Source organism: Mugil cephalus, chromosome 11 (assembly GCF_022458985.1).
Source record: "Mugil cephalus isolate CIBA_MC_2020 chromosome 11, CIBA_Mcephalus_1.1, whole genome shotgun sequence".
Taxonomy (NCBI): domain Eukaryota; kingdom Metazoa; phylum Chordata; class Actinopteri; order Mugiliformes; family Mugilidae; genus Mugil; species Mugil cephalus.
The window spans coordinates 25,502,640-26,046,676 of NC_061780.1; the positions used below are offsets into that span (position 1 = coordinate 25,502,640).

The 544,037-nt window shown below is 41.6% G+C and overlaps 20 protein-coding genes and 2 long non-coding RNA genes across 44 annotated transcripts; 11 read left to right on the top strand and 11 right to left on the bottom strand.

The window, feature by feature from the left end:
• Positions 1-4,140: 4,140 nt before the first annotated feature.
• Positions 4,141-7,596, bottom strand: LOC125015700 (vitelline membrane outer layer protein 1 homolog). The gene is made up of 4 exons (XM_047597607.1): positions 7,344-7,596; positions 6,057-6,169; positions 5,516-5,816; positions 4,141-4,224 (listed from the first exon to the last, which is right to left on the bottom strand). Exons 1-4 carry the CDS (start codon positions 7,548-7,550, stop codon positions 4,222-4,224), a joined length of 624 nt encoding a protein of 207 aa, XP_047453563.1. The 5' UTR covers positions 7,551-7,596; the 3' UTR covers positions 4,141-4,221.
• A 7,999-nt stretch (positions 7,597-15,595) lies between these two features.
• On the bottom strand, positions 15,596-27,560 carry brd2b (bromodomain containing 2b). 2 transcript variants are annotated; one of them, XM_047599318.1, is made up of 12 exons: positions 27,410-27,560; positions 24,108-24,396; positions 23,735-23,872; positions 22,428-22,572; positions 22,126-22,289; positions 21,060-21,545; positions 19,849-19,977; positions 19,514-19,747; positions 19,148-19,404; positions 18,744-19,060; positions 18,017-18,145; positions 15,596-17,099 (listed from the first exon to the last, which is right to left on the bottom strand). In XM_047599318.1, the coding sequence occupies exons 1-12, from the start codon at positions 27,439-27,441 to the stop codon at positions 16,969-16,971; spliced, it is 2,451 nt and encodes an 816-aa protein (XP_047455274.1). In that variant the 5' UTR covers positions 27,442-27,560; the 3' UTR covers positions 15,596-16,968. The 2 variants fall into 2 exon arrangements, with proteins under 2 accessions (XP_047455274.1, XP_047455273.1); XM_047599317.1 differs by having other exon boundaries at positions 19,502-19,747.
• Positions 27,561-32,294: 4,734 nt separating this feature from the next.
• tap1 (transporter 1, ATP-binding cassette, sub-family B (MDR/TAP)) lies at positions 32,295-42,428 on the bottom strand. The gene is made up of 13 exons (XM_047599719.1): positions 42,112-42,428; positions 40,335-40,667; positions 38,575-38,812; positions 37,462-37,576; positions 37,174-37,304; positions 36,834-37,039; positions 35,753-35,950; positions 35,491-35,619; positions 35,208-35,402; positions 34,963-35,136; positions 34,051-34,210; positions 32,714-32,850; positions 32,295-32,630 (listed from the first exon to the last, which is right to left on the bottom strand). The coding sequence occupies exons 2-13, from the start codon at positions 40,653-40,655 to the stop codon at positions 32,406-32,408; spliced, it is 2,229 nt and encodes a 742-aa protein (XP_047455675.1). The 5' UTR covers positions 40,656-40,667; positions 42,112-42,428; the 3' UTR covers positions 32,295-32,405.
• A 1,850-nt stretch (positions 42,429-44,278) lies between these two features.
• Positions 44,279-49,965, top strand: LOC125016409. 2 transcript variants are annotated; one of them, XM_047598891.1, is made up of 6 exons: positions 44,279-44,445; positions 44,734-44,790; positions 44,824-44,841; positions 44,945-45,097; positions 46,942-47,538; positions 48,273-49,965. In XM_047598891.1, exons 1-6 carry the CDS (start codon positions 44,400-44,402, stop codon positions 49,199-49,201), a joined length of 1,800 nt encoding a protein of 599 aa, XP_047454847.1. In that variant the 5' UTR covers positions 44,279-44,399; the 3' UTR covers positions 49,202-49,965. The 2 variants fall into 2 exon arrangements, with proteins under 2 accessions (XP_047454847.1, XP_047454846.1); XM_047598890.1 differs by having other exon boundaries at positions 44,734-44,841.
• Positions 49,966-51,255: 1,290 nt separating this feature from the next.
• On the top strand, positions 51,256-66,386 carry notchl (notch receptor, like). The gene is made up of 11 exons (XM_047599935.1): positions 51,256-51,556; positions 55,983-56,127; positions 56,806-57,135; positions 57,976-58,196; positions 59,396-59,726; positions 60,504-60,682; positions 61,115-61,176; positions 61,412-61,535; positions 62,451-62,548; positions 63,379-63,710; positions 65,249-66,386. The coding sequence occupies exons 1-11, from the start codon at positions 51,505-51,507 to the stop codon at positions 65,727-65,729; spliced, it is 2,355 nt and encodes a 784-aa protein (XP_047455891.1). The 5' UTR covers positions 51,256-51,504; the 3' UTR covers positions 65,730-66,386.
• Positions 66,387-67,602: 1,216 nt separating this feature from the next.
• LOC125016633 (transcription factor HES-2-like) lies at positions 67,603-69,031 on the bottom strand. Its single transcript, XM_047599241.1, has 3 exons — positions 68,664-69,031; positions 68,464-68,550; positions 67,603-68,354 (listed from the first exon to the last, which is right to left on the bottom strand). The coding sequence occupies exons 1-3, from the start codon at positions 68,706-68,708 to the stop codon at positions 67,833-67,835; spliced, it is 654 nt and encodes a 217-aa protein (XP_047455197.1). The 5' UTR covers positions 68,709-69,031; the 3' UTR covers positions 67,603-67,832.
• A 3,505-nt stretch (positions 69,032-72,536) lies between these two features.
• Positions 72,537-74,435, bottom strand: LOC125016610. Its single transcript, XM_047599199.1, has 3 exons — positions 74,239-74,435; positions 73,949-74,041; positions 72,537-73,820 (listed from the first exon to the last, which is right to left on the bottom strand). The coding sequence occupies exons 1-3, from the start codon at positions 74,281-74,283 to the stop codon at positions 73,293-73,295; spliced, it is 666 nt and encodes a 221-aa protein (XP_047455155.1). The 5' UTR covers positions 74,284-74,435; the 3' UTR covers positions 72,537-73,292.
• Positions 74,436-76,288: 1,853 nt separating this feature from the next.
• Positions 76,289-84,349, bottom strand: pbx2 (pre-B-cell leukemia homeobox 2). Its single transcript, XM_047598610.1, has 8 exons — positions 84,002-84,349; positions 83,076-83,149; positions 81,788-82,032; positions 80,981-81,171; positions 80,739-80,874; positions 80,491-80,632; positions 79,520-79,614; positions 76,289-77,074 (listed from the first exon to the last, which is right to left on the bottom strand). Exons 1-8 carry the CDS (start codon positions 84,235-84,237, stop codon positions 76,994-76,996), a joined length of 1,200 nt encoding a protein of 399 aa, XP_047454566.1. The 5' UTR covers positions 84,238-84,349; the 3' UTR covers positions 76,289-76,993.
• A 671-nt stretch (positions 84,350-85,020) lies between these two features.
• On the top strand, positions 85,021-88,106 carry LOC125016252 (G-protein-signaling modulator 1). Its single transcript, XM_047598611.1, has 5 exons — positions 85,021-85,450; positions 85,881-86,349; positions 86,646-86,808; positions 87,048-87,292; positions 87,462-88,106. The coding sequence occupies exons 2-5, from the start codon at positions 85,897-85,899 to the stop codon at positions 87,600-87,602; spliced, it is 1,002 nt and encodes a 333-aa protein (XP_047454567.1). The 5' UTR covers positions 85,021-85,450; positions 85,881-85,896; the 3' UTR covers positions 87,603-88,106.
• A 1,274-nt stretch (positions 88,107-89,380) lies between these two features.
• dnase2 (deoxyribonuclease II, lysosomal) lies at positions 89,381-99,119 on the top strand. The gene is made up of 7 exons (XM_047598292.1): positions 89,381-89,684; positions 90,254-90,351; positions 90,518-90,689; positions 93,313-93,415; positions 95,024-95,188; positions 97,374-97,592; positions 97,674-99,119. The coding sequence occupies exons 2-7, from the start codon at positions 90,254-90,256 to the stop codon at positions 98,042-98,044; spliced, it is 1,128 nt and encodes a 375-aa protein (XP_047454248.1). The 5' UTR covers positions 89,381-89,684; the 3' UTR covers positions 98,045-99,119.
• A 137-nt stretch (positions 99,120-99,256) lies between these two features.
• On the bottom strand, positions 99,257-131,601 carry rgl2 (ral guanine nucleotide dissociation stimulator-like 2). 3 transcript variants are annotated; one of them, XM_047598289.1, is made up of 20 exons: positions 130,958-131,601; positions 128,378-128,544; positions 116,917-116,964; positions 116,541-116,624; positions 116,286-116,452; positions 114,448-114,504; positions 112,828-113,024; positions 111,250-111,359; positions 110,817-111,032; positions 109,862-109,965; positions 108,787-108,871; positions 106,711-106,770; positions 104,789-104,875; positions 104,657-104,689; positions 104,326-104,447; positions 104,143-104,229; positions 102,872-102,965; positions 102,561-102,785; positions 102,232-102,346; positions 99,257-101,146 (listed from the first exon to the last, which is right to left on the bottom strand). In XM_047598289.1, the coding sequence occupies exons 2-20, from the start codon at positions 128,534-128,536 to the stop codon at positions 100,965-100,967; spliced, it is 2,232 nt and encodes a 743-aa protein (XP_047454245.1). In that variant the 5' UTR covers positions 128,537-128,544; positions 130,958-131,601; the 3' UTR covers positions 99,257-100,964. The 3 variants fall into 3 exon arrangements, with proteins under 3 accessions (XP_047454245.1, XP_047454246.1, XP_047454247.1); XM_047598290.1 differs by lacking the exons at positions 128,378-128,544; positions 130,958-131,601 and adding an exon at positions 120,746-121,269; XM_047598291.1 differs by lacking the exons at positions 128,378-128,544; positions 130,958-131,601 and adding an exon at positions 117,376-117,479.
• Positions 131,602-133,675: 2,074 nt separating this feature from the next.
• On the top strand, positions 133,676-157,677 carry phf1 (PHD finger protein 1). The gene is made up of 16 exons (XM_047599867.1): positions 133,676-135,640; positions 136,339-136,417; positions 136,558-136,639; positions 137,252-137,338; positions 138,460-138,554; positions 139,081-139,229; positions 139,545-139,640; positions 141,290-141,358; positions 141,553-141,676; positions 143,697-143,764; positions 144,304-144,435; positions 147,995-148,073; positions 149,306-149,421; positions 151,344-151,430; positions 153,711-153,940; positions 154,013-157,677. Exons 2-16 carry the CDS (start codon positions 136,340-136,342, stop codon positions 154,183-154,185), a joined length of 1,665 nt encoding a protein of 554 aa, XP_047455823.1. The 5' UTR covers positions 133,676-135,640; position 136,339; the 3' UTR covers positions 154,186-157,677.
• Positions 157,678-161,830: 4,153 nt separating this feature from the next.
• syngap1b (synaptic Ras GTPase activating protein 1b) lies at positions 161,831-325,408 on the top strand. 12 transcript variants are annotated; one of them, XM_047598696.1, is made up of 22 exons: positions 161,831-162,138; positions 209,127-209,527; positions 231,432-231,537; positions 281,296-281,387; positions 286,533-286,654; positions 293,140-293,293; positions 293,610-293,708; positions 297,432-297,671; positions 298,895-299,230; positions 299,308-299,452; positions 300,465-300,609; positions 300,780-301,016; positions 302,091-302,292; positions 302,569-302,795; positions 303,392-303,593; positions 303,975-304,568; positions 305,264-305,695; positions 306,469-306,642; positions 306,892-307,103; positions 312,255-312,327; positions 316,445-316,506; positions 324,738-325,408. In XM_047598696.1, the coding sequence occupies exons 1-22, from the start codon at positions 162,117-162,119 to the stop codon at positions 324,853-324,855; spliced, it is 4,395 nt and encodes a 1,464-aa protein (XP_047454652.1). In that variant the 5' UTR covers positions 161,831-162,116; the 3' UTR covers positions 324,856-325,408. The 12 variants fall into 12 exon arrangements, with proteins under 12 accessions (XP_047454652.1, XP_047454653.1, XP_047454654.1 ...); XM_047598697.1 differs by having other exon boundaries at positions 302,593-302,795; XM_047598698.1 differs by lacking the exon at positions 324,738-325,408 and adding an exon at positions 321,976-322,122.
• A 7,775-nt stretch (positions 325,409-333,183) lies between these two features.
• smg5 (SMG5 nonsense mediated mRNA decay factor) lies at positions 333,184-356,712 on the top strand. The gene is made up of 22 exons (XM_047597622.1): positions 333,184-333,684; positions 334,176-334,274; positions 337,528-337,651; positions 338,517-338,673; positions 339,337-339,426; positions 339,776-339,865; positions 340,634-340,712; positions 340,791-340,916; positions 342,600-342,668; positions 343,680-343,912; positions 344,227-344,364; positions 344,534-345,460; positions 346,695-346,864; positions 346,952-347,027; positions 347,256-347,431; positions 349,035-349,193; positions 350,280-350,339; positions 351,982-352,141; positions 352,792-352,882; positions 352,969-353,043; positions 353,154-353,292; positions 355,279-356,712. Exons 1-22 carry the CDS (start codon positions 333,620-333,622, stop codon positions 355,360-355,362), a joined length of 3,387 nt encoding a protein of 1,128 aa, XP_047453578.1. The 5' UTR covers positions 333,184-333,619; the 3' UTR covers positions 355,363-356,712.
• Positions 356,713-358,039: 1,327 nt separating this feature from the next.
• On the top strand, positions 358,040-382,344 carry paqr6 (progestin and adipoQ receptor family member VI). Of its 3 annotated transcripts, none has more exons than XM_047597628.1 (8): positions 358,040-358,389; positions 370,113-370,384; positions 373,965-374,092; positions 374,788-374,993; positions 376,979-377,105; positions 377,560-377,656; positions 377,983-378,127; positions 379,609-382,344. In XM_047597628.1, exons 1-8 carry the CDS (start codon positions 358,329-358,331, stop codon positions 379,869-379,871), a joined length of 1,299 nt encoding a protein of 432 aa, XP_047453584.1. In that variant the 5' UTR covers positions 358,040-358,328; the 3' UTR covers positions 379,872-382,344. The 3 variants fall into 3 exon arrangements, with proteins under 3 accessions (XP_047453584.1, XP_047453585.1, XP_047453583.1); XM_047597629.1 differs by lacking the exon at positions 358,040-358,389 and adding an exon at positions 358,670-358,863; XM_047597627.1 differs by lacking the exon at positions 358,040-358,389 and adding an exon at positions 361,130-361,378.
• LOC125015715 lies at positions 360,691-361,240 on the bottom strand. The gene is made up of 2 exons (XR_007113637.1): positions 361,118-361,240; positions 360,691-360,933 (listed from the first exon to the last, which is right to left on the bottom strand). It is a non-coding gene; the product is annotated as an uncharacterized LOC125015715 (long non-coding RNA).
• Positions 382,345-385,130: 2,786 nt separating the features above from the next.
• On the bottom strand, positions 385,131-426,601 carry ntrk1 (neurotrophic tyrosine kinase, receptor, type 1). Of its 3 annotated transcripts, XM_047597625.1 has the most exons (18): positions 426,456-426,601; positions 420,255-420,517; positions 414,207-414,281; positions 414,057-414,128; positions 411,072-411,140; positions 410,193-410,347; positions 408,068-408,210; positions 407,109-407,247; positions 404,520-404,852; positions 403,670-403,687; positions 403,491-403,549; positions 403,296-403,398; positions 400,058-400,213; positions 399,715-399,845; positions 398,430-398,602; positions 391,938-392,178; positions 391,449-391,607; positions 385,131-385,869 (listed from the first exon to the last, which is right to left on the bottom strand). In XM_047597625.1, the coding sequence occupies exons 2-18, from the start codon at positions 420,434-420,436 to the stop codon at positions 385,684-385,686; spliced, it is 2,394 nt and encodes a 797-aa protein (XP_047453581.1). In that variant the 5' UTR covers positions 420,437-420,517; positions 426,456-426,601; the 3' UTR covers positions 385,131-385,683. The 3 variants fall into 3 exon arrangements, with proteins under 3 accessions (XP_047453581.1, XP_047453582.1, XP_047453579.1); XM_047597626.1 differs by lacking the exon at positions 403,670-403,687; XM_047597623.1 differs by having other exon boundaries at positions 403,491-403,687.
• Positions 426,602-462,158: 35,557 nt separating this feature from the next.
• Positions 462,159-463,718, bottom strand: LOC125015848 (type-4 ice-structuring protein LS-12-like). Its single transcript, XM_047597858.1, has 4 exons — positions 463,626-463,718; positions 463,445-463,519; positions 463,112-463,262; positions 462,159-462,492 (listed from the first exon to the last, which is right to left on the bottom strand). Exons 2-4 carry the CDS (start codon positions 463,494-463,496, stop codon positions 462,231-462,233), a joined length of 465 nt encoding a protein of 154 aa, XP_047453814.1. The 5' UTR covers positions 463,497-463,519; positions 463,626-463,718; the 3' UTR covers positions 462,159-462,230.
• A 2,327-nt stretch (positions 463,719-466,045) lies between these two features.
• Positions 466,046-471,390, top strand: rbm8a (RNA binding motif protein 8A). Of its 2 annotated transcripts, none has more exons than XM_047599928.1 (6): positions 466,046-466,154; positions 466,819-466,878; positions 466,958-467,035; positions 467,798-467,934; positions 469,881-470,017; positions 471,012-471,390. In XM_047599928.1, the coding sequence occupies exons 1-6, from the start codon at positions 466,088-466,090 to the stop codon at positions 471,058-471,060; spliced, it is 528 nt and encodes a 175-aa protein (XP_047455884.1). In that variant the 5' UTR covers positions 466,046-466,087; the 3' UTR covers positions 471,061-471,390. The 2 variants fall into 2 exon arrangements, with proteins under 2 accessions (XP_047455884.1, XP_047455885.1); XM_047599929.1 differs by having other exon boundaries at positions 466,052-466,148.
• A 413-nt stretch (positions 471,391-471,803) lies between these two features.
• On the top strand, positions 471,804-507,431 carry otud7b (OTU deubiquitinase 7B). 3 transcript variants are annotated; one of them, XM_047597853.1, is made up of 12 exons: positions 471,804-471,996; positions 491,528-491,766; positions 492,793-492,963; positions 494,606-494,857; positions 495,782-495,883; positions 496,614-496,741; positions 497,448-497,554; positions 498,241-498,368; positions 498,564-498,713; positions 499,687-499,804; positions 501,566-501,644; positions 502,967-507,431. In XM_047597853.1, exons 2-12 carry the CDS (start codon positions 491,682-491,684, stop codon positions 504,446-504,448), a joined length of 2,802 nt encoding a protein of 933 aa, XP_047453809.1. In that variant the 5' UTR covers positions 471,804-471,996; positions 491,528-491,681; the 3' UTR covers positions 504,449-507,431. The 3 variants fall into 3 exon arrangements, with proteins under 3 accessions (XP_047453809.1, XP_047453812.1, XP_047453811.1); XM_047597856.1 differs by having other exon boundaries at positions 499,690-499,804; XM_047597855.1 differs by having other exon boundaries at positions 491,652-491,766.
• On the bottom strand, positions 480,459-486,018 carry LOC125015847. Its single transcript, XR_007113642.1, has 3 exons — positions 485,797-486,018; positions 485,219-485,345; positions 480,459-484,675 (listed from the first exon to the last, which is right to left on the bottom strand). It is a non-coding gene; the product is annotated as an uncharacterized LOC125015847 (long non-coding RNA).
• Positions 507,432-510,452: 3,021 nt separating the features above from the next.
• Positions 510,453-537,319, top strand: mtmr11 (myotubularin related protein 11). Its single transcript, XM_047597857.1, has 17 exons — positions 510,453-510,919; positions 518,915-518,984; positions 525,456-525,592; positions 525,707-525,776; positions 526,342-526,481; positions 526,734-526,818; positions 528,272-528,419; positions 528,570-528,657; positions 529,022-529,110; positions 529,571-529,698; positions 530,709-530,787; positions 531,086-531,156; positions 532,243-532,415; positions 533,095-533,265; positions 533,344-533,562; positions 533,928-534,245; positions 535,554-537,319. The coding sequence occupies exons 1-17, from the start codon at positions 510,863-510,865 to the stop codon at positions 536,046-536,048; spliced, it is 2,538 nt and encodes an 845-aa protein (XP_047453813.1). The 5' UTR covers positions 510,453-510,862; the 3' UTR covers positions 536,049-537,319.
• The last annotated feature ends 6,718 nt before the right edge of the window (positions 537,320-544,037 follow it).

The following is a 544,037-nucleotide window of genomic DNA, read 5'->3' on the forward strand; positions in this document are numbered from 1 at the left end:
TGTGGGAAAAATATAAGAAATGAAATGTTCCTGCAGAAACTTTCAAAACGTAATTACGATTCCCTTCACAGGTTTGTGCAAAAATACTCGGTTGTTAAGGAGTCGCACTGTGGCAAATACACAGAATTTGCACTTGTAAAATGTATTTAAAAGAAAACCAGCAAACCTGAGATAACTTGGACTGGATTTACCTTCAACCCTGATACACAACAGCCGTGCTGGTTCTTTCTAAACACACTCGTCTCTGACCTGAGGTAAATGCAAAAAAGATGAACCTGACTGAACTGGAAAACACAAGAAGAAGCCAAACGCAGCGCAGAGATGAGACTTAAAGACTCAAATTAACATTTTCTCTAAGTGAGGGCTCCATCTGGTTATTGCCGTCATTACTGTGGGAACCTTGGAAAGGATCAACTCGATAGTTATTACAACATAAAAACACAATGAGGCCATTTATCTCATCGTTGCATCAAAACAAGGCCATTCGGGCTCCAGAACGTGTCCCCCGTGAATCAATATTTCCACATAAAAACACATCGTATTAACCCGCCGGTGGTTCGCTGCTTATGAACTCTGCTGTATATTTACAGTCGAGTCAACACAGGCTGATCTAGTGATGTGAGCTAACGGTCCAGGGACGCGTGAGGTCGTCAAGACGAGGGCTTCGCCTTTAACCGACAAAACCACAAACACCAAACACATTCAGCTCGCTGCTGGAGACGCTGATGGACCTGGAGGGAGACTGGGAGGGACCCAAAGGTAATGCAACGTAACGGTTTGCTGAGGGCACTTTTGAAATAATGAAGCTTTGTCACAACATGTATTTTCCGTGAATACAGTCAAACCGTCCTGAGGTCTGGGCTCAGAGGCAGAGGCTCCTGAGCTGCACAGATGGAGGCCTGGTGGCCGTCAGCTTTAAACCCACTGATGCAGAATTCACTGAAAACCATAAAATCTGTCTGAAATGTTTATACTGGCTGTGACCCGGCCATAAAAAGAGTCACTGTTACCGGGTTAAAGTCCTACACTGCCATCTAGTGACCGTCCGAGGCCTCATTCACAAAGACATGGACAGAACCTCTAATGCAGAGACGTCAAACTCATTTCAGTTCAGTTTGGTCTCAACGGGTCGGACCAGGAACACGACGACTTATTACCTGGTAAATAACGACGACTCCAAATGTTTCCCTTTGCTTCAGTGCAAAAAAAGTACAGCTACTTCTAATGAACAAGCGTCACTTTCTTAAGAAGTGCAAGGTGCAAATGCAGCTTCTTACTTTATTAAAAATTTCCGGCTGATTTCTTCAGTATAATTTTTTGCAAATTCCTCCCACGGGGCCAGACTGGACCCTCTGCTGGTCAGTCTGACACGTCTGCTCTGACGCTTCGACTGGTGCCGAGACCGTTAATAACAAAATATTATACAAACTTGTAAAGTTTCTTCAAGACTTTTTATTCAAGTAGCTTCTTCTGTTCTAAAAACTGGTGAAGGGTTTAAATGTGAACATCTTTCATGAGTAAGATATGTTAACATTCAGCTACTTAACTACCTAAACCTCCATCATGTCTGGTAGAATAGAATAGAATAGAATAGAATGGAATAGAATAGAATAGAATAGAATAGAATAGAATGGAATAGAATAGAATAGAATAGAATAGAATAGAATAGAATAGAATAGAATAGAATGCCCTTTATTGTCATTATACAGTGTATGACATGAGTGGACAACTTCTCCTTTTCAGTACAAAAAAAACAAAAGTATTTACAAAACTATTGACAAGCTGTACAGCTAAGTTAGAAACAATACTAAAAAAAACAAAAAAAAAACATTGCAATATACAGAATTTTATATAAACTATATGTTGTTTTGATGCAACAGTGGAAAAAGTGTTGCAGTAATGTTAAGCATGTAAACATGTATTACACAGGTTTTTATACTAGTCGGTTAAAATCTGACTGATTTACAAGTTTTCCCTCTTCAGAAAATGCAGCTATTTAAATTAAATGGTTTCAAAACAGTGACCTTGGTAAACCCTGAGATAAAGGACTCTGTGATAAATAGCACAATGTGCTTCATCCGATAACTTGTAGTGGTCAAAATAATATCTACACAATGTTTTGTTCATTGAAAAAAGAGTTCAAGTAAGTTGTGCCTACGAGGACGAGACGTTAAAAGCTTCTTTCACAAGAGCTGAAGCTGTAAAAACATGTAATAACATTAGGTGATAATGTGTGTATGAGTGTGGATTTATAATCAAGTATGAGTGTTGGCCGTAACGAACACAATACGAGGGTTAATTAACTGGAGGAATCTTATTTTGAATCGTACTCTTTAATTCATCGAGGCTCCAGACTCAAGGTGTGAACGGAGCTGAAGCTTTGTGGAGACAGACGGGGACTTTCTCTGAGACTGGGGACTAAAAAGAAGCTACGTGGATGAAATATCTTCAAGAAACTCTACAACATGCCCTTGTTTCAACTAGTTTTTTTTTTAATATACCAGGGACGACTGAGAACCTCCAGAGACGAATTAACAGAACATTAATCAGCAACGACTGCTCCACCTGATGCTTCAGATCTCATTGATCAAATAGTAACACACTGTAACCGCTAAATTTAACAAACCCAATCTTAAGATTTAATATAGATTTAAAACCCAGGCTGCACTCGAGCTTTAAAAGGGTCAGTGTATAATTGTTTGAGTTCATAGTTGATCACAGTTTGTCTGTTTTCAGGCCTATAACCAGTCACCACACAGCATTTTTACAGGAGGCTTCTTCTAAATATTATATAAACAATTGAGTAAATTGAAATTGAAAATTATTCATAAATATATTGTAGTAACACTGTTGACATGTGATAAACGCTGTATTATTTATATTAAATACCTAAGAAGGAGGAGGGAGAACAAACCTCGGAGCAGGTCATGTGATGTCATGTGATTTGGATTTGATTCAGTTCCCTGAGACGTGGAATGAGTTTGTAACTTAGCTGAAAGTCATTTCTCAGACACAGGTACAATTTGTTATTTTCCATATAAAATTAATAAAAAAATAAATATCTGCCATGATTATGTCAACTTAACACAATCAAAACACATCTGAAGAGAGAATGAGTTCATTTTATTATTTTAGCCAATTATTATTATTATTATTTATTTATTTATTTATTTAGTGACATTTTAGTGATATCTAGCCATTTTTTATTAATAAATGGTTGTACAGACATGGTCATAATGAACATAAAAACATTATTTGTTTTACCTCTAATAAAAATGTAGGCAAGATATATATGTGAAAGACCTTAGAGCAGCTGCACTTCTTAAAACAAGGACAAGAACATGTGTTTTATTTGTGTTGTGTGAGTTGCTGTCTTGGCTACCAGACTTTCCCTGGAATAAGAGGTCTCTCTGTATCTCAACCTGGTTAAATTAAGGCTAATAAATAATAAATAACAAATATACTGACCCAAAAAAACTGAAGAAGCTACTTGAAAAACCTCTAAAAGTTGTGTTTCCTCTGTTTTAAAACACCATTAACCTGGATGCAAACAACACTGTTATTTTCCCTCCGCTGACGTTGGCGCCTCCTTTTCTCTGATCAGACCAACACTTGAGCATCAAACTCCAACCTGAACACTATGAGACATAAGTGTAGCCGTGTGTGTGAGGCTGTGATGCCTCAACTTGCAAAATCTTTCTAAAAAAAAAAAAAAAAGAAGAAGAAAAAACCATTAGCTCAGTGTTTGATAAAGTCCTCCAGTTCCCTCCCAGAGCCTCCGCACACACTCAGCGTTAGCCGATTAACTGCTCACCGATTAATTAGCACAATTACCTCTGTGTGTGCCAGTCGGTGTCTTATCAACCTTTGTCAGGCCTTAAACTGTAAATTAATTAATACCCCTCTCTCTTGTCACTTCTTAATTACTTTGGTTCCAACAGGAATTCTGGGAAAAGCTGCGTCAGCGGCTCACGACTCCTATGACTCTACTGTGAGCTCATTGGCTCGTTGCACAGGATGTGAAAACACACGGCGCTCTGATGCACTAAGTGGTGATTGGTTTGTTTTTCAGGGCTGATCCCATGTTCATGTTTCCACCTTTAAAAAAGAAGAAGTGAATGTGTGAAGAGAAAGCAGAGATTCAAGTGAGCTTTTTATTGTTTGTCGTCGTTTATGAGTCTGAGGTGTTGGAGAAAAACCTGCAGCTTCTTCGCCCGCCAATCACTGTCCAAGGATAAAACACAAGCAGAAATGAAATGTATGCAATATCTACATTCAGTTACTAAATAAAAATATAATAAAAACTGCACCTGCTCCTGAAATCCAGAATAAATAAATCTTGAAATGCATCATTATCTTCTGTTTCCAAGGTCAAAAATCTATTTTCAGGCTGGAAGTTTTCAGATATTCATTCTTGAACCTCAACTTTTTTTTTTATTGTTTTTAGGAAAATTAATAATGCAGCCAAATATGTTGAGCAGAGGGGAGGGAGGCTCCGGTGGGGTTTGATTTTTGTGTTCTTAGGGCCCACTGAGGCTCAAAAAACTGCAGCGTGCAATCAAAGCTGTAGTTCGTTCTCTTTCATCTGAACCAGAACAAAAGAATAATGTTCCCCTTTGTTGAAGTGTTTTTTTTTTGCATTCGGTTCGTCCCTGTAATCAAACACCAGGGGAACAAAAAGTCAGAAAGGAGCTCAGGTATTGAAGGTTTGAGGCACACAAATAAACTGAATTGTGAAAAAAGTGTCAAGAAGAGGTGGAAATTTCACAAAGTGGCAGAGGTGGGTCAGCTAGGAAATCAAAAATTAAGGGGTTGTAAGATGAAATTTATTAACGAAATAGACTGAAACGTAATCTGAGCCTCCTGGCTGGCTCTCCGATACCAGAGCTCCTTCCAAACGCGAGTTGCTGCAGGTGGTGAAGTTTCCATCTTCACAGCGCAGAAACATCTGGAATAAATCTCCAAACATCCTCAAAAAACCCTCATGTTCGCTGTTATTTGGAAAATAACTCATCTAAACTCAATCTTTTTCTTGGAAACGTGTGTGCTTCAGTGTCTCCAGATTTTCTTAGGGCCAAGGAGTATTAGGGCCACCCATGAGAAAAAAAATTAGCGGTGGTAGATTTTTTTTGTTCATCGTGCACTTTGAGAAAACTGTGCCTGGCTTTCTTGAAATTTTGACTTTTTTCCTCAAAATTGCAAAAGTGCATGATAAAAAAACTACCTACTCTATTTTTTTTTTTTTTGTCATGGGTGGCCCTAATACTCTGCTGTTGTAAATAGACTCAAACTAAATCAAAACATAATGTGCGCCTCCTGGCTGTCTCGCCGATACCAGAGCTATTACCAAAACATGAGTTTGTGGTGAAGGTGGTGAAGTTCTTCTTCATAGCACAGAAACATCTGGAATAAATCTCCAAACATCCTCAGGCTCGCTGTTATTCAGGGCTGGGTTTTCCTTTTTTTTCTCTGCAGATTAAAACTGTAATTTGTGACAGAACTCTCTTGATCTTACCTGTTTGTCGCAGCAATAGAAGCGCACATCGTTGAGGGTGGAGTCATCCAGGGCGTACTGGTAGTCCTCCATCTTGGTCTCGATTCCACAGATCCCTCCGTTGGTGCACTCTTCGCTCCAGTAGCCGTACTCCCCCCAGGTGGTGCCGGGGCCCTCCACGGTCGGGTTGCTGCTGCAGCGGAACCTGATGTTGTTGACGCCGGTGTCGTCCCCGAACATACCTTGATGGGGCTCCACGCGAAGATGGAAGCTGGTCAGCACTCCGGTGGGGCAGTACTGAGGATGGGACCATTCACCGAAACTGGACAGGGAGGACAGGGGATAAATAAAAAAAAAAAAAAACTTGTTTGATCTCCCTTCTTATCTTTGGCTTCCTTCAGCCAGGTTAGTCTTAAGGCGAGAAACTACAGGTGAATGGGGTAAAGTTTTTAACCAATCGATGTCACCATGAAACTTCTCCAGTTGATTATTTACATGAATGCAATTTAAATGCAACCTAAAATGGTTCTTTTTTTAAATCGTTCGGAGATTATTAGCTTACTATCCAGTGTTGGACTCAATGGTGTACAGGAAGCTTCTGACTCCGTCTTTGGCGCAGATGAGACGGATCCCATTCATGGCCGTGTCATCCCCCTCGTACTGGTTAAACTCCACCTGAGGACACAGAGAAAAGTTCCCACAGGGACAAACAGTTTGTTCTCTAGCCACTGGTCTTTCTGTCATTGTGCACCTCTGTGACTGGGAGCTGCTCTGGATGCACAAAACCGGATGAGAAACTGAGCTTCCCACACATCAAAAGATGGGTTCACGCTTTAAACGTATTTATTATTCACAAGTAGTTAAACTTTGCAACAGGTTTTGGTCATTGTAAGTTTGTAAACTTTTGTGTTTGTACTCAAATCAGATGAGAACAGAGGCCATATGGAGATGAGGAACAATTAAAACTATTTTAATGTATATGAACATGTGAGAGAAGTAAAAAAAAATGGATCTATTCCTTTAAGCTTCTGCAGAAGGACACACACTAATTGATTTTAATCTATTTCTCATCGTCTTTGTTTTTGCTAAGTGGAGAATTAAAATCTATCCATATCTGTTTGATTGGCATTTATGCAAATTGAGCAAAAAGAAATCAACTCGAGGTGCATGAAAAGGTTCATATTATTCAGAAGGTAAAAGATCAACATCTGCACAACAAAGTTTAAAAGGTTTAATGGAGGAAGTTTTAAAATTGTTAGAAATTACGCAGAAGTTAGACCATAAAAAAAGATTTATATGCAAAAAATATATATATATATGATAATGGATGATTGAGTTTGATTTATGCAAGTAAAAATGTGATTAGACATTGTGTGTGACACATGGTGTTAATTTAATCAGGTAGTGGAAAGCTTAATCTCCTGAGACACAGTGTCCTCATATGGGGACGTTTTAGGTCCGTTGAAGATTATTCTGCTTCATTTAGACCTGTTGTCCTCATAAGGAGACACTTTTATCTGCCATGTACTGGTAGCGAAGGGTCAGTACACTTGTTTATTTACTCTTATTAACTTTTCTAGTTTCTAGTATGACATGCAAATTTAATAAATTCACAAGTACTCGTTTGAGGACATTGGGATTTCATAGTTTCCATATAATAATAATCCCTCCACATATTTTATTTATTTTTTCAAAGAAAATTATGCTTTTTTATATATATATACTTCTACTTCTAGATCCTAATCTTATCTGAAAGAAATTAAGATGCATTTCAAACAAACGCTCGGGTCTCAGGAGGTTAATAATCTGCCATGTCACTGAGAACGTTCCCTGAAGAATCAGCGTTTACCCTGATGCTGAATCCAACAGCATAGAACTGATCGGGACACATCTCCGGCCAGGTCCAGCTTCCAAACTTTCCCCCGTTGCTCACAGTGAGCACGGATCTGTAGCTCCTGCTGTTAAAGGACATGCCGGCTCTCTGCAGAAAGGTCTCGTCACACAGGCCTCCGGACAGCACGGCCAGCACGGCCACGGCGGTGAACAAACTCGCCATATCGACGGCTTCGCTCTGAAATGCCAACTGACAAGTAACGGTGCTCCGGGCTCAGAGCTCTTATAGCTTCCCCGTGGAGTCCAGAACCAGAGCGGCGCCCTCGTATCAGGGATGAATCATTCACAGAATCACTTTACGGTGCGGCCGTGGGAATAAACAGCTGGTGTTGGACAAGAAAAGCAAATTCTTTCTGAAGTTCAGAGATGGGGGGTCCTTGCTTTTCCGCCTTTCATCTGTGATATCGCGCCGTGCAGAAAAGCTGCTGAGATATGAGATCCACAGCACAGGATCCAGCGGCTCTGAAGTCCTCTAATTGACGGCTTAGGGATTGTTGCCATTCAATTGTGCAGAGGTCCAAAATAAATATGAATATCTGAACAACTTCAAGCCCTTCAGATGCCACTAACGATCTCCTTTAAAGCTCAGCTCTGATGCTCTCTTTGCCATTGATCTGTGTGCAGTCATCAGATCTTAAAGGTTCTCCGAGGCCTTTGCAGAAAATGTTTTGAGGCTGGAAGTCGATTAAATAAAAAATAAAAAAGATTTCTGATAAATATATGACACTTCAGACTGGATGATGAACTGGAACATTATCTGGTCGACGCATAACCTGAATGTTTGCATTTCACATGACTTTTAAAGCCCAGTGTGAATTGAAACGGGTCAGCTGTTAAATTAGCAACATTAGCATTTGGTGTTTTCTAAGCTTTGTGAGGATTATTTGGCTCCTTAGCTGCTACAGGGATCTTAACTTGCTAGTTGCTAAGTGTCTCTGTGACATTTGGTGCAGAGCAGGTGGTGCCTGGTTTAGCTTTGGAGCTTTTCCACCTGAAATACCTGTGTGGCTATGCACAGAATGATTGTCCTCGTTGATAATTGTCTCCATGGTGAAAAAAAATCATGGAGCATCCTTCCACAGCTGCTACTGCATCTGCGTGTGGTTTTACCTGCTGCACAAAGGGCCTAGACCATCAGCTGAACTACACAGAGCTGAGCTCTCAGGTAGATGTTACAGGACGATCAAAACCAGGACCAACAGACTGAAAACAGATTCCTAAATGCTGCTAAATCTACAAACTCCTCCAGAGGAAGGAGGCTGTGCAATAATGTGAAATCTCTGGGAGCTTATCGTTCAAAGGGGTCACTGGACAGGGCCAGCACAGACTGGACTGTGGGAAGAATCTGCAGCAGCTGCAGCTGGAAGGGGTTTGAACCCAGAACCCTCTTGCAGTCAGGCATCAGTGCTAACCACTATTTTAATAGTTATCACAGTTTCACGCCTGGGAATGAGCTTCATACCCACAGCCACCTTAAATAATAGACCAAAAAATGCACCTCTCTCCTGGGACAAATAAAGTCTAGTTTCTTTTCTTCTATTCTGTCTATTCTATTCCAAAAAGTGGAGTAGAGAAAACTTTGCAGCCATATATAGATGATTGCTGGTGAAAACAAAATAAGTCTTTTTAAATGTTACATAGGAGGAGATTAAAGTATATCTGCAGCCCTGCTTCTTATATCAATAAATCACATTTTCAGGTACTTTCAGAGCTGTGCAATTAAAGTTTATTTCCAAAGAAAGTTTCTTTTCATATGGATCTACATACGTGCATGTGTCCAGAGCTGAGAGCTGCCGTTAACCGACAGGTCTGACATCTTAATCCGACACAAGCGCAGGAGCATGTTCAAGTCGTTCTCGAGTGACGGGAATAAAGGAGGAGCTCCGCTGTGAAATGACAGCATGTCAACTTCCCACGTGGCCGCCTGCGGGCAGGTCACGCCGCACGCTCAATGTTCAGGACTTTTCTTTTATGCGGCATGAAAGGTTTCTGAAGATGGAGAAAAAAAAAAGAAAAAAACTCAGAGGGAGCTCACAGATTGATTTGATTCTATTATCCATGTCAGCATCAGGACTTTGACCAATAAAAAGAAAAGAAAGAAAGAAAACTTTGTCCTTATGTGGTGAAATCAGAGTTTAAATCTACACTAAGAAGAAATACTTCAAAACACTGACGTCCATCCATCAATAAACCTGCTGCTGTGAACCTAGTTATCCACTAGACACATTTAGATCAGATTTAATCTGCTCACAACTTAAACATATTTAATAGGTAAAAACAACAACACAAACCTTTATAAGGATTTAAGTTTGATTTTATTTTGTGTGAGAGCCACACGGTGAAATATAAACGATCAAATCCAACTTTATTTTTCAGCCACCAAAGGGCTGCACAGAAGAAACAAAGTCAACATCTTACAGGGAGCATCCAGCAGCGTTTTAAAGATCTGACATTTAGAACGGTGAGTGACATTAGAGACACAAACACACGGAGCAATGGCACCGAGAGTTTCCTGCTGCGAAAGTAAACTCTACCTCAGCCTTTCTCGCATTTGCTTTAATTTTAAGAGTAAATTTCCACATATTCTCAGCTTCTCTTGCTTTCATCTGCAGACAAATACCTGGAAGACATCACTCACCTGAATGCTTGATTGTCATTGTGCACCAGTGCAATGACATTCATGTCACATCTTGTTCCGCCCCTCTGCATTCCCACCTGTACAGGTGTGTTCGGCCTGTGCTTCATCACCTGAACCAGACGCACCTGAGAAGACTGGACAAAAGGCCTCGTTAAAGAGGCCTGAAGGACGACTTTTCCACTGAAGAACCGTAGCTCACCTGTTGTTTTTTTGTTTTCTTTCTTGTAAAATAAATCCTTACTTTTTGTAAAGTATAGAGTAAAACCCACTAACACAGCCACCGCTGCACACAATTAAATAGTTGTTACAACAACTACTATGCTGATTAAAATACAAGACTTTGCTGTTAATAAGGAATTAATACAGAGGTCTTTAATGTTTTTCAGGCCAAGGACCTCAAACTGATGGAGAGATTAAATAGTGACCTCCTACCTACTATAGTGTATGTGTTCTATACTAAACTTGTCCTGGTGCATATTATAAATATACATTATTATGGTTTTGCATTCAATATTGAGTTATTCAGTTAATACACAGGTTCAAATATGAGGAGTGAAGTCAGTGATCAGTGTGAGACCAACATGTTGGATGTAGTGAAAGTCATGTGTGTAGGTGTGTGGTACAAAACAACCAAACCAAACCAAACAGAAACAGATGGGATCTTGGCCTTTCAGGTTGCGAGAGAGCAAATAAACTGAGGAAGTCCGGCTTTCACAGACTCCTCCACCGCAACCATGGAGTCAAAGGAGCAGGAAATGGACATGGCCAAAGGGCCACACACCTGTAAAAGAAAGCAGACCGAGAAACACAGGGAAAAGGAAAAAACATATATAAAAACTGTCTAACCAACTAAAGATTTTGCAACCCTCCTGCAGAAACTCCACGGACGCCCTGTAGAAGACCCATGAATTAACAGCATTCACAGTACAGATGGTCCAGAACAGTTATTAATATTATTATTTTGAATGCTTCTTTAATCCCTGATGGTCTTTAACTGAACTGCATCCCGTTCCCTCATAAATGAAACGACTCCGCGTTCATGCAGGAGCAGAGATGAACTTGAAGTTTTCTGCTGTGGTTTTGTAAATAGCAGAGATTTCGTGTTCAGTCTGGTCTGAATGTGACATAATATATCATCACTGTGCTGCTTGTCATTGAGCATTTGTTCACGAGTCCATGATTTCTCCATATATTTCTTCCTTCCTTGTGAAAGCTGCAGTAGGTTTTGATCTCCAGTGTTTGAGACGGCTCCACACACACGCGTCCGTATTAAAATGTGGCAGCTATCTCATCCATCACTGTGAAACTAATTAGATCCAGGCCAAATAAATCCAGCTGAGAACAGAGGCAGACCGGAGCTGCTGATAATTGATGGCGACTGCGTGCCGTTGATCGCACAACAAACACATGAGACCATTCAACACAATCGGCCTCTTTCATTTGAACGTGTTTGCATTCTTCAGCACAAACAGGAAGGGACACGGTTTCAGCTTCTGACAAAAACAATAAGCTACAAACTGAAGCTCTGCAACAGCACGGCGCAATAACACGAAACCTCGGCTTCTTAAGATAAATACGCTCTGCTTTTTAATGCAGGAAAATGGCTCCAGTTGATTTATTGCTCGATAAATTAGGGCGACAAGACGTCCTCCTCTTCCTGGACACGTCCTCTTTTTGAGACAGTTTCAAACTTCCTCCAGGATTTGGTTCTACTAAACATGGCAGGGCCTCCTTTTTCTGCTGCTGCTCATCTCATGCAGAGCTCCAGATTCAACCTCTCACCTCCACCACCACTAGTGTCTAGACCCAGGGGTGTCAAACATAAGGCCCGCGGACCAAAACTGGCCTCTTCAGAGGGTCTAATCTAGAACACAGCATGACTCTGCAAAGTGTGCAGATTACATATAAAACTTTAACTGGCTGGTTTTGGTCCTTTTTATCCACAACATGTTGTTCTTATACATCTGTGGAGTTTGCATGTTCTTGCATGTGTCTGTGTGGATTCTCTCCAGGCACCACCAGGCAGTTTGGGTCCCATGACAAAATAAAATGACACTTGGACCCCATCATAAATCAATAAAATTCTCTCAGCATTAAAGAAGGTTAAATATATGCAAAATAAATTAAGATAATCTGATAATCTGTTATGCAAAACTGCACATACGGAAACGAAAAAATAAAGGGACTGAATGAAAAGGTTTGAGAGTTAAGTCTCCAAAAATGCTTTGCAGCAGCTGCATCTTGTTTATGGCGTCCAGGAGACCAAGAGACTAGTTAGTTAAGAGGACAAGTTGTCTCTCCTCTCACCTCATTTCTCTCTTTCCTTCTTTAAATATCCAATTTTCTCTTGCTTGTAGAGTCTCGGGTGTGGTGGGTCAATATATTTACCTTTTGATCAGCTGAATGTTTAGTGCCAAAGTGAAAACAAATCTATATTGTATTATTATATTAAAATACCTCCTCTCACCCAAGACCCTGCAACCCTTTAGAAGACAAGCAGTTACACAAAATAAATGAATAAATGTTGATATTACTATGGACTAACATAAGTCCAAAAAATAATGTCTAAAGCGACTAACTCTAAATCCCAACTGAAACTAAAGGACAAGAATTAGATCAGATTCAACTTTACTGTCATTCCACATGTACAGGTACAGAACAATGAAATGCAGTAAGTGCATGTGGCATAAATAATGTGGTATATAAGAGGACAGTGTTTACAGATGAAACCTATGTATTAATTGAGGTGCTGTGAACATTTTATACAGATGGATTTAGACTATACACAGGAGCTATAACATCATTTATATGATAAACAGCGCATAAATAATAAGCAGTAGCTACCTAGTGTGACTAAACTAGTGCAATATCCACAGTGCATAGTGATATATAGTAGCACACACATAGTACTGTGCAAACAGATTATTTAAAGTGTGTGCAGAGAGAATGTGGACGAGAGTGTCCACATTTAGATAATTGTGGCACAAACCAGAAAACCAGAGGAAGGTTAGTGGGTTGAGAACCTCTTGTTGCAGAGCCGCAGATCAACCAGTGATGTATGTATGTATGTATGTGTGTGTGTATGTGTGGGTTTCGGTGTAAGTGCATATCAACCAATACAGTGGCTGCTTGTGCATCACTCCATACAACCTCCACTAATCGGCCGGTCGGGGGAAGCATCATTTTTTTTACTCAATATCAAGATGGCCGACAGAGTATCTCAGGAGCAGGGAACCACAGAAAGTAAAAAAAAAAAAAAAAAAGAAGCTGGCATCAAGTAACATCTAAGAATTAATTTAACTGTTAAAGTTTCTGGATATTCATTTTATACTAGGAGACATTTGTAATTAATCATGTGAGTGGACAGTTTTGTAACTTCATGAAAAATGGATTCCTGGAAGAAAAAAAAATCAATTGCATCATTTTTTATATGAATAAAATCTTGACTAAATTTCCCATAATTCATGCATGAAAGGACCAGAGACTAGAAAACACTCTGAGCTGGTTCGTGTGCTCTTCAGCTGTTCTTTATTTTCAGACCAGTCCAGGTTTACTCAAGCTCTGCTCTGTACTTATATCATTCTCTATGCAGCTGTAGAGATGAGAAGGATTTTGTTTCTGCTCATACGAGTCATAGCAGCCGTTAACACCACTGTATGTGCAGCATATTTCAGTCCTTTTATTATCTCTGATTAAATGTGGCTCATGATTAACAGGCCGGGCTCCAGCGCTCGCACGATAATTAGTCTTGATTAATCATATAATCAATGAAAAAACCAAGAGATCTTTCCTGACCTACAATCTCAGAGTGATTATGTTTTTTCACGTCACAGCACATGGGACGAAGCACACGAACACGTCCCGGGTCAGGGGGGCGACGTAGATTCATTAACATACCGCTGAGCTGACTGCACAACCCTGAGAGGAGAAGGTGAAAGAGCAAAGTGTTTACCTGCAGGGAGGACACGGACCATGGAGGGTTTGGGTCCACGGTGTCTTCAGACATCTCAGGTAATACTGGATCTTTAACATCTGAGACGAGAGGCTCCATCACACCAACCATGAAGATTTCTACTGTAAAACTGAAGCTGCCTGGGAAAAAAAAAATATCCAAATGGAAGAGAATAGAGAGGTTTTATCCAGGACCAAATGTTCTGGTCCACCATGCAGAAGTTCTGCAACTGTGGGAAGTTATCAGGGATGGACAAGAACAGCTTTGTCTGATGGTGCAGAGAGAACCACCCTCTGGTCAATACAGCTACAACCACGGAGGCTCCAGCCTGTAACCGTCAACAGGGGGAGGGTGTAGAGGAGGTTCAGACCAGAGCCCAGAGAGTCTGTCCAACCAGGGGACAGAGCGTCTGATCTGTCCCTCTATGCTGATTGGTTCTGAGCTGGTCACGTGTTTCATGGGCGCCATGTTGGATCCATCTAACCAATATTCACCCATAGAGAAGTGGCAACAACAGAGAATAAAGTTAGATTAAAAGGTAAAATACGTCACAGTGCTCAGCCTACGGCTCCAGCACAGGATCAGGAAAACACGGAGGAAACTCCACCGTTTCCCCAGTGAACAAAAACAGAGAAAGTTATGGAGCAGAAGATTAAAAGGAAGAACTGGATGTCAGCTGGTTTCTCTCTATTATGTGATGAGGTAAATGTCAATGTCTCTCTTTGAAGTTTAAGATTTTATGTGGAAAAATAAAGTCATACCATCATTAATGTGAACCTTGATCTCAGAAACGCTGAATGAAGTACCCGGCTCTACAGCTGGATCACAAACTGGTCGGCAAACATAGACTCAGGACACAAAGAAGGTCAGAGCTCCATTTCCTCAGGAGGGTGAGGTCGTTTAATATCTGGACTGTGGTCATTGCTGCCACGACTTCATATTTTTACACAACTATACCTTCAACTGTAACTCCTCCTGTATCTATGTGAGATAAATAAAGGATCTATTATATTTCCATGTTCTCTTGAAGGCACCTGGAAGCCAAACAAGCAGCAGTCTATTACATTTAAGGCCAACCCAACATTAAACTGAGCAGGTTTTGAGATATTATAAGATAATAGGATTCATTCTCTAAGATGAGTTCTCGACAACTACAACCAGTGTTGGCTTATTATTCAATTTTTAAAACAGCAAAGCATCATGCAACATATGATCAGAAGATTGAAAACTGCTGCCACCTAGTGGGGCAATGTGATAACTGCAAGATGCAAATGAGAAACCTTATGGGACATTTTTGTAGCACACTTAAAATTTAGTGCAATATATATCTATGGAATGCATTATTAACTAATCATGCAGAACAGCAAAGAAATAAAAAAAAATCTGAATTCATACTTTTAATGCATGTAGATTTTTGTTCCCCCGTTGCTGTACTGGACATTGGATCTCCCTCTAAAGAATTTATCCATTTATCTGTTAATATTCTAGATGAGCTTTAAAGGAATGATTTGATTGGTTTAGAAAGCATCAGTCGCCATCACTGAACAGAAGCTCAGCTGTTCCTGTGGTGCACGATAAACGAAAGACGAAACCAGAAAAGTTAAAACTCACACAAATATTAGTTCTACGGATTATTTTAATAAACACAGTTCTCAAATGAAAGGTTTACTTCTGAGAAGAAACATCCTGCTGGACCGGAGGCAGCGGCGTTTCAGGGAACAACTGAGACAAAGAACTGGAATGAGGAGAGATGTTTAAAAAAAAAAAACAAAAAAAACAAGTCAACTGTTATAAAAAAGAAGACCCAACAGCAGAAATACAATAGTCTGTGCAACAGCAAATACAGTTGAATATATACACAAGCATATATCGTTCACTGAACATTCAACAGTAGCTTCAGCTAAGCATGGACCACGAGGACTCCTCTCTTTATTTGTCCCGTTTTCTGCTTCGGTTCAGTTGGCCGTCATCGTTTTTCTTTTTTTTTTTCCAGTTCCTCTCAAGAAACCTTTGCAGAGATCTGAAACACTCGACATGTTCAGCAGAGAAACCTGCGCTATAAATCCGAGAACGTTCAGTAGCCTGAAACAGACGCTTCTGTTACAGTTTCGGTGAAATGACCAAGGAGGACAACAACAAAGTCTTTTTAAATAGTTTTTTTGAAATACTGCACAGAGTACTTCAGCTAGTGTCGTGTTTCTAAGACAGCTCAGTCTTAAAGTGGCTGGTGAGCCGAAGTGAATGAACGTGTGGTGCTAAATTACAGTATGTCAAACAGTTACTGTAGAAGTGTAAACTGACTGCAGCGTGGAGGTCGCCGACCTGAACGTGGACCAGACCAGACCGCCTGACCTTCGACCTCCGGAGGGAATCACAACGTCAGATCCCTCCACATGATTCAACCATTATCAATCAAACAATCAGGATCATTAAGGCCGAGTCTGGGGGGGTTCGTCCGAACGTAAATGAGGTTAGAAAAGCAAGGCTCATTACTTAACGGATTGTTTCTGAGGAAATGTTGGCGAAAAGAAACTCTTCCATTCCTCCGTCCACAGAGGACGCAGCAGGTGTGGAGTAAGGCCTTTCTTCCCTCATCTTTTCTTTTTTTTGTTTTATTAATTTACTCCACCTCCCTCTTTGGGGGATCACCATAAAAATCTTCTTTATAAAAGAAACATAAATTTGTACAAGTATTTACAGAGGGGAGGGAGGAGGGAGGGAGGGAGGGGGGGGGGGAAACCAAGGCATTTAGTGTTTGGGTTGAATGATTATCTACAGAGACGACGCTTCACGTCCCACATTCAAAACATCAGAGGAGTCCACATGGATTTTTTTTTTTTTTTTAGTTTTTAGTGTTTTTTTTTTCACTGTGACGTTTAATATCTGGACAAACTACTGGTTCAGGGTGCGACGTGTCCTGGGCCAGCCCAGGTCCCTGAGTTATTAGTGTTTTTTTTTGCTTCTCCGCCTTTTTTTTTTCGCTGCGAGATCTCAACTGGAGTCTGAATCACTGGTGTCTGAGGAGGAGGACGAGGACGAGGAGGAGGACGAGTCCGAGCTGGAGCTGCTGCCGCTGAGGCGAGAGGGCTGGACGTGGGTCTCCACAGCGCTGGGCTTCTCCGCTGAGGGGGGAGGACGGAGATATTAAAAGAGACGCACCTTCCCACCTACCTAACTCTGACTAAACCAGTAACTAGTATTCTAACATGTTACTATTTCTGAACCAACCAGTTACTTATCCAAGTCACTGTGTGTTACTATTTTCCCAGTGACGTCAAATTTAAAGAAAGAGCTGCACCTGAACAACAAAAGCTGGACGTTGGTGCAAAACCAGTAAATCAGGGAGAGTTGAAGAAGTTGGTCGGTTAGTTTGTTGACGTTTTTCAGGAAGTCGTTTTTAAGTTGCAACTATTAAAATGCAATATTTTTAAACACCTTTTGGATTTGTTAAAAATGCACTTTCAATAAAGTCAATGTAACTAATAATAATTAATGATAATAATATCGATCCATCCATCACATATAGACACAAAACGTGAGAGAGTGAACGGAGGACGGACGACTTACTCTAGAGTTCAATTATTATATTATCGTTTCACAATCTAATAATTTTACTCTATTTTCTTTTATTCAGCAGTCATTCTAAATCTATGTCTCGGTACAAATACATACATCTTTCATCAAGCTTCTATGACAAATAAAATCATACAGTTTAAACTTTTACACCATTGTGCCGGTGGGTTATGACCAGAGGTTGGTGCTAACGAGTTACTTTTACTTGAGTACGTTTTTGGAAAAATTGTACTTCTAGGAGTAGTTTTAAATCACTATCCTTTTTACTTTTACTTGAGTAGATTTTTAGATTTTTTTTATTTATGTCTGTCTGATTGGACACTTGTGTAAACAAATAAATCAGACGTTACTCAACAGTTACTCAGTACTTGAGTAGTTTTTTCACCAAGCACTTTTTTACTCTTACTCAGGTAATTATTTGGATGACTACTTTTTACTTGCGTCACATTATTCTGAGGTAACTCACCTTTAGGTTTGGTGGGCTTCTTGACTGAATTGAGTTGACCGCTGACGTCCTGCAGCCTCCTCTCCAGCTCCCGTCTCTTCTCCAGAGTCAGCTCCTCTTTAGACTTCCCCACCGTGCCCTTCTTCCCTGCTGCAGGTGCAGAGAGGACTTTAAGGTGGGGAGGGCTGGGATTTATAACGAGTCACACTGTGATCTGTGCTAAGTATTAATAGCAGAGCGGCCGTGGGACTCTGGAGCCCACGGTTCTCACTTGTTCTGGAGGCAGCGAGGCCCGAGATCAATCAAGAATCACTAACAGGAAGCAGCGACAGCGTAAACATCCAGACGCACCACATTCACCTCATGAGTCTAATTAAAGGAAACCGACAGAGCTCACAGAAGCTGCGTGTCTTTCCTGTGGAGACTGACCTCGTTAGTGGTTTCCTTCACTCGTCCTATTTATTACACTGACATGTCTCAACAAATTAAAATCTGTCTTGGTGGCTGCAGAATTAAGTAGCTTGTAAAGAATATCAGAGAATAAACTTGGATGGCAGTGATTTACAGCTGTATGCATCAACTTTCTAACTTAACACATTCAGCAAACATCACGTCTGTGAAGGTTCTCCAGGTCATTTCATATCCAAAAAAACATCCTGAGACAAGGACAACTGGACTCGTAGGGATTCCAGAAAACGATTCGCCACTAAAGAAGCTACATGGATCAGTTTCATGGAACTTGACCCACCTTGATCGGCGTAAGGCTTCCGCGGCTTCTTCCTCAGGCAGGTCATGACGTAGCGCTCCAGCTCCTTCAGAGTGGACGGCTTGAGTGTCTCGAAGTCGATCTCGATCTCCTCCGGGTTGGTGTCCCTCAGCGAGGGCTCCCGGGACTGGATGATGTGCACCACGCGGCCCAGCTTCTCGCCCGGCAACTTGTTGATGTCGAGGCTGAGCTGCCGCTTCTCGTCGTAGGACATGGGCACGATCTCCTCCTCTTCCTCCGAGTCGTAGTGGGGCAGCATGGTCGGGGCCAGTGGCGGGTAGAAGGGCTTCTTTGCGGCCCTGGAAAATGAAGAAGGTAAAAAAAACATTATCACTCTTAACAGGTAACAGGAGACAGGCGACGAGGTCTAACGTTTTCCTACTGACTTGCTGTTCTTGTTGCTCTTCTTCCCCCCCTGGCTCTTCTTGGCCTGGGACCCCCCTGTTTTGGCGGATTTGCTCTTCAGCATCTTGCCGGGCATCTTCCACTCCTCAGAGCCTGCTCTGCTTCGGACGGCCCGACTTCGCTTCTCCAGCTTCTTCTTCTTCTTCTTCTCTTTCTTGTCCTTCTTCTCTTTCTTCTTCTTGGGCTTGACGATGGGGCCTTGTGAGAGGGCGGCCAGCTGCTCGTGCACGGCTCTCAGCTGTGAGGGAGTAAAACGTAAAAAAAAACTGTTTGTTCTTGTTCCTACGTGACGTTAGTCGTGATAAAGAGACGTGGATAAATAAAGGGTGTCTTACTTGTGTGCACACCTGGTCCTGTAACTCGGCCAAGCGATGAGCTCGCTCCTCCTCGCTGTCCGAGCTGGGGCTGCTCTCGCTCTCCTCGCTCTCGCTGCTCAGCTCGCTCTCAGACGTGGAGGAGGACGAGGAGGAGGACGAGGAGGAGGAGGACGACGAGGAGGACGGGTGCCCGCTCATGGACATGGCCGTGTGCTCCATCGGCGGCTCGTCTGGCATCTTGGCAAAGCGGAACTCGAACACGTCCTGAATGTGTCCCAATTAAAGAGAGAGGAAACGAGCAGCAACCGTTAGCGCCTCGCACTTTATCGGGGGGGAGGAAGTCTGGTGGTGATGGTGATGCTCACCTGCAGCTTCCGTGCCATCCCCACCACGTCGTGGTCGGGGGGGTTGTACTTGTAGCAGTTGGAGAACATCAGCCTGACGTCGCTGGCAAACTGCTGAGCGTCCCTGTACTCGCGACAGTCCATCTTCCTCTGAGGAAACATTGGGAAAAGAACACGTTAGCGCTACAGAGATTTACAATAAATTTTCATATTGTGTCTGACGCTCGCTAGTTTGGTTATCATCTACTTTGGAAAAACATCATATAGATGGTTTGCATGTGACGTCACAGCAAGCGAACTGACAGATGAGCATGAAGATTAGTCCTATTAGTTTAAATCATAGGCTTTGAAATTGTAAAATTAATAATTAAAAATGGAGAAGAGCTGTCAGAGATATATTTTTATCTATGATAAAATCTATGAAGGACAAAGAAAAGAGAAGTAAATGGATCACTGCATTACTAAGAAACAATTTAGTGTCGGGTAATATTAATTTATGCTGTATTTTTAGATGAAGTCAAACCTTCAGTTCCCTTCTGGAGGGCTGTCAGATAAATGTGTGGATGTTGTTGTTTTGTCGTAGTTACGGCCGACAGTAACTATTTCAGCTCCAACAATTTTAGACCACACAAAGTATGAAAAATGAGGAAACTCAGACCCAGAATTACTTTCAAAAAAAAAAAAAAACATTATTGTCATCCCTGGGATGGGCAGAGACATAATAAGCCATAGTAAATGAAGTGCTAATAAAGGATTTAAGACTAAATGCAATTATTTAAGACTTACAATGCAAAATATGCTCATATTTAAGACTTTTTAAGGCCTTCAATTTTAAAAATGAGACTTTCTAAGACTTTTTAAGACTCTGCAGAAACATTAGCATCTTTTCTTTAGCTACATTTATCATAACTGAAATGAATATAGGGGGGTTACTCCAGTACAAAGCTGTTGGAGCTGAGGTCATACTTTAGTACGAGTATAGTATTTACCAGCATTGAAATCAGGTCCATATAAATATCAGGAGAACTGATTTCTGGCCACATGTCAATGTTCATGGACCATTTGTTGTTGGATAGTTCATATGGATCATTGTCGAGTCCAGTTGTCCTTAATTTGATTTGATAATCCACATTTTTCCTGGTCTCTATGTATTTACTGATACATTTCACCATGTTTTTGCCACTCAGGGGGGAAGTGAATGCATATCCCTCTATAATGGAATAAAAAGTCACCTTGATGGTGCTGAGGTCCATGGGACACTTGATGATGTCGTGATAGTCGTGAAGCCCCAGGGCGCTGGCGTCCACGGGCACGTAGAAAGGCCAGGCGTACCCGGCGTGCTTCTTCGACAGCATGTCCTTCAGCAGCCCACTGCAGTACCTCAGCTGGGGGCTCAGCTTGCCCTTCCTCGAGGGCAGGGGCCGGATAGAGTCGGGCAGGTCCTTCTTCGGAGGCTTGATGGGGCGCCCGCTGCCCACCCTGCGCCCGGCGCCGGCCATCATGGGCTGGAGCAGGACGGGGCCCCCGGGGCTCCGGACCAGGCCCATCCCAGGCGGGGTCTCCAGGCTCATGGAGATGGTGTGCATGGAGGTGTCGTGGACCTGACCCCCGTGTCCCCCCTTGCCCAGGCCCACCATGTGCTGCGTTCCTGACATGGCGACCGTGTAACCCATGGTGGAGGGGGTGGTGGTGTCTGCCTTACGCTTCACTCCTTTCTTCTGCAGAGAGTAAAAAAAAAAAAGAGATTTAACGTCAAACAGGATTCTTTGAGGCAGTCGAGCACCTTTTAAAACAACTTAAGTGTTCTAGTTCTTGAAGTGTTCCAGTTCTGAAACTCCTGGGGACATGATGGGAGTTAGAAATTAGACCTAACCTATGTCTTTTTAGGATAAGCAAACTCTGTTTTACCTACATTTAAAAAAAAAAGTATCCACGGTTATGAGAACTTCAGTAGATTAATAATTAAAAAATAGATTATTAAGAATAAAACATGGTGAGACTGGATTGATTCTGGGGGGAAATGTACAAACTACTACAGGGTTTAAATCAACTCCAACCTTTACTAAGGTGATGAACACATTAATACATCGCTTGATAAAACCCTCCATCCATTCATTTTATTCTGAGGATGGATCCACGAGATCACAACCATGCAGCCCAACATCTGTCCAGACTGATTTTTAACACATCCTTAATCATTATTAAAGGAAACAATCAAACAAAACACCTGAATTTCAACTAATCAGTACAGGTTTCCAGGTAAAACTAGGCTTAAGCCACTTGGTTATGTGTGTATACCTTAGTGGTGGGCTGCGTAGGGGGCAGACCCATGATGTTGGCCGGAGGCAGACTTTTCGTTAGCACGGTCTGGGGGGAGTTGGCCAACATCGAGTCCCCGGTGTCTGAGGACGAAGGGGAATAGGCCGACTGGGACACGGCCGGCACCTGCTGAGCCCTCGACGCTGGCAGATACACGACAATGAAACAATGGTTAATGGAATTTGAGGAAGCGCTCGTGTCGCGGTACATCCACTTTGTCATGAACGCTGCTGACGGGAAACTGGATAATTAATACTTATTTAACGACGTGTTTCACTCACTGCTGGACTTGCGACCTCGTCCTCTGCTGTTTTTGTTCCGAGGAGCTGGAGGAGGAAGCTCGACGTCCTTTTGTGGCATCAGGGCAACTTTCTGCAGAAAGATCTTCTCTAAGGACTGAGCCATCAGCACGATGTCATCGGTCGGCTAACGGAGAAAACAACAACACTTTAGAATTAATGCTGGTATATAGTGCACAATACAATGTCTCATCAACAGGAAGCTCAGAATGTCTGTTTTATCAGTGTAGAACATAAATGAGCTACTGACATTTTTCTAAATGAAATGATTAACAAAATAAAAGTGATAAATTAAATTATCTTCAGCTGCACGTGTACATTAGCATAGAATAAAATATACTGTACAGAGTATAGTATTCTGTTTTATAGATTTCAGCATTTTCAGTATTTTGTTTATGCAACTGAACAGAAGACACAGATGTTTATATGTCCAAAAAATGTAACTGGAAATGTGTCTGAAGGTTCTCAGTCATCCAGGTCATGCTGATCCAAAAGGTGTTTAAAAAAGCCAAAATATTCAGTTGTTAATTGCAATTAGTGGCACCAGTTTCTTACGGTCTTATCCACAGAGTTTCCCATTTAAACCTACATTACAAGAGGGTCAACACATGTTCTGTTCATGTGGAAAGGAGAGTTTCTCTTAAATGAACCATCTCTGACAGAAACATTGAGAAAAGCTGCCACGAAGTTTCTGGGCTTTCAAACGCTGACAAAGCTGCACTATTAAAACTTGTTACATGCTCTGTAAGAACCGAGAAATTTGCTCTCACTCCCGAGGCTGCGAGAACAAGAAAAAAGTTTGTTTTGGACAAGTAACTTCTACTTCACGAGAAACTCCAGTGCTAAACTCCGGGAAAGTCCTGTTAGGCCCCTCCCACTGCAGCATATGTCACACATGCTAAGCATTGTGGGAAGATGATACTCACACAAAACATACCCGTCTCTACAAAGAAGAAGAGATTAGCGACCACACTGTGATATTAGCATGTGGGAACTCACATAGTGGCAGTTTGACCAAGTTCTGCCTGGTTGAACAAAATTATGTTGTCATTTTGCAACAGCCTTTACTCCAAAAATTTTTTCTCAACGAGCTGCAGACACTGAAAGCAGTTTAATCTCCATCGCTTATTTTCTCATTTGCCTTGAGCTTTATGTAACCCTGCGCTGTCCCTGCTGTGATTAAGGACCAGTTTAAATGCAAATCAGGACAAGTGCCATCTTATTAGGAAAGAGCAAAGGGGGCCATTAAAAAAGAAAGCAAAGGGATGCGGTTTAGTTTATCCACGTACCTTGTTGTAGATGTAGCAGTTGGTGAACATCGTGTTGAAGTCCTGTATGCACTCGCTTGCGCTACGGTAGAAGTTGTTTTCTAAACGCTTCTTGATGGTCCCCATGTCCATCGGCTGTTTGATTATTTTATGGTAATCCTGAAAGAGAAAGAAAAAGTTTTAGGTGGATTCCTAAAAAGATTTTTTAGAACACACAGAAAAGTGAAACTAAATTAAGTCCACAAACAAAAAGTAAACATTTACAGAAAGAGAAAGAACATTAGTTCTTTCTCTTTCTCTTAATCTAATGTGGGCTCTGAGTCCCAGCTGTACAAACAGAAATAAACCCCAAGAGAATGAAAGTGAAAGTCACTTTATTCTGAACATGACCCACCGGGAGGTTAAGCCTGTAGGCGTCTACGGGCTCGTGGAAAGGCCAGGAGAAGTGGTGCCTCCACAGGACCTTCATCAGGGTCTTCTGGAGGTACTGCAGCTGGTTGGTCATGCGGCCCGGCCGGCTGGGATCCTTCACCGGGGGCTGTGGGGGCGCGGGGGGGCCTTGGGGCATCGTGTGCGGCAGGGAGGGGCTCTCAAAGTCCTCGTACAACAGGGACGGCTTGCGAATCCGTTTGCCTGAACTGCTGTGCTGCTCCATCACGCCACTGGACAACCCGACCAGAGAGCTACAGCGAAGAACAGGCACAGACGGAAAAATTACTAATAAATAATATGAGGAATCACAAAGGATCAATGGACTTGAACATGAACTCAGATAGAAATGCTACTTTATTATAAAACATTAATAAAAGTGAGGGACATGAACCCATTATTGAGGAAATACAAAGAAACAAGCAGAGAGAGGGATGTCACTATGAATGACCTTTGCTTCCTTTATTGATACAGCTCTGCCATAATCGTGGGAAATTCACTAAATTGTCAAAAGTCCTGCTTCATTGACATAACCCACATGAACAGCGATACACGTCCTGTCCTTCTAGTCAGAGGACGGTCATCTAGGAAACTCGGATTCTATCTATAGGTCTGCTGCTTTCAGTGAAGTCATGGGAACCGTCTCCGCACGGGTCCTCGCTGGCTAATAAGCAAACATGCGTATATTAAGGCTGCGTGAAGTCAATATGGTTTATTATCACATAAAGCTCAAGGGTAAATATAGGAAAAGGGCCTTTTAACACTGGCTAATGAGTGTATTTTTAAGCGTGACAAACCCAATTAGATTAAGAACTAATCTCATACTGGTGATTAAAACTGAACACGTCTCAAGCCCTTATTATGTTTAAATTGAAGCAGTATTTACTCATCAAGCACCATCGATTTATTTTGAAGTTAATTGTGCTTAATACAGCTGCACGTGTGATTTAGGAAAAGTGGCAATGAATCACTGAGGGCATTTAGTTTCAATTTATATATATATATAGTTAAATCACATTAGTTAAAGCCAGATGAAAATCCACATTTAAAAGGATGAACCTTTGCTTTTCTCTGTAAAATAAGTCTCCTTTGGTTTCTTCCTTTACACTAAGTAATGAACGCGAGCGTAGTCCGACTAATACACTCTTGACTGAGACAGTGTGCTCTGCCCTGTGGCTGCCCTTGACATTATTAAAGGTGATTTCCCCATAGACATTAAGAAAGTTAATTAAAGGAAGACTGTGCAGATCATGACACGCTCTACGAGATCTGTAGACTTGGCTGTAGCCCAATAAAAACAACGTAACAACACCTAAAGGTATGACAGCGGCGTGTTTGTGTCCAAGCAGAGAGAGCAAACCAACACCGTCCCTTCCTTTCTCACCTCACTTTAAGCTTATGAACCGGATTTAAATCTCACCCCACAGCTCAGGACACACACCTGCCCCACTGACACAAACTGTGGCAAAGCCCGTGAGCTGATTTACGACACACAAAGAACGGCTAAACAGCGTCAGCACCGAGACAAACAAGAGTCACTGTGCAGTAAATAAAGCAAAACTCACATCTCCTGTCAAATGGGTATGACATCTCACTTATTTTATCTTTACGGAGCATTTGTAATTAAGCATTGTAACTGCAAATTAAATTAAATAACAATAGGCACAAATGCCTCATCACTATAGTTCCACACATGAAGAGGAATGACAACTCTGCACTCAGACTGCAGGGACAAAAAAAGCTTTGAACTAAGTGTAAGAATAATACAGGTTATTTGGTTTTAATAATTGGGCCTAACACATTTTTAACAGTTTTGCACAAACACACAAACAGAAAAACAGATTTTTGTGGAGGGAGGGCAGAACTCTGTATCAAACCTTATCAAAAAATAATGCACTATGAGAAAAAATAAATAAGTGTAGGTTGTATTTATCTTTTGTCACATATTGTGTGGTGTTGCTTATTTTTGGTTTCTAGTTTTTCGCCAATTTGTGACTTAAATGTTGGATAAAATAAGAAACAGATAAGAAGTCTATTCCCCGTATGAATCCTGTGTTGAAGTACATCCCTCCCTTAGCATACAAATAGACACCATGCCACACAACCCATGTCACTGTTGCTATGCAACCGACCAAACAACTGGATCAACTTGGACACTGTTTTGCCAACTACTTTTGTAAATTAGTGCTTATTCTGTTATTTTTTTTATTTTGATTGCACAGTTTATTTTATTTTACTAGTATTTATTTTTATTTTAACCCATTTATTTTTACTTGTGCTTTTTAAGAGTGTTTACTTTTATGTTGCGACTAAGCTACTGTGACCAAGTAATTTCCCTCGTGGATGATTAAAGTTAAAATGTGTCCAAACTGAGACTATTATATCATTTTATTTTATGTTCTGTGACCCATTGTTGTCATTAAACGCGACCAAATCGCCATGTTAATAATATGAGTCTGCAGTTTAAAACATGCATCAAGTCAACTTTTGCTGCTACTTGTTAAAAAGAAGTGGAAAAAAAAGAATATTTTGGTTAAAACGTGGAGGTAAAACGCGAGGCTCTTGTATTTACGGTGCTCCAGCTGGTGATCGCGTGGTTCGGAGGCCCCGCCCTCACTGTTTGTAAACACGGCTCCACAATCACAGCGAATAACGGGACCGCGACTTATTTTTTAATTACCAATTAAACGCAAAGGCCAGTTCCTCATCCACCGACACAGATTTATGAACTCTCGAACAATCAATTTGTCGCATTTCAGCCATTTTGCCGCAGGAGTCCGTCCATTGATTAAGCATTAAGCTAAGCTAACTAGCAGCTAGGACCACAACAATGACTGAAAAAAGAAATATTCATAAAGAGGTAGCGGGTTCAGACGGGATGCCCGTTGTGGAGCCGTGCATGGCGTGTTATTTGTGGGTTTTATGTGACATGTATATGTGATTCGGGGGTTAGCATTGTGCCCGAGGGATGAATGAGCCGGTACGGCTCGCAGCTGTCATCAGCCTCCTCTCACCAGCCCACGTTCAAATAACGAGTGCACACACACACAAGTGCATTATAATAAACGTTAAATAATTCGCGCTGACAGAATTGCTTTCGTTTAAAGCTAGCGTAAAATTCGCAAAGCAAATAATACGCTAGCGTTACTATGGGGAGGCTAACGGCAACTGCAGCGTTGCGATAAAAAAACGATATTTAACGTTAATAGAGTGCAGCGAACGACTACAAAAATGTCATCAGTTTGATTAAAATGCTGCGGATGTTACCTGTCGTGAGGTGGGTTGATGGCCGCTTCCATGGGGCTGAAGGCGGGGTGCTGCTAGAATCCAATATTTTTTTTTCTCCACCGCTGTTGACGCTGCAGTTCCACCGAATGATCGCTGAACAAACTCCGCAATGAAATGGCGCCTAACCGCTTCCGCTTGACCCTATATAAACCCGTCACGTGGCAGTGCCGCGCACTTCCTGTCACGTTGGTGCCGCTTTTGCGTTTCTATTGGCTACGAGCGGAAGCCCGTCAGAAGGAGGCCACGCCCACTGGTGCCCCGTTGGTACATGTTGTTCTCTGGATGCAGCAGTCGTCGCTATTCTTGCTAGTTTTTACACAATGGCGCGTTACACTGCGTTTAAATTAGTGCTGTCAAACGATTAAAAAAATCAGTCAGATTAATCAAAGATTGTTGTGGATTAGTTTCGAGTAATAACGATTATATTTCATTCATTTCTCATCTATATTAATCGCGTTTCATTTTGCACGAGCAAATAGGGAGTATTAGGGAATATCAGTCAATCAATCAGACTTTATCACTTTTCATACAAAATGTAGCAAAAAGTGCCGTACACAATAACCCACACACACCCACAGAGATAGACACACAATTTAATAATCTGATAATCTGTGAAGCACTTCAAATAAGAACAGCATTCATTCAAACAAGAGTGTTCGTTAAAACACATCTTCGACAAAACAACTTGAAACAACAACTTTATGTCTTTTTTTTTAAATAAACATTTATCCACGTTAAGCTGGCACTGTTACCCAATCTTATTCTCCTCCTGAACTCTAGGGGGTTACAATAGTTTAAGATTTACACTTTATGCAATATTATCTCATGTGCTGTATCACTCATGTACAATATTACAATGTCACTCTTAATTTAATCCACGCTTCACATTATTTACCGAGGTAGTGAATCTGCTGTTTTACATTTCTTATTTTTGCTTCATACTTTTCATCTCAACTCTTTATAGATACTTCTGCCTTATACCACCACAGCAACCACTTATACTGTCACTGGCAGCAGGCCTGTGTATTTCTTCTCTTGCTCTTTAATTTCATGTACCTAATTGCCTCTCGGGGATAAATTTAGTTTTCCTGGTTCTGATTCTGTTCCTCTTCTTTCAGCAGCTACTATTAACAAACAAATTTGTTGGCATTGTCTGAGGGGAGAGCTGACCGTTTCTTAGATGTAGACAGACTTTAATGATCCACAAGGGAAATTGCTTGGTCATAGTAGCTTAGTTGTTACAAAAGGGAGAGCTGTTATACCACTGGATAGAGTGGTGTAATAGAAGTTTGTTCACTCTGGGAACGGAGCTGAATCAGTCTCCTGGAGAATGAGCCCTGCTGTCCCTCTAAAGTCTGGGATAGATTGTCCATAATGGAGAGCAGTTAGTCCAGTGTCCTCCTGTCCAGCCTTTCGGATCATTTTCATTTACAAGGGTTGCCTGCAACTGAGAACTGTTTCTCACATTGCACAGTGGTTGCAGGACTGGTCGGATATTTGCAAGTCAGCATTGCCAGCTTGTCTTTGTCTCGGTTCGTCTCAAGCTGGGCGATACGTTAGCCCAAGTTCTAGCAGAATCCTCAACCAACGCATGCTTGGCATTAATGTGCTATTTGAAGCTGGAAGTGCTTCGGTGAAAAGAAAACTCCTTCCTGCAGAGTGTGCATAATACTTCATGTCGGTCCACTCTTTTTTCTTTTTTTTTTTTGTCCTCAAATGTCCCATGGAGAGGAGCAACGTGCTGTTTAGCGTCCTTGATCTTTATGGGTTGGTTCTGCTGCCTGTCACGACTGGATCAACTGGACATTTGTTCATGTGTGATGGTAAATCTACTTGGACAAACTGCCAGAAATATGTTAAGTCATTCTGCTGCGCATGGGTTCATTGCGTTCAATTTTTTTAATCAGATTAATCATGATGATGGTTTAATGTGCATTAACGCATCAATAATTATCAATATAATTGACAGCTCTAGATGTAATCACTGAATTTTAAACAGAGGCTTCAACGTATTGATGAAGAATATCTTTCTGTTTAAAATCAGTGGTGCTGTTGTGTGGTATCTGCAGTATCTGGGCTGCTAATGCAGGTTTGCATTGATTGTTTATAAAGGATCTATATATTTCTACTGACTGATGATTTTTCATTTATTTATTTATTTTGTTTGTCGTGGATTATGGTCACACATATGTACAACTATTGCTTGCAATGATGACCTTTTTTTAAGTTAGGAAACTCTGCAAGTCAAGTTGCCTTTCTTTTTTTTTTTTTTTTTGTCTGTCATTACTTTAGGAGATAAAGTCCAAGACAGGAAGAGCAACAGTTCATCAGCCTCAGATTCTGATCAGATTAGAGTCAACATCAATGACACCCCAGAGCTCAAGCTGCAGCAAGCTTCAAATGTTGGGAGGAGACTTGTGTACATCAAGCCATCGTGGTGGAACTGCAGGAAATAAAGCATTGCTGAAGGAGGGCCAAGAAGGAAAAATAAGTAGAGACCTGCTTATACTGAGAAGAGCAGTAGACGTTAGAGTCGAGGAAATCTGTGCTTTTCCCATCGGAGAATAATTTAGAATTCAAAGCAACACCTAACTGACATGGCTGGTTACCACAACATCCTGCAGAGAAACATGTGGTTTGACCTTAGTGGGACCATCATTAGTTTATGATCAAGACAATACTCGGATCAGCCACAACATTATGACCACTGACAGGAGAAGTAATCTTGTGATAATTCAGTGTTCTGCTGGGGGACGAAGGAGGCAACAAAGGAGACCTACAGAATATTAGGAAGGGGGTGAATAATCCTGACTCCACCTCCAGGCCCTGTAAGCACTGTCTGATTTATTTATGCTCTCCAACTACACCCTACTGATGGTAGGGATGAGCTGGAAAGCAAATAAGGAAAAGCAGTTATCTTAACAGTCAGGAACCGTCAACATTGCTGTAAAAGCTGCAGGAGACCAGACGATATTAGGTTTCATATTATAGCAGGTATTCAGCTAAAACAACAACAACAACAAAATGAATAGTACATGTATGGGCATATGAATTATATCCCTGGAAACATCACACGTAGTCAGGGCACATCTGATGACTGATTCCTCCACCTCAGCTTTTGTCATGTGCTCCATTTTAGTGATGAATTTCCCAGACCTTGTGAAGCTGGTTGGAGAACGACAGCTTTGTCTTGTCAGAGGGAGGTGACTTTCATGGACCTAAAATATGGAACTATTTTGCTCTATTTGTTATATTATTGCTGGCTCCATGAATCCAGCTGTTTCCCCTCATAATGTCTTTGTTTGTCTGCACCAACTTACAACTTGCACATAAGTTTAAAAAAGATTTCTTATTGTGAAACTGAAAATGAAAAGCACAAGATTCATGGAACATGTTTATTTTCGAAACTCTGTTGACATCAACATATATTTAACAGGTCAAAGAAAAAAAACAGAAATTTCAGAACATTTAGAAACATTTAAAACTTAAATAATCCAATGTAAAATGCTTCAAATCCAGCTGACTGATATGTATGAAGCAGTGGAGTGAGTGACTTCCATTCACCTCCACAGGCACATGGGAGCTGACCAGTAAAACTGCGAGTTGGGTGATTTGACAATCATGAGACTCTGTCCACCATCACAGACTTCGCCAAACTGTTCCCAGCAGGTGTCTCTGGATGCATGATTAGAACATTGTGGGGAAGTTGCACATCAACATGATGGGACAGATTTATTTATTTTTTTGCTGTTGAAGATTTTAACAAAGAGAATGACCTATATATCATGTTTTATTCGGAGTGCTTTTCCTGGATCATTTGAAGGGATGGGTACCCACAGTCAGTACCATAATGGCACCAGTTCTGACACAAACGCTAGTAACCGGACCGAAAAGCGACGCAGATTCCGGTGCCACTGAATTTTTCTATTGCTGTGCTGACTCTACACGTCATGTCAGTTTTTCCACCACATACGCGTCACAGACGTGTCCGGTGGAAAGGCAAAAGTTTGACTGTGCTTCACTTCAAAAGACGCAGATTCGGCAAAATGCAACAAGTGCTCGAACGCAGAAGAGAAATAGTGCATCTTTGACAGCCTGCCAGACCCCATGCCACCGTTTTTATGACAGCGTGTTGTGAATTTACTTTATATTGGTTAATTTATTTCTTAGTCTTCTTAGTCTCTCGGAGGCAACTTCACTTCCAACATGGAAACGGCCTTAATGGACCAAACTCTTCAAACACTTGTCAAATTGGTAGTGTGTCAAAACAGTAAAGTTGCTCTTTGTAATTATACAACTGCAAAGCCACAATATTTTTTTACATACTGTATTTTGAGTGTTTTTTTTTTTGTGTTGTTGTTGTTATTGTTTTTATCTTGTAATGAATTGTGCAACTTTTTATGTACTATATGTATGTTTCTGTTTGTTTCCTCTGTCCCTGGTCGTCATTGCAAATAAAAACTTATTCTCAATTGACTCACCTGGATAAATAAAGGTGAAGTAAAAGTGATTTACTAGTGTAGCCCAAGTTTTCAGGCATGTTTGCTCAGACTGAATTCTGTGTATATGTGTGTCTAGGTATCACCAACTTATTTACATAAGCTGCTGTGGTAATGATGCAAGTCTCAGTAACTATATATCTGGGGCTGGTGATGTGGCTTTAAAACGGTCTGGTTTAGGAACCGTCTTCTAGAAGTGCAAGAAGTTTGTCCGTGCACTGTTGTTCTCTATCATGATGCAGGTTGTTGCTTATAGCACTCGGAATTGAGAAACCACAGCGTCTGAACTAAGACACATCTGTTAAAATCCAACTGAAACATAATTTTAAACCACAAACGTGGTATTTTTCTGTTGGGACTTTTTAAAAAATAAAAATAAAAATCTGGATCAAATCTGGACATGTCAAAATCAGTCTGAACAAGGCGTTAGTCCTCAACCGGCAACCTTCATGTCATTTCCCTGCCACTCAGACGCGTCACGGTTCGTCGTTGTTCTCTTCGCGGTGGAAGCCTCTGTTCTGTTTCTCCACCAGGTCAGCGTATAAGCCGCCTTTCTGCATCAGCTCGTCATGACGGCCTTCCTCCTCTACCATCCCGCTGTTGAGGACAATTATATGATCGGCCTTCTCCACAACACTCATGGTGTTAGATATCAGTAGCACGGAGCATTTGTTTCTCTGCTTCAACAGAGCCTGGTGGACCTGTGGAGTACAATCACGATTTAGTGACTCAAGCAGAAAAATAAAAAAGACAAAAACATGTGACAGAGGCAAGAAGTTCCTACCTGGTATTGATTCTCTGTGTCTAGATCACTGGTGGCGTTGTCAAGGATCAGGATTTTCGGGCGTCTGATTAGAGCTCTAGCAATGGCGATGCGCTGCTTCTGGCCTCCAGACACCTGGCCTCCTTTCTCTCCAGCATCTGTGCAGCAGGAGGACATAACTGTGTTTACATGCAACTCCTCCTAGACTCCTAGGCTGTAATAAGCAACTATTGTAAAATAATAATAATAATAATAATAATAATAATAATAATAATAATAATAATAATAATAATAATGTCTTTCTTTTTTTAAAATCATTTTTTTCTTAATTTTTCTTTGGCAAGTGCACATTTTCGCCCATTTGTGGAAGGCGTGGCTAGGGCGCTCCTATTTCACCTGGCAATAACGAATACTATTTCCTGATTGGCTGATTGGTCGCTGATATTTTCTGATTGGTCGCTGATTGGAGCACAACAGCCTGCCTTTGCCTTATCTATTCAGAGATTATATCTCTCTTGAAGTCTATGTGCAGCGAGTTTTATCATTTTTCAGCATGAGAAATGTGTCATTCGTGGCGTGAGAGCGTGTGAACTTATTGAAATGCGTGTGTAATTGCCCTTCGGGCATAAATAAAGTTTTTTCTTCTGAAAAAAAGACTTGAAAGCCTGCCTACTCTCATCTGGATGGACTATTTGACCATATGAGAACACAGAGGGGACGAAGTTTATCAAGTGAAGCTTGTCCTACAAAGACATTATAAGAAGTAAGTGGAACCACTGTGGAGAGTAACGTAGTAAATGCAACTGCTGCTTGGACAGCGCCAAAACACACGACTAACGTTGCGTTAGCTCGCGGTTAGCATTAGCATTAACTTTGTCAAATCGTCCATCACTCACCGGATGGACGATTTGACAGGACTGCCCACAATGCAATGGGCAGATATTAACGCGTACCTAACTGAGAAACCCAGCATCTACACTAAAGAAAAGTGAATACAAATCGTTAGATGTTACCGTTAGACGTTAGCGTTACCTAGCGGTTAGCATTAGCATGTAGCAAGAATCCCCTAAAATTATTAACTCTACATAATTTCAGTCACAATTTAATCTAACCCACAACGGGAAACTTCAATTAAGTGTTTTTGATTGTTCAGTTTTGCCACCAAAAAAATACAGTAAGACGACATTTTTATGGTTGAATGTGAGTTTCTGCCTCAAGCTTCCCTCTATTTTCAATCCTGCTAGCGCCGTGACGTCACAGTGACGTACGCCATGAAGGAGTCTATAGTTACATGTCTTTAATCAAGGCAAGGTAGGACAACTTTGTAGTCAACTAAATAATGAGATCTTGGGTCGAACCTGTGTCGTATCCTTTTGACAGGCCCTCGATGAAATCGTGGGCGCTGGCCATCTTGGCCGCCTTGAACATCTCCTCGTCAGAGGCGTCCTCACAGCCGTACTTTATGTTCTCACGCACAGAGCGAGCAAAGAGAACACAGTCCTGGCTCACCACAGCGATCTGTAAACAGATAGAATGAAAAGGAAGCGTCAAGAGTCTGGGTTCACAATGAGGACAGCAGCACAATAACGCAAGACGAATGTCCTCACGACACTCCCGTCACCGGTGCGATAACAGAAAAGAAGACTAGAGCAAAAAAGAGAAGTCAAGGTTTTAGCATTGACAGTCTTCTGGTTAGCTCAATCAACTCATCGTGTCTGGAATGGATTAATTGTCAATGTTGAATTTTATTTTATTTTACTAACATAAAATCCTGCAGGCTGGTAGCGTCCTTGGAGCATCAGGTGAACTCTGTGAGAACATTTTCTCTTCAAATGGAAAGCAGTGACTTCAAGAGGAACTAGATTTGTGTGTTTGCACTAAACAATAATTTTTGTTGCCGTGCTTGTTTCACTTGAATTATCTGTGGTGGGAAATATGTTACCAAGGCAACCAGAGCTGTTGCTCCATTAGCTGCCAAATGTCAGCTACAAAGAGATGGAGGACAAGTGAAATCGCTTTAAAATGTGGACGAAGGCCAAGACACCAATTCTATGAGCATCAAGTTACGCAATAAGTTTGGCAGTTTGCAGACGTCTTCACTGTCTATTTGGGTGCATTGCTGTGCTTCTTTAGCCGACTTGTATTAACCTCCTTAGACCCAAAACGAAAAAACAACCCACTACAGTTCCAATTCTAGGGGTCAAAAACCCTGCAGGGCACCTTTTAGATTCCAGGATATGTTTGAATTCCTTAAGACCGTTGCGACCCACCTTGTCATGCAAGTACTGGTCTTTGTAGTCTTTCAGCAGCTTCCCATCCAGTAGGATCTCTCCTGATTGTGGCTGGTAAAACCTCTCCAGCAGTTTGACACAGGTAGACTTCCCCGATCTGTTCAGCCCCACGAGGGCAGTGATCTGACCTGGCTTCACCTCCAGAGACACATCCTGATGGAAGAGAGTCACTGTTAATATAAAGATATTTGAATTGTAAACAGAGGGGAAAAAATGATACATACTTTCAGACTAAAACCAGTTTCACTGGTCTTTCCCGGGTAGGAAAACGTGACGTTTTTGAACTGAATGTGTCCCTGAAGGTTTTCCGGCGCCAACGTGCCCTCTGGGGGTATTTGGGGTTTCCGATCCAAATACTCGAAGATCTTCTCCGAGGCACCGATTGCCTTCTTCACCTCTGGGTAATAACGCATGACCGCCTGGAAGAGGAAGGAAGTAGAAAAATGAACTGAGAATAAAAATATACATGCATTTTATTTTGGCTCCATCTTGGCCTGAGGCTCTCACCTCAACAGCGGAGGCAAACTGCAGCTCGTAGAGGACAAACGACACCAGGTCTCCGCTGCTCACCGCCCCCCTGGTCACGAGAGTCCCTCCGTAGTACAGAATACACACCTTCAAGGCTAAAGTGGTCATCTAAAGGAACATAAACAGTTTAGAAATGTTTAGAAATATGAAGTACAGGATAAGTTGGGCTACTTGCTGTGTTCCCTTCTCTTAAAAGCAATACTCAAACTCTGTAGGTGTTCGCACAAATATAAATACTCACGCTGTTAGCCCAGGTAGAAGCTGCATAAGCTGCCGACTCCATTTTGTTGAGGGCGTAAGTGTCGTCCAGCCGTCGTCTGTACCTCTCTGTCTCGCCGTCCTCATTGGCGAAACTCCTCACTGTCTTCATGGACGAGAACGTCTCCGTTGCCACCTGGTTGGCCTTGGCCAGAGACTCCTGAACTTTCCGTGCGATGGTCTGAAACATAATTCGTATTAAATTCAAAAGGATATAAATGGGAATCTGTTATTTTCAATAGCTTTTTAAGACTTGTTCAAAACTTTCTCTTAACAGTTTTGGTTTATGATAACGACTATAGACCACTATCATACAACATAGATCAAAGGCAAAGTTTGAACACATGTTTAGTGTATAAACACTTGAATGAACCCAAAACTGGTTTAATGCATATACAACAGTGTTGTCAGTAAAGCTGTGAATTATTCCACTGATTAAATGAGTAATCAGATAAGAAATACTTTCACTTTGTTCAAGAGCAAAAGAAAAACACAGAAGACTCACATTTTTATTGCACCGGTAGTGCTTAAATTTAACCGAAATGCACCAACAAATGAACTTTTAAATAAATAAAATAAAAGCAAAAGGCCTAGTCAGACAGGTTTGGTCATGACATGCACATAGTCGCGACCGGTGGTGGTGCAACGCTACTGGCACAGAAGCTAGCAATAGATATTAGCATGCTAACAGTGGCCTTATTGCATGACATAAGGTGGGTTCATAATATGCACTGAGAGTGCCAGGGCGGCCATCTTGGCTTGGGGCAGTCTTTGGTCTTTCTAAATGTCATTTTTGCCTTAAGTTCTGGCGTTCTCAGAGGCAATATACAAACGCACCTATAGTAGTCCAGTTTTTATGCTACCGGTTCATGTTTTTTAACAAACAAAGATGTTTTTGGACTCAAACTTGGAATTTACCTCAAAAATACCTTCAAATTTTAATACAAGAAGCCACAATATGACTTTTTTAAATACTTTCTAAGGGTCTTAATTTTCTCATCATTGAATTGTCAACTTTAAATACTTTTCAAGACCCTTGGAATTTTTCTGCAGAAGAGTTTTACCTGGTGGAAGTGTCCGGTGAGCTCGGGTATGACCCAGATGATGGGCAGTCCCATGCAGGTGAGCAGGGTCATTTTCCACGACTGGCTCACCATGAAGAACACGAGGAAGCCGAAACGTGCCGTGTACCACATCACGAGGCTCAGCTTCTCGCTCAGGGCCTCGCTCATATCGTTGGTATCGGTGGTTATGCGGGAAACCAGTTCACCTGAGACAGAAGACGGTGCATTAGACTTTGTTAGCCCGGACTAATTGTGTCAAAGGAACAACACAAGAAAAGATATTTATTCACAATGGTCTGAAAGCTATCTCTCTGCTCCATCATGCATGATCGTAATTCACCTGTTGGAGTTTCATCAAAGAAAGCTATCTCCTGTTTCAGCACAGCCTGGAAGACGACCGCCTGCACTGAGGTGTGAATCTGGCTCATGGTGATATGGTAGATGAGGTCACATACGAACTCAAGGACAGCACTGGAAATACACAAAAGAAGGGATGCATTCATTAGACTTATTTTTCTTTCAAAATAAGTCATAAGGGAGTTTTCTTCCATGTTTTGGGACTACAAATATTTTGCTGAAATAAAAAATAAAAGTAATCGAGTATACAACTGGATACTGGTTACGTTACCTGGCGAGAGTCATCAGCGTCATGATTGTGATGGCGTTTGTGAAGGCGTCGGGTGCTTCTTCGTTTATGATCCAGTCAGCGACTCGACCAGTGTACTGAGGAACGGCCATTTCACCTGAGGTCGAGAGATCATGTATTCACAATACTGGTCTTTGGGGGAAGCAAAGCATCTATTTCTGAGGTAGAATGTAATTTCAACACACACACTGTTTGAAACACATTCTACTTTCTCTCTAACAAATTAAAGAGAATCCCTTTTTATTTCTCTGAGGTAATGTTTGCAATACAACACAAGCGTCCTCTTATTAAAAGTGCAACTGAAATTATATTTTATCTTAACATCAAAAATTAAAACTAGATCTTTAAAACAAGCTACATAAACAGAAGTAAATAAATACTTAGAATAAACAAACTTAAGGCTTGCATGTAGAAAATAAAAATGGCTGGAGCGCTACTGGTCCCTGAAACCAATGGTGCACTGGAAAGGGAACAAAAGACTGAAGGAAAATGGAAAATTCATGTAGAAAAACGCATAAAAATCCAGATCCAGGCAGCCCAAAAAAGAAAAAGAAAAATGGCCTTTAATTTAATGGGCTGGAGTCGTTAAAACGAAACCGTCTTCAGGGAGTTTTTTAGATGGACCTGGATTTTTTTATGCGTTTTTCTGCATGATTTGTCCATTTTCCTTAAGGCTTGCATATGTTCCTAGTTTGGGATTTACAAGTTTTATTAAGGAAGATCACAATATCTCAACTTGTCTGACAACCTGACTACCTGACAGTGACTATGACATCGTCAAGTAAACTCAAAATTAAAGTACGCCCTCTGCTGTTGAAAAAAGGGCATCATGATTAATTTTTCTTCTAAGCCGATTTGAATTGTTAAACATTTGTCTTTGGATGCATCATTATCCCTAATTAGTAGTAATATTATAGACTATTCAGTTATTGCTAAACAAGACAACAACTGCAATTTAGATGCAATAATACACCATAATATCTGAGGCTAGAATCCCAAACAGTCTGCAGCCCAGCGCTATTATTATTAATCTTCCTGATAATAGTTCATAAACACTTCAATCCTGATGTAATAACTTGTAACTCAGGCACATACCATAAGACGAGAGGACCACGAGACACAGGACGACGACAAATCGCCAGAAATATGGCGTCATGTATCCCAGCAGTCTTTTCAGAGAGCTGGTGCTGGTGTCCTCTCTGGGCTCCTCCTCCTTCGACGGCGTCCTCCTGAACAGAGACGAGATGTATCGTCCCCAGGAGAGAAGAAGAGACAACACGTATCGGCTCCAGTAGAGCCAGGCCACCATCGTCACAACGTAACCCTGGAGCACCTGCAAAAACCAGTCACAGGTTAGTTCACCCATGCATACATGCATATCCTTTCTGAACGTCTACACAGTGACATTTTGTTTATTGAAGTCTTTCTTCTTGCTGGTTTGGTTTCACGGCACGACCACAACAAGTACAACAAGTGTTGCTCTGCAAATATTCCACTTATTTCTAGAACTTAAAACATTTTTTTTTAAGTTTTACTGAAGAAACAACAAAGACAGACTGAAATCGGACTATTCTGATTAAGACTTTTAACTTTACTGAATATATTTACACATATTTACATGTTAATGTAAATATATGTTGAAGACCTATGATTTAAACCCACTGTCCTCATTAGTGGACGCTTTAATCTGTAATCAAGTGGTAGCAAAGTTGAAATTTATTTATTTATGCTGATTAATGTTTATAGTTTGATATGATGTGCAAACTAATTAGCATTTTTTGCTAATTAGCAAATACTCGTTTGAGGACTTCATTGTTCTGTCTTTGCACATCCATATTCAGGTATTAAAATAAACAGCTTTATATTTTTACTACTTAAAAATATAAATAAAGAAATAATCCCACACGTCCACATATGAGGACATTGTTTGTTTTTCAAAAACTACTACTTCCTTTTCAGAGACGATTCTCAGTTTTTTATACGCCTTAGGTCTTACTGATCCCAAATACCTCAGAGAAATTAAAAATGCATGCTCCAGTTACGAGGTAGGACCCACAGGGTGGCTGCTAACTAGGATTAGTAAATGAACAATAACACAACATGAAACAACTCCAGTACAAGTCAAACCCGTCATGTTTGTTTATTCCTACACGATGTTGACTTTTGGACTTTCTTCTTTGTTGCATTATTTTGAAATGTTAGTTGTACTTCCTGTCTTTGACTTCTCTCTGACTTTTGTTTTCGGGAGTTAATTTCTAAGTCACATGATGCCCCCAGGTAATGTGAACTATATGTGATTAATGTCTTAAGTTCGGATGAATGATAAAAAAGTCAAGTTGATGCAAAACGTATCCTGGGGGCAACAAAAAACGCTCCAACAGTAGAGTGAAAAAAAAAAGGGAGACACAGGTACATCTGGGCAAAGTGACAAGAAACAAAGGGAAAGACAGGACTATGCACACACCCAGGGCCTGATAACAAAGGACAAGTCAAACTACAGATAGGACCTTTTGCTGAAACTTTTTTTTTTACTCTACTGCCAACAAACAGCCGACAGAAATCAAAAAGGAGGGTGCAAGAAAAAGACAGGAAACAGAGAAAACCCGAACCGAAAGTCAGCTGTAGGTGATCAAGGTTCACTGTAGCAATACAAAGCATTTAATAAGTGCAACACAACATTTAAAGTAGCCGTAAAGTAAGTAGCTTGAGCAAGTTTGGTTTGTTTTAACTGTTAATATAAGTGCAAGACTTTTTAAAAGATGCATAAATAACACTCCCCACGATGCATCACTGCATCCACTGCAAAAATTGCACTGACAATCAGCCACGTCTGCACGGCAAAACCAGTCGCTCACCCGTTCCCAGGAGTGCCACCCCCACAGCTCCTCCACGGTCGACTGCCCCAGCCCCCAGAGGAGGGTGGTGTACGCCGGGAAGTGGAAGCAGAGGACCCCGAGGTTGTGGAGGCCCTCGAAGCTCTTCATGGACGGGAGGCTCCCTGGGTAGGTGAGGGCGAGGAAGACCTGGAGGGAGGCCCTGGCCAGCGCTCCCCCCCACATGGTGACGAAAGGATGGGCGAGGAGGAGGGGCGAGAGCTGGGCCAGGCGGACGGCCTGCACCAGGCACACATCCAGGCACACGCACAGCAGAGGGAAGAAGTAGCTCATTTTCTGCATAACTCACAGGTCCTGCAAAAAGAAGCACAAGTTAAGACGAGGACTCAGCGGTGGAGGAAGGATATTCATCACATCTAGAGGGATAGAGTGATGCTACATGCTTTACTAGCTCCGTATAACTACCGCAGGTACACTGACCTGCCAGTTCATTAGGTACACCACAGAAATCCATTCTAATATAAAAGTCCTGCAACTACATCTTATCTTATTATCGGCGTTTATTTCAAAGTTTTATTGCCGCTCCAAAAAAATCAGACACATGAGAGAACGAAGCTAAATACTGAGGTCGACTGACAGCACAATAAAAAAGGAACAGACGTAATAAAGGGTATGTGCTGTGTAATAAATCTGAAGTTATCAAGTTAAGCTAAAAAAAGTTAAGTTAGAAAAGACAACAGTGCAATTTAAAGCACAAAATGTGCTGCGGATAAAAACAATAGTTGAAAATAACTGAGAGTCGTTGATTCAACTGTGTTTTCACAAGGATTTAGTGTCGATTAGGATGAATTCACTAGCACAGCGAAGGTTTTGGCAAGTTTTATCACTTTTATTTCTTTATTATTTATCTTTACGCACAATTTGAAACAGCAGAAGGTGAAAAATTATAAATGTATTCTTCATTGAGTACAGGAAGGTGGTGCAGAAAACCAGTATGGGCTTATTTGAATTATTTCAACCTTACTTCCGTTGAACTCTACTTATTTGACTTTGGTTGGTTTCTCACCAAGCTAGTTAGTTAGTTATTTAAGCTTGGTATAGGATCTGTAATCGTCCAACCCTTAATAATATATTATTTTCATCTTACCTATCATATTTCTATCTAACTTGTATTTTTGCCCTGGAAATCAGACAAATAAACGTCCCCTCTTTAATAACTAAAGTCTTATTTTATCTTGTCTAACACAACGATATGCGAACGTAGATCAAAAAAGGCCGAGGTGAATAAGTGTGGACGTGTAAAGGAACATTACCTCCACCTGAATATCAGCAGTGAATAAAAATACATATTTGAGAAATATTTAAACCGTAAATAGAAAGTGTATAAGTCCACACAGTTTTATTTGTTTAAGTTTTCCCCTTTTTTCTGCATGTGATAACTCAAAGGCCTTGCAGGTGTAGCTCTGTTATTGTTTCCAGGCAGGTGTTTAATATCTTTGCATACAAGAAGATAAGATGAGATCAGTTTCCATATGGTAATTTTATGTGTTTGTACTTTAATACTAATTATAATTAGTTTACTTTCACTTTGCTGACAGTACTTTCGTTTTCTCCTGCTTTACTCATTTCTTTTAAACGCCTCGACACGACAAACACACACAGCAACACAAATGATCTGCTAAACACACTAGTCATTTTATATCAAATTAAAAAAATATGCATATGTTCCTACTACATTTACAACAGTGGCTAGCATGGCTAAGCTAACACCATTAAGTTCAACACACTGCGTACTTACTTTTATTCCTTTAGAGGATCCTGGTTTGCAGTCGCGAACGCCCCAACACTTAAAATAACAATATTAGCCCAAAATAAAGAAGCTAAAGCAGCTAAATGTGCTTTTAAATGTTCGTTCCAACAGGCAGCCTGTCCACACCACAGCCACCTAAGCTTCGACTCAATACCGAAACCGAAACTTACTATTTATGACGCCCCATAAACGGAAAGTCCCTAATTATCTGGCGCACTGTGGCGTAAAAGTTTAGTTTGACTTTTACCTTCATTTAAGTTTTGTCGTGTTTACACCAATAGGAACTTTAGAAATATATAAAATAAAACACACACTTGTACCGTGCGTTTGTCAGTATTACACCGCAGCGGTCAATCAGCGACACCATGTGGCCAATATGTAGAACTACACCCAAGGACAGAGGCCGATAAATAATAATAAATAAAAAATAAAATTATTAACCTTTTTATTAATATTTTATTCATACATTTTTTCCAGCATTTATTTATTCTACATTTATTTATATTCATTGTTTAACTGATCTACATTTCCAAACATCCACTTTTTATTGATTTTAATTTCCATTTTTTATTTATACATGTCAACGTATTTATATTGATTTATTTATTTACTCATTTACTTATACTTTTTATTATTTAATTAATACAGTTCTACATATGTTTTTTATTTATTTACACATTTATACTATGTAGTGTTTATTTTGATTTTACATAACATTCTAGTTAAATTAACCTCATGAATTTACTGCCACATACAAACATTCTTTATTTATTTTTTAATACATGTCTATTTAGATAATCTATAAATATATTCACAGTGTTTGTTCATTTATCTATGTGTCTGTGTGTCAGAAAGGTGCTATACCGTTATCAGCCTGTTTTCATGTAGATTTCCTTTAGCATCTATCTGACATTTCTGGGTTTATTTGTTTATTTCTTCTTTCATGTATCTGTATTTATGTCATCATGGAAGCGTCCTATTTATATTTGTACAGCTTTTATTTTCCTGCAGGGTCCATCTATGGTTGCTTTATCACTGTAGAGCTTTTGAAATCCCTCATCCTCACTTTTCAGCTTTACCTGCTTCAGAGTTTGCTCTTGTTGACAGAGTTGTCTTTGGTGTCTGACTGAACCTCCAACAGAAACTTTGAACTCCCTGCCAGCTTCCTTCCTTCTTTCCCCTGCTTTCATGTTACACGGATGGCATGAGAAAAACTAGACATGTTCGGACTATTCTTAGAAGTCTCATGTAAATCACTCAGACAATGTTTCATGTATGTTTTTAAAGTTGACCGTTGACAGATTTGTTGCAAGAGGAAAGACGGTTTCAAAAAGACTTGCTTTTAATGTGCAGAGGTTCTGGTTCTTTGTAGATAAAACCCCTGAGTATCACTAAGTAGTGAGTGATACTCGCATCTTTAACCGGAGTTTGTGCAAATATATACATGTTTCCCACAGTGATGAGAAAGTAGCATGGATTAAAAATGTCAGAAAAGTGTTAAAGGACGTGGACACTGAGCATTTTATTTCCCCTGTCACAGAACTAAGTGGGTTATTTGTTTATTTTTATTATTAGTATTTTAATAATTTTGACTGTAGGTAATAAAAAAAAGGTGTAGGTTGGTTGAGATGATGGTGCTGCACTTGAAATTTATTTATATTCCTACAACTGAATAAAAAAATTATGTAAAATCCCCAGTAAAACAATAAAGCTAAAACAGAAGTAACATTGTAACAAGTAACAGGTTGATTGTGATGATGCTGCAGCAGTAGACGAACTTTATTAAATTAAATTAAATTGTTAAAATTAATATAAAACGACATAAAAAAATCCACAGGGTAAAACAAAAAAGACAGTAAAGAAAATATAAATATTAAAATTAAATAATATATAATATAAAGTCATCATGTTCAGTGAATATGAGTAAAAACAAATAATTATTGTAACATTAAAAATGTTATCAGACTACCACTACCACTACTATTATTACCATTATTATCATTTATTATTATTATAGACTTACAGTACTTCTTTTTAATGATAATAACAATAATAGTAATTATTATTGCAACTACTGAAAAATTAAGTTAATTCTTTGATTTGTTTTGCTCGTCTTTCCCTGGCTACCAGCACGCATGCGCAGACATGGCAGCCTCCAGACGGCTCTTGTGGGACATTTAGCAAAATAAAAGCCTGAGCTAGCGGAGCGCTCACTGGCTGCCGCAGCCGTGATGGAGTGAAGAGACGGCGGCGAGGACACCTGCGATCTCACCTGGATGGAAGCCACGGCTCTACGAGACGTTTTCAAATGCGTAACCCTCTGTAAGAAAGCCACTGACGTGTGTCATTTTTTTAAAGGGCTCCTCGTAGTTTAGCATGCACGCTAGCATTCAGCTGCACATGAAGGTTTGTGAAACATATTTTTTTGTGAGCGCCTTGAAGCGTCTCTGAAAGTGTGAGGCCGTGCAGCCGCCTTCTTCTATGAAAGGCTTCAAGAAAACATCTGGATTTGGCCACGTGACTCTGTTGTCAGTGCTTTAAATGTGAACTGTGAGTTTTTTTTAGTCTGGTTCAGTCTGTGAAGTCTGTTGCTGCTCCTTTGTGTTGCAGCCATTGCAGCAATGGAGGATATTGGTCTCCTTCCCAAACCCAGCAGTGACCCCGCCGTGCACAGACCCACGGTCACTGACACGTTGGGTTTGCATCACGTCCCACCAGGTGGGTATGAGCTCAGAGAGAGACACCGACACACAAAGGTGGCGTTCATGTGTTTTAACAAGATGAATGTGTGTGTTTGTGTGTGTGCTGCTCTTCTGCACAGACCATCTGCACGACGCAAGCAGGAAGTCTGACGTGGACAGAGATGGACCGGCCAAGAAAAGATCCCAGTCGGTGGTGGACGCAGAGCTGCAGATGGTTCCCATGTTTCCTTTACACAACCAGCCGCCCGACACCGACACCGACACAGACACCAGTGAGTGATGCTCTCTCTGACCCAGATGCAAAAAAAACACACACCTGCCACTTCTTTAGGCACACAAGAGAAATCTGATGCATTCAAATAGAAGTGTATCCTGCAAGTTTGAATGTTGTTATATAATAAATATAATAAATCTAACAAGAACAGTATAATAAATAGGAAGCAGGCCAGGATTAAAACAACAGTGCAATTTGAAGGAAAAGATGAGAAAAAGAGTTGAAAAACACTTTTGATTCAACTGTGGTTTCATTTTTTGAAGTTGTGCTTAATTATTGTCATTGAATTGTGTCGTGATACAGACACGTGTTCCTATTATTTTGACATTTTGGTCTGTGAGTTAGGCTAAATAATGGAACGAGATCATCCTACTTAGGAAAAACAAAATTTCAGTGCAGGATTGTCACAATAGAAAGTGTTTGTTTTTCACTAATGTTTTCAGAAAAGTGTGCACAACTATTTACAAGATTGTTTGTGTTCATATTTTTCAGTTGCATGTTTGGTGCCTTGCAGGTAGTTGAATATCTTTGAATACATGGATATAAAACCAGATTTTATTCATTTTTATATCCCTGCAGGAGGGATTTAGGAGTTCCAGAAGCATAAAAAGTAGATAAACAAAAGTCTCAGGTCTGACACAGAGAGACAGAAAACCAGTCCCACTCACACCTACGGCCGATTTAGAATCAGTGAATCTAACGAGTCTTTGGACGGAGGGAGGAAGCTGCTCATCTCGTGTCTCCGGCGCTTCCAGATGACGTCAGCTATATGTTCGGCCTGTTTGTTTGGCTCCATTCTGCTCGGACTGCAAGATCGGTTTGTGGTTATTCAACGCGAGTTTTAAGTTTTTCACAATATGTTTGGAAGAGATAAAGTTTTTATTTCTAATTTTCAAGTTCAATGCATTTATTTGTATAGAAGGTGCAAAAGGATTTAAGAAGGTTTTATCCTGAAAGAGATTAAATTAAAATACAGCTTTTATCAGCTTATCCAAAGAAAAAAAGGACAAAACAAAACAATAAACAATAAGTTGCTCTAATAACAACCGCTAACTGCTGACCTTTCTTCCGCTCCTTCCTGTTGTCCAACCAATTATGAGACGCGACGTCAGCATCACTACGTCCTGGCGTCATCTGGAAGCGCTGGATACTTAAGGCGAGAACCCACACAGACTCAGGGAGAACATGCAAACTCCACACAGAAAGACCATGAACCCAGAACCTCAAAATGACATACGGCTAAATATATTCAAACCTTTTCTTTAATGCAAACATGTGCATATCTGTGCAAAGCCTCTGAATGCGACAAAATACACAGATATATCACAAGGGCGTATTTATTGTTTGTCCACTTACCCCTGAAGGATAAAGGACACATTTTAGTCAAAGAAGACAGAAGGTTTGAAAGAGGACTAAAGGAAAGGTCCCTCTGTGGAGAACAGGTGGACTGAGTTACAAAATACAGTCTGAAGATTTGTCTCCAAAATGTTTCGCCCACATTTACAGCTTGACTGAGTCTTTGCACATTAATTGATGTAAGGAAACAGGATCAAAGCAGGTTCGTTCAGGTACAGGTAGGTAGCTGGCTGTGAGTTTCAGCTAAGAACCACAAGTCTTTTAGAACTGAAGAAGCTACATGGATGAAATGTCTTCATCAAACCCTAGAAGTCCAGTTGTCCTTGTTTCAGCTATTTCTTTGGTTAAACCATGACTCTGACGCCTGAGAACCTTCGAATATTTATTTTTCCATTGAGCATAGTTCAGTGAGAATACTGTCAGACCAGACTGTGTTTTAAACCTCTGCGTCTCATAAAGCTGCTTTCCTCTTTGTTTTCAATACAGCTGCCAAAAATGAAATCTCAGACGAGGCAGTCGCTGCCAGAAACACGACCAGAGCCAAAGATTCAGATTTGTCCGAATGGAAGCGAAACAAACAGAAGCAGCTGAGGATGGAGGGGAAGTCGTACGTGAGCAAGCGCAAAAGAGACGGCGAGATCGTGACCAAGCAGCCGAGAGCGATGGGGCCACGGTGCGACTCGGACGCGTGCAGGAAGGCGTCAAACCGGCTTTGCGGTGAAATCGGCGAAGAGGCGAGGGAGCGGGTGTTTGCAGAGTTCTGGCAGCGCATGAACTGGTCTCAGAGGAAGGTGTACGTGGCGCGTCAGGTCGACCGTGACCCCGTGGAGAGGTCTCGTGCAGCCGGGGCGAACTCCAGGAGGTCGGTTTCACTCCGCTACCATTTGGTGGTGGACGGCAAAAGGAAACAAGTGTGTAAGAACATGTTCCTGTCCACGCTGGGCGTCGGAGAGTGGTCGCTGCTCAACTGGGCGCAGAGAGGAGCAACAAGAACGACTGAGCCGAATGAAAGAAGGGAGGCCGTGCATCAGTGTCCACAGGTCAACCCTTCTCAGCTCAGTGATGCTCTGGAGGTAACGAAGGGTGAGTGATGCTCCTACGATACTTTTGGGGCATGTAAATATATATACACCGATCAGCCACAACATTATGACCACTGACAGGAGAAGTAAATAACATTTAAACCATCTTGTGACAACTCAGTGTTCTGCTGGGGAACTTTAGGACCTGGTATTCATTCATGTGGATGTTACTTAGACATGTAGCCCCCACCTAGACCAGACCAGACCCCCCACCCCATAGCAACGACACCCCTTGAAGGACAGTACAAGGTGTTGACCTGGCCTCCAAATTCACTAGATCATGTCTTCAACGGGGGTCCATGACCCCTAGGGGGTCGGTGGAGGTACTAAAGGTACTAAAATTTAAATTTATAAATAGCAGAGGATCCCTACTTTATCCCTTCTCTGTCAGTTTGGGGTTGCTTGGCCTAAAAATCGTTTAAGACCTCAGCACTAGATCCCAAACTAATAAGTGTCAGTGGGATGATCCACAGAGGCCCCTCCCCTCAAGGGCCCCAACTAATCCTGTTACCAGACACCACAGGTCACCCTCACAAGGCCCATGTCAATTCTCTGATGAGTCACAACTGTTTTGGAGGCAAAAAGGTCGACCTACACAACATTAGGAAGGTGGTCATAATGTTGTGGTTGATTGGTGCATACCCTAAATAGTGTCCATGTAAAGATTTAAGGTAGAATCTCTGATCTGAGTGATTGCTTTTGCACGTTTCTGACTTTCTGACTGTGTTTCTGCAGAACAAGCGAACGCCACCGACAAAGGCAGAAACAGGTCACCAGAACAAGACGGTCCAGTCAGAAAGAAATCCAGAGTTGCGAAGCCGCTAACGTGGAAACAAAATCTGCAGAAGCAGCTGAGGATGGAAGGAAAACCGTACGTGAGCAAGCGGAAGAAAGACGGCTCGACCATAACCAAAGGTCAGAGGACACTGGGACCGAGATGCACATCCAGCGCCTGCAAAAGAGCTTCAAACCGCTTCTGTGCCGACTTCAGCGAAGAGAAGAGGAGCGAGCTGTTCACTGGTTTCTGGCAGCGTATGAACTGGGCTCAGAGAAAGGTCTACGTGGCCCAACTGGTCGACTGCGACCCGGTGGAAAGGACCCGAGCTCCGTGGACTCAGTCGAGGAGGTCGGTCTCGATGCGATATCATTTGATATCCGACGGCGACAGGAAACAAGTCTGCAAACGAATGTTCCTCTCCACGCTGGGAGTCGGAGAGTGGTCGGTGCTTAACTGGGCGCAAAACGCGACGCAGCCGGACAATTCGGAGGAAAACCCCAAGAAGCAAACGCAGAGGACGTCCCGTAAAGCGTCCGAGCACGTGGTCCTGAAGGAGTTCCTGGAGAATTTACCCAAAGTGGCGTCTTACTGTCGCGACGCGTCCGTCTCCAAGCTGTATCTGGAGCCGGTCTTCTCGAACATGTCTGAGGTCTACAGGCGTTACTACAACCACTGCTCGGAGAGGAAGACGACGCCTCTCTCTCGGCAGGTTTTCTGTGCCGTGTTTAAAAAGATGGATTTGGGACTGTGCGACCCCAAGAAGGATCAAGGTTATTCCTTCGGTGCGACAGGAAACCTTTTTAACGAGCTCTGGGAGGAGTACTGCATGGAGAGAGGAGGTCCAGGTCCACGTGCAGAGAAAGCGAATAACCAGCAGAGGTGTTAATTCTAGCTGTGTGTTACAGCATTACATGCAACATCATCGTATACACAATGTGTAAAATTTCACTCCGAAAACGAAATGACTCTTCTCGGCTTTAGTCTTTATGCAGCTATTGTGGCTGTGACTGTGGCTATTTTGTTTCTGTAATGGAGACAGGAATCTTTGTCAGAAATCAGGTGGTGACATGACTAAACTGCTAAAACATTAACCTGCTCGTGTACTTTATTGAATTTCAGACGATAACGAATGATTGTGTCCAAAACCTTTTTTTTTTTTTCTGTGACTAAGACGAGATGTTGACAAACTACAACCAATATTTGACTGTTAAAGCTATGACTAAACGTTAACGAGATGGGACAGGACTAGAGTCGTATTTGACATAATAAGCAGGAATGCCAAACCCATTCTACGGAAACTATTGCTAATGCTTCAGGAATGAACACATACAGACTTTTTCCACTTTAAGTCATTTTGTGACGTGCAAGTTGAACGAGATATTAATTTCACAATCTGGAGTCGACGGACGTGCTGGTGTGTCCAAATTACATAACCAAAAGTGTTAACTTCAAACTATATACCAGTTTTTTACCAAGTAAAATTAGACTTATTCTGAATAATTCACGCCACACTTTTCCTGAATATTGCCGTCATGTTGTTGCACATCTGGTGCAACGGGAGAAACTGTGAAAAGTAAATGCTAGCAAGCGGAGATCGCTAGCCTGCTCCAAAGCTTGAAAGCAAAAAAACAATAACAACTACAACAACAATAAACAAACAGCCCCTTTCCTATTGGTGGAAAAGTCCCATTAACCAATCAGGAAATGATGTGTCAGTAGTTGCTAAGGAAGAGGGAAAAGTTGTGGGTGTGAGGTTATATTCAGTCTATGGAGCGACTGCAGCCAAAGAGACAGAAACCAGAGATTTAGGACTTTTAGACATTATTACTTATTGTTACACCCGATAGTTTTTAGTTATAAATAGCTTTATGGTTTAAGTGTAGTTTTAAGTCCAATGTGTTTATACAGTTTGTCAAAATGAAAAAAATAAAATGACCCTGTGTTGTCCTACGCAATTACCTAGTTTGCCTGCGGTCCTGCCTTTATGATCTCAGGTGACTGTAGCTACCAAAACTAGCAAAGTGCAATAATTAGATGGAGGAATACAACATTTGACATCACCCTGCTATTTATGGAGCCTCCATAAATATGGAGCTTCCATAAATAGCGACCAGTAAGCTAACTATAAAGTTAAATAAGTGTCAGTGTTACCTCCTTTATCTCTCTGTAATACATGATCCAACCTTATAAAGGACAATATGTCAGGCTGATACCAAACTCTGGAAACAGATACGTACAACTGAACAAGAGCCAAGAGTGCAGTGTTGATTCAGCCTGGATTCACATGTCCGCTACAGATAGAAGCTTCATGAAATCGGCCCAAAAGTGAGAATGTGGTGGTTTGACTAAACGTAATAATTAAAGGTTATCAACTAAAAGATAAAAATGACTAAAGACTAAATCTGAAATGATTTTAACACGTCTCATGTGGAAGGAGTTTGTGATGTAGTGATTTATTCCAAACATGCAAATACAATGTACATATGAGCAAATAAAGAGAAAATCGATACAATTTTAATATTAATTTCACTTTCATGTCTGAAAAGAGGTGTGAAGAAATACAATTTATTTAATCCCACAACTTCTCCATAAATTATTAATAATAGTTTTACATTAATCCTTACTATATATATGTTCACATGCATTCATAGGGTTTAAATGACCTGAAACTAATTTATTTTCCTTTGTGAAATAAACGAGAGCTTATACCAGAAAGCAAGTTCACAGTTTTTTGGACTCAGCAGGTCGGTGTGCGTTGTCTAACAGCATCAGATTCAAACCACGCTTCATGAAATAACGGTTCCCGGAGTCGCAGTAAGTAAGTAAGTAAAGCGTACGAACACGCACACGCATGCACATATGGTTATCGCCCTTCCTATTCTTCTCTACACAGTGGCAGGAAGTTGTCCAGATATCCGCAGGGCTTCAGAAAAAAAGAAAAAAAAAAAAGAGGAATGAGTGAACAAAGTGGGCTGGGTGGTGGTGGTGGTGGCGGCGGCAGCAGCAGTGATGGCATTTTGGTGAATTCACGCTGAGTTGACTGTTCCTTGTGAGCAGCAGGGACCCCAGCGGCGCGACTAGATCCAACACTGAGACGACAAGCGCTGAGGTCAGACACGGTTTTGTGGTTCAAGCTCGGAGGACGGCTGCTGATCCTGCTGCATCTCGGTGACCCCGAGCCGCTCGGAGATGTCGGCTCTGAGGACGCTCGTTCTGCTGGGACTGAGCTGGACGAGTCAAGGTGAGTGGGATTTAAACCTACATTAAATAAACGCTTCACCTGTTCAATGTGTGTCCGAACTGAACCCTGTAGACTGTAGAAAGAAAGACTCTCATGACAAACATTTGTTTTTAGTAAAAGAAACATGAATTAGATCCTTTATATGGAGCTAAAGTGTTTTGAAGTCTTGGTATAGATATGTTTGTGGTGTCATTGTATTTATCGGTTTAGTTTTTAAGTTTATATAAATGTAAAGCCTGTTATCCAGCTGAACCAGAGAGACTTCCCTCACTGGCCTAATGAATCACTTCACATGTCTAAATTCAGCTCCATTGTCCACACTTTTTTATTTTTTTTTTTCTTTCTGCTATGATTTTATGGTCCCGCACACACCTGCCAAGCCCATTGTCCCGACACCATCGCATTCCTCACTGCCGCGGTGACGACCTTCGACCTTTATCAAGTTCCCGACCCACTCCGTTTCCTGTTGCTATTCGCTTCTCCTGGAAACTTCCTGTTTATGTCGGGCCCGTTTCCTGTTCCCTTTAACGGTCCGTATCAGGACCACCTTCCACGGCTTGACCTGCATTGTTATGAATAGTCGCTAATGGCCTGAAACAATGAGTGGATTGAATGTGTGGGCGAGCTGAACTGCCGATAAAACCCTTGGGTTTTGGCACGGCCTCTTTAATTCCTATAGTTGTGTATAAGGTCAGGTTAAACAAGCTGGAATAATGCACCCGGTGAAATAATCGGTTTGAATTTCACCTGTTGAGTGCACAGATGGACGCGAACGTGGAAGTGACGTAGCTCTTCTGAAACTATACCAGACTGTGGATTATCTACAGTGCCACCTCAGAACATGTCTGCGTAAAAATGACCCAAAACATCAGGAGATCTTCCTGAAAGTACATAAGGAGAACCCAATCACGCAAATGATTTGATTGAGTATTGTTGCTGACCATGTCCATCCCTTTATGACCACAGTGGACCATCTTCTGACGGCTACTTCCAGCAGGATAATGCACCATGTCACAAAGCTCATATCATCTCTAACTGGTTTCTGGAACATGACAATGAGTTCACTGTTCTCCAACGGCCTCCACAGTCACCACATCTCAGTCCAATAGATAGAGGAACCTTTGAGATGTGGTGGAACGGGAGATTCTCATCATAGATGTGCAACGTAAAAATCTGCATTGCTGCAACCATGTAAATATGGACCAAACTCTCTGAGGAACCGCCACCACATACTTTTACCACAAAACACACAACAAAACGGAGAAGGAAAGAAAAGAAAGTGTTGGCAGCTGTGTACACCCTGCTATCGCTAGTTTACATGTTTTGAGGCATTTTTATGCAGAAATGTAGAAACGTCTGAGAGTGTAAAACCTTTTAAACAGCACTGTACAACTTCAGCTTTATCTTTTTATTGATTCCACATATCAATATTCCATCGACATTTTACATATTCGTATGCTCCCATACATCTCCACCCAGAGCAGAGACATAGTCAGACATAAATTCTCAAGTAAAGTTACAGCAGAATAAATGTGAAGTAAAATGAAACACTTTTTCACTCCCGACCTTATTTTCACAGCTCTCTTGCATTGTCCCTTTTTCTCCTTCTGTTTTCTCCTTCTGTTTTTAGTGTAGTTGCAAAAGTCGGCTTCTCCATTCTACATATAGAATGGAGAAGCGGCTATGGCTCAGCAGGTGGAGCAGGTTGCCCATGAACCGAAGGGTTAGCGGTTCAATCCCCCGAGTTTGCCATATGCCAAAGTGTCCTTGAGCAAGACACTGAACCCCCAGCGCTTTGAGTACCTTGAGTAGGTAGAAAAGCGCTATATAAGAGCAAGACCATTTACCATTACATATATCGAGCATATTACCTCCACCCAATCCTCTATTTTTGGTGCCATTTTGTGGTGATGGCCCTTTCAGCCGCCACCAACATTATTCGGAATATGTATTTTTCTCCTGACCTCGTAATCTCCTGGTTCTCTTTTCCCAAATATAAAACTGGAGATTTTTTTCCATGCTCTTCTGTAACTCCTGCCAATGAGATATGAAAATGATTGGCCTTATTTTCCCCACACAGTCTCCAACATTGTGTGTCTCCAGGTTTCTGTTGTGTTGGTGGACTAAAGTATCTTACAATGTTTTTCCAATCATATTCTCTCCATGAGAGGGAGCATGTTGTTTTCCACTGTCCTTCTTTTACCTTCTCCCATTCCTCCTCTGATAACATCCTCCCAGTCTCTTTTTTTTTACCCATTTTTCTTTTATATATGTTGTATTGTTGCCCTTTAATCTTTCGACTTCTTTCTATAGTTTTATGATTAATTTCTGTCTGAATAATGTGCTGAGATGAACAATTTATTGATTCCTGACTCTAGCTCGTCTGAATTAAACCTTTTTATAGTTTGCTCCATATAATGTCGCATCTGTAAATATCTGTATAAATCTTGATTGATTCTTCAGATCCTGAAAACTTTTGATGGCCTTCTTTTGAAAAGTTCCCAAAATAGTTTTGGTCCTGCTTCCCATCTACTGAATCTACTATCTGCTATGTTTGGTGTGAAGTCTGAATCATATGCGATCCATCTGCTCAATCAGTTTATTCTTTTTGATATAATCTCAAACCATATCTTTAAGGATATCCCCAGCAATGGATTCAACTCCTCTGGAAGATGTTCACTCAGTTTTATGTCACTTATTATTGCTTGTATTGGAACATGTGTGTTTGATGTGAGACACTCCTTCCATCTTGCACTGTAGGCGGGATTGCATAAATTCCACAAAGTTTTTAACTGTGCAGCCTGATAGTAGCTCTTAAGGCATGGTAGGGCTAGTCCCCCTTTATCTGAAGAGTTTTGAATCTTATTCGGGGTCTTGTCCCCCGCCAAATCTTGAGATGAATTTGTCCCATTCTGTAAAGTCTTTGCCTGTTACTTCTACCGGTAGGGTTTAGTAACCTTGGAAGTATGTTCATTTTAATAACTTCCACTCTTGCAACTACACTTGTGAAGGGGTTAAATTCCAACTTTCCATATCGGATTTTGTTGTTGATATTAATGCATCATAATTTAAAGATTTCAATTGAGACAAGTCTTGAGGCAGGTTCACTCCCAAGCACTTCATGAATTTTGAGTCCTAAAACTCTCTCTAATCTTCCTGTCTGGGACATAATTAAATGTGAGAATCACGTTCAATTTATATCCCGAAAATAGGCCAAACTCCTCAAGTGTTGATATGAGCGCTGGAAGATACTTAGTGGGATCTGTAAAGTATATTAATACATCATCTGCAAATAATGCTATTTTCTGTTAATTTCCCTTAAGTTGATACCTTATATTTTCATTTTGTTTTATCCACTGACTCAGGGATTCCTAATAGAGAGCAAATAGTAGTGAGCTAATTGAACAGACTTGGCGACACCCACACTCTAATATGAAAGAGTTTTTGGCTGTAGGTTTATTAAACAGAGATTGTATAGTCTTGACAAACGTCTCATGAAAACCAAATCGCTTCAGCACCATATATAGGAAATTCCACCTGACAGAATCAAATGCTTTTTCTGCATCCAAATCCAAATATCATCGCTTCTTTGCGTTTTTTGATGATGTTTTGCATAATATGTAATGTACGTCGGATATTGTCCTGTGTCTGTCAGCTTTGCTGAGTTTATTTCTTCTGCTGTGATTTCCTTTGTCAGACCTGAATTCTATGAATTCTATTATCATTTATTTTTGGTTGGGAATATAGATTCTGTGGAATGGGCTAAAATCAGCAGATCAGCAGTTCCCAGAAACATTTAATTTCAACGAGGTAACAGCAGATACCGGAAATACTTGCCTGTTTTCTTGCCTTTTCGTCTACTTTCAGGACCTTTGTTGATCTTTTGAGTAATTTTCAAGGAGAAATGTAGAAAAGTCTGAGGGCTATGTTTTTTTTACACATTTTTCCAGAAATATCACCCATCTGTGAAAAATGAGGCAGACTTATTTCACAGCTATGCCCCAAACTAGAAGATTTCTGGGTAGAAATATTTTCGTTTCTTTCAAAGGTTTTTAGGATTAGAATAAAACCAGATCCACTCTTGATCGCACTGGGGGCAACATCTGTCTTTCTCCCTCCTGTGTGAGGAAAAACTCATCCTCTTACATTGGAAATCGAAGGAGACACCAGCTGTTAGCGCCTGGGTAACTGCATTGACTGATAAATTACATCTAGAAAGGATTCGATATATATATGCTCTGAGCGGGGTGGGACAGGGAGTGCATTTACATTGCAGTTTTACATTGTGTTGGTTATACGGGAAATGAGGCAGCGTTTATGCCAATAAATTGTATTACTGATCTACTGTTGCTTGACAAGAACAATATCTGAAACGGAAATTCTGAGGGGTGAACCACAATAAGTGATAACTCATCCGTCTCCACAGCTGTGTCCAGTGATCCCTGGGGCCAGTGTCCAGTGAACCGAAAGTGTAAGGACAAGTTCGGCGACGGGACATGTGACAAAGAATGTATGGAGCCCGAGTGTCTCAGAGACGGATTCGACTGCCTCAAGGACAGGGGTCACTGCAAGTAAAACGCTTTTGCTGTCGCTTCATCAATATTTTAGGAGGTTGTGCTACCAAAAGCAAACATTTCAAGGAGGATTTGTGAATTCTGATATGTTTGAGTGGGTTGCACTTCTTAAATATTTTATTAGCGGTAAAGTTATTTTGTTTTTGAAAGGTTTATAACTCTTCTCTGCCTTTTATTTCCATAGAAATAAATAACTTATAACAGCAGAGACTGCGGCATGAAATCCAAACAAAGAGCAACATGAGATTCCTGATTGAATACTTTTATAAATAGGAATTACTCTGCATTTATTCATTCAAACAAATAATGTCGGAAACTTCCATGAAGTTTGATCCTGTTTCATTCATGAAAGTGCAACAAACAATAACAAACAATATGCTTTTATATGCACACAATTGTAAAATCTTACTTTACATCCAAGATGAATTTCGCCTAGTTTTCCTATTGTGTTTATTCTTGACGAATTACTCTGCATTTATTCATTCAAACAAATAATGTCGGAAACTTCCATGAAGTTTGATCCTGTTTCATCCATGAAAGTGCAACAAACAATGTGCACGCAATTGTAAAATCTTACTTTACATCCAAGATGAATTTCACCTAGTTTTCCTATTGTGTTTATTCTTGACGAATTACTCTTTGTTTCATCCCCCTCCATCTCATCACGTCTCTCAGTCCGGCCCACATCCTGTACTGCCGCGATCATTACGCGAACTCCCACTGCGAGCACGGTTGTGACAGCGCCCCCTGTGGGTGGGACGGCAGCGACTGCTTCAAACACCAGAGCCCCGTGTGGGCTAAAGGCACCCTGGCCCTCCATGCCAACATCCCGCACCAACACGGCTCCTTCTCCAACAGCTCCCTCCTCTGGGCACTCAGCGTCCTCCTCCAGTCGCCGCTCCAGCTAAGAGGCTCCGCCCCTCTCGCCGCCAACAAGAACTTATTCGACTACGATCCTCAGGAGCTCGCCAGCCTGCTGGCACAGACGCTGCCTGACGCAGACGGGTGGGTGTAGCTGTTCTTTGTTTAACCTTTAAGATGGATTCTGCAAAAGGAGACCTGCCCAGGATGGGAGCATTAAAAGGTTTCAGGCAAAATAACACAGAATTGGGGAACTGAGGAAGCAGTTGCAAAGACAGATCGTAGTATTGATGCTGAAGAACAGAGGCATCGTTAATTATGCCTGCTGGACACAATTGCAAGAAGCTGGAGCTTAAAAAAAAAAAGAACTCTGCACAATAAGGGTGATGGAGATATGATGTAGCCTGGAAGTTCCTCGCCCACATATTTGTTATCACAGAAAGTTGGTTTGGTGTCACTCCCTTGATAATTCATCATATTCTGGAAAACATCAACCAGGCCAATCAAATCATTTGGGCGTGTTACCAGACTTAGATATGATAATAGTTTTCCAAACAGGCAGAGCAGAATTCATTAATCAGTTGTTGATGAGAAGAATATAACTTTATTTTGTAACTGTGTCTGAGCTGAAATCTAAATTATTAGAGGCAGAATATGAAAGTTCAACTGGCAAAGAAGAGCTACATCTCTACAAAATACAGTGAGTTTAGATCATGGAGCGTTAACACTTAAATCTTTTACGAAAATACAAAATAAAAGTGGGCCAAGTACACAACCATGGGGAACTCCATGTAAGCCAGAATGCTAACATCCATGTGTAGTCGTTTTGATTATGTTTGGTGCGAAGAACCTGTGTAAATCTGGAAATATGTCATCACACGCTCCAGTTGTGTGGAGATTTTAACCAGCAAAGGAAAATATACGTCATTATTGAGGCCTCGGAAGTGACATACCCGTCCTTCACCGTTTCCCTTTCTTTCCCAGCTCCCTGCTTTTCCTCCAAGTGGACAACAGGCCATGCTCCCGTTTGCCCTCTACCTGTTTCCCGTATGCTACCGACGCTGCCAGTTTCCTAAACGCTGTCAGGCTGCTGAAGCCCAGCTCGCTCCCCACCCTCCCCGAGCTCAACGCCATCATCCGCATTAGAGGCGTCCGAGAGGAAATAGGAAGCAGGGAGGAGGAAACGGAGAAAGAGGAAGTCAAAGGTAGGCTCGCATGTCCTGTCTCCTACGCACACACAGACAACACACTCCCCCCCGCTTTGGATTTCTTCCAAACTAAACACTATGAAGCACCTTTTGTGTTTCCAGTGTGTAGACCTGCTGCAGGTTTTCAGATTTGTTTCATCTCTCAGATAAAGAGGGGGACGTAACGTGCCGCTTAATTTAATGTACACTTCTGAGAATATTGTCAATAATGACAAGTCATTCTGGTCCAGATGCAGCAAAACAGGCCCAGACAAGGACATTAGCGCCCCCACGTTTCATGGAGGGACGAGGTTCTGGTGCTGGAAGGCAGTGTTGGTTCATCTCATTTAAACCAAACTATTCTACTCTGGTCTCATCTGTCCACTAAACATTGTCCCACATGTTCTCTGTGGACAGAGAGCAGTGTCTTTGGTTGTTGAGTGGATTCATCAACATGAACATCAGCCAATGTGAGAGAGGCCTTTAGCTGCTTAGAAGTTCCCCTGGGTTCCTCTGGTTCCTCTCCCACTATGATGGAGTGATGTTTGTTGGTGGACCACTCCTGTGGAGGGGAACAGTCGTCTTCAATCTGTCTGACTCTCTGTGGATTATTTGTGGCTTCCAGACTCTTTAGAGATGGTTGTGGAACCTTTTCCAGCCTGATGAGCAACAACAACTCTTTATATCTGAGCTCCTCACAAAGCTCCTTTGTCCGTATCAATATAGACTTGGACCAACGTTTTATGAAGATCTGACTTTGTTTTTTAAATGAAGCGAGGAACTGAATGACACCAGAGTCTCATTACACAGGTTGGAAACACTCCTGAACAAATAAACTCATAATCCTGGAGTTGCACTTACTTTTGCAACTCACAGATATGAAATATTGGCTCATTTCCTAGAATTAACAAATAGAAAAGCCCAATATTTCAGTTCTATTTGTTTGATTTGGTTCTCTTTGTCTCCTGGTGGTTTCAATGCAGAAATGTAGAGGGATGCAAATACTATTAAGCGTGTGATGATTGAAAGTGTTTGGCTCTGCAAACTAGGAGGTTAGTTGCATGTACAAGATTAAAAATAATTCTTTTTAAGTAGCACAAACTTCAAAGTTCATGTAAAGTAATTTACATGAACTTTAAAGTAATTCCCTCCATTTACTGTAAGGAACAACATTTTTATGTGATTCTGATATTTTTATTACATCATTTTGTTCAAAGAGCCGACTCCTGCGTGGCTATGGGCTGTGGTTGCCATAGCAATTGCCCTGTTGCTGCTGCTGCCCCTGCTGGTGTTCTTGACGGTGAGGAGGGTGAGGCGGCGGCGGGCGGAGAGGGACAGCAGCGACAGGGCGAGGCACCGATCCAAAGACGCCAAAGACGCCAACGACGCCAAGGCCAAGGCCTGGATAACGCACGCCGCCCACCAGGACCACCGGCTCCGGTCCAGCCGGGAGAAGGAGAAGATCAGCTTGAGGAAAAAGAAGAAAGCCAAAGAGGCAGAGAAGAAGAGGAGGAGGGAGCCGCTGGGGGAGGACGCCATCCGAATGCGGTAAGAGGATGTTTTGTCTCCGGGGGAATGAGTGTGTTTTCTAAAACAAGTGAGAGCTCATCCTGTGTGGTCAGTACAAGCCTTTCAACCAATGCCAGTGCCAGCTCGCCTAAGCTTTGTGTTTATAGACTTTTGTGTGTGACTGACGTGATTGTAATGTTTAATACTGATTTTAAGTATTTGCATAATCAATTAGAGAGAAAAAATATCTGCAAAAACTGATTGTTTCTTTTCTCGTTCTCAGTAATTTTTTGTAACTGTGTCGTAACTATGATGTTTGTGCATTAGCACCTAAATCACTTGCAGTACACTTATACAAAATAAAAGTTGGCAACTTTCACACCTTTTTAAACTGAACTGATTTTTCATGCACCTTGTTTTAGTGTTTTGATTTTTTTGATGTAAAAAACATGTAAGAATTTCACGGTATGCTCCAAACCACTGCATTTTCCCGTGTTTATGATAAAAAAACAACTTGAATTGTGAGTCTAGTGGTGTATGGATGAAGTGTAGGACTGTCAGTGGCAGAGGCTGGTCAAATTTTAACAACCCTTTCCTGATACCAGGATACGACTTGAATTTGGGTGTGTTCCAGGGCTTTTTTTTAAGCCATAAAATAAAAAAGAAATGAAATATGAAACCCACATTGGTTTCTCAAAAAAATAATGATAATAATCTTTATTTCTGCAGCTCTTTCTATCTGCGAGTTTAAAAAAAAGTTAATAAATAACAACAATATTACAACTTGAAAACAGTGCTTTGTTGTTGCTTTTTCAGGCCTCTCAGAAGGGACCAGGATGTGGGAAGTGACACAGACTTCACTCAGAGCTCCATGGAGGACATCAGTGTGAGATGCACCAGGCGGCAGGAGGACGCCTCCATCTGTGACCACAGGACCCCACAGGAGCAGAAACACTACCGACCCGGCGCCTCTCAGCCCCGCAGGGCCATACAACGTAAGGAGACGAAACTTTTACTTTGCTCCTCTGGGAAACTTTACAAAAATACTTGCTCATACATGTTTCTAAGCAGCAGATGTTGTAACTGAGTGAGTAGTTTTTGTGGGGCCAGGTCTTTAGTACAGGGTTTCATTACTTTACAAGTAATCTTCATTTGATATCTTTGGTCTGTTAGTGAGTCATGAAAAAAACTATTTTCACACAATTAGTGAATGTTTTTGTGTAGATCTAGCAAACCTAGGTGATCTAGTGTGTCTTCACAGTGTTTACTGAATATGAATAACTTTGATAAATGCACAGAAGTCAGGATTTAATGGAGAAGTCACAGAAGTATGCAAAAAAAGTTTAGTTTGATGTGACTTTGCAGCACAAGCTTCAGACTAATCTGAATCCCCCCATCATGCTTAAATGGTTCTCGTTCTCTTTCAGCTCCACCTAGAGGATGGGAGAGGAACGCCATGCCTCCACCTCTACTAAGTCCTCCTCAGCAGGTTGAGCTCAGCTTTTATTTTGTCCATGTTAGGAGGAGCTAAGATTATTTAGAACAGTTTTTTAATAGCTTTAGGGGGATTAGACCAGTGTCTATGGTTCCATGTCTTCAAATATATTTATTTATGTTTATATATTCTGTTTGAGAATGAAGCAGATGTTGGTTTTGATGCATGCCTATGGCCACATTTGAGATATGTGTTGCATGTTTGTTGATTGGTGTCGCTGTGTTTGCAGTCTGCAGAGTGGTGCGGCCCGGACGGGTCTGTGGTCCTGATCCGAGCGGTGCGTAGCGGCCTGGACAGAGTGGTGCTGGAGCTGCTGAGAGCAGGCGTCCCGGTCAACAACACAGATCACACCGGTAACACTTCTCTGTGCTCATCACTGACGCTCACTCACCCCCAAACCTCCACTCAAACGTTGTATTCTTGCACAAACCAGACGCAAATTTAATTTAAGTTAAAGCTAGAATTAATTACATCGTGTAAAACTGAAGATCTAAGCTTTCATCTCCATCATCCAAGACAAGGATATGAGTAAAACTTTCCATGCATGGGGTGATTTTGCAGACGTCTGCAACTGAAATCTAAATGCTAACACCTGCATGTTAACATGCGCACAACAAAACTTGTGTTGCATTTTTAGTTCTGCAAGAATCGGCTTCTCAAGTGGGGCAAGAATCTGCAGCAGATTTGAGGACAGTTCAGACAATATGTCGACTTAACTGATCTGCAAAGTTAATTTTAACATTTGTGGATCGTGAATACAACATTTCAGTAGATATCTGAGGGATGGACCGACCAGCTGAGAGCTGCCTTTCACTAGCATTGCTAAAAAAATGTGGTCTTCATGATTAAAGCTCACCTTGAACAACCTGTACACTGAGGGGTTGAGTAACTTGTAACTTACCCCCGTCTCTCTTGCGTCCTCTCTTTGTGTCCCCCCTCGTCCCTTCCTGTCTCTCCTTCTCCAGCTCCCCTGCTGCCCTCCTCTGACTCAGAACAAAGTTAATATGCTCTAGTGCTGCAACTCAGGTCGACGGACATATCAGCTTTGTTGCTCATCCTCCTCCTCGTCCTCGCTTTAGCTTTCCTTCAACGTCCCTTCACCTCTTCCTCACTTCGGCTCAGGCACTTCATGTCTTTCCGTCCTTTCATTCCCCCTCTCCTCACCATCTGGGCTCGACTCTGTTGTGTAATGGTTGTTCGTTGGCTGACTTACTCCCTCCCTTCTTCCCCACCCCTCACCTCCCCTCCACTCACACTGTCTCTCTCAGGGAGATCAGCCCTGCACTGGGCATGCTCAGTAAACCACCTCTCCCTAGCAAGGACCCTCATTCGCTATGGGGCGGCCGTGGACCTGCAAGACAACAAGGTAAGCTGCTCAATCTTTAACATGGGTATATCTATTTATTGTACAGTTGTACATATGAAAATCTTGTATTTATTTTTTATTTGCATTGTCATTTTATTTAATTTGTTAATAACATTTAAATTTTTTATTATTATTTATGAAGTATCTCACACCTATTTTTAATTTAATTTCATTTATTTAATTGTTTAATTTTTTATTATTATTTATGAACTATCTTACACATATTTTTTAATTTATTTAATCTATTTATTTTTATCATATTTATTAACTGTTTCACATCTGTTTTTATTTTATTTCATTTATTTATTTTTTATTATAATTTATTAACTATCTTACACCTATTTTTATTTTATTTCATTTAATTAATCTGTTTTTTTTATTGTTATTAACTATGTCACACCTATTTTTTTATTTATTTCATTAGTTTATTTTTATTATTATTTATTAACTATCTCACACCTATTTTTAATTTTATTTTATTTATTTAATTATTTAAATTTTTATTATTATTTATGAACTATCTCACACCTATTTTTTAATTTATTTCATTTGTTTATTTTTAATTATTATTTATTAACTATCTTACCCCTTTTTTATTTTATTTAATTTATTTAATCTGTTTATTTTTATTATATTTATTAACTATTTCACATCTATTTTTATTTTTTATTGTTATTTATTAACTATCTTACACCTATTTTTATTTTTACTAGCAGTTTTTTTGTTTTTAAGTGCAGCTGAGTTACTGTGACCAAGCAATTTCCCTTGTGGATCAGTAAGGTCCCAGGTGAATCAGTAACACGTTTTAATTCTGATAATTCCTCCGTCAGGGCGAGACAGCGCTCTTCCTCTCTGCCCTCCACGGCTGCTACGACACCGCCCGGCTCCTCCTGCTCCACGGCGCCAACCTGGACCTCCACGACCGGAGAGGGCGTCGCCCCATCGACGTGGCCAGGGAGGGCATGCGTCACCAGGTGCTGGAGCTCCTCTTGGCTCACCAGATCCAGAGGGCTCCCGTCACCGTGGACTCGTCCGGCGAGATGATGTGGGACGAGCGCGCCCTCATGTACTCGCCGTGGGTCGCCTCTCAGGGCCTGCCCGGGAGAAGCGCCTCGTTCTCGGGGACCATAGCACATCGAGATATGACTCCACCTCCACAAAAGTAAGATATGAGGAATAATATAAAGCATGCATGCATGAGCACATAGTATAAGACATTGCTACAGTGATAATTAACTTAAATACAAGTGTCTCCAGGGAGATTAAAACATATTTTATTTTCCAGTGCACTATAAATACACTTCCAGTGGCTCCCCTAAATTCTTTATGACAGATCTATTTTTAAATTAGAACCTGCCCTTTTTATTTTAACAGCGGTTACAAACAGAAACAAATAAACGCAGAGTGTGCAGCTTTGTTCTGCAACTTATCAGATTGTGTGAGATGCACCAAACAGAACAAACAGATGTCTGATGAAACGCGATAAGACTGATCACATGGCTCCAAGTCGCAGAGCATGTGGCGGTGGAAACTTCTTATCTCTGAAAGACTTCCTCCGTCTTAAGGCGCTTTTATCTAGATGCAGTAACCTACAATCGGTGTGAAACATTTTTTACTTGTGCGCTCATCAGTCTGTCTCACTCTGTAACAACGTCATCCAAACACTAGGTGGTGCTGTGTCTTTTTTACCAGTTGGGTTCGTTTTTGTTTCCACTTCCTGCTTCGATTGATGAGTCACACCTACGTTTTTACTAACCGTAACACTTTTTACGCATTTTCCCGTCATCGGCATCACCAGAGATAACGCAGAGGGTCATGTGATGTGAAACGTGGATTTATGTCACTACAATATATTTATGAGTCACTTTCAATTTCAGTTTACTCAATTATATATATAATATTTGGAAGAATCTTTCCGTAAAAATTCAATTCAATCAATTTTCATTTACATAGTGTCATTAACGATACAAATTGTCTCAAGACGGTTTACAAAAACCAGCTTGAACCCTCCAGACGAAGCCACGTGGTGATTGGTTAGAGGCGGCCATGTTGATTTTAGGCCTGAAAACAGACAAAATGTGATCAGCTGTGATAAAACGTCACTATTTCCATATCTAGTTATTTACTTCTCTGCAGAAAAGTTCGTATTCATTACACGGCTAAGGAGGAAACATGCTAGCTGGGGGAGAATGCTAAAGATAATGCTAGCTGAGTTAGCTTTAGTAGTAGGGCTAAGCTAATCTCTTGGTTGAAAGTCACATGCTGGTGTGGTGGCTGCATGGAGGGGGGTGACACCAGGACGCCTTCTTGAGGTGTTGTGGGCCTAATTTAACAAAACATCGGTGAAGCTGAAAACCCAAATGATGTGCCGCATGCTGCCTAATGCTGTTGGCTAGGCTAGTTAGCTGGTTCCTTCTTGTTGGCTAGGCTAGTTCGTTTTTTGTAGGCCTTCCAAATGTGCTTTTCCCTGAATCTTGGCACAAAGGAGAAGTGTTAGTTCAGGTGTAGTTGCATATCCCATCACTTCATACCCCCTGCTCTTGGCTAGGCTAGTTAGCTGGTGGTAGCTCTTGTTGGTTGCTAGCTGACTGCTAGTTGGACTGGGCCTCTTAATGATCCCAGCACAGGAGATTGTAACATCTCATCTTGTGTAACAATAAATGAACTAATATTATGTCCATCTTCTTGTCTTTTTACCAGTGACTGGTCGATGGGGCGCGTGCAGTACCCCTCCCCTCAGAACTGGCGCCCGCAGCTCAACCAGTCGGCAACAGCCCTGGTTCCCCCGAGAGTCATGGGCCGCTCCCCTCGGCCGATCACCACCTTGCAGGAGGTGACCTCGGAAGACGAGGACCGCGACAGGAGCCAGGACGTCCCCAGAGCCGCGACGCCTCACTTCCTGTCGCCCCAGCCCGCCCCCCGCCAGCGGTCCTTCTCCTGCACCCAGCACGCCCTGCAGCGCCGCTCCAGCGCCCACCAGCCGGAGCCCAACTACTTGATCGTGACGGACAGAACGGCCGGCGAGCCCGTGGAGAGGGTCGTCGTTTCGCCTCCCTCCCCGGAGCGCCCGCCGGCTCCGAACGCGGAGCAGCAGGCAGCGGTGAGTTCAACGCACGTGGAGCACAAACCCAGAGGTGAGAGGTCAAACAACGCGGCCGACTCCACACAGACTGCCCTGTAGGGAAAAACAGGCCGTGACATTTCGTCTGCCTTTCTGTTCGGCCCTTCAGAAGAGGACGGAAAAACCTGGAGAAGGTTTTTGGGGCCCTTCAGAATTTTCCACATTTCTGCATAAAAATCAAAACATCCTGAAAGTCAAACACACGTGTGTTTGTTTAGTCAGGAAAGCGAACCAATATTACATATCAGTGACGTGCATCTGTAGGATTAAATTCAGTTTAAAGTCATTTTTTATGCACAAATAATGGAAATTGTGAAGGGCGCAAATACTTTTAAGTGTCTCTGCATGATTGAGTTTCAGTTTGGTTTTTCCATTGACTTTCACTAAATTCACCAGAGGCCTGAATCTAGATCGATTGTAATTTTAGGAACCCAGACAGATTTTCTCTTTAGATCACTTTATTTTTTTTCCACTCCAGCCGCTGAAGATGTTCCTTCTCTAATCACTTCCCCGCTTTTTTTTCTCTGCCTCGCATAAATTATTATTTCTCGGTCTTCTTTTCCAGAGAGGAGGATATTGTTGTAAATTTCTTGTTACAGTCAAATAAAACTGTGATGTATATGATGATGAACTGTGTTGCAAAGGCTTGTGTTCTGATTCCTGCAAAAAAATAAAAAATAATAAAAGATGTCAGAATCTGCTGATGCGTGCAATAAAGGGACTTGTGTGGTGTGGATTTCTTCTAATTCTTTTACATTGTAACATCACCGTGGTTGGTTCCCAACATTAAAATCAGACACTTTAATGTCGGTAAAGATTTATTTTGCAGGATGTGAACTGCTTAGAATCACGTGATCAGACACAACAGCCTGGACAAACTGAAGGTGAATCTGTCTTCTTGTCATCAGGCCTCAGTAAACTTCACACGGAGACACAAGCTGTTGAGTTTCTGTTTTTTTCCAGAGCATTTGAAGACAAAGTTCTGCTTCTGTTGTGTGAATCCTGAAGGTGAAAGGAGTGCGGCAATGTTTTGTGTTTGAACTCTAGCGTTAACCATTCATTTCTTATGAGCGTCAGTTTTGCCCAGAAACACAGGTTGAATAAAACGCACAAAATTTAACAAAAAAATCCAAATTTATTTCATGTGTTCTGAAGCCATGGATGAACAAATTCGTCGAATTTTATGACAAACACATAAAAATAACTGCATTTGTTTTCTTAAGAGAGAAAACTTGTAAATCGGTCAGATTTGACGGGACACAATGGGTGAGTTAAAAGAAACACTCCCTTCCCACGGTTAAACAGGCGTCGGAGACGTTTCTCGTGGGAAAAGGGGAAATAGCGCTGAATATTCAACTTTACCACCTGTGAAAAGTGATACTTCACTGGAAGTTGTGGCACAACGAGGCCGCTTTCCCACGCGCAATGGCCGGTGATTGAGATGCAAATGAGCTCCAGGCTGAGAGAAGTGTTCCGAGCCTTTAAATTGGCGCAATTAAACTATCCAGGATCGTAAAAGCTATTTTACGCACTACCTTTTCCCTACAGTATTTGATAAGAGCTTTTACATATTAAATATCTGTTTTAAAGGGAAAATCAGTTTGTCTTTCAGTGTCGATGTTAAAGATGGACCAACTGGCATTACGCACAAACATGGCCCTTTTTACGCACGACTTCTTAACCACTTGAACTTATTGAACAATCAGCCTCTAACCTAATAAATCTAACCAGGACCTTCCCCGGAGTATAACCCATTTCTTTCCTTCAGTGTGACCACCTACAGCTTTGTTGCAGCTTTTAAACGTCGGGGCTTGTTCCACAGTGTGAAAAGTCGCCGCATGGCGCCGTTCACTCCCGTGTGTGTGGGAGAGGATCCACACTTATGTGCCCCTGGAGACACGTGCCAGCATTAATGAGCACACACGCAGTGTTATGCATTTTTCCTTTTGTTTATTTACAAACGACAAAATAAATTAAGGTGCAAAAATATTAAACGAGTGACACAATGCGCAGAGTTTCCCCTCATCAGGCTGGAGCAGCAGTTGGTGAGGTCATAATATATGTACAGTATCCACACATTTACCAGAGTTAACAGAGAGGGACTGTGGTTAATGAATGACTGAATATTATTAATAGTCTTTAAAAGTTCTGTTGCTGCGGGCATCAGGGCCACGGCCTCCACAGAGACCGGCTGACCGGGTGGTGCTGAGGCGGGCTCTGTTTGCTCGCTCGTACATTTGTGTGTGGCTGCAGGGGAGTCGTGGGAGACGAACGTGATTCTGCGTGCGTCTGACCGCACCGGGGGACACCGAGGGAGGACGTGCAGAGTCTGTGCCCGGATCTGTGCATCAGCGACCGGAGAATAGACCTGGAGGACTGTCTGAGGAGCAGCGTGCTGGAGGAGGGATGAGCTTCGGCTCCCCTGTGGGAGGCCGCAGAGTCGGAATCTGCGCGGGGGAAGCGAGCAGCAAACGATGCATCCAGCGCGTCTCCGAGCCACAGGCCCTTCCCCTCCGGCCCCAGGAACTGAGCCGCTCTGTGGAGGCAGGTGGAGAACCCGTCTTGAAAGGACTGTTTCCGGCCCCCGCCGCCAGCTTTCGCCTTGTCGCCTTTGGTTGTGTTCTGGAGGAAGAGGACTGTGTGCTCCAGTATCTCAGCTTTCTCTACTCTGCGCTGAGACTCTTCCTGGGACAGAAAGGAAGAGTTAATAAACTTGTTTACCAAAGCATCTCTGCAACAAAACCAAGTGGCAGCGGAACAGAGCGACTGGCTGAGATGTGCCGCGACCTTTTACCTGTTGCTGTAGCAGAAGAGTCTTGAGGCTCTCCAGGCTGCGGTTGATTCTTTCTCTTCTGCGTCTCTCCACTTGAGGTTTGAGACTCTGGGAGAAACAGACACGACATCAAAGTTAGTTCATGAAAACAGACTGAGAGTGAAGTGATTCTCCAGAAGAGAAATACGTTGTTAAACATTTAATGAAAGCATTGGTGATACCTTTCTTTTGGCCTTCGCGTCCTCGAAGTCTTGAAGAAGTTTCATGATAGTAGTCCGAGATGAGTCCAGCGGTAACTGGGGTCTGTCAGGCTGTCAGTCACAGCTGAATGTGACCACTGAGGCCTGAGTGGGGACTTTTAAACCGTGCGTGGGCGTGACTTTAAACTCCTCCCACCATCACCATCACCACCACTCACTACTCATGGCTCACTAACAAAACAGATGTGCTGTAAAAACAATTTCCACATTAATATTATTCTTGCTCCACAGTTCATGGATAGATAGATCTTTATCCACTAGACCTGAGACATATATATAATGAGACGTGGTCTGTGGTTAGAGAAGCAGCTCAGGGGCAGTGGCCATTGGCTCGATCTCCAAAAACTCTCCAAACTGCTCCCTGTGCTCGTTGAATGGCTGTAAATTAATTGTAATGATTTTTTTGACCGACACACGCGTGCAGGAGTGTGTGGAACGTGCCTCTCCTCCAAGCACATCTTGTAAATGATGAATCAGTTTTATGTACATTTAAAGATGGCGACAAATGTGACATTGAAATGTATTTTTTTTGTGTGTGTGTGATAATTTAGCTGTTTTTCTTTTACTGTATGTAACTGAACCAGTTAAACAGGATGGATGATATCTGCATTTCATTGGCTCTGAGGTTGGATCCAACACAGTGACGATGAAGTTTAATTAAAATTTTAAATTAAAGTTTTTTGAGGGTAGACTGGGTGGCGCGCCAGTGGGACCCCTGACGGTGACCCGTGCTGCTTGACCAGCGCGGCGTGAGCGGCACGCGCCTGCTGAAAGGTGTCTTGAGCTCGTGTGAGGATCATTTGCATATGTGACAAATATCCGTCAGCTCAGCGTGGAGCTCAGACAAACGACGGGGAGTCGTTAAAGCGGGTGGGAACAGGTTCTCAGGGCACGAGTGACAGAAAGAAAAAAAAGAAGAAGAAGCGTGGAGAGGAGAAATTATTTGAAAACCAAAACATTTAGACTGGGAACACATTAAGAGACAAAGACCTGCATTAGTTTTACAAAATCCGCAACAAGAGAAACTGTCAAGTCGTGCGTAAAATCATCCATCCCATGCACGTGTTTTACATGTTTTCTACACATAATTTTTTTTAAAAAAAAATCTGAATGTTGGTGTGGAAACGTGTGCGTAAACAGTTTTACGCGCAGCCTTGCAGATGTCTGAGCTGAGACAAATGTCATGTGTCATTTTGGGAAGCCCGCGCGTGGGAACGTGATGTGTATCTCTCTCCCCCCAAACACTCTTCGTGACGACGTATCGAATCTAACAGGTAATAAAGTCTGAGTCGAGTCCCTGCACGATTTTCCCATGAGAGAGAGTTGGGGGTGTTAAGCACACATTCGAGGCACCAAACATTGGTGCAAATACGCATTCCAAATCCATTAAACCAAACCCACCGAACCTGGACTCTAATCTCTTATCGCGTAATGTGTAAGAAAGATTGAATGGCCACTTTCAAACAGCACAAAAACGCAGCGAAGCTTTTGTGCTACTGAAAATGGGGTTTCAGAGATTTTCAGAGTGCGCGCGTAAAATCCATCTCCTTTACGCGTTCAGCTTACATTAAATAATACTCTCGGTAAACCTGTGAGGAGACTTTTGAGCGTCACACGCGCACAGGAGTGTGGGAACGCGGGGGTCGCCTCTTCTCCAAGCACTCTTTTGTGAGTGATGTATCAGTTTTAACAGGTAATAAAGTGGCGACCAAGCCTCCCGCTCCACGCTCCCACGACGAGAAAGAGCCGGAGGACACTCTCCCACTATCACACTTTCCTTGAGGCATTTGTCTGTATGTGACTGTGTCAGACGGCAAATGTGCGTCCACCAAACTCCCATGTGTTTATGGGACCTTTTGTTTCATGCGCCTCCAAACATCACCACAGTACTCAGATCCTTCAAGAGAGTAAAAGTACAAATATAAAACCTTGAAGATATTTGATTACGAGTAAAATTCTAATCATACTCAACAAAAAACTATATGTCAGTATAGTAGTAGCTGATAACCAGGTGAGTGGTTCCTAAAACTAGAGGTGAGGTCCATTTAGGAGTCGCCAGATTAATCTAAATCTAGGGTCTAAAATAATTAAGGGAGAAGATAAAAATAAAACTGAGAACTAATTCAATACCACAAGCAATCCAAAACCTAGGAACTAAATATTTAAAATGTAAAGTGACAAGTAATTACATTTAAAGGTAATGGAACAAAAAGTGCAACATTTCCATCAGACATAGAAAGTAACAGCAATCAGGTGTAGGCTTCTCAATTAGAGTCAGACTTTTTATTAAACTTCAGTTACTGGACGGATCCGTGACTCTTGTTTTATTGTTATTTTCCCGTGAATTACACTGAAAACCTTCATTTCGACTCTTTTGTCACTCGCACAGCTTGTTCCAGAGAACCCTGACCACGTGTTGTCTGACTCCATAAACTCCTTTAGATCTCCTCTGCAGACACGAGCAGCAGCCCAGACAACACGCGACCACTTCACACCTCGTGTAACCTGAGACAGACTTCATTGTTCTTTCAGAGTGTGTAACAAGCTGCAGGGACCTCTGAGCAGATCCCTCAGGAACCACCGGGAAAAAAAAATCTGAATTTACACCAGCGCTTTGAAAATTAATTGTTGGGAATCTCGTCAACTCTATGATGCTAAAACATTCAATTAGAAAACTCGCGATAAACACGCATTAAGTGTAAAGGTCCTGAAAAAGACGCGCCGATGCTCCGCGTGCGTAAAACAGATAAAACGAGCAGACGAGTCTGCCGCGTAATTTGCATTTGAGTGGATACAAGTGTGAGGGAGATAACCTGCAAACCCGCAGCCCCCCCACCCCTCCCTCTCCCCCTCCTCCACACACACGCTTCTTTTAATGATGGTCTAATTTCAACAGGTAATAAAAGTGGAGATAGGTGCCTCGATTCCGTTTTCCCACGAGAATGAGCCAGAGAACAGTCTCCCATCGTTCAGGAGGCAACAAGTTAAAAGCTAAAATAAAATAAGTAACAAACTAAATAAACATTTCAAAATAAAAGCGTTAACTTAGTGAAACTCAATAAAAACTGCTAAATGAGCTAATAGTGTATATTTAACTGGTATTTTGTCATTTAATTTCAGAAAAGTGTCAACTGAGTCTCGTCCACGACGATTATGCAGCTTTTTTATTTTTGGCAGATTTTAAATAAAAACTGAATTCATTTTATGTTGAAAGCGGGAAAATATAACGAGACAACTGCTGCAGGAGAAGGACAAATGTCCTCACGAGTGTGCCCGAGCTTCAAAGGGCCACCGGAGGCGTCAAGACACGTTTTGCTTCCTGTGAAGTGACACCAGACACGCGTGGAAAACAAATGGCCCCCCGAGCAGCTGGGGTGGTGGTGTGGATCAATGCTAATTACGAGGAAACAAACGTGGACATGTGCTGCACGAGGTTTTCAGACGCGACGGAAGTTATTTTAGAAAGAGGTCAGATCTGATGGGAACTATTTATGCTGCAGTTGTTGAAGAAGCAGCGGATGTTTCTTCTTGTGCAGAAGTTGTACAAAAATCCAGTCACAGTGGACACATATAGAGGAAGAAATGGTTGTTCCGCATTTTTCAGGAATGCAACAGAGAAGGTGACTGGAGGTAATAAAGTGAACTTCAGCTGCGTGGTTGATTTAAATGATCTTAAACTAGTCAGATCTGTATTATCTTTGAGTCTCAATGAATAAAGAGCAACAAAAGCATCTTTGATGTCTTTGAACTAAGAACTGCTGCTGAGATCTTTCACCTCATGGCCACACTTCACACCTGGAGGATGTAGCTCTGCAGGAGACCCCCCCTTCCCTCCCTCCCTCCATTCCTCCCCAGACTGTAAACTGAGCTGTCACTGAAGCCTCCAGTTTGCTTCCGATTTTAAAAGAATCACTTCACAGTTTTTTTTTTCATTTTAAGAAATGTTTTTTTATTTTTTGTTATAAAAAAGAATACTTCTCACCATAGGGAGACATCAAAATAAATTAATGTGCAAAATAGACAAGATACAGAGAGAATACATGTAATGTATGGTACACAGAGCCACAGATGTCACACGTCCCAGCGGACATCAAGGCACACGGGGTTGTTGGTGAGGGGCTGTGTGGGGCTCTCCCGGCCTCAGAGCCTGAGGTCCCAACACCTGGAAATGTGACGGACGGACACTCGATCATTATCCACTTCAGAATCACACTCTGGCATCACGACGGCACATGCAGCGGAAGGTCTGAGCAGGAGAATCACATGGACTCCGTGGTACTCACCTCTTCACGTGCTCTTCAAGCACAGCAGCAAACCCAGCTGGGACGATCAGTCTGGGGGAGTCCCTGTGCCTGTGGGCGGGTTAAGGCGGCTGCCCCGCTGACTGAGCTCATTCACAAGCATTAAATAAGAGTAGAGAGTAAACCCTATCACACATACAGCACGAGTACAAAAAGAGATTTTTACATTATTTACAGGCTTACAAGACTACAAATATTGCAAATATTCTTCGGGAACGATATATTGACGGCACCAGTGAATATGAGTGAGTTGTTAGTCATTTATAGTTCTGAAGTCACTGCCTGGTGATCAGGGCCAGGGCCTCCACAAAGTCTGGCTAACAGGGCAGCTCTGGGACGAGCTCCGCTTGGTCGCCCGCCTCTCGGCCCTGATCTCAAGCTGACTTTGTCTGTGAGGCTGCTGGGGAGCCCTGGAGGAGCTCTGCTGGACCGGACGTCGATACGGATGAGCCGAACCGCTCACCCCGACGGCCCGCGTGTGCAGCCTGTGCTCTGACTTCTGCTTCAGCATCCGGAGGATGGACTGAGTGTGCGGCAGAGAGCTGGGGGTTCTGCTTCGGACGCCCGCAGAGTCAGAGTCTGAGCGCGCGAAACGGGCAGAGAACGACGCGTCCAGCGCCAGTCCGAGCCACACGCCTTTCCCCTCCGGTCCCAGGAACTGAGTCGCTTTCTGCAGGCAGCTGGAGAAACCCTCCTGGAAGGATTGTTTCTGGCCTCCACCTCCAGCTCGTGTCTCGTCGCCTTTGGCGGTGTTCTGGAGGAAGAGGACGGCGTGCTCCAGTATCTCAGCTTTCTCCACTCTGTGCTGAGACCCACCCTGAAAGAAAGCAGCGAGAGGAGTTAACAGGCTGTCCTTCCACTCAAAGAACCCTGAACGCATCCCAGGTTCTGACCGAGGGTTCATTTCTCCTCAAGTATCATTTAGTCTTGGAAGTTTTTTTTCACCTGTTGTGGCTCCTGCAGCAACATGGTCCTCAGACTCTCCAGACTTCGGTTCATTCTCTCCCTCCTACGTTTCTCCACCTGGGATTTTATGAACTAGAAAAAGCAAAGAAAGATGGAATATTAGATGAATGACCCCAAAAAATGTAAAGCATGTGGTTTCATTTGAATGTCACTTACTTTGTTTTAAATATTGTATTTCCTAAACAATTTAGTATTTAAGTCACATTAGAATCTCAGCTCAAGTCTGCGTAAAAAACACTTAATACCACAAGTATTATGATATATTTTACCTTTCTGTCGTTTGTTGCATCCGAAGATTCCTGTAACAGCTTCATAGTGGACGATGTTCCAAAAGTCTCTCCTTAATCCAACAGCGTCCTTCACAGTCAACAACCGATCGGGAAATGAGCCTCTTGACCCTCACGCCTCTTTTAAGGCCCGTCGGCCAGAGGACTCCTCCTTCTGTCGCCACCACCAGGTTTTACAACCGGGACCAACTTCCACACACCCTCCCCCCCGTCCTCTGTTCCGCCGGTTTAATTGGATTTGAATTATTAGATATAAGGTCGCAAACACGTGCGTAAAAAGACGTGCGTAAAATAGCGTGAACATATTGGAATGTGAAACCTCTTATTAAAACCTACAAACATAAGCTTCAGTTTTGCTTTTCTTTTTGTGACTCTCATTCTCCCTGTGAACCAGAGTAGAGGATAAACTGTGAATAACTAAGGAACCATCTTTTCGGTCGTGGAATGTGGACGTTTTTTTTTTTTGCACGATTAAAAAAAAGGAGAAACAACACACTCATTCTGTAACTCCCTCTTTAAATGTCATATGGTGATTTGAGGTGACAGCTTCAGAATGAGTTGGCGCTTCTGTAAATTTGTTTAGTTGGACCATAAATGACAAAAAACATTGCGCCATATTCTCCAAATTTAGAATTAACGTCCCGCGTGTTTCTATCGGCGTTGTTCGTTGGAAGTGACCGGTCAGCATTTGTTTTCAGCGCCTCTTTCATTTGCCACGTATTTTCTTTTCTATTAAAAGAAACTGCGCGCTCACGTGGCGAGTGCCGACACCTCCTCGTGCACCTTTTGCATTTGTTAGTCAGAAGAGTGCTTCGCCCTTTGCGTTCACACCTCCGCGTCCCACGCGTGCCATTTGGGGCCGGCAGTCTCGTGCTGGAGCCCCGCAGTTGTTCGTGAAAACCCTTTGATGCCGCGGCGCACCGTGGGAAAGCCCGGCGGGTGCAGTCACGCACGCGTGACGAGGCTTTTAATTCAACACGTGGAGCCTTTTCGACTCGGAGACACGCAGCCTCACAGGTTCCTTTCTTAAGCAAATTAATTAGCATTATTAATTAAACCATGCGCCACGTTATCACATATTCCAGCTTTTTGGTTCATTTGAATTTCAGTGCGTAAAACTGGATAACAGTGAATTTTAGTCAGTTAAAGCACATAAACATATCAGTAGCCTGTGCAGAGAGAAGCTTTCATTCGGTCAAAGTTTCTATGTCCGTATCAGCACCTATTGGCCTGACATCCACAAAGTACTGCAGGGAGTATTCAGACCCTTAACATGGGTTTAAATTGTGCTTTTAACATTAAATCAGGGAGAAAAGGATGAATATTAAAGGCTATGTCTGTTTTTATTAAACGGGGAACACACAAAATATAAAATACAAGTAAATCCACCAGTTATTAAACATAAATCTATGACCGACTTGTAGTTTACAGCCACTAAAGGATTTATGCTTCAGTTCAAACCACATGTTCCTGTACAATACAATACAACATAATTTACCCCGGTTTACCCCGGTTTAACTAACCTTGACTGAAAACTGGTCACATCACAATCCAGCTAATCGGGCAAATGAATCTGATTGTGGGACTTTGTCAAACAAACTAAAAGAAAAAAGAACTACAATCATATATATATCTGGGAAAATACACTCCATAAATAAAATCCAGTTAATCAGATGAAGTTATTTTGCAGGAACGTGCAGTTATCGGTTTAGCAGTTAGCAGACAAACTAAAAAATAAATAATAATAAAAATACATATAAAAACATTTCCGTTGTGCCATTTGAGTGTTTTAAAATCATAATTTATCTAATTATATCATTTTAAACAAGTTTGTTTAGTCCATGAATCCCTTCATGGTCTGGATGAGGAAGTTCCAGTAAAGAACGGTTAAATTTAAGCTGATTTCACCAGCAACATATTATTTCCAACGTCTGTGCACATTAATGTGTGTGTGTGTGTGTGTGTGTGTGTGTGTGTGTGGGTGCGCATATTCAAAGAGCAAACATTGTGCAAATATGTGACAACCTGCAGCTGCTTGTGAATACAGAGAGTCTTTATTGTAAAAGAGGTAGAGAGAATACAGGTGTTTCACTGTACAGAAAAAAGACAGCACTGTTGATACACTCATTCAAACCATTTATATGGACTCACACACACACACACACCTCATTCACTTTACAGGGACACGCAAGCCCAGTAGAAAAACAGAACAAAACAGAGAAACAAACACACAAAGTCTTTGGATTTTTCTCTATTGCCCTCTCATTCAGTTAATGCATTCTCTCCTTCGGGAGCTGTTAAAAAGGAAAATAGTCGTAGCACTAATAATAAAAGCAATAATAATATTAATAATAATGATATAGTGTGCTAAAAACAATGATAATGCAGTCCCTTCCCCTTCCCCTCCCCAACCACAAACATCTCAGTAACAAGTCAAAAGTAGTGGAAAACAAAACCCCCACGAGCCCGATAAGAAAACCACACCTGCATGCACACAACACACACACACACACACACACTCACACAACCGTCTGTGCACTCAGCTAATCACACGAACACCGTAAAGGAAAACGACATTTTACGGACATTTAAAAAAAATAACCAAACCCAACAAACAATATACAAACAAAAAAAACGAAACAAAACTGCAGCCGAGTGGGAAGTGTGATATCATTCTTTCTGTCTTTTTCCGCCGCTGTCCATCTGTGCCAGTGGGGCCGAGCCGGTGGGGGGGGCATCAGTCAGAGTTGTCCGAGTGGTCGCTGTGGGGCGAGGCGCCGGACGGGGGCGAGTTTCGGCCCTGCCAGTTCCCGTTGGCCTGAGGAGCAGAAAGAAAGAGGAGGAGGGGAATTAAAGAGAAGTCTGGAGGGAGGAAAGCGACGGTTGGTTCGTCCAGTAAATCACCCGTGACTTCGCCCTCGAACGCAAACACACGAGGACAGAAATACAGCAGAGTGAAACCAACGTGGATCAGTGGTCTGTTAATAGCAGTTAAATAAAGAAAATGTGCGTTTCACATTGTGACCAGATGTTTTATTGTCGTGAAGTAAAAAAACTCTCACCTTGAGTTCTGTCTACAGATCCAGACGAGCTCAGAGACGCTGCCATAAGTTTCACTCGTTTCCTTCGTTCATTCAAAATGCTCTAAATGTAACTTCACTATAATAATAGTGAATAAATAAACACGTCTGATTAAAGTATTGAATATGAGTCCAGCATGATTCTGTCACTGAAAACTCATCGTGTGTTTAATCAAACTAAAACTAAAATTACGCAAATTACAGAAGGTTTTCAGGGTTCAGTTGTAATTTCAGCTTTGTACAAGTGTACAAAGTCTCTAAAAAGATTTTACAGCTTGTTCCAAAATATAAATCAACTCCTCAAGTCACGATTCACACACAACTGGTTCCGATCCAGAAAGCAGTTGATAGAAACATCCACTGAATAAAGAACCCAAACATGAGATCAGATCTCAGGTTCCGACTGGGGACACATGTGGTTTGATGCAGTTTTACTCAAAGCTGGACACCAGCAGGTCTGGTGTTAAAGTCTGGACTGACCTTAGTTCTCAGCTCGTATGAAGAGCAGCTTTAATCCACTGGTAAACAGGTTCATACACATTTGAGTAAATAGTTGTATATCATGTATCATAAATAAATGATGTTTTCATTATTCTGAATATATATGCTTTTACATCACCAAATAATTTCCAGATTAAAGCAAAATAATGTAGCTCATACACATAAGTTAAGTTTTTTAAAAAAATATTAAGTTGCACATGAACAGCTGAACGACCTGATGTTACATCAGACTTGGCTTCACCAGGATTCATAAACATCTTGTAAGTATTCAAACACTTTAAGTCAAATGAAACAATAAATGAATAAATCACAAATGACTAACTAATTACGCTCAGTGATCATAAAAGACATTTTGTCTGTTGTCAGACACGTGTGTGTGTGTGATGTTTGTGTGATGTCACATTGTGTCGTGTTCTTTTGTTGTGAGAAACAAGAGTCTTGGATGTGAGACAGACTTCAGGAGGAATTCTGCTGTGATATTACACCGTGATGAAACGAGCTGAGCTGCTCTAGAGCAGATTTCAACAATGTCTGACTGAACGGAAACCGATGGAAACACTGAGGGTGTGATTGTAGAAAACAGAAATTCAGGGGACACGACATAACACAACAGTTCAGACTGGAAACTTGTGCTAAGCTGCACTTTGTGTGCACTGCTTTACATTTACTCTGTACACATTTATTTATTGTAACGGTGTTTTTATTCATAAGTTTTTACGTTTATATGTTCTTATGACCCAGTTACTCATTGTTACACGTTTTCCTGATATTTGTTTCGAGCTGTAAACTTTTCATGCAGGTCACGTTGCCCGAAGCTGCGTCTGTTTTGTGCTCCAGTGAATAAAGACGTCAGCACGTCTGTGTTTTTAGGATCAACTCCCAAACTAGACTCAACTATCTGGGTCAAATCTACTATAGGTTTGCGTCCAAATTCACTGTGCGTGCAAAAAAAAACAAAAACAAACACACAAAGTGATTTACAAATAGCTCATTAACATCCAGTTAGCATGTTTATCTCAATGAATGTGTAATATGGGCTGTATACAGACAATTTTGCATGTGCTGGGAGGAGAAAAAGCAAATATATTATTTTAGCAACCTGAAAGTAATTTTGCATCTATATTCAAAAGGTTTGTGCTACGTGTAACTGTGCACACATGGATGTTGTTATCGTTTCTCCATTTTGTTTCCCCATGAAACACATTCTTTTTTTTTTTTTATTCTGTAAATATCCACACGCTGTGTGGGCCTCTGTTATTTGTCACATGCGCCGTGTCTTATAATTATATTCAGATGCTTTTAGCTGTAACTCCATAATGTGTTTATTTTCCTTTTCAGCTGAAACGTTTCATGTAACGACATCAAATGTCACTGTGTGCTTGCAGTCTCGACGCTGAACACCAGCGGTGAACGTAAAACCCTCATTTATACACGGCTGTTTGCACACGCTGTCATTTACGTTTAGTAAATCACTCACAAACTGCAGCTCCGGCCCACATGTAAACTCTTAGTAGACCTGGCCCTCTGTGCGTTCACCAGCGTCGTGGATGAAAACAGTGGAGGTTTATCCCCCGTGAGTAATAATTAAACCCACCTCCAGCTACATGGACGTGGTTCTGACATTAAACCACAGAATACGAACAGTCTAAACACTCGGACTGTGTGTGCGTCTTCACATTTACCTGCACTCCCATCGGGTAGGCGGACTGCTCGCCGTTCACAGGTGGAACCCCGAGGAACAAGTCGGCCGACCCAGACAGCGAGAAGGAGCCCGACCCTGAAGGGAGACACGGATTTAATGTCGGTGGTCTGGGCTGTGACGCTAACACACATTTAAGTCAATCAACAAATCAGTCTGGACATGTTAGCACGACTTAAAAGCGCTGAGAAGCTAGACACTAAATATAATTTATAATGATGTTAATGTAGATCAAGGTTCAAGTTTTATCAGAAAATTTAACTGATGTTGTGTTGTTTTACACTATGCAACACTAAAATTACACCTGTAGGCCAAATAAAATCGTTTTTAATTATTATTTTTAATTGTATTAAATTAAAAAACAAACAAAAAAAAAACATGCTGGTTTAAATCTGAGCGTGTTTTGTTCCACGTGGGGTAAAAACATTTCCATGAGGGATAAAAACATGGAGGTAGAAACACAAGCAGTTGTTGAAACAAAGATTAATCGAGCTGGAATCCGTGTGGACGGCAACGCTGAAAACGTGGAATTAAAAAAAACATCTTCTTCTACTCTATCAAGTCAGTTTGGTCAATAAAAAAACAAAAATGTTCCTGTTCCATTTCCTGCTAAATAGCAGCCGAACAACGTGGCCCCAAAAGTATCTTAAATTTGGCATTTTAGAATTAAAAGTAGTCAGGTTGAAGACATATTATCCATATCACAATGGTATTTAACATTAATGGACATTTTGTATTTGAAAAGCTCTACTGCTAAAATACATGGTGCCAAACAGGATCTACAGTTTATGCAGTCAGGGTGATGTATATTGTTTTCCTGTCCTTTGTTTTCTACCTGTTGTTGTCTTGGTTTTCTGTTTGTGGCACATGCATTGATTTTTATTTATTTATTTTCATGTTGTGCTGCAGCCTGTAAAGTTGAAATAAATAAAAAATCTGAGTCTCTCCTCGTACCTGTGGAGTTGGGAGTGTGCGGGGAGTCGTCGCCCTGTCGGCCTCCTAAGGCCGTCTTCATGGCGTAGAGGTTGGCCTCCTCCTGGAACTTGCCAATGTTTTTCTTGTAGCGGATTCTCTTATTGCCAAACCAGTTGGAGACCTTTCGAGGACAAAAAAAAACAAAAAAATGTTAAAAATGCATCGTGCAAAACACTCGGGACTTTTCTTTTTTTTTTTTCCTGCTTGTTTCTTTGAGGTCGTTTTACCTGAGACACAGTGATTCCACACGATTTGGCAAGTTCCTCTTTGGCTTCTTCGCTGGGGTACGGGTTGGACAGGTGGGAGTAGAAATACTCATTCAGGACCTCGGTGGCCTGTTTGCTGAAGTTACGCCTTTTGCGTCTGAGGATGCACAAAGAGATGACGAGTATTAGATTTATTTTTTCTTGCATTTTTGTCAGAATTCTACTTCTTTTTTTTTGTTTTTTTTTTTTTTAAACAAACACACCTGGCGTCCAGGAAGCGGGACCTCAGGATCATGACGGCCTCGCAGGTGCTCTGCTTCAGCTGGGTCTGGATGGAGCTGAACTTGCGGTGGATGATGCCCACCATGCGCTCGATCTCCCGCGGGGTCACGGGCCGTGTGCGCGACTGCTCCCTCAGCAGGTTCATGACGTGAGTGGTGAACTCGGTGCACGCCTGCGTGGAGCCGACCAGAAAGGAGACACACAAAAAACACCCAGAATTAACCTGTGAAGCTAATTCATTTACATATATATTTATATATTCAGATTTTTGCACAATAAAACCTGCTGAAAATGTGTTATTAATTGTTCTGGTTAGTAAACATGTAGGTGCGTCTGTGACACGTAATGAAGCAGCTCTGCAGAAAAACACATGTTGTTGCTAATGTGTTAACTGTAAACAAAGGCTGTTGTGTACTGGGTTTATGTTGTGTTGATGAGTTTCTAATGTCAACTCTTGAATAGACTTAACGTTGGTGAATTAGAGCTTCGTGTGTTACATGTGTAATAAATGTAATTGATGCAGGAATATTTACTCATTACAGACGTGAATGTTGTTCTGAACAGTACGTGGCTTCAGTGTTTGCTATGGGAAGGTGCCTCCTGTCACACATAGTTAAGGAGCTGATACCAGACAGGAACGCACAAAAAAATGCATTCACTAAAACAAAGCTATGTGCTGTGAACTCTAGACCTAACATGCCAACGGATTACGCTCCCGGCGGGCGGCTTTAGTACAGGCAAGCGTGTACAGGCAATGTCAGCGCTCGACTCCTGTTGCGACACGGTACCTGCTCATATTTCTCCAGCTCAGTGTGGTAGATACTGCGAATCTGGCTCAACTTGCTTTTGTAGTCGGAGTGCTCGAGCGAGCTGTCGGGCGACATCCCTCCCGAGCTGGTGGCCGCGGACACGGCGGCGGCGGCGCCGCCACCTTTCTCCGGTCCCGCGACGCCCTCCGCCAGCAGCATGTTGTCCAGCCGCACCAGCTGAGGGTCCTGGGGCTCCTCCTCCTGGGCGTTCCTCATCGAAAGGCCTGTCAAACGGAACAAATGTCTGCGTGTTTGGCCTTTTGTGGTTGAAACATCGGCCTGCTTTTTGTTCAGATTAGCCCGGCTGATTCACACAGTCGGCCAAACAAAGCAGTGACGAAACACTATTTCCGAGACGTTGTTCGTTAGATATGTTTTTTTTGTCTTGCTCTGTGCATCGCCTTCATGAAATGTCTGCAGATCATCATCGCTTGTAAAAGCACTTTTTCTAGCCCGCAGGGCAAATTTACTGGACTAATACGCTCGTGGAACGGAGAAATCAAATCTAGCAGCAAAGCTCATCATCCTTTCGTCAATGTTGTGTGGAAAATCAATGAGTGTTAATCATCGTGCTGTAAAAGTACATATAAAAGCACAGTGAACACGAGGAAGAGGTCAAACAGGCTGAATTGGCAGCTTCCAAACTGAATTAAATACCAAAAAATTAAAATTAGGTTTAAGAAAAAAAACGTAAAAACCAGGCCGTGTCTAATATGATAATATGAGGGTAACTGTTGCAGGGTTTGGAGAAAGCACCTTCTCTTCTAGTGCTGCTCTAATCTGTGACTTTTAATTGTGCTTTCTCTTGTTGTGTAATCAGCAAACTGCAGCAAGATGACCTAGATTATAAGTTTGTTTGCACAGCTGTTGTCATTTTCCCATCATAGCTGCCTGATTAAGTTGCTTCTGACTGCAAATAAGTACAATGATTAAAAATAAATACATTTTTTTTTATGTTTTTTTGTGATAAACACACATTCATTTTTAGTATAAACTATTATAAATTCCAGTATTTATAGTTAAAGGCTGTTCTGTGCAACCTTATGCTCAGCTGGTCCCTATAATTTACTTTAATAATGAGGTGAACATCCTGGAATATTAATTTAAAAAGTCTAATCTAAATTATATTGGCTTCTGATGACACGGTGTCAACACGGTGTAATAACGCTGCGAGATGGATTCATCCAGACCTGACGGACTAAATAAACACTGACCACATTATTAAAGACATTATTAAAAAAAAATAATGATAAAAATAAAAACGTACCAGTTTTTTCCTTTATCTCGCACAAAACGCTGAACAGCGCCGGTTTCATTCGGTGACAATTGAGCGCATGTTTCCTGTGGAGAGAAAAAACAAAGAGCATGACTGAAGAAGCGTGACCAAAAAAACACACAGAGTCAGAAAGACAACATGCAAACCGGCCAAAAAGAAAAACACAAGAAAGTGACCGTACAACGCTTTTATTATAAGGTGTCAAATCTTTGAAATGAAATCCGGGAACGTGTACAGCTCGGAGATAAAAAAAAAAATACATATATATAATTAAATGTTATCAAAACGAAATAAAGAAACAGGGACAATTTGGGTTTCATTTATTTTGACATATTCATTCACACTTAAACATATTTTAATTCCTGCGCGACCGGCTACCGTAATAGCGCGCAACATGCTCACTAGCGCTTCTTATCGGACTACCGTAATAGCTGTTGATGTGAAGTCTGCGCGCAACATTTTTTTCCTCATTCATAAAACGCTAAAACCGGGGACATTTTCGGGGACAGCTTTAGTTGGGGGGCAGGTTAACAAAAATAGGACTGTCCCCAGAAATTGGGGGCGCCTGGTCACCCTACTACATTAACAGTTTGCGTTAGCTGCTATATTGTAGCAGTAGCTACTTAGCATCAGTTAGCCTGGCAGGCTAACAATGGCTACGTATTAAATCGATGCTAAAAGAAATGCGCGTTTCCAACTAACAACAAAACAACCTTAAGCGTTGGCTAAAATAATATAATACGAATGTGCATTTTAGCGGGTAACTATAAAAGCGACTTTGTTTTCTGTTAGCTCGCTGGCTAATTAGTTGGCTACTGGCTAAATAATCTAAACAATAGAAGTTCGGGAAACTTTGACACCGCGAGAGACTGGGGCAACAACCTCAAAAATAAAAAATAACACGAGTTGTCACTAACTTCGCCTGGGCCTCGTCCAAACTTTGGTCGGTGATGGTCATTATTTGCTGCAGTATGTCACCGATATCTCTGCGGGTTTCGTGTCCGTTCTCGGTGCCCTCGAGGCCCGACTCCCCCGCGTCGGACCGATGCTGGTGACCCGAGTTGAGGGCGTGCATCCCGGGGTGGCCGCTCACGCCGAGTCCCCGGCCGCTGGAGGGCCCGTTGCCCGTCAGAGGCTGCTGCTGCTGCAACATCTTCAGCGACGCACAGTGGCGACGACTGCTGCTGCTGCCCAACTGCGCTCACAGACACACACAGGCCGATGCGAGGCATCGCGCCCGCTGCTGTGTCTGCAGGGTCCCCTAGCGATTGAACACAGGAAAAGGTACAAAGCTACAAAGCGTGCAAACGCCGTGCAGACAGACATGTGTGTCAGACAATGCTTTTCCGTGGGACCGGTTAAATGACACCGCTTGGTTAGTTGTGGGTTAATCACAGCGACAAAACATCTGCAGCACGCCCTGCACAACCAGACAAAGAGCGTGCGTTGCTGTGTCTGTCACTAACAAACAAATGAATATGGAGGTTGTTTTCAGTGTACACCCGCAAACCTGTTTACAGGCAATCAAACTAAAGAAGCTGTGTTTTTTATTTTTTATTTCTCCTTTTTACATCTGCTCTGAAATCCACTGATTCACTGAGAAAATGCTATTTATTGAGGGTAATGTTTTAACTAAACATGTCTTTTATCATATATTAACTGTGTTATTTTATTCTTAGGGCTGCTCACACACACACACACACACACTGAGAGAGAGAGGAGACTGGAGTTCGAATTTAATTTTCACGTCTAAGTATGCAAATTACAATAAAGAACACCTTCAACTAAAAGTGATAATCTCACTTGGACGGCTTCTCTCACTTGTCTCACTCAACTTCTCGTTTTAGCTACAAGTCAACAGGATGTGTGCCAAAACCACAGTGTCAGAAGAGCTGCGCGCCTGTTTCAACATGTTGCAGTTTGGTCTGACATAATCAAATGAGGAGCAGTTAAAGCAGCAGCAGCAACAGCAGCAGCAGCTCCTCTGACAGCTTTAAGTTTAGTGGATTTATAAAGCCTTTGCCTCCACTAACCAACTGCTCACGAAGGGTTCATTCTGCCGTTGACAGGCATATCTCATGATAGCCTGACTTGTCAGATGTGGGCCAAATAAATAGGGGTGGGCTGTGGTAAGAGGAACAGGAAGAGAGGAGACGAGAGAGAGAAGGTAGCAATGCAGACAGAAAGGGCGAGAGCTCGTCACGTCGGCATGTGAAATCCTTCACAGCAGATTTTTTTTTTTCTCCTTCTCTCTCTTCACAAAGATATTGACGAGCCGAGTGATGACCTGAAAATGTTGCACTCAGCCTGTGGTGACTTCAAGAGATGATGTTTTGAGGAGATAAAAAAAAGTCCAAAAGAGAAAGGTAAGGAGAAGATTACTGAATTTACATTTACTGTGTGGGTGGGAAACAAAGACATTTTTCTTGGGGGCAAATTCATGGGGATGGATCTGTAGGAAAGAACAAGAGTGAAACTTTTGGGCAAAACACTGAACAGAAACTAGCAGTCAGAAAGAAGAAGTTGATGTCTCCTTCGATCACGATGTTACATGCTTTTGTTATCGTAGAACTACGGGAATATGTGACTGGATTTTCTACTGAAAACGTCCGTAGTCGACAAGTTAAAACCTGCTGAACTAGTTTCTCGTATTTGCTTGAGAAAGTATCGACCGCTGTGTTGTAGTCTTTGTGGCTGATAACACATCAATTCTAAGGAACTTCAGTGAACACACGTCTCTCAGAAGAAGTGACAGGGAGAAAAAAATGATAACCTCAAAGTTTATTTCCTCGTCAGGGTTCGACATCGATTAATGGACTGCTCAGAGATCTCCGTTGAAATGGCTGAAGAGGAGCCGCTCGTCATCACTGAAGACGGCGACATAGTCGAGGGTGCCTCTGAAAAAGGGGCTGCGATCAGCTCTGACGTTGCTGAACAAAGCTGTGGCGACAAATCTGCACTCATGGGGAAAGAGGACGAAAAGCAAGAAGATGTAGCGAGTGAAATATGTTTGGGAGCGCAAAACTTGGAAGAACAACAACACATTGACGCAGGAGAGGACAAGCAACAGAATGATAAACCAGAGAACACAAATGATGGACAGAATGGAGGTGACAGCGAGAGAGAAGAGCAGACACATGAAAAACCTGAGAAACCCGGCAACACAGAGGACGAAAAAGTCCCTCAAGATGAGCCTCAAGTAACGGAGTTAAATTCCCCTGAACAACCACCCGAAGGGGAACAGAACCAAGGAGATCAAACGAAGGTGAGTAAACTATTATCTAGGCTACTTTAGCTTTATGAGATCACCTCCTTAGCACATGAAGTTAGTGAAGTATTTAATGTTCTTTACTTCACCAGTCAGTTTCCGTGTGTCGTACATGAAAGACTGCCTTTGTGGTGGAAAAAAAAGCAGATATAATTTTATTACAGAGCGTGTGGGAGTACGTAGGAGTCGGGTGAAATGCTGTGCCAAATAACAGTCCATGCCACTCACTCAGAAACCTTTCCCCTTGCCCTCTCTTTACATTCTTTTTCTGCCACCTACCCACATTCTCTCAGGCTCACCGATTAACCCCCGACTTCCCAGAGTCTCTGTACGAGCTGCTCTGCACCCTCCAGGAGGGGAGACGGCTCAACGACCAGCGCTGCTCCTTCAGGCTGCAGAGCGGGATGAGGAGGAGGTGCCACTCCGAGCCCAACACATCCAAACCGGCCAACAGAGGTGGGACTGAGTTTGAAAAGGCTGCGTCGTGTTTTAACAGAGCTGAAGTGATGAAAGTGAGGCCGCTGCCGTTTCCATTTCTCAGCCGGTGCTGACTCATGTTGAGTCGAGCAGAAACAACACGAAACGACTGCGTGACTCACAAATGTTTTGAAACTTAAACTACCATGTTTCCATGTCTTTCCCCCGACCACTGACCACTTAAAGATGTTTTGCTGTTTTCTCTGATTTCTCCGCAGTCGTCTTTTCCTCCATGACTTCACTGCAGAAGGAGGAGTTTTTTGACCTGGTGGCCACTGCACAAGCACGCCGCCTGGATGATCAGAGGGCGCAGCTCGGAAGGGCCATGCCACCAAAACCAAAAGGCAGAAGTTTCAGAGGAAGCATAAAACAGCTGTCTATGAAAAAACACACACCCGCACCCGCACCCGCACCGGTACCTGCGCCTAAAGAGGATCTGTACGACATGATTCTCACGACACAAGTAAGCAATCTGTTCATTTTTAGATTGTTTTGTCCTGGGGGGTGGGGGGGGTTGTGACATTCTCAGAATTTAACCAGACTTCGTGCAAACTTCAGTAACAGATTTACTGGATTTAATTATCAACAGATTCTCAGGCGTTTATTTCCCTGCTCTTTGCTTCCACCCGTAGGCCCAGGGCAGGCTTGAGGACCAGCGCAGCAGGGCTCCCGGCCCCATGGACGACGAGGACTTCTTCTCCCTGCTCCTCAGGGTTCAGGGGGGCCGCATGGACGAGCAGAGGACTGAACTACCCCGTCTGCTGCAAACCTGAGTCAGAAAAACAAGGAACTGTGGGGCTGCTGTGGGAGGAAATGTCGCATTTTTGTTATGACTTCCTGTTAACAGGTGGCATTTTTGACTCAAATGATGCTTTGTTCAGGGATTTTCTTCCCTCTTTTCAATACTGGTCAGTGTTAAAATTGTCAAGATTGTAGCAAAAACGCTAATCTTTGAGCAAAAGTAGCTTTTAATATAATTTGACTTCTCATTCCTGATGAGAATCTTCTAGTAAGGGGTTAATGTGTTTAATGGATATACTTTCTTACAGGAATACTTTGCATTTTACTGAATGTTTGCAATGAGCCGTTGAATGGTTGCTGTGCGTGCATGGAGGAAGTCTATTGATCTGATACTGTTTTTTCTTTATTTGTACAGTAGATATGGTAATTAAACTCATCACGAATGTTGGTGAGGAGATTTTAGCTCCAATGCCAAATGAGCTTCACTTTGTATTGATAATTCTCCCCCCAAATAAATAAACCAAATGTTTATTTGAGCCATGCGCGTTTACCAAGCTGTCCACTTTGTCCGAAAAGGTCCCGAGGAGGAAGAGAGATTTAACATATCAGGCCATTTATCAGCAACGCTAACAAGGATGTTGCCTGCTCTCTTATCTTCATCATTGACCATCAATCCCTTTTGGGCCACATTCCCACAGGCTTGTCATTTAAAACATCCCTCTGCACACAAACCTTCACACAGGAACAGAGCAGCTTTTCATGTCTGGTTAAGGAAAGAGATGAAGCCGAGATAAAGATGTTAATGTTTTACAGAACGAATGGATGAAAAACAGGTGTTATCTCAAACTTCCTGAATTCAGATTTACATTCTGTTCATTAAAGGTGACACCAGCAAAGACAAACATTAGTATTTACGAGCCAGTAATAAAACAATGTTAACTAAATAGCTATAAAGTCAAAATTTGATCATTACTATGTCTATATTAATAATATTAATAATATCTTACAATAATAAGATGATTCAATCAAACTTGTGACTGCGAAATTAAGCGTAAGTGACTCTGCTTGTGGTTGTTTTTATTTCACAACAACCCATAACCCAGTGACACATGGGTCTAAAGGCCTAAAGATTCAGAAACACTGCAGTAATCAGCAATATTCAGAGTCGCAGCATGCTAGCAGTCATGGGGAATCTGCACTGGTGTGGCGTGGCCTCTATGCCGTGTTTTTAGTCCACTTAGCTCAGTGGAAACATTTCTAAGGAAGTCCTGGTCATTCTGCACAAGAGAGGTTAGAGGTGGAAAGAGTATGCTGTGTCACTTCCTTAAAACAGAGGTGAATTATATGATGTGTCATGGCAACGCTCTGACCAACACTGTTAGCATGAGGAAGAGAAGAAGAAGAAGAAGAAGAAGAAGAAGAAGGAGAAGATATATAACGGAAAAAAAAAACCCAGCACATTTTTAATTAAAACTGTGAAATAGACAAACAGGAACAAACAACAGCATGCTGTCTGAACACGTTCAAGTTCCACTTTTAAGATGGACGTGTGCGATAACTGGAGAACTGAGCCAATGCACTATACGTTTTGTCAGGTCAAGTCAGAATTATTTATTAATCTCAGAAGTTGACCCATGTGCTTCGTACACAGTAAACAAAAATATGTAGATTAATATTATATTATATTATATTATATTAATAACAGAAAATAATATAATATATTTTTATTTTTCGAATGGACATTCTTTTTACGTAGCCCCGCCCCCCGGCGCCGATCACGTGACTAAACCCGGAAAAACAAGCCCGAAGCCAGGAAGTTATGTAGAGTGATTTAAACTGAATTTAAACATAACCGCGGGGAAAAAGAACATCTAGCATTTCTGTTTGGTATATATATATATATTCCTATCCCTCTTGTAAGATAAGAGCTGGCTGTCTCTCGTTAGCTATCTTTTATTGGCTGGAAGACGTAAACGTCTCCTCCCCGTGTTGTTGTCACTGATCAGAACAGGGATGTGAAAGAAGTCGAAACTCTGGGAACACGCTAGAAATACACGCTGACGAGAGAAAAGCAATCCGCCCAGGACTCAAATGAGGGAAGACGCGTTTCAAGGGTGTGTATGCGCAGCTGAATTAAACCCACTGCACATTTTTTATTGTGAAATCTATCTGAAGTTAGCCTATAAAATGTATTAAGTCTGTTTTTAAACGTATCTTTTTTAACACTGAACTCAGGTATTTGCTGTAACACTGGTAAACATTGTTTAACTAATCGAAAGTGCAAATGATCTGCTGCCATTTAACATGGATACTGTAGTTTTTAATAATTTGTTGAGATTTGACTATAAATTAAACCAATAACAGTCTCTCAAGTCCTACTTCATTGATTATTATTTCAATTTTATGCACCTTTACACATCGAAGGGCATATTATTCACTTTTATTACATATTCATACCAGACTTTTATCATACGCGTAAACAGAATATTTCTTCACTGTTTTATTGGTACTTTTAATTAGATAAAATTTCTGAATACATTAAAGCTGCTTAAGAAAGTTTTTTTTTTAAAGCAACAGAAATATTTGGAAAAAATGTAAACATATTAACTGAGTTAGTATATATAGAGAAATATATGCACATATTTATCTGTAATTATTAATGTAAGTTTTCCTCTTGTTTTAGATGTTTCTGTTCCTGTCCCTGCTGATCCTCTGTGCGCCACTAGGGGGCCAAACCTCATTGATCAGCTGTTACAACGACAAAGGAGATGCTGTTGATTGGTAATTTATTCATAAATATGTTGACAAACCTTTACAATTTTACCTTTAAAAAACAAAAAATGAATACTTGTAGTTGGGTGCCAAATTGAATCAGTTTCGTAGGCTCACTGTGCAAGTTCTTCTATTTACACAGTTGTCTTCCTCTCTCTGTTCCTGTTTAAATTAGGTTTTACATCTACAAGCTCCCTAAAGAACATGGTGGGAAATCTCCCGAACGGGGCGAGATGTATTTGCTGATGGACAAAGGGAGCGAAGGATGGACTGAGGGGAAGGGGACAGTGAATGACACGACGGGAGCCCTGGGTCAGACCGTCGGGCAGCTCTACTCGCAGGGAAAGGTCTGTTTCCAACAGCTGTTTTTTTTTTTTTTTTTCTGTAGAGAAAGTGGGAGTCTAAAAATTGTAAATTCACTTTCGTTTTACTGGGAAATGTCATCCAGGTGAAAATCAGCTTCATTCTAGATATGTTCATGCATTGTACAGTTTTCAGTTCCTTATTATTTATCTTATTTTTAGTGAAAGTTCCAAAACTTTACTCCACATCCTATTAAAAGTAAGATCTTTATTTTATCTTTGCCTCTTTGATATGAAAAAGTACATCTAATCTAATGATAATTTAGTTGCAAATACGAATCACTCTGTCTTGGATTTCTTTCTGAATACTTTTGTCACCAGCGGCACATTCACAGACGTCAACACTTTAAACTGTTAAAATGTATTTTTTTCGCATACTTCTGCTTTTTCGTGGACTCATAAGACAAACACTGAATGCAGCGATAAGCGTTTTCTTTAGGGACTCATCTCTGCTCAACAGTAACAGATCAGAGTGAAAAAAAAACAAAATAACGAGAAGTGAAAACGTAGACACGGTCGCTGCAGCTGAGGGAAACATTGTTTTGTCTCAGGTTCTGGTAAAGTTCAGAATTAGTTTAAAAAAAAAAACAGAGAGAGATGCTCATTCAAATGTGGAAACTATTGAATTGTACCGAATCTTTTTCAGCCTCTTAGTCAGTAGGTTAGGGAACAGAAACACTTAAATCTCAACCTTTTTGACCATGTTTTTGCATAAAGATAAGATTAGATAATCCCTTATTTACATGATTGTGGCGAGTGTTGCAGGAGTAGCAGACAGTTTAAGGACAGTGCACACAGGAGATAAAAGAAGTTAAATAAGTACAATAAAAATAATACGGTAAAAAAGCTATGAAAGTAAGATTTAGCTCCGAATGCATTGGTTTTCACTACCTTGGTGAACTGATAGATTCAGATCTGACCTTCTGCAGCCACATTAAATCCATCACCAAAACAGCCTTTTATCAACTTATATCCAGAGTGAAGGGTTTTACGTCTTTAACAGACCAGGAGAAGCTCGTCCGTGCTTTCATCTCCAGCAGACTTAACTACTGTAACCGTCTTCTGACTGGACTTCCCCAAAAAAGAGCATAAAACAGCTGCAGCTCGAACGTTCAATTCAGTTCAATTTTTGTTTGTATAGCGTGGAAAGAAAAACTCCCTTTAAACAAGAAGAAACCTCGAGCAGAACCCAGCTCACATGGAGGGACACATCTGCCGAGCAAGACCAGGAGAAACATAGATACATACATAGAATCTAACAAAACGATTAGATGTAGCTGATGATCTTATGTGACAGTGTGAGAGTGTGAGAGGAATCGTGGGCAGGTTGGAGAGATGTTCATCCAGGTAGGAGTGGATCTTTTCAGGAGGCAGCACATTACTCCAGTTCTTAAGTCTTTACACTGGCTCCCCATCAGCTGTAGAATAGATAGAGTAGATGCTACTGGTTTAATTGCAGAATACATCCCTGACATGATAACTGAATATAAGCCCAGTAGAGCTTTGAGATCCATGGACTCAGACCAGATAGTGGAGTTCAGCCCAAACAGGGTGAAGCAGCATTTAGCTGTTATGCTGCACACAGATCCTTTTTATACTGTCTTTTAATTAATCTTAGTTTTTAGCTCTAGTGTTTCCTCATGGGGGGGGGGCCCTCCACACTGGGAGGTGGGTCTGGTCTGCCTGCAGGGACGTCATCTTGGAGATCCCTCAAGCCTGGAGGACTGGTGGGTGGGGGGGTGGGGGTTCTGCACCTTGTGTGGGGTCTACCCTGGTCTGTCCGGGCTGGGGGGGTCTCTGTGGCGACGCTTCCTGTGGTCACGGGTTGTGGCTCCTCTCAGTGTGACTGGCCCCCCTAAGATGGTTTCACCCGATCCTCAGTACCCTGACATGTTACTGGACCTTCTACCACGCTGTGCGCGTGAAGTTTTTATTATTTGTTGTTGTGGTCTACATTTTAATTTTGTTTTTGAAAAGTGCTATTTAAATAAAGTTTGATTTGATTTGATTTGACCAACAGAAGTGAAATCAGCTGTGAGTGTGAATGATTTTAAATCCAGACTAAACACTTTTGTGAACTCTTTTAATGCACTTTAGCGTTTTGATTTAAAGAAATTCTTATTTTATGCCCTACTTTAGTCTAACTTTCTTTTCTCTCAGTGTCGTTTCATTGCTGCTGTCATAACGTATTGATTATAACCCTTGTTGTTTTGTTTTTAACTGTAAATCTTTACCTTTTTAATGTAAATTTATTAAACATTTATTGAGTTGCCCTGTGCATGAAATGTGAAATATAGATAAAGCTGCCTTCGCCTTGCGTTGCCTAGTGTACCTAATAAACTGGCAAGTGAGTGTATATTTGCCATTTTTCTAAATAACAAGAACAATTAATTTCTAAAATCCTCATTGCTGCAATAGAACGATATTTATTGCTCTTTATATCTTTAAATATTCAGCCTCTATAATATTTAAATAATTAGTCGTTATGTCATTAATCATTAGAATAAAGTCTTGTTTACTAATATAATGAACTGACAAATAGCAAATTATCACGTTTCACATGTTTCTGTGTTTAATCTTAAAAAACACATTTGTCCTTGTTTCCCAGAATACAGAGGTCGCGTACATCCTCTACAACGATCAGCCGCCAACCGAGGACTTTGGTGACAGATGGGACGACAACAGTGGAAGCAGAGGGGGGCACACGAAAGGTCAGCGGTTCAGTTCTCCTCTAGACCAGATAACCTGCCAAGGATTTAATGCTGCAAAGAGCTGCACATAGGAAAATTAAAGATTACCAGAATTATTCTCATCTTTCACTTAAACATAAAGAGTTTAAGACACATTTCTTGTGTGTGAGGCATCTGCAAATCCAAGTTTTGTACTTTATTAAATGGCCGTAGTAGATGTGGAGTAAAATTCACAGACTTTGTAGATTAAAACCAACATAAATGATGTGTGCAAGAGAAGTTTCTTTCAAAAAGGATCCAAATGTCATTTAGTTTTTTGTTTAGTGTGGTTTAGTTTATTTTTAAGATGTAAAAAAAGCAAACAGAATAATCCTGCAGGAAAGGGCAGAACGAACATAAATAACACTAAATGAAATACAGTAAAAAATAAAATAGACATAAACTGTATATTCCATTGTCTACATGTCTGAAAATAATAATAATAGTAATAATAATTATTATAATACCCTGATTAGCAGAGATAATATAAAAATAAATAACAGTAAACCCTCGGCTCCCAGCGTTAGTCAAACACTCTCCTCATTTCTGAACCTTGTAAAAATCCTGTCTTTATATAAATTTTTAAACTGTTTTGTATTTGGACTTTTCTTCAAACTGTTCCATAATTTAACCCCACAAATTGAAATACAAAACGTCCTCCTTGTCCTGTAGTTTAACTTTCCCCTTAAATTATGAATCCCTTCCCTTCCAGTGAATAATTAAAATCAGACAGTGAGGAGTAAACTGAGACTGTTATGATATCTAAGGAAAAAACTATTCAATGCAAAATAAAATAAAAATCATTACATTTATATATTCATTTATATTATTGTGGGGAAACTTGCAGCGTTGCAGGATCAGTCGACACTTTAAGGACACAAACAGGAGATAAAAGAAAGAACGTGTTCACATGTTAAATCAGACAAAGATGGTCACTGGGATTTTGGTTTATATATTATTCTAACTTCAGTTGTTTATTTGGTCTATGCTTTCATTTGAGAGTAAAATGAGACATTAAACTGCATATAATTAAACAAAGGAGAAAGAAATATTGAAGTGTAAAACTTATGAGTGGTAGTGTACTATCCAGTTATTGCTACTTTCCACTTCTCTCATGTCACAGGACATTTCTCACAGCTTTACAAACTCTAATTAATAATAAAAATACATTTTGATAAAATGAAACATGATGAGATGAGAGCATTGATCCGTGGGGAAGAAATGTTTAAAGTGTTTAAATCAGCCCAACGCATTAATGACTGATTTAACCGTGTAAACGGGTGAATGGGTCGGTGACATTTTGACATCAGTCCAAACTTTCAATTACAACACATCCTTCCTAATTCTTAAGTAATAAGAGGCAAAACAAAAAAAAAAAAAGCAGAGAATCAAACAAAAGTCTTGAAAAAGTAAAAACGACCTCCAAATAACAGATTAATTTCAAGATGTCACAGGAAACAGAGTAGATAATCTACGGTGTCATTTAAACTTAAATTACTGCAGGTCCCCCGATAAAAACAGTCCTGTGCACATTTAAATGAAAATGTTTCCATGTTTCCTTCTGATTCGTTTATCGCGTGTGCTCCTCAGGTGTGGTTCTGGTGGATAAAAATCAGGGCTTCTGGTTGGTCCACAGCACCCCTCGGTTCCCTCCACCACGACAGGAAGGGCAGTATTATTACCCCAGCAGTGGTGTGACCAACGGGCAAAACTTCATCTGTGTGACCTACCCACTGGAGCGCTTCCAGACCATCGGTAAGACCGGGCCACATTAAACGGAAGAACGAGGAGATACTCACTCACTAGCCAGTTTCATTCTGATATAACAGTCCTGCACTGAACCTCGTCTTCATGAAGGTTCTGGTTGTAGCATTGAATTGTTGTTCTTCTCTGGCTTCACAAGACAAACGCTCAGAGAGAAATCCAGATACGTTGTGTCAGAAAGTCTAAAATTCCATCTGAACACAGAGTCATGACCGCGCTCCGTTCAACACCAACAGAGAAGATTCTCAAACACAGTTAAAACGTCTGCTTCTCTTTATTCATACATTAAAAACATCAAAGGTAAATAAATCATTGATTGTGTACGTTTATAAAAAAAATGGGAACTTCCAAAAGATTAAACATAAAATATGAACTAAATAACCAAGATCACTACAGATCTCTGCAAATAAGAGTTAAAACACAGTGAATTTGGATAAAAATAAGATAATCAGGACAATAAGTGGAATCTACAAGGAAAGAATGGAAAGAAGAGGGAACACGACCTCATGTGTAAAACTGAAACTACGTCATCACAAACCTGGAGGTTATATTGTTGGAAGAATTCTGATTCTGATTCTTTATCCATGTTGGAGAAGATGTAGATCATTCTCATGTTTTTTTTTGGCTCTGCCCTAAGATCGTAAAGGTTTGGGAGGATGTTCACCTTATTATCGTCTGAATTCTGGGTTGTGGTTAGTAGCCTGCAACAAAGTAATGTCAAGGAAGTGGTACAAGGACGACCCGCCAACGCAAAGTGACTAAAACAAACTGTAGACGTAGCAATCCAGCTTTTTATTTTTATTTTTCTAATATTAGTTTTTTTTTGTTCTGTTTGTGTTGATATGTGTAAATACGTAAAGAAAAGAAAGCAACTGTAGTTTTTTTTTAATTTAGAGTTTAAAACCAACAACATAATACTGTTTATTAAGAACCATATATAGTTTGAGGGTTTAAAAGTTAATTATGATACTTAACAGTAAATATATTTTATACAAAATACTACTGATTGCATCCTCTTTACTTGTTTAGCATTTTTAGTTTTTGTTTTTGCATTTGAAAATCATTTAAACTCTGATTTATTTTTTATTTTAGAGCCTGAAACCAAACTCAAAACACCAAAAAAAATGTCCCACCAACATAATATTATATATTAAGAGCCATATATAGTTTTTGTTTGGCGGCTTAAAGATTAATTCTAATACTATTAGGGTAATAATAATATTAGGATTCTCACATTTATTTTTTATTTTAGAGACTAAAACCACATTAAAATATGAAAAAAAATGTACCGACCAATATAATATTGTATATTAAGAGCCATATATAGTTTGAGGGTTTAAAGGTTAATTCTAATACTTAACAGTAAATATCAGCACATTTTCTGTCCTTATGTCAAATATTGTCATAATATTGTATATTAAGAGCCATTAATTCTAGTATTTAACATTAATATTGGCACATTTTTTTTTTTTTTTTAAGTACTACTGACCCTAACCCTTTCCTACCTTACATTATACACTAGTACACTATTAAACCTGCCTGCATAGGCGTTTCTTTCATTTTGGGGAGGACTCATTGTGTTGTTGTCATCCGGTTGTTAATAATCCATTCAGGTATTGACACAACAGCAGCAGCAGCAGCAACAAGAATCCTGATCCGAGCTAATCAGTGTGAACAGGTGTCGTCCCCGTGTCGCCCTGTCACCTCCGCGCTTCCCTCACAGACCCAGCGGTCGGCACAGTTGCTATGGCAGTAGCCTGGGGTAATGTAATTAGATTGAGGTCCGTAACCATAGCGATACCGGCCCTCACACTGCGGCAGGAATTCGCTTTTATTGGATCCTCGGCTCTCCGGCTGAGATGTGTGAGAGCGTCCAGGTTGATGTGGAGCGGCGGGAGGTGACGGTGGCCACTTCGCGGCATTGATTGCGCGTTAATGAAGGGAAGCTGAGAGCTGCTGCCGCCGCTTGTTGACAGAATTAGGCGTTTATTGCTTTCTGATAACGTTAACCACTTATGTTTAATGTATAAGGTCGGCGCTGAAACAATGAGACAATTCATTACCAGAAATCTGCATCTGATGCCGTAAAACACTAAATTTTTCATTTTCATTCCCTGCATTTATGTATTGGTTCATATCCTGTTGTCACTGGTTTGTTTTTATCCCCCTTTAACAGGAGAGCAGCTCCAGATCAATCAGCCCGACGTGTATGACTGCGACGTCCCGGAGTCCTTGGCGTCCCTGGTGCCCGCTCTGGCTGCCGTCTGTGAAAAGAAACATCTGCCCAGTCAAGTCTTTCCACATTTCAAACCAGCGGCCAACCGCAGCGTGACCCTGACCTCCAAGGGCGGCACCGACTTCATCAGCTTTGCCAAAGGAGCAGCTTTTGATGGCGGTAAAACATTTGTTGAAATTTCTTTGCAGCTATAAATAGTCAACAAGTTGGTCTGTTAACTGCTTTCATTCTCTCTCTCAGACCTGTACCACTCATGGGTGGCCCCCACCCTCCAGACGGACCTCCTGGTCCAGTTCTGGGTTCGCTCCACGGGCGTCCTCCCGTCCGACTGCTCGCTGGGCTGGAAAGTCCTGGACATCACGCTCATCAAGCCGGGGGAGACGTTCTCCTTCAAGGCCAGCCAGGACCACTCCAAGTGGGCCGTCAGCCCCGGGGAGGCGGGGCGGAGGTCCGGAGGAGGGTGGGTGTGCGTGGGCGACATAAACCGGAACGAGGCGGAGGAGAAGCGGGGCGGGGGGACGGTTTGTCTGCAGGACCCGGTGGTGTGGAAGGCCTACCGGACGGCAGCGCTGGAGTGTGAGGCTTGCGGAGGAGGGACGGGCCCTTGTTGACGCTCTGCAGCGCTTTGGTTTTGGGGATGATATGACTCAAAAGTACCAATATTTAGCATTTAAAATCAAAAAGAATTGCATTTCGTTGATTAACTGAAAGTTCCTCTGTGGCTTTAGTCGTTTTTTCCATCACTAGCTGCACGTTCCACACACTTATGCAGTCGTGAGCTGGAAGAGGACGCTCTTAACTTCATTCTCCTCATGTGAGTGTGTACGACATTTATTTTTTATTTTTACGTGTGGACGATGCTGCACCACTGACCAACAGGGGGAAGAAATGTGCCACAAAACACAAGAGAGACACTAAATGAAAAGTCTGCATGCTAGTTATCATAATGCAAGTAACGAGGGGAATGAAATGAGTTCTGCACGTTTGTTAAGACGCAAGGATTTACTGTACAAACCCATAGAAACTGTGTTAACGAGGAAACTCCACAGGGAACCTTTAAGTGTTTCTAGAATTAACAACTTGGTTCAAATTGCACAAAAACTTTTTAATTTCTCTGGCAGTGTATGTGTTTGCATAACTGAAATAATCCTAAATAATTAGGATTTTAATTCTAATCTGCCTCATCTGGACTGTGCGAGTGTTTTATATATTTTTAAAGATTCGATTACCAGCGACCAAACAACCCTTAACTTCTGATGGAGAAAATGTGTTAATTTACCTCTTTACGTGTAACGCACACAGAGCAGCGCTGGAGGAGGAAAAGTCGTGAGTTCTGGCAGGAAGCTGTGGGGGTTTGGGGAAAATTTATTTTCATTTTACGGTAAAATGCTGGTTCTGTTTAAGTGAAACTGAAGCTGACGTTGGAAACTGGTTGAGTTGCTGCTTTACTACATAGATTCTATAGAGTTTTCCAGTTGTATTAACTGTATGGGATTAATTGCACTGTGTAATATTGAGTTAGCATTTCATCGGCAGACGCCGACAACCTTGAGGGAAGAGGGAGTCTTTAACACTTTCTGAAGGTTTGTGTTATTAGTTTTTATATTTGCATCACATTTCTGCATTCATTCCTTCTGGCCTTGATTTTGCTTGAAAAATAAAAATGCTGAGTGACTTGGATTTAAACACGAAGAATGAATCACGTCTGATTTACATCACATTCACCTTCCTTTGTTTCTGTGAGGAGACTGGAAATGTGGTGGTGCGACATGTAGAGACAGGTCTGTTTCTCGGGAAAAACACATGAGCCGAAAGCAGTGAGATTCATACAAAAGTAAATTTATTACCACAAAAATAGGACATCCAGTATGTAGTGCATAAATAGCTTCGATGTGAGACTACGCAGCACTGAGGTGACTGCGTTTCCTCCGTGTGTGCAGCAAACATGAGAAAGGAGAGAGCACCCAGTAGAGAAAAGGCACTAGATCCATCAGTAGCATAGCATCACGCTAGCACACGTCATCTGTTATTACCCAGAATCCTCTCCCCGGCCTCCGCTCGGCTCGCGCCTCGGCCTTTAAGGAGGCCTCACCGGCACCGAGCCACAGCGGCCGGAGGTCACAAGACTTGCTTTGAAGAGGTTGCTGTGTTAAAGGTGTTAACTCCAAACATGAAACGGGAGCCGAGGCTTGTAAACAGCAGCGTGGGCGGCTGGAAAAATCTGCATAAATTAACTTTAGCTTATGCTCTGTTGAAAAGTTCTGACCTGGAAAACCTTAAACCTAAAAATGGCTGCGCCTTTTTTTCTTGTTTTTTTTTTTTTTTTTTGCAGAGCTTAAGTAAAGTAAAAGTAAAAGCAAAGCCACGCGTTATTTTTTTTTTTTTAAAGTGCTCCGAGTTGCTTTTAAGTTGCAAAAATCGGTTTCCGTCTGCTACGTTTAGGAGGAACTCATAACAGAACATTTAAGCTGTGGAAGCTTTTCCTTGGAAGTGTATTTGTGGCAATTTTCTCTCGGTTTCTCTTTGGTCTCCAGAGCAGCTCCAGAGAATGGATTTTTCTTTTTTCTTTTAAACCTAAACTCGGTCAGAACAACTGCTGGAAGAGATGTTAACATCTGTGATGAAGCACTTCAAAAAAAGTAAATGAAAGAGGAGAAAACGCTCTGTAGAGATGCAGAGTTGATAATAATTCATTGGCAGTTTGTTGAGATTCAGATTCAGGGTTAATATTTAAAAAAAATAAAATAAATAAAAGATGCAGCTTTAAGTTTCTTGCTGAAATTATCTGTGGACTGAATGCGCTGGCCTCTTCAGATCTTCCAGGTCTTTGAGGGATTAGTAAACACATCATACAGACATATAAAATATGTACAAAACTTAAATATATATATATATATATATATATGTATTTGTGTCTATTTTGACAATCTCCAGTGTTTTGCTACAATGATGCACTGAATCCCTCGTCCAGCGTCTCACTCCGTCACAGGAACAAGCTCTGACTAATTCAAATCTTCGCTTTACGCTTGGAAATGTCGGTCTCGGCTGAGGCACAAAAGCAACAGGGATTTCTTGGCGTTTCTTTTCTTTTTTTCTCCTTTAAACCAATCAAATTTGGTCTTACTCACTGGATTGGAATGGAAAAAAAAAAGCATCATGTGCTACCTGACTGGGACTCGAGAGCCAGCACCAAAAGCAGTCAGTTTAAAGGCTTCCATTGCTCTTCCTCTGGGTGCAGGTTAGTATGCATACTGTTTAAGGGGAAGAAGAAGAAGAAGAAGAGGAAGAAGATGAGAGCAGATGTTCTCTGCCCGGGGAGGTCTGAAATGTCCACCACACCTTTAACGTATAGAGATTCAAACACAGGCGGACCTGCTCTCGGTGTAAAACTTGGTTGAAGCAGACGGGAGGAAGGCGTGTGCACGTTGTAGATGTTGCACCGAGGAAGGCCACGTTTAGTTCAGTTTAGTCAAGAATCGAGAGCCGCGTCGTCCCTCCCCCCCCCCCCCCCATCAACTCTCTGCATTCCCGTCAAAACAGGGTCCGGACCAGTCTCCTCCCCTTGGCCTTGATTCGGGGAAAAGTGGCGCTGGTCTCTGTGCTGATCGGCTGGGAGCCAAGTGGCGTGTTCCCGCCTTTCCTTCTCAACAGGAAGTCCACGCTGGATGACGTCATGGCGTAGAAGACGTTTCCTGTGGCCGGGATGATCAGCTCTGCACCAACACAAGGAGGAGGAGGAGGAGGAGAGAGAATCAGGGTACGACTCCTAATCAATCTGTGGCTTTCACTGCATTTAATTTCTACTGTTGGAAGGTGATGAAATATTTATAAGGCTTTTCTATAACTGCAAGAAACTAAAAGAAGCTAAAAAGAAGCTGCAAAACAACAGAGTAATAACCTACACAGCTACAGACAATAATAAAATATAGATATTGCAATATTTTTTCTTCCAATACAATATCGATTTTGAATGAATTAATAGACGTCTTAAAAAAAATGGAAAAAGTTTTGGGCTGCACCTCCTCCACTTTTCCTAATAATTAATTTAATTTAAAATTAATTATGTACAAGTGCAATAAATTGGAAATGGATGATTTGGATTAATATTGACTTTTGACTCAACTTACCCAATGAATTCTCACTTTCATCTGACCTACATATGTACAATGTGTATTTTAAGCTGCATTTCAAATTTCTCAGTGAACTCTGTAGAATATTACAATATTTCACAATATCATAATATCACAATAATGTATCGTGACTCAAATATCATCCTCGCCAATATTCACCCCTAATAACAACTCCAGACATTTTCAATTTGTTTCAGTGCAAAGAAGAAAAAGTAAATTAGGAGAATGTTTACCTTTAATAAACAATCCTTTAAAAAAAAGAAATGTGTAATTTGGGCTCATTGTTGTTTTCTGTTTAGTCCTCGGTCTCAGTGTTGTGTTGTGTTCACTTCTCTTTTTAAAACAGTGGATAAATTAGGGACGGTTGTTATATTCACTGAAAAACTGCAGTCGTCTATGCCATTTTCACACTTTGCAATTAAACCCTCTGGGCTGCTTTTGGTCCCCGGGCCATATGTTTGCCACCTGTGCTATAGAGTATGTGCCCAGTCAGTGAAATGACTGCTGGTGGGGGAGAGGATCATCTGATATCGTGATGCCTCATAACCGTGTTAAAATCCACAGAAACCTGAAGTCAACCACAGATTTAAATCACTGTACCACAACAGAATATTAAAAGACGACTGTTTCCTTTCAAATAAGATAAAAACAAGTTTTCTCTCCTGTACCTTTTCCTTCAGGCAGAAGCTGGATCAGCTCATATCTGGACGCCTGTTTGGGGTCCTGATTGTGCTTTTCTAAGGCGGAGCTGATCACAGTGGGGGTCTTGTCGTTGCTTGTAACCTGAGGGGCGAGAAATAGCGGAAGGAGAACAACGGCGTCAACGGGACAGTTTGATGTGCACTAATGATAACCTGGGCCCACTGTGGCCCGTGCATGGCTATCATTACTGCATCCGCGCAGACAGTAAGTGCAGCATGTCGCCGATAATTCAGGACGGAGGCTTTTCTGCAGCTTCTCTGCTGCAGATCAGTGAAAACGGGGTTCAGATTCGTACCAGGATGCTTCGGTACAGGTTCCCATCCTGCAGGTCCATCCGTATCCTGATGATCCGCATGTCGGGCCCCGACCCTTGGATGTTGTTGGGGGGGTTGTTGCCGCAGGAGGCCGAGCGGCGGTGGGATTTGGTGGGAGTGGAGGGAATCAGCGCGGCGGGGGTGGACTCGTTGGTCGGAGGGGACGTGTCAACATCCAGACAGGACACAGATGGAGATCTCATATGCTGCGGTTAAAAAAGAATAAGAACTGAGGACAGAAATAAACAGAGCGTCTATTTCTGCTCAGTAGAAAAGTAATCGTTGATTTTACCTTTGTGAGCTTTGAGAGCAGGTTGTTGACGGGCGACTGGAAGTCAAAGAGGCCTTCGCTGTCTCCTGCCAGGCTGATCCGAGAGGTACTCAGACTGAAAACACACAAACACGTTCACGTCTTCAGAAAACCAGGAGGCCAAAAGTTAAAGTAATCAATTTATAGTAAAGAATAGGAAAAGCTTTTAAGAAAAACCTTTATTCCATGACTTTCAGTGGCTTTTGATCTGTTTTTATTTTCTCATCTGGTCACATGGGGTGTTAATAGCTTTTCATTTGTTGACACAGTGATGTTGAGGTTCTTATTGCCTTTTGTCTAGTGATTAATGCCATTTTTTATTGGACTTCCATGCATTAAAAAAAAAAAGGATTCAAAGCAAGCAGAAATGTAATATGTTTGTCAGATTTTAGAAATCTCCTTCCACGCATTATTTCATTCATTCAATTATAGACTTATATAAAACCTGGTTAATGAAAATATACTGCAGATAATTATTTTTAGGACTCCTCTGAAGTGAAGCCAAAGCTAGTGGAGCTCCCCCTGGTGGCTGGCTGCAGTATAGGCCATAAGCTCCTCCTCCACCATGTTAGTGGATGGGACTTGGGCTGAATTAAAACACCAAAATACGGATGAATTCCGTCAAGTTTCATTTTTAGCCAGTTATTTGACGCTGTAGAAACAGGATGTGACATAATTGCGACTACCAGTTGCCATGCCAACCACCGTAAAGTGCTCCAGTGGGGCTGTGAGAGTTGTACTAAATAAATAAATAAATGAATAAGTACAGTGTATAATCCACCATTTCCTTGTAGCTGGTGGAGGTAGAGCAGAGCGTGGGATTAATTAAACGAAAACGAGCGAGGGCGTGGAGGAAGTGTGGGCGGGGCATCCATATCGCAACACGTCAGTTTTGGCCAATGCAAAGAAGTGATGACACATTGTCCATATTTTTACATTGTAGTCATTATTTGTGTAATCATTGTTACTGCCAGAAGGGGGGGACAAATGTTCCACACTGTACCTTTACGAGCATTTTAGAATATCGACGTGTATAACTGGTTGTAGTTGTGGCATAAATCAATGCTACAATATAATGTTTTATTGACAGATTTGCCATCTGCTTAAAACGACAAATGAAGTGGTGAAGAAACGCCACATGAAAACATGAAGTGACATAAATTGGAATTACTCTGAAGAGTACATGAGGTGTTGCTGCATTAGATTGAGCTTTATTTGTGTATTTATTCATTTTTAATGTCTGCGTAACTTACTCTGGGCACTGGGTGATGATGACTGATGGGGTTGGACCACGGGAACTCGAGTCACCTGGCGCTTCAATCTCATTGGACAGTCTGTAACTGTAAAACATCCATACAACAGTTAGTTAGATATATTTTTTAAGTGCATTCAGGGTAAGTTCTGATCAGTAACTCTACAGATGTGCATGTTTGTACCTTTCCTCCTCTGTTAGTGTCGGTACGCTGTGATACCACTGTACGAAGGTCTCGTCAGCAACAAAAACACAGTTTTTGCAGGAAGACTGCAGGAGCCGTATTTGAGCTAAAACCTCAAATTCCTGTTAACAAAGACACGAATCACCACAAAGTTTCATAACGTATAGACGAACACCCAACGCCGGCCGAGCTAGTATCACTTTGCCTCACTTCTCCATCTTCACTTACGGTTCAAATTAACATAAAAGCAAGCTTATCTAGTTCAAAGGTGCATAGAGGCGGAGATAAAGCTGGAGACTTGAAAGCGATAAGGTGTTCAAACAATGCTCACCCTTCTCCTTTTGTCGAAGTTGATGTAGCCGTTCTGCAAAGGGAGGGACAGGAAGTGTTACGTCAGCTGGACAATTGTAAAATACAGAGCGTGTGAGCAGCTTTACCCCCCCCCCCCGACACATCAACTTACGTCCAGCCTGTCTTTGACCGCCGTGTCCAGCATGGTGAGGTCTGTGAGGAAGATGCCCAGGTAGGGCACGGTGCCCTGGGCGTTGGACTGTGTGGGAAAAGAAAAAAAAAGAGAAAAAGAGCGTTTCATCAGTTCCTCTGAGGCTTCTAGTCACAATCTAAAGAGCTCACACAGCGAGGGAGTTCAGAGCAGACGCCTGCAGCTATTTTTCAAACAGTGGATCAGGATTCGGCACATCACACGCAGACGTAGCAGCATGCAGCAGCAAAGTGGGCCGGCGAGCTGTCGGCCTCCATCAAACACATGCTGAAACACCCCCCTGCTCAGCAGCAGTGACCTCAGCATCCGTGTTTGACTCCAGCGTTTAGCAGGGAAACACTGTTTTAGAGGGTTATCCAATATTAAGCTCTCAGCAAAAGCTCTTTACCGATTTAACTCTTAAAAGTTAGCGGCACGCCAGAATGATTCACAGCGGAGCCACGCAGAATACGAACTAAAACTCCACACGTCATTCTTCTGACGATACTAGTAACTTTTACAGCGCTAATGACACTTTTTGCAGCGTCTTACATCATTCTCAAATTTCTGTCACAAACCCTCCAGGCTAAAATGTTTCGTATTCATCCCAGATGTGGGCTGGAAAGTCAGTGAAAATAGTCCTTTTACGTGCACGCAAAACAGTTGATTTAACTAAAACTTAATGAAATGATATGAAATGTTGCACACGTTGAACTGGTCACATGAACTAAGAATATCCTTTTTCGAGAAACGTGGACTTAAGAGCCTCTAGATTTGTAAAGGTGTTTGAGTGAATTCATTCTCCTGTAACCTAAATGTTCATCCACAGGCTGTATATCTGTAAAGAAGCGGTTGTTGCCCCCCGGGTCTGAAAAGTTAAAAGTCAATGCAGCAGTGCATTAAACCTGCATTGTTTGTAATGGTTAGCCAGAGGTCAGACTGTATTGCATTTTCCTACAGGGTGTATGGTCTCAGTCACTGCTTCAATACAGCTTTACATTTCATGAAGGAAATTATAAGAACTGTCAATACAGTAAAATATTTAATCGCGATTGCAAAACATGAGATTAATCGAGATTAATCCCATTTTTCAAATTTGTTTTGCTCTTGTCAAAACCTCTGCTGCTCAGAAAGCTCATAGCTCAGGTCACATCAGCAGTAGATGCAGATTACTGATGTATATACGAACCATTTCTTTATTTCTTCCTTCCCCTTTTTTTTGATATATTCAGTCAGTTTTGACACTTCAGGGTGTTTTCCTGTCCTTTATCATGCCTTATGTGTTATGTGTTCTTGTGCAACATCATCAACCAAATACCCAGATGTGGCTAAACTAGTTTTATCGAAGATGTATCCTGATTTTGCAAACTAACTGTTTGGGCCGAGGTCATAACAACACAATGTCTATGACATCAGTTGCTTTCAGTTGTTTCCGTTGAAAGGTGTTTTGCGAATGAGCTTTAACCCATAATTCTCTTAAATTCTCTTCACTTTGAGCAAGATGAACTTCAAATGAACTGACGTGACCTCACATGACCTCCTGCATCGTCTCTGGTGATGGGGAAATGACACAGAAGTGTTTCCATTGTACTTTTGTGATACACTTTGATATCGATACGTCTGAAAAAAACCACCTCATGAGAGCGTTAACAGTGTTTTAGCTTTAGATATTTGAGAGGTTTTTCCAAATGTAGCTGTTTCCATCACCAGTTTTTTGTTGCAATATTTAGGTTTTACACATTTCTGGGTGTGAGAGAAATGGATGTACAGAATTAAAAGAAATCTGCATTATTTTTACTCAGATGAAAAAGTGAAGAATGCTTTATGTTGTTGACACTGTGATTTATCTTTAATTATTCTTGAGTTCTCAGTCCTCTGTAGAAAACAGCAGTCTTTACTCTTACCCTGTTCACATGTCTGTTGTTCAGTCTGCTGTCCAGGTTTGCGAACTTTGACGTGCCCTCCTGCAAGAAAAAAAAATAATAATAATTCAGATGACGTGTAAACTCGCCCCAAATGATTTGATTGAGGGGTTTTTCTATCTAACTATCCTGCAGAAAAAAAAACTTCCAGACGAGAGAAGAGAAGCTGCTCTGGCTTCCAGACTAGATTGAAAGTGCTTTAATTGACACTCCTCAGTCCAGAGGTCTGTCATGAAGACTCATCAGGCAAGTAAACCAGTCAAATCATGTCATAAACACACGATAATAACGCTTCCGTGACAGTCTGGTGAATAATTTCATGTCATTAGTCTGAATCATTCATCTTTCTGCTTGTCTGCCAGACAGTTGTGAGATGAAGGGGAGGAAGCGACTGTGCCGGGAGGAAAAATAAAATAAAAATCACAGGCTAAAGCATGGTGTTTTTTTTTATTTTATTTATATATTTCTTGTCATCAAAGCTCAGAGTGAAGCTTTCTGAACTGAAAGCACATATCTGGATGACTTCCTTTGAGGCTGTAACGTGAGTAAAAACGCAGCTAATGCAAAAGTATTGATGCGCTGCACTGCACGGTTCCAGCGAATCCTAACGCTGATCATTTTTCACCAATTTCCACTAACTCGCTGACACGGTGCAAACTAAATATAATGTACACGCTCAGATGAAGAGTGTCTCGGGCTGAAGTGTTGACAGAATAAGGCCAGCTGCACTCAGCTCACATTAGACTGTTTCTCTGGTCTTTAAAGCTGCTTTAAATCTCTAACAGCGCTTCCAGCTGAGGATAAAGACCGTGTTATGTCTCCTGTGACGGGAAGCTGCATGTCAGAGTGCAGTCTGGGGAAGCAGAAATCTGTATACCAATCTGGCATAACATTATGACCACCTTCCTAGTATTGTGTAGGTCTCCCTTGTGCCTCCAGGACCGGTGTGACTCATCTCAGATCACTTTAGGATCTGGTGAATTTGGAGGCCAGGTCAACACCTTGCTGTTTTTCTTGTCTTTTTGAGTCGTTCCTAAAGCGTTTTTGCGTGTGCATCCTGCTGGGGATCGCTGCCATCAAGGAGTGTCATTGCTATGGGCTGGGGGGGTCTGGTCTTGTCTAGATGGGTGCTACATGTTTAAGTAACATCCACATGAATGAATGTCAGCAGAACATTAAAATGGCACAAGATGGTTTCAGTGTCATTTACTTCTCCTGTCAGTGGTCATAATGTTGTGGCTGATCGGTGTATATTAATCCATGCAAGATATTTAAATACTGTATGAGATATGACATATTTAATATATGTGCATGAATTTGTAGATGGCTGCCATTTAAGATGTCAAAAAGACATAAACATGGTTTGGATTATTTTTTTGTTTTTACTTTAAACTCCTGGACTGAGCTGCTCCTTGATCCTTGCTTCATTCTCATGATGTGAGCACAAACAAACATGTTTGCTGCTGGTAGAGCACCTGACGTCCTGTTTTTCATAAGACGTACTTCATATGTATAAAACAGCAACTTACAAAACTATGTGTACACTGAGTTAAGACCCAGAACAGACCCGTTCTTTAAAGGCCTAACGCTTCATGAGAACGCCGTCACGTCCTGTTCACACAGATGAATGCTCAATGTGTTCGTAGTGATGTGGGAGAAAGGGTCAGAGAAAAAAGAGGGGGGGGTCTTTGAAGACGTTTTCTAGCAAGACAGTACAAAGAGCAGCGAAGGGATGGAACAGCAGCCAAGAGCTGAACACATCAGGGTAAAAATAGTCCTGGAACAAGTCCAACACGTCAGAAAAGAGCCGTTAAAATGTGACTCCAAACTAAAACCAGGCTACAGCACCAGGCTGCTCAGAGACACTGCTCCTCCGTCCTCTAAACACTTAGTTTTATCTGTTATAAACACAAGACACATCATCCAGGCTTTGCTTGTGTCGTCATTCAGCATCTGATTCTTCTTCTTTTAACTCACACCACCTTTAAAAACCCACTGAATATTCACTCATTACTACAAATATTACTTCTTTTTTTTTTTTTTTTAACCTCGACTCACCTCCTTCAGGAGTTCTCTGCTCTGGGAGTAGTTGTCCTTGTCTGAGAAGATATTGGACAGTTCCTCGTATCTCCTCAGCGCCTCTCTGTGAAGTCCAAACCAGGACAGTTAGAGTCTCGTTTTATTAGTGAAACGTAACCGTGATATTTCGTGCAAGCAGGACTTATGAAATCTAAAAGGTCAAAGCTGGACATTAAAGTCTGATTATGCGCTTGTTTTCTTTGGTAGATGATGCGCGGGGGGGGGTCCCTGAGGGTTTCCTGAGGCCGTGTAAGAAGCAAAGCTGCATCACATTTACATTTAAGGAAATACAACTTCATGCATAGTTATCCTGTTTATATACAAGCATCAGAAACCAAGCCTCAAACTATTTAGGTCAACTGCAAGTATTTTTTTGCAGTTATTATTAAATCTCCATCGAGAATTTATAATAAAAACATCCAAAAATACCATTTCACTCATCTTATTACACTTTAAACTGATTTTTCTGCAGATTTTTAATTAATTTAAGAATAAAAAAAAACAACTATTTTATTTCTCTACATTCTAATTTGTCTGACCCTAATTAATTAAACATCCACTCATTTCACTTCCCTTTCACAGGCATTTTTTTCTATTTTCACCAGCATAACACGCACTATAACACGTTACCAAAATAACCTGACACCTCAAGAGCAGAGGTTGATAAAAGACTTCACATCTGAGTTCTCACAAAATTTACAATCTGCTGCAAAACCAGGAAATATACATAGTACAATAAAAGAGTACTATATTATTATTATTTTGCATTTGATGCCCTCAGTATAACCTGAATATAAATTACATCCCAGTACATTTAAGGTCAATTTCCCACCTCCATTTATTCTACTTCATATTTTTACATACTATGTTATACACTAATATTTTAGTTTTTTAATCTTTTGCTGCAGTTGTTTCTTTCCAGTGCATCGTCTGCCCTACATCAACTGCAACGCTGCAGTTTCCCCTCGTGACTGACGAAGTTCTCTCTGTGACTCATGGTGGAAATTAACCGTGACGCTTCCCCTTTTCAGCCGAGAGCCATTCAGCCACAGACCTGTCAGTGTCCTGCCACGTCTTCCTCAGCCGGTGGATGGGGTTACTCTGCAGGGCGGACACGATGGCGTACAGCGAGGAGAAGTTCTTCCTGGCTCTGCACTCCTGTTGAAAGCACGGAAACACACACACAGGCTGTAAGTGAGAACACCTGTGGGCGTGGGTCTGGCCGGTATTAACTTAGTCTGTCAGTGCCATGTGCTGAATTATGTATGCAGCTAAAGAGGTTTGTCCCAAAAGAAACAAGGGGAGAGACCGGGGCTGCAGCGATGCCTCACCATGTTTGAATAAAAGGGCTCATGTGACCATAACAACCAGGGAAATGATATATGTGTGTGTTTGTGTGAGAGTATGCAGAGCCTGGCCGTCGCTGCAGGCCTTTTAATATTTTAAAAGAAGCTGACTGTTGTGCACAATAAGTGTAATACACAGTTTCTTTTTTTTTGCAGAGTGCATGGAGGTTTGCCTGGAGGTCGTACGTCACATTTGCAGAACACATTATTTTTTACTCCATTTGCTAAAGATGTGCAGGAAGTGTATGTCTGTAATGTAGTGTATATAAAAACAAGCTGACTCGTGGCAAATCTCCACATGCGCTCAGAGGAAGCGTTCCTTTATTATTTGTTGCTGCCTCTCTGGCCTGAAAGGAGCGACAGATCAAGATTCCCCGCGATGGGTTTTTGCTCTCAGCTATTGATTAAAGTGAAAGTAGTGGTACAGTCACAGCAGAATCCCAGCAGGCTCTGAATTTGTGTTGGTATGTGCAGAGTCAGAGCTGAGAATGGGATTACAGTTAGAGGATTACTGGGGGTTTATGGTAGGAAAATGCACAGTTGAGTTTTTTTTTTGGGGGGAAGCTTTGTAGCCTCAACTGACTGAATTAACACAGAACCGAACGTGTGCTCGTGGCTTCGAATCATTATTTTCTTTCAGGCCTGCGACCTTTTTCTACTGACCTCTGCGACGCTGATCCATTTCTCCAGCAGACGGGCTCTCTGCGAGACGCGCAGCTCCGTCGAGCACAGGCAGGATGCTAGGACCGCGTTGGCCAGCTTGTTGAACTGGCGTACGGTGGCCCGGACGGACCAACAAACGCCTTCCCTCCCCTTCTTACCCCTCTGAGACCACAGCGAGCCGAGGCAGTGGTACGGCACCAGACGGACAAAAAGCTCCTGAGAGAGGTGAGGCGACAGAATATCTATAAGTAAGAGTCTAGAACTAAAACAAGCTGCAACCGTGACCCTCCTCGCTTCTTTGCAGCCTTAAATACCAGTTTTCTTCTGCAAGTTGAAGATTAAACCATGCATTGTGCCACGTTACATTTACTACCGTTGCTCAATAATTTGCCACCTTAAAAGTAAAAACCATCGGCCTCAAATGAGAACTCACTGTCTCTATCTTGGTGAGCTGCTCGGCGATGACATCGGCAGGGAATCCCAGGATGCTGGTGGGTTCAAACTTCGAGAGGTCGGGAGGAGGTCCAGAGGAACTGGTCTGACCTGCAAAGAGAAAAGTAGAACATCAGTAAAAAGGCTCAGTCAGATGGTCCAGATTCTAATGAAACTGTTGAAATCCTTCAATGTGTCCGGTGTTATAATGGAGCTGCTTAGTTGAGGAGACCAGTTACGGATTAGTCACTGACTTATTTTATGAAAAGACTCAGAAGCCCTCATCTGAGATTTGCCTCTGAGTTCACATAATTCATCGCGTCGTTTCTGCACATTTGTCGGGTGCACTCTCTCCTGTACTAACCCAGAGGTGTTCCTCTGCACCCAGGTCTGCTAGGAATAGGAATTTATTTATTTAAAACAGGAACAAGGAACAAGGCACAAAAAACATTAATCTTGTAAGACAAGAAAATACGTCTTGAGCCAGGCTATAGCAATGTTTTCTAATTTCCACCTGTAAACAGATGAGGACTGATGGAGAAGTAATATAAAAATCCTTGAAATGTGACAGGTTAAAAATGATGTGAGGACAGTTGTATTTTAGAAGTGGACAAAACAAACTTAACAAAACAGGGACCAAGAGCAGAAATTCATAAAAAACAATCTTACTCTCAACACATATTCACAGCACATACATAGATTACAGTTCAACCAACCCCATCTCCATCCTCACCTTCCTCACACACATATTAATAACCACACACATTCATACAAGCACTTACATGCAACTCGACAATGCATGCAAGCCTGCTCACTTAATAACCAGTGTCCCATTATCAAGCAGACATCTGCAGCAGCAGCAGAAACTGAACTGGCTAAACCAGGCTATGCTCTTTCATCTTCATCTGACTGGTTTTAGTTTGTGTCCACTGCAGCCTCAGATTAACCAACATGGTCTCCTGCGGTTGTTGCAGCCCCTCTAGTTTCCTTTACAGTATTCAGAGGGGCTTTTCTGCTCAGCACAAAGAGTAAAGAGTGGCTTTTTTTTCTCCTGCTCCAACCGGTCCGGCCGTTCTCTTTTGATAAGCCATCAACGGAGGTTTTTCTCCCGCTGGATTTTATGCTGCTCTGCTGCCACATGGTTGGATAATTGAAAAATTAGCAGGTGCTCCTAATGAAATGCTTGATGAGTGCACTTATAATGGCAGAGCTAACACGCAGATGTTCTGACAGGGTGACATTTCAGCTAATTAGCTGATTAGCACAAGGTACAGTTGGTGATGATGATGGGATAAGTTCAAGGGATGAGCTCACAGAAGCACTGAAGGAAAAGTCTGGAGATGACCAAAACCATTTGGACACATCATCTGGGAATTATGGACGTCTCCACCAAATTTTGTGCCAGTCTACTTTGCAGATTCTGAGATATTCTACACTGAAGTAGAAGACAGACCGAGCTCTACAGCCAGCTAACGCCAAACAACTTTCATTTAACAGCCTCCGCTTGTGATTTCATTTCTGGGAAGAAAACTACCTTTCTCCACGAGCCCGTCCATTAAATTCGAGCTAAAACACAAACCTTTATGGGTGTCAGGCAGCAAAGCTTTCTCGCTGAGCTCCTCTGCGATCCTGAGGAGGCGAGCGCGGAGGTCGGCTGCAGACGAGGAGTCCTGAGGGAGGAGGGGAGCCAGTCGCAGCAGGCGAGACGGCTCGCCCAGGCTCTTAAAGTCTTCAGGATACTCCGACAGCCACGTGCTGAACACTGTACACACCGCTCTGCAGGGACGAAGCGGAGGGGGAGAAAAAGGTGAGAAATGAAAGAAAGAGGTCACAGCAGACAACAAGACTCTTGCTGCAGGAGTACATCAGGTCACCAGGTTCTTGTAAGTAAAAGCAAATATTTTCCAGCATGATCCGCAGAGAGCCGACAACACATGAGGCAGGACCTGCATCTGTTTCCTGGTTTAAATCCAGGCTGGATGTCACCCATGCAGCTTGATGGAGGCGGATAAACAAGCCGCTGCAAATTGGAATCGATTGATATTTTACAGGTCTTCGGACAAGTCACGTTCTCAAGGGGCTCGGGGCGAGAAAACAGGCTTAGAGATGAGCTTATAATTTAAGAAGGGGTCAAGATTGTAGTCTTAAAAGATGAGGTGAACGTTCGCCTGCTTACAGGCTGTGAATAAACCGCCTATAAAAACACATACAGCCTGGATGACACGGGAAACAACAGTGATGATAAAACTTTTTTTAAGACACGTGTCAAAGTTAACATTAACAATATTTTATAGCAGCAGTGGTTCTAAGAACTACGTGTAAAGCTACATGTAATGTAAGACGAGATCTTCTGAATTACGACCTGCCTCTCCAGTTCACCTCAGTTCTGTGGACAGTTTGACCATATTTCAGCTTTTATGTTTTATGATCCACCCCCAAGCTTGTAAAATAAAACCCATCATTTGTTACCTGCCACCAAATGGCAAACCTCCGCATCAGCAGCTAATGAGCCAAATCTAACCTTCAGGAGCCGATGGGAAGCAAAACGGAGCTGATAGGAAAGTAAATATTGGTTGTGCTTTCACTTTGGCTCTGTTCAGACCGACCTCAGTTTTATATGCAAATAAACACCCACATACTGTCATTTGCGGCGTAGTAGAATATTATATCAGCTGCCGTCTCCAATCAATCCTTATCCCGGTATCAGAACCAGGGGACGTGAAATACAAATGATGAATATTTTGGAACAAGCTGTAAAGTACAAAGCTTTAACGTTCAGTTATTTATTGATCTATGCTCTTTTTTATTTTCATTTTTTTTCTGACTGAATGAAGCAAAAATCTGCTAGCTAATATAATATATAATACAAGGTCTGAATGGGGTCGTGGTTTAAGCTGTGAGCATGGTACCTGAAGTCTGAACTACTATTAAGTTTATATACGTTAGTTTTATGTCATATTGTCGCAGGGTTTTGGTAAAATAATAACTGATGACACTTTATAACTTAAAAAAAGAACAAAAATTTCCCCAGAAAAATATATTTCCCACAGAAATAAAGAAGTAAAACTCTCAGTAGATGTGGTCTCAGTAGATGTGGCTCCTCACTTATTTATATTTAAGCAGACACATGCACACACATGCACACACACACTGAGCAGACTAAAAGTTTCACAAAGAAGTTTCATTTTCATCAACTCACTTGTTGAAAGCTTGTCTTATCGAGCTTTTCTCACTTTCCCCTGGTGGCTCCTCCAATCTGTGAACAAAAAAAAATAAAAAAAAATGTTCATGATGCAAGGGAGAAAAAACAACAACAAAGTAGTGTTTAAAAGTCTGTGTGCACCTGCTGTGTCATGAATAATACTTAAGATTTACTTATGGCTTGTTTTTCTAAAAGATGCTGTTCAGGTGTCGGCTGTCCTCATGTTTGCAGGTACCCACAGCTTCACAACAACACCTCCATTATGTGAGAAAGACTTTGTAACAGAGAGAGCTTTCACAAGCAGTGCTTTCAGCAGAGATATGTTTCTAAGAGAAACACTCTGCACACTGCAGCACACACACATGCTTCCTGCAGTGCCTCTAAATAAGTTGCACATTTAATTTAGAACAGACTCAGACTCCGCTCGATGACAAATGGTGCAGTTAAACCAGCACCTGTTTATGAAAACTGAAACTGCAAGGGGATGGAACCAGTTCTGGTAACTGTAAAGCATTTAACTGCACTTTAGTCTTCAGTGAGTATCTACTGGTCCACAGACATGTCAGTAGTTTCACCACTTTAATGCCTGTGTGAAGTACTCAACATCTATTCACGGTGTCTTGTGAAATTTGCTTCAGACTTTCATAATGTTCACAAGGTGAATTTGAGCAGCTTTGGTTATTTCTTGGAGCAGCTGCGTCATCAAAGTGTCTCTGAAGGTTCTCAGTCATCCAGGTCATGGTTTAACCAAAAACAAAGTGTTGTAGAGTTTGTGGCAGATCTTTCATCTTTCACTAGAACAACTCACACAGCGAGGCTCTCATGAAATATCTTCACCTAACTGCTGGAAACAAATGCATTGCTATGTTGTGGAAACGTGAAAAAATGATGTTCAATGTGAAAAAGAAACCCCATCTTTTTGACAAATGATGAAGTAACTATTTTTATTTCTCATTTTTTCTTTAGGGATGAAGGCAAGGGTTGGCCTATGGGGTCTGGTTTAGGAGGGGGGGGGGTCTAGGTGGAATTTGAAGTTCTATAGATGTTATTGATGCTGTAAACTGTATATAAAAAAAACCTCGCTGCAAATTACCACCACAAACCAAACCAGGTTGTCAGAAGTATGAGAATGTTTTAAACAGAGATCCAATTTAAAAAAAGAAATGGCCGACCACAGCTGCACAACTGCTAAACACACAAGCACCTCAACCAGACCTGACCACCTGCCAGTCAGTCAGGGCAAGAACTAAACAAAGACTCTTTAGAGCACATTCTAATGGTGATGCTAATGGGTTAGCATGGCAGTTTGTTTCCGTACTTATCGATCAAGTATATTTCCATGTTTTGTAAGTGTGTGCAAACAAACTTTTGCAGAAAAATAATCATCGCAAGTCAGAAAATTATCTCAATATTAAGCATCGTAATCAATGGCAGAACATAGTGCCCAACCTTTCCTAATTTCATTGAACAAATCGGAAAAACTTTATTTGAAGTGTTTTCTTCTTGTTATTAATGTTGTGATTTAGTGGCAAATTCGCCAAAGATGAATCAACTGCTCAATAGTCAAAAGATTAATCGATAATAATAGTTCGCTGCAGCCCTGGTGAACTGCATGCTAGCATGCTAATAACATCATGAATGCTAAATATCAAGTGGTTTGTCTGTTGGTATGAGCACGTTCACATTTGGCTGCACACAACACATCGCATCCGGCAGACAGGATGCTGACAGCTGTTGTGGTTTCTGTGCATCACTGCAGCTGGGATCTGCTTTAACAGCCATTACCCTAAAAAACCCAGACACAAACTTAGAAACACAATAAAAACCGCTCCTACCTGTCAGTGAGGATGTCCAGCACTCTCCCCGTGGAGGTGAAGGATCGGTACGTGGAGAGGAAGATGGTGATAAAGGAGGAGTCCCCCATAGCAAACGAATGGAGGAGGTGGAGCACCAGCTTCTCTTCGGTCCCGGCTTTAACGCACTGGGAGCGAGACACCATCGGCTGGAGGGAGGCGGGAAGGAAGGGAAATTAAAAACGGCTTTTTATTTTTTTAGTTCTTGGTCTCTGACTGTGTGCCAGTCTGCCTTACCATCGGATTATTGGGGCCTCCATGCTGCTGTTTGACCACGACTGTGTAGATCACTCCATCCTCCTCTTCCTCCACCACAGTGGACTGTGGGATCACAAAGAGACACCATGATTTGAAGCACCAAACTTCAGCTGAGATGTGTCATGAGGTTTCTGCTGGTGCCAAGTTCTAAATTTAACCATTTAAACCATTTTCCCTTAGAATAAAACGACAGTCAGAACTGTTGTATGTGTAAGAACCAGGGCATAAAAATCAAGCTGCTTTGAACTCATTTCTCAGATGTGGCTCAAACAATCCAGTTTTAGCCGCAGGGAAAGTCCCTGACACAGTTATCCTGTTTCTTGCAGACACGTATCGTAAACGTCCAACTCCTTACCAAATCCAGAGGACAGTACCAGGTCGTCTTCATCGGTGAGGACTCTACCTGATGAAGAGAGACACACAACTTTAAGACAAAGGTACACGGCTAAGAACTAAAATATGGAATTAGATTAAAGGTGTGAGTTGGTAGCACATAATATCCACATTTTAGACCTCCTGGTTATCTGTGGTTTTGGAACTATAACCACTTGAAAGGAATAAAAACTGCGACAGGCTGCAAGGAAGGATTGTCATCTCCCACGAAGGCAGTTCTCTGGAAATATCTCTGCCCTTGGAAAGATGTCACATGATTTCAACCCGTCTGTGTAACAAGAAGCCTAAATAAAGTCCCAAAGAGGTAGCATTGTAGCATTTTAAACCATCCAGCACACTAAAAATACCATTTAACACAATTTTTTTTTTAAATGCAGACCCCAGTAAAACATCCAAAACACAAATAAAAACAAATACTCACGCAGACCACCGCCCTGCGATACGAAAGCCACAACCTTTCTAATCACCTGCAGCCCAGCACCGTCGAGGAACACAAATTAGAGTCTTGGCAGCGTTAGTGCACCGTCTTATCAAACAACTACATATTGACACAGACACACACACGCGACTCTGGTAAAGCAGGATCCTGTAGATCAAGTCGTGGTGCAGACAGAAAAATGACTCACAGTGCTTTTATAGAGAGACCAAGTGTGAGACACGCAGTAGCACACATTTGAATACTGTCAAAACAGCCAGAGAGAGAGATAGATAGAGACAGAGAGCCAGCTGACCTTTCATTCCACAGAATCTGTTAATATTATAAGCGACGTGTTTTATAACCATCTTTAAAGGGCACTGCTGGAAACTAAATCTACCGAAATTCTCCATTTAAGTGCAGCTATTGAGGTACTTTCCTTCCATTCTGTGCAACCTCTTATTTCTGCGGCAAATGTATCTGGCTGCTAAAATCTACATTAATATTTCACATGTCACATCATAATATCAAACGTTTTAGGTCTTTGACCTCTATTGCATCATGTTTGGACCTTTGTTTAGTGCCACATGTAGCAAGTAGCTCTTCCAAAGTGACAGTTTCCTCCTATAATAACCCCAGATGGTTGAATATACCTAGAATCTAATTACAGGAGACCTTCACAGCTGAAAAACAGATCCAATGCTGAGAACTGCATTTGCACAAATGTCCATTTGAGGCTGTCAACCACAAGTCAATCCGCCACAGACGTCCATGTTCAAACCCTCCAACTTTAGAGCAAACATTTTGTTTAGGTTTCTATGCTTAATTACCGCATTCATGACACCTGTACAGGTGTTCTCACTGGCTTAAACTATAACAAGGTTCACATTTATACAAAAACAAGGCCGGGTTTCCTCACAGGTTGCAAACATTCTGCTAAGTGATATTTGTCCAACTCAGCTCAGTTCACTCTGCAACACTTTTTTGATAATTTTTTTTTAAACTAAACCTTGGAGTTGGGTGGAGTTAAGCGTGGTTTATACCTCTGCAGGACATAGACTACGTAACCTACGTATGTAGCCTACACTGGTGTGAGCTCATCAGTTTGGCTCGTTCTGTAGCAACGCCACCCAAATGCCAGTCAGTCTTTTTTGTCAGTTAACTCTTTAAAACCTGAATGGATGTTAAAGCACGCGTTATTTGAATTACCGTAACTCACAATGGTTTGTGCTCTTGACAAAATTCAGAGTGTGGCTGAACACTGGGAAGTTGTACTTTTGTCTGGAAGAACTAACTTCGTTTTTACCAACAAATTCCGGTCTTGTGTTGCCCCAATTTTGTCCATCGGTGAGTTACGGTAATTCATATTCCTGTGGAGGAACACGTCAGGCTACGGCATTAGGGTCTTGGCACGATGGCAACAACCAGAGATGGCACATTGGCCAGAATTACCACTACTGTGGTAACCTTCTCCTCAAACTGAGCTTCTTAATGCATAGGTCTTCAACAGGTACCGCAATGGGGTTGCAAAATCTTCGGTTGATTAGATATTTTATAGATTTCTTTTCTTTAATTTCTTTAAATACACATTAACATGAATCCAACATATTCTAGTAAAGGGAGAAATGGAGGCAGGAGACGTTTTCTATCAGTCAGCACTTCACCCAGTACGTTTACATGCATGTGAAAAAAACAAATTATTGCCTTAATCCAACTTTAACTGGACAACTTGCATGTAAACACTTTACTCCGACTAAAATCAGAGTTGTCCTTATCCCATAAAGGCACCCGGATAATGTGACAAGGATCGCATTCAGAAAGTCGAGTTTCGGGCATAGCTTGATTAAGCCGAGCATGAAAATGCACTGACTCATTCAGCGATACAGTTTCACACAGAGCGCCACATCAGACCTGTCAATCAAAGCCTCCTGTAAACAGTAGGCCCCGCCTCTATCACTGCTGAGCCAATCACAAGGTCGCATATTACATGCCGACTCTGTCAGGTTCCCTGATATTGGCTGAGGAACGCTGCAAGATTAGCAGGAGAGAAGCTAACAGTCGCTAAGAGTTCGCTCCCATCAGCTAACTACTGAGGCAAAATGGATCATTTTGTCACTTGATCAAAAAGAAGTAAAAAAAAAAGAATATTTAAACCTGCGTATTGTTTGATTAGCTTAATGTTGAATAACATAATGACAATAATAACGTATATTTATAATTTGCAAAAGGCTGAGTTCAATATAGAACACATATAGTAGGTGGCTCTCCATCAGTTTGAGGCCTGAAAAACATTGAGGACCTCTGTCTTGGGAGGTGTATACCTTTAAGAATGGAATAAAACATGGACTAAACAATCCACTCTTTGACTGTATCAATATGTTGCATGTTCACATACGTGCACCTGCATAGTTACAAATGCAGCACTGTGTGTGTTTGTGTGAACCAATGGGTGGATGTGTCTCTGACTGTAAAAGCGCGTTGAGCACTTTTGTGTAGGTAGAAAAGCGCTATATAAAAGCAAGACCATTTACCATCTAGCATATTTGACGAAGGCATGATTAAATAACATGCTCTCTCTTTTGAGAAAGGCCGTTGGTTCTAAGGTTGTATTGTAAATTTTCGTCGATGGGCGGGGTTTCCCTTGTGTTTACACTTAGATGACAGCATTTAACTAAAACAGACCGATCGATATCACTCTGCGGCGATGCTGCTTTCACAACCACTTTTTTTTTTTTTCCATCATAAAAAATGCACAAGCTTTAACGCTGTGTCAAGTCTTCCCTGGTGTCTGGTGAAATCTCTAGACCATTTTAGACTCATGGTGAGTCAACAGTTCTGATCTTCAAAACACTAGGGCAACACCTTGGAGACACACACACACACTGCTGACGAATACACACACACGTAAAAAAAAAAAGCCCCGTAACCTTGCTTGCTTAAACTTTCCAGACACCTAATTAGCTCTGGATAAGACAAGCTAATGACCTGAGTTGCGTTTTCGTGTGTTTATGCGTGTGAACTCTCCCCTCGTGCAAATTCAAAGTGACACTTTGATCCAAAAAACACCGTTCACAGGACAGCGTTTGTGTCTGTGCTGTGTTATTCCCCCACGTTCACCCAGCGGTGTAATTATTTGGCCCACGTTAGCCTCAGCGTTAACCTCTTCCAAATTACTTTGACTTGATCGAAGGTCAGCAACGGTCCATGCAGACCCTCTGTGCATTCAGAGGAAAAAAAAGGATCGTACTGCACTCAACATATTATCACATAGACGTGTTATTCTACCTGCTCGCTCTATCTCCGCTCGCTTCTATGCAAATACTGTACAGTATCTTTCCCATGAAATCAGTCCGACACAAGAAATGAGAAAAATCACCTTGTCCTGGGCAAGTCCAGACAGGTAGAAATCCCTGAGCTTCCTGGAAACCTTCAGGATAAAACCACGGAAAGTATGTTCACGGTCTCCATTTCTTCTCATCTGTGATCCGCTCTTTTTTCTCTGATCGCTTTCTGTTTGGTTGCCAGTTGACCCAGATCTGTATGTTTACTGTAGATCTCTCTCTGCGTCTTGTGCTTCTATATCACAAAGGCACACCTGAAGCGGGAGCTAAGTCCGGCCCCCACAATGCTGCATCACCTGGACACACCCATTACACACACACACACACACACTCACACACACACACACACACTGCAAACAGAGATTACCTATACGTCACAGTTGACGAGACGTTAGCAGTGAATCATTTCTCACCGGTACTCCACACGTATGAAACCTCACATGCTGCAATACAAAAACTGAAGGCTCTCATCAGTGGACACATGCATGGACGCACTCGCATACACAGGCAGACAAAGCCCTGGAGCTATTTCCAGAACAATAACTCCCTCTCTTTCAATCTCCTCTCCACTCTCCTGCTCTCTTTCCCTTTGTAGATGACCTTCCCATGCAGATAAACCAGTTTGACCGAGTATCCTGTTCAACACGAGGCTAAACAAAACACCGGTTAAACCGAGATGGCTGCCCTCTGAGGCAGGTAGGAGCTTCATGGAGCCTGCACTGCAACGTGAGCAGCTTGCATTTCTATAACGAGAGGTAATAGATGTTCAGGCAGCCCCTAAACCAGGAAGTGCCTGTGTTTGTTCAAGGGGCTAATGACCTCACAGAAGAGTGAAGTCACGTCAACTATATGGAGATTTTCACAGCTGTGTGTGCACGTGTGTGAAAGGCAGTTTAGCTTATTACCATGTCAGCCAACACGGGCCAATTGCAGGCACTGAGACAGGAAGTAAACGCACTTTATAAAGTTTGCTTAGACATCAAAAAAAAAAAAAAAAAAAAAGCAGAAGGCAGCTCTTTTTTTGTTTTTTGTTTTTTTTAAAAATATTAGTATATCAACCAGTTAGACCTGAACATTGCCTCATCTTTACGTACTATAGGTACAGAGCACATTTACTGTCAAAATCAGCACTTTAATAACGCAAATTCCTTTTGGAGTCACACATAATTTTACCCTGAAGAAGAGAATAATAGCAAAGTGTTAAAATTATGAAAAATAAAGTAAGAGAAGAAAAAGGAAGTAAAGAACAAGAAGAAGGAACGAAAAACAACAGTTTTAAAGAGTTGTGGTCAAGGCAGCAGCAGAGATGGACTATTTTGCACTATTGCACCACAACAAGTATTAAAACTTGAAATATGTACCTTTAACCCTTTATAGTGCACTCACTGAAATACTTGGAAATACTAAATATCAACCCTGGAGTGTTATTGTAGCGCATAAGAGTGAATAAAACTTTTTTATTTAGGTGAAATTTTTCAAAATTTTCAATTTTCCTGCAGAAAATCAAGGTAAATGAATTTACCATGTGTGGTTCTTTGTCCTTAAGGGGTAAACAAGTGTAAATGTATTTGTCACATTAGAACATCAGAGCTGATTCAGGCTCTTGTCAACACCAGGACACTACTTCTTCTTCATGGTTCCTAATGAATCAGTTGTGCTCAGAGTTCATGCAGAGCTGGACCTTATAGACCACGTTAGACCCTGATCAGACCTGACAATGTTGCCTTGATCTTGATAAGAAATTTGACAATAGAACTAATTATACTAATTATGTTTAAAGCCAAAACCAGAAAACCTGCAAAAGCTATTTGTGTTTACTTCAGAAGATGAAAATCATAGAAGAAGATTTGATTTTAAGCACCAAGTTGCTCAGACTACTTTAAAACAAACGTATATTTCGGTTGTTGGATAGAAATATGGAATTCCCAACTAACCGCTAATTGTTTGAGCTTGTAAATTCGTACTTGCATGGGTTATCTTTTAGTTTTTGTCTTGTTTGTTTGTGTTGTTGGTGCAGTAGTTTACTGAAAATCAACTTTATGTGACGTCAAACAGACCAACTTTTTGTTCAAGTACGGGGCAAATACAAATATAAGAAAGATTTTCTTCTTGCTGCTCCTTTCCAATCATGGAGGTGATGGTTTGTAGTGATCAGTTATGCACAAATTCTGTTTTATGTAAGGAATAAATAAATAAATAAATCTTCTCTGATTGGCTGGATGAAAACCAGATGCTTCTCGGCCTCAGAGGCACGGAGACGCAATTTAAAATGCACTGAAGTTACCGAATAAAAATGCAATAAATTATTACCTGTTAACTATGGAAATAATGCAATTAACTGTGACTGAATATATTAATATATTGGCAGCCCTAGTTTATACCTTTGCAATATATCCACACAGAGCAAACAGCCTCTGCTATTGTGAGCAGTTATACTTGTGCATGGTGCGTCACTCTGGTGCAAATCCACCGACTTCCTTCATCAAACAATGTTGGAGCTGGAGCTAATTAATGTTGAACAACTTTCACTGAACTCACTGCAACGCAGAGAAGAGAGAAGACGTTTGAGTAGATGTGGTTCTGTGTTTCAGACGCAGCTGATTGTTTCCAGACCAAAAGCTGAAGTGCAGGCGTAGACTACGAAGCTACACGGTGCCTCTATCTGACGTAGAACCATAAATCAGATCAGAGAGGAACTCTGCTTGGTTAAAACCATGTGATTTTTGACCCTGTGAACAATACAGGTCACATTACACACAAGTATTTGTCATATATGGCTTTAAAAGCTGTAAATAATAGAAAATATGCTAAAAACCAAACTATTCCAGGGCTGAAGAAGTTAACTGCGTCATGAGTCTGCTAATGTTCATCACGTACTGAATGCATTTCTTTTTGTTTCAAAGTGACGGCTGTCTGCACGAAAGAAAAATGCAAAATTGTAGTAAATGAGTCTGTTGCTGGAAGCTGAAACAAGGCAACATAAAAGATAAAGCGAACAGTTACTAAGAGAATGCATAAAAGCTGAATGAAAACCGCTCTCCGTTTCATCCTGCTAGATCCAATTAAGACTGATAATGTGGTAGAAAATGTGATAAAGAAGAAATTAGTGGAGCGTTATGGATGCACGTGCAGGCGGTCGGCTGTATGAGGAACAGCAGCTCAGAGATAACGAGTCTCATTCAGATAAAGACAATCGTGAATGAGGCTTTGAACATAGCTGTATATATATATACCATAGGAGCTATATCATTTCCCCCGAAGGCAGAGTGTCACTGGCTGCCTATAGAATATGGAAAGTGATTTTGAACCTCTCTGATTCCTTGTGCAGCAGCGATCCCGTGGATCTTTATCGCAGACACAAAGGAAACTAGCCTTTGCTCCGTTTCCTTGTTCCAGATGTAGCTGGTGTGTTGAGATGAAGGTATCTCCACCGGTCCCCTGAAACCAGCTGAATCTGGGTCAGAGATGCCAGGCTTTTCTGCGGAGGAACTTTCCGATACATGTGTGTAATTATGATTTCAGGCTGCTGGATAAAGATCGTGATTACAGGGCATGTGGTGGAGCAGCTGGTGTTCACCAATCTCCTCTGATCTTTTTTAGAGTTTTGTTAAAAATCATGCTCATTTTTTTTTCACCCCCCCACATGTGATTCAGTGCTGTAACTAAATGTCACACTTTGTTTATGTTCTTTGTAAGATGGGATCTTCTCTCAGGGCCCTGAGCTTTCCTTTTTCTTAAAGTTCCCCCACCCCCGGCTGCATACAGGAAGTACATAATAAGTGGAGACAAACACAGGAAGCAGGACATGCTGTCGTGTCGTGAAGCTATTTTTCTTCCCCTCTCCTTCCATCACAAGCTGAGTCTGCCTGAACTGCGTATACGTCAGCCTCTGGACGGCACCAGGAAAAAAAAAAAAAAAAAAAAGAAAGCACAAGGCAGGAAGCCCGCTCTCCGTTTTCAATCCCCCTGATCTCAAAAAAACAACCAACTAGCTCCAACCTTTTTTCCTTAAATACATCCGTGTTGTTGTGCATCCGCTGTGCCCAAAAGGCTTTAACTGTGAACAAATACACACACACAGCTGACGCCCGTATTTTCAATCCCGCACAAGTCGTCCCTCCAAACGGGGGGTCATAAATACATCTTCTGAAGCTTTATTTAAAGATAACCATTGTTTTTTTGAGTGGTCCACTACCCCGACCCCTTCCTTCCTATCTTTCTCCCCACTCCTCTTCTCACGCTTTCATCTAGAATCCCCGGTGCCCGTTATCTGCTCACTTTGAGGTAAAACTCTTGAGGCATTCGGGCCAAAGTTGAGTTCCTCTTAAAGGAAAAAGAAGCCGTAGTCACAATCACACTGTTAAGTATCATCAGTCAGTGATGCCGTGCATGTTGGGAAATGCAGATTCTGTTTATGTGGCAGCTTTGTCTTAACTCGGCTGCTCTGACGCTGATTTATTTAAACCTTCAACACATCTGGGATTACTGCGCATCTTGTTACAAAACCACTGCATTAGCGTGGTGCCATAACAGCCTCATAAAAGAGGGATTTCCACCGTGTTTTGGAAATTTGACTGTAGAGATTTGATGTTAGATGATGCATTTTTGGCTTGTGGCATCAGCGTGAACCTGGAGTAGGAATTTGTATGCAGGGCCTTTATAAAATGTGCCTGCAGCTAAAACTATAAAACCCCAGTGACCCATACCTCAATTATCTACAACAAAAGCCAAAATAATCTAATTTACCAGAGCTCCATCTCAGGGAATGACAACAAAAACCGTCAAACTGGTGCATCCTGACTTATCGACTTATTGGCTGAATTTGAAATTAAAATCGTTATATTCCCTCTGTGAGCAGGAAAACACTCCATTACTTAGATATTATTAAGACTTTTTTCCAATTTCAAACAGAAATGAACATAAAAAATAAAAAAAACACAAAAAAACAACAACAGGTGCATGAACATCGTCATCAAGCTCCCGATTTCCAGATGAATTAACTGTTGCTATGGTGAACCAGGGTTTGAAAAACACACAACCCATGGATTACTCCTCCGGCCAAAAACATACAGAATAAATGGCAAATGCCCAATCAAGACAATGAGGAAAGCCCCCGTATATATATATATCACTCTATTCCCCAAGACCACTTTTCTGAAAACACACTTAAAGAGCATCCTGACTCGTACGTCCAAGCTTACCTCATTAAAAAACGAGCAAGTGGTCGTATTGGATTCCACTTGACAGGCCGTCCTTGGAGACAGCCTGTGATACCAGACACGGCTTATGGGGAGCGCAGGTGTGCACCGCATCGACCGCTCAAACCACCGCATGCATTATTAACGGCGAGGTCCAGCGGGGAGACATGTGACATGAGCACAGAGGAAGTCTGGTCGTTTCAGAAAAGACGCTCAGCCTAACTTCTTTATTTTTATTTATTTATTTATTTATTTATTTTTAGCTTTGAGGAGTTTCTAGGCTGGGTGTGAAGTAAAACCAAAGGCCCATGTGCAGGTCATGTGGGGCTGAGGGTCAGTAGACCAATGATTCACCAGGCTAAAGGTCTTTTAAGAAGAAAGTGTGATTAACCTACATGATAAAACATGCAAAACTTTGCAGTGCAAAGCGCCTCAGAATCACACAGCACCCGTGTGAAAAGCATCTGGAAAGAGCTCAACAAAGTTCTCTATCTGCTCGGTGAACATTAACAGAGGTGAAAGGCCGTGGGAAACTCAGCCGTGGCATCATGAACCTTTTACCTTCCTCTGTTCAGTTCTGTTATCTTGCTCCGTGTTACAAACATTTGATCTGACCTTCCAAAATCTTTTAAATGGATTTAATTTAAACCAGACCAACAGGTTGTCCACTTGTGATCAGATCACTAAAGTTGTGTGTAAATACCAGGCCTGAACAGAGCCCTGAGATTCACTCGTTGTCGACCTCTTTCTAGCCAGTGGTTGGTCCTTAAAGAGGCTATTCATAAATATTTCCTCTGTTTTCTCAAGTTATTTATCTCATTATCTCGAGAAAACAAAACTTTTTTTCCTGTGATAACCAGATAAATAACTTGAGATCTCAAGAACACACAATAAATGAACTTGTTATTACAGGAAAACAGAAAAAAAATAATAACATGTGAACACATGGCCGCTTAGGGCTTCCGTACTAGAGGACGTATACGTTTGTATATTTCCCACATCATGTTTTCCCTCCTGTAAACCAGGGGTGTCCAACAAAATTGGCCCAAAATCTTCCAATTTGGGCCTCGGGATGAATTTGCAAAAGTGAAAAAAATTCAATCTTTCAATAAAATTGGCATATATCCCCAATTTGTCCCCCAAAACAAACACAGAGAACCAGAATTAAAGAGAACATGGCAACAATGTGTCGGAATTGCACTTGTTTTTCTTTAAAATCGCAGGATGTTCATAAAAAGTGAACCTTTTCATAATGTGTTTGTTCTTTTCTGAGCTAAAACAAAGGGAAACATGTGGAGTTATTTATACAGTATCTTATTATGTGCCTGGTCCGGCCCCTCGCTGTAAAACCTTTGGGGAACTCTGTATTTCCCTGCCGTGTCCATGTCAATCAACTGCGTGAGTCACTCTCATTGGTTGATATTAGTTCAACTTCGTCCACTTCATGTTCAGAAGGTGTTTATTTTTTTTTTGTTTTTTCCATCCTTGCTATAACTCACTGAACATTCATTGTAAAGAACATATAATGAGAACAAAGCACATATGGAGCTGAAAGGGACGCTCACATATGTGGTCATGCATATTTTATACCTATTCACATATTTTATTACGAGGAAAGCCGGATTTAATCCTCTGTGAAGGTGTGTTTCATACCAACCATATCAATCATTCCAATAACTCTTGGAATACGAAACATGAAGACAAAAATACGGCAGCACAAAAGAATTAGATCCGCAGAATTCCTCCTCCGCCTTCCTATTATTCAACAACAGCAGAAACATAATAGTTCAAACATTACCAGGAAACTCAATTTAAGTTTGTATTCTCTAGCGATAAACTAGTTTTCTATGACGACACGCGTACAGTAGGTAGATGATGATGAGTCAGTCTTTTTATATAATCAATGTGTTTGTTGTTGTTTCGATTATTTGTTCTGCACTTCAATTAATGACGGTAAATGACTGATTCCTCTGAATGATTAACTTGATTTTCATCTGTGTGACTACTTCATGGAGTTTTGGAAAAAAAAAATCAGAGCAGTGTTTGTGTCGCCATGGTGAAAAAGCAGCAACACACTCACTCACACACACACACACACACACACACACTCACATGTAAACTATCTTTATCTCAACCTTTCTGGCTGAATCACACTGACTTCATTCCCTCAAGGTTTTCCTAAAGCCAGCCGACCGCATCTGCTGTTTATTCAAGGAGCCGGCGGCCGTACGCAGCTCTCATGGTTTCATGGGACTCTGCTCTAAATGCTGCGATGACCACGGGAGCAGCGACAACCGAAAAGTTCTCCTAATCCCCTCTAAGCTCTGCCTGATCACTTTACAGCGTGAACATCGGGAAACCTGCTAAGGGAGGAGAGGTTTGGACGGTTTCACCACTCAGAGCCGTGAGACATGTCACGTCTCGGCCCGATGATGTGTCCCAGGGAGGAAAAGGGGAAAACACACTCACCTGTGAAGTTTCCAGCTCATTGCAGGAAGACCTCCTTCCTGATTGGCTGCTCGGGGATCCTCTGTCCGGCGGTAAAGGTCGGTAGCCAATGAGAGGCACCTCGCTTGACTCCACCCCCGGCAGGTCATAGCCACCTGTTCTCAAGTTTCGGGGGAGCATGATTCCAGCTGGCAGGAAGAACATAAGAACTGTTTTATGGTCTCTCAGACAACTGCTGATGGAACTATTTTGTTGCTAATGAAAACACAAAATAAGAAGCGGCTCTTTAATAAATCACTCCTCATGTTTGTGCAGACGCAATTCCTGTGCTGACACCGCGCGTTAAAATGAGTCTCCACACGTGTCCCCGGCCAACACTTGACGTCTGATTTCAGTTTTGCGCTCTGCATGCAAATAAATACATCATTTGGGGCGCAGCAGCATCAAAGTCAGAATTAACAGTGTCTTGGTGTGTTTGTCGTGACTTCAGGGGACGATATATATTTTGAAACAAGCTGTAAAGTTTTTCTCTAACGTGTTATTAATTGATCGAAGCCCTTATGTCCTTTTAGAGACAGATTATAACTGACTTCCTTGGAAGTTCTGTTGCTGTGCCGTAATAAAAGGTAAATAAAGAGAGCAGTCTTTATTGAGGAAATACAGAACTTAACCCTGACACGTCACACGATCAGATCAATAATTAACTATAGCCATTTTATTTATAATAGCAGCTGAGTTTGTTTTTGTTTATCCTGAATGACTGAGCAAAACTCCTCTTCCACAGATCAGCTGTGTTGAGTAGGTAATCTTTAAAGGGCTCACTGAGTGTTCAAACTAACTAAAGGAATGAGGTTAAATGTGTCCCAGACCTCCTTCAGATGTGGTCAGAGATCAGATCGCAAACACGTCCTGTATCACATCTCAACTTTAAGCTAGAAACTTGTGAACAGACTTGGCCAGGACGGATGTCTGTGTGAAAGGAATTAACCTAAACTTCAGCTTTTAAAAACACTTAAAACATCCGCGGATTCCTCAGAGTTTGTTTTTAAAACCAAACATCTGTAACAAAACTCCCTGAAAAACCTTCAATTAACTTTACACCAATTCCTAAAACTCGGATCTGCTCATTCATATTTGCCCTGCATTACTGTTTTCATCATTTTGCCTTCATTTCTATCTTCTTTTATGCTTTTCTCTTTGTAGATTCTGCTTCTATCACCTCGTCTGATGCATTTTAAGGTCTAATCCTACACACTGAGGTAGGTAAAAGTTTCCATGGTGACTTTACAGCCTAACTAGTCCAAAAAAAGAAGCAGTACTGAAGCTTCTGCTAACACACAGTACATTCTGATAATCTAATTTCTTAACTGATCACTTGAGGCCGCATTGATGTCCTCAAACGTCTTGTGAAAACAATTACATTTTTGAAAGCAACAGAAATAAACTCTTCAGATTTCAATTACCAGAAAGCTGGAGATGAGACTGTTAACTGATCGATACCTGCATCTCTACGTCGTATAGCCACATTTACATAAATCCCAGTTGATTTGTTTAACACATGGACTGAGCCCCTACACCAGCCGTAGATTTGCATAGCAACCCCTGCTTCTATTTCCCTTTTTCCTTCTTTGGTATTTGGACTGGCATGAAGATAGACATCAAGTAAACACTGTTTCAGGAAGAGACAGAGAGGTGGAGGGGCTGGTAAAGTTCTCAACTTTGTGCCAAACTGAATTATTTTAATTTAAAAAAAAAAAAACGAAAAAGCACTTGCAGAAGTTTCTTTTGGCTTCCCATGTGGGGTAAAATGCGCAGAATGGCTGCGAGGTGGAGGCTACAAATGGAAAATCCACACCTCAGAGTCTGATAACACATTCCACCAGGTGAAAAAGGCCTTTTCAAGAAAGTGCGAAAGCTCTGGATATGAAAGAACAGCAGCTTTGGTAATAATAAAATAAAATAAAATAAAAACAAAACCTCCAGTCTGATGAATAAAAAATGTGTCGCTGACACTCCCATCGTTCTACTCCTATTGCACTGGTTTCAGGCAGCTCTGTAGGATGTGTGCAACACTCAACTTTCTCTTACATAATCCTTTATCTCCGCTATACCTTTCTGGTCATTACACTAGTTGGTGGTGTGCAGGGAGGAAAGGATGCATGCAGGCCTGCAGGGGAAGCTGGAGGCAATGAACATGGCAGCATAAATGCTCTGGCCAACGGCTTATGCAGAGGTCTGAAAGACTCCTATTCACTGGATCTGACCAAAGCTAACAGGCCACATACACTACACACACACATAAAGCTGTATCTAGGTTACAGCCAAGTCACACCCCACAATGCTCCTTTTTCTGCTCGATAAATGCAGCCATAGGGTGGTGCTGCTGTAATGCTCAGCCCCGATGGGTGGACAGGCTGCAGGACAAAGCTTGGCAGAACGAAGCCTGTAAAAGTTTGTGTGACCTGACACTCCCATTAGAGCACACAGGAGTCAACGCGCGGTGACAGCCGCTTCCTACTGTGAGTCAGTCCAGTTACGACACGAAATTAAATGCCGAGGCAGGAGCGGGACCCGACGGAGGAAAGTGGATTTCAAACTCACTGATTTCCAAGTGTCATTCGCAGGATGCGGGCTCTCCGGCTGCGGTCTCTCCGGCTGCGGTCAGCTGGATTCCGGCAGCATCGGAGCGCGGGGAGCTCGAGATGGAGCAGGAGCTGGAGCTGGAGCTGGATCCGTGGCCGGCTCAGCTGACGAGAGTCGCACCCATCTGTACCACCGTCACCACCGACAACGACGAGGGAGTCTCCGTCCTCCTCCTCGCCCCCTCCACCCTATCGCTGTCCTCACACTGCTCGTCTGTCCAGCCTTCAGCAGCTGATAGCGCACTTTGGTCTGACTGCAAACTCCCCCCCTCCCACTCCTCCCCTCACCCTCTCCTCTCTCTCCCTCTCCCCCTCTCTCTCTCTCTGTGTAACGTCGCAGTTCCTGTATTCAGTGAGCACTCAGCGCTTTGGCAACAGATCCGCGTCTCTCTGTGCGTGGCTCTCTCTCAGTTGTGAGGATACTACACTTAACCAGCGCCAGCAGTGGGAACCGCGTCTCCAGGGATCAGCGAGGAGACAGCCTGACCGGGCACATTTTACGCACAAACATCTCTGTTGCCAGTGATTAGGTTTAAACCCGTAACCTCCTCCCCTCATCTCAACTAGCCCTGACTGTAATCACGCTGAGCTCTCAAAACAGCCCAAGCTTTACCTTCGTAATAATAAACTTGTGTTTAATGGACCCACGCAAAGCGTAGCTCGTTTAAATATTCTAATTTGCATATCCTCAACTGCTTTGAATTTTCACATTTCTGACACATGACCTGCAGCTATAATTGTTCAAAGAAGCAACAGCAGCAATGTCCAGAAACACTGGATCCTACATTTCCCACAATGCAACATAAAAGCATGTTTCAGTGCTGCAGCCTGGCCTCCATGGTGTCCTCTGGTCTCAGGTCTAAAACCTCAGTTTAGCTCTCTCTCTCTCTCTAGCGCAACAGACACATTACACGTCACTGTTTCCACAGTTTCCTCTTCATGACTTGAGGCCATTGTGGAAGTGCCAAACAATAATGCAGTTCCGCGAATGGCCACTAGAGGCTGGCTGCAAAAGTTACACAGCTCCTCATCCTCCTCTTCAAAGCCCTTTACAACAGAAATGAGCATGTTTATAACCTGGTAGCAAAAGAAAAAAAAAACGAACTTAGAAGTAGTAAGTAGAATTTTTAAATAATGCACCACAATTAAACTGAGGCTAAAACTTCTGTATAATTAAGGGTGTGGCTGCTTTGAGAAGCTGCCATCATAGGTCGGTAGATGTCTGCTTATGCTTCACTCGCTCTGTAGCTCTGAAACTCTAAAACTAATTATTCTTCTCATCTGAAAGACTCCTATCTCATCCATGTTCTCACTCATGAGCCTAGTAACTTTGTCCACATGAAACGAAAATGAAAAATGTAACATTGCTGCTCTGATATCATACATTAAAAACACACAAACAATCCTCCATCCATCATAGATATTAAACATATTGCTCAGAGTTATGATATCAGGCTTTGGGACAGATACTGCTCAATAGTCTGCAGACAGACTCCTCTCCTCTACAGCAGTAGTACATGCATGGATAGCTAAGGAAACAATAAAAACGACGTATGAAATAAAAACTTTTAAGAGCAATTAAAAACAGTATAATCGACATACATAAAAGCACATATAAATAGATAGATAAATAATAAAAGCATGAATAAGTAATAATAAAAAAGAGTAAAACTTGAAAGCCAAGTTAAAAAGGTGGGTCTTGAGCCTGCCCTTAAAATTATTTGCATTCTCAGCGGCCTCCGGCAGCAAGCTGTTCCACCGGCGTGGGCCATAATTATAAAATGCACCGGAAGACCTCAGGGTGCACGAGGGCTGTTAAGACACTTAAAAGCTAATGAAAGGACCTTAAAATCTGAACCTGAAATGCACAGGGAGGCAGTGATTCTAAAACTGGTGTAATATGAGCCGGCCTCCTGGTCCTCGTCAGCACGCGTGCAGCTGAGTTCAGGAGTGGCTGAAGTTGTGAAATAGTCTTTTTGTAAGCAGGTCATTACAATAATCTATACAACTAGAAATCAAAGCATGCATCAGCACCTCCGTTCTGGCCAGAGAGAGAAACGGGTGAACTCTGGTGATGTTCTAAAGATGATAAAATACTATTTTTGTGGCCCTCATTTTTAACACATCGTGATGGTTTAAAATCTTTTAGTTTTGGTAAACGTTTCTCTCTTTCTCACCTTCAGAACCAATGATTAAAACGTCTGTTTGGATACACAGTGCAGCAGAGAAGAGGTGCTCAGAGGATGAAGGGAGATCCCCTAGTAGCCTGGACCTACAGCCACATAACTAAGAGATGAGTCAGGGTCATGTGGGTCAGCCCTGACTAGAGACTGTATGAAAGAGGAAAGTCTTACTCCTAAAAGTAAAGAGAATGGCTGATTTCTCAACAGATCGCAGCGTCTGAAAATGTTGGTGCAACAGATACGTCATCTTGATTCGCTTGTGGGTTTGTGTCTGTGTCAGGCTGTATCAAGGAGTGTCATTGCTATGGGGTGGGGGTGCCTGGTCCGGTCTAGGTGGGGGCTACATGTCCACGTAACATCCACATGAATGAATGCCATGTCCAAAAGTTTCCCAGCAGAACACTGAATTATCACAAGATGTTATTTACGTCTCCTGTCGGTGGTCATAATGTTGTGGCTGATTGGTGTATATAAGTAACTGCATATGTATGAAGTAGAGAGTATCATATCACATCATATCATATCATATCATATCATATCATATCATATCATATCATATCATATCATATCATATCATATCATATCTTCCTTCAGACTGGTTTCCGTTGCAGAGCTGTGTGTGCGGTCCTGGAGTTTGCTCGCCACCCAGTGGCCACATTAGCAAATCGTCACCTCACCTTCTCTTTTTTAATCTGCCAGGGGCCATTTTGATCCGCACCGCACGCTCGGCTGGTGTGAGTAATTTGGAAGACACAAACAAACAGGAGAAGAAACAAACAAGCCAAACCTCGGATTCGACACATGCGCCTGCAGCCAGAACAGCAGCGGCGTCATCCTTCAACAGCTATTTAACTGTGAGGGTAAATTCAAATATGCTCGGGCTAATTCACCATCTTTTCCTTCATGATTTGGACTCTCTTGAAGCAGCTTTACCCGGATGTTTGTCTTTTAGTTTTTCTGTAACTTGATGAACACGCAGCTGCAGTTTGTGTTCGATGTCCCAGAGTCCAGTTGGTTTAATTAGAAATTATCTTTGTGAGCTAAACTCTCAATTAGACCCTATAAACTGGATCCTCTGGGAGGAGATGACCCCTCCAGAGGTGTCGCATCTGTCCTGCAGATGTGGTGTTGGCTCAGCACACACAGATTCTCCTAATAAAACCAGTTGAGAAAATCCATCGAGTCCAGTTGTCTTTGTTTCAGCTTTTTTTTTTTGGATGCTCCGTGGATATTATCCACCCTGGGGTTTCCTTCCACACTTTTGAACAAACAATGCAGGAAAGAGTGTCAGACATCCAGGTCATCCAACAACACAAAGCTGAAACAAGGAGAGCTGGAGAGAGGGTTGTTAAAGTTAAAAAAAGACATGAACTGGGTTTGAACTTGAGGAAAATGCATCATTTTCTGTGTTGCACCCCAGTGGCCTCTTTGTACTTTTATATTCCCTGCTGTGATGTTTTTTAGTCTGCTTCTAAATCTGACTTATAGGTTTTGTCCAGAATAACTCACACAACACAAACATCGCCTCTGATCCGGATTTAATCAGATTCAGATCGCTTGTGCTGAGTTCCGGGTTAATATTTAGTTCTGTTCATCAACAGTTTCCACGCTGCCTCGGCTGTGTGAAAACTTTTCTCCACGGGCATCCTGAACTTGGCCGGTCCCTCGATTTTGTCTGAGAATCAATTAATGAGGCGGCTAAACTCTCTAATTGGCCACTTAATTGGCCCCTGTCGCCGCGCGCGCCGCTTCCGTAGGCTCTTAGCGCACCGCCCTCCCCTCCCTCCCCCGGCAGACATCACAATCCCACCTTGTCACAACGATTTAGGGTCAATCTCCCCGACAGGAGGGGTGCTCTCGCTGAGGACCCACCGCTCCTCCACCTCCACCTCTGGATCCCCCCTCTCTATCAGTATCTCCCTCCCACTCTCTATCTCGGTGTTTTATGTCTGCGTCACAACAAGTCGGTGGAGAGCGTGAGGCAGGGATGATGGCGTCTCTGGCGGCTTGATTCCGGTGTTGCTCCGACAAACCCGCCTTAATAGCATCAGTAGGTGGCGGCGGGGGAAGAAGTGGTGGGGGGTGGAAGAGGGCAAAAAGCGACGGGAACATGACGAAACGGCATCGCGGAGGACGGACAAACTAAAGACGGACGGACAGTCAGTCGCCTTCCCCTCCTCCTCCTCCCCCTCCTCCTCCTCGCTGACGGCTTGACTGACACACACACACACACGCGCGCGCGTACACACACACACACTCACTCACTCACGCACACACACACAGGCGCTTGGCACAGACAGGGACATGCATGCACATCATCCACTTTTTGCAGGCACGCAGGCTGCGCATCCGAGCGGCCAGTAATTGGGCACCGGAGATCCACAGCAGATGAGGGCATTTCGCTTCCAGCCTGTCCAGGAATCACTGTGACCCCGACGGGAAGGAGTTCGACTTGACAGGTAGGCTACCCTTCAACAGCCAGCCACCTCTCACTGCACATTTTTTTTTCTTCTGGTTTTGCCCTCTCTGAATCAAAAATTAAAAAAAAAAAAAAAAAAAAAAAAAAAAAAGGCTCCAGACAGTGTCATGCATCCTGCGTCTGCCTTGAGTGCATGCACTGGAACAAATGCTCAGTGTGCAGAGGTAATGCCCTGCAGAGTCATTCCATGCATCCATTCAAGTTTTTAAGATGTTGGGAGGAGAGGAGGGGGACAAGAGCAAAGTGCAGGACAGATGCTTCAAGTATGCGCACAGATGATCTTTGCTCATTGAGTCAAACTGTATTGCAGCAGTCATCATGCAGTGTTTTTTTTTTTCCCCTCTGTGTGTGTGTGTGTGTGTGTGTGTTTGATGTGTGCAGTAATCATTTGTCTTCCTCTCTGGTTGTGTACTCACTCTCATCTTTCACTGTGGTGAGTAGGCTGCCGCTTTGCTCTGGTCTAAAAAAGGAGGAGGAGGTGTGTGTGTGTGTGTGTGTGTGTGTGGGGAGGGGGGGTTTTTAACCCCTCTGCACCGTTTACCCTGCTCATCTCGGAGGCAGCCGGTGCCATAAACCCCCTCTGTCAGCAACGGCGGCGGCAAAGTATTCAGCGAATAAATCGGATTTCCATTTCACACGAGCCCTGCTCTCTTCCCTCTCTGTCTCTCTCCTCCTCAGGATGGGGGGAGTAAGCGAAGGAGATGATGTGTTGGCTCGATGGAGTGATGGACTACTGTACCTCGGCAACGTGAAAAGAGTAAGTGGGCGCGCGAGGCAGAGACTTTCGAGTGTGTGCATGCGGCGTGCGAGAGAAAGTGTTCACCTGGGTTTTTTTTATTTTTTTTTTAAAAAGAGACTTGCGTTTGGTTCTGTCCTGCTGTCCCCCTGTCCTCTCAGGTGGACGGAGTGAAGCAGTGCTGTCTGGTGAGATTTGAGGACAACTCAGAGTTCTGGGTGCTGAGGAAGGACATTCACTCGTGTAAGGAGTTTTTGTTATTTTTTTTTTTATTTTCCCCCTCCCTCTACCCCTCAGCTAGCAGAGTAAAACTCTGCCTATTGGGAGGACTTTGTATTACTTGGGTTTAAATCATGAATCCACACAAAAGGTGTTTGCTTGTACGATCAGAATTTACTGCAGGAGTTGAAGCTTAAAACTTAAAGTCCATCCCTATGCTGTAGGAAAACAGAAAAAGAATAAAAAAACGGTTACTGTAACGATACGGAGCCCTCTGAGTGTCCTGATGGGCCGTGTTGAGATGTAATTGCTATATTAGAGTCTATTTACGATTTTATTAGACTAATGACTTCTCTGGGAGCAAGCGGTGCTCCCCCTCCACCTCACATCAAGTGAAAGGGGAAGTCGGACTCTTGTTAGGACCGGGCTGAATATCCGCTAGTCAAATGAAGTGAAATCTGAAAGGGTGCAGGAGACACTGAAATCAATGAGGTGGCAAGGATGTGAATCAATATACATAAATTAATGCCGTTGACTGCTCTCCCTCTTTCTCTGTCTGTCTCTGTCTTCCTCCTTCCTCCCCTCCCCTGCCTCTTTCTCCTCTCTCCTCTCTCTGTCTTTCTCCGTTTGCCTCAGTTGCTGCCGGAGTGGAAGAAGTTTGCTGTATCTGCGACGCTCCTCCCCTTAAAGAACCCCTCATAAATTGTCTTAAATGTCGCCACGGTAAGGGAGCACGCCTCATCACGCGCCGTCAAAAGGTGGTTCTCCGCCGGCTCTCGGGCTGACCTTGGTAGATTTGACACGGCATGGTAAATAACAGCGCGGGCTCAGAAGAGCAGAGAGAGAAAAAGCACAAACATGTGATGAATATGAGTCGCTGCACCTGCATCCTGACTGGAAAACCAATGAGATACCTGTAGGCACAGAACTTTTTAGACAAATGTCTTTATACTGGGTGGCTACTGATTTAAAGAACCCCTACAAGACAAAAATTATTCAGTATTTTTCTCTTCTCCTTTCACTGAAGAATATGAAATCTAGTCTCAAAAGTTCAGCTGCTGTTCTCCACATGTCTCCCGCTCCACTCGGTGTGCGTCCACCAAAGGTCCCAAGTGTCCTCATTCCTCTGCTTTAAGCCGCATGTTGGACAACAGTTGGTTTCCAAGTTAATCTTGCTCTTATGTGCGCACCTCAGGCTCAAAACTTTCCCACTTCAAAAGACGTTTGCTCATGTATTATTCTGCACGGTGAAGGTCACACATCCAAGCGGGGTGAAAAAAAATAAATAAATACGCTTTTCAGGTGGACAGACTTTAAAACTATTATGATGAAATGAAAAAAAATAGCAAGAGGAAGTTTTTAAAAAAAAATTATTTAGGTTTATGGACAACGTGCACATTAAATGCATCAGATTTAGCAGAAAGCTAATTTACATTTATAGAGTAAAGTAAAGTAATTTCAGATTCAGTAGGCTAGTTTAGGTTAGGGAGTTGGGGCCACTCCATTGACCACTTATAAAAAAGAAAAACGTGACAGCAGCAGTGTTCTTACTTACTCCACGACAGGATGCGACAAGCAGGAAATGGCTGCAAACTTTGCCGCTGCGTCTTCACAGCTCAGGGCTAAACAAGGCCACTGACAGTTTGTTTTGGGGAGGAAAAAAAAAAAAAGCAGCAGACGAGCATCCTCCCTGCTCCACGAATGCAAATAAAATCGTGAAATATTTGCTGCTGAAACAAACAGGCAGCGGCGGCTAAACGCGGAGCCGCTCTGCCATTATTGTCACTCCGGCTGTCTGTCGTGTAAACACGAATTAAACGCTCTGCCTCCTCCTCCCATTACAGGTTATCATCCAGAGTGCCACACGCCGACCATCGAACCGGAAGCTGACAGCGACTCGTGGATATGTCGGCAATGTGTCTTTGCAGTCGCCACCAAGGTCAGGCTGTTAATCTCTCTAGTCTCACACTCTGGGGTAAAAAAAAAAGAAAAAAAAGAAAAGGAAACATTGGGTTTGTAAAATGGGAGAAATCCAGTCAAATACATTACTGTTGTGTGCAGCAGGTAATGCATTTATTTGAGGCAAAGTCACACTAATTCTCTCCGTATTGACTCCAGTGTTAAGTAGTCTACACATTGTGTTAGAAAACTCATGAGCAATCAATAGTTATGAAGCTGAGAAACTACACCGGAGTTGTAGAGAAGTACATTTAAAGTCAATCAATCACGTGTGCTCCAGTTTTGTGGATGTGAGATGAGAAAGCGGCGGCTTAATTGTCAATCGGTCAATGTCCGTATCTCATCGTCCAGACTTCCGCCGCCTCGGACGCTATCTCTCACAGCTGACCTACAATAAAACCAGACGAATCGCCTTCCCCCCTTTTTCCCCCCCGCTGAACGCAATCCGTCTCCTTTGCTAGCTCTGACGTGACACGCGATTTCTGTCCTAAAAATTGTGTCCGCAGAGAGGCGGGGCCCTCAAGCGGGGACGCTTCGCCCGGCTCATGCAGTTTATGAAGCTGCGTCTCCCCTACCAGCTGTCGTCTTTAGACTGGGACCCTCAGCATCTGACCAACCAGCAGCAGTGCTACTGCTACTGCGCCGGCCCCGGAGAGTGAGTGTCACCACAGAGGCCCCTTTAAGTTTGCAGATCATGTATGCTGTGTAAAAGACGTCCTTTGGGTTAGTTGTAAATTGCGGGCGGCTTGTAGGACGTGCATCGTTCTTTATTGCTTCAGACACTTTAAAATAAAAGTTCACCACAAAGGCAAATGGATTTTACACTCAGATTCAGCTGCACTCACGAGTCCTCACCCTTCCCTCAGTTATGCATAAATACAAACTTGTGAGGTGACATCTGTTGCAGTGCATCCATCCATCCATCCATCCATCCATGTCATTAAAGTCTTTTCTCGTTGTTGGAGCGCAGGTGGAACCTGAAGATGCTGCAGTGTGGAAGCTGTGGTCAGTGGTTCCACGAGGCCTGCACACAGTGTCTGACCAAGCCGCTGCTGTACGGGGACAGGTACGTTCCACAGAAGCCTCCATACTCAGGACAGTTTGATCAAGTCATTCAGAGAAGTACAAAGAAATTCTGTCTGATGCCCCTTTAAAATTTTAGATTTGACGATTGCGCTGCATCTATCAATAGACACGTTTTTATTCAGAAAGAGTTTATCCAGAAGTTTTAGAAACAATCATTTATAGAGGTTATGTGATTGTTGAAGCAGCTTTTATTATTTGAGAAGAAAAATATATAAATTCCAAATTTGCACTGCAAAAACAGCACTACAAGAAAGAAGCAAAATATTCATGTATTCAATCAAATCATCTTGTATTAAGAAAAAAAATGCCAGTGGGTTAAGCTTTCTTTGCTTGACAAAAATTCCTAAAATAAGCACAAAGTCCTTCTCTCTTATTTCTTTGAAACAAGGATTTTTTTGCTTTCTTGAAATACTTTTTTGAAGTGTGATATCTAACAACCATTTTTAACACCAAATTAAATAAAAATAATTAATTTTACATCATAAGAAAAACATAAAGAAGATAAATTAAAAATAAAGTAAATTAAGAAAAATATGTTTTAATGAACTTTGCATTTGCATATCTGTTCATATGAACAAAGACATTATGTCATTATTTCTCTGTTTATTATATAACTGAATTTGTAGTCTGCAAATAATAAAAATAACATGCATCGCAATTCTACAGGAAAGGAGTCAGAGGTCTTCAAGTTTGTACAACCAACATCTCAAAAGCCAAAGATATTCAGTTACATTAATCGTTAATTGATTAATTAATTCTGACTGTGATAAACAAATCAAAATGTCTGCATGACCACTTCGCACGTCAGCAAAGTCCCTTAATTAGCTTTAGTGTCCACGTTAATGTTCTCGCTGACTACAAGGACACATCCACGAAGCTGGGTGGATATGTGAGCCTGCAACTCGTGCACGCATTAAAATGAATCCATCCATCCATCCATTAAGTTGTGATTGTCATTAACCATCTGTGTTAGCCGACTGCCTTCCACGCCCGTCCCGACCGCCGCGCCGCTGCCAAACCTGTCTGAAGTAGGAGAGGGGGGGAAATAAGGAGGGATTAGATTCAGATTGACAGGCGGGGGGAGTGAGGCCGGATTGGTACAACATCTGCCGAGCAGGTGACGGAGGAAGAGTGAAGACAGAGTTCACAGTTGGAATAGTAAGCATGTGCTGCCGTCATATCGTGTCTGCGCTTCATCTTTCCCCCGTGACCTTCATGCATATAGAAGGGCAGATGCACGCGGCGACGTTGTGCCACGAGCTTCAGGGTCACTCCGAGCAGAATGCTATTATCGCAGAGAAAGACACACCTGTCTGTTTGTTTCCAGTTCAGCTTTATTTAGAGGAGAGGTGTGGGGGGAAAAGGTGAAGGGGAAGGTGGAACTGTAAATGCTTTTAACTTTCTCGCAGTCAAATAAATCACAGTGCACGTGGAGTGACTCGGCGTCTGCAAGGTGGAAACAGTCATGTGCTTCGAATGTGCAGAAAATAAACCACTCACATTTCACGAATTTCAGAGTGACTCATTTTCTAAAACCGAACGACAAACAGACTAATCACGTACAACACATTTGTTTAAGGATTAATTATTCTGCTTTCTGCTCTTCCTTGTGTCTGGGATGTTTTTTAGGTTTTATCAGTTCCAGTGCTCAGTGTGTACAAAGGGACCAGAGACAATCCAGAGACTCCCCATGACTTGGTAAATTTAACAAAAGCAATTCACATAATTCACCACAATCTTAAACAATAACTATCTCGCAGGACTAGGAAACACATTTAAAGACTTAACTAGTGCTTCCCACAACATAGAATGTTATTTACAAGAAACTGTTTAATATCAGTCTTTTTTTTTATATGTTATCTAATTCTTTCTGTCTTTCATTTGACATGCAGGGTGGATCTGGCTCACTTAGTGCTCTACCATCTCTCGCTGTGCTGCAAGAGGAAATACTTTGATTTTGACCATGAAATCCTGTCCTTCACCAATGAGAATTGGGACTCGTTGCTCCTGGGCGCGGTATTGATATTTCCCTGTTTAAGCACCATGATGAAATGATGTGAAATGTTGCCAGGCTTTTTTTTTTTTTCTTCACTTTTTCATCTGAGACCTAAACCCTATTAACTACCACTAAAAGAAAAAGTAAAAAAATGATGACCTCTATGTAAGCTTAAAGGAGAACACCAATAATTTAATAATTTCGTGATAAGACAGTGGCTGAGTTTGCCCTTAGCTTTTTATTCCACCATTTTAGTTATTTGTAAATGTTTTCCCACTGCAAACCATATCTGTTGTTTAAAATTTTAATTATTTATTTAGTGATTAAGCCCGTAACTCAGCTGTTTCAAAACAGTTTGCACATTGCTACCTGTTTCTATTGTTTATCCAATGCTTTAGCTAACAATTAAAATAGTTAGCTAAAAGCATAAACAATGTTTATTTTAAACATTCAATTCATTTTAATTAAAGGATCCATTAATTATTGCTTGTAGCTATTTTAAACTTCAGTACTTTATCTAATTTAGCAAACTACTTCTATTGTTTACACTTATCTCACTACATGTTTATGTTGATTACCAGATATTGTAGCTTTCCATTCTAAGGTTTTAAAGGTTTCTCCAATTATTTAGACAACTACACAACTAACTACTCTTGTCTTTATGCATTGCTGTGTATTTGTTGTGTTAGTTTTCCATTTTAATAGTTAACTTTTAGTAAACTATTTCATAATCCAGTACTTTTAGCTATCTATTTCAAAGCTCATTGAGTATCTTTACCAAACTATTTCAGCTGTTTATGCCTGGCTTTTGTTGGTAGCCAATATTTTAGCCACCCAAGTTCTCTCCAATAATTTAATTAACTAAATAGGTAACAAACATTTACTTTAGCTACCAGTTTCAACTCCTCTGTGGGTTTAGGCTATCCACTATATGCTAATGTTTTAGCTCTCAGTTTTAAGGTTTTAAAGGTTTATCTGATAATTTATTTAACTTAACAGCTAACAACGATTTACTTTAGCTACCAGTTTCAACTCCTCTGTGGGTTTACTAACTATTCCAACTATACTCAGCCAACTACATGTTTATCTATCTGTTTTATAGTTTGATAGGTTTCTTTGATAATTGACAGCTAACAAATATTGCTCTAACATCTCAACTCCTCTATAATGTTAGCTTACTGTTTATGCATGTAGCATTCAGGCTACCAGTGACTCTCCTGCCAGAGACGGTAGGCTTAACTAAAGCCAAAGATGCCCTCTTCAGCTAGCTAGTAGTTGCATTATTACCAAACAAAGGAAAGGCCAGCGATTATTATACCACTGTCATGGCAAGGTACTAACTGTCAGCTGATGGACTACCTTGCAGAGACAGTTTGGATCTCTGGGAAGCAGTGTTGCCAGATGGGAAATACAAATTATTGTACCAGAAGGTTAAAATTGTTGTATTTTAAGGAGAATTAACCCTAACCCATACAGCATAGTTTATAATGCAGTTTTATCTTTAAATAAACTAACTGCACTGTTTGTGTTGGCTAATAGTCAGTATGTATTTAAGGGGTCAAATTATCCTTCATTATGGGATTTTTAGAAGTGATATTATACAAAACACCAGTAGATATAGCTTGTCACCATAGGTGGCGCCAAAAAGAACGAAATGTTTTTTCCTTCCAACTAACGGAGTGCGATAACATTCATCGGGAATCAAACAAATCTTCATATCAGAATGCTAATCCTCACAGTTTAAAGACTGAGGTTGCTCCACTGTGGGTGAACAGATGCAAAACAGAGTTTCCTGTATCACAGGTTTAGGGTTCGTCTTAAAGTTGTTGTTGTTTTTTTTTTTTTTAGAAGATGTTTTGAAATGTATTGTCGGTCCATGACAGCAGACGAGTTTTCAGCCAATGGTTAATTCTCCAATTCAGCATCGCTGCCGTCAGCGACTGTAAAAAGAAAATGATTGTATGCATTAAAGGCTTTCTGTCTGACGGTTGTCCATTGTGTAAACACAGCTTTGATTTTTCATTCCTGTCTGTCCTCCAGCTCTCTGACACGCCAAGGCAAGACCGCTGTCACAATCTCCTCAACGCTCTAAACTCCCACAAGGACAGGTAAGTCGTCGCATATGATGAGCAGAATAAACACCGAGCCCACATGACTGGATTGATGAGTAGCACTCCATGAATAGAGGGGTCTTCTTAGTGCTGGTTTGCTAACATTGGACTTGGAGGTTGGAATGAGTGAGCTGTGACTTTGAATAAAGAGTGAGCGAAACACTTTTTTTGGTGTTAATTTTGTCTCGTTAGCAAAGGACACAAGTCATTGGTGTTAAATCATTATAGTCAGGCTAGTAGTATAATTGCTATAAGTGGATTTTCATTGAATTTTGGAGGAAAAAAAAAATTGCACTCCAAAAGAACCCCAGTAAAATTCTCCAGGCAAAGTCTGCTCTAATTATGTACAAGTTAATTATGCAGTCACTTCAGTTCTTCAGTCTACTTTTTCATCAAGAGAATAAGTGCATTGTATTACACAGCTTTATATTCTCTACCGGTCTCAAAAGGGAGTAATGAAAGAAGACCTCACACGCGTACGGTGACGTTATATTTTTAGGAGCCATCGTCAAACGTACTTTGTGTCTTCGATCCAGGTTTGTCTCCGGAAAGGAGATCAAGAAGAAGAAGTGTCTCTTTGGGCTTCAGGTCCGGTCGCCGCCGCCCCTGACGTCCGATTCGTCGCCCCTCATCACCGACCCGCCTATCAACATCACACACCGGAGAAGGTCAGAGTAAGGACTCTCATATTTGGCTCTTATCTCAGTAAGCTCTATGGGAATCCCACAGGGCGTACAGTCATTATGCGTGAACAATTAGCTTAGGAATCAAAGGGCTATAATTTTCACACTGGAAAAAGTATCAGTGTGTTGATTTTTCTTCCTGAGAATGTGAGACCCTACTGTGTGTACATCTGTAAGTGTGTGAGCACATGCATATATATGCACGTGTGCTGCAGACTTCATAGACATTATGAATCATTTTCAGTGTTTGGCTGGTTCTTATTCAGGTTGGATTAGAATGAAATCATTTGCAAAGTGGAGCAGGTTGAATGGATGTGGGAAGGTTTGAGTTTTTTTTTTCAAACTCATCTTGTTATACACAAATCAGGCATAACATTATGACCGCCTGTGACTCATCAGAATGAACATGGGCCTTCTGAGGGTGATAGTTGTGAGTATGGATCATCTCACAGAGACTTGATCAGTTTGGGATCTAGTGAGTTTGGAGGCCAGGTCAACACCTCCTAAACCGTTTTTATGTGCGAGTCTGTGTCAGGCTGCGTCCTGCTGATATGAAGGAGTGTTATTGCATTAGAAAATCTTTGTCCCGCAATGAAGGAAACTGCTGTTTGCAACAGAAAGAGTGGACTGTATAAATATAGATAAATAATAGAATAGAATAAAGAATATACAAGCATTGGCATGTGTACAAAAAGTATTGATTTGCACAGATAATGATCATCAGATATTGCACAGGTAAGAAATGGTTGCACATATTACATATATACATATACATTACTTATTGTGGAGTCTAACAGCAGCAGGACCCTACAGGGGTGGTGCTCATTGTCCAGCATGGATGACAGTTTCCCAGCAGAGCACTGAATTGTCACAAGATGGTCAATGTTATTGATTTCTCCTGTCAGTGGTCATAATGTTGTGGCTGGTCAGAGAACCGTACATATTTTAGAAATGCATGTAATCTATTACCTGAAGGAAAACTTAGGCCTTCTTCAGCCAGCAACATAAGACCGATAGACACAAAAGCTTCCACAATATCACATTTAAAGTCATTACTGCAGAATGGCTTTTGCAGTATTAGCAGCTGGGCATGAGGTGATCCGCCTCCATCCGAGCCAAATACAATTTTAAATTTTCATCCAGTGGCAGCTTCTGCCAAATCTGTCACGGAGGGCAATGGTGGCATTGTTGGGCAATGTTGGCTGTGATGGCTAAGGTGATCTTCTCAATGTGCACATTAGCAGCAAGCTTACTAGACGTTGTCACGTTGCGTTGATTGGCAGTTCTTTTTAATGTTGTTGTTGCTGTTCAGCTGAATGAGAAATAGCTTCAGTAACTACTAGACGACTGCCTTTTATCTGCTCAGCAACTTTGGATTGAAAGACTTCAGTATTAATAAAAAAAATAATGTTTTGCACATTTAATTGCACGTGCATATCGGTGCAGCAGATCCAGAATAAAGAACAGCTGCAGCGAGGTTGATAATGTGAAGGGAATTCAGACAATTTCAATTCAACCAACAACGAACCAACAACAATTGATTAAATTACTCATTTTTATTGAAAATGTGTTTGTCTCTCTTTCAAGCCGGTCATAAATGTTCCTGACTAGTTTCCTCTCCATGTCCTAAACATTCAGACATGACTCGTTCACTGTGTTTCACAGCGGTTTCTTGATCTCTAGCCCCTCAGTGCAAACTCTCCTCAAACCCATTCATAATGCATAAGAGTGTCTGCACTTCAAAAAGTGATTGAGCCTTTATCAATACATGTTCTTGTCAGATGTCATCAGTCGCGGCCCAAATACTGTTTCTAGTTCAAAGTACCATCTCAGCAAGTACAGTCGAAATACCCGGATGTGAACTTGCTCCGTCCTCATTTTTCATGGAGTCTTTTGGAGAACCTTACCCATGGTTTCACCCCTGGTTTAAAGTCAAGTAGAGTTGGAAACTAAAGTTGCAGCTGATTGTATTCAGAGTGAAGGTTGATTAGGTATCATACTGAAATAATGATCTGGGGCCAAAATGCACCATTCTTCATCATTTATCCTTTGCATTAACATCCATCTGGTGTTCACATCTGGCATTAAAACGTCCCCCATGTGTCCCAAACCGGCACTTGAGATCAGATTTTGATTTTTCTGAGTGAATGAAAGCCTTAATGAGCCTGGTGGGAGGGGCTTAGCTGCTTAAAAAGGCCACATTAGTTAGTCCCATGGTGGTTACAGAAAAGGTAACAGTGCTTCGAGTCAAGCTGTGGATTGAATTGTGATTAAAGCAGTTGGAATCAAATGAGTGTTACTTTCCCTCTTTTTTCTATCTTTGCAATTATTTTTTTTGTGATTGTATAAAAGAAAGATAAGAGTGAACCCCGTCACATACACCTTATGCAAGAACGCCCCCTTTTGAGTAGATGGTCTTTAATGTCATCCAGGTCTCACTGTGCCAAAGGAATGTGGTCCACCTTCCAGTCTGAGACTGGATCACTCCAACGTGTCCTCAGTGCGTCCTGGGTGTGTTCAGACCTGTGTTTTAATCTGAAACTTTCAACATTTTAGTGGATCAACTTAACTTTTTGGTGTAATTGCACCAGAAGATCAACTCTCTCCTCTGTGATCCAGACTAATCTGACTTCCTTTAAATTAGCCGCGTTGAATTTATCACCTTCAAACGCAAAATACCAGAAACTGATTTCCATTGAATTCCCACTTGCACGCCAGAAATATTAAAGTTTTATGCTCAGATTGGAACACTAATTCTCCCCAGAACATAAACCCCTTCTGTATTAACGCTTCACAAGATGTCCTACTGTATCATCCTCTGACCAGAATGTCAACGCTCTCATAATCCTCTGGTCAGATTTCCGTGCAATTCGCTGAGCAAACTCATGGAGGAGGAGGATAAATCCATTTCCTTTTTAATGACACTGTGGTCTTTTCTTTATCGTGGCCCTCAGGAAGGAAAAACACATTTAAATTCCTACTGCTGGTAAAGCCCTAATTATTATAGTATAATGGAGAGTGTGTTGTCCATTCCACGCTGGCTTGTAATGGACGTCTCGGCCTCTAGGAGCCACTTGTGGGTGAGGATTTTTGGGGTGGGAGCAGAAAAAGTGTTTTATGATTTCGAACCGTCACCGATGAGTTAGGCGATTTTCTTACGTGGCCCTCAGGATTCGGAAAAACACATTTAACTTCCTACTGCTGGTAAAGCCCTAATTATTATAGTATAATGGAGAGTGTGTTGTCCATTCCACGCTGGCTTGTAATGGACGTCTCAGCCTCTAGGAGCCACTTGTGGGGTTGAGGGATTTTTTTGGGGGGTGGGGGGAGCAGGAAGAAAGTGTTTTATGAATTTCCGAACCCCGTCACCGATGATGTTTAGGCGGATATCACTTCATCCCCATAGGCCTTGTTTCTCGGTATTTTACACCTCTCAGCAGACCTTCACGGAGACAAAACAATAAACTAAACACTGTGCACCGGGGGGCTTTATGTGTGTGTTCATCCCTGCAGATTAATTTATGTGTGTTTTTGTTCACTTCAGCCCGTTGTCACTACCCTGCCAGAGGAGAGTGGGGGGGACGGAGTCGCGTAAATCAAAGCGTCGCATCATGGAGACACAGGTCAGTGCTTCTGTCTCCGACTCAGGGGGGGGAGGTTGGAGGTCTGGGCCACGGAACCTCTCTGATATTTTTTTCCTTTTTTAAATGCAGCCAGGTACACAGATCTCTGGGATCCAAATAACCTGTCAGTCAGACGCCGCTCATTTCGCAGCCTTGATCAGTCTGTGTGTCTTTTGACGACGGTTAGAGTTAAAGGTAGAGAGTCTGAGAGATGAAGTGTCGTGCGTTTGGCTCGGTTAAGGAAAAAAAAAATTCAAATCCAATCTCAGCTGTGCAAAAAAAGCCGCTCATGTATTTCATCAACATCTGCAGTTCAGCGGCACATTTATCACGATCATCAAACCCAATTCCCAGCAGGATCGTGCAGAAACAAGCAACATCACATGTGGCGGTTACTATTTTTACACCGCATTCTTAACCGTGAATGCTCATTGTACTGTGTCCTCCTACACATCACTCTGATCCGTGTGCGCGCACATACAGTAATCCTGAGAACAATGTGCTCCACACAGCACTCGTTCCCACTCTGGCACATCCAGGCCCCATTGTGCCCCTCTGACGGATGCTAATCTCCGTCCGTCTTGGAGGAGCAGCTCCGTTCTAGTGGGGAAAGTGAGATGGGAAAGAATGCTGATATGCGTAGCCTGGGATCACTTCCAGATGCACTTTGCAGTCAATTACAGTTTGGCCAGGTGGCGCTGGCACCTTGACAGTGCAGCACTGACAGAGCACATCCATTTAAAGGCACACGGACGTTGGCTGGGGCCGCTGAATAATAATCTCCCATCCTGATAGTAATGTTAGAGAAGGGAATGATAATGGGCTAAGTGTGGTGCCATATGTCACAGTCCAGCGATGAGAAATCTCTAGGTGGCGCCCTCCCAGAGGATGCCTCCGGTGATTGATGGCCCGGATGATTTTACGTTTCACGGGTCGTGAGTTGACAGAGAGCCGCTTCACTAACCAGTCAACTCCAGCCTGCAGCTAATGAGCTTTGATGATGTGACGCAAAAACATAGTGGTATTTTTTCAAAAAACATTGAATTGAAAATTTTTTTTTTTGATATGATGCAAACATTAATTTGTCCTCCAGGTCTCAGAATGTCTTCACTCTAATTTTCCTTGTGCACATCGTTACGCTGGTAGGAACAGAGGTACCGGAGCCTTATTGACTCCTGTGATGATGCTGGCATCCAGACACGAGCTGATCTGTGTGTGTCTCCTGTGTCCAGGCCTGTCCGCCCCCAGTTGCTGCCAACCCTATTGAGCTGCTGCCATGTTGCCATGGCTACGTGGGAGGGACCAGCCTTTACACCTCCAGGAAGTCCGAGGAGGAGCTCAACTTGAGGTAAGGGCTGTGGCACCGCTTTGCTTATCAAAGAGTTAAAGGATATACGTGCACTTGTACATGTTTCTTTATATATTTATTGAACTCTGGACTCATCATGTGTAGTAATTTCCCTCTGTGCAATAACCCACATTCAGTGTTATTATAGAGGAAACAACTCGGAATGTTCACTTACACTCGTACGTAATTTTATATATATCTTACTTATATTTTTTACATTGATACGTGTATTCTTACTATAATTGCCTCCTTATTCTTACTTATCCTTATTGCCTATATTGTTCCTTGGTCTGAACACTGGTTCACTTTGAGTAGAAGCTGCTGCAACAAAAAGTAATTTCCCCTTGGGATTAATGAAGTAACGGAAAATAATGCTTTGAATTGAGCTGTCTAAACTTTACCCAAGTTTAGTCATTTTTATCTTCTTATAAAAAGTATTTTTTTGTCAACTTCTAAATTATTACATTTATTCATACTGCAACTAGCAACATTCATTGTGGCAGCTCTTTCATATGTTGTCTTTAGACAAAATAAGAAGCAGATATTTTTCTCACTTTACACCAGTTTAATGGAGCTTATATAGAGGGTATTCACCGATGTCACTTGATCCATGCGAACTAGTTTGGATTTGGAAAAGTGGATTAGCCTCAGTTTCAGTTAGTTTTAGGTCATTTCAGTTCTGATAAATGTAGCTAAATAAAAGATGCAAACGCTAAGAGCTTTGCTGAGAAGTAAAGTTGTTTATTCTAATGAAGCGATTCATTTACTTTTCTTTGGCAGATATCTGTAAAAATATAAAATATATCTCTGACTGCTTTTCAGATCTGTTACAGTCAATCGCACGACAGCTCTTCAACCTTTTTATACTTAATTTTAATAATTTAGATGCTATTAAAGTCTATGATTCAAGCTAATGCTGCTAATCTCCATGTTCAAGTGTCACTTTTTGCCGCTCAGTGGCCGTAACCATGGAGACATTTCTGGCTGTGACGTTACGTACATACCCTCTATATGTAGCAGGAATTTAAATCCAGGTTCAGTTCTACATGAGTTGAGTATCATTTTGTTGCGCGTCCTTGATCATTTATAAGGTCGGATTATTTATTAGAGAGAGATAAAAGAGGTGGCACACAATTTCCAGGAACTACATTTATGGACGTTTTTAGTTAAATGCTAAATGCTAATCCATCACTGTTTAAATATGTGTCAGTAAAAAGTCAGAAGGCATTAACTTCACACAGAAGTGAACTTATGAGACTTCTGTAACTTCAGAGTTAGCTTACTGACCGTGATGGAGGCTGTATAAACAGCTAATTCGTACCCACAGGGTTCGTTGCAGTTTGCTAGTTTTGGTCGGCTGCCGTTAACTGCCCCCCATCCAATCCAATCACAGAGCTGCACATGTTAAAAGACACTCATGTGTTTTCCATGTCAGATATTCAGATAACATCTTAGCATATCAAACAACTTTCTGGTTAACATTTCGTTATAGTTTTTATCATCAGGTATTAGCTTTAGCTCGTCGTCATCTTCATTGACACTGGTCCACAGATCTACTAGGGATGCAGATAAATTGGTTGCAAGTGCTGCCACTTCCCCACTACAATAAAGACAGGAGGATATATAAGACGCCAATGTCTTGTTTTTGCCTAAACAATGTGACCAAAACAAACTAAATTCATCTCACCTTTGTTGTATGTGGGTGACTGGAGCACATAAGTAAGTAAACTCAAAACAAACTACCTGCAAAGCTCGATACCACAAGGGTAAGCCAGAAAAAAAAAAAAGAAAAACACTTCTTCTTTCTTTGGTGTGAAAGGCGCCTTTGAATCTCCTGAAACACAGTCTGGTGGAAATGTGGTTTTGTTGTAGATCAAAGTTGTAAACACTGCTGTCAGCTCCTGTGCGTCTTTTTTGTGCAGCTCTCCTCCCAAGCGGATGTACGCCCTGTACCACGCCACCTACAACGGGAATACGGCGCTCTCCAAGAGTCTCCATCACTACAACAGGTTTTTCTCGTTCATCATCCTCACCGCTGACATTTATGAAGTCTGTAGTCCGTGTTGGTCCCTGGAAAACTTTCAGCTATAGATCATTGAATGACAGGAATTTCATTAAATCTGGTTATGGTTATTATGAAATGATTTATGATTTGACATCCTGATCTAATCAGTTAAATTATAGAGATTGTCCAGTGGTATATTTTTGGAGTGGTTTAGATAAATAGAAGTAGACGATATTTTTCAGAAATGCTGAACAGATTAATGTCACATGTCATTCAGGAGAATCACTCACTTTTAGAGTTGTCCATATAATTTCAATTTAAATACTTTGACCGGTGAATTAATTAAAAGAAGTTTGATTAATCTTTGAGCCCTCGAACACAGAACAACAAGCTGTAGACACAACCCTGACTTATTAACAGTTCATAAAGTCCATATGGGAACATGTCAGCAAACAGCTGCTTGTTCACACGAAGCATCAGACAGGGAGCGACATCAACGTTCACTCAGACTCATGTTTCTGGCCTCGCTGCAGAGGAAGTCCAATGCTCACCCTCCTTCCAACATTGTTTTGGTTTCCACCAGGGCTGTGGCGGTGATACAGGTATTGACATGTTAAAAATGCGCATATGATAATATCGTGTAATTCCCAAAGTGTGCTGCACGCACACCTAGGGGCGTATATGAGCTGCCTCTAGGGGGGAGCACGAGATGATGCACTGTATATGTGGCCTCATTCAGCTTTTGCAAACATGCTCAGCTGGCTGAAATCAGGGAAACTGTCAGGTGGGATAACTCGAGCCAAAGTTAATGATGAAGGAGGAGAGGAACCAAGGGAGAGGGAGGAATCGGGAGCAACAGAGGAGAGAAATGCAACAGATCCGGGAGAAGAAAACAAGAGAATTCAAATTCCTAACGTTCTGATTTTATTTCCAGGATGTAGCCTTTAGGTTTGGGTGGCTTTTCTTCAAAATTATGTTGTAAAATGACTTGAACTATTGTACAGTAAGAATGGAGTCAGTAATTGTGGTACTTATTGCCCCGGTTTTCTTCCATTCAACTGTTATTTTGAGTGTAATTCATCTCCCTAAAGAGAGAAAACGAGATGACGCTAAAGATGCATTTCTTGGATTTTGCCGTTATTATTTACATTTCTGTTGATATTGGGTTTATATCATTATCATTGTGTTTTTGTCCGCTTTCTACCAAAGTTTGAGGAAAATGCATGACTCCTTTTCTGCAAAGATTCTCAAGAGATTTCTTTTCCCCAAAAAACTGCAGGAAACAAGATTGATGAGAGCAGTGAGGGTGACCCAAAATGCTAAAATCAGTCACGCAAAAGCAAAGCAGCAGCTATGTTTACATGGAAAATATTTCTTCAGTCTGATTGAAATCATCAAACCTCCATCACAGTAAAAAAGAAAAAATTAAAAAGTGGTTCTGCTGCTGTCCAGTGCTAAATCTACTTTTAATACACTACCGGTCAAAATATTTTTTTATTTAAATGTGTGCAGTTTAATGTCTCATTTTACTGTGAAATTAAAGCAGAGACCAAATAAACAACTAAAGCTAAACAAAAAACGTTGGACTCATCACAGTGACCATCTTTGTCTGATTTAACATGTGAGCACACTTGTGACATTCTTTCTTTCTAAAATGGAAATCAAATATTTATTTCCCTTAGTTCTTCCCAGAAATGTGTTTTCAAGCATTCCATCTAGTTTTTATCCCGAGGTAGTTCTGGTAGAGCTTGGACTTCACAAGTTCTGGGTCATTATCTTACTGTAGGACGAAGCCCTGACCAACTATACCAGAGGACACTGCTGTTAGTGCTGTTCTAAAACGTTTGACAGATAGTGTATAACAAACGAAGAAGAAGAACACCTTCAACTTTAATGACAATATTGAACTGAAAGAGTAGAAGAAGATGAACCAAGATGTCTCCACGTCTCTTATGTTGCTGTCCACATGGATTCCAGCTTGGTTCATCTTTTCAAACACGTGTTATTTCAACAGCTGGTTGTTTTTTTTTACCTCCATGTTTCTGTCCCTCCTGGAAACTCCTCACCTGATGTTTACCCCACGTGGAACAAATATGCTCAGAAAGAATGGATTTACTCCAATAACCAGAGAGAAACCAAAGCTTACATGGTCATTAGGAGCTGATATTTACCTGTTGCATGGATTAGGTTTTACACCAACCTGCTGCATTTGTTAAAAATAAGTTGAATGTCGCCCACAGTCGCTGTTCATGACTCATGTGCTTGTCTTTGTCTCTTGTCATAGTGCGGAGGACACCTGCAGGCTACCGCCAACATGCTTCCCATACCCCCTCAACACCAACGGCAGCCATCACCACCACCACCACCTCCACCAGCACAACCACAACAACCACAACCACCAACACAACCACCATCACAACCACCAGCACCAACACCAGCCGGGGCAGAAGCAGCTGGAGCCCCTCATCCTACGTGACCTGCCCCCTTATCAAACCGGTATGGGTGGAGGCGGTGGCATCAGTGGTGGTGGTAGTGGAGGAGGAGGAGGAGGAGGTGGTGGAGGAGGAGGAGGAGGCGGAGGAGAAGGAGGAGGAGGAGGAGGAGGAGGAGGAGGAGTGGGGATGGGGATGGGAGGTGGGGATGGGACAGTTTCCAGGAGCTGGGGAGGCGGGGAGGCAGTGAGGATCTTGGCGAGACGCGTCACGCCGGACGGGAAGGTGCAGTACCTGGTGGAGTGGGAGAACGTGAGTTTGTACTGACGCAGAACACGAGAGGCGCTGACTGTTCTGCAGCCGCCACAGGACTCCTGAGTTGTGGAAAGCGTGGCAGCAGTGTCTAACGTGCAAACAAAAAAACTAAACGGTTGCAAGGTCGCAAATCCAGGTTGCTCTCATGGCATCACCTCCCTTCGTTATAACCTCACTACTCGTTACTAAATGTCCCTCTTTGCTAGTGTTTCTCGGATATTTGTACTGTTAACTTTGGAATATGCCTTTGCATTTATCATGTTCTACAGTGATGAGGGAAAGTATTTCAAACCTCCACGTGATTTGTGAAACCCTCATTGTAATATTTATTTTAACAATTCACGGTGGCGCAGATATAGAACTAGGACGGAAAAGAAAGGTAAAAATAAATTAAAATTAGTTTACTGGGTAGAATCAAAGGTGCAAATTAAACCAGGTGGGTGGAGGGGATCTGGAAGGTGGGATCAAACAACAATCTAAAGAGTTCAGGAGGCTGGCCCGGAGATCAAAGAGACGGATAAGACCGCTCAGGAGAGCCATGTTAACTTTATGTTGAAATTAAGTCACAGTTTCTAGTCTTTATGCTTTTACTGTGCAGAGTCAAAGGTATAAATGAAACCTGGCTGGGTGGAGGGGATCTGGAAGAACAATCAAAGGACACAGTTCAGGAGGTTGGCCTGGAGATTAAGCAAATAGGAAAGGACGCTCGGTTGGGCAACCAGGAGTGACAGAGCACAGAGTTTTAATGGGTTTCTAGTTGAAATTTTAGTGTTAATTTTATGTTTAATTTAAGTCACAGGTACTAGCATAAAGACTGGGGAGCTGCAGCCATTTAAAATAGTCCCAGATGTTTCCTTCCACTCGCATGTTAAATTAAGCTAAGCTTAACTAAAACAGATTTGCTGGGATTTCAGTATTTATCTGATGCTGAAAAAATAAAGTTTACTGTGTAGAGTCAAACGTTCAAATTAAACCTAGTTGAGTGGAGAGGGTCTGGAAGGTGGGATCAGACAGCAATCGAAGGACTCTGAGTTCAGGAGGTTGGCCCGGAGGTCGAGCAAATAGGAGAGGCAGCTCAGCTGGGCAACCAGGAGTAACAGAACACAGAGTTTTAATTTTCTAGTTGAACTTTTAGTGTTAATTTTATGTCACAGTATAAAGACTGGAAGGAGTGAGAAACAACCGTGCTAAGTTATGATAAGTGAAAGCTGATCTACATCTTTGTTTAATTGTGCGAAAGCCTAACTGTGAAAAGTGAAGAGTTGTGATTATATATTCTGTACGAGACGACAAGAAGCCACAGCTGTGTTTCTCATGTCAAGCTAAACTAAGAAAGATTGCTGGGATCTCAATATTTACCTGACACTGAAACAAATAAGGTTTACTGTGTAGAGTCAAAGGTGGGTGGAGGGGGTTCAAACAACAATCAGAGGACATTAAGTTCAGTAGTCTGGCCCGGAGATCGAGCAATAGCAATAGTGTGCGCAACCAGGAGTAACACAGCACTTTAATTTAATGTTAAGTTAGTTTTTAGTTACAGTTACTAGCACAAAGACTCAAAGCAGCGAGAAACATCCTTGATAAGTGATGAAAACTAAAAGATTGTATATTCTGCACAAGTCGATTAAAATAGTTGTTTCCTTCCGGTCACATGCTAAGCTAAGCTAACTCCCTACAGGACGTAGCATCGCATTAACACAAACGAGAGAGGAATATCTCTCCTTTCCCAAACAACTATAACTCCCAAAAGGTGGAACAAGTTCTTAAAAATATCCTCAAATGCATACCGTACTGTTTTATAAGGTCGTTTGTGTTTTAAAACCTTAAACACGTTGCTCTTGTTGCCCCGTTTGAATTGCAAGTAGTTGCAAAAAGAATCCGATCGGCTAAATAAGTTACAATAAACTTGTTTTTGGGGAAAGGTGGAAATGATTTCCAGCTTTTCCCAGAATTTGACATCCAGCCGCACTTCCACCAGCTCTGCCCGTTATTATGGCTCATTCATCAACCAACGCTCACGTGGAGTTCAGAGCGAGAATTAGCCCGAGAAAAAAAAAAAAAAAAGCGGAGATGGATGGTTCCTCATCAATGACAGCCAGGCTGCTCATGAAAAAACAAGCTTTTAAGAGCCAGGAAGAGACGGAATAGCACAGGCAGCCTCCTACTTTTGCCCACACATTCTGTAAGTTGGTGAGTTTAATGCCTTGCTAAAGGGCAACAAACCCTCTGGAGGTTTTCATGTTTTCCCTCATCACAGTATGTTAATAAGAGATTGTATACACGATATTATGGGGTTACTAATTTGTTCCGTTAGATTTTGTCATACCTAATTTACATTTAGACTACTGTATGTCTTAGAAATAGGAGCCACGAGAGGGCTTTTGTTTTATAGATAGAATTATATATTCACAATATATTGCTATGATGGAACAACTTGATTTAATTTCTTTTATTTTTTTGACGTGGTTGCATAGTGCCTATATGGGTTGTGTACCTGCCGAGCTCATCGGCCAATCAGACGAAGATTGAACTGAAGACGCTACTAAACGAGAGGACGGCAGCTGACGAGACACAATAAAAAAAACGGACCAGGTGTGATGTCGACAAAAGGGTTTTGTGAGCTGAACACAGCTGTGGTTTTATTGTACATTCCAGACAACTACAAAAATGAATACATATGTCTCCTTTTTTTTGATGAGAGTTAAAGGTTCAGACCCTCTACTTTTGTTTAAGGAACAAAAACGAACAGAAAATAATATATAAAAAAAACAAAAACTCACAGCATCTTCTGGGGTCTGTAATTTCAAAGGTACAGTGAACACATTGTGTTTGAAGCGGCAGGAGGGGGTGTGTGTGTGGGGGGGGGGACGGCGCCGAAGTTTGATTTTATCTTTGTGCAACATAAATCTAGAAAACTGTGGTGCAAAGTTTCAGAGTTTATATTTTATACAGAGGTTTATTTCAGCAGTCTTGTTGGACCGAGACAACGTGTGCATCAGTTTTATCTCTGGAGTAAAAACCCACGCTGACAAAAAAACAAACAAAAAAAAAAACACAAACACAGCATTTATGCAGTTATACTCAAACCGATGCAAAACGCTCAGATTTTATTTAGACACTCTCTTTCTCCCCAGTGAAACATTACAGCCCCCTCCGTCCTCCTCAGTGACTAGGCGATGGTGATGAATGTATTTGTGTGTTTTCTATGATATGTCAACAAAAAATAAAATAAAAAAAAAAAAAAAAAAAACCCGTCAAGTGCTTGTTATAGGCTGTGCTCTTGGTGGAAGTCGGTTCAAAAGAAAACGAGAGGAAATTAAAGACATTGAGGGGGAGAGAAAAAAAACAGAAAAGCAGCTTTGGGAGAGGAAGTCTTCTTTTTATTAGTAGTCGAGTCCAAGTTCAGTTTGATGTATTTTTGGAGAAATTAGGTTTGTACATGTATACTCAGCGTTGGCACACTTAATATGTAACATGAATAATAAAAAAAAATGTTTCACCTCACACAATTTTTTTCTGTTATTTTATGAACTATCACAGTGGATCTATTGATGCACAGCAGAGGATAAAAGTTTGGACAAAGCTTCTTGTTCAGTGGTTTTTCTTCCTTTTTTTTTTAAATATAATTTTCAACATTGTTTTCATACAAAAACAGTCTAAACTATGAAGGAGCATATGGAATTATACAGTAAACAAAAAAGTTCATCTCAACATCAGCTGTTCAGGCCTTCACGGATGAACTGCTGCAAAGACGTTTGGGCCAAGAAAACACAAGGAGTCAACATTCAATGAGTTTAACTCTCGACTTTAGTCTGATCGGAGTTTTGGTTCCATGTCCTCATGAGATGCATAAAAGCAACAAATGGTTTCTATACGCCAGCATTCTGCAGCGTCACGCCATCCCATCTGACATTCAGGGGACAATGAGCTCTTCTGCAGTTTCTACAGAGAGTCAGGGCTGTAATATTTTAAACCATGCCATTAAACCAGGATTCATTGGATACAGCGCTGGTTTTTACCAGAGGGGTCAGAGATGGAGTCTGGAAGCCACAAATAATCCACAGAGAGTCAGACAGATTGAAGACGACTGTTCCCCTCCACAGGAGTGGTCCACCAACAAACATCACTCCATCATAGTGGGAGAGGAACCAGAGGAACCCAGGGGAACTTCTAAGCAGCTAAAGGCCTCTCTCACATTGGCTGATGTTCATGTTGATGAATCCACTCAACAACCAAAGACACTGCTCTCTGTCCACAAAGAACATGTGGGACAATGTTTAGTGGACAGAGGAGACCAGAGTAGAATAGTTTGGTTTAAATGTTTGGGCATCGTCATGTTTGGAGATGAACCAACACTGCATTCCAGCATCAGAACCTCATCCCTCCATGAAACATGGGGGCGCTAATGTCCTGGTTTGGTGCCTGTTCTGCTGCATCTGCTCATCATTGATGGACCAATGAACTGTGAATTCTACCAGTGAACTCTGAAAGAAAATGTCAGGACATGATGAGTCCATGAGCTGAAAGTGAAGAGAAACTGGGTCATGAAAATGAAGGAAGGAAGGAAGCACTGAAGGAAAGAATAAAAGAAGGAAGGAAGGGAGGGAAGGAAGATTTTCTTCAAATACTACTCTGCAGTCTATGCTGGTCTCTCCTCGCTTCTACATGACCTCCTACTGTCAATCTGACGTGTAGTATATATGAAATATTTAAATAGAATCCATTCTACGTGTTTTAATCAAACCTTAAAACGTGGGTTTTCCCTGTTTGTGATATGCATGGTAAGATAAGACAGGTCTTCTGTGCATACAATCATAAAATTCCTTTTTGCACTTCCTGCATCTGATTAATAAATGGCTGAATGATTCTTGTATCCCTGTGTTTAAAGATGAGACAAATAATTAGTGTTTTGCAGCTACTTGCACAAACAAAAGGCATCGAAACGTGACTGGACGCCACTGTTTTCACTGTTGTTCAGTATAAGTCCAGGCAAGTTGAGGAGCTTTTAACTTTCAAAGTCAAAAACAGTGGAGAGAGTCGAGCTATTTGTCTTGTTTCACTGATCACAACCACTGTATCTGTTAATCAAACAACACAGTGAGAATCCCTCTAAATTGGTCTGATGGGGATGATAAATTACATTACAGCCAAACACGTCCTGTAGGAGGGATTAACTACTTTTTTTTTTTTTTTTTTTGGCAGTGGATTTACTGCTGCTGCCAGCGTGAAAGACAGATGTTTGTTTTGTGTTTGTGCCAGTGACGAGTTCTCAAGATGAATGGAGACGCCAAATAGCGACTCCAAAGGATAATACCGTGCATCTGTCTTAAGTCCTGTGTTGTATTTTTATTTCCTGGATGAAATCTTGCTGAGTTTTCATTTTGATGTACAAGGTATTAGGTCTGCTTTGCAGCGTCGCGCCTTATTTATTTAAATCTGTTTTGCATTTTCTGAACGCTTCAAACAGCTATTTGGTTTCAGTCTGAGGATGGAAAAAAATATGTCACCTGTTCCCTTACAGTTAATACTGAATGATGAATTCTGTTGTGGCTGCTGCGCCACTGTAGCTCCACCATCATTAACGCAATTAGTAGCACCTGTGTCTTTCCTGCTTTGACGTGTGTCTGCTGTGGAAAAAAAGGCTGATTACTGCGCAGGTGTGTAGCATTAAGAGTTTAATTAAAAGTGTTATTACTGAGATCCGAGCAGAGTCCTTCTCAAATTTTACTATATTTGGTTATAAAAGGTTTAATTCTGTCATTATCTATCATGCCAACCCTCTAAACTTGTTTACATAGTCATAGAACGAGTGTGAAAAGGCCCTCGGAGTGTATTTATCTTTCTATTTCACTCATGTTTTCTTTCTTATTGTGCAAAAAATGGTGTATTTTAGTCGCTGAACGAATCAAATTTGGATATTTACATGATTGAATTCTAGTCCTGGCCACATGCGCATCTGCAGCTGATCGCTCTGGCCACAAGATGGCGACAAACGCACAGTATTTAACCCAAAACGCAGGCGCTGCTCTGTGCTGCCTTCAAGTGTCTGTACAACTGCCTCTACACGTTTTTGCTAGTGATGTTCGATGCCACAAATTTCCTCTCCGATTCGACACGGAGTAAAAAACAGGCTGTATCGGCAATCGATAAATACATCGTAATGTGTCCGGTAAACCTAAAAAAAAAGGAGTGTATTTCTAATCATAGCTTCATTAAGAACACAAGAGATCACAGTAATTTATTTATTTATTTTAAACTCTGAAGTATGTTGAGGTAGTGGCCTCATTTACTATATAGCCGAGTTAATACAACAACAGAAAAACCAAACAGAGACACAATCATACAGAAAATGTGAAAATGATGTTTCAAACACTAAATAAAAAAATGACTAAAATAATAAGACCATTAACATAAATTATTGTTTTACTATTAAGTACTACTACAAAGTGAAAACGTGCATCTTGTGACGTTCCCACGTGACTGAAGTATCGGAAGTATTGTTATTTCAGCATCAATCCGCACATCACTACTTTTTGCAGGTTTTTTGAAAACAATGTAGCCTATAATTATCAGATGAACTGTTCTTTTGAGGTTATGGAAGATCCACAACGCACGCAGTTGTTTGGAGGACGACCTGCGTGACAGGTATGTAAGTTACGCTCCCACACTTTATCTTAAAGTTAACTATAGTTAACCAAAGGTGAGCTTAGCTTAGCTTAGTCTAGCTTAATTAGTTGTAACAATTAAGTTAAACAGTTAAGTTAAACGTTAAACAATGTGAAAGAAATCAGCAATTAATATATTTTTATTTTTCACGCCCTCAAAAAAGCACAACTATACAACTTAAACGTCTTATTGCACTTTGACCAAATAGTTAGCTTGATTTCCTTATTTCCGTTTCTCCCACGGTACCCAAAGGCAACATACACCAGCTCAGGGCGCCATTTTGGCTCCACAGTTTCTTACCTTGATGCAGTTCCTCTGCTTGGCCATGTGTAAAGAAGTATTATTACATTTTGAATTATCACATTTTGTTTAATATTATTTTTTAAGTTAGAAAGAGTAAATACGTGAATGAAATGAAACTATGTTTGTTTTCAACAGGTCTAAAAGAGTTTAAAGAGACCAAATATTACTTATTAAACGATTTACATGGAAACCAACCTAGGCTAGTCCTTAACAACTCTAATTAAACCATCACACAAATCTGACACGCACCTGTGTATTTAATATCCTTCATTTAAGCATTTTAATCTAAATAAACGTGCTTTTGGAAATAAAATAGCCAATAATATCTATATATATTGGTAGTTTCAGGTTAATTTACAGTCACTGCAACAAGATTATAAGAGACAAGAGGCGAGAGCGAAATGTAAAATGCATAAAGCTAAAAGAGCTTCTAGATATTGGGAAACGTGCGCGCCCACACACAGATGCACGCGCACACTTGCGGGCGCGTGCTCAGACCTCCACCCCCTTCTCCCTCTCTCTCTCTCTCTCTCTCTCTCTCTCGTGTCTCACCCTCACACCTCAGCAGCAGCAGCGTGCAAATAAACTCGCACACACTCATGCACATGCACGCACATGCACTCTCCCTCCCTCTCTCCCTCTCTCCCTCTCTTCCTCCCTTCCTCCCTCCCTCTCTCTCTCTCTCTCTCTCTCACACACACACACACACGCACGCACGCACACACATTTCTGCATCCTGTATTTTTTTTTACGCACCGGGACCCGGGCGCTTTATAAGCGGTCGTGGATTATGTTGCCAGTTTTTATAACAGCGGAATATTGGCCTCTCCTCCTTCGACTCCAACTGTGAACGGCAGCACCGCGCGCGTTTTTCCTTTTTTATTTTCCTCATTTCTTTCTCATTTGGTTCCCCGTTACTTCTTCGCGCCGAGAGACCGCCGAGACGCAGAGCCAACGTTCAATGCTGTTGGAACATGTCCTATGTTCCCTTTCAAGGTAGGCTCGTATTGGATATAGCTGTACATATATGTGTGTGTATGTCTATTTTATTTTTTATTTTTTGGGACATCTCTTCTCCTCCTCCCTCCTCCCTCTCCATCCTCTCTCCCTATCTCTCTGTCCCTCTCTTCCCTCTCCATCATGTGAAATATCTATAAGCACCATAGCCGACAGGTGCATAGAGATAGCCCGGAGCGCCTTGTGGATGGGACGCACGCACAAACGCGCGCAGATCCGGCGCAGCGTCTCCCAGCGTAGAGCTGTGCATGCGGCAATTATAGTATTGTAATAAGGCGTGCATGTGCGCTGGAGTCACGGTCTGTACTCTTGCAAGTGCATTCCTCCATCTGAGGGCAGTCATCTGAAATACTTGAGATATTCCTCTGATAAAACCTTAGAGTCCTCTCCTGGAGACTTTCTACCTATTTGCGATGTAGTGCCTCCTCTGATAATGCAGTTTATGCTGCTTTTATCCCACTTGATGCTTCATTTTGTGTATTTTGGTGAGTAAAAATCCAAAAATAGCCATCTCGGTGCAGAGGGGTTGTATCTCCCTATTTTATTGTTTTATTGTTCACTTAAGGACTTTTTCTCGGCGTGGATTTAATAAAATACGTTAGAGGGGTTTTGTCAGTAGCCCGTGCAAAAAAAACCCAACAACTTTGAAATGTGGAGACGACCAAAATGAGAGGCCACTTCAAATCATTGCTGGTCTTTTATTTCCCCTCATACTTGAGTGTGAGTGGGTGAAAGGCGCTTCGGTGTACGGTAAAGGCAGATTCCCTTGGTATCGTTGCACTGCAACTGTGACTAATGCTATATGTGAGCAGGCGTGCTGCAGTGAGCTGCCTCACATCTATCCAGTTGGAGATTTGCAGTGTGTGTGTGTGTGTGTGTGTGTGTGTGTGTTTGTGTGTGTGATTAGAGGGTTTAATTTGAGACAAAGAAAGGTCCTTAAAGTGTGATGTTTGGAGTCAGATTGTAGTGAGATGCAACGTAAAGTTTGGAGAGGCCGTGAAGGACCTGGGGGGGGATGTCATGGTCTGTGTGAGTAGATGTGTGTGTGTGTGTGTGTGTGTGTGTGTGTGAGGAAGGCAGCAGTGTGTAGTCAGTGTGTGGGCTCAGGGAGAGAGTGGAGGTGTGCTGCATGTGACTGTGAGAGTGAGAGCGAGCGCACACCCTCACGGACCTGTAACCCCTCCGTAGAAACAATGCGCGTGTCTCCAAAATGGAGACGAATCCGGACCCCGAGAGGCTCGCGGTCCTCACTCTGACCTCGGGAGTCATCGCCGCGAAAAAGAGAGGCCCCGAATTTAACCGTGGCAGCCGGCTCCGTTCCTTTTTCACTCCAGCTTTTTTATTTTATTCCCTCCAGGCAAAGCAGATAATGGCCAAAATGCCCTCTTGTGTGAGTGCAGCTCTAGAAGTTGGTTGCATAATGTTGCTGAGATGCTCTGTGACTGTGTGTGTGTGTGTGTGTGTGTGTGTGTGTGTGTGTGTGTGTGTGTGTGAGCCCACTCTGAGAGTCATTGCCAGGAAATTGTGAGCACAGCGCTGCACCTTCAAAACCTGCCAGTGATGGCAGCGAGTACTCTTTCACTGTGATCGCAGCCGCGTTTCATTTCCAGCATTGTTTTTTTTTTCTTTTCTTTTAAATTTTTTTCTGGATCTAAAGAGTGTTTCAGTCTTATCAGATGTGGTGCAGCCAGCCGAGGGATTTATCTCCTAAAACCACCGCTCCGGGCCTTGTTAACGGTTCATCTTAACATTTGGACCAGTAGTATTAATGTATGTACCAGCAGGTGAAGATGTGAGATGAAACCTGTAAACTGGTCTAGCGTGTACAAAAGTATGAAAGTTTTTTTTTGTAAAATTGTGAAAAAAATCCACCTTTTTAAAACCTTTTATTTAACGAGGCATCTAAAGATGACGTTCTCACCTGTTTTCCCGTAGATACTTTCCCGTCCACGGTGACACTGGGCCCGGTAGTGGATATATTTTGGTCGACCACCTCTGCGCGCTCCAGACAGACACTCCATCTAGCTCCCTTGTCTACCTATACGTTAGAAGCTCCATGGTTACTCAAAGCGATTATGTAACACCGTGTGATATTTATTGCTGCACAGTGACTCAACAGTCAGAGATAAAATATGTGGCAGGGCGGCTGATATCAGCGTGACATTGATTTGCGTTGAGATACAGATCCACGGGCTTTTGAGAATCCTGCAGATGCGTTTTTTCGAAGCCCACATTGACGAGTGTGTTTCAGCTAATGTACCAGGCAAGGCATTTGCAGTCATGCCAAGTACCGGCTCACATGAACAGGCAGTTAGTGGGAGGGAGGCAGCAGCAGCAGCAGCACCAAGAAGAAGAAGAAGAAGAAGAAGAAGAAGAAGAAGAGATGTGCCTTGCTATCCTATCTTGGCGAAATCTTTCTCTTCCCTCGTTCGTTCTCTTAAGCTCACACCTCCTTTCAGTCTATCTCCTTCTTTTTCTTCCTCTCCTCCGCTGTGGTCGACCCCCCTCACGCTGAACCGCCCACACATGCACACACATGCTATTCTTCCTCCTCCCTGCCTCTTCTCCTCTTCCCTCTTTCCCTTTCTCTATCCGTGAGATGCAGATGGACACTGTGGAGTGGAGCATCCGTCCGCTGAGCTATCCCTGGCCTTGTCGATTTTACAGTAGTTTGATACAGCGGCTCCTGTCAAGCGTGGCCATCGTTAAAGAGACAGCACACCGCCGATGCACTGCAGCACTCCTCCTCTCTGCCTCCTTCTCCATCCCTCTCTTTCTCCCATGTGACATAAGGGACTGTCTTACACCCCTCCACTTCCCAAGCCGTGCCAAGAACCGTCATCTGTTAGACTATTACTGTGCTGCATGCTCGGTGTTCATGCGGCCCCGTGCAACAAGATGATCTGTCAACGGAGAGAACCATTCATTCTCCAGAGGGCCACGCTGGAGATGCATTTTTTTTTTTTTTCCCCAAGTGTTGCGTCAAATTAGAGTCGACCGTTGAGCGGCGGCGAGCGTTCCGGACAAGCGATTTGCTATTAATCGTACATATTTAAGGCTAAGTTCTCCAGCTGGATGGAGAGCTGCTGGCAGATCTTTAGTGATCCGATTTTTCACGAATCAAAGAACCCGCCCGCCCCGTCCAAGTTCAGCTCAGTGATGTTTTGAATCTACTGCCTGAATCCCCTGTAGAAGTTTAAAGTCATCATTTCTAAATGTCAACTGTGCCTTCATCCTTTTCTAGCAACCCCGAAGCTCATCGGTCAAAGGCACAATGATGTTTTGGATATTGAGGAAATATCAGTGACGTTATTCTGGCTCAGAGACAGAAGGTCAGTCGGGGTTCAGTGTGGCCTTGTGCTCACAGGATATTTTACATGTCCTCATTAGCATGTGCAAAGATGCAGTGGATAAGCGCAGTGCAGGGAGGTGCAAAGTGTTTGTTGAAACATTATCTGGTCCGGTCTTCAATCTTGATAATCTGGAGGTCAATCAATAGCAAAAAAACACACACTACAGGAATCGTGGGTATAAATTTATCGTATGTCATCTGCATATAGTGTGAAGCAGGACATTTTTACAGCCCCACAAAAACACTTGTGTTCAGGCTCCGTCTACTTCGAGTTTGCTTTCAGACTAAAGAAATAAGAGTTTTTTTGGTTAAAATTAATTTACCTTTTGTCTTTTATATGAGAAAACACTTGTCACCTGATTCATATTAAACCACATGTTTTTGTAGAAGAAGAAGCTTTTGTTTCGTTTAAACAGAGTACAGACGTTCACCTGAATTTCTCTCTGAGCGTTTGTCCTGTGAATTTGGAGAAGCACCAGGTTTATTTAGTGCTGAACATTAGGTCTCAATATCGTTAAGATTTTATCTTCTGATACTGGTGCCAAAATGGTTCTTCTGAAACGGTGCCGGTGCTTAAAGAATGGAAAATCTCTGCCTTTTTGTTTTTAAGGCATTTTGTGACTGCGTTGAACAGAAACTTAATTTAAATACTGTAAATACATCTAAGACTAAGAAATAAATTAACTAATAAAAATTAAATAATAAACCAGCGTTCTGGGGTCTGTCAGTCAAAGATGCTTCATTTCTGGTCTTTTAATAAAATGCCACGTGTGTTCAGATGTTGAATCTAATTCCAGGTGTTGCCTCCCTTGTTGCAGGTTGACCAGTCTGCATCTGTAGAGGTGAAGTCCAGACAAACTTTTGACAAACATTTGTCCTTAGACATTTTGAAAGTTCACTTCAATCCATGCAGGTGAAATCCGACATGAATAGAGTTTTTTTTGTGTGTTTGTAATTTACAAATTTTCAATAACGTTGGAGGAAAAAAGGTCTAAGGGGGCGGTCATTACAGTCATTAAACATTCAGTGGCACCAAAATAAAACACCAAAATCTGAGTTCCTTTCTGGTCTGGTTACTACCGTTAGCTTCAGCACCGGTGCCGTTATGGTATCAGTACCCATCCCTACTGTACTTAATGATCCATGACTGGGAGAGCGCTTAAAATACCAGATGTGGAAGGTTTCACTGAAAGAAAATACAATGAAAACACATTTTACACTCCAGCATAACAGAAAGGTTTCTGTTATATATATATCTATATATCTATCTATATATATATATATATATATATATATATATATATATATAACACATATATATATATACCAAAAAAAAAAGCAAAATGCACAAACCATTGAGTCTCTGTTTTCCTTCCTGCTGCCCAACACTAAACTATCTCTGGTGAAGATGCTCTCATCCTCTAAGAGCCTTTAGTGCTTTAGCGATACTGGGGGAATCTACATGGGGGCTGCTGGAACTGAGTCGCTGGGAGGAGTGGCTTTTCAGATTCAGCCGCACTTTGGGTGGGTGGGTAATTCAATTCTGCTGCAAAGCCCGAGTGGAATGACTTGGTGGGTTTGTGCAGGGAGAAAGAGACACAAGGAGAGACAGAGAGAGAGAGAGAGAATGCCTCGGCTTTTGATTGATCTTGTCAGGATTCAGCAAAAAGGTCAGGACGAGCTGCCTCTTTTCTCCCGGGCCAATCAGAGGGCTGCCAATTTGGAATAATGATCTCCCCCCCCCGGATATGGTTGGCTCATTGCGTTTGCAGGCGTGATGTCATCCAACCTCATGGACGCCCGTGATTCAGAGCCGTGAGGTTTTAGCCAAACGCCCGAGGCAGTGTGAGAAATTACTGTACATATGTCACCGATTAATGAATTATTTGAAAATCTGCAGATGTGTTATCACTGGTGTTTTTTATTTATTTATTTATTTTTTGGGAGGGGGGGAGAAAAAACTTTTCAAATAAAAGTTTTGAAATGAGATGTCATATAGTATAAAAGGAACTCCATAATTTTTATATATTTTGCGCTGTGGCTGAAAATGTCTACATTTAATAGAATTATGCATCATTAAAGCATATGTTCAACACACTGGAGGGGTTTTCTTTATGATTTTTATCATTTTACTCTCAGAGCACTATATTTCAGGCACCTTTTCTTTATGACTTTTCCCCTAAATAGCTCAAGGGTCAGTAAAATAAAATCCCCACACTGAGGCTTGAAGCCGGATTAAACATCCGCGTCGTTCTGTCTTTTCTCTGAAAGACAGATTTAACGCTTCCTGCTCGGCCTGCGTTCAGCCCGATTCGCCACACCACGCCGTTGGGCTGTTTAATTAGGCACCTGTGGAGCCATTCACTTCAGACATATTTTCTATTTTTACCTCGTTGCGTTTTGTATTTGTGGAGTTTGTACAGTGCATGTTTGTTCGTGAAGCCTGAAGCTGAGGTGCTGCAGTCTCCTTGGGTTCGGCGGAGAGAAGAAGCGGTCGTGTCAGGTCATGGACACTATTGTACGAGCTCAGCCGAGCCAAACCTCCATTCAGCTGCAGCTGTTAAGTGTGAAGCACATGACCTCGGCTCAGCGTGAGGATGCTCGTGATTTATCTTTTGCTTTCGGCTATTTTAGTGCTCATCAGATTTTTGTGAGGCGGTACTAAACTGGACTACAGACGTTTGGTCTGATTTATCTCGACTCGCTCCCTCCTGACAGTCGGTGAAAGGAACCGGTCTGGACCTCGCTGGGTACCGAGGCTTGGCCTTTACAGATCAACCCCTGAACAACGTGCAGCATGTTCAATATTTAGTGGTTTGTTAAAACTGACACCCCCAGGTTCATGCTGATGAATAAAAGCCCTGTGTTCACCACAAAGGTGTCAGAATAGAATAGAAGGCAACAACCTTTACGGAGGAGAAGGAGAAGTTGCTGCGTTGTGTGTTGCTCTGTGAACAATTTAAAAGATAGAACTCTGAGATTTTCTCTGCTCCCCTTAAGCAGGCTTCAGGCCATAAAACGGGTGGACAAAGACGCGAAGCCATGGGACGCTGATAGTCGACATGTGTACGTGTGCGGCAAACGCTTCAAATTCTGATGCTAACGTTAGCTCATGTCAATCGTCACAGTTGTAAATTATAATATTTAAAATTTAATATTTAAAAGTTTGTGCTAAAGTGTCAAAGTAGTGTATTTACTGCTAGTGGTTTGTTTTCACCCAAATGGGGGCGTGGCCTAATTTGCTACTGTCATCTATAGTGTATAACCGAATGTGTAAAAGAGTTGCACTGCAGCCGTTTCAGTGTGGTTATCACACGAGGTGGTGCATTCACTGCTCCCTGATATTTTCACATCTTGTAGCGCGTGCAGCTCCCAGATTAGAGATCTTTGAAGTTTCTCCTGTAGCGTGTGATGCAACCTGATCGCCGGGTAAGATTTTAAATGTGTGGAGTAACGTGATGCAACTCCGCCTCGTCCATTTTGTGCAATTAATTGCATACTTTACTTTTTTATACCAACTGGAGGAGACTGTTCTAATTTTTATTTTACTTTTATGGACAAAACTGTTAAGAATAAGTGAGAATAGGAGGATTCTACTTATTTAGTGTCTGCACAGTTCACACTATGAAATTTATACCTCCTATCCTTTATACCTACTATGAGTGAGCACAGTGGATACAACTACAGCTTTGAGGGGAGGGGTCTCTGTGGATCAGCCCACAGATACTTGATCAGTTTGGGATCTAATGAATTTGGAGGCCAGGTCAACACCTTGTGCTGTTCTTCATGTTCTTCAATGAGTGTCATTGCTATGGCGTGGGGGTGTCTGGTCTAGGCCACATGTCTAAGTAACATACACATGAAAGAATGCCAGGTCCACAAGTTTCCCAGCAGAACATTGAATTATCACAAGATTAAATGTTATTTCCTTCTCCTGTCTGGTCAGTGGTCATAATATTGTGGCTGATTGGCTTATATAGATTCTGTATAAAATATATAATAGACACACAGTCAGGATTTAAGGGGGGTGAAGAATAATGGAATAATCCATTAAGCTGAGTCAACTGACAGAAATGAAACTGTCTTCTGATAATTTCTTTTCAACCCAAATAGCCTGATACACTCTTCCTCGTCTCTTACTTTGTTTCATGTATCAAATTTCAAGATTTCACCTGAGTAATAATGATTTCTATTTTCTCACAATTAATGGATTACTTGAGGTAATGGATGAATCAACCGTCAAAATAATGGAAAGTAAGCTGCGGTCCTTTTTCACTGCTTTAATTTCCAATATTTCTTTGTGCATTCTCTCTGCCCAGGTTTCATCTGGGCAGCGGCAGGTTCAGGCCTGAGCCAACAAACACATCCGTAAATTTAGTGCAGAGGTTTACACCATCGCAGCCAGAAGAGCCAGGTTTGATCCTTGGCTCCGTCCTGCGCTCAGTTTGCACGTTTGTGTGGGTTTTTCCTCTTGTTTCCTCCCACGTTGCAAAGATGTGCAAGTCAGGCAGAGTGGAAACTCTAAATTGCCCACAGGAATGAATGTGAGCGTGAGTGGAAGTCTGCTGATCTGTGTTCAACCTGCCACGGACTGGCGACCTGCCCGGGCCTCCCGCTATGCTCCCGGTGCATGCTGGGATGGGTTGTTGCCCCAGGTGTGCCAGGAGAGGATTAGGCGGGCAGAGAAATTAAACGAATAAATGATTAATCAGCACTCGGCATTAAAATATCAAATAAGTCAAATATTTTAGGGGGGTAACATGACGCAGATATTCGAGGATGTACAACAGTTCGTTGACTCGTTGATGTCGCACCAGATGTACAAATGTTGTGCATTTTAAATGCTTCAGATAAGAAGAAAAGGATCCAGATTTTAGGATCTTTAGAGCTGAATGGTTAATCTGTGAAGTTTCCGTCTACCTGTTCCTGTGTTACAGGAGGCAGCCAGCGTATCAGACACAGAGCATGATAAACGACAACACCTCCTAAAAGCCACGCTACACCGGCTGCTTTGTCATCATGAATGGCAGCTTTATGGATGCTGGCTGCTCCCGCACCAGGACGCGTTTTGATGTAGATATCTCATCTACGACAAGTGGCGGCATTAAAAACTTCACGGGATTTGTGAAGCAGCAGCAGCGGTAGCGCCGCGGCTCCAGGTTTTAGCTCGATCTCCAGCTCTGCACTGAAGTGATTAAGGAGTTTCCCCATTTAGTGTAATTGTTGCACAATGACACAAATTTTAGGAAAATAAGTGAGGATTACCAGGTTGTAAACTCCAATCTCAGTTTTCTACTCTGTATGTAAATGAACACTGACATCGTTATGGGAACATGTAATATATAAAAAGCTGTGTCATAATTTGGGAGGATGATCGTAGTTATTTATCTCTAATCTGCACAGAAGTATCTGAGTAGGTGGTCTTTAACCCTTCAGAACCAAACGGATCGCAGACGATATGTTGAAGCTTGTGGCTTTTGAATTCCCGTAACTCACAATGGTTTGTGCTATTGACAAAATTTAAAATGTGGCTGAACACTGGAAAGCTATGTCCTCATACGGTAACAGCACACAGGTAAAAGTGGAGCAGTCCTGTGTGGATGTGAGTGGATTAGGAGGATGAAAATGTTATAATGAGTCCAGGAATCTGAGGGGAGAAACTGTTTTTGAATGAGTTTGTTTTGGTCCGTAGGCTGTGGAACCTCCTTCCAGAGGCCGGCAGCGAGAACAGTCCATGGTGGGGGTGGGAGGGGTCTGTAGTGATGTTCTGAGCCCTTGTCAGACGAGTCTTTGCAATGTCCTGGATGGGAGGAAGTGAAGTCCCGATGATTTTCTCTGCTGTCCTCACCACACTCCCTACCACGTGGAGGAAAGGTTAACTGAGGAGGTTCAGAGATGGGGACAGAACATTTCGGTGACTCATCTTCGGTTGCACTTTGGTGAAAGTTTCAGTCGACATTTTGGAAACAAAAATGAGTGTTTGGGTGGCGTTGTCACAGAGCGAGACAGACTCACGAGCGTAAGAGTATTGACCCTTTGCAGACACATCACAATTATCACGTGACGAGGGAGATGGCGCCGTGATGGACGGCAGACAGTGATGGATAGACCGGTAAATTCTAAAGCCAACAACAAAAACAAATAAAATGAGTAGTTATTCTATTTTAAATTTAAGTGATGGCTACCAATAGAATAATGCTGTGGAGTTGTCGTGTGAAGTGAGTCAAAAAGAGCGATATTAGGAGGAGATAGCGATAGCAAGGTTAGCTGCCGAGCCATACCTACGTGTTCATGGACTCATCGTCCAGTCTGCCAGAGTTCAGTCAGTGTCCCCAAACAGGTGCTGGTCTAGAAGATATGAAAGTCTGGATGCTGATCAGTGTTTTTTAGCTGGTTGGGTTAGCGAATGCTAACGGCAGGAGGATGCACCTCACAATGTCGAGTGACCGGACGTTCCCGATTTCTGGGGACAGTCCCCGTTTTGGATGACCTGTCCCCCGGCTAAACCTGTCCCCGATATTAGTTTTATGTTTCGTGCAAACTACAACTACTACAGTAGCCGGTCACACTGTTATTGACCTGATGTGTTATGGCAGCAGCTAGCTAACGCATAACCAGTCCTATGAAGGGCTAGCTAGCTGTCTATGCTTTAACCTGTCAAACTCAAATCTACTACACAGTCTTTCCATCTAGCTAGTGCTACAGCTATCGAGTCTCAGTTGCGACACAACTGAGACCGTGGGTATGGAACGTGACGTCACATGGTCAATAAATGGCTCCCATCAGCGTAGGCTACGTACGTAGGTTACTGTGTCTAGTCTCATCGTACCTTAAATGAGGCTTTCTGCTTCATTTCTGTGCAGACTTGATGTAGATAATAGTTTTTACAACCATTTTTTATTTATTTTTTTTTAGATCATGCGCCTCCATTTTAGATGTAGTTTGTTCTTGTGTGCGCTATCTTTGTTTGCATTCGTGCATGTATTCGTGGAATATGTGTGCAGCAGTGTATTTTACCTCCACTCAAAAGACCTCACAAAGGTTAGCAGGCTCACTCAACAGCTGACGGTAAATTTAGCCTCCCTTTTTTCACACAGTCCCACACACGATTTGAGTATTTTTCTACTTGATCCGAGCACATTGAGGCATGTTACTGAGAGCTGTGGACAGAGAGAGAGGTGCCATTATTCGAAGGCATTAATTATCAGAATGAGAGGTGGTTGTAATGACAATGTTTTCAGGAAAGATTTCACAATTTGTAAAAACAAAAAAAAAAAATGTTAATTTCTACCGTTGGATTTCTTCTGTTTATGTTTGATAGCGGTGAGTGTTTCCGGTGGCTGTAACACTACGGGCTGTTTTTGATTAACAGACAGAACTGACAAACAGGTAGAAATAGATGGTGATGAGGAGGGATCACAGGATGCCAGTGCCACACTTTTAACTTTGTGTTCTCACTTCACCCTCACGTTTAAATTTGGAAAATTGCACGCCTCACTCAGTAGCATGTAATATTCACTAGTGCCGTTTAAGAACAGAGGGGAAAGGATGCTCCCATCCAAGGAGCTCTGCATGAAAGAGGACGTCTTTGGTGGAGTGATGTTTGACTAGATCTATCTCACTGTTCCTATTGTTGAAATGTTCTGAGCTGTTGCTGCATTTAAGGCCAGAAGTAGTTCTCTCACGGCTGTAACAAAAGATCCTAATGCACCTTTCTCCTGGAGGACTTAACCTACGTCAAACGAGCTCTTCTCTCATTTTTTATTTTCATTTTTTATCTTTGCAGCATTTGCATGAACAGTTGTGTGATTGTAGAAGTCACGTTACCGACATTTTCTAAGTGCTGTCGGCTCTGGCACACGCTGACTTTATTTATGGGTGAAAGGTTGGCTTGTAGATACGTTCGATCCAAGCGGTTTTTTTTTTTTAAAAAAAGGAAAGTTCTGCACTGAGAGTTTGGATATTTTCCAAAGCTAGATTTAAACGTTGTAATCTTAGCAAGTTATCGAAGAAATCATAGAACTGTGTCGCTGCTCAAGTGACGTACTGCAGTGCTAACATATTGTTCAGTCAGCACTTTACACCTGAGCTAACGCTGCTACAGACTCATGCAACGTTTTATTAATTACCAGTTTACTTCAAGGTCTTTAGGGGGTGGGAGGTTTAAGCTGTGAAATTTTGCAGAACATTCGCCCGGTAGGAATCTAGAAGAGACCAGCTGTGGCGAAAGGTGTTGGATGTGACCACTATAAAGAAATGAAGAGCGGGATTGATCTTCCGTATTCCTGAGATGTCACTTTGGGTCCAGCTCACATCGGCCTGTCTTTTCTCATCAGCGGAGTCTGCAGGCCACTGTCACAGCAACTCGCACGATCTATCAGTACAGAGAACATCTGATATAACGAGACTCTATTATCTGACCGGTTTAATGGAGGGAGAGGCCCGATCCTTTTCAAGTGATGTCACCACCTCATCCACCGAATGAACTCGTGGGGTGGGAGACGAGACACGGAGCTGATATACTGTAGGGAAGCAGGAAGTGCTGAGTTGCATAAAGTGAATGTCAAGCTGTCCCCCACAGACGGAGCATGCACTTCATACAGATGCAGCAAAACTTCCAAGCGCGCTCATTCCTGCACTGTTTTTCTCCTGTGCGTGAGATCTCCAAACAATGTCAGCCGATGAATGCATTCATGGAGTTCCTGACTCTTTATTTATCTTGGGAAGATTAGCATATATACCCCGTCGTTCTTTTTGAAACATCCCTCCCCGCTTCTCATTCACGTACTTAACCATTCAGGGGTGTAGCTGCATCACCCAGTTTGACTGCTGTTGAGGGGAAAGCAGAGCATCTATCTTTTAAAATACACTGCAAGAATCTTTCTCGCAGACTCGAACCAGAAAAACTCTCGGCCACAAGCGCACTTCTGGGAGTGCGACATGTTTCCTTAACGTTTGGAGGGAACATGGGGACTGATGTCAGTCATACTACCAAAAGAATGAGGTAAAAATGTGTCCTGGTTGAGTTCACATATGTTCTTAACCTCCTGAGACCCTGCGTCCTCATATGGGGACATGACGTTTTGGGTTTTATTGCAGCCTTTTCTGCTTTATTTAAACCCATTGTGCTCATTGTTGGATAATTTATGGTTATTAAAGTTTCTAGTTTGATATGACTCACAAATTTAACAAATTTTATCAATAGCAACTAGCTACAACGTCGCTAATTAGCAAGTGCCCGTTTGAGGACGTTGGGACTTAAGTCGTGTTCAAGCACTAAAATAAACAGGTTTATATTTTGGCAATTTCTTCATTATATAAATAATGAAATAATACCAGTGTCCACATATGAGGACATCTGTTGAAAGATGATGCTGAGTTTTTATACGTCTTAGGTCCTGCTGATCCCAAATACTGTGGAGAAATTAAAAATGGCAAATAGCAAACAAAAGCTCGGGTTAAAGGAGGTCAAAGCTCGCCACTTGTGATCAGATCTGATCAGATTGTATGTTAATACAAGGCCTGTTTGCCATGAATTTGGAGGGAAGATGTGCTGCGTCCTGGAAGCTTGTGTCTTGTTTGTGGGGAAAGCGGCGGTTGTAGGGTGTGTGTCTGTTTGTGTTAGCGGTTGAGTCTGACAGCTCGAGTAACAGCAGTGAGGACGACTGAATGAGTCCACAAGGACACGTGTCTTATACACCTGTATCCTGGTCTGGACACGTCCTAAACCTGACACACACACACACTGTTTCTGTGTTATGTTGACGTAACACACTCTCTAGCCCCTAAGCTTAACTCTGACCCAGTGACAGACCTGGCCTCATTCACAACACCTCTTAAAACGATCGTAATGACGCTGCTTCTGTAGAAACCGCCAACATCACACGGATACACAATAAAAGAGGACACTGCATCGTAGACGGGTCTCTCTCTAGGGGTGGGCGATACTGGGAATGTTGGTATCGATCCGATACCAAGTACATAGAGAGCTAGTATCGCTGATACCAATACTTTTTCTTGAAATGTCATGATCCTTGAATAACTTCCTAACTTTGCCTTTAGTTACGTGATTATGATAAAACACAGGACAAATAAACCTGTTTCATTAACTAATTATAAAACAATTTAACAGCATAAAAATTAAACAGTTTTAACTAATTTAACTGTTTTAGACAAAAAATCATCAGTGCAAAAAAAGAAAAAGGGACAATGTAACAAAAATATAATACAACAATGTAAACAACACAACAGTGGAAAATAAAGTCAGTAACCAAGAAAGTTGAGCAAAATAAGTAAAGAAAAGCAACAATGTAATAACAGAGAGAGGGAAATGTTGGCTCATTTATTCTCCACCAAAGAAGTGTAATTGTCTTCTCTTCCGAGTACCGACTCCATTTCAATAACAGCATCAGTTCCAGTTGTGTGATGCTGCTGCGATGCTGTGATTTCAGTATCAGACTCTGTCCATATCCACCTTTTACTACAGGTGAGGACGGAGAAGCTCCTGCAGACTTGGAGAGAAGCTGCATGAACTCAGTGACGAGTAATTTACTGGACGTATAGAAGAGAAACTGGAACAAAAGTATTGAACCTCATAACACTAGTATCAATCCAATACCGATACTAGCCTTGGTATCAGCCCTGTCGTACAGTGAGATGAATGCTCACAGTTGCTGCCCTGAATGTGGTGGACACAGCTTTTCCCCAGCTTAGCCAAGCTAGCTAGCTCCAGGATTAGGTGACGTGTCCTCACAATATTCAGCTTTTCGTGGGTTCAACAAATAGCAAATATCTAAACAAGGACAACTTGCTTGAACCGCTAACTTGGCTTTAACAGAGCCCATGTCCATTCACTGATGAGAGAATTGTTTTGGAGGCACAATATCAGGAAGGTGGTCATAATGTGACTGCGGAACGTGTTGAACTAATTATTGTCTCACTGTCGTCTTCTTCTAATGATTTATTTTAACCACTACAGTGATAAAATGTATAAAGTACATTAATGTACCTACTAATATTTTCACTTTAGCAAAGAGATGTATTTTGTCCCCATAAAATAACGCCCCAAAGGGCCGTCATTAGCAAAGACATTAGCAAAGACACAATCATCGGTGATTAATCATTCAAAAGTAGTTTCTGACATTCACATCCAGCCAGTCCCTCATTATGAGCAGGATGTTGGTCTGAATCCTCAACAGGCTCAGCTGCATCACAAACATTGTGCCTAGTAGCGAAGTAATAACTTATAACTGGTTTGTGTTTATTTGCTGTGTGTGCGCTAACTGTTTAGAAGAAACTGAGAATAGAAAAAGACGCTTGTATCGTTTTATTGTGTTCAACCTGTAGTTCTTTACCCACGTTGTGATGTGTAGTCCCAACAGAGAAATGATAATCTGGATTTGGCACTTGTTTGCATTTGGATCAGGGCGATTTAATGGGTGATATGGTCCTGGATACATCTACATGGGATTTAAAATGCAAATCAAATGGTGACCGACGAGCTAATAGACCTAATAAGAGCGCAGGTAGATAACTAATAAACCATATGAATAAAAATATAGATTAAAACAAAAAAATAAATGTATCAAAATGACACCTACAGCTTGCAACACAAAATAAATAAATATTTTAATACGAATTTAACATTTAATCAGTCTTATATTGATAATCAGGAGGCATGTCTTATGAGAAACTTCTTCAACCAGATACAGAAACAAACATGGCTCTTTTTTTTTCAATATATCCATCGAGGATAAAATAAACTCACCCTGTCTCTAGTTAAAAACAAAAAGACGGTGATTTTTGCTGCTTATGTAAAGAGAACCTTCTTCCTTTAGCTTCAGCATTTGTTATCGTGAGCTCAACATTGCGTTTACCTTTTTCCCATTCATGTAACCGTGTGTTTGTTTGTGTGTATATGCATGAATACTCCTGTGTTTGCAAATGGCAGAGGTTTTTTTTGATGGTGTGCCGGTGAATGTGTGCTCATGCGTCTGCTCCCAGGGGCGTACAGTACCAGAGAGAACGTTCACTTTGTGTAGATTAAAGAAACACTTGCTCTTTCTGTAACATGAAACATACCTGATGAAGCCCGCGACCCCCTTTGCTCATTTCCCATCCCAGCCGTGACAGAGGGAGCAGAGGAGGGAGATTAAAAAGGCGAAGGGCTCGGTATCAGTAGGCGTTCCTAATATTTTGTGCTCTCAGCGTGAGTTTGTGCCTGCATGCGAGTGGTTCATGCACCATGTACTCTGTGAAAAGTGAGCAGTGAAGAATGAAGGAATGTGTTATCCCTGCTGGCAGATGTATGCGTGAAAACATATTTTTGTCTCATACACCAATGGCTTCGAAAGCCCCGTAGTTAATGGAGTTTGCAGGCATGTGCACTGATGAACTTTTATGGAAAGTGACAGTACAGTGATGGTACTCCGTGCAGTCATGAATATGTGAAGACTGTGAAGTGGATGCAGTCTAAATAGCTTCCAGGTCTTTGTAGACACGGATGCCTGTTGTTATAGATGTGAGGCTGTTAATGCACTTAACTTCCCCCGTAGCCTCTCATGGGTATGCCATGCATCTCCAGGTTGTATCATATCAGCAGAAGGAACTCTGTGCTACTGATCAAACTTGATGATGAAGTAGAATAGCCAACATTTTCCAGAAAACATTTAGGTTTATTTTGTCTGATAAATTCTGCAGAAAGTTCTTGCCTCCATTTAAATGCTTTCTCCACCTCTTCAGTTCTAGTGTTGCCGTCTAGGTTAGCTTGTCTAAAAACCTAAACTAACTTAACCTAAAATATAAACTAGGAATCTCCAAAACTATGCATAACCATGGTCTCTATGAACAAGTAAGACTTCAGAGAATGGATTCTCAATCAGTACGTTATATGCACGCCAAAAAAAAAACCCAAAAAACGAATTATTGCCTTCATCTGACTTCAACTGGACAACTTTAGCACGTGTAAACACGTTACTCCGAGTTCTCCGCCTTATCCGATTAAGACACCCAGATAATGTGATTGGAAATTGATTTTCTCTGGCATGTATACGCCTAAATTGGCCTGTCGTGTGACCCCTAAACAAAAACATCCTAGAAAGCCGGTCGCAGAAGATGACGGTAAACGGAGCTGGTAGAAGAACCACCTGAGGGACGGCGCCATCTTATCTGCACGTTACGTATGAGATTAAAAAAACTGAACTATTATCCATCTGTTTGTTGGTTGTAATGCCAGCCTGACACATGAACGACTCCAGTTTTCTATTATGTGATTTGATAAGAAAGGGGGCCGTACTAACCTGCTGAAAAGACACATATCGCCACCTACTGTGGAGGAGGAGGACATGTTCGCGTTGGTTATTTGATTTTCTCTGTTGCGTGTAAACTGGGACAAGGACCACATAACGTCAAATAACATGTATTATACCAAAGGAAAGAGTAGCTTATTTAGTTTCAAATGACACCCAGCATAGTGTAGTGTCCATTTTAGTTCTAGTGAGGTCTGACTTCTGAACATCCTTAAAGAAAATGTTGCATAGGAGAACTTTGATGGATTAACCTTCATCAGCACCTCAACTAGCACAAACGTAGAGAGGATGAGTTAGCTGTATTTACATCATCATCGTTTTCTTATTGCAAAGCTGGTTAGATTGATAAACATAAAAAAAAAAATAATTTTACAGTCCTTACTCTGTGTAGCGAGTTCCTCACATACAGTAACAAGCCCAGACATACTTTATTCACAATGCTCCCAATAGGTAAATTCAATCAAGTCCATCGATATTTCAAGTTATGGGATCAAAATGTTAGTCGAATGAATCTAATCTCCAGTATGTGTCTGAGTGAGGACTATGCTGAACACCATGTGCAGCTCTTATCTGAATCATCCTGCCAGTGAAGAAATGCTGGCTGCTCATTCAGCTGAAAGATGGGCCAGGTGGAACGAACCATGTCGGTCCTGTGGTCTTCGGCTCACGCTGCCAAATAAATGAGGGTTCTGATAGATACGGGCCTTTCAGAGACCAGTGCATGCATTTATGAGCCCAGGCTGCAAATCAGGTGATAGTTCTCTGCTCATATTCGTACGGATCCCGTGTTTAAGTTAATACGACCTCAGGATTGTTTGATTTACCAAGACAGCAAATAATTACACTATCAGAGACAGTCCACAGTGCACTGAGGTCATACACATTTAAACACGGAGAATATGGCATATGATAACCATTAAATGAAAAAAAAAAAGAAGTGGTTATTCTTTTCAAAGCTTTGTCAAACAGCAGCTACTCACAAAGCTCTCAGGGTAACAAAGAAAGTGTAGAGGTCACTAAGGCGACGCTCCAAATTAAATTAAGATAAGTAAATGAAAATTCATGGAGAATCATTGTTTGTCCAAATCCTACTGTCGCCCCTATTACCATCTGTGTCCTCAAAAACAATTGACCCCAAAAATCTACTTGGTTAGCTTCAAGGAAAAATTATGTTTTAAAATATGTACTGATATTAATATTTAATTAACGTTACATGTTACAGTAATAAAGACTCACTTTTAGGGAAACTACTATGGGGTTTGTGTTTTAAGGTGAGACACTACAGGTGAATAGGGTCAGTTAATAGATATCACCATGAAATTTCTCCAGTTTATAACCTACATAAATACAAGTTTTCTGTGAATTTATATTTACATATGCAATTGAGGAGTTATCTACTTAAATATGCACTAATTTGCATACAACTCCAGAACAAAAATCTTAGTAATTTTGTTACCTATTAGATTTCCAGGTATTTACAGAGGGAACTTTGGATATATGTTTTTATCACGCCATAAATCACAAAATACTGTCAATAGTCCAAAAAAACAAACGTGTTTTTAGGAATAAAATGTTAAATAAATCAGGTTCTGAATGATATATGAAACTTTCCCTGTGTAAATATCTGCAGAATGTAGTTAGGATTAAATCTGGAAAGTTTGGTATGTGTAAGTGCTACTAAAGTGGAGATTTCTGCCTCAGACTATGTAGACAAACTCATTTTGAGAAAAAAAAAGCTTTACATCGCAGTCATCATGTATATTTTTATTGGAAACCACTATGCACCAAAATAAAATCTACTCAAATCCTTCAAAACATATCATACAATCATATCAGCATATTACAGTACATATCAGATAAATTTTTCAATAAATTCATTGAAGTGTGAAACATGAATGATGATCCATTGCTGATCCATCGTCTCCACCTTCGTCTCCTTTGACCAAAGACAATTTATGGCCTGGCAGAATGTCAGAATATCAGACATCAACCAATGAGAGTGCGAGTTTGGCTTCAGATTGACCTTTCTACTTTCACGATTGGTTGCCAATACAAAGGACATGACCATATTTGGACCTGACAGACTTCTGCAGGAGAAAAAGAGCTTCACAACAGTTCCTCATATGCTGGAGTAGTATATAGTAGTATTTAGGAGTAATTTAGAGGTGCAACAAAGACAAAGTGTAGTGAAATTAACATATAAATGTGCAATTGACTGTTTTTTTTTTTTTTTTTTTAAACTAGATTGATAGAAGACAATGAAGTTGTGTCTCATGTTGGTCCTTCCAGGTGGAAGGAGCTTCAACTGTTGATCTCAATGCAACAACAAAAAAACAACAACATGTAAACAGATCCATATGATAAGACCCCAAAGTTCTGTCTACCCTTCAATCCACTCTGACCTCCTCTGTATGCAAACTGCACCCGACTTCCACCCTTTTTCCTTTATTCCTAAGCTTTTGTCACTTTTTTAATTTGACATACTTGTCAGAGCTTCTCTTCATTAAGATGCACATTGAAGCCCTTTTTTAAATGTTTGTGTCCCGTTATTGTAATTCATACAGAACACAGGGGAGATGCAAACAGACGCCCCTGTTTGATAAATAACACACGTTTCTTTGTGGCAAAATGTGTTTGAAAGGAAGATTTAGTCCTGAGTGTTCCCGATAATTTATTCTTGTCAGGCTCTGAATACTATTTAGACTCTGGGTTAGTAAAACTCCATTGAGCCTAGGCTAATGAAATTCTTCTTTTTCCTTAAGGCAGAGTGACCCAACTCAGCTTTTTAGTTGTGGAACAAAATTAGCTCTATTCAGAGTTAAATCAATTAAGAGGTGAATTCCAAAACATATTAGAAAGTAAAATAAAGAAATAAAAAAAGTATTGTTCCCGTTTTTGTGCAGCTATAGCGACAGAGGATCCTCTGCCTTGATGGTGGCGGCTGTCATTAATAGTTCATATCTGAAAAATGTTGCATTGTTATGAAGCTCATCAGTAGAATGGATTTGAGTTGAGGTAGTATTGGTTGTCACAGCCCTGAGTGGTGTGTTCCCTACGCACCACATCTAACCCCTCTAGTAATTCCTGGGTCTGGATTGGTGCTTCATACCGGTTACCTGACTCCTCCTCCTGCTATCATCTGTCGGAGCGGTGTGTAGATGCATTCTCCAGTCAAGCTGCTGCCATCATCACCACCACCTGCTTAAAAGATCTGCCAAACTGCCATCCAGGGTGACTGTGTGTTTCAACACTTTGTTTGTTGAGTGTGTGTAGCTGGTTTTTGAAATATCAGCTGTTTGTATATTCAGTTTTTTGACTTGTGGCCGAGACAGTTTGTGAATGGAGCGTGTCTAGGTCTTCTTCCACCAGTGCACCCTCATAGGGATGTATTTTATCGGGACGTTAGGGTTTATGGGTGCTAATTACCTTTAGCTCCGTTTATTTTACAGATAGTCAGTGTGTGCTATGCACTAAATTTGACTTTCTGAACGTGGTCCTCGTCCCAGTTTACATGCAGTGGAGAAAATTGAATAACTGACTCCTCCTCCACACTAGGTGGCGATATATGTCTTGTCAGCAGGTTAATATGGCTCCCTTTCCGGTTGACCTATTACGTCATATAATAAACAAGAGTCATGCAGACCGGCATGTCAAACAACAACAAGAAAGACAACTTTTTAATCTTTTACGTAATGCACGCTACTTCTAGTGCAGATAAGATGGCTCTGTCCCTCAGACGGTTCTGTTTACCTTCTTCTTCTTCTTCTGTAACCAGCTTTCTTGGATGTTTTTGTTCCGGTAATATTCCTGGGTCATATGCCAGTTCAGCGGTTGTGAAGCATGCGCACACACGTTGTCTAGTTAAAATCCGATTAAGGCGTATACATGTTGGAGTAAAACGATTCCTAATTATCTGGGTGTCTTAATCAGATAAGGAGAACTCTGATTTTAATCAGAGTAACACGTTTACACGCACTTAAGTTGTCCAGTTAAAGTTGGATTAAGGCAGTAATTTGTTTTGTGAGTGTAGACTGAGTAAAAATTATTTTATTCCCTTGTTCCCTTGTTATTCCTGCTTTTGTTTAAATTTGGAATTACTGAAAGTTGTACCCGCTGCTTGTAGTTTAATCTGCATGTTAGATCATCAAATCTCTACCATCTCATTCAGCTTCATTGAGTCCCGGGTTGAGCCGGGCCACAACAAAGTGGAGACCAACATCAGAGTTACAAAAATAGATGCTTTATTTCTCTAAATTATGGATGACCAAAATGAGGCCTGGTGAGCTTCTGCAGCTGAAGAGTGGTGCCTCCTCAGTCTTCTTCAGACATGTCTGTAGTCCACACCTTCTCAGGTGGGGCTGGTACGACTAGTTAAGCTTATGTGCAAGCCAAAGACCCTCGACCTGCTATTGGAAGGCTGCAATATTGGTACTATTACCTACTAGGCTTTACTAATTCCTCTACTAGTGTTAGTAGATGTGTTTTCAGATGCATTGCAGTAGTACTTAAGTTGTATTTGTTGTAGGACTGACATGTCGCGCTTCCACACACTATTTAGATTACAGTCTGTGATCATTTTTAGCTCATAGTAGTGGTGAAGCATCAGTATATATTGGACCCAGCCACCGAACAAGGGTCAGTATGTGAATCAGCACCTTTAGGCTTCGTATATTTCTTTTTCACCCTGAGATCTGGATTTAAAAGGATCCTGTTCCAGTCACAGGAAGATCCAGATGAATTTTGATCATCTGCTCAGGTCTTTGTGTAAACGTGGCCTTAGTTGACCAGTCAACTAGTCCGTACGCCCCCCTAATGCCCACCTAGTGTTAAATAAACTTTATGGAATCTAAACATAAAGGCCTCTTTCTGTAACACTGCCTTTAGTGGAGCTTTATCTCGTAGCCATCGGTGTCTCTGTGTGTCAGCTGTTTGTCAGACAGTGCTGAGACATGACTTGAGGTGTGTTATGAAGTTTCGGTGACAGCCCTTTGGGTAATAGGACGATGACACAGTTCCTAGTCTATCTCTGGATTGAGGACAGATGACTATAATTGTTCTTTATCTCCCGGGGACAGCTTGGCTCGACCCGCTTTCAATCAGCGTGGTGACACCAGGGAGGGAACCACAAACACGCAGGGGTCAGGGCACGGCGAGCGTGACTCTGCGGTGTTGTGGTTCGGTGGCCGTGAGCTCGGCTCCATGTGCTGCCTCAGAAAATGAAATAAAAACACAAAGGTTGAAGCTCAGGTGAAAATGGATGCGTCATCGTGACATTAACACGCTGGTGGGGTTGCGGTTTTACAAAGGGGAATCAAAGCAGGATGAATAACAACGCTAAGTTTAATGAAACTGACTGAATAACAAAAGGCGCGAAACATGAATATAACAAAAGGAGTAATCCAACATGGGGATAAATCCAAAGAACAACAAAGCGGAAAACAGAGTAACTGACAACCCACGAGGGAAGGACGGGATATAAATGCACAAAGGTGAAACTAATGAGGGAGGACCAACTAATCATGTAACACAAACCCACAGGGTTCCTTTCAAAGTAAAACAGGAAGCAGAAGGAAAAAAACAAACTGTAATCCATCGTACCAAGCACAGTCCGCATACCCAGATGTGATCTCATCCTGCTTGTTTTATCAGTGGTTCATCATGAGGTAACTTAACAGCCAGGTATCCCAGAATGCATTTCAAGTACGCTGCTGTATCAGTTGCAGAGTTACCATCGTCTGTCGTCATCCTGTTTCACAGTCAATGCAAATTTGCATATTTGATATTAATGATTTTCTAACATCATGACAGTTGTGATCACCAGTTTAGCTGCTTAGCTTCTCTAGAGACAACTTCAGTTGTCTGCAGGGATGTGTGTAGCTAAAGTAATGTTTAAAAAAAAAATATTTGTGCAAAATGTAATTCCTGCAAAACCTTATTGTCGAAATTTTTTGAATTTACACAAACTCTCAAACTGAGTGAATACATTTGACATGTGTCATTAATGTAGGGTTTGTTTAATATACGTCCTCATTCCTCACAAAGAAACGGAAGATTCAAGTCTTCATAAGTAAAGACTTACTTTATAAGTCAAGTGCAGTTTATGCCCCTGCATTTTTTTTATATTTACATTAAGTTAAATATGGGTATATCCTGCATGTATGTGCAAAATAAACACTCAGAAAATAATTTTGGAAAGTGAATGACACTGGTTATTGTGCTTCACATTTATGTTCAAAAAATTACTGAACATCTTTCTGGCTTCTTTAAATAAGAAAACTAACTGAAGCTCTCTGAAATATGTGAAGACAGACCAGGCCATGGACCTATATCTGCAAATACAAAGACATTTAGTGCAATGATAAAAGTAAAATGGGACAAAACATGCCCGAAATTAAAACAGTACTGTACTTACTAGTGTAATAAACAGGACAAATTAATCACGCAGACTTCAGTCATAAAATATATCGACCTCTGTAAAAAAGATAATCGTTTTTCCAACTTCCAAGTATTTGTCCTTGTAAAGAATGCTGATATGAATATGAAACATTAGCAGTAGTCTATGTAAAAGCTGCTGATTGAATAGTGAATTCAAGCTGGTATTTAAACCCAATAGAGCAGCTCAAACAGCTCCTGAATCTGTAACTTTAGCTACAGGACGGGGCAGCTATAGACACACATACTTCAGAATACCTGGCACCATAAATTAAGTTCCCATGGGAGAGGAGAGCATATTGGCTCACTATACCGTGTTACTCTTGTCCGAGGCGAGGCCAGTGTAAGTGATGGCTCAGTGTTATTAGGTGAGAAGCCAAAAAGAAGCAGCAGCATTTTAACTAGAGGACGGGGTGGGGATGGGGGGGGGGTCTATAAAGCTCTCCCTGACATCCCAGTGCATCAGTTCATCTTCCTCTATCTCCGCCGTGTGCTTTATGGGACCTGCAGATGTCAGCAACAAGAAGCCGGATTTTGTCCCGCTTGAGGGACTCCTGTCGGTCAGAGAGCGAGAGAGAGACACCAACCCCCGCACAAAAACAGGAGCTTCTCAGGAGCTGCAGCAGTTCAGTTCCTGGTGGCTTTAATGGGTCTTTGTTTCAGTACATCTGTGTGTTTTAGAGAACGTCCGCGTACATGAACAACAGAACAAAACTGCAGGCAAGGAAGTATGAAAAGCATTAAAAGTCTAAAAAGTCTGTAATCTGGGCACTTTGTGACATTGATTAGATTAGATTCAACTTTATTGTCATTCCACATGTACAGGTAGAGAGCAACGAAATGCAGTTTAGCATCTAACCAGAATTGCAAAAAGGTGCACAAATCGTGTGGTATATAAGAGTTATAGTACAGGTTGGATTTATAACATATGGACAATATTTACAGATGAAACCAAAACCAACCACAGGACTTTCACAGACAAAACTATTCTATTCATTTTTTTTTCTTTTCCTTTTCTGTGTGGTCAGGAATCTGGCTCCAACTAGTATTAGTAGTAACTACTAGTTATTTATTTCAGGTCTGACATAAACCAGACTGTGTTCCTTTAACGTCAGAACTTCTTCTTCTTCTTCTTCTTCTTCTTCTTCTTCTTCTTCTTCTTCACTGGCTAGCGTCAAAGCTGCCATATATCAGAGAAGAAGAACTAAACTCCCATGAATAAACCATGCAGTATGGAAGATCTGAAGAAGAAGGAGAACCTACATAAAGGTTGACGGCCTTATTCATTGGACTGAATCCAGTCAGAGTTTATTAATCTACAGGGAGGAACTTTAGGACATTTAAGATCAGATCTGGACTCGGTGTCAGACGGATACTGGGTCTGATAACCTGATCAGGACATCCCTGAGTGTGATCGACACAGACTCTCACACTGATGTGTTATTTCATGAACAAAAAGATTAAACATACACTTACTTGCACAGATCACATCAGCTGTTTCAACTCCTTTAAAAATAATAATAATAATCCAGAGAGTTTTTATTCCGGTTTATAACGGTTAAGTTCTGCAAACCTGGAAAATAATGCTCCATAAAGTTTGTGTGTTATATTAGGATCCTCATTACCTGCAGCCTGAAGCTTTTCCTTCTGTCATAAAAGAACACAACGAAACAGAATAATAACACAATAAAATTAAAAACAAAAAAAAGAAAGAGAAGGTATACGTATACCCATACGCATGTATACACCTATATCATACATAGATACCCATACTCACACAGACACACTTACACACATGAATACACAAAAATAACTTTTCATGTGTACATTCATTCTTATACATACATATACACACTTATAACCGCACAGGAACGTGAATGAAAGTAGAAAGAAAATAATGAAAAATAAAAAAAGAGAAAAAATACATCAGTCATCCATCTCTTCTAACAATATACACAATTTAAATAATACAATATTGTTACTATACCTTTTTATTTATCATTAATTATAACTTTAAATGTTTTATTTTATAGTAGACTATACTTAGCATAGCCACCTGTAGCCGGTATAGTAGCATTTTTCTGAGCTATGGGAGGAAGTGGAGATGCGTCGTCCCTATTTTTTTACAGTCCACAAAAACGACAACAACAAAACAAAAAATCTTGTGAGTGAGGGAAGTTTTTCTGGCTTCCAGGTTAACATTATCCTTAATATCCTGCCTGTTGAGGTAGCAACGCTGCTAATGCTGCGACTAGTTTAAAAGAACTGCTTTTGTACTTGCCACTGAATTAAAAACTGCACCGTGTGGTATTTAGTGATTCTTCTATGAGCGAACACACACACACACACACACACACACACACACACACTGAGAGCTCTCTTTCTCCCCCATTCATCTTTATTCTCTGCTCTCAGCACACTGAACATCACCTTCACAGCCAGGTGGAGGGGTAGGACTGCACCTCTGAATGAAGCAGCTGCAAACCGAAGGGAGAGAAGTCCAGCGTCTCTTTCTGCCCCTGCAGTGTTTATTTATTCACACGCAGAGTGAAAAGGGACTTACAGAATAACCTGGAGAGTCTTTTCTCTGGTCTGTCAGAGTGTTTAGAGCCAAATGCAGTGGACTGGGGAGTTAGAAGAGATGTGAAGGAGCAAAAAAAGAGAGATTTATATTAGAGAGAAACTGGGCTGAGTTGGTGAATTGTAAATCAGGTTGCACTAAAATTAATTTGTGCAACTTTTCCCTCAACTTGGAAGTTTAAAGTTAGGTGCAGAAAGAGATTGGAGACTTGATTACCACATAGACTTGGCTTGAAGAAGCCACAATGTGTTGTTCAATGTAGGCGTTCAGCATCACAAAAAAAAAAAAACAGCCTGGGCACTCTGAAGCCTTGTTCTTCTTCTCACCAGGACCACACAGAAATATCTTCTTCTGTGAATGGAGCGCCTATTGTGTTTGTATAAAAATGATTCATATTTCATTATTGCTCTGCAGATTGTGTAAAGACTTGATTTTGTTCTGGTGTTTCTGGACAAAGCAAGACGTGCTTCGGGCCTACAGTGGTTCACCCTTAACACTGTGTCTTAAATATTATCAGGAAATATTTGTGTTTCAAAAGGTGTGGCTGCATTAGACACAAACAAATACAAACTATATTTATTTTGTTTATTGTTTACAAGAAGAACCTTGTAGGACCTTAAGCCATGATCTCAAAGTCGACCACGTACAGTGGGGGTGGAACACTGGACTCCAGTTTGGTTTGATCACTGCTGCTGGAGCTTGTGTGATGTCACTGGGTGGTTTTCCTTCACATGTGGATCAGGATGAGGTAATTTCTTGCTCCCAGATCTTGGTTTGTCTTCCAAGCTGTTGGTTCGTCTATATTTCTGCAGATCCAACAGAAATCTGTGTCTTTCTGCTTTAAGTTCATTGTTTCGGACGTTTTTTTAAACTTCTTAATGTTCTGGGTTTGTATAGATGCATGAAGCACAGCAACAGAAAAATGTGTCTTTTAATTAAAAGCACGGCCTTCATCTGTGGATCACTGGAACCAAAACGACCCAACACTAGGGATGCATCAGTTGACCGGAGATTGTTGAACACACGGCAGCCTCTGTATTTAATGCGTGCGTCATCGACAAATGCTTTATGGTGTTGGTGGTGTTGCTGTCTTTGCTTGAAATTACGGTGCTGCATAAGTTGCAGGTTGTGTTGTTGCAGTCGCTTCTGGAGAACTTGAAGCTTGTTTCGGCCGTTTCAGTCTCTCCATCATGATGTGAGTGACGTACTTCGACGTAAAGATCCTTCTTCTTTCGTTTTATGGCGGTTGGCAAACAACATTTAGGTGCATTACTGCCACCACCTGGACGGGGATGTAAAAATTCATAATGGAACAGTGATGAACAGATCACTGGCGCTCCGTTAAAGCACGTGGTATTTGAATTACCACGTGCTATGTGCTATGAACAATATTCAAAGTGTGGCTGAACACTGGGAATTTTGGGCTTTTGTCTGGAAGACCTTCGTGACATCTCCAGGGTACAACTAACTTTGTTTTTTACCAACAAATACCTTCAAACTACTCTCTCTTCCTGCAGCCAACAGCAGCTTTGCGTCATCATTACCGTATTGGCAGCTTGTTTTTCCACAAAGTGCAACATCCCAGTTTTTAGCCGTAGTTTGAATTTTGTCGATCAGTGAGTAACGGTAATTTAAATACCGAAATTTTTTTTTTTTATAGGGTTAAAAGAACCAGTTAAAGATGCCCATCCTGACCCAAAATTCAAAAATTGTTAAGTATTTTTATGGAACCAGTCAATTTGAAGTTTTTAATGGCTATTTTAAGATTTGTTTGGTATTTTGTTTGTGACTGTACTGAAAGAAATGGCACTTGAAGACCTAAGAGTGATTGTTAATTAATGCAATATTTCATTGGGGTGTCCGGGAACTTTTTTCCACCACTGTGCATCCAGTACCTGATGGAAGTCACATTTTCTATCGGTGACATTTTAAAAGTTTGCAGGGGAGGGAAAAAAAAAGGAGATTTACTTGACATTTTGATAGATACAGAGAGAGTTAAAAAGACATTAGGTGGTGCGCGAAGGGAAGATGCGAACAGAGAATGAGCGAGAGAGTTGTGGGAGTGAGTGTTAGCGAGTGGGAGACGGAGCAGCAGAGAGGGAGATGGTGAGAGAAGGCTACTGAAGCCCGACTTCGCTATTGGCCAAAGCCTGAATGGCCTCAAGCTGTTCCCGTCATTCAGCAGCATTTACACGGAGGCCGGGTTTGTGTCCGACCCATTCAGAATCAGCCTCATTGAAAAGGAGCCGTTGGTTTATTTGCATCGGTTTTTGACAACAGAGCGAAACATTTGAATGTCTTATTTATGGCCGATTCACGCAAGTAAATGCAAATGTACAGGGACATCTTGAGGCCATTAGAGCTACTGCTAATAAGCCACAGTTGTCTTCCTGCAAAGAGAAGTGATGAAGATATCAAAATGCTTAAAAGTTGAACAGATGGAGCCTTCTGCATTTATTGTTCATTGTGTAGTTATTATTAGCTCTCTGTTAAACCCTGCATGTGTGACTTTATTATGTGCCAGTTTGATTGGAATCTTTTACCAAGAATTCAGATTTGGTCTCGAGGCAGAAGGGGGAAGGCCACAGATCAGACGGGACGATATCGAGCTGTGTGATCGGGGTAAAATACGTTTGAATTTAATCTCCTGTCACAAAACATTCAGAAATGATTTACTGGAAGGGAAGGGGTTCATAATTTAAGTGGGGGGGAAACACTTAGGGGTGCGCACAACGAGGAGGACTTTTTGTATTTCAGTTTGTGGGATTAAATTATGGAACAGTTTGGAGGAATGTCCAAATACAAAACAGTTTAAAAATATATAAATAAAGAGGATTTTTACGAGGTACAGAGATGAAGAGGGTGTTTGACTAAAACTGGGTCCTGGGATTTATTAATTTTTTGTGTGCATATAATATAAACTTTATTATTATTGTTGTATAATAAAAAATACACATATTATTGACCTGTTAAGAAGGGGTGGGATAAAGTCTGTACGTCCTCCCATTCCTTTTCAGACATGTAGAGGATGGATTGTTTGGTTTATTATTATTATTATTATTATTATCATTTTATTATTATTATTATTATTAGTAGTAGTATTCATTTACTTCATTTGCTTTCATTGTGTCTATTCCTGTATGATAATTTATTTTAGTTTTTTTAACATTTAAACTAAACTAAAAGAAGAAAAAAAAACACACACAAATCCAGAAATAAAAATAGAAGAAGTGTGAGGGAACGAGAGAGAGGTGAACGGCAAAAATGGGATTCTAGGACAGATCATGTTGAGTTTTTTAAATCCCAGATAGCGGCATATTGAAGATGAAAGGCTGGAAGAGTGACAGCGTGGAAGACAAAAGGGAGACGGGGGAGAAGACAGAGAGAGATAGATAGATAGGGTAATGCTCGTACGGGAGGTGAGACGGAGAAGGCCACATCCAGGAGAAGGAAGCCAGAGAGGGAGCCAAAGAGCGAAGTGGTGGGGGGGCTGTGAAACAGATGGGCAGAAGGAAGAGGAGGAGGAGGAGGAGGAGAGGTGGCTGGGGAAGGGGAGGGGGCTTTGGAGAAGAGGCTGCCAGGAGTTAGTGCAGAAAGTTGGACTTCATTTAGATTCATGGTGGGATGATGGCCACATCGATCCCTCCCCCCTTCCCTCCTTCCCTCCTTCCCTCCTTCCCTCCCCCTTTAGACATATTGCAATTTGTTTTGTTTTTTGTTTTTTATCTCGAGGTCAGAGCGTGTGCAGAGCTGCCATCTACAGCACATCTATACAGCTCTGGCTTCCCTTTTAAAGATAAAAGGGAGCTTCCATTTTTCTGCCCTCGTCCATCTTAAGACAGTATCTTGTGTAAAACAGCTTCAGAAAATAGACAAAACCCTTCATAGTGATGTAAAACCATCTTCCAGGCCACGCTAGAGGAAAAGTGATAAAATGTGGGGATGTGTCTACCCCCTGTCCTGCCACACACCCTTACAACGCTGCCTAAGATATCACAGCTTGACTGAAATCTAATTTTAAAAAGGGATAAAAAAGCTACTTTCTCCATCAATCTACGTTCGGTTTCCTGGGAGAGTGTATGTCATGGTTACAGCGAGGAGGGAGGATCCACTTGCAGGACATTCACACAACGTAGAGTGAAAGAAATAATGAAGTTAATCAAGATGGTGACATACGGACTCAAAAAAGTGACAGGAAAAACTAGAGAAATGGCAAAAATGCACTAGGAAGAAGGACATGAGGAGAAAGAGGTTGGAAGTCCGAGTTATCGACGTTCCAGTTACAGAAGTCAGCATCCACGAAAACTCTTACCTTGTCCTAATATAACTTGGTGGAACTTGGTGTGTTCAGTATTTACATTTTTCTGAGTGCAAAGTGAAATTAAATTTGATATTAACTTATATTATTTCTATAATGTTAAAACTAAGTTCAGGCCATTTAAGTTCCACAAATTGTGAATGGAACAGATAACTTGAACCAACTCATGAGTTTTTTACTAGAATTATTTACAGTGATGAAATCTACGAGACCACACGAGGCAGAAATTTATAGAAATATTTGAAAGTCTTAATTGTACAAAAAAAAAAAAAAATACACCATTAATCAAAGTTTGCCACGATGGTGTTTGGTTCAGTTTTGGTTTTACCAGACTGTTTTTTTTAGCCTTTGTTAGCACGACATGGCCTGGTAGTTCCCATATAACGCATGAAAACCTTTAAATTACACTCTAACAGCATTTCAATGTATGTATGTAGAGAAATACCGTCTGTACGACTGATTTAATGCAACAAAAACTAATCAGAAGAGCTAATAAAGTATATTACAGGAGCTTCTAATTACTGTTTACACACGGGGCGGCCATCTTGGAAACACATCCGGGGCTAGTGAAGATTCTACGACTTAACTGGTAAATTCCAACTTCCAAGTAGAAATGGAGCGCACCAAAAGACAGGAAGTTGAACAAATTTAAATGCAAAGATACAAGGAAAAACTGATTGGATGAGGAAAAAGGCCACCAATATGGTCGGTGTACTTTTTGGTATTTCAAGTTTAATTTTAAAAAAAAACAACAACAAATTCATCCTCAAATATAAGAAAAAAAAAGAACCTGAAAAAGACATTAAAGAGCTTTATTTGATTCCTATAATACCAGTTGTTTTTGTCGGTGAAGAAAAAGAAGAAGTTGTTTCCATCAGTCATCTATTTCAGATCTTTTCTGTTGGTCGTAACAAAGCACTGGCATGACTCTGGAAAAAATATTCAGATGTAAATTTAGACTTTCTGACACAAGGGATCAGGTCATCTGAATTTATCTCTGAACATGCCCCTGGCTGTCGTAATGATCCGCGCTTGTGAGAGCGCCGTAAATTCCTGTTTCATTTAAAATACAGCACTTTTATTATTTTTGACTTGTTGCACTTTCCTTTTTAAAATCACATTAGTAGAAAGAAAACCACGTCTAATATTAACATGCTCTTTTTAATTTTATACTAGAGACTAATAATAATAATAAAAAAAAGGGTTCTCTTTTCGGTTTGTATGGTTTTAAAAGCATACTTGAAACACCGAGGCATTTTTACAAATGTATTAAAACATCACAAAGTAAAACCTCTCATTTAGACGCTTACGTCACAGAATTCAATGCTTTATCTGAGATAAACAAGGACCATCAAACACTTGAAACCACTGCAGTCGTGTTGTGTGCTTTAGGTCATTGAGGTCCGTTTGTATTTGGCTGCTTTCACGCTTCTCTAATGGGGAAAAAATGCCTCATAGCGTGATGCTGCCACCACCATGCTCTGAAGGCCACTGTTCTCCTATGGAAACTCAATATATAAGAAATAGTTTTATACTCGTGCTGAAACCCACAGTTCATGATGGAGGTCTGCTAAGAGCTTCTTGGACTTGGACATGACTTGATTTTGCTTCAAATGAGAATTGGCAGAACTCAAATTCACAGATCCGCTACATTCGCTTTGCCACAAATGTACTAAATTGTCAAGGTTTATTAAAGCATAAGAATATACTGTATCTCTGACTACAAGTAGGAAAGAGCAGATGAGAGATTTTACTTTCAAACACATGTTTTGGTCATTATGGGTTATTGATTGTACATTAATGGAGGGAAAAGGGCATTTTTAAAAATTCATTCAAAATTGAATTTATAACCGTGAGCCTAATGTTAAGAGTTACTGATGGCTTTGGGATTAAGTCCAAAGTCTTTATTTAGTCTGACCACAGCTGAAATGAGAGGTCAGTCTTCTGATTTATGTTCATTCGTTGGATATCCTTCAAAGTTACACAGCTTTTAACGCAAAAATCCCACTTTGAATAGACAGAGGGCAACGTCTCCTGAGGTAAAGTGGATCTGCTCATCTCATTGGAGTGTCATTTTAAGTCTTCTCCCGACTTTTATTATGGAATGCGACGTTTTATGGGGAAGAAAACGCTGTTAACCTCACTAACCCTTCATTTAGCTCGTTGAGATGGGACACCATAGATTGTAGGACAAAAAAAAGAAGATACATCTCCACTTCCTCACGTATGTCAAACTGATCGGCGATAAGGACGCGCCATTTATTTATTTATTGTTTTCAGTTGCCATTGACAACCGCATCACAACGTCACATCTTGTTTTAATAGCGAAACTTATCTGAAAAATGGACACACATCAGCATTATGTTAACTACCTACAATTATATGTAAAAATATTAGTGTTTTAATTTGGCTCAAGCCCCGCCCACTAACATGGAGGGGGCGGAGTTTATGAGCTATAGATACTGCAGCCGGCCACCAAGAGGAGCTCCACATGCTTTGTCCTCACTTCATGTGGCTTCACACTTTTTTTTTTGTGTCATATTATCTTTTGCCAAACTTTTGAATGATGCGGATGCAGAAAGGTTCAGTCTCCATGTTCTAGTTTGGAGTTGGAGCTTCTCAGATCGTTGAGCCGTGTGTCAGGTTTCTGATGCTTTTCATAGCTTTCATTACCCATCAAACTGTTAATCACGGCGTGACCGTGCCAGATGTGCAGAGGAGGGAAAGTATGCTGGAGTACAACACAATAGTTTTCACTGAGTGCCTCCAAGCTTGTGCACATATATATATACACATATACACCTGGCTTTAATGTGTTTCATTAGTTACACTGTAAAAACTTAAACTAGTTTACCTTAGTCTTAACTTGACTCGATACTTTAAGTTTGAGCATGTGACCCCTGGTGGTGGTTCGATGCAGCGCACCACGTAAAGAGAGGATGTTTCCTCCGTTTCCTCTGTCTACTTGCGAAGCCTGTCACTAGGGACGTGCTATACCACTATTTTACTCTCTGTCCGATACTAGGCAATACCAAGTCTAATATCCTAATTTTCAACTTTTAAATCTCTACATGTGTATGAGAAATTTTTTTACAATGAACATGTAATGTAATTCTGAAAATATATTTTATACCATAGTTCTTCAACAGGGGTCACAAACTTTTTGGTTGATTAGCCATTTTTATATATTTTTTAAATTTCCCCCCACAAAATTAAACCCTTTAACTGACATCGTAACCACACGGTTGATCTTTTTTTGTAGTAGTAGTAGAAGAAGACAATAAAATGCTTAATTTCTCATTTTGTGCCCATTTTCAAACCATTGCTTGTCATTCAGTTTGTAAGATACACACATTTGCATTTTATAAAGAAATATCTAACATTTAAATATCTACTTTTTGAGATATAGCACTTTTGAAAAGCTTGAAAACATACATCATACATACGTATTAATGTTGTATGAATCTGTACAATCTAATAATCAATAATATAGATTAAAAATTAAAATCGAAGGGAAATCGAAGGGTTAAATTTCTTTAAATACACATTAACATGAATATAATCTTGAATGCAAGATTATAATAATAATGTATATTTATAAATAGCACTATTTAGAGTTTAATATAGAACACATATAGTAGGTAGGGGTTCCCTACTTAATGTCTCCATCCGTTTCTCAATCTGTGCAAATCACATTTAAAAAAAATAAAATCTCTCACGTAAAAATGAGAATAAGAACAGTTGCTCTGACTTCAATATTTCCCTGCGCTCGTTCTTTCTCACACTTTTTACTTTTTTTACACCGATGCCTCGCAGCGAGAGAATGTCTGGGTTCGACTCTGACTCGGGTCTTTCTGGGGGGAGTTTGCATGTTCTCCCTGAGCCTGCGTGGGTTCTCTCCGGTTTCCTCCCACCTTCGGGAAAAAACACGCTCGTCAGGTTCATTGGTGATTCTCACAAGTAAAATCAAGTTAACTGGACAAAATATAAGCACAACTCAAAGTAGAACTAAACATTTTAAGTTGTTATTTACAAGAAAATCAAGTTATCTGAACACAACATAATAAGTTGGTGGAATTATATGTAGATTTCTTCAAAACTTAAAAACCTATTGCCGACAGTTGCTTTAAATCTTTGAGTTTCGGTGGCCTTTTCATTTGAACCGCGTAGTTCCAAGCATACACCGTGTCTCCTGAAAACAGGAGGCACGGAGAGGAGCAGTGATTGCAGCACACATATGGTCTTAATACACAATCAGATCGGAACAATTGTGCGATATGTGTAGCGTGAGTGTAATAACCACAGATTAAGTGTTGCAGTGCAACACACTGAGGGTCTGTTTGGTACCTTTTGAAGTGTTTGACAATGTTGCAGAGCTCACTGCATACGCACTCGGTGCCAACTTACGCTCACGGTGTGTGTGTGTGTCTGTGTGTGTGTGTGTGTGCATATATATATATAGTTGGAGATGGAGAAAGAGAAAAGGAGAGGGGGAGGGATGGAGAGACAGAAACAGAGAGAGAGAGAGTAAGAGAGTGAGAGGGAGGTACAAGTCAGTATTTCATGGATGGCTGTGTTGCTATGGGAACAAGATCTGGGCTCCCTATTCCCAAAAAAAGTGTCCTCCCCTCCTTCCTTCCTCCCTCCCTTCCTTCCTTCTTTCCCTCTCTCCATCTCTGATCACTTCACTTCTCTCTTCTTCCTCCTCTTCGCAGCGTCCTCACCTCCTCTTCCCTTTCCCCCGATCTCATCCCACCACATGCCTTCCCCTCCTCTCTCTCTCCCCCCACTCCCTCTTTCTCTCACTCCTCACCCTATCTCCTCTATCATCCGTCCTTTCCCTGCCCACTCATTCACCACACTCTCGCTCACACTCCTTCTCCTCTTCATCACTCTTCCCCAGTTTTTCCCTCCTCCTCCCCTCCTCCTCCTCCTCCTCCTCTGTCCCCCTCTCTCTATCCATCCCTCCTTTTTCCCTGTCTCTGATCCCTCTGTCTCTTTAACACTCACTTATATTCTATTCTTTTCTCGGTTGTCATGGCAATAGGCTGGGGGCGTGAGGGAGCGAGTGCGAGCAAGCGAGCGGGAGTGGGTGTTTCGGAAGTGACATCTCTTGGGCAGTAACCTTGTTTCCTGTGTGGTGGAGTTGGGGGCGGATTCAAGGCGCTAGCAGCGCAGCAACAGTGACGCCGTGTGGACGCTTTGGGTGAGCAATGGGGAACCCGGGACGCGCAGCGCGAGGGCTGGGTGAATGATCTGATAGGTGAGAATACTCTGCCTCCACCTCTCTCATAACCCCATTTTTTTATTTATTTATTTTTTTTATCTTTCTGTCACACACTCATGCACTCATGTACATGTACACAAACGTTTACCGGCGTCCTCCCTGTCCTCCCTATCATGAGACATCTGTGTCCACACGGATGAAGTGGAGTCACTGGAGTAGGTTGACTGTGCATTTATATATTTTTTTTTTTTACTGGTCTTCACACAGAGAACCTTATTCTCATAGATTGGTAGGATGTTTATTCTTAATAGATGGGAGTTTCTTCAGATTGTCTCTAGTGTAAAAAATATAGGCGCCCACACTTTTCTGGCTTGCAAACTCCTTTTATCATAATATCACAATAATGTATCGTATCGTGACTCAAGTATCGTGATACTTATCGTATCGTGAAGTCAACATTATTGACCTACATCAAAATAAATTATATGTATACATACACAGATCAGAACCAAAAAATTAAAACCACGAACAGGAGTGGTAAATAACATTTAAACCATCCTGTGATAATTCAGTGTTCTGCTGGAAAACTTTTGGACCTGGATGTTACTTAGACATGTAGCACCCACCTAGACCAGAGCAGGCCCCCTCGCTCCCCATAGCAATGACTCTCACTGATGGCAGCACCATCTCCAGCTGGATGCACACACACACGACAAAACCCTTTAGGAACAACTCAAAAAACATGAAGAACAGCACAAGGTGTTGACCTGGCCTCCAAATTTACCAGATCTCAAACTGATCCGGTATCTGTGGGATGATCCATTCTCTACTGAGTCTGACAAATATTTTGGAAATAAACCCACACAATATTAGCATAATGTTATGCCTGATCAGTATATGTGCATAACTTAGCATAACTGCTTGAACACTTTTGGCACAATACAATTCTGTACATTTACTTAATTCACTTAAAAATCCCTCCTCCCATTCTGCATGTTTTTGTGTCCTTGTCCTGCATTCGTGTTGTGCTTCATGTTTTATTTTGTTTCTTATTTTCCTGTGTGCCATGCTTCCTTGTGGTTTTGTCATGTCTGTCTGTGTCATGTTGTTTCCTGTTTTATTTTGTTAAGTTCTGTATTTCCTGTCTGTGCTTCTTTGTGTGTCCCTCGATTGTTCATTGGTTTCTCCTGGTGTCATTGCCCTGATCTGTCTCACCTGTGTCTTGTCATCCCTGAGTCCTCTTATGTATTTATAGCCCTGCCTTCCCTTTGTTCCTTTGTCTCGCCTTTGATGTCACCTACCTGATGTTACCTGATGTTACCTGATGTTACCTGATGTTACCTGATGTTACCTGATGTTACCTTCTTTGTGTTACTTCCCTGATGTTGTCTTCACGCCACGTTCCTTGACTCAAAGCCTTGTCCATGACTCCTTCTTTGATTTTTGTCTTTGGATTTTCCTGCCGTACGCAGCGCCTTTTGTTAATTATTAAATACTTTTTGTTTGAATCCCTGTGTCTCATCAATTGTCCTGCACTTGGGTCGTCCCTTAAACCTACATCCCCTGACACCAACACTCCCACTCATTTTTCTTCTTCAGTCGATAGAAAGTGAAAGGCTAACTACTGAACTCCCTAGAGATGCACAGCGGCGTGCATGGTGCACTATACAATAGTATGACAGACAAACGTCTAAAACTTTTTTTTTTTGGCTTCTAATGCATCTTCACTCCATTTAAAACCATCCGGTCAATCGTAATCAGGGTTGTGCAGCCCTGAACTAAGACACAATCATTTTTGTTTCTTCTCATGTTTTATCTTTGTCACATTTTTACCTCAGGAAGTTTCTGTGGCTGACGTGTTGGCAAACATTATACAGAGAGGGCAAGGTTAGTCCTCATAAAGTGTAGTGTTTATCTCCTTTTAGCTCTGGTTCAGTCTCTGTTAAATCTTAGTGACTTTCCTCCTAATCTCTGGTCGTCTCACTTGGTTTATTAGAGGTTTGTTTTTATTTTTTGCAAGAAAGAATCTGTCTTCTGTTGCATTAAAAAAGTCTTGTAACTGTACCTTATCAACCGTATCATGAGGTATCGACCATTAAACAGGCGTTTTTGTTTTGCCAGTGTTACATTAGTTCAAACATGGTTGCTGATCACAGGCCTCGTGTGACCTTGTATAAAATACAATCCTGGTGCGTTTTAGACACTGACGCCGACAGATTTTAAATTTGAGGCACGGGTGTAGATGGGAAACAGCCGTAGACTCATCTGATCCATTGTTAATGTAAGAAATATTGATTAGTGGCGCATAGGAAGAGAATTCTATGGGTAGACCTTTGATTTCATGCCTTCTCTGCAACAGAATTAACAAATCCAACAGTTTACAAAATGTAATTCTCCATATTTTATTTGAAGAAGAGTCAGACAAAGACATGCCGCTATATTTGCCGCTGCTACATTCCACAGCACATGTCTAAGGTGTTGACATGTGGTCAAGCGGCCTGTTTAAGTCCATTGTTGCTCCGAGTCTTTCTTTTCTCACACCCTGCTGTGCAGCTGATGTGAAGACGGATCTTGTGGCGTTGCAGAAATGGCCGCGTCAGTCTGTTTTCAGTCATCGGTCTAATGTCAGAGCAAAGCTGTGAGAAAAATGTTCTGCTGCTCGGGACAGTCTGTACAATACTCTGCTTCTCTGCAGCCGATGACAGAGGAGGAAAAAAATAAATTAAAAAAAACGATAAACCAAGTTAAAGCTAACGTCACATAACGGCGCTGCCATGCTTCCTGATTTATTGTGTCTGCTGCAGATGGATAGATAGATGACTCTTCACCACAAACAATCCAAAGCGTGCTTAAGTGAGTTACTTTCACTTCTCTTATCACAGACAGACAAAGACGAATGGAAACAGCAGCAGCCGTTAAACAAGTACATGTAGAAACAACTTATACAGTGTTTCCTGTCTTAATGTCCAGGCTTTTTTCTAATAAATCTGTTTAAAAGTCTCCTCCTTGAAGAACCAACTCAACGTATCGTACTCAGACATCCAAAATAAACCGGGATTCTTCCCCTGAACTTCTTGGAACAAGGATGTCTTCAGTTTATTGTGTAACGGGCAATGAAACAGAAAGCGAAGTTCATTTTCATCACACAAAACACATATATACGCTGCTCTGCAAGGATTATACCCATATACTGTACCTGCCCACTTCAATCACCACGGGCAATGTACCAGATCGTAATTGTGCACAGAAGGACCTCTGACCTCTCCTTAAGTTTAGTATATATGGTTCTGTAGAATGCCAGTAGCCCAGTCATTCAAACGTAACACAGATATATAACTGACACAAATAGTCACATTTGTCACAAAAGAGAGAAAACTAATTAAAGAAAAGGTGCAAAAGAATAGTTTGACTGCGAGAACATGATGCAGAATTTCAGTGACCGGTTGACCACTCGTTGTAGTGGTGGTGGTGGTGGTGGTGGTGGGAGGCAGGAATGGCTTATAGCTTATCGTACACGTATGCAACCATAGGTCACCTGTGGCTAATAATGTGGAACTGGTTCAGATTTAAGAAGAGTGGGTGTGGAACAAACTTAACCCATATGCAGGGTTTGCAAAAAAAAAAAGATAAGATAATGGCTAAGGATAGCAACAAAACAAATTTATACCACCACCTCAAGTACAACCGCAAGGTGGAGTTTGTCTGGAGAAATAAGGGGGACCAAATGTCCCTGATTTCTGGGGACAGTCCCCGTTTTTGGATGACTTGAAACTGTCCCTAAAGCCGTCTCCGAAAAAATGTCACTTTTTATGAATGAGAAAAAAAAGAAAGTTGCACACAGACTCTGAATAAATATGTCAAAATGTAATTGTAATTGTCCCTGTTTCTTCATTTCATCTTGTTAACATTTAATACTTTTTTTTTTTTTTTTATCTCCAAGCTATGAATGTACCTCAGCCGACAACTGCCGACGTGTTCAGTCGGTCCATTTCGTATGAGAAGCAAAGCAAGTGATGGAAAGATCCAAAGGGAAACCGAAGGGGGCTGATGACATGTTGCTGTTTTCACATTTCAGACTTGTTTGATAAGTCACTTCGGTTTTCTCCACAACTTCCTACTTAAACCTGTAGTTAAGCAGCTTATGTGACTGTAACTGGTCAGTGTCATCTTAGAGCTCTCAAGACGGGTTGACTCAGAAACATGGACTGAATTAGAATTTTTTTATCGTGACTTTTATGACAAAATTTATCGGGATAATTTTTTAGCCCATCTCTAGTGGGAGGAGAGGGGAGGGAGGTGGGGGAGAAGTGATGAGACTGTGAGCGCTTTAAATTGCACAAGCTTGGATATCGAGTTTTGAAAGCCAGAGGTCTCGGCACCCGTGGGGTAATCGTTGGGTAATTGGTATCGATCGACAAACCTATCAGCCCCCTGCAGATATATTTAGCTAATTTCGTGCTATGGAGCGTAAAAATTATACTGATTACCTTTTGATGAAGCCTGTTTTTTTTAAATGTAGATTATTCTTTTTTTTTTATTTATCCCTTGTCAATCCACTGCCATGACCTGAACTAACGTTAGTGTAATGAGTTTCTCCTTGGCGGCAGAAGTTGAGGACATGATCAATGTGCCCGTTCAGCAGGAATCCTCATACTTCCAGGCCTCTGTGACCCCTCCGCTGACATTTGCCCTCGTCTCTGCCACTGACAGCAGCCTACTGCACGGCACATATCTGACTCAGAACTTGTCAGAGCGCGGATAACCCTTCCCGGCGAATGCGCGCCTGCGTTACGCTATTTTTCAGCGATCCCTTCCAAAAGACACCGCAACACGAGGTAGCGGTGCAGCTGAGGTTACAGGGGAGACGTGTGCAGTATGTGGCGCCTTTCCCTGCCTAGAAAGTAAGATACTCTGCTTCCCCACGCTTGCAGGAGTACATTATCTGCCCCAGGCGGCGTGGGGATATTGCAAGCTTTATTTTTAGCGCTGTTTTGGAGCTCGGCGATGTGTATAAATCAACATTAGGTCTGTCGGGTTCCAGTAATGACAGCGTTCACTGAGGCTGACCGGTCATCCGATTGGTGCACGGCGGTCTCCTTTGTAAACTGCTAAGGATGGCAGAAAAATGCAAAAGGGCCCGTGGAGGGAAGCAGCAAGAGGAACAAAGGCAGAGCGAAAGAGGCGCAGAGAGAGTGAATGAAAGACAGAGCGAGGTGGAGGAAGATGAGGGGAGAAAAGAGGCGTCTCAGCATTTCTGCCTGTGCCAAATCGTTACAGTATATTCTTGCGACCCAGAGCCGCGCCCGTGCAGCACAAACGTACGAACGGACGGACAGAAGAATGAGTGTGCTCATTGAAATTCTGTCCACTGTGCTTCACAGGCCCTTAATAGGCAGCCTCGGGGGTGGAGAGGTAGGCCTACAGTAGAGTAGTGCAGATTGGGCTGTGGATGACTCACGCTGCTATCCCCCGGTGACTATCTCAGCCTCATGACTTTGCTCTGCTCGGCTGCAAAGTTTGGATTCAAGGGCTTAGTTTCTTTCGGGAGGAAGGTAGAGCGCGCCACACTGTGCTGTGTTCCTCTGAAGCCTTGTGATAATGAACAATGATTCATAGTGCACTTACTCAGCATCCATCAAGTCAAGTTGATGTGCTCCTTTTTATGTGGATATTCAATCAGTGCAGTGATGGTGATTCCTGTCAAGTGATGCGTGCTATATGTCCTGCACACATTACTGTCTTTGCTCTGCCTACATGTACCAGAATGCATCAGGTGGAGGGAACATGCACAGCTCATAGTGATCTGAAATAAAATAATAGTAATAAAAAAAAATGGATGGTTTCTCCCAGAGCTGTATATTAGAGAGAGTCTGTCCAACTCTAATCACGTGCGCCATGTTTGCTACATCAGAGGTTAGATTCTACAGTGTAACCCTATGGGACGGATGTGCTAAGTTGAAATAAATGTCTTATTTTTACCATTAACGAGCCTATAAATGTTATTACCAACATCTGTCAATGTGTAAAAGGCCCTCACTTAAATATCCCAGCGTCTACCTCCTTTAAATATCTTAAATGAACTGTAAAATGCTTTGTAGCCCAATCACCTCATCAGTCATGGAGCTGTGTTTACCTTCTCCTCAGTCTCCTTGTTCATCCATCACCATTAAAAGGTTGAAATTACTCAGAAAAATTGTAAATAAAAATAGTCTACACGCTAGCCGTAACGACTACAGTAACTGAGGCAAAGTTGAGTAGTTTAGTTTAGTAGTAGTTTAGTCTAGATAACTAGCTAGCATAAGGCTAGGTTAACTTCAAACTTCATTCATTTGTAAAGTGGTGTTTTTGAGATCAAGGTTCACATTAATGATGGTATGACTTTATATTTCCTGTATAAAATCTTAAACAAACGTCAAACAGAGACATTGACATTTACCTCATCACATAATAGGGAGAAATCAGTTGACGTCCAGTTCTTCCTTTTAATCTTCTGCTCCATAACTTTCTCTGTTTTTGTTCACTGGGGAAACGGTGGAGTTTCCTCCGTGTTTTCCTGATCCTGTGCTGGAGCCGTAGGCTGAGCACTGTGGCATATTTTAACGTTTAATCCAACTTTATTCTCTGTTGTTGCCACTTCTCTATGGGTGAATATTGGTTAGATGTAGCAAACACTGCGCTCATGAAACATGTGACCAGCTCAGAACCAATCAGCATAGAGGGACAGATCAGACGGTCCACTCCCTGGTTGGACAGACTCTCTGGTTTCTCTTTAGTTGTGTCCTCTTGAAAGAGTTATGCAGCTGCAGCCTCGAGCTGTCTTCACTAGATTGTATTTTTCCTCTGTCTGCTGCATAAAAATAATAATAATAATGATACAAAAAAAGCAGTCTGTTACTTAAAAGATGCAATTTGTGTTCTGCTGGAGATTTGGTTAATTTGCATAGCTGCATTTTAAATAGCAGGTCTAGCCTGGTCCTTGCACAAGAGTTAATGAACGAACTGATTAATCAACTGAACAAAACCGCATTAGATAATATAGTAATTGCTTTTTTTTTAAGCAGATAAGTTTTTCTTGCTGTGCACTTGCTCTCGGAGTCTCAGGTCGTGTTTTTTTTAAAGCATTTTGAGGCAGTTTGTGTGGTTATTGACGCTACATAAATAAAATTAAATAGAATAATGCTGCTAATAAAGCCACAGGATTTGCTGCTGAAGGTTTTTCACTATGTTGTGATACCATATAGACTAAGGGATTAATGGAATTGTTAACAAAATTGAATTCTTGTACAGGAAAATAAAAATAAGATAAATAATCTGAGTGCTGACAAAGAATTGCCTAAACCAATAATGGAGTAGTTTGACAGCTCTGTCAGCCCACACGCTACAGTCTTCCCCTCTCTAGCCCCCCCGCCACCCCACCACTTCTCTTTCTTTCTACTCCTCCTGCCGCTTGCTTTTAGAAAAATTGCACGGAGACAAAAGGCTCAGCAGAAGCTTGTTGCGACCCTCTAATGTGATCCCGTCACAGCGGCCCGTATTCATGGCCTCCAGTTTCTGTCCACCCGGATGATTCATACTACATCATAGTATTTTTCCAAATTGGCTTTGTAGGACTAGGAAGAAATATTAGTGGTGGGTTTAGAGTGCATCAGGAATAAAACTGTAAACCTCTCCCTGTCGTCGTGAGCACACGTAGATTTGTCCGTACTAATAAACTGAGCGTTATAAACAGTTGTGACACGCTGTAGTGTTGCATTTTGGGCCGTGGGTGACTCTTCTACGAGGTGATGGTCCACACTTTCAGGCCACGTCTGTATGTACCAAGACGATCTTGTGTCGTTTTGAGACTTTCTCCGTAAAGATTGATCAAAGATTGATGCAAAACTGCATCTATTGTAGAAAGGCTGTAGTGCATATCCCAGGTCTGTGCATTTCTGCTACAGAACTCAGCCCAAAAAAAAACAAAAAAGGAGAGGCAGAGCATGTGCAACGACAGAAGCCCCCAGTGTCCATGCATTCATACATATTATTTCCTCTGTTTTGACGAGATCTCGAGTTATTTAAAGCCTTTAAAACAAGGCTCTGTTTTCTCGAAGTTTTCTCATTATCAAGCAAACATTAAAGCACAAAACAAACAACTCACCTATTACATTGGGCTATTATTTTACTACAGTATAGTGCTGAGGGCATCCATCAGTCAACATGACGGAACTCTCTCGAATTAAATACACAGAAAATTTTGTTTTGCCGAGATAACGAGATAATTAACTAGGGCTTCTGTCTGCACCCGTCCTGCACGCTGTATACAAACATACACTCTGGTTTACAGTCCGTAATCCTTTTTCAGTTCAGTTCAGTTCAGTTCAGTTCAGAAAACTTTCAGCTCCCAGTACAATAAAACGTAAAAACAGTCATTCGTTAGACACACAACTCTAACACTCAACCCTCAATTGTCCGCACATGTGCAAATATGCAAAATAAGTATTTAAACAAGGAAAATAATAAATAATGAGTAAGTAAGATAAAAAAATAAATGAATAAATAAAATAATGATAATTATGCATCGCAGTTTAGCTCATCATGGTGGCGAAGCAAAGGTATATATTGGATCTAGCCATCAATATCAGTATCTGATGCAGTACCGTCACCAGCCTGTAGTCCACCACTAATGTTGTTTGTTATGAGACGTCGGGGGCTAAAGGGGCGATGACATCACCGTGTTCGTATCAGACGTCCACGCGGTCAGACCTAAACGTGTGAGACTTAGTCGGCCGCCCCGTGGATGTTCGTGCTTCGTCCGTGAGACGCTCGTGTGGACGGCGTCAGGGCGCAAGGTGTCGGGGGTGTTTGTGCACTGGGTCAAATAAACAGCAGTTTTGCTTCCTCCTTGTCTGTGCATGTGTGTTACTGTGTGAAAATGTGTAAACGCTCCTCCGGCCTTGTAGCAGAGCCCGCAGATGTTGTAAGTGCGAATTTGTCTTTTCCTTGGTGCAGGAGGTGTGAGCCGCCGGGGAAATGTTACTTTGACTGACTCATACACTGCAGAAAGCTTTCTTAAATTGTTTACCTCAAGATTTAGCTCTCAACTGTTCCATATTCTCTCAACTAAGGAATCATTCTGGTTTAAATTAGTTAGAGGTAGTTAGAGCAATGGCTTCTACAGGCTGGAGACTGTCTATTGTGGCTAGTTTCTAAAATTGTCTTTGAATTCCTGCACGGAGTGGCAGGATAAAGCCAGAGAAACGCCTCGAGACGTTTGCTTTTGAAAAACTATAAAATGTTCAATGTGTAATCTGAAGCATGCGAGAGATGCCGTTGCCTTTTCCCTTCAGAGAGAAGAAATGAACAGGGACTGTACATAAATGCAAGGTCAAAATTAGAACAAGCATTTCCATTGAGGGAGTTGGGGGTTGTTAAAAGATTACTTATTATTATTTTTATTAACGTCTTTTACGTGGAGCCATTTCTTTGGAAGAAACGTCTAATTTCTGGGCTCATAGTGCGACGACGTTCGCTTTCTTTAAAAAAAAAAAAAAAAAAGTAATATAATGTTTAATATCGTTTCCAACTTTAAACGCGGCCCAATAAGGCCAGAAAACGTAGACAGCAGTGAGGAAAGAAAAGACAAAGTGCCTCATTTAGCAGCGGCCCTCCGACGCACATTTTTCACCGACAGACAAAGTCAAACATCTACGTGGCAAAAATCCATATTAATGTCTCCAATACTGCGTGATCAATTCCTTTAATTATCTGGAGCTGTGAGCCCCTACATATCAGCTTCCTTCTTTTTCCACATCTTCCTAAGTGATTCCTGGAACCACAGATCGAACGCTCAAGTGTCGAAAGATGGAAATGATGTTTTTTCGAAAAAAAAAAAAAAAAAAAAAAAGGACCTCCTGCTCATTTTGGGCCAAGAAACAGATGATTAGATAATGATGGTGAGCTGGATCCAAAACTTCTTCAATTAGATAATTATAATTTTCGAGCGGAGCTTTGCAGAAGGGTGTGTTTGCAGATCTAGAGTTTATGTTTTCTTTCACGTCGGAGTGCTGTTTAGAAGTGTCTCTTCTTCTGTTTGTGTGAATCTGATGAGGTTATAAAAACAAGGACGTTTTGTTCGCACCAGTGAGTTCTATTAGATGCTTTGTTTAAGCCTTTAAAGCCTAATGTGTCGCCAAACGTGTTGCAACGTTTGCACAACATTACTGTAATAATAATAATGATAATAACGGTTTCTGAAAGCTGACACGTTGTGTTTTCCAGCCAGTTTGGTGTCATTACGGTAATTTCACCTGCGCTCTTATGTCATGTAGTTAAAATGGACAAAGTTCTTATTTGTTTTTATGTATTTTCTGAGCTTTTTATGGTCAACATAAGATAAAAAGTCTTGATGGACACTTTGAGGTTCGGCATTGAAATTTTTTGTAGCGTTCCTGACCACAGATCTATAGTGATCATTGAATGTTTAGTCAATAAAACCTGGAAACAGGTTAGATTGAAAGCTTTACAGGTGTATTACACACAGAAATAGAGACTGGTACTCTCCTTAGGTTCTGCAGGTTACAAAATCTTTGGTGGATTAAGACATTTTAAATTTATTTTCTTTTATTTTCTCCCTCAATTTTCCCCCACAGATTTAAGTTTCTTCAAATACACGTTTCCACGAATAAAACATGAATATTTGAACCTGTGCATTATTTGAATAGTTTAATATTGAACACATAAAATAGGTAGAGGGTCCCTTCTTAATCTCTTCGTCACTTTGGGGGTCTGAAAACGATTTACAAATTAAATAATGTTAAAGTGTTCAAAAACTAATTATTAAGGAGTCATCACTGTTTCATAAGATCATGTACTAATAGTAACTGAGTGTGTTGACATATGGATTCTCATCATATTCCTTCTTACAGTAAGAATAAATGTATGAGGAGTACGGACATACATGTATTAAACACATCATACAGATGTTTATGACTTAGGAATAAACGAATAACTAATGTCTAGAGAGTGACACTTTATAAAGGACTAATATTAGTGAGTGTTACCAATAGAAGTGTTCAAACTGAAGAGGTGTAGCTTTCACGTTGAGCTTTTCTGCCTCTTGTCACTTAAGAATTATGAAGGATGTGCTGTAAATCAAAGTGTGGACAGAATAAATGTTAGGGTGCAAAGTTGTGATGTCACTGAGCCATTAAACCGACATTAAAGTGTTTTATTTTTAAAAATATAGTTATAGCAGAGTCGTAACTGTGAATATGAAATTTGAGTAAAACATGGAGTGTGTTCATACCGTGCGAATGCGCCACATGAAACACAGATGTAGGGGAGTCATTTCTGAATCACAGGACGTCCTCAGGTGAAACTAATCCCGTGCGAATGTGGTTTTAGGCTTAAAAAATCTGTTTCAGGACTGTAGCTTCAATCAGAGACTTAATTATTTAACACTGCACATATCAGGCCTCTGATATCCTGTTATTGTGACTTATCTTCTTTCTCCACAAGTGCCTGTCTTCATCATTAATAATTCTTTCCTCTCTAAATAAAGGATTTTTTTCCCCAGCATCCTGTTCTCTCTACACCTAATGTCCGTCAATCAAACACACACTAATGACACCTGATGCTGATCAGCTGATTATGAGGACGGACACGTGTCATCACAACCCTCCTGCCAGTGATCCTAACCTTCTCCTCACCCTTCTCTCCTCCCCGCCTGCTTCCCCTCACCCCCTCTGTCCTCCCTGTCTCCTTTCCAGATGCAAGGTGTGCCGTCCCCCCCTCCTACCATCATCACCATCATCGCACCCACGCCCACTCCTTCCACGCTCCCTCCTACGACCGTCCCGCTCACGAACGTCCCACCTACGACCGCCCCTCCTTCGACCGCCCTTCCTTCAACCGTCCCTCCTTCGACCGCCCTTCCTTCAACCGTCCCTCCTTCGACCGTCCTTCCTTCAACCGTCCCTCCTTCGACCGCCCCTCCTTCGACCGCCCCTCCTTCGACCGCCCCTCCTTCGACCATTCAGCCTACAGCCGCCCCCCGCCCGAACGCCCCGTCTACGACCGCCCCCAGCACGATCGCCCACCCCACGACCGCTGGAACCCCCGTCTGCGCGTGAGCACCGGAAATCAGGTCTACATGTTGGACCAGGAAGAGGTACTGTACTGTCCACACTCTGAGGACACACTGGCTCTGATAGAGGTTCAGCACAGATGGGGGAAAAGAAACGTATTTCAAACCGTTACGATTAAGATCACACATAGTCACACATTTAGTCTGAGAAAGCACCTTCTCCCAGGAAAAACAGAATGACCTGTCTGAAGATTTCCTCGTCTTGTCTTAACATAGTTTGGCTTAGCTTGGCTTAGCTCACAATAACTTGTCTTGGTTTAGCTTAGTTTGTATTAGCTTGCTGTGACTTTTCTTGTCTTATCTTAGTTTATCTTCTATATTGTCTGAGCGTAGATTAGCTTAGCCTGTTGCCTTGTCTTACCTTACCCCTAGCTTAGCTTATCGTAATTTAACTTAGTTTGTCCTGTCTTTTCTTGTCTTGTCCTGGCATAGGTTGGCTTGGCTTGGCTTGGCTTGGCTTGACTTACAATAATTCGTCTTGTCTTAGCTTAGTTTGTCTTAGCTTGGTTTGACTTGTCTCGTCTTAGTATGTCTTAGCTACCATGTCTTGGCTTAACCTATCTTGTCCTAGCTTAACTTATCATATCTTAACTTGGTTTGTCTCGTCTGGTCTTGTCTTGTCCTGTCTTGTCTTGTCCTGTCTTGTCTTAGCATAGTTTGGCTTGGCTCGGCCTAGCTTAGCTTACAATAACTTGTGTTGTTTTGGTTTAGCTTGTATTATTTTAGCTTAGTATGACTTTGGCTTTGCTTAGCCTGTTTTAGCGAATCTCGTCTTGTCTCATCACGTCGTACCTTACCTTGTCCTGGCTTAGCTAAGCATATCTTAACTTGGTTTGTCTTGTCTTGTCTTAGTTTAGTTTGTCTTTGCCTGGTTTGATTTGTCTTGTTTATCTTAGTTTATCTTCTATGTTGTCTTAGCTTAGCTTAGCTTAGCTTAGCTTAGTCTGTTTTAGCTAATCTTGTCTTGTCCTCTGTGTAGATGAAGACCAAAGCGATCGATCTAAGATCATGTTACCATAGGTACAGACATCGAGAGATAATGATCCATGCGAACTTTAACCTCTTAACATAACAGTTTTTAACATTTTTTAACCATTTTTAACTTTTTTTATCATTTCTGTCATGCATTTGAGTAGCTGTCACTCAGCAAATACACTGCATCATAGCACAATCACACGTGGTTCACTTCTTCCAGATCGCCTTGACTGAATCTGTAAAGCATCACTTCTGTTGTTCATATAAAAATAATAAGCGCAGCTTTAACTTCTAATTCTTCCTCTAATTAAACAGCAGATGTACTGTAAGCAAAAACTTTGGCCTGAGTTGAGGCTGGATTCAGACATCCGCTCTAGTTCCAGTTCAAATATAGCTTCTATGGCATTTTTCACAAAGAGTTTTGGTAAGAAGAAAAAAAATAAATAAAAACGCAGCTTGACGGATGTTCTCAGCATAGCCTGTCGTAAGTTCTACACAGTTTTTGTGCTACTTTAAGGACTTTACTTTTCAGCTAATAACTATTTAAAAGGAGGTCAGAGAGAGAGTCTATCACAGACGTTCGAGCTTCCTTGGATCACCATCGCCTCGGGCTTAGTTTTGGGGGATTTCTTTTTATTATTATTTCTAAGGGCAGCTGTTAATTGTGTGAGGAGCTGTGTGGGTCTTTTGTGCATTCTCTACATTGTTTAAAAGCTTCTTAGCTTGTCTTTACACAGGAAGATAAGATGCCAACAAAGGTGATTTACGTTTAGTTTCAGTTTCAGTAAAGTTTTTTGAGGATGGGGTCTTTCTAGGGTCCATTAGGGCCCTAACTCAAATACTTCCACAGTCGACTCGATCATGGACGTTGGACACACTGCTCTGCTAGCTCAGTTAGCTCAGTCAGCAAATGGACTTGTGTGATAGTAGTGAAAGTTATTTATTTAAATGAAATGGTTAATACTAAACAAACAACATTAAATTGTCATTATCTGCATTCCTTAGCACTTATTTCTCGTCTCCTCATCCTTTTTTAACCTCTAGCGGGATAACTTTTGTGTTGTCATACCGATTCAGGGATCGTCTCTTACTGTCATTGACTGCTGTAGCTTAAAGGTTCCTCTGCCCATCAGCGACCAGATAAAGGGACATGAACTCGGTTTAAAACATAGTTGATGAGAGGCATGCTATGATGCTTTAATTTAACGTGGCATCTAAATGTCTGACCGTTTTGTCTGAGGTTGCAGTTATTAAATTAAATTTATCTTACAATGGGAGCAGCTTCATTAGACGTTTCTGCTTTTGGCCTCATGACCTAAATGAAGGACACAAGCTGAAAACACTTCAGTCTAATAAAGTTGTTCCACATACTACGAGTGTTGCTGGATGTCTTGACTTTCATATAATTGTTTTCCACCTCAACGCAACATTGTAGTAGGTGAAGCCGCACGCTTCGTTTCCAACTTCTCAGCCAGGAACAGTTTAGTTTCAGTTTCAGTGAAGTTTTCATGAGGACCCATCAGCAGAAGTGTTTCTAGAGTCTATTGTAGCTCTTGGCAAGGTGGTAGGTGTAGTCTTAGTAGAAATACAATTAAAAATACAAAAAAAATGCATCAACAAAATAGGACACTTTTTTTTGTTTCCAAATTGTCAGCCCCCTAACCAACTCTCAGTTCTCTTTTTCACAGGAAGCATAAAACTAGATCATGGTTCATCGCAAGATGATGGAAAAAGGCAAATTATTGTCTGAATTTTTATTTTATTTCATTAAAAAAAAAACAATAGTTTGTTTGGCTGCACTAAGAATTCTGAGCTGTGGTATTAAACCGGTGCAGTAACCACCAGTAGCCACAGGTGTCGCCAGATGATCAATTCATCACAGTACAACAGTTCACAATAATGAACGTTTAAAATGCTGATGAATACCAATATATTGCGGTTTAACCAGTTTAGTAAAAGTTTATTGACTGCTTATAAATGCTAAATTGTGTAAGTTAACTAACAACGTGCCTAGACTTTATCAGTATTTAGTTATTTTCTCACAATTAGAAAAATATAAAATATTCCTGCTTTCTGTAGCTCTCATTTATATATGAAGACACTTTATTGTTATTATGAGACAGAAATTGTGTGAAACAGCTCTTGAAGAGCACCTACAGAAAGTGTTTTGCTGTAGTTTATACCACTCCACCACTAGTACAGACATGTTAATGGGTTATTTATTTATAAAAAAACGGCATGGACAGTGAGTTTAAGTATTATTTAGTAATAATTATAAATATATATTATAAATTAATATATTATATAAATAATAATTATTTAGTATTTAAGAGGTGATTTTCTTTCCTAAATAGTTTAATTTAAATATAAATGAGTGCTTTTATGTTTTTTACTGGCTGCAACGTTGATGTGCCAGTGTAAATCTAACCCATCTGTATCTGGAAATGTTCTAGCTGCAGCACTTTTCTAATCAGCACAGCTTTTTTTATAAGATGACGCTTTCTGCTGTTAAACCAGCAGAATATAGATTTTTTTAAAGAAGAAGAAAGAGCTCAGTTATGTTTATCCACTGTTTCCTCACTTGTTTTTTTTAGATTACTTTAAATTCGCAGTGTAACTCCTCTAGCGTGTGTGCTGGTGTTCCAAGTACAGATGCTTCCGATTGTAAGAGTAACATCTCATGTTGCTCTTCAGACCAGGAGAGGGTACTGTTCTCCAACTTTTCTAACTCTGCAACAAAAACTGTTACCATACACCACATAACACACACTGCTGATTTATAACACCACTTATAACATCACAATAAATGGAGAATGAGAATGAATGAGTAGAATGAGTAGAATCTATACATAGATTGAAAAAAATGAAAATAAAACAGTGAAATAATAATAATAACAATATCATTAAATATTGAGATTAAAAGAATGTCATAAATATTCTCTACACTTATTGCACATAGTATGTTTCTGTCCATTTGGATCAAGGTTGTTTTGAGTTCAACAATCTGAGGTCTTGTGGAATAAGTCTGTCACAGAACCTGGTTAGTCATAGGATGATGTCTGACTTTTTATTTTGTTTCGTTATAATCATGTTTGACTGCCCTCTGAATTCTGAGCACTTGTATTAAACTGCAGTTACCACCAGCGGCCACAGGTGTCGCCAGATCATCACATGATGCAACACAATAATAAAGGCTTGTTACTGCTGATAAATACCAGTCTGGTAAATTTCATGAACTGCTTATAAAACAGCTTATAAATCATAAATTGTCTCTAGATTTGCCTTATCCTGGACTGGAGAGAGTGAGGTGCCGGTGATCTTTTCTAAAGTAGCCGCTATTAAAGTAGACTCCCACTTCCTATCCTTCCAGTGCAGTGAAGTAATGAATCTTTATGTGGCCAGTCAAAGCGTACGAGTGGCGACTTTATATTGTGTCCGTGTGTGTGTGTGTGTGTGTGTGTGTGTGTGTGTGTGTGTGTGTGTGTGTGTGTGTGTGTGTGTGTGGTGTGTGTGTGCACGGCTGCCAATAGCATTTCAGCTTGTCATCACTCAGAGGAATGGAGCACGCTGTGATCCTGATAAGAGACCCGTCCTTTCTCTGGAAGGATTGAATGGAGAGCCTGACTCAATTAATCAGACCTTTATCCTTGTCTAATTGTGCCAATAAGGCAGCAGCTGTGAATGGATCGGAGGCAAGACGCGCTGACGGCCTTCACCTCGGCGACGGCGAGAGGCGTTAAATATTCATGCCTGTCACTCACCTCATGTGGAGTGGGTGTCTCTCTTTTTTTCCGCTCACACACTCACCTTTCAATTTATTTCCATTCGTTTTAGATGGCTTCAGTGGCTCAGCAGAAAAGCAATCATACTGTACTTTGCTGTAGTGGAGGAGCACTGCCCTTTCTTTCTTTCTTTCTTTCTTTCTTTGTTGTTGCTCCTTCCTGCACATTTTGATATCAGCCCATCTCAAACACACACAGTTACCTCCTCTCTCTGATTTTTTTCCCCATTTGTTTGTTTGTTTATTGGTTTAAAAAAAAAAAAAAAAACATCTGGTAAGTTAACTACAGTGCATGTGAGTGGCAGAATCTATTGTTTTTTTATAGGTTACCTATTAACTTTTAACCTATTACATCATATAATAAACAACTATTTAAACAACAACCAGATGGATAATAGTTCAGCTTTTTTAATCTCGTACATAATGTGTGTTTTACTTCTGGTGCAGATAAGATGGCGCTACCCTTCTTCTACTGCGACCGGCTTTCTTGGATGTTTTTGTTCTGGGGTTACACGCCAGCACAGCGGTTGTGGAACATGCGCACACGCATTGTCTAGTTAACCTCCTATTAAGGCGTATACATGCCAGACAAAACCGGTTTCCAATCGCATTATCTGTCTTAGTCAGATAAGGAAAATTCCCTTATTAATCGGAGTAACGTGTTTACATGCACTTAAGTTGTCCAGTTAAAGTCAGATTAAGGCAACAATTCAGTTTTGTTCACGTGCATGTAAACGCACTGTGTGTTATTTGCAAAGAGGTGCTAGTTAACGACAGTATGTGACCGTGTCAATTCCACCGTCATATTGAAACTAAGCACCAAAGTTTAACGAGCATCCATGCGTGGTACATACAAAGCATCAATAGTAACAGTAATAGTAGTAATAATAATAATCGGGGGGCGGGGCTGCTTTTGAGTTCTTTTGGGGGGGGGGGCTCACTATCCCACACTTTGATAATCCCTGGTTTAAAATATACAGAGACAATACACATTAATAAACATTTCTGTAGATTTACCAGTTTAGCCAGATTGGCTGATTTTCAGCCGTGGTCATTGGGGCAGGTTAAAGGAGCGCTACTATAATATATTAAGATACTGTACATTGCAGCACATGCAATAACACATGAATTTTGTTTAAAACAAAGGTGAGTGTCATTCTCCCTGAGCTGCACTGGAAGAATATTCCAGTTATGAGTAGCTCTCATCGAAACGGCTGCTGGACCAAAAGTAATTCAAGCCGTGCAGGATCTTATGAGTGAGACACGTGTCTTTGGATTTAACAAAATGATCCCAGCTCAGTAGGTTCTGGTTGGTAATGTTAGAACAATGATGATGAGTGTTTGTCTTTCTGTCCGGTACTTTCACAGCCTGATGGTAGACTACCTGGTGATGTGATGTGACACGATAATGGCATTAAAGTCCAGTGCTGCTGCTTGTGTTGACAGTGAGTTTCTGATGTACTTTGTATTTGCTTACATGCATCCACTGCGCACTTCCTCCTCTCCTTTCTTTCTATCTCCGGCTGCTCCAGGCTCAGTCTTCGAATTAATTCCCTCCATTGATCCGTCACTCTTCTCCTTTTCTTCTCCGTCCTATTTAATCTGCCTGTTGTTGCGTCCCATCTCCATCTCCATATTCATCCTCTGCATCTCCATTTTTTTTTCTTCCTCCATCTCTCCTTCACAGTTTCTCTCTTTTCCTGCTCTCACTCTTTCTCCTCGTCCACCACCACCTCCTCCTCCTCCTCCTCCCTCCTTCTCTCTGGAGTGACTGGCAGGAGTCTTTGGCTCTCCCACAGGCCACCTGTCTCTGTGCTCCATTCAGTCGCTGCTTCGTTTTCTGAAATGTTTTATGAATGATGGCCGTCAGAGGGGCGCAGGAGGGACGGTGGGCCGAGGTGTCGCTTCGGGGGGAACGAGCCTCCTCTGTTGTTTCTAAAATGTGCAGCTATGGAAATTTGCGTGTTCGCCTCCTCTCCTCCGGCGCTTTGGGTTCACTGAACTGTGTGCAGCCGCTACGCGGGGATAGAATGGGATTACACCCTCTCTGGCACATTCAACACCCTTGGCTCATTTTAATTACCAAGGATAATAGATACACTGGCAAGATGTGTCGTCTGAGTGGCACATCCACAACAAAATACCCTTCAAAGATACGAAAAAAAACAAAAACAAAAAAACGCTATGAAATTAAAAAAGACAAGCAAAACATGCTGCCTACAGTATAATTACAGGCCCTCTTCCTTTTTTTTTTGTCATTGTCATTCTGCACTCACAAACTGAATGCAACTCCCCAGAGCATCTGTGTGTGATTGGTAGAACATTCTTTCCAGGGCAGCGCGAGCAAGAAAGATGGAGCCGTGTGTTACTTCGAAAACAAGGCAGCGTTCAGCCCGAAGCAGCGGAAAATGACGCTTGGTTTTACCGTGTTTCTGTGATCAGATGTTAGGGTTTAGAGGACGAGATGGATGCAGAGCAGCGTCTCATCAACTTAACGTTACAGTATTCATGTCGGCTATCTCCACTGCGTATATACACCGATTAGCCGCAACATTATGACCACTGACAGGAAAAGACAATAACGTTTAAACCATCTTGTGACAAGAAATTCTGGTGGGAGACTTTTAGACCTGGCACCCACCTAGACCAGACCAGCCCATCCCCCAAAAAACATGAAGAACTGATCAAGTATCTGTCGGATGATCCACAGAGGCCCCTCCCCTCAAAGACCCCCAACTAACAACATCCTGTTACCAGACACCACAGGACGCCCTCAGACGGCCCATGTTCATTCTCTGATGTGTCACAACATTTTGGAGGCACAAGGGAGACCAACGCAGTATTGTGTCAGAAGATGGTCATAATGTTATGCCTGATCGGTGTATACACACACGGACTGAGGGATTGATGAGAAACAGGTGAAACTAATGAATCCAAGAAATAAAACTTTCAAAATAGAAACAGGAAAGTGAGAGAAAACCATGCAAATATCTCCATGGCCATGAGCCATTTATTAGCGATTTTACACCATTACACATTCAATTTTACTTGTATCTGGAAAAAACAAATATTGTTCAGTCCTGTGGACCCGTCCAGCTTTTTTATAATTAATCATTTTGTGAGTCGGCTCAGAGGAACATCTGCAAAAGGATGTTGCTGACGTTCTGAAGGACAGATCGTGTGTGTGCTCCTGCTAGGAGGAAATTTATTTCTGTATTTGTGCAGATGCGCTGCCATATTTTTATCATCATTATCACATTCCTGCTCGTACCTGTGCAGGTTCCTGTGTTTTTTTTTGTGTGTGTCCATTCTCATACGAGTCACCACGAGGGAAACCTACACAATGCTTGGTCATAATGTTATGGCTGACTGATATACACTGTTATCCAACACACTTTTGCAGCCGGAAGAAGTAAATGATGGGGTTGTTTTATCCATTGAATCAAACAGATAATTGGCCTCGATGTCTGTAAGCGAGCGACTCGAAAGCAGAGATGTCAAGATCATCCAGCTGCGATAATTCAATTTACTGATTAGTCAATCAAAAGATAACGATAATGATAATTGTTTAATTATTTCAGTCTTTATTCAGACATTTGGAAAACAAGCAATCAGAAACAATCAGGAAATTAGCCGACAGTTAAGTCTGTACTTTGAGCCCTAATCATGTTGCCGGATCAGATTTCAGCCGCTTAAGAGTTTGTAGTTGGATGATGAAGGAGGATTCTTTTCGATCTCATCAACTACTGGAGTTCACGTGGGATTTCGGCGACTTCTTTGCTAATCTGTGGGGCTGATCTGTGTGGAGGCTGTTCTCCTCGCTTCTCTCCTGCAGGGGGAGCAAGAGGGCTGACAGTGATGACTGCCTGCCATCCTCCTCCTCCTCCTCCTCCTCCTCCACATTTTACATTAATCTGAGGTGACAGAGTTTCATATACCATTGCCACGCACCAGTGCCCCCCCCCCCCCCCCCCCCCCCCCAACCCAAGTCATGTGTCCAGGCTTTGCTCCCCCAACTCTGTTATGCAAGAAAAGAAAAAACGACGGGGGGCATAAGCCTTATTCTGCCGGTTTTAGAAGATTCTAAAAGGAGCTGAGAACTATTAACACTATAATAGACAAGTAGCTGCTTCAGAATGTGTTTTTTTTTTCTTTCGCAGCTTTGATGGTGAATTTAAAAGCACTGCAGCTCGTCTGTAAACAAGCCCTGTTAGCGACTGTTGTCACAGAGCGGCTCAGAGGTGGATGGAGTGTTTGCTCGTGACCCTGGAGAACACACTGAGGTGGCTGCCGTGTGGGAGTTGGAGGGATTAATTATGTAATAAATGGTAGGTGGGCAGCGGCTCGCGCAACAGAAGAGAAAGGTTGATTCTTTTAGTAAGATGGCTGACCCGCACCCCTGAGTCGATGTTAACAAGAACGTCTTGGTATTTGAGTAACTATTACGTGCCATTTTAAATAAAAGTTGTCACTCACTCAGAAATAAAACATTTCTCAAAAGGTCGTCGCGTTCATACGAGGGTTTAAATGACTTTTATCTCAGCGTTTTTTGATTAATTCGTCCATCTATTCCCGTGGCTATAGTGTACAGCTTTTTTTTTTTTTCCTCCAATACCTCGGAGGCGCCGAGAGAAAGAGGAAAACTAGGCCTAATTTGTCTCCTGCCAACTTACCAGAAGCAACTGCCAGATCTCAATGACCTTAAAAGCGATCCTATTCCATTTATCATTTTTATTAAGAAGAATTGTGCTTGGCCAGGACCGTCTCTGTGGGACGTGGAGACTTACGAGCGCTTGAACTGCTCCCGATCACGTAGAGCGTCCACAAGTACACGTAATAGAGCGGCTCCGCTAACGTTTTACATTTTACATTTTAGTTTCAGTTTTCCATCATCGTGCATTTTCCTGCATAATTTCTAACAAATAGCTCACACAGTCACTGTTTCTGCGGAATGAGATTTTCTGACGTTACCTCGAACTCTGTTTGCAGCATTTTTTTCTTTTTTTAAAATTTATGTTAAACTTTAAATATAAAAACCTGATGTCAAGTGAAATGAACAGTTTCATCAGCCTCATCTATCCGGGTAGAAATGTCAAATTCAGTTGTGTTAGAGCTGTTCTGTGGTGAGGTGATGAATGAGGCAGGAGCAGGAAACTAATCAGGAACAAAAAGCGCTGCAACCAAAAGCAAGACAAAAAACAGGAACACGGGGCAGCACGAGGAAACATCAACAAGGTAATCTTCACAGACGGTTTGATAAAGGACAAAGACAAGACTATACACCCACCCATCAGCCGTAACATTATGACCACTGACTGGAGAAGTGAATAACATTCAAAGCATCTCTTGACAATTCAGTGCTCTGCTGGGAAACTTTTGAACTTGGCGTTTATTCATGTGGACGTTACTTAGACATGTAGCACCCACCCCACAGCAATGACAGACCAGTGCTTGATCCGTGTACACACACATGGACTGAGGGATGGATGAGAAACAGGTGAAACTAATGAATCCAAGGAACAAAACCGATCAGAATAGAAACAGGAAACGGAAAGTAAAGCAAACAAATATCTACATGGCCATGAGCTATTTATCGTAGAGTGCTATTACAGTTAAAATCAAATGTTATTTACACATTTTTGCATCTGAAAACCCAAATATTGTTCAGTCCTTTTATAAACTCGTGAGTCGGCTCAGAGGAACATCTGTGAAAGGATGTGGCTGATGTTCTGAAGGACAGATCGCGTGTGTGCTCCTGCTAGGGGGAAATTTATTTCTGTATTTGTGCAGATGCGCTGCCATATTTTTGTCATTATTATCACATTCCTGCTCGTACCTGTGCAGGTTCTTGTGTTTTTTTTTTTTGTGTGTGTCGGAGCGGCTGTTAGACGGCCAGCGGTGTTTGATTACCGCCCTGTTTAGAAATAATGGATTGCTCAGTTTTCGCAGCATTACCCACTCTGTTTCTTTCAGTCACGCACTTTATTTCTCCACACGAACATGTTATTTCTTCCTCTTCCTTTCACACACACACATGCACACACACTCACACACAGTCGTGTCGTCTGTAACACACTCCCCTGCTCCTCACAGCTGGGCCTGAGGAAGCAGTAGTGACATATGGGCGAGCCAGCCTGCAGCATCGCTCAACTCAACCTGCCAAGCCCAACAATAACACCCTCCTCCCTTCACATCATGGCCCTCCCTCATTCCCTCATTCCCTCATTCCCTCATTCCTTCCTCCATCCTCAAACTCAGCCACCGTCCATCTCTTCCTCTTCCCTGATGCTAAGACTTGCGTTGGCCTTGTGTGACATCTAACTGAAACCTGACGAACAATCTTAATCTTAACTGATTGCAATGAAACGTGGATCGATTTCAGTCCTGTGACTTGCAGGTGTTTATTAATTTACATTTCAAATCAAATCAGTTTACTTGTAAAGCACATTTAAAAACAACCAAGGTTGACCAAAGTGCTGTACAATTCAAAGATGACAAATTACGAACAGGTGCAGAGCACAATAACACAGCCAGGAAAATCAAGACGAAAGGACACACATGGGGAGACGGCGCCGGAGACTAATCAAGGACATTTAAAGGCCTGGGAGAACATGAAAGTTTTAAGATTGGCCTTAAAGGTGGTTACAGAGGAGGAGCATCTGATCGCGAAGGGTAAGCTGTTCCACAGCTTTGCGGCGGCTGTGGCGAAGGCACAATCACCCTTTTCCTTGTAGCCTAGATCCGGGGGACAGTCAGGAGCAGCTGATTTAAAGATCTAAGAGATCTTGGGTTGGAGACGTAGGAGAGTAGGTTGCAGATGTATTGGGGCGCTAAGCCATGTCCTCAACTCAAAATCTGTTTGGTTAAAGCACCAGTCTGATCAACACTTATTTTATGCTGCAGAACTGATTCTGAAGGCCTCTGACAGCTGAAACGTGATTGGATGAGAGCTTTTATATGAAAATACACATTTGGAAGCAGAGCAACCGGGGTTCAATCTATGAAAGGAAGCGAACAGAACATTTGGAATTAATGGGTATTCATGGAAAGTATAATTAAGCCTGTGATTCAGATATTTTTCAGGCCAGCAGAGAAGTCCTTGCAGGCCCTGACGGACGACCACTGTACTAGATGCACTGTTCTCTGTTTCAAATTCAAAAGCTTGTAGCTGGTGTAAACACAGACTTTTCAAACGCAGCATCACCATCAGTCGCACGACAACATCATGTGATTTTGATGGAAAGAAGTCAGGGAAATGCTACTGGAACTCGGAGGATGCATTTTTTTTCTTTTCTTGCCTCGCTAAGAGTCTGGTCCATCTGGTCCGTTTGAGCATCCAACATTTGTTCCAGGATGAGACGTGTGCTTCCTAGGGGTTCATCAATGATTTGGCAAGATCGTTTATTCTACACGGGAGATTTCCAGATCTTCTTCAAGCGTCGAGACAGACGCGTTTCTAATTTTTGTTATATCACAAAAGTCAAAAATGAAAACTTGTCTCAGTTTTGGCAGATAACATTTTCACATGACTGACACTTCGTTTATCTACATCTACAATGTTTCCTGTACATTATCATAAATGTAACAATGTTCATATCATGTGAAAAACCCTTCAACTTCAAAAATAGCTAGATTATTGCTGTTCATAACCATCCCATAATTTAGATTGGATTAATAACCAAAAATTAAAAATAAAACACTACATCAGAGGAACATCTCATCATTAGACACAACCATAAATTGTGTTTTGTATATTTTCTCTAGTACTCTTTTATTGTGGTTGTGTTGCAACCTTGTAACTGAAAATCTATGATGAGCTCAGACTTCACCAGATGTGACGTTGCATCTTCTACATTAAGTCACCCCAGTGTTAGCTTGCTAAACTCTTAGCCCTTATGTTTCCTGCAAAAGTTCTAAACAGGTTCATTTTAACTCTTAACTCGTTTGCTTGTGTGTTTACTTCTTCTATGTTAACTTTTTCACTTCTTGTTTTCAGTCAGTATTATTTGCATTTTAGAGGTTATACATAACAGCATACTGCAGGCAAATGCTGTCTTTGAAGCAGGGGGTTAACGATCAGGCATAACATTAGGACCACCTTGCTAATATTTCGTAGGTCTCTCGTGTGCCTCTAAAACAGTGGCAGTGATTCATCAGAGAATCGACATGAGTCTTCTGAGGGTGTCCTGTGGTGTCTGGAAACAGGATATTGTTAGTGGGGGGGTTTGAGGGGATTGGGTTTTTTTTGTGTGTGTCGGTGTCAGACTGCATCCTGCTGCTGTCAAGGATTGTCTTTTCTGTGGGGTGGGGGGGCCTGGTCTGGTCTAGGTTGGTGAAAATGTCTAAGTAAAATCCACACGGATGAATGGCAGGTCTAGAGGTTTTCCAGCAGAACATTGGTAAATTGTAAATGGTATTGCTTTTATATAGCACCTTTCTACCTAATGGCACTTAAAGCACTTTTATAGTCACAGAAGCATCAACCCATTCGCTCACACAAGCACACACACATCCATTCACACAACTGCACAACTGGGGGTTCAGTGTCTAGCTCAAGGACACTTCGAGCCTCTGGTTCAAAGCCTACTGAGCCACAGCCACCCAGTATTAAATTTTAGCCACGTGAACCCGTGTTTTGTTTTATAATTATGACTGTAATGTGGAAATAGTGCCTTTCCGGGAAGTACCTGAGTAATTCTGATGAAATCGATGTAAAGTTAAAAGGTTGATTTTGTCTGTATTGCAACGATTCTACCTCTGCTTTGATTTGCTTCTTTATCCCCTCCGTAAACGAGCTGGACGTGACTTGAACCGTCTTGACCTTTAGAAAACTCCTTGACTTGACTTAACATAACTGATACTGTGATCCAAGCAGGTGTTTGGTGAAGCCAAAGTTCTTTATAAAGCTGTTGTTTTTCAGTCTTTTTACAACCACCACTTCTTAATCTTTTTTTTTTTTTTTGTCCATGCTGCCAAGTCAAACACTATAAATAGCCTTTAGCAGATACTGTCCGAAAGTATGCGCCATTATCCCAGTTACACCAATTACTGCATCTGTCCCCTCTCCTTCATGCCAGACATCTTTCCTGGCCTTTTAGTGTTCGTCCATTTGGAGCACATTAAAGCGTCACTTTATTTCAAGCATACGGCGGAGTTCTTTTAAGAGTTCTCAGTGTATGGTTTGTTCAGTCCACTCAGGTCTAATGGACGTTGCAGGTACTTTCCTGCCCCTCACAGAAGTGCAGTTTATTTTTTACCGCTGCTATTTTGCGCTTTAAGTATGATTGTGAGACATACATGCGCCGTGTAAAGTGGTTAAAAGTGTCAGCCTCTCTGTGGATGCTGAGCGCAGTCATGTCAGCCTCCTCTACCGACTCACGGCAACCCCAGAGCCAGTCTTATGTCACATCTCCAGCTGCGCAACCAGCAACATCTGACCAAATCAAATCCTGCCTCACACGCACGGAAATGTAATAGCCTCCAGGTGTTTTGCCTGTCCCCACCCCCCCTGCTGGCAACGGTGGTGGGATTCTTCTTGGTGGGCTGAAGTGTTGGGGTCAGGCAGAGAGGTATTCTTATCCATGAGTCAAGTTGTCAGTGATGAATTGCACTGGGCAGGGCAGCAGGAGGGGAGAGAAGGAGTGGGGCTTGTTCTTGTTCCAGTAGATGTGACTGAGGGAAATTACCATATTTAGCTTCTTGTAACTGAACAGTGTTGACATCTAGATCAGGGGTCTTCAACGTTTTTCAGGCCAAGGATCCCAAACTGATGGAGAGATTAAGTAGTGACCCCCCTACCTACTATATGTGTTCTATATTAAACTCTGCTCAGTTATAAATATACATTATTATTAACATTTTGCATTTGATATTGATTGATTGATGCTATTGAAATATTATTTTTTCTGACTGACGCAAACATAAACATATATATGTCATGCACTGTTAGCTTCTCTTGTGCTAAAAATTAAAAATTAAAATAATATATAAAACATCTAATCAACCAAAAATTTGCGAATGCCCTGCAGTACCTCTGCGGAGCACCCAGGGGTCGCTGTTGAAGACAGACATCAATTAACAACATTGTGCATTTATGTAAATAAATAAATAAATAAAACAGTATTTCACTTCTTTCTTTTTCTGTTAAAATATAATTTGTGAAAACAAACATTGCCTGAAAAGGCGTAGGCTGAGGCTGATTTTGCCCTTTTTAAATTAACATTATCTGTCTGTTAATTTTAAGATTTATACAGAACAAAGCGTGTAAATTCTACAGCCAGAAAACTGTTAATGAGCACATTAATGTTTATAATTCAGTTTTATATTTATTAATAATATTATTTTGAACAAGTTTTTAATAAAGTCTATTAACTGTGTTTTTATTTCTAATTCTAAATTATTCCATAGAGTCACTCTGTAATTGATATATAGTACCTCCTTGTTTTACATTTGTTTGCACAGGGTCTGGGTGGTATGACCAAGTTTTTTTTTGTTTTTTTTTTTGTTTTGTTTTTATGCATAAAAAAAAAAGAAAAAAATACCAGTATTTGTTATGAACCAGTATACCGCCCAGTACCTTTGCTTTTGTATACTGGATCGAGTCTGAAACACCATCTGGAAGCAGATTTTATTTACTTTATACAAAATTTTAACAGTTTTGCAGTTCACAAGGTGAATTTTTGGACGTTTCATACTTAGAAACCACAGTCTAATGTAAAAGACAGAAGCCTCAGCTCAGCAAACGTGTGTTTTGTAACCTTCTCACAATTCACACTGTAGATAAAAGTGAGCTCAGACCATTTGTCTCCTCTGGATTCCATGGCAACAGCTGAAAAATCTGGACAGAGAGAAGCATCACTTTAACCCTGCTGAAAATCACAGCTATCCCTCCAACAACAGTAAAACCATTCAGTGAGATTACCTGCTGTATGAGTTTGCTACTCCTCCATACTCCCCCTCCCAGTTCCTCTTTCAAGGAGTCTGAGCTGGCGCGGGGCCCAGTCCAACATTACGAAACCGCTTTGCTTAGCACGTATATTTAGAAAGGCTGCATGGTCGCAGCCAGAGCTACAGTCAGAAACTGCGGCTTTAATTCCCGATCTACGTCGAGCTGGTTGAATGTGAGGTTAATTCAGGTTTACTGGCACTCATTGGCACTAAAGCATATTCAATTAGTTGAACAGAGAGCTCAGCCACTCTCTGCTGCTTCCTACATTAATCTGGTGGAGAGAATTAAAGGAGTGTTAGAGAAAGGCTGCGTGCACTGACAAGACTTGGATTTAAATGGAAGCAGAATGCAATGAAAATAAAGAGGCTGGATTTTAGATTGAGGTCTGTGGCTTTTCGTTTTATTTTGTGGGTGAAACAATTCCGCCATTTATACCACTGTAACTTTTAGATTTTGGTTCATGTAACCTCAAAATAAATGAAAAGGATATCTAAACAAGAAATGCACACTCACTTGCCACTTTATTAGGTACACCTGTTCAATTGCTTGTTAACACAAATAGCTAATCAGCCAATCACATGGCTGCAATTCAATGCATTTATTCATGTAGAAGTAATCATGACGACTTCCTGAAGTTCAAACCAAGCATCAGAATGAGGAAGAAAGAGGATTTAAGTGACTTTGAAAGTGGTCTGGTTGCTGGTTTCAGATGGGCTGATCTGAGTATTTCAGAAACTGCTGATCTACTGGGATTTACACACACAGCCATCTCTAGGGTTTAACAGAGGATGGTCCTTGTTGATGTGAGAGGTCAGAGGAGAATGGGCAGACTGGTTGGAGATGATAGAAAGGCAACAGTAACTCAAATAACCACTGGTTACAACCAAGGAATGGAGAAAACCATCTCTGAACGCACAACACGTCCAGCCTTGAAGAAGATGGGCTACAGCAGCAGAAGACCACACCGGGGGCCACTCCTGTCAGCTAAGAACAGGAAACTGAGACTACAGTTCACACAGGCTCACCAACACTGGACAATAGAAGACTGGAGAAACGTTGCCTGGTCTGATGAGTCTCGGTTTCAGCTGTGACATTCAGATGTCAGGGTCAGAATTTAAACAACATGAAAGCATGGATCCATCCTGCCTTGTATCAACAGTTCAGGCTGGTGGTGGTTGTGTAATGGTGGGGGGGGTCATGGTTTAAATGCCACAGTCTATCTGAGTATTGTTGCTGACCATGTCCATCCCTTTATGACCACAGTGGACCATCTTCTGACGGCTACTTCCAGCAGGATAATGCACCATGTCACAAAGCTCATATCATCTCTAACTGGTTTCTGGAACATGACAATGAGTTCACTGTACTCCAACAGCCTCCACAGTCACCAGATCTCAATCCAATAGAGGAACCTTTGGGATGTGGTGGAACAGGAGATTCTCCTCAGAGATGTGCAGCCGATAAATCTGCAGCAACTGTGTGATGTCATCATGTCAATATGGACCAAAATCTCTGAGGAATGTTTCCAACACCTTGTTGAAAGTACGACATGAAGAATTAGGGCAGTTCTGAAGGAAAGTGCCTGGTGACTGTACTTCAGAGTTTAAAATAAATTAATAAATTACTCTGATGCCTTTATTCTTTATGAAGCTACGATTTGAAATACTTAACATTTTTTTTAGGTTTACCAGACACACTAGGGTGTATTTGCACTCGGTTTCGGATCGGTATCGCTGATACCAACCTGAATTTTACTTAGTATCAGATTGGAAAGGAAATCTGTGGTATAGAGCGTCACTAATATTCAGTTCCTACCAGAGAGTCCACAGAAGTTTCTTCCACAAGAGCTTTGTAGGCAGGAGATGTTGGGCTACATACCAACTAAAACAAATGTGAATTTTAGTTTCTTTCTTTCATGAACTGAATAGTTGCCCAGTTCAACTTGGCAGCAGAGCTTGTAGTAAATCTATAACGCCCTGGAGACGTAATAATCTTTAGGTAAATTGATACTCCAACGTGCTGCAGAGGCTAACTGCTAGCAATGCTAACCACTTGATAAATGGCTAAATGCACCAACAAAAACAGAGCTCACTGAATTTAGATATTGTACAGTTCACGCTCATTGCATCCTCCAGTGGAACTCAGAAATGGAAACTACTTAATATGGTTTTTCATCGAGGAGGTTATGCAGTAATATCATCACAGCAGGTAATATGTTCCCAGGAAGCGGTGCACTGCAGCGACGCTTTGTGCTCTTTGGTTGCACAAATTGCAAAGTAGAGTGTAATCACATTGGCTTTTATGATTTATGATGCTTGTACCTGATTAAGTTGGATAAAGAGACTCATAAACAGAATCCTCGTTCTGTGATGTGACGCATCCTTTCGCTCGGCTGGTCTAACTCGATTACTCCAGCGGAGATGTGATATAGTATGAGCTACTGTGTGTGTTCCTTCCTGTCAGGTGTGATGCAACTCTACGGTGGTAGTGAACAATATTAGGAGCGCGATGCTGAGCAGTGTCTGCATTCAGTTTTTTACGCGCTCTCCCCTTTTAATGGACCAAATGGTAGTTCTGTACACCTTCACAAATACAGCCAACTCCCACACACACTCTCACTCTGCCAGTCTTTTATCTTAACAGAGCTCCTGTAGGATGAGCGCCACCCGGCTGTCTTGAGGGACATATGGCTCAGTGTGACCTGCCAGTGTCCTTCACTGTGGCTGGCTTGGCCCCAAAGCCCCCCTGCCCCCAGGCTGCACTACCCTGCACTGTTCTCTGCAGTCACTATCACCTTCTGACACTGGGTTTCTGTGTTCACACCAGCTCTTTATACCCCAACACTGCAGAGGCAGACGCTAGACTCACAAGTAGCTGTGTGTTGTATGGGAACACAAATAAGGCTGCTGCTGCTATTTCTACAGAATCCTTGAGTTTATGTTGGTAAAAGGGGGAACTGAACGCTGTCGCCAGGTAGCCAGTCTATCACAGGGCTGAGAACCCACACAGAGAGACAAACAACCATTCACACGCACACTAACGGCTGGTTTAGAATCACCAATTGACCTAACGAGCACGTCTTTGGACTGTGGGAGGAAGCCGGCGTGAGGACTCAAGTTCTTAGTTCAACCAGTTCACTGAGCAACTTTTAGAAACATTACAGAAAAAAATGGTACTGCACTTAAATGTGACTGCTAGCTTTCTTCTTCGTTTTCTGTATTAGAACATTACTGCCACCTTGTGGTCCGTATGCGTCACTCGGGTTCGAACATTTTAACTAAAATACTCAAAAGGAAATAATGCATCTTTTCCCATATGTTAATCCTTTAGTAACTCATTTATTATACAGCCGGAGCACGAGGAATTATTCAACATTTATGAAAGCTGCAATAATCGGAATGATATTTTTGAGGATTTATAAGGCTGTAAAACTAATGTAGTCCTACTGTGTAATATACAACAGTTCAAACATGAGTTCTGTCTTCTACGTCTTCTACGTGTGTGTTTGAATATGATTATGATTCTTGTATCTGGTCAGTCACCACATAAAGCAGCGTCCAGTTGAGTGTTATCAGTTCCTAACGGAGAAACTCCAGTCCAGCTTCATTCATTAATTTTTATGTAACTGCTTGTCCTCTGGAGGGTCACGGGGAGCTGGAGTCTTTCCCAACTCTGGACAGGTCTCCAGTCTGTCTCAGGGCTAACACAGAGATACAGACAACTATACACACACACACCTACGATCGATTTAGAACAACCAATAAACCTTCGGATGGCGGGAGGAACCCGCAGAGTATCAATTCTTACCATCACAACACTGCAGCTTTCTGCAGTAAAAAATACTGTTTGTGTTGGACTTCCAGACTAGCCTTCTGCTATATATTTGTTATTTAAGTTGTTGCATGCTGTGGTGTCAAACTGGAGTGTATTATACTGAGAGATGCTCCTAAAGGCCCAGACACACCAAACCCACATGTAAGAACTACCAGCAAGACCAAACAGTTGCATTTAAACACAGTGCAAAGTCTAACCTGCTACCTGTTCATACCAGCGGCTGCAGTAGTCTGCATCAGTCAAAGGGGTAAACTGGAAGGAGCTAGGAATCTAGGAAGAGCCTCTGCTGAATCATAAAATGAGGATGAAAAATGAGAAGAGGCTTCTGCGTTCGCCCTCTTGACCTCATCGTTTTCTTTCATCTCTCTTATTCTCGTGGACACAGCCAGTCATAGTGATCTCCCTCACTCACGCTCTCCAACAGCCTGGATTTCCTCAGACTGGTGCCAACGATGCACGGCACAAAGCCAGACCCGGGGTCACAGATGTTTATTGACCGTCTGACCCCAGCAACAACATTAACGCAGTCCAGAACAGCTATGTGAATAACTACAGCCCAGTAATATAACTAATTAGACTTTATAATGGGAAGGTTTTTAGGATAAGTGGGGAGCCAGTCAGAGTCTGACAAAAAGTATAATTTTTCAAACAAAAAGAAATATTTTAAATGGTTACAGCAAATAAAAATAACAAATCACAACAAAATTTCGCTTTTTTTATATTTCTTTTCTTTTATAATCTGCACGAAAAGACCCATTCCAGTGTTACAGTCCATTTATTTGTCCATTCTGTTCATTTTCAGTCATTTTCAAATTCCCACCCTACAGACAACCAGAAAACAATATTACTTCCTGTTGCGATGTAACAACAAGTAATGAAGAAATAAACACTTCACCTCCCATCGGTAGAAGTCCAATGCACAAGTCAGTCGGTGGTTTTCACATCTGTTAATGTTATTGGGTTAACTTGGGGTCGCAGGACGTCTCATAGACTTTAGTCATGCACAAGGGACATTACTTGGTCAAAGTAGCTGAACTGCACATGAAAAAAAAAAAATAGGAAGAAGAAAAATGCATGTAAAAACACTAAAATAAAATAAAATTATATTGTGATAATAATAATAAAATAAATACAATAGGATACAATAATATGAGCACAAAATCATAAATATGTGAAGGAGGCTGCATTTATACAAATTAACCAGAGATATCAATGGGAGTAAATACAAACATAAAGGAAGGATAATGATAAGGTGCAATGAGATATGGATGGAGTTATCTTTTGTAAATCTAGATTGACTGGATTCAGGGCTCTTTATTTACTTTCGGCTCCTGTTTTCCCTCTGCTTTGGTCTCCACCACGTCTTTAAACCACGATCTGAATCACATTCTGGTCTGTTGTGCTCTGGTAACGGACAAATGAGGCTAAAACTCTAAATACTCACAGGGTCTCAAGCAGCTTCACACTGCGTCTTACTGAGAAGAATCTCACTGTGATGTTTCTGTTGTCACTTTTTATTTCTTTGTGTATTTCTCGGCGTTCTGGGGCTCAGCGTCAACAAAGTACCAGCTCTGGTGTTCATCCAGGATTTATAGGTCTGTACTTTACAGAGTGTAGCTGAGATGTTTCAGAAGGACCAGAATCTCTGATTAGAGCGACAGCGTCTCCCATTTATTTCCCCTCAAGTCTCACTTTTATGAATTCAGGGACCGTGGGGCCAAACGTGGCAGCGCTGTGAAATGTGGTTTATATGGAGAGAGACTTATTTTATCTTTTCTTTTTGTTTTCAGCTGCTCCAGATCAGATGTGATACATCATTTAATAAACTTCTTTCTTGCTTTTGCTTCAGCTGAACGATGTGACACAACTTAAATGATTTCTCGGATGAATTTTTTTACCAGGTTCATGAGTTCATGTGTGATTTTGGAAACTTTCCCGTCACTAATTAGACAGTTTAACTTCAATGTCTTAAGTCTAATTTTCAAACAAACACTTCTGTTTAATGCTGTTTTATTATCTTTATTATTATTTCTTCTCTTTTTGAATGTTTAATATTCACATAAGAACTGAGGAGGAAATTCAGAGGTAGAGAGGAGTTCATTATCGTAGGTTTCTTGTATTTTATTAAACTTTATTTTTCTTCTTCACAATAAAAAATCAGAACGTGTTGGAAAAAAAAAGATGCATTGGGGCAAAACAAGTTCAGAATAAAAAATTTAACATAAAAACAACTCCCATAAAAACATAGAATGAACTCAGCGGTTCCTCCGAAACAACAAAGAGGAGGACAAAGAGTTTTAGCTGCGCGCTGATATTCTGCACCAAACTTTGCGCGTACTTTTGCAGCAGTGTGTGTTTGCGTGCTGACCTTGTGCTCCCTCCCCGTGCAGGTACACCCTTTGCTGATGCGCGAGAGGCGCTCAGAGTCTCACAGGAACAAGCTACTGCGACGGACAGTCAGCGTTCCTGTGGAGGGAAGGCACCATCCCGAGATGGGTGAGCAGACAAAACTTTTTTAACTTTTTGTGTGTGTGTGTGTGTGTGTGTGTGTGTGTGTGTGTGTGTGTGTGTGTGTGTGTGTGTTCCTGAAGTGGTTTCGCTGTGACAGAGAACAGAAACCTCATTCCCTGAAAACAATCACTTCCACATTCCAGCTGAGGCATGTATCTGGCTTCAGCACTCTCAGTCAAAGTTACATTTTGCTTTTTCTGTTTCCTCTTCCTACTGTCTGCTGTCGGTCTGGGGACGGTGACGGAAAGAGAGGAAACTTTTTAGTAAATAGTTTGGATGATACCCACGTGATTTGAATGCTAAAGGCTTTTTTTTGTGTGTGGATTTTGGAGTCATGTTGGAAGCCATCTTTAGGAGAGAAAACAGGAGGGAGGCTTTTAAAGCTCCTTAGCCAGACATCAACTCCTTTTCACGTTTCCGCTCCTCACCTTTTCACAATGTCTGCTGCTTCTTGGCAGTTTTGATTTTCAAAAACATTAGCACCTGTATTACTTAAGGTTAGCCTGCTCTTAATACTAGAGTAGTTGCATAGCAACAGAAATGATGTAAAGCCCTGGGCATCCTTTGAGCTGTCACTCTCTGTGTTAGCAGCATCGCTCACAGCAGCTCTCTGTGTCTGAGCACAGATAAAAGCTTTTCATCTGATCGGCGCTTGAGGCCGTTGTTTTCTTTGAGACTCGCTCCTCTTTTGTCAGTTTGAGTGATTCAAAAGTTATTTTGCCTGGAAATGAAGTGCGTGCATTGATTACTGCATTATTTTTGCATATACCATAGACTGTATATAAATATGGATACCACATCCCCACTTCCTTGCAGCGGCCAAACTGATGCTATTATTTCTGAGTATACAACACCACTTTACTATAGTGTTTCTATAGCGTCAAATAACTAACTAAAATTAATCTTATCCCTTAGATGCATGACCTACCAATACCTACACTCTTCCATGAGCGAGGTCAAAAAGGACCCCAATTATAATGAATGTGTTTTATACTTTATTTACTTAAGTAATTTCTTGCATATTGGTGAAAGAAGATGTTATTTATTGTATTTTGGTCAAAAAAGGAGTTATTTCATGTTTTACAAGTTCATTTATCACTTTTTATTCACATTTTATCACAAAATATATTCTAGAAAGGTATAAAAGGGTAATGATCCCAACACGAGAATGATTTCATATTTTACGTAATAATAACAATAATAATCTATAATAATTTATATAGCACTTTTTTAAATACCCAAAGACTACTGAGGTAGTTTACCATCACCACCAGTCACAGCTGCCCTTCATCCACTCACACAGTCGCACAAAGTGGTAATTTCATGACACATTACTATCACGCAAAATTCCCAAATGTGGAAAATATGTTAATATTTTATAACGGCACATATATTTTGAGGTATGGTACGGGAACGTTGCTGTGTAAAAATAACCCTCAGGGTGGTGAGACCGCTGGTGTTAGATGTGTAGAGCGACAGTAAATGTTTACCTGACAGTCACAGCTGATAGAAATCTTAGGATAGCTAGGGTTAACCTTTGATGCTGCATAGAAAATGAATGGAAATGTAGGTGAAAGTGTGGCAATTACTTAAAAATATAACAATTAGATACAAATCCAAATGGCCTCATGTCAGAGACAACTTGTTTTAGGAATACAATACATTTTTGACCCCACTTATACATCGTAAGCTTATAAGAAAAAGCTGAACACATGAACATGGGTTTGTGTTTAACCCAAGACCCGCCCACTAACATGGAGGGGGTGGAGCTTATGACCTATACTGCAGCCAGCCACAAGGGGGAGCTCTACTTGCTTTGACTTCACTTTTAAAGGAGCTGTTCGGCCATCCATCTTCATACGGTCTCTGTCTCATGTTTTCAGACTCGTCTTTTAATCCCACCTCTGCGTTTATAATTTACTTTATGAACTCAACTCTGACTCCGTGAGACTGACCCTCAGATTCTACAAACTTCTCTCTCAGCTATTTTTAAGGGTCTCCCTGGCGATGTCCTCCATCTATGATTCCACCGCCGCCGCTTCCTTCCTGCCCAGCGGTGCTGAATCGACCGGATACGTGTTTTTTGTTCCGCTGGGCGTCTGTCTGACCTAAAAGCCGTCAAGCGGTGACACATGAGTTGACGCGGTCCCGCTGCACTTTGACACGTGCTGACGCTGCGGTTCTCGTTCATGCATCGCCATCACATTCACGTGTGTTAGCTCGCTGCACTACAGACCATAATGCACTGACACAATTGTGGGGCCATCTGTGGTGCCCACGCCCTAAAGAGCCAGAGGACGATAATGGAGCCCGGGCAATTAGTAATTATCACAGACACAATAAAGGCTGTCATAAGGATGCGCTCTGCAGGGGGTCACATGACCTACTTTATGAACTCCTTGACACATAACACTGAGCTGGTGATGGTCCAGTGAGGATGCTTATACTGTTTATAAATTTACTTACTTTTCGCTCCCCCAAAAAGATTATTATTATTATTATTGTTACAGATTTTATTTACTTAAAAACAATAAAATGTGGCAAAGTGCTGTAGAATCAGAGATACAAGCATCAGAAATAAAGAAAACCTGCTTTTATGTTGCCTTAAACTCCAAAGAATTAAAACAAAAAACTGGATCCCGGTACAACCAGAGTAAAGTGGTTCCACCTGAGTGACTTTAATTCAACGTGTGGTTGTAGGAGATCAGGGAGGATGAGTTAGATGTGTATGCAAACACTAAAATCTTACAATTAATCATTGAAGTGACCTGGTTTCAATCCCGAGCTGCAGCGTTCTGCACCAGCTGCAAGCGTCAGAGAAAGGCCTGGCAAACCGCAGCATAAAGGGAATTCCGGTAGACCACACGGGACCCTTAAAAACTTGTATAACCTTGTCAAAATCTTTAAAAGATGAAATAACTACATGGGGAGCCGGTCGTCTTCCAGGAGTCTGCGTCGTTTCTGCAGCAGAAAACAACTCTAACTCTTAAGAAGGCCTGTCAGCAACGTTTAATAGACAGCATGAGACACAGGGTGGTCTTAAATCTTAGATTAGAATAGTAAAATTAGCATATTTCATCATGGGTGGACTAAATTTTGTAATAAAAAAGGCCTCATGTAGCCACCTCAATCAGAATAGACTGATCTGATTAGAAGGATTGATAATCTGATTCAGTTTCCAGGAGAGACAAAAACATGGAAGTAGAAAAAAACAACCAGCTGATTAAACAAGTAATTGTAGTTTAATGTCTGATCTGAAGGGTTTCCATCACTGGAGAATGATTGTCAATGTACACCGATCAGCCACAACATTATGACCACTGACAGGAGAAGTGAATACAATTCAAACCATCTTGTGACAGTTCAGTGGGAAACTTTTGGACCTGGTGTTCATTCTTGTGGATGTTACTTAGACATGGAGCACCACCTAGACCAGACCAGACCAGACCAGACCAGACCAAACCAGACCAAACCAGACCAGACACCCCCATCCCAAAGCAATGACACTGCTTCATGGCAGCCACAGACACACACACAAAACACTCAAAAACTCAAATATCTGTGGGATGATCCACAGAGGTCATAATGTTGTGCCTGATCGGTGTATATTCCTTTATTGCACCTTAAATGGCTCCTTACATTTAGACACACATGCACAACAGTGCACGTTTTTTTCTGGACTGCATCCAGTCGTGTTACAGTGCTTCATGTGAGCCGTGGCTCTCAGGAGACATTTGACCCTTGACCTCAGTCTCAGAAAGCTGCACCTCCTCCCAGGAAAAGAAATGTCAGATATAAATATCCAAAAGCTTTAAAGAAAGGCAACTGGACTTGTTTCTTTCTTGAAGACGTTTCATCCACGTCTTCAGTTCTAAAGGACTGGTGGTGGAGATGAGGAACATCAGTCAGAAACTTAACTAGACTGAAGTGACTTTGAAGTGAAGGGCTGAGGTATCATTTAATTTCACAAATTAATTGTGCATTTTCACAAATAGATTCAAAGAAGACAGCAGCTTGTCATCCATCAGGCTCAATCCACCGTTCCTCTCAGTTCTTCGTCACTCCCACATTCGTTCGCTCACTCATTATCTGTAAACTCTTGTCCCCCAGAGGGTCCAGGTGGCCAGACTATAACAGGACCAACACACAAAAGAGACAAACGACCGTTCACACTCACACCTACGGCCAATTTAGAATCACTAATTAACCTGTCTACCGTGTCTGTGGACTATGGAAGGAAGCCAGAGCAGAAAGAGAAAAGCTCAAACATTCAAAGCCCCAGCCGGGCAGTGCCTTAAATCCCCAAACCTTATCGCAAACCACTTCCACCACCACGCTGCACCTACATGCAAAAGCATGCAGAGGTGTGAAATGCTGTTTTTCCTTTTCCCTTTTTTGGCTAAATGCAGACAAGACACAGACAACAACTACCACAACCACTAGGCCGCTACTTTTACTACTATGACTACTTCTGCAACAATATATTACAACACAAAATTCAAAGAATATATGAAGACAAGTAAGCAAGTAGAATCTGTAAGTGATTATTTAAAAAAAAAAACAAGAGCAACCAAACTTATGATTAAGATAAAACCCAAAGAGTTGTTGTGTGTTTGACTTGTTGTGTGTTTGACTTGTTGTGTGTTTGATAGCAGCTCCACCTCAGAGCCCAGCGTCTTCCATCTGCATTAAACATCTCACTGTGGTCGGTTCGCACGTCTCCATTCATCCGGATCTGGTGAGGAGTGATTTGCACGTCCCTGTAAATCCATCGCACAGCTACAAAATAAATCTATCAATAACGTTTACTCTCTGTATATGTCGAAAGCGATTCACTATTCCGTTAATGTTTTTACTCGTACCATACGTCTGTGGAGGTAAAAGTAAAATTAAAATCTAGTAAAATAAAATAGTATAAGCAAGAATGTAAAATCTTTATACAAAGGAAGGATTAATACTGTGCATCATCATTAACAACAGGGAGTTATCTGTTAGATATTGAGCTCAATTTTATAAGTTAAAGTCAGAAATTGAACTTAATCCATCGTGGCCAAAAGTTTTGATTCGAAAACATAGACAGCATAAAGATGGATGCCAGAATAGCTCCTCTAAAGTGAGCTCGTAGAGCTCCCCCTGGTGGCTGGAGGCTGCAGTTTAGATCATAAGCTCCACCCCCTCCATGTTAGAGGATGGGACCTGGGCCGAACTAAAACACTAAAATACACGTCAAATATATACTTTTTCAAGGATGATTTCTGTCGTTTAGGTACCGTTAGTTAGTATAATGTTGATGTAGGTTCAGGTGTAAATTTTTTTTTCAAGTTTAGTTTTAATTAGTTATTTGACACTATAGAAACAGGATGTGACGTAAGTGTGACTACCAGTTGCCATGCCAACCGCTCCGTATAGTGATGTTTGTATATACAGTGTATAATCCAACAACTCTTAGTATTAATTAAACGAAAATGTGAATGAGTTTGGAGGAAGTGTGGGCGGGGCATCGATATCAGACTCCGCCCTCGGACCGTGCTGATCAGACTCTGGCTCTATCCCCAGGAAAACTGCGTCAGTTTGACCAATGCAAGGAAGTATATATTTATATACAGTCTATAGCTGTATTTCCATTACACTTTTTCACAAAATAAAACGATATTTCTGAAATTACGATAAAGTACAACTGGTCTTTGTACGTGTTTCCATTTAAAGGTGTTTTGTGAAGGAGCTGTGCTCTTGTGAACTCCCATATTTCTCATAATTCTCTTACATTTTCAAACAAACTGGTCACATGATCCCTGCATCATGTCCGGTGACTGAATACGTCTGAAAAACCTCCTGATAAGAGCATAAAAGAGTTTTAGCTTTAGATATTTGAGAGTTTTTATCATGATATTAAGGTTTTGCGTATTTCTATGGGGGGAACAGAAACGCAGCATATGAGAAAAGCCAGCGTAAACATTATTAATAGATTCATTTTGTAGCTGTGTGATGGATTTACAGGGACGTGCAAATCACTCCTCACCAGATCCGGATGAATGGAGACGTGCGAACCAACCACAGTGAGATGTTTAATGCAGATGGAAGACGCTGGGCTCTGAGGTGGAGCTGCTATAAGTCAAACACACAACAACTCTTCTGTCGCTGTCATTCAGTCGCACTCATTTCTCTCTTTTCTTTTCGCTCCGGAGAACTTCTTATGTTGAGGATGCAATTAACGTGTAATGAAGACATTCATTTTTCTGCATAATTACGGTGCGTCATAAGCATTTTAATGCTAGTGTGGGGTTTAATTAATGTGCTACAGTGGCGACGTAGCATTTTTTTATATAACTTAAGAACTGTTTATTTCATGTGTCTTTGCAAACAATTCACAGATAGTTCAGTTTGTACATGACGTTAAGTTCATGGTATATGCACCTATTTTTTTAAATATAATAATCTTAAAATGATGGAAAGTTGCCTGATGTTCTCCAGTGATTTTGACGCTTGACTTAAAGTTGGTAAGGATTCCCTCAATATTAGTCGTTAAAGAGACGTGGCAAAGATTAATTGTGCAGAATATTTTACAGATCAATAATAGTTATTATCATAAAAGACGACAGTAACATTATCTGCTAATATAATATTGTAATGAAAGGATCAGGACGGTCCGATGTGAGCTGACATTTATTTCCACGTTGTTGTGTTGTTGTGGTTGTGGTTGTCGCTGCGTCCGGGGCAAACACAAAGCTCTCCTCTCTCTTATTAACCTCTCCAGAATGCGCTGCGATAATCCCCATTAATGAATTTGGCCTTTTAATGTATCGTGTTCGAATTGTAAATTGACTTCATCTGAGTCTGCTCTGCCTCTGAGAGAAACCTTATTATCTGAATGACTTGGCCTCAGGCGGGAGGGAAAAAAAAATAATAAAGGAGAAGAAGAAGCGGGATGGTTAGGAACTTGGGCTGAACATTTTTTCTAAGCGACAGCGGTTAAAGCGCGAGGCAGCTCCGCTCACGTCGTCCTTCAGATCTCATTTATTCCTTTAACCATCTGAGCTTAGTCGACTATTGTGATGAAGGAGGCTCGTCTCAGCACTCGTTCCCTGTGTGACCTTCATGTAAAACTTCACGCTTCATAGATTTCTCTTTCAAGATTCATACGGGGTATATACACAGATCCGGCATTACATTATGACCACCTTCCTAATATTGCACCAGTCTCTCTTGTGACTCATCAAAAGTTTTCCAGCAGAACAATGAAGATGGTTTAAATGTTATTTACTTCTCCTGTCAGCGGTTTTAATGTTATGGCTGATTGGTGTAAATAACTTCTCCTCAACCTTTGCTGTGTCTCACTCCTGACACCGTCCCACTGCTATCCAGATATAAATCGGTCACTAATGTATATTAATGTAGAAGTGATGCTTTATGAATGATGACAGCCACTGGCTTCATAGTGTGCAGTTAATATAAAGTGCAGGAACGGGAGGATTTGTGCGTAGACGGTGTGTAGGAGGCCTGTGTGTGTCCGTCCAGTCCCACTGAGACGTGGACGAGGAAATAGAATTTGGACCGATCACAGTTGTGTTGGTCTCTCCTTCAGTCTGGTGAAACGGTGGAGACTGAGCGGCTCGTGTTGTCAGTCACTTTAACGGAAATAACTGCAATGCAGACAAACGCGGAGGACGTCTGAGTAGATGTGGTGTGTGGAGACGGCGGCGCCGGGGAGAATTATCCGCGTTCGTCTGGGCCGCTGAGCGACGTGGACGAGGACTGAGCAGACGCACAACTTACCCACAAAGATCTGATGATGCACGTCAGAGTCTGACAAAAAGCTTACATAAGGCGCACAGTATGTTATGTATAATGCAGCCAGCAGTTCTCTTCAGTGGTGAAGCAATATGAAGCAATAATGGAGGATAATTAAACATATTTTTCCTTGAAAATGAACAAGTTTAAAAAATTTTACAAAAGTAAAAAAAAAGGTCACTCTAGGGTTGAAAGTTAGAATTTCCAAGTATTTCAGTGAAGAGTTTAAGCACTAGGACTACCAGGAGGTATCTATGTGCTTCTCTTATTAGTTAATAAACATCATATGTGTATTTCATGATATTTAAAAAAAGATTTAACTGACTGTTAAAAAAACAACAACTTTTTTTAGTGATTTATTCCATGTTAACATGCAAATTATGTGTATATATGAGCAAATAAACAGAAATGATAATATAATAAAACAGACAGTCGACACAATCCTAAAAATAAAAAAATAAAAAATAAAATAAAGCAGTAAAATAATTTATGGTGAAGAGGCAGGAGCACAATAATTTCACTTCCATGTCTGAAAAGGGGAAGAAGTACAATTTATTTTCTCCTGCTCTTCTCCATAAATTATTAATAATAGTTGTTTATCTCCCTCTTCCTTTTACATTACTCCTTATATATATACACACATACATGCATTCATATACAGATACATATACATACAATTATACTTAAATACACATATATAGTTTTTATATATAAATTAAATGCAAGTGGCTAATAATAATTAGCTTAATAAAAAAAATATATATGGAAACAACAATGAATTTTTTTTCTTTTTTTTTTAAGTGGTTTAAGTCTGGTCCTTGTGCTCAACCTATTCCATAATTTGACACCACACACTGATGCACATTAACAGTCACAGTTGACACCATCTAGTCCATATGTCAAGTCTGTATCAGGAAGCACAAACAGCAGCAGAGCAGAATAGTTTGTGAGCGCGAGGTGAATTATTCTGTCGACTTTACTGCTTCCACCTGCTCTGAAAATGATTATTAAATCGTTCTCGCTCCCCGAGTTTAAGCATCTGGTATTGACAGTCCAGAGCTGCATGGGGTCACCTGAGTTTTGCAGCAGCTGTGTGAGTCTGTCTCACTCTCGCTGCGTATAAGAGGAAAAGCCGTGATGTTTCAGCCGCCTGTCGTCCTCATGGAGTGTCGCCAAACTTGTAAAGTCGCACAAACTGTATTTTGCGGTGCAGCCGAGCATCAGACTGGAGCTAAACAGATTCATTTGCTCTGAGATGTTTTTACGGCTGATGTCTTGACTCGTTTCTTCCAACGCTTTATGCTTTTGTGTCACTCTCAAACTGACGTATTCCTGCGCGTGTCTGTGTGGAACCGTGTCCTCCAACTTCTTATTTGTTCTTTTTTCCCCCCCCGTCGTTTAACATTTGCCTCATTAAATCTAATTGACAGCCTTGATACCTAGAATGAAACCAGTGACACATGAGAGAAGGCTTGAAATTGAAATGCCACCGATCCTGCACCCGAACTGACGTCGATGCTGCCGCTGCCAACGATCGGGCCGCGCTACTCTCACAATGCCTCCGTCTCACCATGAATTCACTCGCATATTCCAGAGTTCATTTGATTGCACGTGCGAGCCTTATGCTCTCTTAGACCCGGGGCCTCTATTCGGGCCACTTTGCTACAGCTGACCTTTAAGCAGCAGCCTGCACAATTCTTCTCCCCTTCCATCAACACTTGAAAGACCTGCCAGCCCGAAATGAGCCCGCTGCCGTGGATTTTAAGGTTCTCGGAGAGCCGTGACGAGCTGTCAGGCTCTGAGGGCTGTTAATACATTTTAATTCTGCTCTGATTCGGGAAAATCAACCGAGGAACATTTTTTTTTACATTTTGCTTCTTACATCTACCTTGAATTATGATGGGGAAAATGCAGCGAAGAAAGAAGTTCAGAAAGTAGCTCACAGTCTTTTGCTGTATAATGAAAACCATCATAATTAGCTGCTCCGGTTATTTTTCGAGGCTTCACTGAGAGGGTTATGACAGCGCAAGTGTTTTACGTCAGAGTGCGGCGGCGCTACCCTGCAGCCTGACACTTTATGAACCCTCTGCTACCGGAGGAAAGTGAACTGCCCCCACCCCCTTAAAGAAACCCTCTGTGTGTTTTTGGAGAGATTTGCTGAATCATCTGCCTGTCTTGCCTTTGGAACGGCGAGCGAATATAAATGGTCCGGTACAGCGTTGCGTTGGAGGTTTGATGGACACGGACACTGAGGCCTCCTGCAAATGAGCTGCGGCGCTTGTTTAAAAGCTTCATGTTCACTGGGCCGGATCAATAGACCGTCTGAGTAATGCTCCACTTTGCTTTTTGTGCGAATTGAATATTTCAGCGAGCTGCATATGTTAGCTTATGCAAACAGTGACTCATTATCATACCGCAAGTGATGGAAAGTTGGCTCACGGGAAGTTGTTGGAGAATATTCCCGAAGGGGAGGCGCCAAACCGGGGTTAAATTAAATCAAAGTCGTTGTTTAACTTGGAAATGAGACATGAGATTAATTCTCTGAGACATTTGTCTCTTCTTAAGCCTATTTATTCTTGGTCACAGAAAATGAACATTCTGGTGTTTTCATCTTCTGCTCTGTGTGTTTGTGGGTCTCAAAAATAAAATGTACGTAATGCGTAAGAAAGCTGGACGCCCTGGTCCGTTCAGAAAACGATATTAAAAAACATAAAATGAGCGGTTATTTGGATTTCATTTTAATATTCAAAACTTAAAATGGAAGCGTCGAGAATGGATAAAGAAAACTTTTAAAAACGGCGTGTTTTAATTTTCTGCTTCTAAAACCCAAAAATAAAAACGTTAGAAGACAAAACAAAAAAGCAACCGTTTTAATTTCACATTTTGCAACCAGAAGTTACCATTTTCAAAGTAAGAGCACGTATGAGGACGGTACTATATTTCTGAATGCCCAAATACATGACTTCTGTGTGGTTTCCCTAGACTAGCCCAGGTTAATGTCTTTGGACTTTTACTCTGATGGCAAAACAAGGTTTATCATCTGCAGAAATCTCTGCACACATATGAGAGTAATGTTAGCTAGTAGCTAGTAGTGACGTCAACAATGTACTGATCCATCCTCATCAACTCCTGTTACACAGCGCCGTCCTTGTACGTGCTCTTACTTTGAAAACGACAACTTCCAGTTGCACAGTACGAGAAAATGGCACTTTTTTGTTCGAAAATGGAAAATCAACCTGTTTTTATTTGTTTATTTTTTCCATTCTTGACCCCAATAAAGAAAAATGAAAATCAAATAACGTCTCTTTTTTTGTTTGTTGTTTTTTAATATCCTTTTCTCAACGGAAAATCCAATGACCAAAACATACACCAAAAAAAGCAACAGTAATTTGCTTTTTTGCATAGTTAAGATGAAGATGAAAGAAAATCACACTTGTAAAAACTTTATTATTTTTGTCTATTGCCTACATTTTGTCAAATCAGCTGCACGTCTATTTACACAAGAATCCAATAATTCCAGGCGTATTTGTAAATGTAAAGCCACCACTCACCAACATGAAAAATGAGTCGGGGGCAGCATTTTGATTTCACTATTAGGTTAGACCTAGGCGAGGCTACTTTACAGGCCTGGAAAAAGGTGAGTTTGGGTCAGTTTTTATGTAGCCTAGGTGGCTAAAGACAAGGTAGGCTACAATGAAATGACATCATTTTGTTCACTGCCAGTGTTATGCCAGTGTAGCTGTGTGTCTGTTTATCAGAGAATCTAAAACAAAGACCAAAAAGGTGTGGCCTAAAATTGTAGGACCGATTTTTTGTCCTAGTTCGCCTCTGGGTGTCCCTCATTTATTTTTCAGGGAGTTGGCAACCCTGTTTAGAAGCTTTGTGGGGCCTCCAGTCACCACCATTTTGGCGAAGTCCTGCTAACTCCCAGGCTAATTCAGAAATGAGCCAGTGCAGACAGCCACTTGTCTCCGACTCATTGAATGATTCAGCCACAGCCTTAAAATGCACGACTTTAAGCCTTTTAGTGTGAATGTAATGCTGTCATGAGTGGAGATATTAGCCACAGAGACCAGGCTCTAAACATATTTATTTCTGCTGACATAAAGGTCTATAGGGATTGACTCGCTTTTGGAGCCTCAAGTGGTCAATAGAGGAACTGCAGCCTCAGAACCTCAGCTCCACTTTAATTTGATTAATTTGACTTATTTATTATGCCCTAATAGCATATGTGCCAGAAAAGTAGTTTAGACGTTTGCATCCACATCAGTTTTCATTATCTTCCTTTGACTTTCTGTCCAGCCAAACACAAATAACTCAATTAGCTCCTCTTCTTGGTGTCAGGAGGTCACAGTCAAGCTTTCTTGTGTGCATGGTCCTAACTGTAAGTGTTGTACATTAATGGAAATATAAATGAGACAGCTGATTCTGAACTACGGACAACTGCAGATCTGAGTTGGAGAATTAATGTGTGATAACTTTATATATATTTATCTTGCATGTATTTCCTTGTTGTAGAAGAAGTCACTGGTTTCCTTCAAATGAACATTAAAAGTTTAACACAGAGAATCAAGTACATTCAACCAGGTGAACACCAGACCTCCACCGGTTCTCTCTGCTCTTCCAAAGGCCATGCATTAAGATTTCTCTGCAGAGCTGTATGTAAATGGAATGATTATATAACGTGACGAGTCTGTCTGAGTGGTACACCCCGTGGGCTGGTGTGACATAACGGTCAGATATATAATCGCACCTTAGCAACGCACAGACAGGGAAAAACAGCGAGATGAAGCGGAGCGAGTCGGGTCTGGTTGGTGAGTGACAGCTGGCCACCAGCTCAGACCAGACAAGGGTCCTCAGCTCTTCTTCCCCGGCTGTGGGTGTGGTGGTCGGCTCACATTCCCTCACAGCATCCTGTTGGCTCCGGAGTCCGCGGGGACGGTTTCTGCTGTTTCTACCTGCCACTGGATGATGAGAGGTTGTTAAGCCTCTGTGAAAGGGTTACTCATCAAACACTGCTTTATTCCAAGACCTTTGAAGCAGATGATTTCAAACCCGTCGACTTGTCAGCGTTTGATATGTTCAGGTTGGAAGCAGCATTAGTCTCTGTGTTCTGCATCTGTGGTGTTGATGGTCTTATACACCAATCAGCCACAACATTAAAACCAGGACAGGAGACGTGAATAATATTGGAACCATCTTGTGACAATTCAGTGTTCTGCTGGGAAACTTTTTTACCTGGCATTACCTGGCAGTTGTGTTTGTTTTCCACCCTCCGCTACACGTGAAGTCTGTGTGCGTCGTGGCTTCTAGACCCTCCCTCGTCGCTAAAGGCTCCTGCATGGGAACGCTCCGGCCCTAAGCACTTCCTGGTTAAATACTGCAACGGAGAAAAACATGTGTAAGAAACGAGGGCAGTGTGCCGACACTCAGATGAGATCGGGTACGTTTCCGGCAACACGGCAAACAAACATAACTCACCTGAAACGGCGCCACCCGAGTGTGAAAATCACTGCTACAAGAAAAAAAAATAAAAATACCTTAGTGCAAACGCAGCTGAATGTTCAAGGCGTTCAAGCAGCTTCTCCCTACGGATTCAGATCAGGCCAAAGATAATCCTTCTGAAGTAAAACTGAACCAGGCTACATGCTGGAGCTGTAAGTACTGGCTGAAAATTTAGTTAAAAGCGTTTTGTTGAAAATAGTTTTTGTTTATTTCAGAATATTTTAACTTATTACCACACTTTACAATAGTATTCTATTTTCTGCTTTTATATTTTGTATAATGTTACAATAAATTGTTGGTTTACAAGAAATTAACATGCAAATAACCAACAAGCAAATTTAGGTTTTATATTTTGTTCCCACGACATCAAAGCCAATATCGTTATTACTTAGACATGTAGCACCCACCTAGACCAGACCCCCAACCCCCCACCCCATAGCAATGACACTCCTTGATGGCTGCAGACATCCCCAGCAGGATGCACACACAAAAACACTTTAGGAACAACTAAAAAAAACATGAAGAGCAGCACAAGGTGTTGACCTGGCCTCCAAATTCACTAGGTCCCAAACTGATCAAGTATCTGTGGGATGATCCACAGAGGCCCCTCCCCTCAAAGACCCTCAACTAATAACATTGTGTCACCAGACACAACAGGACACCATCAGAAGATCCATGTCCATCCTCTGATGAGTCACAAGTGTTTTGGAGGCACAAGGGAGACAATATTAGGAAGGTGGTCATAATGTTCTGTAAAACATTACTTGGACTGATGTAAATGACAAAATCACTTGTGGATTTGTGCTGTTTATCTGTGCCCTGCAGTCCACTGGCACTCCTACATGCTCTACAACACAAGTGCATACGAATGCATCTGCAGAAGCTGACTGTGACAAATATAAAGTCATATTATATTCATTCACTTGTGACTTTATTAACGAAAAAAAAGCCAGTAGGGGGTCCATAGAAGATTTAAATAAATAAATACGTAATAAATATTCAATTTAAGCTTTGCTGTCAGACGCAGCATATTCCTGCAGCTCTGGAGAGCTCGGGATTTCTGCATGGATGAAACTTTTAAAGGCTCCTGAGTGTTGGCCCGAAGATGACTAGACGGGTCAAAGGGTCGTCAGTAAAGAGGACGGAGAGTGGAGCCTGGGTTTCAGGGCATGATGCATTTAGTTGCCTCCTTGTTTACAAGTACATCTGAGTGAAGTGCACAGATTAAAAGACTCTGAAACTGCTTTCTGTCTTCATCTATTATCTGTTATTTGTGTTTGGCCGTGCTGGTTGAAAGCTGGATCATGCAACGTGTTTCTGCTTCTGCACCAGTCAGGATCTGAACCAGAATGTGTGCACAGTGGTGGGACTGTTAGCAGCTTGTAACACAAACTCACTGCAAACAAACAGAAACACCTTTTTTACCGTGTGTTCCAGCCTGAACATATCATTTGCCAACAACCTTTTTTTTTGTTTTGAGTTGTTTCTAAGTTGTTCCTTGTTTTTTACCTTCAAAGTAGTTTGTTAAAAATCTGGCTAAAGTCTTCATCTGATCACTTGTTTCTTGCCTCGTCTCACATTGTTAGTAGCTAATGTTAGTAGCAATGATTACCTGAAGTTATAATAAAGGAAACCAACACGATAAGAAGTTTTATTTCAACCATTTGCTGAGGTTGTACCTTCCAGTTGGTCATTAAAACGTCTTAATCGCTTTCCGACATCAGCCGATGCAGACAGGCTGTTCCTCCTCCACGTACGCCGCATCAAACCGCATCAGTTCATTTGACGGTTTCCCCCTGGGGTGGTTTTAAGAAGAACAGACACATCTGCATGTATTCTTCCGGGAAATAAAAAACACATCTACAGCTGTTTAATACATCAAAACACCCCAGGACTCAAACTCGTCTGCGTAACACTCTCCCCAGCAGCACCTCCAGACAGCGTGGCAGTCATTTTCTCCCTGCAGCGCGCTTCTTCATTTTTTTTTTTTTTTTTTTTTTTTCCAATTTGACTGAGCTCATGTGCTCTGTGATGCCCTGCTTCACGCCGAGTCACGCACACATTCACACCTGCCAGATACCCAGCACAACCAGTTTTTTACTATCGCACACTTCGCAGTACTTCAAGAGTTTTTCGGGGTGAAGTGTGATGTTTAAACTCGTTTTAGATGCAGCTGCAGGTGGGAGTGTAATTCACTCGCGGCCCTGCATTTACCCAGGTTCTCCCTGCGTGAACAAAAGTGAAAATGTAGAAATTGTTCACCGACGGTATGGAGCAGCCTCTCGACTGCCTCTGGATGTGGCTGCACAGAAACATTGTGCCAACTTGCAATGTGTTTGTCACAGTTTTAATCACAATGTGTCTGTAACGTTCCCCATCAACACATATTAGACTCATTAAGCTGAAATAGCTCCGTAATGTTCCCCTTCAACACGTGTTAGGCCCACCAAACAAACGCTGAAGCAGCTAAGAGAGCTGCACCTCAGCTCGAAGGAAAGTGTTAGCGCTTATTTCGTCTTGAACTAGCAATATTAAGGTTAGGATTGTATTTACAGTTTTAAAATGTGCTGCATTTTTAGAAAGGAGAAAAAAAAATTATAATTCTGCTGAGCGTCAAATAAAAGCGTGTTTTAATCCTACAAGAGAAAGGCTGCATATTAAACAGCTCAATGCCAGATTACTTTTACAAACACAAAGGAATATAATAATGTAGCAGTTTAAGCAAACTAAGCTCCAAGCATTTGCATTAATCCATAAGAGGAGATGTCAGGGCATCGCTGAGGTCAGAGGGATTCGTCCTCTGTGCACCATGAACGTCTGCACCAGGGGCGTCACTGGGTTTTAAGGACAGGGGAGACTTAGCCCCCAGGAGATGCACAGGATGTAAGCAAACATTCATTCGTATGTCATGTGAATGAGCTCAGGTCCTGTTTCACGATGTGAATCCAAAATGAGGAACACAGCTAATGCTTCATTCCACACGTAACTCTATAAACAACCAGGACCATGCATTTCAGATTAACTAGCACAGCTAAGTAGCAGCGTTCTTTTAGAGCTGGGATGTGTCTTTGAACACTTTTGTCAAACAGGGATCATTTGGTTCATTAATTACATTGGAGTTTCTGCTGTTAACTGGGAGCTGAAGCTAACTAGTTGTTACTGCCAGCAGTGATGAAGACTTACTTCCTTAAAAAATGTACTTATATCCATCATTATCGGCTCTATGTGCTTCAAACGTACAGACACATTGAAGCAAGTTTGCAGGGAAAACGTGGACTGGATTTTCAGTGATGTCTGTATGAACAAGTGGAATGGAGTGGACAAAGACCCACTGACACTACCTGACGCTAGGGGGAAGATTTATGATCATATTCAAGTTATCATATATAATTATTTATTTAAACTCATATCCTGACCAGTTTATTTTGAATTTGTTAGCGCTTTTTTTTGTAAAATAAATAAATAAAACACCAAATTATTTAGGTGGACGAGGCCAAAATGATAAAATAGGCCTAATGATGCCAGTAGTCTACACTAAATATTTAATGTCCATCCTTTCAATTGCTGCTAAAGTATTTCATTAAAAGCCCAAATGACATTTGATCCGTGCAGTTTTTCATCATCTTTTAGTTCACCGTGAACGTCGGCACTTGTCCACTGAGCAAATAGTTATTGACCTATTTTAGTAAAAGTCAAAAAGTTCTTCCTCATATTAATGAGAGAGGAACTTTACTTTGCAGATGTTGAGATTTTTGACTTGATAAATGGAAAAAAAAAGATTAATCTACTTTTGTGAGCAAGTCACAGGACCACCAAAGTTTTTAATTCTCGGGGGATTATAAATGTCTGTACACACCCTCAGTGAATCCAATAACTGCTTTAATATTTCAGCTAGTTGATAAATTGATCGTCAGATAAAAAAAATATAAAAATCACTGACATCTTCAGAGGGAGGGTAGTCTGCTTCTAAACTGAATTACATTTTGTTCTACAGCTGCTCCGTGAGCACAGATTAAACATTGAACGCTGGATACTGTTGTAAAACATAGCTTCAGCTCATGTCTCTTTGTACTGTGTCCTCCCAGCTCTGCAGCAACTCTTCGCGTACAAATGCAAACCATCGCCTTTTAGACCTTTAGCTTCCCTCCACCTCGTCACAATGCATCTTCCTGCCAGGGTGTGAATCATGAATAGGTTGCAAACAACTGCAGTGTCAGTACCTAGGAGGTACAATGAAGTGGATGTGGAGATGCACAAAGGGACTGAGGTGCAACAACCTTGACAGCGCTACTGGCAAGTTGGAAACACATCCGCCTTGACAAAAGAGTAAAAATAGACTTGAGCAAGTGGTGAAAAAAGGCAAGGACGAGATGGTCAATGTGACGATAACCGATACAGAACAGCTCGCTGGAGAGAGATCGTGAATGGAGACGTTAGTGTCAGCTCCTAATCCGTTCTTTATTTTTGTTTCATAACACTTCATTGTGACATCCAGGGCGCCTCTTTCACAGTCAGTCCTCAGCGCGGAGGAATAATTACTGCAACATCATGATTAAACATCTCTAAGGCAAATTATTTACACTAATAAATCAGGTACAACATCTCCCTGGGTCTTACCGACTTTCCTTAAATTTAATTAAAGTAATTGAGATGTGTTATGTCAGTCTGCCACCGAAGGAAGCCTGCACTTACAGGGCAATAAAATAATGACATAATTGCACAGTTCAAAGCTTCACGGAGGAATTGTGATGAAGGACTGTTTTAAATTTAGTAAGCTGTTGTCTTAAGGGCTGACGACAGACGTGACAGGGATATAAAGCCATCTGCAGGTGTCATGTAACTTGGAGCAGGTATTTGCTGCGTGGCTGGTTTGAACAAAACTTCCCACAAACATCCAAACCATTAAAGATGGACAAACCTTTCGCTACATTGTCTATATGTTTCCTGAAGAACAGTTTTGAAACTCTGTGTGGCGTCTCCGACCGTTTCCAGATATGGCCTGACTCCACGTATCCTCATAACTCCCAACTAATTCAAAAATACTCAAAGAGGTGGAGCGTGAGTGGAGCTGAGGCGGCTGGGTGACACCATGTTACATCCTTTAATACTTTGCTATCAGTCAGAAACACAACTGTACTGTAGTACGGTAAAACAGTGAGGTTTTCCTAAGTGTTGGGTTATAGCTCCATTATTTCTCTAGAGTTTCCCATTCCCAATGGAAATGCATTTCTTTCAGTAATTTGATCAAAAATCTAAGTAAAGAACAAATAAACATTGTAACATGATGATCAGGACTTATGAAAAGCATTCACAGAATAAGCAACCGTCTGATCAACAGTTATTTACAGGGCCAGCAGAACTGATTCTGAAGGCCTCCAGGCAGATTTCTTTGACCCCAGCAACAGATCATGTGTTTGGATAAGAGCTTTCATAAGAAAACGCAAGTTTGGAAGCAGACCATTAGGAATTATTTAATAGGTATTCATGGAAAATATAATTAAGTCAGTTATTCAGATATTTTTTTTACAAAGAAGACCTTGTAGGCCCTGACAGCCCACTATTGTGTCACCACCTTGGTCACACCGTATTTGTCTGCCGATCTCACGGCCTTGTATCATTGCACATTAAAAATGAATATATAGTTTGCTGCTTGTGTGTGTGAAACATCAATCTCCGCTCTGCTTGGATTTTAGTGTAAATTAGCAAGTTTTAGCATGCTAACAGTCCCTACATGACCCCATACATCAGTAAAAAACGTTTATTTCTGTTGTAAAGTTGGACATTTTAACGCAGAGCTCTCTGGGAATTGAATTGCTTCAACTGGACACTGCAGTTTTTGGCACTTCCTGTGTTGGCTTCATTTTTCAGGTTTTTTTCGAGGCACTGACGTTTCTTCTTCCAACTATTGGCAGTTCAATCCAGCAGTTGTTTCAACATTTCACTAAAACAGCTGTCAGGTTCATGGTGGTGAAGTATAGAGTGCAGCGTTCAGGCTTTAGATTCATCATCTTGGCATTAGAGTCCCAACAATGCTGTCTCCCTGACTACATTATGGGTCCCGCGGCAGCCAGCAGCACTTACAGATTGGCTTGTTTTCCAGCCTCGCTCCAAACCTGACCAGTGTTGAACAAGTGTCTGTGTTCATTTCTTTCTCTGATTTGTTGCTTGATCATTTCTAACTCTCACGGCAGCTGAAGCATATTTTAAAACCGTTGGGAGTGAAACACTAATCAGTCCCGTCACAAATCATGCCCTGTGGTGGTAGTAAATTTGAAAGTGATAATTTATGAATGAAGAAAGCAAACGGGCCAAGAGAGATAAATTAAAGGCAAAAGAGCCGTATCACACATTAGCTCAGCTGCAATTTTATATTTTCCTGGCGGGTGAATCAACTTTTCAAATGAATTATTCTCTATCGGACCAGATGTTTGGAGCCTGCAGGGACGGAAATGAACAGCTGGACATCGTAAAGAGAAGTTGACTTCTCTTTCGAAGGAGTTCTTTCCTGGTGACCAGATTTTATTACTACACATACAAGAAGACCATTTGTAACATTTAGGCGGCTCGTCTTGCAGAACTGTTCTTTATTGCTTGTTAGGCCCAGTCTAGGGGTTTGGGACGTAGCACAGACACTAGGGACGTCCCCAATTTCCAAGTAGCCACGATATCAAGGTGTGTCAAAGGTGAACAAAAAGGGTTTATTTATGCAAAGTAAAGAAATACATAAATCACAGTTCAATTTCAGAGTGAACTCAGGTCAAAATAACAAACAAAACGAGTCTAGCCTAACAGAGAAGAAATAAAAGACTTACCTGCATCAACATATAAAAAAAAAACAGTAGGAAAAGGAGCTAACAAAATGGCTGCTACTGCTCTTAAAACATAAATTAAAGCCAAATTAAACAATTAACTAATTTGGTGACCAGTTAGGAGGTGATGAGGAGCTCGCTGACTGAATAGGTCCGTCTTGAATTGAGGAAACACCAGCCAATCCCATGTCAGTTACGGCATACACCTATTTGCATGCATAGATAGGAAAACAAACATATATTAATACAACGTACGACTACACATATAAGAAGACCATCTGTGTTATTCAGGTGGCCTGTCTTGCAGAACTCTTCTTCATTACTACTTACACATGTCCCACAGCGTAGTGGAGAAAGTTCAGGAGACTCAACATATGCACGAGGGGAAAGAGTTCAGTGTTTGTTTTTTTATTTATTTCAGTTTTTACGTACTCACAGGTGTGTAAGAGCAGCTCAAAATGTGGCCTATTGATGTGACTCCTGCCGATAAACCATGATCATGCAGCACTACTTCTTCTTCTAGCAAACACTCACAAAACTGCTGGAGGCACCTTCAGACTGATCACATCGGGATTTAGTGGGCTAAGCTTTGCCAGTGTCTTCAGATCTGTACCACCTGACTCCAGCTGCCCTGCAGACCGTTACCTACCTCTGTTTAATGAACAGAGCGGCCGTGGGTCATTACCAGGGCAGGCTGCCAGAGGACTTCAGTCAACTATCGATGCCGGAGCAGAAGTATTTACCTGAGTTGCGGTGGATGGGTGCTACAGACTGTGTCAGGAGAAAGATCTGTCCCTTTCTAATTTCCTTTGAGAAAACCAAACCTTGCATCTTAAAAGGAACAAGTCCTCGTGGGCTTTGCAAGATTACACAAAATTAGTCAGCGATAAATACCATCTAAAGCTCGCCTCCAGATTCTTAACGGAGGAAAGTGATTCCTGAAAATGATTCCCTCCGTAACCGAAACACACAAACAAGCGTGTCGGCGCCATTTATTTTATTCATTTATTTTCTTGATTGATCTAAAAACAGATTTAGACTTAATCACAGAGAAGTCATCTGAGGGAGAGAATAATAAAGCTTCTGTTTTGCAAACGGCCTTCGTGTTTCGCTGTAAAACAATTAAAAGTGGAGAAGACTCAGCGGAATCTCAGCGTACAGTAATCGCATGAACGCAATTGTATCTCGGTGACAAATATCTGAAGATCTCCTCATCCCTGAGCTCCTTCTGGTGTGTGATATTAGTTTGCATTTTCCTTTCACTCCCTCCACTGGTGATCTGTGTATGTGTGTGTGTGTATAAATAAACGTGTGGGAATACGTGGCTTTTTAGTTTGTACTCAACGGCCTTTTAATTGAATATCTGCACACAGAGGGAGGAGCCATTGGAGGAAGACGAGGAGAAGAAATTAAAATAGAGGGAAAGAGAATTGGAAGCAGCGAGGATTGTGAGACAGAATTGAGGAGGTTGGTGTTGTCAGGCCAACACAGCGGCTCTGTCTCACTGTCACCTTCAGGCTCAGCGCTGATGCACAGTCTTCTTCCCCCCGGAGTAAAATGTGACTGTGCTATGCTAAGCTTCCCTCCTCAACACACAAAACCTAAGTTTAGTGCTCATTTGTTTCTCTGCTTCCAGTAAGTGAACCATTCTGTACCTACCCGATATGTTTCCACGTCCCTTCTGCTGGTGTGTCGGTTAAACTCTCACGGCAAAAGAAAATAGAGGCGACACAAGTCGGTCTGAACCAGGTCCTGAGCTGTAAATGCAGCCTGCAAACGTTTTGTTTCCAGTTCCTATATACGTGTAGGTGGATGTGACAAAGCCGGCAATATGTTCGTGCAGGTTTAACATATGTCCACGATCGGAAGTTGAAGTGTGTTTGTGCGCTTCATGCCTCCTCACGTCGCTTTAACGCGGCTCTACACGCTCCGTCCTTACACTTGGTCGGTTGATGTCGGGATCGGTTAGGATGCACAGATCTTTATTTTGCCATCTGTTTACCTGCAGATCTGTAGAATTTATTTAAGAAACATTTCTCTTGGCTCAGTGGCCATTAAATCTGAATATAGGTCCTGCAGCAACTTGAAGGATGCACCACGGATGACGTGAAAAAAACAAATCACACTAAACTTCCTCAGAGAGTTATGGAAACACGTCCAAACTGCACAGTAGGAAAGGCACAAATAAAGTGTTTTATATCAATAATTATTTAAAAATTATTTGTATTTGAGAACAAGACAAATGTCCTATAAAAAGTTGGATTAGTCCTGAGACGTCTGCAGTCAGGTTCTCTCACGTTAGCATTCAGCTGTTAGCATTTGGCTAATTCTGACTATTGTCAACTAGTAAATGGTCTTGTTTTTATATTTCTACCTGTTGGTACTCAAAGCTCTTTACAGGCACAGACACATCTACCCATTCACACACCAGTGCCACACGCTGGGAGCAACAGGAGCTTCAGTGTCTTGCTCAAGGACACTTCAGCAGCATGTGGCACATTCCGGGGATTGAACTGTTAACCTCTCTACCTACTGAGGCACAGTCGCCTCTATTGTCTCCCACAAGCACCAAGTCATCATCACAGTCATGTTCTGCCCCTTCAGGTCAACCTGAATCACCTCTGTTAGCTGCATTTAATGCAAAACATCAGCCAATATTAATAATACATACAGAATAATTATAATGGCTAATGAAAAAAATACTTATTTTTACACTGACATATCTTAAATTAGAACTAACAACTGGATTTTTACACCTATTTTGAATTTTATTTAAATGCATATACTAGATGCTTTGCACAGCCGAGCTGGTTGAATGCATAATGTCTACATTAGAGGTTGTACGAACTCAGATCGACTGTTATGTGATTAAAGTTGAGTTGATAATGTCACTAATGCTTTGCAACATTGAAATCTATATTTTTGGCCTGAATGCATATACACTGAGAACAGACTGCTCATGTGCTACATACTGTGAGCTGCAGATATGAAACAAAAAAAAAAAAACAGGCTGCAACTCAGCACCATCAGTAGCCTTTAATAGTCCTCCAGAGCGTGCTGTTAGATGGGACAGTGTAGCTGTGTACTTCACTGAAACTAAAGGTCTAATAACTTTATCAAATAGCTGATGTGCAGCCTCCTTCTCTCTGTTACCACAGGACGTTTGGTGAAGCTGTTACTGACTGATGTCCAGAGGATTTGGACCGTTCCTCTGCTAGCGTTAGCGGACGTCTTTTCAGATCATTGCATTAGTACTTTAGTTGTATTTCAGGACTGACATGTCACGGTAGTACAGGCTTCATCTTTAGTGAAGTATTTCCACACACTTGCTAGTTTTTCTACATTGACCCTTTGGACTGCTCATCGTTTCCACGGAAACATCCACGTTGTGATCAGTGGCTAGTCGACACAATGCTTAAAACGTCATGTCACAGCTGTGAAGTTGACAAACGGACTAGTCAGCTAGTCTGCACAACCCATGGTATCTACCCAACAGTCGATCTCAGGCTGCAGAATTAGACTCTATCACTGCATGAGAAGATTATTCTGTCTCACTCAGAGCGATTGCTTCCCACTAAGATGTACCTGAGGACTGACTGGGCTCCGCTGTGTTCGATAGCCACCTCTTGAAATCCTTCCACATCCTCTGGTACAGCAGCAGTTGGCGAGGACAGATGATTCAGAAATGACTTTGCAATAAATGGAAAGCAGAAAACAAGAGCTGCAGAGATGTGATTATGTGGGCGGTCGGTGCACCGTTTGGCAGGTAGCCGTATTTTTAAGGTTAAAAAATGTGGGCTTTTATTTGGAAACGCTCTGATGTGCAGCCGCAGAATGGCTGGAAGAAATGTTATATTTAGGGTAAAAGAAAAACCAACAAAAATCTTGCAAGTGTTGCTGATGTGATCCTGAGGAAGGGATCTAAAACACGAACTGTTTCAGAAATGCAGAGATTTGAGGCAGCTGGAAGAAAAGCAAATGAGTTTCTCTGAACGGCATCAATGCTCCGCTGCATTTTAGTTTTTATACTCATGAAGATCTGGATCCTCAGTAACAGCTGTTTTTATAGTTTCTGCTTTTTTAGTCTTGTCATGCTATAAACCTGTAAAACCAAAGACTTACACTCATTTAAGTTGGAGTTGATGCTCAAAAGTGCAGTCTGCCCATTCTCCTCTGACCTCTCACACCAACGAGGCTTTTTCTTCTGCACAACCGCCGCTCGCTGGATCTTTTCTCTCTTTTCGGGACTATTCTCTGTGAACCCTAGAGATGGTTGTGCATGAAAATCCCAGTAGAGCAGCAGTTTCTGAAACACTTAGACCAACTCGTCTGTCATCAACAACCATATCACGTTCAAAGTCACTTAAATCCTCTTTCTTCCTCATTCTGATGCTCAGTTTGAACTTCAGCAAGTTGTCTTCATCACCTCTACATGAATAAATGCACTGAACTGCAGCCATGTGATTGGCTGATTAGCTATTTGTGTTAACAAGCGACTGAACAGGTGTACCTAATAAAGTGGCACATTAGTGCATTTGTACCTATGTTGAAACAATGCGTTGATATGTGTTACTCCAGCGTTTGTAGGACAACATAGAGCAAACACTTTAAAATGACAAAAAGCCATGAAGCATGCAGCCATGTTTCTGCTAAAAACGGCCGTTCCCCACATTGTAATTTGACCCACAGGTTTCCTTGAAGAAGCTCAAGCGTTTCCGGCCGCCGAACATCTTGGAAGTGCCTGACTCCTGCAAACTCCAAGATAATTCTAAAGTGGCCAAAGAGGTGGAGTTTGACTGGAGCTGCTGTTGATTCCCTCTGTGCGAATGAGGAAATGGGCTCCAGAGACCAAAACATTTTTTTTTGTACCGGGGGCTGTTTACACATTTATCTCTATTTAACATGGAGCTCTACGAGGATTAAGTGGCTTTTGGAGCCTTTAAGTTGCCGTTCAAGTAACTGCAGCTTTTAGCATTTCCTGTGATGGCTTCATTTTTAAGCCCCAGAGTTTGCAGCTTGATGAAAAGTCAGGAGAAAGTCACAACAGTTCGTGTTTTGGTTGAACAGCTCTTGTTTTTTGACATGTTGGTGAAGGGTGGAGTTCAGAGTTCAGGCTGCGGTTCATAATCAGAGCACCGCGCTCGGCGTTAAATCCCTAACGATATTGTCAGCAGCTCCATCCAGTGTCTCTGTGGGACCAGACAGCAACAGGAAATGCGCCAGAGTCCATTGTGGCAGAAACTGGGCAGCCATGATGGATTGTACGCTGTGAATGTGTCTCTGAAGCACATATATTTATTGGCTTCTTTCTTGCGTGCCATTTCAAAACATTGATTTGAGCCCCAATAAACTGTGTCCTGTTCAGGTCTCTGCCAGCAGGGCCTCCCTACTGACCGGATAAAAGTTAAAGAGGAAGCAAAACGCCTGCGCGCACATGGCCGGCTCCACGCTGGCACACCTTAGACCTCATTGTCTTTGTGCCTTGGCATTAGTCCCAGCAAAGTGGCAGTCTGCACATGTCTAGTCCTGTCCTCCTTGTTCAACCATCCATCATCCCGTCACAGAATACAAGACTTTCTCAGTAGTGCTCCTTGCAATGCAATGCCCGGCCCCCCCCCCCCTCCCCTTCACTCTCTTTCCAATTTCTCCTGCAGCTCCTCAGGAGTCTGCCTGTCACAGTGTGTTTCCTGTTACAACTCTTCTGGTTCCTTCCTCTCCTGTCAGCCCAAACCTCCCGTTATCTATCCATCTGAAACACGGAGCCTGACACGAGCTGGTGCCTGCTCTGCTGCGGTTCCGCTGCAATCTGAGCCGGTCCCACTCGGTCGGTCGGGTTTGGACTGACAGGTGGTGGTGGTGGGAGGGGAGGGAGGGGAGGGAGGGGAGTCCGGCAGACATGACAGTATGAGAGCGAGTCATGGGAACGCTGATAAGATGACTGGTTCCCATGAGAGCTGGTCTCTGGGCTGTTAGTACATAATTAATGAGTACACCTGCATGCCCATTATCGTGATTATGATATTATGACAAATGGTGAAACAAACAGTGTTCGCAGTCGTTAGTGCAGTGTGAAACTTTCACTGGAAAGAAGCAGATGTCGTACAGCTCCTGTCATACAGTACATGCATGGATTTTATCTGTATTTAAGAATCACATTAACAAACTGACCTTTCAGCGGAGCCGTGCGTTAATAGTTAATTGGATTTCAGGGTTTTGAGTGAAGGGTCAGATTGAACATTTCTCTCCATCTGAGCGTTTTAACACCGCGGTCTTTTACGTACAGTAGAAACACCGGCATCTCCCAGATAATTTAACAGAACTACAGTATCCGGTTCCACTAGGTACCAATTAGGGTTAATTATTCTAATCTTCTCTCCAAATACAATGATACCCATGAGCCTCAGTCGTCATTGCTGAGCAGAAAGAAAGAGCACAAATCAAAGGACCAGTGTTAGGATTATTTTACGTTTCAGTCAGAACCTCAAACTCTTTTTTTTTTTTTTGTCTCAGGAAGCTGCCAGGTAGTTTTCTATCTGCACAGTGTATAGCCTGAAAATGAATAAAAAAATAATTAGCCTGATTATGTCCAGACCCAGCTCAAGTAAATTGTACAGAAGACCCATTAGAAGGATATGCTGTGGTTTTAAAGAAGAATATGTGTCGGACTAGTTTCCTATAGGAGTTGGACACTTGTCATAAATGGAGAAATTAGACAAAGAGTCCCAAATTGCTTTTGCACCATGCTGTAAATGTGTTTCTGTTGTATCGTTGGACATTTGAACATTGAAGTCTATGTTGTTAAAGTTGTTTCGCTTAGTCTGTGAGGGAATGATTGTTGCCAGTGTGGTCTGTTGGTTGAAGTCTTTTCTGGCGCTAGCAGCAAAGTTTGAGCCTCAGGTGGACATTAGAGGAACTGCAGCTGTTTGCACTTTCTGTGCTGGCTTCAGTTTTCATCCCTTCTTGTGTTCTTGTGTTGTTGTTAAAATACTGTTCGAGTTCAAAGTACACATCTGACCAAGTACGATCCAAATACCTGGAAGTGTTTTTGCTCCGTTCGTTTTACGAAGTATCCCAGAATGCATTTCACATCATGCATCATGAAGTACGCTGCTGTTCCAAATCCAGAATCCATCGTCCAGAGCAGGAATGGACACTGATAAGATTGAGATAAGATTGATACTGATGCTGTTATTGATTCTGCTTATCGATCTGATTCTTTATCAGTTCCTCCTGTGAATCTTTGGTTTAGAAAAAGTAGATGTTAGATATCAGATTTTATCGAGTTTCTAAACCAGAGGTAAGAGCTTGTGTGAGTAAAGAAATAGGAAGCTGGTCACTGGATCCTCACTAGCTCTGCTGTGCTGAGGCTTAGCGATAGCTGCACTTGTTGACCGCTGACTGTTGAACACACTCTGTGTATTTAATGCTCTGTATCGTCGACAAATGCTTCTTCGTGTTGGTGGTGTTGCCGTCCTTGCTTGAAATTACAGTGCTGCAGAAATTGCATGTTGTGCTGTTACTGTCCCTTCGGGTGAAGTGAAGCCATTTTCAGTCTCTCCGCCGCCACGTCTTCCTTGTCGTCATGTGATCTGAATGATGTGCTCCGACATAAACATTCAGCACGAAAAGAATCAATGCAACAGTGGAATGAGTAAATTACTCTTGTGAAACAGATGTAATAAGAGAAAAAAGTCTGTAGTTTATGTAGATAAAGGTCTCAGTCACATTTGAGTAAAATCATCCTGTTTCTATACATGTCATGATCTTTTTCAAAGGATATTTTATTTTCATGGACCTTTTGCAATTAGACCACTGACCACTAGGGGTCCATGGACCCCCGGTTGAGAATCACTGCTTTAAAGAACATGCCCATCCCCACTCCAGAGTTCACATATTTGGCTCTGGAGGTTGTGTGCATCCACAGAAAAGGTTATTCATCCAAACTCAACATATCGTTTGCTAATTATGATGCAAATGTCCAATAGAATCAGATTGTGACAGTTTATATCAAAAAGGTCAAAGGTCAAGTTAAATGCAGTAATGTAATGTTGAGCAGGTGATGGCTGTAGATTCTGGTTGGTGTCTGGAGTTCATCATGACAGCGTCTCCACTGCTTTGTGTCACGTCCTGGTTTTTATCAGTGCATCAGCTTCTTGACCTCGGCCCCGGCGTTAAAAACCTCCCTGATTTCCGGGAACCTCGTCGGGTCTCATCCTCGTGGCCGTGTGGTTGCCAGGCAACCGGCAGAGGCTTCACGAGGTCAGTGGTCCCAGCCAAGGAGTAAGACCCTTTTCACACAGGTTTTTAAATGGAGTAAATAAACAAGAGTAACGCTGCTGTAGAGACTTGCTAAGCTAACTCGTATATTTTTATCTGCATCGTTGTTTTAAGACGCGGACGCTTTCCACATTCAGAGCGGCTCAATCTGATGATTCACGACATCTAATCCTGCCACCTCACATTCGCCGCGCCTTTACAAACGAACAGACTTTTATTCCCGAATCTTTCACAAACGTGACTTGTGAACATTGCTCACAAGCAGGGACGTGTGAAAATTAACACGAGAAGAAGAAGGGAGTTATCTCATGCTGCAAATTACAGTTAGTTTTCGTAGTGGCTAAAACGAGGCCCGAAGCAGTTCCCTCCACTCTGCTGCCGCCTTTCTTGCTCAAGAGCACAGAGTTTCTAAGGAATACAGACTTGCACCCACACCCTCCACCCTTCCCGTGCAGCTCCAAGCATCGTTACAGTCCCTGCTGAGAATTACAGCTGCAGAACATGGTGCGATTCATGCTCTCCGGGACGGGCTGCCTGCAGGACGTCTTTACATATGGATTACATTGATAGGAATTTGTGCATGTACTGGAGATGCATAAGCTTCCAAATTAAATGTTGGTTTTAAGCAGATTGCACGTGGAGCAAAATGAGAAGGCTGCAGAGACTCGTGTAGCATGAGAAGAAGAAGAAGAAGAAGAAGAAGAGAGAGGAACAGGCGGAGGAGAGGAAAAGATTACTACCACAGTACATCAGGCTTAGCTTCACATCCTTAATGGTAACCATGGAAATAATTATAGAGCAGACAGACAGACTGTGTTGGAGAGAAAGAGAGAGTCACAGAGAAAGAGACGGAGGGAAAAGACAACGGGAGAGGAGGAGAGAAGGAAAGCTGTGGGGGGTAAAGTAGCTGAAATGTTTGTTGGAATCTCTAAACCGTGTCTCCGCAGCCTGGAACAGTTTAAAGATCACATGGGTCGGATGGAGAGGAGGTTAAACCCTCTAAAGTCAGTTTAACGGCGGCCTCGGACTCTTGTTTTTCACGTCTTTCGAGCCCGATGTGAATCTGTCCTTTGATATGAGGCGGCGCGGTAGAGACGAGGCATCGAGGGCGGAGGAGAGAAGCATGAATGAAGGTATCCGCCGCTGGAGTGGAGGTCGTATTATTTTTATCCAGCTTTCAGTCTCGCTGCCGGCGACCGGGGACTCTGCTGCGGTGAGTACAGAAACGGTACAAGTGTCATATTGAAAACGATGCTTTTAGAAGACGAAAAAAAAAAAAAGTTGCTTCAAACCCACAGTTGTCATGGAAACTGATCTGAGATACCCTTTACCCCTGTGGAAGTGCTGATTGCTTATCATTGCCTAAAGCTCAGTCAATGGTGATATAGTTAGGAATGGAATTAAAAAAAAAAGAAGGAGAAGCGATGCCTTGGTGTGGTTTGCTAAGAGGTCAGATAAAGCTTCGGCGTCTGTTACTCGTTTCTGGAGGGCTGCGTGCTGCTGCAGCAGGAGGTCGAGTGAGGCCAGGGTGTAACGGTGTCATATTTAATGTTGCTGGGTCATGATTCGCCTGCGGCTGCGGGGGTGTCACAGTGTTCGTGGGCACGTGTTACAGACCGGGCCTCCTGAACATGCTACTGTACATCATGTGAGTCATGTTATTCCTGCACGCATCCCTCACAGTGGCTCTCGGCTCTGGAGGCGCGTCAGCAGAAGGTGAAAGGTAAATAGAAGAGAGTGGGAAACGGGAAGAGAAATGTTCCCATCCAGCCCCACCCCTCCTCCTCCTCCTCCTCCTCCTCCTCCTCCTTCTTCTCAGCATCTCTCCCTCTCTCTCTTGCTCTACTAGTGGATATACAGAGAGAGGTGCAGGGAGAAGGAGACTGAAGCGCAGGGCATCAGTGCGCTGCTGCTGCTGCTGCTGTTACTCCCTCCTCAAACTGTCCACCTGTGCAGGATCATCTCAGTCAGGAGACACTGAAAGCATCTGGATTATTTGAGGATGAAGCACCGTTTGGTGGGAAGGAGAGCGAGGGACTAAGTTGCCATTACCACTCCTTTTTTTTTTTTTTTTTTTGTGGGTGCTGTCTGACAGCTGCTTGTATCCGTTCAGTTTGCAGGCATCGCAGTTTCTACTTTATTCTGCATTTGCTTCTTTTTAACACTTTTTTCCCCCTACAATCTCTGCGCGTATTTCATTGGGAAGTGTTTTAAATCCTCCTGCTGATTGCACGCTGGATGCTCCGGGTTTGCTCAGCCTGCACATCGGCGCACACGCACTCACAGAGAGAGAAAGAGAGAGAGAGGCGGACCTATTGCGCACCGCACCTTCACGCACACATGGGCTCGGACGTGCACGCACAGGGCTGCACCTCGAGACGCGCAGCTCCCTTCCCGTCGGTGTGTCTGCCTGGATTTTGATTTGCAGTTAAAACTCCGGAGTCCCGTAGCGGACGCGCGTTTACCTCTCACCCAGCTCATTCGCGGCAAGTTCCGTCTTCGCGTCATGCGCCAGGCGGACACGCACTAACGGAGACCGGCGCGGAAACGTTCCCCCCGTCTAAAAGATGAGAGGAATTGGCCCCAACGGATCTTCCGTCGGTCTCCGGAATTGTGAGCGCAGCGTCGGGGAGGAGGGCGCCGGGGAGAGGGGACAGGGAGAGGCCGGGGAGGAGGGGCTCTCATCCGGACTGCCCGCCGCGGAACAGCCGCTGCTGCCGGTGCTCGAGAAGCAGGCTGCTGCTGCCGCCGGGGGGAGGCGGGGGGAGGATGAACACTGCCTCAGTGTGAAATTATAACAGTCAGCTGGCTTTGGGAGCGTTGTTGTTCCGTGCTTTTACCTCTCACTAATTAGTCTGAAGATGCGAGATAACGAACAGTGGCCTACTTAATCACTGTCACCCTATTCTCTCAGCTCTGTGGCACTTTTGGGCCAACCTCAAGGTAAATTCAGCACTTTGGAAAAGTGAAGGTCTGCAGGCTGTGAATTTACCTGTGCACGTAAAGGACACCCCACCCCCACCCCACCTCACCGACAGGACCCTTACACCAGTCTCACGTGATTCCTTTTAATCTTAAAGTGTTTGTAGTTGATAAGTCAGATTTAGCCAACGGAAACCTCCTAATAATAATCCTCTAATCTTTCTATAGGGCCAGTCTAGTGTGTCTGTGATGCTCTGTAGTGAGTTTATGGCCACCATGTTGCACTTGATGGTTATTTTTTATCTCTTGACTGTGGCTAGGCTGTAATATTTAATTAGAATATAATATAGTTTATAGGTTTCTGTGATATTTGTCCTTAAATTTACTGTAAGATAATTCTATAATTGTCCTTTCTCTTAATATATCCATATACCTTGAAGGAACCCTGTATCCAGGTGCCTTGGCAGTGGTTGTAATCTATCATTTATTCACATCTGTCGATGAAATATTTAAAGACCATGCATTGATTTAAGGTCACCGTTCATCCTTTTGCAGCATGGACGCATTTTTGCTGTACAGGGCATCAGTGGTGGTGTCGCTTTAGTTTACGTCCCCTCAGTTCCTTCTTTTGTTCCAGGCTGATTTAAGCGTTGACTCTCTGAGCAATACTCCTCCGCATGGACCTCGAACGCAGCCTTAAAAACCCACCAGAGGACGGCGACCTGCTCAGCAGACTAGTCGGGCGAACGTAGACACCTGTCGACAGGTTTTTGCAGACACTCCCACGCGCTCGGTTATTCGCAGACTTTTAATATCACTGTGCGCTTTTGGAGTATCGGTTCAGGACGAGGATGTGACGCAGCCTGCAGAAGGTGCAGGAGTTTCAAAAATACGCACACAGTGGAATACAGGCTGAACTCTGGTCTCAAATTTACTGTGGGGGTCACGTCCTGTAACCTGGAAGTGCAGAGTCACTGTCACTGGAAGTCTGGACACAAAGCACAAGAGCCCCACCTGATCTCGGTAGGACATCCTTTCATTTGACCTCTGTTGACCTAAAAGCTATGTATATATGCAAATCCAGCTCATTACCACATCTGAAACATCCACCGAGGTAGAAAACAAACTGATAACGTGAGTGTGATTTTCATTCTGTGCTATTTTCTGAGTGTGTGTGTTGCATTTTTACAAATGTGCGGTGTCTGAATTAGTGAATCGGTTCTGGAAAATAAGACCCAAGAAGCTGTTTCCAGAGATGCTGTAAATGTACAACTAATCTTCATCCCATCTGGACCTCTCTCTCTCTCTCTCTCTCACAGACACACACACACACACACACACTGACGTCGCTTTTCTCACCGCGTTGATTTCCTCTCATGCAAAAACTCAGCTGCAGGATGAATAGTATCCATGTTTCTCATTTAACGCTCAACAGCCGAGGCGACATTTCTGATCACCAGCCAGCGCAACCGAGAGCTCAATTAAAAACTCGTGAGGGGACTGTTTGGGATCTGGTGGCTGTTGATGTCCCTGTGTTGCACTGTGGGGAAATTACACAAACAGTAAATCATGTGCCGTGACAAGCGCTATCCCGGTAAATCAGATCACGCTGAACCCTCTTCCCTTTTGCTCCAAAACGCAAACATTTCCCACAAATAAAAAAATAAAAGAAGAACACAAGCTAGATCCAAAATTAGACCTTTCATTTCTTTGTGTTGAAGCTGCACTAGATGTGTTTGCAGAGACGCTCGCTCACCTCCTCGAACCTCCCTTCCTTTCTGCTTCCCACTGAGGCAAAAGCAATCAGCAGGCGGTTGATTGACGGCTCCGGATGAAGCTCTCCTGTTCAAAAGTTTGCCTCCAAATCCCAAACGCGACGTCAGGCGTGACAGCAGACACCAGACGAACGCTGTTGTCTATATTACTCACTTCTCTTAACGGTGCATTACGCTGGCCCGACTCAAACAAACCTGCCTAAAAGTCTAAATAACAGGAGCAATAAGATCGTCAGAATGTCAGGAAATCGTTCTGTATTTTTGTGTGTGCGCTTGTGGATTTTATATTTTAGGCAAATCAGCTTTAAGAGTACAAAGGGTTGTGCAGGAAATGTTGGTTAACTGCCCACTTGGCTCAGACCCTTCATGTAGAGTGGAGAAACTTGTCATCAGCAGTCAGAATGTGTCATGATTGGTTCGCTCTCGGTGAAGCTTTTTATGTTTTACAGTAATTGATCTTTGAAACATTCGGCTCCACATTTGAGTATTTTGGGTTTCTGCTGTCAGCTGCTGTGTTACATTCACACTGACGACATTTCACTTATTTATGAATGTTTCTGTTTCACTCTTGTTCGTTTATATGCAGGAAACTTCATGTTTCTACATGAAGTGTTGAAATGATTTGTTCAATCTGTGATTAATCATTAGAATAAATGGGTGATGGCTTATTCCTGCAGCTAAGCATTAAAGTGTTAAACAAACTAGTATATGTTTTATACACCATAACATTATGACCACTGATGGGAGAAGTAAATGACATCGACCATCTTTTGACAATTCAGTGTTTTGCTGGGAAACTTTTGGACCTGGTGTTCATTTATGTGGATGTTACTTAGACATGTAGCCCCCACCTAGACCAGACCAGACCCCCCCACCCCTTAGCAGTGACACTCATTGATGCAGCCTGACACAGACACACACACACAAACGCAACAAGGCGTTGACCTGGCCTCCAAATTCACTAGATCCCAAACTGATCAAGTATCTGTGGGATGATCCACAGAGGCCCCAGTTTCGGAAAGCATATCGAATCGTGAGTTGTTCCGTGAGGTTTTTACCTGGGATGGTTTTCCCAGAGTCTTGAAGGAGTTTCCAGAGCTGTTGAGTTCTTACTCTGTGGTTCGACTCAAACATTCTCCGCTGGGTTTAAGTTTGGGTCATCCCTCTCATTCTTTGTAAGAGAGCCCTTAAATGGCCTGGAGGTGTGTTTTGGTGTCATACCATCACCCCCTGCTCCTCCATGCTTCACGGTGGGAACCACACACGTAGAAACCATCAACTCACCTCTTATTTTGCTTCTCACAAAGGCATGGAACTCTTCTCTTCTTGTTCTTTCTTGACTGTGAAGGCCTGGTTTGCACATCCTCCTCCTCTGCAGCAGAGGTAACTCTTGGTCTCAGTTTCCTTACAGCAGCCAGCTTCATGAAAGTGTCTGAACGGTTTTGCACTTGAGGATATATTCAAAGTTATTGCAATTTCTCACACTGACTGACCTCCATGTCATTTGTCTTTACTTAGCTGAGTGGTTCTTGACGTAATTTGGATTAGAACAGCAGTCAAATAGAGCTGCAACCCCATCTCTGATGGCATCAGACACATTAAGAAGGAAAGAAACTCCACAAAGTCACTCCTGACAAGGCTCACATGTAAAAAAAAAAAAAAAAACTCACAAAGCTCATTGAGATGGAGAGAGAGCAATAAGACTTTAGTTAGTCCTTTTATGCTTTTTTTGTTCTGCCCTTTCTGCTAATATGGCACGAACACAACAACCTGCCTCATTTTTCAAACTCCCCATCTCCTGTTTATAGCACGCAGCTCTCTCTCCGTTGAAAATTAGGAGTCTCGAGCCAGAATTAGGAACTGAAACGTCTCCTTCGAAGTAGCTGCATCCTTAACTAAGTCTCCATGTTACGACCTGGCTCGAGGGACGCAACATTAAAAGGAGAGAGTTTCAAAAATAAAGGGGAACTAAGTTTTCGGGGATGAAATGTGATGTCTTCTTCAGCCTTTATCCAAACCTTCACGTGTCGCTGAAAAAGAAGAGACACTTTCACTGCTGCTGCAAGGCCAGAGGGGGTGAACAGGACATGACACCTCCCCCCTCAAAGGGCTCGAGTCTTATGAACATGTTTATTTTAGCCTTAAAGTCTGTGGAGATTAACACATTTTATCAAGTCCGTCTCAAGTAGACGTTTGATGAACTATAGTTGTTGGCACCTTCCACAGTGGCTTCATTTTTCAGCCCCAGAGGTTTCTGCTTGGTTAAAAAAAAAAAAAAAAAAAAAAAAAAAAAAAAAAACTGTCCTCCACTGAAAAATGAAACCATCAGTCATCTGAGCAAATGCAGGAACTAGGAACTAGTTACTCTGGGGTCTGAGGTGTTATTACAGCGCTACACAGTCTCCAGAGAGAGGAGGTCAGGGAGGATGGATGGATCAACGCAAAGTGTGACGTTTCACTTCCTGTTCCTAGCCGGCACTTTCTTGAGATTTCATTAACCAAGACGACAAAAGTCCCTGAACCTAAAACTAAAACCCACGAAAGCTTGATGGTGTCTTTGCATCATTAGTCATTAGTCGTCTTGTCATTAGTTCGAAAAGTGTGCTGCATTCATGAGGCTAAATATTCAATGTTGGTTCTTTTCAGCTTTTCAGATCTTACAGTTCTGCGCATTTTTTGTTTAATATCGGATATTCTGATTGAATATGGTTGATTGTGTCTGTATTTGTATGCATCACCGTTAGAAAGTTTAATTGTGGCACATCATTTTTTATAATCATAATTGTTGACACTTCATTTCCTGACTGGTTGATGGGATGCATTTTTCCACCAATCAGAAAGGGGGTGTCGTGTTTTTGTTTTTTCTTTTCTTGCTTTGGAGAACTTGAAGCTGGCTAGCCATCTCTGCTTCCTAGCGTTTTGCTTTTCACAGTTTCTCCTGTGAGCCAACATGACGGAAATATTCAGGAAAATATTTATTATAAGTCTAGTTTTACTTGGCCTATCAACACAATGACTCTGACTGATACAAAATGTGTGCAGACATTTCATATACTGTATAAATTGTTTCTAATAGTTGGGATAGCATCATGTTTGGGGACAGTAAAAACCCCTTCTACCCATAATATCCCAGGGTCTCCTGAGATCTTGTGGGAAACACTGGCATGTGTTTCACTTGGAGAGGTTTGTTTTTTTTGGACATGGTTGGGATTAAACCCGTTGCTTCTCTATCTACGTGCCACAACTAAATATTTAGGGTGTGGAAAGCAGAATGGACAAAGAGGCTCAGGTCTACAGAGAAATGCTTCTCCTCCTGCTGTATAAGAGGTTGAACATTCTCACGCATTTATCTCTTTTAGATTTCAGGTTTGAGCAGCCGCTGCAGAGTTTTATCAGAGCCTCAAGTGTGGCCGAGATTCACCCTGATAAATATTTCCAGGAATGCCATCACTCTTCTCTGTTACTGTGGGGCAGTAACATAAATACGGAGGCCGTATAATGAGTTCTCAGAGCACTTTTTCTTTTTCTTTTTTTTTTTTTATTGAAGATTGAACGTAAAGGACTGAACTGAATACAGGAGAAACATGTTGGAAGCTCCACAGTCACTGACACAGCATCTGTAACATGTTGCAACACCTTCAGTGTTACAGTTTTCAAGGAGCTGTCCATCAGCACCACACAGACATCAGACATAACAAGCAACGGGCTGTAACGGGCTAATTAACATTCATGAATAACAGTATCCTTCAACAATGAAGAAATGCTTTCTCATATATAACAATTCGACATTAGATAAAGACAAAATCCAAACATCAAAAGAAGCCCATTAAATCAAAAGGTTTACAAATAAGCACAAACCTGATATAAAGATGATGCTCAGGTCGAGCCAAATGAAACTTCAATTTAAGCTAAAACCAATAACATCAAAGAAACCAAATTAAAACATTGCAAACAAGCAATGGATCATATAAAGATGTCAAATGAAATCTTACAATACCACTTGCAACCAGTGATGCCGGCAACTGTTACTCTAATCTGACCACTTTTTTTTCCAGTTACTAGTAATCTAACACGTTACTATTACCAAAGCAGTAATCAGATTAAAGTTGCGTTTTCAGCATGACGACAACTAGTGTGTAATACAACAGAGCAACATAAACGTAAACAACAATGGAGGGAGGAGACAGATGCGTTTTCTAGGTGGAAATTTGTGAGTTTGAAGAAGAAAACGATATTAAGATCCGCTTTAAACTCTGTGCTGGTGACTAAAACACAACATTGAACTTAAAGAAACATTTGGAGTCACAGCACAGTCACGGTGAAGCGAAGCAACGAGCTGCACCTAATGCAGGAGTTATCAGACGCCCAGATAATGCAAAATTGGAATTGGAAATCCATTTTCTCCGACATGTATACGCTTCATCGAACTTTTAACTGGACAACGCGCATGCATATGCTCCACAACCGCTGCACTGTCGGAACAAAAACATCCAAGAAAGCCGGTCGCAGAAGAAGAAGCTAAACAGAGCCGGTAGAAGAACCACCTGATAGCGCCACCTTATCTGCACCAGAAGTAGTGCACACATTACGTACGAGATTATAAAAGCTGAAATGTTATCCACCTAGATGCTCTACCACATGAAGGACTCTTGTTTATTATATGATGTAATGGGTCGACCAGAAAGGGGGACGTATTAACCTGCTGAAAAGACACATGTCGCCACCTGGTGTGGAGGAGGAGGACATGTTCCTGTCAGTTTTTTAGTTTTCTCTGTTGAATGTAAACTGGGACAAGAACCACGTTCAGAAAATTTTGTGCATAGCTCTATTAAGCTGTGCATGTAAAAACACTGACTAATCCATAACAGGATTCCTTTTTCAAGGTGACTATGGCAACACTCAGTGCTTTTACATGCACAGCTTAATGGAACTATGCTTGAAATTCAAGTTTCTGAACGTGGTCCCTGTCCCAGTTTACACTGACGGGAACATGTCCTCCTCCTCCACACTAGGTGGCGATATGTGTCTTTTCAGCTGGTTAATACGATCCATTTTCCGGTTGAACTACATCATGTAATAAACAAGAGCCGTTCATGTGTCAGACCAGATGGATAATAGTCCAACTTTTTTAATTTTGTACCTAATGTGTGCGCTACTTCTAGTGCAGATAAGATGGCGCTATCCTGAGGTGGCTCTGTTAACCGTCTTCTTCTGCAGCCAGCTTTCTTGGATGTTTTTGTTCCGGTTGTGGAGCATGCATACACACACGTTATCCTGTCGTAGTCCGATTAAGCGTATACATGACGGGGAAAAACCGAATTGCATTATCTGGGTGTCTTAATCGGATAAGGAGAACTTTTAGTCGCAGTAATGTGTTTACATGCACTTAAGTTGTCTGGTTAGAGTCCGATTAAGGCAATAATTTGTGTTTTTGACGTGCATGTAAATGCGCAGACTGCTTGATGTACCTGTGGGCCGTGGCCCCCTGCCTCCGGGCTCGGCCCTCCAGGCCCTGGATGACAGCGCTAAGTTAGATTATGTAATGAGCGCGTCCGCTCTGTGTTCCGCTTTAACCACAGGAGAGGCCGTCTTACATTCGTAGCCACAGTTCATGGATCAAAAGCAAACAGGGAGCCAGCCGGCGTTTCTATCATAACAAAGGCAAACATAGAAAAAGCCCAGAGCGTTTCAGTGCTATTAAGACACCCACTCCCTCTCCAGCCTCCATCTCTGCCTCTCGTCCTCTCTCCCTCGCTTCACCCGACTCCCCCCTTCCTCATTCCCAGCTCCCAGCTCTCTCCCTCCCTCTCTCTCTCTCATTACCGCTCCCCCAGATGTTTTTCCTCCATTTTCACTTTCCTCTGTTCAGCTCTCTTTCTGTCATCCTGTCTTCACTGCATGCATACAGCCTTGCTCTTGCGCTGTCCCTGCTACTCCTACACAAACACTTACCACCCCCGACACACACTGTTCCTTTTCTCTCTCTATGTTTTTTAACCAACCTCTTACTCATGTGTGTCTACATCCCTCCCTCCCACTCTTTTAACTCTGTCTCTCTCAGAGGGTCTAAGCTGGAAGCGATTGCCACCCACACGTTCCCTCCTCGGCTTCCAGCTTGACATCAGATTTACATTCAGCAGCGAACAGCGTTTCACTGGAAGCCGAACGCACGGGCGAGCCGATTCCACGCGTGAACGAACACGCCTGTACGTCGCTCTGCTGTATGTGACATGCAGATGTGACGAATTCTTGCTGATGTGAGAGAAGAGCTGCAAACCGAAGTGTTTCAGACGTTTGGGGAGAGAACAATCATTCAACCTGACTGAAATCATTCCTGCCGTTCGCTTCGATGTCAAATGAAATGATCTGATAAGAACTAGAAACAGCTGTACACGCTCAGAGAGAATGGATTTATTCCAATAACAAGAGAACCCAGCAGATCAAGAGTTTACGTGGGTATTATATAAAATATTTGGGCTGCTGTTCTAAGGTTTTCAGAGCCTTATTTTATCTGACTTACCGGTGGAGCTGTGGCCGACATAAACTCTCTAACCCTCTCTGGAAGATTTTTCTCCTTGACGCTGTCTCCAGGAAACTTTTCTTTTGAACGTGCAGCGTTTTATTCAGGTTTTATTGTTAAGGTGATGCTTTTAGCTGGAGTGGACTCTACAGATTCTGTTTAGTCATTTTACTGGAGCTGTTGACTCCAGGTGGTTTCACTGAATGATGATCTCCTACTGTCACCTCAACAAACATCCATATTGCATCATTTGCAAATCACACAAAGTTCTTTGACACAGCAGATATGTTTACTCACGACATGTCGTTGCTACTGATTCTTTCTTCTTCTTCTTCTTCTTCTTCTTCTTCTTCTAATATCTGATTTGACTGATGCCTGATCAGGTCATTATAAAAATATTGGCACAACCCTGGTTCTTGATTATCCAAGTCAATCATTCATTCCCCGGGGGGTGACCGTCTCACAGAGAGACAGATAACCATTCACATATTTACCTTGGGCCAATTTAGAATCAACAGTGAACCTAACGAGCATGTCTTTGGATGGCGAGAGGAAACCGGAGAACCCAGAGAAAACCCAGGCAGACAAAGGGAGAACATGCAAACTCTACATGGAAAGTTATCCAAGTCAAGGTAAAAAAACAAAAAAAAATCTGAATCTGAAACGAGGACAATGTCACAGAAGAGTATTAGGGCCACCCATGAGAAAAAAAATTAGAGGAGGTAGTATAGGGGCTTAATTAATAATTAATATTAAGAATATGAGACATCCATATTGCTGTTATATTGCTGAAATATTATATTGGACTGTTGCTTTTTGAAATTTCAAGTGCATGGTGAAAAAAAACAGCTACTTCCTCTATTTTTTTTTTCTCATGCATGGCCCTAATACTAGTTTCTTGACGAGGTTTTTTGACCCACAGATGTTCTTCTTTAAGCCCCACCTCCTCCACCAGAACTGAAGAAGCTATTTAGATAAAACGTCCAGTCGTGCTTGTTTCAACTTGTTTTTGGATAAAATTCCCTCATGTGACCACTCCAGCAAGAATCTGAGTCACTTCATTCAGTTCTCTGAAGGAATATTTTAAACCACCTAAGTCACTTTTCACCATCAAACCTCATCAAAAACCAGTGGTATTCCAAAAATAAAGAATGAGCATCTTGGATAATGTTTTTTTTGTTTTTTTTTTTCTGCACAGCGTTGATTTATTGAGCAGCTAAACCAAAGAGACAGGCCTGTGTAACTCTGGCATGACCCCAGCCAGACAGAATCACCACCTCCGACGCCTCGGCCAGGGCGGCTTTTTTTATTTATTTATTTTTTTCTTCAGCTCTGCTTTTTCAAGCCTCTAATCGTTACATAATGCCGCTTTAAAACGCATACAACAAGCAAATCTAAACACTTCTCTGGATGTCTTCACACTTTTCCATTTCGATGCCGCTCATAATCAAACTCGTTGGCACACTGTGTCAGTCATGAGCAGCGATCCCGGGACTAATGAAGCTTTAAAATCACTTAGTCTGATCTCCCAGGCGTCGTTGTTTATGCTGAATGCGCTTCTTTCCTTGGCGTGCATGGATGTATATGTACTATATGCATGTGTGTGTGTTTAAACACTGTGTACAGTAAATGTGTGTGTGGCTGTGACCCGTATAAAAGCCCAACGTGAGCACAAATGTCCAAATGGCTTCTCTTTTCCGAGCTCTGCCGTGCACTGTACGTCTGAAACAAAAATGTAAGGTACTTCAGGAAAAAAATAAAAAATAAAAATGTTTCCATGACGACGAAACACAGTGCCAGGGTTGGGATCAAAGAGAGACTGAGTGAGAAATAGATTTAAAAGGACCTATCTGGACTTTTTCTCCCCCCTCAGCTCCAGACCGATGCTTTTGTTAACACTTTAATAAAAGGAATGTTTAATGGCTTCGATTAATTCAGACAGTGTCCGGACGAAGACAGAAAAGACAAAGAGCGGGCCACTTCTCCTGGTTTTAATTTGTGCCTGCTTTAAAGCCCCCCCTCTGCTAACCCCACCCACCTCACATCCCTCACAGTATTTGCATAAAAACAGTGGATCGGATGATTTATACATCGATTCTCAATGAGTCTTCGCACGCACGCACGCTGCCGCCCACATTTCTGCACTCTGCACATGCAAAGTGTAAAAAAAAAAAGAAAAAAGTGGGCAGTTATCCCGTATTATGTCTGAAAAGTGAAACTTTTGGTCTACATTCAAGTTGAAGAGTGCAGCTCTCTGTGCCCACTGGTAGCAGATGATAGATAATGCAGCATGTGGAGTAAATCCAGAGGCATGTTGGGAGTAAAAGAGGCATCCAGCTGTGTAACGTCTGCAGTCTAGTCTGCACTCACGGGTCTTTACATCGAATCCAGATTAAAACTTTAGTAGGTGTGGAGAAAAAGGTATATGATGAGCTTTTCTTCAGTGAATCTTCTTGTGACAGCTGCAGCTCGGGAGGTCTCTGATGCATGATCACTTTTCTGGTTAATTCCTCCTACAGGGCAGAACAGAGAGAGTCATTTCCAGAAGTGAACACTAGTGAGCAATGAGAGATTTTTCAAGTGCATATTCATGCAAAATATTCCCAGAGCACACTTCTGCTCAATGAGTGACTGTAGTGTGATGCTCCAACACAGCGCGTTGGAACACGCTGGAGGTTTTTCTTTTTTGTTGGATGGTTGAGATTCTCCTCCGTGTCTCCCACACAATAATCTAAAGGCTCATTTAAGTTACTGATGCTGTTACATACGGACCTAGCCTACACCGGTGCAAGTCATGTATACTTTCATATACATAAGCTCCTCAATCTTTCTCGTTCTGTCGAAATTTGGCCGAAGATGAGTCGTACAAATATTAGTATCTCTGAACTAGGGCTGGGTGCTGTGATCAGAAATGTATATCAATGTAGGTTTTTTTCAAGCATAATCACGTGTTCACAGCATTTCTTCCTGGAGCCTATCTGAGCTGGCGAGAGGCTTTTCTCATTCATAAAAAGTTAAAATTGGGGGCATTTTCGGGGACAGCTTTAGCCGGGGGACAGGTCATCCACAACAGGGACTGTCCCCAGAAGTCGGGGACGTGTGGTCGTCTTAAAAATAAACCCCAACAACCGTATCAGAGCAGGTACCCTGTTTCATTCTGCTCCCACTTCTGCAACACAAAAGACAGCGAGCGCCTACCTCTGCCTTCTCAGCGAACATCGGTTTGCTGCATTTCTACCCTGTCCTCGGGGTAGATCAAGAATTAGCTTAGCATAATTTCAAGCACTAACTTGAACATGAACATTAATGAGTTTCCCACAACACCTTCCTGCAGATGTTTCACAGTAGCCAGCATGGTTAAACAAAACCGATTGCTGCAGATGATCAGACATCAAACATATTTTGTAAGTGAATTTTGTGCCAACGCTCCACGCTGATGGATTGATTGTAGTTACCATGGGCTCAGGGAGCAGCACACTCCCGCCTCTTCAGTGTAATCTGAATATTTGTGCAGTGTTTGGATTGTCACGGTGCGTTCTGTCTGGAGTACGTCACATCCATCTCACGTTTCATCGCCCTCTAGCAACAGATCCATCGCTTGTGTTCTTTGCTCAGTCATTAGCTTAATGTTGCGATAAGATATGCACGTCTGTGTGTGTACGTGTGTGTGTGTGTGTGTTATTGTGTGTTTAGACTACATGCACCAGTGTGATCACCTGCAATATAAGTGCAGGACACAAGGTTTCTGTGCATGCACGAAGGAGCAGGAGTTCTATGCTGGCTACGCTCTCCACAGTTTAAAGGCAGTCGACTGTAACACAATGGCTCACAGTCATGATTTATACGCTGTGTTCTGCAGGTCAACACTAATCTTCCCTGTGTGGCCACCTCTGTGAATTAAAAGAAAGAGATTAGTATTCCCCATTCAGATTTCTTACTGCGTGTGCACATAAAAATGAATCCAAATCTCCTATTTTCAGAGGTCAAGCTGCAATTAAATAACCAACACTGCTCCAGAGACTCTTTGGAGGTAGAAGGTAAATGCGGACGTGGTTGCAGGGGATTCACGCTCAGCAAATTCTGAACGGAATATAATACGCAGGGCTGCAAGTGGCGCAGCCTGTGAGTACTATTGATTGTCGAGTTTTGTTTTGTAGGTGAGATATTTATTTATATTTAAAAATACACTGACTTTGTTTTCCGTGATCCCTCTTCTTGTCGCAGCATCGTGCCCTCTGCTCATTCCGTCTTTTCCTCTAATGTATTTTTTTATTTTTTTATATTTTAACCATAGGTGTGAATGTGTAAAGTGTTTAGTTGCATTAGTTCCACAGTTGCATGTTTATTGAAGCTTAACCACAGGCCACCATCGACCGTGGGTTAGTTCACGTCTTCATCATAAACAAAATCAGTCTGACACTTCTAACATGACGCTCCACAACCACAGCAACAACGTGAACTAATAGAAAACAGAACATAAATACGTGAGCTCATCAGTGCTACGTGCTGCTGATGTGTTGTCTGTATAAACTGGTAAATAGCATTTAATAGCACTTCACAGTGTGTGTTGTAAGGTGATATAATGTAGTTTGTTGTATCTGCGAAGCTTGTTCCACGTAGCAGCTAAAGGTCTAATAACTAACGACGATAAAAGTTCATTTTTTTCTCTTATGTTTTGTTTTAGTTATTTGATGCTGTAGAAACAGGATGTGTCATCACGATAACTAGAAGTTGCCATGCCAATTGCTCCATGAAGCATAGGAATAAATAAATAAATAAAGTACACTGTAAAATCCAACATTTCTTTGTAACTGTTGGAGCAGATTGTGGTTTCAATTAAACCAAAATGCGAGTAAGTTTGGCGGAAGTGTGGGCGGGGCATCGACATCGTGGCTCCACTCTCGGACTCGTACTGATCAGACTCCCCAGGATGCTAGCGTCCGTTTGACCAATGCAAGGGAGCGACGACGTGTCGTCCATATTTAAATACTGACTCACTGAGATCAGCTGATGAGCTCCAGGGGCAGCCCTTCACGCAACATGTAAAAACACTTTCAAACATTTATCGTTACGGGCCTTTTGTTCCGTAGGGGGAGAACAACAGCTGTGACTTTGAAAAGCAAACAGGAAACTGCTGCCCCAATAAAGCCCTCCACTGGAGGATGTAATTCAGCACATGCTCTCTCTGACTCCAAACTGGCACCAAAGTGAGTTTTATTAATCGCCCCGAGGGCTCGGATGATGACACCAACTCATAGACAGCTTGTTTTTTGTGATCGCTGTCTATAAACCCACAGAAATACTCCACGTTTATTGTAACTGTGATCAGTTTGGGAGTAGAAGCACCTGGAATTGCATCTTAAATTGAGATGACTGCTGTCATGAAGCTCGCATGGTGATGGTATTACCTCCGGAGGTGCAGGGCATCACCCACGATCATTTCCATTAATTAGCACTTCCAGTAGAGTAACAAACCCCCAGGAAACTGTGAACTGTGATTCTCAACAGGATGAGTGAAAAATATTTGAAGAAACATGGAGTTTGCATGTTCTCACTGAGTCTGTGTTGGGTTCTCTTCCTCCCACTGTCCAAAGACAGGTTTACTAGTGATTGTGAAGTGGACATACAGAAAGTTCATGAAGACTGATTAAGTATGAAGTCCTTTAACGATTGAGCCTGTCAGCAACTTAAAATTCCTGAGAGTGTACCAGGCACCAAACTGCATCACCATCTTTAATTTAGTGTCAGTCACTCTGAAAGGAAAAAAAAACAACTTTGCATTTACATAAGCCCGTTACAAAACGCAATTTCAAAGAGATCAACTTACCTTTCATATAATTACACGATCAGCTGTCAGAAGCACCCTCGGCACATTTCACTGCAGCGGCTACGTTTAGATTTTCCACCTCTGCTGCGATTTGTCAGAATCATTTTCATGTAAAGAGTGTGGCTACATCGCATTTAATTTCACTGACTCCTCCACCAGCCAGCCAGCCAGCCAGCCTACAGGTGGTACTTTTAGTGAAACAGTGCATTTAGACACAGAAACGTCAGCATAGTTGTGACAAACTCTGTCATGATCATATATAACCCCCCTCCCCACACACACACACACACACATACACACACACACATTTCCTTGCGTGGGTTGGAGAAAATGTTAGGACTGCAGACACAAATACAGGCTCGGACTGAAAGGATTGCCATTTGGACAGGTAAATGAAAGAGAGTGAAAGGAGAGAGGCCGGAGAGGATAAAGAAGGAATACAGATATCAGTAAGTACGGAGAAAATGGAGGGGTACGAGTTGGACGGCATGAAAAGGAGGAGAAAGAAAGAAAATAGGAGAGATGAAGGAAGGTAGAGGGATAAATGGACTATTTGAATTATGTAAAATAGCTGCGTGGGAGAGAGGAGGTGTGTGAGTCTCTGTATTAGAGTGACTGTGACCGAGCGGAGACAGAATGAGCAACACGAAAAGTCAAGAGTGAAAGAGAGGAAGAAATATGACAGAACTAATGCGACCGACGTGTGGCTGAGGACTGATGTGAGAGAGGAGCTGTAAGCAGGAAAAGGAGAACAACATGCTGGGATGTAAAGCAGGCGCTCATATCCTCCTGCTGGATCTCAGAGCCGGAGGGAACGGTTATCTTAACCTGCATAGGTGGTCACCCCGGGCTTTATTACACGGGAAAATGTGTTGTTCTTTATCTGGAGGAGCATGCTGAGGTGGCTGCTGGCTTCTCACAACTTTACATATTCACTGTGGGTGAAGGATGTTTAGGCTGGAGCTGTGATGATGTTTGTACTCCTGGTTTAAGACCTACACATATATATAAATATACATACAGTACTGTGCAAAGGTTTTAGGCAGGTATGGGGAAAAATGCTGTAAACTGCAAATAATGCTTTCAAAAATATAAATCATGATCGTCAAATTCCAAAATGCAAAGTGAGCAATGGCAGAAGAATCTACGTCCCATTGATATCTGGTGTTACTACCATTTGCTTTACTTGCACAAAGTTGGGTATTTAGTAGGATCATAGACGCAGTGGTCGGCCAAGGAAACTTAGTGCAGCAGACGAAAAACACATCAAGATTATTTCCCTTTGAAATCTTAAGATGTCAGAAACTGTTCAGAGCTGTCGGAAACCAGTGGGATCCAGGTTCATCATCTACTGTCTGGAGAAGTCTGGACACAAGTGGTCTTCATGGAAGAGTTGCAGCCAAAAATCCATCTCACTGACATGGAAACAAGACCAAGAGACTCAACTGTGAACCAAAACATAGGAACTGGGCTCAGAAACATGGCAGCAGGTGATCTGGACTGATGCAGAAGGCAGTTTGTTCACCAAAGGACTGGAGAGAGCTACAATAATGAGTGTCTGCAGGCAACAGTGAAGCATGGTGGAGGCTCCTCAATGCTAAATGGTTAATGGTCCTCAGTGCTGAGAGATACAGGCAGATACTGATCCATCATCAACACCATCAGGGAGGAGGAGGACTGGCCCCACATTTATTCTGCAGCAGGTCAAAGAGCCCAAACATCCAGCCAAGGTCATTAAGAACTATCTTCAGAGGAAAGAAGAACAAGAAGTCCTGGAAGTGATGAGCCCTGGTCTCAACATCATGGAGTGAGTCTGGGATTATATTAAGAGACAGAAGGATTTGAGGAAGATCAGTGGTTGGTTCTCCAAGATCTTTGGAGCAACCTCCCAGTCGAGTTCCTTCAAGAACTGTGTCCAGGTCGAAGAACCGATGCTGTCTGGAAGGTAAAGGAGAGTCACACCAGATACTGATTTGATTTAGATTTCTCTTCTGTTCATTCACTGCTTTTTGTTAATTGATGAAAATAATCTATTAACACAACATTTTTGAAAGCATTCTTAATTTACATAATTTCTGTTTTGCACCTGCCTATAACCTTTGCACAGTACTGTATAAACATACTGTATATGAACATATATATTGGAACTCGTCCATAGTCTGTGTTTTCTACTGACAATGAGAGAGTTTCTGTCTGACTGATGTTGTATTTTTGAGTTTTTCCACAAATCTTTGGTAGAAAATGAACCAAACCTCTTGGACTGAACCTCCTATGTGATATGTATTCTCAAATTCACACTCAATTCATTTTTAGAAACCCAGAAGCCCCGCTGTTGCTGACCTCATTCAGAGACCTTTAAGATAAAGAACAAACCGAGGAATGAAGCTCATAAATAAAAAAAATAAATAAAAAAAGAGGAAGATTAAATTGCAGGTCTTGTTCACCTAATTACAGGTTTGTGCTTCCATGGAACTGAGTGTAGAGTACAATGTGTATTATTATCATTATTATTTTTATGCTTTAGTGAGTTCTACAGGTAAATATACTGTGTTTCATGTAAAAACTAGAATTACAGCCTCCACCAGTCATGATTCAGCTTATACCCACGTCTGTCTGGACTCTTATGATACATAACATAATAATATAAGGATGTGACTTTGAGCTTTTGTCTAAAAAATGTCGTCATTTTATCCTGAAGTCATTTGTAGTTAGGTTGAGGGTTGAAAACTTTGGTTTTGCTGGACGCTGCATGAGATCCTTATGTCTGAAACTGAAAAATGAAGCAGTTTAAATGGAAAAAGTGAGAATTTTTGTTGAATGCAAATATATGTGTTGCTGTTCCTAATTCTGTAGCTTGACATCAGTCTCACTTTACATAAGTAAAGACAAATAACATGTGAGGAAGTGAGGCTTAAGGAAACAGTTGAGGTGAAGTTAAGAAGACTCTTAGTTCTATATTATATTTCACAAGCAAGTCGGGTTTGTGCTGCAGCCTGCGGACAGACGGTTTATTGTCTTGTAGTCATGCAGTGATATTTGTATGTCCCCACTGGCTTTGTTAGACTGCAGGACGTGTTATTCCAGTCAGATGCATAGAACGCACTCATATTATTTTTCCTGGTGCTGAGTTGTCGGCTCCTCTGACTCCACATTTGCATCGTCTCTCCATCATCTATCATGTGTAGGACAGTTTAGTTTGTTGCCTCTCCAGCTGCTTCAGTGCATTAACCTCGGACTCGCTGACGGAGGTCGATAAGTGCTCTGTTTGTTTAATGCCCCCCCCCCCCAACTCGTCGCCTCATCATGCAGACTGTTAACATTTGCCAAATCTGACATCCAGACAGAAAATCCATTTCTAACAGTCTCGCGCCCCCTGCCCCCGACACATTTCTATTTTTATTTATTTGAAACGGACGATGCAAGTTAATGAACAAACCTATGGAAGCCACAAACAGCCATGCATTCATTCATACATATTACTTCCTCCATGTTCCCATGATAACAACTTATTTATCTCGGTATCTTGTGAACATCAAAGCCCAAAACAAGCACAGCACATCCATCAATCAGCATGACGCAACTCCCTCGATAAATAACTCGTTATCTTGAGAAAACGGAGCTCATTTTCCCGAGATAGCGGAATGAATAACTCAAGAAAACAGAGGAAATTAACAAAAAAACAATATGTGAATGTGTGGCCGCTTAGGGCTTCAGTACAAACCTTTACTGCTTTTGAAACGGTGCCAGAGCTTAAAGAATGAAAACATACAAACTTTGTCCGGAAAACGCTGCCTTTTTATTTTTAAGGCATTTTGTGACGTGCAAGTTGAACAGAACATTAATATAAATAATGTAAATACAACTGAGACTGGTGTGGGGTCTGTCAGGCATGAGAGACGCCACATTTCTGGGCTTATAATAAAATGCTACGCGTGGTCAGATGTGGAATCTAATTCCAGGTGTTTCCTTCTTGTTGCAGGTTGAACAGTCTGAATCTTTAGAGGTGAAGTCCAGACAAACTTTTGACAAACGTTTGGTCTTAGACATTTTGAAAGTTCACTTCCATCCATGCAGGAGAAACTTGACGTCATGTCTAGTGTCGACACAGCAATAGAGCTAAGGGGGCTAAGCTAATTAAAACCCAAATCTGCATTGCTTTTCAGTCTGGTTAATACAATTAGAGTCAATCTGTGACCTTTAAGTACTTCTCATCTTCTTTGTTCTTCCTGTTACTGACAGGAATGAAAGAGTCTGAAAAGAAGAATGTTTCTGATGTGTTTACCTGACGACCTCTTCTGTCCCCCTTTCCCTCCCCCGCAGATCATCGCGCCCGGCGGAAGAGCATAGCCACCGGGAAGCAGCCCAGCATGGAGGTCCCTCCCACTGCCCCCCTTCAACCCTTCCGACAATCCGTGAGTAACCCCCCCTGTACCCGGCCTCGCTCGCTGCCTCCGTCCCTCTCGCTGTCCCTCCACCCTCCTCCTCCCGCCCTGGGCCCACCGCACACCTGTGGCCGCCGGGCCAGCGGCACCCCGCCTCACCCTTTCCCCCTCCCCTTGGCCGTCTCCCCCTCCCTCGCCTTTTGCCAGCAGCCACCGCCGCCGCAGCAAAAGAGCTCCAAGAAAGGGTCCGGCACGCCCCCTCTCCCCCGCTCGCTGCCCCTCTCCCCCTCCCTGTCCTACACCCTGCCCCACTCGCCCGCCGCCTCCTCCTCCTCCTCCCCCTTCTTGTACTGGGGCGGAGACTGGAGGGCTGCCGGTTCGAGTCCCGTGGCGGGAGGAACGTTTATTGCACCACTGCCCCCGGTCGAGGTACGTGACACAAACATGGCTGGAGACAGCAGAGACACCGCTAACGCTAACACGGCTAAAGGCATCAGAACAGCTGCACTTTAGATTCACACATCAAATAAAACCGACAATAAATCAACTAGTGAACGTACTTGAGACGAATAATGGGACACTTTCAAACACTTCCTCTTTGTGTACTAATCAAGTTTAAGTGCAGGTTGATTTTAATTTGTTAGTTTGCAAGGTCACAATTAAACATGAGGAGAAAAAGGAAAACAGGTGAAAAGTAAAAGAACAAAATGTTAGAAATTTGAAAAAGCTGAAAGTAGAAAACTTTTATTTGTCCCACAATGGGAAAATACATCAGAAAAATAACAAGAGTAAAGACTGAACTGTATAAAAATTAAGAATAAGATAAAATAGAACATCATAAAAAATACTGGCATGTGTACAAAAAGCACTGAATTGCACAGATAATGATTATGTTGCATTTATTGTGTGTTCTACTGTGAGGTTTATTGAGAGTCTAATAAAACAGATATGAATGAAAACCAGCTGGGATCAAACAGACGCCTGGTTTACAAACCGTGACACAAAGTAAAAGTGGCTTTCACCAAAAGCCTGGTATGAATCTTTAATGACATAAAAGTGCTGTCGCTGTTTCTTCTTTAGACCAGATCTGCCCTCAGTCACATGGGGGGGGGGGTCTGGAAGGGAAACACCTTCTGTCTGTGGCCTCAAATAATTAATTGTTAATTATTTTATTCATGGCAACAGAAACTGAATCGCGAGGTATGAAACTTTAGAGGCTTTCGAGGACAGATCAGAGGCTCGTTAGGTGTGTGCCAGCGGTCGTCTCTTTTCCATTATTTCTGCTGGTGTTTGCGTTCGGTTTCTTCCGTCCACAGGAAGCCGCTCGCTGCTCGTCCACTGCTGCTGCTGCTGCCGGGTTGAAAATATCTTGAAAGTTGCAGGAGCCAAATAATCCGTTAGTGGAAAACGTGAGTTTGGTTTCATCTGAGCTTTTCAGACCCTCTGAGTCTCTGAGTGTCACGGTGTAAACACAGGATACATACAAACCTTCAGTGTGATTATCAAACTTTAATTAATGAATTCAATGTAATGTACACGGATCAGCCACAACATTATGACCACTGACAGGAGAAGTAAATGACATCAACTTGTGACAATTCAGTGTTCTGCTGGGAAACATTTGGACCTGGTATTCATTCATTCATGTGGATGTTACTTAGACATGTACCCCCCACCTAGACCAGACCAGACCAGCCCCCCACCCCACCCACCCCATAGTAATGACAGTCCAGTCCACAGCAGGACACACACACAAAAACGCTTTAGGAACAACTCAGAAAAACAGCACAAGGTGTTGATCAAATTAATCAAGTATCTGTGGGATGATCCACTGACCCCCCCCCCCCCCCCCCCCCCCCACACACACACACACACAAAAACCCCACTAACAACATTGTGTTGCCAGACGCCACGGAACATCCTCAGAAGTCCATTCTCTGATGAGTCAGAGGCACAAGGAAGACCTACACAATATTCTTAAGGTGGTCATAATGTAATGGCTGATCGGTGTATATTTACGCAGAAGTCGCCTTAAATGGCTCCTTAAGTTCAGCCACAAATAAACAACAGTGCACGTTTTTGTCTGGACTGCATCCAGTCGTGTTACAGTGCTTCATGTGAGCCGTGGCTCTCAGGAGACATTTGACCCTTGACCTTAGTCTCAGAAAGCTGCAAAAGAAATGTCAGATATAAATATCCAAAAGCTTTAAAGAAAGGCAACTGGACTTATATATCATGACCTGGAGGACTGACAGCCTTCACACACATATTACCAGTAAGATGTTAAGTGCTTGAGATAAACAGCGGTTTATATCTGAAATTCCTTTAACTATCATTCCAGTTTATTTCTACTTGACCTAAATCTTATAAATGCAGCTCCGAGGAAACGAGCACTCAGCATAGAACTGCATCAGTGGTGCAGTCTGAGACTCCGACAGCTTTCCAAATTACTCACTGCACACACACGGAGCCAATGAATTTTAGAAATAGTTGGATAATTTAACGTAATTGAGCCGTACACTGTAAGAAAAACCCATAAAATAAATGTGGTTTAGTTAAAAAGTGTTAAGAGTTGTAAAAACATGTTTGTTTTTTTTAGCTGAGACAGAATTCTGTTTCATAATTTAAAAATGAATGTTTAATTACATGCATCTGTTAAATGTGAACGTCAGGAGGATGAGCTGTAACCTGAAATGAACCCGGCAGCAGCAGCAGCAGCAGCAGCAGAGCAAACACCGCAGCTACACCTTCTCCTCATTACCTCCCGTTATTACGCTCCATTGTGGGTCAGGCTTTTCTCCTCCTTCGTCGTAGCGAAGACTTTCACTCTTTCTGAGGCTTGAAGTGTGAGACGGAGCGGCTAATCGAATCAGATGTAGTCATGCAGGCTATTAGCTTGGAACCAGCAGATGGAGCCAAGTCTTTAGTCATATCCTCGAGGCTTCGGAGCCACGTGACTCATGCCAGATGACAAGGTGTCATTTCCCTCCAGTCATTCTCCCGCTGAATAATGCTCTAACGCTACAGGTGTATAAAGACGCTAACCTGCAGCCTGAACGAGCGAAGCTTCTTCACGGGTTCATTAGCAAATGATTTTAGGGTTCAGACTGTGGAAGCAGGTGTGAATTATTACATTTATGTCTCCAGACCAGATCAATAGTCTAAATATATTTTTTTCTTTAAAATATATAAAAAATCAGTTAAAGTTATTTTCACATTATCAAATGCCACATATTTTTGTCTCAGTTAACATCTTTCTAAGATATTTTTGCAAGAAGTGTCACAGCTTACAGTCGCTTGACAAAACATTAGGTACACCAGTGTAAAGAATTGCATGTTAATATAATAGTCGTGGATTAAATCCTCCATCATGACTCACAGGCCATAAGTTTAACCTTATAACCCGGTTTCCGCCTCTGTCATCTACGTACTTTTTACTTCGTAAAGTAAATAGATTTGTAATGAGTTGGAACGTAAACGTTCTCCATTTGTAATCCTGCAGATTTTTTTATAATCCATGTTTTAACTGAGGACTAGTGACTGGGTTGTCACGTGATTGTTTTAGACCAATCCGGTGGTCGCATTTACTAAACAAATCCAATATGGCCGCCTACATGGATGCAGAGAGTATCGGCGAATATGAGGAAACTACAACGTGAAAGTCTTCAAAACGTGAGAAAATATTATATATATTATATATATAACTAAGAAAAAGTGCCGTTGTTTGTTTCCACAATGTATTTGTACACAGACGATGGCTACAACCCATAAATAGATTTTATTTTACTTTTTAATCATTCTGTTTTTACTTCATTTTAAGTATCTCATGCCATTTTCTCTTGTTTTTAATTTTCGATGCTTTGAATTTTTAGCGCTGTTTTCGACGCCATATTGGATTTGTTTGCTAAATACGTCCACTGCATTGGTCCAAAATGATCATGTGACTGCATAGTCCTCAATTAAAACATTGATTATAAAAAACGTTAGTATTACAAAAGGAGAACTTTTACTTTCGAACTCAGTATGAACCTATTTATTTTATGAAGCAAAAAGTACGTAAATGACAGACGTGAGAACGAGGTTCAAACACATTTTCCCGGTTCACCTTATAATCTATCTATCTATCTAATCTATAATCGCACACGTCTGAGACAATAAACCAAGTTATTATTTATGTGTTTGTCTCCACCCTGACGTAGCTGGACATTCATACAAGGTCTCACCAGGCCACTACTAGTGATAATACATGTAGGAAAGGTGGAGATTTAACTGGAGGATCATTGTGCAGGACTGAACTGACCTTAACACTTGGGTTTTTGTGTTATTTAGCTTAGCATGCTGACTACAGTGTCAAAATTAACACAATGCCTCCGCCTCTAAAATGAACCTCAGCTGAATGAACAGCTCATTAAAAACTGCAGCTAAACAAGATTTAGAGAAGGACCGTTATATTAGTACGTCTTCACTAGTGTACCTAATGAACTGGCAAATGAGTTGATGATTTTTAAACAAGTGCAGCTTTCCTTCATTTTATCTATTTTTAGTTTGTAGTGTGGCCACAGAGGAGCGAGTGTGTTTTATTATGATGGTGAAACAATTAGGAAAACAAAAATACCGTCTTTCTTCTGTGGGATCAGGGTCTGATTGATTGTGTCTCTTTCTTATCATTTCCCTCTGAGACAGAACGACTGTCGATATATTTTCTCCTCTGTGTTGTTCTATTCTATGGATCTGAGATAAAGTAAAGTTGTCCCTCATCTGTGAGTAATGTTGCATCCCCCCTGTGTGTGAGCCTTCCTCCTGATCTGGTCGACCTGTACGGCTCACCACTGCCCACCGCAGGATGTGTCACAGCACTGCAGCTGTGTGTGTGTGTGTGACATGTGGTCAAGTGCAGGAGGATATCTTGATGATAATAAATGTACCTTGTGCTCTCCCCATCATGCATCACGTCCTTCATTTGTGTGTGTGCGTCTCCATTTTACCTGAATGACACCAAACCACACTGACCTCACGTCCACCACACGCCTCGCGTCCTCCTCTTCCCTGCCACTCAACCTCATCTCCGACTCTGTAACTTTGCCCCATGCACGTCCTCCCTGTCCGTCTCCATCTGTTTGCCCGCGTCCTTGCTCTCCTCCTCCTCCTCCTCCTCCTTCTTCCTCCACGCTCCAGAGTTTCCTCAGTAGAAGGTTGAAGGGCTCAATCAAGAGGGCCAAGAGTCAGCCCAAACTGGACCGAACTAGCAGTTTCCGCCACATGATCCTCCCCCGCTTCCGCAGTGCCGACCAAGACAGGTCAGTGACGAGCGGCCGCCGCTTCACGCGCTCACGGTGGATCGTCTACTCTGCGTTTGTGTGTGAAATGTGAAACCTGTTTAAATGTTTAAATGTTGTGTCGTAGCAATTTATTTCCACATCTGCCGTTTTGGTTTAAACAGGATGTAGCTCAGTCGTTCGGGTTCCGATCGATGGAAATTGCAGGTTTCTTCCGGTGAATAATGTGGACGTGATGGAGGCTCTGAAAAGAACTGAAACTGTGTTTATTTTTCACTCTCAAATGTGACGATATAGCATTTTACAGTTGGTTATTTCATCCTGGAGCCCTGTGATTGCAGCTGGTGACCTGACCAGCGTTGAAAACCACAATGCATGCTGGGATAGGTGCTGTTTATCTCCATCTATTTCATCTATCGCTCTGGATCTGTAAAAGCTCTCTGTCGATATCTATCATCTTTTTATTCATCGGTCTCTATCTTCTTTATACATCAGTCTAAATCCATGTATTTCTCTCTCTATCTGCCTCTTTCTCGCTGTTTTCCATTTTTGTTTGTTTGTCTCCATCCATCCATCATCGTTAGAAACTCTTGTCATGTCCCACCGTGGTGTCGGTTACAATTAAAACACTCAGCAGCGCAGTCGTCCGTTCTCTCTGCCGGGGAGATGAAGATTTAAAAAAAATAAATAAAAAAAACACCCCCTCTTTTCACCATGGCAACCAGCCTGTGACAACTATATGGCGGCTGTACAGACCATAATGAGTCAGTGGGAGATTTGCTTAATTATACCTCCTCTGTATCGTGTACACGGCCGTGGCTCGGCATCGTCTTAAAGGCTCCGTGGTGCAGGAGGTTCGTGGCGCGACGTTTTCTGGTTTGTGTGCTTTTATTTTGAAGGTTGGTTGTTTTCTAACTATTGGTTCTCACAGTCCCAATCACACATCTACCCATTCGTTGACACATTCACACCAGTGCCAAGCACATGGAGCCGACAGGAACAGGTGTCTTGCTGTCGTAACCTCTAACCTCTTCACTCATGCTCTACCACGGCACGGCACCCTGAAGAGAATAAATGAACGGCAACTGGACTGGATGAAATGTCTCACAGAAACTTTACATGTTTTGAATAGACCACGACTCTTATGACTGAGAACCTTCACAGACATGACACATTTTTATTTTTATTAGACTATAATTCAGATTATTACAGGAATATGATGTAAACACAGCTAATAAAACCATAATCATTTGCCAAATCTTGCAAAAGCAGACTTTCTAACGCTCAGTTTATGCTTCTGCATCAATTTGCTCAAACCATACATAAACCCAAACGCTGACATGCTCCACCCAGAAATCTAACGCAGACCACAAGAGCTGTGATTGGTCCGCTTGCTAGTAGCGCATTTCCGCTATAGTATTTCTGACTGCTTCTTCATCTCTGCAGTTTTTGGATTGTTTTAGATCAATAAAAAAGATGTAACACATGGAGGAACGGTTAACTGAGGAGGTTCAGAGACACAAACATTCGTACGAGTCGTCTTTGGCAAAATTTTGGCAAAAGTTTCAGTCGCCATTGTTGAAAATGGAGCAGGAAGTGGAAACATAATATACCTGACTAGCAAAAATGAAACATGGCAGAGCGAGCCGGATTCATGAGTGTACAAGTATAAACCACTGACCTGCTACCAAGGTGCATGCAGGATAAAGAAACTCTTTGAATTGAAAGACTCCACCAGCACTTGTACTAAATGGAACAGTTTTATTAGCCTTAACCAGGGTCATCAAAAAAAGGGGTTAATTTGCAAAGGATCATTTAAATTATTATTTATTAAAATTGTCCTTCAGGACTAAAAATCTTTTTCCATTTACAACAAGTTCAACTGGAGTTGAACTTTCTACATATTATCGACTATCTACCATTTTATGAGGGCAAACACCCGCACTCCAGTGTAGAAAATGAAGATATTTGTGTAAAAATGCATCAGAAAAAGAAATATTCAAGTAAAGCCCCTGAAAAATCTACTCAAGTACAGTAGCACACAAAGTATTGGTGCTTAGTTACGACCCTTGTGTCCAGACATTATGAGAGAAATAAAAGTATTTGGTTGTTATTCAACTTTAATTCAACCAGTTCTTTAACAGCATCTCATCAAAAAGAGGAGGTATTTTCAGTATTCGGTCTAGATTTCCGTTTCACTGCCAGTTCTTCCCATTAGCCCGTGGCTGGTTTGGTTGGGACCCAGAAATATTGAGATAAACGTCCTGTTAGCAGGAAATCACCACAACAGAAGTTTAAACATTGTTAGGTAGCTGTTGCATTGTCAGTTTATTTCTAGTATTTACAGTCAGTGGTTTCCACAGGCCAGCGACAGGCAGTGAAAACTTCAGACTTCAGATACGAAGGTCATGTGTATAATCTAAACACAGGGCAAAAGTGCAGCGAGGAGCATTGGAGGCTTTTCACAGCCAGCTGTCTGCCAGGGTGCATTTCCATATGATTTATTCATCTGGGGATCTGGGGATGCGCGTTATCCTCTGATGGTTTGAGGAAACAGAACGGACGGAAGGAAAAAAAAAGTCGTACACCGGGTGAAGTCGAGGTTGTTTCCCTGTTTTCTGTCAGAGAAGCTGCTGAACATCTGCAGCTTTCTTCATTTATATTCTGTTTTTTTTTTTTCCTTTTTTCTTTTTGATCAACAGGAATAAACGTACCTCTGAGCTCCCAAACAGCCTCTAAAACCTGCAGCGCTACACATTTTTTAACTTAATTGTTCAATATGTCCTTTTAACAAGCGCAGAAACCCCACAGGTCCAAGCTCCCTTAGTTATAAATACAACAGGCCACCATAGCATATAGCTTCTTTACTTTACTTTCATATATACGGTGCCTTAGCAGAGTTCCAATGCAATGTAATGACCTCAGAGGGGATTCTGAAAATGAAAGTTTCTATTCTAAACATTATCTATGTTTCTTTTTTTCCAACAAACACAAATGCATTCAAATGGTATATAAGCATAACATTTTTATATTGCAGAAGATATTTTCTGCTAACCTGGCGTAGCAAGACTCCAGAATATCATGATACCAGAATACCAGAACAAGAGTAGTGCTCCTTTATTTCACCATGCATGCAACTGGATCGTCCTCTGACCATTAGACCATCCCACCCCACAATGATCTGACTGACCCAGCAGATTTTTACTGGAGTATAATCAGCTCCCAGCAGAGAGAATTCAGACTAATTTCTTTAGCAAAATTGTTGTTTTCATGGGAAGTGGCTCTGGCTTCCAGCTAATTTCCTGCAAACATTAAGCATTTTTAGCAGTACTTGTGATCTTGCTCAGTGTCTGTCAGAATAATCCGACGAAAATGATGCAAACTGCTAAAAAACTGCAGTTCCTCCAACAGCCACTTGATGCTGGCTCTAAAATCAGAATCAATCCTCATAGATGTCCATGATAAAATGTCCAACATTACAGTACAAATAAACATGTTTACTTTCTCCATTCATGGAAACGGCACGGGGATGACATTTTATGGACCAAAAAAAACTGTTGACACTTGGACTGCAGACAATGACCTGCTGACACATACGTTCTGCATCTGTGTGTAAATAAATAGAGCTACTGTTAGCTGGGAGATTAGGAAGAGCCACTGTTACCCGTAAGGATAGGGAGAGCTACTATTAGCTGGGAAGCTAGAAATAGCTACTGTTAGCTAGGGCCTAGGAGAAGCTACTATTTGCTGGGAGATTAGGAAGAGCTAGTGTTAGCTGAGAGGCTGGGAAGAGGCTAATTGCACGTGCACTGGATCTTTAAGCTGACAAGTCAAACAGAAAAAACTCTCTCAGATTAAATTCTGTTGCAGAATATCAGGATCTGATGAGACTCACAACCTAAACCAGGACACACACAAACAGCCCGACACTGAGAGGAACATCCCAGTCTTGGAGTTTGTCTTAACTTCCTGTTTATATTCACTTTTGACAAAAGACACTGAGACGACGTTGGACCTGCAGAGTATTTCAATCTGTCTTCTAGTTAAACTTTTCTGAGGCGTGTTTGGTGTCTGACCTACTCGACTCTAATTCTCTGCAACAAAGCACCAAACATATTCCCAGGCTCGGTTTCCCTGGTTCTATTCTGTCATCTCCAGCGCTGAGCATTTTTTCTCAGGTGCTTCATCAGTCATGAACCGTCATCTTTTCTTTTTTTTATTTTTTTATGTCTCTCCGCTGAGACTTTGCATAGACCATCTTTCTTCTTCTTTCCTCAATCCTTTCATCCCTCCCGACCCTCGTCCTCCTTTCACTCCTCTAATCCATACTCTCACTTTCTTCCTCTCCTAATGACCCACTGTTGACTTAATCAACGTGATTTCCTCTGAGAGGTCTTCTTCCCCCCTCCCCCCTTCTTTCTCTCTGTATTCCCCTCAATCTGACTCACTCCTTTGGGGCTATTTTTATCCCTCCCCTTCTCTCAATCCCCCCCGGTCACCTACATGTAATCAGTGCTCTGTTGATGAGTGTTATGACTGAACTAAAGCAGGAGACAGGCTGCGAGTCGGACGCAGATCGGAGGATATACAGGATTTTTCTCTTTTTCGTGCCCCTCTCTTCTCCTCTGAGGGGGCTTCATCACATCTGAGCATCCCTCCACACTCTCCGGTTAGACTCATCGTGTCATCGTACGTCTGTTGTAGCCGCTCTGCGATTCTTTTTCCCGTGCTTGCTTGTGTTTGTGTGTGCAAGTAAGAGTGTGGGTGAACATATGCACGTCGACATTAATGACGTTACTGAGAATGGTTTCGATAGAGAAATGTTTTGCCTGCAGGAGAAAGAGATGAAGACAAGCTGTGTAAATGCTAAATAAGAAAAAAAAAACAAGCTTCTTATTCCCAGTATAAGACTGGCACAAATAGACAACAGCTGTAGCCCAAACTGGAAAGAATTAAAACGAAGGAAAAAGAAAAGTGTTTGATCGTAACCGCTCAAATGATCTGAGAGATCATTTACATTTCAAACAAGGTTATAAGGAGCTTTTTAAAATACACTCTCTTTCACTCTCTTTAAATGTTTGATCGTTCTGTTCACAGCTGCATTTCAAACAACGTAGATTTTCTTCACTAATAATCCGAATGAAAACGCCTGAACAGACGATGGAGCGTTAACGTCTGGTTTCTCTCTGGTTATTGTGGTAAATCCGTTCTCTCTGAGCATGTTTCGCTCCACGTGGGGTAGAGCAAGCATGAGAAACTATTCTAACAGGAAGAAACCTTGATCAGGACCCAGCTCATATGGAGGGACCCATCTGCCTAAAGCCGGACGGGTAGAAACAGGAAGAAGAGAGAGAAGACACCAGCAGGAGGAATGAGATTAACATACAGTACCGGGTTAAACGTTTCAGAGCAGCAGCTCAGTATCAGCATCAGTTTCATCCTCACACACCGTAGCACTGCAGCACATAGATGGTTTCAGCTGCAAAGACTGAAATCTATAAAATATCTTTTTCTCTTTGTTTCTCTCTTTTTTTTTCCAACAGACGACGACCAAATTTAATTCATTGGTTTATTATGAGTCCTGTCGATGCCCATACATGAAATACAGTGCAAACTAAACTCGTGTCCATAAATCAACCTGTTTTTGGTCTAAAACCACCAGTTGTGACATATCTGTGAACTCTCTGATAGATTCATCACAACAAGTCAAACATTATTCTTCTACTGGCAGATCATTTTGCATATTTAAACTAACATACAAAGTTTTAGAACAGCACTAACAGCAGTTTCCTCTGGTATAGTTGGTCAGAGCTTCATCCTACAGCAAGATAATGACCCAAACCTTTAGTCCAAGCTCTACCAGAACTACCTCAGGATAAAACCAAAATGGAAAGCTTGAAAACATGGAGTGAACCATGGCCCAGTCTCTAGACTTTAACCCCATGGAGCTGGTTTGTGAAGAGTGAAAGCAAAACTCCCTACAAGAGACACACATTTCTGGGAACTTCTGCAACAAAACTGAGAAGAACTCTCTGAAAAAAATAAGTTTAGGAAAGATTTTGTGACTTAGATGGAAAAGGCGTCATAAAAAAGCCTTTTCCTGTTTTTGTGTTACAGGAATTTGGGTTTAGTTGTAGTCATCTTCATGACGTGTATTCTTAGCTGTGGGAAACTAACCAATCACATGACAATCTCTGTATTTGTGAGGAAAAGACAAACGTTTTGTGTTGAACCTTTGAGATGCACCTCGTCACTTTCTGTGTCGAGCTGCTGCATTGGTCCTATTGTAATTACAATGTACTCAAATACTTTAAACCTTTCAGTTTTGTGTGATTATTATCCAGAGTGTCCAGAGTCTAATCTTGCAGAGACACATTAGTCAACAAAAAAAAAAAATGTAAATGTTGGTCAGTGGACCAGAAAGAAATCTCCTGTTGCTGTTTCTTGTGCACTGAGCTGAAGCGTAACCTTGGATAAATAAGCCCCTCCCCTTTCCTCCCCTCCAGGACCCGTTTGATGCAGAGCTTCAAAGAGTCCCACTCCCATGAATCCTTGCTGTCTCCCAGCAGCGCCGCCGAGGCGCTGGACCTCACCCTGGACGAGGACGCCATCATCAAACCCGTCCACTCCAGCATCCTGGGACAGGAGTACTGCTTTGAGGTGAGAACTGCACAGAGAAAAACGCTCAAACCAGCAGCGGCACACTCACAACACTCACAGCACCAGTGAACACCTGACATGTGTTTCCTCCCTGACAAGACAAAGTCATGTGAAATGAAATGTTGTTTTTATTTTTATTTATTTTTTTTTAGATGTATTGAAATGAGCTCTCAGTTTTTTTTTCCATCACCTTTCCATTAGTGGAACATGACGGCGGTTGAGAGCGAACACAAGACATTGCTGTGGCGCCTTAGTTGCAGTCTCCATAGTGACTAATGGCTGTGGTTGTTGAATTTACCATTGGCTATAACCTCAGGTGACTACGGCATCGGGAACCAAGTGCTTTGCGTGTCGCTCAGCTGCAGAGAGAGACAAATGGATCGAGAACCTGCAGAGAGCTGTCAAGCCCAACAAGGTGAGGGGAGAGAAAGGGATGCGGTAGAGGAAGACCAAACCAAAAACATGATGATCCCTCTGTCTGTGTGTCTCTCTCTCTCCTCCCCGTCTCCCGTTGTTGCCTGTTTTCAATACGAGCGCCTCCTCGCTTCATTCCTCTGTGTGAACCTCCATCCTCGTGTCTGTGTGTGTCTGTGTTGAACAACTTAGTGGCTCCTCCAGGAAAATTTTAAAGCTGCAACGAGGTGATTGTTAAAAGGAGGTGGATCCAGCTTGTTTTGTTTTGAGAAGCAGCAAATCAGGTAACGTGATCTCAAGTCTAATGAAGGCACAGTGGGCTCATGTCCCCAGAACCAGCGAGTCTCTGATAACAGAGAGTGAAAGATCCCGAAGCTAAAAGCTCAAACAGCGCTGAGTCCAGGTCTGTTATCACAGAGAGAACGGACCTCATGAGAGGAAGAATCACATTAGCTCTCTGCATTTTCAAACAAAAGATTCTGAATAAAGTTGGAATAAATAAATACATTTGGAGACGCTGCATCTTTCCAATTAACTCTTATTAGTCCAGTCCAGTCTTAGGGATTGTTACTGAAAATAGAGGCTTAGCTACAACCTGACTCCAGAACTGCAACTAGTCATGTTCGATAACCACCGATTTCCTTTCTGATCCCGGCTGGTATCGGTGATACCGATACTGATACCCTAATGTGTTTGGTAAACCTAAAAAAGTAGCGTATTTGAAATCATAGCTTCATAAAGAATACAAGTCATCAGAGTAATTTATTTATTTTAAACTCTGAAGTATATTGAGGTAGTGGCCTCAGTAATACAACAACAGAGAAAACAAACTAAGGCATAATCATAGAAAATATGTGAAAATGCTGTTTCAAACATTAAAAAAGAAATAAGTAAATGGACTATTAAAATGAAGTATTGTTTAACTATTAAGAACTACTATAATTCTGACCATATGCCTCGTATTCTGTGTTATGGTTTAACCTGAGTTTGTGTTTCACAAGGTTTGTTGTGTTGCCACAACTCAATAGTTTAGTTACTTTCCTCTGTGTTCCTACATTACCTCCAATGACTGAAGTATCGAAAGTATCGATATTTTGATTTGAGAATCAATTTTAGAGCATGAAGACGTGGTATCTGAAGTATCAATATTTCAGTATCGATCCAGCTGCAACATGAGGACAAAAAGAAGTCGTTTGATTTTGAAGTTCATACTCTGGAGGACAGGGCGACACAGGATGGTCATTATGCATTTTTCAATTGAAAGCAGCTTACATTGAAATGAATAGGAAATCTTGTAAAACCACACAAGTTGCCTCCCAATGCATCTCTGGTAGAACAGGCAGGGCAGGAACACATCCAGGCATTCAGACTGTGCTTGGTCTGATGTGCACGTTTTCAGTAGTCCAAACTAGAAAGCATGTTGATAAATGTAATTGGTGCGAGCTGATTTAGTCAGTTAAGCCCAGGACCCACCCAAAGACCCTTGCACAGCCACTCCAGGTGTATTAATGATGGTTGCATTCCCCTTAGAGGAGGTCATACTGACGGTTCATACAGAGACAATCAATTTAGTTTAGTTTTCACTCTTGTGTCAAGTCAGAAACGTGTGTTTATCAGTCAGGTCTGCCAGATGACACTGAGGTTTACTGGTTAAGAAAGGTACACGACCACTTGATGTAGGAAATGTGATGAAGTGGTATAAAAGTGAGGCTGTTAAATGTCTGCACTAATAATAAGCCAGTTAAATAGTCTTCTTATAAATAAGCTAAATAGGAGCTGGCTTGAAAGCAGCTTTTTAAATTAGAAAAACATATATATTTTTTTAACTGCAATACCGTGAGTAACCAGTAGGACCTCTGCTACGTCACAAGTCTAATGGATTTAATGGTCATTCCTAAAATGAGGCTAGAATGCTGTCTTCAAATGGACCTTTAAGTTCATGGTTATAGGAGGGAAAGTCATGCACATTTATTGTTTGGTAGCATCGTCGTACGTCGTCAGAACAGCTGTTATCTGGTTGTTAGCATTTTATCAAGCGTGCAATTTGATAATTAAATGTAGGATATGAAAAAAAGATACATATTAGAGAAGTAGAAAGAAACCACAAACACAAGAGGGCGCTGTTCATATGGACTTTTATTGTGAAAAAGGGAAACACAAATGACTTCTTTAGATGTTCATCCTAATGCATCAGAGACAAACAGGAAATGTGTCACTTCATTGAGTTTGAGGAATCTGATTTGGTTCACTGAACAACTGTTAAAGGAAGAGGTGTTCAGGATCACATTATAAAGATATTCTTACATGAGCCCCGGTATCAGACAGCGACTCATCCACTGGGTGATATAATACCTTATCTGTCCCAGAGCAGATTTAATTTAATGTGATATTTATTTCCATGCTCCCCGCCTAACGTACAGCCCTTCAGATCAGCTCTGAGTAAGACCAATATCCTAATTTTCTCTCAGATTTGATAGTTCTGTGTAACCGGCCCATATTCCCCCTGTTCGTCATTAATAGTGAACTGGCATACCAGATATGTAGCTCTGACGGCAACCAGGGACAAAAGAGTTATTAAGCCAGACTGAGATGAAACATCACCCGAGCTGAAAGGCTCGTCCAGATGCTCGGGCCGCGGGGGTCCTGGCTGAGTCATGGAGCTCCAAGGACTCCACACGGGGGCTCTCTCCTAAAAAACCCCCCTCCCTCTACGTCTGAACAGCTCAGACCAGATGCACTGGCTGAGATAAGACTCACTGCAGGGACGAGGTTCATCGTTATTCTTCTCAACTTTCAGGAGCTCTTAATTCCTTGTTTGAGCTTTGATTGTCTCTTTTATCCAAACGCGGAGGCTCCACTCCGCCCAGCGTAACTGTTTCATTCGTTCCAAAGACGTGACACGATGATATCAAGGTGGAGGACTTGAGCCCATGCTGCTGCCGCTGCCGCTGCCGCTGCTGCTGCTGCACCGTGTGCACACTGGCAAACTGAGCCACCAGATGCCCGGCGCATCCAAACTCTGAGGTTTGGATTTAATTATGCCCCGTGTTTGGCGCCGCTTATCAAAGAGCATACAAATGAGGAACTTAAGAACTCTGGATCTCGTCTAAATTAGGACGTAAATAGTCTGAAGCAAACGGCATTTCGGCTCAAATGAAGTGACTCAGCCCCCGATCAGTCAGACATCACTCTGCAATCAACACAGCTCTCTCCTCCCATGGGGGATGTCAAATATAGCTCCGGGCTTTGTGATCATGATTAGGAAGTGTTGCCGACTGCAGAAACATCGCCGCCATTGTTTGTCCCTCGTCTTTGTTGCACATGTGCATTGTGTCATTTGTGCTTTTTCTTTTTTTTCTGTGTTGAAGTGGATTGCTTTTCTCAGTCAGTAAGAGCCCTTCACGTTTTCTGTTGTCTTCCTTTTGTGTGTGTGTCACGCTGTTGTCCGCCTCTGTGTTCAAGTCGAGAGTCGAGAGCAGTTTATCGAGCGCAGCCTCACATCCAGAGAAGCCAAACCACCATGTCACCAGCCATTTCTTTCCTGCCATTGACTCTGTTCTCCTGCAGGCTGGCCTGCTGTCTCTGCTTCCACATCCCTAAATATCTCTTTCTCCGCTGTTTGTCATGTGGTCCGTCGCACCGTATCCTCCTCTCTCTGTGCAGCATTCAATGACTCCTCTCGTATCAGAGGCCTTGTTTGACCTGACCCCCAATCTGCACACAGGACAACAGCCGGAGGGTGGACAATGTGCTCAAACTGTGGATCATAGAGGCCCGCGAGCTTCCAGCCAAGAAGCGCTACTACTGCGAACTGTGTCTGGACGACATGCTGTACGCACGCACCACCAGCAAACCCCGCACCGACACCGTCTTCTGGGGCGAGCACTTCGAATTCAACAACCTGCCGGCCGTCCGCAACCTCCGCCTCCATCTGTACAAGGAGACAGACAAGAAGAGACGCAAGGTGACATCTGTGCGGAAGCAGCAATGTCTGAACTGTAGTAATGTATTTTCGTTTTTTAGTATTTCAAGTTTGACTTTAAAAGAAACGAGAACTGGAAAAACAACTGATTTGATTTTTATTAAAAAAATAATAAAATAAGATAAACCTTTCTTTTATTCTGTAGCCTAAAACAAACAAGACAGCGTTAATATTAGTCTTAAGTTATTGTCCTTGACTAAAGCAGGAAGTCGTCTCCATGGTGAACTCTGGTCCACGTCTAAATAATCCTGGTTCTTCTCCAGATTCACAAGACAAACGCTCAGAGATAAATCCAGATGACCTGATCCCTTGTGTCAGAAAGTCTAAAATTCAATCTGAATATTGTTCCAGAGTCATGTCTGTTCAGACCAACAGAAAAGATTTGAGATCACTGACTGATGGAAACAAGTTAACCACAGTTTTCTCCTTTAGTTTTCTTTCTGTTTCCCCTTTTGCATATACTAAAGGACAGTAGATACATTTTCTGTTTTTAAAACGAAAATCAAATAAATTATTATTTTTATTTCTTGAAAACAAACTTGAAATGCTAAAAGTAACACGGACCATTTTTTGCATCCTGTACCCTAAAGGGCAACTAAAATATCCCTGATGTTATTATCAAGTCTATTTTTACGGCAGATAACAAATATTATGGCTTATTATAGCATCGGTTTAACAGAAACAAAGAAATGAGGACTTAATGCAATGTCTTTTTAATATAATACCTGCAGATCCAATATACCACAAAATGTAATGTAATGTAATCTTGCAGCAGTTAGTCGACTGGAGGGAAATGAGTGTTGAAAAGCAGAATGCACGCTTCAAAGAAAAGAAAAGCCAGAAACAGTTGCAATTATTGATGAAATAATCAGTGAGTCATTGCTATGTATCAGCAGCTCTGACTGTGGATTCTCATTATTATCACAATTTTCTGTTCTTTTCCAATACAAACTTTACCTCTTTCCTCTAAAAAAATCATTTTAGTTCTCAGTTCAGTACAAGAGTGGTACCGCCACAGCAAAACTCATTTCTAGTCTCAAACATCCCTCCAGAGATCCAGCGTTAGTCATAATTTATTCATAGCTGAAGCTTTATATTGGCCTTTTTCTGACATTTCCAACTTTCAGATTGTTATTGTAAAACACACTGAAGGAGACAACTTTTCTCGGGCGCATGCTCATCACGTCTGTCTTCTTTCATTGAAGGAAAAGAGCACATACTTAGGACTCGTAAGCATCCCCATCTCAAGCATCACCGGGCGTCAGTTTGTGGAGCAGTGGTACCCGGTCATCCAGCCCAGTGTCCTCACCAAGGGAGCCGGAGTCGGAGGAGGGAAGATCATCAATGCATCCCTACGCCTCAAATCCCGCTTCCAGACCATGAACATCCTACCCATGGAGCTCTACAAGGAGTTCGCAGAGTACGTCACCAATAACTACCGCACCCTGTGTGCCGTGCTGGAGCCTGTGCTGAGTGTCAAGAGCAAAGAGGAAGTGGCCTGTGCTTTGGTGCACATACTGCAGAGCACAGGGAAAGCTAAGGTACGTATCTGGAACTGATCCGTCGGAAACACGGCGCGCAACGGAAAAGCTCTAATCCAGTTTTCCATTTTCTCCAGGATTTCCTGTCGGACATGGCGATGTGTGAGGTAGACAGATTCATCGACCGAGAACACCTTATCTTCAGAGAGAACACTCTGGCCACCAAAGCCATAGAAGAGTACCTCAAACTGATCGGACATAAGTACCTCAAAGACGCTATAGGTGAGTCAGAGTCGTCCGGTTCTTGGTTTCACACCAATTTCAAATTCAGCAAATGAACTTTTGAGATGTTTTTGAAAGACCAAATTTTTAATTAAAAGGTAAAAATCCCCTCTAAGGTTTCAGTTACACACTTCTTCTCAGCCTGCCTCTGGGACAGTTTGGTTTTATTATTTTCCAGCTCACACAGTCAAACTCGTGACAAACTCATGACATATTGAATTATGCGATTATCCTAGCTCAGCACAAGATGTCTGTGATTGAGAAGCAGCTCCTCTCAAATGTAGAGAGATGAAGCATTTCTAGGAGGAAGTGAAGGATTCGATATGTTGCTCTCTTGAACCGGTTCTGTTCTGAGGAATTGGCCTAAAATTCCTCAGCAGTTACCGGACATATTTAGTTGCTGGTAACTGCTGCACAAGATGCACAAGGGTTTACCTACTTTTGCACCTCACAGATGGGAACAAATTGTTAATTTTCTTGAATCAGTAAATGCGCTTGTGTAACATTTGTGTTTCATTTGTTTGATTGGGTTCTTTCAGGAAAATCCACTAATGTTTCGACTTATTTTCATGCACCAGGGGCACAAATACTTTTAAGTATGCAAGAGTATGCAAGAACATGTAGAATCGGTAAATCTGAATTTATACCTTGATGTAGGCTTTTACATCGGATCTAAGTGGGTGGTACGGCATCTGGTCATACCTGATGGCTGACATCCACCTCCCCAGAAATGTAACTGCAACTGGTCTGAGATACAGTCAGTTCCATCGTCCGTTGTTTGAAGTGCACAAAGAAATCCAAGACAGTTTGAGCCTTTGCAGAAATACAAACTGAGCTTAAGCCTGTCGTCCAGCTCTCCAGCCTTTGAATGGGGATCAGTGCTGCATTTTGTCTGTTGAATGTGTTGATGGAGAAACCAAAAGCCCATGATGTATTCATTTTTGTGTGACCCTTGGTTGTTGACGCTGTCCTCTGCATTTATAAGACTGAACTAATGAAATGTCACTTGTAGGGGAGTTCATAAGAGCCTTGTATGAGTCAGAGGAAAATTGTGAAGTAGACCCCATGAGAATACCACCCTCAGTGCTCCCAGACCACCAAGCCAATCTTCGAATGTGCTGCGAACTAGCACTCTGCAAGATCGTTAATTCCCATTGGTAAGTACTTAACAGATGCAAAAAAAAAGTATATATCTATATAAATAAATAATGCTCTAAGTGCTTTTATTAATCCCTGCTATATTAGAGATATGCGGGACTTAAATTCTTTCAGGAAATGGTGTAAAATCTGAATGTCTGCTTCTAACAAGTGTCAAATCCCTTCACAGTGTGTTCCCTCGAGAGCTCAAGGAAGTGTTTGCCTCCTGGAGAGTTCGCTGTGCTGAGAGGGGTCGAGAAGACATCGCCGACCGCCTCATCAGCGGGTCTCTCTTCCTGCGCTTCCTGTGTCCCGCCATCATGTCGCCGTCACTTTTCAACCTTACGCAGGAGTATCCTGACGAGCAGACGTCACGCACGCTCACCCTCATCGCTAAAGTTGTGCAAAACCTCGCTAACTTCTCCAAGTCAGTTTTTACCTGATCTCGTTCAGCAATAAGTCACTATAACCTCCTGTTTACACGTTTGGACATACAATGGCAGACTGTATAGAATGTGCTTACCTGATAATAGGGATGTAATGATCCAAGTGTTTTTGCCCCCAGATTCGATACCAATCTATTAATATTCAGAATTGTCAATTTGAGTCCCAGTTTGAAGATAAATGTCCCAAAGTTCCTCTCCTGCAGATTCATAAAGTCTTTTCTTTCTTGTATTCTTCTAGAGTCGACTCGATTCAGGCCAATAAATCTTTCTATCTAAATGAATGTAGTGTGGAGAAGGGAGCTCGTACTTTGTGTTCTCTATTCCAGAAATGTTCTGGTCATTCAACGGTGCCATAAAGTCCCTAACCCTCCCTGGAAGATTTTTCTCCTTGATGCTGTCTCCAGCAAACTTTTATATTCTCCTAAATGCTTTTTTTGGCGTACCTTTTGCCTGAGTGGACTAGACGTTTTTTCATTTTGTTTTCTCGCTCCATGCTCTTCTTTGTCTCCTTCTCCTTCTGGATATTTAGTCAACTGCCATTAAAACAGAAGGAGAAGAAGTTTTAATGCTATAGGGTGTAGTTTTTGTTTGTGGCAGACATAAAACAAATAACTACAAAAGATGATTCAATCCGGTCATTTAAAAAATACCAGATACTGATCGGGACATCCCTAGAAAGTAGACATTCAGCCAGTCCTTAAGGTATCCCAACTGCAACAACATAAAAGCAACAAGTCTCTTCTTGTATTCGTTGAAATTAAGATGTTTATTAAGCTTTTATTCTGATCGTAATAAGACACAACAGACACTTCAATATATGTAATATATCGCAGTGTCATCTGCATATGGGCAGAGATAAATGTTTGGAACATTTGTGCTTAGACATATTACTGAACATTGTGAATATTATTGGGCAAAAGGAGGAACCATTTCACCATTACTTTATAACAGCCAGTGGTGAATTTTCATTAAAATACTGCATCTGTTCACTTGCAAAATACAAATGTCAGGCTTACTCTCTTTTTCTTGCTTCCTTATTCCCTTCCTGCCTGCAGGTTTGGCACTAAAGAGGAGTACATGTGTTTCATGAACGAGTTTCTAGAGATGGAGTGGGGCTCCATGCAGCAATTTCTCTACGAGATCTCCAACCTGGACAGTGTCAGTAATGCAGGCGGGTTTGAGGGATACATCGACCTGGGCAGAGAGCTGTCGATACTGCACAGTCTCCTCTGGGAGGTCATGGCTCAGCTCAGCAAGGTAAACACGAAAAACACGTCATCTGTTTGGTTATGAGCTACTAGGCTATTAGTTTAATCTGGGATCAAATGACTTTGATTCCAAAATATAAATTTTATAATATAAGCTTTTAAGTCCAACTCACCATGACTTAAAGTTTTGTCACCATACAACCACACTAAATAATTTATTTAGTATCTGGTTTTGCTAAAACTAACTGCAAGTCATTTATCAGGCCTGAGCTGTCGTTTGCTAAGGAAGCGCCACACGAGTGGAGTAGATAACTCAAAACCTCAGAATCTTTTGCCCCTTTCACCACAGGACGCCATCATCAAACTGGGTCCTTTGCCCCGCCTCCTGAACGACATCAGCATGGCCTTGCGTAACCCACATCTCCAGAGGCAGCCCAGCTACCAGACAGACAGGGTGCCGGAGCGACAGACCGAACGGCTGCTATCACGGCCCAGCTTCAACCGGGGCATCTCATCGGAGTTCCAGAATCTCATGATGAGGGATCTTAATAGGTAGGAGCGCCTCTTTTCTTCACTTTCACTGCTCTACAGTTATCAACACTGCACAGTTATCAGGAAGCTCAGATTATGTTTCAGATTCTAAATAACAAAATATATAAGTGTTTAAATTCAAAATGCATGCATTGTCTGCACTTCCATGGACACTTATAGCAGAATTACCACCACAATTAGAGCAAACTGGTCCAATCAGAGGACTTCTACTATTCTAGAGACCAATTATTGGCCAGAGTCTTCAGCATCAAAGTATGAAACTTTTTGTGTTCACATGTTAAGACTCTTGATTCTCTTAAAATTGAGAATTGAAATCAATATCAGAACAAACCATTTCACCAAAAAGATTAGAGAAAATAAAATGCACATTTTTGCAGTAGAGCTTAATTATTCACCTCGTAACCCCTCAGATTTTGCTTGTGAGCCTTTGGCAGGGCCCTTATCCTTACATCTGGGAAGCAGTAATGGATCTAAATACTCCTATGATACTGCTGTCAATATGAAACATTGTGAATCTTCTCTTTTGGGCTCTAGTATATGCATGCTTTTCCTAAGAGTCTCTATCCTTGTCTGCCTTACTCGCTGTTGGTTTCCAGCTCTATAGATATCACTCGTTTGCCTTCCCCTACCTCCACCGGAGGGGTTATGCCATCCCGTAACCAGATGAGCTTTCAGGACCGCGACCACCCTCACCGAGCATCCTCCAAAGACATGTTCTACGTATCCCGGCCTCCCCTGGCCCGGTCTAGCCCGGCCTACTGCACGAGCAGCTCAGACATCACGGAGCCGGACCCTAAGGTGAGTTTTATCACGCTGAATCGGGGGAATCATCATCCCATCCGCTAGGTTTACCTTGTCGAAGTCAGGTTAGTATGACGTGCATGTTAGTCATACTTGACGGAATCTACCATCGTGTGACCGAGGCTCTAGTATATCATGACATCTGCTTTTTTTCCACTGATTCACCTCGCAACTCATCCTAGCGGTATTTCCTGGGAAATACTTTGAGGCATTCCGATATCCAGGCAGGCCTCGCGGTAAAAACACCCGCACCACCCTCACCCATGTCATCCGTGGCCACCTAGCATAACCAAATATTAGGGGGCACACTAGCCTCTCATATCCCGTATTATTTAGCTGCTCAGTGTCAATAAAAGCGTATCTATGATGGACCTCCAGGATTCCCGAATGAACAGCGTGTCTAACCTGCAGTCGGTGGACATGCTCAACTCCTCCCAGGCCTCCATCGCCGGCATGGGCAGCTTCGGAGGGCTGAGCAGCGGAGGCGGTGGCGGCCTGGGGTCGGGCCTGAGCAGCCAGCTGCGGGCCGGTGGGAGGTTGTCAGCTGGCTCTGGCGGCTCCAGCATGTCCGGCGGCCTCCGGCTGAGCCAGCTGAGCCAGATGGGCACCACCACCGACTCGCTATCCCAGCAGCAGCAACAGCAGGCCGCCGCCATGCGCTACCCGCTTTCCTTCCAGAATCCCCTCTTTCACCTGGCGACTGCTGATGGGCCTCAGCAGCATCAGCTCCATCACCAGCACAGCCGGGCTCAGCCCCCAGCACCGCTTCTCCTGGCGCCAGAGCCTGAGCCCTCTCACCAAACCTACATCCCACAGTTCGCCCACGGGGGATTCTCCCGCAGCGAGGATCTGTCCACCCTCAGGACCAGGGACGGTCACCTGGGCCAACCCAGCATCATCCACTCGCACAGCTACAGCGACGACTACACCAGGGCCGAGTATGGACGCAGACAGATGTCCATGCATGTGCAGGTACGTTCGTTGTGTTCTTGTCTTTTAAATGAATCTGTCTTTAACTGAACATCAAGTCTGTTATTGATTAAGCTTTTCAGAAGTGGTCGTCACACATTCCCAGAGCCTCGTGTCTATAGTTTTCTTGTTTTTCATTTCACCCAATCAAAAAACCAGACATGATCAGTTTGAAATGGAAAGCGTCTCCAGTCTTGATTTTTAATACATTTTTTTTAGCTCGACTGATCCTGAAGACTGTCTGCTGCTGCTTCTGTGGTGTGGACTGTTGTTGAGACAAAACAACAGTGTTTAGCATTTTTTCACCCTTCCGTGACATGTTAAAAGCATTCATTAATTCAGAAAAATAAATTGGCAGATTAATCTGTAATGAAAATAGCTGCAGCTCATATTTACCCAAGTTGGCATGGGAACAAAATGAGAGAGGTGATGCGCAGACGAGCCACAAAGTCTTGGAAATGGATCCGACTCTGTGAAAAACCTTTGTAAGCAACACATGAACGCAGACTCAGGTCACGTTCCAACCTACACACTTACACACACGGCCAAAGATGCAGAAGGCTGCAGACAAAAGTATAATATTCTGGTGGAAAAGTTGAACCGAGCTTATCGTGCAACGTCAGTGATCTGAGTGGAGAATTTGAGGATAAAACAAGTGTAACAATGACTCCAAGTGTTTTAATTTCTTACTTTCTCAGGATAATCTTCAACAGCAGCAACAAATGATGGCGATGGCGTCTCAGACAGGAACCTCCCACTCCTCCCTGGCCACCACGCCTCCCTCCACGGTCCAACCCATGCGCCAGAGTTCTGTTGCCCCGCCTCCCACCCAGCGCGTCAAGTCACAGACCTCCCATCAGCTGTCCGTCAGCGCCGCCGCTGCACCCGCTGCCCCCGCCAAAACGCGACCTCAGAGCGGGAACCTCCTCCAGTCGCCGGAGTCCGGCTACGGCGGGAGGCAGCACGGGCCGCGGCAGCTGTCCGTCAAAGACAACACTGCCCCCGGCCTGCCCCACCAGCAGAGCTCTGTCAGGGAGAGCCAGAGTCCACAGGGTACCACCAGTCAGAGCACGCAGCAGTCGCCACAGCAACAGCAGCAGCACCTGCTCAAACCCACAATGAGCAAACAGGTAAGAGCTGCAAACGCCATCACTCTTCTTCTCTTTATTGTTTTGTGGGTTTTTTTTTGCACAAGATCAGACTCTGATGTCATCGTCTCTGATGACGAATAAAAACACAGTAGAAAGTACCTGAATACATACAACGAGAACAGGCAGCTCATGTGCTACATACTGTGAGCTGCAGATATGTATAGCCTGTATAAAAACAGGCGGCAACTCAGCACCATCAGTAGATGAGACAGTGTCTGAAGCTAAAGGTCTAATAACTTTATCTAATAGTTGAATTGCAGCCTCCGTCTCTCTGTTACCACAGGATGTTCCTCTGCTAGCGTTAGCAGATGCTTTTTCAGATGCATTGCAGTAATACTTCAGTTGTATTTCAGGAGTGACATGTCATGTAGTTTCATCTTTAATGATGAACCGCTGCTAGTTTCTCTCCACTGGACTCCTCACCTGTCTTCTCTGAGGCGTCCATGTTGTTATTGTCACGTGATCAGTGACTAACTAGTCTCTACCATCCCTAGCGCTCACAGCTATCCCCCAACAACATGCAAGATGTCAGATGCTGTATGTGGCTTTTAATTGTGTGCAGCCAATTTAATGCAGGATTTAAGAGCTTGAGTCCCACCAGGGGCTGGCGATGCTCAAAATGTATGAAACTCATGCAACTGTGAGGCCCTTTGGATAAAAGCCTGCACAGAGCTGCTCATTAGGAAAGTGACTTTCATCCACCAAAGAACCCATGTTCTCATATTCAGTGTGCTGGCTGGTTTTCTTCCTAGGGCTCCCAGTCTCCATCCACCCTCAATCCCCCGACCCCAGCCAACGAGCGCACAGTGGCCTGGGTCTCCAACATGCCTCATCTGTCGGCTGACATTGAAAGTTCTCGGATTGACCGTGAGGATTTCAAACTAAAGGAGTACTCAAAGAGCATGGATGAGTCACGCATGGACAGGGTACGTATCACTTTTAAATAATATATGGTCTCAAACCGCGTGGGAATCAACAGCGATCGTTTAATGTTGATAAATGTTTGTGTTTTAACCATTTCGGGCTAACGTTGACTATTTAAAGGTGGTTTCCTACGTTTCAGTTTGTGTGAATGTGGGTAAAGAACAAATCCAGGTGCTGCTGCAGCGGCTGAACGGAAAACGCCCGCCCACGTCGCCGACTAACCCCGCCTCCTTTCCGTGTCTGTGCCTCAGGTGCGGGAGTACGAGGAGGAGATCAACTCCCTGAAGGAGCGCCTGATGATGTCCCACAAAAAGCTGGAGGAGTACGAGCGGAGGCTCCTCACGCAGGAGCAGCAGACCAATAAGATCCTCCTACAGTACCAGAACCGGCTGGAGGACAGTGAGCGGAGGCTACGGCAACAGCAAGTGGAGAAAGACTCCCAAATTAAAGGAATAATTAGCAGGTAAATGCAGGCTGTTGTTGGGATGGAGGGAAAAAGACAGCTAAGACATCATGTGGCCTTTTATAGGACAGACATTGGCCACATTCTTCTTATTTTGTTTATTGTAGCACTTATTTATATATATACATATATATATCACATTTTTCTAATATATGTGGAAAAATGCACTTATTTTTTCTGATTGCTTCTGTTAATTAAATCCTTCTGAGGATTAAGTGGAAGCAAATTGATTGACAGCACATTTGATTCTATTTAACAACTTGAAAACATGAGCTTGAAGCCGTTCTTCCCTAAAATACATCTATTGCATATTGGAATAAGAATCTATTTACCAGAGGTTGTTATCTGGCAGAGATTATTGCAGGCTAGGAGGCTGGTTTCACTTTCATTAAGTGCTGTAGCGCTGGGAGCGAGGCAGGGAGCTGTATATATTGAAAGCCAACGCAGCAGACGTGTAACGAGTGACAAATTAAATGAGAGGCTATGATACGGAGGCCAGAGATCCATATCTCCCCGGATGAGCATGCAGGCCCCGTTCCCTCGTCGGTCGCTTCTTTTCAAGCTGCATAAAAGCTCCTGTTGTAGCAGAATCTGCTGTCATAACCTCACAGCTTGGTTGACTTGTTATTCAAGAGCGTCACATTTGGACGTCCGCGGAGAGGAGCTTCAGCCGAGTCCTTATTTACCGGGAGCTCGTGTGAGATAGTGGCGGAGCGGCGTCCGAGTGCTTTAGTCTTTAGTTTTTATCGATCACTCACAAATTAAGTAGTTCATGGGAAAGGAGCGGAGGATCGATCGGATCTTAGCCGTATTCAGATGAAAGTAGTCGCCGGGTTTTAAGGATTCCTTCAGCGTCAGTGGCGGCTCATTAGTGATGCTGCCCAGCTGTTTCAGTTTTAAAGACTCTATAAAGACAATAGTAGAGTATTTTCACATCTTATAACAGTCTGTGGTCTGGGTGGATGTCTGTGACAGAGAATATTGCCACTTCTGATCCACTCCAGGAAAGAAGACATGGAATGAAGACAGAGAGTCCTGCTCATCTTTTATGGGAAAACATCTTTAACGCCCTAACCTTGTATATAACCACAGCCGCCATTAAACCCCCCACCCCCCCACCAGTCCTCTCCTTTATCATTTGTCCTCCATCAGCCACTTTTACGAACACAGCTCTGCCATTAACTGGATCTGGGCGTCATGTGAAATGATTCCTCTTCATTTTCAATCGATGCACTTCAAAAGCGCAAGACGATTGAAAATTTGATGAAAACGTGTCTGCACTTTTTAACTCAACTCAAAGAATCGCTCTTGGACCTTCAGGCGCAGGCACAGGACTATGGAAGACCGTGGTTTTAATATTAGCTCTTCCATTTCAAACCAAGGTGTTCACTGAAGGACTGCTTCTACAGAGTGAACCTGTGGACTAATACCTCTCTTTTTTTTTTTTACACGCACACATATACGAAGAGGGAAGAACGCCACAGACGAGAGCTGAGGCGTAGACAAGCTATGCCGCATAATACACAAACTTTATCAGAGCACTTAAAGCAAAACCACCGGTTACTTCTCCCCAGGAGTTCAATCTGAAAACAGCAAATCTGCTGCACACGTGAAGCATCGTGTGCAGGAAACAGATCTTTTCGAGGCTTGCACTTGTAACTTGTGTGACCTTTTTTTTTTTACCACCTGACTACACAAGGATGAATTAAGTAGCAGATCTGGATGCTTCCAAGTCAGTTTTACACACAGTTCACTGAGCCAGGCCGCGTCACCAGGGGCATCGTAAGACGTACAAACGTGGACAGAGATGCCCGAGCGGCATCGTCTCAGGCCATCCTACCGGGTCGACTGGACTCCAGAATCTTAGCGAAACAACAAGTGCAACCATAGCCTTATGTTGTGTTTCATCTTAAAATTGACTTTTCTGTTAAATTTCTCACTTTTAAAAAAACATACATATATATTACGTTGATGCAAATACGAGCTCAGGTTCTGCAAAAAGGAGTCGACCTCCCGTGTAGGCTTAAAAAAAAAAAAAGAAAATCTGCAGAACTTCTTCAGCGTTGTGTTTCGAGTTTCAGAGATTTTTTTCTTTGAGAGAAGCCTTAATGTTCTGTGCATAAAAAACCTTAAGCTCAGAACAAATCCAATATCTGTCATTAGACCAGGTATTCTTTCTGTTCTCAACAGTCTAATTTAAACCAAAGCCACATGTTGAGTTTTAGGTCATGTTAGGGGAAATCCACTGAGTCCACTTTACCTGTAGCACTTATATCTATATATATTTTTTCCTTTAGGCTAGAGATCCAATTAGTCGGCTACAGGCTCTCCTATTTTTCTTTTTGTCAAAATATTTTAACTATAAATATGAATTAAATTATTTATCTTCCCTCAAAGCTGCGAACTTGGCAGTAGAGTGGGAAACGAATCGTAACTGCACCTGTCATAGTAATAATCTATTTTTAATTATAATTCATAGCATATTAAAATTAAGAGCCATAAGAATAGTATTATATGAAATATATATATATGAATTCTATCGAGAGTGAGATTTTGATTATTTTAAACCGTTTTGACAATTGCAATAGCTAACTTTTTAGCAAGACGAGCGCAATAATAACAGATACGATACACATGCTGTCTGTGCAGCATCCTGATGGATCGGTGTGTATTGTATGCATGAAAGAAAACAGTGACTTCCTGCCAAAATCTTTAAAACCAGGTGCCGTCTAAAGCAGTGTCTAAACAGAGTGCATAAAGACCTGGAGCGCTGTAAAGTACCACAGAGACGACGCGACTCTTTGACTCTTTCTCAACCGTGTGTTCTGCAAAGTGTGTTCCTCAGTTACTCAACTTGTTTTTGGGCCTTTTCTTTCTTTCTTTCTTTCTTTCTTTCTTTCTTTCTTTCTTTCTTTCTTTCTTTCTTTCTTTTCTTTTCTTTTTCTTCCTCCTCCCTGTACGGTGTTTGTGAATTTCTCTGCATTTTAAATGAAAGACTGCAATGGATATTATTTATTAATTAAAAAAAAAAAGAAAGCTATTTTCTCCTTCATCGCTGTATGATTTTGCTGTATATGCTTGACTTTTGACCTGCAGTCCGTCATTGGTGGTGTCCAGTGACGTGGTGATTCAGAATAGTCGTCTTTGAGAAAGTGAGACAGTACTGTCATTTAACTTATGCAGTCACGGTATGATTTAAATATTCTCATTAAAAAGGGAAACCATACTCTTCTTATTCTTCTTCTTCTTATTACTATTATTTTCTTCTTTTTTTGTCCTTTTCCTCTCCAGAGATTATAGAAACTATTCTGGTGTCGGTATATCTGCCTCTCTCTTCTGTAGCAGGAACATATTGATAGGCTGTATAGATTGTACTACGGCAAAACTTCTGTTTAAATCTTGCAACTGAATTCCTAGTGGTGATGGCTTGATGTGCGTGTGTGCGTGTGTGTGATTGACATGGCTCGTAGCAACAGCCAAGGGTTTATATTCACTCCTGCACAGACCTGCGTCAAATTTAGTTGCAAATCGTTCTTGTGTTTTGTATTTTTATCGGGGTGGGGGGGGTAGGGGGGTCTGCTGCTGCTGCTGCTGCTGCTGCTGCTGCTTCGACACCAACGAGACGCCGACAGGTAAGGGTTTTTTTCAATGCAAAGAATAAATTGCGCTTGTCGGCACTAGAACTAAAAAAAAAAGAAAGAAGGCATTTGCAGCTGCTGTTTGACTCAGGTCTGTCTCCGTTGACGTTGCATTAACTTCTTTTACATCTTATTTGTCTCTTTGCCTTTTTTTCCTCTGTAGCAAAATATTCCGACATTGTGACCTCATGTTACACACTTTGTTTTGACTAAATGTACGACTTGACCTCAAAAGCACACTACTTGAAGTACAACTGGATATATATGAAGCTTAACTCTTTTTTTTTTTTGTAACATATCACCCACATGAATCATTGTCTGCCTTTTTGAAGTCATGTCAGAATCTTAATGCTGTATGCCCATGTTACATTCCATTGTTTTCTGGGACAGTGCTAATATTTCTGTCTGTGCTTATGACTTGACTCTTTTCTTTTCCTCTTCTTCCTCCTCCTCCTCCTTCTTCTTTTTGTAAAATAACTCTCAACACTGTACACTATTTATGGAATAAAACATCCAAACGCTTATGTTTGAAACTTCACCTGTGGGATTTCGTTCTTTATTGTCGAACGTGTGCCTCTGTGTTCTTAATAAAGTGCCGTGAATGCAGCCTTTGAGTGACACGACGGGTGCCGCAGCTTGATTGGCGGTGCGCTCGCTGCTATGTTGACAACATGGCGGCAATTAAGTGTTTTCCTGTCAGCCAGCTTGATTGGACTGGTGGCTTAATGAATGCACGACCACAACATAAAACCATGATATTCCTGCAAACTTATTCCGTGCTAGCGTATTTTTAGGATGTCTATTTATTCCCAGTAACTTCTATTACAGATAATAATAGCCACAGTTTAGCCAGTTGGCTGTGTTAGCTGCCTGTGAGATAACCCAGTGTGAGAAATATCCTTGACTGACCCTATCTGGATTAGATCCCTGGCACCGGGATAATCACGAGCTCTGGGAAACCTGCACCGTCCGCTGGCTCGTGAAAACTGCAGCAGGGTTCTCGCTCGTACATATCCGCAAGCGTTGTCTTTTGAAATGATCAGTCAAAGGATTTTAACCAACCCGTGCCGTGGTCAGTCCATGTTATGCAAGGAGACCAATTCCCTGGGGATGATCGGGATCTGTTTCCGAAGCTCCACAATACCCCGGCGCGTAATTGTCCGCGCTTTTGGCCGTGATTTACACTTTGAACACAACTTAAATTGGGGGAGAAAATCCTTTCATAAATCCCGCGTGGTTGGGAGGGAGGAGAAGAGAAAAGGCTCCACCAAAAGAAAAAAGAAAAGGAAAAACTGGCAGTGGCTGATGAAGCCTGGCGCGGGTTGGAAACACTGATGAGGGTTTTTTGAGATGCAGGCGACCAGCATCTTCTCTTCAGATGCTGGAGATGCACCTGCTTCTTTGTTAAGTATCATCTTGAATTCATAATACTCCCTCTCTTTCTGTTCTGTCACCCCCCTCCCTCCCTCCCCCTTTCTCTCTCTCCCCCTCTCTCTTTCTCTCTGCTTCCAAGACTCATGGCTGTGGAGGATGAGATAAGGGGAGGAGCCATGATTGAGCCAAAAACCAGGATTTTCGCTGATCAGGTCTGTGAGACTGCTTCTTCTCTCGTCGAGTCCGTTCGGTGGCCCGTGCTGTCCTCTCTTTTTTTTTCTTTAACCCCCCTCCTCCTCCCCTTCCCCTGCTACTGTTATGATTTTGTCTGCTGTGTGTGGTCCCTCTGACTGTCTTGCCCCCGTCCCCTGACCTGTCCCACATGTGTTTGGGTTCGACTGCCATCCGTCTGCCAGCATACCAGGGAGCTTTTAGGGAGCGAAGGGACGAGCGCTGCTGGTTGCGTTCCTCGGCTCAGGCTGTGGAGATGTCTTGACTGTAGCTCTGGGTTTTTGCGAGCGTACCTGGGTCTGTGGTGACGCTGTAGCCGTCCTCTGCCGAATGTTTCTGCCGTCCGAGCATGCTGGGGTGAAAAGACTTCGAGCCGAGGGGCACGAGTCTCCCCGTGGAGTCTGCAGCTTGGTGGTGGTGGTGGTGGTGGTGGTGCAGCTTCTCATTTCATGCTCTCAGCTCTGCTTATCCCGTCAAACTGAAGAAGCCCACCCTCAAGCATGAGTCATTCTGCAAATATAGCCTGTGCGTGTGAACATATACATGTCTGTGTATATAGAAATATATATATGCAGTGTGTTATTTTGGTAGTTAGAGCATTCATACACAGAGACTTCCACATCAGTTCCTTTTAATTGCAACCTCACAGTCAAATGAAAATAATAATTCTTCCTTTCTTGATGGTTATCACCAGGAGCAAAGGAAATATTTAAATACAAATATTTAATGTCAAAAAAGTAGCAATTCTACAATGTAGAAATATAAAATCTTATTTCAGGGGAAAGTAGGAACATCAAACTATGCTTTAATACACAAAACTAAAACAACTCTTCATGCAGAATGGCCTATTACCAGAATATGAGTGTAAATGAGTAAGAAATAACCTCTGCATTCAACTGGATAGTCCTCAAATTAAGCCCCGCCCCCAAAGATCTGATTGGCCCTGCAGATTTTAGGAGGAGCAGAATCAGTTCCCAACGTAGAACCTCCAGACCAACTCTTCAGTATGTATATATATATATATATATATATATATATATAAAATGAGGCTACGAGAAGTTGGTCTGGCTTCCATTCTAGTTGAATAGATCAGCCACAACATTATGACCACCAACAAGAGAAGTGAATAACGTTGATCATCTTGTGACAATTCAATGTTCTGCTGGGAAACTTTTGGACCTGGCATTCAATCATGTGGATGTAACTTAGACATGTAGCCCCCACCTAGACCAGACCAGGCACCCCCACCCCATAGCAATGACACTTCTTGATGGCAGCAGCCATCCCCAGCAGGATGCACACACAAAAAACACTTTAGGAACAACTCGAAAAAACACGAAGAACAGCACAAAGTATTGACCTGGCCTCCAAATTCACTAGATCCCAAACTGCTTAAGTATCTGTGGGATGATCCACAGAGGCCCCTCCGCTCAAAGAATTACCTATTAGTATTTCCCATTTGCAGTCTGCAGTGAAAGAACCGGTCAAATTAAGGCTTTCATAATGGAAAAGAAAAGAAAAACGCAAGCGATGCTCAAGCAAGTTCTGAAGGCGTCTAGTGGATTTTTATTCTAAGTAAACTTACAGATGTTTGATGGTGTAGAAACATCAAGTATTCTGCACCATGTCTTTGTTCAGATGTGTTATGAATTGAGGCTTTAGCTGCTAATACTACATGGCTACGACCAAAAAGGTGCCTCGCGCCTTCAGCTGCAGCAAAGGCTCATTTTAATTCTGCGAATGTGTTTCAGAGTCGAGAATGAAACCTGCAGAAATTCCTCGCCTATCGCTACGAGCTCATTTGGCACATTTCAATGCTTTCTAACAGCTTGATACCTTCCTCCTTTAATTGGGTCACATTTTCGAGTTCTCCTCGCTTAATTGCACGGAAAATCAAAGTAAAAGCCTCGCGGTAGATTTCTAGGTGCCTTTCAAAGCTGCAGAGAGGAGGAAACAATAATTAGCAATGCCAAGAGGGAAGAGGGAAGCTCCAGAATGCCACAGCGATGGTCACTGTCAGAGATAATATCACTGTGATTTAAACAGAGAAAATCTACTATACATTTTGTAAAACTGAAGGTTTTTACATTCTATTTTGATTCCTATTTCCTTTTTTTTTAAATTGCATTGCGTGTATTCTAGCAGTCTTTTTATATTTTGCAAACATCGCGTCCTACGTGGGGCGTAGGATGGTGACGTGAGTCTCTGCCGTTAGGAGTTAAAGTATATGAGTTTGTGTTTGTGCAGATTACAACAAAAATAAATACAGGAAAGAGAGGGAAAAAAGAGAGACTCGCATTGAAAAGAAAAGGTCTTGGTCTTTTAGAATCTCAGTGAGTCACAGTGAGTCATGTTCTTTGTCAGCAAAAAAAAAAAAAAAAAACGTTTTCTCTCGGGCTGCAAATATTAAACGATGACTCTGTAATCGCAGCAAAAGTTTTCTCGCGTCATGCTTGATGTGTTTGATGGCCTCTGTGTCATATTCCAGATTTAAACCAAGCTGCTGCGGCTCATATTTATGAGGTATAAAAGCCTCTAATTAAATCACCTCCTTCCTAACAGATGTTTGCTTTTTTTTTTTGGTTTCTGTTTTGACGCTCACCATGACTCATTGTGATTCTAAAAGTTGTCAGGATTTATCAACCAGAGACCAACTTCATAATAATCCATTAAGAGCCTGTTGTGGTTGTCTGGAGATTCTCTGGAGAGTCTGCTTGTGTTGCTGTCATATAAATGGATGAAAAATGTGCAGAATGTCACAGGTGCAGGACGTCATAATCCTTCCCAGTCCGTATTATAAGATTTATATATAAATCTAGAATATACAAAGTATATTAGTCTCATTAATATGTAAAATAAAACTACACTTCAGCCACTGGAAAGCTAATGGTGCTTTGAAAAGAACTGACTTCACCTCATATGGCTTTAAAAAGTCTTAAATGTTTCCTTATAAAAACTTATTATGAGTTAAAGTTTTTATTAGTGATTAACTGAGATATTGAGATACAGATTAAAATGATTAATCGCGATTAATCGCATGATTTTCATAGTAAGTACACTAATGTATGAGCAGGGCTTGCTCATTGAAATATATATATAATATATATAATTTTAATCTGTTTGAAAAAGGGGGTTTTGCACATTTTACTTAAAAAGGATTTAGTCAGATCCAGCATGTTGTCCATGATTAACATAATCTAGAAATATTTCTAAATAAGCTGAAAAGAGTCGACTGGACTTGTAGTGATGCGTTTGTTTAGGGTTGTTTGTTGTTTTATTCTATTTCAGAGAATGTTTGTGTGATTTTGATTTAACGGAGAAAATCGCTTCCTGAGTTTCACATCACAGTCTCATTCAATCAAAAGTTGAATTGGTTTTATTTGTGTTTACTGTTGCATCTTCTTGAATATAGTTTTTATAGCGTGTGTGCGTGTGTGTGTGTGTGTGTGTGTGTGTGTGTGTGTGTGTGGGGGGGGTGTTTTAGCAAAATGTTAAAATCGTTTTCTCTCTTCTATCTCTATCTATGTGTCTGTTTTTGCATATTATGTTGATGTAAATTGGACGCTGGGTATATTTCTGGTGTATATTTCTGTTTTCGTATTGATATCTGCGTAGAGTTGATACTTGCATGTTTGATATGAGCATGTTTTTTACTCTGAACCGGGTGAAGACTTTATTAATGAGCTGCTTTCAGATGCAGACGCGTCTCTCTTGTCCTATGAGCATGTTTTCTGCATGTTCGCTGCTCTAACGCTTCCCGGCTGCTGAGTGACCTGATGATGTTTGTTTGTGTGTATTGTTGCATTCCTTTGGAAAGCATTATACGTGTTTATTTATGTGTTTGTTCACTTTGTGTCGTGCACTGTATCTGTTTTGGGTGGCTGTTGTTTCTCCTCAACCCTCACATCCCTTCTGAATCCTCCCCTCTTTGCACACAAGCCTCTTCCCTTATTCTTTTGCCTTCAGCCTCTTCCTCCTCCTCCTCCTCCTCTTCCTCTCCTCCTCCTGCCTCCTCGCTTTAAGCCCTCCTTTCCTCTCCTCTCATCTCCTTTCCTCTCCTCTCCTCCTATGTTGATGAGATACGGTGATTTCTCTTAGGGGAGGCGTCAGTCCATCCTAGTGCAGCCCCGTCTTGCGCCTGTCCCACCCCGAGTACCCAGGTAATAAACAAGCCGGCAAACTCTCACTCTCCATCCATGACTGCTGCCTCTTTCCTTCTGTTCTCTGTGTGCGTCCCTGTCCCGTACGCAGCACCACGTCAACTCTCCTCAGGCCGACGTCCCCATATTTTTATAGTCAGAGGAGCGAGGTCTGTCACAGAATGACTGGACAGAGGTAACTGATGGTCCTGTGGGGCGGGCGGACAACAAAACGTTGTTTAATATTTAGTTAATGCTGCAGCGAGTGTTGCTCGTCTAGTATAAAGAATTATAACATATCTGTGTCATCTTCAATAATAATAATGTTATTTATAAAGCGCTTTAAATCAAAGTGTTTAACAGGCAGTGAGAACAAATAATGAGACATAAAAAACAACAAAGACACAGAAATAAAACAGTTTATATGATTAAAAAACATGTCAAGTCTCATAAGAAGCAGTAAATAGATGGGTCTTTAACTTGTCTAATGTCCTGAGGAAGACTGTTCCATAACACTGGTGCACGGAAAGAAAAGGCACATTCACCAGCAACACTCAGCGGACCAGTTCTGGTGCATAAAATCAAATCAAATCAAAGTTTAACTTTACAGAACAGGCCAAAAGTTTGGAAGCAACTTCAAGTTGCATGATGCCTTTCTAAAAAACAACGGCATGAGTTCTGTGTATTCTGTGTTGCTTTAGGTAAACATTAATGTAGCTGCATAAATGTGAGTAAAAGAAAAGAAGGGCTCAGTTTTACAGTCGAGAAGATTTGCAAGAGTCACAAAAAAAAAAAAAAAAAACAGTTTGCATTGTTCACTCTTTAACTTTTGAGAGTCTGCATACAAATACACACCTAAATGCAGAGCGGGGGGCCGAGGGTACCTAAGGGACGCCCCCCACGGGCAGTCATCCCTGAGCATGGCAGGCCCCCGCCAGGAAACACTGGAGAACTAAAAGACTAAAATGATAAGAAATTAAAATAAATAGATACGTTTATTTAACACCCTTTAACCAGTAAAAATAGGTGATAAAAGTAAATAAATTAACCATAACATATGTAAAACACTAAATAAAATTCAAATGTGATTAAATAGAGTTAATAAGAATTAAAATCATGTAAAAGTCTGATTAAAAACATGAGTCTTGAGCCGTTTTTTTTAAAAGCTCACAGATCCAATAAGATATGTGATTTACAGTTACCAGAGGCTCCTTGAAATGAGCCCTGATGTGACACGGCAGCAGGCAAAGAGAGGCCAACACAGGTCGTATTTACCAGCTCAGGTCAGAATACGAGCTGCAGTGTTCTGCACCATCTGCACATCGCCAAGTCTTTGTGGCGATCGCGACAAAAGGGCATCGCAGTAATCAAGTCGAGGTCACACAAAGGAGTGAATCAGAACCTCAGCCTCCTTACACGACAGGATCGATCGGATCTTCACAGTATTTCTAAGATGATAAAAGGACAAAATGCAACAAAAAAAATAACAAAAAAGATGTTTGACTCAGTTTCTGGAGGCTAATAATCATCATCTTTATAAATATACTGCAGCTTTTTCACCGCTGTGGCGTAAAAGTAGTATCAGCAAACTGTACACAGCTCAAAACTCACAACTTTCTCCTACAATCATCAGTTCAGCAGAGAAGCTGGCGAGAAACGTCTCAGTGGGCTGGGAAGTAAAATCCTGAGAAGAAAAGAGAAGTAAACATGAGTTCTGTTTGAAGGCAGCATTCGTCTCTAAAGGGATCAGAGGGCAGTAGTAGGACATGTAGATGTTATTATGAGCCGCGGTTTAACCAACACAGAGAAGAAGAAAATACATCCACATGCAACTGGGTGCAACCAATCACAGCCAGTTAGTTAGACTTAGACGCAGATAAACTTTAATCATCCACAAGGGAAATTACTTGGTCACAGTAGCTTAGTTGCACACACACAAAAAAAGAAAAGAGGGTAATATAGTAAAAATAATAATAAATAAAATAAAATCTAGTAAGATAAAAATAAAATAACTAAAAATAAAAAAATACTAGAAATAAAAGAAAAGAAAATATAAACAGGATAAAATAAAATAGTAACAGCAGAAAATATTACTAAATTTGCAAATGAACAAATGTACCAGAAAGTGAATGTGAGTTGTAAACTAATTCAGTATAATCAGCTCCCAACTTTCCTCCACAAAAGGTTTGTGTATTTCATCAAGGCAAATGTTTCCTATTAGAATTAATTCATATGTATATATATATATATACACATGTATAGACAGGTTGTCTTCTGTTACTTTTATAAATGAAGAAAATAATGACACCTGACAAACATGTATCATTAGTATTTCTTATTAAAGTTCATAAGGATGAGATTCCGCTCACGATTCGGTAAAAAAAAGAGACTTTTAAAGAAACAAAAATAGAACAAACAGCGTATGTGTTTTAACCTAAAATATATTTTTATTTCTGGCGTTTTAACGTCTCATTTTCTCAGACTTGTGAGTAAAAACATAGAATTTATCTTTTTTTTTTAATCCGTCCCAACACAATCAATGCCGCGTTGTCTCCGATTCACATGGTAACTCTGGAAATATTCTGTGACAGACCTCGAACTGGATTTAATGAACGGAGACGGACTACGGCCAATTAAGCTCCAGGCCCGGCCGGAAACATAAAGAACAGATTAAAATGTCATTACTTCCTCTGACACACAGTCCAGTCATAACCAGCGATCCCCTGACATGCTGTATATGCCAACATTATGATTAGGAGGTGATTTTTTTCTTTACTCTTGGCAACTTTATTGTTGAAATGCACAAAAATACAAACCGATCAATGGCTGCCATTGATTTATTTTTTGTGTTCGGCTCCATTCAGATGTTGGCATTTGCAAAATTCTGCTCTTCATCACATTTAATTATCGTCACCTCATGTTTTGGCTTCAACTTTAAATATGCAAAAAAAAAAAAAAAAAGAACTTTAATGCAAACAAATCCAAATCAATTAATGGTGTAAAAATAAACCAAGGACATGGATTTCGATGACATTACCGTCCTCGTTGATGAGAGTCACCTCAGATATTTGTGTTATTTCCATCATGTTGTGCTTTCTTTTCCTCAAAGGCATCATATTTATTTGTTGGCTCCGCTCTCCTGAACCTCATCCTCTCACGTCTCATCCCTCCCAGAACACGCTCTGATCAACAGTTATGTGAAATCTCCGTATCTGACCCAGTCCTCCCCCTCCAAAGAACACTGATTACCGTGCACATGTTTCCCTGTGTTTAATTCGTGTCTCTGTGTGTGTCCGTGTGTGTGTGTGTGTGTCCCGTGTTTCTGATATTTAAGTGTTTGTGTTTTGGCATCTGGGACGTATTATTAGAGTTATTAATATTGTTATTTGTTGGAGTAGTGGTAGGCCAGCTGTTACCTGTGCGTCTGAAGATGTGTGACATGTTTGTGTTTTTATTTGCGTCAAAGTCTGAGCTCTTCACCTGGCAAGCAGTTGCTTTTTTATTTTTTTATTTATTTCTTCTGCTGTAGATAAACAAATTGATCTCAACCAACACTTAACTGCAGGTTCTTGCATTTTCAAACGTGGAGAAAGATTTCACAGTTTTTCTCTAGACACCCATGATCCAAATTGGAGTGATTGGAGGTTGGAGGAGATGGGTAAGACTTTCTGTGTGTACGATATATATATATATATATTCTCTCTGCATCATCTCCTAGACGCCTAACATCCCAGTAATCCACTAAGTGTTTTGTGTTTCTGTCTCCAAAACCACAATTTTCATTAGCATTAAAAAAAAAAAAAAAAAAACACGACACACACCAAGCTGTAATTGAATGCACCAAGTAATCAGACACACAAAGAGTGGAGCAAAGCTTGGTAAGTTTTTTTTTTTTTTAAAGAAAAAAGAAAAAAGGATGTCAGTAAACATTTTGCCATGTCTTTGTTCAGCTGCTCGATCCCTGAGTTTAATAGACATGTGTGCCTGGTCTACACATGGATATTAAACGACACTGTTGGTTGTGTTTGAGAATAACGAAGCAAGTGGAGTCGGTGGAGTCATGTTACTGGCATCCTGTAACTGTGTGTAGCACCAGTCAGCAGCTGGAAGTGTTTTCATTCCTTTTTGGTTCTGATTGAGAAGAGAAAAGGCCCAATAATTCACACCCAACACTGGGCTCTTCTTTTTTTTTATTATTATTCTTTTTATTTTTTGCTTTTCTTTCTTCTTGTTTTTTTTTTTTTTTCTCTCAAGTGAAATGGAAACACCTCCCACGCACAGTGGACTCACCCATCAGATACAGTTTATCCAGTGATTGTTTTTTTGCTCCTTTGATTCTTTGACTCATTCTCTCGACTGGATGCAGACCGAACGACTGTATCTCTCCTCCTTCCTGTCGCCTCCTCCCTCTGCAGCAGCTCATTCCATCCATGCTACAGTATTTCATACTTTCTTGTACGTGAGAGCGTTGAAGTGGTATTTAATGTCGTGCGTGCACATTCTCACAGGTTTCACAAAGCTCTGTGATTAGCAGGAACAAACCGAGTGCGGTGCAGGGCGGATGGTTAAAACTTTTCTATTCAAACTCCTGCAGCAGCAGCGTCCTCGTAGTTGTCTATTGGCACAATAACACGATTGTTTTCTCTTCCCACTGCTCCCACACAGACGTCAGTGAACGCGGCCGGGAGTGAAGGCTTGATATAAACTAATAATGAGACTTATTTGTAAGTAAAAAAAAACAAAAAAAAACAAAAAACAAACTTTGACTCGATCGCTAATCAAAAGCTGCAACCCGGGATTAGCTTAGCCACGCTTAGCAACTCGTTGCTACGTGATTCGGGTTCGACGTTTTGGTTGGTGACTCTGGCTCAGGTTTGGCTTTAGGATGCACGCTGACCTCTATGTGGCTTGGCCCTTTTTTATTTTTCTGCATGTTTTTAGTAACAGTTAAGTGCTGCTAGCCGTAGTCTGTAAGATATTTCCAGCTGATGGACATATTGGCAAAGATTCCCGACACAACACCCCCCTTTTTTGCCACTCGCCCCCGAGAGGATCAGGATCCTTTGAGGAAGTTTAACTCCCCCTCATCTCCTCCTCTTTCCTTGTGCCGCCATTTCTATCGGTGTACGTCACACATCGACCTCGTAACCCTCTCTTTCTTCTCTCTGTGTCTCTTCCCTTTTTTTCCGTGTGGTTTCCTCCAACCCCTCGTCACATTTTTTGAATGCTTCTTTTACATGTCCTCATCCCTCACCCCGTCCTCTCTATTTTTCGATGTTTTCCGCCTCAAACCGACCTCATCCCTTCCCCTCCTGTCACTGCTCTCCGACATGTGAATTTTTTTCTCCCTCTTGATTGGACATCTCCTTTTACAACTTGCCACTCACATCCCTCCCATCGCTCATTGAATGGCCTCTCTCCTCCTACCACCACCTCTCCCTGCTCCCACTCCTCTTTCCCCCCCTCTCCTCTTTCTCTATATCTCGCTAGGAGGACCAGCATTCCTCCCTGGGTTCTGCAGACCCCGGTGTGAGAACTGAAGGTGGAGGGGGAGGCGGAGAAGGAGGACAAGGAGGAGGAGGAGGAGGAGGAGGAGGAGGAGGAGGAGCGGTAACCAGCGATCAAGGCTTCAGACTCTCTTCCTTGGGCATTTCCTCTGACAGCTCGCCCCCCAATGGAGTCCTCCCCCAAACCGTAGACCCTCCCTCTCTACCCACTCCTCATCAACATCCTAGTCAGAATGGAGAGCTCCGTGGCAACCACGCATCCTCCTCCATGGCAACCTCACAGGCAACCGGAACCACGGCAACCGCAACCACAGGCATAGCAGAGGAAGGGGGAGTAGGTCAAACACAACACTGAGCCAAATCAGAGAGAGATGACACAAATGAAAACACCGTCTTTTTCCCATTTAGCGAGACACTTCTTTAAATAAAAAACAAAAGAAAGAAAGAAAGAAAGAAGTCCCCATGTGTATCCGTGTTGTCCCCCCCGGGGGCAAGAGAGAGAAGAAATGTGCGCGGGAGACGAGTAGTTACCACACAGCCTCCGTGCAGCGAAAGACACATTAAGACACACAACGTAAAGGGCTCTTCAACGGACACTTGTGCTCTTCAGACCAGCATCAGTCTTGCAGGACGAGATGCTGATGCTTTATCACACACTTTGAATCTGTCAAACCAAACATTTGACACGCGTGAAAACGTCAGCTCCGTGCACTCACCGCCTTCCGTGCGAAGCTAAATCCACGTAGGGATCAAGCACTAGAGAATGTCTTGCACCCCAAAGACTTCACGGTAGCCATTAGCGAGAGAAGAGCTAGCTTATTGGTAGCCTCTGACTCGCACATGGACGTAGACGCATTAATGTCCTGCAACTCGGCTAGGCGGCGGAGACGTGGCGACGTAGTCTGGCTTCCTTAGTGCCTTTGAGTGTTTTTCAACAGGGTTTTTCCAACAGAGACGCCAGGAGACGGGGATCCCAGGTTAGCTTCACTAGAGAGGGAAAGGAAGAGAGATCGGTAGAGGTTCGAGCGACCGGAGACGCTCTCGCAAACTTTTTTCTCCTTCTTTTCTTTTTTTTCAATCTAAGGGACTTCTTGTATTTTTGGACTGAGCTCGTGCAATTTTTCTCTTCTCAATCTCAGAACCGATATGTGATTTCAAAAAAAAAAAAAAAAAAAAAACTGGTGCTAAACAGAAACAAATGGTGCCATTTTTCCAAGTCAGCTGTCTGTGTCTGCCATAGCACTGCCTCCTTCATGACTCACCCCCTGTCCTTTTCTCTCCTCAAGTTTGTCTTTGACAGGACACGTTTTGTCCCCCCCCCCACCCTCGTGTGTTTTCTATGTGTGTCCCTGTTCTCTGTGCATCCTGTTGTTGTCTGAGGGGGGGTTGTTGGGGTTTCCACATCTGTTTTTATTTTATATTATTTTTAGACGCATACTCCTCCAATCTCTGGTTTTACTAACAGTTAATCAAAATTGACGGATCAGCAAATGCACGGGCGACTTTCACAGCCCCCGAAGTGCTAATTTCACTAATAGTTTTAAGACTGAGTCAGGTTCATTTAAATGAAAGTGTTTGTTTTTCTTTTAAATGAAAAAAGGATTGGTTTCACTGTGTTCACATGCAGGAGAAGAGGGATCTAATAAGTGTAAATAAATACTAATGCCAGCTAATGTTTTTCACTTTTTGGGCTTGCACTGCATTTTACCACATTTTGTAAAGTTAACATTTGTAAATGGAAACATTGCAGAGGTCCTTTTAAAAGACCATTTCAACCATTTTGCTTTGCTTGCCATTAAGTGCCTGGGATAAATAAATATATATATATATGGAGTATCCTTCGGCCAGTAGACTAGCTAGTCAACGCACTTTATAAAGCCTTGCTTTAGACAATAGGAATATATGATAATCTTAATTCTTAGAAATCTTTTATTTAATGCTTCTTTGTTTTGTTTGAAGTTCTATTTATAATAAAAGATAAAAAAGGTGAAACAGAGTCATTTAGAGAAACGTTACTTGTTGTATTTTTGAAAAGAGCTGCTCTGTTTCTCACGAGTCAGATGCTACAAACGAACAAAAGAAACACACACACACACACAAACACACTTTGAAATGTTTGTATCCATGTCCCTTCATCCTGTGTATGAACTGTCTCTCGTTAGGTTTGTCTGGATGTGAATCTGTTCTTGTCTTTCGTAGCCTCGCGCTCCGGCGTCGCTCTGCAGCAACGACCGCTCGGCTTGTTTAAAATGTGGAGGTTGAACCGAGAGGAGTCCGAGAGAGTTTCACACATCATCTGACTTTTGCCGTGTCAGAGGTCGAATAAAACGGCCGCTAGAGATTAGATTAGACTCATAATTAACAGTGAATGTGTAACTGTCCAGCCACCAAATGTCAATAATGCTAGCAGTCATCCAGCGCAGGGAAAGAGCGTCTCCTTTAGACGTCACGTAGGGCTACTTCCTCCTCCTCCTCCTTCTTCTTCTTCTTTCTTGTGACATGACTTGTGTGATGAATGTTAAAGCGTGAGGTGAGGGGATGAACGTGCCAAAACGACATGATCGAGAAAAATTTAACAATTGCTGTGAAACAATACCTCAGTGACTCAGGTAAACAAGCCTCAGAGCTGAACACAGAGATCTGCAGAGTCTCCGACGCTCGTTCAAATAGCTTCAAAAAGCACCTGATCAAGCACCCTCCCCCGTTTCTTCTCTCTCTCTGTCTCCCCTTTTTTTCTCCCCCTAGCCACTCTCAAAGCTTCATGGAGGACAATGTGGAACCTAATTGGCTGATGCACCATCGGCAGTCCACAGGGTGGCATGGCCAAATGTCCAGAGCCCTGTCTCGCGACGCGATTGGCTGACAAAGGGAGAACTTGGGCCATTGGTCCCAGTCTCTTTGCTCAGAGGATGGTGCAGAGCCCCAGCGGACCATGTAAGGAAATGCTGGGATTTTTAATTTTATTTTAATTTTTTATTTTTTTTTTTTTACTTGGGCCCTCTCTCTCTGATTTGATGAGAAGATTTTTTTTTTTTAAATGTCTGTGACGCCTCGTGGTTGGATCTACATTTTACTTATTAAAGGTAGGCTGGACGTACAGTTCGCTGGTGTTTGTTCGCCTGCCGAGCATGCAAAGAACAGCTATGCAGTCAGTCTGATCTATCAGCAGAACAGAGGAGGCCAAAAAAAAGAAAGGAAAGAAAAAGGCTCCCGATGAGAGAGAGGGGCGGGTAGGATCTATTTCAAAGGTGCTTGACTTCTCTTCAAAATTCAGTCAAAGCTGATTTCCTTTCAGAGCATTTATTTCCCTCTCTATCTATCTATCTATCTATCTATCTATCTATCTATCTATCTATCTATCTATCTATCTATCTATCTATCTATAATACAGGCCAAAAGTTTGGAAGCAAGAGCAAATTACATGGTCTTGGTTTACTTAACGTGATTATTAAGTAAAGACATTTTCACTATAATTATCAGGTATTTTCTGGAGTTTTTCTGGCTTTAACAACATCGTGACATATAATGAGGCATTCGTTCCACAAGGGATATTTGTATATTTTTATGCAGACTCTCAAAAGCCAAAGAGTTAAAGTGAATAATACAAACTGTGATTTGTTCTTTTACTTTTGCACTGAAGTTCCTGCAAATCTTCTCGACCCTAAAATTAAGCCTTTCTTCTTTTCTTGTGCTGACATTTATTCAGCAGTGGCCTGGCGACATTAATGTTCACCTCAAGCACAGGGAGGTACTGTAGAGGGGTCGCAAAATCTTTGGTTGATTAGACATTTTTTATATATATGTTTTAATTTCCCCCCACAAATTTAAATTTCCCTAAATAAACATTAACATGAATCCAACATATTTTAGTAAAGAGATAAATGGAGACAAAAGATGTGATCTGTCAGTCAACACTTCACTCATTCAGTGATACAGGAGCAGTTCAAAGTTTCACACGGAGCGCCACACTTTACCTGTTCATCTAAGCCTCCTGTACACAATAGGCCCCGCCCATATCGCTGCTGAGCCAATCATGAGGCTGCATATTCCACATAGACTCTGTTAGGTTCCCTCCCATTGGCTTAAAGCCTGTTCAGTCAGGGTGCAATATTAGCAGAAGAGAAGCTAACGGTGCAGCTAGCTCCCATCAGAAAACTACTGAGGACAGAATGAGTTTTATTTTCTTTAACTTTATCTTAATTTCATACACATACACTTATATGTATGTTCATGTCAGGTGTGTTTATGTTTACGCCAGTTGCACGGCCACCCTACTGTTGCACGTTTGAAATAAAAATAAATCAGTATCTGAACCTGTGTATTATTTGAATAGTTTAATATTGAATGCAAAATGATAATAATAATGTTTATTTATAGATAGAACTATGTAGAGTTTAATATAGAGCGGATACAGTAGGTAGAGGGTCACTACTTTATCTGTCATCAGTTTGGGGTCCTGACGTTGACCCTGAACTTAAGTTAAACTGAGGAAAATGGTTCATATCAATAAAAACAAAGTGTGATCATGCAGTAAATTCATAGAATTCATACTGGTTTTTAAGAAAGGTATTGTGAACAGAAACTTGAAGTTGCTTCCAAACGTTTGGATCTATCTATCTATCTATCTATCTATCTATCTATCTATCTATCTATCTATCTATCTATCTATCTATCTATCTTGTAGACTTTTCAAATTTCTCTCCATCCATCCCACTCTTTATTCATCCAGGATCCTCACAGATATTATTTAACTCCACTTGATCTCGACTCATAGTTTCCAGCTCTTCCGTTCGTCTCCTCTTTTCAGACTTTGATTTTTAAAAGGAAACTAAATATGCACAGCCTAATTCAACAAAAAATAAAATAATAATAATAATAAGTGAAACACCGCTCCTGAACAAAACTAAACCTAAAACAAAAAAACTCTGGCTTCATTGAGGACTTTGAGAAACCGGGACTGAATGTTATTATTTATATTTCTACGATGACAAACTGCTTATTCTTACTTCTTTAAAAAAAAAAAAGAAACTGTTGGTCAGAAACCTTCCGGAGCAGATCTTTATTTCTTGATATAGATAGACGCCTCTATCTAATGGAAGTTGACGAATAAATAATCCGTTTTATATGAACTAACTTTTCTTACTGAGACAATCTGGTGGAGAGACGCGTTGCCCTGCAGGACCGCGACGGAAAGGGACAAACTTTGTGTTTTACCTACTCCCCTCACGACAGTTTGCACGTCCTTCCTTCCTCTTTGGTTGTTATCGCTCAAATAACAAAAAACGGTTAAAAAAAAACGCAGAGAAGCGTCCGGATGCTTCTCTCGCCACCATCGCCATGGAGCTCTCCATTTACGGACGATGTGAAAGCCAAACGGATGAGGACATTCTTACTTTTGTACTACTTGTCTGTGGAGTTTCCAACCGTGCGGAGGATGAACTCTTGGTTTCAGTGCGCCCCCCCCCCCCCCCCTCCCTCCATTTCTTTGTATGGACGGACTCCGCTGACACCGATCCGAGTTGAAATCCCCGCCACTTTTCTTTTTTTTTTTGACTGGACAGAGAGAGACATGTTAGAGGTCCCGCTGAAACGAGTGAATGTGTTTGTACATACGTGTGTGCGTACGTACCGCGGCTAAATCTCTGTGTATATACTGGATATATGTGTATATATGGTATGTCTATGTGTATATACGGTTTGTTTGTATATGCAGAGTGTACAGTTATTTTTTCCTCTAATGTTTCTCTCTCTTTCTACGACTGGGCCTTCTCGCGTTACCAATCCCGAGGCACGGAGACGTTTTTACATGTACCGACGTCTATCGGTGGCACCGCGTGTGCAGACTCAACAATATATAATATCAGCGAGCTCTGTCACTTAAAAGCTGCATCCTACAAGCTCTCACACAGGAATTAACTCACATAATCTTAAAGCTTGCACTCATTTTCTGACCAACTAAAAAGCTTTTCTAAGTAGACCTGGGTGACCAAGCAATGTTTGTACATATATAGACTAAGACTTTTCTTTTTTCTTTTTTTTTTTTTTTTGTTTTCCAGAAACCTCCATTTACTTTCCTTTGAAAGAATTTTGAGTTCTTGCGTATCTGACTTTCACTTTGGGTTTCCTATGGTGTATGTTTGCAGCGGTTGTCATTCAGAGTTATATATTTATTCCGACAACCCTTATATATTTCTTGAAATTTTTTCGTTCCCCAAATTCTGCTTCCCGTGGAGCCGCCTGGCATTTTTGTGCGGGCGGGTAAATCCCTCCATGGAAACTGTCATCTCTTGCTTGTTTTTGTATAGGTCCTTACTAAATGAGTGTGCCTCCCCCTCCCCTCTTATACTCTTACTAACCTTAGACCCATTTGCTCTGCCGGTCACACATCTTCATACCCCTTGACAAGCCATAGCCCTCCCTCCACCCCGACCTCCTCCTCCCCGTCCCTCCCCAAAAAAAAAAACTCAAAAACAAAAAAAAAAAAAACTCCTCTATTGTTGTTTTTGACAGGACAGACATTTGGGGATTTTGTGTATATTAATGGAAGAGTGGTGTTGAAGAGTGTATTGCAGTTGTATCTGGATTTGTTATGAATGTGGATATTATTGTAATAATGATAATAATTATTGCCACATTGATTTCGTTGAATAATTCCTTTGATGCGGTTGATGACGATGCCATTGTTCCTCTTCTTTCTTTTTCTTTTTTTTCTCCTCTTTTTTTTTGGAATACACCGGAATTTATATTTTTCGGGTGGGTGAATCTGGAGATAGAAATACATAAATGAATTAATAAATAAACAAATAATTAAATTCTTAACTCTTTGTGGATGCACGTGTTTTTTCTTTCATTTCATTTATTTGGCACCTTTTACGATGATAGTGGATGTAGACTGATTGATTTTTAGGAGGGCGCCCAACAGTTAACCTTTAACTTTAGAAAAGAAATTAAGACAGAAAACAGAAGTGGAACAGACAAAAACTATTTCCCCAAGACAATTATTTATTTATTTATTTATTATTATTACAGATTTTTAAATGACCTTGGAGAAAGTTTAACCAGGTGAGGAGGAAGTGAATTCCATATGTGAATTCCTCTATGAAGAAGTTTGTTGGAAGTGTTTTGTTTAATGATCCAAATACAAATCGAGACATTTGGAGTTTGTTGATTTGATAAATATTTACCTCCTGAGGTTTGCATTTTTAATTTTTCCAAGTATAAAAGCGAAGCATCATCTTTCAACTGGAAGTTGTAGTTTTTGAAAAAACAGACAAACAAACAAACAAAAACAATGTCCTCATATGTGGACACTGGGATTATTTCATTTATTTATATTATAATAAAGTGACAAACTATAAAACTGTTTAACTGAGGTTGTAGCTCTTTTGCTATTGATAAAATTTGTTAAATTTTGCGCGTCATATCAAACTAGAAACGTTAATAAGCATAAATAAATACGTTTGTTTGTTTCTCATCCACTTCTGTCCTGTGATCGTCTGTAGAATGAATGCGCTATCATGTTTTTAAGTGTATTGATCCTTTGCTACCACTAGATGACAGATTAAAGTGTCCACTAACGAGGACGACGGGTTTAAATGAAGCAGAATAAGCTGCAATAATAATGTCCCCGTATGAGGACGCAGGGTCTCAGGAGGTTAAATATGCCAAGTTTGCGAAACAAGGCTAATGAATGACTTCTTGGAGCAGAGAATTATTCTAAAGGTTTAAGCTTAGTTTACACACCAATCAGCCAAAACATTAGAACCACTGACACAAGAAGTAAATAACATTTAAACCATCTTGTGACAATTCAGTGTTCTGCTGGGAAACTTTTCATTCATGTGGATGTTACTTGGACATGTAGCACCCACCTAGACCAGAGCAGCCCCCCCACCCCATAGCAATGACGCTCCTTGATGGCAGCAGCCATCCCCAGCAGGATGCACACACAAAAACACTTTAGGAACGACTGAATGAAAACATAAAGAAAATCACAAGGTGTTGACCTGGCCTCCAAATTCACTGGATCCCAAACTGGTCAAGTATCTGTGGCCCCCCTCCCCTCAAAGACGCCCCCCACTAACAGCATTCAGCACCCTCAGAAGGCTCATGTCCATTCTCTGATGAGTCACCACAAAGGAGACCTGCACAATATTAGGAAGGTGGTCATAATGTTATGTCTGATCTAGGCCTAAATCCAGCTTTATTCTGCCCGTAGTCTTTATTTTGGCTTTACTCCAGAGCCCGATGAATCTTCAGAAATGGAAAAGATAAACACATGAAGCAGCAGAACTTTTGCCCTGGCTGAACATCGACTTCGTAAATGATCTTAAATCAGTCTCACATAGAGCATCCTGCTGCTGGAAACACTCCCCTGTGCACCAGTTGTTTGGCTGAAAATAGTCTGCAGCAAATGCATTATTTTTCTTCAGACGCTCGTAACGTCTGAAACTAAAAATGACTTGACTCAAACCAACAGCAGCGATTTTAGACTTGATCGAAAATGAAACAACGTGTATCTGTGTCACAGTTTTAAACATTTCAAAAAGGAAGCAAAAACACGGACTTCCTGTTCTTACGCCTTTGGTCCTGCTAATCCCAAATACCTTGGAGAAATTAAAAATGCACAGCGAACAAAAGCTGGAGTCTCAGGAGGTTAAAAGCTAATAAACAAAAAGTTTATTTATCGCACTATGAAACGCGGAAAAGTGACATATTTTAGAAGCTGCTGCAGCTTTTACTCTCCAATCTTGCTGTACACTGTATAACGATTAAAAAAGGCCATTCAATTATTATTCTACCAAAACATTGTGTCAAAAATGTTATAGCTGAATACTTACTGTGAAGAATATTACTGTTCTTACATTATTCTAAAGGTAATAAATAATCTGAGTAATTTCTGTTTAATGCTTCAGACACGATCATGGGTTCTGTAAGTTTTTCCTTCCCTCCCTGGTGCTGGCTCATGTGGGCCGTCGCCATCTTTTTTTTTTTTTTTCTCTGCTCTCTCTTGGTGAGCAGAGAAAATCATTTCCTCACACTCTCCGTGGCCGAGGCGCTGGGAGCGAGAGGATGGCAGGCAGCAGAACTGGGAACTGGAGACTTGACTGAATATAGCGATGGCTTGTAATTATCCTCATCCTCCTACATTTAATCGCCGGCAGTTCCTCTGGGGTGATGGTGGTGGTGGTGGTGGTGTGTGTGTGTGTTGAGGGTGGGAGGGGGGTCTTCTGACTTTGGACAGAGCTGGAAAACAAATGCACAGACAATGTAGGAAAGAAATTCACATTGCAATAGATTAATGATTCATTTAACTGACTGCATGTGTTTGTAGTTACATGCTACAATTAGATGTTGCATTCACAATGTTATTAGTACATGTAAAATCACAGAATGAAAAATCATGCACCTCACAGTAAGTAAAGCCGACTTTACCCTCCAGCTAATGATCTACATCCTCACAATAATCATCTGTCATATCAAGTACATGTTTCTACAGTGAAGACATTAAAACACAGTTATGGTGACAAGCATTTCTGAAAATACATTTTCTCTTAGACTTAAACGTGTCAATTACATGCATGTAAAAGAATAAAATAACTGATCTTTGCAGACCTCTATTGGCAATCAGGAGGAATTACAACAATACAGTTGCATTCTATTTTATTAATGAGCCTCATTCTGCCATCATGGGCAGATTTTTTATTCATTATTAATTCTTTTACTAACCTTTTGTCCTTTGCAAGGAACAGAAGACAAGGGAGGCATGCAAAATACAGAAGCAGGGATGCCAACCTAACAACAGCAAAGAGCTCACACACAAACCAGGGGATTATTTGCATATAAATACATGACCTGGGGAAAATATTTCACAAACCAGAGAAAGAATTCTTCTTCATGTGTGGTTTAGCTGCCTGCGAGGAATTACTACAAGTCTGAACCGCATGTGTTTTTGTTTTTCTTCTGACTAATTAGATGTGTGTTTGGGTTTACAGTGGGCTACATTTATACTTGGATACGTCTTTTAGATATATATATATATTAATTTTCACTGGATAGCACAAGAGACTAAATACGTTTCATTTAGTCATGTTATGCTCACTCTATGTATTCAATAGCAGGCAGGAAGAAAAGGCAGTTTCAAATAAGATAAATAAATAAAAAACATGAATTTTGCAAATGAAGGGTTCCACATTCCACAAAGTATGAAATATGTGTCCTGCTCACAAAATATCTGCAGGATGCTCCATGTTTACTGCCTCTGCTGCAAATAATATCCCAAAAATCTGTGTGACGTTTAATTTAATCATTTTTTCCATTTTTGTTTGTTTTTTTTTCCATGCAGATTTTAAAAGATATGGGATTTTGTACAGGATCTGGTGCCAGTGAAGTGCAAAACAGTTCAAAAGCTGAGATTAGGGCATTGTTTTTTTTTTTGTTTGTTTTTGTTTTTTTTACCAATACTCATCACAGGATTTAGGGAGATGGTGAATTAAGGTGATATGAGTGTTACAGTTAAGTCATGTGTTACAGTTAAGTCACTTTTTTAAAAACCCTTTATAGGGGCTAGAGGGAAATGAACTTGCTGTTTTTTTTCCCCCAACTTGTGTTACTGTAGCATTTGAATTTCCCCAATGGGGATCAATAAGATAATACTTTATTACTTTATTATTTATTAGATAATACTATATCTTCAATATAGAATAGAATGGCCTTTATTGTCATTATACAATGTATAATGAGATTAAAGAGTATATAGAATATGCTAAGAGTGCAACACAGAAAAGAGAAATAGGTATGGTTGTTAAATGGAGTAAGTTTGAGATTAAATGTGTAATTTAATTATAGGAGAAGAAAAATAAATCTTAGCACATAAACGAAACATTCTTAAAAATTGCAAGTAAAAAGAAAGATAAAATAAAATAAGATTAGATTAAAATAAAATTCTTAAAAAAGTATTAACTAGTAAAATAAAATTGTGCAATCAAAAAATGTACAAAATTAACATAATTAACATAATAATATAAATGTTTGCAAAGTACGGGGATTACAGTCTTGCTCCACATGCCAGTCCAGAAGGTGGCGGTAACGCATTTAACTAGTTGTTTGCCAACCGCCATTAAACAAGAAGAAGAATTAATAATAACCGAAGAAGAAGAAGAAGACGAGTAAATCTCGTGAGTTCGTGCTATACTCTCGCGACATTCAGGCGGTCAGTGCCTGGTCGGAATAATGGCCGCCTTCGTAGCTATGGCCGGAACGGGGAACAACACAAGAGGCATACCAGGGCGTTTTAGCTGACCGTGAAGAGCGTAAATCGCCGGGCACCCCCTCCTACCCGGCGTCCAGAGCGGATGGGGAGAGGGGGCTTTGCCAAAAAGGACACAAGAAACGAGAGAGACTCGGAGGGACGAGAAGGAAGGCTAACACGACGCTGATATCTGGCGCTAGCTGGTTATCAACAACCACGGTTGTTCCCGACGGCGGAACAAACCCGAAACAAACCTCGAGGAGCCGAGACAGCGGTGTGTCGGGAGGGTTTGAGGGAAAAACACTAGGGTGATATCTAGTGTGTGGTGGGACCAAAACGCTGGAGCGTGTGATCAAACATCCGGCTTGTCGGTAATATGAGCGGACCGGGGCAGGACAGCGAGCCAGAGGCCAAAGTCCTTCTCATCAAGCGGCTTTACAGGTAACTTGACGGGGCCAGGCCGTTGTTTGTCTTTTCATATTCTTTTTGTTTTTCTTTTGCTAATTGAACGTTATTGTGCTGGTTAGCTCTCTAACTATCCTTCCTCCCCTCTGCTGTCAGACTGTACAACCAGTGTCTGCCCCCAGTTCACCAACAACAACATGTGTGCAGTATTCTCTAACATGTGCAACACTCTTCCCTATTCACAGTCTTATATCTATGAGTGTAACATCAGCTAAATCTGATGGGTTGTTGCTTATACTTATATATCTGTCCACACACGAGGCAGCTGCGTGTGTCATCGTCCATGTCTTTGTTACAGAGAAGTGAAACAGAAAGGGCTTTAGCCGGTAGGATAGTTTCCTACTGATGCCCATAATAATACGTTTTAGATGTTCTAATGACAGATCACAGCATTTGATCTTTGTTTTTTATCAACCCCCGGTAAATGTTCAGTGTTAACCTTTGTTCGTCGTGCTAATGCTTTTCAGGGCTGTGGTGGAGTCTGTGCACAAGCTGGATGTCATCATCAGCAGCAAGTCGTCCTACAGAGAGGTCTTCAAGCCGGAGAACATCAGCCTGCGCAACAAGTGCGTCCAGCTGTCTCTTTCATTTTTATTTTTTCTCTCCCACTGTGTGTGTGTGTGTGTGTAAATGGAGGCAGGAGTTTCAAACGCATTATACACAGATCAGGCATAACATTGTGACCACTGACGGGAGAAGTAAATACCATTGTGTTCTGCTGGGAAACTTTAGGACCTGGTATTCATTCGTGTGGAGGTTATTTAGACGTGTAGCACCCACCTAGACCAGACGATGCACCTCCAGCCCATAGCAATGACACTCCTTGATGGCAGCACATCCACAGTAGGATGCAGCCTGACACACACACACAAAAACACTCAAACAACTCAAAAAAACCCTCCCACAAATAGGCAGTTTATACTTTTGTGTTAAATTGACGCAGAGGCTACGGCGTTAACGCAGACACCTGCACACAACCTAGTGCTGTAACTGACCTGCACCTCCTCAGAAGTATAAATGTAAGAGTGCAAGAGCTGTGATTGGTCCACTTCAGTCTTCACGGGCGCTTCTCCATCTCTGCGATTCTCGAATTGATTGTGTTGGATCAATAAAGAGTCTGCAGGGTTAAGTGAGGAGGTTTGTAGACATTGGCGTGACTCAGTTTTCCCAAAAGTTTCAGTCGGCATTGTTGAAAGTGAAGCAGGAAGTAGAAACAAAGATTAACCCGAGGCGAGAGACCGAGCCAAACCGGGGAGCACATAACTTTGGCTTTGTGCGTAGGTTACGTACTATAAAAGCGCCTTAACAACATTGTGTTGCCAGACAACACAGGACGCCCTCAGAAGGTCTACGTCCGTTCTCTGATGAGTCACCATGAGGGAGACCTGCACAATGTCAGAATCAGAATCAGCTTTATGGGCCAAGTATGTGTGCACAGACAAGGAATTTGAGTCCAGTGACTTTGCTCAGTGGTTTTAAGACAAAGCACTTAACTAAGCATGAAAATCAAACTGTAAAAAAATAGAAAACTGTACAACATAAATCAGACTTCCAGACAGAATAAAGGACAGAATAACGAAACTGCAGATATATACAATTAACTTGAACAGTATCTAGTGTAGTACAGTATAATATATAATTAACAAGTCATGTGCTCTGTGATTGTGAAGAAACTTATTGTGCCAGGTGGTTTTGGCGCACAGGGCTCTGTAACGCCGGCCTGCGTTAGAGGAGTCTGAACAGATTGTGTGAGGGGTCCGTGGAGATTTTACTGATCCGCTTCCTCACCCTGGACCGGTGCAGGTTCTGGATGGAGGGAAGGTCACCACCAATAATCTTCTCTGCAGACCTGATTGTCCTCTGCAGCGTGTCCCTGTCACGTCTGGTGGCTGATCCAAACCAGACAGTGAGGGACTGAATTATTGCCGTGTGAAAGATGATCAGCAGGAATATTAACCTCTGCTGGTCCTTCTTTCTCACCAATATTAGCAAAGGTGGTCATAATCGTACCCTGCATCTGTGTGTATTCAAACTGACCAACTGTGATTATCTGTGACAAATTATCCCCTTTCATAACCATTAAGTGGAACAGATCGCAGTGATTTCCTCTCATCTGGATACAGCAGACTGAATATGAGGAAGTTCTACAGTAAATGTGAGAAAGTGACATGATGATTTGTTTCGACACAGAGACGGAGAGGAAATGTCATCTTATCTCACTCATAACTGATTTAAGAGTTTTGTCAGACCGTGTGCAGATTTATAAGTCGCCCCTAAGGTTTATGAGTCAGACTCAGAATGAACCAAAAGCAGCTTTGTTAACTTGAACGTGGAGCTTTTCATTATAAAGGCTAAACTGAATCGCTTTGGTTTTAGTTGGTTCTTGTTGCCTGCGGAGATTTAAATACATCCGGCACACGGTTTATCCAATAACGAAGAGAACACAAACGTAACTGGACATCTTGTTTGACCTCTAACAGGTCAGAAGCCCCTTGGATGCGAAGGGAAATAAATAGAATAATCCTGATTTGCTGCCCTGACTGCACGTTTACGCTAACGCCAGACGTGTTCATCTCTGCTCATCATACCTCGTAAAGATAATCTGCTACGAGTATTTAGACAGAGACACTCGTTTCCAGATTCCTCGAGGCAGACTTGAGTTTGATGTTCAGGGTTGATGCACGTAGTTGCAAATTCAGTTTCGGCCTCTAATTGTTCCAGATCTTTCTGGTTTGAAAGTATGTTCCTCCACTGATATTCGGATTCGAAAGTATTAACCCTGCAGCTAGTTTCCTGCTCATATTTAAGCCCTATATGAAATGTGTTCCATCACTGTCTTGTATAGTTTCGGCGATGGCAGTTTCAGAGATGTAGCTGCAAGTTAGTAGCAACCAAATGATCCAATAAGCATCGAAAAGTTTCCCTCTAAGTGCAGGGTTGGAGTCCAGAATAATGACTTGTCGCCTTTGGGCTGTCTGCTCATTTGAATGCAGTTGCGTAACTGTGTTGACATGTGAAGTGGAGATTTTTTCTTGTGAATCAGTTCACAGACAATGTGAGTCACAAAAGGGGAAGGCAAGCATTTGAGTAATACCTCAAATATTTCTTTTTGTTCCGTGGTGAGTCCTGGTGTAATGTCAGTAAAGTGAGGCTGCAGCTAGTGCGTATTTCTTTTACAGATTGCTCTGTTTTTGTCTTTGAAAAGAAGACGTTACTTAAATGTGATGTACAGATCCTGGTTAGTATAGTACCGTCCTAAAACCTCAAAAACATTTATTATTGTGAGACTCTTTATCAGTCTGCACTCGTTTCAGACTGGAAGTTAAATGGACTCTGTTGCACATAAAGTTGGAAGAATTTTCTTTCCAGACACATTATTTTCTTTCCTATTTATACAAATCACACTGTCACAGTCATTTTATCATAACTTTATGGGCGTTTACTGTTTATACTCAGTCCAACATCATAAACATGTAAATAGGATGAGCAGCAAATGTAGACGCTCCATAAACCTGAACGTGAACAGTAAAGGTTGGAATATTCGCATATAAGAAATCTGGATTGACAGTTTATCAAAATAAATAATATTTGTTGTAGTTGTAGTAGAAAGTTCGATGTGTGGACTGAAGCTGGAAAAGCTTTGTGACAAGTCATTAGTAGGACGGTGTCTGAGTTGTTGCATAGCGCTGCACTTCATGTGAAACTGGATTGACTCATCGGTCCACTTGTCAAACAGGTGACACAGCTGCCTCCTGAATATTTGCTTGATCCTTTTTCTTTTTCTTTCTTTCTTTTTTTTTTTAAAAATGTTGCTTTCAGGCTGAGGGAGCTTTGTGTGAAACTGATGTTTCTACACCCTGTCGACTACGGCCGTAAGGCTGAGGAGCTGCTCTGGAGGAAGGTGTACTATGAAGTCATCCAGGTTATCAAGACCAACAAGAAGGTAACGTTCACCTGCTCCTCTGGGAACTTAACGTACACGACTTACTATCAAAAACAATCCCCATGGTGAGAATTTATAAATAAATGTGATTAACGCGAGTTGGTGACGTAGGCGTGTGCAACGTCCTCACAGTCGTAGCTCCTCATGAATATTCTGGTTCAGATGTCAGAAGGTTGATGTGGAACAAACTTGTCTCATATGCAACGTTTGCTGTCATGTCCTCCGTCTAAAGTTGTCCCCAGAAATGTCCCAGATTTCAGCATTTTATAAATAAGAAAAAAAACGTTGCGCACAGACTACAGTTATTACGGTAGCCGGTCTCGCTACTATTGACTTTACAGATATAGCAGTTTAAATATGAATAAATATATAAAAATAAATGAATTAATTCTTCACTTCATCTTAATAACAATTAATTTTATACATGTCCCTGGGAATCTGGTCACCTTACTTTAAATTAAAAATAAAAACTCTTTTACCTGGTGGAAGACATTTTGTTTGTTTAGTCACAGTTTTCTTACTTAAACCTGTAGTTAAGCAGCTTAATTGATTATAAATGAGCTCTGAAGACAGAATGTAGTGACAGATTGAGTCAGAAACATGGACTGGAATTAGAATATTTTTATCATAATTATGAAATAATATATCGTTATTGTCCGAATGTTAAAATGTATCCCGCTAAATCTTTTAGCCCATATCGCCCGTCCTTACCTGCCTCTTTCCCTGCATTTATCAATCCAGGTGGTTTTTCCACCTAGATTGATTAGCTTTTTGACAGTTGTACCAATGCACTTTAAAATCGGGGTGTTTTGTGCTTTTCTAATGAACACTTGGAGCTAAATGCTACATCCGTCTTTTCCTGCAGCACATCCACAGCCGCAGTGCTCTGGAGTGCGCCTACAGAACGCACCTGATCGCCGGCGTGGGTTTCTACCAACACCTGCTGCTCTACATCCAGTCCCATTACCAGCTGGAGCTGCAGGACTGCATCGACTGGACCCACGTCACGGATCCACTCATTGGTCAGACGTCAAACTCTCTCACACACACAGATCCAGATATAAAATAATCATTATAGGCAGCTGACTTCCTATTACCTGCTTCCTTTACCTGCAATATGAGCATTTACACTAATCTGTGATTTCATATTTTTAAATCTTTGTAAACATGATGCACACAATAAATAGCCTCTTCTTGCACAGATTAGCCTTGACTTCAACTCCTTTTGAACCAGAATCTGAATTTGAATACATTATTGATTCATCAAGGAGAGTGATTTGTTGCATTTTCTCCCATGAAGTTGCAAGGAGAAAGAGTAAATTACAAATTCAAAAAAATAACAGTAAAAAAATATATAGTCAAGAAAATGTAAGATGCCAGTATAAAGGATCAAATAAAACATACAAAAATAAAATAAAATAAATGGTAAGTTGTACATGACTTATTGCACAGTGAAACTAAACTAAATATTGCATCTGGATTAATGTGATAAATAAAGTATTTACAATTAGCAGTGGGTGGTTACATTAAATTATAACACAGTCAGAAATGTTAAGAGTGACAGGAATGAGCTCCTGTCGCTGAATTGTGACCTTGTGCTGTTGTTACAGAACTCCACATTATTTCGTGCATCAGCTAAATTCTGGAAAAGTTCAAATACATCATTGCGTGTTTGTTCCCAACAGGCCGAAAGAAACCGGTGTCAGCCACCCCCAAAGAGATGGAGTGGGCCCAGATGGCCTGTCATCGCTGCCTGGTTTATCTCGGAGATCTTGGTAATAATATTATAATAGAATATGCAATTAATTCATCTCCTCTGAACGGCCTTTAGAGGTGTGAGACAGCATGTGTGTGTGTGTGTGTGTGTGTCATTCAGCGTGGGAAAAATGTTGGCGTCGTTATATATCGTGCAACTGGCAGGAGGCTAGAAGTTAGTTTCACTAAGTGACACATTAGAGTTTGGGCTGATTGTTTTTGTTTCATTTTGATTTAGATTTGACAGAAAAATGTCGATTAGTCTTATATGTGAAGTTTAGCTTGCAAGAACATTTCTGTAATAAATTCAGCTATTATCCACCTTAATTTTCAGTCATTTAATTTGTGTGTTTGCTGTTTTCTCCTCAGCCCGCTACCAGAATGAACTTGCAGGAGTGGAGGCTGAGCAGCTGGCGGAGAGGTTTTACCACCAGGCGTTATCTGTGATGCCGCACGTGGGTGAGTGACATACACGACATAATAAAAACAGATTGGACGGGATGTTACGGCCCTTAACATATATACAGTCAAGCCAGAAATTATTCATACCCCTGGAAAAATTTTGACTTAAAGTTCCTTTCTGAAGAAGATAATAAGATGATGTACAAGAGGCATCATGGTGGAAAAAAATATTTCTCAGCTTTTATTTACATTCGAACAAAAAGTGGCATGTCCAAAATTATTTGTACCCTTCTCAATAATCAATAGAAACACTTTTATTGGCTATTACAGCAATCAAACGCTTCCTATAATTGCTGACCAGCCTTTTTGCATGTCTCTACTGGTATTTTTGCCCATTCACTTTTAGCGATGAGTTCCAACTCTTTCAGGTTGCAGGTCAATGAATAATTTTACACCTTGACTCTACATAGTCCATGAAATGCTAACCAGCAGCAGGTATATTTCTCTGCATGCACCCTTAATGAGAGAAAATGTAGTAATTTAGAAGTGGGAATAACTGGGAACATGGAGGAGAAAGTCCAGTGAAGGATGTGACTAATGGTTCTGTGAATTTGCCGGAAAGAAGAAAGAAAGAATGAAATGTAATCTAGGAAACATCCAAGAAAAGACCTCAGACGTCCAGAAAAGGACAAACTCTGCATTCCTGACTTGTACCGCTGTAATATTTTGGGTCACGCAGTCTTTATTTTCACAGATTTACGATTGAACGTGAGCCAATGATTACCAGACCGCGTTGTGTAACTCCATCCTCTTCCCTTTCTGCAGGAATGCCCTTTAACCAACTGGGAACGCTGGCAGGGAGCAAGTTCTACAACGTCGAAGCAACCTACTACTACCTACGCTGGTGAGGGATGTTTAAGCTGAACTTTAACAGCCTGTTAACAGTCTTTTAACACATTTTTCTAACCTCTGCCTGCCTCAGCATCCAGTCAGACGCCCCCTTCGAGGGCGCCTACGGGAACCTGAAGCGCCTGTTCGACAAAGCTGCCAAGATGTACCACCAGGTGAAGAAGCAGGAAATGAAGAAGCTGTCTCCGTCTCGACAAAGGTGAGCGGGAAACCGCTGATAACAAGTCACAGTCGCACATCTTTTATCACATAAAATGAATCCAGTACCAGTGAAAACATTAAAGTACCTGCAGATGATGACAAGCACTAACCGATGTATTTATCATTGAGGTTATGAGAACTTTAAAATCAAGCAGAGGAGCCAAGCAATTAAAGGCCCTTCTACACAGTTCAGTCCTTATGCAGGGCTTAAAATATTCCACCACCGTGTTCGATCTCAGGCGTTTGATCGAGATAAAATAAAAAGATCAACATTTTTTAAAAAAAAAAAATCTTGTTGATGCAGGATATTGTCAGGTTGGAGCAGTAAGTTGAGTTTCCCTCTCTGCATCTTTCCCTCTCCAAACCAACATCAGCAATTTGTGAAAAGATTCACTCTGAGTCATCAAACTCAGAAATTACTGCTTCCAAAATAAAAATAAACAGCTGCTGCACATAGTTTAATGTAAACGCTACGAAGTTGGATACATTTTTGCTGTCATTTGTTCATTTTAGTAGATTTTCTGTCTCCCATCTTAAATCCAGTTATTAATAGTCGTCATTTACAGGCTTGGTTAAAATGAAACAAGCAAAATATTGCGAGTTCAGTCTGCTTCCATGTCAGAGCAGCTTTAATCAGGTCCTTAGCTGAATGCTGCTGGCTGCTGGGGCGTCACATAATTAATGAAACCGTGCGCTCACTGTCTCCATCACTAAAGGCGCTGGTGGGACGGCAGATGAGATCAGATAATTGATGGTCCCTGGGGGTAAATTACTTTGTTGAAGCAACAAAAGTAACGGGATTCAGGTGGAATAAAAAAAAAAGACAAATATGGACTCATATGCAGAATGTAAATAAGCTTCAGGAGCTTAATTTAAATAAGACTCGTGTCACTACCACAGTCTGCTGCAGCGTTTCCCCCAACATTTTATGAGATCCTACTTCTACTGTCTTTTTTTTATTCTCAATAAAAGCCCCTAATTATGAATATATCCCCAACTATTAAAAACAATTTATACAATATATGAGTTGTCTGTACATATGTTCATCTACAGGAATAAATAACTTAAGATGTGGTTGAGACGTGGCGTTTTATAGCCAAATATAAGATTAAATATCATGTGTCAACGAATGAAATGACTTCATAGTAAAAAAAAATGTTTTGATTGATTGATGTTGACTTTCTATCTTACTTATTATAACATGAATCATTAATAATTAATCATTAATTAAAGAATTTAAAGTGATGCCCTGTCTTAAAGATACATTGTGTTCCATTAATATTGAGTTAATCTATTTTATTTACTGCTTTTATTTTTTCTTTGTGTTTTGGATTTGTGTTCAACTTTTACAGCACTTTGATGTAAAGTGCTTTATAAGTAAATTCATTACTATCATTAGGCCCCAGCCTGTTATGTTTCTGCTCCTCATTAGTGGATCCCACCCCAGGGATGTCCTAAACTTTCTTATTTTGAAAGTAATTCTACATCTCTGATTTTCCTTATTAGTAAATTTCACTTGTTAAAACGTGCAGAAACCCTGGTTTAGGATGATGTGTCTTTGGGAAGGAGAGGGAGGGATGGATGCTTTCGGGTGCAATAGGAAAAACCCCAATGTATTGCATTAATTGCTGTTGTGGTTTTATAAATAGATATATTTTGTTTCTCTGTCCCTTTTCTGCAGATCCAGAGACATTAAGCGCCTCCTGGTGAGCTTCATGTACCTCCAGAGTTTGCTGCAGCCCAAGAACAGGTTAGAGTTTGTGCTGTGACCAGCTGGTTTACACCAGGGCAACACTTTTCATGTGGTGACTAACCTCTTACTTGCACCTGTCATATCAAAGTCAAATATTTATTTTTGGTAAAGTGTGAACGGAGGTCCAGAGAATTGGAAAAGGAATTAAAGAAAGATTGAGACTCCAGCAAGACTTTTAATAAATGGAACAACTTTATTAGACCAATACATAGAGCTCAGCGATATGACTAAAAATGTATAAACAGTTTTTTATTTCACGCGTAATCAGGTGTTTCCATCATTTTCTACTGGTTGAGAGAGGAACAACTGTCGCAGATTGACTTGATGAACTATTTTATTGTCTAATGAGTAAATATTGGAGAATAATTCCACAATAGTAGTAATACGGACTTACATGGCAACAGAAAATGATGCTGTTTACAAAGAAGAGCCACTCGTGATTCTAATGCAGTGAGGAACTTTCACCGTACAAATCTCACAAACTTTTAGAAAACCAATACAGGGCTCTTAAGTGTTGAACTTAGCTTGGAGTTTCCACCCAGAAGGAATTTTAGTTATGTCTTTTGGTCTTTCCATACATCACAAAACACTGTCAACAGTCAAAACAAACAATTTTTGCCATTTTTTATGAGTAAAATGTTCCATAAATCGGGCTCTGAATGAAAATGTAAATACCTGTAAATACCTGCAGCATGTAGTTTGGAATAAATCTGCAAAGTTTGGTTTGTGTGAGTGTTACTGAAGTGGAGATTTCTGGCTCAGAGAAGCAGAAAAACTTTGCAAAATCATGCGTATTTTTATTGGAAACCACAATGTACCAAAACAAAATCTACTCAAATCCTTTAAAACATATCATATAATCATATCAACATATGTAATATCAAAATATCACATAAAATTTTCAATACGTTCATTCAAGCGTGAACACATAAATGTGCATTTATGAAAATGAAAAACTGGTCAATGGGTGAAAAACCATAACAGTGGACGTCCTCTGTCTGTGTTCAGTCTTTTGGAGACGGAGCTGACGTCTCTCTGCCAGTCGGTGCTGGAGGACTTCAACCTGGTGCTGTTCTACCTGCCCCCGCCGACCCACAGCGTCACTCACCACTGCCCCAGCGAGGAAGAGGAGGAGCAGCAGCAGCAGCACACAGACAGCTCCTGCCCCGTCCTCCCCGACACCCTCGTCTTCAAGATGGTGGTCACGTGTCTGATGGTGGTGCACAGCCTTAAGAGAGGAGGTTGGTGGCTCAACGGCTATTTTTGGGGTTTGATTTATCTCCTTCTTTTGAAAAGCTGTAGTTTTATTTTAGCGTCGTCCTCAGGGGGCCTGCGGATCTGAATCGAGATGTAATTAGTGGCAGATTCAGGAGATGCCGGCCAAGCTTCGGTTTTATTTCTGGGGTGCTGTGCAGATAAGGAATGTGTGAGGGCACAAACATACAGTAGAAAGCATCGGACCTCAGGATGAAAACGGAACAATACCTGGAAATTTAATAAATTTGATGTTTTCGTCCCCTTTGTGCTGACACGTGTTTGTGTTTTGTGTCTTTAGGATCAAAGCAGTACAGCGCTTCTATAGCTTTTACTCTGGCCCTGTTCTCCCACCTGGTGAACCACGTCAACATCCGGCTGCAGGCTGAGCTGGAGGAGACGGAGAGCCAGGTGCCTCCACTTCACACTGATGCTGCAGGTGAGAGAGACAATACCATCAGGCATAACATTATGACCGCCTTCCTAATATTGTGCAGGTTTTTAGATTTGGCCGCATGTAAAGATCAGTTTTAGTTGAACACATCTGTTGACAAACTCGGATTCATGTCGATAAAATGAAGGTATTCTATGTTTCTTCTCTTCTCTAGATGACCTGGAGACGAGGGACGTGTCGGCTCCGCCCACAGACCACTCTGACGAGAGGCCTCTGCAGAACGGTTCCCTGGAGCAAGAGGACGAGGAGGACAAGGAGGAAGACGGCTCGGAGAGGGTCGGCACCGCGAAGCACGGCAGCGTGGAGGAGCAGCGCAAGGTGGAAGAGGAGAAGCAGAGGCAGAAGAAGAAGTACGCCCGACTTTCCCGACTCCGGCGGCGCCGCTGCGCTCGCAAAGACACTCGGGGAGAGGATGAAAGCGACCTGAGCGAAGGCTTCGAGAGCGAGGACGACGAAGACGACGACGAAGAGAGGAGGGGTCGGGCCGATTCCACAGGTGGGACCACGACGACGACGGCGGCTCCGGTCAATCCTACGTCCGTCCGGAAGGAGACGAAAGGAGACCCGCTGGGCGAGGAGGGAAGCTGGGGGAGCGGCTCGGAGGAAGAGGAGGAGGAGGAAGAAGGAGGAACGGCGTTCGACGTAGAGACGGACTCGGACATGAACAGCCAGGAGTCTCGCTCAGACCTGGAAGACATAGAGGACACGGAAAACTCCGATAACTTAGAGGGTCAGGCCCGGGAGCATCAGGACGAAGAGGAGGATGAGGAGCAACCGAAGGAGGAAGGGGGGGAGAGGGACGGCGACACACCTCCCACCACCAACGGGCCCCTGACGCCCAGCGACTCCAGCATCAGCAGCAACCTCCAGGCCATGTCGTCTCAGCTCTTCCAGGCGAAGCGCTGCTTCCGCCTGGCGCCGACCTTCAGTAACATGCTGCTGAGGCCCCAGCCCTCACCGTCCTCGGGGATTCCCACCCCTACTGACACCTCTGCTCCCCCCTCCCAGGAGACCCCACCTCCTCCTGGGGAATCGCCCTGTGACCTGAATCCCGGTACTGCCAACGGAACCAATGAAAACGGTAATATCATAAACTTCTAGAGGCGTCCCCATAAAACCTTTTCACTTCCAATATGATACCGATATTGCAGCCTTTAGTATTGGCCGATACTGATCCGATATCAGCATGAATTATTACTTATTTTGTCGTGTGGAATGTGAGAAAACAATAGTCAGCAACAGATGTTTAGGGAGCCAGAGGTTTGTGTCTTCACCTCCATGGTCTTGTGAAAATCATGCTTTTTTTTTTGTTTTTTTGATTCTGCTTTAAATGCAAGATGAGATTTTTTCGTATTAAACTTCCCCGGTTCTGTGCCACCACGGGAAACTCGTGCATGACAAGTTTTGCAGGAGGCTGCAACGTCTTTTTCAGACTTGAGCAAAATGCTTCTCAGTGCTACTTTGTTAGCACCTTAGCACATGCTGTTATTGTGTGATCACGCGGGCTGTGTATGCTGGATCCAGGTGCTGCTGGATAGAAGTGTTGGGGCGATATATATATATATGAGATATTAGATGATTTTTGCTGATATCGGATCAATATCAATAGAGGATATGCACTGACGTCTCTGCCCCCTGAGTGGCAAAAACATGGTGAAATGTATCAGTAAATACAAATGGGAAAAATGTGGATTATCAAATCAAATTAAGGACAGTTGGACTCAGCAATGATCCACATGAACTAGTGCATTAACCTCAGTTTAAGTCATTTCAGTTCTGATAAATGTAGCTAAATAAAAGTTGCTAACGCTAAGAGCTTTGCTGAGAAGTAATGTTAGCCATAAAATACTGTAGCGTTAAAAGGATCGTAACTTAAGAAGTAACTTAAGATATGACTTCATCAAAAAAAACAGCATAAATGAATATTACCTGAACCACAACACCAGGTTTCTGTGTCTGGATTCCACTTGTTTAGTCTAGTCATTTACTTCTTTTCTTTGGCAGATATATATAAAAATATAAAATATATCTCCTACTTTTCAGATCTGTTGGTTCAGTCAATTGCACAACAGCTCTTCACCTTTTTCTAAAATTAATTTTGCAACTTAGATGTTATGATTCAAGCTAATGCTGCTAATCTCCATGATCAACAGTCGCTTTCTGCGGCTCAGTGGCCGTAACCATGGACATTTAACCACTTGCTGTGACGTCATGTACATACCCTCTATATCATGTCACTCCTAAAATCTTCACAAATAATTTCAACTGTCAAAACTCGTCCTTTGCTTCATTCTTTGTTCCACCTTGTCCTCTAGACCTGGACTCTGATTCAGAAGGAAGTCAACACAGCACTCAGTCCGTACACAGTGAAAAAACCCTGTTGGAGAAGCTGGAGATCCTGACCAATCAGGGCTTAATCCAGGTGGTGAAGGTCTTTGTTGATTGGCTCAGGACAAACACCGATATCATCCTCATGTGCGCACAGGTGAGGGCGACGGATGTTCCTGCCTTATGCGTCTCTCTTTCTAAGACTTTTTAAGGAGTGTGTTTGACAAAGCGTTTATCTCTGCAGAGTTCTCAAAGCCTGTGGAACCGACTGTCTGTGCTGCTCAACCTGCTACCAGACGGCAGCAAGATGCTGGAGGCCGGTGAGTTTCCGCCACTAAAAAGTCTAAAAGATATTAAAGTGTTGGCCTCGTTTGTACGTGGCATGATGATACACGTAATAAGTTATCGGGCAGTTTAATGAGATGATGTGAATGGATCAGATTTTGTTCTGTTCCCAAACGCTCGGCTCTCACGCTGAATAGCTGTGTGACTTCTACACTCTGATGACAGTGTTTTATTCATCTGTTAATCTGTGTGTGACGCTGCAGAGCTCGGTCTGAACGCGGAGGTGACGGCGTTATTGAACGAGTGCGAGCAGCCGGGGTTGGTCCAGAGTCTGCTGCTGCCCGAGGACCTGGCCCTGCGACACCTGCCCGCTCTCAACGTAGCTCACCGACGCCTCGACTTCACGCGCCGCAACACCTCCCTCAGCTCACTAGAGGAGGTACTGACACACACACACACACACAGGACTGAGCTTTAAGCAAATTATCCGCCTACACAAGTATAGAAACGCAAAGGGGAGCATCTCTACGAGGGGTGAAGCCAAACCTGAATAAAACATAAAGCATCACTTTGCATCAAAATAAACTGGAGTAATTTATCAGAAGACATTTTTACTATAATTATCAGGTATTTGACTTGTTCTTTCTACAAAGTGACCTCCTCTGGCTTTAACATATATGACATATATTTGTATGCAGACTCTCAAAAGGCCAAAAGTGAATAATGTAAACTTTGATTTTTCTTTTTTTTTTTGCACGAAGGTTTTTACTCTTGCAAATCTTCCCGTCTCTAAAACTAAGCGCTTCTTCTTTTGTTTTGCGGATATTTATTCAGAAATATTCTGTTAATATCACTGTTCATCTAAAGGTAAACTGAGGAAAATGGTTCATATGAATAAAAGCAAAGTCTGATCATGTAGTAAATAAATCTCAACATACATAGGACTGGTATTTTTTTACGACTTGAAGTTGCTTCCAAACTTTTGGCCTGTTTTGTATTTATTTGGAACAAATACTTTTTTTAAATTATTTGTGTTTGAGAACAAGACAAACATCCGATCAAAAAGCTGCTTTTCCTCATGTGATCTCAGTGAACTTTCTAGAGTCAGGATGAAACGTCTGACTGGACCAAACACCACTTAACTGCATCACTAGTTCTGTTGAATAGATATCTGTTCTTCAAGTCAGAACAAATCACCTCTATTAGCTGCATTTAATGCAAAACATCAACCAATACTGCAGACACATCCAGACGTATTATAATGGATACTTATTTTTACACATGCATATCCTAAATTAGAAGTGTAACTAAAAAACTGGATTTTTATACCTATTTTGAATTTTATTAGAATAAAAATACAAATACTGGATGGTTTGCACACTCCTCATCTCTTTACGGTTGTGGTTGTTTTTTAAATGTTCATACAGAATGAAAACCACATCTTCCTCTATAGTTGAGTCCATAAGATTTCTTACAACACATTTCATGCAATTAGGTCACGAATTGAGACCGGAGATGAAATGATTATCTGATTAGAAAAAGATTATTTGGCTGCCACTTCGATCTCAGATTAATTCTTTAACATTTTATTTTCTTGTGAACTAAATATTTTCTGATTTAGGCTTAAAAGAAAAAATAAATTCTCAGTGAAGCCAGAATAATTTCAGAGGATTGTGTTTGTTTAAGAACCAAATGCCAACATAAGGTGCTAATTAAATAATGAAAGGACTTTGTTTAGGGTTTTACAGACCAAACCGTTAATTGAGAGATCGACCTGCAGATAAATTAATTGTAAATTATTCTGAACAAACGCCCTCAGTGACAAGATGAGATATTCCACGGTCTCTGTTCGAGGCTGCTGACAAATCACCATCTGCCGTGTTAAAATGTGTTAAAGCTGGTCTGCAAGTATGAAATAAAGAGGGAGTGTTGATAATAATTACAACTAACGGCATCTTTAAACCTTTAATACAGAAATGTGTGACTCAGATCTCATGGAGTGAGACATTAAAATCGTTTTCTTCTTTCTTTTTTCCTCCCAGTGTGTGGTGCGAGTCTGCTGTATCCGCAGCTTTGGCCACTTCCTCACCAATCTCCAAGGCAACGTTCTGCACTTCAACCCGGAGGCGGGAATCTTCACCAGCATCAGCCAGTCTGAGCAGGAGAATCTGGTGCAACAGGCCAAGGCCCAGTTCAGAATGGTGAGCGACGTCCCAACAGAACAGCGGGGAGGGGGGACGGGGGGGGGTCTGCATTCAGTTACACACAGACGGTGAAAAATGGCCGTGTTGTGTAACGGTTGACCCACATAAATGTTTTTTTTTTTTTACAACGGTTTACTTTTTATTTACTTATTTAGTTTTGCCCTGGATTGAACCAACACATTTTTTTTTTTTTTTTTTTTTAAATTCACTGCACAAACAGTTTAGGAAAAGGAAAGTGGAAACATGAACAAACAAACATGAGACAATTATTTTTTTTTTTCAATGCATCACACACACACGTTTTAATGCACCACATGCACTCAAACACCTCATAAATAAATAAAAATAAAACAAATAAATTAGAATTTTATATATAGATACAGGGTATCGGTTGTGCTGCCTGAACTCTGGGGCATCCAGGGGTCGGGAGATGTTGTTGTTGTTGTTATTATTGTTATTATTATTATTATTATTATTATTATTATTATTATGATTCAAATCAAATCAGATTTTATTTATTTAGCACATTCCCTGCAAGAAATGCAACTGAAAGTGCTTCACACAAATAAAAACATAAAACAACGTCCACACCAACCGGTCCCAGATCCATTATCATCATTATTATTATTATTATTACAACAAAAATATGCTGACATTTTGGTTTTTGTTCTTTCGATTTTATAGTTATTATTATTATTATTATTATTGACTATCTGAAAATTACGATTATTATCCATAGCTCTGTAACTATGATTATTACTGCCTTAATATCACTATTATCATAATCATCTGTGTAACAATGCGACTATGTGTATCACCAGTTATTCTAAACTCTAGGTAACACACACACACACACACACACACACACACACACACACACACACACACACACACACACACACACACGTGACCATAAATATTGCTATTCCCCCTTTTTTTGTTTTGTCCGTCCATGTCATTGAGACTGTCACTGTATTGTCTCATTGCACAATTAAAAAAAAAAGAAAGAAAGTTTGTACATGCGTACATGTACAAACTGATGTTGACTCTCCCGGGTTTATCTGTGTTTGTGTGTTTGTGCAGGCTGAAGAGGAGGCTCGTCGGAATCGCTTGATGAGGGATATGGCTCAGCTTCGACTCCAGGTTTTTATTATCAGTCTGAACTCAGCTGTTTACCTTCTCTCTCTCTCTCTGTTTCCTTTTCTTCTCCACATCCGGACAGAGACACCGAGTCTGCCATCGATGTAAAAGGGTCCTAGTTTTGTTAAAAATAAATTCAATTAATAATTATTTATACATGTAAATTAAATAAGGTCCACTAGTTTAAAAAAAAAAGAACAGTCCTGCACTAAATCACACTGTTCTAGAGGTTGTAATTCAACTGGATGATCATTTCAGAGGATGTAGTTTGTGATGCTGTTGACGCTGGATTGAATTAAACTCCAATAATAGGAACATATGTCAGAACAATTCAGTAGTTCCACAAACCACAGTCTCTGAAACTAACGCTGAATACCAGTAGATTTAGAGCAGGACTGTTTCATTAGAACATATTCACTGGTGTCACTAATAGGGATGGAAACGATTCACTCAACTCACTGTTTCTGATACAGAATGAGCTTGTAGACAAATTATGGCTGAAAAAGATTCATTTAGTTACTTCTCACACAAAAAAAACACATTTCTGAAGTAGGATGTAACTTCAAAACATAAACTGTGCAATTAATGCATATTTAAAAACATATGTTTCAATTTAATTCAGTTCAAATCACTTTATTTGTCCCTGCAGGTCAATTTAAAAGGACACGACAGCAGCTTAAAGGACACACAAAACAGAACAGGCCACAATTCCTCATTCAGATTAAAAAAAGAAAACACATGATGGTAATTTAAGACTATAAAGGTACTAGAATTAAAGTGCACTGAGCTTTCTGTGTTCACACTTTAGATATAAAAACTATAAATTATATTTTCTCTTTAACAAATTAAAGAGAATCCCTTTTTATTTCTTTAAGGTTGCGTAACCTGTGCAATACAACAAATATGTCCTCAACTGGAATTATATTTTATCTGAACAAAAAAACAAAAAAGGATCTTTAAAACAAATTTCACATCAAAATAACCAAATGAATAATAGAAATAAACATCTTTGTTCACAATGGTAATTCTGTAATTTTATCATTAAAGTCTAAATTTGGATTTACGTTATGTTTTTTTAAGGTAGATCATCAGATTTTTTTATTTTATTTTGTCTGTCTTGAGGTTTTAAGTGTATTTACTTTCATGTGCAACGAAGCTGCTGTGACAAAGTAATTTACCTTGTGGGTCATTAAAGTCTAAGTTTGGATTTACATGTTTTTTTAAGGAAGATCATCAGATTGTTTTATTTTATTTATTTATTGAGAACAGTGATATAAACAGAAACATCAGGATGAAATTACAGATCAGCTAAAATAAAGAACATACACATTTATACAAAGACATTTAACATAGTACCAGCCACAATATCCTCAAATATACATAGAGAAAGTGACTTATAGGGACAAAAGAGACAATGGGACAGGACGATAGCATTGAGAGGACGTAGATTACGCCCTCTTCTGTTTATAAAAGGCATCACAATTAATTAAACGCCACACATTTGCTTTGATTTTTAACCGTCTTGTGCTGCATCCTCTCATCCCTGGTACCTAATGAACTGGCAGGTGCATGAACATCCATCTGAGTCTCAGGTGACGCTGAAATCTTCAGATTAATCACAGATCGTCCGGTCTCCTCTTTGCAGTTGGAGGTGTCCCAGCTGGAGGGCAGCCTTCAGCAGCCGAAAGCGCAGTCGTCCATGTCTCCCTACCTGGTACCGGACACGGCGGCGCTCTGCCAGCACCTCAACCTCATCCGACAGCTGGCTGGCAGCGGCTGCTTCATCATCATCATCCCACGGACGGGTCAGTGCAGCCCCACAGTTTACAGAGGAGAGTAGATGCAAAGGGAAGTCTCCCAGAACGAGCTGTTAATAATCACTACGTCAAGAACTCTGCACCTTCCACAAGTCGTTTGTTCAGTAAAACCTTTCTTTAAAGACTTTTGTGCCCCTCACCTATAAAGTGACTTAAATGCATGAAACTAGAGGGGATTTTTAATAAAGTTTGATTAGGAGAAAGAGAAAGAAACATGCAACATATTCAAAAAGGAGTGGGAGGGAGTAAATCATCAGAAAAACAAAGCAGTTTCTATGTCACACTTCAGTGATCTAACACTAAATAAACAAAAAAAATTGGGAGTTGTTTAATTTTGGATTATTTGTCAAGGAAAGCAAAAATATTTTAGTTTCAGCTGCTTAAATGTGAAAATTATTGTGACATTTTTCTCATTTTAACATAATTATTTTAGGTCTTTTAGGCTCTTTAAACATCTCATGCTCTTAAATCTCTTAATGGACCTTCTCTCTATTTTCTATTACATCCATGGAATAATCAATGATTAACAGAAAAGGTGATATATAACCGATTAGTCGTAGCCCTGCAGCTCCGGCTGTTGCCTCTAATCTCAGCCTTTGTGCCGATGAGCTCAGTCTGAACCGTCTCTGTCTTGTTAGTGATCGACGGACTGGACCGGCTGAAGAAGGAAAACCCTGGCGCGAGGGACGGCATCCGCTTCCTGGAGTCCGAGTTTCGCAAAGGCAACAGGTGAGTGATGGAGACTGAAGAATGAAGAAGTCCTTCACGGTGAGGATTTGTTTAACCTTAAAGTTCTCGATCCCGTCCTCCTCCAGGTACATACGCTGCCAGAAAGAGTCGGGTCGAAGCTTTGAAAGAGATAAACTGAAGCGACAGGACATCGAAGCTTGGTGAGTGAGGCCTCCTCCTCCTCTTCTTCTTCTTATTCTTCGTGCCTGTAATCTAATCATTGGATGATTTTTTTTTTTTTAATTCACCCACTCCTTTTCTTTGCTTCCAGGCACTTATACAAGATGGTGGACAGTTGCCGCCAGCTGACCGTCTCCCAGAGCAACGGAGATGAAGACACGGCCGGCATGGTGACCATTCTCACGGGCCATCGGGTGGAGGAGCTCTGCTCTCAGTCTGCAGCCATGAAGGTCAGACACAAACTCACTCAGGGGGTTATATTTTCTGATTTTTGTCTCGCTTTGTCAAACAGAAGGAGAGGTTTGTTTTTTATCGATCGGTATCAGATTCAAGGCCTCAGTCTTCACAGCAACGACTCTTCTTATGACTTCTTGTTAAAATATTACGCTGATGACGAAGCTTAGAGTCATTCAGTACAAAGACTATATTGGGTTTTAATCAAAGAAGGAAATCAAAAGGAAAGATTTGTTTCTACTAATTGCAGAAATAAGATGTTTATCTACAAACCAGCTCATTAAAGTCTCAGATATATCAGCTCATGAAGAATGAGACTTCACAGAAATGTTTCTGATTTGATGATATAATATTATCTAATGTCCTTTTCCACCATCACAATGAAGGCTCAGATCTGAGGCTGCAAAGTTTAATGGAAAAACTCGTATCTAAACGTCTAAAAGTCTGGAAATTCATTAAACAGAGGCTCAGACGCTCGTCATTGTTAATATCCAGCAGGGGGCAGTAAAGTAATAAGACTAGTGGATCAATACTGACAAAATAAGAAGACAAAGTAGTTGTGTGGTTACTGTGTCTACTGGGAAAGTAAGTTAAACAATTGTCGACAACAAAAATAATTCCTCCATTAATAATTATTAGCTGCTGTATTTTAGCTGATCAGTTACAGTCTAAACACAGATGTAGGGAATAATATCTGAATCACAGGACGTCCTCAGGTAAAACTAATCCTGTGCCAATAGGGTTTTAGAAATTTAGAAACACAATCCCTCCCCATACACAGGAGAAGGTACACACACCTACCTTATATACGCTAGCTTGTTTTGTTTGTTAGCCTGTGTCAGTGCTAATCTTTAAAACGGACGACAACATCGTTCCACTTTGCACCATTATGTACAATTTTGTTCACAAACCTGCATCATGTGACCGGGATTTCAGAGATTCGTCACATGACATCACAACGGAGTATGACATCAAAAGGTGATGACGTGATGGTTTGCCTTCGAGTGGACCGTTACATCATTTCACTTCAGACTTCCAGTTAGTTTACTGCAAGTACACCGAAAGAATTAGTTTCATTCTCAACAAGAGCCCTTCACAAACCAAGAGCGTTTCATAAACAAGAGCATTTCTCAGACGAAAGCACTTCACAGAACAACAAAAATGTTGACATATCTGTCCATCGATTTGCCCGTTTTACTTTTGGGTAAAGCTCAGATCTCAGGCTTGATCGTCCCTGTACATCCAGTGCAAAACCTACAACATCTGTACCCGATACTTTACCTGAAGACAATCCACCACCAGACCCATTAGACTCTCAGGATACGAGCCACAGCATCCCTTGGATCCTGCGCCGTCCTTCTACCGTCTTGGACTCTCAGGATGTTGAGCAATATGAAGACTGTCCAGATATCGGATCAGATCTCAGGCTCGATTGTCCTGGTACATCCAGTGCAAAACCTACAGCATCTTTAATCAGTGACACACCTGAACACAGTCCACCACTAGACCCAGGAGACTGTGAGGTTGAAGGACAGAGCAAACCTGGGAACCTGGTTGATGTCACATCCTTGGATTTGTTGTTGAATTTTGTGGTGTTGCCGTGGAATTCACAGCAGAAATTGCAGCATCATTAATCTTTCTGTTCTTCATTATTTGTAATTTTCTATGTAATCTGATATCGTTCTTCAGTAAAAATGTAACTGGCATTGATCTGGGTGGAGTTTGCATGTTCTACTCGGCCTCCTCCCACTTCCAAAGATAACAGCGATAAGATGACAGCATATAAAACTTGTATTGCTGCTGTTACATCAACATGGAGGGAGTGGGTTTGGTTTTCCACCACCTCCACAGACTCAGGAGGGTAGTCGGCCTTTTTCCCCAGTCCGTCCAGTCTATTTTCATTCTGTTTAATAACTGTTCTGTACCTCCTTTGTGTTTTACATATTTATTTGCTCATCTCGTGCGTCCTGTCTCTGTTTCAGGCGGCGGTCCAGGCGGCCGGCTCTGCGGGCATGGAGCTGAAGAACATCGTGGAGTTCTACCGTCAGTGGAAGGAGATCGGCTGAGAGGTCAAACCGGGGGGCAGCTGTCGGCGAAACAGCTGATCGATCACAACACTCGCTCCCTCTTCTCCCACTCTTTTGCTCTGTGTGTATCTGCGTCTCCAAAGGCAACAAAAAAAAACAACAAAAAACAACAACAACAACAACTCGAAGGAAAAGCTGGAAGCTGGATGGAAGAGTTAAAGCTTAGAGGGGTTGGAAAAGTAAATACAGAGGAGTAAAAAACAAAAAACACAAAAAGAGAAAATGCGGGTGAAGCATCGCTATAAGAAACAGGCGGATCTCCCACCTCCCAACCCCTGAAACATAAAGAGCGACCGGCTGTGGCTGTGGTCGGGGTGAGGAGATGGTGGGACGACGCTACACAATTTAAAGTGCCCCTGGTTCACGCCCTAACCAGGTTTACACTGTATATGTTAGCAAACGAGTACATAACGTGTTGAGAGAAGCCACGCGCACACACAAACACACTCACGCTCAGAAGAATCCATTTAGATATTTAGAGCAGTGGTTTGGATTTCGTTCCCTTCTCCCCTTTTCCCTTCGGTCTCTGTTTGAGGAGCAGGTTCGAGAGTGCGTGGGTCTGGTGGGGCTGGGCTTTCTTTTCCTTTTTTTTTTTTTTTTATATATATAAAGTCAAAGATGTGACGCTCAGCCTCCACAAACACACCGGGCGTCCCCGTAGCTCGTACGCCTCTAGAAGGGTTGAGGAAGACGGATGTAGTCTTCTCTCCTCCGGGATCGGGTTCTTTCCTATGTGGCTTTTTTTTTTTTTTTTTTTTTTTTGGTTTTTCTTTATTTGCGGTGAACTTTTGTGACCAGTGACTTATGTATTGTGCTCTCTCTGTACGAGAAAAGGAAAAAAAAAAAAAAAAAGACAGGTGTCGCCCTGTTAAAGTTTTAATTTGGATTTTATTTTTGTACCCAAATGATGTCGTTTATTTTGCTTCTTTTTTTTTTTTTTTGTAAGCTGAATCTGAATGATATATGCAAGAATGTTTAAGGGAAGGGGATGGGATGAGGGGTTGTTGTCTTGCGTCGATCCACCGAACGAGTCTCTTTTGGAAGCAGCCTGTAATAATCCAGAATCTATTTATCAAAGTGAGAGGTGAGGGGGGGGAGTTTGGCTTCGTGCTGTGGTCAGCGGTGAAGGAGGCTCGAAGGAGGAGGAGAGAGAGGTCAGCTGACCTTCCCTGAGGAATGTGGGATGTGTTTGGACCCCTGTAAACCCCTTAAATGTGTCCCATCTCCATCACACCTCCATAGTGACTGTCCCATCATGCACAGTGCAAAAAGAAAAGCAGTAAATGTGTGTGGCCATGCATTGAACAATAAAAAGAAACTCGTGTATGACCTCTTTGTTTTTATCTGCTCATTTGTCTCGTCTTAGGACAAACATTCGAGCTGAAGTGATTCGTTCAGTTTTTTTTTTTTCCGAAATTAGTTTTGTAAATGCTAAGGCCTCCTTCAAATATTTAGGCACATCTACCTCCGGAAATTGCAGACAAACTCTCAAAAATATACAATCAAAATGACCCCAGTTTAGCACAAGACCAGAACATATGTAGACAATTTGTATAAAGGAATCGCTAATGGACGTATACTGTATATTTTCACACATAACACATCCAGAATAGAAGCTTTTGCACATTTGCCGCCCAATAATTATTGTCTAAAAACAGGGAGTGCAGTTTAATGATGGTTCAGTTTTATTAAGTCTGTGAGCGAGATCAGAAACCTCTCAAACTTTAATTTAACTGTTATTAACCTCCTGAGACCTTGTGTCCACATACGGGGACATTTCAGTGGATTCATTCTGCAGCCAATCATGGGACAAAACCTCAACCAATTTTACAATTGTAATTTTATTATTATTAATGTTTATTAGCTTTTGTAGTTTAACACTCAAATTTAACAAATCCTGCCAATAGTAAAGAGCTACGGCTAATTAGCTCGTTAGTTAGCTAAAGTACTATTTTGAGAGCATTGGGACTTCATTGTTTGCAATTCTGCTTTTGCTCAGGTAAATATTTTGTTACACATTAGTGACTTTTTTTTATAATATACCATGAAATAATCCCCATGTTTTTTTTATTTTTTATTTTTTTTTATTTATTCATTTATTTATTTTTTAAGAAATTGGCTTCCTGTTCAAAGATTATGCCTAGTTTTAATACGTCTTTGGTCCTACTAATTCTAAATACCTTGGAGAAATTAAAAATGTATACCAAACAAAAGCTTTGGAGGTTAACTAAAAATTCATGTAAAGGATAAATTCCACCATTTTACACACAAACTGCATGTCACTCAACCTGAGGGGACACTGTACCACAGTTTTCATCATAGCAAATGTAGCACACAGTGATTTTCTGAACCACACTGAGAACATCAGGATACCTGCTGCATTTTACAAGTATCTGCCCTTAAAGGTCAAAAGTAGAAACCACCACACGTGTGTGTGAATTCTTTGAAACAGCAGAAGTTTCGTCACCATTAGTTTCTGACTTTCAGATGAGCAAAGCTGCAAAGACGTAACCCTGAATGACCCCCCCTCACGTGGAGTCTTTCCAGTCTTCCCCTCAAACTAGGTCTGGGTGTCCCACTTTCCTCCCTCTTGTGTTCCCCTCTGTCCCAGGCCCCGTGCCCACCACTGACCGTGCACACAGAATAACCAATCCCCTGAAAGCGGCACCAGTGCCACCCCGACAGGAGACAGCTGGCACTGGTGCTGACCCGGTTTTTCTTTTCTTTTTCTTTTTCTTTTTCTTTTTTTTGCTGGGTAAAGGGGTTGGAGAGAACCTCACTGACCCGGAGCAGTCCTCTTTCTGTGAGTTCACGAGGCTGCGGAGCTGCAGCGGGGACTTCGGCGTGGACGAACTTGGGCTGCAGAGACGGGATGAGAGCTTTAAACGTTTAGTTCGATTTAGCAGCGAGTTAAAGGCGCCTGTGCTCCGTCTGGTGTGAGAGAGATGTCCATGCAGGGCTCTGTGCTCGCGGTGGGGAAGTGTCTCGCCTGTCTGGAGTTTATGCGTAAGTCACTTCCCTGCGTTTGTCTGTTTTTTATTTTTTATTTTTTTCTGGACACGTTTGGAATCGTGCGTCTTCTTATTTTTTATTTTTTTCTGTGTGGATGGAAGTGGTACGTTTCTGATTTTCTCCTGTTAATGATGCTTTTGTCATCTGCGCCTTGTCTCCTCATCGTCTCCACAACAAAGTCTCTTTTCTTTGCTCGCATCCAATGAGGAGGAAGACGCTCAACCCCGAGGGTGGGATTTCGACACTGGGGGATCCAGTGTTTTTATTTGGCCACTGCAGGAATGTGCAGAGAGGGAAAGCGGGGGAGGCGCGGGGTTGTTTGCTGCAGAATACAGCCTGGTCTGGTTTGGGAATTCTGATGGAATTGTGAGTTTTCTATTCACAGAAAACAAAAAAACTATTTCTCCTCTTGTTCCCTCCTCTCTCTGGAGTCTACAATGAACCGACTGGACGCGTAAAAGCTGAAAGGTCAGACCAGGTTTCTCTGTGTTTCCATCGTTTCCATCCTAAGAACGCTCTAATGTTGCTCACGCCCCTTCCTCTGCTGAAGAGACCCTGGAGGTTCTGCCCGTTACTCGCAGACCTTCCTGGGAACTTAAAAAAAAAATGCTGTGGCGCAATTTGCATCCGTTTTAAGTGTTTCAGTGTTGTTTCAGTGCGCCGTGCGTCCTGGGTCAGGATTTCATTACGCGTGACCAAACCTGTGTGCAAAGTAACTTTAAAGAACTAAAGTGCAGTTTGAGTTAAATTGTAGGAGAAAAGAAACAGAAAAAAAAGGAGTGTTTCTTTTTTGGATAAGTAAAAAAAAACTTCAAGGTCTTTAGTGTAGTTGTGTTCAGTTTCAGTTGTGTCAGACTAAGAAGAAGGTGTCTTGGTTCTTGAGGTCCAAAGTTTAAAAAGCCTTTATTAAAAGTGGCTATTAAAATGATATTATGCATTGCAGCACATGGCCTCTATCAGGGCGACAAACCTGCAGTTTGAGTTACTTATTCAATATTTGCAGCTTTTACGTGCAAAACATAAAACTGTCTTATAATCCATTACACATGCAAAGAATGGATGGTATATATAATATATTGTATAATAGATATGAACGAATTAATTAAATAAATCATAAATAATAATGTTAGCATAATTGATAAAATAATGGAAAAGGCCATTTTTCCTTCTGGGACTTTTTGCATATTCTAAGACTATAAATGATTTAGATCTCCCATCAACTGCTTTAAAATCAGGAACAGAAGTGACTTTCAGACGAACAGATCAAACTCATCATCTGATTCAAGATGAGACCTAAAAAGCCTTTATCTTGACCAAACATGATGATCTCATGGGGGGAGGAGGAGCTGATGTCATGTTGAAGGAGGCAGCTTCAAATTCTCCCGACGGGACAGTAAAGGTTTTGTTTTTATGTTTTTTCTGGTGAATACACTCTGCTATTTTAGGAATTCATAGTAACACACTGAGCACATGGGTTTTGTCTGGAAGTGATTCGGGTGTGTCCGCTGAATTCTGCCAAAAAGACAATTCTTGGAAACAAGTAAGATCTGACTATTTGACGTTTAAACCATCATGCGGAGATGAGACTTATAGAACGCTTTGTTGTGTTTGTTGTGTTTCTCAAATGATCAGCGTCACAAACAGAAGCTGTGGGTTTAGATGTGGTCACAGAGGACTGAAAAAAGATCTTTGCAGAAACGTTTCGCTGCATGCTGCGTTGACACAAACTGGAGGTTTTTTCCTGCTCAGAGTGAAACAGGATGTCCTCTCCTCTCCGCTCCTGGACAAAGGAGACTCCTCACAGGTTCACGTGGAGGCGCTCATTCGACGAAATCACGTGATTCAGGCAGAAGAAACGCAAGGAGGCTGGAGTTCCTGTAACCATGAGGACATCATGTTACCTAAGACGAAGCGATGCGTGTGTGTGTGTGTGTGTGTGCAACTTCCAGTATGTAATCCCTGAGAGGGACTTACGTCACTGCTGGGTCTCAGGAGTCATCGATTCAATTCCATTATCGTATAATTCTAATTTCTAAAATGCTTTGGAAAAACCTCAAGCCTGAAACCCACTAAAGTGATGGTGGCATGAAAGAATCCATTTCTTATGGGAGGAGACCTTGAACAGATTCCAGCTGATACGGGGCGAGAATGCATCTGAGTGAGGCCAGAAGGGGAAAGAAGACAAGGGGAGTCATGGAGTGGTGGTCCACAGGAGGGCGCTGCACAGGTGTACAGGTGTACACATGGATGCAGAGAAAGAATATCACCGTTAAAGATCAATAAAGGGAAATTTAATTATATTATCATTATTTTAATAGTTGGAGGGTTGGACCGTCAGGTTCAGAGGTTATGGGGGCCCTGGTCCAGGTCTTGATCCTGGTCCAGTCCTGGTCCTGATCCTGGTCCTGGTCCTGATCCTGACTCTGGCCCTGTTGAAGAGCTGTTGTCTAGGGCCCCAGGGAAGTCAGGACTGGCTCCGGCTGCCTGGGTAATTGAAAGCAGGCTTCTTCTGTTTTCTCTCTTCCCTCTGCAAAATAACTTCCAAAATGAAAGAAGATCACGAACCATACTGGATTAATAATAATAATAATTATAATAATAAAATAATCATAAAAAGATCAATAAATAAACAACGAGCTCGTTAAAATAACTACATAATTAAACATTAAAAGACAAAATAAATTAAATCCAGATGTAAATCAGTCTTCCGGTATCTTTGTACCTCGCATGGGCGCGCGCTCGGAGGACGGACGACACATGGCTCGTGTTGTTGTTGCTCGGGAGAGCCACGTGAGCTCTGAGCAGCGCTTCCTACTGGCTCGCGACGGACACGGAGAAGAAGGAGGCTGTGAGTGGACCTGGTGTGGATTTTACTCAATTAAACCGAGCGAGGCTCCTGTCACAGCCGGACCGCCGACCTCTGTTGGTATTTTTATTCCAGTTTTCCGCTCCCTGAAGGAGCTCCTCATGCCCGAGGGTCGCGGTAAGTCCACGAAGTCCATGAATTTGGCAAAGATGTTTTTTTTTTCTTCTTCTTCTTCTTCTTTCTCCTCGTTTGTCCGCGGCTGCTTTGTTGAGTTCAAGTTTTGCTCCGTTGTTTTTTTCCTCCAACCAGCTCGCATGTTCACATCAGCGTGTGTTTCAGTTAAAATCCCTGAAAAGTCTGATTTAATTACTTTAGATGGGAACAAAAGAAAACACACACACGCATGAAGTTCATGGGCAAATCCTAGTTATTCTGAGAATTGGTTGCATGTGACTGGCATGTTTTCCTCCATGGTTGCTCTGGAGATGTGTCCAGGAAATAGTCCAGGACAACTGCAGGGTTTAGTTTTTAGCCTTTTTTTTCCCTCAGCGTGGATTTTTCCATATTATCAGAACTCACCACATGGGTTTCAGGGCGTGGGAAAAGGGTTTGTATTTTTTTTTCCTTTTTTTATTTTTATTTATTTATTTATTATTTATTTTAATATCCAGTTCATCTTAATTTTGTTAATTTATTTAATTATAATTAAAATAATTAATTAAATTAAATAAATAAATAAATAAATAATGTTGTGTAATGTGACAGTTTCATAACTTTTGTTCAGTTTTAACAGAATATTTGTATTTTATTTCATATTCTTCTATTATTAATAACAGTCATTTATTTATTTATTTATGTATATGTTTATTTATACAGCAATTAGGCAAAGTTTAAAAAGCGGTGCATGAAACAAACTTAATGAAAACAGAAACCTTACACCAATACAGTTGAGAACCTAATTAAAATCTTAATTAAAACTCAAACAGATTTGGTGTTTAATAACCGGGAAGGCTCTTAATTTAAAAACAATTAGTGGTTGCTCTCCGGTTACACTTTAAAGCCAAGCGGGTCGTGTTTTGTTTTCTTCTCACTGGAGGCTATAGAAAGTGTTATATTAAGAGCACAATATGAGAGGGAGAGGGGTTCAGGATAACAAACATGCCTGGAGGGACTGAAATACCTTCACAGCACATGCAACGCCCAGCAGAGTCCTTTGTCTCAGGTTTAAATCTATAACCTGCTCTGAGTTTGAACCTGGTTTCGTTATTTGTCGGGTGGACATATCGACTCTTTAATTGGATTCGCTGGAATCATTAAGATCCTGGTTAACAGATGTAAGAGGAATTCATCAAAATAACTGTGTGTTACATAACCTGGTGCAGCCCTTGAGATGCAGAGGAACATTCTAGGATGACCTCAGCCTGAAAGCAGAAATAAGGAAGTTGAAAATCACATCTCATGACACCGTGTTTGTTACGTGTGTGCAGGGTCATGCACTGGTGTGTCACAGGCAAAAGTAACCACACACACTTGGTCAGGGTTGAGTGGGTTCATGTGAGTACGTTGTGTGAAGATGCAGATTCCAGCACGTTTAATCTGAAAATGAAACCCTGAAAATATTCAGTTCAGATTCAGATTTATATAAAAGAGACAAACCATCCTTCACTACTACCAAAACGTCCATAAACTAAATGTTAATTGAGAATAGTCACAGCTCTAAAACTCTTACATTTGAGCAGCTGCATTAATTATTCAGCGATCACAATTGTTTGGTTTTCTGCACGAAGACAAAGGTAAAAACTAAACTTTAGTCCTCTATTAACAGCACATATTTAAATATTTCAAAATGCACATCCATATCTCCTCCCTTGTAGAGTCTTAACCGTCTCTGGAAGATTTGTCTCGAGGAAACTTTTCTCTTCTTTTAAATGTTGCAGCGTTCAGAGTTTGTTGTTGTTGTTTGGCTGCAGCCTTTAACCTGAGTGGACATACTGCACTTTGTGGTTTATTTGAACCAAACTTGGTAGCATTTAACGATGAACTCCTACTACCACCACCTCACCAAGCGTTCACATCTATCTATTTATATGCTGACGAACTGGCTTCATCTTCCAGAGTAAAAAAATTCTTCCAATCAGCAGATATGGTCAGTCATGTGAATATGATTCCTCCTCTTCAAGTTCTGGCAGCTTTGACGCTAAACTGCCACTAAAACAGAAGAAGAAGAGGAAGAGGGGTGCTACAGTGTGTGGTTTTTGGCTTGTGGCTAAATTAAAACTAAATACTACGAAAGCTCTGGCATGTCTGAAGGTTGATTCTGAACTGATGATCTGGTATCCTTTAACTGAAGTGGAGTAGTTTGGAGCGTAGACTGTATTAAGATGTACAGCAGAACTCGCATATAGAGCTCCCCCTGGTGGCTGGCTGCAGTATCGGTCATAAGCTCCATGGATGAGACTTGGGCCCATAAGTAAAACACTAAAATACATGTCAAATACTTTTTTTTCCCCCCACAAGGATGGTTTCTGTCAATGTTGAAGCATCAGAATCACAATTTTATTCATCGCAACAGGAAATTACTTTTCGTTACAACAGCTCCAACTCAAAGTGCACCAGTGTTCAGACCATAGAGCAAAATAGGCAAAAAGAATATGTGAGAAGACTCGTGAGAAGACTTTATTTGGGAAAGAAAGGGACAAGGCACATGAATATGTGCCAGATTAAAGCCTGAAGGCTAGTTTCCATCTGCAGTCCCTTTGGCAGGTTGGATGTAGTTTGTGAGCAGACACACAGGATGACAAAAAAACAAACAAGGAAAGAGCACATTTAAAAAGAATCACATGTGAGAAACGTAGTATTAATGAAAGGAAACTAAGAGATGAAAAGAGAGTTAATAGTGATATAGAAGAAACATGTGAGCACACACTGTAGTATTATAAGAATGAGTAGGCAATTATAATAGAAATACACACATCAATGTAAAAAAATAAATTTTAAAAGAATATATTTAAAAATATATAAAAGTGAACATGTGTTCCAAGTTGTTTCTCTATAATAACAGTGACTATGGGGGTATTGCACAGGAAGTTATTGCACATGATGAGTCCAGAGTTCAATAAATATATAAAGAAATATGTAAAAGTATATGAAGTAAAGTAAGTTCAAGTATCAATTGTTTGGATAAGTTTTGCTTTAGTGAGTTATTTGACACTATAGAAACAGGAAAAGGATGTCACATCATGGCGACTACCACTAAGAGTTGGGAAAAAAAAATACATTAGTACAGTGTATAATCTAATATTTTCTTGTACCAGGATTTGGAGCAAAGCGTAGTATTAGTTAAACGAAAACTGACTTTGGAGGAAGTGGGCGGGGCATCGATATCGTGGCTCCGCCCTCGGACCATACTGATCAGACTCTGACTTGGGCAAATAGCATCAGTTTGGTCACTGCAAGAAAGTGTTGACCCGTCGTCCATATTTATATTCAGTCTATGCTTTGGAGAGATGAATGAAGCAGATTTAATCTCTAAAGGCGTTTCAGCTCAGTCACAGAGTGCGTGTTATACTTTATCTGTAGTAATGTCATCCTGCACAGAAATAGCATTTCGATGCTATACTGGGAAGCTATGATAACTCACATAGTGGACCTGTCCTTTCATATCTTAGAATCAAAGCTCCTTGAAGGATGAGAGTAGACTGATTGTAGATATCTCCTATCTGCTGTCATCCTGTGCAGCCAGATTCCACCATCTCTCTTCAACAGTCCCATTTTCCTGAACTAGAAAAGCTTGTTTTTCTGCGTGGCCGTTAGTTACTGACCACCAGGACACTATCAAGATGATGCAGTGTGTGTGTGTTCTCCGTTCATGTAAAAGGAACTTGGTAGGTTTTCCTTTTAAGCCTTTTAAGTGCAGCGTGAACTCATGGTTGACATATTGTATGTAGTGTGTAATCTTCGTAGTTGTGCTTGTCATCTCGTGGCTGGACATGTTTCAGCGGGACAAAGGAATGCTCCACAAGCTTAACCTCCAGACTGAGGCGAGGCTCGTCAAACATGTGGGCAACACGCCGGCTGCAGAGCATTCTTACTGTCAATAAAGACGTCTATTGAGGGGAGGTCACGTGACGGCATCTCCAGCGAGAAGAGAAAGGAATTTTAGTTGGAGTCGATGCATCGGGATGATGCCGCGTGGAGGACGAGGGCTGCCAGATGAAATGATGTTTTTGGCTCTTTATTCCTCCCCATGTTTGCTGAGTAAATACCTTTTCGCAGATCAGCACTACTGTGTACACACAGAAAACCAAAAGTGCAAATGTTTCCACGTGGTTTTGTCGTGGCTGCTTCTACCACATCAGAGTCAAAATGAAACAGCGACCGTGGTGATGACCGAAGTGCTGACTTTCATCTTTAAAGGAGAACTGAGGAGAAGTATTACTATCATGTCTCAATATGAAACTGGCGGTTGATTAGCGTAACACCATCAAAATCTAGTTATTTGGTGAGAATCAGAGATGTTTCAAAATCTCAGTCAGTGTCTAAGAGGATGTTCGCTGCCAGTAAAAAGTTTGGACACACCTCCTCAGTGAATTGAATGAGTGTCCAATCTTTTGATTGGTAGTGTATGATTTATGGTGTGTTCTGACATATACAGTACTGTGCAAAGGTTTCAGGCAGGTGTGGAAATAATGATTGTTTATTCTTATCAATTTACAAAATGCAAAGTGAGCCAGCAAAAAGAAATCTACATCCCGTCAATATCTGGCGTTACTACCATTTACCTTCAAACCAGCATTAATCCTTAATCCTTATAGGTTTACTTGCACAAAGTCAGCGATTTAGTAGGATCATAGACGCAGTGGTCGGCCAAGGAAACTTAGTGCAACAGATTAAAAACACATCAAGCTTATTTCCCTTTGAAATCTGAAGATGTTCAGCAGAGACATCAGCTCAGAACTGTCAGAAACCAGGTTCACCATCTCCTGTCTGGAGACGTCTGGTCTCAAGTGGAGCTGCAGCCAAAAATCCATCTCACTGACATGGAAACAAGACCAAGAGACTCAACTATGAACCAAAACATAGGAACTGGGCTCAGAAACATGGCAGCAGGTGATCTGGACTGATGCAGAAGTCAGTTTGTTCGCCGAAGGAGCTACAATAATGAGCGTCTGCAGGCAACAGTGAAGCATGGTGGAGGCTCCTCAATGCTAAATGGTTAATGGTCCTCAGTGCTGAGAGATACAGGCAGATACTGATCCATCATCAGTACCATCAGGGAGGAGGAGAACTGGCCTCACATTTATTCTGCAGCAGGACAAAGAGCCCAAACATCCAGACAAGGTCACTAAGAACTATCTTCAGAGGAAAGAAGAACAAGAAGTCCTAGAAGTGATGGCATGACCCCCACAGAGTCCTGGTCTCAACATCATAGAGTGAGTCTGGGATTATATGAAGAGACAGAAGGATCTGAGGAAGATCTGTAGTTAGTTCTCCAAGATGTTTGGAACAACCTACCAGCTGAGTTCCTTCAAAAACTGTGTCCAAGTAGAAGAACTGATGCTGTCTGGAAAGCCTCAAGTGGATGTTTGAGGAACTGCAGTCTTTGATACTTGAAGCTTGTTCGCATCAGTTGAGCTGTCGTCAAGTTTGTACTGTTCCAGTGACTACGTGAAGCATCAGCTCGATCATTAATGTTTGACCAGTTTAATGTTCAACTGTTTTCTTGCTGAAAAAATGCAGAGAACTGTCTTCTTCTACATGTCAGCCAGTTCGGTTTAACTATTATTTAGTAAGAATAACAAAAACAATGCAGCCGAGTGGATAATCATCAGTGCTTGAACAACAACGTGTCTCTGAGTGTAGCTGGACATACTTTGCTTCTTAATTTTTGCTGCATGTAGTGCGACCTTAGAAAAGATTTTTACTTTTGAATTGTTCAAGAATCTGTTGTGTTCTCTTAGTTCTTAAACATGTGAATAGTTAGAATACTAGAAGAGAAGGAGGTCATCTCCGACCTCAGAAAGAAGGAGATGGTGAAGAGGAGTCTGCGTTGTCTTGGAAGCTTGTTTATGACGTGTGTCGTGTTTGTCATCTTCCAGGATTTGGTTGCGTTCCTGTCTGATAAGAAGTCAAATGAGATGTTTTTGCTTATCGTACAGTTTCTTCAGGTGCCTGATGTTTACCGAGCTGATTTGCCTCTGGTGCTGCTGAGCTGCAGATTGTGTTTGATGTTGTCTTTGTCCTCTGTCTTGTGTTTGAAGTACACGCTCTTCATCCCGACACACACTGGTGTTTGTGGACATTTGTTCAGGTATTTGTGTGGAATTGTTTTTTTTTGTTTTTACTTCATGTCCTTCCAACTTTGATCAGCCGTCCAAAATTTGCAGTAACAATAATATTCTCTGTTCCCTTTCATTTATTTTTTCATCCTTCTCAAGCCAGTTACACAGTGATCAGGCGTAACATTATGACCACCTTCCTAATATTGTCTAGGTCTCATTTAGAGTGAATTTAGAGTTCAGGTCGAACATTGTGCTTTTCTTCATGTTTCTTCTGAGTTGTTCCTAAAGTGTGTTGTGTCCTTCCATCAAGGAGTGTCATTGCTATGGGGTGGGGGGGTCTGGTCTGGTCTAGGTGGGTGCTACATGTCTAATTAACAACCACATGAATGAACGCCATGTCCAAAAGTTTAAATCAGTGTTATCCACTTAACTGGTTTTAATGTTGTGGCTGATCAGTGTAGAATCTAATGCACAGTCTTATACATGAAGAAATGGATGCATGCTATTAAAATTAATATCCACCTACATCCTGCAAAAAAATAACACATAATCCAAATAAAACCACTAATAATCTGAAGTATTTTTTTTTTTGTGACCTCAGATGTTTCTTGAAGCTGTTATCATTAACACAAGCTGTTGCTTTCTCCAGACCATGATGAAGTCAGATTTTGTGCCTGTGTTCCTGGACGTCAGGGAGCTTGACTATGGTCGACATGTCAGGATATTGTGTGTGTGTGTGTGTGTGTGTGTGTGTGTGAGGCCTCCTTTTCATCCGGGGCAGTGTGTAACAGTCCTCCTTTGGCCTCTGTGCTCTCAAGGCTCCAGCCTCCACAAAGCTCACTTTGTCAGCGTTAATAGGCCGAGGCCTACAGCTGGGGTGGAGTAAGCAGCGGCCCCCTCTCGTTGCTCCAACACTGCCAGAGGCATGGATGTGATGGCGGCGTGGGGTTTTATCCCGTCAGGTCTGAGGAGCGATGCTATTACAATTTTCCCACATTAATCGAAGCCTGAATCATGCTTTGGTTTTGAGGCTGATGATAAAAAAACTGTTTATTTAAAAAATATTAAGACATTTCACAGCTAATCAACTCATAGTTTCTCTTTGGCTACAGGTGCTAACGCTAACAGGATTACATAGTAATGACTGCACTGAGGTAGCTGCTGGTGTTTTGCACAAAGCATTAAATAATGGATTACACAGTTAAAGTAAGTGTTCGGTTTAGTTTGAAACTCTTGCAGAGATGTTGATTCTTCTGTTTGCGTGCAGGCGGCCGTCTGTGAAGTTGTGGCATTGATGTATTGTGTTGTTCTATCTCCTACCGTCCTCTGTGTGTGATCATAATATTATGTTGAACATTATAACCCTGATAAACCTGTAGTTTTTTGCAGCATTGTGCATCTGTAGCAGACTGCGTTTATTTGGCTACACTGAATTTAAATGAACCTAAACAAACATTTATGACATGTAATATATATATTTTTTAATATATATAAATGAGAGACGTCCCCATGCTCCCAAATATGCTGACACCGTACGATAAACTGCTAAAACCTGTTGTTACAACCATTATCTGCTGCTGACATGTACGGATTTCTGGCTCTCACAGACTTGTCATTATGACATGTGTTCACAGGCCTCTGCAGCGTGACAATCACTCCATTCATTCATCAGCTGGACGTCTGGTCGCGTCTCAAGAGCCACAATAAGAGATTGTCCTCGGTGGTGACTGCAGTGGACAGAGATGTCACACTGGAGGACTGTCGTATTAACGTATTAACGCTGGACGTGTGTCACGCGATCGTTATGAGACCAACCTGAAGGTGTTTGCTGTGTTTTAGTTAAAGTGTTAGCAGGACGTCTCTATAATAAGACACTAGAAAAGTCATAATCGCAAGTCTTATCGGTTTAATTTATCGACCCAAAAGCACAAATTCAAACAGTCTTTATACTGAAAACACAGAACATGGAACAAAACTTAAAATATAGTATAAAAGTGCACAGAAATAAAGATTTTTGCAAGTTGCTGTATATGCAAGAGCATGTTTCTGATCAGTTCATTTAGAGATATTTCAGTTCTGAAAGAATTTTACTTAAAACTAATGCTGATGTTGTCATTTGGTCCAGAGATTTGTGGTATTTCCACAAATTTCCCCTCTAGTTTCACATCTTGTACATGTCCATCTCTTCTCTTTTGCACTTCTTTTTAAATCTTGGGTTTTGGTTTTGGCTTTCCTCCAAACATCGACCGATCTCATCTCGTGATGTTGCGAGATTTGTCGTGTGAAGTAAGTCTTGCAAGACCGCAGCAGGTTTTCTAAGAAGACGATAGAGGAAATATCATCGGTTTAAAAAAAGAACTGAGGATTTTATGAATCAAGATTGGACCTTCAGTTTGAATCAGAACTCCAGATTTCTTCTTTAAAACCCGACCCTTTGATAAAGTTATCATAAAATGATTCACAGTAAAAACCAAGTCTAAATAACTAATGAAAGCTCCTGCAACAATCTTCATTAGTTCGGTTTGAGTCTGCTGGTTGAACAAAACGAGACAGAACATGACTGGTGTATGAACCACAGTCTAATCTGAACATTATAAATCCTGACGCCGGTGTCTGTGTTTTTCCTGCAGTGTTCCCGGTGTGGCGGGGGATCGGGGCGGGTAGTGGCGTCGGAGCCGGGTGGAGCCAGGGCTGGGGCCGCTGCTTGAGATGGGAGTCGGACGGTCCGGACCGAGGGCCCCGGGTCGCGGTGTTTGACTACCCGGTGTGGTTGGTCATCTGCCGCGGGGGGCGCGCCCGGCTCAGGGAGGTCTGTCAGAGGGGGAGAGGCGTCATCAGGCTGCCCACAGACATGCTCAGCATCAAGCTTCCACAGCTCTTCAACATCCACCAGGTCCCCAAGGTAAGAGCGAGATGCATCACTGATCTCTGGTTTTGTTCGTTAACCACTAGTAAGTGAAAGTGATGCGGTAGAATTAAAGTCTGTGGTCGTTTCTGGTTGAAATATTTAACAAATTGCATCTGATTGTACGTATTTGTAAAAAGAAAAGGTGATAAATGGAAATATCCATCTCCTCTGCACTGACTAAAAGACTATTTCAGTTACACTTGCAACTAATTGATTAATTGAACAGTCTCTCTATCGAGTTATATACAGTTAGATCAGTATATGTTTCAAGTGGCAGTTATGTAATGAATACGGCCGAAACATTCAGACTGTGTCTGTAATAGGATGATAGGACTAAGGCTCTGAAGAAGAAGAAGAAGAAGAAGAAGAAGAAGAAGAAGAAGAAGAAGAAGAAGAAGAAGAAGAAGAAGAAGAAGAAATAGAAATAGAAGAAGAAGAAATAGAAATAGAAGAAGAAGAAATAGAAATAGAAGAAGAAATAGAAGAAGAAGAAATAGAAATAGAAGAAGAAGAAATAGAAATAGAAGAAGAAGAAGAAGATATAGAAATAGAAGAAGAAGAAGAAGATATAGAAATAGAAGAAGAAGAAGAAGATATAGAAATAGAAGAAGAAGAAGAAGATATAGAAATAGAAGAAGAAGAAGAAGATATAGAAATAGAAGAAGAAGAAGAAGATATAGAAATAGAAGAAGAAGAAGAAGATATAGAAATAGAAGAAGAAGATATAGAAATGAATGAAGAAGAAGAAGATATAGAAATGAATGAAGAAGAATTGAATACTGTTACTATTTATACTGTATATTTCTGTTTTGTTTTTTGCATTATTCAACTCAGGGGTTGCACCAGCCACTCTATGTACATGATATTATATATTGTCATATGTCATATTTCTCTTTTTAGCCTACTTTGTACATACAGGATATATTTTTATATTTTATTTATTCTCAAAGTTTACACATTTTATGTTGACACTTTTTTATTTAGTAGCTGCACCACAGGCCTTTGAGGAAGGTTATTTCAATCGAGTATTGTGTTGCACAATTGACAATAAAGTTGACTTGACTTCAGAGGGAATTGATGAAGAAGAAGAAGAAGAAGAAATGGGCCTTTTTAATGACAAGTTCAGCTTCAACGTTCTACCAGATGGTTTTGTCGGCAAGAACAAAATGATCTGCATTTACTGTTGATGTAAACAAAGAGCTCTGTGGTTGGCAGAGAACTTATCTAGCAGCTGAGATAATGATGAGCGTTAATCAACACATGTTAAAGTAACTTCCTTTAATCATGCATTAACTCTGGAAACCATTCGACTTTAACCCCAGTCTGAACATCTTTGGACCAGTCTGCCTTTGTTTCCTGTAACCTCACAGGATGTGTTGGTGCATTCACCTACAATATCGCCTCACTTCCTCATTTTATTTTGTAATATTTATGTAACTCGTGTTTTGAATTTCACGCTGTGTTTCCTCACATAATGCTGGAGTATAACAGGTTTATCTGGATATGGGTATGAGCTTATCGGTTTTATGTCTTTAGATCAGCTTTTGTATCACCACACAGAGTAGTTTGTTATATATGATGGGGGAAAAAAAAGACTTTCGCTGAACACAACAGATGCAAAGTAAAAATGTTCACATTATTGCAACAGTGCAAACGTCAGAAACACATTGTTGCAATAAAGTGCAACTCACATTTTGCGCTGTTTCCTGACCCAGGGCCCTCCAACTATTTACATAGTTTGTTACATAATTTACTTTGCACTAAGAAAAAAATCCCCTCTTGGGAATTCTTTTTATCCAGGTGGATAAACTTCTTATAAAGGGTCTGCCTGCCCAGCTACATGTTCTCAGTATTCAACACCTTATTTTCTCGAAAATCAATGAAAAAATGTTGCATTAAAGCTTATAAATCATTAAAATCTATCATGTTAATTGATTCACAACATTTCCAATAGATATGACAGCAAAAACAAATGGATGTTTATTTACTCACATATTATCAGCCAGCTCTGCAGGAGCTTCGTTTTTCTGTCCCCTCACTACTGGGGCTTGTGGTGTATGTGCACACAACAGACAAACCATGTCAGGATCAGGGTTCAGCGCTTAGTAGGAGAGGAATGTGGCCGCTGATTGAGGATGAGAGACCGTCAACGGGCGGCGCAGCCCTGCAGCTCAAGCATCTGTGTTGGCCACCGTCCACCCTGCTGCCGTGACCTTATCTCAGAAAAGATAAACACTTATTATATCAGCCACACTTCATGATGTCCAGTCCCCTCTGTACATATATGACTGGTATCGATGATAATTGTGGTATAAAAAAAAAACAATATGGTGTTAAAAATGTGCCTGATAATATCGTGTAAATGATCCAGTGCCCCTCGGACTCTGTGTGTGTTTTACATCTGCCCCTGTTTTCTTCCACTCTGCTTCGTCTCTCAGCAGTGGAGACGCTCTCCAGCCCCCAAAACAGTTAAACTTGCCGGTGTGGGAGTTTTACGGGTTCTGAGAAGTGGAAGCGGAGGAGTGCGACGACACAAAAAATGTGCAATGTGCATGCAAAAAAATGTTGAACTAAGGCGACTGCTAAAAGGGGTATTAGTTGTCATTCTTTAGTTGCACACAAACTCCTCTGCTATCCGAAAATGATTTATTTCATTTAATTACAGGAGATTTTGCACCCTGTGGCTCCTCTGTTTATCATTTTTATTTTATGTGCATTTGCACAGTTACTGGTATTTTGACTGTAATTCATCTCACAAAGGAGGGAAAACAAAGAGCTCTTATTTGCTAGAGCTCAACGTGACTTAAACGTCAGTCAGGTGCATGCAGTACATTTTGCAGACATGTAAAGCAGCTTACCTGTCAAAACCTGAATTAACGTTAGCTAACAAACCTCCAGGGGGATTTAAAGTTACAGAGAAGCTCGACCACAGTCTGTTTGAACTGGTGAGTTCATATCTGATCGCTCCTGCTCAAATATTTACATAGTTGTCGACTATGTTTATCTTCATTTCTTCCCTCTTTGCACATCGAGTTGGGAGCCAGTCGCACGGTTTCACCACTTAACTTCCTCCCAATATACAGGACGCCAATAACAGCATTCAGCCAGTCCGAGGGAAACCAACATAAGCATCAGGGGCTGGAATATAAAGCTGAGGCCAACATCTGCAGAACCTCAGATGTTCACTCTAAAAGCTAATCGATCTTTATTGACGTCCACGTTACAACGTCTCAACTCTACAGCAGAAATAAACATGTTTACAGTTATCTGAGCTTATGCATAATTAAAAGGGGGTGAGCATCTTCACAGGTTGATGGTTGTTTGTCTTAGCCTGGAGTCAGATGGAGATGCTAAGATGGAGAGGGGTTTCATGACATTTATTGTCATTGTTGCAAAGCATTTATACTTAAAATAGCACAGTAAGTTGACCTTGTAACGAGTGTTTCTTTCAGTGAAGCGCACGGGGCTGTTCTGCACACATTGACTCTTTAAGGGGGAAAGTGAAGAGTCTGTGGGGTCATCATACGTTCATACGTGTTCATACGTTTACCCGGACCGTCTCTTTGTCCCTCAGGTGTTCAGGGAGGACAGCATCATCTCTGGGTACCGTCACCCCCGGAGCTCGGCGCTGGACTGCGTCCTCAGCAGCTTCCAGATGAACAACGAGACCATCAACATCTGGACGCACTTCCTGCCGACGTGGTGCGTTCAGGAACATCATTTAAATTATTCATTATTCAATGTGTTTTACAGTAACACGTCAAAAGGTCTAAAACGCTACAGTATTTCTTTCTTTTTTTATTGTAACGTGTGCAGTTTAATGTCTCAGAGTAAAATGATTGTCACCAGTGTGACATTTTTTACTTTCTTTATAAAATGGAAATCAAATATTTTTCAGAGAGTTCTTCCAGAAATGTGTGTTTCTTGTAGGGAGCTTTGCTTTCACTCAGTGGGGTCAAAGTCTAGAGACTGGGCCATGGTCCACTCCATGTTTTCAAGGTTTCCATCTAGTTTTTATCCTGAGGTAGTTCTGGTAGAGCTCAGACTAAAGTTTTGGGTCATTTTCTTGCTGTAGGATGAAGTCCAGAGGACACTGATGCTGTTCTAAAGCATAGATAAGATCTTTATATTAAAGACAGACCAGAGAAAATCTCATTAAAAAACAAGCAGTTAAATGCACGTATCATATTTTTCCAGCTGCATAAACAATCTCCTAAGTTCTTCTTAGTGCTGGAGTGAAAATAAGCAGCGATTAGAACAATGATTGTTGGGTAGGTGGGAAAAAGCTGAGCCAGGATCCTTTAAACTTCACTGAGCCTCAGTGAAAACACACCAGTCAGGGACGTGGGCTTTGAAGTCCCGGGGAGACGCTGTTCTTTAACGGGACTGTTTCTTAGGTACTTCCTGTGGCGTTTCTGCGTCCTCTGCTCCAGCCTGAACTTCCTCACCGACAGCTACACCTGGCCCCTGCTGGTGTACATGCTGCTCATCTGCATCTACCCCTTCACCTCCAGCTGCGCCCACACCTTCAGCACCATGTCCCCAGAGTCCCGCCACATCTGCTACTTCTTCGACTACGGCGCGCTCAGCCTCTACAGCCTCGGTAGGACAACATGGACACACACTGACGGTTTCAGAGTCCAGACACTTAATGCAGCAAATGTTTCCGTATGTCGTGTAGAGTAGAACAAATATAAAATAATACATGAATCTGATGAGAAATGTAAATGATAAATGTTGATTTAGAGGGAGTTAATAAGCAGATCACTTTTATTTTATTAACATTCTTAGCTAAAGGTTTTAGTGGGAGAGTTTTTTTTAATGTGAACTGGCTTTAAATGGCTTTATTAAACCAATCAGCCACAACATTATGACCAATGACAGGAGAATAAATCACATTGACCCATCTTGCATTGGATGTTCTGCTGGGAAGCTTTTGGACCTGCATTCGTTCATGTGGAGCTCATCTCCAAATTCACTAGATCCTAAACTGATCAAGTATCTGTGGGATGATCCACAGAGGCCCCTCCCCTCAAAGCCCCCCCCTCCCCCCCACTAACAACATTCAACACCCTCAGAAGGTTCATGTCCATTCTCTGATCAGTCACCACAGACCTAGACAGTATCAGGAAGGTGGTCGTAATGTTATGGCCTGATGGTGTTCGAGCTTGTATGTTCTTCAGCGAGACTTCTCTTCTCCATTTGGGCTTCAGGTGCCACCTCCTACAGATGATCTGAAATAAAAACCTGTCATTATAGTGATTAGTTATAGTAAGAAAACTTTAAAGAGTCCAGATAGAGTTTTTACACGTACTTTAATATGGATGATTGAGAAGATTTAACCAGCTTTTATGTTAACTGTCAAAAATGAGACGACTAATAATTTTCCTGCAGACTGAAGGCTCTGAAGCGTTGAATGCAAATGTCCTTATTTCATTCATTTGTAAATAAAAAACTCTTTGTAGGTGAAACAGTTCATGTTTAAACTGGAAAACCTCAAACTCTCTTTGATTTTCTGACGTTGAAATTCAAGAAACTTCATTTCCTGGTTGTAACAATTCCTCCTTCAAACTCTTTAAAGAACAGTGAAGTTCTTCTTTATTATCAGCATCACTGGAAGATATTTTACATACTCTTGAAATTGTTTGACTGACAAATGACACAGCAGTGATATTCAAAGCGTCTCTGTGCGTCGTCTGATTTCCATTTAATCTGAAAATCTAACGTAATAATCTCTCGTCTGCCTCTCGAGACACGACTTGTTTCATGACTCTGTGCTTCACACGTTCCATCTCACAACCAGTTTTCCTATGAATAATATTTCCCTGTCGATGTGCAGCCGCCGCTGTCTAAGGATTTCACCGGGGAACGAACAATAGCACAGTCGTCCCGTCCAGCTCCTTCTGCTAGTTGTCATGTGCACACTTTGTTTTTTTTTTTCTCCTGCCTGTTTGCTCTTTAAATATATTTTAAATCAGCCATGTTTGTGCGTTTCATATCATGCATTTGTCTTGTAGAAGTGTGTTTATTATCCCTGCATCACATATTTAAGATCCCGTCAGCAAAGCAGCAGTCAAACATGAACTAAAAGTGTTTAAACTCTTTCTTAATCTAAAATAAAGCTTCTTAGTGCCCAGATTTACCCAGATGAAAAGGTTTCTCTCATGTTTGTATGAAAAAAACTCAGATGTGCAGTTTTTAAATCTTTAGAAGAACCAACAATGAATGACTATTGGAGACTCATAAAAGCCTCCGTGTGCTTTGTGACTGTAGCGACTCCCAGTGGTTACATCAGGTATAACACTGCTGTTTGAAATCTTTTTATAATTGCAATAAAATCTTCTGACAGTGGCTTTTAATCCTCTGCACTTGCAAATATTTTAATGCATGAGAGAAATAAGCCTCAACTATTTATGAATGAAGTATTCTCTTCATTTTCTTTGCCTTAAACAATGTCAATCTGGGTGTGTGGAAAAGTTATAATCCACTCAAAGCAGACATTTCCATCTGAAGAAGTCATCCCAGTTGAATAATATCCTAATGAAGTTATAGGAAATGAACTTGTAATGCTGTAACATCTGTACGCAGGATGTGCCATAAGCTACGGACACTATGTGATACCGGACTCCTGGGTGAACAGCTGGCTCCACCAGCATTTTGTTCCCATCGCCATCGGAAACACTCTGTTCTGCACCAGCCTGTCCTGCTACTCCAGGTAGGAAGACGCTGCTCAGAGCGTGACTTTAACATTATTATAGTTCGATATTAGGAAAAATACACTTCAAAATACGGCATCGTGTGCATAAATACGTCTCCTTGTTTGGTCTCAGATGAAACAGAGTTGAGCCTGTCATGTGACTCTTAGATTTTCCTCTGAATCCCGGCTGGGTGAGATTCTGTGAGTCTCAGCGGCTCTTACAGTCATGTGACCCGGTGCTACCACACAGTCGGGAAGCAGTAACTTTAAATGACATCAGAAACTAATTAATTTGGTGTATTTCTGCATCCGGCGTTAATATCTTTGAGCAAACGTGCGTCTTTAGCCACTGAAAAGTACGACTTGGTTCCCTATTGTGATTAAAGGGTCTGAAGCTTATGTTACATAAGTGGAGACTAATTCCAACAAATGAAGTGATTACTCCCCCCCCTCCGTCCGTCTGTCTGCACAGGTTCCTGGAGCTGCAGTTCCCTCAGAGAAGTAAAGCCCTGCGCACGGGAGCGTTCATCGTCCCGTTCATATTCGACACCATCCCTCTGTTCTACCGGGTGAGACGAAGAACACGACGCCCCCCCTCCCCTCTAACCGAGTTACAAGCTTTTCTTTTCCATCGGGAACACATGTGTTTTACAGAAGCCTTGCGTGTTTGTTTTATTGCATAAGTGCTGATTGGTGCCAGGCTCTAATGCTTTCAGCTGGCTCACTAACCCACAAGCTGATTTCCTTCCTTAATCTAATACGAATGCATTGCTGCCATCGGTTAATTCCCCTAATCACTGGGACGATTCGCTGGTGCATTGTGTAATTTATCGCAGTCATTGCTCTTAAACGTCACATTAGAATCTGTGTTTTATTTTGTTTTCTCTGTGACCAGGTCCTCCTGTGCTGCGGGGGGAGCTGCAGTCCACACGACGCCTTGTCCAGCCACTGTTACCACCTCCTCTTCGCCTTCCTCACCTGTTTCCTGTTCACTGCCCACCTCCCGGAGAGGCTGGCCCCGGGACGCTTCGACTACTTCGGTACGTTCCTCCCGGGGCTCCGTGCAGGATGTAACGAGCATGTTTGGTCTTTTACAGCTTTAAATCTGGAAGGAATCACTGATAAATAACATAACGAGCCACGTAAAAATACATAAAACTATTACAGTGAGCAGCATGTGATAATAAAGACTCTCAGTAACATAATTCCAGAGGTTTTCACTCCTTCCAGGCCTCAAACCTTTAGATCCTTTGTCTTTATGTGTTCGTGACTTTTTGTTTTTCCCGTTGACATTAAAAATGGCTCCGTATCAAACAAGCTTTTCATCGTCAGTGTGTAAACTCCTTTGCTCCGTGGGTTGTTTAATTTGTCGACAGAGCTCAGTGTTTACTCTGCTCCTCTAAAGGAAAAGCTGCTGTGTTTGATAATGAGTTAAAAAGAGGAGGAAGAGCAGAGGGTTTTCTAACAGTGGGACAAAGACCTGATTATTATTATTAATGCCCTTAATTAATGAACATTTCAGTGAAAGTTACCTCCTTCAAATTAACGTGTAACCTCAGTAATAAGATAAAGATCCTGGAGTGAAAATAAGAAAGAAAAACACTTGGAAAAAGCCTGTGGTGTCAAAACTGAGAATTACCTGCAAATATGGTTGATATTAATTTTAGTTAATCAGTTTAGTTTAGTTATCAAAGGACACTCTGTCCACGGCAACAGTCAGGAGACAGGATCAGTGTTAAAACTGGTGTTTTATATAGTTCAGACTCTGTTTCTTTGCCTTTTACTTTAGAAAACTATTCGTGTAGAAGATAATGAACTTTAACAGGGGTAGGGGTCACAGAGGTACTGCTTTTTGTTTATTTTTAATTTCCCCCACAAATTTAAATTTCTTTAAATACACATTAACATGAATCCATCCTATTTTAGTAAAGAGATAAAGGAGCATCGTTTCACACAGAGCACCACACTAGACCTGTCAATCAAAGCCTCCTGTACACAATAGGCCCCGCCCCCTATCGCTGCTGAGCCAATCATGAGGACACATATTACACACTGACTCTGTCCGGTTGGACGAGAGCCTAACGCCTAATGTTTGAAATATTAAAACTAAATATCTGAACCTGTGTATTATTTTAATAGCTCAATATTTAATGCAAAATGATAATAATAATGTATATTTATAAATAGCACCAGGCTTTTTAATGTAGAACACATTACAGGGTCCCTACTTAACCTCAATCAGTTTGGACTAAATCTTTCAGTTTCAGTTCTGTTTTGCTGCTTTTCCAACTCTAATATTTCTATTTAATATGCAACACAATTGTTCCACCTCATTTTGTTTCTTTCTTGCTGAAACTCGTCTGTTCTAGAGGAGAGTAGAGATCATTCATAGAGGAGTTTATTTGTAGTGTTTTCAGGTTGATCAAACATAATGAAAGCTTCTGTTATTAGTGTTGATTTGTAAAACCACCAAACTAAACTAAACTAAAATCCATGAACTTGTGTTTGTTGTTTCCTGAAGGCCACAGCCACCAGCTGTTCCACGTCAGCGCCGTGGTGGGGACCCACTTCCAGATGGAGGGCGTGATGTCGGACATGGTGTCGCGGAGGGCGTGGCTCCTGTCCCACGGGGCGGCGCCGTCCTTCCTGGGCACCATCGGGGCTCTGTTCGCCAGCCTCGCCCTCAACCTGGGCATCATCGCCATCTTCAGCGCCCCGCTGCTGTGGAAGCCGCCACCACCGCCGCCGCCGCACGGCTCCGGCCGCGAGCGCAAGGAGCAGTGACGGTGGGAGGGAAGGTCCGGGCCACTAACAGCTCCCGCCAGCTTAACACCCACACGTTAGACTCCACGTTCACGTAACAGCGTTCGTCTCCTGGAGGCTTCGGGGCTGAGGACCCAGACGCGAACATTTCACGGCTTCGTGCTGCGTCTCTGGGTTGAAGGAAGCCTGCAGCCGCCTCATGGGAGATTTCATTCAAACAGGTTAAAAACTGGAAACGTTTGCAGGGAATATTTTTTTTTTTTTTTATATATACAAATGATTTTTTAGGGCCATTATTCCTGATAATGTTCTGCACATGGACTCGCTGGTTTGTTCTGTGCATAGCGCAGCATGGATAACTCTACATAATATAATGCAGATTGGATTGCCGCTCTTATACATCCACCTATTGATTCCAGCGCTGCACCGACTGGAATTGATTTGCAGACCAGTGTGGTTCTTTTTTTTTTTTTTTTTTTTCCTGATTGCCTGCCTTATTATTACAAACCCAACAATCTGCCCTCAACAGGGGGAGGAAGCAAAAAAAAAAGTTCATGTTCAGTGGTGATTAAAAGACAGGTACCATTTTTATAACGCCGCGTTTCCACGGCAACGCTATAGCGGCCTCACGCCGAAGGTCCTCGACAATTTTTAATGTTCCGAGCAAATGGTGCCATTTTCTCTCATCTTCCACTTAAAACCCACAAACGAAAATGGAAAATAAAAATCCGAGGTGGACGTTTGTGTGTTTCCAGTCCGGTGAAATTAGTGGTTTTTATAAAATGAAAACTCAAAGAGAGGAGGAAAAAAAAAGTGCATGTAGGGGTAGTTTTTTTTTTTTTCTCCAGTATTTCGGTGCATATATGGGACTATTAACAAACCTTATTCTACTCTGGGTGAATTATCTCGTCGCCCCATGTGAGTTGTTTACATTTATTTACGACTGAATAATATCTGTCCTGTCTATTTATAGAAACGTGTATTTATTGCAGCATTAACAGAAATGAAGTGTTTTTCTTTATGTGGTGGGGGGGGCACGTTTAAGAAAAAAAACCCATCTTATCAAGTTACTTTTGATCATTATTGACATTAAAGCAACTAAAAAGATCATGTTTTTTGTAAATATATCTTAAATTTCCAAACCATTTGATTTCAGACCCAAATTAAAATCACCCTCAGTTTAGAGGAGTGTGTTATTAAGTTTTCATCCACTAATCGTATTAGTTTTTCTGTTAAAAAAAGTCAGATTTGTTTAAATTTCTTTATTCTGCAGCACAAAATTATTGTTTCATTCAATTCTATTCAGTTTAGAGGCATTTCTGACTAAAACAACAAACTAAAACAGGTTTTATTAGTGAATAATCATCTTAGAAGCTCAAAGTTTTCAGCTACTCGTCACGTTTATTATAAAATAACCTGAAGATTAATAACTAATAATGGCAGCCGTGCTATGTGACATTTTTCTTTCGGAGAAATTGAACAAAACTGACTTGATAAGATGGAAATCATCAGTAACCGGACTCATCTCACTCCTGGAGCTGGAGGAGGCTCAGAATAATCCTCCTAATAATCAGTTTACTTGACAAAAAAAAAAAAAAAAAAAACGGTAGAAGTGAAGCACTTTGCGGCGCAGATTTAACTCGACCTGTTAGACGCTCACGGCTAAATCACGATTAACCTGAGGGGGGGTAGAGGGGTTCGTGAGAGGGGAGACGTACGTGACACTGTGGGAATGAGGGGGAGCTACAGCTACAGGTAGAAAGTACAAACGTTGGACACAAAGTGAATGTGTAGAATCACACAGAGCGCACACACACACACACACACACACACAGATTTGTATTAGAGCACTTCTTGTTTAAGATGTTTTCAAGGTCGATGTGCAGAGAATAAAAAAGTCCCATCGTGCTTTTTTCCAGTGTTGGGCCTGAGTGGTTCTGTCTTATCTCTGCGCCGCCCGAGGAGCACGAGGATCGATTTTTATTTCTTCCAGCGTTCCTCCGTTATGAACGCGTCGATTCTTGGAATTGCATCTGCACCGTTTTCCAGATGTGCTTCTGTTTTCTGTTTGTCTGTGGTTTTTACGCCAAAATACTTTTTTTTTTTTTAAACTTCCAAGCAAAAGAAACTCTCCAGACCAGATCACTGTAAATGTCACCGGCTGTAATTATCAGGAAAACTTCATTTTTTTTATTTATTTTTTTTTTTACAAATGCAGCGTGTTGAAGGATGTTGGATCATGTGGAACAGACGAGAAGACGAGATCGGGAAAAACTTGACACAACAAAGAGTCCATTAGGGGGGAAATAAAATGTAATTGGTGCCTTTTTTTTTAACGTTTTATACAACTTTTCTTTTATTAAAATGCTCTGTTTGAAAAAAAAGAAAAAGAAACTACTCTTATAATGTATAAACACGTGTTTGTTCTGTGCTTTGTCTTTTGTAATTTGTTCTACTAGACCTGTGTAATAAATGAAGCTTTTTATAAATGTAACGATCGTCCCTGGAGTAATTTCACACATTTAAACCAGACTGGATTTCACTGAACAGATAAAACCAGAAATTAAAATCGCTCTAAATTTAGCTGATTATATAAGAGGTATTAAAACAGGTATTGTTCTGTTTTGTACAACTGCTGCGCTTATTTTCATCAACTGATCTATTAGTTTTTCCTTTAAGCAGTTTTTTGTTTTATGTTTTAAATAAAATATTGTTTCCACAATCTCCAAATATGTTCATTTTACAAGCATTTTTGACAAAGAACCTGCAAATATTTCCCACATTTTGGTTCAAATGTGACTGAATAATCAAAGCTTAAACTGTTCAACTTCACACCATGTTCATATCTGCAAAAATACTCACTTTTGTTGTTATTTAATTTGCGAAATTCAACGTGTGGAGTCTTTTGTAGCTGTGTTTATTAGCGTTGTGAATGTGAGCAGTGAGTGTGAGTGACCAGCAGAGGGCAGAGCCGTACAACAAGAACATGTCTTAATCTGCAGAGAAGTGAGCTGCAGGGTCAACGGAGAGAAGATTCATCCGCAGGAAAAAACAGCTGTTGAATGAAAATGTGCAAAAAAAAAAAAAAGTTAACACAAGAAGATATGTTCGCGTCTTTGCCTCAAAGACAGGATTTCCTTGGTTTCCTGAATGGAGACGCGTTGGTGTGAGATACTTTTCTCACAGACGCTTTTCTTCGAAGAAGCTTTGAAAACATGAGAAAATTTAACCTCCTGAGACCTGAGCTTTAGTTTGCTATGGATTTTTAATTTCTCCAAGGTATAAAAACTAAGCATCATCTTTCAAAAGAAAGTAGTATTTTTAAAAAAAAAAAAAAAAAAAAGAAAGAACAAACAATGTCCTCATATGTGGACACAGATCATTTCATTATTTAATCTCTCTAAAGTCACTGCCAATGTGTGGTAAAATAATATAAAAGTGTTTGTTTTAATATCTGAATTGTGAACAGTTAAGTCCAGAAGTCCTTAAACGAGTACTTGCTAATTAGCGACGTTGTAGCTCGTAGCTGTTGATAACATTTGTTAAATTGAAATGTTAATAAGCATAAATACATAAGTTTTCCTCATCCACTATCATTATTTTTACCAGCTAGTGTATTGACCCTTTGCTACCACTAGATGTCAGACTATAGTGTCCACGAACGAGGACAACGGGTTTAAATGAAGTAGAATAAGCTGCAATAAAACCTAAAGCTTAATGTCCCCGTATGAGGACGCCGTGGTCTCAGGAGGTTCATTTGTTACCCCTGAGGAGTAATTTGCTGGATGTATAGAAGAGAAACTGTAATAAAAGTATCGACCCGATACCGATACTGACCTTGGTATCAATATGATTGATATTTAGATCGATATGCAGCGCCCTCACAACGAAGCTGATATTAGAGAAGAGTGAGGTTTGTATTTGGATTTATGTGTAGTTTTAATATTTTTCACACTGGTTTGTAATGAGGAGGTTAAATCTCCACTGAAGATGATAAAATAAGAAATCGACATCCAGTTTTCACGACGGGGCGGAGGAGGACTGAAAAGGGGGGAACTGTTCCTCTCTCACCCTGCAAAGATCTAATGACACTTCCATTTTAAACACGGCCTCATTTCCTAGTTTTCATGCCGCATCCAACCAGGGTGGAGCCTCGAGTGCTTATTAAAGAAAAAAGGTTCATTCTGGAACCATGAATTCGAGGGAGCCCTTTTACGGATAAAACGGGGACAAACAACCACGGAGCGCCAGATAATCCCATCTGGGCACAATCTGCTTGTAAGACACTAGAAGAAGAAACAATGAGGCAGAACACGAGTCCTCCAAGTGGTTTTTCATCCCACCGGTTTCACCAGAGGAGGTGGAGGGAGAGAGAAAAGAAGGAAAAGAGACAGAGAAAGGGATGATAGCATTACTCACAATCCATTACCACTCCCTGGAGACGCTCTGCATACAGAGTGATGGAGCGGGGGGGAGGAGGGGGGAGAAACAGGGAGAGAGCTCGATTTTTTTTTTTTTTTTTCGGAGGGTGTTTGTTTGCTGGGAGGCCTGGCGGTAAGGCAATATGAAACTTGATTATTCCTTTTCAATAACCGTCTGCTGAGCATCCCGCGGAGACGGCGCAGGTTGCTGATTAGTTCGTCAAAATAATAGGAGGCTCTTGAATGGCCTTGTTAAGATGTCTAACTTTAAGCACAGAAAAGCAGCCTCCCGTCATTGTTCGCGCTGAAGCGCACGATAATGACGGATTGACTGATGGAGGAGGATGTTCCCCGCGCGCAGCGGCTGCAGCCATTTTTTTTAATCAACTTTGTTTATTGTTAAGAGCAGACGATATACAAAGTGCTGGGGTAACAATGCATGAACATATACATACATATATATATTTATATTTTTAGACATTAATACAGAGTATTTACATTCAGTATTTACACTTGAAGGCAGCGCCTCCCCCCCTCCCCTCCCCTTTCCTCCCCCCTTCATGTCTCTATTTCAGTGCCATCTGCTCGGCTCCTCCTGGACTTTTAATCCATCTGCTACCTCTAAAGTCATCTCAGGGTGTCACCTCCCCACCATCTTGCCCCCGTGCCGGATTTCAGCGTGGAGCACGTTATCCCGCTCCAGAGTTCGTCAGGACGCTTCCTTCATCGCTCACGATTAAATGTAAACACAGCAGTTAATACACCAGGAAAGACACGTTCACTGCTAATATTCTTCTTCTTCTCTGTGAAAAATATTCGTATGATGCACTGGATTCGAACACGTGAGAAACAGACGAGCTTCCGTTGCGATTATCTTTATGTACATTTTTTTTACTGAAAGCCTTTAAATCACTTTCCATATCAAAACGTCAGAAATCAGCGACTGTTCTGTACAAATGAGCCAAATCTGTAAAACGTGTTTAAAGCCCTGACTCGTATGACGCGGAGCGACCTCGCTTTCATCCATCCTTCAGAGTCGAGCCGTAGAAACTGGATTCCCAGCAAACGTAAAGCCCCATATACGGTTACTTCAACACTTATCCATGCACGTCTCACCCCGTCGCACTGATCCCGCTCCAGATAAACATTAAACACTCTGGTAAACATACGACAGGTCTCCACAGGATGTGGGGCGGGGCCGTAAACAGAGATCCAGCTGCAATCGAGCTGGAACGAGGCAGAATTGAAGCGTTTTTCCTGCAGACTTGTTCGTACCTGGTCCGTCAAGTATCAAGCAGCGACTGGTAGAAATGGGAAATGAACTCGTTCTAGCTTCACTTAACCAAAAAAAAGAAAAAGGAAAAACCTCCCCGGCCTCTGGTCTCCGCCCCCCTGGGTGGCGCTCGGCGCCGTTAGCCGAGGATGTCCAGGTAGACGGGCGGGTTCTTGACCAGAGCCAGGAGGCGGCTGTGGATGTCCTTGATGACCATCCTCTGCTGGGGCTCCCTCTGCCAGCAGCCCTGCATCAGCAGGTACACCTCCTTAGGGCAGGTACGCGGCCTCTCCAGCTCCCGGCCCTGCGTGATGCATTCAATGGCCTGTAGGGGTGAGAGGGTCCAACAATGAGCCGGTACAGAGGCAGATGCAACGATTAAAGACCTCACATTTTACACCGCGTTGTCTCAGCTCACACACTTTTATTTAAATTACAAGTTTTAAACGTGTTTAAAAGGTTTGAGGTTTGTTGGAGCTTCATGTTCTGCTTCATTTAGACCTAAGACACTTTTGTCTTGTTAACTTTATTTAACAAATTCACTAGTACTCGTTTGAGGACATTGGGATTTCATCGTTTTCAATTCTGCTTTTGCATTAAAATAAACAGTTTTATGTTTTGGTTCACATTTGTGTCTTAAATTGTGTATTTTTTTTTTGGAAAAACTAATTCCAGTTCAAACATGATGCTTATTTTGTATATTTCTTAGGTCCTATTAATCTTATGACTTAGACAGACTTTAATCATCCACTAGTGAAATTACTTTGTAAACACTCATAAAAAAACACAAGAAAGATCAAATAAAATGAGATTATATTAAAATAAAATAGAAATGATTATTATCTAGCAAAATAAACTTGCAACGTGCAATCAAACAAAAATTACAGAATTAGCCAGTTCGCAAAAACACTGTCTAAGGTGATGTGGTTGTTCGGCCAATTGCATAGCAACAGCAACATAAGCCAAAGCATGTGGAGCTCCCCCTGGTGGCCGGCTGCAGTAGTGGTCATATTATAAGCCCCGCCCCCTCCATGTTAGTGGATGTGACGTGGACCAAACTAAAACACTTAGATACACATCACAGGCATTTCATTTCAGTTTAGTATATAATCCAACATTTGAGCAGACGACAGCGTCAACCAATCACCAGTGAGTCTAGAGGAAGTGTGGGCGGGTCGTCGATAACGTGGCTCCGCCCCTATGACCGGGATACTAGCGTCAGATTGACCAACAGGAGGAAGTGGAGACATGTGGTCCATTTTTTTTTTTACAGTCTATGCTCCTCACAGATTAAAATGTCAAACTTTACAGCAGAAATAAACATGTTTACAGCCGAAAAAATTTAAAGAAAGTGATATACAACATGTGTTTTACGTCTGGAGCTGTTTCTCAATCCTCCTCTTAGATTTATGCCTCTGCCTCAACACAATGAACAACTGAATGATCTTTTTTTTATTTTTTGCTGCTCGCAGCGCTGAACAATTACATTAAAAAAAAATGTTCCTGTTGCTGCTGATCACACACAAACTTAGAACCAAAAGAAAGAGAGAAGGCACAAAAAAAAGAACAGCTGATGGTGAAGCTCTGGAATAACGCCACCGCCTTTGTTCCCGGAAAGAGATTCAATCTTCAGAGCTATGAGCAACGTGACGGCAGCTGGAATCAGATTCTGTTTCTGATTTAAGTCTGTTGTTAAGACGCTGTGAACGGTTTTAAACTCAAGTGTGAGCATTTGATGCACCAGTGGTGAAGCAAATGTTTAAACTGTGTATGGACAGAGGGGTTATTTTACACAATATACAAATCTAGACCTGCATTCAAAACCTGCAGTGATCAGCCACTAGATTATGACCACTGACAGGAGAAGTAACACTTTAGGAAGAACTAAAAAAAAACTTCAGATTCAGTTAAACCCAAACTGATCCAGAATCTGTGGGAGGATCCACAGAGGCCGACGGTCATAATGTTATGCCTGATCGGTGTACTTTTCTCTCTTGATAAATAAATAAGGCAATAATTGCTTGGAGATTGTTTGTTGTTGTTTGTCTCATTAAGATAAGTTTTTCCATCAATAACGAGCTGATACCAACATTTACATTCATGGTTTTCCAGTAAAATCCCTCTTTTTGGACTAAGATCATGCAGCTCGAGGAGGTTTTTTGTCTTCTTCACCAGCCCTGTTTTGTCTTGTCCTTGACTTTTTCCTTCTCTATCATCATTATTAACATGTGAGAGAAGACGGAGGAGAATGTCTTCATGTGTAAATGTGTAAACTACTTTGAACCAAACTCAATATTAGTTGCGTATGTTTTCATTTTGGCTGCACAAATTGGGATCTGTGGGATTTCAGATGCTTATTTGCAGCGTATCATCAGCCAGACTCTAAATGAGTCTAGAGACATTTAGGTTTCAACCGATACGGAGAATAAAAACAGCTCTGCTCCAACCAATCAGACTAAATTTAACTTCTCTTCTGAGTTACAAGAAGTCAAAGACAAAGAGGAGAGAACGACGATTTAAAAACAGGCAGCGACTGAGGCACATGCAGAGTTCAAAGTGTAACTTGGTTTGACCCAGAGGCAAACGGTCAGTGGACCTGGAGTGAGATCCTATTAAATATAAGCGAGGAAAATCTGACTCTCTGCTCCAAAAAAAGCGCAGTATTTTTAATAAATGGCACAGCAGCCTCCCCCCTCTGCAGATTTACAGATGTGCGGCCATTAGCGTCGACCTCGAGGACAAATGAGAGCAGCCGAAATATGAATAACCTCCGGCTAATGGCTGCAGCGACGGGCTCGGTTCACACGCTCCCGCCGCTCGGCGAATAAATCACTGTCGAGGATGAGAGAAGGACTTCACCGCGCTCTCCAATCTGAACCGGCTCGGCCTCCTCCAGCGCCGTTAACCTCGGCCCCGATCCACGAAACAGAAGAGTCCTGTCACAGCCGGAGCCTCTTCAAACCGCCACTCAGACGCACACAGGCTCCTCTGTAGAGGCCCCCGTAAAAAAAAAATGGCCGCTGTCGCCACGTCAGTGTTTTGGGATGATTTATCTCCACCGCCGAGTATTTAGGCAACGCGATAATTTCACCTGTCCCTCATCGGCCCGAGACAGATTAGCTTTAACGAGGTTACGGCTCGTTGGCCCTGGGCAAAAATGTACGACAATGAGATTAGAATCGAGTGCAAGGGAAAAGCGATCCACCCTTCTCTTGAAAGGGGAGAGGGTTACGGCCTGTAATAGCACCGCTGTGGTCACAATGGAGTCCCACATCTTAGTGCCCGGGCTGAGGAGGCTAGACTGGGCTGCCCTTAATTACTATGAACTTATTGATTGGGTTAAGAGCGCACGCTAACGTCTCCACAGCTGCAGTGAAAACGTTCTGCAAGTCTGAACCATGTGGAAGCGTCAGAACGTTTTCAGTTCGAGTTAAATTTAAGAGCGATGGATGAATTCAGACGTTTCAGGGACGATTTCTTTTGGTTTCTGCTCATTTCTGAGAGACTGAGGATGAAGTTTGACTCTAAAAATCCTCCATCATCTGAGAAATAATAACAGTAAAGCTAAGTTTAACAAATTAAAACGAGGCAGAATGATGCTGAAACTCAGAGGTTTATACACCTTTAGAGGCTGTTCTTAGGATTTAATGTGTAGTTTTATGATCTATTTAAAGAAATAGGGAATACTGATACTGATGTTTTATTCTTTTCATTTATTTTTTTTCTCCTGTTGTTGTTTGTGTTTGCCTCTGTAGTATTTCATTATTTATTTTATATTTATTTTTCCCCTGTTGCTGTATTAATATTGTTATTTATTTATTCATTTATTTATTTATTTTCCTGTTGCTGTTTGTCTCCTGTATTATTTTGTTATTTTTATTTTATTTATTTATCTATTTTTCTCATATGGGACGATTCTAGTCTGAAATAAAGATCGATTGAAAACTAATTCATTAACTAACTCATTAACTTCTTATTTTCATGTCTTCTTAGATGTGTTGTGCTTTTAATTTAAAATTTTACTTCTTTTCCTCGTTTCATTTTTTAGTCTCTACATGTCTCCAGTCCTAGTACGTTGCCTGCAGACTGTAAAAAATGCAGCAACCAACATTTTAACAGAAAAAAAGAAAATCAAAAATCACTCTTCTGGCCTCTGTGACCTGGCTTCTGATCTATTTTAAGATTTTGTAAAGTTTTTAAAAGTCTCAATGACCGTCCAGCTCATTAAAGTCAACAAACCAGCTGCTATTGAACGTCTCTAGATTAAACTCAGGAACAGTCGACCCGTATATTTGAATGAAAACCGCTCAGACCTTGAGTCCAGACCAGACTCTGGCCTTCAGTCCTGGTTGGGGAGGATTTCTCTCAGTTTGTTTTACTGTTGTTTTAAGTGAAGATGTTTCATTGCTTACTTTAGCTTTTATATTAATTGAGATTGTTGATTGATTGATATTTGTGTTGTTTTACGTTGCTGTTTTATGATAAATGTATTCACTCACTATGGATCAACCAATACTGGGGGCGATTTCTTTTGGTTTCTGGCAGATATCAGATGTTATTGTGACGTTATTCTGATCCTACAGATCACTGACTGTATATAAACATGGACAAACCCTCTGTGTTTCCTGCGGTTTTGAAGCTCATTGTGTCCCAGTTAATTCAGAGGACGGTCACAGAGGTGAAGCGTGAGAGGAGCCGCGGCCACACCTTTAATTAATATGTGCACTTAATTACGCACAAATTTACTTTAAAGCGCTTTAAGAAAAAGAAGTTAACAGAAGTTTTTACATAAAAACGCAAAGAAAACTGATAACATGCAATAAAATACAGAAGAATGGTGCAAGGCTTTGAAACGCATCATAAATCTGTAACTCAAGGTCGGGGTCAGGACAGATCAGCTTTAGTTTCAGAATCAGAGCAGAGGGAAGGAAAGAAGACAAGATAAGACGTTATAGGTCAAAGATAGGAGATAGGAGATGTAACTGGGGTCGAGGTCGTGGTGAATTCTATAAAAAAAAAAGAGTATCCAAGAACAGATGTCATGAATGGAGGAATTAGTTCTAGAGACCAAAGGTGTTACTGTACCAGGCTGTAGAGGTTTAACATGGACGTCTATGGGGATACGCTGTGAATCTTTAATTTTAAATTAATTCATTTTGTGTTTGCTCTCACTATGTTAACCCGGCGTTAATCCTGCACATGTCACATAAACCTGAACCTAGTTTAGTTTAGTTTAGTTTAGTTTAGATCCCCATCAGCTGCAGCTATAACTGAAGATATACAGAACATACAAGAAGGAATTAAAAATAAACCTAAAGTGGTAGCATGAAAAAAGATCAGGAAAGGAAAAATAATTAAAGATAAAAAGAACAACTACAGAAAAACTCTTAACACTCACATGTTAAAGTTGCAGTCAGATGCAGAAGTGGCTGCTTGCTCTAGATTCATAACCTTTAACCTCCTGAGACCCGGCGTCCTCATATGGGGACATTATGTTTAGGGTTTGTTGAAGCTTTTAGACCTGTTGTCCTCATAAAGAGACACCTTTAGTGTCTTAGTCTTAGTGAAGGGTCATTGCACTTGTTTATTGATGCTTATTAACTTTTCTAGTTTGTTATGAAAGTTTAACGAATTAACACGTTTGAGGACGTTGGGATTTCATCGTTTATGGTTTTATATTTTGAAATTTAAATTGTAATATACGGTGAAATAATCCCTGACTTCATGTAATTTCTTTCAAAAACTACTTCCAGTTCAGAGATGATGCTGATATTTTTTATTCTTCTCAGGTCCCAAATACCTAAACATCTTAATCTTATCTTAAACAAATTAAGATGTCTCTCTTGTTTTGGACTATAGAAGGACGATGGAGCCACCAGTGAGTGTGTTTCCACCCAGACCCACCTCACTGTTGGACAGCTGGTACCAGGGCTGTTTGCCGTAGGTGAAGATCTCCCAGAGGACCACGCCGAAGCTCCAGATGTCGCTCTCCGTCGTGAACTTCCTGTACATGATGCTCTCGGGGGGCATCCAGCGGATCGGCAGCATCGTACGTCCGCCCACCTGACCACAGATTAAAGGATGTGAGTTATTTAGTTATTTTCTGTGTACTCTTCTGATTGGAAATTCCCTGTAATTTGGGCAATAAGGGCTTAAACAGCTCAATATGAGTCTCTTTTTGGAATAATGTGTCAGTTTTCAGTGCGGCCTTAAAGACTGCCGTGCATGATAGAGACTGGAATTAATATTTATTGCTTTAAACCAGGAAGATGCAAACAAGGATCTGAAATTTGTGCAAACAAAATGAAAACGTACAGTACTAATACTGAGTTTGGTTCAAAGTTCAGACATAAACTAAAACTATTCTTCCAGAAAGAAAGAAGAGAAACTCACTCTGTAGTAATCTGTGCTGTAGATGTCCCGGGACATCCCGAAGTCTCCGATCTTCACCACCAGACCCTCGCCCACCAGACAGTTGCGTGTCGCCAGGTCACGGTGGACGAAGTGCAGCGACGCCAGGTAGACCATGCCCGAGGCGATCTGGGCGGCGATGTGCAGCATCTGAGGCAGGGTCAGCTGACCCAGCGGGGGCATCTTGGACTCCTCCAGGATCCGAGCGTCAGGGCCGTGAGCTCTGCAGGGGGGGGGACACACAGGAGGAAGGTTAGTTTCTACATCACAAAATATCTGAAAAGTCCAAAGATATTAACCTCCTGAGACCCTGTGTCCTCATATGGGGACGTTAAGTTGCTTCATTTAGACTTTTAGACTTTTTAACTAGATACTAGTTGATGTAAAAACATGAAAGCAGGTTCATTCTGCAGCAGAACACACAACAAAAGTGGACAATGTGCAACAGTAAGAAGCTATAACGTCGCTAATTAGCAAGTATTCGTTTACAATTTTTTCTTTGGTGTCTTATTACAGTACTGAGTGAAAAACTACTTCCTGTTCAGAGAAATTGCTTAGTTTTTTATTTCTTGGTTGGGGTGGAGCTGAACCTGAATATGATATTCAGAAAGGCACAAATAATGTTTTTTTTTGTTTTTTTTTTTACAAATACTTATTTCAAACAAATAGTTTTCAAATTATTTGTATTGGAGAAGAAGACAAACATCCAATCAAAAAGCTGCCTTTCCTCATGTGACCTCAGGGAACGTTCAGGATCAGGATGAAAAGTCTGGTAAAGAGTCTTGTTTTTATTCTCATTTATTCTCGTTGTCTCCCTCAACCACCAAATCACCTCAGTCATGTTCTGTCCCTTCAAGTCAGAATAAATCACCTCTAATAGCTGCATTTAATGCAAAACACCAACCAGTACTGCAGATACATCCATGCATACAGAAACACTTTTCCTTCAACAAATACAAATACTTGTACTGGATGCTGTGCACACCCCTACTTCTTAGGTCCCACTAATCCCAAGTAAAGACAAATGTAGAAATTAAAAATACAAACCAAACAAAAGCTCAGGTTTCAGGAGGTTCATAGAAACATGTTATTAAAAGTAAAAGATTGTGGGTACTGATGTGTCGATGTGTAAACGTTTTAAGTATTTTATTGTTGTAGCTGCAGACTAGTTTAGTCCAGCAGAGCCACATCGAGGGGTCGAGGGTCCCTTTAAAGGATCAGTGGATGAAGCTGGGGGGTCGTGAGATGATTGATGAGGTCGGGTCGAGGCAAAAACAAAGCTTCATTTTATGGACCGATTCTCGACCACTCGTCCCAAGATCAAGGTTGAAGCACAGAGGAGATGGATGTGAGGCGGAGACGTCATAAAACCCACAGCTTTGTGTTTTAGAAGAGCACCTTGATCAGCCTTACTGTTTTAAATGTGCTTTATACTGTAAATGAATCGAGTTATTAGATAAAGATGCTCCTCACTGACCACAAATGTTAGGAATTGATTCTGCTGGTAATTTTCTGGTAAGAGTTGAGTCGGGTCATGAGAGCCTGTATCTGAGAAGCTTAGAGGGGACATGTCTCTTCAGTCGAGCTGGTAAATGACATAAAACTGAATCACACTACTTTTCTGCGAGAGGTCATAGGGTCACATGTTTAATATTATGTGATGCACTGCATCCACAGAACTGGAAAATGCACATGTTTCTGCACAAGTATCTCAAAATGAGTGCGTTTATTTAGTTATTTTTCACTCCTCAACCAGAAGAACGACATCGTGCATGAAAGGCAAGTCAAGAAATTCTTCTCTGTCTTACATTTGATTATTAAACTTCTTTTAAGGAAGTTTTTTGATCTAATTTACGGAGCAAACACGTTTTTCTTTTTGTGTTGTTGTTGTTGGATTTGTTAAAGGCAAACTGCCATAAAATCTTAATTAAATATGAAACTGAGATTAATTTCAGACAAACAAAAAAAATTAAAAAAATCACTTTTTTGATGAAGATTCAAGTTTAAAAATGTAATTTAATGTAATTTCTGACATTCTTTTTGTTTGAAAAATAAATTTGAAGACAGAACAGGCTCGTTATTAATAACAAAAGAATTGAAAATTAAAGACTGAAATACACTGAACTGCTTCTCTCTTCCAGATGCTAATTACCTGATTCCATCGGTAAAGAACAGAACCGACTCTTTCTCTCGGCTCTTCATCTTATTCTAACACCGGCCGCGGCCTCGTGGTGTGTTGGTAACTGTGGCACCAACACTGGTTGACCTGAAGGACAATGACCTCAGCGTTCAATCTGCAGATTGAACATTTCTGAGGTATAAGAGCAGCTCAGAGTGAAACGGTTTAACGGAGCCGGTTAATAGGAAACATAAGGCTTGTAATACGCCTACAATTGATTTGCAATAATGCAATCCAGAGATGCAGAGCACATTGACTCTCAGTTGTTTCTCTGGATCATAAACACCCACTCTCACGTTCAACTCCGGCCCTAAATGAGCAAAGCCCAGCTGACGTGTCTCCATCCATCCTAATATCTCTCGTCTCCAGTTCGTCCCCTGCTTACAAAGGAAGTTGTCTATACAATCACTATTAGTTTAAAAGGCAGGTGGCAGGGTGGGAAAGCAGCTGCACCGTGGGGCTCTCAGACGTTTCACCCGTTCTGTCTGCTGGAAATGCGATTTTCCATCTATTGGTGAAACATATATCTCAGGAAGGTTCTGTGTGTGTGTGTGTTTTCATTCCCAATCTGTCTCCTGTGGAGGACACCTGGCAGACAGCGTCCACAGCGTCTGCTCCACCAGTGCCGTCAGATGCTTTCCCAGGTGCCAAGTGAGCTCTGGTAGGTCACCACGGCCTCCGCGACTCCAGCAGCTCCATGCGCAGCAGCAAATTACAGCTTGATCGCCAATTAAAGTGTTATTAGGAACCAATTTGCTGCATAGCTCCTTCTTGAGATTCCACATTAGCTCGATGAGCGGTTCAAGGGCTGGTTCTCCACCGCGTCCATCATCATTCAAGAGGAAATCATCCACATTTCTAAAATTCAACCAATTAGTGGTGAATGACGGGAGGACATCGGATAAATAATGTGGTGAGAATCCGGCAGATTTCAGCTCTAGGTTCAGTGTGTGTGTGTGTGTTGTCCTTATCTCTATCTTCTTCTTCTTCTTCTTCTTCTTCTTCTTCTTCTGTGCGTTTGCATTTGTCGCATAAACATCGAGGATGAGCTCTCCCGATGTGTCTTTGTTCAGCGTGTCCTCTCATCCGGTCACGCTGGGGACGTCTTATTATTCGTCTCTCTACATCCTCCCACGTCATTTTCATTATGTTGCTCTTTTCTGTAAATCTTCCACGTTGCTTCGTTCGACATGTTTTCAATATGAAAAACCTCTTTCGGCTGCAGCACAATGAAACCGTGACACCAGACCTCCACCGGCTTCCACTCATCACCAGGTTCTTTACATCATTAAGCGACATGAAGCAAACACTCATCACTGGACTCAAAAACAAGATTTCTGTCCGAAGATGCAGGAAAGATGCACTTGGCTTTGTGTATAAGACCGGACATGATGCCCCAAGATAAGAATGGGCGTTGTTAGTATCAGGTCGATGAGTATTTGTGTCCCGTACTCTTTGGCCCCATGAAAACAAAAAAAAATCCCATTGGAACCCTCGTAATAAATATATAAAACTCTGTTAACATTAGAGAATGTTACATAAATGCAAAATAAATTAAGATAATCCTTTAAAACTGCACCTATTGAAACAAGAAAATAAGATTTTCAGGTTTGAAATATGGCCGTAACAAAGTAACAGACCTTGTGGACCTCAAATAGTTTTTTATCAGTTCAGTTTCTCTCTCCCATGTGCAAAATAAGAGTAAAGCAACGCAGACTTCCTCAAAAAATGCTTTGCAGCAGCTGCATCTTGTTTATGGCGTCCAGGAGACTAAGAGACTAGTTAGTTAGGAGGACAAGTCGTCTCTCCTCTCACCTCCTTTCTCTCTTTCCTTTTTTTAAAATCTGATTTTTCTTTCGTATTGGGTGGCGTTGTGACTGATTTAGCAACTGATATTTTTAAAGGGAAACTTAGCTTTTTAGTTCGTCTTTTAACTGAATCTTAACTATATTTATTCACTCAGTTACTATTTAATCTTTTTTTATTTCTTTTATTGTCCCGATAGTTAGCATTTCAAAGTGCTTTTAAGTGACCCAGAGTTTATTATTTATTTATTTATCTCACGTTATGCTCTCAGGTCTCTGTACTATTTTTATGTGATGTGTCGTTTTTCTCCATAACTCTGGTGTTTCCTCACCTACGACAGCGTTTCCACATATATAATGGTGTTTTATTTGCTTCTACATGATGTATCTTTAGGTTGTGCGTAGGTCTGTGTAATTTTTTATTAATATTATATTAAACATGTATAGTTTTTATGATGATGTCTTATTAATTTTCTTTTTTTTAACTATCTTTGTGGACTTTTCCTAACTGTCCTCCCTGTTCAGCGCCACTGCTCTCGCCGAACAATTGTCGTCAGTTTTTTGGCCAAATGAACAAGTTCAATGGTCAGCAGAGTCATTTTATAGGTCGCTGTGGTTTTAGCTGCTCAGATTTGCAAACGAGTGCACAAAGATTTTCTTTTCGTTTTTTATCTCCACTTCATCTTAACAATCAAATGCACAAAAATGTTGTCAATATTTGGGATGAACTGGGATCTGTTAAAGTCTTTTTTTTTTCTGAATCAAAGGTCAAAGGTCAGCAGAGTCTGTCCATATGTGAAGCTGCAGGAGGTTAATTCGTGATTTGACGATACGAAAGTTTTCATATTTCTGAGATTTAATTCTAAGAGGAAGGAGAAGGAAGTCAGTTTAACAAAAGGTAAGAATGCAGCGCTTTGTGATATTTATCTTTGACCCTTTTCAGATGTGACCTGAGACACTGTGAAGTGCAGAGAACGAGGAAAAGCAGCAACATTAAAAAATATCAGGAATAAAACCAAAACCACTTCCATGCCTGTACTCACGAGTGTTTGATGAATTTCTGCTTAAACAAACACACACACAGATCCTGAGTGACCACTGGAACCACACTCTGCACCGAGGTCAGCCGAGTGGGTTTGACTTTTAAATACTATCTCCTCAGGTTTGTTGGATGATGAAGCGGCTCTCACACACACACACACACACACACACACACACACAACACACACACACCTGCTTTTAAAAAGAAGTGCAGTTATCCGCGTGGTCGAGGTTCTTGTTTTAAACAACAGAAAGATGTCAGAGCGCGACATTAATCATTCATCAAAACGTCTAATTATAATATAGTTGTAGTTGTTAATTAGTTGTGGTTTAGTGAGTGGATGGTGTCGGTTCTCTTCCTGTAAGTGGAGGATTGTGCATAAAAACACAATAAATAAAAATATAGGAAGTATTTTAAATGCTTTATATCTGACTTTGAGTTTATACGTGTTAAATTTAGCATCTGAATGAACTGATTAATGGCCTAATTGTTTCAGATTTATTGAACATAATGAAAGAGTTTATGGTTAAATTCCTTTAAGTTGCTTCAGTTTCAACTTTCCTCCGATTGGTATCGATATTGTTTTTTATTTTAGTTCCGCTATGAACAGAAACCACCTTCTTGTAGAGTCTTCTTCTTCTTTGTTTTTGTTTTTTTTTGCCAATTAAAAAAGAAGAAAAAGAAGATGAACCTAAATGCGTCTGTTGTGTCGAGGGAACTTGACCCTGGAACATGAAGTGAATGTGGATGTTTGATGAGGTGGTAGCACTTGACCATCATTCAACAGCTCCAATAAAATCACTAACCAGAATCCATGGAGTCCATTCAGATTAAGAGCTGCACCCGAACAACAAGAACAACAAACCCTGAACGCTGCGACGTTTAAAAGAAAAGACAAATGTTCCAGAGAAGGTTATGGAGTTTATGAGAGCACGAGGTACGAGCTCCCGTCTCCACTCCACTGTTCTTTCCTTTGCCTTCGAGCAGAAAATTATCATCACTGATTAATTGAGTTTTAGAGCCGTGACTATTCTCAATTAACATTTAGTTTGTGGAGTTTTTGGAAGCAGTGAAGGATGGTTTGTCTGTTTTATATAAATCTGAATCTGAACTGAATATTTCTGGAGTTTGTTTTCAGATAAAGTGTCTGTGGTTACGACATGTTCACTTCGACATGTCATTGCGGTCACACTGGAACCTGGAGTTTATGGCAGCAGAACATTTCTAGAATAGAGAACACAAGGTACGAGCTCCCTCCTCCACACTACATCAACTCTGACTGAAAGATTTACTGGACTGAATCCAGTCGAACACGCGGAAAGACTTCAGGAATCTACAGGAGAAGAACTTTAGGACGTCGTTTCAGATCAGCTGGTGTGAAGAAGCTGCTCTTGCTGCAGCCTCTTCAGATTCCTAACACTTAATCTCCAGCTTCAGCCACTACGTACCGGAGGAAGCGGTTCAGGTCTCCGTGCCTCATGTACTCGAACACCATGGCCAGCGGCTCCCCGTCCGTGCAGACGCCGTAGAACCGGACGATGTGCTGGTGCTGCAGCACCGTCAGCAGCTCGGCCTCACGCTGGAAGTCCTGCCGCGTCGACTCGTTGGCGTCCTTCAGAGTCTGCAAACACACGCAAAGATCACGAAAAAAAGACGCCATGAAATTTGCACGCAATAACTCGTTAGGAGATCCACATTTCAAGTAATGCATATCTGTTAGTCCGTAGCTTTGATTCACCTTTCAGATTCTTTCTTAAAGGCCTGGGAAGGTCTTCTATTGGAACTTGTTCCTGTTTTGTTCTTGGCACTTTCACATAAAGTTTAATGTTTATAAAAATGTCCAATCAACCAAAGACTTAGTGACCCCTCTGCAGTGCCTCTGCAGACGCCGTAGAGGCCACGAACCCCCTGTTGAAGACATGCTCATCCGCAAAGAATCATTGTTTTAGAACAAGTCTCTCTTGAATATTAGCCTGAGTATTATCTGAATAAATAGAGGTTTATTATTATCTGGACAATTGGAACATCATCAATGTAAGGATTAGATGTAAAATACAACATGATTTCACACATAAGTACTAAAATAGGATTTATATTTAGGTTATATACCACAAAACATGAAATATTCTGCACGGATGCTTCTTTAAGATGTTGGTTGTTCAAATATTTAAAAGGATTAAAAGCAGCTGATGTCAGAGAGTTAGTTTTTTATTGTTCCTTGCTGCTCAGGTGAGTGATGGTGTGTCTGATTAATGGGATGATAAATGTGAGCAGAGCCAGACTCACTGTTTTCCTTTTTTCTTTTTTTTTTTCAATTTGTGGTTCGCATTAACCTGTTGTAACGTGAGCCGCGTATTAAAACCACCTGACCGTCCTCTGACGACGACACTCTGAAACCGCAGGATGTAATTTCATCATATGGGAGAAGACTTTAAGTGTGAGCGCAACGTTTCGGTTTCTTCCTCCGGTGCAGCGCAGTGAATTAAACTTATAACAAAGTGAACAAGCAGAGATGTTGTTTTTCAAACTATTTTTCAAACTATTTCCTGATTTAAAAAAAAAAAAAAACTTTATTTTTACTCCACTTGAATCTGCAGAAACCCTGCAGATAAATCCTTCCTCCTTGGCTCAGACCTCACACTAACAGCTGATGTTTTCACGTTTGCTGCCAAACCACATTAACAGTGAAGCAGCTTTTAAAGCAGCGGAGAGGAACGTGTAAGAGTCACTCACTTTGATGGCGACCAGCATCTTGTCGCTGTCGGGGCTCAGGTTTGCACACTCTGCCAGGTAGACTTTGCCAAATGCTCCTTCGCCCAGCTCCCACTTCAACACGATGTCCTGCCGTTTAATGTGCTGCACACCTGAGATCACAAAAACATGGAAACACACTGAAAACCTGGGAGAACGCACGCTGAGAGGCTTGAAAGTTAACACCTATGCCTTACTTATTCCGTCTTTTCTGGACACATTTAAGTCCAGTTTTTTTCACAGGTTAACAAACAACGACGTACGACACAGTCGAGCCGCTGAAACGTGAGTTTATTGATGAACGAACGGGAGTGGAAACACTCACACATGTCTTTGTCCTTGATGATGCCGCAGAAGTACTGTGGATTCTCTACAAAGCTGGACAAACCCGAGTCTTCATCCGAGGAAGGCGGGCTGGTCCCGAAGTTCATGAAGCGAAGCGACACGGCCAGGTCATCCTCCGTGCCCAAAACTGATGAGCCTAATGAAACGGGGCGGGACACGAAACAAGCGAAAACTGAGAGATGTGTTGCACCTAATCAGCCTCCAAGCATTTGTGATTGCGGCGGCCATCAAAAGAAAGCAATTCAGAGCCCATTTGTCCCCCTTCGAGGAATCGACATTCTCCGCCGCCAACTTGGTTGCACATTTGTTGGTGCCATGGTGACAGACGATGACAAGCGCTAATAATCACCATCATCAGCCACGCGGTAATCAGGCCACATTGAGCTGAAAGAAATGACCGTACAGGAAGCCTGAACGGTTAGCAGCCCCTGACTATAGTGCGTATTAAAAGCCAAACAAGTGGGGCCCAAATTGTAAAAACCCCACTCAGCGAGGCAAACCACAGAACCCCCAGAGTCCGACACGGCGGAAAATGGAACAACAAGGAGAGAGCGCCAAAGCGATGGAGGGAAGGAAAGAGGGAGCAGGGTCCACTTAGGCAATCAGGCCCACTTAGGCACTTTGCGAGTGAAAAAGGGGGGAAGGAGGGATCCGGGTGGAGCTGTACCACAAGCTAGCTGCTCATCCATCCATCCATCCATCCATCCATCCATCCATCCATCCATCCATCCATCCATCCATCCATCCATCCATCTATCCATCCATCTTCTTTAATGGCCCTCACCACGTGCCGGTGGCCGAGGGAGGTTTCGGACGTCGTTCTCCTGCAGTAATTAAGGCACTTTAAGCCTGGGGGGGGGGGGGGACAGCGGCTGCCTGTGAGCAAAGTTAAAGCTCAGAGGAAATCCTCTATCAGTCCGTCTCTCCTGGTCTTTACCTTCTCAGAGCTCAGAGCCTTCTGAGATCTGAAACAATCAGCTTCTTCCTCGTCAAAATCTGGTGCCTAGATTACCCACAATGCAGTTCGGACATTCAGGTGTTATATTAGAGGTAATAATGCCGCCTCAAAACTGTGGAACAGGCCCCCTACTCAGATTTAGACTTTAAAACTTTAACTCACCTCCTTTTTTTTTCATGGTGTTCAGTGAGTAATCTTGGCTTTTATTATTTCATTCTTTTATCCTTTATTTCCCATCTTCTTTTTTACTATTTTTTTAATTGTTTTTAAATTTTGCTCATTTTTAATCCATCAGTGTTTTATTTATTATTAATTGTATGCATGATTATTCTGTAGCTGTGTACAGCACTTGGTTGTTTTTGAAATAAACTTTGACTTGACTCATGCTGCCAGTAGAAGTAACAGAAACAGGTCGGATCAACTCACTTTAACTTCATGCATCCAGATTTATTTTACTAACGTCCACACATTTTTTACTAAATAATAATTTAATTGCTATTTTCAGTTTGCATATTTACCTCCTCCAGGAGATTTGATCTAGACTTGAGTTTCTGTGTTGGATGTAGGGCAGGGATATTCAATTACATCCAGACACGTTAGGCGCCTAGTAAGCAGCTGGTAATGGGAAAATTTAGATCAATACAGATAAATGTTAATAATAATAATATGAAATTAAATTAAGCACACAGGTTCGGTGTTTGAACTATTTCTGACTCTAGTATTTTGGCTCCACAATGTGCTGCATTGTGAGACTGTTGCTCAGCTACAGGGTTTCATTTCTGGGCTCAAACACTGCAGGAATATCTGAAACCCTGTGAAAAAAACGTGCACTCTGCATCAGTTTAGTTCAGTTCACAGTCTGGGTCGTCACGTGTGGACCGTGGTGCCGCTAAGTAAACAGCCCCGATTTAGGGAGCAGGCGTGACATAGGTGCAGCGTAGGTCTGTGCTCTAATCTGTAACAGTCTCAAAACACAAATAGACTCACAAACAGTTTCTATCAGGTTTATCAACCAGAGGAACGAGACGTGAAATGGTGCTTCTCCTTTCTGGGAGCACTGCTGCCCTTATATTTGTATTTTGTAAGTTTATTCATTATTTATTCTGAATGCATGTATGTGTTGACGTTTCTGTTCTTTTAACCTAACTCCAAATAGATGCTCACTGCTAATTCCATTGCATATCTTTTTTGCAATGACAATAAAGGCATTTTGATTCTGAATCCTAGTGTCACAATCACGTCCCAGGAAATGTAACTGCACATTACGTCAGTGCAACCTGCAACTGCTGTGATTGGCCCCGTGCATTTTACTCCTCTGCAAGTTACAAGTTCAAGTTTGTTTGTGTGTTTCATTTTTTTTTTATGTTGCACATTTTTTAAAAATACACATTTGAAATTTCAAAATTCGATACTTTTTCCAGACCCTAATTTCCAGATTTCTCAGTTAAAAAAAAAGGAAAGAAATCAATTTTATGGTATTTGAGTAAATAGTTGTGTGTCATGTAAATAGATTAAGGGATTAATCTGAACATATGTGCTGTTAGGTCACTAAATAATTTCATAGCTAAGTAATGTAGCTCATACAAATAAGTTAAACCCAAACCCAGATAAATTCATCCATCTATGATCATATATGTAGCAACTGTGCTGTCACACAAACATTTTAGCTTTAGTTTAACATTGTTTTACATACACTAGTTTGCATTTTCCATACTTTTCCAAACCTGGAAAATTATAAAAACCAATTCCATGCTTTCCGTAGAAACCCTGCACATAAAATATGATAAAAAAATAATGAAGCAGTGCAGGGAGAGGAAAAAAAACACAGTGGCCTTATTTGAAGTCTTCACCTTATAATATTATTATATTAATATTAAAATTTCAAATTAATAGTGACTAACAACAACATTCATGTAAAAAATGACAGAAATATTTTGATCCTTCTGCCTCCTACAAGTCATCTACCAAGACGTCTAATTTGCTCCAACTCTAAAATGAGCCGCTCACTTCCTGTTTTCCTGCCTTTGAAGTAGCTACAGAGAGAAACTCAACCCAGGTAACAAAGCCTAAGATGTGCTAGTTTAGCTTAGCTTAGCATTATGCATAAACCATTTTTTGGTAGATAAAAGGTAGCTGATCTTCGAGACAGAGGCAGACTAGCAGTTTCTCATTGTCGTCCAGTCTTTATGCTAAGCTAAGCTAGTTTAATTTAATTACTTCTTTTAGGATCATGAATGCAGTAAGATGTGAGATAACTTACGGTGAATACCGAACTTTGAATGCTGCCCACACTTGTTAATAACCAGCAGCATGATGAGCAGGAAAGTGCAGGCGAACACAGCCAGACCCACGGCCACAGACACCTGTCGAACAAACAGGTTCTGGTGTTAAAGTCACGCGCAGATTTTAACCTTCGTATCAGGAAACATGGACGACGCGCTCATGCTGGACGTACCACAAACACTCGACTCTCCGGGTTCTCTGTGACGTCCATGTCTGACTTGCTGGTCGGACCTGAGAAGAAGAGGTTAGAGGACTCGTTAAAAAATCCCACATGGTTCAGTCGGTGTGGAGTAAACTTACAGAGATTATTCATGTTTTTTTTAGAAGAGTCAAAGTCAATCAGAGACTTACTTGGATCCACATCAAGGACTGGCATGTGGGAAACAAGAGAACAAACACATTTATGACCACACATTCAGCAACGAGGCAGCAGGTATCTAACATGCTGCAGAACACTTTAATATTCAAGGACAAGGATGCAACCTTTGGACCTGCCATTCATTCATTCATTCATTCATTCATTCATTCATTCATGTGGATGTTACTTAGACTCCACCCCATCCCCAGCAGGATGCACACACACAAAAAGTTTAGGAACAACTAAAAAAAAACATAAAGAACAGCACAAGGTGTTGCCCTGACCTCCAAATTCACCTGATCCTAAACTGATCAAGTATCTGTGAGATGATCCACTGAGGCCCCTCCCCTCAAAGGCCCATGTTTATTCTCCGATGAGTCACAACTTGAGAATTTGCATTTAAATTAGAAGATGAAGTAGGAACAGAAAACAAACTTAAAGATATGAAGGTCAATAATGAGACAACATCTCTTCTAATATACTTTATCTTTTCTACTTTTGTGCTTTTCTTGGTCATTTTATCATCTATAGACAAACCTTTAAAAAAAAACAAGGAAAATGCTTATTTTTAGGGGTGCTGGGACACAGTTAATGGGCTAGACACGCCTTTCAACACATGCAGCACTTTCATTACGTCCCAGTACAGTGCACCACCCCAATCCTGATCTAAACAACAGAATCCTGCAGTCTCCGCTTTGTAATTGATTCATTTCCTGGATTTCCTGAAAATAGGGGAAAGAAATCTGGGTTATTAAGGATGACACATCCTTTTTAGTCGCCCTGATGGCCTCGTACCGGAGAGAACAAACACAATTCGGCTGCAAAACACTTTCTGGAAGTCACCTGGGATGATTCCCTCTGGGTCGAACGGGTCGAACGGGTTGTCCATGAACTTCCCAACGGCGGTGGCCTCGTCCCTGCCCAGTTTGTTCTCCACGATCAGCGTGTAGTTGCCGTTGTTGATGTGCGTGGGCTTGTTGAGGAAGAGGCAGCCGTGTTTCACCGAGCCGTCGCCCGAGTCTTGGATCAACTGGGTGTAGGCGTAGATGTTCTCTTTCAGTCTGTTGCCGTTGTAGAGCCAGGTGATGATGGCGTCGGGGTTCCCGTCCACGGCGAAGGGGAAGCACCAGTTGTGCTGCGGCACGGCGTCTTTCAGGAAGAGGATTTTAGCTGGAACTGTGGAGAGTTTAGTGCTGGTTAGAGCAGAAGGAGCTGGTGCAGATGCAAATTAACACTTAAAAGATTAGTTTGACATTCTGGGAAGCAGACAATTAACTTCCACCTTCCACAACCTTTAACTCCTCGTAAATAAACCTTTCTGAGAGGGGCAGCCCAGTTGTTTCTGTTTTCTTTGTGCTAATTTATCTTCTGATCCATCTCTCAGCTAGAGCTGTAATAACTGCTCCACAAACAGATCGGTTGATTAGCAGCTATTTAAATCTTTTTTCTTTTCTTTTTTTTTAAGCCTTAATACCAAATACACCGTCTTCTCCAGAGCAAGGATTTGTCAATTTTCTCAATTTTATGTTATTGTTGATTAAATATATGTAGATTTGAGGTCGACCTGATGATCCTTAGACATTTGAAGGCTTATTTTTAAGATTGCATCTGTTAAATCCCACTCACGTCAAGCTTCTTTTTAGTTACATAAAAAATATCATCATCATTCACTAAAGCAAAAGCTAAATGTGTATATGTACTGATGAAGGGCAGTAACTGTCCAGCTGCTGAACCTTACATGCTATGAGATTTTGCTGAATGTGCACCTCAATCATGTATCACATCAGGTTCCCTCAGAGTTTCCGTGAATCAATGTTCTCCATCTGCGCTGCAAAACCTGCGCTGACCCGCTATGAATAATGAATCCTAGTCGTCGTCGTCGTGCGCCCCGACCACAAAAAGCTACCTGGAAGCTCCCGCTGGACGTGGAAGCTACAGGAAATGGCCTCGTTTAGATCGAACGCGACTCTCAAGTGCAGAGACCCTCTTCATCCTGCAGCGAGGCGTTCCACCGCTCTTAACCCATGACCCAGCCCCAGAAAAGTGCTGCGCTAGGGGGGATACCGAGGCACGCGTCTCTGTACCCGGAGCTCGCTGAAGTCCGTTACGCTGAGTGAAAATGAGGGCTATTTATCACATTTAACTAATCATCCATTAGCGACCTTTGCTAATCTTACACAAGCTATTTCTCTGCAGGGGCTAAAAGGAAGGCTAGAATTATGTTTAATGAGCCTGCCAGGTCTCAGACCTCGTTGCAGAATCAGACAATGAACGTTATGAAGTGTGGCAAAAACACAAAATGCTGCGTGGCCCCCGTTCAGGCAGAGTCACAGTTAACTGCATGCTTTGAATGTAAAACATTCACTTTTTTGTGATGATGGATGTTGATAAAACTCGTGCTTTGATTTTTTTTTTTCCCTCACCCCTTTTTAAATTTAAAGTTTAAAATCTGACATGATTCAGAAAAGCTCTTTCATGAAAGGGAAGCCACACGAGTGCCATGAATCAATGGCTCAGAGAGCCACTCAGCAGTAAACACCCACTGTTCTGAGAGGTAATTAAGAGTAATTAAAGGGCTCGCGGTTAACGAGTGTCCGTCCACCAGGGGGTCTGATGTTGATAGATTAGCTGCACTAACACATTTACAGGCTGCCAATCACTGCGGATGAAGCGGTTTTCCGGAGTAGGAGGGAAAAGTCCATTAGCACAGGCTCAAATCAGATCTTAGCGCGGGTTATCAGCCCCATTTTCCTGATGTTCATTATCTGTCCCTTGATGCTCGTGCATTTGGCTTCAGCTGATTGGCGCCCCCGCTCCTTTTCGCCTTTATTTTCTAATGAATGTCACTGAGTTGGTGATATATGATATTGTTTGGGTAGTATTTGCAGTAATGTATCACTAATGCATCTGACTGTGTCTTCTGTGGGACCACTGGGTGCTGTCACTCTGCGATGCTCCTCAACTTCCACACGCACTAATGCATCTGGAAGGAGAAAACAACAGTGGACCTCTCGGGGTCGAGCTGCAGCGGTAATTTAAAAGTACGGCATGTATGAGGTGAAGGAGTTCTTTAAGAGCGCGGCGAGGCAAGTTCACTTCCCTTTGTCCTCTCATTGTATCCGTGCATTAAATGGCAAACCATACCTGCAGCACTTCACTCAGATTATTTTAACACTTCTCCCCGGTCGCCAGAGTGAGTGGCAGATGACAGAGAGCTCCATTAGAAGCATGGTGGGTACATACTTGTATTTGTGGAAGGGGCATTTAGAAGAAATCAGTGTAGTGCATTTTTCCTTTCTCTGGCTGTCCACCCTGCCTGCACTAGAAAATGGCCTCAGTGTGCTCTCGCCCTAACCTCCATTAAGCCAGACGACCTGCATTGAGCCTGTGAGCTTTCAGGAGCGAGGTTTTTTATTTTGCGGGGGCACTTACACTCAATGTCCAATTGCACCATCCCCTCTCTGGGCCCAGCTTGGTTCTCGGCCTCACAAGTCAGGTTGTGCAGGTTGTCCTTGGAGGAAACGTTGGTGAGGTAGAGGACCAGCTCTAATGTGGAACCCCAGATTCTTTCCTGCAGCAGCCGGGCAGCGCACACAGGGAGAAAGAGCAGGGAAGGTTAATGCAGCCAGTCACAACCACATATAGATCACTTAGAGGTGTACAGGTTAGAGGCATGAAACGGGATCCAATTCACTCTACTGTAGATCAATAGATTAGAGAACCCACCTGAACCTGATTCACTTTAAGAAAAATAGCTCATCTACAGAGGTGAAACACATGTCGTATGCAAAACTGAAAAGCCAAGAGTTAAATCTACAAGCGTATTTCTGGTTTTTCAGGTGGAGCATCGTCCTTCTTTAACATTTTTCTGACGCCAGCTACGTTAGCGAGCTGATCGACTGGAGAGCAGCTGTGCACGTGGCCCCTTGAATCACGTTGTGAGTTGCCATGTTGCTTTGACAGATGGTTTAAAACTGTACGTAGTGTGTGCAGATCAAGTTTCACACACAATCTGGTTTCATACGTGGAGCAAACAACAAACCTATGGATCCGTTTATATTGAGGTTTACTTTCCATATAGAAATAACTGCGGTAACACTGGCTTCGAGATGCAAAATAAAACTCAGCAGATATATAATTACATTACTCGCAAAATTCATTTTACAGCGCGGCAACGACTCCTAACATACAACCACATAGTCATAAAGATGAGGAAGGAGCTGCAACAGATGGCAAGACTCCCTCAGAGTCCTGGTCTCAGCATCATCCAGTCCTTCTGGGATTACATGAGGAGGAACAACAACCGCCTCAAACACTGTGTGCACATAGAACAACTGGTGTGTTTTTTTATCTGTGAAACCACTTTGTGCTTTTGCAGATTACTCCAGTACCTCTATTTTCCATTGAGAGACCAGCTCATCGGTTCTCCATGTCACAGTGGGAGTGGGACGTCCTGTCACGCGACACTCAAACGTGAGGTTTCCTCCTTCCTGAATCTTGGAGTTGGAAGACGCGATGTTAACCTCAGGCAGACCTGCAGAGACGAGACGCAGGTTTCCATTGTGATGCTACGGCTAAGTGTGGAGCCCAGAGAGGGTTTTTTTTTTTTGTTTTTTAGCAGTTCAGAAAAAAATGGCAAAAAATCTCTTATACGTCTCCTGGCAACAAGATGTTCCTGCTGTATGTGATTAAAGCAACAATGTTCAGCCAATTTCTTCCCATCATTTGACTGCACCTGCTTTTTAGGCTTTCATGCACTGAAGAGGAACAGCTTATTATTAGATGTAGGATAGATCCAATGTTGGCTATACAACATGACACAGATTAAAAATGTCATGAAGGTTACACAGAAATATTTTCTGTTTCTATCTTAAAGAGTCATCGACGATTGTGCAAGAATATTAATTTTAAAAAGATTGCTGAGCAAAGGGTTTTCAAAGTTATACATCATGTGTGTTTAGTTTAGGTTAGTTTTATTTATTTATTATTTTGAACATTTTAAAGAAAAGAAATGCATCAAATGCATAGAATTGGAAAAAGAACCAAAAGACAGAAAATACTTCCAGTAAGTAGCTTATATTACTGGTTAATACGTCATTATTCAATGTTTTCTTCCTCCTCTGCTAAATAACATGATAATATTTAAAGTGCTTTACATACTTCTTCTTCCTTCCTATACCTTGTGAGAATCATCTCTTTACACCTCTTCCCAAATTGTGTACTCGGATGTGCACATGCTTTTGTGTGTTGTGCAAAAACAGCGAAGTTTAAAGTTTAAATTCCTTCTGTTTAAAAATTAGTTGGGACGTTATAAAATCCTGCTCAAACCTTCATGTGTCACATGAACCTTCCCCTCGTGCAGATAAGATCGAGTCTATCAGGCTCCTCTCCTGTGGAACCAGATCCCGGTTTGGGTTTAGGAGGCAGGTTCATCTTAAGACTTTTTTCCTTTTTATATATATATATATATATATATAAATAAAACTTTTAGTTAGAGCTGGACTCAGCCATCACTTAGTTATGCTGCTATGGGCCTATAGGCTGTGTGATGCACTGAGCTGCTCTAATCTGTTACCTAATGTCTTCTGTGTATCTGCATCATGACCAGTGCTTCCATATCTGACCTATTGTGCTGAGGTTTGGGTTAATACATATAAAACCACACTTCGGATGATATGCACCATGCAAAAGCTACAAGAACAGTGCATAAAGTGGGGTACCATGAGCACACCAATGCATTGTTCCTGAAATCAACGGCATTAAAGTTCAAAGATCTGTTGACTACAATATTGCACAAATTTTGTATAAATCTAGGCTTAATCTACTAGCAGGAAATATTAAAAAAAAAATGTTTTGGGATAGAGACGGAGGCTTCAACCTAAGAGGGAGAGGGAACTTAAAACAACCAAGTCTCTGTACTTCATGGAAAAGTATGTGTATAACAGGAGTGAAACTGTGGAATAATTTACCAGTGATTGTGAGTGAGAGTAAAAACTTGAATACAAAGGCACACTACACTATTCATATTTATAGTCGTTTAAAATTTTGAAAACCATACATCATTTTCATTCCACTTCACAATTATGTGCTACTTTTTGTTTGTCTAAAATCTTAACTAAATACATTCAAGTTTGTGACTGTAAGGTCACAAAATGTGAAAAAGTTCAAGGGTATGAATTCTTTTTCATGGCACTGTGTGCATGTATCTATCATGTTTTTCTATGACATGTAAATACTTTGCACATTTTGTACTTGTCAAGTTTTGTTTGTTTGATTTGAAGAAAAAGAAAAAGAGTATTTGACATTTATAAGTTACGCTTCATCCGAAACCCTCTTTGGTCACATATTCTTTCTTTCTTTTTTGTGCTATTGTGTGAAGATTTTTGATGCTGACCAAAATAAAATTCATTCATTCATTCATTCATTCAGATACAAACGAGTCATCTGGTGCACAGATATATGTCCCTGCAGTCAGTCTCCAAACATCCAGACACGGTGCGAAGGAATCAAACTCACTGCAGTTGTCTATGACCAGAGAGCTGAGGGGTAACTCCTTCCCGTCGGACCAGCAGAGCAGCATCTGACTGTCCAGGTCTCCGCGGTCATCGATCTGCCACTGCTGCAGCCAGTGGAGGTCGCACGAGCAAACCAGAGGGTTATCCCGTAAAACCCTGCGAAGACAAACGAAAGGAAAGCATCGTCCGCGGGTTCAGCTTCAAAGACAAAACACCTTCGACCAGCGTGGTTTGACTCGCTGCAACGCATAAACGAATGGAACCTGCTCCCTCCTTTTTAAAAGCTCCAATTTAGACGTCTAGAGATGTATGGAAAACTGACATAATGAAAATCCTTGAACAGCTTCACCTTCAGCTGGAAAATAACATTTCACAGCCTCTAATTTATTAAATTAAATTCTAAAAAAGAAAACCTTCCTGAAGTATAAGCAGCGGAGAGGTGAAGCTGCGTCGCTTGGAAAAGGCAAAAAAAAAAAAAAAAAAGTTGGACAAGAAAAGGAGAAGTTTGTATTTTTGATGCTTGTAAGTACGTCGACCTCTCAATTAACCTTGGCTGAATATAGAAAATAATACAGAGACGCAGCTTTAGAATGAGCGCCTTTATGTGTAGCATCTTTTTATTCTTTAATGACGTTGGATAAATGTGCAGAAGTGTCTGTTTTGGTTTTAGAGCCGAAAAACAAAGTCCGTCCTTGAAGTATTCAAACGTAGCTGCAGAACGTTAACCAAGCACCTCTGAAGACGGACGCCGTGATGGACGCGCTGAGGATGCAGTCAAACCTCAAACAACATGTTTTTAGTTAGATTATTTTCTTATTTCAAGCCACTCAGAGGAGTTTAAAAATGAGAAAAAAGAGAGAGGATCCTTATCGGGACTCACAGGTTGAGCAGAGGTAGAAAATGAAACACTCTCCAGCTGATGTGCTCCAGGAAGTTTGAAGCCAGGTTCCTAAAAATAAAAACCAAAGACACATGTTAGATTATCAACATTTATTCAAACTGATGGAGAGATTAAATAGGGACCCCTCCCTCCACCTACTCTACGTGTTCTATATTAAGCTCAGCCTCATGCTATTCATAAACATACATATTTATTATCCCTTATCCCTTTACTAAAGTAAGTTATATTCATGTTAATGTGTATTTACAGAAACTTAAATTTGTGGGGGGAAATTTTAAAAAATGTCCAGTCAACCAAAGGTTTCGTGACCCCAGTAGAAACGTGTTACCACCACATATACACGTTGTCTCTGTTTATATATATATTTTCCAATCTTGTCCACATTTTGCTCGGAGACGGACCAGATAAAAGCATCCAACAAAAACCAAACAACTGTCATCTTAAACGAAAAGAGGAAAAAAAAAAAAAAAAAAAAATCCCAGTAAATATGTTATTTTTGCAGCGTTGTAATCCGGAGCCGCTCTGCAGTTGAGTCACGCTGTGATTTGATTGCTCGCTCTCAGAACAACGTGTACCTGCTTTGAATTACACTCAGTGGAAAAAAAAACGTTAATGCACCCAAATGGCTTCTGATCAATTACCTTGGCAAGTATTTCACACCAACCAGGAGCCATGCTCACAGAACCCCCCCACTCCCCTACTCCCAGCCAGCCAGCCAGCCAGATAGCCAGCCAGCCAGCACACCTCTCAGTGTTTGGACTAATCGCCTAATGTGCCGAACACTAAGCAAACAGGAAGGACGCTGCTCGGCTACTGTACGCGGCAGGAAATCCTCCAAACAACTGCATTTAGGTAAAAAAGTTTCATATTTGTAGAAATTTGCAGTATATTATTCATTTTTCAATTTGCTACTAAAACTATGGTTGGTTTGTTATTTAAACTATATCATGCTATATCATGATAACACTTAAAACCCTTATTCTATTTATATCTGACTTGCATGGTCCTGCATGCCGCTGCAGCAGCTACATTTCCCCTCTGGGTTCAATAAAGTCTTAAAACAAGAGAGAAATGAATTATTATCATTTATTTTTTTTAATCACGCTGGTTTGATTGATCTGTTCGTTCAGAATGAAATGCATCTGAAGAACTACGGGATCGACTGTCATGGAATTTCTGTATCGACGTCCACGGTCCCCAGAGGACGAAAAGCATTCGCACGGGTGGTCCAGACAGACCTCTGAGTCTGAATGAACAGACGTTTCCACATATTCATGATGATCATTTTCATCCAGGTTAAAATTTTAATTTCTTCGATCCGACCTCTGCAAAACCAATGTTTGCATGTGTGTTTTCTGCAGTGCTTCTATCTCTGGGGTTTTCATCGTCCTGATTGTTGCTGATGAACTCTGACTGGGATCAAATGAGATGTCCTCGCTCTTGTTTACACTTTTTAAAGGAATTAAAAGCGTGCGTTGGTCCTATGTCCGATATTGTGTCTGTCAGGCTATCATAATAATACTATGACAGAATGCTACGTATCCTTCAGCCAATCCTCTCAGGCCACTTGAATATCACCACAGTGGATTTAAAATGATCCTCGGTCTTGCGAGGAACCCCGGCTGTAAATAAGCCTCCCTCAGAAGATGACAGAAAGCCACACTGGGGAGCGAGCGCATGGAAACCAATACATAATCACTCTGACAGGGCCAAGGGTTCAATTATTTGTTTTCCTTGCTCCCAAAAGTTCATGTCAGATGGGTTAGCCATTGGGGCTTATCCATTACCAGCTCGATTCCTCCACGGGGTCCGCGGAGGGGGGGTGGAGGGGCAGGTGGGGGAGCAGAGCCGGGAATAGAAGCTCATTCTCCGTTAGCCGTGGCTACAAAACACATCTGAGGTCCAGGAGGTTTGTTATAAGAAAACAGGAGCAAAAAAGGAAAGTGGTTCAAGCTGACGTAGCCCGGTTACAGTCAGTCACTCTTAATCTCAGAAATACATCTGTCACATAGAAACCCCCTCCACCTCCACCTCCACCCCCACCCGTCCTCTCCCTCCATAGTGAAATATTGATTAAGTGATAATGGACCCTTAGTGGAGTGTATTTATTATGCATCAGTTGTCGATAATCCGCCAAAGTGAGCGAGTAAAAGGTGACTGGTGGATGTCTTCTCCAATTTCTTGAGCTCACCCTGCCTCACCACCACCACCACCACCACCACCACCACCACCACCACCAGCCCCGGGCCCTGAAACCCGTCTGTCTTTCAGATAAACAACGCTGGACATGCTGCACGCTGCTCGGTAAAACGATGAGGACGAGATGCTGGCGATAAGGGTCAGCTGCTGATGAATAGACAGATTTAATGGTTTATTGTGGTATTATTTATTGCTGGGAACAGACTGTGCAGGTCAAACTGCACCGTTGCATCATTTCAAGGAATTGAATTGATGCAACTGAAAAACAAATGCAGAAAGTTTCCAGACTTGGAAAAGAAAATTGATAAATTTTAGGGCCGTAAATACATTTCACTCTCACTTTTAATTCATATTGCAGGTAATTTTCCACTAATTCAGAGGTCTTCAATGCTTTTCAGGCCAAACTAGTATTATTATTTTACATTCAGTATTATTTAAATTTAAATTTGTGTGGGGAAATGAATAAAAAATATGTAATCAATCAAAGCCCCCTGCAGTACCTCTGCTGACCCCATGTTGAAAACCTATGCACTAATTCATTCATGCAGCATTTACTCAAACTCGTGTCCAGAGCTCTGATTGGTTCAAAAAGCTACTGCTGTCACATATAAACCACCCAGAGGAATGATGAAGGGTTAACCGTGAGAGATGCGAGGACGCAGTTGTCTGACGTGAGCGGTATTTAAGAGCCGAGTGACTGACAGCGACAAACAGGTTGATTCCCACACGGGTTAAAACGCGACACGTGGAGGCGGCGACACTTACACATACTGCAGCTTCGGGTTGTTCTGGAAGGCGTTGGCAGAGATGAACCTCAGCTTACACATGGTCACCGTGCTGGAGAGGACCCACGCAAAATATTCAGACAAAATATTCACTGTGAACTGGATATATGTGAGGTGAACCGTGACTTACAGGTTCTTCAGCTCTCTGTAATAAGCCAGGTCAACTTCTGTTATGTTCTCCAGGCCGGCTTGGTTTTCTATGTATCTGGTTAATGAAATAAGGCAAAGAGAGAGTTAGATGAAGTCAAATCCATGAATTTGTGCACAACATTTAATGTCCCTTCTTCCCAACTCACACACAAATATTCTGTCATCTTCATAAAGTACTTTTTGCTATGCAGAAGTACCATGCATGTATAAAGAGAGCTGCAGACAGTTTATTCCAGTGGTCACTCACTGTATTGCAATGAGAAAATCCACATCAGACCAAAAAGCATTTTAAATGTCATCTTTGTAGAATGTTCCCAGTGCCTATAAAAGCTCTATATTATCACGTGATAAAGGCTGTAGCTCAGAGCTAAAGAGTATTTAACCATCAATAGTTCATGCTAAACAGATAAAAAGACAACAAGAACATACAGAAGTGTGCAGTAGACGTTTGGGTGCACAAAGAGAGCTGCAGACAATGTGTTCCAGTGGACACTCGACGTATTGCAATGAGAAAATTCATATGAGCCCAACTTTAAAATCTGTTAAATTGTTAAAATCCAGCTGCAAAATGTGTAAACACACAAGACAAAGGAATACATTTCTTGACTAAGAACGTACAAAAGAGTCAAGAAGGGGGACTTTGTGTTTGTTATATTGGGAGCATTCGTCCGATTATTAAAAAGAAATATAAGAAAAATGGTTGTTTTATGCTCAATATAAAAATAAACAGAGAACAGACACAGCTCACTATGAAAATGTTCACTGTGGAAGCAGCAGAACCGGCTGCATTTAATCACCTGTGTAACCTCGGAGCCAATACTCAGCGGCTAATTACTTAAACCATTAACCCGTCATTATTCACAACGGGAAGAAACAATAGGGGGAAAAAAAAAATGGGATGGGAGAACCGTTGGGAATCGAAAGCCGTAATGATGTGCATAAAAGGAGGTTAACGTTCAAACCCCGGCGCCGGCAGACACACAGTCTGGCGTCTGACCTCGCTGACATCCATCGAACAAACTAACAGCAGATAACAAACCGAGCGGCGATGTCCAGGGACCCACTGTGCTCAATCAGAACTTCATCTCCTGCTCAGGTGGGGGAAAAAAAAGCAAGTCTTAAGAGAGGCTGTGCAGACGAGGCTGATGGGAAATTCTTCTCATTGAGTAATTTTCCACTTTTTCCAGACGCAGCTCACCTCAGAATAACTAGTGAGCTGTAGATCAATGTAGCACTCAAGCGCAAGGACGCCCGACTCTTTTCATGAGATGTTTGAATAGGTGGCTTCATCCGAGCTTCCAAGGATCTCGCTGGAGCACCGTCCACCTCATTCTCCACCCTTCCCTCTCCACCTCCCTCCATCCCCCTCGTGTCCTATATATGGACGCCGCCAGGAGGACGCTCTTTATTGTGCTTTATTTTACAAGGATTGAGACACTGAAGGATTTTTATCGGGGTGAATATTCCTTCAGCCTTCTCCTAAACTATGCTTGGGGAACGGTACAACAAATCAAATAACCAAGTAAAAAGATATTATATAAATAATGTTATTTTCAGTAGAGTGCCTTCTTTAGACACAATGGATCTTTTATTTTAATTTATTTTATTTTTTAAATGGCCTTAAAAATAAAAAATAAAAAATAAAAACTCGTCTCGCAAACAAGGTCGATGAACTTTGTGTTCAAGCTATCAGGTTAAATTCAATCAAACAAACATTTTTTCTTCAAAACGGTTTAATTTTTTATTTAGTTTGTGTACTCCTACAATGTTTTAGGATCAAAATCGATGCAGGAGAAGGAGGTGTCATCATGCTAGCAGTGGCTAAAGTGGCTAATCATTAGCCCCAAGCAGCATCGAACCTCAAGCGAGCTCCTGATGTCCTGAGGTGAGTTCCTTCTCTTTAACTCCACACAGTCAGATTTCTTTTTTTTTCTTTTTGCATTGCTAGTAAGTGCAGGTACTATTTATATATCGTTATATGACGTTATTGTCTATGCAGAAATAATATGGGTGCATTAATCCTTTTGTTTGTGTTGATGCCGTGGGATTTGCAACTGTGATTTCCATTATTTATTTCTTTAAGCGGTTCTTCATTAAAGATTTCCTAATTTAGGGAATTTTAACTGACATTTTATACTAGAAGGTAAAAGAAAAATAATTCGATTAACAATGTATTATACTTCGAGAAGTATGAGAAGTATTTTTAATTCGGTTTATTATATCAGGTGAAATTTACCTAATGTTAGTGATGGTCTTACTAATTATACCTCAGTGGTCTAGGGTTTATATTGAGCTGCTGCCAATTTGCCCAAGTGTTCACTTGTGGTATTGAAAGTAGTTCTTTCTTCTTTCTATAGTGAATCTGTGATAACCGGACATAGCACAAAGGAGCATCTGCTCATGATTCAAGTGACTTTGCTCTATCTTTGAGTTGTCTTCTGCTAAATCTCTAAACAGACTTTAAATGTGTGAAGAACGTCTCCAGACATGTTTTAAGACAACGTTTTTCAGGCCCAGGACCCCAAACTGATGGAGAGATTAAGAAGGTACCCCTTTCCTATTTATAAATATACATTATTATCATCATTTTACATTCAATAATAAGTTATTCAAATAATTCAGGTTCAAGTATTCTTTTTTTTTTTTTTTTTTAATTCACCTGGGGACTGAACAAGCTCTTTAAATTTGCAATGGGGAAAAATAAAAAATATATAAAAAATGTCAAATGAACCAAATATTCTGCGACCCCCTGCAGTACCTCCATGGACCCCCTAGGGGTCACGGACCCAATGTTGAAGACCTACATTTTAAGACATGTAATAAAAATGATCTGCTTTGAATATTATTATTTTTCTCAGCTTTTCGCCACAGAAACTCTCTTTCTGCTCTAAATATCGATCCTTAGAGGTTTGACATCACACTTGAGTACATTTCAAACTGGATCATCATTGGCTTCTCTCACATTTAATATGTTTTAAAGTCAGAATTTTCCTTTGCCCTCCCGCTAATAAACCTGACAAAGCGTCTTCAGCTATTAAAACTCTGCACAGCGAAGCTCAAATGATAAAGAGAGGTAAAAAAGAAGAAAGACATATTTTAGTGGAAAATATAAATATAAATAAAATGCTGGGTGAACAGGTCCTAATCAGGTCCTTGTCTAATGCATCAGACCGGCATTTAAACAACAACCAGGTGGATAATAGTTCATCTTTTTAATCCCGTATGTAATGTTTGCACTACTTCTGGTGCAGTTAGATGGCGCTAACCCTGAAATGGTTCCTCTACCGGCTCAGTTTACCTCCTTCTTCTTCTTTCTTGGACGTTTTTGTTCAAGGGTCAAACGCCAGCACAGCGGTGGTGTAGTATGCACATATGCGTTGTCCAGTTAAAGTCCAATTAAGGCATATACATGCCGGAGAAAATCGATTTCCAGTGACATTATCTGAGTGTCCTAATTGGATAAGGAGAACTCTGATTTTAGTCCGAGTATCGTGTTTACACGCACTTAGTTGTCCAGTTAAAGTCGGATTAAGGCAGTAATTTGTTTTTTTAAACATACTAATTGAAATTTAGGAAAACTGAGCAGATTCTTGACTGGTTTCTAGAAGGTCACGTGACCCTGTTGCTCTCATCATGCTGCATGAGATAATTTAATTGAAAACAACTTTAAAAGCTGTTTTCTATATGAAATAAAAAGTAAGCGTCTCATTGCAGCAAACCTTCCACACGCATACAGGAGTCAGGTCTTTGAGACAAACTGAAGTCAAAAGCAGTAGTGGTGGTGATAGGAAAGGAAAAATAAAAAGAAAAGAAGATACAAGTGCAGCTTTGTTCTTCCTTACTTCCTCAGTGGCTAATTTACGGGTGTGAAAGCAAAGAGATAAGCGCTTCACACAGAAGGACACAGGAAGGAAGATGCCTCTGAGTTAATGGTGTCGTTGCAAGCCAAGGCCTAACCAGGTAACCTGCACACACACGCACCTTCCAACACCGAGCTGATTCATAAAAATAAAGGTTTCAGGAGGTTTCCTTTTATATACATATAGATATATATATATATATATTGCTGCTGTTTGAACTCTGGTTTTAATGTGTGATAATGCTTCATACTGCATAACCTAATATTATGGTTATAGATTTAACGAGTGCCAAAAAACATACCTGCAGTCATTTCGACTCGATGACAGCCTCTTTGAACATGTGCCATTGTTTCAGCAGCTCTCTGTTGGTCAGCTGCTGCACACAAACCTTTTTTTATTCATGTCTGATTGACCCACACAGCAATAATGTGATTACGGGGCAGGTGGGCCCAGGATCACCCATCGCCCCTACTTATTGGATTGAGCCAAGTGGGCTGTATATCATCTATTGTTCCCGGGGCGGGGGCATTGACTGGCAATTCACAAAATTGAATTTATAACTCGGCTTATGATGAATTTCGGCCCCTGTTCCACGGTTAATGGCCCCTTGTTTGTTTCCGTGTGTGTCGGCTGCGTTCGCTCGCGCTGCCGATACGGTGGAGCGTTGCTGTTTGCTGGCATGTCGAGCTCCACGGTAAACAGGCGGCCGCTCGCTTATTGATTGGACGTTTCAGGGAGAATGTCAAGCCTCACCCTGAGCTCCGCAAAAGCATGTTTGGCTGCAGATACGAGGAAATACCTCTGAGGTAAAAGACAGAGAAAGAGCGGAAGGAGAGGGAAAAGGCAGAGGGGGGGAAGAATGGAGTGTAGGTGAATAGAGGTAGAAAGTGGCAGCAAATTGACTTGCTCCACCGAAATAGCGTTTCACAAATGTAGTTCCTTCTTAACAAGTGCTAATTGCTCGGAGCCGAGGACGGGAACAAAGAGAGAACAGCGTGGCGGTGCAGAGAGTGACATTTAGTTTTCCATGCAGGAGCTGATGGTGGGTTGCATAATAATACAGCAGCCCCCTTTAAATCACAGGTGGTCAGTTTCCACTTCTTTTTCACAGCAAAGTTTTTAAAAAGCCAACGTTAAATAACAGTCATCTGCCGCAGACGCCAAAGCTGCAGCTGAGCCAGGTCCACGGGAGACGTGCCTCCAGCTTTCTTCACACCTTCTCCCGAGGACTACCTCCCCATCGGCTCTGAAGAACTTCCTACATCGGACTAAACTCCTGAGCCACGGAGCACAAGCGCTCGTCGTCCATCTTCTGTTTCACCGCGCTGAGCACCAGGTGAATCAGAGAGAAGGAATCAGGTCAGATCAACCTCAGTGGCTCGGGCAGGTCAAGAGATTCTTCATCAGGGATGGAATTTAAAAAAAAATACTTCCATGTTTACTGGACGTCGCTGCACCATGCACGAAGATTTGCCAGATTTGTTAGTCTTACGAAATATGAGGTGGCTCATAAAAATCTCCCTCCACCACAAAAGTGCTTCTTCCATACCAAAAAGAAGCCGTCAGAAATTCACGTGTTCTTGTCTGAATCGAGTGCTTTATCGATTCTCAATAACCAAAGTGTCTGAAGTACTGCTGCCAAGTTGACGCGTCTCAGGTAGCGGCAGAATAACTTTACACCAGGCCGAGATTTGGCAAAACACTGAGAACAAACTCTGCACTTGATACACAACAAATTAACTTTGCAAGACTTCACTTACTGCGAACCTGAGCGACTCAAGATAGAAAGTACCACCAGTGCTTCGGTGCAATGTAGACATCAACGTTAACTTAACAACACTTTGCTCGCGACCAATATTTACAGAAAAAAACTTATCAAAAAGTCAACTTTAAAATATGTAAAAAGCTTTGAACCGTGTGGAGAAAAGCACTAACTTTGGAAGAAGCGGTAACTTCTGTCTTTCATCCAACTAAGAAATCACAAATAAATCCATATTCTAACATTTAAATTCACATCAGTAGTTAGAGTTGACCTGATTTCCACCAAAACCAAAACCAGCGACACAGTTTAAGCAGATTTAACTCAGGCTGAAGAGAGAAAAATCCACAAACCACCAACATGGTCAGAGGAGCGTGCAGAACCAGAGCAGGTGACTTTTCATACTCACATCTCCGTCACGTTCTCGCTCTCCTGCGGCACCAGCGGAGGGATGCTGCTTATGCCGTTGGGCTCCAGGCACTGCACCATGGCGAAAGAGCACCGGCAAACCGACGGGCATCCTCCCAGGGTGGGGGCCGGCGTCAGGCTCAGCAGGGCCAGAAGCGCCAGGGCCTGGGGTGCCACTGCCATCTCAAAGGTGGTTTTTCTTTTTGTTGTTGTTGTTGTTGTTGGCAGCTGGAGCTGGATCTAGTTAGTGTCTGTGTGATTCACCTAATGAAGAGAAAACAAAAGTGTGGCAGAGGGCTTTCACACACACACACTCCTATCTGGGCTCTGTGGCGGGGTTGGGATCCCAGCTGGTCAGGGTCTGGTGCTGAGCCACAACTGTACTGAGCAGCAGGAGGGGCAGGCAGGCAGGCGAAGCAGGCGAGGGGCCCCTGGGGACACGGTAGTAGTAGTGGGCTGCCGCCTCTCCTCTCTATTCCTCCCTCTCTCTTCCTCTCCTCCACCGTGAAGGGAGGAGCAACACAACATGGGCCAGAGTCACCAGACACCTCCGAGAGCAAGAGAGGCGAGAGGGAGGGGTTGGAGGTGAAGGGTGTGTGTGTGCTGTTGATGAGGATGATGAGCGGAGGAGGAGGAGGAGGAGGAGGAGGAGGAGGAGGAGGAGGAGGAGAGGTCTGGTGTCCCATGAAGAAGTCATCAGGGCTGGTGGCGCACACAGTAACACAACAACAACAACAACAACACAGTGGACGTCCTGGGAGGATCGACTGTCGCGCGGTTCGGGATTTTTAAGATTTAGGGATGAATTTAACGGGGTTCACAAGACTTCATATACATTTAATCCATCCTAATCGTGAACGCTCACGTTTAATTGGTCCGAACAAACGAAAACGTTTTAAAGTTTTACTTCTCCTCAGGTTGAACTTTATAAATACAGAGACTGTATTGTGTTGTGTAACTGTTGAAGTGTTTTTAAAGGAAGTGCAGAGGTGTGTTAGGGGGAATTTAATCTTTAGTTTAAGCTCTATACAGCACACGTGTGGTGCAGTTACAGTAAAGCAAAAATGAAAAAGCTTCAGGTGGCGTATAATGATGCTTTCAGGATACTGATTAAACTTCCAAGGTGTACAAGTGCAAGACCAATGCTTTATACTTTCCATGCAGTGCGGTGAATTTTATGTTCAGATGTATTTGCAGATTATCTGACTCTGATAAGAAAGTTATCCAGGTCTTGGTTGATTCATATTTTGCCAAATTCCTGCAACAAAATAAGTTTAAATGAAATAAAATAAAATAAAGAACAGATCCTCACATTTCCTCCAACAGTTTTTTTTATATTATATTATATCCAAATTATATTTCAGACTGTTTTTGAGGAAGGACCGAGTGATGACATCTGTACCTATCAACGTAAAAACACAAAGTCTCATTCCTGGAAACAATTCTGCTGAAAAAGTATGACTGGATTCTCAACCATCCGTCATACGAAGATTATTATGGTAACAGCAACCCTCGATGTGGTCGTAAAGTGGTGAATCATTAGATTTTCTGGGAATGCCAAAGAATACAGATTTATTGGAAAGAGACACAGAATTCAATACAAACCATCTTCCGTGAGCAGAGACCATTGGTTTCCAAAATCACATGAAAGTCCTGCTCACATGGGTCTAGATTAACCTGGTCGTCTTTTAATCCGTCTTATAAACCAAAGTCAAGATATCGCCACATAGGATGAAGATCAGCTCGAAGAATAAAATCCTGATGAGATGCGTGACATGTGTGCCTGTATTTTGATGTGTTGGATTTTATTTAGTGATCCATTAATGTGTCCATCGTATCAGTGAAGGTGGCGCTGATGTCAGAAAGTAATAAAAGGTTTAATGTTAATTCGGACTCTTAGTAGAATGGAAGTGGAAAGTAGCAGAGAAGTTACATCCAAGGATAAAAGGCCGGATCTACTGGAGGTTTGCATGTTTAAAAACGTGTCCAGACTCATTGCGTGTGCAAAAAAAAACATACAAACTGATTTACTAACAGCACGCACTAAGGGTTGCTTCTTTCAAAGGTCTGTTTTCCTCAATTAATGCACACACATGGCAGCTGTTATTGTATTGAGGAGGAATTCATGCAACTTCATTTTGCAACTTAAGATTTCCCCATGAAACACATTCTGTTTTTACTCTGTAATCAGTGTTGGGCAATTTATTTCATATTACAAGTTACTTGCATTTGAAAGCAATAGGTTTCTGTACAATATTACCTCCTGTGCAGAGTAATAAGTAATAAGTAATAAATCAGAGTAATTTTATTACTTTTTAGTTACTTTCACCAAAATAAATATTTACGACAAGGCATTACAAAATGAAGGTGCGCAATATTTTGTCATGGTGAATAGTCCTTTTATTTTTTCACTTGTATTCTTTTAAACCATTACAAGTATATGAACTATAATTTATATTGCATTGTTTTAGAAGTTGTCTCCGTGAATGATTTTTCCTCTAGACAATGAGAAACAAATCTCTAGTGACTCATAACTTTATATATTTCTATCCATATTTTTTCTTAGTTGGTGCTTTGTTCATTATCACCCACAGTCTCATTTATGAGTATTGTAAACCAAGGAGATGTGTTATTGTTACTGTTAAAGTATTCTGACATGATGTGACAATAACAACCATGAAAATCCCTCTGCAAACACAACTGACTTAACACATTTTAATCATTAAATCACCTCTAACACGACCTGTAGTGTCTCATCTTAAATGAACTATCTGTGGAAATGTGTTTATACCTTAACAAAGGGACTATAATATCATTAGAGATGTGTTTTTACCTTGTTTTTACCTCCTGGGTCAAACATCTTCATCTCTGGTCTGAAGAAATACAACTTTGGTTGTTTAGATTTGCTCGCGCCGTCATCTTCCGTCTGTTTGCTAGCAACAGGTCGTTTAGCCTCTAACTCCAGGTGTTTCTTCAGGTAACTTGTAGTATTTTTAGCCGTAGATAGTTCCCTCGGCCTCTAACCAGCACATAAAGTGCACCTTGCTGTGAGGTTCTTATCCGTTGCTGTGGGAAATTTAAAATAGGCTGGTGCGAGTGTAACCGCTTAGAAAACATTAAATCGGTTGTTGCCATCTCGCCGACTTGTTCTTCTTCTGTTGATTTAAAACCGTCTTCTTCTTCTTCTTCTGTTGATTTAAAACCGTCTTCTTCTTCTTCTTCTTCTTCTGTTGATTCAAAACCTTCGTTTTTTTCTTCTTCTTCTTCTTCTTCTGTTAATTTAAAACCGTCTTCTTCTTCTTCTTCATTTACGGCTGTTGTGTTGTATTTTCGAAACCTCCGCCTGTAATACTATTACCAACGTAAAGTTAGTAACGCGTTATATTACCCCGTTACTGCCTCAACGTAACATATTACGGTAACGCGTTACAAAAGTACCAAGACTGTCTGTCTTTCTTTTTCTTTTTCTTTTTTTGCTCTAACTCCGTAATGTGTTTATTTGCCTCTTCAGCTGAAACCTTCCATGTAACGGCACCAAATGTCATATTGCGCTTACAGTCTCAACGGTGAAAACTAGTAGTGAACGCAAAACCCACATTTACATATGGCTGTGTGCACAGGCTGTCATTTGCACAATCACATGCAAACTGCAGATTGAGCCCACATGCGAAATTCTAGATTGTGCACGTAAATTAGTACACAATCTATGGATCCTGCTCAAAGTCGGTGAATTTTAGTAAAAATGTGCTTGTCCCGTGTAAAATGGGTGAATATATGATAGTTCACCATTTGCCTGATGATAAATAAAGCAGTTGTTTCATTCAAAACATGAGCACATCACTCCAGTTCTGGCCTCTGCACTGACTTCCTGTTCACTTAAGGGTTGATGTTAAGATTTTAATACTTGTTTTTAAGATCTTAAAGGGTCTGGCTCCTCACTACCTAGCCGAATGAATCCTTCTTCACACTCCAACTAGAACACTGAGGTCTTCCACCGACGTGTTTCTCCTTAAAGTCAAAAAAGTCCAGGCTCAAAACTTAAGGGGGCCGAGCCTCAGCTGTGGTTGAAATTATGGAACCTGTCACCAGAGAGTATCAGATCCACCCAGACATTAAACACATTTCTAATCTTTGGATTCTTTTCTTGGTCTCAGTCCACTGTATACTTTACTGATTGTGCTTTTATCTTGTATTTTTATTTGTGTAGTTACATGCGTTCTCTATTTTTGCTCTTGCACTTGTTCAGCAGTTTGGTCGACGTCTGTTGTTTTAAATGTGCTTCATAAATAAACTTGACCCTTGACCTCTAGACTCCATGTTTATTTCTTAGATTATTACAATAACATGCACATAGAATAGTTTTACTTAGTTTAAATCCACCGTTTGTTTTTTCCAAGTTCTTTTAGTACATATGATACTTTGGGTCAAAATCTGATATTTCTTCATTTCCCATCTGGAAACAGTCAGTGTGATGACATCTCCAGGTAAAACTTACTAAAATTGGTTGAATTTAGTCAAACCTCTAAGACCTGATTTGGTTAAGACATTGAATTAAAGGAAAAACTTTATGGTCTGTGTGTTTTTACTTTTGTCATAAGTCCATAAGAACAAAAGTTTCATACAGTAGATGTGTATGAATATGGACACAACGCAAGCGTGTCATGTTCACCATGTACTTGAAAATAGTTTTTCTTGCACTGCCTTTGAAAAATTATATATTTTATTTTCAAATCCAATCCTTTTATTCCATAGTTTAAAACGAAAAGAGAAACTGATCATCTGCCTACATCTGGAATTTGCAGCCGTCGCCACATCCCAGATGTTTCGTATGTTTCTCCAGATTCACAAGATAAATACGCTGCAGAGTCTGTGTTTCATTTAGACCAACAGAAGTTTTTAAATTTACTTTATTTATTTATTTCAAACATTCAAAAATGAAAAGAAATAATCACTGACTGATGGAAATAACTTCTTATTCACCTACAAAAACTTCATATTTCAGTTCTCTTTCTGGTTTCTGGTTTCATATATTAAAGGATGAAATTAAATGAGTTTAAATTGAAAATCAAATAAACTCTCATTTCTTTCTTTTTCATTTTAAAGTCTTAAATCAAACTTGAAACAACAAAAAAGTGCAGGGACTGTTTAAGGTAGAGTAAACTCTACATGCCACCAGTGGCAGAGTGTCCTATAATCTCTATAATCCTATAACTGCTGCCATTAACCAGCTGCGCAGACATTCTGTCCATCTCATATATGATCTTTACATGTGCAGAGCCAGCTCCCACCCAAGGGACTTATACTGTGCCCCACCCCCATTTCTCTTAAGTCGCTCTGCACATGAGTAAGGTCAGAGTGTCCCGACCACAATTACTGGCCATGAGCTGAATAGCCATTTTTGCTGCTGTCATCAGGATTATCTGGTGGCTTAATTACTCTTCCTTTTTACGCCCCCTTTTCCTTGGTCCTGGCTCAGCAAATCGTGCAAAAGTTCAAGACACTTATTCACAGGAAAAGTGTCTGGGAGCTCAGGCGCACCAGTCCGAAGATTTAAAAAAGCGAACGTGCAAAACGCAAAACAAATACTCGCAAATGAGACCATGCGGGCCAGGCTGCAATGTGCATTATTTATAAGAATATTTATGCTCTCGTAACCACTTCCCAGAATTTCCAGGCTTTCTTTGGTAGTTTACTGCACATGCTATGTGTGCTTACAGAGCATGTGAAGTGTTTTCATTTTAAATTTATGAGTCTGTACATTATATGTACTGCACACAACTCCTCCCGCATCATTATAGTGTTGCACACTCGCTCGTATTTGCAGAAAGTGTAGCATAAACAAACGACATTTTATGAACACTCGGAACATGCTATTTCAGACATTAGTGCAGATATTAACTAAATAATCTCTGTATTTTTAACATACCCCGTAAAATACATCAACATCTACTGTCAGTGTTAAATATAGGCCTCCAAATGGAGAAGGCTGCACAGCAGAAGAAGAATTAGGCTAAAAAAATAAAAAAAAGGACTGAATCACAAACCCACAGGAGAAAAGAAGAATATGCAAAGAGCTGAAGGATCAACCTCAAAACAGAGGACATATATACAATCAGGTGGGTTTTTTAATTGCATTTGACTGGAAAACTTAGCAACAATAAGACAAACAGTGTAATGATGTAAAGATGAAGACAGAGCTTACTTTTCTGACGCACACTACAGGTCTAAAGTTTTAGACCATCATCAGTTTCCTCTGGTATAGTTGGTCAGAGTTTCATCCTACAGCAAAATAATGACCCAAAACTTTAGTCCAAGCTCTACCAGAACTACCTCAGGACAAAAACAAGATAGAAAGCATGAAAACATGGAGTGGACCATGGCCCAGTCTCTAGACTTTAACCCTGTGGAGCTGGTTTGTGATGAACTGGACAGAAGAGTGAAAGCAAAGCTTGATTTCCATTTTAGGAAGAAAGAATGTGATGAGTCCAAAGTTTAGATTAGGTTTTGGGTTATATATTGATTCTATGATTATTTATTTTTTTAACTTCAGTTGTTTGTTTGGTCTGTGCTTTCATTTCAGAGTGAAATGACACATTAAAGCGCACACATTTAAATAAACTTTGCGCTGTCTGGAGTGTCAACAAGGTCCTAGATAAGGGATTGCACAATTCTTCTGCTATAAAACCAAGGTCACTTTTTTTTTTTTGTGCCCCTCATCCGTACAGATAAGCGTAATGCAGTGTCCGGGGAGTTTGTGTTGCAGATCCCTTTGGTTGCACAATTATTTTTGCACAACTCCCACAGCCGTGAAGCCTCATCTTTTCTCAAGATATGAGTGTGGTAAAATTGTGATTTCATTACGTTTCAAACAATACAGAGACAAATATACCACCTCGCGCATTTAGCCTTACAACAAACCTGAGACATTTCGCTGCCCAGTAGATCTTTGTTGGAGCATAATCAGTTCTCAATGGAGCTAGTTTCCCCTCCTAAAGGTTTGTGGACAGAGGAAGTTTGAACTTTTTGGATGCCATTGTTAAATCCTGACAATACTAAAATATAGGGCTTAAAATGATAACATCTTTAATTCTACATGGTGTAAAAGATCCAAACAAATGTCATGAAATGTTAACTTCAGCACACAGAGGCAAAACATTCATATTAAGTTGTATTTTCAGTCTTAATACAGTGACACATCTGTGTCTATTAACCCTCAGGCATGTGTTAAATTCAATACCCTCTTTTAACCTCAGTGGACAAAAATGTCCACGTCAAAAAGCCTCAAAAATTCAATCATTTTGAGGAATTTTAACCTTTTCAATGCCAGTTTGATTGCTTGAAGTCACGTCTTAAACACCTCATGAAAGCCTGCAAACATTTTATTCATTGGCCCTATAAAGGGGGAAATTTACAGGGCTGAATTTTAGTGTTGAACACTAAAAATGACAAATTTGACCATTTTTCTCATGAATCAAACCCTAACACTGAATGCATGAACGATTTTACTGTGTCATGGCTGAGAGATAAAAAAAATGTAGTTATAATGGAAGTCAATGGGACATTTTTGTCCACTGAGGCTACAAGAGAGTAGTAAATTGTAAATCTGATGCTACACAAAAACTAATAAGTCAGTATTTTAGATAATCTTGGTCATATCTAAGAAAAACAATAATGACTTCAAGTAATCAGACAGAATTTTGTAAAGTGCTAAAGTGGTTTAAGAGATTTATGCAGAAAAAAACAGTTTTTATATCAGTTTTGTATTTTCATGCACAATTTTAAGGTCACAGGAGGGAAGTATTTTGTTGTCACAGTGTTCTGTTGACCTCATAGAATTATTAGTTATGTGCAGACTTACAAAACAATGTGCCATATGCACCAACAAAGCCAAAGTGAAGAGGAAAACTTTGCCCAAATGGACAAAAATGTCCCTGAGGTTGCTTTAAGGTTAAGAGCTAAGGGACAGGAAATACTGCAAACGTTCTGATCTGTGTTTGCTCTATTCAAGTCCTGTTGGTTTTTTTTTTTTTACCACAGTGACGCAGTCTGTCTCACATCCAAACGAGAGCTGAGTGCAGGAAGAATAAATGTAGCCACCGTGTGTTCTGGTGGGCCGCCGCCGCCATAAGTCCTGAGAAAACAATAACCCAATCAAGCAGTTTACATTCACCGCCCACACACATCATCAGCTTCTCCGAGCGCCTTGTTAATTCTTTAGAGTTGAAAATTAGAAGAAAAAAAAAACGCCCGTCGAATCTTTTAAACAAAAGAGTTTTATGCAATGATACATGATGATATAATGATCTTGACAATAGATGAAAATATTCATTTAAAATACTTTATGACTAATATTCTTCATATACTTTGTGTTTTTATGTGCAACGTTTTTGAGGAGAAAACCTGGACGTTAACACGTATTATTGTATCATATGATCATATGGACTCAGTGGTCGTATGACAGATAATAATGGACTCTTTTCTCTGTGGACATTTAATCAGATTACTGTTTTTCATGGTTTCAGTGATGGATGAGCAGAGATGGGTTAATTGCGACACTTGCCCCCAAATAAGACCTACTAACAGGGGACAAACACAGGCGAGTGACATTTCTGTCTCTATGTCCCACAGATAAACATGAATATTACAACAGTCAGTGTAAAAAAACAGCCTCTTGAAAAAAAACTGTTTAAAGTTTTTTAAATTAAAAGGATAAACTTGTTTTTACAGTCAACAAATCCTATAAAAACAGTGGATCTATATGTTTTTAACTGTAAAGTGGCCATGCGTTCACATATCATTTTTTTTAACGTTTTTCCGCAATGACGAGTTTATTTCCTGTTTTCTCGTGATTTCGAGTTATTTATCTCATTATCTTTGGAAAACAAAGTTTGTTTTCTCGAGATCTCGATGTATTTAATTCGAGAGAGTTCCTTCGTGCTGACTGATGGACGCCCTTCACACTATAACGTAGTAAAATAAGAGCCTGATGTAACAGGTCTCCTGTAGGTTGAGCCATTTGTTTTGTGCATTAATATTTGCATGATAACTATTGGATTTCTGGAGATCTCAACAAAATAAAGCATTGTTTTCCCGAGATAATGAGATAATTAACTCGAGATCTCAGGAAATAATAGGTAGTTGATTAGGGCTTTATTCATGTTGCATTAATAAAATCCTGGATCATATAAACTTTGCCCACAAGAGCGCCAAGTGTTTCATAGTGTCCTAATACACATTACTCCCTTTTTAATTACATTTGCAAAAACAAAAAAGCTGTTTTAGAAAATGATTTTAGCTTTTTTAGACTTTGGTCATTGTCAGTTAAATAGTTTCACCACTTCAGTGCAAATAGTAATATCTCAGCAGTTTTCCAACGGCTTGGAAGTTTGTAAAGACATTTATAATCTTCAGAAAATAAACTTTAACCTTTGCTAGTCTGTGATATTTTTTATTAAAACACTGGAACAATAAAAACCTGGGTCACCTGGAGCACTGACATCAGCTTCTCTACTTTAAAGTGCAGTTTGAATCTGCAGCACATAAATGTAGATCTGATAGTACATAAATATTTACTGGTGCGACTCTACGTAATGACTATACGAAGAACTGGTGGCGAGGAGTTTGTATATAGTTTGATTACGTCTCAATTCGACCTGTTTTGCTCTAGTTGGGAACATAAAGCACGGCTGTAGCTCTCTGTATGATTTTGTATAAAAGTTTATTTTGAAGAGTTTCAGCTGAGGTAAAAAAAAAAACATCTTTAAATATATTATATATGTTTTTATGGAAATATTTGATATAGTTTTACTATGTTTCATTTTAAATTCTAAATGTTCTTATTTGCAACATGTGTTTACTTTCTAGAACAGTTTCAAGTTCCAAAACAGTTATTTTTTAGCATATTTGTGTTTTTTATTATAATAGTTTGATGATGAGTTGGTGGAACAAACAAATGATACTCCATTTTTCCTTTAGTTTATCAGATTTGTTCATGTTTTTTTTAAACTTTTAATCTGTTTTACATGTATTTGCACATTTATCTTTTTAATCATAGGATCAAATTAATTCAAACTTTTCCAGATAAATGAATAAATCCACAAATCGCCATCTTACTAACATGTTACATGGCCTGTGCTTCATTTTTCTACATAACACTAACAATAATCTTGGCTATACTTTAGATTTAGCACAGATTGGGACGTGTTAGTGCGCTAAAACTTTAAACCAGGGGGTAAACGTTATAGTTAGTTAGCATTTAGCTCAAACATGTGGATGTGACCAAACACAGACGCGTAGAGTTGATAGCTTGGCTGGAAACCTTTTGATCTTGAATTCACACCATTTGTATCAAACTGTTTTTTATTCATATGAGCATACGGGCATTTATACAAAAAAATCAACTGAGTTTTTTTGAACCAACGTATATTAGAGTAGGTGAACTTTCTCATTGTAATTCTATCTTTTAAAGCTGCAGTTGCAAGACTTTTGCAATTACATAGCCACTGTCAACAGTCTCTTTTTCTTCTGTGCTCTCAGCCTTGGAAAAGCCAAAGTGAAATGAAAGCTCTGTTTGTCTTTGCCATTGAACATTTTCTCTTTTTTTTTTTAGTTTTGTTTTTAACTGTAGCATAAGAAAATATTTGTGCACCGACCTAAATTTATTTTCGTACTTCCTGGGTTCACATGGAGACTTTTTTCCTCATTCTGATCGAAGCTTTCAGGTCGGCTGTTTCCATGTGAGGTGATCTATTCTGATCTGATGTTTACATGAACCACTACTTTTAATTGGAACGGCTGTTTTACAGACGGATCAATGAAAACATCTCTCATCTCATCAGCCTAGTAGCTGCTATTATATTTACACTTTTATTATTAAAGCAACAACCTGATTCAGAAAGTTTGTGGGGTCAGATTCTGAATTTGTTCCACGCTTTGGTCCATCCTGGCTTCAATGAATCTTTGATGGAGCCTTTTAAACAATGCGATAATGTCTCGTTCATTCAGAGTTGTTATTAAAAACAAACTCTCCAGTTGAGGAAATGTCACTGAGCATTTACGCCAACACAGAACATGCTCAGACTTCATTCAGATTTACGTGACTATAGATCGGTTTGGGAAAAGGAATAATCTTCCCCTCCTGGAGGCAAAGGGAAGACGAGCTTCCTCTCCTTTTTTTTAATCACCGTCATCACTGACATTATATAAAAACACTCTTCTTAACAGTTTTGGCAATTCTCTGTTGTGTCACTTCGTCTCTTAATTAATTCTCTAATTATTGAGGATTTTACAATGTGCGAAACAGCGCCCCTCTAAATGTTAAGTGGACAAACACAGTATTGCACTGTTGGCGTCCATTGGTGAATAAAAGATGAGCCAATCAGGTGAGACTGTTGTCATGACACTGGTCACCTGTGATTCACTGTGTCAAGGGAAATCTCATTAGCAGAATTAGCAAGCGCAGTGATGGAGGATTTAGAGTAATATAAGAAAAATAATAAGAAAGTAATGTATTTAAGTCAAGCCAATAGGACATTGCATGAGAAAGCTTCCTCTAACAAATCTCCATCCCACTGTTGAGGTGTTAATATGCATTTTCATTTGGTTTTGGCTTCTAAACCAATTCTAATCAGACTATTTGGCTCCATGTGAACCGAGCTACAGCGAATTCATAGAACCTACGTTACATCCGTAACTTCTCTGTGGCTCCTCCGTTCTCCCTACATCCTGCAGCTACTCAAACTCAATCTCCTCTTCAGCTCTGCCAATCAGTCACTGCTGACAGACATAAACCATGTCGCTACCAGAACCCCAACACATGAACGCTGCCACTGAAAACTGATTTACTGCTCTGGTATAAAGCGGATTAATTCTGCCGCGGGTTTGTACCTTAATTTATGTGTAAAACTCATGAAGATGAAAGGGAAAAATGGACTGAAATGACACTTTTTTGGTCAGTTTTTTTTTTTTGGACCAGACAGTCAAGATAACATTCCACTTTTTTTTTTGGATATAAAATCATTGCCGTTGAGTGAACTTCATACAGTCATAATAGAAATTCTTAAAAACACCTTCAAGGCCCCAAAAAAAAGTGCATTTCTGCTCAATTTCTGTGCAAAAATATTAGCAGCACATGTGGAAACAATAAAAAAAAAAAAAAAAAGACCCTTAAAAAAATAATCTATCAGTTTCATATTTATGTCCGGCATTGGAGGAAGAAAGGGAGGCGAAGGGGGGAGGGTGGGGGGAGCGGGGGCGTAACCAGAGAACGAGTGGATGAGTAAAAGCTCTTTTGGATCAAGTACAAGGAAATGCTTTTACACTCCCGCCTGGTAAATGCACAAAGCTGCCATGTTTGTATGTACGGCTTCTAGCTGCCATTCACTTGCTGTGCATTGACTCGTGTAGAGAACAGTGATACGACGGATTAAGTTACATAATGTATGTTGGATATTAAACCCGAAGCGCGTCACAGTTTGGCTGCACAAACGCCAACGGTGAAAGTCCACAAATATATTTCACATCGTAAAAAGTCCTTATATATTTCCAGAAGTTCTGTCCTGATGCTTTCATTATATCACATGTTCCCAATGGACATTCAGCTGTGAATTAAATATGTATATTTCTTTATTTTTTAAAATAAATAAAGTGATTGAGTAAATATCGATTCTTCAATGATTTTTACATGACCTTTTGGATCCATTTATCCATATTAGAGATTTATGGCTCTGTGAAGGGATTTCTGTTAAAACACGGGCTTATTTTTATATTTGTTCATTTTTAAGGACTTATCCTTGAAGTAAACTGTGATAGATATTCTCTTTGTGGGATATCTGAGTCTATAATATAGATTCTTGATAGACAGAAGCTTTATCGTGTGACCAATGAAGTATCTATGATGCTCACCACTATCAGCACCATCTCAAAGCAAAGCTTCTGTTTGCATCTGCGGTTCAATAGTGATGATCGATACTGAAATATCGATACTTTTAGGTCTTTATGCTCAAAAACTGATTCTCAAATCAAAATATCGATACTCTCGATACTTCAGTCATTGGAGGAAATGTAGGAACACAGGGTCAGAACTAAGATGAAAGTTTTCATTTTATAGTAGTTCTTAATAGTTAAGCAGTCGTTTATTTTAATGGTCTTATTTTATTTGATCTTTTTTAATGTTTGAAACAGCATTTTCATTTTGTATGATTGTGTCTGTTTGGTTTTTCTGTTGTTGTATCAGCTCGGCTATATAGTAAATGAGGCCACTACCTCAACATCCTTCAGAGTTTAAATAAATAAATAACTCTGGTGTCTTGTATTCTTTATGAAGCTATGATTTGAATTACGCTACTTTTTTTTTTTTTTATTCTTACAAGACACATTAGGGTGTATTTACACACAAGTATCGGTACCAGATCGACACCAGCCTGAATTTTACTCAGTATCAGATCAGAAAGGAAATCTGTGATATCGAACATCACTAGTTCCCATCACTGGCTTTAAAGAGCGTTTACACCTTCTGGTCCTCACTGGTGCACGCTCATTGTTTGTTTTTTAGCTTGGCGTTGTAGTTTCCAGCAAACATTACTCAAACTGGAGTAAATCTGGCATCGGTTGGAGACCAGCACGCGGCGGTGCACAATGTATGTGAGACTCTTTTACATCAAATCCACAGATGAAGCCGTAAACTCAGTGAATGCGTCATGTGAGCAGTTCAAGTACCTGCCGAGATCTTCAGTGTGGCTTTGAAGCCATTTGAAAAACAACCCTGATTACGTCAAGGATCTTATGTCAAAGTGGAAACCATCCCAACCTAGCGACTGAAAATCCAATACCATGTTTCCCATTTCGCCCGTGTAGAGCATTTCTCTTATTTTTTTTTTCCCAGAGAAAACCTTGGTTTAGTCAAGAGGAGGATGATTATTCTATTTCTAAAAATGCATTCCAAATTAATGAAGGTTTCTCTTTTTAAAATTTAAATTGCACTGAAGAGGCCTGTGGCCCTGCTGCTTAATGAGCACTTACATATCTTAAACATAATAATTCGGCCTTAGTGCTCTTTTATAAAAAAAAATATTCTACATTTCTATGTAGGGTATTCAGATTAATTTCGGATTCCTTGGGTATAAAACATCCTGAACTACGTAAGTGCCCCAGGAATGAGGTTCATACAATCCTCTGTTCGGTTCACGGTTTTTCATTTTTAGCTCGAGTGCAGAGGGTTTGTCTCCCCCTGTTGGTTGCAGGAGAAACATAGTTCTAGTGCGTCCAGTTGCTTTGGACGACTGGACGAAAACAACTGGATGAATGTTGTACGTTTGTACGTTTCTGAGATTTTCATTCTTCCTGACGGCTAGAGATGGTGAGTTCATGGAACCCGAGTTACATTAATAACTCTCATTTCTAGGTTTCATAGGTTCCTCTGTATTTTTAGATGTAGGTTATTCCATCTCTCCATCTCATAGATATCAGAATGGAAAATCTGACCTGTTCTGGTCCAAAGAAAGAGATTTACATCATAACCATTAGCTTAAAGATTAAAAAAGGACATGGATGTCGAACCATTTGCACGTGACGTCGCGTTCCACTCGAGCGACATATGGACGCCATGACAGTACAGTGGATGTCAAATTTAAAACACGCATTATAGTTCAGGACATTTCGCCACAGCGTTATTATCTAGCAGCAGCGGCTAGCTAATACATAGCGAGATATTATGCTAACATTATAGGTTTGTTCTGTCTGTAACGTCAGTAGCAGCGTGACTGGCTAAACATTTTTCGGACTATTGGTAGCCATCACTTAAATTTAAAGTTGAACAGCTACTCATCTGTTGCAACATTTTATTTGGTTTTGTTGTTGTTTTTAGAATTTCCTGATCTATCTTTCACTTCCAAAACACCGTCCATCATGGCCACTGGATGACTCATTATAAATGCAAGTAAACAGGGAGGTGCATGACTCAATAAACTCATCACTTTCCCTTTTGCAACTGACCATTTTTTGAGCCCTCGCACCAATTTCGCTTCATTTTCTCACAAGGCTGATTCCAATCAGAAACGCCCACTTTCTTATTTTCTGTATTTGTTTGAAAAAACATATTTTTTAACCTAAATACTAAATTTTCTACCATTATTCTAGGAGGTAATGTTATCGATTCCTTTCACATTAACGCACCAATGCTAATTTTCCCTAGTCCGACCTGAAAACACTCACAGGGAGATTTTTCCGTGTCGAAAAACCAACATCATCCTATATTCTAGAGAGCACATGTCCTCTGTGTCTTATCAGATCGGTACAAGCTGATGGAACAAGATACAGAGAGGTCAGCGCCACATGCTATAGTGTCTTTATCTACAGATCTGGACATGGCAGCCCCCAGCCCCTCGTCAGACAAAGCCCTCTCCTCCCTGATCAATACACCACCGAGCAAAACAGCGGTGTTGGGTGTAGCCGTCTCAGATTCTTCATCACTTTTCTTCTCGTCTTTTTTTACATCACCCAGCCCGCGCCCATCTTATTTTCCATTTTGCATCTGCAGGGCTGGAGCATCAACACCCAGCACAGTGTGTGTGTGCTGTTTGTGTGAGCGTGCACACATTCAGCTCTGTGCACGGATAAAGTGAAGGGATGTTCCCAACAGCTGTGCACAACCCGCCGCCTTTATCCGCCATTATGTTCAACTTTTCAAGCATTTGTGTAAATATCTGCGTGTGTCAGTCTTTCTTTTTTAAATGTGTAAGTGTGAGCAGGTCACATGGGTAAACCCAGAATCAATGGACTGGAGTAGGCTCTAGTAGAAGTTATATATGTGTGTGTGTGTCGGTGAAACCAGATCGGTCTGTCTCAGCCCTCATTAGTAACCAGGCTGTGGACACCAGAGGCCTCTGAGAGGCTCATGCAGATGAGCAGAAACCCGAGGAGCTGTGGTGGGAGCTGGGGGGGTGGGCGAGGGGACAGGAGTTGTCTCAGGAGCTAATGAGCGACAGTATCTCTGCTCTCTTTCCTTTTCTCTCTCCGTGATGTTTACATCTCTGTTGCTGCCGATTTCATTTTACTGCCGAGGTTCTAACTTATTCACAGAAGACGTTTTGACTTGTCACAGTGCTTTTCTATACTATAACATGTCTTCAGTGGGAAGCAGCGTATCAATCATTAACTGTATATAAATATAAATAAACCCTGCATGACGTCACTCGTGTTTTTCCTGGGGAGCGGTTTTGAAGTCCAGTGTGTGTTTACTTATTAATCTCTTGAAGCATGAGTGGATCATTTTAAACATGTGAGTTGTAACTACAGTGACCAAAACACATGTATTTTTGCTGTAACGTTGGACATTTTCACATGGAGGTCGATGGGTATTTACTCACTTTTTGTACTTTTTGTCTCAAGTGGACATTTGAGGAACTGCAGTTTTTGGCTTTGTGGTTCAAAATCGTACTTACGTCAAAGTACAGTGGTATTATTAACATACTCAGACTATAACAGAATAAAGTAAATGTGCAAAAAAAAAAGTTTACATGCAACACATTAGATCATACTGCTGTCACATGTTCAATTAGTTTTTAAGAACCTGCTATACATTTCCTAGTCTAGTGGGTTGAATACAGAGTGCTGTAAAAAAAGTTGTGTTTTTTTAATGTTTATCCTGAGCAGAGCCGTATATAATACAGAGTCTGACCAACCAGGGGACAGAGCGTCTGGTCTGTCCCTCTGTGCTGATTGGCTCTGAGCTGGTCACATGTTTCATGGGCGCCATGTTAGATACATCTAACTAATATTCACCCATAGAGAAGTGGCAATATCAGAGAATAAAGCTGGATTAAAAGTTAAAATATGCCACAGTGCTCAGCCTACGGCTCCAGCACAGGATCAGGAAAACACGGAGGAAACTCCACAGTTTCCCCAGTGAACAAAAACAGAGAAAGTTATGGAGCAGAAGATTAAAGTCAAACCATCATTAATGTGAACCTTGATCTCAAAAACACCGCTTTACAAATGAATGAAGTTTGAAGGTAACCTAGCCTTATGCTAGCCTTATGCTAGCTAGTTATCTAGGCTAAAGGCTTAGAAAAATAGCAGCTAGCGTCATATATACTGTGAAACCCATGTGTGTATGTAATTTATGTCCGTGTAGATAAACACATTTAACTGATACGTAACTTTACTTCAGTTACCACTAAGTAACTCATTAGCACGCTAGCCAGTAACTTATTATGGCTAGCATGCTAATGCTATAATGAAATTAATGATATAATGAGTGGGTGATGGATATTTAAATTAAGTGAGGGCCTTTTACATATTGACAGACGTTGGTAATAACATTTATAGGCCTGTTAATGGTGAAAATAAGACATTTATTTCAACACAGCACATCTGCTCCATAGCGTTACACTGTAGAATCTAACCTCTGATGTAGCAAACATGGCGCCCATGGTTTGAGTTTGGCAGACTCTCTCTAATATACGGCTCTGATCCCGATTTACTTTTAGAGCCTCAAGTGGCCGTTTGTGGAACTGCAACTTCGTCCAAATAGAGAGAAAACAAGTTTCATTGAAATTGAAATATGAGAAAGATTGGGCAGTTTTTTTTCTGTTTTAAGGCAGCCCTAAACAAAAAGTGTAAAATTGAAAATCCTTCGAGTTAAAGACACAGCTTGTACAAATTCATCCTCTATTTTTTATTTTTTGACTGCCTCTCTCCTGCTCTGCCCTCCCACCCCCTCACAGCCTCCCTGCACCCACATCTCAAGCTCATATCCATGTTTATAAAGAGCTGTCCTCCATTATCCTAATTGAAAAATGAGAGTAAAGTGCCACTTTATTCACAATACATGGCCGTGACCCTTCTATTCATCTCATGCATTACGGTTCACCCCGAGGCAGCAAAGACAAAACAGTCTTACTGCAAAGAGATGACAAACTGTTTATTTTGTGTTTGTCTGTGATGCATAGATTCGTATCTATCGCCGAACACACACATACACCATTCATCTGGTCTGTTATGTTTATGGCTGCCGTCTCAAAGAAGAACACAACGGAAACATTCCCAGAACCACCAGGGCTGCTCATCGCGTCAACACTAACAGCAAACCGTGACTCATGTTCTACATCGAGCTCCACTCACAATAAAGAGGTTTATGGAATATGCCTCCTGCATCTCTGGGAAAAGTCAATAATCCAACGAAATACACAGTGGGAACATTATAATCGTGCACCGCTCTCATTCTGCAATGCCGCGAGTTATTAGTGGAAAATAAAGTACAAATATAGAGGCAACGGCCGGCAGAGTGGAGCCAGCTGATGGAGAAAAACAACAGGCGACTCACAAGGTGATTAAAAGTACCGAGGCATCCACTTTGTGTATGTGACGTTACTGTCTCTTCATTTACTGCATGCACACGTGAAAAAGGAAAACAAAATGTATTTTCTTAAAGTCAACTGTTTTTACCATTACTCACTGCTTTCACGGTTTAAAACAGCAGTGATTCAACCCACACACACACACAAAGAAAAGGCTTTTTACTCTTCTAATCATGGAGTCTGATTAGTCTTTCTTGATGAATGCCTCCCTTTGTACGCGGCGACTACATACGTTAACCAGTGCGAGCTCAGCGCCACGTCAACAATGTCGATTATTACATGAATATGTTGATTTGGGAGGAATATGCTGATGCGTCGGAGAGAGAGAAGTGTAATATAGAACGAGCTACAGGAGCATCTCAACAGAAAATGTGCAGCTGTGTCTCCACTTGGACGATTCCAGTTTAGATTAGATTCAACTTTATTGTCATTCCACATGTGCAGGTACAGATCAACCAAATGCAATGTGGCATCTAACCAGAAGTAAATGTAGCATGAATAGTGTCGTATATAAGAGGTACAGTACAGGTTGGTTTTATAGCATATGGACAATATTTACAGGTGAAAACCTATCTACACTGAGGTACAATGAACATATTGTACAGATGGACTTGTGCAATAAGAGTAAGTAGACTATACACACACACAAAGCCACAAATGTCAGATGATAAATGAGGTGATACAAAATACAGATGAAGTTAATGGAAGCGCATAGTTGAATTAGCCTTATGTCATGTTCAGGAAATTGCACCGATCAGAGAATGCACATGCAACTGTGTTTATATACAACTTGTAACTTGCGACTTTGCATCTGAGGAGAAGAGGCGATTCAGTGGCAGATATCCACAAAATGACCCCACTAACCACAGGACGACCCTCAGAAAACCCATGTCCATTCTCTCATGAGTTGTTTGATATTGTTAGGAAGGTAGTTATAATGTTATATTTACTCAGTGTATTTAGAAACTCAATATTTAAGCCTAAATGCGTCAATCAGGCAAAATCTTGTGATCCAGGAAAGACAAGTATTTGTGTCACGTTCAGTCATTAAATATACTGTTAACAATCAATAAAGGATTTTGTGTGTTGTAGTATTTTTGTTTTTACATAAAACAGCAGATATGTGATCACAATGTTTTGTTTCATTACAAAAAGCCGCAGAAAAGCCATTTGTTTTGTTATTTTGAAATGCAGAAATCTAATTGCTTAATACATCAGAGTTTAATGCACCTTCTATGTTAACATGAGTGGAAAGAAGAAGAAAAGCTTTGTTGTTATGCCAGCACACAGAAAGCAGTTTAATTTTCCACGCATTGTTTTTTCCAAGTTGTGGAAGCTCATTAAAGTGATGTTGTATAAAGGATCGATTGTTAAGCAGCAGAGTGAAGGAGTAAACAACACGCTTTTATTTTACGGGGGAATCAAACCGAGCACAGATGACTACGGAGGACATTTTCACAAAGTTTTACTAGTTTTTGAGTTGAAAGTAGATGAGGACATAGAGTCTGAGGTTTAACTCACAATGAACATGTAGTTTGAATGTGTAACTGGGCTTTTGACACATGAAGACGTTTGCAACAAACTTTTTATGTTAGAAATTAAACTTTCATTCAACACTTTGTCCATCTCTGGAGGCAAATACTCCCTCAAGAACTCAAAGGGAGGTTTGGTGACGACCATGTGACTAATGCAGACAGAAAAGACAGAAATCGAAACAACTGTGTTGAGGTAGGAAAGCACATGTGAGATCTCTTGGGTGATTCCAGGTTGAATGTCTGTCGTTCACAAGGAAATTGCAGAAAAGCTTGTTGCAGAAAAGAGGATTTAGTTTCTTAAAGACGCAATAAATCTTCAGAGGTTTCTACATTTCTGTATAAAATTAACTCACAACATGTGTATTTATATTGTGCATTAATTTATTTATTTGTTCACATCTGGAAGTTGCAAAAAGTATAACTATACTATATATAGTATATAAGTATATACCTTTTTGGCCATTATCCTGCAGGGATGTAACATCCACATGGATGGCAGGACCCATGGTTTCCCAGCAGAACGTCGTTGGCTGAAGTGAACTAAACTTCTTAAAAGTCTGAGCCCAGCGTTACACAACTCGACTAAATAATATAATATAAAGAGTGAGGCACAATTTCATTTTGGCTTCCAGTCATGTGCTTGTCATTCCAGGTATTGTAAGTCGGCTTTGAGTGCACAGAGAAACTTTTTCATACTGTCCTTGATCACAGTTTTTGGTCTTTGTTCCATCACTGCAGCTTGTTTTCGTTGCTTGTAGCGTCTCTTCATATATCCCACATCAGTTATTTGATACAGTCAGTCTGGTGCAGTAATAGTCATAAGCTCCACCCCCTTTATGTTAGTGGATGAGAGTTGGGCCGAATTAAAACTCGAAAGTACAGTCAAATATCTTCATCATCAAGGATGGTTTCAGTCATTTTAGGTAGTTAGTATAATACTGGTGCATATTCAAGTCTCCATTTTTCGTTTCAGTTCGTTATTCGTCGCTATAGAAACAGGATGTGATGCCCACATCCCTGGGAAAATAGCATCAATTTGGTCGATGAAAGGAGGTGGAGACGTGTTGTCCATACTTATATACAGTCTATGGTTAAGACTAAGTTTTAGCCTTTCAACAACAGGGCTCAATAACGCTGACATTGAAATTTCTCCCTAAAAATGACTTTTTTTTCTGATTTTAGGACTTTTTATCACATGATTTTAGTTTTTATGGCTTAAGTCATTATATGCATGTGTGTGCTTGTTCATTTTGGTGGAAAGCACAATAGTGTGAGTCACTGCACCACTAAATATAGAAAGCTGGGTCAGATTGACCTGCGATGCTATAAATGTTAATAAAACACACATAATTCAACAAATACAGTGATAATTAATTTGACTTGCTTGTAGGGAGCATGCTAGGGAACCATCCATGTCATTTTTCAGGCAATTATTTGGAAGAAAACCAAAAATTGTGACATTTTGAAATCATGTCAAATTGACCTGCAGACAACAGGAGGGTTAATTGACGCTGCACTAACGCAGCTAATGTGCTTCTTCAGCAGCTTCTCTGTGTTTTAAATCTGTCAGTGCTGGCTGAGAGAACAAGATGCTTGCTGGTTGAGTGTTAGCTTGGCAGGATCGGCCGGCCGCTGCTCTGTGATCAGAATGGCAGAGCAGCTGTTAGCGGCAGCAGGTGGAGTCAGAGCAGCTCTTTCCAAGTCACGCGGGACCCTGCAGAGAGAAACGGCAGCGAGCGGCAGCCAGTATGTGTGAGTCTAAGAAAGACAGAGGCCATGCATGTGTGCATCTTTTGTGAATGAGCGTGTGTCAGCATAGCTGACAGAAACACCCTTTTAAAAACGCCTGTAGACCAGGATCAGGATCAGGCTGGTTCCCGTGCATCCCACAGATACTGGAGGCCAGGTCAACACCTTGTGCTGTTCTTCATGTTTTTTTAGTGTTTTTGTGTCAGTGTCAGGCTGCATCCTGCTGGGGATGACTGCTGCCATCGAGGAGTGTTATTGCTGTGGGATGGGGGTCCCTAGTCTGGTCTAAGGGGGTGCTACATGTCTAAGTAACATCCACATGACTGAATACCAGGTCCAAAAGAAGAACACTGAATTGTTACAAGATGCTTTATTATGTTATTTACTTCTTCAGTCAGTGGTCATAATGTTGTGGCTGATCGTGTGACAGTAAAGTACACACTTGTCAGACTAAAGGAGAATATCATAGATATTATTTAGACTATCATGACAAATCAGGGAGGAATTGAATGCACCACCCCACGAGTTGTGACAGGGAAACCGATATAAACTTAAGAGCTGCGGGCTGAAACTTTTAAATGACCAAAGAAAAAACTCGTCACACACTCTAGTATTTTGTTAAACCTCTTTTAGCTTTGATCCCAGCAACATTCGCTGTAGCATTGGTTCGATAAACTTCTGCAATGTCATCAGATTTATTTCCATTTGTTGTTGAAGCAAATTGAGAAGCTACTCACTGCATCAGTTACGCCTAAATAACTTGTTGAATACCAGCTGAAAGACAATCACACATGAACTAATTAAAATGAACCAATAGGAGACTCGTACCTATTTGCTGCGTTAAATCCAGGAAGCGACTTGTTTTTGTGTTTTTTTGGCCAGGCAGTGTGGTCTGCAACAAGGAAAGAAAGGAAAAGATAAGACAAGACTCAGTCAAGCGGAGGTTGTTCAGCCAGAACTTGAAAACAAATTTCTACTTGTCAGTTTTAGCATGGTAGCTAACGTTAGCCTCAAAAGCTAGAACATTTACTGTTGCTTGGCAACACCGTCAGCTGTTCTGTGTAGTTGTAGACTACTTTCTCTCATTGGTTAGTGTTAAAGTACCAATGTGCTCATCCAGGATTTTAAAATTTCACTATAATGAGCTTTAAGAAAAGTAGTTAAAATCATGTCGACCCAAACCAGTTGGATTCATCACCTTGGAACCAGGTCAGTGGTCCATCAAGCTGTGAGATATATATATATAAATAACTATATGTAGTCTGGACTAAAGAATTATCAGCATCCTGACTAGGGTAAGAGGACAGACACACCCTGAGCATCATAAAAGACCTGGATGATGATTTAATTGGTGACCAAGAACACAACCAACAACCCCTGGGCAAGATACTAATCCCTCAACCAGATGTATCCCTTTGTTTGCCCCCTGCTCAGGCGCAGACTTGCCCCGTCCCATTGGCCGATCGAGGGCTGAACCGGGGCAGGGGGCCATAAAGCTGCCATTTTGGTAAGATGGATGGTGGATCGGCCACCAGGCTGGAAGAGGTGGCCCACCAGAGGCCTGCCAGTAATTACAGTAAATGGATGTTGAATGGTTTCTGTGTCAGAGTTGCACGTCAGCCATAAAACATGGGGTAGGTATGGGATCAGGAGCACACACACACACACATACGCAGGATAGACAAACAAATAGAACAGACATCAGACGCTCACAAACTTGCGCCGAGCGACAAGAGGTGCTGTGGATTTTGGGCTCACTTCCAAACCAGCAGGACATTGATCGTCGGAGTGGAGCACGGTGCTGTTGAGTGGCTTGGACCGAGGCCAACCACAAGATCCATCCCTCTGAGTGCAGAGTCACTGTCTGCACTCGGTCACACACCACACATCAACTCCTTCTTTAGTTTATTCTGGGGTTTTTAGTGTTATGTCTGTACTGTTTGTTCTAGGGACGTCCCAATCAAGACACACAAAACTTCCTGGAGTCTTTCCTTGTTCTTCTCCTGGAGTCGACTGGATTCAGTCCAGCAAATCTTCCTTTAAGTTGATGTAGTGTGGAGAGAGGGAAGCTCGTACCTTGTGTTCTCTTCTCCAGAAATGTTCTGGTCCTCCAACGACGCCATAACCCTCTCTGGAAGATTTGTCTCCAGGAAACTTTTCTCTTCTTTAAACCTTTTGGTTTGTTGGTGCAGCCTTTAACCTGAACGGACTCCATGGATTCTGTTTAGTGGTTTTATTGTTGGTAGTACTGAATGATGATCATGTACTACCACCTCACCAAACACCCACATTGAGCAATTTACTAATTAATTAATTTTCCAGAGTAAATATGACATGTTTGTCTTGTGATTTTGGTTCTTCGTCTTCTAGTTTCCACTGCTTTTAAGCTCCTGAGACCTGAGCTGTTGTTTGCTATGCATTTTTAATTTCTCAGTTTCTCTTTTTTTGGGATTAGTAGGACCTAAGAACTATAAAAACTAAGCGTCATCTTTGAACAGGAAGTTGTTTTTGGAAAAATATATGTCCTCATGTGTGGACATGGGGATTATTTCCCCTAATATTATAATAAAGTCACCAATATATAGCAAAATATAAAGTTGTTAATATTCATGTCTGAATATTTCTCTGCAAAAGCAAAATTGCAAATAATTTATTCCAATGTCTCCAATTGAATCCACTGAAATGACCGTCATCATGCTTTTACACCAACTAGTGTCTAGTTATGAGGATAAAAGTTTAAATGAAGCAGAATAATCTGCCACAAACCTAAAACTCCACGTCCCCATATGAGGACGCAGGGTCTCAGGAGGTCAAAACTGAATTAGAAGTAGTCTTTTTCTTCTTCTTCTGAAAATTTTGGCAGCTTTGACGTTAGCCAACCACCACAAAAAGATCTAAAATAAATAACTACAAAAGCATGATTGAAACCTGATACTGATCCATTTAGAAAATACCTGGAATCAGAGCCGAGCCAGAATCAGAACATCTGAACCATGGATTAAATAAGGCATTAATTGCAATAAAGATACAGATGCACATCATGTATGCAAAGTATGCACCTAAAACCTGTCGTAATGTCCTCGCTGGAAAAAACAGAACTAATTTAAATGATTGAAATTTGACATATTTAATGTTAACAATAAATGTGCAGGAAGCATTAAATCTTTCGTGCATATGCTGTTGCTGGAACTTAAATTCTAGAAGACGACAGGTGGTTTAAAAGCATTTTTTAATCTGATTTAACTCTAATTCAGTCTTCGCTGTACAAACTGGACATCAAGTGGCTCTGGTCTGATCTGATCTTGTAAAGAAATTACACAAATTGGTGCCATTACTCGCCCAAATTACAGAACAGGCAAATTTCTTCCCACTGTTTCCTCTAAATAGATTTTTCTTTTTTTATATAGGCCAACGCACAAACCTGAATGATTTCAGGTCTTTGGTGCACACAATAAATGTTCAACTCAAACCATCACACCTCTCTTCATGCTATTGTTCCTAAGCCACACACACACACACACACACACACACAAACACTTGACCACTATTCAGGGCTGTGTATGGAAACTGTCAGCAGAAGTGGTTATTTTTTTAGAGCATGTTTTTTTTTTTTAGAGGCCAAATAATCCTTGACCAACAGCTCACTTTTATTAAAAATACGTCATTGTTGCAGTTTATCTTTTTTGTGGAGGGGTGACCATAAAAAAATTAAACTTTGAACCAATATAATAATAATGGTGGTTTGTGTGTAAAACCCTTTTGTCTCGCCGCCTCCATTTTTTTTTTTTTTTTTCCACACCATTACCACCTTATCTAATCCATCTGATACCAGCTTGATATCTAAGTGGACACTCAGGGAAATCACACTTGAGGAGCAGAGATGAGATTAAGTTACTCTACTCCCAGGAAGTGGATCAAGAAGAAATTACGCTCTGCATGTAGATAAATAAAATGATTGCCCAGAGTAGAGGCACACACAGAGTTGGCGTTATTGATCAGGAAATCACTCGGATGATGCTCAAAGTCTGTACACGTTGCAGGATAAAAAAAAAGAAAACAAAAGTGCTTCCTACTGATGTCATTCGTTCCTTAACTCTGCCTCCCCCAGTGACTTGTTTCCACGAAGCATTGACATGTCTCCTCCCTCCTGGTGTCATGTTGTGCATGTTTACCCGGTGCATATTAACCTCTGGCAGCATCGCTCCAAACCGAGGCCCTGACCTGCGTCGCCCCGTCGGCCTCCGCGGGTCCAGAGCAGAACTGACCCGAGGCCCAGACGGATCGATGACCAGCTCGAGTCGCTATTGATCAGGCTACGAAAACGGCATCGGAGCGACGAACGCCATTTGTCTGCACGCTGGAAATAAGATGGCATCCCTGTCCTATAACGCCTGTATATGTCTCCCTAATGCGCCAATGTAGAGCAAGTAGCGTCCTAATTGATGACAAGACATGCACCACGGATTTGTGAGATGCTCGATCGATAGCGGTGGCTCAAAAAAAAGAAAACTCCTTTCTCACCTCTAAACAAAACCTCCTCACCTACATGTACCACTTCAGCCCGGGCTCCTCAGTTTTTTTTTTAAACTCAAAAGAGCATGCTGCCTTTAAAAGCAAATCTATTTCTCTCCAACAAAGGAGTAGTGAGGGGTACACAACACACAGCTGTCACTAAAACACTGCGCTGTGAGGGCTGAGCTAATGGGATTGCCGTCATTTGTGACTCAGAGAAATTATAATTTGGGGGTAAAAAAGACGACCATCTTTTGTAATAAGCAACACGTCTGCTGAATGCTTCCCATTAATACTGTACCTCAGGGGTTTCCAGAAGTGTGACATGCAGCCTGATTGTACTGTTGCCATCGTTCTCCGTGTCATTAACTCCATGAGTTCATGAATGAGTCCCTTCGCAGCGTGCAGCCTAAAAACCCGGCTCATTTATTACGTTTCCATCGTTGGGTTTGGCTCCTTAACCGTCTCCATGGAGCTTTGAGACAAAATACATGAGAGAAAGTTCAAAATACCTGCGTGAACTTTCACCGTAGTCTCTAGTTCTTTCAGTGCAGGGTCAAAATCACTTAGAAGACTCACTTAAACCAAAGCCTCATCCCTGTAGCATCAAAACTAGCATCAAAGCTGCTAAAAATCAAAGAAGAGGAACCCAACATGAATGTTTGGTGAGGTGATAGTAGTTAATCATCATTGAATATGACCAACTAATCTTCCAGAGAGGGTTAGGGACATGTCTGGAGTAGAGGACACAAGGCACATTAACTCTGACAGAAAGATTTATTGGACTTGGATCTAGGAGAAGACGAGGAAAATCTACAGGAGAGGAGCTTTGGGTTGTTGATGCACGGGTTTTTTTTTTTTGGTCAAAAGCTGCAGTTCCTCAAATGTCCAGTAGAGGCTCCAAAATTGAGTCAATCCCCATAGAGCTTTGGGAGCTGACGTCACTCTGAATCACTCTTAATCACGACGCCGCCATATTGGCAGGAAAGTGCGCTTCTCTAATGACTATTCTGTTGACAACCGCAATCAACTAACTAATTAACCTGGAGCTGCCGTGCCCCAGAATGCCAGAAGAGTCAGGGACAAGCAAAGCGTTAATGGTTTTACAGGATTCCCAAATATCCTGCAAGACAGCAGACGTGGATTAATGCAATAAAAGGAGAAAACAGAGCAGAGAGATCCCTCAAGAAATGGATTTCTCTTGTGTGAGACAGAATCCAGTGTTTACCAAGTATAACGTCTTGTTTATTTAGCATGTTTTTAACACAATGTCAAACCGATTTCTTTTCTTAAAGGAAAGTTATGTTTATAAATGGATTAAACTGTTTCTGTTAAAATGGATTTAAACTGTGTTAGCGTCATAAAAAGTTGGCATATAACAGAGACTATTTAGCTCAGTGGTTAGCTCGTTACATCATGCCGCCGTTATGACAAAGAGACACTGTTTTTAGCCGACAGTCTTAGTACAACTAGTCTCAGTTGTATTTATATTATTTAAATTAATATTCTGTTCAATTTCCACATCAGAAAATGCCTTAACCTCCTGAGACCAGACGTCCACATACGGGGACGTTAAGTTTTAGGTTAGTGTTGAGCTTCTTCTGCTTCGTTTAAACCCGATGTCCTCATAGATATTAGTTGTTGTAAAAAACATGATAACGAGCGTTTCTGCAAATTCATTCTACAGCAGATCACGTGACAAAAGTGGACAATGTGCAAAACGTCATCGAACTTTACAGTTAAAACTTGTTTATTTGTGCTTATTAACTTTTCTAGTTGAATATGACCTGCAAGCGGAACAAATTATATCAATAGTTACAAAATATGACATTGCTAATTAGCAAATACTTGTTTTAAGACACTGGGAATTCATTATTTGCCATTATATGTATTATAATATACAGTGAAATCCATATATGAGGACATTATTTTATCCAAAAACCACTGCTTGTTCATAGATAATGCTTAGTTTTTACACTGATCCCAAATACCTTGGAGAAACTAAAAATGCAAAGCAAACAAAAGCTCCAGTCTCAGGAGGTTAAAAATAAAAAGGCACAGTTTTTGGACAAAGTTTGTATGTTTTCATTCTTTAAGCACCGGCACCGTTTCAAAAGTACCAGCATCAGATAAAACCTGAACCATAACCTTTCCTCAGTAGTTCTCCATCTCTTTTTGACCATTTCTGAATAAGCTGGGAGTCAGACACACAGAATCCTCTCAGTGACGCCACTGGTCTGGTCTTTGAAAGAAGACTTGATGATGCCGACTTCATTTTTAACACTAATGAAACTCGATATTGTTTGATGCCGTTTACATGAAAATGATACACGTTCGCTTTATATTTCCACCTGTAGATGCTGCAGGAACTGACACTTGTTCGTCTGAAGCAAAGAAGATAGAAAATTGATTGACTTTGGAATCATTTTAAGTTAAAGAAGAAGAAATGCTTCACGTAAGCTTCTCCAAATAAAATTTAAAATCACCAAACAGAGTACAGGCCACAGTTTAGAGCTCCAGCATCGAACCTGTGGTATATTACAGCACATGTGACGTGTTGATAACTGGTTTTCTGACACAGAAACGATGATTGAGATCTTGATAAATGTGCAAGTCTCTGGCTCCTTTTCTTCATTTTTTTATTTTTTTTTGTTGTTGTCGTTGTGCCGTTCGCCAGAGAGCTTAAAGGGAGTTCTGAAGAACCCGGGAACAGGAGGACGGATATAAAAGACAGAGCTGTGGGAGAGCAGGGAGCATGAGGGGATTATGATGAAGGGCATTAAGAAGAAAAGACATGAGGGGGGGAGGCTGAAGAGGAAAAGGGGGAACAGAGGAATGGAGGCGTGAGGGTGGAGGAGGGAAAGAAAGCAGAGGGAGAGAAAAATGAAATAAAGACTAGAGGAGAAAGAGTCTGAGAGGGAGCGTGAGCGGAGGAGAGATGATGATTTGTGGCTCTCTCCGGTGTGCTAGCCTTACAGGAATGGCCCTCCTGGGCAGCATGAAAAGCCTCTTGATTGTTAGGAGTGGTAACTGGAGCCCCCGGTTCCTTGGCCTGATAGATTTATTTACATTTCAGCGCCTGGACCCCACTCAGAAGAAAATAAATAAATAAAGAAATAATAAAAAAAAATGAGACGAGGCAGCCAGGGCATCAATATTTTGCAGCAGCGATGATGCTCCTTTTGTCTCAGGGCGATGACTTAATGCTGCTGGTGATGCGGCATGTTGCGCTGGTCAGTGCACATTTATTTTATTTATTTTTTTAAAACGGCTGAGCAGAGGTGACCGCTGAGTCTGAGAGTCTTTTTGCCTCTAATTAACTTTAGCTAACACTTAATCAATGACTGTTTCATGAACGTGATTGCATTATCGCATCTGATTAAGCACACTACAGCCGCTCTCAGCTGTTGTGCCCACTATGATTACTTTCAAGTCTTTCCAAACGGGCCGGCCTTCACTTCACTTTTTTAAAAAGGCTAAAAGACATTTTGTGCCGGACCCCATGCCGAGCCAAATATTAGGCCAAATGTACAATCTAAGGTTTTAAATGGCCCCTCTGGGTTTTAATTTGTGTCTGCTATGTAATTACTACAAATTAGCCATTGAATGCCACGTTTTTCTCGCATGTTTTAGTCTGCATCTCGTCCAGCTTATCTCCTGCTCCCCTTCAGCTGCCTTGCTAAAGAGACCTTAACTCTTAAGTACGGAAAGTTCAAAGCTCAATCACTCAACATTTTCCAGACGGTCAGAGGAAAAATCTTTACACGCAGTCTGACCTCTAAACCTCCTGTCTGGACGGAGATAAGTGGCAGGCGTCAGCTGATGGTGGAGAAACAAGAGTTGATCAGCTGCTTCTCCATAAAAAGAAAGACGTGCAGTGTAATGGCATCGAAGACTAAAGCGAATTTTCTACATTTCTGCCTAATAAACGACTCCAAACATCAGTGGCAGTCCTGAAAGAGAAACCAATCAAGCAAATAAAACAGAAGAATTATACTTGTGTATTTGTTTTGTTTGGGAAAACGAGCCAATATTACATATGAGTCAGGTGCAAAAGTCACTTTTTAAGGCCAGATTAGAGTCCATCTGTGTTCAGAAGCGTTTCCAATCAATGTAATGAGACTCATTCAGGGCAAATATTGGTTATACAACGCCCAGTCACAACAAAGACGTACATGGCATCATCGAGTCACAGACTGAGGTGTAGCCGTTGTCGCTCATAGACCGAACGCACCATAACAAGCATTCATCAAGTAGACGTCTCCGCACTTTAGTTCAAATTACAGCTGAGTCTGGAGGGAGTTTTGCAGGAACCAAGCACAGGCAGCATGAAACAGCTCCTCTAAAGACAATGTGGATGCGCTGTTTTTAAATACACGTCTTATTATCACCATTAACAGGCCTATAAATGTTATTACCAACATCTGTCAATATGTAAAAGGCCCTCACTTAAATATCCCAGCGTCTACTTCCTTTAAATATCTTAAATGAGCTGTAAAATGCTTTGTAGCCCAATCACCTCATCAGTCATGGAGCTGTGTTTACCTTCTCCTCAGTCTCCGTCTTCATCCATCACCGTTAAAAGGTTCAAATTACTCAGAGAAATTAGAAATACTCAGAAATAGTGAAAATTAAACTAGTCTTACTGTTATTTAGTACAATCGTTATAGCATTAGCATGCTAGCCATAATAACTTAGTAGCAACTGAGGTAAAGTTACGTGTCAGTTAAATGTGTCTGTCTACATGGACATAAATTACATGAACACATGGGTTTCACAGTTTATATGACGCTAGCTGCTATTTTTCTAAGCCTTTAGTCTAGATAACTAGCTAGCATAAGGCTAGCATAAGGTTAGCATAAGGCTAGGCTAACTTCAAACTTCATTCATGTGTAAAGTGGTGTTTTTGAGATCAAGGTTCACATTAACGATGGTATGACTTGGTTTTTCCTGTATAAAATCTTAATCAAACGTCAAACAGAGACATTGACATTTACCTCATCACATAATAGAGAGAAACCAGCTGACATCCAGTTCTTCCTTTTAATCTTCTGCTCCATAACTTTCTCTGTTTTTGTTCACTGGGGAAACGGTGGAGTTTACTCCGTGTTTTAACTTTATTCTCTGTTATTGACACTTCTCTATGGGTGAATACTGGTCAGATGTATCCAACATGGCGCCCATGAAACACGTGACCGGCTCAGAACCAATTATCCATTTCTTAGTTGGACAGACTCTCTCTAATATACGGTGCTGAAGCCATATGGAGCTCCCCCTGGTGGCTGGCTGCAGTGTAGGTCATAAGCTCCACCTCCTCCTGAAATAAAAACATTTTAGAAGCTGGTTTCTGTCATTTCAGGTAGTTATTATAATGTCAAAGTGTCAATTTTTTCTGAGAAGTTCCATTTTAGTTATTTATTTGATGCTATAGAAACCGGACGTGGCATTAAAATGACTACAGGTTACCATGACAACCGGCCACAAGAGTCGGCTCCGCTCTCTGATTTCGTACCGATCAGATTCTGGCTCCAAATTCACAAGATGGGGTCCCGTATTTACATACAGTCCGTGACGCATGGCGGCCCCACCAGAGGGTGTAATCTGGCCCTGCAGCGTGTGTTTGCCAAGTGCGAAAAAATTACATAGAAGACTGCAATTTTTTTCAGTGGAAATAACTGCTATCCCTAATTCGTCCACTGTTTTAGTCAGAGAAGTGGTCGGAACACAACACTGAGAGCCGACAGCAGACAGCAATTGCACTTTTGCAATTTGGCCACTTGTTCTTGCACTTGACTTGTTCTTCTGTGCACAAAAAAAAAATAAAAAAAAAAAAGAATGGAAAAAATCTGGAGTTGTCGTTACTTACAAGTTACTATGCATTTGTGTTACTGGTCCGACCCGTTTGACATCAAATCGGGCTAAAATGAGTTGGACACCGATGGTCTACGGCAAATATGTTGGTTGTAAAACAGTAATTAAGACATTTCAGGCTGAATAATGCGCTGCACTGGGCCAGAACGGTAAAAACGAGAGGATATTATGGACGGCACGACATCGCAGTCCGACAAAATTAAGAGCAATTTGTTCTGGGGGAACAATACAGACAAGTCAGATGTCCTGCTGGAATATGGCACCAAACACTTACCTGCATATTCACCTTTTAATCGATAAGAGCAGCTGCTAAATGCCAACAGAATTACTGTGATTATTACAAGTTCTTTTTTTCGTTTTGGTTTTTTCCCTTTTATGCCACGTGATAATTGCACTCAGACTCGTAGGGAAAGTGCAAACAAATAATGACAGAGTGGTCAAAGTAGGTTTCTTATTTTTTAAATAATTTCATGGAGGGAACTTAACTGCACAGTTTCTCCACAGATTCCAGTTTCACACAATATGTCGAATTGACGTTGAGGTTAAAAGTTACTGCAACCTGATAATTATCTGTACTGTATATACTAATATAATACTTAAATAACATGCTATTTTTACTTTAAGATATTAAATGCAACATCTACAGCTCCTTATGATGGAACTTTACTTGATTTCTTGTCATTTTTATGAGATATTTTTCGCTGTACAATGATTTGTGTTCACGCTAGCGTCTCACTGAGCGATTTTTCTAAAAGTAGAACAAATAGAAAGGTCCAGCAGCAGCAGCAGCAGCAGCAGCAGCAGGTCTGGACAGCCAGCAGATATCCACGAGCAGACGGCTCTCAGTCTTAAGTGGAAGACCAGCAGCCTCTCTCCCATTTAGGATAGTGGGCTATTTAGCCTGACAGCCATTAAATATGAATTAAAAACCACACAGGCCTCTTTGCCTCCGAAAATGTCATTACATATCTTTATGGCGGCCGATTGTTGAATAAGCAGTTTGCAGGGCTCCCCTGGGGGCAAGGATGGGGATGGGAGTGGAGTGGAGTGGATGGATGGAGGGAGGGAGGGAAGGAGGGAGGGAGAGGGGGAAGAAACTGGGGTGGTCAGAAGAGAAGAGCTGTGGAGTGGAGGGACAGGGGGACAGATGGGTGGAGGACTGAGGAGGAATGAGAGCATGAGTGGAGGGACGGCAGAAAACAAATAAACAGATGTGGGGGTGGGTGGGTGGGTGGAGGGTGGAGGGAGGGAGGTCTGCGCGGCCACATGTGGAGGTGAGGCCGGATCCGAGTGGAGGAGTAACGAACGGGCAGGTCTGCTTTAACGGATGAGGCCTAATAGCAGCTGAAATGGAATCTACATTACAGGTCCTAACTGAGTGCAGTACTTCAGGGGCCGGGCCCCGAAAGGAGCAAATAATAGCGCTGGCTTGAAGTGGTGCTTCAGTTTCTCTCCAGTAGATGAGGGAGATGTGTGTGTGGGGGGGAAATGAGATTGAAGGGGGAAGGGGTGGGGGGCACTTCAGAGAGATACTGGCCTTCTTAGTATTTTCAGGGTTGTTAAAATTATCACAAAAGGTCAGCGTGTGCCTGGCGACTCATTTCGCCGCACGGTGTTTACGGCGCGGCCACAAAGCACAACCGAAACCGCCGGGGCTGTAATTACCCGAGCTGCACCTCCAAAAACCGTGAGGCCATTGTTGAAAGAAATAAAAGCCACTGCCATCGGCCTCGTCGTGTTCTTGAATACGTCTTTTGTTGCCTTAATGCAAGCTAATTTCACCGGAGCATATCTGATATACCCCCCGGACAATATAGGTTATTCTGTGTGATGCACTCATGTTTAACCTACAGACACGGAGCCGTGAGAGGAGCAGCGAGTGAGAGGAAAATATTACCATAATATATTCTTTATACATTCTAATGTTCAGTCAGTCAAACACCTCTTGTCAAAGTGCGCTTGTCTGATTTGGCTGCAACAAAAGAGCAGTATAAAGAAATAAAAAAAAAAAAAAAAAAAGTACAGCGCAGTGATTCCTCAGAGGACGTTTTCAGGATCAGGCTGCGATTTTACTTCTGTTTCTACTGCTGAAGAAAATCACATGAAATCTGTAGGGAAATACAGTAAAAACACTGGTTTTCACACTGCATGTAGGAGGAACCAAATCCAAAACTGATCAGACTTTGCTTTTATTAATGTTGCTGAATATACATCAGCCAAAGAAAAGGAGGAGGAGGTGGAGGGCTTAGTTTTATGGTTGAGAAGATTTGCAAGAGTCACAACTTCAGTGCAAAAGTAAAAAAATAAATAAATCACAGTTTGCATTATTCACTTGAACTCTTTGGCTTTTGAGAGTCTGCACATAAATGTGGAACAAATGACTCGCACACGCCTGTTATTAAAGCCAGAGGAGGTTATTCTGAAGAAAGAAAAACTCATAATTATAGTAAAAATGTCTTTTGAGAAGTTACTCTTTTATATAATAATCATGTTTATTTTGATGCAAAGTAAACCAATGAAATTATGACCTTTTGCCTCCAAACCTTTGGCCTGTGGATAGATAATCAATCACAAAGCAAAATCAAACACATTAACTTGTACCCTCCCATACGTCAAGTCAACTTTATTGTCAATTCTGACGTGTGCAACACAGCACAGGATTTAAATTACCTTCCACAAAGGCCGACAGTGCAGCAGCTAAACAAAAAATGTGCAAATGTTGAGAATATATATATAAAAATAAAAAACAGAAGAAATATATAGACGCCACCACACATATCCAGCTAAACACATTACAGTCTCTTTAGTGTGTGTTAAGTTGTGTTTTTGCATTCAGAATTAAACTTTTGCTGCATTTAGCTTCTTTCCCGTGTATTGACCTGTAGCTGTGGCCAGATGAAAGCATGTATGAAATAGGAAAATAAAAAGTTACTTCAAACATGATTGTAAATAGAATAAAATTCAAAAAAAGATAAATAATAAAAATAAATGAATAAATTCTTAAAAATATAAATGTGCTCCTGCAGCCAATCAAATCCCTTCATTTTGTACAAATTTGCATACGCTGTGATGCTGGCTTTTAATTTAGACATATTATGCTGCCATATTATACATATGACATATTATAACAGCCAGGTAGCCTGCTACACAACTCAACAACCTTTTACCTGGATCATGAACAAGTTTCTGCAAATTAAACTGGTTGAAAATTCCTGCAAATGCAAATGCAATCTATCTATCTATCTATTTAAAATGTAGGGAATCCAAAATGATATTTATAAAAAGTTTACCAAAGAAATTAGTAAAAATATAAACGTTAAACCAAAAAAGAAATACAACTAATTCCTTCCTGAAGGCGTTAGCATTCCTGCAGCCAATCAAATGGCTTGATTTTACCCTCATTTGCATATGCAATGAGCATAAAGACTCAAGCTAACAGCCATGAAACCTGCTGCTCCTCAACACACAAACCTGGAGCAGCAACACAGCTGCTAATACCTCTGTGCAGAATGAGCCACCGATCAATCTCTTCGCTCACCTGACAGCTAATTAGCCTGGCACACGTTAAACAGTTTGAAAACTACTCACTTTAGACGCCTCGTCTTTCTAAAACTCCATGTAGAGAAAATCATCCATTTCATCGTTAAAATCTTGTTGGCAAATACAAAAAAAAAAAAAAAAAAAAACATAAAATACGGGATAATGCACCAAAAAGGAGTAAAAAACAAAAATAAAAATGTGTTTTTTCCTTCAGCCAATCAAATCGCTTCGTTGTGAGCTCATTTGCATACGCCCTGACGTCCAATTAACCCTTAATACAGCACTCATTGAAATAATTATGAACTTCTACAGTTCATACAGTGTTGTTGTGGGACGTCAAAACTGTTTTACTTTGGTGAAAAAAAAATTAAATTAAATTTTAAGTTTCATGGAGAAAATCAAGTTTAATGAATTTGTGGTTTAATGTTGTCTGCTTCTAAACCTCACTGAGAGGAACAGGGAAACAGTTTAAAATGTGCTTTTTAGAGCATATTTGGTTCCTCGGCCCATAAAGGTTTAACCTTTAATCTTAAACCTGCAGCGGCAGCAACACGTGTTAGCCGCTAATAATTTCCAGCTAATTCCTTCTTAACAAACTTCCGGACACACCTGTTCCGCCTCTTAGCTCACCTGAGAGCCGCAGCACATCACGAACAGCTTGAAAACTCACCTGAAAATGTGACTGCATCAAACCACGGACTTGTTTGTTGACTCACCCCCCTCCCTCCCTCTCTCCTCGTCTCCTCGTCTCCTTCTTAACCTGCTGGTCCCTCCTGTCAATCACACGCAGGGACACGCCCCCCAGCGGCGGAGAGGTGGAACGAGCATTTTCTCGCTTCCTCTTTTCCACGATAAGGAAAACAAAACATAAATATTTGACTGATTTTTATGGACAAAACCGTGTGTCTTAGCTTATATTTACACATTTTCTGATCTATTTATCACCTGTACCTCCTCTTATTCTTAGTATAAACATATTTGCACATTTCCTGGCTACATCCATGCAGAATTTATGCACCTCCTTCACTATTTACTACCACATTTATTTTGTATAGTTGTTATTCTTTATTTCTTTATATAATATATATATATATATATATATATATATATATATATATATATATATATATATATATATATATATATATATTCTTTGACTATAATTGTCATTATTGCAGCGTTTGCATTACATTCTTTGTTGCACTATTGCCCGGGATTAAAAAAGAAAACCTTGTGCAATATTTGGTTTTCATGCGTCTTACATCTTATTTTTACACACATTTTTATTCTATTTGTGTTTGTCTCCTTGCAGCTGTGACTTTATGGGAGCAACAGCAAGAAAACAGTTTCCTTGAAGGATTAGTAAAGTATTCTGATCCTAAAGGACGTGAGCAAACCACGTTCTGACACTGATCCTATCCAAGTAGCACATCCGCTTGCTTCAAATGTAGAGACTGAGCAAGAAGTGCATTAATCTGTGAATAAGTTTTTGTATCAATCCAAATCTGCAAAGTATTTTTGTTGATTGACATGTGGATGAATGTTAAACTGATCATCCTTCTTAGTGACCACGTGATCAGTCACTGAAACATTATCTGCCACAATCAGGATGTTCCAGAAAAAAAATTTAAAAAAATAAAACAGCAACCGCTCACACGTATCCAGGACAGGACGTGTCTTTGCTGCTTCCCTGCGTGTGCAGCCCCCACCAGAAAAATAAAATATTGTTGCTTCCAGCCCTTTCCAGTCCAGTCCTCATGTTAAAAACGTGCAATATTTCGGTCGAGCATCTACACACAGAGGTGCACAGCTTCACTTGCACCCTCCTTTTCCCCTGCATCGCTCTGTTTTGTGAGTTTGCGTGTGTGTGTGTGTATGTGTGTGTGTGCTCTCGCTCCTGTCAGTCCACTTAAGGGCCTTTGGTTTCAGAGGAGGCCATTGTATTTCCTCCATTGCCTAGCAACCATCACCAAGGCCAGCAGTCCATTGTTGCGGAGGCTGAGCACCTGAATTGCCTGCTGCCTGTTTCTACTTTTCAAAATTGTACTGTAATTTCACAAAGTGGTGTTTCAGCATTAGAGAGAGGGAGGGAGAAAGAGAGAAAGAGAGAAAGAGGCAGCCGTGCTCCAAATTGGAGGGCTATGAAAATTGGGGTAAGCTTCATTTGGCGGTTTTCGGCATCGGGAGTCGTGTGTGTGCATTTGCAAAAAAGCCACACAAACAGCGGAGAAAACGCTCAAAGCGTATTGAGTGAAAACAAACACTTGACAATTTATATTCAACCTATAGTGTGTGTCTGTGTGTGTGTGTGTGTGTTAGCAAGAGAGGGAGAGAGAGAGAGAGAGAGGCAGATAAAGACGGGAACAGAAACAGAGATAAAGAGGTAGTAAGATTAGATGCGTGCGTTTACGGCCTCATAGTTTTTTTTGAAATGCACTTTATAGACACCGAAGCCGACAGAGACAGAAATATAAATCCACAAGGACGCGAAGACAAAGACGGAGGAGGGAGAGATGGAAGGGGAGATGCGGAGAGAAAAATTGAGAAAATGGGGAAAAAATATGAACAGAGGAGCAGCAGCGCGTAGTGGGCGGGACTTGAGCGCTGAAAAGGTTCATGGGCTAGCTTTTTCCTCGGTGACGTCACTTTTACACAGTTTCCTTGAATAGCACCTGTGTGCATGGGGGCTGTCTGTCTGTCAGTCCTGAGTAAAAACATAACCCATGCCAGCAAAAACATATCTATCAGTGTTCTCCACTGGGCAATGGAGACAGACTGTGCTTTTTTTTTTCTCCCTCAGAGGCCAACTCTCACTCTGTCTGAGACGTTAAAGAGTCTCAACTCCAAATCCTTCTAGCATCTTTTCTTTTGAGGTAAAATTATTTTAAAAGAATCTCTCTTTTTTTCGACGCTATTTTCTCCACGTGCAGTGAAAATTGCTCTTTTTTTTCTTTTTTTTTTTTTTTGTGTGTGTGCGCCTGCAATCGACGCCCTTGTGGATGACCCCAGGTGTCTAATTCAGAAATGGTAAGTGCCGACAATTTCACCATCAGAGAAATCTCTCCCATCTCGCCGCATATCTTTGTTTCGACTTGTTTGAGAATTTTTCTCCTGCGCCGCCTTTTGAATATTTGCTGTTTTTTTTTCTCCTCGTCTTTTTTTTGCAACGGTCCCCGCGTTGCATATCCAAAGAGACGTCCGCCGCCGTAATTTGCGCCTGTCTTCGCCATCGCCTCTCAATGTCACCCACTTTCTCTCATTGATTTTCAGTTGTGCAACTGGTCCATTCTGTCTCCGCATCCCTGCCTTTAGCGTCGAGCTGCTGCTGCTGCTGCTGCACACAGAGGTGGCGTCCTCGCAAATGTGGCCGTTCTTAATTATTCACATGGAAAAGCAGTGAAATTAAAACACACACACGAACACAAACAGGAAACGCTCATCTGCCTACATGCACACCCAAGACTGACGCTCTACAAGCAGATGCACACACACACACAGCACTTGCAGATCATGTTTCATTGTGTCTGTGCAGTCTGCACACAAATATAAATGTTCTCGCTTTAAAGTTTCAGTAAATATTCGCATCATTGTCTCAGTTCGTGGTCTGGATTTTATTGCTCGGTGAGAATCGTGAGCAAGGAGCTGATAATTTGTCACTTTCTTCTTCAGGCAGCGGCAGAAAAGATTCTTTATTGTTTCTGTCCTGTGCATAGAAGTCAAGAACAATCCTGCTGTTGACATCTGCATCTGACTTTTAACACGTCTTACATGACACAAATATGTGTAAATTCAAACTTACAGAGTGGTGCACTAGTGCAACATCTCGAATTAAAGCGCTTCTCTCACATAATTCAAGCGTCCAACGTGCTGTTGCTTCTATCTACGTTAATAAATGTCCAGCAGGAGCGTTAACAAAATGGCAACGGGCCAGAAGAACCGACTTCCCTCCGAAGTCGAATTCAGACGTCCAAAACTCAGTTGTTAATGTTAAATTATTGATCGCCGTCGATGAACCGAAAACCTTTACCTGGAACCTGCAGACTTTGTGGAAACGGGGGGAGCACGTGCTGACATGTCAAATTAACGCGGCAGTTTGATGAAAATTAAAACGCTTGTCTGCAGATTATTTTCTTAATTAATCCATCAATTGTTTAATGGAAATAAAGAAAAGATTTCATTCAATTTTTGACATTTTTTGCCTGAAACTAAAACGTTCGTTTTCTTTCTACCGACTGATCTCAGTTACACGATTTGCTTCTGCTTTTCTTTATCTCGGTATCGTTGCAGCAGAGGCCTTCACTCCTGCAGAGGAGCAGGAGGAAACGCTCTCTGGGCCAAACAGCTAATTTACTGCACCGCTGAATCAAACTAACACTGAACCCGTTGACACTGACGTCAGCTCGTGAAATCGTAGCCACAGCGGACGAGGGACAGTTTGTCCCGACCGATGACCCCCTGGCCCTGCTTCAGACCGTCCCTCGGCCTCGTCCTTCCTCCAGCGCGTCAGATTATCATGTGTAAAGATAAAGGGGCTCCAGGTTGATTAGACGTGATTCTACGTGTTTTATGTTTGCAACAACAACAACAACAAAAAAAAAAAAATAACTTCAGTCAATCACAGGCGTGAGATTACGACTTTCTGCTTTCAGCTGTGAACAAACGAGAGATAACTGCAGTAATTGAAATAATAACCACGGCAGTGGAACTCTTTTTCTCTCTCCAGCAGGACAGGCTGCCAGTCTCCGCCAGCACAAGGAGAAGGAGAAGGAGAAGGAGAAGGCCGCCCGGCCGGCACGGCCAGTTCTGCTTTCAGACGGCCCGCGGCCTTCAGCCCAGACGGTTGAGGATACCAAAGAAAGTTTCATGAAAAAAAAAAAAACAAAAAAACAAAACAAAAAAAAAAAAAAAAGACCTCCGCGGTCTTCGCAGGAAGAGCTGGATCATACGTCAGCTCAAGGAGGCCACCTTGAGTATGACTCGAAGCTCGGCAGCAGGAGCTGGAAGGAGTCAGGCAGCATTTCTCAAATCCTCAAATAGATCTGTTCACCTGCTTCTGGTGAGTCACAGTAATGATGTTGGAGAAGCTGATGGAGTCCTAAGCAGAGTGGAAGACTAGTGATTTTGTTGTTTTGTGGTTAAACTGACAACAAGTCATTGTCTCCCTCACTGCTCTGAGACACAAGCTCACGCTGTGCTCTAAATTAATAATTTAACTCTTCTAAAACCATTAAAAAAACGAGACAAATAAAAGCTTTAGTGTTTCTGTGGAAATAGTCCAAGAGGTCACTTACAGTTTATACTCTGCATCTAATCAAAGATGTCGGTTTTTATCTAAAAAAAATATCCTATTCAGATGTGTAGTCAGGGTTTATCCGTGTGCTTTTGTAATTGTGCCATCGTAAATATAACATGCTGAGAGCCAAACGATTCATCACACACATTTACGAAGCCACTTTGTGCAGGACGGGGGAACAACTCAAACAAATGTCAAATAAAAACATGTATTTTCTGGTAAAAAAAAAAAAAAAAATCACTGTTGTCTGATTTCCCCCTTTGGGTCGTTGTTTAATTAAACACACAACTGTCTGATTTATTGAGCCAAACCGGACGACGTTCAGGATTCATCCCCACGGAGAAGTCGAGCTCAGCTGGGTCAAAATAAAATCACTGAGAGCTGCTGCTGCTTTAATGGCAAAACGCAAACGGCTGCTTTTAAATGTGTTTTTCTGGCTGTTAAGTGAACGCTGATTTAAACAGGCTTTTGCTACGGGAAATGAAATCTGCAGGAACTGAGGTAAGTGACTGATCTTTTGCTGTTTATCTCAATGTGACTTAATTGCAGTTGCATCCTGTACCAAACTGTAATTGTCTTAAAAAATAAAAAAAACGCCGTGTCCACATGCAGCTGCTGCCTTTTTATCCACACTGATTTTCTATATTTTAATTTTATTTTCAGATTTGTTGAGTTTTTCCTTCAGTAGCTTCATGAATTTGAGTTGATCTCATCACTCGGACCTTATCGGGGCTGTAACTCCAACCTGTACGACAAGCTGCTTCTTAATAATGATAATGATAATGATTTTTTTTACTGTATTGATCAATATTATGCGTTAGATGCTTAAGGAGACAAACCTGTGACCCTTCAGCTCCACAGCCCCCTCCCACCCTCTTCACAATATTGACCCATGAGTGATGGAAAACCCGGAGACCTAAAGGTTAATTCTAATATTTACTCTCATCAGATTCTGCTACAGTTTATTTTCTATTTTTATTTTATCACTTGACCTCTGGCTTTTCATTAGAGAATCCATAAAAGAATCAAACACATAAAAAGCACCAACGTACGACTCTCAAATCCATTTAATGGCAACAGATTTCAGCTCTTACAGCCCGGCATGGGGAGAACCAGCAGGTTTACTGGGGGGGCATCAGGACCTTGGTCTGTTCCACGACCTGCTTGAAGAACTTCTCCATCATGTCCGTGAGGGGTTTGACCTGAGTGTGGAAGTTGTCGGTCAGGGGCTTGACCTGGGAGGCGAAGTTGTCGGTCAGGGGCTGGATCTGGTCCTCGATGTTGGAGATGTAGGGCTTGACCTGCTCCTGCAGCTTGGCGGCCTCGGTCTGGACCTTCTCCACCAGGGGCAGGATCTTAGCCCTGCTGTCCTCCATGTAGTTCCTGGGGGAAGGGAAGGGGACGAATCATCTGTTAGTTATTATAATACTGCACGTGGTTGTGCTTTTAGTGCAGGTTTTATCTCTATAACGCTTCGTTTATGTGTCCAGATGTGACGCTAAATGAAATTTTCCATCATAAATATGAACCGAAAACCAAAAACTGACATTTCCAAAGCCACTTAAGGTCAGTAGTGAAACTAATTCAGTTAATTTCAAATAATTATCCGTATACATGTGAGCTGGAAACCAACTAGTCTCTAATTTCTCTTTGGGTCGATGCAGGATGTAAAAGTCTTTCTCCGGTCTGTCTCCAGGAACGATCCTCTGATTTGGGAACAACTTGACTTATTCTGCAAATCTGAGTCAAATGAAAACACAAATACTGCATCAAATGTTTAAAGATGTTAAAAAGAGCCCTGTTGGAATGGAATATGGTATTTTTCGAATAGTTCTGACCACGTTTTAGTCGTCACAACTGCACATTAACAGCATTTACGGTTACATTTCACCCCTGAAGCCTCCTCTAAGCGTCGTATCCACCAAACACAGACCGTGACTGGAGTTAAATTCCATCACGAGACTAATAAAGTCAAATTTACTGCATCCAGATTTTTACTTACTGAGCTGTGCTGGTCACCTCCAGAGCCTTCACCTTCTCCACCATGTCCTGGGTGGCGCTGGTGATGCTGGCGGACATGTCTCTGATGAGCTTGGTGATCTGGTCCACGTCGGTCTGGACGTCCCGCTTCACCAGAGACAGGGCCTCAGAGTCTAAGGGGAAAACCTTCATTAACTCAGCAGGACTCGAAAAAGACTCATTTTTTGACGATCTTTAGGTTTAATATTGAGTATTTTAACTGGCACATTTGTAAAGTTAAGAGTTGTCATCTGTTGAAACGCTGAATTTAAAAGATTTCAGTTTGTTCTTCACTTTTATCATAAACTTATCTTACCGTGGGCAACGGCCAGAACAACGACAAGAGCGGCAACAAGGGAGAATTTCATGGCTGCAGACGAGCAAGACCAACCTGAAGACAGAGGCAACAATGAAAATGGAATAATATGAACAGTTTTAGTACAAGTCAGTGTCAAATAACATGCATGAGAAAGAGCAGTCCTACGTCCACGTCCTACCTGGACTCCTGGGGTTCTTGGACCAAACGGTGGCTCCTGTGAAGCGGCCGGGGGCTTTTATAGCTCCGGAGGATGAGTCAATCAACGCTAATCATGATCTGATCACGCTGGATGAACCTTGGCGCTCGGTCGCTGTCACAAGAAAGAAGCGAAGTCCACCCGGGCTGAGGAGTTGGAAACAGAGAGAGATAGAGATAGAGATTCACCAGGACTGTGTGTTATTACTGTATGTTAAATTATCTGCAGGTTGAAGGAAAATGATCCTCTACATTTGATTCAATGATCATTATTAAATTTTTATTATAAGAGTAAAATGTGGCGTTGATTCCACCAGCTTTACATTAGGATAAACTCCTGACGGGTTATTTTAGTGCATTTCCTTTTTGATTTTTCAGAGCATTTCATTTGAGTTTCACATCACAAGTAAAACAGCTGAATATGTCACAGAAAACCCTCAGAAACTGAAAGAAATGTTTAAAATATGTCTTTTGTAGCTTCAAAACAACCATTCAAGGGTCAGATACACAAACTAGTTCATAAATATTTAATTTCTCCAAATGATTTTTGAAATATAATAATGTTTTTGCACGTGTTTAGCTTTTAATTTGATTCCACGTGTGCAGTCTGAGCATTGAGCTGTATTTACATCTTAATTTGTATTCTTATTCTTATACTTCATGCACACTGTTGTCTTCTTTTCCTCTTTTTAGTCCTGTTTTTATAAATCACACTGTTGCAATATATTTCATGAGAAGATGTAAAAAAAATGTATAATTTTATTACAATTTTATGGGCAATAATGTACTTTATACAGGAGTTATATATCTTGTATAGTATAATATATATAACTGTTTATATCAGCCATATATTTACACATACATGTCACATCCATTCCATATTTTATACCTTTACATATTGTATATTTATATTTATATGCTTATTACCTGTTTGTGTTGTATATACATCTTATATCACAACAAATTTTCATATCCTTGTATATTATACATTTTATGCTTTTATTCATTTCTACCTCTTTACACCTCTTACTTTTAACTTTAATACACTATCTAGTCTATTTATCTAGTGCTCGTATTTGTTGTCTTCTTCCTCTCTATCCCATCACCAGTTCCACCAGAACTGTGTGTACGAGCTCCAGCGAGCTAAAGCGAGCCCTCTTCTTCTTCTGTGGTGCATTGTCACAGCAGAATGCAAGGCTGGGCATTGTGTGTCACTATGGCAACCTGCATTGTTAATGTACCTATTCTGGAGTCGAACAAAGGCGACGTCATGTGAGGAGTTGTTGATTGTGTTAATTGTTCAGGGTTTATTCTGTGGACTTTTGCAAAAAAAAAAATTTAGAAATGTTTGCGCTTCAAATGGATGAAATTAGTGCGTTTAATGTGAAGTTTGATGTCGGAGTAACTCGGGAAAAGAAAAAAACACTGTTGTAGTATTAAAGGACACATGTTCTTTTAGAACGTGGATGTTACTTTTGAGCTAACTGCTGCACGTTAACATGAAGATGAACATGTTTACATGCTGGTTCAACAGTTTAAAGTTCACGTCAGCTCTTATCTTATCTTTTACTTAGTACTTATTTCATTTTTTTACTTTTATTTTAATTTTCCTTGCATGGAAACAGGTAACCTAATTAGTTTAGACTCTACAGTGTAACATATATCTTGAATCTGGTGTCAATCTGTCTTCTGATCTACACAAAGTCCAGATCAGTCGAACTTAGGTGAACCCACCACATGTCACATCACATGCATTGATTGAACCGTTCACGGCTGCACTGTAAGATAAAAAAGGAGGTTAACATGCAACCAAACCGTTGTCTTTGTCTCATTAATCACTCAGGCACTGATACAATTATTTGGGGGATTTGTTTGGTAGCAGAGACAGCAAAAATAGGTGATGCAAGATGCTTAAAGCTTAAAAATAAAAGACTTAATGATGATGAATATAAGCCATGTAAACAGAATCTATATAAAGTTGAATGACAAAAGGAAGAAAAACTCCAAGAAAACATTTATGGAGGTGTAGTCATTTAAAAACTGACCACAAGAGGCCGGCATTGCGACATTTTACAAGAGACGTGGTCGGAAATAAATCATATTGTTTTTCAAATAAAATAAATAAATAAATAAAATTTGATTAAAATAAGATAAAAGTATAATATGAGCGAAGAAGGTACAGTAATGTGCATTAACATTAATAAATTGGAGTTATCTGTTACAGTAAGATGAGCTTTTGGCCAGCTGGACTGAGTTTGTTTCACTACTTCCTTAGAAAACTGTATGTATATATCCGTACAGCTCTATTTTATTTTATTTTATTTTATTTATTTTATTTTATTTTATTTTATTATTATACTGCAGACCGTAAACTGGCAACTTCCGCCTCACGCTGTCTTTGCGTAATGACGTCGCGCTAGTCGGGCTCACACACACAGAGACATCATGGCGGACGTGTTGGATCTTCACGAAGCGGGAGGAGAGGACTTTCCTATGGATGAGGATGGTGATGGTAACAATAGTTACATTTATATATTTATCACCAGTGGACGGTGGTCTGTAACTGGGTCGGTCAAAATATCCGTGAAATGTTAAGGTTTACGCTACAAACGTTGATGCTACAAACAAATGGTACACTGCGTGGTAGCAGGCCCTAAAAAAAGGCTACAGCTAAGCTAACAGCGCACTGCTAGTTCATTCAAACGTTATATGTGAGTTATACAAATATCCAAAGGTTACGTTTAGCAAACACGTTCACGTTTAGTTATTAAATATTAATTAAGACCTGTTGTGTTTGTAAATTAATATGGCGACTGAGGTTTATACTCAAAAGGAGCTTTATTAGCTCCCGCTGGTGTGCTATGCTAATTAACACCTAGTTGTTTTCATCGACGAAAGCAGTGAGCGCAAAAGTTGTGTTTGTGCTAGTAACCTGTTTCTGGTTCGTGCTTCAGTAGTTTAACTGAGACTGCATTATAATACAATATAAAAGCTTAACTTTGCATGAAAGTAGACAAACAATAGTGTAAATTTTAGTAGCGTGTAGACGCTTTAACTTTGTGATGAACATCCACAGGCTCCATATTTTATAACTTTTATATATTGCATGGTCTATTTTCCCTCTAAATGGATTTTATTTTCGTACAAAGGCTTTAAATTTATGCTTCCTTTCCCAGAGAGCATCCACAAGCTGAAAGAGAAAGCCAAGAAGAGGAAAGGACGAGGCTTTGGCTCAGGTGAGTTACCGCTGTCGTGATGTCGGGATCATGTTGTGTAGTTTTACACTTTCCTAATATTCTGTGTTGGTGTTTCCAGAGGAAGGAGCCAGGTCCAGAACCAAAGAGAACTACGATACTGTGGAGCAAGACGGGGACGAGCCTGGTCCCCAGAGATGTAAGCGCTGCAGCTCAGACTGAAGTAGCAATTTAGTTACACACCAGAACCAAATTATGTTTGTTACTGAAGTGAAAATTAAGTAAATGCAACCAAACACGGTACCTGATCACATGAAGATCTGAGATGCTTTAGGATGGTCCCGCATGCTCAGGATCGTTATTGTGTTATAGGACAAGTATCTGCAGGCTTATCAATTTCCATAAAGGTCACGATTCAATCTAATATCAATTCATTTGACGTTAATTCATTTTAGAACTTTACTAAAACTATTGTTGTCGTATCCAGAGATTTGTGACCTTTCCACAGTAATTTCATTCTAGTTTTGTAGCTTTTGTGCGTATTTGCTTTGCCCATCTCTTATTTCTTCATCCTTTTAAAATATAATAATCTGAGAAGTGAGTCAGCTTCAGTATCCTGGTATTATAAGTCTTGACTTACTAGCACAATTTACTCTCCTGTTGAGACAACTATAGAGGCTAAAGTTGTAGCAAGCTAGATATTGTACATGACACCATTTCTGTACTTTATTTATATTAATTTCTTGAAGTTAGGTCAAATGTAATCACTACTTTTTCTTCCAAATCAATCAATCATAAAGTTATTTATTTAAGACAAACCTTTTTCACACAGGTTTATCTTGAATTATTTTTTTATTAATTTAAATTCAGACTACCCCCAAAGCAAACTCGACCTCAGCAGCTTTTTCTCTTGGTAACTAGCTGACCCACCCGTGTTGTTGTTTGTTTCTTCTTGCTGCAGCCGTGGAAGGCTGGATCCTGTTTGTGACCGGTGTACACGAGGAGGCCACGGAGGAAGACATCCACGACAAGTTCTCAGAGTTCGGAGAAATCAAGAACCTGCATCTCAACCTTGACCGTAGGACAGGTTACCTCAAGGTGAGACATCATAACCACAAGCCGTTATCTTCTATTTCTCTTCCTGTGTGGTAGTATTTATATTCAGTCCATTTTCACACTCTTATTCTGTTGAGTTTTAGTTGTGCAATAATCAAAAATTTGAAGTCCTTTTCAAACACATTTAAAGGGTTTGAACTTACTGTGTCTGCGTCAATACTGTAAATACACTCTTGGATTAGTTCCAGTGCTAAGTATCCAGTGTGATACAAGCAAAAAGGACACAAACCAAACACTGCATGCACCGTAATTTGATTTGAAAGTGAGTGAAATTAGATAACACGTCCTCTTTCTGTCTCTTTTTTCCTGTTCTCTATAAATCATCTTGACTGCTTGAAGTAATTTGGATGTTTGTGTGCTCTGTAGAGGGACTGAAATAATACCAGCATGACACATCTCTTTGACCCTTAATAGTGATGCGCTCAATGCTATAAATAAATCCCTAACGAGAACAGAATATCATCCACATGACACAAATTGTCTTAATGCTGCAGCTGATTCTGCACAGAGGTGAGGCGCCACATGTCGAGTTGATCCGACCAGAAAATCTAATTTATCCCATTTAGTTTATAGTCGCGCGTCATTTCTTCTCTGAAAGGTGCAGCGTTGCCTGACATGCAACTCTGAAAAATATAGCCACGGTGACACAGACCTAGACGGCTGTGATTGCTTTGAAATTGCTTTTTCCTTATTCTCCCTCCTGTTCTTCATCCTCAAACCATCTACTCAGACCTCTTCTCAGGGATTTCTGTGAAAATTTCTGTTCATCCATGTTTAAAAACATCAGCTAACATCACACTCACACAGAATAGTAGAAGTATTGAGATCAAGATAAAGTAATTTCAAGCAGGATTTACAAAATAATCACCCACAGTACATAAAACGTATAACTCAAAGCTTGAAAAGGAGAAGGATGAAGCTGAACACATTAAAAGAAAAAAGAAGAAACCGTGAAGAATAACTTCATGAAATAGAACTTAGTGACCTTCCCTTTCATTTTTTTGATAACCAGCAAATATCACATCTTTAAAAAAAATTTTTGAACATAACAATATATCTGCTTTCCCTTATATTATCCTTTGCCTTATTACATAGGGTGACGCCATAAAAATATATGCATCTGCTCCTAAGTATAATATTCACCTCTGAAATTATATCCTTTATCCCTTTCAATAAAAAGCTTTTGAATGTTTCTTGGAAATTCTTTGCTTATATATGAACGTCTGTAAAGTTGTGAATGTCTCGAGGCCTTTGCCCTTAAAAACGATGCATTTTTGCGGCATCCTTCCTTGTGTACGATGCTTTTTTAATATATAAAGTTTCAAACCAACATATAGTATAAGACAATGAAATGGATAAGTACATTAAATGAATACGAAAAAATATCAAAGTAAAAGCAATAGTAGTTGACTGGTAAATATATTACTAATGGACAATAGTTAAAGGAAAGCACCTGCTACTAGATTTAAATCATCTGACTGTAAAAGTTTTTGATATTTTGCTGAAACAGGCCTCATCTTTGCAACATAATTTTTTTTTTTCTGTTACTTACTAATGACTCTTTGTAAATATCCTTCATATTTTAACTGTGATATGGGTTAAGATAAGAGAAAAGTGACATTTTTAAACAATTTACCGTGTTAAAAAAGCTCAAATATAAACTACTCGTCCTGTCTTCAGACACTAGGTGGCAGCATTAGTTTGATTATGGAGTTAAAACAAATCCTGAAACACCTCAGTCACGCAGGATGTTCATTTTCATCACAGGCTGTTTGGAGATTATTCTGTTAATATTCTGTATATGTTTGTGTTAAGTTCAGAAGTTATTTGCCCTGTCTTGTTTTTTTTTTTAATTTTAGTCCACAATTAAATTAAGCCTGACATAAATATGTAAACAACTCTCATGGTTTCCTGTTTCCTGCCCACAGGGCTACGCGCTGGTGGAGTATGAGACGTACAAAGAGGCCCAGGCAGCCATGGAGGGACTGAACGGTCAGGACATGATGGGGCAGCCCATCAGCGTGGACTGGGGGTTTGTCAGAGGGCCCCCCAAGAACAAGAGAAGGTGAGGACGGCGTGATTAAAATGTCTGCGTTAGATCGAGGTGGTAGGAATGTGCAAATTAATACATGTTGCACTTTGTCAATGTCACAATGGTATCATGGTTTTACTTTATTTTCTGTTATTACACAGGCAGACATAGTTATTTAAAATCAGAATCAGCTTTATTGCCACATATGTTTGCATCTAGCTAAAAATATAAGAGTCTTTTATGGATCATGTAGAAGACAGTAACATCAGTATAAAGGATCAGTATAAAAGTTCATGTGTGTGTGTTTATATATATATATATATATATATATATATATATATATATATAAGCCAGGTAATATTTAAGTCTAATAGTCCAGAAAAAATAAAAACAAATAGTCCACAATTTTAGTTTGGTGCCCACATTTAGCCGAGTTTGATCTCAAGAGGGGCAGACCAACAAGATAACAGAATAATAACCTTAAAATTTCCATTTGTCTTAGTGAAAACGAACAACATGCAAATTAGCAGAATGTTTTACATTTAATAAACTATCCTATAAACGCCTTAAACTAAATAATTTATGCTGATTGCTGTCTGCTGTTTAGTCTCAGTGTTCTGTCTGCTTCTCAGAGTAAAACAGTGGACAAATTAGGAATAGCACTTATTTTTATTAATTGAAAAATTGCAGTTTTCTATGTAATAGTCACACTTTGCAAATTCATGATGTGGGCCAGATTAGACCCTCGGACTTGACACCTGTGCTCTAAAACAAAGAATTTGTAGAGTTAACTGAGGAGGTTTAGACATATAAACATTTGTTTGACCTGTGTTTGGTGAGAATTCTGCAAAAGTTTCAGTCGCCGTTGTTGAAAGTGACGCATAAGTGGAAACAAAGACGACGCAGCGCCGACCGGTGTTTTCCGGTGGCGACTGATGAGTAGAAATGACTCACACCGGCTGCGTCTATGTCCGAGAACACTCTAAAAGTGTGATATCGGATATTGATTGTGTTATTTTTTCCACAGGGCTGGCGGGCGGAGACGCAGCAGAAGTCCGGACAGGAGGCGGCGTTGAGGAACTCATCTCCTCCGAGGAAGCCGCAAACTTCTGAAATTCTTGTACAATATATTTTGTTGTGCGACCACCATTTGTCTAAACTAAAAAAAAAAAATAATAAATTGACCTAACGGCAGCATTTGCAGGTGTTTGCAACTTGCTCGTGCTGCTGCTGCTGTTGTTGTGTAGAAGGACGTTCAGATCTTGTTAGTGAAGCTTTTGTTTTTACTCAACACAAACCTTGGCAATAGGACACGCCTCAGGTTGTTGTTTTGTGCATTTTATTCTTTGTTCATGGAACTTTGGAGAAACATTATTAAACTTTTTTTTGTTTTGTTTAAAAGCTAATCCTGTCTCCAGTTTTTATTTAGCTAATGACGTAGTGTTTACATCATGCTGGATGACCTCACCCAGACCATGGGGACGCCCCTGCTTCTCCTTTCCTTCTTTCTTTCTTTCTCTTTTTTTGTGTGTCCACTCTGAAAGCACCTGTCAGTCCGGCCGAGGTCCCTCACTCATAGGCTGCTGGTACAAAAACCCCTGTCCCCCTTTCTCTACCCCACAGCCAATTGGCAAACGAATGCCTTGTAACTCTGTCGCTCTCATTTGGTGTTTACTCTACAAGGGAACATCGGTCAAGGACCCCGAGCTCCCTCATTGGCTCCTCGGAGTGTCAGTCAAATAATCCCCTCTCTCCGATTGGCTGATTCCGCTCCAAGGGGGAGGGGGGGCGGGGCTAATTCCCTTCGGTTGACGTTGTTGTTGTAAGTGGTGGAGAGAAATTACTTTGTCGGTGGTGGTCCGGTTGGGGGATTTTACGCGTTATACCACCCGTTAAAGATGCTAAAAAGTTAGAAACCGCCGGTGTTGGACACGTACATGGCTCTCGCGAGTCGGTACTCGGCGGGAAACTAAATGGGGACGATGAAAACAACATCTGCAAGGCCGCCGAAGGTAAGCAGTAGCGGGGGATACTCCGGCTACCGTTAGCTCCTGATTAGCCTGGCTTCAAGTAGCCGCAAACGTTCCGGGGGCTCCGTCTATTTACTGGGGAAAAAAATTATTAATGTGTATTTTAAATGAGCATCCGTGCAGCGATTTAAAATAGACGGGTTGGAAATGTTGAAATAAAGTTGGCGTGGCTGTGTGTGTGTGTGTTAGTGTGTGTGTGTTAGTGTGAATGCTGCACGGACGGCATGCGTCTGAACGCCCCTCACAAATGCGTTTATGTAAGCATGTGTATTGTTCGCTGATTATTTTTGTTTCGAAGAATAGTCATAGCCAATAATAATAATAATAATAATAGCTGAACACTGAGGACAAGACATCATGTGTAGATGCATCTTTTTATTCTTTTGGTTGTTGTTGCAGGATGTGGAGGATGGGGAGAGCATTAGCATTAGTATTAGCTTTAAAAAAAGCTCTCATTTATTCTCTTTGTTGTGCATGTGAGACTTTTAAGATTTAATAACTTTGTCATTGCGCACAAGTTGCAACGAAATTGTGTTAGGTCAGATGTTTATAAAGTAATACAATCTCTGTGGCATCTATAATATGAATATACTCGTTTATTACGCGTTTGAAACAGGGAGTTAATGTTCCTTCAGCATCCTTTTCACAGCCAACACATATATATTTTTATTTATTTCTTTTTAGAATCGAGCTTTCTAAGAGGGAGCTGGCAGTCACGATCCAGATTAGCACAGCACCGGTTTTATTTAAGGTGCATGAGTGATGTAACGTTTACTTAAAGCACCAGCTTAGAGGAAACTACCACAGCTAAACTGTTGACACTCACTCACATGTTATTTAACAAACTTCATATATATAAAAAAAAGGGGGAAATAAAGTGTGATGAGACTCGAAGAGAAGTATTGTGAGTCTGCTGGTCACTGGGTTCAGAGCTTGTTTTTTGGTTTTTTTTTTTTTATTTTGCCACCATTCCCAGCCATCGCCACGACTAGGAAGGATTGTGTTACGCTTTGCCTTGAATTATTCAGCTCTTGTAGTTGTGGACTCTTTTGTTTACTGGGACAGAGCAGTGAACGTAGAAAGTAGGACAAAAGGTGCAAGTTCTTCCCCCGCGTTTTGGCCTGTTTTATGTTGCAAAGACAGAGAAAACTCACATCATATAAAGTCCTCATGCTTTCCAGTGTCTGCAGGATGATGCTTGTGAAGTACACAAACGCCTCCCTGTGTCGCAGTGTGTGTGTGTGTGGAAAGTTCGGACCTAAACACTGGTGCGACTGCATTCTGCAGGTCTAACCATGCGATCGTCCACGCAGCCTTTTTTTAAAAAGCTGCCATTTCTGCTCCGCCGTGATTTTCATACCGTCACGCACGACGTCTGCGAAAGGCTGTGTGAGGTTGCGCCGCGAAAGGGCTTCATTATGCAAGTCCTCAACACTTCAAGGAACATCTTATATCGATGCACACACACAGCAGCAGCGGCACAGAGAGAGTGCAGAGAGCAGCTCGGGGCGAGTATTTTAAAGTAGCACCGCTTTTCCTGTGCGATTGAGATTCAAAAAAAAAAAAGAAAAAAAGAAACTGGCAGGAAGGCAAAAAGGAAAAATAATGTGAGGAGAAATGTAGCTCGGCACAACAAAAACACGTCGTTGCTACCTTGGTAATACTCACATAATGAATTCAATTCAATTCAGTTTTATTTATTTCATGCACAAGGCAGAGTCAATGTGCTTTACAAGAGGTAAACATAGTCACAATACCAACAGTTACATAAAAATCAGTTCAGAATCAATTGGAAAAGTACAAGTGCAAGTAAACAATCATATTTATGTCGTTTTGCACCACATACACACATAAACTCAGCAGTTTAAGTGTGTATGTGTGAACTCAGAAGCAGAATGCTGTTGAAAAAAAGGTTTTTAATCTGTTTTTAAAGATGGCTACTGATGTAAATGTCTAACTGTGTCAGGCGAAGGAATGTGAACTCTATTTGTCACCCAAGTTGCCAATGACTCGGAACAAAACAGGATTTTTTTTTTTTTTAACTATTTGAATTTGGTTTGTCCAGATGTAAATGTTGTGGCTTGCGATATGCAACATGTCACGCATCGGATCTGCAGCAGTATTCAAATGGGGGCTGCAGGCGCCAGTCAGTGGCGGCTTCAGTTAAAAGCGACACCAATTCTTCGTGATTGGTGATGTGTGGACACTTGAAACGGACAGAGTTGGCACCTTAAAGATGCAAGAGATAATATTCAGTTTTTATGCATGTCAATAAGTAAGTTTCTGTTTTGCAGAACCGTGAGTCTGGTTGTTGTTGTCTTTCTGTTGAGCCTCGTGTTACGTGATCTTTCCAACCCCTTTTTAATATCTTTAACATTCTACCCTACAGTTTTTCTACGCCGGCCATCTGCGACTGACTTTTAACTGCCTCGGTGAATATAGTGTTTCACACGTAAACCGGTTTCTGCGTCGGGGCAACGCTCAGGGTATGAAAATTTAAATGTGTCTCTCTCGTTTGGGTTCCCCCCAAACAGCTGCCGACTGTCTGCATGAGTGACTGTGTGTTTGGTGTGTGTGTGTGTGTGTGTGTGTAGGGGATCCAGTGTCAGTTACAGAGCCAAACCCATTTGGCTATGAAGCTATTCCCGCGGGATCTCTAAAACATAGTCCGATTAATAAGTAAGCAGATGAGTTGCTTCTTCAGGTTAGTAGGACAAACACGCGACTTTTTTTTTTAGTGTCAAGTGCGAACTTTCCACTCGATTTGCAGCTCGTCACGGGCAATAAAGCGTTAGCTAAGCCTGCTAATCTATGTTTTTTATTTTATTTGTTTTTTAGGACACTTAAGAAGAAGTCACACATCACAAAAACACTCATACTCATATGCAGCTGTGCAGCCCTTATCTCGAGGTGGGACGGCCTCGCGTAGAGAGCAAACTAGAAAACTACCTCAGTCCCAGCATTGCCACAGTGAGACGGGGATCAATAGGTGGCTTGTCTCCGAGAGGTCTCTGTGTCCAGACAGCAACTCATAAAAACCCCTTCGCAGCCCCACCCTGCACGGCGTGGCTGGTTGCCTGCCAGTCTTGTGACACAGACACTCGCCCCCAACGCCCCCGGGGGGGCTGTTTGTGTCCGGTTAGGAGAGAGACCCGAGAAGCTGAGGCATCTACCTGAGGCTGAGTCAGAGCGGCGTGATGTGGGGATCGCAGCCCGGATTACGTTGAGATAATTCACAACAGTTGTTACACAATAGAAAGTGGCTGCAAAGTAGGCGGTTATATGAGGAAAGATACAGCCCGGATTGTACCAGCTGAGCAGCCATAATCCAACGCAGCAAGAGTTGCCACTCCCAGCAGAGAAGCTGTGGTAATGGGAGCCTCGCTGTATCGGTTACTGTCTGCTCTTCACCTTTTTCCTCGCTCCCCACGGTGCAGAGAATTGATCACGATCGTACTTTCCAGCAGCCTCAGAAATGTGGGCACAGCTTGTTAAAATAACAGTCACAGACGATCAAAAGTTGTCGTCATCTTCTTGTTCTTTGTGTGACTGTAGTTGTTGAAGCGTGTGGTGTCGCAGTATGACGAGTTTTACGCTTCATATTTGTAATAATTTAGTTATAGATCCATGTCTTTGCAGGTGAGATGGTCTTTTGGCTTTAACAATGTCAGAAATGTGCAAGGTAGTTTTGAAAATCATTAGTAAACAAGCAAAATCTCATGTGCACTGTCAAAGTTATTATAGTGAGGAGAAAGGAGGAGCTGTGTGTTCTCTACTCATCCAACTCTGCCATAAACTCACTAACCCGCTCTGGAAGATTCGCCTCCAGGAAACTTTTCACTTCTTTTAAACGTTCAGTGTTTTTTGTTGTGGTGGTGTTGCAGCCTTTAGCCTGAGTGGACTTGGCGTATTTGTTTTTATTTTTTTATTTAGCAAAACAATGCAAATGTTAGGAAAAAACAGGGTCAGGGTTTTGGTTTATGCCACTTCTAAAATAAATAACTACAAAATATTGGACTTGGCTGAAGCTTGATTGTGATCTGATCCTGTTATGATCCTGGATCGATTTTAGATGGATGCATTTCCAGCAGAGAAGATCATTTGGCTTTAAAATAATGTCAGGACTTTGCTTTTTGTAACAGTCTTTTTGGTTGTGTCAATGCCTTTTTTGGTGGAAAAAATACTTTGTAGTCACAACATGATGAGCTTTACTCTTTATACTGGTAATAATTTACCTATAGATCAATGCACTTGCAGTAGAGAAGGATATTTGGCTTTAAGATGATGTCGGGACATTGCAGGGTGGTTTTTTAGATGATTAGCTTTGTGGGCATGAGGTCACTGCTTCCTGGGCATCATGCATGACTGCCAACTGCTTTAAGTGTGCTCACATGCATGAGGCAAAAGCAGAGAACTACTTATTTTTGGTTGTTTTTCAACTTCAAATATCAAATATTTCTCTCCTCGTGCAAAAAAAGACGTTTGCTTTTGTTGTCGTATGTATAGTTTTCTGCAAAAAGAAAGAAAAGAGCAGCTGCCAGTTGATGATTCAAGACTGAGGCTCCACCAGGAGGGTGTCAGTACAGATTGTATGGCCCACAAAGTCAACCTTTATCTTCTCATGAGGTAATGTTTAGTTAATAATGATATTCATGCCACTCATTTCCGCGCAGACCAGAGGACATTCGGCGTCTCCGGCCCCTGTTGATCCGGGACAGCAGGAGTAATCCCACACATGGCCCTAATGAGGAGCCTGTCACCCAGCATGACATCACTCAGGGAGTGACGTGAAGTCGCCCTGCTGTGCACAGGGGACTGGCCTGCAGCACGTGGGGATTCACATGAGCATTAGTCCCGCCCGCCCGCTTTGCAGAGCCTGGTGCTCGTTTAGCCCGCTAGCTTTCCATGTAGCCGTCGCTCGGTCGGCTTCACATTCAGGCTGACATAGCACGAGAAGAGCTTGAATGTCTGAACCAGTCTTGCAACGTGGTGCTAGCGAGGCCGTGGTTTGTTTCCAGCATTAAATCAGATTTAAATCTCCCTTACAGCGGTCTTTTGTTTTTGCATGAGTGGAACAAATGTGCTTAAATCTAAAAAAAAAAAAATAAAAATGAAGAAATGGCAGAAATGTCTTATGTTCCTCAAGGGTTCAAGTGAAAATGAAAGATGGGAGTGTTCACACTCGCCTTTTTAAATGTGAACTGTGTAATAATACACTGTTTATGTGCAAAGCAGAAAGGATATTTTGGCATCACTGACCCAGCTGTGTGGCATTAACCGTTTCTGGTGAATGGAAAAACCGTCTGAATACGTCCAGGGAACAGTGATTCATCGGCTGTAGGTGTAGTTTGACTCCTGGAGAGGAGACGTCACGTGACTTAGAAATGACCCTTTTTTTTATGTCGGCGTTGGATGTGGTGTAAAAATTCACAAATAATAATCATACAATTATGTACTTGCTGCTTTCACTCCACTACATGTCAGTGTTTTATCTTAAACGCCACATCTTAACTTTGCAGACTTGTTTTGAAATAAGGCTGTTAAATTCCTTTTAATGCTGCTTTGGCTTAAACTTGACCTAAATTTTAGTTTGGGAACTCAGGAAGTGATCGAAGCAGCAGTAAGTAAAGGTTTTAAGCTTTTACTTTAATAGGTTTTGCAAAGTAAGTCTTGCATTGTGCGGCAATAAACACCTTGAGTTTTAACTTTTAATAAACAAAAACTGCCACATATCCCTAAAGTAGGAGAAGAAAGCAGAAACAAATGAGCAGTAATGGATAAAGACTTTGAAAACTGGAAACTCTCTATGAACTGAGCAGGAAGCAGGAACAAGAACAAGCAAGATCCAACTTTCATCGATGTGTAAATGAAATCCCGTACATCAAAATGTGCTGCCGGGCCTTTCACTTAGTAATTCTTCACCAAGATGAGTCAGGAATAAAGCGAAGAAATATAGTAGTTCATTTGTTGTGTAATTCTTACTTTGCTACAGTTTGGACGGGATTAATCTCACACAGATTGTACAAGTCTCGTGTGAATAGGTCTTTCCCGTCGTGTTTAATGTCTGTAAATGGTTTTAGGATGAGCTGTTGATTTGTTTTCATTTAAATAACACACGTTTTTTCCTCCTGCGTTGCATCATGCAGCAACTAACTGTAAAAACTTTCCAAACCCAAATTAAAATCTTGTGGTTTTAGTTGTTTCTCCATCTGAAATCACTTTGCAAATGTTTTTTTTTTTTGTTTTTTTTAACTGAGGGGTGAATTTGTGACCCATGATGTAGACGCAACACATATTTTGCAATTTATTGGGTTTTTGTGTTGCTGATAATTAGATTGTCTGTGTTCAGAGGTTTGCATTTGTTCAGGGGCCGAATGAGGACTTCTCACCCACAGAGTCTGGAGTTTGTGTTGGCAGCTGCCCGGGAATAAAGAAACCAATGCATAATCTTCACCCAGAGAAGCGACTTATCTTATCCCGCCCGTCTCCGTCAAGAAAAACAGAACAACACTTTCCTCTGGAAGCTCCGTGCAGCTCTTTTTCTAAAACAGTAACGCATCGATGGCAGATTAGCTTCCGCCTCCCTCGCTCTCGCGTCGCGGATCGAATGCCCCTCGTTAGATTTTTTTTTTTTCCTGACGTTTCGCCGGCCGTCACGCCAACACCGTGCACGATGTAATGCGGGTCTGGTCTGGAGCGAGGAATGTGGGAATGCCACTTGCCCTCGCCACAGCAGCCTGCTTCATGCGGCTGTTAATTAGCACTCTTTGACTGGTGATTAGCGGGCCCTGGCTGCAGCGGCACGCCCCTGGCACAGACCACGATCCTTTCTGAGGCCGGCTTTTGATGAGACAGCTTGAGGCTTGAGTGCTCAGTGTTTTCATGAAGCTGTCAGTGTCCGTTTTCTACAAAAAAAAAAAAAAAAAACCTCATGTCATGGCTGATCACAAGCAGACCTGTCACATCTCTGGGATGCTGTGTTGTTTTGTCGTTAGCAAAACTAGCTAAGAGGCTAAAGGTTTTACTTGTTGTTTTATCTGTGGCTTATATTGGCGTCTGTGGATCATCCCACAGATACTTACTGTACTTACAGTTTGGGATCTAGTGAATTTGGACCTTGTCCTGTTCTTCAGGGGTTTTTTTTTGTTTTTTTTTTAGTTATTCCTAAAGTTTTTGCGTGTGTGTCTGTGTCAGGCTACATCCTGGTGGGGATGACTGCTGCCATCATGGGGGGGGGGGTCTGGTCTGGTCTAGGTGGGTGCTACATGTCTAAGTAACATCCACATGAATGAATGCCAGGTCCAGAAGTTTCCCAGCAGAACATTGGTTTGTCACAAGATGGTTCAAAGTTGTTTACTTCACCTGTCAGTGGTCATAATGTTGTGGCTGATTGCTGTAATCCATCACTTATTTTAGTGTGTAAAACTATTAAATATGCTGGCAAGGTTTACTGTTGGATTTTCCTGTTCATATTTCTATGAAAACCTTTCTACAGTTTCTCGTGGGACAAAGTTTTCGTCCTAAACTTACGAACAAGGTTTTTTTCGTCCACTCTTCCTCTTTAGAGTTTGTCGTCTCATGCTGGTGCACGATATCCAGTATCTCAGGGAACAGTGGACTAAATGAAGTGAGACATCTCTGCTACATGCTCTGCTACACTATGACATCAGCTCCCAGACACTTTGATAAACACTTGTGCTCCGAAGTTAATGCTGCCCATTTCATCTGGCTGGACTGTTATTGCTCTGCTCCGGTGAATATCAGTGAGAGTCCACATTAGGCTGAAGGAAACCGCTACGAAGTGCTCCGATGTTTTCCACTGACGGATGAGACATTTTGTCCTAAAACTAGATCCCTGCATCGGTTATAATTAAAAAACAGATTCCATTTCCTGCATCCTCCCTTTAGAAATCTTGTTGCGGGTCTTGCATCACTGATTTCTTGCAACCAATCTTGCAAGATCGTGCAAGAGGCTGCAGCTCGGAGAGAGAACTGTCAGAACTGAAAAACTGATAGGGTTTAAAAAGTGTGACGACAGAGGAGCCATGTGCAAGACGTCGCCAGCTAGAGGGAAACAATTAAGAGATTAGCTTTGTGGAAAACTCTTTCGTAACTAAGCGAAATCATTTCGAAATGGAAATACCTCAAGATGAATTCATATCGAATCAAATTGATTTAGGACAACAGTAGCAACACTCAGCCCTCTGCTTTTTGTGGACCACTTTTAAAACTTATATCATTTATCATTTATATATCTTTATTGGAAAAATTCTTGTGAGTTGTGAGAGAGCTATGACGTCACAGATGTGTCTTTGATTGAGGCTTTTTTTCCAGGTTTAGTCCCTGAAAGCGTTTTTTTCATTTGCCTGTTTTCTGAACTCTGCATAGTGCAGAGTTTCTATGTTTAAACTGTGATTAGGAGTGGATTATTTTTAGACTATGTGAAACAGGAGGTTGCTCTAGTTCTGGCAACTCAGAGATTAGGTGATGATTTGCATTTGGGAGTGTTGCTTACACAGCTGTTACTGCTCTGGTTTAGGTGTGAGGACAGATACAAGCTCTCCGGTGTCCGATAGGTGTTAAGGGATGACGTCTAGTACGAATAGTTGACCCAAACCTGTCCCTTTTTTCTTTGTGTGTGGCATAAATTCTGCGAACTATTTTTAGACCGGATGATTTTCAGTTGTGTGCCTCACGGTCACAAGGTTCAAAGCTGCTGCAACTCAGGGGATCCTTTGACTCTCTGCACACAATCCAAACAATAAAACCGAGGTCAAATGATCCGTAAGTGGATCTTCTTCCCCCCTCCTCGAGCTCTCTCACGGGGAAAAAATGTGATTGTCACGGATCAAGTTTGGTGCCGGGCGAATGAGAACGGGAGGGAGGGAGGAGGCCCGAGCGAGAGGGGGAGTCAGACTTGGCGAATTTTTGTTTGATGACTGGGCAGCTTTGTGGACGAGGCCGGCTCCAGTGGCGTGGCCTCGGAGAGGGCAGGCGGGCGGGCACGGTGTGGAATCTCTGACATCAGCTATGTGTGCATTCGTCCCGGTGTTGTCTTACGCGTTACGCAGACGCCCACAGCTGGTGGCTAAGCCTTCATCAGGGCCTGAAATGCGTTTTAATTCCCTTGTAGGGAGGCCGATTCTCTCTCCTACTCCCGTTTCATTTTTAAATTCGCCCCCCCTCCGTCCTGTTTGTAAACACTTGCCACTTCTTGCAGCGTAATCCGAGCAGTGAAAATGATGAATGTCCTTATTTGGGGAAGAAGATAACCACCAGTCTTTTGCTGCAGCTTCGTCGCGGGCTCTGAAGCTTCCTCGGATTCGCGCGTAGCTAATGGACTTTGAAACGGCCCAACGAGTCCCTATAATTCACATGTCAGCAACAGCTTTGTGGATGTGGGTCCCATCGATTTTTCTCCAATGAAAGGAAGTGGTTAGACTCCAATTTACAGTATTGATCTCTGAGATGTAAACCAATAGCAGCTCAAAGGCCCCTCCTTCAGCACGGTTGTAGTGAGGAAGTAGTTCAGAGTGTTTATTTGCTGTATATACCAATTAGGCACAACATTATGACCACCTTCCTGATAACAGCTTGGTTTCCAGTGAATCCTGGCTGCATCCTGCTGCCATCCAGGAGTTTCATTGCTATGGGACTTATTTACTGCTCCTGTCAGTGGTTTTAATGTTGTGGCTAATGATTAGCTGCAGGAGGAGGATGATGCAAACCGTTTCTCTGCACCAGCCGTACGTTACCTTATATCTGCGCCACAATGCTTCTTATGTTATGCGTCGGCATTATGTAAGCCCTGTGCAAAGTGATGTTCCTACGCTATTCCCACGGTGCATCCACTTGCCCTTGGAAGATAACTAACTGTGCAGAAAATGACAAAATAGGCTGAGGTCTCTTCTGTGTTTCCTTCACAGCCTCAGCGTTTTTTTTTTTTTTTTTCTGTTGAGCATAATTATCTGGGTCTGACAACACCACCAGTCCACCAACAGCGTCAGCCTCACATTCTGCATTGCTCCGATTCTCGTCCGAGGGCTGCAAAGGGTTCACCGATAAGGGGCCGTTTCTTTTTTTAAACCTGTTTGCTTGTAAATGTCTAGGGGACTGAAGCAGCACTTCCTACAAGCAGAGATTTATTCTGCAGCAGGGGCCCATTGTGCTGCTCGGTTCACATGAAAAGAAACTTTGGAAGAACTGCGTAAATAAGAAAGAAGGAGGAAAAAAGAAAAAGGTCTCGGTTTTCCCTCCCGTTCCCAGCCAGGCAGTCGTGGTCGGCCTCCTTCCCAGCTGCAGCTCTCGTGTTATGTAATGATAAAAGAGTGTAGGCTGACCAGGCTCAGTCAGTAACCAGATTACAAGCACGACCACAGATAAAGCTAAAGACAAGCCGTCCAACCACACCTTTGTTTTTCTTCCTCTTGTGGGTTTCCTTCAGTCGGAAGGTGTTTACTGTGATTGATTGTTCCCAGCGAGCGAACCCACTCTGTTTCTGGAGCAAAAAAAAACAAAAAACAACTCTCAGAGAACGAACGAGGAAGCAATCGCTCTGCTCTGTTTTTATACAGGTGTCCGTGGAAGCGTGCGACGCCTTTAACAAACATTTAAGCACTTAGGTTGACTCACGACGCCGCAAAAAACAAGAGAAAACAGCACAGATTTAGAGCGTGAATCAATCATGTGGATGTGCAAGTATTTCCTCCAAATTCTCCTTATTAGGCGTCGCCACCGCCTGAGTCACTGTGGATTTCTGGAGCCTTGAAGCATTGTGTTATTTTAGCAAAAAATGAACAATCTCTGTAGACCTTGTTAGTCATCTCTGCGCTCCTGTTTCTCGTCGCTTATTTGCCAAAACACACAGATGCGTCTGTGATAGGTTTTCCAGTTTATCGGTTATCCAACGCTGCCACAAACTCCCGCAACCCCTCTCTGCTCTGTGGAAGGTTTGTCTCCAGGAAACTTTTGTTTAAAACGCAGCGTTCGGTGTTTGTTGTTGGTGTGGTGCAGCCCTTTAATCTGAGTGGACTGACTCTGTTTTGTTTTTGTGGCATTGTTGAATAACCATCTCTTACTATATCGCAAAAAAAATCAACATTGCGCAACTTCTTTCTGGCTGACTTATTTTGTTTGAGTTTGGTTCTTCTTCTTCTCTGATTTTCTTGGTAGCTTTGAAACCACCGCTAAGATGTTTCGATGCTGCAGGGACCTGGTTTTGGTTCATGACTCGGCTCACGTCTGAATTCTGATCTCCCTGATACCGACCGGGACGTCCCCACCTAAAACAGACATTAATTTGACTCAGCAAAAAAAAAAAACACAGATTTACAGCAAGTGAATTAGTCATGTGGATATGTACGAATTTCTTCCAAATTCCCCTTTATTAGACATCACCACTGCCTGAGTCATGCAGAATTTTTTTTTTAGCCTTGAAAGATTGTGTTATTTTGGTCATTTCTGCACTCGCGTTTCTAAATCTGCAGCAGTTTATCATCCTGTGGTCGTACCTGGCTGGTGGAAGAGACTTTCTATCCCACCGTCTCTCTGCAGCAGAGATGGAGCCTGTGTGCTTTTACCTTTACGGCCTTTATCTCGTTACTCGAGGAGGGTGTGTTGCATTCACCGACATCACAGGAAAGGTTTACGTGATTGAACTAAAATAGAGCTGACACATTTATAGACGTGGCCATTCATCATGTGCTGACCGTTAAAGGGGAAACAGAATAACTCGGCCTCAACGCAAGACTGTGCGGATGAAATAATTCTCAGGTCTATTCTTTCACCCTCCTTCCTCCTTCTTTATTATGAAAGGAGAGAAAAACCTCAGCGAGTCAAACGTGAAATGGTGAATTATCCACATTAGACAGGTGACAGTGCATGACCTGTACGTAGGTAGGTAGGCAGTGTCTGGCTTTCTCTTTGGCTGGCATGCAGAGAAGCAGGTTAGGCAAAAGTCCCAGCTCGTGATCTGATCATAAATAAACTACGTGACAAAAGGAAAAAGGCATGTGATTAAAAACCTGTCCCTGCTCTGTAATGTTTGATTGGCATTTTAATGCAGGAAGATTAACACGGCTGTGTCTCTTTGCAGTGAACCCAGTCCGGGAGCTCTACTTAATTCCTTGCATTTTTATTTATTTTTTTTTTTTTGCTAGGCTACAGCTAGCATCTAAAAAAGCTGCGGTTTCGGGGCCGTTCTCTTAATTTGGGCCGCGGCGTAATGAGTGACCTTGCTCAAGTCACCCACACAGCGAAGCATGACAAAGCATTAAAAGGCCTGGTGGTTGTTGCTGTGGGCAGTTTGTAATGACTTCAACCTGGACTGAGAATAGCCACGAGTCTGGACTTAAAACAATAAACCATTTAGACAGCTTTATATAAAAGCGTTTTTTTTGGGAGCATGATAACAATTCTTATTTTTCACCAAGAAACAAAATTGACATGGAACCAGGTTTTTGTGCAGATTATGTCCAAAGATGTCTGCTTTCTTTTCCCCCTCAAATTGCTCTCATTATTTCCATTCTTGCATCTTGTTTCGAGCTCAATTTTAATTCTTGAGATAAGTTCCATTGTGTGCACCTCAGGATCATCAGACGATGGCTTCGCAGAGATTATTCTAGACTGCATAACTCACGGCGTATTAACAATGTTGTGGCGCCTGTAATAAGAAAAGTGAAAGCGTTTTTAGAGCGTGGCACTAAACCTGTTGGGCATTTTCAGCAACAAGATCAGACATTTGTTTTTGTTTCCATTGTTTTTCTTGGTCCTGTCACCTCAGCTCTGCTGCACAACTCGTTTCATTTTGAGCTCTGGTAAAATGTCTCAGTAAGACAGTAAGTTTAATCCAAGTTTATTTCCTTGTTCCCACTGCAACATGTTCTTCTGTGTCCACAAGTGTTGCATTAGGTATTTAAAATGATAAAATGGAACAAAAAAAAGATCAAAAAGACTTTATTGTCATTTTGTTTGCACAGGGTGTTTTACAGAACGAAATTTCGTTGCATACGTCTCAGGACAATGTAATAAAATTACAATAAAAAATAAGATAAAATACAAGACAAGACGCCACATTTAAGATCGTCTGCATCTTTTCCCTGCAGCTTCCTAAAGTCTTTCCTTGTCTTCTTCTAGAGTCGACTTAATTCACTTCAGTAAATCTTTCTGTTCTGAGTTAACATAGTGTTTAAATGGGAGCTCGTACCTTCTCCGCTCCAGGAATGTTCTGCTCCTCCAACGCTGCCGTAAACTCCCTAAACCCTCCGGAATAAGCGAAGTTCTTCAGAACAGCAAACATGTTTGGTCACGTGATTCTGGTTCTGCTTCTTCTTCTTGGATTGAAACAGAAAAGGAAGAAGACGTTTGATAGTACTGGGATGTGGTTTTTGGTTTATGGCAGAGTTAAAATAAACTCTAAAACAGAAGCAGCAGAAAAAATAAAATCTTCTTTTTCATTTTTTTTTCTTCTTGTAGCTTCGATGCTAGCCAACCTCCATTAAAAACACTGGAGGAAGTAGATGTTTTGACGCCACAGGGACGTGGTTTTGGTTTTTTGGCAGACCTAAAATAAATAACTACAAAAGATCAGGCTTGGCTGAAGCCGATCCGACAATTTTATAAACGTCTGGATCGGGACATTCCTACTCTAAACCATTCAAAAGGTTTCTCCAGCCTCCCTCATACACAGAAAGCATGACATCAGTACTCATCTGTTTGTGTTTCATTTGTCTGACGACACCAATCTGAGAGCATGCATGTCACAAAATAAAAAAAAACACTTACCCGCATATAAATAAACACTCTTAAAGCCTCGCAGATAAAACACTTGCAGGGATCTGACCTCCTCGGCCCACTGAGGGCTGACGCAGTGGGCTTTTTCGTGACCTTTCCGTCTCCCTCGGTGATCCGGGCCGTTCTCCCGGCCCTCGGCTCAGCACCCACGTGTTGTCAGCAGCTCCCGTTACGTAAGCCAGACAAAAGCTCAGCCACCCCAGATACAAATCACTGCCTGGCCCACGTTGGCCACAGTGCTGCTAATGTTGTAATAATCCACGCAGGGTCTTTCTCCTGTGGAACGATTCTCACTGGTTAAACGGGAAATAAATAAAATACGATTTATATTTCATTTTAAATATTGACTTTACTATATTTTTTATTTTGTTAATGATGCATTTGATGCTAGCGATGCGTTTATAACCTGCAGCACTTCCACAAGTTCCATCCTAATGACTGCGGCACCTTGGTTAAAACCTTTATTGAGTAGGATCTAATCAAGACACATTTTATTCAATCTCCTTCAACAAGTTCAAAGCAATCTGATTTACTGTCAGAAGCAAATCCAATCAGAGCCGTAAATAAAGTGATTTTATTATAATGTGCAGTGACACCGGCCGCCTTGTGTTAAAAATAAGCGTTCTTATACTTATATTTTTGTTTTTGTTTTGTTTTTTCATAGCAGAGCCATGTGACGTTGCATCGAATGCAATCAGAGTGGGTTCACAGGAATGGCTGATGCTACAGCCCCGCGAGTGTCAACAGCCCGGCTTTTGTTTGGTCTGTCTTAGTACATTCAGTCCACACTTTTATTGGCCTTTCCACATGTTTTTGTTCCGGGCTGCTGTCAGTTGATGCTCCGGGATTGGTGTGTCTACGGGGCTAAATGACGGCGCGTTCGCGATAAAACAAACAGATAACTTTTTACGGGAGGCTGAACAGATAGACTTTTTACGTTGTGGTGGAAGGTCTGAGGTTATTAAAACCATCAGTGTTTTCATATTTCACTCGTTTGTCATGTTTTTCCTCATCGAATACCTCATTCTTATACCTTTGTCTTGTAGCGGATGGTTGTATAATGCAAATAATTCAATAGGCAACGTGCTCTTTTTTCCACAAGTCAGTATTAGACCGCGTTCCTTTTGACTCGGAGGTTGGAAGTCGGATCCGGAAATGATGAGTTACAGAGGTCGGAAAAACAAGATGGCCGCGTCCACGACAGCGCTGACCTTGTCCCAATGTAATGTTACACTAATTTTAGGCTATTTAAGTTACGCTAATTGTAAATCAAACAGATAACTTAAACCAATTCATACGTTTTTTTTACTAGAATTATTTGCAGTGTCTCGTCTCTACAAGACGAAAAATTAAAAACAGTTTGCCACAGTTTGTGGTGTTTCGCTCTGTTTTGGTTTTACCAGGCTGTTGTTTTTAGCCGTTGTTAGCGCAACATGGGCTTGTAGTTCCCGTATATAACACATGGAAAAACTTAAATTAACAGCCTTACGACACATGATGAAAAATACCGTCCGTACGACCGATTTATCGCAACAACAACCAATCAGATGAGCTAATAAACCAAATAATCCAGGAGCTTCTTCCTCTGTATTACTGTTTATACACGGGGCGGCCATCTTGGTTTCTCCGACTGTTTGAATCGGAAACTACAACTCCGGGAGGAAAATCCCGACTTCCGAGTACAAATGGAACGAACCATCAATGTCCATTAAAGGTTTGGGGCTGTTTCAGCCATTTTTAAAATGATCAGGCTTTAGTTGAGTCTGATCATATGTAGATTTTTATTTTAGGCCATAAACCAAAACCACTGACTTCTCCTGTTTTAATGGCAGAAGGTGACTTAAGGTGTGGAAGAACTTGCAATGTGGATGTTTGGCGACGTGATAGTAGGAGATTATTATTCAATCTCGATTCATGTGAATAAACGGGAGGAAGTTTACTTTATTTAAGATCAGGAGTCGCATTGGCGGATACATCTCCTTCATTTCACTTATATAATATAATTTCAATCTGGCTGCATACATAACGCATGCGTAGAGAGACAACACACCATTTCCAGAAAGGTTAAAAGCTCTAATTTGCGAGATGATTTCCTTATCCAACGAAAAACAAAGGCTGCATCCAATCGGCATCCAGCTCCGGTCAGGACGAGGGTCACACGGGTCAAATGATCCTCCTCACCCGCTCAGGTCACCTTCCAATAGGACGATTGGAATAAGATTATCGACTGGCCTTGTGCTTTTTGCTGTTCGGCGAGCTCTGAGGGAGGGGAAAAGCAAATAAATTGCCCGTCAGTGTGATACGAGAGTGCACACGGCTCACACACCTCAGGGTTTCAAACTGCTGATCATTTTCTTACAGTTTCCCAGAGCCTGAGGGGACTTCTTCAAATGTCAGATGCCTCGTTTCAGTGCACAGGCACTTAGGAATCCACAGATACTATAATGCACGACTAAGAAAAACATCTTGAACCAGTAAATATATATAAAAATATACGTATATTTTTATTTGAAGCCTTGTAACGAGCTGTGTTTTCCTGGAGAGGTTCGTATCACGTCTTCCAACACTGTCGTGATGCTGTGTTTTTTCTGTGCCGGTCAGTTTGCAGTCGAATCTGCATTTGTGTGTCAGTCTGAACGGGACCCGAGTCAGTTTTCATTACCGTGATGTGGATGTGATCGGCGGGACCTTAACGTCACAGAGCCGAGTGTCAGGAGACCCCGCAGGCGACGCTGCCAATCGGCGGCTGACTTTGCAGAGAACGTTCTGGAAATGAAATGCTCCGGCCCGGCTCAGAAACTCCACGAGACGAGAGTGTGTTAGGGAGAGAGAGCTCAGAGCGAGAGGACGACGGAGAGAGAGGTGTAAGAAGAGTAAACTCGTGACTCATCAGGCGCAGTGGAAAGAGGGTTCACTGAGTCAGAGATGAGGCAGGAACACAGGGTGAGTGGTGGATGAGCCGTGGGACGGATGGGAATAGATGACTGTAGGTAGATTTAAAGAAGAACATCGGCACAAACTGGATCAGGATGTTTCTGAACTGAAACGTAACTTGAATTAGTGAATAGTTCCACAAAAAACACACAAATGCACAAACAAACAACGATTCAATGCACAGTGCAAGAGATCATGTTGTGCAACAGCATACGTACCAAATAGAGTTTAGAATGCATAAATAGAAATACAAAATATAAAGTGCAGGTATAATCTACCGAGTGCAGATTTGTTGAGTTGCAAAACTCATAAAATCAATTCTTTAGGTCTTGATACGAGCACTGATGATTAGGAATCATGCTCTTAGTGTGAAAATAGAATATTGTAGCTGAAGCTGCAATAATTTGTCATTGGTGGCGTTGCAATTTAGAAAAAAAGCTTGAACCCTGATGCACAAGAGATGCTAATATATTTTTATCCTGCAGATGGCAGCACTGTGACTAGTAGCTCAAATCTGACAAAACCACAGGAGAAGAAGACAGATTTGGATGCTCAACCTAAACCGAGACTGATCCATCGACTATTTTCTAATGAATTCAGTCTGAGTCTGTGATTTCGTGCTTAGTCGTCGTTTTTCCTTTTTTTAAAAGTAGAACTCAACCGAGACTAAAGACAAGGTGCTAATGGTGATGCTAATGGACTAGCGTAGCAGCACTGCAGTTTGTTTCACCACATGTAGACCTCTAAAGCTAAAGTAGATTCCATGGAGGTTCAGCTCTAGGTTGGTGTTACTTCTCTAAATGTTCTCTGGGTCTGCTGTGTTTTCTCTCATGCATTCAAACATACTCAGTGTTATGTGCTAATTAATGACAGTAAAAATCTAATCTGAATTTCGTTGTCAACTTTGAGATTGGTTCTTCATTCATAGATATGTTTAAATCGTTATTATGTTTGAATAAAATGTTATCAGGGGAAAGTCGTGTTTGTTATTTGGTTGTTAATCAAAGGATTAATTACCCAGAAATGATTTATTTTCCTTAGCTCTATGCCCGAGTTCCCAGATAAGTGATTATGTGATGACGTGATTGGTTTCCGTCCAAGTCCTCTTGCCTCAGTCAGTTCATTGGACATTTATAAGCGTTCATTAACTTAAAACGAGACACTTTCATGTTCTTTAAGATTCATTTCTGCATTCAACCGTTGTTTTTCCAGATGTTTGAGATGTTTTTACACGTATCCAACAATTAATAAAACACAGATTTTTCTTTGGGGACTTGGTCTGAATCTGCAAAGCTCAGCTAAAAAAAAAAAAAAAAAAAATGCAAACACGTACAGAATCTCCTTCCTGTAAAAATGGAAGCTTTTTAGGTTCGGCCTCCGAACTCCATCCTCTCTGAACCAGGGCGGCTGTGATTCATGCCTTTTGTCTGGCTGCGCATCGATTGCCCTCTGCATCCCCATTGATGCTGACTCTCTTTTTCCTTCAGTCTTGATAATGTTTCTGTATTGATTTCCGTGCCCAAGCGATGCAACCCCCCGTGGGTCCTTAGCTGCTGAAACCCGAAGAGCAAAACTGTCTAATTGATTCCAAAGGAGCCTGTAAAAAAGGAGCATTGTTTCCTCATATCACACCACACCTACGCACATATACTTAAACATTAATGTGATGTTAACAACCGTGTACTTACTTATCCTTATATCTCAATCTAAAATCATTGTTAGCTGTGATTAATTGAACAAAAATCCCATTGTTACTTGCACAAAAACACTCTTGGCTCACGTAAGCTCGGATTTTACCTCAGCATTTTGCTCCAATAACTTGATCTTATATTCTTTTTGCACAACGTCTTTATAATCTGGTGCTGGCCACAGAAATTTGTGTGTGTTTATATTTGCAACAGGTCGTATGTGAAGGACTTGACTTGACAGCTCCTCTGCATTTATAACGGCTAATTAAAAATGTTCATGAAGACTGAAATGGAGCAGGAAGGTTGGTTTCCCACCGTCTTGACAGCAGCTGCGCTGCTTGACTTTTGTTTAGGTTTCGGGGCAGATGTGAGGCGACGCATGTGTGGAAACCTGTTCACTTATGTTGTCATCGGTGGGACGGGGTGTCGAGTTCAAAAAAAACAACCAGGTCACGACAGACGTGGGCTTGAAATGGGCTCGAGTGACGTGGTTGTAGAGGTTTTGTAGCTTTTTGAGCCAATCAGAGCTCTGTACATAAGTTGTACTGCATTCAATATGTCATTGGAAAGCAAATTTTCTTCTAAATTTAATTTTTTCAAGAGTTGTTCCTATGAATGAACGCCAGGTCCAAAAGTTTCCCAGCAGAGCACTGAATTAGCCCACGATGGTCGATGTTGTTGACTTCCTTCTCTCCGACTCTCCGTGGTCATAATGTTGTGGCTGAAAGGTTTTACAGGGCGACATCCATTGCGCCTCGTTCTGGGTCGATGCTGTAGTTGCAGGCGCCTCAGCTGATCCGGAGTCTCTCCGCTGGGAACTGATTATGCTTCTGCAGAATCCCGCGGGGCCACTTAAATAGTTTTGGGCCGGACTTCGTGTTGTGACACTTGCGACTTCGAGCTGAAACAATTAGTCGATAACAGAGACGTAGTCGTACACGTCATCTACGCAACAGAACAGTAGCATTTTATCAATCACCTTCCTCCAGAACTTCTGTGTTTTACGAGTTAAATGTGTCTGCACGAACTACTCACAGATTATTTTTCCGCTCTTTTTCTCTTCTCTAAATGCATTTTGTCCATGTTCTTGTTTTTTCCAGGTGTGGCTGGTAAAGACATAGGTCCCTCGCTGTCCTGCCAGGGAGAGCGGAGTACGTCCTTCGTCTCCTTCCTTTTTATTTTTATTTATTTATCTTATTTTGTTTTTTTTTTTATGCCCGGAAGCAACCCGCCAACTTGTGAATTCATGATCACATGACCGTGGATATGGACGCAGTCCTGTCCGACTTTGTCCGTTCCACTGGAGCTGAACCGGGATTGGCCAGAGATCTGCTGGAGGGTGAGTTACACAAAAAAAAACAAAAAAACAAACAAATACTCACAGCAGAGCAAACCTGCAGCGAGGAACTTTTATTTTTATGATCATTTGCAGTAAACAGTTACTAGATTTCTCAGAATTTGTAATTTGTTTCCACACAAGGAAGTCGCCGTCATCAACAATGTGCATTAACCATTCTCCATCCCTTATCTTTCCCTTCTACCCGTCATTCATTTGAAAAATAAAAGGTGTAGACTGAATCCAAAGCTCATTTTGTGTAATCTTATAATATATGCTACAAATATAATTACCTGAACCCTGTTGCTTTGTTCCTCATCCTTTTTCATGAAGAGATAAAAAAACAAAAACAAACCAAAAGCTTTGTTTCCCTCCATTAGTTCACACAACTAAACAGAACACACGTTCTCCAGAGACCTGATCAAAATAGTTACTCTTCTTTCTTGCATATCTTTCTAATGTTTTCTAGCAATCAATGCCTTTATTTATCGAAGTAAAAGCAACTTAAATGCTTTATTTGTATTTTTCCTACTTTAACTTCGTCCACAACTAAAAAAAGAACAAAGAACCCGGGATGTGTTTCATGTGCAGCGTTGACCTTGGCTGATGTTTGCAAGTCTGGGAGCTTCTCGCTTGTTACTGTTTCTCTTAATTAGACTGTCAGACTGTAAAAAAAAAAAAGGACGGTGCAGCCAGAGTCAACAGGGTTCTTGTTGCCTAGCAGCAACACAAGTTGCAGATAATAATATGGGTTAAAAATGTAAGGCAATGCAGCAGCAGCAGCAGCGAATCAGCGAGTCAGCGAGTCAGCGGACTGAGGCGTGCTCCAAATTCTGATAACGTGCCAGCGGCCTTTACATAAGATAAGAGAGGAAGATATGTTGCGTTGACTCGTGGTAAATGTTTAAACTCACTGGGGATGTGTCATTTGCTCAGGATAGAAGAGACGGTTCAGGTTGTCATGCAGGGATCGGTCGGACTCTCACACGGACGATTGTCCTCACCCCCTCGTCTCCCTCTCTCTCGTAGGCAAGAACTGGGATTTCACCGCCGCCCTCAGTGACTTTGAGCAGCTGCGACAGGTGCATGCTGGGAACCTGACGTATTCGTTCGGAGAGGATCGGAACTATCTGCCGCCCGAAAAGGAGATGGCCCGGGTCGGACGGCCTCTGCTCCACCGCCAAGACGAGGTGGTGCAAGGTGAGGCTCGGGGTTTGTGATCACGCAAACTAAAAAAAACAGCGTAATCTCGAGAAACAATCAGTCGATGTTGTGTGTTTTATCTGTGTCAGGAGGGTTTTGATTAAGTTCTGTGGTCGTGTTTGGAGGCAGAGACGTGTTTTCAGCGTGAGACACTCAGGACGCTTCAGAATTCTCTGCAAAAAAATGACTCATAGCGTCAGCAGATGTGTAATATTGGCAAAGTTCCCCCCGAATAAACAAACACACAAGTATGATATTTCTGTTCCGTGTGCTTGACTGCGCGTTCCCTTTGTCCACTTTCAGGTCAGAGCTGCTGCTGTTTTTGAGTTATTTTCGTGCTGAAATGTAGAAACGTTTAAGCAACGCTGTAGATGGTTGCAATAAAAAACTTGTGGGTAGAATTCACAACGGGGCTGAGAGATAAGAAAGAAAAAAAAAAAAAAGCTTGCATAACGTTATAAAAACATGTTCCTAGATCACAGGAGTGAAACTTAGGGAGTTGACTTGAGCTTTTGTGACCGATAAACTCTTAACATTTAGTCTCGTCCTGGTCACGTTCTGCACGTCCGTGACACGAAACTGTCTTTTGAAATCTTTTATTCCCTCCGCCTTAAATTCTTTATAATCTTTTTTATCTTTTAATATGTTTCTGGTGAAATGGGCGACCTCCCGTACACTGTGTTCCTCTGCATTTTACTTGGTCCATTTGGCTTTTTTATTCTATTTGTTCTTAAGGTGAGACACTACAGGTGAATAGGGTAAAATATTTAACTAAGAGATACGACCATGAAACTTCCCCAGTTGATTACTTCCATAAATACAACATTGTTTTGTGTTACAAGTTTTCTGTGAATTTATATTCAAATATGCAAATGAGGAGTTATCTACTTAAATATGCACTAATTTGCATATATAAATAGAAATCTGCTACTGAAGTGGAGATTTCTGGCTCAGAGCAGCAGAAAAACTGATTTTTATTTATATTTTTTATTGGGAACCACTATGAACCAAAATCAAATCTACTCAAATCCTTCAGAACATAACATATAATCATATCAACATATACGTAAATAAATTCATCCCGGTGTGAAACATGAATGATGTCTCCACCTTCGTCTCCTTTAACCAAAGACAGTTTGATGAACTCAGATGAGTCTGACTTTCCTCTTCTTCATCTGTCTTTTCTTGCAATTTTAATCTGTAATTATCCTCTTAGATAAGACTTCACAGCATTTTTAAACGTCCCTCACAGATAAACACAGCATCCGGTCACATGACGCTTTTTAAAACGAATCACATTGTCAGAAATCGAGATTTCAGCTTCAGATCGGACTTTCTACTTTCGCTATTAGTCGCCAGCACAAAGGATGTGACCCTATTTGGACCTGACAGACTTCTGCAGGAGATAAAGAGCTTCACAACAGTTCCTCATATGAATGTAGGAGTAATTTAGAGGCTCAGCACGGACAAAGTGTAGTGTAATAAACACCTGGATGTGCAAAATTGGTTTATTGGGTGATAAAACTGTGTTTTTGCTGCCGTGTCTCACCTTAATGCATGTACATGTGTATAACAGAATACAAAACTCTGAATCTGTGACTCCATATCTGGGTCCTAACTCGCTTCCTTCCACCACCAGCGGCTACAGAGAAGCGCCTGTCGAGGGGCATTTCTCACGCCAGCTCCACCATCGTGTCCCTCGCCCGCTCCCACGTCTCCAGCACCGGCGGCGGCGGTGGCGGCGGCGGCGGCGGCGGCAGCGAGCCCATGCTGGACACGCCGCTGTGCACCTTCCAGCTGCCGGACCTCACCGTGTACCGCGACGACTTCCGGGGCTTCATCGAGAGGGACCTGATCGAGCAGTCGATGATGGTCGCCCTGGAGCACGCCGGTGAATATCGCTTTATTGTTTTAATCCAATTCAGCTGAACAACACCCATAAAGCTCGATGTTGAAACAACGAGGAAGCAGGAAGAAGTTTGTGGGGCCGTTAAATGTCGACTGAAACAGGGCTGAAAAAAAAATAATCAAAACATTTGTTGGTGGAACACAAAACAATTGAGCAGCGCTACAAAATAAAAAACCCAGCTGAGTCAGCAGCTCTCTGTTGTTTTAATACCAGAAACCTTCATGAAGCCAAGATTTAGAGCAGCACTGTTATGTTAGAACGCAATGATACAGCAAGTGCACGTAATGTGGTAGAGCTGCTGAATCTATTCATTTACCACTCATAAACTCCTGATTCGATTTATTAAAACATATCTTTTGCTTATTTATGAGAAAGATTTCAACAAAACCCGACGTTGTCATTGGCTTCAGAGGTTCGTGGTTTTTCCACAGTATTTTCCCTCTAGTTTTTTCGTTATTCGTGTGTCTTCTCTGCCGTCACGCGTTTTAAATCCAATCGTCTTTCAGTCGCGGCGTTTCTCTCACAGACCGAGCTTCTGTTCTGGATCTCGCTCACATGTGGACTAATCTCTGTGCACGCTCGACTGGTTTTTGCATGACTAGTCTTGCAGGACTTGGAATGAGAAGCTGCAGGGAAATGACGTGTATTTAAACTTTGATCCAAGAGACCACCTCAGTAATACACAAAATGACTGAGCCTGAAACCGAACATGGAAAAACTGTGTAAGCTGAAGCAGACTTCATAGGTGTGTCTAATAATTCTTGTTAGGTTTATAGGTTTTGGAGATTAATTTTGTAGCTTTAATCCCAAAAAAAAGAATGATTCATTGACAGAAATATTACGTTGCTGTCAACATAAAAGTGATGATTATCCATTTGGGAACGTTTTTTCCTTTCCCGTCTGCAGGACGCCTGAACTGGTGGACGAAAGTGGTTCCAAACTGTCAGAGTTTGCTGCCTCTGGCGACGAGCGGAGATGGAAACTGCCTGTTACACGCCGCCTCGCTCGGTGAGTATCGCCCAGCCTTTCAGAACGAGACCCCAGCACCGCGCAGGTTCACACTCCATTAGCATTCATTAAGAGAGCCTCAGCGTTAGCTTAAGCACTAATTGCATTTTACAGCGTTGCAGCGCACACTTGCCTTTGTGGCCCACTCAGGACTCAGGAGTCCCAGGCCAGGAAATGAATAACTCCGCAACTAATGCGCAGGCCTCGTTTCAGACGTTGGTAAATAGATGAGTGTAATAATCACTGGCCCAACACGTTCTCTTTAACCCGTTAACGTTAAAGCATGATGCAATAAGTCATTTTTCTTCTGAGTCATTATTAAAAGTCATTATAGGATTCAACCAAAACAAAACCATTCAGGCCTATTCAACAACTTTCTAAACCACTTAGAGGGATTCTGACATTTGTGATAGAAACTTCAGAGTCTTGTCTTTTAAAAGAGACCAAGATCATGTATCAGTTTACTTTGGGTTTGTCCTAAAAAGGCTGGAATGATAAGAGGTTAGAGAAGAAGTATTTGAATCGTGTGTTATTGAGTGAATTTTTGACAGTCAGCCTCCTGTTGTGGTGGAATTTATTTTAACTGTTCAAATACAGAGAAATTTCAGTGAACTAATGGTTTCACTTATGCATTGTGGCTTTTTCTTACTTTGACTTCTGCAAAAAGAGGTTAAAAGATACTCCAACCTCTAAGACCAAAAGTACCAATAGTTTTGTTTTCTTCCTGCAGGTATGTGGGGCTTTCACGACCGAGACCTGATGCTGAGGAAGTCCTTGTATGCGCTGATGGACCACGGGTTGGAAAGAGAAGCTCTGAAGCGCAGGTGGAGGTGGCAGCAAACCCAGCAGAACAAGGAGGTTTGCACATTTTATTTTAGGTTCTTTATTCTGCTGTCAAATCTGCACAACTTGTAAATCTTGTCACCAGAGAGAAACCAGCAGATTAAAGTGTTTACGTGCGTTACTGAGCGGATTGTTAAAGGTTTACACCACTCCTCCGCAGCTGATTGAGAGCTAATAGCCTCACGTCCACATCAAAGTCCAACTTTGCGATAGTTTTATCGCTGCTCTCATGTTTAATTACGTTATCTCAGCGCGTTAATAATCTCCACCTGCTATTGTTACTGTTCCTCAATCCCGCGCCCCACCCACAGCTGGAGGCTGTTTTAACTTGTCCGAAGGCACAAAGAGGAACACAATGACTTCTCTCCCAGATGAAAACACGCTGAGTGTGGTTTTTTAAAGTGGCTGCATTTAAGACTCACACGGAGGAGATGCCACACGGATGACTAATGACTAATATTTCACCGTCGGCTTCCACTTTCAAAGCGCTTAAAGCCGCTCGGTGGGTGGAGTTAGATGACACACACGACATTAACGAGTTTCCCTCTGTGCATTAAATTGATGAGGCCGCTGCGCGAACGACAAAGTAGCGGCTCGGTTGTCAGCGTTGTAACCTTGTGGTGAGGCGACCATAACGTCAGCACGTGCTTTTCGTGACATTTGACACTCCCCGTCTAAATGTTTGTGTGTTTGTGTTTGTGTGTCCTTCCTTTCTCCTCAGTCTGGGCTGGTGTACACGGAGGAGGAGTGGCAGAAGGAGTGGAACGAGCTGTTGAAGCTGGCCTCCAGCGAGCCCCGGATACACTACAGCACCAACGGCACCAACGGGTAAGGTTCTGGCTCGGGGACAACGCCGCGACTGTGGAGCCCACGGCGCACGGGTCACGCTCATGTTTTTATTCATGCACAAACAACTTAACGCTCACAATCTGAACTGGCTGAGTGTCTGGAGCTCATTCGGTCAATCTGGTTTTTATTGCGACAGACGTAAGGTCACAGAAGTTGAATATACTGACTGTAAACGTCTGAATCTGTTTTATTCTCTGGTAGGGACGGGTACCGATGATGCTAACGCTAGTAACAAGGCTGATCTGCTTCGTTTGGTGATTAGCTTAGCATGATTAGCTCTATTCACGCCAGTTTTTCATCTGCATGGATGGAGGTGAACCTTAAAAATGTCTAAGACCAAAAGTTTCACCTCAAAAGATGCAGACAGGTCGACCTCCAACAAGGCATAGATAGAGTTATGAATTTTATTTTATATGGGTTCATTTATTTCTCAGTCTTATTTATATTATTTAAATTAATGTTCTGTTCAACGTGCATGTCACTAAATGCCTTATAAATAAAAAGACAAAGTTCGTTTGTTTTCATTCTTTAAACTGTTATCAGATAAATCCTGAACGATTCCCATCCCTACTTATTACTCAATTACTGACTTTAATTATCTATCAACTGTATAAATAACCTTTATTAACCCGAGGATGTGTTGCTGTTGTCGTTGTTGTGTTTAGGGGGGAGTCCACAGAGGAGCCAGTTTACGAGAGTTTAGAGGAGTTTCACGTCTTTGTCTTGGCTCACGTCCTCAGAAGACCCATCGTGGTGGTGGCTGACACGATGCTGAGGGACTCGGGAGGAGAGGGTAAAAAATATGTCCAGTCACTGTTCATCAATCTTCCACTTATAGGACAACTTGTCTTCATCCCACGCATATATATTCCCCCATAAAAAAGCCTGACCCAAATCTCCACAGTGTGTTTTATTGGCTCGTAAACAGCTGATGTTTTTTCAGATATTTAATGTCCCATTTATTTTTTCTTGTTTTCCACCCCTCCAGCCTTCGCTCCCATCCCGTTCGGAGGCATCTACCTGCCACTGGAGGTGCCAGCTGCCAAGTGCCACCGCTCCCCCCTGGTCCTGGCGTACGACCAGGCTCACTTCTCCGCCCTGGTCTCCATGGAGCAGAAGGACAGCGCCAAAGAGCAAGGTGACAGCTCGCACCGTCCACAGAAATTATAACATGTGTGGATGTAGATTTTAAAAATATGTTAAAAGGCTGCAACAAACTACTATCTCGTTTTATTTATTTGCTTTAAATCCAAGGATCCTTGTAAATTATGAGCTGAATATTTTGTTAACGTTGCTGGTTGTTGTATATGAAAGGGAGATTTAGGAAACAAACTAAACATGATCTCATCTGTGTGAAGAAATAACAAGTCTTATCTTCAGCCTGGTGTAGTTTGACCCAGTTCTTATCAGAGTATAAACCTGGCGACGCTCCATTTTTGATTTAATTATTACCTCTGTGTGGGGCTTTTTTCATTCATAATCACACGTTCACAGCATTTTCTACTGGTTGAGAGAGGAATTAATGCAGTAGATTGACGAAGGTTGGACTATTTAACTGTGATGATGAGTAAATATTGTAGAATAAATCCACTCTAGAAGTAAAACAGGTTTTCATGGCCCCGCGTTAGAACTGACTGAAGATGTGGAGACATTTACAGAATAATAAGAACTAAATGTTATCAAGATGAAAGGAAGAAACAATTATGGTTTCATTTAGACATATTTATTTATATTTAATCATATTTAAACTGCACGACCGGCTACCGTAATAATTGTAGTTTGTGCGCATTTTTTTTCCTCATTAAGAAAAAACAAAATTTGCGCTACATTGAAAATGGTCCGGCCTGAAACAGTGTCTCACAGCACAGAGTTCCCCAAAGCTGTGTAATAAAAATTCATATCATAACGTAAAGAAATGTGGTGAAGAAGAGCTCGGTGCAGCAGTAACACCGTGGAAACCGAGCAGAATCCAAAGTGCAGTCGTCTCTAATATATCTTCATTAAAATATCCAAAAACAACAATGTAAGAAGAAAGAGAGTAAAATAATTGATTGCAGTCAGAACATGATGGATCCTTTTTTCTAAGAATCCTTTATCCTCGTCTCGACCAGCAGTTGTGATCCCGCTGACGGACTCGGAGCACAAAATGCTGCCGCTGCACTTCGCGGTGGATCCTGGGAAGGACTGGGAGTGGGGAAAGGACGACACCGACAACGTGATGCTGGCGAGGTAAAATAAAAAAAAAAACTATTTATAACCCAGCCGCGGTCGGCAGGTCGGGACGATACGTCACAAACGGCAGCGACGTCACACGTTCACATATAGACGCCGTCCTTTTAACTCCCCGGTGTCGGCGTGTAGGGATTGACCCCTGATTCCGTTAAAGTGACAACGAGATTAACTCCAAATACCTTCTGTGAATGAAGCGGGAGAGAACGAGCACCAGAATAGCAGCTGGGTAAAAATAACCTTCCACCTTATTTACGTCAGCCGATGGCTCTGGGTGTCTTGTTCGGATTGAAGCGGTGGGCAGAGAGGACGTAATGTGAGTGGCTGTTAACATTGTTTTGAAAAGGGCATCGAGTTAAAAAGGCACGACGGCAAAGTGCTTTTAGTGCATTTACTCTGACATTCAGTCCGTTTAACAGCACCCGTCTTTATTCGGTTATTTCTAGTTTACATTCAAGAAAAGGACAAAACGTTTATTTATACTTAGGGGGTCGTCAGAGTTAACGTGTTAATGACGTGTTAACGCTGTCGTCAGCCTCGGCCTGTCTGCTGCTGGTTTCAGGAAGAGCTCGGTGCAGCAGTAACACTGTGGAAATCAAGCAGAGTCTGAAGTGCTGACGGTCGCACTAAATCATTTTACCTTAGCAGGCGCTAGTAGAAAGTCCTGTAGAGTCAAAACTGTCAAAAAAAAAACCCTAAAAGAGGCAAAAACGAGCAAAAATGGAAGAACTGAACTTCTCTCGAGAAGAATGAAACTGCATCTAATGTCGACGTGAACTGAGCTTTCTGAGGACTACGCTTTAAAAAGTGTTAATTTATGCACTTTTAATGCACGTTAACTCTGGAAATCATTTAATTAATCACGATTCAATAAGTTATCTCTGAAACTACATGAGTTTGGGACCAATTTACATCTAAATTCTCAACTTCCAGTGGAGACGTTTCGTCTTTACTTTGTGCCGAGCTTTTGCCAAAATCCTCTGTTAGTGTGAGATGTTTACGGATCCACTTGCTCGTCCCAAACAATATCAAACATGTTTAATGTTTAAAACTAACTCAATTACTAATGAGAGAAATGATGACACACTCTAGGGGCTGTGAAGGAACTGTAAACCTTCTAGCCCTCGAGGCTAACGTTAACTAGCACACTTCCTGTTCTCTCTTTATTGAATCTGCTCAAATATTTTCTCATCTACACTCATTGAGCCTTCTTGCTTTGTTTGCTTCTCACTGCAAAGTATTACAAAGTTAAAGCGTCCTGCAGGTGCATTACCGCCACCTACAGGACTGGAGTGTGAATTACACCAAGTTGTTTCACCACAGTCTCTGTTTTGTTTACGTCCCCGTTAGATCCCATGAGGTGGTGCATTCACTGCTTCCTGATCTGCCAAGTCAATCTAACATCCTGCAGTGTGTGTGTGTTGTTCTATTGTTATCAATGTGAAGACTATCTGTGTTGAAAAACTTAAAACTGATTTTAAAATTTAGAAAATGTCTGATCTCAGTCTCAAATCTGGCTCCACCAGAACGTTTGTTTCTGACTTCCTTTGCTCATTGTTTTAGATCTGTTTTTTTTTTTTTTTAGGGGGGGAGGGGGAGGGACACACCTACTATCATGATATCACATTGTCCAAAAACATTTTAAAACAACAACAGTGATTAAATGTTTTCCATTAGCACCGGAAAGCCGTGGCAGAAAGTCCCCTATCGCCGTGTTTTTTGACTCGTTCTACTCTTTCTTTCCCTTCCTCTTCCTCCCAGCGTCGCTCTGTCTTTGGAGGCCAAGCTCCAGATGTTGCACAGCTACATGACGGTCACCTGGCTGCCTCTGCCCTGCGAGGTAAGGAACAAAGTGCACATCCTGGATGATGTTTGCTCCTCTTGATCCCGCGACAATTAAATGTTCTCGTTATCAGTTCAGAGTATTTGGTGTCAGGAGCTTATTGTGGGGCTTCAATTATTAGTAGAGGAACCATTTTATACACTTTAATGTTTATTGGGTAAGTAAGAAAAGGAAGCACAACTAATCTAAATCAAAAGTACATTGTAATATAATGGTTTTCTGCAAAGCTGGTAGGTTCATAAACATTTTCCACCCTGTTATGAATTATGCATTTCTTTATGCATCTCAGCTGATTGAATTTTCTCCACCGTACAAATCTCTCTTATCATCTAAATCCATTGTTCTATGGAGGCTTTACTCAACAACATCTGCTAAAAACATTACTGCATTCCTCAGGTATCGCAAAGTTAGCTCAGTTAACATGTGCATTATCCCAAAATAGTTAATGCCCCCGACTTGCTTCTCTATCTGTACTTTGAATTAGATTATTTACAATTAATTGCAAAAGAAATCAGGTTCCAGTTGTGATTGTGAAGGATTTATTTCCTTGTCCATGTGCCCGACTGTTCCCTGAACACTGAACAAACCACATGTGAAAAACACACCACACTGGGCCATTCAGGTCGCAGAGTCACGTCATGCAAACACAGCCACAAAGGTCTTGTTGTGTGGCGCATGTCACCGTTGTGGAGCCGGGGCCGGACTCAGACTTGTTGAGTGTTAATAATGACACAGGATGCAGCGAAGCCACAGAGAACGTGTGCGGCGGTTATTGTTTATCTTCTTATTTCAGTAAACTGCCTCGGTGTTTAAGGCTCTGCCGTTTATTTCCAGATACAGCGTTTCTTTATTTTACCGCCTCTTCCACGTGTTTGCAGATATGAAAAGACGTCGGGGAAGTGAGTCATCTGGGTTTTTTGTGCCTGGTGGGCAAAGAAATGGCTGTGAATCATCGTTTCAGACACTCTTGTGTCTTGTCCTGAATTTTCCTCTCACACCTGAGTGGACTTAAACTTAACGTTGAGGATTTCAGAGCATTAGAGTTTAACTCTTAATTTGTTAGTTTTTTAATGTCGGTTGTGACTTCATTTGCAAGAATGTTTTGCTGCTATGTCTAAATATACACTGTGATACTAGTGAATGTCTTCATCTGCTGTGCATTAGTTATTGTTTACTTCAGTGTTAGATAATATCTGTCTTTATCTGTTACCTCTTCATCGTGGGATAGTGAGAAACGTTTTCGATTCCTTTGCACGTCTGCAGCATATGAAGAAACTGACACTAACGCTGACTTTTGCTTCCTATTTCCGTCCTTGCAGCAAGCGCCGCTGGCCCAGCCGGAGTCTCCCACCGCGTCCGCAGGAGAGGACGCCCGGACGCCTCCCGACTCCGGAGAGTCGGACAAGGAGTCGGTCAGCAGCAGCTCCAACGGAAACGGAGACACGACCACGGCGTCGACGGTGAACGGGAACGGCTCGCTGGCCAAGAACAGCTCCTCGTCTTCGTCCAGCTCGTCCAGCAGCGGGACGGGAACGCCGGGGAAGGACAAAACCAAGAAGGAGAAGGACAAGGACAAGGACAAGAAGAGGGCGGACTCTGTGGCCAACAAGCTCGGCAGCTTCGGCAAGAGCCTGGGCAGCAAGCTGAAGAAGAACGTGGGTGGGCTGATGACGGGGAAGAACGCTGGAGCTGGAGGTGCCAAGCAGGAGGGCGGGGAGAAGAAGAAGGGCTCGTTCAGAGGCAGGAAGGGCAGCAAGGACGGCTCGCCGTCGGCCCACGCCTCCGAGGACTCTGGGAAAGGCTCGCCCTCCTCGGGCAGCGAGCGGCTCAACGGCACCGGGAGCAGCATGAGCAGCAGCGGAGGCAGCAGCACCGAGAGCGACACCTACAAGTACAGCGCCGACGTGAAGGTCAGCCTGGGCATCCTGAGAGCCACCATGCAGGGCGAGAGGAAGTTCATCTTCTCCGGCCTCCTCACCACCAGCAACCGGCAGCCCTTCCAGGAGGAGATGATCCAGCGCTACCTCGCCGACGCCGAGGAGCGATTCCGGGCGGAGCAGGAGCAGCAGCGGCGCGAGGTGGAGAGGAAAGGCGTCGCTAATAACATCCAGCCGGCCAAGAAGGAGGCGACTGGCGTCACGGAGCTGAGCTACCGGCCGTATGAGGCCAAGGAGGAGCCCCCGGAGAACTCGTCTCCTTCCTTCACCCAGCTCAAGCCGTCTCCTTTGAGCCCCTCCTTGTACTCCGGCGTTGTCCCCATCCCACGTCCCTCCTTCATAGACCAGCCTCCCGCCGCCCCCCCCCTGACCCAGCACCTCCACATGCACGGATACTTGGATACGCGACGCCAGCTCGCCGGAGGCTCCCCGGCGACCTCGTACCCGGGCCTCCCCTCGTACGCCACCCTTCCCCGACACTGCCCCTCGACGCAAGCCCCCTCCCACCCCCAGTACAACAACTCCCAAGGCCCCTCCTCCCTGAGCCCCTCCCGCCTCGCGCCCTCGTACCCGCTGGAGTTCGACCCTCCGGACTACCCCGGGGCCGAGCCCGTGGTCGGCGGGAACTACACCAACGGCTTCCGGGACACGAGCTCCGGCCTGGACCCTCGGAGCGGGCAGCCCCCCGTCAGACACTACTCTCTGGGCAGCGCCGGGGGCCTGGCCAGCCTCCAGTCCAGCCGCTGCCGGACACCCAGCTGCACCTACTACGGACACCCCGAGACGGGCAACTACTGCTCCTACTGCTACCGGGAGGAGCTGAAGAAGAGGGAGCCGGAGGCGGCCATCATCCACAGGTTCTGAGTGGACACGGAGAGAGGATTTGACGAGTGGCCTTTTTCTAGTGACATAACGTCTGGAGCGAGATCCGCTTTGTTTTGTTTTGTTTTGTTTTTTTTTTTTTTGAACGGACGAGGGAACGGCAGCCACCTCCCTCCATGTTTCTTTTCCTTAGTGGTGTCATTTCCTGTTGAAGGTGACGTCAGACGAATCAGGGTGGTTTCTGACCGCTGGGGTCACACGTTAGAATAAAACTAACTGCACTTCTGTTACATTTTTGCTGTGGCTCTTATGCAGGCGTTGTGTATGAGTGTGTGTGTGTACGTATGAGTGTGTGTTTGTGTGAACTACAGGCTCTCCTCCTCCTTTTTTTTTTTTCTTAAGAGTTTAAACAACGCCTCCTCCTAGTGGAGAGAATGTATATGGCCGGCACCGTAACGCACGACGAGAACGCGCATCGATGCACAAACAGACACACTAAAAACCAGACTCACACTACTGCTACACACCCAGCGATGCAAGCACAAGCAGAAAAGGCACGAGACTCAATGTGTGTGTGTTCATGTTTTCATTGGTTGGTTGAGGATAATTTCAGTGTTATACGGATATTAATGTTCCGAGATAAAAAAGTTAATCCTGCTTTTTTTTTTTTTGTTTTGTACCGTGCAGCGCTGATAATCTGCTGTGGTGCTAATGTTACAAGGATGCATAATAAATGTCGTTTTAACAACAGCTGCTCTGCAAGGAAACAAATATCACTTATTTTTTTTCTAGTTTTTGTTCCATCCATATGTTTGTTAAATTGGATTTTGAAGATGTCAGACTTTTTTTAAGGATTAAGAGCTACTGACCCAACAAACACAACCAAGCTACACAAGATTAATCCCATAGTATTTCATATGTTGGTTGGACTGTTTCTCTTTTTTCTCAGTCGGGTCTTCCTGTCTCTATAATAACAGTCGGCGTTTGAGGCTTTTGGTTTTTTTCGCCCCCCAACCTGCAATAAAAAGGCTTCAGACTTTCGGAGACATCAGTTGTGCCGGGTTCAGTTGTTCACTGGTAAACTCTCAGTTGCCTTGGAGAGCGAATAAGTGGCGTGAGGTTGAGTCCAGATTCTGTTTTCTGTTCATCTGTTGTGTCCTTAAACTGATAATAATAATAATAATAATAATAATAATAATAATAATAACTTATCATTAGTTGGTCAATCGCTGCAAACTCACGCGTTCTACTGAAGGTGGTTCCTCTGCGTTCGTTCCTCTGAATCCAGTCGCTCTTTGCACAAATATTCAAGCACTTTCCTGACGTCTGAAGATGCAGATTTACTGTTCACTCAAAAAAGGCTCGACTCTGCAGACACTGCCAGCTCTTGTTTCCGGGCGCTGCGTGTTTTTTTTTTTTTTCTGTAAGTGCAGCGTTGCGGTGCCTCCGTGGGCTCCTGACTCTTTAGCGTTTATGTCCCCGGTTTCACGTCTGAAGACTTGACACCGAGTTTCTGCTGCGCGCTTCGTTGCCAGGTCTCCTCGTCCTGCTGCTCCACATCCCTGAAATTAAATGCTAAATTACTTCAGTCTGTCTTGAATCTGCCCCCCTCCCACCTTTAAGAAGCCATGAATGTCTTGTTGTTGATTCAATCTTTTCTTTGGCATCAGAAGAAAAGCACAATTTAGTATGCAATTCACTGCCTTGCCCATGTGAGGGCGCTCTCATCTTTGTGTTTAACTCCTGTCCTCCATAAAACTACCAACAAAAATAACCAAAAAAAAAAAAAAGATAAACTGTCAGCAGTGCTAATTTAATTTAACACTACAATATATTTTTATTGTCTCTGAAGCCGGTCAAGGAAGGAGGGATTAATTTAATTTATTTTTTATTCTAATTTTTGCTGTGCATTGATAATAAAACACTAAACTATAAAGTCCTGTTACTTCCCAGAACATTTCGTGTTCACACACTCTTGGACTTTTAATTCAGATGTGACCCAGCTAATGAAATCCCTTCGTGTGTGTTGGGAGAAGGTGAAGCCTGGTTTTTTAGATTCTCTCTATCTACCGCCCTCCAAAGTAATAAATCAGCTTTTTTTTATTTTATTTTTATTTTATTTTTGCATTGAAGCAGACATCAAGATTCTATAGGCCACGAATACTTTTTTGTATTAAAAAAAAAAAAGAAAGAAACAAAAAAAACATGAGAGGTTGTATAAATGTGTTCCAGGTTATTTTTCTAAGCCCAAAGTTTTTTCAAAGTGTTTTTAAAAGGGTGAGACTGTAAATAGTTGGATACTAAAAACAGGTTTGGACGCTGAGATCGGAGCAGGTTGAAGGCGATTCCCCAGACGGGCCTTTTTATTTTCTGTTTAATTATTTTATTTTATTTTACTTGAGGCTCTCATTGCAAAGCTAATTTCCTCATGCTGACCTAACAATTTGAGAATATATATTTATAGTGAGATTTTTAGTGAATGTTTAGTTGAGATGATTTAGGATGTTCTTTCTCACACGGCTAATGGTCTGGCTTTTTATTTTGATTTTTTTGTTTTTTCGGATTTGTACATTTTGTTTGTATTCTCTCTTTTCTACAGCCACCGATTCGTGCTTCGCTAAAACGCGATAGAAACGTTGGAGAGAAAAACTCAGAAAAAAGCTCAGAATTAACCACGCGACTGATGAAACTGGTGGGATATTGGTTAACATGGAATAATTTCGAGTTGCATGGGACTGGAACTGTTGCATGTAAATGGCGAAACCATTTTACCAAATTTGTGCATTATTTTAACTTCGGTTTCAGTCGTCCTTCTCTTCTGTTTTTATTTCTTATTGTTTTTAATGTTTGGAGTTTTTTTTTGTTTGTTTCGAGAGAGAGAGGAGAGCCCCAAGGCTGTGTGACAGTGCAATCTGGACAGAGAGAACATCAGATTTTATGTTAGGTTATTATTATTATTATTATTATAATTATGTTTTTTTCTTTTTGCACCGTTTGAATAAATTCTAATTGTATTTCAAGAATACTTTGCCTCTATTTTCTGTGTGAACAAACTCATCATCATGAATTAATCCATAACAAAATAAATAAATAAGTACTTTCTGCTTCATAAATCCAAACACAATATTCCAGCATCATCCTGGATGATAGAAACAGCTTTGAATTGAATCAGACTTTTTTTTCATATAATTAATTGAGCAGTGAACTTGTACATTAATACGTTTTTGAACGATGGTTGAAAAGAAGAAGCAGTTTGAGGAGGTGACCTTTGACATTTCATTTGCTAATGAAGGATATTACACATTTCAAGGTGATTAATGATTTTTTTTAGTTGAAATCCTATTTGGATTTGCTTTGTTTTGCACCCTTGTCTTTGCACAGACATCTGAAAACATCTGTCCTGCAGCTGTGCACCACTGTCCTCAAGCAAGGCACCACCAGACTCTGTTATTATTCCTATTAAAGCAGAGACATGAATATTATATATAATATCATAATTTTATGAAAAAAAATTAAAATAGCTAAAGATTAAAAGAGTAAAATATGCTGTTAATATTAATTAATGCCGTTCGTTATTCCTCTAACCTTGTTGCATTATACATTGTAGAATAACTCGAGCTCGGATGATGCAAGGTCCTGTGTCTGGGACTGTTTTATGTATTAGAGAAATCGGAGACCCTTATGTAATATTGAACAGTTTCCCATGTGGTAAAAAATCCAGACCTCTCTCTGTTATAGTTCAGAAAGACACCGTCTCCTCGCCACCTGCTCAGCCGGACAGAGTCGCTCAGGATTATTCAAACTTTTCAAACCGTTCCTGCTGGGAATAAAAAGGAATTTTCTTCTACAGTCGGCCTCTCGTTTTAGTCTGAGAGTCACCGCTGGATTCTCTCCACGAGGATTTGGATGAGAGAGGAAAGAGGAAGGGATCAGAGACGGGTACTGGCCGTTCAATGTCTCGTTTGTTTCTTTTCAGGTTTGAAACAGCTTTGAAAGGTCACACACACACACATATATATATACACACACACACACATATATATATACACACACACACACATATATATATATATACATATATAGCCTCTAGTCGAAGCTAATTTGCAGCCTATGTCTCGTGTTCAAATATAGATTTAAAACAGAAAACAGGAAGTTCCTAAAATGTGTGTTGTTCATTATGTTAAATGGTATATATTCATATATTTGTGAATTTTTTTGTGCTTTTTATACATTTCTTCCTCTATACACTGTTTTTACCCTTTTTTCTGTGTAATGATGCTACTGGATATCTATTTATCTGTCTCCATTTGTATCTCTAGCCCTTTCAAAGCCCCATCTTCTTTCTTTCTTACTGATTTACTGACGTACTGACGCACTTACTTATGCCCCCTAACGATAAAGTGCTACTTCCACATGAATGCATCACTAACAGAACAATAATAGTAGAATTAATAATACAATATCAGGAGGACTTTAACATTTCATGCTAGATGGGCATCTTTCCGATAATTCATGTTTTTAAATGCAGCACCGTTGCATTCAATGGACTAGTTCCACTTACAATGCTCAAAGCAGTGGTGAGTTCAAGGGGTCTAGTGAAAGCTTGGAAAAACTGCATGTGCTATAAAACTCATAGACTGACTGTCAATGTGAATTATCCAGATGTACTGTCTCTTTAAGAACCACTGCTCTATTTTTTCTTCTATTTTTTTCTACCAGTGTGTTTCAGTGATGCGAAGTTCGTCTCTTTCCAGAGAGTCGACTCTTTTGCCACGGCTCCCAAAGAAGAAGAGTCGACTCTTTATTTAGTATCGTTTATAGCTTATTTTAATATTTAAACCCAACAATTATGAGAAGCCTAAAATTTCTCTTTTTTTGTCACATTTTTGCAGCTATTCTCTATAAAAGTATTGTTACTTTTGGTTAATAATTTAATAAAACACTAATTGTGCAAACAAATGGACAAAACGCAAGTAAAAGCAGAAGCAAACTCGGTAAACAAACAGAATAAATGTCCTTTGTGCACATTGCCGTTGAGAAAAATAAGATGCCTCATCTGTGACGGGCTACGATGCGATTTCTGCCCTGTTCTCCGCTGTCCGCTGTTTAATGGGAGGTTTAGGTTTCTGCATCTATTTGAAGCGATAGACCCCTTCACAGTTTGTCAACAGTGTGACGTCTTTTGAGGGGCGGGGCTTAGCTGGAGGCAAAACATCTTAATCATTGTTTTAGCAAGAATGGACGAGGAAAACGCATATTTTAGTGGATCAATCAGAGCTCGGAAGAATCAGAAAGGTTAACTGGGTATATAGACATATATTTGTATAATGTGTGGTCGCCGAAATGTCGGCAGAATATGCCTTAAATTTTGGTAAAAGTTTCTGTCCCCATTGTTGAAAGTGAAGCAGGAAGTGGAAACAAAAATTAACTTGAGTGGCAAAAAAAGACAAAGCGACATCTAATGTCTGAGTGGAGTTGCTATAAAGTGAGACAGACTGGCCATTATAAATGTGCTGCATCGGTTATATTATGTTCGCAATTCCCATTGCGCACTTTACGTATTTATGAATGAATGTTATTTATATTTATTTTTCCTTCATATATTTTTCAGAAAGCTGTTGTTTGTTGTATATTTTTTATATTCTTTGAGATTTTATATAGTTTTTTGTGTATATTCTGGTCTAATTCCGCGCTACTGTGGTGAGGAAATTTGACATACGTGGGATAAATAAACAATGTCTTAGGTCAACTTAACGCAGAAGCATAAATCGCGGGGTACTTCTATTAAAATCACCTTTAACGCCGTAGCCTCTACGCCACTTTAACGCAGAAGCATAAACTGCGGGTAACACTGCTCAAAGCGGTGGTGAGTTCAGGGGGTCTAGTGAAAGCTTGGAAAACTGACCTCTTTCCGTTTTAAAGCACGCAAAATAAAACTCACAGCCTCTCGGTGCGGATTATCCAGATGTACTGTCTCTTTAAGAAGCTCCACACCACCGCTCTATTTTTTTTTCCTTTACCAGTGTGTTTCACTCACTATGGCGAAGGACCAAACAAACGGAAAAGCAGCGGCAGCGGCAACGGCCAGCACATCTTTCCGTTCAGCAGCCGTCCGCTTGTGACTTTCGGCAGCTTCCGTCGAGACACCCAGATGCTGTCGGAGCGAACAGCGATGAAAAGAGCGAGAACGGTCGGCTCGTCCTCTCTGAACACCTCGGTAGTTGTAGCGGCGGCCGGTGATACCGGATAGAAACTAACCGTTACTGGACCGTTACTGGACCGTTGCTGGACCTCCGCTTCTAACGGTTATATTTTTCTCGGCTAACGAGGAGGACGCTAACCCCTCGCGACCTTTAGCTTACAGTCAAAGTGATTTTTTTTTTATTCAAAAACAGATTTTTTTTATATTATTATTATTATTTTATTTCTCTCGTTTTTGTCTTGGAGGGGAAAAAAATGTTGACAGGATCTAAAACCACGTTCAAAGTGAGACAAATGCTCCCAGACATCAAGGTAAGGTCATAACTTATAACTAATTTCATGCTAACTACTACTAGCCTCCTAAAACCGGTGTTTGTTTGGTTAAGGGGTTTATTTTCTCCAATGTATTTGGAATCAGTAGGACCTAAGAAATATAAACTCTAAACATCATCTTGGAGCAGGAATTTGTTTTTTGAAAAAAGAAAAAAATAAGTAATTCTCATGTGGACACTGGGACTATTTGGGTATAACACAATAAAGTCACCAATGTGTAAATATACACTGCCTGACCATTAAATAAATCAACAAATACAGTCTCCACCTGGATTTAACTTAGCAAATAGGCAGGAGCCTCCTACCAGAAACTACTAAAACTGGGTTAAGAACTGTCCAACGCTGCATTAATAAAAAAACTGGAAGGACAGTGGGGAAGCATCGTCTTCCAGGAAGAAATAAATCCTGATTGAATGTGATGGGTAATCACTGAAATGTTTGGTGAAATCAAATGAAGCTGCTCAGATCCAGGTCCAGCAACATTCTGCCCAAGGAATGAGGTTTGCTGAATATACCTGAATATACTGAATGAGCAGGTTATTCCATCCATCGGTGGTGTTTTTCTTACCCTGGTGCCACGGCCGTATTTCAAAATGACAACACCAGGATTCATGGGGCTCAAATAGTCCAGATGAGATTCTTTGGGATGTGCTGGAGACGGCTTTGTGCAGTGGCCAGACTCTCCCATCATCAATGCAAGATCTTAGTGAAAAATAAATTAAAAACACTGGGTGGATCAGTGTGTGACCTTATTTTGGTCAGGCAGTGTATAAAACTCTTTATTTCCCTTTCTTGAACATGGCAAAGACGATGAAGATGAAATTCCAATGTCCTCAAATGAGTCCTTGCGAATTAGCGACATTGCAGATCGTTACTGTTGATTAAAATTAATTACATTTGCGTTTAATATCAAACTAGAAGAGCTGATAAGCATAAATAGTTCAATTGTAAAACTTGATGAGGTTTTGTACCTTGTCCATTTTCGTCCTGTGATGATGAATCTGTTGAAATACCCACGGTCATGTTTGTACACCTGTATGTGAATTGGTCCTTTGCTGCTACTAGATGGTAAACAAAGGAATTCAGTGATGAGGACAACAGCTCTAAATGAAGCAGAATAAGCCGCCACAAACCTAAAACGCGATGTCACGCTCGCAGGAAGTTAAACTGTAACGAAGAAGCTAATAATGTTTAAATTTCCAATGTTTTTTTTATATATTTTATTCACTTTTCTGTCTTTTTAAAAGCAGCTGTTCTGTTCCCAGGTGTGCCACTATAACAATAGCTGTATAATAATTCATTTATGAGGTAATAAATGCAGCTTTAACACAGTGGGTGCCTTGAGCAAGCAGCTAAATACCCACAAAACTGCTCTCAGGTCGCCCTGCTAGCTCAGGTGTGCTAAATTGGATGGGTTAAATGCATGTTTATGTTCTTTATGTGTGCATATAAACATGGCAAATAATTTAGAATAATTTAGAAGCCGTGAAGCCGCCACCGTTTATAGGTTATAAATGTGCAGCCAGGATGGTTAGAAACCTGCACTCTTCTCCTCATTTATTCCTCTTGAGAGCCTATTTAGTGGACGAATGTCAGCTTTACAAACTAATGTGCAGGGCTGCTCCATAATAAGGCCGATGAATAATTACAGTGAGGGTTGCATAGCTTCACTCTCCCTGGCTGCACGCCTAATTAAAGGACAGGGGAATGTTAATCACTTCACAGGGCAGAGACTGCTGTACACAGAGACAAATGATGGCTCTGGAGCTTTTTAAAGGCCACATGGTGCTATAATGGATTGCTTTGACGCGTTTGAAGTGAAATCCTCCCGCTAGTGCTTTTTAATACTCAGTGAGACATAGAAGCAGAAGAAGATGGAGGCCTTTAGTTTGTTTTGACAACACTGAACAATGTTTTCCTCCAGGCGGTGTACACCCGTCTGCCAGTTCATTAATTACACTATACCACTACACATTTTATATATAACAGTCGCACCATAAATCCTCCTTCATGGCTGGTTCTAATGTTCAGTTTGTGTTGAAACATCGTTAGGAAGGTGGTGATTTCACTGGAGGATCGTTTCAGAAACTGGATTGAAATAAACAACAGAAACAAAGCTGAAACAAAGCACAGCTGGACTTGTTGTTTTCCTGAAGATGGTTCATCCAAATGTTCAGTTCTGAAAGACTGTGAGGAGTTTAAGTCTTCATTTGGAACATCAGTGGACATTGTCCACCTGAAACTCACAGGACTTCTTCAGGTGTGGGCCAACATCTGAAGGGCAACAACATCCACACTAAAGCACGCGAAGACACATGATTTGAAAGAGGAGTAACTGAAATCATCCATGGAAAATTGGCTAAACCTTCTCTGAACACAGCTATAATTTGCTGTCAGTTTATAAACAATCTTTAAAACCTGTCCACAAGACTTTTTCCCTCCATTCACACCTTAAATCTGGAGTCTGCATAGAGTGCTATAAATTGAGAAGTGTGTTTCTGGTTCTTACAGACACTAGTCATGTGAGTTTCAGGTGGGAACCACCCAGAAATGTTCCTAAAAAAACACAAACCCGCACTTGAATAAAGCGTCCTCAAGAAACCCTTTTTATTCTGTTTCAGCTTTATTTATTTTTTTGGGGGTAGACCGTGACCCGGATGATTGAGAACCTTCACAGATGTTGAATTTAAACACAAAAGTGTTTCTGTTATTAAGCCCCGGCCACTGATTCAACTCTGGTTTCTCAAAATAATAGAAACATGCTTTGGTTCCATACAATAGACGAACCACAGCCTCTGAAATGAAAACACGGTTGAGTCAACAAGTCTCTCACTTATTTTAAAAACTAATACCAGAGGAACCTCCATGAATCTAAGAGTAGAATGCATTAATTTTCACTCGTGTACCTAATAAACTGGCAGGTCAGTAAACGTGTTGCGAGTTGTCTGCTCCTTAACAGAACAGACTTTGTGCCTCCTGGCTTTTTTGTCTCTTCCCCAGTTATTTTCAGCAGCCGCAGGGGGAAAACGGTAACAGATGCCTCTTTGCTCGGCCCTCAGGCTCGGGGCCTTAGCATGTGGACTAGTAGCGCGCCGCTCCACATCTGGCTGTCGCCATGGAGACGGCGGTTGGGTTGGGTTCAGGACTTGTGAATCTGGATTACCTCAGAGACGAGACGCGCCAGCGAATCGTCACAGGCCCGAATCCCATGTGTCTGAGCAGGAGAACATGGTTCGAGCCTGAGATATGGTAATGAAGAGTAGATCATATGCAGGGGCCACCCACGCATTCTTCTGCTTCCACGAGCATGTGTTGAGATTTGAATATCCAATCTGGCCTCTTTTTTTTTTGACAAGATGGCTTCGCAATTTGGTTGTTCTTTTGAATCTTCCTCTTCTTCAGTTGTAGTGTGAAACGCAAGACATCTGGGACAGCGCAAAGTTAAATGTGACAATTTTAAAGTGCTTATACAACCAAAAGCAGGCGAGATGTAGTTAAAAGCAGCTGAATGCAACATAAGGATGCTGAGGCCTGCATCTAGACAGGAAAGCTGGCATATTCAGATATTCAGGCTGTTTTTTCTTTTGGTTTTTTTCCTTTTTTTGGCCTCTACTATTCCCTGGAGTTTGCTCTATCTGCGTCTCCCAGCCTGCTTTGAAGCATGAAAGGCACACACAACACAAAGCTCCACAGAAGTCAGAAATGCCAGAGAAGGGGAATCATCTGAGCGCCATTCAAGAACCGAGGGCTGAAGATCTGAGCCGGATAGGAGTGGGCCAAAGCAGCACAGTTCACCCACACCCCCTCCCACAGGACCCAGTCGTCGCAGTCGCTGGCGCTGATGCTTCCCCCGGTTCTAAACAGAGCCTAACAACGGGCTCTTCCTAACACCGGAGCAGATTTATGATCGGGCTGGAGGCTGCATCGATCTGATGTTGGGTGATAATTAACTAGCTGCGCTGTTCACAAAGAGAAAGGAGGCCAGGTCGCTTGTGTGTTTGGAGTGTAAGGAATGACTCTGATAATTGTACTCATGGGAGGCGACCTTAGCCGTGATCATAAACCACAGAGAAAGTCCGATAATAAGTGCTCTCATGATGTAAGGCAGTGTAGAGACATACAGTCAGTGAGCTGGCTGCTGTGGGCGTCAGTGGATTGTGATGTTTTGATCTGTCTAGAAACGACAGCTGTCCTCCTCTTTATCCTGGACTCTGACAGGCCGGAGTAGTGACTGATGAAAAACCGCCTGTCATATCCATTACTGTGGGATTTCTGGGTACAGGCTAATAGAAGCAGATGGATATATGCTTATATAACTTTACTGACAACATGGAATTGATTCAGTGGACGAAGAAAACCCAGATGGAGCCAATTCTTACCGTCCCTCCTGGAAACTCCTCACCTGATGTTTACTGGATTTATTCCAACCAGAGAGAAACCAGCAGATGAAGCATTAACGTGGTTATTAGGAGATTAGATTTTTATTTTATTGAAAATTCTAATTAAGATGGTTCCATGAGGCTTTTTTTATTCCGATTAATGCTGAAATGCTGCCTCTGTGTCAGCAGAGCCTGTCTCTAAGATGAAGGATTAAAGTACTGTAGGTATTGATCATCTTTGGAGACCATAAATTGCGCATCGTTCAGTAGAGACACCGTGAAAAGTCCATAATTAAATCTGGAAGTTTGGACTTGTGGTGTTTTACTAAACCAGAGCTGAGAATGCAGATGCTGCCGTAACCGGGTTTATTGTGAAATCAGTCACAATAAACTGTCGCAACATGCAGGGTTGTGCTAAAAACTGCAGATAAAATGTTTTATACACTGCAGTTACCAAAGTGTGAAGCATTAAATGACACAACAAATATTAAACCTTAAGAATTCACAATTCGTGAAATACAGATTTATTATTTGAGCCTCTGTTTTGAAATCGGTTGCAGTTCATTAGTGGTTCCTCATATTGAGGTCAAATGGAGCCTTTGCTGTCATCCTGTTTTTTTCCTCCGTCTTCAACATCTGTTGCTATAATAACAAATAAAACACATGTTTGATGAGAAGCACAGTTCAGATAAACATGGAGCAGTGACTAAAAGCTAATGAGTATTTTATAAGCCCGTAGCTGAGCATTAATCAGGAAAAGTAGCTTTAAACGCAGAGTTACTCAAGCTACCATTTCCACACTTATCATATTCTTTGTTTTTAAATCTAAAATAATGATTTTTTTTATTTTTTTTAAGGCCGGACGTGAGGGTTTTAATTTAAGTGATCTAAACGGGACCACAGAGTCCCACCAAACATTCCGTTTGTTCCCTCGTGAGTTTGTCCTCCTGTTTGGGGGGAAAGAGAAGTTTGTTCCAGCCTCGGGAACAAGCACGCTTACTGCAGAAGTCTGGCTGCGGTAGCGAGGGGAAGCCATGAGCAATGGAAACTGCAATAAGCCTTGGCCACTGTCCCTGAGAATGAAGGGAGGGAGGGAGGGCAGAAGTGGGCCAGAGTCGGCACGAGGGAGAAAGAGGCAATGAAAGTGAAATAGTGGGGGGACTCACAAGCCACACAATGAACTCAAAAGTGAATTGTCAGCGAAAAAAAAAATCACAACATTGGAAAAGTGGTTTCTGAGGCATGCGTGACTCAGGGACTTGAGGGAAGTCTTCGTTAAGTTTAAAGCTCAGACTTTATCTCTGCAGAGTCCTTATCTCCGTTCCGGTTTGATATCTGTAAAACCTGAAGGAGAGCTGCCTGCGTTTCACACAGAAGCTGTCTACTTTCAGAAAAAAACTCATGTCAGTGGCCTTCAGTCGAGTGCCGTCAATACTTCACCTTCGCCAGTGTCAGACGCGCAGTCTAGACAGCCTCCAGAGGACATGTCCAACACGCCCAACTTGTGAAATGAACAACAACAAGATCTGGATATCTTTGATGTCCTTAAACGGGGGGATAAGGAATTCAGCTGCGGGTTTTTTCTGTGGGTGTTGATGGAGAGACAGTAAGAAAGCGCAGACATTTCAAAGCCAGATGGGGAAAACATGAACAATGCTCTGGCACAAACTAACTCTTATAAAATGTTAGTGTTTGACCTCATATTAAACAAAAAAAAACTTGTTTTTCTCTAGAACTATGTGCCTTTTAATTTGGTCAAGAAAAAAATGCTGAGACTGTAATTGTGTTTTCGACTCATACGGCTTAGAAAACATGTCAGGAAGTGATATGTTTTCGATATGTTCTACATACAGTTCATTGTCATTCTAGATCCAGACCTTCGTTTGGGCGGCGCAACGTGGAGGTGAATTAGTTTAAAAGAAAGTTGCTCTTATCAAATTGTATTTTCTTTTGTGTCTGTTGAAATACTCCACTTAATCTAATCTTTATAAAGGTTATAATATGCAGCACTTGCTTCAGATAACTGAACGAGTTCTTGATTCTAACGTGTTTTTATTGTGGGGGCTGTGGTTTGTGGCACTGTTGAATATTACTGACACATTCGATCCATTTTACCCTCCGACGCTGTTTATGCATCAACTCAACATTAGAACAAGTCATGAAAGAGGATGTAGGTCGGAATACAGCATGTGTTTGTGTTTTAATAAAGAAACAGTCAGGCAAAAAACCAGCAGCTATGAGTAAGTGTGAGTTTACAGCCCTTTCAGAGAGCAAAGGTCCTCTTTGTTTAACGCTGCCTGTGTTTTTATGAAGGGTCACAGGCTCAGAGTCTCAGGTTTTCATGAGTGGGCTCCTAACACAGAATTCACCACACTGCAAAATTTGTTAGCATAACACTGGTGGCTGAGTGGCTTCATTGTTATTGTTCTCACGTCCTTGCTGACTCGCAGGAATACGTGTAGTTTGTGATAAAGCCGGTGCTTTAAAATGGTTTCGCTGTGGCTCAAACTCAGGCCAGAAGTGCTGAGAGAGACGTTTGAAGCTCCGCAACGTATCGTTTTCTCCAACTCGGAGGCTTTTCTCTAATGCTCCTGTGTAAAGCTTTTTTGCCACCTGTATAATCACGTCGTCCTCTCACATTGCGAGGCCCCTTATGTGATTTCAAGGCGATAAATGTAAATGGCCTTCGCGAGGGGGGGTTGGTAGCAAAGTTAAGTGGAAGCATGTGTGCTAGTCAGCTCCCGGCCTGATTATAGAAACCTCTGCGGCTCAGTGGGGTTGAACAGACTCTGTGACTATGGCAGAGAAGGCAGGAACAAACAGAATAGGAACATGGAAACTTCAGGATCATGGAGCATTGTGTGGCTTGTTTCTTTGTCTTTGAAAATGAGTCCATTGAGGGGGAGTTTGATGAGAGAAGCAGGCCCGGCTATAATTTGAGTATAATCAAGACCAAAGGCGACACAGGGCTCCGTTCACAAGTTGACTGTGTTGCTGTTTAGTCTGCGTTTGTATTTCATGGGCAAACAAGTTGACAAGGCTGTGTTTAGGCTAACGGGAGAACAGGACCCCTTTCAGAAGAACACAAGGTTTAAGAGCACTCTCAGGCTGATAGTTGGTTCATTTAGTTCAGGAATTCCCAAAACATTTGGAAACTGAGACGAGTAAAACTATTTCTGATTGGTTATGAGACTGTGGTCGGCCGGCATAATATCAGCCATTAATGGGAAGCGATGCATGCATGAAATCACGGCCTTTGCACTGCAAACAGCAGCATTATCATCTGGTTTAAGTGAAATGCTGCCAGTGACCAGGGCCATCTATTATCTCTCATGGCTAATCATTAGAGGGGTCATTCGGTACATTCTGGACAGGTTGCCTCTCTATCTAGGGGTTAACACACAGAGACGCAACCATTCTCACCTACAGCTGATTTAGAATCATTATTCAACTCATTGACTTTACATTGTGGGAGCTAACTCCACACAGAGAGGCCCCAACTGCCTTTATGCTAAGCTAGGCTAACTGACTGCTGCTACGCGTGATTGTAAAAGATTAGAAATGGGTGATGATGCCTCTCCTGTCTCTCTTAAAGGAGAGGATGCTGAGCCAGACGGGGGTGAACACGAGGAGTCGAGATGTGTTCGGGCTGCGCTGTCTACCAGGTAAGACCAGGCTTTAATGAGATTAAATTCAACTTCTGCATTTGATAGCATCCCTAACGCTGTTAAATTTAGTAGTGATTTATAGTACTGGCACTGATCAACAGGAAGCTGCTGAACATCAACAAACTAAAATAAGATCCCGCTCATGACTTCCTCTGTAGCTTCAGGTTCACATAAACTGACACTCAGAGAAACTGCTGCCGCTTCATTGTCGTCTGCGGGTGGAAGTTTCTATTGTACACATGTGGCCACACCTGGACCAGGACTGTCACAGCAGGTGCTTTGCCTTTTAAAGGGGGGGAAAACATCAGCGGCTGAAATGTTAACCTGAAAAGCACAAAAGGAGACTGAGAGGCCGAACAATAAATTGTAGATGAGATCAAACAGAGTTGCTGCACGGTTCTGTGGTAATAAAATGACACAGACATCACAGGGAAATGTTTTTCATATTTAAATCAGGGCGTCAATGAAGCATTTAAGATAAATACTGTGTCTGAAAGACAGATTTGACTGATGGTGAACTCACGAAAGGCAGCACAGTTTTTATGTTTTGGTCGTGTGTAACTAAAGGCAAAGTGTTTTTTTGAAGACCTCACAAAACAAGATGGTTTGCTAGGAATTATCAGACACAGCCATTTATTAATTATATCTGCGTCCTGTCTTATGGTCTTTGTCTTAAAGTAGTTGTAAAAAGAAGAGTTGGTCTTTTTATTATTCTGCACCTGCAGGATGAAGAATAGAGTGGATATAAAAAGTCTCTCCGTTACGTCAGCAGTTCCTTATGTTATAATGAAAGCAAAGATAAATCATTTCTTTTAATTTAAAAATTACAACCTGTGCAGCGTCAGAACCATTGTGAAACACTTCAGAGAAAAACGTAGAATAACCAAGAACTAATACCGAATACTTGAAGCACCCTTTTGATTTCAGCACCAAGTCCCGACTGGATAAAAGTAGAATTATGAAGGTGTCTCCTGTGCACAGTCTTCATCTGGTCTGAGCTCTGACTGGGCCATTTTAAAACAAATTCATTGTCATTTGAAAGATCCTCAGGTCTTGCAAAGTTAGATTAGTTCGTGTGTGAGGGAAATCTAAGACAGGACAGAAGCTCCTACGTCAAGACTGAAAGCTGTTTATGATTTTCTTCCACCATAATCGGCCCCAAATTATGAAGCTGTGACCACCATCAGGACCAAATCCAGGTCCAGCGAACATCCACTTCCATTCTTCACTTCTTATTTTTGACTTTTCATTGTATTTCACACCCAGATTTATTCCCTCGCTGTCCTGCGAGGATGCTAGTGTATTTGTTGACATGGAGCAGGACCTTGTGTGCTTCCACTGACCTTAAACACACCGTTCCACACATGCAGATTTGTGTACACGTGTTTTATGAAAAACAAACACACTTCCTTCCTTATTTTCATTCACTTAGCCAGTCTAATTGCTTTCCCAGGAGTGCGTTTTCATGGAATACTTTCCAGACTCCGCTGGCGCTCGACAACACGCACACACGCACGTTCTATTCTTAGCCTTTCAGCATTTCACTGTGAAATGTTGACGGTCTTTACTGCACATTTTTTTCCCCCCTGCTGCCTTTCGGCTTCATCTCCAACAACATCTTACTGTTCTCTGAACTCTCTCCACCTTCATTCCAGGCAGATTAGAAACACAGCTGTCCACAAGAACCCGCCTTATATTGAGAGAGTAGAAGAAGAAGACAGATGTGCATCAGAAGCAGAAGCATAGTCGTCCTCTTCATAGTAGGGAGGGATTTGATTCACTCCGGATCTAATGTTGTTCCCCTGTAGCTTCCTAGTCTTTCCTTGTCGCCTCCTAGAGTAACCTGGATTCAGTCCAATAAATCTTTCTGTCTAAGTTAATGTGGTGTGGAGAGGGCAGCTCATGTGCTGTGTTCTCTACTTTTGTTTTAAACGTTACAGCGTTCAGTGTTTGTTGTTGTTTGGGTGCAGCTTTTTAACCTGAGTGGACTCCTTTATGTCGTTTTATTGTTGGTAGTTTTGAATGATGATCAAGTGCTACCACCTCCCCAAACATCCACATTTGTGCTTTTTACAAATAGCCGTCTCACCGACCACACAGCACACACGTTTAGTCACATGTATTTGGTTCCTCTTCTTTGATTTTTGGCAGCTTTAAATTAAACCAGAAGAATCAAAAAGAAGAAGTAGTCATTTTATTCTTAGTTAAAACGGAGGAGGAAGAACATGTTTTGATGCTACAGGGACGTGGTTTGGCTTCGAGCAGACCTGAATTAAACACCTAGAAAAGATCGGGCCTTGTCTGAAGCCTGATACCACATCATTTAGAATATGCCTGGATGGAGGACATCTCTACCTAATAGTCCTAATAGTGTTCTGTTTTCCCAGTGAGACACAAATTGTCTAGTTGTGGGTTTTGTGCAGTACGTAGAGAAATCAATCCTTTGACTCTGTGCACACTCTGCAGAGAAAGTGTTGAGACAATTTGTGAGAACAAGTTCGCTTTCAGAAACAAAGGAGTCACGAGTCAGTGTCACCGTACCCAGAGACGGGGCTCACGTTGCATTTGTGGACTCGCTTTCACACTTTCTCCCCTTTGAATGCATCTTCACTCCCCCATCCCCTGCTTAAAGACAGCCGTGCGATTATCACACCAATAACACCGTGAGGTGATGCTGTTGTTGCACAGTAGAGAAACTTGAAACGCGTTCAGTTTGTTACATGCGTGCCGTCTCAAACCAGATGCAGTGACAAGCTGAAAGCAACCGTGTGGATCACAGAATCAAAACTGTTTGTGCTCAAGCTGTCCCGTTCTGTCAGTAGTTACCGGGCGGAGAGCATCGGTGCCGTTCTCATGTGACACCGGGACACATGACCTCAGAAACCGAGCTGGCCTGCAGGAGGGCAGACGGGTCAGGACGGCTCCAGCAGCCATAGGTAGATCATGTGCCGGCTCAACGCTGCCACTCGGGGAGGGCGTATACTGTCCATTCACACACAATGCCAAGAGGCCCGGACCCCCCTCAGAGCAACTTCACAATCCCCCGTTTCTTTCCACAGTCTAATGTTACTGTGGGATTTATAGGCTGTCAATCAGCCTTATAAGAGGATGCAGTATTCATATTTTTATTCCCGAGGTTCGACCTTGTTGGACATGTGCATGTGTTAGGGTTAAATTTGACCTGTTAAAATGTCTAAGAAGTACACAAGTCCGTGTTTTTATGGGGACAAGGCTTCACGATATCCTCAAGAACAGCTTCAACAACAGAAAGTTCTGACAGTCTCTAAAAAAAGAAAGTGACACTTGTAGTGTTATGGTCGATTATAACCTGCCAAGAATATTGACAGTTGCATGCACCCATGGGTCATTTACACTCTTCTTTTAGATGAAAGCAAGTGTTGAATTCCAAGGTAACAGGTCTATTGGGCCAAAAAATAACATTTAGTCCTGTGTTTAAATGGATATGAGTGCGTAACAAGTTACACATGAGGTGAAAAACAATACAGGATGATAAACATTTTAGTTTTTTGACAAATTTTGAGTGGATTAAATTGTGGGTCAATTTTGATCTGCTAACATAAGAGACGTGGGCAGCTTTCTAACGCACTATGAAAGCACATTAGGAGGAGACGAGCAGCGATGTGGTGAAAAGACAACATTCACTTCCACTTATATCACTTAAAAAAGGAAAAAACAGTCATTTAAAACTTTAAAAGTGTTTGTATTACGTGTGCATTTACACTTTAGCGTGGAGATGTTATGAAATTTAGAGGAAAACTTTGGCATCTCAACTTGAAGGCAACAACTGAGGGTATGCAACTGTCCACACAATCCACCATCTTACTGCCACATTCACAAGGATGAAACAATAGAGACGTGTTTGGTTGTATTGAAAATGCTCATTAATATATAAGTTGTGAGTTGCAGTGTTGTAAGTAGACGTTTTTTTGCTCTGTTAGAACAGAAAGAATCCAGATATTAAGTTTTTTTTTAATCCTATTTCCTGTTTCCATAGACTTAACCCGACTTAACCCGTTCCTGTTCTTTGCTCTTCTTCCCGGTGGAATGACGCGAGCAGAGACTCTGATTTACTCTGCACGCATCCCAGCTGAAAATTGGGAACAAATGTGGATGAATCCAAAACAGAGACCGAGAGCATGTGGTTCAAATGTCTGTCAGCTGTATTTTCTCAGGCCGATCCTTGAGCTCACTCTTTCTTCACTCCCAGATTTAACCCATTAACTTTCTGCTGGGTGGTATATGAGACAGCAGCAGCTTTCTGAACCAGTCACAGCTCTGTGAGTGATTCTGACTTTTTCAGCTCCACAACGTTCATCAACAGCATCAATTTACTTTGGGTTCGTCCTAAAAAGGCTTGAATGATAAGAGGTTAAACTATGTGGAAATCAAACCTTACAAAACCAGACCTGCTCTTCCTAGGTTGCACATGATCGAAGAAGTATTTGAATCATCTGTTATTGAGTGAATTTTTGACAGTTGGCCTCATATTGTGGTGGAATTTACTTTTACTGTTCAAATACAGATAAGAAACGCCAGTAAATTCTTGGGTTCAGTCTTATAAAACTATGCGTTGTGGCTTTTTTTTGCGCTGAGAACAGTGTATTTTGTTTCCCTCGACTCCTCAGCTGGAGAAAACCCAGCATTGTATTTGGTGAGCGGCCCACACTATAATACTGTCACAGGCTGATTTAGCTGGAATTTGTGAGGCTGCCATTGGCACAGGAGACACAGAAATCAAACAGTTAACTGATCTTTTGTGCTTTATGGCTTTTTTTACTATTGTTGGTGTGTTTGCTTTGAACTGTGAGTCACAGCCTCAGGAAAAGGTGTGTGCCAGACAAAAAGCATCTAAACATGATAACACGTTCGTTACTGTGATCTAATATATTTTAATACATTTATTTTTTTACTTGTATTTACCTGGAGCTCTGCAGGAACAGCCGTCTCATAAACACCTTCACTCTCAGCAGAATCACCTGCCTCCACATAGATCTTAAAGCCCTACAAAGAGCACAAATAGGTCGCCTCTCCTCGCCTTCCCCGTCCTTTCTGCTCCAGCTCTAAACTCTGCAGGGTACAGGAATGTTCTCGGCTCAGTTGCACCCCGGAGCGACGGTAAAAAAGAGGCACGCTAAACCGCGGATCAACAAGGGTTCTCTTGTGTTCACCGAGTATTAAATCTCTGTCAGGTTTAATTGACAAATCCGGCCCAGGGTTTTTATGTGTGTGGGTTTTTGAAGGCACAAGGCGTAATCATAAAGCGCACTCTGAGGTTTTTTTGTAAAACTCCTCTTGTGCAATCGTCAAATTATGGTGTTGGAAGCTAAAGGCTTCGTCTTCCTCCCTTTCTCCCAGAGCATAAACAAGTGTTTCATGTGTAAAAATGGCTGCTTCCTGTTTGCGCTTTGTTGTCCCCTGAAACATTCAGTGAACAAACGCTCGGTTCAACATCTCTGCCGCTGAGTCTTGTGTTCAGTTCCTCTGTTATTTTCAGTTTTGAAGAACCGGCACTCTTTTCTTTTTTTTTTTTAATGTGCCTTTGAGTGAAATGAAAACCTCGTCATGTGACTGGACAAAAAGGGCCCTTTTTTCTCCACGTCTACCCAATCCCTGACTCTGTTGCCATGGAAACCCACAGTGGAGCTGGAAGAGGCTTTGTAGTTGCTGCAGGATGCCGTTATAATAAATGTGATAAATGTGCCGCCTCAGTCCTCAGTGTGTCTGTGGTGAAATAGTTTTTTTTTTTTTTTTCTGTTTATGCACAGCTGTGTTTGTGTGTGAAACATTATTCTGGATGAAAAAAGGTTTGTTTTTGGAAGCTTTATCCGTGAATTTCAGATGCTGCCTCAACTTTACTCTCCACTTAACCCAGGACGGATAATCTAACACACTCAGTTTATTTTTTTATATGGGTTGTACCCAACCAAATCAATAAGAGGATGTTTTTCCAGATTATGCTGAATGGTATCAGTTTCTCCAAATACTTTTTGATAGTGAGAAACTCTAAAGACTAAATTGTATCTCGGTCTCTATGCACCGCCTCCTCTAAACCAGGACAGGTGACACAAATGACAAATAAGGCTTTTATTCCCAGCTATCATGTGGTTTAAATACTCCGTGGTACCCAAACTGGATTATTCACTCATGTTCATTTGTTTTACCAACAAACAAAACTATAATTAAAGGCAGATTAAGTTCCCTTTGTTGTTTTTTTCTCTGCTCCTCTTGGCTCATCTGACAATAACAATTCAAGGACAAACCTTTTTTTTGTTGGAGGATGTTTTCACACCACCTCCCAGCAGCCTCCCGTCTTGGTCTGTCTCTGCACTTCCTGTTATGTGTCCTCACCAGAAGTCCATCTAAACACAGTCGCCACTCAACGCAGATAAGTGGACGAAGTGCGTTTTTCCCCATCCTATAGTACTCACTCCTGTTTTTCGTCACCAGGCGAGTGCGTCCTCCAGAGAGCTGTCATGGTGAGGAAGAAGCTGACGGCCAGGGAGGGGAGGGGGTGGCTGTCTGGGACTCTCTTCTGTACACACTTCAGAGTGGCCTTTGTGCCCCAGGACAGCCCCAAACCTGACGTGAGTGCCTCAGCTGTAGGAAAAAACACCCACGCCCATGTTATATTAGGCAAGTGTGCATGTGTAAAGTTGATTATTTAGAATATTTCCAATAAAATAACGTTTATGATGCAGGACAACGCGGATCCGGTTCTTTTAGGAGATCACGACGTGGCTCTGGCATCGATAGAGAAGGTTGTTGTTGGTAAGCGTGACCTCTTTTTTCGACTAGTGTTACTTTTAGATACAATTTCATGTGATTTGTTGAGATTGTGCAGGACTGAATGAAACATTATTAACGGTTCACGCACCAAAAAGCGCTGCAGCATGAAGCTGAGTCATCCACAACACAAAAGAGAGGAAATTTTAGAAAACCGCGAACCACAAGAAGCTTAACAGAGGTCAAAGGCAGGACTATCTAAACACACACACAGGCTAACGAGGCACAGGTGAGACTACTGAGCAATCACCATCATCGCCATCGCCATCGCCATCGCCTGTCATGAGGGGAAACCACAGACAGGAAGTGAAGCAATGCACCAAACACCAAGAAAGACACAGACACAATAAACACAGGAAATGCAACAAAAGATAAACAGGGCTACAGGAAAGGTTCTGAAGTTAATCATGAGACCGAGATACTGACGGTGATGTACATATTTATTTTTAACAGTTGAAGATAAGCTTGTAAGCCAGACAATGCAGAAGTTAACTTAAAGCTAAGAACTCTAATTTGTCTTTCTTTTATTTATTCCCTTTACGTGCTCCAGTGGGTCCAAACAGGACCAAGCTGGTGACCCCAAACTCCTCGCTGAAGTTCACCCCGGAAGAGCTGGTGATCTACTGCAGGGACATGCGAGTCATCTGCTTCCTGTTTGACCGCCTCACCCCAGACCCACAGGTCATAGAGGTATGATCTCATTCACAGGCTGATACTAGACCTTACGCATCCAAGATATATTAAGAATTGGTCCAGATGTTGGTGCATTAAATATTTGCATCCTTCGGACTGTACATCAGTGCCTCCAGAGCCTAAACATCTCAGCGTAGAGAAGCCGATCTGTTCCTCAGACACACAGCTGATGTGACCCTGCGGGGCTTCTGTGCTGAAAGCTGATGACCTTTGTCATGTTGATGTGCTCACTGTGCTCGCCCTCCTCAGATAACCTACACCATCGCCAAAACCTACCAGCCTCTCAAACCGGGCTCGGTTTTATCTTTCCAGAACGCTGCCCTCGGGAGTGTAGGTGAGTAGATTAACGTATGCAACCGTCTATCTCCTCCCTGGCACTGATTCAGGAGCTCATCAGTCAGTCATTCATTCGAAAGCTCTTTGCATCCAAAAGGATCATATGGCTCAGATTCTTTATTTAGATCAGGTGTATCCTCGACTCAAATATTCAAATATTCTACAGAGGTGTGTATGGATCAGTGATGGTATGTAAAGCTGGACGACCCCTGGTACTACATGACTATCAGGCTAATTCAAACATGGTTAAAGAGAAAGTGAGTGGAGCTAAGACTTAGACAGATTGAGTGTTGACGACTTAGACAAGACTGATTTTAATGATCCACAAGGGAAACTAATTAACAAGGGAACCAAACAACATAAAGACGGATTGTAATCTTCATTTTTTTTTTTTAGACTTGTCACTACAGCCTGTAGCATGTTGGAGGGGATGATGACTTGAAAATTAGAGCTGATGAGCTAAATTATTACTCATTCTGTTTGTTTTCTGTGCATAATAAATATTCATAGATTAACAGCTCAGGCAAAGTGAGAAGCAAATGCCCACATGAATCAGACACGCAGCATGAATTTGTTAGTCATGTACTTGCTTTATAAAGCATTAGAAGTTGCAGCTACAGAGGCAGAATGTTCTTTTGAAATCATTCCCACATGACTTCAAACTGCTTGTCATCTAGTTCTATTTGTGCCTGTTTCTGTCACTGCATCTGAATGTGGTGTTGCAACTTACAGACATAATGGTTTCTGCGCAGACCACAGCGGCACGAAATGCTCATGTCCTCTTTAGAGGAGATAAGACACCTAGTAGAAACTTTTTATTTATTCACGTGACACATTAACTTACCACATTAAAATAAAAGAGCCACAGCCTCTTCCCATCAGCCATATAGGGTAATACGAGTCTGTCTGTATGATATATTATGCTATGTAAAGCTACGCTAGGCTGCCCAGAGTGTGGACGACTGTCAGCTCTAGGATAAATAATGCAAACCCCCCCCCCATCTGAAACAAGTCGTTAGATGACCTGCACTTCAACTCTGTCCCCGGGGTCAAGTGGTCCATGTTCTGAACATTTTCAATAAATTATCGAAAAAACCCAGAGATGCAAAAGAAGAAATTTTAAAAGAAATTCTGTGGAAAAGAAAGCTCAGACTGGATTTGTTAAGAAGCCGCCGGCAGCTGGTTTGTTTTGTCCGACCGACCTCCCAGAACCCAAATAAGTTCAGTTACCAATAATAAAACAACGCTCACATCAGAGAAGCTGGAAACTGTTTTTAAATCGTCTTTGCTGCAAATTTCCCCTCAATAACTTCTGGATGCATTGCTGACACTTCTGATCATTTTATTAAGACTGGGGACATTCAAACGTGTGGACATGACATTTTAAAAAGTATTCAAAACTACATCTGGACAAGGTGCAGACCCTCAATTCAAACACTCTCCTCCTTCAGAAATGAAGCAGTTCCTAAGCAACCGTCGCCGGGACGCCCACATGAACTGGTTTGAAACGGCCTCGGACTGGGAGCAGGAGCTGGAGAGGTGCGGCGCCACGAGCTGGAGGGTCAGCTCCGTCAACGACCGCTTCGAAATGTCCACCAGGTAAATCCGCCGAAACTACCGGCCAGGAGGCAAATGATACCCAGCAGCAGCAGCACAGCACACAGGAGACCGAGAATAAGACGAGGATAAACTCCTCTCAGTGTGCTTAGCTGATAACGTTTCTGATATATTCTTCCTGGTTCCTGACAGTCTGCCCAGGTTCATCGCGGTTCCACAGAAGGTGTTTGACACCGAGCTGAAGAAAAGTTTCGCCCACTTCAATGAAGGACGAATCCCTGTGAGTGTCCTTTGATTTAAATTAGCACTTCACTTACCACCACGTTGCTGATTCAACACTAAAGCTCTAAGCAACAAATATTATTTTATGAAGAAAAGCCGCTTTAGGGAAGTTCTAAAACATAAACTGCACTTGTGTTGTTCCCGTGTGAGAAAAATGAAACAGAGATAACTTTCAAATGCGCTCTCATTCCTACGCTGTAGTTGTGATCTGTGCTTTGGTTTTCCCTGCTTATTAACATTCCTGTGAAACAAATTGCAAGATGAAACTCGGAGACAGAGAGGGGCCTTTGGGGAACTCTCCCATCACGGAACGTGTTATTAGAGAGGGTGAGACTGTGTTTTTGTGTGTTTTCGTGTTGCAGCGCTGGTGTTGGCGACATCCCAGAGGCAGCGATCTACTGCGAATGGCCAGCTTCCAGAACAACATCTACCACGAGAAGGACGACATCAGGTGTGTGCCGATGCTTCCCAAACGTCCTCGTGCGTCCATCTGTGTCGCCACAGCCCCGACTCCTAATAACAGGCTGGATGCTGGGCCTTAAATCATCTGTAGGATGTTTCACGTATAGAAGAATAAAGTTCAGTCTTCATCCTTTTCCTGTGTGTTCAGTTATTAGCTATAAAAACATGTGTGCAACTCAGCATCCTGTAGAGGAGACACTGATGCGTTCGATAGCCGTCTGAAGTCAGGAAACAGATTAGAGCAGCAGCAGCCCACAAACTAAATATGGCACAAGTCTAGCTGCACTTTTGTTTCTATCAGTCACTTCACTGGGAATATTAGTTTGTTCCCAACGTGCAAAAGTTTGGTAACTGCTGTTCATAGACTTCTATGAAGCCAAAGAAGCTTCGACCCTGATAACAGCTTAATAAAGACCTTTTTTTTTTTGCATGTGCATCGTGCTCCGTAGGAACCTGGAGATGGTCCTGTTTGGCTGCCAGTCCTCGCTGTGTGTGGTGGTGGAGCTCGGGGACGAGCTGCCCTCGCCGGCCGACATCCAGCTGGCTCACGGCCGCCTGCGCACCCTTTGTCTGGGAGGTGGGGAAAGAAAAAACAAAAGCGACAAATGAGGCGTCCACTTTCACTTTTGTCACCTTTGTTGCGTGTGTGGTTTCACAGGTTGTTCACACAGAACAGAATTAGATTTGTTTGTCATTTGTTCTCAGTTTGTGGTACATGCCCTCCCCAAGTACCTTGCAGTACATTTTTTAATCAGACATTTTACTTCATATCAAACCCTTTTTGTCTAGTTAAGATTTGTTCCACCTACTGTTTCCCAGTTATTTTCAGAGTGAGCTGCGTCTTCCGCAGGTGTTTCAACCTCTAATGTGTTCTTATCCTTTACGTTTGGTCCTCGATAACACTGACTTTACTCATTCTGAGAGGATTTACGTCTCCTCTGATCATAAATATCAGAACAGGCTCCGTGAGGCCGTCTTTATTGTTGCTTTTGTCACATCCAGCACATTCCACTCTTGTAAAAAAACAGGCCCTGGAACTGAAACGCTGACCCGCGAACAGGTCACCGATCATCACCATTCACCCCGTTTGTCAGCGCTGTGTTTTTGTCTTTACTGCTCAGAGGATTGTCCTGTAAAAACACACACTCGGGTTGTGTTTTGCTGGGTTTACTGGCACCGAGCTTAGACAGTAAATGAAAGAAGACATCGGGGATCGTGTCACCAGCTGATCCCTCTGAGATTATGTTGGATTTTACACTAAGAGTCCTGTTTGAGATCCGTGAGGCTGATGTGATTTTGTGCAGCCAAACATTTCTCCGCATGATAAACGCTGCTTTGGCACCAGTGATTTAAAAGGAACTTGATTTAGTGAGACGTCAAATTCTTAACTTGATGAAATTATTAGATTTTTGGAAAGGAGCAGATTGCTAAAACTGTATCTGATTAAAAGTTTGATTTATAACTTTATTCCACGGATCCATCTGTTTTGCAGCAGTTAGGATATTAAACTCAACCGATGTGTGTAGACTCCTCATTCTGAAATACTTCCTGATTCTGATCTGATCCTGGTTTTGTTTTGTCTCGTAGATATCTCCACGTCTGTGTCGGTGCCCGATGACAAATGGTTGTCCACGCTGGAAAGCACCCGCTGGCTAGACTACACCAGGTAACAGCTCCTGACTGTTCTCTGCTTCTTCTTTCCTTTATTCCGCTGTGTATTATCAAACTGATCTCGTCTCGCTGTCGACTCAAATTCAAAGAAAAAACCTTGAAATGTTGCAGATAAAAATCTTACAGAACTGTATTATTAGTGTTGTAATTTCACTGTCTGAGCTGTGTCGATCTATCTCGTGCGTTTAATTTCTAATTGATAATTTGCACGTATATTTCTGATAAATCTGAAGCCACATTAACTCGTGCATGTTTTTTTTGAGATGACAGAAACATTTGCCATGTGTCTCCAGGGCCTGTCTGAAGAAAGCTTCGGAGGTGGCCTGTTTGCTTCGCAGCGGTCACCTGACTGTGGCGCTGCAAGGTGAGTCACATGACTCCGGACCCCGGCTCGTATTATTCAATCCATTCATTATTCATGGCGGCTCCTTCTCATTAATGGCACATTAATCAGGGCTTGCCCTGGAGTCGCCGAGCCCACATGCACACCGTCAACAGGCCTCCACACAACGCGCTTTCTAGGACGCGATCACGCTTCATATAAGACATCTAACTCCATTTAATAGATTCTTCATCCTCTTGGAGAAGTTAAGTTGGTCTTCTGTTCCTTTATTTAATCCCAAACTCACTCCATGATGGATGCTGAGATCAGAACCTTGTCGGACTCTGGATAGATGTTGACTCATTGCACCACTGTTGTGTGCATCTTGGAGTTTTTCCCATTAACCTCCTACGTGCTGAGTGTTGTTTGTTGTGGATCAGAGGTGTCAGCTGATCCCCACCTGGCAGCAGGTTGGATCAGGTGTTGACGGAGTTCCTGCTGACCAGGTAAACACATGCGTGCTGTGAGGGTGACCTCAGAGAGGCTCCAGCTTCACCAACAGATGAGTGTGTTGTTGTTGTTCTTCTGACTCCTGACGCTGTTTAGTTTTCTCGCTGTGTGTGAGATAGTGAAGCAAGAGAAGGGTGATTGGTAAAGATAACATTTTCGCTTCCTGTCGTACGTTCACAAACGCTACGTCACTCAATGGTTGTTTTCAGCTAAAGATGTTTACTTCCATCTGCTGGTGTTGACTTTCTCTGCAGAGTCTTGCGTCATCATATATGAGCCAGAGATCTGCAACTGACCCGATCAGCAGTGAATGTCCTGATGCAGAAAGGACAGTTTGTCCCTTTATCTTTCATCGGTTGTCATTAAGTTTTCCTTCTCCCTGTTTTGTCTTTGGAGAAATAGAAACTTAATTAAATGCTCGTGCATTAAAGATTTCCCTTCAGTGCCCATAAAACAGTCAAAACTCAAGCACAATAATATTAAAGTGGGTCATCACATGTAAGAAGAGGAGAGACTCATAAAGAGCGGAGTGTTAGTAGCTGTAACCTTGAACCAGCAGGAGAAGTGTCACAGAATTCACTCATTTCATTCTTTGCCGTCCCTGTTGTGACGTCACAGAGGCGGAGGATCGCGACATGAGCTGCGTGGTGTCCAGCCTGGTGCAGGTGATGTGTGACCCCCACTGTCGGACCCAGCACGGCCTCCAGAGCCTGGTGCAGAAGGAGTGGGTGATGGGCGGCCATCGCTTCTGCAGCCGCATCAACTACCACCGAGACAACGACAAGGAGGAGGTGAGAGATTGTTCAGACTGCGTCGCTGCTGCATCCGTCCTAACTAGGACATTGTCATGTGGTCTGCACAGGTTGAGGTGTTGCCAGGTCAGTTTGCAGCAAAGAGCTTTATAAATATGCCACAACCCCAGATCAAAGGAAAGGGCTAATGTGGAGACCACGCATTGACGTTTTAAATAAAGTAAATTTACCTGTTGACGTAAATCAAACATGCGCTGAGTTAATCAGTTATGGCTGTTTGAATGCTAACACAAACCTTTATTTACACAGCACCTTTCTCAAAGTGCTTCACATAAAAATAAGAATAAAATTAAAAAAGAAGTTAAACAAAGTACAGTCAAGAATGTTCAAACATCAGAAGAATAAAATCCAGATTAACAAAAGCCATAAAACTGCAATTAACCGAAGGACTTTTTAAATAAGTGCTAAGGTACCAAAGTTTAACAAAACCAGAGTAGAAAGACAAACGTCTCATAGGTTATCAGTCCCATCCACCCAGGTCTCCACCATCACTGCTAATAAAACCATCAAAACTCTAGTTTAACAGCACCACAAACCACATCCTCCACAATGATCTGACCATGATGCAACATCAGATCAGTCATGAAGGAGGATTTAGTGCAGGACTCTTGCATATCAATGCACCTTGTTACCCTCCTCTTCCTCTTCCTCCCTCCAGGCTCCAGTCTTCCTGCTCTTCCTGGACTGTGTTTGGCAGCTGTGGTCCCAGTTTCGCTCTCGTTTCCAGCTGACCGATGACTTCCTGTTGGCCCTGCACGACAGCATCCAGCTGCCGCTCTTCTCCACCTTCCTGGCAAACTGCCAGCGGGAGAGATGCAAACGCTCCCAGGTACTGAAAACACCTGAGAGGGACTTTTTATTTATCTACGCACCTGGATTGAATTACATACTAAATACTCCCCCCCAGAACCTCGGGCAGTCCTATACTCCAGTCAACGGCTGGAGGGATGTGCTGCACCTGGACTCTTCCTCAGACCCGTCCGACCCTCCTCTTCCCCCCGTGTGGGACTGGGCCCTGCAATACAGCAAGGAGAAGCAAGAGCGCTTCACCCAGCCCGTCCCCCCGACTCCCCCGCTCCAGCCACTGCTCAATGGAAACCTCAACACCAACCCAGACACGCACAGGGTAGGATCTTTTTTTTTACATGATGCTTCACGCCCTCTAGTGGCCGACGTCCGTAGTCTAATTAGTGGAAACTGAAAATAAAGCTGTCGCTGCAGCTTCTGGTAAAGAGACAGAGGTGGTGTTTCTAGAAAGTACCAGATAAATTTAACTCAACAGTTTAGTGGTTTGTCTGCATCAGTGTATTAACTTTCACTTTTCATCCTCCTGCACCTTTATAAGAGACAACTGCTCCCTCCTGTGGTAGCAATAAAACACGAATCCCATTCAAACTGGAACAGCTTGAACATAAACTTAAAGACGCCATCACACAGGAACATTGCTGGTTTAAAATCTGGACTCTTTTCTTTTTCCTTCCTGCCCATCAGCTGGCCGACACCATCCCCGGCTCCGTGTTCCTCCTCTCTCGAGGCACCTTCTCCTGCCCTGCCAACCTGCTGCCCTGGCGCAGCGGCAGTTCGAGCATTTACAGGAAGAGCCACCGGAGGGCGCCGTCCTCTGAGAACGTGCCGGGCCTGGAGAGGCTGCTGAAAGCCTGGGCCCTGACGGAGTTACCTCAGGGCCTCCCCTCCACGTCCGGACCTCAAGGACCCCTCGACCCCTACGAGCCCTTACTGCCCCTCCTCACCGCACCCTGCCTGGGCCTGTGGAGGGAGTGCTACCTGCGGGGGGCGCTGCACGCACAGGTATGTGGAAAGTGTACATCGCATATTATCGGATAATATGACCCTGACTCCGATAGACAATGTCAGAACAAACCAAAAAGGACACAGACAGACAATATCGAAACAGATGATATTATGACAAAACATTTCACCCACAATTATATATAAAAAAAACAATTATGGACCCAGAACCAAAGGGTATGCATCAGATTATTGTTCAACTGTTAAATTGAACCATTAAAAGCTCAATCTACAAATGATAAAACCACTGTAGTTGTTATTTTCTAGTGTAGAAACGCAGATGTGTCATCCGTTTGTTGTGTGGGCAGCAAATGTTTTCCCCAAATTTGGTCCTGTGATACTTCCTGAGGACTTCCTGCTCGTCTCATGAATCCTCTGTTTTTCGGTCACGAAACCACTCGCTCGGTGAATGACGCCGTCTCTTTGATGTGCAGATCAGTTTGAGTTCGTTCGATCGACTCCCAATAGGGACGTACGTGGCGCCGCCCTCGCGATGCCTCCGCCAGCCTGGTGTCCATGGTGATGTTAGGAATAGTTGAGGGCTGTGTGGGCAGCGTCTATTTTAAGGGAGCTGTGGAGGAAATGTATCGAGCTCAGGTTAACAGATCAGAAAGTGTGTTCTCCCTTCTGCTTCACCCACGTCACCATCACAAGTCATCAGAAAACCAACATGTTTATCAGCTTCTGGTTCATTATATGAAGAATTAGACCAATAAAACTAGGGACGTCCTGATCAGTGTCGGGCTTTACTTCTTCCAGAGGGAGTTTATGGCAGCGTACGAGCTCCACTCGACACTCGAGATTTATTGAACTGAACCCAGTCGACTCTAGAAGGAGACAGGGAAAGACTTTGGGAAGCTACAGATTGTGCAGCGACACCTTGGAAACCGGCGTTTCGGTTTGTCCATGTAGGGTTTGTCTCTTACGTTCTGTGGCTGTAATGCAGGGCTGAGCCCGGATGACACAAGGGAAAGTACAGGAAGAACTCCTCTTACTTCATTTAGGAGTGTTTGTTCGTGTTATTCTGAGCTATTACTAACTATGAAGTCACATCGTCGTTATGTGGCTTTCATGAAATTAAATGAATAAAGGTTTTATTTGGGATGTGAACTGTCATCAGTCTTTCCACCACCAGTTTGTCGACACGTCGCTTGTGACTCACAGTCACAAATTCTATTTTCTCACTTGGTTTTAAGTTAAATGTGAACGCAGCATCGAAACCTTTACCTTTCTTTAACCTCTTTTGGATTCATACCGTGACCTGGAGGACTGAGACACAAACTGACCCTCGCTGCTTTCCATCCTCAGGCCTTCTCCCACCCCATCTCCTCCAACCACCTCCACCCTGTGGAGCGTCTGGCCCAGGAGGTGCAGCAGCTCAAAGACAAGCTGGCACAGGTCTCGGCCTCCACCGACTCCCCCAACCCCCCCAAGACGCCCAAGACCCCCAAGACCCCGACGGAGCCGCGCACAACCGCCGACTCCAACCTGAACCAGAACACCAACAACGGCACCTTCCTGTTCCCGGCTCCGAGGCCCCAGGGCCCGGCCGGGCCCAGGGCGGCGCCCCCTCCTCCTCCTCCTCCTACCTCCTCCTCCAAACACCAGACCTCCTCCAGGGCCCCTCCCCCTGCCTCCGCCCCACCGTCCAGGCCGGGCCCCAGAGACGCAGGCGGCGCCAACAAGCACACGTTCCTGTTCGGACACTCGTCTGTGACGGAGGCTCGGCCCGAGCAGCGCTACTACCCGGCCCCCGGCAACGCCAAGCTGCCCAAGAGCAACGGGCCCTCGCTGGCCTCCTGAGATCCGGCCCCCAACCCACATCACCGGTCCATGTATGAACCAGACACATCCCTCTCTGGGATCAGGAGCTGGGGGGGCGTCCACTCCTTTTAATAATGTGACTAGAAATGATCCGAGCAAGAGCTCCTGACTCTGCTCCTACTAGTCTGTACTGTATTTGACAAGAACTGTTTTGTATATTTGTAAAAGGGAACTCCTGGTAATTCCTGCTGTGGAACAAAGACAGTCAGGGCTCAAAAACGCTCATTATCTGGATCAGCTTCAAGACAGACAGACAGACAGGACACTTCTAGTTTCCACTTTTAGCTTCTTATCTGCGGCGTGAACTGATAAAAGTGACGCATGAGCTTTCAGGGGATTTAACCTCTGAACTGCACCTCTTTAGACCCTTTAGACTCTTTAGACTCTTTAGATCCTTGTTCTGTCGCTCCAGCGTTCCTGCCGTCTGTCTGTCAGCTGCTGCTACTACTATTACTAATAATATTATTAATAATAATAATGATATATGATGATTTCATAAATTTTCTGAGCTGCAGCCGCTCCGACCGTCGACTTTAAGGTGGAATTTAGGACAGGAGGTCTATTTTGGTACGGCTCTGCTCTCATATCAGACGCTCTGGAGCAGACGGAGGCCTAGATTCACATCATTCACATCATTCACCACCGGGACCATTTCAGGGCTTCAAGTGACACAATCTCAAGTATTTCATCCATCAGACGTGTTAAGTCGTGTGAATCAGTGTTGGAAGGAAAAAAGGGAAGCTCTCCCCCCCCCTGTCCTGTGTTTACTTCTTTTATTTCCCTGCAGCCAGCGTTCAGGTCAAAGACTCGCTGTCTGAGGGAACAGGCGAAATGTTTCTGCACCTTTTTTTAAATCCAGACAGGTGGTCGTTCGCATGATGTGGGTTTCCACCGGCGTCGCTCCCACGGACGGACGAGTTCGCACCAGGAGAGAGGACGTTTGTTTGTGAGAAAGCTTCTCTCGTCATGTCAAAAAAGGTACCTCACTCGATAGCACTATGAATTATTGAAAGGGTGTAAATATTCATCACATCTGTATCAAGCTGTGCAGCTGTGATCTCAACGCATTTACTCGTCTTCCGTGGAAAGATCAAGCTCCTCCTCCGCTCAACACCTGTCGCTCTGTCTCTGTTTAATTTAATGATTTTTCTTTTTGGTACGAAAGTGACTTCAATTTGCCAGATGTACATATTATTATTATTATTATTATTTTTTTTTTGTATTAGCATGTTTGGACCCTGTTAAATAAATAAAAAAAAAAACAAGTGTCACTCATACACAGCTCATAAACTTTATTTTTTTTTAACAAAATAAATATCTACAATATGATCTGGAACACGTAAAAGTAGCATGGCACTGTACAGTACAATTAATTAAAATCTTAAAAACCAATCTGCGTACAAACAGGAATGAAACGGCTTCATGTGCAAAACGTTAAATTTACCAAAAAAAAACCGCAGGAGCTCGTTACAGCCTCCACCTTTTCCTCTTCCCTCCTAAAAAAAAAAAATACGAATGACGACGTCACTTTGGGATAAAACGCGCTGAAGGACGTTTGCAGGTTTGTCTCTGTAGGAACACGCATGGACGGATGTTGGCGTCATGCGTCCTCTGGTTTTAACCTGAACGGACGACAGAGACAGTCAGTCCCACGGTGGCAGTCGCAGCTGATAAAAGTCCAACATCTCTACCCCGACCGGCTCCCGAGCTCCGTCCCCGTGACCTGCTGCACCACGCAGAAGTACCCGGAGGAGGACGACGGGCCCAGGCCCCCCAGCTGCCGGATGGACTTGCACATGGGGCAGGGGTAGTCGGACAGACCCTCGATGTCCTCGAAGGCCAGGTTGACGATCTGGTCGCAGCAGGGGTCGCAGTAGAGGTGGCCGCAGGAGAGGCGCTTCAGACGGGCCTCGTAGGAGATGCAGCACTGGCAGTGGGGCAGGTCGGGCCCCAGGGACAGGGAGCCCGTCAGGGAGCTGCTCTCCAGGCTGCCGGCCTGGCTGGAGCTCAGCTTGGTGGGAGACCTGGGAGTAAGAACACATTCATATTGAGCAAAATAACTGAAAGATGCCTTCAGGGCTGAGTTTGCAGCACTAAAATGATTTCAAGAGGAGATACATCATGCAGGTTACAAAGTGTTGAGGTGTTAGACGTACAGCTCAGTATTTATAGATCTATATATCTATATGAGGGTTAGCTGCTTTCAGTGTTTATGCTAAGCTAATTGCAATTCTGTAGCTTCATATTTAATCTACATCTAATTCTCTGCAGGAAAGAAATTCATTATTCTTTTAAATGTAACTTAAATTAAATATAACCTTATATTAAAGTGTCTCTACAGAGACTATGAAATAGTTTATTGTATGAAAAAGATATATTTTTTCTTTTTTTTAAACATCTAAAACCTGAAATCTAAAACTTGAATTAATCCTACTGGGTTGCATTTCAGTTTTTGCTCTTAATAAACCGGGAGAATAACGTGCAGGGGAAAATAACCATTAGTTGAGACAAAGCAGCAGCAGCAGGTTTTTCTGGTCGCAGACTGAACAGATTTGCTCGCGAGAAAAGGAAAAAGAAAATAAAAATAACTGGTAAAACCTGCAGGGATCAGGGATCAGGGTGGAGCATCAACGATTGCTCAACAACAGCAGCAGCAGCATGTATGCATCAACACTGACCCGGGTTTGTTCCGACATTAACGAGCTGCTTTTTTAATCGATAAATTAGAATTAATTAGTTGAGCGACGTTCTCACGACAGACACGAGGAGGAAACCTGTTGTCATAACAACACAAGTCACATTTATAGGCATGTAAATCCTCACTCAGGGGGGGTGTGATAGGATAAATGATCCCTAATGAGACTCTCACCTGGACGACGACGAGTCTTTGAAGCAGTCGAAGCTGAGCGCTGCGAGGATCCTCCAGATCAGATCCATGCCGGTTCCTCTCATGGTAACATCCAGATCTCAGCCCGCGTCATGTCTCATGAAAAGACGAGGCTCTTTAAATTGAGGACAAAACGCTGCGTCGCCTCCTCCTCCCCCTTCTCTCTCTCTCTCTCTCTCTCTGTTTCTGTCTCACCCACGTTTTCACACAGACTGAAAAGGATGTAGCATCATCATCATCATCATCATCATCGTTATCGTCGTCCGCTGGCATTTAAAAGCAGATAAGCAAACAATACCATTTCGTGCACGCCTTTTTAAAATGCTTTCGATGGTCGTTTCTCTCCACCTCCTCCTCCTCCACCTCCACCTCCTCCTCTTCCTCTGGAGCTGAGGCGGTTCATTTGCATCAATCAGTGAGAAACACGCCAGACCGGACCTCACCAATGAGCTCAAAGTGGAGCAGCTGACTGGAAAAACACCAGAAATGCAATAAAAAGGCGACAGATTCACAACATGGATCCCTTTCATTTCACTATTAAATGGCCTATGACCTGCATTTTTATTAGATTTTTTATTTATTTTTACATTCTCTACTCTTATTTTTAAATTAAATATATTTAGTAAATAAATAATAAAAATATATTGATTTAATTTTCTTATTTTACCTTGTTATGTAACATATTTTAATTACAAATATTCTTAAATAATTTAAAATGTACATAAGTTAGGAAATGTTTTATTCGTTATTTTTCTGTTATTATTTAAAATATATATTTGTAGCACAAACATTATATTCAGTTAAATTTTTATTTTTATCGTTATGTAAACTATTTTCCTAAATCAATCAACTACTTAAAAATGCATATTAGTAATAAAAATAATTTTATCGATTTAATTTTCTTATTTTTGTCTTGTTATGTAATAAATTTAATTAGAAAAGTGTTTTAAATCTTTTCAAATGTACATTAGTAAGAAAATATTTTATTTCATTTTTACATTTTCTCTATTTTCCATCTTGTTTTGTAACATAATTTCATTACAACTATTTTTGAAATATTCTAATAGATACACTCTTCAAATTCATTGTTTGAAAATACTGATTAATGTGGATTTTCTAAATTATTATCTAAAAAAATATATAAAATTAGCATCAAAGCTTTCCTTTTCTTTAACTTTTTATATTTTAAAATAAAAAAATGAAATGCTGATTTAAATTGATATGAAATATAAATATTTTTAATATGAGAATATGAGGTGAGTTGTTTTAGGACATTTCTGACACTTTACGGTAATAGTTGCCAGATGTGACCACCAGATGGCGACAAAGAGTTGCCTCAAACCAAACTCAACCCTTTTTTTCCACCTTAACAACAAGAACCATTTTTAAACCTTTAAAGGAAAATAAATCCTGAAAATAAATCCTAATCTAAATGACAAGTTATAAAATTCTGAGGTGTTGAAAAGATTAACCTATCCAGTCTTATCTGAGAGACGTGTTAAATAAAGCCTGTGTGGTTCATTACAGCATTTACAACCCCAGATAAGAGCTGGCACAGTTGTCCCTGACAGTGTGCAGGAAATTTGGAAACTAAATTGTGCGGCAGCCATTTTGTTATTAGAGTTGACAGCTGCAGATACACAACCGTGAACAAACACAAACGCATGCACGCGGTGGAGCTGCAGTTTGTTTACTTTGCTGAGAGGATGATTTGAGGTGTCAGCTCTGCTGCAGGCGATGGAAACTCTGCAGCAGTGTGAATCAGCTCCGTCAGATCTGCAGCAGGTTTCTCTGCAGAGATGAAGATGAACAATTTGTATACATATTTTATATTTCTTTGTTTCATGCAACCATCTGCCACGTGAAAAGACATTGCGTTAAAATGATCTTTGCAATGTGCATCTTTTTAACACATCCCCTCTCAGTGTTACTGACCGTAATGAGGAAACCATGAATGTTTTTTCATAATAAATATCTTAATTTTCCCCCAATTTCTGGATAACATTTAATTCTTTTTTATCTCCTGAGTTGTAAATGTGTGAATCCTTACTCTCAATTTACCCTTTATTTAATTTTTCATTTAAGGTATCACCTATGCAGGGCTGAAAAACACCGGCCCTTGCAATAAAATAATCACAACCTTCATCAATAAGTAAAAAAAAATATACATAAATTGGGTCAATTTTTGCGAAGAATGTGAAACATGGCTACATACAGTTGGAATTGTGCTAAATGCTTATCAAGTTAACCGTTTCAGTTTAGCTAATTAGCATGCTAACATGCTACAATCCCAGTTTTGAAACCGATACTGGCGTTAAATAAAACGTTAGAATATCAAATTATACGGCTTGGAAGGGAACATTATATGATGAACAAATTCATCTCGAATTCATCAATAAGTAAAAAAATATATATAAATTGGGTCAAATTTTGCGAAGAATGTGAAACATGGCTACATACAGTTGGAATTGTGCTAAATGCTCAATCAAGTTAACAGTTTCAGTTTAGCTAATTAGCATGCTAACATGCTACAATCCCAGTTTTGAAACCGATACTGGCGCTAAATTAAACGTTAGAATATCAAATTATACGACTTGGGAGGGAAAATTAAAGAGTTCATCTACAAAACTGCTTCACAAAATGATTTTTTTTTTTTTTTATTAGAATAGGTGCGGTTCAGATTGGCTAGCTGCTAGCATGGATGCTAGGCTAGCTGAAGGAGCGTTGTTGCGTTCATGGAGCAAATGAACGGCATAGTGACCGTTATTTAGTGGGTGTTAGAAAAAAAGATGGGACCATGATTGGGACACTTAAAATCTAAAATGGTCTCATAGCTTCTCGTTTCCTTAATAAGTGTGTGTGTGCTGTTTTTATTGCTATAACGTTTACCATGTTCGTGTTAGCTTAGAGTGTTAGCATGCTTGAAACCAACGGCTCAGAACGCCGCACAGTCATGGGCTCTGAACTCACCGTAACGGGCCTTGAAAGCTCCGTGATTCAAGCTAGCTCCACGAAGACAGCTTCACTAGAAAAACAAAAACTGGAATAGAATTACCCCCGAAAATGCTGCCAGAATACCAAGAGGCGAGTAAACTCACTGGTATCTATGTACCTTTTAAACTATTTGCGAGATTAATATTGTCATAAATTGCCATAAAGTTAGCTGAGTAATAAAATTAGCTAACATTAGCTCTGTGTGTTTCCTGTTTTCTTAGAACGATGTAGTTTTAACAAATGTTTTTTATAATTATTTTCAGTTTAATTATGTCTTTCTAATATTTACTCTGGATTACCAGATATGTGTTTGAAAATAAACAAGATTTTGGAATCTAGCCAAATCTAAGATTCATTTGATCCCTGTATTGTTTCGGAACAATACTTAAGTTAATCCTGTTTCAGACTTATTTTAGTGGAAACCGTATATTATTATATTTTTTTCTGGAGCTGTACAGCCACAAGATGCTTGCAAAAAGTGCATACAACAACAAAATATCTATTAATTATTAGGCTTGTGGACCTTTGCTGTTATCCAGCGATTTACTAATACATAGAATAGAATAGAAAACTACTTTATTCATTCACTGCTAATCATGTAAACTCTTGTTGTGCTTGTTTCCCACTGGTTATTGGAATAAATCCATTCTATGAGTATGTTTGCTCCACGTGGGGTCGACATCAGGTGAGGATTTGAAAAGATGAACCAAGCTGGAATCCATGCAGCGTTGGAGATAACGTTGGGTTCTTGACTACATCAACAACACTTAAAATCAATTCTGTACTTGACAGGTAGGCAGTTCAGAGACTACTCTTTTTTCTGGAACCAGAAAAGCAGGATCATGCACCAGCTGCAGTCGAGACAGCGAGGACCAGCTAATACCGAGGTACAGCACAAAAGAAAAGAGGCTGGTACTGCTCCAGAGACAATGGCTGATTATACGTCACAGTCCTCCTCGCTCCCACGATTGTTTGGGGAAAACGGTGCAGACAAACATCACTTAAATGTTCTGTCATCACTTCACTATCAGAGCAGGACAGAAGTCAGAGGTAATGGTGCCTGCAGATAGCGGCAGATCAATAGATGATCCACGCAGACGACGGCAGCTGAAAAGCCCCGAAGCCAAATGAAAAGGCCTCATCTGATCTGACCTGATGACAACCGGGCGACAGCTGGAGCCTCGGCCGGGCGCTTGGGTGGAGGTGTTACAGACGGTCACAGGTGAAAACGTTAGGAAGAAGGGGAATATTTATGTTTCACAGTGGATGTAAGAAGTCAAACACGGTGAAATCTACCAATAATACACTTAAAAAGTTCTCAGAGACACACATCGATGTGAACGGTGCCTATTTATACTTCCTACGACATTGTATGGGCAAATTTACAATAAGTTTGTCATGTTTGTTCGTGGTTCTTCTCATTACACATTTGTATTTAAAGTACATTAACTTATTTAACTTGCTAAAATTTTAGCCTCCTTAGCTTCTAGACGACCAAACTGTTGCCTGTCTGACATACGACTTCCCATGTCGTAAACACAAGCTCATAACTTCGATGCAACAACTCTAAATAAATGATAAGGCTGCTCCTCTGTGTCTGCTGGATGAGCAGCAGCTTATTGTGCCTCCTAAGGGTCATAAAGTGAAAAACACTTAATCATAGAAACTCCTTTTGTGCTCGGAGAATTCAATTCAGTTTTATTTATATAGCGTCATTAACAATGCAAATTGTCTCGAGACGTTTTACAAAATCCTCCAGAAGAAGCATGAAGGAAAAAAAGCTAATTTTTAACAGGAAGAAACCTTGAGCAGAACCAGAACCCAGCTCCATCTGCCCTAAGGCTGGACTGGACTAAAGGAAATGTGTAGAAGCTGATGTCAGTTTGAGAATATAAGAGGAATCATAGAAATTAGAGCTCGGCTCTAGAGAAAAAAAAGTAGAGGATAGGTGCTCGGTGTGGAGAGAACTCAAACCTCCTGCTGTTTCCAAAAGATACAAGATGTATCTGTCATCCTTCAAGGCTTCAGTCCTTGCAGGATGACTGTGATGCAGGATGTTTCAGTCTTGTCCAGTGCGTGTCATCCTC

Coding starts and splice junctions, on each gene's coding strand:
- rbm8a (XM_047599928.1), top strand. CDS start 466,088: ATGGCGGACGTGTTGGATCTTCACGAAGCGGGAGGAGAGGACTTTCCT. Junction 467,935..469,880: donor GTAGGACAGGTTACCTCAAG/GTGAGACATCAT, acceptor TCCTGCCCACAG/GGCTACGCGCTGGTGGAGTA. Junction 470,018..471,011: donor CCCCCCAAGAACAAGAGAAG/GTGAGGACGGCG, acceptor TTTTTTCCACAG/GGCTGGCGGGCGGAGACGCA.
- notchl (XM_047599935.1), top strand. CDS start 51,505: ATGTCGGCTCTGAGGACGCTCGTTCTGCTGGGACTGAGCTGGACGAGT. Junction 57,136..57,975: donor ACGCTGCCTGACGCAGACGG/GTGGGTGTAGCT, acceptor TTTCTTTCCCAG/CTCCCTGCTTTTCCTCCAAG. Junction 61,177..61,411: donor TACTAAGTCCTCCTCAGCAG/GTTGAGCTCAGC, acceptor CTGTGTTTGCAG/TCTGCAGAGTGGTGCGGCCC.
- pbx2 (XM_047598610.1), bottom strand. CDS start 84,237: ATGTTGCAGCAGCAGCAGCCTCTGACGGGCAACGGGCCCTCCAGCGGC. Junction 83,150..84,001: donor TTGGACGAGGCCCAGGCGAA/GTTAGTGACAAC, acceptor TTCTCTCCACAG/GAAACATGCGCTCAATTGTC. Junction 81,172..81,787: donor AGCTGGAGAAATATGAGCAG/GTACCGTGTCGC, acceptor GGCTCCACGCAG/GCGTGCACCGAGTTCACCAC.
- LOC125016409 (XM_047598890.1), top strand. CDS start 44,400: ATGGAAGCCACGGCTCTACGAGACGTTTTCAAATGCGTAACCCTCT. Junction 44,842..44,944: donor TTTGCATCACGTCCCACCAG/GTGGGTATGAGC, acceptor TCTTCTGCACAG/ACCATCTGCACGACGCAAGC. Junction 47,539..48,272: donor TGCTCTGGAGGTAACGAAGG/GTGAGTGATGCT, acceptor GTGTTTCTGCAG/AACAAGCGAACGCCACCGAC.
- smg5 (XM_047597622.1), top strand. CDS start 333,620: ATGAGCGGACCGGGGCAGGACAGCGAGCCAGAGGCCAAAGTCCTTCTC. Junction 333,685..334,175: donor CTCATCAAGCGGCTTTACAG/GTAACTTGACGG, acceptor AATGCTTTTCAG/GGCTGTGGTGGAGTCTGTGC. Junction 339,866..340,633: donor ATCTGTGATGCCGCACGTGG/GTGAGTGACATA, acceptor CCCTTTCTGCAG/GAATGCCCTTTAACCAACTG.
- mtmr11 (XM_047597857.1), top strand. CDS start 510,863: ATGTTGACAGGATCTAAAACCACGTTCAAAGTGAGACAAATGCTCCCA. Junction 529,111..529,570: donor CACGAGAAGGACGACATCAG/GTGTGTGCCGAT, acceptor CGTGCTCCGTAG/GAACCTGGAGATGGTCCTGT. Junction 532,416..533,094: donor GAGACAACGACAAGGAGGAG/GTGAGAGATTGT, acceptor TCCTCCCTCCAG/GCTCCAGTCTTCCTGCTCTT.
- tap1 (XM_047599719.1), bottom strand. CDS start 40,655: ATGCAGAAAATGAGCTACTTCTTCCCTCTGCTGTGCGTGTGCCTGGAT. Junction 37,305..37,461: donor ACGCTGATGACTCTCGCCAG/GTAACGTAACCA, acceptor GTGTATTTCCAG/TGCTGTCCTTGAGTTCGTAT. Junction 35,403..35,490: donor AGTTTGCCTCCGCTGTTGAG/GTGAGAGCCTCA, acceptor TTCCTCTTCCAG/GCGGTCATGCGTTATTACCC.
- dnase2 (XM_047598292.1), top strand. CDS start 90,254: ATGTTTCTGTTCCTGTCCCTGCTGATCCTCTGTGCGCCACTAGGGGGC. Junction 93,416..95,023: donor CAGAGGGGGGCACACGAAAG/GTCAGCGGTTCA, acceptor TGTGCTCCTCAG/GTGTGGTTCTGGTGGATAAA. Junction 97,593..97,673: donor AGGAGCAGCTTTTGATGGCG/GTAAAACATTTG, acceptor TCTCTCTCTCAG/ACCTGTACCACTCATGGGTG.
- LOC125016252 (XM_047598611.1), top strand. CDS start 85,897: ATGGACTGCTCAGAGATCTCCGTTGAAATGGCTGAAGAGGAGCCGCTC. Junction 86,350..86,645: donor ACCAAGGAGATCAAACGAAG/GTGAGTAAACTA, acceptor ACATTCTCTCAG/GCTCACCGATTAACCCCCGA. Junction 87,293..87,461: donor ACATGATTCTCACGACACAA/GTAAGCAATCTG, acceptor TTCCACCCGTAG/GCCCAGGGCAGGCTTGAGGA.
- rgl2 (XM_047598289.1), bottom strand. CDS start 128,536: ATGCTCCCCCGAAACTTGAGAACAGGTGGCTATGACCTGCCGGGGGTG. Junction 111,360..112,827: donor GCTGCCTGACACCCATAAAG/GTTTGTGTTTTA, acceptor TTCTCTTTGCAG/GTCAGACCAGTTCCTCTGGA. Junction 109,966..110,816: donor AATGGATCAGCGTCGCAGAG/GTCAGTAGAAAA, acceptor TGCTTTCAACAG/GAGTGCAGAGCCAGGAAGAA.
- paqr6 (XM_047597627.1), top strand. CDS start 361,153: ATGGCTCGTGTTGTTGTTGCTCGGGAGAGCCACGTGAGCTCTGAGCAG. Junction 377,657..377,982: donor CCATCCCTCTGTTCTACCGG/GTGAGACGAAGA, acceptor CTCTGTGACCAG/GTCCTCCTGTGCTGCGGGGG. Junction 378,128..379,608: donor GGGACGCTTCGACTACTTCG/GTACGTTCCTCC, acceptor TGTTTCCTGAAG/GCCACAGCCACCAGCTGTTC.
- LOC125016633 (XM_047599241.1), bottom strand. CDS start 68,708: ATGAAACTTCTTCAAGACTTCGAGGACGCGAAGGCCAAAAGAAAG. Junction 68,551..68,663: donor ACGCGAAGGCCAAAAGAAAG/GTATCACCAATG, acceptor TGTTTCTCCCAG/AGTCTCAAACCTCAAGTGGA. Junction 68,355..68,463: donor CTCTTCTGCTACAGCAACAG/GTAAAAGGTCGC, acceptor TTTCTGTCCCAG/GAAGAGTCTCAGCGCAGAGT.
- LOC125016610 (XM_047599199.1), bottom strand. CDS start 74,283: ATGAAGCTGTTACAGGAATCTTCGGATGCAACAAACGACAGAAAG. Junction 74,042..74,238: donor ATGCAACAAACGACAGAAAG/GTAAAATATATC, acceptor TGCTTTTTCTAG/TTCATAAAATCCCAGGTGGA. Junction 73,821..73,948: donor TGCTGCAGGAGCCACAACAG/GTGAAAAAAAAC, acceptor GCTTTCTTTCAG/GGTGGGTCTCAGCACAGAGT.
- LOC125015848 (XM_047597858.1), bottom strand. CDS start 463,496: ATGAAATTCTCCCTTGTTGCCGCTCTTGTCGTTGTTCTGGCCGTTGCC. Junction 463,263..463,444: donor TGTTCTGGCCGTTGCCCACG/GTAAGATAAGTT, acceptor TTTTCCCCTTAG/ACTCTGAGGCCCTGTCTCTG. Junction 462,493..463,111: donor GAGGTGACCAGCACAGCTCA/GTAAGTAAAAAT, acceptor CCCTTCCCCCAG/GAACTACATGGAGGACAGCA.
- brd2b (XM_047599317.1), bottom strand. CDS start 27,441: ATGGAAGCGGCCATCAACCCACCTCACGACAG. Junction 23,873..24,107: donor CCTACAGGCTTAACCTCCCG/GTGGGTCATGTT, acceptor TTTCTCTTTCAG/GATTACCATAAAATAATCAA. Junction 19,748..19,848: donor GGATGGCACGGAAGCTGCAG/GTGAGCATCACC, acceptor GGACACATTCAG/GACGTGTTCGAGTTCCGCTT.
- LOC125015700 (XM_047597607.1), bottom strand. CDS start 7,550: ATGGCGAGTTTGTTCACCGCCGTGGCCGTGCTGGCCGTGCTGTCCGGA. Junction 6,170..7,343: donor CTGTTGGATTCAGCATCAGG/GTAAACGCTGAT, acceptor CTGTGTCCTCAG/GTGGAGTTTAACCAGTACGA. Junction 5,817..6,056: donor ATTGAGTCCAACACTGGATA/GTAAGCTAATAA, acceptor CTCCCTGTCCAG/TTTCGGTGAATGGTCCCATC.
- otud7b (XM_047597853.1), top strand. CDS start 491,682: ATGACCGTGGATATGGACGCAGTCCTGTCCGACTTTGTCCGTTCCACT. Junction 491,767..492,792: donor GGCCAGAGATCTGCTGGAGG/GTGAGTTACACA, acceptor TCTCTCTCGTAG/GCAAGAACTGGGATTTCACC. Junction 494,858..495,781: donor GGTCGCCCTGGAGCACGCCG/GTGAATATCGCT, acceptor TCCCGTCTGCAG/GACGCCTGAACTGGTGGACG.
- phf1 (XM_047599867.1), top strand. CDS start 136,340: ATGGGGGGAGTAAGCGAAGGAGATGATGTGTTGGCTCGATGGAGTGAT. Junction 136,418..136,557: donor ACCTCGGCAACGTGAAAAGA/GTAAGTGGGCGC, acceptor CTGTCCTCTCAG/GTGGACGGAGTGAAGCAGTG. Junction 139,641..141,289: donor CCGCTGCTGTACGGGGACAG/GTACGTTCCACA, acceptor GATGTTTTTTAG/GTTTTATCAGTTCCAGTGCT.
- syngap1b (XM_047598693.1), top strand. CDS start 162,117: ATGTCCTATGTTCCCTTTCAAG. Junction 293,709..297,431: donor GAGCTGTCAAGCCCAACAAG/GTGAGGGGAGAG, acceptor ATCTGCACACAG/GACAACAGCCGGAGGGTGGA. Junction 306,643..306,891: donor ATGAGTCACGCATGGACAGG/GTACGTATCACT, acceptor TCTGTGCCTCAG/GTGCGGGAGTACGAGGAGGA.
- ntrk1 (XM_047597623.1), bottom strand. CDS start 420,436: ATGGCAGTGGCACCCCAGGCCCTGGCGCTTCTGGCCCTGCTGAGCCTG. Junction 414,282..420,254: donor AGCGAGAACGTGACGGAGAT/GTGAGTATGAAA, acceptor TTCATTAACCAG/ATACATAGAAAACCAAGCCG. Junction 391,608..391,937: donor ACAGCACAGATTACTACAGA/GTGAGTTTCTCT, acceptor ATCTGTGGTCAG/GTGGGCGGACGTACGATGCT.